This window comes from Astatotilapia calliptera, chromosome 20 (genome assembly GCF_900246225.1).
Source record: "Astatotilapia calliptera chromosome 20, fAstCal1.2, whole genome shotgun sequence".
NCBI classification, from domain to species: domain Eukaryota; kingdom Metazoa; phylum Chordata; class Actinopteri; order Cichliformes; family Cichlidae; genus Astatotilapia; species Astatotilapia calliptera.
Window position 1 is genome coordinate 13,511,958 of NC_039321.1, and position 456,082 is coordinate 13,968,039.

A 456,082-nucleotide genomic window follows, 5' to 3' on the forward strand; every position below is an offset into this window, starting at 1 on the left:
TTTCATTGCTAATACAGGTGGGGCGCTTGTGTTAACAACATGGAATTCGAACGTGCGGGTTTTGTCTTTGCATTTTAGCTGACATTTCCCTACCACGCTGAGTGTCCCCCGTAATCTTTGAGCTTGTGTGAGACAGGCTTCAGTGTCACATGTGGGAAGAGTGTCTGGAACATGTTGGCTGGAATTGTGTTCGCTTGTGCCCCAGTGTCAACTTTAAACCTCACTGCCTGTGGGGGGAAACCAAGTTGCATGTCTGCATATGCTTGCTCATCATTTCTTCCTTCATTTTCTATGGTGATGCTATCAATGTAGAAACAGTCTTGCTCCTCATCTGTGTCCTCATTTGTCACTTATATGTTCGCTCTCACAGTGTGTACTGATTTGGGGTGGGTATTTGTCTGCAAAGGGAGTTTTGACCTGCATGTTCTTGCGAAATGGTTCATTTTCTTGCATTTTGCACATTGTTTTCCTTTTGCTGGGAAGATGTCTTTATTACTGTGTTGTCCGGCACAATAACTGCACGTTTTTAGTGTGTCATTAGCGTGTTCTTTTGATTTTCTTGTCTGTGCGGTTTCCTGCCAATGGCGTGCACAGTTTCCTGGCCCCTGGAGTGGCCCATAGATTTTAGCTGTTGCTTTGCTAGCTTGTGTGATAATGCTATATCTATAGCTTTCTCTAGCGTGAGCTCTGCGCCTTGGCTGAGTAGCTTTTCTCAGACGTGTGGCGAGTTAGTGGCAAATACGATGCAATCCCTGACCATTTCATCTGTATTTGGGTACCCACAGTCTTTAGCAAGCAGTTTCAGTTCTGTAATAAACTATTCAAATGCCTCATTTTCACCCTGCATCTTTTCATGGAACTTATATCTGGTGTAGATTAGGTTAGCTTTCGGTGTGATGTAATCACAGGCGACCGTGGCTCAGGGGGGTTGGGAAGCATATCTGTAACCAGAAGGTCGCCAGTTTGATCCCCGGGCTCTCTGTCCTGGTCGTTGTGTCCTTGGGCAAGACACTTTACCCTACCACCAACTGGTGTTGGCCAGAGGGGCCGATGGCGTGATATATTATTATTAATCAGTGTACTTATCGTAGTACGTTTGAAGCTTTTGGGAGTTGTCTGCGGTAAGGGTCCATGTGTTGTAGACATCCCCTTTCTCTTTTTTTTTTGGGTTCTTCAGTCGTCAGAATGGTTGTCTGAAGACCAACAAGGATACCCAATGGATTTACTTTGCCAAATGGATCATCACGGCCTTGCCGTATTTGTCCATTTGATCAACCTTTGTTGTTATTATTTATTTTATTTTATTTTCAGTTGTTACAGACGGGACAGACATGACTGAGGGTGTCACGGGTTACTTAGAGGATCCACTCCCAGGACTCCTGGGTAGCGTTCAAACAGAGATTGTTTATTACAGATTTTCACCAAGTGTATGTACAGACAGTGTGAGGTTAGTGCTATTTACAAGATGTGAGGGGCAGGGGTCCAGGGCTCCAGAGAAAACGGGGAAATCACACACGCGGTCAGAACAGCCTCTCTCTACTCTGCTAGCGACCTGTCACTCCTTCCACACTCCACACGGGGAAACACGGGGACGGGTCCGGGGAATCTAGGAACAAGACTGACAAGAGCCTTCACAACAATCCAGCGTTGAACAGCTGATCTCCTCCTTCTAATATACCAGCTGGTCTGATGAGGCCCAGGTGTGCACGATCCGGGAAGGCGTGGACTGAGGGCGTGAACCCGCCATGAGTTCCGCCCCGGCAAAACAGGGGAGAGGGAGAGAGAGAGGAAAAAGAGGAGAGAAGGGGGGCTAGGAGTGGAGAGATGCTGATCAGCGCCTTGCCGATCCCGCAGGTCGTGACAGAGGGATAGGGAAGGGAGAAAAAAAGATGAAAGAAAAGAAAAACAGAAGGGAAGAGGGACAGTGAGAAAGGGCACTTAAAAAGAGAAAGAAGAGAAAAAAAATCTTCTGGATCACCTGTTGAGAGAAAAAGAAGAGAAAACAAGCACACAAAAAAAGAGAGCAACATACTAAACACAACACCATCACGTTAATCTAGCTAAGTTTGTTTGCACATTTGCACGTGCACTTTGTTGTCTGCTGTCTGATAACAAAAAAAAAGTCTTCCTTAGATAGTTAGATAGTTTTTTCTTTGTTAATTTATGTTGTAATTTATGTTAGGTCAGTCTGTCTTGTCTCTGCTAGCCAGCTAACTAGGCCTCTTAGTTAGCTAGTTTAGTGTTTTCTGTTAATTTATGTTGTAAATTTATGTTGCATGTACCACCTTGGTTCCTGGAGGAACGTTGTTTCGCCTCACTGTGTACTGTTAAACTGTATATGGTTGAAGTGACAATAAAGCCAACTTGACTTGACTTGACTTGACTAAGTGTAAACAGCAGTAAATACTAAATATTGAATGTTGTTGTGTAGCAAGCAGGACCGACAGCGCACAATGTGCTTGGAAATAGCAGCCACTAAAGGTGTAGTTTATGTCTATGAACAGTGAACACCCGTGTGCACACCTGTGTGGATCACTGCGCTTGTATTCAAAAGGTTTCCCCATATAATGGTCTGCTAGAGGATGTAGAGAGCCATAGCCCTGTCTCCCAGGGCATGAAGCAGGCATGGAGGAGATCCAGGCTGCAGACATCCAGAGGCCCCATAGTGCGAGAACCCAAGGAGGACCACCGGAGGGGCATCAGTGTCACCCTCCTGGGAAGAGCTGAGTAGAGCCCCAGATGAGGGGTCACCCAGTAGCCACGGAGCAGAAGCCAGAGGGGGCTGCAGTGGCGTGCCCGCCGGCTCTGCCGGCAGCCAACTGTGCCAGAGTGAACCGAGCCGCAGGCTTAGAGGCCGGAGGCCCGAGGGCCCCCTTTGCCCTGGAGGAGGCCTGACCGGGCAACAGGCACCAGGCCCCGCCAAGTAGTCACCGGGAGTGAGCTGGTACATAGCTGAGCGCCCAGCCCCGGACACCAAGAACCACCAACGCACCGACCCCTGAGGGCATCAGTTACCGGCAGGGAGTGTGGTGAGGGGAGATAGGCCTTTGGAGGGCCTGGGAGTTCCCAGAGAGGTGGAGTGTAAGACCCGACCTGACATATAAACACAGACAAACAGGCACACACAGACACAAACATGCATTACCACCCTCATGCACACATATACAAATACTCAGCACTCACCCAACGTAGTGATACACATACATGGACACTGTACACACAATCACACTCCTCAAACAAACTCTATACCCCAGGTCCAGGTACCCTCGCCCCTGGAGGGGGAAACGGCACCTAGACCCAGGAGATGTTACCCTTTTCCCCGGGGTGGAGGCAAGCAGACGGCCCCAGGCTCCGCAGCAGCAGATCCCAATCGGACGACCAACACCTCCTCCCTGCCCCCCTGCCCCGATGGCCACCAGAGAACAGGGGTGTGTGAAGACCCCAAACCTCCCTCCTCTCGCTCATGTGTAGTGTTGCTGCGTGCTGTTCTAAGGTGCATTTAAAACGTGGGAGAGCATGGTGTTGCTGCCAGAGAGCAGCAGGTGTTAGCACGGCCCCTCCCGAGAACCCTCAATGTCTACATGAATTTAAAATTGAGAGGTGGGCACCAGTGCCCGAGGTGGGGTTGAATACACAGACCGTCCACTGGACGCCGTTAATGTGCCCACCCTCAAGGCCCTATATGTATGTGTTATGAGAGTGTGAGTAATGTGGATGTCTAAGTTGTGGAATAAAATTGAGGCACAGGTGGCCAGAAGGGGACAGAGGGAGGGATGCCTCCCCTGTTCCCTGGTGACACACCCGCACCCCAAGGCCCTACTTGTGTGGGTGTGTTGGAGCGGGAAGTGGGAGGCAGCCGGGGATGGGGAGGAAAAGAAGGGATGAGCAAGATGACCCTCCCTGGGGCCAGCTCCCCCGCTGACCCCAGTAGGAACCCCCATCCTTCGGCACCCACCAAGGCAAGGGAGCCCAGGCCCATCCAGATCGGGGGCCTACGGCAGCAGGACCCCCCAGCCCCACAGGACCCGGGGCAGCCCACCCGACCCCACCGCAGAGGAAACTGTACCCACCCTAACATTCAATCATCTCCCAGACTGCACAAGACAGTAGACACCCAGGTTAAGTTTATTCTCCACCTCTCCTATGACTCTCCCCCACCTGCAGAGTGGACTCCTGCAAGGATGGAACAAACTCCCTGTCAGTTGAAGAGCCCCCTAGTTGGGCCGATGCGCCAGAGGCCCCCTGCACCAGGGCTGAGCCTCCGTGCACCCACCCGCCACAACCTCGGCGACACACCAACAAGGACCTAAGCCCCCAAGGCCCAGCCAGAGCCCTAGCACAGAGGCAAAGCACCCCCGAACCCCAAGCCCCCACGCATGGGCATCCACTCAGGGGCAGCCAGGCTACCAGGCCAGTAACCTACGTCCGCCAGCACAGACCCTCCCCCAGCCCTGCTGCACGCAGCCACAAGGAGAACACCCTCTAAGAGCAACTAACCAGGTTATGACCACAACCCCTGGGTTAAGCCCTCCAGGGATAACGTCCCTAGGGATTCTCCAGACGCCCTAAGCCTGTCCCTACCTCCACATCAACCACAATGGCGAAGGCGGGATCAAACCACGACCCCCCACCCCTGCTAGGTGATGGAGCCAATCAAAGGAGCCCAGAGGGATTGATCTAATGTGGTGGCAGAGGTTGTCTCAAGACTAATGTGATCTATTAGATGGTTTCTATATTGGCTAAAATTAAGATTATTTTTATTTTTCCAGGTCATAAGGACCGTTTTCTTGGCTATGCATAGGGCAGTAAAAACCATGTGGACTGTATTTCGTTTCTGTAGTGACATCATCCAATTTGCCCAACAATCACACTAAAGGGGAGCATGGAATTTTACATTTCAGACACTTTGATAAGTCTTCACATATCCCGCACCAAAACCTCTGCACTGGTGGACAGAACCAAAGAGCGTGGATGTAATTGTCTGGTGTATTGCTTTGACAGTGTGAGCAGTTGTTGGAAGATGTAAAGCCCATCTGGAACATCTGATGACCTATATAGTGCACTCTATGTAGTATTTTGTATTGTATTAATTGCCACCCGTCGTTTCTCACCGACCCATAGAAGAAGGTAGCTGCATTTGTCTGCCTCCTCCTTCCCTGAAAGAGGACCAGTGGACATTAACTCGGCGTGCTGCTTGAAGCGCCGCCATGCCTCGGGCAGGTTGCTAGAGTCCCAATCCATGCACGGTGTGGGAACGCCATAAGCCTCCATGTCTGCGCTGTCCGACGGTGAGGGATTGCTTAGAAAACCGCTACTCTGACACCATGTATTATCTTTGTCTTTATACCAAGCTTCTTATTAAATGCACGCACACACCAATCTCTGCTCCGATCCCACTTCATTTTCTTTTTCCATTTTTCCCGGTGCTTCTTGCTCGCCGGTAAAATACATACTCTGCAGTAACACAGTGCCATCTAGTGGCTGATGCAAACATAGGTCACATGTTACAGTATGGACAGTATCACAAAGCATCTTACAGCTGTAATCAGCATCAGGAAAATAAGGGTCTGATACAAAGGTTTCTGAGGTAATTTGTTTGGTTGTGAAATTGGTATGCTGTTCTCATACGTTATGTTTGACATAAGACTAGGTAAAGGTTTAAAACTTTACTGGAAGGAATGCCTTAATTATTAATGCCAGCTTTTCCTGTGTTTGTGATGTCGTGGGAATGTCTGTCGTGTAAAAAATTATGAGAAAAGTCACATCCAGTGCCACCAGAACTGAAAAACACGAGGAACATTTCAGGTCACATCTGACTTGTTGTTTAATCAGGTGCTGTCTGTGTTCCATTGATGAGCCCTTGTTAGAGGATTGTGTTTTTTCATCTCTCTCTCTCTCTTTGTTCCAACATAGGTTAAAGCGGTAGAGCATGTCTTGCTCAACATCAATGTAGTACTCTTTTTAACCACTTTGGGGTATGATTGGTGTTCTGAAATTCTCTTGCAATGACTAGCATGAAACCAAGTGACTTGATCTTTAACGTTAGCTGCTGTCTGGGATGTTAGTAGTAACTGAAATAGTCCCTTACACTGTCTTGATGCATGCTCAATCATCCAGGTAAGAAGATCCCCAAAAGTTGATTCTGATCATCTGGATGTAAGGTTTTCAGTGGAAGAAACATTTCGTCACTCATCCAAGTGACTTCTGCAGTCTCAGCTGACTGCAGGTTTCCCCAACCTTATAAATAGTACATTTGCATAATGACTGACACTAGCACCACTGATTGGCAATGGGCCATGAGGTCAGTTTCGTGGTAATTAATTTGCCAGTTGTCATGACCATTGATCAATGACCATTGATCAGTGACCATTGATCAGTGACCACTGATCAGTGACCACTGATCAGTGACCACCAATCAATGGCCATGAGTACCATTCACAGAGAGTTGGGGAATGGCTGCAATCACACCGATGTTGGACTCTGTAGTTTGTTTAGCTGTATGTCCTCCTTAAATTGCTGGCTACCTGAGTGGTCTTCAAAAAATGATGTGGGCTTTATAGGTACTTGGAAAACTTCCTGGAGGAAACTGGTGTTGTTAGGAGAGACGGCATCCATCCCACTTTGGATGGAGCAGCTCTCATTTATAGAAATCTGGCCAAATTTATTAAACCAAAACATGAGTATCCAGAGTTGGGACCAGGAAGCAGAGTTGTAGTCTTACATGTCTCTCTGCAGCTTCTCTTCTCCTGTTATCCCACCAAAACCTCATCCCCTTAGAGACTGTGTCAGCTCCCAAACAGATAAAAATCAAATTCAAAACCAGCAAAAAATGACTTAAACATAAAAAAAAATCATAAAAAAAGAACAATACAGTATCCACATCTGCACCAAAGAGTAAAACAGTGAAATGTGGATTATTAAACATTAGGTCTCTCTCTACCAAGTCTCTGTTGGTACATGACTTAATAATTGATCAATAAATCGATTTACTTTGCCTTATAGAAACCTGGTTACAGCAGGATGATTATATTAGCTTAAATGTATTAATACCCCCGAGGCATTCTAACTATCAGAATCCTCAAGGCACAGGCAGAGGGGTTGGCTTGGCAGCAATTTTTCACACCAACCTATTAATCAACCAAATACCCAGACAGACTTTTAATTCATTTGAAAGCCTGATGCTTAGCCTTGTCCACCCCAGCTGCAAAACTCAGAAACCAGTTATTTGTAATATTCTATCATCCACCTGGGCCTTACACAGAGTTTCTGTCAGATTTCTCAGACTTTTTATCTGATTTAGTGCTTAACTAAGATAAAATAATTATTGTGGGTGATTTTAACATCCATGAAGATGCTAAAAATGACAGCCTCAACATGGCATTTAATCTGTTACTAGACTCAATTGGCTTCTGTCAAAATGTAAAAGAACCCACCCACCACTTTAATCACACTCTAGATCTTGTTTTAACATATGGCATAGAAACTGAACATTTAACAGTGTTTCCTAGAGTATTTAAAAGTAGAATGGGGGGCAGAGCCTTCAGTTTTCAGGCCCCTCCCCTGTGGAACCATCTTCCAGTTTGGATTCAGGAGACAGACATTATCTTTACTTTTAAGATTACACTTAAAATTTTCCTTTTTGCTCAAGCATATAGTTAGGGCTGGATCAGGTGACCCTGAATCCTCCCTTAGTTATGCTGCAATAGGTGTGCAATAGGCTGCTGGGGGATTCCCATGATGCATTCAGTAATTATTCTTTAGTCACCTTTCTCACTCACTTTGTGTTAATAGACCTCTCTGCATTGAATCTTTTTTGTCATTAATATATGGCTCACTTCCACAGCATTTCTTTTATCCTGTCTTACTTCTCTCACCCCAACCGGTCACAACAGATGGCTGCCTCTCCCTGAGCCTGGTTCTGCTGGAGGTTTCTTCCTGTTAAAAGGGAGTTTTTCCTTCCCACTGTTGCCAAAGTGCTTGCTCATAGGGGATCATATTATTGTTGTTTTTTTCTCTGTATGTATTATTGTAGGGTCTGCCTTACAATATAAAGCACCCTGAGGAGACTGTTGTTGTGATTTGGTGCTATATAATTACAGTTGAATTGAACTGAATGTTTTGGGTCACTAGCATGCTGCAAGAACCCATCTTCAGTGTTCTCACTGAGGAAAGGAAGTGCTCATCCAGGTGCTCATCAGGTTTACACCTTTGCCATAATTGTGATGCGGAGCTTACTACTACTACAATTATGGCATTGTGTCATGGTCCTGGGTCTATTACCCAGCTATTTTGAAGTTCAGTTTAAATAATTACTCATTGTACCTAGTTCTCAGTTGCTTTAGTTTAGTTCTTCCTTCAGTTCTCTTATCCCACAGACATGAATAATATGTAGTACTGGTTTCTTGCATTTGTACAATTTCTCTAAAATTGAAACATCCTTTTTCACAGAGATGCTGAAAAATTGGTTTACTTATGTTTCACACTTTTTAACTGAAAGATTTAAAATGGGTTTTTTTTGTCCTGGGTTTTTAGATGTTTCCCTTCAAATTTCTATCAGTTAAAAGAAGATTTTCTATGGTCATTGTCTAATATGACATTTAGGGTATGGACATGACCATCCACCCCATTCTTCCTTTTTACAGACAGATTTAATAGCTTGCTTCTGGCATTTACAGTTCTGTGAAAAAGTGTTTGCCCCCTTCCAGTTATGTTTTTTGTATGTTTGTCATGCTTAAATGTTTCAGATCATCAAACAAATTTAAAAGTTAGTCAAAGATAACACAAATGAAAATAAATGTAGGCTTTTATTATTAGGGGGAAAAAACGTTATTGCCAATGCTTGGTTACAGTTTTTTTGCTGTAATAATTAACACCTTCATTTAGGAACTGCATTTTGTGTGTGTGTGTGTGTGTGTGTGTGTGTGTGTGTGCGTGCGGGGGTGGGGGGTGTGGAGGGGGGGGGGGGTGAATCTATGCTAATATTTGCAGTTTTTTAATGATTTGAAACATTAGATTGTGACAAACATGGAAAAATAAGGACTGAGGAGGGGGCATATACTTTTTCACACCACAACTTACTCTTCTGTTTCAGGAAGCTCCTGACAGATTAAAGTGCATAATGTCAAAAAAGCTGACATGACTGCCCGTGCGAATTTCTGTTTGTTCCTATGTGTTATCAGGCTTTATCTCAGAGGCAGAAAACTCTCAGTGTGACTGCTTAACAGGGATTTAAGGTATAAACCTACCTGACAGGAAAAAAACAGCTCCCTTTGCAGGGCCTTCTAAGCCCCTGTGAAACACACACACACAAATACATGCATTTGCTCCCCCGCATGCTGTCTAGGTGACTGGCATTTTGGCAGACAGACCTGCCCACCCAAAGGTGCTCTTCTTTCTCTCTCATTCATCATCACAGTAGTGACAGTTTCCTTTCTATGCCCACAAGCTACTTAACTGACATGCCTTACTTATCTTCTCCCCATAACTAAAACACACATATACAACCCACACACAACATGTCACATAACATCTATCATAAAAGAGAACCTATCACCAGCTGAACCAGGGAGGGGCAACATTTACCAGTCTGAGAGAAAATATGCTAAGCATTAATGTCAGCTTTCTAAGAACTACATTTATTCTAGTGACTGCTTGCCTCTCTGTGTTTGGGTATATAAACCAAATTGTTGACTTCTTTGTGTCTGTCTGTCAAATGTAGTGTCTTCTTATTAATCTGTATGATTGGATATATAATAATCTGTTCTGTGACAATAGATGTTAAAGAATTAGTGTGGTGACATTTTATATCCTGTTTTTCTGTCATAGTGACTGTGTCCTCATGACAAGTAATAAGGACACCACCTTATTTTGAGAGCTTCACTCAGAAACTATTAATAACTTCTCACATAACAACACTGTTGCACTGATGTTCTTTTATTACAATGAACATTAATTATTGACTTTCTAACTCACTGCTGGCACTCTTTTGGTGTTGTGTGTGTTGGTAGTGGTTGGTGGCCCACGATCATGGTCTGCTGCTGCTAACTGATCATTTTGCTCAATAGATAATAGATAACTCTTTATTGTCATTGCACAGTCATACATAGTACAATAGTACAATGAAATTGGAAAACTGTCCTACGTCGGCACTACATGTAACACAACACGATACAACACATCACAACGCAACACAAACAACACAACACAGTATAATAACTTAGTAATAAAAAATTAGAATAATGTGCAATAATTTGTATTGCACACTGTTATTATTGCACATTAATTATTATTGCACCTTGTTACAGATATAAATATTATTATTATTACTGTTTTTACCGTTGTTAACCCCCCCAAAAAAGTCCAGGTAGGTAGCCAGTCAGATCAGCTATTTGCATTGATCAGGGCTATTGCCTGTTGTAAAAGCTGTCCTTGAGTCTATTTGTTCAGGACCTCAGCAGCCTGAACCTCCTGCCAGATGGCAGCAGCTTAAACACCCCGTGTCCTGGGTGTGTACCGTCCCGTAGGATGCTGCGTGCCCTCTTGAGACAGCGAGTGCTGTACAGGTCCTTCAGGGAGGGAAGAGGATGTCTAATGATTTTTTTGGGCCATATTGATGACCCCTGGAGTGCCTTTCTCTGTGCTGTGGTGCAGCTGGAGAACCACACACCGATGTAATATGTCAGCACACTTTCAATGGAGCAGCGGTAGAAGACGGTTAGCAGCTCCTTCTTCAGGTCTGTTTTTCTGAGGATTCTCAGAAAGTGGAGAAGCTGTTGGGTCTTCTTTAAAACCGCATAGGTGTTACAGCTCCATTGGAGGTCTGTGTCTATGTGCACACCCAGAAACTTGAAACTGGAGACCCTTTCCACACACTCCCCGTTGATGCTGACAGGCTGCAGCTCAGACTTCCTCCTTCTGAAATCAACTACCAGTTCTTTTGCCTTGTTGGTATTGAGGTCCAGGTTGTTATCTACACACCAATCTGACAGCATCTGAACTTCAGCTCTGTACGCCGTCTCATCTCCCCCAGAGATGAGCCCCACCACGGTGGTATCATCTGCAAACTTGATGACTGCGTTGTCTGGGTGGAAACTAACACAGTCATGTGTGTACAGAGTGTACATTATAATCTTCATAGAAACCTATTGCATATTACAAAATATACATGAAAGCATATATTAAAGCATACATTAAAGCATATATTCTCCTTAAATAGCTAAAAATTATAGGTATAGTGTTTTTTATTTTAATCAGGTTTGCTAGCTTAACTACTTGCAGTATTAGTAAGGGCTTCCAGCTGTTTGACCAATACTCTCCTTCTCTGTTTGCCAAATATTTAGTTATCACATCACATCAGAATCTGTGAGCTGTTGTGCCGTCGGAGCTGAAAACCAACAGCTCACAGATTCTGATCCTTCAGGTCCACGCTCTGTGTTTTTGTCTTTGTGCGGAATCTGTTTACCTGCTCTCATTTGCTTGTTTGTTGCTCATTTGCTCATTTGTTTTAGCTGTTTGGCGGTTGTTGAAATAGTTTTGTGATTCTGGTGTTTCTGGCAAAATGCATTTACAGTGGGGCAAAAAAGTATTTAGTCAGCCACCGATTGTGCAAGTTCCCCCACCTAAAATGATGACAGAGGTCAGTAATTTGCACCAGAGGTACACTTCAACTGTGAGAGACAGAATGTGAAAGAAAAATCCATGAATCCACATGGTAGGATTTGTAAAGAATTTATTCGTAAATTAGGGTGGAAAATAAGTATTTGGTCACCTCAAACATGGAAAATCTCTGGCTCTCACAGACCTGTAACGTCTTCTGTAAGAAGCTTTTCTGTCCCCCACTCGTTACCTGTATGAATGGCACCTGTTTGAACTCATCATCTGTATAAAAGACACCTGTCCACAGCCTCAAACAGTCAGACTCCAAATGCCGCCATGGCCAAGACCAAAGAGCTTTCGAAGGACACCAGGAAAAGTATTGTAGACCTGCACCAGACTGGGAAGAGTGAATCTACAATAGGCAAGCAGCTTGGTGTGAAAAAATCAACTGTGGGAGCAATCATCAGAAAATGGAAGACATACAAGACCACTGATAATCTCCCTCGATCTGGGGCTCCACGCAAGATCTCATCCCATGGGGTCAAAATGATCATGAGAACGGTGAGCAAAGATCCCAGAACCACACGGGGGGACCTGGTGAATGACCTGCAGAGAGCTGGGACCAAAGTAACAAAGGTCACCATCAGTAACACACTACAACGGCAGGGAATCAAATCCAGACGTGTTCCGCTGCTGAAGCCAGTGCATGTCCAGGCCCATCTGAAGTTTGCCAGAGAGCACATGGATGATACAGCAGAGGATTGGGAGAATGTCATGTGGTCAGATGAAACCAAAGTAGAACTTTTTGGTATAAACTCAACTCGTCGTGTTTGGAGGAAGAAGAATACTGAGTTGCATCCCAAGAACACCATACCTACTGTGAAGCAAGCTAGAAGACTGGCAATCTTGCTGGGTATCCAGTTACGGAAGCAACACATTAACAAGACAATTCTGAGTAACACCAAAGTTACTTTCCCTAGTAACTAGTTACTTTGAAAGTAACGAGTAACTTGAAGTAACTGAGTTACTTTTGATAGAAGTAACTAGTAATGTAACTAAGTTACTAATTTAAAGTAAAGTAATTTAAAGTAACTTATTATATTTATTATTATTTGCAGCTAGCAGGTTGTTAATGCTATCCATCAAATCTAAAAACACTATGTTAATACATGGAGAGCCTATACGAGATTTTGTAGCGATTTCGTATAGAAAACTATTTTGCGCGTATATTTAAAACATGTCCGCGGCTCCGAACCGTAGTAAATGGTAAATGGCCTGCATTTGTATAGCGCTTTTCTAGTCCATAGGACCCCAAAGCGCTTTACACTACATTCAGTCATTCACACATAGGCGATAGCAAGCTACATTGTAGCCACAGCTGCCCTGGGGCGCACTGACAGAGGCAAGGCTGCCGGACACAGGCGCCACCGGGCCCTCTGACCACCACCAGTGGGCAAACATGGGGTTAGTATCTTGCCCAAGGATATTTGGCATGCAGCCAGGATGCAGCCTGGGTTCGAACCACCGACCTTCTGATTAGTGGCTGACCTGCTCTGCCACCTGAGCTACAGCCACCCCGTAAAGGGACCTCTGGCTAATATGTCGGGTTCCGTGTCAGGCTCGTAGCCGAAAACTAGCTTTACTTTGTTGTCTGGGTCAACTTTGCTAGCGAGAGACAGAGAGAGAGACAGAGAAAGGCTGCTCCAACAGAACTTATTGTTTGAGAGGAAAACACGAACACTGTGTACAGTCGAGTCAATAGCTTACTTACAACTGGGCTCGTCAGGCACTCTTTTTGGCTGCAGTGGTTATTATTCTATTTACATGCTTCCATCTTCTGTTTCTGCTCGATGACAACTCGTACGTTTCGACTCTTTTTCTCCCTCCCTGGCACTCACAGACACATAACAGGTATGGCAGTCCATTCTCCCTGCAGCACAGACTACACTGCCCATGGGCCGCGAGATTGAGACACAGACATTAGAGCCTCTTAATGCGTGTTTTGTTTGGGTTTCCACTGGCGTGGAATTACCAAAAATAGAGAGCATAGCCTTATGAAACAGGAAAATACCGCCGTTCAATCCATTAATTTCAACAAAGTTACTGTATTCTGAATACCACCTTTTTAAACGGTAACTGTAACTCATATTTTGTATTTTAAATACGTAACGTATCATGTATTCCGTTACTCCCCAACACTGCTCATAGGGGGGTCATACTAGTCGTTTCGCCATCACTCTGGATGCTGGGAATCAAAGATTCCATAGCTCAATTATCCTATTCATGTAACCTTTTCTGCTGGGGTTAGTTGGGTAGTAGCTTCCCAACAGTGCCCAATTTTTATCTCTTCTCCACCGATGCCACCTTGTTCCAGTAGCCCACTTGTCATCAGGGTGTCCTGGTTCCTCAACACCTTACACGGACTTTGTTAATCCCAAAAAACTCTACTAACTTTCATGTAACCCTTGAATGGGTTGTAGGTAGATAGTTGTACAAAGTAATGACATCCCCAAACAGCAATCTGAGCTGCTGAAGTTGGACTTCCTCCAACTCTTCAGCCTCGTTGGTCAGTTGCAGGTGAGTGCTTTTATCTCCGGGCCCACCCCCACCTGTGGCAGAGGGATAGGCCGTTTCAGCTGGCTGCTCAGCCTTAACACCTGGCTTTCCTCCGCCTGTGCCTCCCACGGTGTGGGTTTTATTAACAATTTTGATGCCTTCTGGGAGAGGAGGCATCTTTTTGGGGCAGACGGGCTCCACCTCAACGCCTGGGGACGCCGTTTGCTGTCCGCCAATTTGGCATTTGGCGTACAGCACTCCCGCACATCGCCCTGTCACTACCCCAAATTGACATTACCTGCTGATCTGACTGCCACTGACTGATGTTCCCCTGGTCCCAGCTCCTATATTTGTTCCACTTTTAACAGTAATACACAAAACTCTGGACTCGGACCTCTCTTTCCCACAGTCAACACAATACCCGTCATAATCACAAACAGAGAGCAACAGAATTATCATAAATCCAGTAACTCCAAAAACATTAATAACCTCCGGCCTCTTCAAAAATATCAACATCCATTCAACTCTATTGTCAAAAATCCACCAGTCTCAATCAGTACGGCACTTTTAAATGTCCGCTCTCTGTTGAACAAGTCTTTTATTATTAATGATTTAATCTTAGATAATAAACTTGACTGTTTATTTTTAACTGAAACATGGCTGGGTTCGGATGCACCAGTTGTTCTCACTGAGGCCTCCCCACCAAATTTTAATTTCTCTTTTTCTATTATTTAGTATTTAGTATTTAGTATTTATTTATTTATTGTCATTGTCAAGAACAATGAAATTGCGTTTGGGGCTTCCATACAACCCAAAAAAAAAGAAGAAAATAATAAATACCCCTTAAAACCCAAGTGTACATATTTAACCCAGTGTGACTCCAATGCAATAAGACAATCCTTAGCAATAATGTTCGTAGAAATTCAGACAAAGACCTGAGAAACATGACAAAATACAACAATGCAACCCATTCAATATTATTGTACTGTGAGATATGATATCAGATATGATAGTTATCTATTTAAGAAAGGGGGGGGGGGGGAGCAGGAGGGGGAAGAGAATAAAGATATGATGCACCAATGCAGACCAGTTCATTGCTATTAAGAAGTTGGATATGGTTATTGTCCGTGAGAGGGGGGCAGAGAGTTCAGGAGCCTCACAGCCTGTGGATACAGGCTGTTGGCCAGTCTGGATGTTCTGGCCTGTATAGACCTGTACCTTCTCCCTGAGGGCAGCAGATGGAAAAGGTGGCGCGCAGGGTGATGTTGGTGCCGCAGGATACTGTGCACCCTCCTCAGACAGCGAGTGGGGAAGATATTACTGATCTCTGGCAGACTTGTTCCAATAATTCTGCCAGCTTCTTTCACCACCCGCTGGAGTGCTTGCTGATCGGCCTTGGTGCAGCTGGGGAACCACACTAGAAATCCATACGTCAGAACGCTGCTGATGGCACAGTTGTAGAAGTTCAACATCAGAGATCTGGGAATGTGTGCGCTCCGCAGTCTCCTCAGGTAGTAGAGGCGCTGTTGGGCCTTCCGTACAACTGAGGTGATATGGTTGCCCCAGGACAGGTCCTCGGTCACAGTTACCCCCAAGAATTTAAAACTGCTCACCCTCTCCACCGCCTCACTGCCAATGAAGAGAGGCAGATGGTTGTTATGACCCCTCTTCCGGAAATCTACAATGATCTCCTTGGTAAGAGAGGTGGTGGGACTGCATCTTTAACCAACAACACACTCACCTCCAAACAAATTTTATTTGATCATTTTACCACTTTTGAATTCCACGCTATTGTTTTCAGCAGCCCTCCAGTTTTATCTGTCACAGTTTACAGACCACCTAAAGACAGTGCTGCTTTTATCAAGGAATTCTCAGAATTTTTAACAAACATACATTCAAAATATAATATGATAATTTTAACCAGTGATTTTAACCTGCACATAGATAATCCTTCTGACCCTGCATCAAAAGAATTCTTAAACATTCTTCACTGTTTGGATTTTACCCAGCACGTCACACAACCGACTCACAACAGAGGACACACTCTGGACCTGGTCATCTCCCATGGGCTGTCCACCAGCGTGTCCTCTGTTGTTGACTTGGCTGTCTCTGACCACTACTGTGTGTTTTTTAACATCACCGGTTTTATTCAGCGGGAGACCTCGGTGCGAACTGTGAGGAGGCGCTATCTAACCTCTGAAGTGGCTGCAAATTTTACCAGGGTTTTAGACGAATGCCCCCTTGTGATTTTACCTGCACCCTGCGATTTGATTTTTAATCATTTTAACAGCAAACTGAAGAAAAGCCTTGACTCCGTTGCTCCACTCACCACCAAAAAGATTAACGTAAAACATGCATCACCCTGGAGAAACGAAGAAGTCAAAAAACTCAAAAGAAATTGCAGGGCAGCAGAAAGGAGATGGAGGAAAAATAAAAATACTATCAACCATCAAATATTTTGCGAGCAACTTAAAGTGTACAATAATACATTAAGGAATTCAAGAAATTCATACTTCGCCAAAATAATCAGTAATAACAAAAATAATCCCAAGGTCCTCTTTTCCACCATAGATCATTTATTTAACCCTGATTTTAACAGCTCCCAAAGAACCCCCACAGACTCACTCTGTGAGCAGTTTGCAGACCACTTCAGGGGAAAGATCAGCGCCATCAGATCTGATATTTTATCTAATCGCGATATGTTTGTAAACACATCTGCGGGCTCGATTGTACCTGAGGAGACACTGGACAGCTTTGTCCTGGTTAATGCTGAGAACCTTAAGAAAGTTTTCTCCACAGTGAGACCCACCACATGTCTTGTAGATCCAATCCCTTCTTCACTCTTTAAAACACTTTATGGATTTTTTGAGGCTGAGCTTTTATACATGATGAATTGCTCTCTTCAGTTGGGTGTCTTCCCTGCTGCCTTTAAAACGGCGGTGGTGAGGCCCCTTCTGAAGAAGAGCAATTTGGATTGTAATGATTTTAATAACTACAGACCTGTATCCAACTTACCATTTTTAAGTAAAATCTTAGAAAAACTTGTTTTTACTCAGATTAATGATTTTCTAAATGATAGACAGATCCTGGAGATATTCCAGTCTGGATTTAGGGTGAACCACAGCACAGAGACGGCTCTCCTAAAGGTTTTAAATGATCTTAGATGTAACTGGGACGCCCAAAAGCTCTCAGTCCTGGTGATACTGGATCTAAGCGCAGCCTTTGATACAGTAGACCACGCTATTCTTTTAAACAGACTGAAACACATGGTAGGCCTCTCTGGTGCTGTACACAACTGGTTCACTTCCTATCTCTCTGACAGAACTTTTATGGTGAGTATGGATACATGCTCCTCTAAGATCCATAAAATGACATGTAGTGTGCCTCAAGGGTCGGTTTTAGGCCCTGTACTTTTTAATTTGTATATGCTCCCTCTCGGCGGTGTCATCAGGAGGCATGGAGTGAACTTCCACAGTTACGCTGATGACACGCAGCTGTACATCTCCATGTCTCCTGATGACACCAGACCAATGGATGCCCTTTTTAACTGTATTTTAGATATAAGATCTTGGATGGCAGAATACTTTTTACAGCTTAACCAGGACAAAACTGAAGTTTTAATCGTCGGTCCTGAGGCTCAGAGAGAGAAACTCTTGTCTAAATTAGAGGCATTTTCACTATGTCCTTCGCTACAAGTGAAAAACCTGGGTGTTATTTTTGACTCTGAGCTTGGTTTTGTCCCACATATTAAACATGTGACCAAAATTGGATTTTATCATCTAAAAAATATAGCCAGAGTCCGCCCTATTCTCTCTCAGGCCAAAACAGAGATGCTGATGCATGCTTTTATTACCAGTCGTATTGATTACTGTAATGCCCTGCTCTCTGGTCTTCCTAAGAAGAATATTTCAACTTTACAACTTTTACAAAACTCGGCGGCTCGTGTGCTGACGAAGACCAGAGGGTTTTAGAATCGCTGCATTGGCTCCCCGTGTGTTTCAGGATCGATTTTAAAGTTCTTTTATTGGTTTTTAAATGTCTTAATGGTCTTGGGCCTTCTTATCTCTCAGATCTGCTTTTACCATATGAACCCTCGCGGACCCTGAGGTCCTCTGGTACTGGCCTTTTGATTGTCCCTAAAGTCAGGACACATACTCACGGAGAGGCAGCGTTTCAGTGGTATGGTCCTCGTCTGTGGAACAGCCTGCCGGAGGAGCTCAGGGCCGCAGAGAACGTACATGTTTTTAAGAACAGGCTCAAGACCCACCTTTTTAATTTAGCTTTTACTTAGCGTTTATTTATTTTATGCTTATTTATTCTATCCTGTTATTTTATTATTAATTCAGGCTTTACCTAATATTTATTGATTTTATTCTTATCCATTTTTTAATCTTCTTACTCTATTTATATTTATATTTATATTGTAACCCGTTCTTATTTATTTTATCATTTTACCCTGTATATAGCCTATTGTGGCATATCTCCAGTGTTTCCTCGGAGGGCGCTCTCTGCACCGGGGCTGTGATCGACCGTGGCTGCTGGGTCTCTGGGGGTCCTCTCAGCCTGGCTGGGGGGCTCCTTTGCCTCCCTCCTGCTGTGTGCCCGGCCTGGAGGCTGCGGTCTGTGACCGGCTCTCGGTGCTGACGGCTCCGTGTTATAGTGTTTCCTCACTTGGCTCACTTGGCTCATGTGAACCCAGCCCAATTTTTACTCTTTAACCTTCGCTGACCCTTAAAAATGCATCCCTTTAGAGCCCTGGGGACCAAAAATGGTCCCGCCCCAAAAGTGTAATAAAAAGATTATATATTCATATTTTTTCCAATTTAAATTGGTCAGTCTTTTAAAACTACTTCTCCCTGAAATATTCATATAAAGTTTTAATTATATTTTCGTTGTTTTAACCCTTTAAATCCCAGTTTTATTACATGAGCGCCCTGTTTTTTTAGCCCCAAAAAACAAAAAACTAAATATTTTCCAAAAAAAACATTTGAAGTAATATTTGTTTGTTATTATAATTAGGCCTTTAGGTGGACCAAAGATTGGCACCAACAGTCATTTCGATCGCCTTTTATTTTTTTTGCAGGAGCGCATTTCATAAAATGCACACCCTATCGGTCCTAATCGACCACGCCCAAAAAAGTGCTATAAAAAATTTATATATTAATATTTTATTCCACTTTAAATTAGCCAGTCTTTTAGACCTACTTCTCCTTGAAATATTCATGTCAAGTTTTAATTACATTTCGCGGATTTTAACCCTTTATATCCCGGTTTCGTCACATGAGCGCACTGCTTTTTTTGCCCCAAAAAACATAAAACTTGAATATTTTCCAAAAAAAACATTTAAGGTAATATTCAATTGTTATTATAATTAGGCCTTTAGATGGACTAAAGATTGGCACCAACATTCATTTCGATCGCCTTTTATTTTTTTTTTCAGGACCAGAAAATGGTCTCCAGGCGGCAAATGCTCCTCCTCTAGGCCGAAATAAGTGCATGTTGCCGGGGTAAGTCGCGACGATCACCGGGGCACGATCACCGGGGACTGCTTTTTCCAGCCCACACATCCGATACCACGTGACAACAAATACGTCATTTCCTGTTGACTAAAAAAAAAAAAAAAAGCACCCTCTAACGGTCCTAGGGACCAAAAAATGGTCCCGCCCGATCATCGGGCGAAGCCGCTGCTGCACGCCGGAAATGAGGCTTCGTTTCCCACAGGTCTGTCCAAGCAGCCCGCTGTTTTCCAGCAGGGATCAAATGTGGAGCAAGGGCGCCACCCGGTGGACAAATAAAAAATTACAACTCTAAGGTTCATAGACCAAAACGAGACGGAAACATAAGTAATCACCAAGACATTAACGGTAATAATTCTGCAGTGAAAAATAGCGTTTATAATGGAAGTCAATGGGCCAAAAATGGTCCCTAGGGCTCTAAGAGGATGTGTATTGTTAGCTTAGCCACTGAAGCTAATTTAAGGAAGTCAGACTTGAATTTGGAAATGAAATTATGCCAAACTTTTTTTTAGAGAATTTGGCTATATTCCATTCAACACAGTGCAAATGGCTTGTAACTGAAAAACTAAAGGGACCAAAAATGGTCCCAGGGCCAAAGAAGGGTTAAGTGTGCGTGTGTGTGTGTGTGTGTGTGGGGGGGGGAGATATGTGTGTATTCACATCATTTATGTTAATGAGAGTGCGGGGAGTGAGTTGGAGGGTGGGGTGGGCTGCTTTTAACTATGTAAAGCACTTTGTGCTACATTTTTTGTTTGAAAAGTGCTTTATAAATAAAGATTGATTGATTGATTGATTGATTTTCAAACAGAATGTAGGGATCGGTGGGTTAGCCTGTTCCCATTTCTGAGGTTAACATGTAATATGTTCCGAAATGTTTCAGTACTGTAACTAAATTACATTTTTCAATAATGTGGTAATGTAGCACATTCCTATCCTAAATTCAGGTATTACATCACAGTTAAAATGATGTCATTGTTTGCATTGCAAACGTTCCTTGGTAATCTGTAATCTCGATAAAAAGAGAAAAAAAATATATAAACAAATTTTTTTTTCCTCCTGCACTTGTGCTACAATCAGCCTATTTAGATTGCATCTATGTCATGGCTATTAAAATCATCTTATATCAAGGGCCACATACTTGATATATGTGGCCCTTGATATACAGTAAGTCCACGGAATGGTGAAATTCCAGTTTCTGTCAGTTTAAAAAGTATAACTATGCATTCAATCTATTAGATAGGAGCGATCGTGGCTCAAGAGTTGGGAGTTCGCCTTGTAATTCGAAGGCTGCCGGTTCGAGCCCTGGCTTGGACAGTCTCAGTCGTTGTGTCCTTGGGCAAGACACTTCACCCGTTGCCTACTGGTGGTGGTCAGAGGGCCCGGTGGCACCAGTGTCCGGCTGCCTCGCCTCTGTCAGTGTGCCCCAGGGTGGCTGTGGCTACAATGTAGCTTGCCATCACCAGTGTGTGAATGTATGGGTGGATGACTGGATATGTATTAATTCTTAGGGTTTGGTGTTCAGTGTTCTATTATTGGTGATTTATGACAGACTGGCGACCTGTCCAGGGTGTACCCCGCCTTTCGCCCTATGACAGCTGGGATAGGCTCCCGCGACCCTGAAAAGGATAAGCGGAAGCGAATGGATGGATGGATGTTCTATTATTGGTAAAGCGCTATACAAATACAGACCATTTACCATATCTTAATATAAGATTAAAAAAACCCAGCAAATTCAACATTATGTCTCAGTTTTTCTACATGGTGAAGAAATGCTGCCATAATCAATGAAAGAAATCTGTCAGCATGACTCTTTGAGCTCAGATTGTAAGAAGTAATGTGTAAAGTCCCAAAATGTTGTTATTAAATTACTTTGGTGTATTGTGAATGGCCATGAGCGAGGGCCTTATTGGTAAAAAAAAAAAAAAAAAAGTTTTAAAAGTTATAAAAATACAGTTAAAAGTCCAACCTTTATAGCTTAAAGGCGGTACGTATTTAAAATACAAAATATGAGTAACTGTCTTCCGTTACAGTTACCGTTTAAATAGGTGGTAATCAGAATACAGTTACTTTATTGAAATAAGTGGAATACACACCTGTTGTTTCCTGACTAATGTTAGGCTATCCCAGCTCTATCCCTTCTCCAATTTTGGTGATTAAATGCAGTTGGGTGCAGGTTTAGGTCAGTTGGAAGAGCATGCAATCCTATGGCACATGGCTGAGAGTGGCCTGCCTGGGCTCGAGTCTGACCCATGGCCTTTTTTTTCCATCTGGGATTAATACAGTTTCTCTGATTCTGATTGTCAGAAACTCAAACAAAACACACAATAGGAGGCTCTAATGTAAGCATCCTGTTAATGTTGGTGGCATCAGTTAGACAATGGACCCAGAGCCAGCAGTGCACGGGCAGGTATGCATTTCTTACTTGGAAATTCCGGAGATAAATGGGATGGTCAAAACTTCAGTATCTACGATGTACTATTGGTGTGTGAATTTTATTACTATTTATGAAGGCTACTCGTCACCAGACTTCCTGAGAATGCTATAGTTGGAACTGCAGTGTACTTGATGACATCACAGCTCCAGAGTTTTTATTGCCATTCCCTCTTAATTTAACTGTTTTAACTAAAAAATTACACATGATGTAGTAGATTTCTTTAAGAAAAAAAAAAAGATAATTCAAAAATTCGCTTTTACATATCATGTGTTTCATAATGTCTAATAAGCTTTGTACAGTTGAGCACAATCACTACGTGACAGAAACACTTAAGTTTAAGTCTTAAAAGGTAAAGCCTAATCTCTCTTAATAAAAATATTATACATGTTTGCCTGAATAAAAACAGACAAGTGAGAAGTTAGAACGCTTTTATTTTCATTTTAGTAAACACTCAAAACTTACAATAGAGAGCTGGGGTTTGGAAGAGAGTTTAACAAATATTTAAAATATAATCCGATCCTTTTTGGAGCAGCCTTCAGGATCTCCATGTGTTAACATAGTGTTTTTAGATTTGATGGATAGCATTAACAACCTGCTAGCTGCAAATAATCATGTGCAGTTTCACATGATTGTTAACAGACAAAAAGAAAACATATTACTGATACAGAAATAGTTTTCTATACAAGCACTGCAAAAAGTGCAGCCTTACCTAATGTCCACATTACTGTTAGGCATTTTATATAAAGATTTAAATATCTAGTTGGTATTGGTATGGTTAGTAGCCTTCAGTAATAGTAATAAATCACATAATTCATGTCGTTGTAAAGAGCAAGACAATATATTAAGTAATCCAAAGTATTTAGAATACGTTACGCTCAAGGATTCAAGGATTCTTTAGTGTTATTCGCATCACATGTTTACATGAGGTGGAATGAAATTAGGTGCACACGGTCCTGGAGTGAAAGAAACAGAATAACCGAGAAACAATAAAAAGAAAACTGTCATGGTCCTGGGTCGGTGACCCAGCCTTTTGAGTTTATTGTTATTATTTTCTAGTTTCTTCTGATTTTGTATTAATTCTTAGGGTTTGGTTTTGGTGTTCAGTGTTCTATTATTCCTACCTGTGTTCTCCCCCCCCTGTGCTCTGTTCATGTCCCTGAGTTTGTGTTTGTAAAACAGTTTGTGAGTTTCCTGTTCTATTTTGAAGGTCTGTGTCTCGTTGTGTCTCATTAGGTTCAGCTGTGTTCCCCTCTGGTGTATCATTCCCTCATTACCTTGTGTGTATTTATAGTGTGTGCCTGCCTGTGTTCCTTGTTGCTCCGTCTGTGTAATTTGGTATTCCCTGCGTCTCTCCGCTCTCCTTTCTTCGTGCTTTCCCTGCGTGTCTCCCCGTGTCCTTATGTTTTCAGGTTTGTTTATTAGATTTCCCAGTCTAGGTCTAGGTTTTAGTTGCTCCCTGTTCCTTATTTCTTGGTTTGTACGTTGCTTTCACTACAAATACATGCCTACCTCAGCCAGTACCTGCATTTTGGATCCTTGTCTCACTACACCACACGACTGCTGCCCCAGCCGTGACATTACGGAGTGACCACAAACATGGATCCAGCGGACTTTCCTGGGGAGAGTGATCTGGCGCAAGTCCTACGCCTGGTGGAATGGATAACCCACACCTCAAATACAAGAGCGAAGATTGTGGGAATGAATGCGATTGAGGCAATCCTCGAGGGAAATCCCCATCTCCACCAGGCCAGAGGATTCACAGATCTAATTGCCGATCTACATAAAGCCCAGGCGGCAGTGCAAGCTCGGGAATTAGCAGACTTCGTCTGGCAGCAGCGGACAACGGCTGACATCTAAGCAGCTGGCTGTGGTGAGTCAAAGGGACATTTTTTACACCACTTCTGTCTTTGGGACTGTTTTTTCGGGGGCTCTGTGTTTTGGGACAGGGGAGAATAATGACTCTGATTTCCCCTCTTCACCAGCTTAACTTCCGCTAAAACCATCATTACAGTCAGCCACTCAGGCTTCCATTCAGTCAGTAGCCCAGCCTACACCTTTACCCTTAGCCCGGTCACCTGTTTAGCCATTAGCCTCACCAGTAGCACAGTTATCTCTTCAGCTACCTGCCTCTTCATCTACTCATTCTTCTATTTTGTCACCTGTACAACCTTCGCTTTCACCTGCCTCTGTACAGGAAGCTATGGCAATACAACGCATTAAGGACTGTTTTTCTACCTCCCATACAGAGCAGAGAGACAAACATATTAACACTAAACTGGTTTCTCAAAAGCTGGCTTGTTCTGAGACTTTTACTCACTCCAGGCCTCAGCTGACTCTGGACCCCTGGAGGCTAAGGAGCCAGCTGAGGACTGTGCCCGGCTGTTGCTGCCTGAGCAGGGTCAGTGCTCTGCGCAGCAGTCTGCCTCATGTTTGCTGGAGGCCCCCGTGCCTGCTGGTTTTGCTTTGTGTGTGCCAGAGGCCCCCATGCCTGCTGGTTTTGCTTTGTGTGTGCCAGAGGCCCCCGTGCCTGCTGGTTTTGTTTCGTGTGTGCCAGAAGCTCACACTGGCTCACACTGGTTCTGTGACTGTTCTCGCTGGGGGGGTCCAAGGAACCGCTCCAGCCTCCTGCTTTTGCTGGGGGTCCAAGAAACCGCTTCAGCCTTTGGTCTTTCCTGGAGTGTCCGAAGAGCCGCTTTGGCCTTCGCTGGAGGGTCCGAGGGGCTGCTTCAGCCTTCATTCTTTGCTGGGGGGGCACGAAGATCCGCTCCCGCCTCCTAGTTTCGCTGGGGGGGTCCGAGGAGCCCGTCTGGCCATCACCGTCGCCTGCGGCTTCCGCTGGGGGGGTCTGAGGAGCCCGTCCGACTATCACCATCGCCTGAACAGTGTGGCCACCGCTGCCTTCCGCGCTGCCGGTCTCCGGATTTGTGTCGCCGCCGCTGCCTTCCGCACGGCCGGCTTTTGGATTTGTGTTGCCTCCACAACCTTCTGTGGGGCCGACCCCCTGAACTGTTTCACTCTGCCATGGACTCAGCCATGGATCGGGAAGGCTGAGTCTTTTAGCCATGTTTCTGTGAGACAGATTGAGTAACTTAACTCATTGAGTAACTTAATGGAATACATTACAAAATACATGTTGGGCCATGTATTCTGTAATCTGTAGTGGAATAATACATTTTGGAATACCTTCCCAACACTGGCTAGAACCCAGAATGATGTAAAGGTGAGTGTATGTTGACCCCAGCTCAGCAGCCAGAGCCTCTTCAACACACAAAGGCAGTGATGAGCAAGCGCATTTGTATGTGTTCATGTTTTTAAAAGTCACTGTGGCATTCTCTCCTAAGTCTCTTTCAATTTTTCTTGTTTTGTCAGTTTTCATGTTCATGCATAAAAACTAAAAGATCATATGTGTCCTCATTAGTATCGGGATTTGTGTTTATGTATGGAAATAGTAATTATGTGACCATGGTCATTTATGGCTGTTTCCCAACAGTTGATCAGGTGTTCCGTTGAAGATTATCTGGTTCCACCTGATTCGTACTCTAAGCCATCGGCGGGAGAAACGGGCAGAACAATTACATTCTTTTCCACTAGCACTAGTATAACTATCTGCTCTAATTAAATAGGTTGCCAACTGCAGGTAAAACAGAAGAAGAAATTGCATAATAGTCATGCTGTGAGATTTGAAAAAAGTAGTCAATCTGACCTGGGTCCTGGAAAAAATTCTGACCCAGATGAAGGCCCTAGCATGAGTAGTGGCCAGAAGAAAGCAAGAAAGGTATACTGGGGACAAACAGAGCCTGGTGCGAGGAAAAAATTTTGATTGGTGGTGTGCCATGTGATTTTTCTTTTGTGAAATATGTGCGATGGCTCCAAAAGGTTAGGAAACACTAATTTATGGAGTCACATGAAAGTAATGTACAGAGTAGTATATCATGAATCGCCTTGAGGCGACTTTTGTTGTGATTTGGTGCTATATAAATAAAATTGAATTGAATATCAAATTACTTGTGAGTAATTAAGTACTTTATTTTTTATACATCAATCAAATCAAAACAGTTACCTCATACATATACGCACTGGTACATCACAAGACCAAATTTCCTCTGCTGATCAAAAATTCTCATCATCATTGTTGAGAGATTTTTGAGTTTTGTGATTATGCTTAGTTGTAGCTTCATTTAAAGGAAGAAGAGCTGTTGAATTGAAACTACCACACAGGAAAAGGGAGTGAAAACTGATGTGCAGAGGAATGCTGTAACATACATACTACCTCCTTTGTTAACAGGCAGGCTAACGGTCTCTCTCTCATTATATGGGAATGTCTGAATTTCTATACATACATACTACCTCCTTTGTTAACAGGCAAGCTAACGGTCTCTTTCTCCTTTTGTGGAAATGTTTTTGCCACTCCTACTTCCCTGAAAGCTTGGGTTAAGTATAAATAAAGAAAGCTCTGAAAGCCCTGGGCGGTCTTTCCTCTGTCTCACATTTGTCCTGCACTCGTCTGGTGCAGGATGGATTGGACGGTGAGGGACGATCGTCCATGTGTGCACATGTATAAGATATCTTGAGTCTGAGTTCCTTTGCCTTCTACAATTTCTCTTCACAATCATGGTGATTTAAAAAATGAAGAAATGATAGGGGACAAGATTGCCTTCTAATTTGTGCTTAAGAGTTTAACCAAGCAGTTTTGGTACCTACATATAAACAAACAGCAAAGTGGAAAAAGAAAAGCTAAAATCAAAAATTCTGTTCGTCCTACACTCCAGTTCTCTTTATACTGAAAGATAAATACTCTACAACATTAGAGAGACATATGATCAGATAATCCCAAGATAGACCAGAAAGAACACCCTTTTAACAGTTTTTCAGGCTTTCTCATCAAACAATACACTCACTTGAAGTGCAGCCCTGGACAATGAAAAATGACAAAGCAGTACCCTGTGCAGTGAAATGCCACTGTTGTTCTTAGTCTCCTTCCTCAACGAGCTCAACAACTTTTATGCTCGTTTTGAGCGAGGGAACCCCACAACCAAAGCAGACGTGACGCCAGACCACCAACCTCTGACTCTCTCCCCCACCGATGTAGGAGCGGTGCTGAGCAGGATCAATGTCCACAAGGCTGCAGGTCCCGATGGCATCCCCGGGCGTGTTCTCAGAGCGTGTTCTGAGGAGCTTGCAGGAGTGCTGACAGACATATTCAACCTGTCCTTGGCCCACGCTGTGGTACCGGCCTGCTTCAAATCCACCTCCATCGTCCCGATACCCAAAAACTCCAACCCATCTTGCCTCAATGACTACCGCCCAGTAGCACTCACCCCCATCATCACTAAGTGCTTAGAGCAGCTGGTCCTAGCACACTTCAAATCCTGTCTCCCCCCCACCCTGGACCCCCACCAATTCGCATACCGCCAGAACAGGAGCACAGAGGATGCAGTCTCCATCGCACTGCACTCTGTCCTCTCACACCTGGACAACAACAACACCTACTCCAGAATGCTGTTTATAGACTTCAGTTCAGCATTCAATACAATCCACCCCTCACAACTCATCAGGAAACTGACAGACCTGGGCATCAGTTCCCTCATCTGCAAATGGTTACTGGACTTCCTGACCAACCGCCCCCAACATGTCCAGCTGGATAACCGCTGCTCATCTACCATCACAATGAACACCGGTGTACCACAAGGCTGTGTGATGAGCCCTTTCCTCTACTCCCTCTTCACCCACAACTGCAGACCTGCTGATGGTTCCAACACCATCAAGTTTGCAGATGACACCACGGTGATTGGCCTCATCAGTGACAACGATGAGGCCGCCTACAGGGAGGAGGTGGATCGTCTGGCTGAGTGGTGCGACACAAACAACCTGCTGCTTAACACCGAGAAGACCAAGGAGCTCATCGTGGACTACAGGAGGAATGCTGACCCACATCCACCCATCCACATTAAGGGGACGGCTGTGGAGCGTGTGAGCAGCTTCAAGTTCCTGGGAGTCCACATCTCCGAGGATCTCACCTGGACGACCAACTGCTCCAAGCTGGTCAAGAAGGCTCACCAGCACCTCTTCTTCTTGAGGACTCTGAGGAAGAACCACCTGTCCTCAGACATCCTGGTGAACTTCTATCGCTGCACCATCGAGAGCATCCTGACCAACTGTATAACAGTCTGGTACGGGAACTGCTCTGCCTCGGACCGGAAGGCGTTACAGAGGGTCGTGAAAACTGCCCAGCGCATCGCCAGAGCACCACTTCCTGCCATAAAAGACATCTACAGGAAGCGGTGTCTGAAAAGGGCTGGGAAAATCATCAGAGACCCCAGTCACCCATCACATGGACTCTTCACCCTCCTGCCCTCTGGGAGGCGCTACAGGAGCCTCCGGACTAAGACCACCAGGTACCGGAACAGCTTCTTCCCCACAGCTGTCAGACTCCTGAACTCTGCCTCCTGACATCTGACCCACGTTAACTCATGGACTGAAAACACACACACACACACACACACACACACACACACACACACACACACACACACACACACACACACACACACACACACACAATGGACAACTGTACCCTCAAACACACAATAATAACATGGAGTGAACCACCACTCACAACCACTAGCACTTTATATAGCCTCTGTAGAAATTATCCACACCCTCACTTACCTTAACTGCACTACTGTATAGCCCTGTGTAAACAATCATTCTGTACATACGATAATTTTTAACCCTACAACTGTTTACAACTTGCATAGTTCCCATTTCTGTATAGCTGTATATCTCAGATTCCTGTAAAGTTATTTATTTCATATTCTGTATAGTTTTTCATATTTATATCCTGTCCATATCCTGTACATAGCTTGTACTCACTACAGCCTGTACATACTTATAGTTATAGAATATTCACAACATTCTTCATACCGTGTACATTATAACATAATAGACCCATTTCTGTAATATACTTACATATCTATATTATTGCTAATATATATTGTAATATATCTATATCACTAAGCACTTCTGGATGGATGCAAACTGCATTTCGTTGCCCTGTACCTGTGCATGTGCAATGACAATAAAGTTGAATTCTATTCTATTCTATTCTATTCTAGTCATAACACATTGTCAGGAGGTGCTATCAAGAATGAGTACAAGGGGAAATGAACTGATCATTTAGGTTTGCAGGATAAATAGTAAACCATGAAATAACATGATTTACTCATAATGTAAAAGTAGTGTCATGGTTCTGGGTCATCCGACCCAGCATTTTGAGTTTCTTGGCTTCTGGTGATTGTTATATATTATGATGATGGTTTAAGGTTCATTAGTTAGTCTTTAGTTTATTCTGTGTTCCTGGGTGATTGACTATGTTTAGTTTCTTGTCTGTTAGGTTCCCCTTGTGTTTTGGTCTCTCGTGTCTGTCGTGTCATCTGTGTTTACGTGCCTTTCCCTGCATGTTTCCCAGGTCCCAGTAATGCCTTTGTGTTTTGTCTCCCTTTTCCCTTTACATTTTCCCTCCTTGTGTTTCATTCTGTCTCCCCTGTCTGTCATGTGCATTCATGTATGTTCTCCCCAGCCCGTCCTGTCTCTCTCTCTCTCCCTCAGTGTCTCGTCTTTCTTAATTACTTCCATGTTTCTCTCATTGTGTCACCTCCCTTTTTCTCCTCAGTCTGCCTTGTTCCCCTGTGTGTTCCTTCCTCTTATCCCTGTATCATGCCATGTATTTTGGTCTGCATCTTAGTCTTTTGTCTTGTGTTCAGCGTGTTCAGTTTTGCTTCCCCTGTTGTTATGTGTTCCCCTCTGTGTGTGTATTTAGCGTGTCAGATTCCCTCTGTTCATTGTCAGGTTGTCTGGTTGGGTTGTCTCACATTGTAATCCTTTTGTAAACCGTTTTGTTCTTATTCCTTTGTATTTGTATTAATTAGTTTTTGCCTTAGTGACTTTCAGTCCATTTACCATTTTATCAATTGCAAGCGGCAAGGATTCTAACAAATCTTCATTAACTCTCCATCCTGTCTTCTATTCTCCACAGCTGCTGTGGATTACCTGGCTAAGAACGTCAATCTCTCCAATCAGCGCAGAATGAAGCTGGCTGACCACTCAGCTGTACTGGGACTGCTGCAAGTTGAGACAGGCCAAGCATACTAGTACTTTCCCAACATATTTAAACAGCAGTACACCGGGTCACCAGCACAACCCACACTGCCTGCTACAACTCGCATATTCCAGAGAGCATTTGTGAGTGTGTGCCACAAACTGAGTACAAATGTGACTGCTATTTAGGTTTTTTTTAAACATTATTTTATATTGGTGGGTGAAAGACTGAATGATGCAGTTTTGCAAGCTTTAAGTATTCTTCATGGAAACAACCAAACTAACAATGAGGAAGTGTTAGGAACATACTTTTTGCACCAAATTTCAGGTGTGTCAAACTTTTTAGATAACTAGAAATTTGTTATAAGCAATTAAATGTGAATTAAAAGATAATCTGAATGTAATCTTTGAAATAAAATAACTTTTGTATAACCAGAATCACAGTGAGGAAATAATATCCAGTTATTCTAATGTTACTTCTGGTTCTTTGCAAAATGTTCCAAGTGAAACAGAATCACTCTGCTCTTACTGCAGTAGTTCAACAAATAAAAAAAAAAAGGTTGAATTACAGTAAAAATGTGAATGCAGAGCACATTTTTAGGATGAATTTTAAAAAATGTAAAAATAAAATGAATTTATGGCAATGTTTCAATGAATTGTTAAAACATACTGATCTATTGCCTGTTTACATTTAGGAAAGAACCCTTTGAGTTACACACAACAGCTGAGTACCCTAAAAGTCCCTTGTAGTCTCTGTAAATCTTTGATTGATATGATTCTGGTTGTGTTGTCAGAAAACGTATAGACCATGAAAGCTACCTCGAGACTATGCATGCTGTATATCTGACCCAAACAGAATTTAAGCCACTGGATTCAACAAATATGTTGATTTTTCTCCTGTCTTAAAGAAAACACTCATCAAGAAAGATTGATCCTTGTTGACCCTTTTTATTTATTTTTAATTTCTTCCATGTGAAGCCTGGACGACTTCACCAATATTGGTGAAGTCGTCCGATGCCTACTCTAAGGAGTCCTTCTTGCTGAACAACAGAACATGGAAAAAAAAAAAGATGAATAAGACAATAAAACAAAATGTCATAATTTGTGCATGTGTTAAGTTTGTGAAGAAGAATAACATTTCTGTAGCAGATCTATATCAGATAATTCCTCACGGGATGACTTATTCTGAGCTCTGTTCATAGCTGAATTCCAAGGACACCAAGGTCAAAACTGAGAGTCTAACATGTACTCTGATTAACTGCCATCATTCACATCTGCATCAATCACTAGTTTCTATATTTATTTATTTCTCTTCATTGTGGTTCCTTTAGTATCTACTCTGTTCATATTTATCATATAAACAAAAAATGATCTTTGTAGAACCATATCTGCAACTATATTTCTACTAATTAACATCTTTTAACAAATGCTTGTCTTCAATACATTTTTTGTAAAGTAGAACAGTGGACTGTAAATGATATCAAACAGACTGCTGATTTTAAGTACTACAAAATGTTGCTGATCCAAGCAATTTAGCACTCAGAATTTAAAATTTTGTATTATAACACTAAGGATTTTGCCAATAAATATATATTTCTGTAATGTCACCACCCATTCCCATGCCTAAAAAAAGAAAAGAAAATGCTACATAACCCCAAGTAAGTTAGATCTGATAAACCTAAAGATCCAAGTAGTTTAAATATTTTGATTAAGATGGTGCATACTTTCTTTATCACAAATTCGTGACTTCACGTACCTTTTAACAGTAGTTTCTAACGCATAACTTATTTTTAATTAAGTTGGTGGTTAAATGGGATTATACTAATACAGTGGGGCAAAAAAGTATTTAGTCAGCCACCGATTGTGCAAGTTCCCCCACTTAAAATGATGACAGAGGTCAGTAACTTGCACCAGAGGTACACTTCAACTGTGAGAGACAGAATGTGGAAAAAAAAAATCCATGAATTCACATGGTAGGATTTGTAAAGAATTTATTCGTAAATTAGGGTGGAAAATAAGTATTTGGTCACCTCAAACAAGGAAAATCTCTGGCTCTCACAGACCTGTAACGTCTTCTGTAAGAAGCTTTTCTGTCCCCCACTCGTTACCTGTATGAATGGCACCTGTTTGAACTCATCATCTGTATAAAAGACACCTGTCCACAGCCTCAAACAGTCAGACTCCAAACTCCGCCATGGCCAAGACCAAAGAGCTTTCGAAGGACACCAGGAAAAGTATTGTAGACCTGCACCAGACTGGGAAGAGTGAATCTACAATAGGCAAGCAGCTTGGTGTGAAAAAATCAACTGTGGGAGCAATCATCAGAAAATGGAAGACATACAAGACCACTGATAATCTCCCTCAATCTGGGGCTCCACGCAAGATCTCATCCCGTGGGGTCAAAATGATCATGAGAACGGTGAGCAAAGATCCCAGAACCACACGGGGGGACCTGGTGAATGACCTGTAGAGAGCTGGGACCAAAGTAATAAAAGTCACCATCAGTAACACACTACAACGGCAGGGAATCAAATCCCGCAGTGCCAGACGTGTTCCGCTGCTGAAGCCAGTGCATGTCCAGGCCCGTCTGAAGTTTGCCAGTGAGCACATGGATGATACAGCAGAGGATTGGGAGAATGTCATGTGGTCAGATGAAACCAAAGTAGAACTTTTTGGTATAAACTCAACTCGTCGTGTTTGGAGGAAGAAGAATACTGAGTTGCATCCCAAGAACACCATACCTACTGTGAAGCATGGGGGTGGAAACATCATGCTATGGGGCTGTTTTTCTGCCAAGGGGACAGGACGACTGATCCGTGTTAAGGACAGAATGAATGGGGCCATGTATCGTGAGATTTTGAGCCAAAACCTCCTTCCATCAGTGAGAACTTTGAAGATGAAACGAGGCTGGGTCTTCCAACATGACAATGATCCAAAACACACCGCCCGGGCAACAAAATAGTGGCTCCGTTAGAAGCATTTGAAAGTCCTGGAGTGGCCTAGCCAGTCTCCAGACCTCAACCCCATAGAAAATCTGTGGCGGGAGTTGAAAGTCCGTGTTGCTCGGCGACAGCCCCAAAACATCACTGCTCTCGAGAAGATCTGCATGGAGGAATGGGCCAAAATACCAGCTACTGTGTGTGCAAACCTGGTAAAGACCTATAGTAAACGTTTGACCTCTGTTATTGCCAACAAAGGTTATGTTACAAAGTATTGAGTTGTATTTTTGTTATTGACCAAATACTTATTTTCCACCCTAATTTACGAATAAATTCTTTACAAATCCTACCATGTGGATTCATGGATTTTTTCTTCACATTCTGTCTCTCACAGTTGACCTCTGTCATCATTTTAGGTGGGGGAACTTGCACAATCGGTGGCTGACTAAATACTTTTTTGCCCCACTGTATGACTTAAAAATAATAACTTTTTTGGTTACTTGAACTCAACACTCAACAGACACAGTTTAAAGTTTGCTTTCAAGGACAAAATTTTCCAGGAACAGATCCATGAAAATGAAAAACATCATCAAATTTAAATGGGACTGCACTGATCCTTAAGGTTAACTATTCTGAATTATTATCTGAATCTTTTCTGGGGGTTTTTGTTTGTTTGTTTGTTTGCTTTTTGTTGTTGTTGTTATTGTTTTTTTTTATAATTATTTTGTGGTGCTGTTGATGCCATTCCAGAGAGGTTTGGGCTTTCTGAAAAGGAACTGAGAAGTTTAAGTTTGATGATTTCATTTACATTCCAAGTGATTTGTTATGTCTCTGTACTCTATAGACGCTACATACTTTTATAATATTATTAAGCTGCATTGCCACAACAACCGTGAAAACCCCTTTTGGGTGATAACCTTCTAACTTGTGTCTATATAATATATATATATATATTTTTTTTTTCATTTTGTTTTTTTCACTGAAAGGAAACAAAGGACAACATTAAGGATCAATTGTAAAGATTTTGTTCAGCCTCACCATTGCCAAAAACCTTTTGGCCACTTTTCTACTTGTTTTATTTAGCTCTCAGTTTGGCATGTATGTCATCATGATATTATTTATTCCACATGTATAAAGTATTAGACTAGTGAGAAATTTGGCATTCACTGTCATTTACTCCTTTCAGCCTCTTGGTGTATGTAACAATTACGTAACTGTATGTTCATTAAAACACTTCGACCAAGACCACAGGGGTTGTGCTGACTGAAGTTGTTATTTGTTGGCAGTACAATTAAAGAGAATTTAAAATCTGAACAGCATTTATTAATTTTCCTTGAATTTGTACCTTATTTGGAGTAAGCACATACATTATAATCAATATACACTAACACTAATAAGAAAACAAACCAGGCAAAACTGGCCAGTAACTGAAACTCAAAGACACTCTTTTGCACTGACTATTCAAAAGTATGGTCAGTGTTGGGAAGGTTACTTTTAAAATGTATTCCACTACAGATTACAGAATACATGCTCCAGAATATATTTTGTAACGTATTCCGTTACATTACTCAATGAGAATAACGTTGTGCCGTTATGGGTGCTTGTCTGATGCAGGGGCGTTAACACCTTTCTTATATCACAACTCTGAAGATCGATGAACGTTGTTAACAGGTTTACTGACATTCAAAAGGGTGAAACTAAAAACAAGACAAACAATACAGTCATGATATACATATGTGCAGCATAATATGCACTTATATACCACATTGCTACTACATAGCATATGTCATATGTCTTATTATATAAACTTGTACTATCGATGCTATCCCAGATGACCTCCAAAATCGCGGCTAACTAGCTTAACAAAGGGACTAGCTTTACAGCCAAATATTACATTAGCAGGCAACTTATTGCACAAAAGCAAAGTAAGAACTTATACTTTAAGTACATACACAGCAAATTCAAAAGTGTTAAATGTTTTGGTGTTAATAGTCTTCTTGCAAAAGTAGAGTTAATTTTACTCTAAGTAGAGTCACATTCTTTTAATGTAACTCTGAGGTGTAAAATGATAGTAGTTAAAATCGAGTGTTAAAAATGAGTGTTTCTCTGTCAAATCTGGAGGTGTTAAAATGGAAACATTAACTCTTGACCTCTTAACTCTGAACTCCTACAGGGGCTATGACACCAATAGAGTAAATTCACAGACTCCGCCCCCAGCACGGCTCCAATCGAAGCTGAAGTGAAGCCGTTTCAGAACATTTTGCTCTACATATTTGAGTTGTTTGCCATGCTTGGTAAGTCTTTTTTTTTTACTGTGCTGCAATTGTTTACTGGATTATTTGTGCCATTAATTAGTGTCAACTAATTTTTATTCAATCTCCGCACAGGATATGCTTGTGAAGATGGAATATGGGGGAGAGCAGAAGTGCGCTGAAGTTCCACAAAGGGATGAATGAAGGACATGCATATTGTATTGAAGAAATAAGTGATGAGAATGCTGTTATTTGCATTTACCATGTCAGACCTTTTGATAAACACAATTCTAATGAAAGTGAGAACATGTATACTGTTACATCTTTCAGAAAATGTTTTGAAATTGTGGTGCACAGTTCAGAATAAATGTTTTTCAAAAACCATTGCATCTTTTTAGTAAATGTTTATTTCCAAAATAAATTTCTAGAAGTTCAGAACAGTAAAATTCCCGCTTTTTAGAATGAATTAGAAGATAACTCTTACGTAGTTAAACTAAAATAATCTTTGAGAGTTAATATATAAACTCTTAAGACCAAGTGTTAAATTATCAACTCCAGACAGATTTGGTGTTTAACACTAAATCGGAGTTAACGTACCAACTCTCCAAAAAGAGTTAAATTAACACTTTCTGGTGTGGACCCATATAGACACTTTAATAGTGTTGAAATCAAATCTGACAGTGTTAATTTGGACATGCTGGATGCTGGATGCTGGACAATCCATTATTATTTTCTTCCTGCTCAATGAAGTTTTTTCAAAATAAAGCAGTTTCTAAAATGTATTGCTTGGAGCAACCACAGAGGGTGCTGTAAACACATAATGAATAACAAACTGAGTCAAAATGATATTTTAGTGATACAACATTTTACAACTTTTATTTATAACAGAACAAAGGTATTCTGAATACTTTGGATTACTGTTGTCATGCTTTTTACAACTACATTAATGTACTATTGCTGTGTGATTTATTACTATTTCTGAAGGCTACTCGCCATATCTATACCAACTATATTTTTAAATTTTAATATAAAATGAGTAACAGTGGGTTGACATTAGATAAGACTGCACTTTTTCCAGCGATTTGTTATAGAAAACTATTCCGCGTATATATAAAACAGGTACGCGGCTCCAAACCGTAGTAAAGAGACCTCTGGCTAGTACATTGGGTTCCGTGTCGGGCTCGTGGCCGAAAATTAGCTTTACTTTATTGCCTGGTTCAACTTTGCTAGTGAGAGACAGAGTGAGGTGTTGAAAGGCTGCTCCAACTGAACTTATTGTTTCGGAGGAAAACACAAACACAGTATACAGTCAAGTCTTAATAGCTTACTTACAACTGGGCTTGTCAGGCACTCTTATAGGCTGCAATGGTTATTATTATATTTACATGCTTCCATCTCCTGTTTCTGGTCAGTGACAACTTGTACTTGTAGACTCTCCTGGCGCTCACAGACACATAATGGGTATGGCAGTCCATTCTCCCTGCAGCACAGACTACACTGCCCATGAGGCTACATTCTTTAGGGCTATGCCTGTAACACTCTGCCTATTGCCTTCATTTTAAAAAATTTTTTGAAAAATAATTTTTAAAAATATTTCTTCACTTCAAGCGATGTGGCATCATGGCAAGTAGAGGTGACATGGGCCGCGAGATTGAGACACAGACATTAGAGCCTCTTAATGCGTGTTTTGTTTAGGTTTCTACCCGCGTGGAATTACCAAAAATAGAGAGGGCATAGCTTAACATATGAAACAGGAAAAAGCTGCTGTGTAATCCTTTTATTTTAACAAAGTAACTGTATTCTGAATACCACCTTTTAAAACGATAACTGTAATGGAATACAGTTACTCATATTTTGTATTTTAAATACGTAATGCTTGTACATGTATTCCGTTACTTCCCAACACTGAGCATGGTAATGTATACCGCTTGTCACAAAAGTAAGAAGAGACCTACTTCATAACTCAAGGATTTAACCTGTTATTATGACTTAACATGCTGCAGGTTCTAATCATGTCATCACCTATCTATGCCAGATCATTTAGCCAAAGTTCTATGGTCATTTCTTTGGTTTTGAGGGGGGGGGGGGGGGGGGTTGTAGTTTATTTAACCTTTTAGAACATTTTATACAAAAGGATGAACAGACAAACAGAAAACACAATGAAACAAGGAGGAGATCAGTTTGAGAACAGAAAAAGAAACAAAATACCTCAGCGCATACAAAAAGCACATGGCTATCAATACACCACAGAAACACGAGACAAGCAACAGGGGCGGGTAAAGGGTAATAGAGAGCTGGTGTAGACATCGCATCCGGTCCTGCAGCATGTCTGCGCTGGTCCAGTCGACCGCCATCTTCCCCGGGAGGGGACAAGCATTGAAGGCGTTTGGAAAGGGAGGGGGGATGAGTGTGTATCAGTTTTTGTGTATGCGTGTGTGTCCAGAGTTCAGCTGAGACAGTGTCCTTCGCCCTGCCAGGCTAAGTAAACAGTCTTCCAGCCAACCCAGGTGGCCTTGCATAGGGGAGGAACAGTCTAAGCACAGTCTGTTATCAGGGTGTTTTTGTTCAGCTCCAGCCTTGAGATCATAGCTGGCGCCGAAGTGGTAGCCGCATGAAGCGATGGTGGTTTTTACTTTAGTGCGAACAACTCATGTGAATTTCAAAGCTGTTCTAACAGTCCGACACTGGTCTCTCAATCTCCTGTTGGAGAGATGTGAGCATCTCCATGATGTTATCAAACTTACGCTCCGTGATGTTGTCCTTCTTGTGCTCAAAGAGCAGATTCTGAGAACTCACGACCGCAGTGAGCTTCTCCAAGATGTAATCAATTTTCGCTCAGAGGTCTTATTCTGAGTGCTTCTCCAAGGTGTAATCAAATTTTCGCTCAGAGATCTTATTCTGAGTGTTCACAGCAGCCGTAAGCTTCTCCAAGATCTTATCTGTGCTGCGCTCAATGAGCCCATTTTGAGAACTCACCACTCGTCCCATCGATTCAATCCCTGCAGGCAGCCTTGTGGGGTTTTAAACAGCCGATTCCGCTTTCTTTAATCTTCGATAAGCCAGGGCCAAGCCAGGGCCAAGCCAGGGCCAAGCCAGCTCCGATCAGCAAGAACCCTGTTATCATGGCTCCGAATAGCTAGATATCTTCAACACTCAGGCTCACCCGAGCCCAGACTTCTCGTTGAGAAAAGGGTGTCAATTGCATTCAGGGACCAGTTGATCAAATCCATAATTCCTCTTTAGGTTTTAGAGAACAGACTGTGAGAGAGTGTTCCAGGGAAAAGTAATACAAAATACACAAGACTGGAAAAGGACACAAGAGGCTAAGCAGGGAAGATAAGGGAGGAGAGGAGAAAAGTGCAACCGACTTCGCCAAGAACCAGAGAGAAAAAGAAAATGTATACAAACAAGAGAAAGGCACACAGAGAACAAGTTGCTTGGAGCAAAGAAAATACATAAAAACATCTCAGAAGTGCTTTTTATGTATTTATTTGTGCAGGTCGTCAGTATTCCCATGTTTAGGCTGCTGCAGACGTTGGTTATGCAGCAGCCCCAACATCTTGTCAACAGGAAAGGTTTATACCTTTTATATTAGATTATTGATATTGTAATAAGAGGGTTACCTGTTCATTTGTTTTTATTGATAATCATGGCTCGGTGTTGCTTTTGCACATATAGCCTTTAGAACAACGACGAAACCCATATCACCCAATTGAAGCACTTCGCTCTCGCACTGCAGGCTCCTAGAGTATTTAAAAGTAGAATGAGAGGGCCCTCTTCTCTGGAACCAGCTTCGAGTTTGGATTCGGGGAGACAGACACTATCTCTACTTTTAAGATTAGGCTTAAAACATTCATTTTTGCTAAAGCATATAGTTAGGGCTGGACCAGGTGACCCTGAGTCCTCCCTTAGTTATGCTGCAATAGACGTAGGCTGCCCGGGGATTCCCATGATTGCATTGAGTTTTTCCTTTCCAGTAACCTTTCTCACTCACTATGTGTTAATACACCTCTCTGCATTGAATCGTACCTGTTATTAATCTCTGTATCTCTTCCACAGCATGTCTTTATCCTGTTTTCCTTCTCTCACCCCAACTGGTCGCAGCAGATGGCCACCCCCCCTGAGCCTGGTTCTGCCGGAGGTTTCTTCCTATTAAAAGGGAGTTTTTCCATCCCAGCCTGGGATGGTCAATTTAGTAAAGTAAATCCGTTGGGCATCTTTCTTTGCCTTTAGACAATAATTCTGATGGCAAAAAAGCCAAACGGGGCAGGCAAAAGAAAAAATAAATAAATAAATAAAAGGGAGTTTTTCCTTCTCAGTGTCACCAAAGTGCTTGCTCATGGGGGGTCAAATGATTGTTGGGTTTTTCTCTGTATCTATTATTATAGGATATACTGTACAATATAAAGCGACTGTTGTTGTGATTTGGCGCTATATAAATAAAATTGAACTGAATTGAAACACAGGGTTGAACATTATATCACCATGTTTGGTCCCCCGGTGTTTGCACAGGCGTGCCTCCTCAACCCTACGAAATTGTCGTGGTCTGGGTGGTTTTCCACAGCATCGGCTCCTCCCCACTGGGTGGAGTCTTTGTTGTTCCTCACCTGATGGCAATCGTACCAGCAGTATTTATGACCGGCGCACTCAACTGGTCTTCGCCAGATTATCTGCCAACTTTAGTCAGTTCTCGGCCTCATGTCCGTTCCTTGGTGACTCATCGTGTGTATTAACCGTATCTCTGTTTTTCTCGTCAGCCTCTGAAACCCACCTACCAAGTTCTCCTGGATACCAGTTTGCTGCCGCCGGTAATCCCTCTCCGTTTTGGAACTGCCATTCTCTCCTGCCTGCCTCCCTGCATTGCATACAGCACCCACCTGGACCTCTCCTGCCTCCCCCCTCCACGCAACCCCACCTGCAAGCTTGTAAGACAGCTCAGTGTACTATCCTTAGATTCACTCGCAACCCTCTGTGGGATTCCCCTGACTGCTCTCTCCTCTGTTTCAGTGCCCTGGCCCGCCACAGTTTCCCCTGCCCAGTACCTGCACCCAGTTATCCCTGCCATCTAGTTATCATCACAGTATTTTCTCTCGCCTCAGACATCTAGTTTATGTTCATTGATTCTAGTCTGCACTTTCTGTTAGCCTCTGAGCATTGTAAAATAAAATCTCTTTTCGTTACACCTCACCCCTGGCCTCCGGTTTTGAATCTGCACTTGAGTCCATCCCATTTCCACAGGCCACTGCGCCATGACAGAAATTCCCCATCGCTTGGGAAAAGTTTGCAACCATGGAGCGCCTCGGCATCGTACAGCGCTCGAATAGTGCCTGGGCCTCTCCGCTACACATGGTGCCCAAATCAGACGGTTGATGGTGGCCGTGCAGAGATTTTCGCAGTTTGAATAATGTCACAGGTGATATGTAGGGCTTTCAATGATTTTGTCCTATCATTGCCTATACCCAGGGGATACCATACCCTGCATTTACGGACTTCCTAAGATCCACAAAGAAGGTGTCCCACTCAGACCCATTGTTAGAGGCATAAACTCAGCCACTTACAACATTTCGAAACACCTTGCTACCATTCTAGCACCTCTTGTGGGGAACACCCCACATCACATCAAGAACACCACTGACTTCACCGACAAGGTCCAGAAGCTTACTCTGGATCCAGATGAAACTATGGTGTCCTTTGATGTCTCTTCACTTGCATGCCTACCACGGAGGCAGTGGAGACTGTCAGAAAATGACTACAAGAAGACAGCTCCTTGGAAGATAGAACCAACTTCACTCCCAATCAGATTTGCACACTGTTAGACCTCTGCCTTACCACCACATATTTCATATACAATGGGGGTTTCTACAGACAAAAACATGGATGTGCCATGGGCTCCCCGGTGTCACCTATTGTAGCCAACATTCACATGGAGGAAATGGAAAGAAAGACCCTTGGCTCTTTTAAAGGGAGAGTACCTAGCCACTGGTACAGATATGTAGACAACACCTGGGTCAAAATCAAAACATAAGAAGTGGAATCCTTCACTGCTCACATTAACGCTGTGGATAAAAACATCAAGTTCACCAGGGAAGACACAAAGGATAACTGTTTGCCATTCCTGGACTGTGCCGTGTGCATTGAAGAGAATGGAAACCTCAACCTCTTTGACTCCCACCACCTTCTGGAACACAAACTTGGAGTAATAAGGACCTTACAACACTGGGCAGAAACTGTTCCCTCTAAGTCTGAAGGGAAAAAGAAGGAACACACACATGTAAAGAAAGCTCTTAAAACATGCGGTTTTCCTAATTGGTGTTTCATCAAGTCAGCAAGTCAGCAAAGATGCACAGAAAAGAAGACCAAACACCAGCTAAGGGGGATAAGAAAGACAAATGCAACAACATCCTCTATGTAGCTGGTATATCGGAAAAACCCAGGAGAGTCTTCTCCAAGCACAACATCCCAGTATACTTCAGACCCAGCAACACACTCAGACAAAAACTGGTTCATCCAAAAGACAAAACGCCTAAACACAAACTTAACAATATAGTGTATGCTGTACAGTGTAGTGAGGAATTCCCAGACCTCTACATTGGAGAGACCAAACAGCCACTTCATAAACGTATGGCACAACATAGAAGAGCCACCTCCACGGGACAAGACTCAGCTGTTCATCTGCATCTAAAGGACAAAGGTCACTCTTTTGAGGATGCAAGTGTTCACATTTTGAACAGAGAAGACAGATGGTTCGAAAGAGGATTGAATGAAGCCATCTATGTCCACTGTGAATGGCCATCTTTGAACAGAGGTGGTGGTTTACGACACCAGCTGTCTGCCATCCGCAATCTAGTTTTGAAATCCCTTCTCAGGCGCCTTAACGCCCACTCGCATCCTGGGCCATCTAACCTCAGGAAATCACATGATAGGTTGGGGCTAGGTTACACAATGAACTCACCTGAAACCTTGGCTGATTGTGACCTACACCCATTTTCACACTTTAGCTCGTGTGTTTAGGTAGAGGATCAATAGGGGGTCCTTTGTCCCTCTTGAAGGGACACTCCCTTAGGGCTTAAATCTGGGACTCTCCACAATTTGACCCTAGAACTGAAACATCTTCAAATAACTTAAAGAAGTCCAGATGCTTTTCTTTCCAAGCTCCTCCCTAGAACTAACACGAGGAATTTTGCTACTGCTGTGTCAAAAGTGAAAAGGGAGGTTGACCCTGCATTGAGGTGAGAACGAGGTTCAGATGTAGCAAAAGTCTACTTGTTTTGTGGAGCTGGGCATATGCTAAATCTGTGTCCTTCATTTGAAGGAACATTGCACAGTGAAAGATTTTCCTTTTTGAAAGAGAATGGGGTGTATTTTATAGCTGTATGAAGCAAGGACTGTAGGAAATGTGTCGTGTAATCAGAAACACCCATGTCCGCCCCAAGAAGGGAGAAAGTTTTTCAGTTCAAACTAAAGGAGAAGGAGAACCATCACATGAACATGAAGGGTCTCTGTATTCTGTTCAAAGCAGTGGTGTTACTGGGGTCAGTGAGCAAAACAGTGCTCTCTCCATAATCCCAGTGAGTGAAGTCCAAGAAAGGCCCCCAGTAACTGATAACATATACTTTTCTGGATCCTGGGAGTTCAGCATCATTTTGAAGGAAAACTGGCATTCTCTTATGTACAATGGGTCAATAGAAAATGGTCAGTAGCCATATCATCTCAGAATTGCAAGTAGTTGAATTGGATTTAGAGAACTACTATGAATTGTCAGATTTATTTACACAGAAAAGCATGCCTGTTCATCGATGCAACATTCCCCAACAGGAAAATGTCAACAGTTGACCACACTTACAACATATTAATGTCTTGGAGATAAATTTCGGGGTTGACCTACTGATTATGACCAATGTTGTTAGAAGTCAGGATGGAGGTCCCTATGCAGTATAAACTATACTAGGGTTGAATGGCGAATTGCCCTCTTAAAGGAGATTGTAAGACTGAAATTGCTGATGTTATGCTGCTAAATCTATGCAGACCAAGCTCCTGCAGCATTGTATACGGATCAAATAGCCCATAGAAATAGGTAAGCGCCACCCACACGGACCTCTGAGGGACATGGTCGAATGTATTCTCCAAGTCCACAAAGCACATCTAGACTGGTTGGACAAACTCTCATGCAGCCTCAAGCAAGGATAAAGAGCTGGTCCAGTGTTCCATGACCAGGATGAAAAGCCCATTGTTCCTCCTGTATCTGAAGTTTGACTAACAGATGGACTCTCCTTGCCAGCATAGACTTTCCCAGTGAGGCTGAGGAGTCTGATCCCACTATAGTTGGAACAAACCCTGTGGAAACCACCATCCCAGTCTGCCAATCCAGAGGTATCACCCCTAATCTCCATGCAACATTGTAGAGGTGTGTCAACCAAGACTGCCCTCCAACATCCAGAGCCTTCAGGCTCCTGCCACCAACACCCAGAGCCTTCAGGCCCCTGCTACCAAGGAGTTGTCTAACTGCCTCGGTGACCTTGCCCCAGAAATAGACATCTCCGAACTCCTCCCACACCCAAGTTTTTGCTTCAGCCACTGTGTGAGTCATGGTGGCTTCCTTTACCTCTGGTGTCCATCATTTGGGGGGGGGGGGGGGGGGTTACCACTACGACAGGCACCAACAACGTTATGGCTAGGGATGGGAATTGAACACCGATCCTTGTTGAGAACCGGTTCCCACTGTTTCAATACCTTGGAATTGTTTGCCATTTTTGCAAACAATTCCCCTATCGATTCCAGTCGCCTCGAATGATGTCACCATGTTGTTTTACCCAGTAGGAAACATGGTGCCTAAGCGGCACAAACGCTCAAACGCTTACTCTACAAATATACAGAAGCATTTGCTCACAAAACACTAGATAACGTTAAATGAATGTTGTGTTTTTGATTCGCTCCGAACTAGTGAAGCTCAACCCAGCAGCAGCGGTAACGTTTGCATGTCTTCTCCTGTTAATAGGGCCGGTAACTAATCAACTAACATTGCATATTATGTTAGCGTGATTTGCCTTATTGCAAAACCTGCTATTACTGTGCATTGCATTTAGATAACCGTGACAAGAGAGAGAAAGACAGAGTCTGGCTGGCTCAGATGCTGGCAGTTCTCGCTGCAGTCTACCGGTAGCTTCTCCTGTCACAGAGGCAGGGAAAAGTAAAATGATGCAGGCCAGGATAGATGAATGTCACCGAGTAGTGACTAAGTTTGTGGTAAAAGGCACAGTAGATGCCCCCGAGTTTCGGTAAGTGAATGTGTTTAGTTGTAGGCTAAGTCAGGGAATGTCAAAGTTGCATGTTCTCCTCTTACCAAATGTTTCATCCGTTTCCATTTGTATATTTTTTAGAGAAATGATAAAGACTCTGACCCCTAAGTACAAAGCCCCAAACAGAGACAGTTTAACCAACCACTTGATCCCTGCTTGGTATGCAGTTGAAAAGGCAAATCTGATTTCTGACCTGAAACATGTGTTGAAGGTAGCCATCACTGCAGATGGATGGACAAGTTTTAGTCAAGATCATTACCTCACAGCTGCATTATGTCAGGAATGGCCAGGCTCAAGAAAAAGTCCTCAAAACCAAACCAGTGTACCAGGCATAGACAGGAGCAGCTGTAGCAGAAGAGATTGATGAGATCTTGGAGGAGTATGGTATCAAAGACAAGGTTGTGGCAGCCACTGTTGATAATTAGGGATGGGTATCGTTTAGGTTTTGTCCGATACCGGTGCCAAACCGGTACTTTTGAAACGGTGGTGGTACTTAAAGGGTGCTCGAACCTGTGCTTAAAGAATGTAACACACAAACTTTGTCCAAAAATGTCTTATGCTTATATTTTTAGCAGTCTCTTTTTTCTGCAAAATGATAACCAAGTTAGCCTTTTCTGTTGATATAACATACCTGCTTTGGTTGGAACTGGTGCTTAAACAATGGAAAACACAAACTTTGTCCTAAAACCTCTCATGTTTAGCTGTGTTCTTTTGTAAAATGATAACAATGTTAGCCTTTTCTCAAGCTAAGGGCATATATGGTATCACTCTTGGCTGGAAGCAGTGCTTAAACAATGGAAAAAACACAAACATTGTCCACAAACCTCTCATGTTTAGTTGTTTTCCATTTTTTCTTTGGTCATTTTAGCCTTTTTGGCCAGGGCAAAGGGAGTATCTGCTATCAAGAAGACAGCCACATGTAACTACGACAGTGTTTGCTAGTTCACCTTATGTGTATTAATTTAATAACGTGGTTAGCCTACTCACCGTAATTTACACACGAAGCTACTCACCCAGAGAAGAACGGCTGCTGCTGCCATCATCATCCGTCATCATTTCTGCTACACTGGCAGGGCAAGGGCCAGGACTCTCCTCTTCGGGTTCTTGGGGGATGTTGCTAACTCCAAGTCCGATAACAGGCACCACACCCGCAGTAGATGTGCTCGGTGTGAGGTCTTGCAGCAAGTTATCAAATACGGTGCATTTCTCAGCTTTTAAAAAATCGGTATGCGTTGCCAGGTGTTTTATCAGATTCGAGGTGTTACTTCTTTTGCACAATATTACCTTAAAGCACTTGCTGCAGGCTGCTGAGTTTGCATATTTTGCTGTGAAGTATAGCCAGACTTTTGACCGCTTCGCCTTGGGCATTTTTAATCTGTAGCTCTGCTCTAAAAGAACGTACACCTGGGTCGGCCTACTGTCCTTGGAAAGGTAAAATGATTGGCTAGAATCCAATGTGTATGACATGTCAGGAAAAAAAAACACTGAAATAAAGCACCGAAATGTGCACTGCTTTTCGGTATGGTTACTACCATTTATGTCAGAACCAGTGCCATAATGGCACCGGATATCAGTACCCATCCCTATTGATAATGCGGCCAACATGGATGTAGCTGTCAAAAAGCTACAAATTCTCAAGTTTCCATGCTTTGCACACACCCTGAACCTTTGAGCTCAGAAGCTCTACAACTGTCTTGCCATTTCCAACTGGGCGGCAAGAAGTCACTCTGTGATTGTATGGATGAACAACATGGCAAAAGTGGTCCTGAAGGAGAAGCAAGAGTTGCTCAGTAAGCATAGTAAATAGTTTGTTCAGATTGTGTATATGTAAATCATTAGATCATGATCAAAGTAAATGTATAAACTAAGATAAGGAATATTACATTAGCATTTAAGTTGTGAATGCAATACTCCCCAGAGCTGCCCAAGCATATGCTGCTCCTAGATGTAAAGACCAGATGGACCTCTCTGTATTTGATGATGGAGAGATTCTAGCAGCAGTTTCCTGCCATCCAGGCTCCAGCCATCGATCCACAGATAAGAAAGTCAATGGAAAAGGAAAGCTGAGTAGTACTGAAAAATAATGGGTATATGGCTTAACTTGTACTCAGGTTCGGCAATGACGACTTAAGAAAAGTAGAGGAGTTTGTGGTACTCATGCAGAAGCACTACACCTCCACACTAGCAGTTTCCAGCGACAAAAGTCAGACCTGTGGTGAGATTTTGCCCATCCTGCAAAAGCTACAGCAACACTACACCGTACAAGAAGATGACTTTGCCTTCACAAGGAGCATAAAGGAGAACATTTGGAAAGATCTTTCCAAACGATACTAGGATTCATTTATCATAAATAAAATGACAGTTATAAATACTTAAGGATAGTCATGATGTCACATTTTCCTCCCTTTTAAAATTTAAGGACACTGATATCCAGAGATTCATGGAGGAGGCCACTGTCTTGGACCTCCGATTTACAGTGGGGCAAAAAAGTATTTAGTCAGCCACCGATTGTGCAAGTTCCCCCACTTAAAATGATGACAGAGGTCAGTAATTTGCACCAGAGGTACACGTCAACTGTGAGAGACAGAATGTGAAAAAAAAATCCATGAATCCACATGGTAGGATTTGTAAAGAATTTATTCGTAAATTAGGGTGGAAAATAAGTATTTGATCACCTCAAACAAGGAAAGTCTCTGGCTCTCACAGACCTGTAACGTCTTCTGTAAGAAGCTTTTCTGTCCCCCACTCGTTACCTGTATGAATGGCACCTGTTTGAACTCATCATCTGCATAAAAGACACCCGTCCACAGCCTCAAACAGTCAGACTCCAAACTCCGCCATGGCCAAGACCAAAGAGCTTTCGAAGGACACCAGGAAAAGTATTGTAGACCTGCACCAGACTGGGAAGAGTGAATCTACAATAGGCAAGCAGCTTGGTGTGAAAAAATCAACTGTAGGAGCAATCATCAGAAAATGGAAGACATACAAGACCACTGATAATCTCCCTCGATCTGGGGCTCCACGCAAGATCTCATCCCGTGGGGTCAAAATGATCATGAGAACGGTGAGCAAAGATCCCAGAACCACACGGGGGGACCTGGTGAATGACCTGCAGAGAGCTGGGACCAAAGTAACAAAGGTCACCATCAGTAACACACTGCAACGGCAGGGAATCAAATCCCGCAGTGCCAGACGTGTTCCGCTGCTGAAGCCAGTGCATGTCCAGGCCCGTCTGAAGTTTGCCAGAGAGCACATGGATGATACAGCAGAGGATTGGGAGAATGTCATGTGGTCAGATGAAACTTTTTGGTATAAACTCAACTCATCGTGTTTGGAGGAAGAAGAATACTGAGTTGCATCCCAAGAACACCATACCTACTGTGAAGCATGGGGGTGGAAACATCATGCTATGGGGCTGTTTTTCTGCCAAGGGGACAGGACGACTGATCCGTGTTAAGGACAGAATGAATGGGGCCATGTATCGTGAGATTTTGAGCCAAAACCTCCTTCCATCAGTGAGAACTTTGAAGATGAAACGAGGCTGGGTCTTCCAACATGACAATGATCCAAAACACACCGCCCGGGCAACAAAGGAGTGGCTCCGTAAGAAGCATTTGAAAGTCCTGGAGTGGCCTAGCCAGTCTCCAGACCTCAACCCCATAGAAAATCTGTGGCGGGAGTTGAAAGTCCGTGTTGCTCGGCGACAGCCCCAAAACATCACTGCTCTCGAGAAGATCTGCATGGAGGAATGGGCCAAAATACCAGCTACTGTGTGTGCAAACCTGGTAAAGACCTATAGTAAACGTTTGACCTCTGTTATTGCCAACAAAGGTTATGTTACAAAGTATTGAGTTGTGTTAGGGAAAATATTCTAAAACACTTCTTCGGTAAAGACTCAGAGAAGAGAAACACACAGAACTTCTTGCTAGCAAGGGCAGTCTCAATGACTCGCGCTGAGCACTGCCCCTGGTCTTTATTTTATACTCCATTGAACGTGTGTGTGTGTGTGTGTGTGTCCTGCTGATCAAAGGGTCATAAAAGGTACATCCTTGGTCAGGAGAAGGGTGAAGAAGTCCAGCAGTTAAAGCACTTAGACTAAAACAAACGTAACTACGTTAATCCTGCCATAAAACAATAAAACCAGGTACAAGCTCTCTCGTTCTCCCAGGACGTGGGGTTGCATTCCTGAGGTGCACGCCAAGCCTGCAGCCTGCTAGAGATCACACACAATTGATTATATGCCTCTAAGTATACATGGTTGAATATTTCCTAATACAAATAACTACATGCAGTATTCTACCATATGCAAACTTATATCACTAAAAGATTATACTGACTACTAAATACAATTTTCCATAGACAAGTTGTATTTTTGTTATTGACCAAATACTTATTTTCCACCCTGATTTACGAATAAATTCCTTACGAATCCTACCATGTGGATTCATGGATTTTTTTTCACATTCTGTCTCTCACAGTTGAAGTGTACCTCTGGTGCAAATTACTGACCTCTGTCATCATTTTAAGTGGGGGAACTTGCACAATCGGTGGCTGACTAAATACTTTTTTGCCCCACTGTAAATTCAAAGTGGATAAGGATGAAGTCTGGGACAGGAGATGAGGTATTTCAATATGACAGTTCATTTTTCATTGTAGCACATTTCCATTGCGAGAGTGATACCTTTCATCTATGGATCCGTGGTACTTTGATTTGTTTGTTTATTTGTCACTTTCTACTCAAGCACCTAGAGCAAGGAGTCACACAGGGAGAGTTGCTCGAAGATGAAGATGAGGATGAAGCAGACTATGTAAGTTTAGTTCATTGTGATAATAATTTAAATGTCATGGATTTTTCATTTTTTGCTTCATTTTTTATTATGTCCATTTAATTTCAGGCGCTACCAGTAAAGCAAAAAAACAAAACAAAAAAAAACGGCCTTGGAAGAACTCTTTGAAGAGGAGGACAACGAGCTGCAGTCATTCCAACAATGGCAGCCCGTTCTTTCCCTGGCCCAGAGAGTGGATCAGGAAATCCAGCAGTATAGAAGCCTAACCCCCATCCCCTGCAAGGATAACGCTGTTAGGAGGTGGTGGGTAGGTGTATTGTTGTTGTTTGGGTTTTGTTTTCCTTTTGGTTGTAGGTAGGCGAGGCGGGGCTTGATGGCATTCCAGCACACCTGCGACGCATCGGACGTCATCAGTGAGCAATTTTAGGGAGCAGAGTCACGGACGTCTGGTGTCGGAGTATTGTCGCTGTCACAAGTGGTAACGAGTCAGCACAGGCTGCATCTGTTGATTTTACGCTGTGGAGCTGTATGTTTTAAAGGATCCACATTTCACCTGCTTCTCTTTGTCTTAGCCTGTTCCATCGCCTGCCCGCCTACCTAGGATTTTGTGTTGGCTATTGTGGATCCGCGACGGAGTGCTACGTACCATCAGGCGGCAATCACCGCAGCGGCTGTGGTTTGGGTGGTCAAGTAAGCTCTCCAACTCTCTCCGTCCACTTGTGTTTAACGTTCGGCTATCAATGGTACGCCATAAGCTCTGTTTTGTTCCCTGTTGTCAGGTAGCTCCGGTGCGTCTGCTGCCTACCTGCATACTTCGGCTCCGTCTCATCTCCTCGGTGTTTATCTCCTGGCACATTTTTATCCATCACTGTATATAGCCCCTTCCCTTGTAAATATTCCCCCACTCGTGTATATATAAAGCTTGCATCACAAACTATTTTGCGTCCGTGTGTGTTTCTGCCACGTAATCCATCTATGTAATCCAGCAGACCTAACAGAATACTCCGACCATTTTGATGGATTCGGCAGAACACACAGGTCCAGATTTACTCCAGAAACACGAGGAGTCTTTGTCAAGCTTGTCTCGGCAGTTGGCGGCGTCCGAGCAATGGGCGGGCCGGGTTAATGAGACCCTGTCGGCCATTCAAGAGACTTTGGCTCAGTTAGTTCCTCCTACTGTTCCCGCTGTTCCTGACCCCCCGCCCGTACCGTCTGCCTCACGGGGTGTGGGCTCTGTTCGTGACCCCGCTCCCCCGGCTCTGGTGCCTTTTACGGGAGAGTTGGGCCGTTGCGGGGGTTTTTTGATTCAGGTTTCTCTGCTTTTTCAGCGGTATCCCCAAGCGTTTTCCGATGATGCTTTTAAGATTTCTCATGTTATCGGTGCCCTTCGTGATCGTGCTTTGGACTGGGCCGAGTTTTATCTCGCTCTGCATCCCGTGGAGACTGTCACGTATGAGCAGTTTGTTCGGGATTTTAAGGCTGTTTTTCATCACCCCCTGCGCTCGGATGAGGCCGCGCGGCAACTGCACGGCCTCCGCCAAGGGGGCCGGTCGGTGGCGGAGTTTTCTATTGATTCTATTGGTTAAGGCCGCGGAGACGGGGTGGGGTGATGACGCGTTGCGCGGGGCTTTCGTCATCGGATTGACCGATCGCATGAAGGATGAGCTCGCCACTCGTGACGAACCGGAGAGTTTCGAGGCTCTAGTTAATCTGGCTATTCGTATCGATAATCGCCTTCGCGAGCGTGAGAGGGAGAGTGTCCCGTCCCCCTCCTCCCGGTCCGGCCCACGCATGGTCTCCTCCGGCGCCCGCCGCTGAGGAGCCTATGCAGTTGGGTCGTACACGGCTGACGCTGGAGGAGCGTCGGAGGCGGTTTGAGGGACGGTTGTGTTTGTATTGTGGCCAGCCGGGCCATTTTGTGTCCACCTGCCCGTTGCGGGCACTTTTGGATTCTGGCGCTGAGCAGAATTTTATTGACGGCGGTCTCACGCGGCGTCTCGGTATTGAGACGAAACCCCTGCAGGTTCCCGTCTCCGTTGTGGCTCTCACCGGTCAGTTACTGCCCTCCGTCGCTCATGAGACTGAACCGGTTTCGTTGATTCTTTCTGGTAATCATCGTGAGGTTCTTCGTTTCTTTGTTTTTTCCTCCCCGGAGTCTGCCATCGTTTTAGGTTACCCGTGGTTCAAGCGTCATAATCCTCATATCAATTGGTCCTCCCGTCGCATTGAGAGTTGGAGTAGCCACTGCTTGTCTCACTGTTTACAGTCTGCTCTTCCGCCTTCGCCTGTCTGCTCGTCTAAGCTGGCGCCCGAGGAGGTGGATCTTTCGTCTGTACCTGAACAATATCATGATCTGGGGGCGGTTTTCAGTAAACGCTGTGCGCTCTCGCTTCCCCCCCATCATCCTTATGATTGTGGCATTGAACTGTTACCTGGAGCTCCTTTGCCCACCAGCCGGCTGTATAACCTCTCTGGTCCGGAGAAGGCAGCCATGGAGAGGTATATTACGGAGTCACTGGAGGCGGGCCTGATTCGTCCATCGTCTTCGCCATTGGCGGCAGGTTTTTTCTTTGTGGATAAGAAAGATGGATCTCTCCGACCCTGCATTGATTTTCGGGGTCTTAATGACATTACTGTGAAGAACAAATATCCTCTTCCCCTGATCTCTTCTGCTTTTGAACCTTTACAGGACGCGGTCATTTTTACGAAGCTGGACCTTCGCAATGCGTACCATCTGGTGCGCATGCGCCAGGGAGATGAATGGAAGACGGCCTTTAACACTCACCGTGGACATTACGAATATCTGGTGATGCCTTTTGGCCTGACAAATGCGCCGGCAGTGTTTCAAGCGTTGATTAATGATGTGCTTCGGGACTTTTTGAGTCGGTGTGTGTTCGTTTATTTGGATGACATCCTTGTTTTTTCGCGGTCTTTTGAGGACCATGTTCAGCAGGTGCGCAGCGTTTTGCAGCACCTTCTGGAAAACAAACTTTTTGTGAAAGCGGAGAAGTGTCAGTTTCATGCTCATTCTGTGTCGTTCCTGGGCTATGTCCTTGCTAAGGGGCGGGTGGGGCCTGATCCTGGCAAAATCAGAGCGATTGCTGATTGGCCGACTCCTTCCTCGCGCAAACACCTGCAGAGGTTTTTGGGGTTTGCTAATTTTTATCGCCGATTTATTAAGAACTTCAGTCAGATCACCCTTCCGCTCACCCAGCTTACGTCCCCGGCTCGAGTTTTCAGTTGGTCTCCTGAGGCCGAGCAGGCGTTTGCTCGGTTGAAGGAGTTGTTTTGTTCCGCGCCCATTCTCGCCCACCCGGATGGTGCCAGACAGTTTGTGGTGGAGGTGGATGCTTCTGATGTGGGTGCGGGGGCGGTGTTGTCGCCGTCTCCATCCGTGCGCATTTTTTTCGCGGCGGTTTTCTCCAGCTGAGCGGAACTATGACGTGGGTAATCGGGAGCTGCTGGCGGTTAAGCTGGCTTTGGAGGAGTGGCGTCACTGGTTGGAGGGGGCGGAACAGCCGTTTGTGGTTTGGACGGACCATAAGAATCTCTCTTACATTCGGAGTGCGAAGCGGCTTAACTCCAGGCAGGCCCGGTGGCAGCTGTTTTTTAGCCGGTTCCATTTTACAGTCTCGTTTCGCCCGGGTTCTCGCAATGTTAAGCCGGACGCCTTGTCCCGTCAGTTTCCCCCCCGCGTCTGAGTCTATGGGGGTGGTTCCGATCATCCCCTCGTCTTGCGTGGTGGGGGCCGTGACATGGGAGATCGAGAGCCTGGTGCGCCAGGCGCAGCGGCAGGATCCGGACCCGGGTTCGGGCTCGCCGGGTAGACTGTTTGTTCCGGCGGCCGTGCGCGCGCGTGTTTTGCACTGGGTGCACGCGTCTCGTTTTGCTTGTCATACTGGCGTGCGTCGTACGGTTTCCCTGCTGCGGCGCTTCTTTTGGTGGCCCGCTTTGGCGAGTGATGCCCGCGAGTATGTGCTGGCCTGTGACACTTGTGCGCGCAATAAGAGCCGTCACCTGGCCCCTCCCAGGTTGCTGCATCCCCTGCCTGTCCCTGGTCGACCTTGGTCGCATATTGCAGTTGACTTTGTTACCGGGTTGCCGCGTTCCGCTGGTCACTCGGTGATCCTCACCATTGTGGACAGGTTCTCCAAGGCGGCGCATTTTGTCCCTTTGTCTAGACTTCCTTCTGCCCTGGAAACTGCTCGCGTGCTCGTGGATCACGTTTTTCGGTTACATGGAATTCCTTTGGACATTGTGTCGGACAGGGGGCCTCAGTTTGTTTCTCGGATGTGGAAGGCTTTTTGTACTGCTTTGGGGGTGGGGGTGAGCCTTTCCTCGGGCTATCACCCACAGTCTAATGGACAGACTGAAAGGGCCAATCAGCAGCTGGAGTCCGCCTTGCGCTGTGTGGCCTCCTCTGACCCCGCTTCCTGGAGTGGTCATCTTGCTTGGATTGAGTATGCTTATAACTCTCTCACCTCGGCAGCTACTGGGTTTTCTCCGTTTGAGGTCTGTTTGGGATATCAGCCGCCGTTGTTTCCTTCTCAGGAGGCGGAGATTGCGGTTCCGGCCGTGCGGGATCATCTACGTCGCAGTCGGAGGATTTGGCGCCGGATTAAGGCGGCGCTGCTCCGGACAGTGTCTCAGACTCGCCGGGCTGCTGATCGGAGGAGAACGCCTGCGCCTCAATTCACCGTGGGCCAACAGGTTTGGCTGTCCTCTGCAAATGTTCCTTTGAAGTGCGTGGCCAGGAAGCTTGCCCCTCGCTTCCTGGGTCCTTTCACCATCCAACGCATCATCAATCCTGTTTCTGTGAGGCTGCAACTACCGGCCTCCATGAGGATTCATCCTACGTTCCATGTTTCTCAACTGCAGCCAGTCTCTCGCAGCCCGCTGTGCCCACCCGTGGAACCTCCTCCGCCCGCCCGGGTGGTGGACGGGTGTCCTGTCTATTCGGTCCGGCGGCTGCTGGATGTGCGCCGTCGTGGCCGAGGTTTCCAGTTCCTGGTGGACTGGGAGGGGTATGGCCCGGAGGAGCGCTCCTGGGTCTCTAGGGCCTTCATTGTGGACCTGGCGCTTATTGTGGATTTTTACAGGAGGCATCTTGACAAGCCTGGAGGACCGCCGGGTGGCGTTCCTTGAGGGGGGGATACTGTTAGGAGGTGGTGGGTAGGTGTATTGTTGTTGTTTGGGTTTTGTTTTCCTTTTGGTTGTAGGTAGGCGAGGCGGGGCTTGATGGCATTCCAGCACACCTGCGACGCATCGGACGTCATCAGTGAGCGCTTTTAGGGAGCAGAGTCACGGACGTCTGGTGTCGGAGTATTGTCGCTGTCACAAGTGGTAATGAGTCAGCACAGGCTGCATCTGTTGATTTTACGCTGTGGAGCTGTATGTTTTAAAGGATCCACGTTTCACCTGCTTCTCTTTGTCTTAGCCTGTTCCATCGCCTGCCCGCCTACCTAGGATTTTGTGTTGGCTATTGTGGATCCGCGACGGAGTGCTACGTACCATCAGGCGGCGATCACCTCAGCGGCTGTGGTTTGGGTGGTCAAGTAAGCTCTCCAACTCTCTCCGTCCACTTGTGTTTAACGTTCGGCTATCAACGGTACGCCATAAGCTGTGTTTTGTTCCCTGTTGTCAGGTAGCTCCGGTGCATCTGCTGCCTACCTGCATACTTCAGCTCCGTCTCATCTCCTTGGTGTTTATCTCCTGGCACATTTTTATCCATCACTGTATATAGCCCCTTCCCTTGTAAATATTCCCCCACTCGTGTATATATAAAGCTTGCATCACAAACTATTTTGCGTCCGTGTGTGTTTCTGCCACGTAATCCATCTGTGTAATCCAGCAGACCTAACAAACGCCACCCTATGGTGGTGGAGCAAGAGAGAGACTCTGCCCCTGCTGTCAGCACTGGCTGAAAGGTTTCTGTGTGTGCAGGCATCCTCCACCCCGTCTGAGAGGGTGTTCTCCACAGCTGGAGAGTCCAGAAAGATCACATAGCCTTCCTGACAAAGCAGATATGCTTATATTTCTGCAAAAGAATCTTTAATTCTCCATAGTTGATGAATTGCACAGTGCGCAGTTCCATTGGACTTGAGCTGATTGTATTTTTTGCTGGCTGGTATAGTTTTATTTTTGAGTGTTTAGCTCATATATACTTTTAAAAAGGAGAGTGTAAATGTTACTGGACATTCTTGTATAACAGCCACAGAATAATTTATGTTATACTTTGTTATTGCTACAGAAGAATAATTATTTTACTATTATTTTACATTTACAACTTTTTTTCTGGGGACCTCGTGGCACCCCATCGAGGAGCCATAGGCTGTGGACCTCTTAAGATCTCACTGTTGGGTTTGTAAGGTCATGTTACTCATAAATTTCTATCTTGTTCAAAGATAAGATATAAAACAAAATTCCAAGCTAATCGACCTGTGTGTTCTCCTTTTTTAAAAATAAGAATCGATAAAGAATCAAATTGTTAAACAGAATGGAAAATGGAATCGGAATCATGAAAATCTTATCAATTCCCATCCCTACTTGTGGCCATAGCTCAATGCAGCAGCTTCAGCAATGGAAGTGCTGAACATGGTCTATTTGGACTCAGTGTCCAAAGTCTCCCTCAGAATGCTGTTGAAGCTCTGCCGGAGGTGTGAGTTAAAGATCTTGTGGACCAGGGCCTCTGCCAGGTGTTCTTAGTGCATCCTTAATATAATTAATAACTTACCACCAGGTGGTGATCAGTTGGGGGCAAGGAATGCTGTTTGTATAGTCACTCATTAAGACCATGTTGAACACTAATTAAACGCTAACTGTTAATTCTCTCCTCCCTGTCAGCATTGTAGTTGTAAGAGCAGTACCAAAGCTTTGGTTTCCTTCTCCTGCAGTACAGTGTCATTTCACTGAGACCCAACATTTTAGGACATATTTCTTGCATATTTCATTATGGCAGAATGCACAAGCACATACATTGTTGTTGCTATCATGGTGCTTTCTGTCTGGTTTGCCCTTTTGTATAACTACTCAATTTGCATTTAAATTTAGATTTTATTGAATAAAAAAAACAAAAAAACAAAAACATCATCATGCCATGCTTTCACTTTCAGAAACATTATTCATCAATAACTATAGAATGCCAGCATCACTTTTTGTTTTATTGCTTTATCTTGCTTGTTCTCTCATGACCTGGGTGGCCAAGACAGGGAAGAGGACACAGGAAAGAGGATGCAGACACCACACTGAGCCTCGTAGGCACAGTGAACACAAGATTTTATTTTGGCATGCGAGGGTGACACACAGGGATTAATTGTAAAACACTAAACATGAACTAAAGGTGAGAGGAAAGAAACCTAACCTCTGGAGTTGGTCAAACTGAAATACTTGCGCAATACTACAAACCTAAGAAACTGAGAATTAACTCATTCTATGGCAGGCAAGAAACTCAGAGTTATTAGATACAACACTAGTGAATTACTATGGGACACTATGAACAAAAACAGAAATATGAAGCACTAACTATACTAGAAGAATCTCAGCAATTCACTAAACAGTCACAAAACATGAAACAAGAGTCACACTACAAGTGCGGTAAGAGAGCCCACAGGAAAAAGTCTGTTTAGCTGGCTGGAGAGGCAGCCAGGGAACCCGACACTGGGTATTTTCCAGAACAGGCACCCTAAGTTGCAGGGCAGGTGGAGGATTACGGAGCTACGCTCACAAAGTCATTTTACAGGTGGAGGCGAGGCTTGGGGGAAGTAAGGTCTGTGTGATGCTAAACCAGTCCAGATTAACTAACTGTGGAAAACTGGACAGGGAGGCAGACAGGTGAGTAAATGCCGAAAACAGCGAGCAGACCAGCAGCTGCGTGTAGGGAAGGTAAATGACAGCGGGATCCATCCGTGAGGCTGATATGAATAGAAAGACAAGATTAGCTCAAAAACTACTATGACGATAAGTATTTAACTGTGGCTTTCAGTAACAAGGGTTAGCTGACGTTCCGGCAAGGAATGTTTGTGAGTCTTAAAAGTCTGTCTGCTGATTACTCACAGGTGGAGCAAAGACAGGAGGTGTGGCAACTCTGCCCAGTGGTGGACTCACTGGCACGGTGGAAAACCCAGCACTCACCTGGACTAGGACATGTTCAATGTGTACAACCTCTGTTATATTTATAGAAACCCTAATCGTGCATGGATATATGTGTAAAAAAAAGTGAATGAATTTCCATTAGCTGCTCATCACTGTGTTTGATGTGGAGTTCCGGGAAGAGAAGAACATGCTCCACTCTGAGCTTCTGCAAGGCGCCAAGAACTTTTTGAATTTTCTTCACCTCTGAAGACTAGTCAAGGGAGATGAGGACCCTGTTACCTTTGTAGGTGAGTTGCTGGGTTTTTGACAGATGCAGTATTAATTCCCTATTTAGCGTGAACTAGTAAGGACCCGAGACGAGTGGTGAAGTTCATTTTATTATGTCTTTCACAAGTGTTATTGTTGATTTCCCCTGGTAGCTTTGCCAGATCCTACGCCGCACTCCTCGTGACCGGTGGACTTCCTTATTGCAACTGACTCTGGTTTTCTCATCATCCTCGTTCTTCTCAATCTGAATGTGACCTTTAATACAATTTCTCACTCTATCCTCTTTGTATCCTGTAGACTTGTATCCATTGGCATTAGTCATAACCAGTGTTAGGACTAACGCATTATTAAGTAACGCGTTACAGTAACTACGTTATTATTGTGGTAACGAGCATGGTAACTAGTTATTATGCCAAAACCAGGAACGCGTTACTCGTTACTGGGATTTAAATAGGCTCATTATTCGTTACTTCGTGTGGTGGCTATCGCGGAGTTTCCACAGATTCAATAACATTAGCAAGTGGTGGAGGCCAGCAGGTGGATGAAGGAAAAGGGAGGCAGGAGGAGCAGAGACCCGAAGCGGCTGCCAGTCTGAGTATCAGGTGAACTGAACTTCAGGTAAGAAGTTATGACCTGCAGTCTGAGTCAGATATAAACAAAGTTTAGGTGGAGTTTATTATCGTTGTGCTGACTTTTTCGTACCGCGTACTAGCTAGCATGACGGAGTTTCTATACAGCTGGGTGGGTGCTATGTTACTGATGTTGAACTTTATTTTGTTCATATGGTTAATTATTAGATTTGCCAACTGTCCCGTAAAAAACAGAATCGTCTTGCATTCAGAGAAAATATTACGCGTTTCGTATTGAGGCGAAAAGGAACATTTTGTCCCGTACTTCAGCTACAATGAAAAAGAGACAAAGCTGGAGTTATTCTGTGTTTATGCTGCACAGCTGCCTCTTCTTCTCTCATCCTCTCCCCTCCCTCTCCTGTTTCTACTTCAATCATGAAACTGATCAGTGATCAGCTGATTGGCTTTTCTCTCTTGTTTATTAATCGCCCACTTTGTGCCAGAAAGAGGAAACCAGCGGATGTCGCGCTAACGTTTAAGCTTGATCAGCTGATGTTAGAATTTATTTAATATTACTTTCTAGTATCAGCTGATGTTTGTTGAACAGGTGATGGAGAAACAGGTTTACCTTTTAGGTGACATGAATGAGTTGAAGGGAAGTTATGAACTGTTTCTGAGAGACAAATAACACCAGGATCCTTTTCTAAGTAGCCAACAGCTTGTAACTGTGCAGGGGCGGGTCTAGCAAAGTTTTGTCAGGGGCCCAGGTGGGGCATTAACAGGGAGAGGGGGGCACAAAGAAATACTTTTCTTTCTTATTCTCATTTAAAATGTCTAGCTTTTAAAAAAATAATTATCTGAGTCTTACAACAAACAATTGATTGATTGATACATATATACCATCAGAACAGTGTACATCACTGTCACAACAGTGTTTGTTTTCATTCAAAGTCTGTATGATTTTTCCTATAATGGTGGGCTCTAGTCAAATTCCCCGGGACGATTTTTTTTTTGTCCCAGTCCAGCCCTGTATGCAGTTCATCTGCAGTCTGGTGTTACCTACTGAAGGAAATTGCCGTCCCGGGTTCCCTCCGTGGCGTGAGCGATAAGCAGAGTTTTTCCCTTTCCTTATAAGATTCCTAATTATTCAAAGTAACACTCAGGTATGCCGTTCAGCGGGTTAGTTACAGCGCCGGGAGCAGTTAGGAGAACAAAGTGACACATAGACTGTTTCAGTTTGCTCTCCCACAATCAACTCAAGGTTTATTAAGTACACAACAGCTTATATAGAGGAAAAAGGTTCGTGTGTCAGCATGTTCTCAGTTCAAACCGGTACAGACCAAATAAGGAAACGTCTTCCTGCCTTGTGAGCAAAGAAGTATCCTTTGTGTAGTTTATCTCTTCAGTTACAATTTATGGTCATCCCAGCAAAATACACTCCTAGACATAGAATACAGAGTTCTTTCATTAGTGAATTCTGAAACAAACCACCTGGCTTTTTAACAAGCTCTTTTCTAAAAGATAAGGAAGGGAGGATGGGAGTAAGGAAGTGGTCTCGTCTCTGTGGTATTTTCGACCTTGGGGTACCAGCCTGTGATTCTTACACATCAATTCTTGGGTCACAGAGAAAGAGAAAAACAACTAGTAAATGGGCCTTATTGAGTAACTCTTTTCTGTATAATATCACTACAAAACAATATCCTGTAAATGCTACCATGGTATCAAAATATCACAACACCTACATCTTCCTATTCAGAAAGCAGAATTTCCGAGTTCTGAGTAGGGGAGACCGGGGATAGTTGTAACATTTTTGACATTTCTGTCTGTAAATTGGAGCTCATTTAAGGTAGTGGATTCAAAATGTAATGCAAAAGTATTTACATGTCTCTGCTATTAAATAGTGCAGCTATTTTCTCTGCAGCACAATTACCCATTGCATGGTATGGCCTCAAACACAAAGAGTGAAATGTTACAATTAACCCCATAGTCTGGGTTAGTTGTAACATATCCTGGGGTGAAATGTAACACAATGAAATAAGGGTATACTGATAAAATATTAACATGTAATCTTTGTTTATTCAACACATGAATGCACTTACATCCATTTATGTAGCTATGTGTGTGTGTGACAGAATGCAGAAATCTAGCTTTTGAACACATTCCAACCCCCCAAAAAAGACAAATTATGGAATTTTCTGCAACTGAATATTTCATTAATTTTGGTTGGTCTTCCTAGAGTTTGGCCTCATTGGCTCAGTGGGCATTATAACCTACAACTCTTGCACCAATTTTGAACATAACAATGAAGCTGAAAAAATTTCGTTGTGCACCAGCATCGCAATTCCATTACTTTTTATCATGGCTTACCTTGGTGTGGTTTGCAAAGTGCTTCAGAAAGATGAGGAAATCTGTTTCTTGCATCCATCCTGATTTATTTCCACTACCAGTACTTCCTACTGGTCCATCTCTGACACAGTGGTCTGCATAATGTATGTGTGGGAACACAAACAGTGGAGGAATTGTGTTGCCAATGGCCTTAACCGCATATACAAATGCGACCAGTGAACCTCTCTCTGCTGATGTCGTTGCCCCAACTTGTTTAATATAAGTTAAAGTAATAGTGTGGTAAGTTGTAACATCTGCATTATTGTTACAACTAACCCAGACTGTTGCTGTTACAACTGACCCAGACTCCTACAGCCATGAACTAGCTAACATTACAGCCAACGGCTAAAACATTAGCACTAAAGACCTACACAGAATAGACATACAAATAACATAATTTAAGTTTGATGAGTTTAACTGCAAAGCAAATAATGCTATTAAACATTGAAATAAAGTTGAAAAACTTACTTTTTGGCATACAAATTACTTTTTTTCATGTTAAATTATCTGTGTTTGACAAAATGTGCTGATTTTTCACATGTGATAGCAGAACTGAGTTGGGCGTGCACAGGATGAGTCACATCATGTGAAACTTAGCCCTGATTGGAGAAATTGGAAGCGTTACAACTGACCCGCGTTACAACTATCCCCGGTCTCCCCTACAATCGAAAGCACCACGACTGCAGTTTTTGTGTTGGATGTAAAAAGCAGTCTAGAATCATGTGGCGGTCAACGACAGTCCAGGCGTGGGATTTCTCTCGTGGAAATATGCACATTATTTTTTTCCTTTCTACACAGCAAATCCAGCATGTCCAAATTAACACTGTCGGATTTGATTTCAACACTATTAAAGTGTCTATATGGGTCCACACCAGAGAGTGTTAATTTAACTCTTTTTGGAGAGTTGGTATGTTAACTCTGATTTAGTGTTAAACACCAAATCTGTCTGGAGTTGATAATTTAACACTTGGTGTTAAGAGTTTATATATTAACTCTCAAAGAGTATTTTAGTTTAACTACGTAAGAGTTATCTTCTAATTCATTCTAAAAAGCGGGAATTTTACTGTTCTGAACTTCTAGAAATTTCTTTTGGAAATAAACATTTGCTAAAAAGATGCAATGGTTTTTGAAAAACATTTATTCTTAACTGTGCACCACAATTTCAAAACATTTTCTGAAAGATGTAACAGTATACATGTTCTCACTTTCATTAGAATTGTGTTTATCAAAAGGTCTGACATAGGTGAACTGGTAAATGCAAATAACAGCATTCTCGTCACTTATTTCTTCAATACAATATGCATGTCCTTCATTCATCCCTTTGTGGAACTTCAACGCACTTCTGCTCTCCCCCATATTCCATCTTCACAAGCATATCCTGTGCGGAGATTGAATAAAAATTAGTTGACACTAACCAATGGCACAAATAATCCAGTAAACAATTGCAGCACAGTGAAAAAAAAAAAAAAAAAAAAAAGGAATCCTCTTTGAGCCATTTCTTGTGTAAAGTATTTTCCCAAAAGACAAAGACACAGGCAACAGGTAATACTGAACTAAATGTAAAACCTCAACCTTTTTCATTTTTACCTAAACCGTGTGCACAAAACTCTGGAGGGATCTATGCTAACGTAGAATCCAGTCAGGACGCCTGCTACTGCTGTTTGCTCGTTTTTTGTTTTTTTTATGGGAAATCGTTTTCAGGCTTCAAGTAGCACCATTATACCAACATTTCACATTCTAGACATTGTTTTAGGTGTATTTGACCAAAAGTTTGACTGAAAATTCACATGCAAGCTTTTTTCAAGGCTGTGGTATTTGCCCGCAAACAATACCTTTCAGCTAGCTAAAACAGAATATTATGCTATAAGTGACCAACATGGCTAATGCCTTTCACACAGCTTTGTCTCAACTCCAAAGAGCCACAGAAGTAAAAGCTAATAGAAATAATTGAAACAATCTTTGAAAAAATGACTTACCAAGCATGGCAAACAACTCAAATATGTAGAGCAAAATGTTCTGAAACGGCTTCACTTCAGCTTCGATTGGAGCCGTGCTGGGGGCGGAGTCTGTGAATTTACTCTGTTGGTGTCATAGCCCCTCTAGGAGTTCAGAGTTAAGAGGTCAAGAGTTAATGTTTCCATTTTAACACCTCCAGATTTGACAGAGAAACACTCATTTTTAACACTCGATTTTAACTACTATCATTTTACACCTCAGAGTTACATTAAAAGAATGTGACTCTACTTAGAGTAAAATTAACTCTACTTTTGCAAGAAGACTATTAACACCAAAACATTTAACACTTTTGAATTTGCTGTGTATTGGTAGGTGGCACAGTGCACTTGTGGCAATAAGCAAGCTAGAAGACTGGCAAAGTTATGGAAGCAAGAGAATTCTGAGTAAAACCAAAGTTACTTTCCCTAGTAAGTAGTTACTCTGAAAGTAACGAGTAACTTGAAGTAACTGAGTTACTTTTGATAGAAGTAACTAGTAATGTAACTAAGTTACTAATTTAAAGTAACTTACCCAACACTGGTCATAACCCCCTTGCCTAGTTCACCTCATGTCTCTCAAATCACACTTAGTTTGTTCAACTTAAATCTCACTCTTTAAATAATTTTTTTTTCTGTGCTCCAGGGTTCAGTACTTTTATTCATTATTTGCATGCTTTCTCTCGCGCTCCCTTAGGTCTTCCCACACCACTCACTTTATTGTCCCCCCTGCCCATCTCACCACTATGGGGAACAGAGCTTTCAGCCACTCTGCTCCCCGACTCTGGAATTCACTTCCTCCTGATATTAGGAATACAGCATCTCTTCCCTTATTTAATTAATTATTATAGCCTTAAGATTTTCTTTAGTGAGACAGCACCCTCACCCTGAGAGCCACCCCACCCTTACATGCAAATGCAGTGCTTAAATATGATTAATTTTACACATTGATGTTGATGGTATAATCTATAGCTGTATTATTAGTGTTGTTGTTTATTTAAATTAGGCCAATTGGAGATCTGGCAGGCCAAGTAAGCATTCCTTTTAAGCCAGTTATACTTTCTGGTCTACAAGTCTGCTAGAGCCCACTCAGGTCCGAGTGACATAAATAGAATCCCCAGCTGGTGAGTGTGAGGGTCTGTGCAGACATGTGCCTGCCTGCCTTTCTTATTGTCGTCTGTGGATAATTCACATTAAAATGCACTAACTACACATGTGCCGCAGGCGGTGGTTTTTAAAGAAATATAACAGGAATGACTATTTTGCTGTTGGGTCTCAAGCTGTCCATGTCTGCAGCAGAGTGTAATCAATGCTTTATACTTCTTTGAAGTTCAGTTGAAGTCTTCTGCCCATGGCACATGTAGCTGGTGGAAGGTAATGTAAAGTCTCTGCAGAAAAGTCACATGGTCAAAAAACCATTGCGGATGTCCACAATGACCTGTACAGTCTGTGTTGATGAAATTTAGATGACTTTCATCGCAGACCCCAGTAGACTCATGAACATGTGAACTAAATTTGAGGCTTTAGTGAATCGGCCCAAAACACAATAGTAGAGTATATATACTAAGATAAAAATGGGGAAAGGATACAGGAAAAACTTCCTCTCATGCTGTTCTATTTTACAAAAATGGAATCAATTTACTAAAATCATGTAATCATGAACTTATTAGACATTTAATCTCTAATAGAAAAAATGTTTTGTAATTGCATGATAAAAGTCAAAACTTACACAAATCCAATGTGTTTATGTGAAAAACAAATGTGTTATAGCAAGACAGAGAAATTCTCATCTTTGTCATAGAAAAAAAAATGACTGTATAGCGGCTATGAAATTGAATATCTTATATTTAAATATTTAAGTGAGCAATGCATTTTCTAATGAGAAACACCATTATCCTAATGCTAGTCCACTAAGTAATTCTCCTATCAGCTGACATAACTGATAGTCACCTTTACATGTAGGTGACCATCAATGATAGTAAATTAAAGCATTTGTTTTCTACTAACTACCAAAAAAAAAGTAGCTATCGCTCTTCAGATGAAATTTGAAGACTACATGAATACTGCAATATGAATCACTAACTCAAGGACATGGCTGTAGAAGTTCAACCCCCCACCCAAGCCGGACCAAGTATATTGTGCACAAGGCATACCGCTGTGTCAAACACACAACACTGTCACAATGAAAGTCCTTACAAAGCGTAATACATCCTTAAATCGCATAATTATTCTAGGAAACATTATGTACCTGGGCTCCAGCTCTCTGATCATGACAGTAAGGGGATTTCTACAATCAGCTTACTGAAGACAGATCATTGTGATTGGCTAATAATATATACATGTAAGTAGTGTGATTAAGCAGTGTGAAACCGAATAATAAGCGTGAAATAAATTGCAGGATTCCTCTCCCCCTCCTTTGCACCTGGTGTTTGTTGGCCACTATTGTTTCCTCTGTCCAGTGTTTCATTTAGCTCAAAGATTTCATTTTCACTAACAGCAAAAGAAAGTGACATAATATCTTATTGTAACCAGGTTTTCCACACTTGTGCTGCTATCACCTTCCTCATATTCCATTTAGTGTAATTTCATGTTTTCTCTTAAGTCTGGTGTCTTTTATATGTTATCTCAGGGGTCTCCTAAATATATGATTACAGTGCTTTATAGCATCTTCTGTTGTTTCAGGCCTTGCTCTTGTTCCCTACCCCTTCATTCACAACACCCATGCCTAATCTTTTCACTCTGTTAGCACTTTCAAATTAAGCTTGGAGGAAATCAGGTGTCTTAATAATCTTGCTGCTCTAGACCCTCAATCAGCTTCATTTTGGAAAAAGACTTTAACACAACTAAGTCAACATATCTCAGCTGACAGCTACTCTATAAACATAGGTTTTCAAATGTGACAGAACACACACTCCAACTTGCTGCATAAAGTAAAAAAAAAGGTGCAGATAAATATAACATACTCCTTTATGTAATATATTAAATGCTGCTGCTACAACATAATTAGACAGCAGTGATCTTTTGTTAAGCATGCACTGGCATTTTTAATAACCCCATTTAGTCTTATGCATTCTTATTTTAAAACGTGGAATGTGTCACAGTCTGCGGGGGCAGACAGTTTGGAGTGTGTGTGGATGAGCCATGTGCAGACACAGGCGAAGAGAGAATTAATTCCAACAAAAGGCGAGCCTTTATTTTGGCTGATATACGTGGAACATAAATCAAAGCAAAAAACAAACTAGACTGTGAAACTATGACTTAACAAAGAAAACTAAGCATCAGCTAAGATGACCATGAACTGACTATGATTTCTATGACGAGGGGAAGTTACACAGACGACGTGACAAGGAATGAATGGAAACACACAGACTAAATACACAGTGGTGATGAGGGGAAGGGAAACAAATAGCTGATACAAATTAACATGATGACACCACAGGAGAAAGTGAAATAAAATAATAAACACAGAACTTTACCTTGGTCTGCAAATGAGCTATTCAATTAAGGGCCTCTGCGCAACAAAAATCATCCAAAAGGTACAGAACCAGCTCCTCAATGAACAGGTGAGACAAACAAATTTTACCATTGATGTGCTAAAATCAACAGAGGAGTGATCGGAGACAGACAATGCTTCTAGATGGGAATACTCTTCAAAAGATGTTTTAATTAACTGAGAAGGCTCATCTAGCACAGACTGAAAAGTCTTAGGCCAGGCAAAAAAGAAATGACAAAGGAATCAGATATGACTTACTTGTTGTCCATCGGAAACCACAGTAAAATACGGAGACTGTCCTCAGCATCCATAAAAGAGAAGGATGCCACACTATGGACAAGTGGGTGAACAACCTGTCTGACAGACAACTCACACAAGCAGAGTAAAATATAATTGTAAAATGGTTGAACTTCTCTGTGACACCAAGACAAAACCCGCTAGTGGTAAAAACATTGAAACCACATCTCGTCTCTAGATGCAGAAAAAATATTTGATAGCGTTGATAGAGTAGCAACTTTACACAAATTTGATTTTGGAAACTTGTTCACAAGTTGGTTATTATATAATTATTATATAATTTCCCAACAGTCTCATAACAAATGACCAAACATGTTTCAGCGTCTCTCTCCAGAGGAGCACCAGGCAGGGATGCCCACTCTCCTCCTCACTGTATGCAGTTTTTATAAAACCACTAGCAACAGCAATTAGACAGGCTATGGTGAATAAGGCATAAAATGCAATAATGTAGATTATAAAATCAGTTTTTATGCAAATGATGTGTTACTTTTTCTCCAACACTCACAAACCACTCTCTCTGAGGTAATTACATTAATAAACTTGTTCTCAAGAGTTTCAGATTATTCAATAAACTGGCTAAAATCTACAGTTCTTGGGATTAATTGCTACTTTCGTAATTCCTTTGATTGTTGCTGATTGTTTTTCTTCGATTGTCCAGATTGCCACTGCAATCTGGAAATATTAAATACAGTGGAACCTCAACTTACGAAATTAAATCGTTCCCAAGGGTCTTTCGTAAGTCGAACATTTTCGTAAGTCGAAACACCCACTGCGCGTTTTGAGTGAGGCGATGCTGATTTATTTGAAATGTAGTTTTTTTTTTTTTTTTACCTTCGGGGCCTTATAAGCCTATACTGATGGCATTACTGGTGGTAATGCCATCCAGAGTAAGAATCTAGTTAGATACCATATTTCTAAGATTTTCAGGGCCGAGTACAATAACCTCAGTTTGATCTGAATTAAGGAGCAGAAAGTTAGAGGCGATCCAGGTCTTTATGTCTTTAAGACATTCCTGTAGTTTAACTATTTGGTGTGTATTATCTGGCTTCATAGAGCTGGGTGACATCAGCACATTTGAGCTACTCACTCCCTCCTTTCCTGTGCTGAATCGTAGCACAAACGAATCACTCAGGACTCACTAACCCCCTCCCTCCTGGCTCACAGCTTCTTCCTCCTTCTTCTTCTTGGTTGGCAACAAATGTTCAATGAGTCACTCACTTTGGTGAGTGACTCATTAAAACTCGATTCAATAAGAAGAATTGAATTTACCATCACTAGTCCAAAGCCATTTTAAGAAGTGCAAAATCAACTTCCTTACCACCTGTGAAAGGTAATGCTGGTACAAGTTGGCAATTAGCAGTTCCATCAAGTTGTTGCCTGGCAAGGATCCACTGTCAGTAGGTAGAATCCCTGACTGTAAAGGTGGCTCCATGGGCCCACAGCCAGTTTGTCCAACTTTATACCACAGGTGGAAATGTATATTAGGAGGTGGCAAAGACTGACTGGGTGATGTGTATGGTCCTGGCTGAGATGATCCCTGAGGCTTCAGCTTTTCAGGAGGCTGTGATTATCTGCTGGGAATGTTAGAGCTGTCCACCTCTGTTGCAGGTGGACAAGGCTGAGTTGAGTAGGTGGTAGGAGAGGGATTTACACCTAGCTGCAGACCATATTGATGATCAGCTGAGGGAGAATCCATAACAGGACTAACATGCTGTGTCGGACAGCGATTGGAACATGCTGTAGGTATATCTATTATATATATCAGATATATATATATATATATATATATATATATATATATCAGATATATATATATATCAGATATATATATATATATATATATATATATATATATATATATATATATCAGATATATATATATATCAGATATATATATATATCAGATATATATATATATCAGATATATATATATATATATATATATATATATATATATATATATAATCAGATATCTATTCATATTAATGTACAGAATTCACCTGCTTGCTGCTACTACTGCACATTCACCCAGTGTATATACTATATATATATATATATATAATGTTCTTCCTCTACACCCCCCCCCCCCCCCCCCCCCCCACACACACACACACACACAATTTTTGCACATGTCGAGGAGCATGTCAGGCTACATTTCACTGTGTGTTATGCTTGTATAACTATGCATGTGACAAATAATAAAGAACCTTGAACCTTGAACCTGGATCCTGGACTTTCTGACCGGAAGGCCTCAGTCAGTACGGATCGGGAACTGCACCTCCAGCACCACCACACTGAGCACTGGGGCCCCACAAGGCTGTGTGCTCAGTCCTCTGCTGTTCACACTGCTGACTCATGACTGTGTAGCAACACACAGTTCAAATCACATCATTAAATTCGCTGATGACACGACCGTGGTGGGTCTCATTAGCAAGAACGACGAGTCAGCGTACAGAGAGGAAGTGCAGAGACTAACGGACTGGTGTAAGGACAACAACCTGTCTCTGAATGTTGACAAGACAAAAGAGATGGTTGTTGACTTTAGGAGGACACGAGGCGACCACTCACCGCTGAGCATCAACGGCTCCTCTGTGGAGATCGTTGACAGCACCAAATTCCTGGGCGTACACCTGGAGAAGGACCTCGGCTGGTCCCTCAACACCAGCTCCCTGCACAAGAAAGCCCAACAGCGTCTCTTCTTTCTGAGAAGACTGAGAAAGGCCCGGCTTCCACCACCGATCCTGACCACCTTCTATAGAGGAACTATTGAGAGCATCCTGAGCGGCTGCATCACTGTCTGGTTTGGGAGCTGTGCCATATCAGACCGCAAGACCCTACAGCGGATAGTGGGAACAGCAGAGAAGATCATCGGGGTCTCTCTACCCTCTATTGAGGACATCTACACCACACGCTGCATTCGCAAAGCCACCAGCATTGTGGCTGATCGGACACACCCCTCTCACACACTCTTTACACTCCTGCCATCTGGAAAAAGGTACCGAAGCATTCGGGCACGCACATCCAGACTGTGCAACAGCTTTTTTCCACAAGCCATCTGTCTCCTCAGCAAAAAGGGACTGACTGATAAACACGCACACACACACATACACTAACATTATCACTCAGCTTAACTCAAATACCTCAAAACATTGAGACTGGACTGACTAACCAACACAAGCGCAAACACACTGACCTACACCACCAAACCATCGCACACACCAACCTGTAAATGCTCTTTTGCACAATATTATTACTAGATATATTATATATTATTATTTTTTTTGCACTAACTTGTCTTGTAGCACCTTGGTTCCTGGAGGAACGTTGTTTCGCCTCACTGTGTATTTTTAAACTGTATATGGTTGAAGTGACAATAAAGTTGAACTTGACTTGACTTGATTTGAACCCTTGAAAGGTATTAAAGGTAGTGCGCTGCAGCGGTTTGTATCATATATATCTAATACAATCCAATTTATTCATGTAAATGGATAGTCCTCTTTATACACTGAGGTTAATTATGGAGTTCCACAGGGTTCAGTGCTAGGATCAATTCTGTTTACATTATACATGCTTCCCTTAGGCAGTATCACCAGAAGACATAGTATACATTAACATGCTAACATGCTAACATGCTAGCATGTTAGCATGTTAGCAGAGCGATGCTACTGTGAACTGAGGAGCTGTTGTCTTGATGTGAGCTTTCTACTCAGAGTTTTTTCTTCCAGTTCAGAGTAGAAATTTTTCTGTTAAGATACTGGATGTTGTTTCTCCACAATTTTAATTATAAGCTAGCTATATTTCTACTAATGAAATTAGTTTGCTAACAGCAACAGGGATGAGTCAGTGAATCAGTCGGGCTTGTAAATCATGATTCACGAGTCAGTAAAGTGATTCTCGAGTACTGAACGATTCGTTCATGATTCGCACATCACTACTTTGGACCCCCTGCTTGGTAGTCATAATAATCTCATAGAGCAGTTCAAATATCAAATCCTTCTGGAGCAGTTAAAAATATGAAGTGCTTACGAAGTAGCTCAATCAATCAATCAATTAATCTCCTGCCATATACTGCAGCACTCCAGGCTCTCCAAGATAAATATAGTCAACCTCGCCAGCTCGTACAAAGTGAGCTAGGTTCTATTCTGAACTCTTTACAAATGTCCCCAAGTGGGGGACCCAGAAGCCTTTGACACTGTTGCTCTGTATGTGAAGGGTTTAGTAGGCATGCTTCACTGGAAGGTGAAAGTGGCTATGAACTACAATATGTGGTTCTCATGTTGATAAGCTACTGAGCATGCTCCCAACAAGCTATAGAGATGGATTTATTGAGCCATGCGATACTGAGAACTGGAACTGACAAAGTTTATACCCCGCCAGATTTCTCTGCCTGGCTCCAAGTGATATCACAGGCCAAATGCACATCCAGTAGAGGAGCTGACATGTTTCAAGACCAGACCAAACAAGTTCATACAGTGGGGCAAAAAAGTATTTAGTCAGCCACCGATTGTGAAGTTCCCCCACTTAAAATGATGACAGAGGTCAGTAATTTGCACCAGAGGTACACTTCAACTGTGAGAGACAGAATGAAAAAAATCCATGAATTCACATGGTAGGATTTGTAAAGAATTTATTCGTAAATTAGGGTGGAAAATAAGTATTTGGTCACCTCAAACAAGGAAAATCTCTGGCTCTCACAGACCTGTAACGTCTTCTGTAAGAAGCTTTTCTGTCCCCCACTCGTTACCTGTATGAATGGCACCTGTTTGAACTCATCATCTGTATAAAAGACACCTGTCCACAGCCTCAAACAGTCAGACTCCAAACTCTGCCATGGCCAAGACCAAAGAGCTTTCGAAGGACACCAGGAAAAGTATTGTAGACCTGCACCAGACTGGAAGTAGTGAATCTACAATAGGCAAGCAGCTTGGTGTGAAAAAATCAACTGTGGGAGCAATCATCAGAAAATGGAAGACATACAAGACCACTGATAATCTCCCTCAATCTGGGGCTCCACGCAAGATCTCATCCCGTGGGGTCAAAATGATCATGAGAACGGTGAGCAAAGATCCCAGAACCACATGGGGGGACCTGGTGAATGACCTGCAGAGAGCTGGGACCAAAGTAACAAAGGTCACCATCAGTAACACACTACAACGGTAGGGAATCAAATCCCGCAGTGCCAGACGTGTTCCGCTGCTGAAGCCAGTGCATGTCCAGGCCCGTCTGAAGTTTGCCAGAGAGCACATGGATGATACAGCAGAGGATTGGGAGAATGTCATGTGGTCAGATGAAACCAAAGTAGAACTTTTTGGTATAAACTCAACTCGTCGTGTTTGGAGGAAGAAGAATACTGAGTTGCATCCCAAGAACACCATACCTACTGTGAAGCATGGGGGTGGAAACATCATGCTATGGGGCTGTTTTTCTGCCAAGGGGACAGGACGACTGATCCGTGTTAAGGACAGAATGAATGGGGCCATGTATCGTGAGATTTTGAGCCAAAACCTCCTTCCATCAGTGAGAACTTTGAAGATGAAACGAGGCTGGGTCTTCCAACATGACAATGATCCAAAACACACCGCCCGGGCAACAAAGGAGTGGCTCCGTAAGAAGCATTTGAAAGTCCTGGAGTGGCCTAGCCAGTCTCCAGACCTCAACCCCATAGAAAATCTGTGGCAGGAGTTGAAAGTCCGTGTTGCTCGGCGACAGCCCCAAAACATCACTGCTCTCGAGAAGATCTGCATGGAGGAATGGGCCAAAATACCAGCTACTGTGTGTGCAAACCTGGTAAAGACCTATTAAACGTTTGACCTCTGTTATTGCCAACAAAGGTTATGTTACAAAGTATTGAGTTGTATTTTTGTTATTGACCAAATACTTATTTTCCACCCTGATTTACGAATAAATTCTTTACAAATCCTACCATGTGGATTCATGGATTTTTTTTTCACATTCTGTCTCTCACAGTTGAAGTGTACCTCTGGTGCAAATTACTGACCTCTGTCATCATTTTAAGTGGGGGAACTTGCACAATCGGTGGCTGACTAAGTACTTTTTTGCCCCACTGTATAGGCAAGAAAAGCCAAAGACAACCTCCAACCTAGTGATATCACCCTATGGAGTGGCTCAACAACAGTTTTGACTTGGATCCAATCTGATTCATGCATCTACAAGGTCTTCGTTGGTACTCAAGTTGCCGTAATAGAAGATCATACTGAGGTGTCAAATTGGAGGCACCTTAGTCCATTGGTTTGGTTGACCCAGTTCAAAGAGGGTTTTGCCCTGATGCGGGGCAAAACCCTCTTTGAACTGGGTCAACCAAACCAATGGACTAAAGGCCCACCTTTCCTTTTAATGAACCCTGATACTTGGCCAACTCTCTATGAGAGTGAGGCCAAGAGAAAAATTAGGAGGTAAGTGGAAAAACACTTTATGGAACCACGAATACATGCAGTCCACATACAACAGTGCCAATTTCCAGTTTTGTCAAATGGTTGTTAAGGCTACCCATGAGATCCTTCATGGGACGGCCACTGATCACAACAACTATGCCATGACTACTGCTGATGCATTAGCTGCTGAACTGCATCACCTGAAACAGGCTCAAATTGATCGTTTCCCAGAGAAATTACAGGCCCTAGCTGCTTGTAAGGCAATTCATAAGCAGACTCTTGGGCTGATAAGAGTCGGGGGAAGGCTCCGAAGAGCAGAAGGTCTGGACTTGGATGCCATGCACCCCATAGTTCTTGAGCCACACCATCCGGTCACCAAACTGCTGATCAGAGAATATGACGATCGGCTCCTGCACCCTGGACTTAAATGAGTGTTTGGGGAGCGGCACCAGCACAGCTGTGGAGAGTGTCAGAGGTTCTAAATAAACAAATAAATAATAAACGAATGCTAATAAAAATCTAATAAACTATGATAATCAAGTGGACCAGTAAAATAAAAGGTCCACTGGGGAAAATCAATCTGGACCTCAGATAATAATTCTGATTGTTAAACCGCTGGACAGGACAGGTTAAAAGAAAAAAAAAAAGACCCAAACAAAACAGTTTCACCCAGTTACATTAACATTGTACATAAACATTGTATCACACACATTAAAGTTTTAATGCCTGTGGTGCTCTTTGTTTGGTCTCCTGCGGAAATGAAGAGAACTAATTTTGAACTGCTTAGCAAATTATAAAATTGAGAAAATGTACTTTGACTTTACAGAGTCTCCTCTAAAAAAACAAACCAAAAAAAACCAAAAACAAACAAACAAAAAAATCCTGACAAAATGGAGGAATAAATTGATTGGCTTCAAGAGAAGAAGGCAACTGGAAAACAGGGCCGGACTCGATGGCGGATTGAGCATCAACGGATCTTCTGTACCAACCAATTGATCACTTGCAAGAGAAAATGGGTCCAGACTAAAAATTAGGCACGATCTGCAGCTATGAAAATATAGTTCTACAATTTGGTTAAAAACTCTATCGTGAACAAAGGTTTGGTGGGTATCAGAAAATTCTTATAAGCTGATGTTTTATGAATTCTAAATCTTTTGACTGTAAAGGTTGAGTTTTTCTAGTTATAAAAGGAGAAATGAATAAATATATTGTGGCATGCAGAGGAGTCTTTACAAAGAAGCTCACAGAGAGAGATGGAGCTTGTTATTCAACCCCAAGCTGGTAGGGGAAGCTCTTTACACATTGTGCACATTGTAGCACAAGCAAGTGTAATACACTTGCTTGTGCTACAATGTGCCTCAAGGTTCAACAACAGCACAACAGAAGTCACTCATGGTACAGCACTCTCTCTACAAAACAACAACTGTCAGTGACTCTGCACCACAGCGTAAACACAACATTCAAGATAACAGTTAAAAGTAACGTAACCATAAACAAAACAAGAACATCTAAACAGCAGCATATGTCCCAAGGCATGATGGGAGAGAACTAGCTGTTCCCCCAACACGCCAGAAAATTTTATATTTTCATTAATTTCACCTCTGTATTTGTAAGAAAGTCCAATCTAAAGTGTTTTTGAGATATATGGGGGGGGGGGGGGGGGTCTTTAGTTTTTTTTTATTTTCATCTCTGCTTTGGAATGTCCAAGCAACAATTTTTTAAGATATAGCGTTTTTAAAAAATGATTTGTGCCATGATTAAAGGCATAAAGTTGATTGTTGAGTATTTTAGGAAAAGTTTTTGGAAATTTAAGGTTAAAGTATGTTTTTTTATTTGAGAAGCGTTTGCTTCTCCACAGCCCTTTGTTGTCTGTGTTTTAGTTTGAAAACGGTTTGTTTTGTTTTTTAAAAAAGGTGTACAGCCTCATGTGAAACCTGCAGTGAAGTGACAGAGCACTGAGGAAAAGTGAAGAAGAGGAAAGAGGAAGAAGGTCTGTTCAGCAGAGTGCGACAACATGTGTGCAAAAGAGGGTTTTACAGATAAAAAGTTTTAAAATGGTGAATGGCCTGTATTTATATAGCGCTTTACTAGTCCCTAAGGACCCCAAAGCGCTTTACATATCCAGTCATCCACCCATTGGTGATGGCAAGCTACATTGTAGCCACAGCCACCCTGGGGCGCACTGACAGAGGCGAGGCTGCCGGACACTGGCGCCACCGGGCCCTCTGACCACCACCAGTAGACAACGGGTGAAGTGTCTTGCCCAAGGACACAACGACCGAGACTGTCCAAGCCGGGGCTCGAACCGGCAACCTTCCAATTACAAGGCAAACTCCCAACTCTTGAGCCACGATCGCCCCACGATCGATTTTAAAGATAAAAAGAGCAAATTAGTGCCAACCTATATGGAATGCCAGGAGTGCCATTGTAGAGAGCCGCGGCCCATTCCTGAGCCTGGCCAGACAAGAGAGAGGTTAACATTGCAACTTTTGCACGGGCGGTGGCGTATTTAGTGGGTTGACATTCAAACAGCATGTCTAAGGTGGCGAGCAACCCATCAGGCCGGCCATCTACTCCGTTCCACTTATCTGGTAGTCCGATCCGGGGCTCCGCGCTCACCGGTGCTGGCTGACGTTGCAGCAAGGTGACGGAAGAGGAAAGTTGGAGGACAGTTTCAGTGAGAGACTCCATCTTTGTGCTCATCCGATTTACCACACCGCGAAGATATAATACTTCGGCTTTCAGCCGTTCGAATTCCGCTGGGTCTATATGGGGCTCAGACATCCTGTCACGATCGGGTGGAAAAACACTCACAGTTGCTGAATCAGGCGGCGACTGACGTCGGCGAGGTTTCGGAGCTCCTGACATGAAGAGAACGATGTCTGAGCGGCGAACAGGTGGGTGACGTCTCTCTTTTAAACCCGGCCCCGTGATCAGCTGATCACTGGCTGACACGATAACATCACAGAAAAAATCCAGAAGTTTTTTAATTCTGTTTTTAAATGGTCAACATTACAGTGTGCTTAAAGAGTAAAATAGCTGCTCGGACTCCAAAAGTCCAGAAGAATCGTTAAAGAAAATTAGAGAACAGGAGTCAACCAGACGGCTTAATTAAGGTTGTAATGCAATGGGTAATGGCTGAATGTAAACCAATCAAGCAAATTTGATTTGATAACTTTCCCTTAAGGTGCTTATTCGATTTAGATGGATTCTATTAAAAGTAAATCTGTAGAAGTTATAGTTGATGGCAGTGACCCTCTTTTGTGTTGTGCACTGGTATTTTAGCAGGTGATGGACATCATTCCAGGCAAATGAGGACCACTACTGTTTCCCGCTCTCTGAGATCTTCATCTGCCATTCATCTTGCTGTTCCTTCTGCTCGTCTCACCACAATAGGGAAAAGAGCTTTCAGTCGCTCTGCTTCGTGTTTTGTGTGTGTGTTTGTGTGTTGTGTATACTAAGCTGCGACCTATCTGCTTATGCTTATGCGCCTATGTGTAATTTGATGATTGCAATGGGAATGGTCAAAAACAAGTATTGTTTATGGTACATAGACGCAGGCGCTTTATTGATGACTCTGTCATTTTTAAGTTTTCTTCTCTTTTTAATTTTAAACCTTCTTCTGATGATGTTGACATCCTTATTAATTCTTTTAATGAACACTGTCTTGCCATTCTTAATCAGGTTGCTCCTTTCAAAACTAGTCATTGCACTGTTAGTTCCTGCACACCATGGTTAAATAATCAAACCCGTGGTCTTCGACAGTGCAGAGCATCTCTGGAAGTCCAATGGGCTGGTTGTCCATCGGGAACACTTCAAAGAACTTCTTTACTTATATAAAGAGTCAGTTAAAGAGGCCAGATCCTCTTACTTCAATAATCTCATAAATCGTCATAAAAATAACCCAAGAATTCTATTTGATACTATCAACAGTATTGTTTCTCCTTCAACTCAGCACGCTGTGTTACTTCCTGACGAAGATTGTAGCACTTTCCTCAATTACTTTGTAAATAAGGTGATGGACTTGAGATCCAAAATCTCCTCAAGTGCCTCCCCTTATGAAGATGCCCCTTGTTGTCCCAGGTCATTTACTTCTTTTTCTCCAATCACACTCAATAACTTAATTGCAGTAATAGGTAAAATGAAATCCTCATCATGCTCCTTAGATATATTACCTCCCTCTGTCCTGTCTGGGACTCTCACCAGCATTGGTCCCACACTACTATCCATCATCAACAATTCACTGAGGGAGGCAAGGCTGTGTTCCGTCCTATTTTAAACATGCTGAGGTAACCCCTCTGTTAAAAAAACAGAATCTCAATCCTACCTCCCCTAGTAGTTATTGTCCTTTTTCATGATTGCCATTTATAAGTAAATTACTAGAAAAAACTGTAGAAAATCAGTTCAGGTCCTTACTATGCTGATTGCAGATTTTCAGTCTGGCTTTCAAAAGCAGCACTCTACGGATACTGCTCTCTTAAGGGTCTATAATGATCTACTAATGGCATCTGATGCAGTAAATTGTTCCGTGATCATTTTGCTAGATCTTAGCGCAGCCATCGATACCGTTGACCACAAAATCCTACTCAACAGGCTGAAGGTTCTGGCTGGTATATCTGGCACCGCCTTAGACTGGTTTTCTTCCTACTCATCAGACAGGACCTTTTCTGTTAGGACTGATAGGTTCTCCTCTAACACTGCTGCCCTAACCTGTGGGGTTCCACAGGGTTCAGTATTGGGTCCATTATTATTTTCTTTTTATATCCTTCCTTTAGCTGGCATTATTCAGTCTTTTAGTGACCTGTCTTATCATTTCTATGCCGATGACATTCAGCTGTATATGTCCTAAGCCTCATCAGCCGGATAGGCTGTCCACCCTACTCCAGGCTTTAACTCAAATCTCTGATTGGCTTTCTAACAATTACCTTGTTTTAAACATGAACAAGACAGAGACCATGATCATAGCTCCTCCTGATCTATATTCTAAAATCAGTCAGGTTCTTGCCCCTTTCCGTTCTTCTGCTAAGCCAAATATTCGAAATCTTGGAGTAATATTTGACTCTTCTTTGGGCCTTGACTCACACGTAAAATCTCGTTCCTGTTTCTTTCATTTAAGGAATATTTCTAAACTGCAACATATGGTCTCCTCAGCTGAACTGGAAAAAATTGTCCATGCATTTGTGTCATCGCGTTTAGATTATTGTAATTCCCTGTCTACCAGCTTGGATAAATCATCTCTTTCTCACCTCCAAGCTATACAAAACGCAGAAGCCAAACTACTAACTCGCTCTAGCAAGCGAGCTCACATCACTCCTATTTTATGTTCTTTACATTGGCTCCCAATAGATTTTAGAATTCGTTTTAAAATTATTGTTTTAACATACAGAGCACTAAATGGCCAAGCCCCAGATTATTTATCCAAGCTTCTCACAAAATACACTACTGCTTGCCGTCTCCGTTCACAAACTCAGAGTTTGTTGGTTGCTCCCAGAACACGTCTGAAGATGAAAGGGGACACAGCATTTCAGTCTGTGGCACCAAGTCTGTGGAACAGTCTACCTCTACAACTACGTTTGGTTGACTCTGTGGAATCCTTTAAAAAACAGTTAAAAACTTTACTGTTTAAACAAGCTTTCTGTTGACCAATGCTTTTTACATTTTTATGTTTTTAATTTACATTTAAACTCTATATTGTGTATATCGTGCATTTTGCTATTTATGGTACTGTTTATTTTAATCTCTGTGTGCAGCGCTTTGTGACTACCTGTCTATGAAAAGCGCTTAATAAATAAACTTTACTTACTTACTTACATGTACATCAAAGTCCTAGGCTTAACCCTAGGACCCTAAGACTCTTTCAATTTAGTCTCGTCTCCAAGTCGTGAATTTGAGTCCCTACTCAGCAACCACATAGCCCTTCCATGAAACCTTTTCAGGATGGTTTTCTTGTCATTATTTAGTGATTGTAAAATCACTAAATAATGAGGCATGAGGCATGACTTGATAGTTGTTTGCATGCACAGATGATTGCTATGTTGTAAACTCTTTATCATTGTGTAGTGTTTGTCAGTGTCCTGGGTCTGAGCGACCCAGGGACCCTGAGCAGTTATGGACTAGTATGCTTTATTATATGTATTTTGGTATTGCTGTCCCTCGTTCTCCCTGCTTGTAGATATATGTGTGTATGTAGGGTGTGGGTGTGGCCCTGGCAGGCAATTGGCCACACCTGAAGACCGTGACACACCTGCAGCTGATCAGGCCTCGTCATAGGAGCTACTTGAGAGTGTGGTGGAGCTCTCTCCGATGCTGGATCATTGCGTGGCTTCACGTTAGTCTCTCAACCAGCTAGTTTAAGTCTGCTGCATTATAGTGTGTCTGATAGCTGCCTTTCTCTTATGTTCCCAGGAGTAGCAAGGAGATGAGAGGACAGCGAGCATGGGGTGCTCATCATGGAGAAGCGGAGACAGGAACGCAAGCACTGGGAAGAGGACACGACACGGGGATTTACTGTTATTGTTCCACTCACTGTAAATAAACGCACTGCTTATACACAAAGTACTGCGCCTGGGTCCTCCTTCCCTACATCCCCACGGTTTGCCCTGCCAAACCGTGACAGTGTTTCTGTCTTATCATTAATTGGTTATTACTTTTAAACATATTTCAGGCTCTTAAGGTAGTATTTGCTTCACAAAATCTGGACATTTTTAGTACTAATATAATGTTTGTCCATTCTTTTTTTCAAACATCCCTCAGAGATTCGAGAGACCAATAAAATGTAACATGAGATGCAGTGACCTCCTTTACCAGCGCAGTGATGCACCAATCACATTTCTTCCATTTCAAATATGATACCATTACCTTAGCTTCAGGTTATCTGTAGATATGAGCACAGATCAAAAACCTGCCTTGATCTAATAAACTAGCCCAACAGAGTGGGAACCTTTCCAAGGTGTACCCTGCCTCTAACCCTATGGTACCTGGGATAGGCTCCAACCCCTCCACCTCACCGCCCTGATAAGGATAAAGTGCAGAGGGATGAATGGAAATTGATAAGCTGTGTTCATCAGAGATGGAGAATAAATATTTTATGAGTAAGGTAAATAAGTCTTGAACATTGCTGTCTTAACTTCTATTTAAATATGCTCTGCATTGTTCTCTTAACTGAAAATTCTCTTCCAGCATGTTTTCCTTCTAAAACTGTAACGTCGGACCCAAGAAACATAAGCTGGAGCGAATATTACGACAGCAGAACTTTTATTTAATATTGTGGTTTTGTACTGGGACACAGACACTCCCGCTCTCTCTCACTGCTGTCACGTCCGCTCTCCCCCTCCGACTGTCACTGCCAACATATAAAGAGAGACAATCACTGACAGATCCCCAGCACACCTGTTCACCCCGCCCCTGCGTCGCCCCGGGAGCTCACTGCATCACCCCTCCTCTGCAACTAGCCAGAGACCACACCCACGCCACAAACTTATTTTTAATTTTCGTGTTAAACTGTTGTTCTGACATAGTTTTATTGTTAGAGCATACATAATCAGATTTCCAAAACACCTACACTAAAACATTCAGTTTGTGAGGGGATCTACAAGAATTAAATCTGACATGACCTTGTCCTTTTGATTTGTCTTGAGAATATATTAGCTCTACACTGATAAAAGCTATTTTGGAGAGAGGTATATATCATCTATGCAAATCATATGAAATTTACTCTATTATTGCACTCAGCCAAGGAATTATGAAGTAATGGGTTTATTATACCCTTTTCTGAAGAGTAACAACATTACATTAAAAAATGCAGTAAAATATACCCCCAAACCGTGAGTCTTATGTCCCTAATTGCACATGCGCCAGACCGCGCTTTTTGACTGAGCGGGACTGCAAGAAAATTCTGGGTCTTTTTTTCGGCTTCCATCGAACCCGATCGAACCACAGAAGTGAAGGTAAGCTATTTACATAGGGTGTGTAAGGAAGAGGACTCCCTTACTGCATTTATTTATATTGTATTGTCTGTATAGCACTTTAGAGCACACCTTTCACTTTATTAAAAGCACCTTATCAAGCAATTTATGTAGCATTGCACTTTAAGCATGGATTTGCACACAAGAAGTTTAAATATTTATTGACTATTTATTGGGAATTTTAAAATCAGTTGGTGGCCTTGTTTCAGATCCTGCACAGCTGCTCCTCATCAAGGAATGTGGTGGTTGTCTGTCAGGAGAGAAGAATGGTGATTGAGATTGTGATTAAGGTTTACCAATAAGGAAAACTAATGCAAATGTGTGTGTGGAATCTAGGGAAAAGTGTTGCAAATAAGTGTTTGTAAGTTAATGATTACTCACCTTTCTTGCCTGTGTCCTCTTCAAGGTGTTTGGGCAAATGTTTCCCCGGGGGTCCAGACACCATTTAAAGGTTCCGGGAGAGACCATTGGTAAAGGGAGTGTGGTGAATCTTTTTGTGCTTGGGTTTCTGGGTTTTTATAATATTGGGTTTGGTGTAACATTAAAGTGTGAAGTATTTATTAATATGTAAATGTGAAAATGTATTTATGTATTTATTTATTCTTATTGATATATTGTATACTGTGGTGGAAGGTTGGGATTTAAGAATTTACCTGAGAGTGGAATAATGGTTAAGTCTGTGACAGCTGAACATATTTAAGGCTGCCAGTTGTCATTAGGGATTTTTTGTGCTGTGAAGAAGCTCGACAAGTTAATTGTTTTAAGGAGAGCCATATAGCAAATAAATACTTTGTTCCACTACACTTGCCTTGGTCTGTCTCACTGTGTTTCCAGCCGCTAAGGGCTGCCCTGTTACAAGTGGTGTCAGGAATGTGTCACTCATGCCACAGTGAGAAGATGATGACAAGAGGTGGAAGAAAGCCAGGCCAAGAGGAGCAGCCTGATGAAGGAGTTGGAGCTTCATCTGAGCTAGAGGCCATGGCAGCAACAAGCCCTGAGAACAAATTGGAGGAGTTAACAGGGTTGGTGAAATCTCTTATGTGGTCTCAAGCAGCCAGAGACCAAAAGTGGGAGAAGGATTTGTCACGTCAGGAGCAAAGGTGGAAAGGCATGCAGCATCAATTTCAGCAAATCCAGCTACAAGTTAACGCTGTAACTGATAAGCCTGACCCACCAGAGGCGCCAGCGCCCCCTACAACATCTGAAGAACAAGAACTTGGATTCAATGGTGAAGACATTCCAGTGGCCAGTGGGTCCAGGTCTTTAATTGAACCAAAACTTTTTCCTCTGTCACCAGAAGATGACATTGAACATTTTCTGACTACGTTTGAAAGAATGGCAAACATGTGTCGATGGCCCAGAGATGAGTGGGCTATTCGTCTGGTTCCCCTGTTGACAGGTAGAGCCCGCACAGCCTACATTCTTATGGATTTAACAGACTCTGAGAATTATGATAAGGTGAAAGAGGCAATTCTGGCAAAATATGAGATCACTGCTGACACCTACAGACGCCGCTTCAGATCTCTGAAAGTTGAGCCAGGTGAGACGCCACGTGAACTTTATGTAAGATTGAAAGACCTGTTTTCAAGATGGATTAAACCTGAAAAATCAACTGTAGAAGAAATATCTGAGCAGATAATTCTGGAGCAGTTTTTGAGAATGGTTAATCCAGAGCTGGAGATTTGGATACGTGAGCATGACCCGAAGACTGCAAAGGAAGCAGCTAGCCTCGCAGAGGTTTTCACTTCAGCCAGAAAAGGAAGCAAGAGCACCTACTTCAGCCGGGAGACCCACTACGCCCAACCAAGTAAGTCCACTGGGGGTGAACAGGGTTCTGGTCAAGTTCAGGCTAGAAATCTTTCTAGTTCTAGGCAGCTCCCTTCCCATAGACCTCACAATGTGAAGAAATCCTTTAAATCTTCAGTTCAGGATATTAAATGTTATCACTGTCATAACTTTGGCCATACACAACAATTTTGCCCTGCACTTAAGTCAAAACCATCTCTTTTATGTGCAGTTCCAAGACCAGCCACAGAGCCAGTAGGAAAGAAAGCTTGTACTGTCCCTGTTTTAATTAATGGGCGTAAAGAGGAAGCTTTGCTTGACTCTGGGTGCTTTCAGACTCTTGTACACTCTAGCATAATTTCAGGAGAAAAGCTAAGTGGGGTTGGGGCTACAATAAGTTGTGTGCATGGAGACGAACACAGGTACCCCACTGCTGAGGTTTACCTGACAGTAGGAGGTCAAACCTACTTGTTAGTGGTAGCTGTTGTTCCCAGTTTGCCATATTCAGTGATACTTGGTAATGACATCCCCACCCTTTTTGATCTAATACACCAGTCAGATTATGACCCTCAAGTGAGTGCTGAGAAAGACATTCAAGGCTTAGGTGATGAATCTGGAAGCTCACTTCCTCTAGATATGACAGTTGAACCATTTAAACCCTGTCATGTAGTCACAAGAGCACAAAGTGCAAAGGAAAGGATGCAAGAACTGCCCTTTTTTGAGGAGTCTCTCGAAACGGAGCCAGGGAAGATTAGGAAGTCTAGGGCTCAGAAAAGAAGAGAAAAGTTCAAAGGCTCAGAGGAAAAAGGTACAGCATTGTTCCCTAAGCCAAATAACCAACTTGAGTTTGATGTTCCCTCAGATTTAGGTGCACTCCAAAGAAGCGACCCTACTCTAAAACCCTGGTTTGAGAAGGTAACAGAGGTAGAGGGGGCTAGTCAAGGTCAGGTAAGCTGTCTTGCAGACACTGTTTACTTGATTAAAGGAGGCATCTTGTACCAGAGAAAGGGGAAGTGCGAAGCTGTGGCACTCCCACAACAGTTCAGAGACAAAGTTATGGATTTGGGTCATTCAATTCCATGGGCAGGTCATATGGCTTTTCACAAAACACTGAATAGGATCAGCAGCCGTTTTGTTTGGCCAGGGATGTATGTCCAGGTTTCTGAGTTTTGCCGTTCCTGTGAAAAATGTCAGTTGACCTCAGGCAAAGGAGTAGCGCGAGCCCAGTTGCAACCACTGCCAATTATTGAAACACCATTTGAGAGGCTAGGCATGGATATTGTGGGCCCTTTAGAGAGGAGCTCCACAGGTCATCGCTACATATTAGTCATATGTGACTATGCAACACGGTTTCCTGAGGCCTTCCCACTCAGATCAATTAAAGCTCGTCACATTGCTAATTGTCTTCTGCAGCTTTTCTCTAGGGTAGGCATACCAAGAGAAATTCTGACGGATTGTGGAACGAACTTTCTATCCAAGTTGTTGCAGCAGGTTTATAAGTTGTTAGGGATAAAGGGACTTAAGACCACCCCTTATCACCCCCAAACGGACGGGCTAGTGGAGAGATACAACCAGACTCTCAAAAGTATGCTGCGCAAGTTTGTCTCTGACACAGGTGCTGACTGGGATCAATGGCTGCCCTACCTTCTGTTCGCCTACCGGGAGGTCCCGCAGGTTTCCACTGGCTTCTCGCCTTTTGAACTTTTATACGGTCGCCAAGTGAGAGGCCCTCTGGATCTGCTTAAGGACTGCTGGGAGGAATCCAAAGCAGAGGGCGAAAACATCGCAGCCTACGTCATCACCATGAGAGAGAGGTTGGAGAAAATGGCATCATTGATGCAAGACAACATGAAAGCTGCACAAAAACATCAAAAGACTTGGTATGATCAGAAGGCCAGGGATAGGGTCTTCCTTCCAGGTCAGAAAGTACTGTTATTGCTTCCCACTAGCGATAACAAGTTGCTGACAAAATGGCATGGACCATACGAGATCATCAGACAAGTGAGTAAAGTCACTTATGAGCTGAATATGCCAGAAAGAGTTAAAAAATATCAGACATTTCACGTGAACTTGTTGAAGGCATTCCACAGCCGACAAGAGCCGGTCTATCAGTTACTGGTGCGTTCAGTTAAGGATGAGGAGGTGACTGAGAAGTTCTTTTCAACTAACATTCAAGTTTGTGCTTCAGTTGACCTTTCTCATTTGTCTCCTACTGAGCAGGCTGATATAAAACCACTCGTGGACCCACAGCTCTTTCGAGAGACACCAGGTTTCACATCACTGGTTCAGCATAAGATACGGGTGAAGGAGGATGCACCCGTTCGACAAAAGAGCTACAGAATTCCAGAACGGTTGGTGCCAGTGCTGCAGAAAGAAATAAAACTGATGTTGGACCTGGGAATCATTGAGGTGTCAAGTAGTGAGTGGTGCAGCCCGATTGTTTTGGTACCAAAGAAAGATGACACCCTGAGATTCTGTATTGATTTCAGATATTTGAATGCAGTATCCAAGTTTGATCCCTACCCAATGCCCAGGGTGGATGACCTGCTGGAGAGAGTTGGATCAGCAAGGTACATTACAACACTTGATCTGTGTAAAGGATACTGGCAAGTGGCTTTGGCGCCAGAAGCGAGAGAGCTGACAGCCTTCAAAACTCCTTTTGGTATGTACCAATTTAAAGTCATGCCATTTGGGCTTCAAGGTGCACCAGCGACATTCCAACGATTAATGGACCATGTACTGAGAGATGTGTCAGCATTCTCTGCAGCATATCTGGATGACGTGGTGGTGTACAGCCAGTCCTGGGAAGAGCATGTCATTCACCTACAGAAGGTGCTACACTCCATCAGAATGGCTGGACTGACTATCAATCCCAAGAAGTGCTCCATAGCCAAGAGAGAAGTGGAGTACTTGGGCTTTGTAGTTGGCTCTGGGAAGATAAAGCCGCAGGTTGGAAAGATTGAAGCAATTCAGTCCTTCCCAGTTCCGACAACAAAAAGGAAGGTGAGAGGTTTTCTGGGTCTAGTAGGCTGGTACCGGAAATTCATACCTTCTTTTGCAGAGCGATCCACTGTACTTAATAACCTCACAAAAGGCTCAGCCCCTAACAAAGTGCGTTGGACGGAAGACTGTGAGCAAGCATTCAGAGACCTCAAGGAAGCAGTTTGCACACATCCAGTTCTACACAGTCCAGACTTCAACAAGCCATTCATCTTGCAAACTGATGCTTCGGGAGTTGGCCTTGGTGCTGTCCTTCAGCAAGAGGTGGATGGTGAAAGAAGGCCTGTGGTGTTTCTGAGTCGGAAACTACTCGACAGGGAGACGAGGTACTCGACGGTGGAGAAAGAGTGCTTGGCCATGAAATGGGCTATTGAGGCCTTGAGGTATTATCTTCTGGGACGTCACTTCACTCTGGAGACTGATCATTGTGCCCTCCAGTGGTTGAACCGCATGAGGGATGCGAATGCCCGCATTGCAGGATGGTACCTGTCTCTGCAGCCTTATGACTTTATGGTCCAGTATAGGCCGGGGAAGTCAAATGTGGTTGCTGATTGTTTATCTAGGATGACAGAGGACTGAAGCACTTCGTGCTTAAGAGAGGGAGGAGGAAATGTAAGGAAGAGGACTCCCTTACTGCATTTATTTATATTGTATTGTCTGTATAGCACTTTAGAGCACACCTTTCACTTTATTAAAAGCACCTTATCAAGCACTTTATGTAGCATTGCACTTTAAGCATGGATTTGCACACAAGAAGTTTAAATATTTATTGACTATTTATTGGGAATTTTAAAATCAGTTGGTGGCCTTGTTTCAGATCCTGCACAGCTGCTCCTCATCAAGGAATGTGGTGGTTGTCTGTCAGGAGAGAAGAATGGTGATTGAGATTGTGATTAAGGTTTACCAATAAGGAAAACTAATGCAAATGTGTGTGTGTGGAATCTAGGGAAAAGTGTTGCAAATAAGTGTTTGTAAGTTAATGATTACTCACCTTTCTTGCCTGTGTCCTCTTCAAGGTGTTTGGGCAAATGTTTCCCCGGGGGTCCAGACACCATTTAAAGGTTCCGGGAGAGACCATTGGTAAAGAGAGTGTGGTGAATCTTTTTGTGCTTGGGTTTCTGGGTTTTTATAATATTGGGTTTGGTGTAACATTAAAGTGTGAAGTATTTATTAATATGTAAATGTGAAAATGTATTTATGTATTTATTTATTCTTATTGATATATTGTATACTGTGGTGGAAGGTTGGGATTTAAGAATTTACCTGAGAGTGGAATAATGGTTAAGTCTGTGACAGCTGAACATATTTAAGGCTGCCAGTTGTCATTAGGGATTTTTTGTGCTGTGAAGAAGCTCGACAAGTTAATTGTTTTAAGGAGAGCCATATAGCAAATAAATACTTTGTTCCACTACACTTGCCTTGGTCTGTCTCACTGCGTTTCCAGCCGCTAAGGGCTGCCCTGTTACAGGGTGAATAATATATAATGGCGCATGCAAATGCTAATTTTTGAAGTGATGAGCTATTACACTTTACTTGTATTGCTTAGGTCTGTGTAATGCACCATTACTTGAAATGAAACTTTGAATCTGTTGCTCTCTGTTAACCGTCTAGACAACTGCCAGTAAGTTGCAATGAAATGTGTTCGTGGTGCGCTTTTTATCAGTCAGCATGCATGACCAGTCCCGGACTGGTAATCGGAACACTGAGGTCATGTCCAAATTCATGGGCTGAATCCTCCTGAGGACCCGGCCTTCGCGGGCTATGTGGGCCGGGTCCTCAGAAGGTCGGGTAGGCTGGATGTAAACCTACGTTTAACCTGAGTAGTGAAAGACAGCGGTGATCTGAAAATGATGTGCCGGGAGTTGTGCCGTTCTCGGTGGCTCTAGTGACCCTCGAGCTCTCGGCTAGCTATCGAGCTGTTGGGTAACAGACGTCTCCAAAAACGTTGAAGCACTTTTGCAAATATGCGATATTTTGATAAACCGAGCAGATATTTGAAGTTTACACACCCACATTCTCGCATGAAAATATGTTAAAAGTTTATTATATGACCCAGAAAGAATAATAAGAGTAATTTCAAAACTTAGTAGCGGCCGCCATTGCCGGAAACTGGAGTTTGGCTGAGCCGCGCTATGAATTCTGGGATATGGTGGGCCACGAGTGACACACCCAACCCATCCTTCAAATTCGGGGAAAAGGAGGACGCATTGGTCAGCCTTCGGCACGTTGCTGTGACGTAATCAGTCTACAAATGCGTCCCCGGGAGGATGCAGCCCATGAATTTGGACACCCCCAATAATTACAATCACGGTCTTTGCAAACTACTTTCCTGCCTTGATGGAAAAGAAAATGGACATCAGACGATTTTTTATTTTTTATTTTTTTTGAGAAATGAGAGCGGCAATCCTTAAGTTGTGGTGGCTCTGCTTCTGGGTCAACACATAAAGCAGGTAAACAAACTTAAATCCGGTATGTCTTTGAGATTCTATGAACACTGGTAAATGGACTGATTCTTATGTAGCGCTTTTCTACTCTCCCGGAGTACTCAAAGCACTCTGTACAACATGCCTCATTGCCATCAAACACGACTGTTGGGCAGATTATTCCCAACAGTCGTGTTTTAAAACTCTTAAAAAACAGCTGTTGCATCCGTCTGCGTCTCCCCATTAATCTTCACTGTAGCTCATCATCCCGGAGAGCTCACTGAAAGCTTTCTCCCAGCTGTAACGGGCGGCTTTGTTTTAGCAGCACCAGAACTTTCTGAAAAAGCTCTGAAGCATGTTTTCTTGTATTTAAAAATGTGCGCGGCAGTAGTCGCTTGTTCTGTCATGCAGATACAGCTTTGCTCCCGTATCTGCTTCATAATCCGCTCAGCTGTTCGCACTGCGGGGAAACACTGGGACAAAGCAGCATCACGAACTCCAGCTATAGGGAGATTTTTCAGCAGCAAAACAAATAAAGCCAACGCAAAACGATCAGTAAAAAACAAAGACTGCTCTGAGAGTTTGAATTATTAACTGTATTTATTGATGTGTTGTTAAAGAGTATCTTACTCATCAGTAAGTAGGGGCAGGTCCCGCCTTCCTCACCACTGATTGGATAGAAAGTGTCTCCTACTTACTGATGATTAAGATACTCGCTCACGGGGACAAGTATGTCTGAGAGAGGGAGGGCGTCTCATGAGACCATCAGTGCTGCCAATGGTCTCTGACAGAAAGTAGCTGAAGTTCCCTAGGGTGTCACACCAAAATAAAAGCAGGGGGGGTAAAGCTCTCAGCCTGAAATGTTGTCCCAGTCCAGGCCTGTGCATGACTGTCTGACTGCTTGTTTTAAGTTTAAAAATTAGTCAATGCTAGCTTTTTCTAAAACATTGAATCTGGTCCCGTCATTAAAGAAATAATTCTGAGCACTTTGAGAAAACATGGCTGTACATTGGAAGACTCAGTGATTTCAGAACTGGTCAAACCTGTCTGTGCTGCTTTAAGAGTGGAAGGGTCTTTATGCAGTCAGTTCAGGAGAGAGCAATTTAGAAAGGAGCATCTCTCATTGACAGAACCTGTTGAGTACATACTTGATAGTACAGATAATAAAACATTTCAGTATATACCAATCCTCCCATTATTATCTCAACTTGTGGACAACAGAGACATTCAAAACACAATATTACAAAACAAAAGGCCATCTGATGTCTCTTTGGAATACAAATCATTTAATGATGGATCTTTACTAAGAGAAAACAGCTTTTTATGTGAAGACGAACTTAAACTCCCACTCATCCTTTATATAGATGACTTTGAGATATGCAACCCTCTGGGAACATCCCGCAAGAAGCATAAAGTCACAGCTGTGTATTGGGTATTGCCACATTGAGATCTACACTGACTTCCATTTACTTAACCATTTTATGCAAGGCAAATGATGTCAACCAGTTTGGCTATGCAAAAGTTTTGGACCCACTGCTCAAAGATTAGAAGTCCTTTGAAAATAATGGTATTTTTGTTTCAAGTCTGGGCAAAGTGGTCAAGGGCACTGTACTTGCTGTAGTCGCTGACAATCTTGGCGCTCACTCAATAGGCGGGTTTGTTGAAAGCTTTTCAGCTTCACATTTCTGTCGCTTTTGCATTGGCGAAAGGTCACAAACCCAGGAGCATGAAGTAGGAGAAGGACTGTTTCCTCTACGGACTAAGTCCAACTATGCCATCCATGTCAAAGCAGCACTGTCTGATCCTGCAGAAGCTCACCACTGTGGAGTTAAAAGACAGTGTCCAATCTCAGACAGACTCAGTCACTTTCATGCTACATCAGGTTATCCCCCAGATGCTTTGCATGATTTGCTTGAAGGGATTGTACCTGTTGAAATTTCACTCTGTCTTGATGTGTTAATCAGGAAGAAATACATATCTCTTGAGCAGCTCAACCATTCCATCCGTTGCTTTCCTTACAAATGGAGTGACAAAACAAACTGTCCGCAACCCATTGCCCCAAATTTCACAGCGCGAAAAAGTGTAGGAGGTAATGCATACGAAAACTGGTTTGTTGAGAATGATACCACTCATGATTGGTGACAAAGTACCAGAAGATGAGCCTGCTTGGGAGGTTTTGATGACCCTGAAAGATGTTGTTGAGCTTGTCATGGCTCCTCTCCACACAGATCACACAATAGGATACATGCAAAGTAAGATCTCAGAACACCGTTACAGATATTTAGAAGTGAGCCCAGAGGAGAAACTGAGACCAAAACATCACTTTCTCGAGCACTATCCTTTGCTTACAACTGTTTACGGGCCACTTGTACATTTCTGGACTATGCGATTTGAAGCCAAACATCGATTCTTTAAAAGGATTGTGAGGCAGATTGGGTGTTTTAGAAACATCCTCATGACAATGGCAAGAAAACACCAATCGATGATTGCGTATCATACCCACGATTACAACCACCAAAGGCCAGCACTGTCAGTGTTCCAGAAGACTCAAGTGGCAGTCAATGTTCTAAAAGACAGCATTAAGGAGTCCTTTGCAAGGAAGTTCCCCAGGGAAGACTTTGTGAACATAACAAATAAAGCAACCATTTTAGGCACAGACTATAATATTGGCATGATGCTGCCGTTTGGCTCAACAGGAGGTCTACCTGACTTTGCAGAAATCCATCAAATAATCATTGTGCACGGAACTCCTGTCTTTGTTCTGAAGTTGCTTAGAGGCTGGTACTGTGAACACCTGAGGAGTTTCAAAGTAGAGCCCACAGGAGAGACAGAAATCCTTAAACATTCTGAACTGAAAGAAACATACCCCATGGCTGCATACAATACAGCAGATGGCCGTATGGTGTCCCTTAAACACTTCACTTGCACATTATTTTATTATTATTTTTTTTGTGTCTGTTTGGATCTTTAGCCATCAAAATTGTTCTCTTAAGGCCAAGAAAGATGCCAAGCGGATTTATTTTACCAAGTGGATCATCATGGCCTTGCCATATTGGTCCATTTGATTGACCTTTATTATAATTATGAATTTATTTTATTTTCAGTTGCTACAAACGGGACAGACATGACTGGGGGGTAGGACAGGGAGAAAGAATGAAAGAAAGAGAGGGAGAGAAAGAAAACCAAAGGGGAGAAGAGACGGTGAGAAGGGGGGGGGGGGGGGAGAAAGAAAAAAAAAAAAAAAAAAAAAAAAAACAAAACAAAACACCTGGGTCACCTGTATGGAGAAAAAAAACAGAAGAGAAAGCAAACAACAAAGAGCAACATAATAAAAAAAAAACGGCACCATCACAATAAACTAGCTAGCAGTAGATATCAGTAGATACTAAATAATAAACGATATTGTGCAGCACGCAAGATAGACAGCGCACAATGTGCTTTGAGGCAGCAGCCAAGAAAGCTGTAGTCCACATCTGTGAATACCCGTGTGTACACCTGTGTGCATACCTGTGTGGATCAGCATAAGATAAGATAAGATAAGATAAGATAACCTTTATTATTCCCACACGTGAGAAATTTGTTTTGTCACAGCAGGAAGTGGACAGTGCAAAAGTTATGAGGCAAAAATTAGAATACAATAAGAATAAATACAGTACACAACTGTACAGAATAGAATAAAATAAAATACTATATACAGTAGAATAAAATAAAATAAATATACAATAAGATAAAAAATAGAATACAAATACAAATACTATATACAACTGAGTAAAAATACAACGATGACAGAAAGGATTATTGCATGCTTGCATTCCAAAGGTTTCTCCATGTAACGATCTGCTAGGGAGTGTGGGGAGCCACAGCCCCGTCCTTCAGGGTATGAAGCAGGTGTGGAGGAGATCAAAACTCCAGACATCCAGAGGCCCCCAGAACACAAGAGACCAAGGAAGACCAACAGAGGGGCAGCCGCGCCACTGTCCCAGTAAGAGCTGAGGAGAGTCCCAGATGAGGGCTCACTCAGCAGCCGCGGAGCAGAAGCCAGGGGGAGTTGCAGTGACGCGCCCGTGAGCTCCGCCGGCAGCCAGCTGTGCCTGATTGACCGAGCCCCAGGCCGAGAGGCTGGGGGCACCCCACCTCCGAAGTGGCCCGAGCGAGCCCCAGGCTCCAGGCCCCGATAAGCGGCCGCCAAGGAGTGAGCCGGTGTGTACCCGGACGCCCACCCCCAGACACAAAGAACCACCAACGCACCGACACCTGAGGGAGTCCGCCACTGGCAGGGGAAGTGGTGGTGGGTGGAGATAGGCCTCCAAACCTTGGAGGGCTTGAGATGTCCCCAGAGAGGTGGCGTCTGATACCCAACCTGACATATAGACACAGACATACAGGCACACACAGACACAAACATCCATTCCCACCCTCATGCTCTCATATGCACTTACTCCACACTCAACCAACGTGGAGACAGACATAAAGAGACGCTGTACACAGGATCACACTCCCCAAGCGTACTCTACGAACCGGGTCTAGGTACCCTTGCCCCTAGAGGGGGGGAACTGCACCCAGACCCAGGTGGTGTTACCCTTTTCCCTGCGGTGGGGAGAGGCAGACCGCCCCGACTCCGCAGCAGCAGGGAGGCCCCACACTCCAGACCGCAGTCGGACGGCCAACTCCTCCTAGCCCCCCCCCGCTCCAGCAGGCCGCAGAGAACGGGAGTGAGAGAAGACTCCAAACCTCCCTCCACCCGCTCATTGTAGTGTTGATGCATGTGTGTTCTAAGGTGCAATTAAAACCCAGGAGGGCATGGAGCTACCTGCCAGAGAGCAGCAGGTAAGCGCATAGTCCCTCCTGCTAGCCCTCAATGTCTACGTGTATTCAAAATTGAGAGGTGGGCAACGACGCCAGGGGTGAGGTGTACACCCTGATGGTAATTTGGACTCTGTGTATCGTGCCCACCCCCAAGATCCTATATGTATGTGTAATGAGAGTGTGAGTCACTTGCACATTAGAGTAAGTGTAATGGGTTGATTATTTCTGTTATATCAAATGTTTGTGCACTTATTGAAATTATTGAAAAAATATATTATTTTACCAACAACTATATGGCTAGGCGTCCTGTCTTATTTGTTTATTGTAATGTTTATTTAACAGGAACAATACATATAACATTGAAAAAGAAAATGGAAACATGTGATGCATACTTAACCCTCTATTCCAGGGGTGTCAAACTCAAATACACAGTGGGCCAAAATTCAAATCTGGAACAAAGTCGCGGCAGGGCCGTGCAGAGAGGTTTAAAGGGGCGGGCGCTCAAAGTTCAAAAGGGGCACATTGAACCAGGTTGAATAACAACAACACACATTCATCAAGAATCTAATATGGGAAGGGCAGGGCTGTGTTGATCTGAGACTGTAGACATTAAAAAGTCCATAGGAGAGATGGTAGCTGATTAAACAAGTGTCATGAGTAATAACAAAATGCAAAGATTGGTGACAGCGCTTGGAACCATAAGGCAACAAAAAACTGTGAGAAATAATTTAGGCTCTGCCTGTGAATCACTCTTTGCTTCTCTTCTTCCTTCCATCCCATCATTTCCAGTGTTGGGAAGGTTACTTTTAAAATGTATTCCATTACAGAATACAGAATACATGCCCCAAAATGTATTCTGTAACGTATTCCGTTACGTTACTCAATGACAGTAACGTATTCTGAATACTTTGGATTACTTAACATATTATCATGCTTTTTACAACAACGTGAATGTACTATTGCTGTGTGATTTATTACTATTACTGAAGGTCCGCGACTCCGAACCGTAGTAAAGGGACCTCTGACTAATACGGCGGGGTCCCTGTCGGCCCGTAGCCGAAAAATAGCTTTACTTTGTTGTGTGGGTCAACTTTGCTAGCAGAGACAGAGAGAGGCGTTGAAAGGCTGCTCCAACGGAGCTTATTGTTTTTGGAGGAAAACACGAACACGGTGTACAGTCGAGTCTTAATAGCTTACTTACAACTGGGCTCGTCAGGCTCTCTTCTTGGCTGAAGTGGTTATTATTATATTTACATGCTTCCAGCTCCCGTTTTTCCTCGATGACAACTCGTACCTTTCCACTCCCCTTTTTCTCCCTCCTCGCGCTCACAGACACATAACGTGTATGGCAGTGCATTCTCCCTGCAACACGGACTACACTGCCCATGATGCTACATTCTTTAGAGCTATGCTTGTAGCGTTCTGCCTGTTAGCTTAGCACAACAACAACAACAACGAAAAGGCGCTCTCTCACCCAGGAAACACACAGTCGGAGAGAGAGAGCGTCGCCCTGTAACCATGGCAACCGTAACGCTGCCGCCTGGAACAAAAGAACGTAGCTGTCAAACAAAACCCAAACAGTCCTGACCCGCGACAATATGAAACAGGAAAGTACCGCAGTGTAATCCATTTATTTCAACAAAGTAACTGTATTCTAAATACCACCTTTTTAAACGGTAACTGTAACGGAATACAGTTACTCATATTTTGTATTTTAAATACGTAACGGCGGTACATGTATTCCGTTACTCCCCAACACTGATCATTTCATATATCACTCTCCACTTGCTGTCCATCTGAGAACAAGGCACAACTTGCTATTGCAATAAACTATAATCTAATTATCCACACCTAACAACTCTTGCACTTAATCTATAATAAAATGATGACAGAAAAATGTTATAGCACTGCCTTTAGTAGCCTCACACAGCTCCTACTGTTTCCTCCTCATGTCCTTACCAGGCACGTCTGGACAATGTTATATCATGAGTAATAATTTAAAAAAATCTATATACATAAAACACACACATGCACGCACACACAGTGACATTTTAGACCTTCTTCAGAATACTGTATATACTATGGGCATCACGGTGCTGATCCAGAATCCTTACATATTTTTTACTAGAGCTACAATAATAAAGCAATGAGGAGGGGGAAGTAATAAATATGAAATAATGTCATTATGATGATTCCATTTGGGGCCAGAGTTTGACACCTATGCTCTATTCTATTGCCCTTATCTCCCTCTTCTTTAAATGACAATCAAAAATTATTTATTCAAAATTCTACTGAACTAAATCTCTGCTTTTATTTCTCTGGCAGAAGATAATGAAGAAAATATATGCATGTAAGCTTATCAACTATTAATAACCTGTCTCAATTTCTTTTCTTTCTCTGTCTCTACAGCTGAGGAAACACAAACCAAACAACAATGGCAGTCCAGTTAAGAGTCATTTTAGAAGAACACAGCATTCAAAAGTTGACACTTCCAATAGGAATTCCTAATACAGTGGAAGATCTTGTTTCCATAATTACTGAAACTTTCCAGTTGCTTGGGGAATTTGGACTGCTATACCAAGACAAAGACTTTGACAATCAGTTTTTCAGTGTCATCTCAACTGCTGACTTGTATGACAAGGCCACTGTTAAAGTGATCCTTAAAGAGCCAGTAATCACCCTTGACTTACAACCAGTATGTGAATCAGGATTATGGTCTACATTGACCTCTTCGACTTCAGTGAGCACTCATCCTGCAAGTACTACTGAAATGGACATCTGCCCTGCCAATCATGATGCACCCTCACAGGTGTCCGACTGCGCATCATCAAGTTCCAGTGACACCATCATTCTCCCTGATTCATGTCACCCTGCTGAATGGCCAGGGCCATTTCAAGTACCGGAGTTTTCCCGAGACATACAACTAATCCTCGCTGAGGCAAACAACTCATATCACAACACTGGAAGACCTTTCATGGATGCCAGTGTTAAATCAGCAATAATGCAAAGATAATTGCAGAAAAAATGAATAAAATGTTCTCTAGCCGAAGAGTTGAAGTGGTCAGCCTCTGCCCCTCTGTGGGTGAGTTAAAGGAAAGGTTGCCAGCATTATTCACTGAGGCTCAGGTGAGTATGTGCGATAACTATTCCTATCCACCAAAAATCAAATGTCAAACAAATGTCAACAAATTGAAATGTCTTTTTTTTTTTGTCCACTTACTTCTTAGCTCATCGAAGAGTTCAGACGCATCACCACAGTTTCTTTGGTGGAGACATTCATGCTGAAACTTGATGAATACACATCAGGTCTTTTGCAGCTTATGCGTGCCAAAGGAGGAGCCGCTGGTTCCAAGATGAGACCTCTGCTGGACACTTTGAATGACATATGTTATTTGACTTTTTTCACAAATATGTAATTATGGAGGGCTGCAGTGGGTAGCAAGAAGGTCCTGGGTTCAAATCCCGGCCCAGGGTCTTTATGCATGGAGTTTGCATGTTCTCCCTGTGCATGTGTGGGTTCCCCCCGGGTACTCCAGCTTCCTCCCACAGTCAGAAAGCATGGCTGTTAGGTTAATTGGTCTCTCCAAATTGTCCTTAGGTTTGAGTGTGTGCGTGCATGGTTGTTTATTCTATGTTTCCTTGTCATTGACTGTCCAGGGTGTACCCAGCCTCTCACCTGTTGAAAGCTGGAGATAGGCATCAGCCATGTTTTTGTTTTTAAGTAATTCAGTCTTGTCACTAAATTGTATCTCCCTACAGGCACAGAGCATTTAGAAGGTAGCTAATGCTGCCTCATTAGCTACCTCGGGGAAAGACAAGATCTTTTTCATGACTGCCAGGTATGTCATATTCATAACAGTTTACTTATTAACTCAAGGGATCCTAATGTTCTTCTCTCCTGTCCTCTCCTATCCCCTGTTCTCCCCTTCTCCATTCATCTTCTGTCCACTCCCCTCTTTAGATCAACTGAAATGTATTGAAAAAGCATCTTAAATAAAATAAAACATGTGCATGGTTTTTGTTTCTTTCTTTTTAACACGTAGGAATGTGAGGATTACACAGACAATATGATGAAGGTGATCGTGATCCACAACATCATGGCTGAGGAGGATCCATCAGATGTGTCCATTGTGATTGAGGGAAACCAAGTGATGGAGGGATGTGGAAGCCCAACAAAGGCATGTGTACTGCTGATGGGACTGATATATGCCCTCAACCTCGAATATCCGAAGGAGCTTAAGAACACATTTGACACTTTTCAAAAACTGTTTTTGGAACTTGACGGGGCCAAACTACTGAAAAGGGTCCACGGCCTCAAAAATAAGCTTATGCAATGCACACACATTTCCCCTCTTGTTCCCAGAGGACATAGCTTGATGGAGCTGTAATTTTTCTTCTGACAGCAAGCACAGAAACTATTGAATGTTGGTGTTAGTGTTCTGTTCTATCTATCCATATGTTTGATAACGTACATGCACAGAAACAACCTTGTAGAGTTTCTGTATGTGCTTTTGGCTTTTAAAATGGACTAAGTGGCCTTTGAAAGTGTTGTCTGCATTAGCCGTTGTGTAGCACTTTATTCTGTATTTTTATGGAATACTGGCGACCTGTCCAGGGTGTACCCTGCCTCTCGCCCTATGACAGCTGGGATAGGCTCCAGCGCCCCCCGCGACCCTGAAAAAGGATAAGCGGAAGCAAATGGATGGATGGATGGATTTTATGGAATAAAAACATTGAGATGAGGAACCATTTGAATATCTTTTTTTGGGGGGTACATTTTACCTTATATGAATAGGTAATGTTTATCAACTGATAATAATTACATTTTATTACTAATTATCAGGTATTACCAACTAGCAAACAAGAGATAATTTTACCTAATTTCAATGAGTAAGTAGCTGTTGAATGTATACATAAATATGGGGTAAATTTTACCCAATTTAATTAAGTATTTCATAGCTTTTTATTGAAGTTATTTTATACACAATATATTAAACTAAATCTACCCCAAAAAAGTCAATGCAAATTGTTACCTCAGATTTATTGGGTAAATTCTATAGATGACTTCTTACAGTGTACCCAACCTGCCTTTAGGAAGGAAGGTAATTACACTGGGATTTAATGTACACCACAGTTTAGGATTACAAAAGCCTTGTATCAGAAATAGTGTGACCCCACCCCCCATTGTAGTTCCATCGTAGGTACCCGCCATGCTCAGTTGGGATGAGGATATAGCAGACTTGAAAAGTAAATGTAATTTTTAAATATCAAAAGACTTATGATAATTGCTTCCATTGAAGCAATGGACTGTGGGAGATTTCAAGAAACAGGATTACCAGGTTTCACAACTTATCTATACTCATGGCCCTGTTGACACACTGCAAAACTATATATTTCTGTTGCCAATATAGTTCATTAAACTAATGTTTACTGATAATCTAGAAAGCTAAACAAATTCCAACATTGTGTGGGCTCACAATGTTGTCTATGGCATCCTTTGACAATTATTTGGTCTTAATTGATTTCTATATTCTATTTGGCTCAAAATACAAATAACATGCACTTTTTTGGGTGATGGTGGTTGGGTTGGGCGGTCATTTTATGTCTCTAATCTTTATGGTAGTTTCATGTCTATTAGACTAATAGACAATTCATTCATCAGTGTGTGAGCAAATGTACAAAGTCAATAGGGGATCAAATAATTATTTCCCCCACACAGAGGAAAATAAATTTAAAAATGTGTAGCTGTTTTAATATGTCCAAGATTCAAGAGCTTTATTGTCAATACAGTAGTATACACAATATACAGTGTACCGAAATGCTATTTCACCCTAAGCCCCCCATGGTGCATTTATAAATATATAAAGGATATATCTCCAAGAGATATAAAACTAGGAATTACAAATAAATAACATGCTAAGTTTCGGTAAAAATTAAGAGATAAAAAGGTACTAATTACTAACTATACAATTCTATACAATACTATAATGGTAACTATACAATTCTATGCAATACTATAATGGTAACTATCAGTGATGGGAAGGTTACTTTTAAAATGTATTCCATTACAGAATACAGAATACATGCCCCAAAATGTATTCTGTAACGTATTCCGTTACGTTACTCAATGAGAGTAACGTATTTTGAATACTTTGGATTACTTAATATATTATCATGCTTTTTACAACAACGTGAATGTACTATTGCCGTGTGATTTATTACTATTACTGAAGGTCCGCGACTCCGAACTGTAGTAAAGGGACCTCTGGCTAATACGGCGGGGTCCCTGTCGGCTCGTAGCCGAAAAATAGCTTTACTTTGTTGTGTGGGTCAACTTTTCTTGCGAGAGACAGAGAGAGGCGTTGAAAGACTGCTCCAACGGAGCTTATTGTTTTCGGAGGAAAACACGAACACAGTGTACAGTCGAGTCTTAATAGCTTACTTACAACTGGGCTTGTCAGGCACTCTTCTTGGCTGCAGTGGTTATTATTATATTTACAAATCAAATCAAATCAAATCACTTTTATTGTCACATCACATGTGCAGGTACATTGGTACAGCACATGTGAGTGAAATTCTTGTGTGCGAGCTTCACAAGCAACAGAGTTGTGCAAAATACAATAATGTAAACAAGCGAAATACAAGAATGGCTACATCTGAAACTAATAAATATATGTACAATATATAATAGTATATGCATTTCTGGATGTGTATACTAAATATTTTTCTACGTGTGTGTGTGTGTGTGTGTGTGTGTGTGTGTGTGTGTGTACACATATTTTACAAATTAAATAGAGTAAACAATGAATAGAATATATAAAATATATAAAATAAAATATACAGAGTGAGACATGTGCAAAACAGTGGCATTACTGTACAGTATGGAGTGCATAATGTTAAAGTTCCAGTAGTGAAGCTGAGGTGTCTATGAAGTGTTCAGCAGTCTGATGGCCTGATGGAAAAAGCTGTCTCTCAGTCTGCTGGTTCGGGACCGGATGCTGCAGAACCTCCTTCCTGATGGAAGTAGTCTGAACAGTTTATGGCTGGGGTGACTGGAGTCCTTGATGATCCTCCCCGCTTTCCTCAGGCACCGCTTCCTGTAGATGTCTTGGAGGGAGGGAAGCTCACCTCCAATTATCTGTTCAGAGCACCGCACTACTCGCTGGAGAGCTTTGCAGTTGTAGGCAGTGCTGTTGCCATACCAGGTGGTGATGCATCCAGTGAGGATGCTCTCAATGGCACAGTGATAGAAGGTCCTGAGGATGCGGGGGCTCATGCCGAATCTTTTCAGTCTCCTGAGAAAGAAGAGGCGCTGCTGCGCTTTCTTCACTGTTTTGTTTGTGTGTACTGACCACGTAAGATCCTCAGCCAGATGTACGCCAAGGAACCGGAAGCTGCTCACTCTTTCCACAGCAGCGCCGTTGATGGTGATGGGGGTGTGTACTTCTCTGCACCTCCGGAAGTCCACTATCAACTCCTTTGTCTTTGCGACGTTGAGGGTGAGATGGTTGTCTTGACACCAGTGGGTCAGGGCGCTGACCTCCTCCCTGTAAGCTGTCTCATCACTGTTGGTGATAAGACCCACCACTGTAGTGTCGTCCGCAAACTTCACAATGATGTTGGAGTTGTTAGTGGCTGTGCAGTCGTAGGTGTAGAGTGAGTACAGGAGAGGGCTCAGTACACACCCCTGTGGAGCACCAGTGTTCAGTGTGACGGGGGATGAGGTGATGCTGCCCAGTCTGACCACTTGGCGTCTGTCAGACAGGAAGCTAAGGATCCAGCTGCAGAGGGAGCTGCTCAGTCCTAGATCCTGCAGTTTCCTGTCCAGCTTCGAGGGAACGATGGTATTGAATGTTGAGCTGTAATCTACAAACAGCATTCTCACATACGTGTCTCTCTTCTCCAGGTGTGACAGGGCAGTGTGTAGTGTCAGGGCTATGGCATCATCAGTGGACCTGTTGTGGCGGTATGCGAACTGTAGAGGGTCCAGTGAGTCGGGTAGTGCAGAGCAGATGAAGTCCCTGACCAGCTTCTCGAAGCATTTGCTTACGATGGGGGTCAGGGCTAAAGGTCGCCAGTCGTTCAATGAGGAGATGGTGGAGGATTTGGGTACAGGGACGATGGTGGCCATTTTGAAGCAGGCTGGGGCTACAGACAGAGAGAGGGAAAGGTTGAAGATGTGCGTGAACACTCCAGCCAGCCGCGCATGACTTGAGGACGCGGCCGGGAATCCCGTCCGGACCAGTAGCTTTGCGTGCGTTCACCTTCCTGAAGCACCTCCGCACATCCTCCTCAGACACAGTGTGCGCACTGACGTCATCCGCGGTACGCACACTGTCCGGTCTCATGGTGTTCGCTGTGTCGAATCTAGCGTAGAATACGTTTAGATCCTCACACAGAGAGGCCGTGGTCTGCGGTGTGCTGGTTTTCCCTCTAAAGTCTGTGATCGTGTTTAGTCCCTGCCACATACTCCGAGGGTTGTCAAACTGTTGCTCCACCCTGTCCCTGTACTCACGTTTGGCTGCTTTGATCGTCTTCCGGAGTTGGTAATGTGCGTGTTTGTAGTCCGATGTGTTCGCGGAGGCAAAGGCGGGGCTCCGTGCCGCGCGAACATCTCCGTTAATCCAGGGTTTTTGATTTGGGAAGGATTTAACTGTTCTGGATGGGATGACATCTTCCACGCATTTCCTGATAAATCCGCAGACTGAGTCTGTGTATTCATCAATGTCCCTAGCAGCCACGTGAAACATTTCCCAGTCCATGTGATCAAAACAGTCCTGCAGCGCAGACTTCAATTGGTCCGTCCAACAGTGCACCGCCCTCCGGGTTGGAGCTTCCTGTTTCAGCTTCTGCCTGTAGGCGGGCAGGAGCAGGATGGAGCGGTGATCTGATTGGCCGAATGGGGCGCGGGGGAGGGCTTTGTATGGATCCCGGAAAGAGGTGTAGCAGTGGTCGAGTAGCCGATTTCCACGAGTGTTAAAGTGGATGTGTTGGTGGAGTTTGGGTGAGACTTTCTTCAGGTTTCCCTTATTAAAGTCTCCGGCTGTGATAAACGCCGCCTCTGGGTGTGCGGTTTCCTCGCTGCTGATCGCGCTGTACAGTTCCCTGAGTGCTCGGTCAGTGTCGGCTTGTGGGGGAATGTAAACAGCCGTAATAATCACTGCTGTAAATTCCCTCGGTAGCCAGAATAGCCGGCACTTAATCATCAGGTACTCCAGGTCCGGTGAGCAGAAGGATTTGACCGGGTGCACATTCGCATAATCACACCAGCTGTTGTTGATCATGAAACACACACCACCGCCTCTGCTTTTCCCAGTAAGATCCTGTGACCTGTCCGCGCGATGCACGGAGAACCCCGGTAGTTGTATTGCGGAGTCCGGTACCTTGTCCGATAGCCAGGTTTCTGTGAGGCAGATCACGCAGCAGTCCCGCATCTCTCGCTGGAATGAGATCCGTGCCCGAAGCTCGCACAGCTTGTTCTCCAGAGACTGCACATTAGCCAGTAATAAACTGGGTAACGGTGGTCTGTTAGTGCGCCGTCTCAGTCGAACCAGAACGCCAGATCTTCTCCCTCTGCCTCGGCGTTTGCGGCCTCCAGGGCCAGAGAACAAAGGCGTCTCAGGTGAGATGAATGGGGGGTCTGCAAACGGAGCGTCCGTGTTGCAAAACTTGAACTCCGGAAAGTTATAAGAAAGATCGTCTTTTATGTCCAGTAAGGTTTGTCGGTCGTACACAAGGAGACATGTGCTACTCGCGAAAAAATGAAGGAAAAGTAAAATTAAACACAGAAAAAAGCTGTTGCTTGGGGGAGCTCGCGACAAGGCTGCCATGCTCGGCGTCATCTTGAATCATAACATTACATGCTTCCAGCTCACGTTTTTCCTCGATGACAACTCGTACCTTTCCACTCCCCTTTTTCTCCCTCCTCGCTCACAGACCCATAACTTGTATGGCAGTCCATTCTCCCTGCAACACGGACTACACTGCCCATGATGCTACATTCTTTAGAGCTTTGCTTGTACCGTTCTGCCTGTTAGCTTAGCACAACAACAACAACAACAACAACGAAAAGGCGCTCTCTCTCCCAGGAAACACACAGTCGCAGAGAGAGAGAGCGTCGCCCTGTAACCATGGCAACCGTAACGCTGCCGCCTGGAACAAAAGAACGTAGCTGTCAAACAAAACCCAAACAGTCCTGACCCGCGACAAAATGAAACAGGGAAGTAATCCATTTATTTCAACAAAGTAACTGTATTCTGAATACCACCCTTTTAAACGGTAACTGTAACGGAATACAGTTACTCATATTTTGTATTTTAAATATGTAACGGCGGTACATGTATTCCGTTACTCCCCAACACTGGTAACTATACAATATTAACTGTACGATAAATAAAGATAAACAAAGACAGGACAGAGACAATACAAAGTGGAATGTGCAGTAGGTATTGAATACCAGTTTCAAGTTATAGTCAGGATATTATTGACGAGACATAACAAAGACGTGCAAAATGCAAAATGTGCAAATATAATATAATTTAGGTGTGTGTTCAGAACTATGTGACGGAGTGTGCAAATAAGAATATTGCTCCAACGTCCAGTTTGTAGTGGATTTGTGGTAGTTTTTGTTGATTATTGTAAGGTGTTTGTAGAGGTGTAAATAGGCTGAGAATGGTCTGCATTTGTATAGCGCTTTACTTAGTCCCTAATGACAGTCAATCATTCACACACTGGTGATGGCAAGCTACATTGTAGCCACAACTGCACTGGGGCGCACTGACAGAGGTGAGGCTGCCGGACACTGGTGCCACCGGGCCCTCTGACCACCACCAGTAGGCAAACATCGGGTTAGTAGTAAAACATAATGATATTATTTCAATGAAGTAAGTAATTTGCCTTAGTTAAAAGTAGGCAAAAGGTTGAAAATGGATAGGATGATAGGATGTGGCTGGACATTGGGTGATTATACTTAGAACAAGGACTGGATAGGATAGACAGAAGGAGAGGAAGGGGTAGGCAAAAGAGCATAAAAGAGGGTGCCTGAACATTTGAGGTTGCTTTTCCCTCTAGTTGTTGCGATGAGCAGAAGACATCATCTGAAGATTCTGTCCTGAGGGTCCACAATTAGAAAATGCAGCAAGTAATGCCAGAGGAACCACTACTACACGGCAAACACGGTGAACCGACAAAGTGGTTTTATGATTTTTTTTTACTTGTGCAAGAGGATTTGTATTTGGAACATAGAGATGAGATATCACTGGCCAAGGCATGCCAATTTCTCTCTCTAATCTCTTCCCTTTCCAAAGATTAGAAAAAGAATCTGTGAAAATACCAAATGTACAGTGACAGGGTTAGACTGGCCATGAAGCAGCAACATTAGGGTGATCATATTTTGATTTCCAAAAAAGAGGACACTTGGCCCAGTCATGAAGAACTTTAATAATATAGTTTGCTTAATCATAATGTTTCAGGAGACTCTTTTAGACTCGAGTTCAGAATATTCTGAAGCTAGGTATGTAGAAGGATGCAGAGGTAACCATGAAGAAATCCTTGCTAATTCACTTTATTCTAAAGCAGTGAAGGACCTTATGGGTGAATGGATGGTCAAAATAATAACAACCACTCAGGATTCTACACCCCATTTTCTAACTTCACCTGCTGTCTGCAGCTCACCATCTTCACCAGTATAGCAATTCTGCTCACCAGCTGATTCTCCTTCGCTTGAGGGTGGATTGGCCACCCACTCGCCAGCTCCATCACCAGCCTGTCACCCACCACTGCAGCCTGCTTCTCATGCAAACAAATTTGGTTCTCGGCAGCAGAATCAGGGTCAACAGCCAATAACCTTCTATCATCTTAAATGTTCCTGAACATTTAAGGTCCTTGGACTTGGCTTTGGGGCTCATAGACTGTCTGTTGCTCAGCCTTCCAGTTTCAGACCAACTCTAGGGTGACCAACTGTCCTCTTTTTTTGCACTTGATGACTTGTAAAAACCTGCATGACCTTTTTTTTCCCAGCATTCATTAACCTCACAAGGAAGGCATCATCATGTTAAAGTTTCTTTAACTCACAGTCAGAATACAACCATGACCATTTTCAGAAAATTTGTTTTTTTTCCCTAAGCCTCTAAACACTGATCTATGAATCATTCAAGCATTATAAAATGACCTAATTCAAAGGATGAACCACTGCTGCTGTTAACAGACAACAGCAAAGTACCAGTTTTAAACTACATCTTTAGATACTAGCAACCTGTCACAAAAACACATAATTCTTTCACATTTCTTTAGTCCACAAAAACTGCCAGCGATGACATTGTTTGACACCTACAAAATGGTATTTTTGCACAGTGTATTGGAATCTGAGCATTTCATTCTTCTCTATTCCCTGTGGCACCATCTAGTGGTGAATGTGACCAGCAAAACTGGTGAAAAAGTGAGCTTGGGGTTTCATAAAACACTTTAAATGCATTGTTTATCTCTAATGGGTCTACTATGATATTTTCATTTGAAGTTTCAAGTTTTGTAATTGCCTTTTCAGATTCCCGCTGTTTTATACGCCAAGCCAGGAGTTTGCTGGGTTTTTCACCTTGGACAAAGAATTGTTGCTTTAATCTCAATAGATTTATAGCAGCTTTTTCGCTTGTAATTTCGTTATATTGCGTTCTCAATAACAATAATTATTTTACATTGTTCTCATTATTTTTGCCTGATTGAAAGCTGGTCTTTTATAACATTTTTATTTTTTCTTCCAGATATTTTATCTTTTGGTTTCTTTCTCTTGTTTTCTTACTAGAATAGCTTATGATTTGCCCTATTAAGTATGCCTTGAAGGCTTCCCATCTCACATTTGCCAAAGTTTGATTTGAATTGTGCTCAAAGTATTCATTAATTTGCTTAAAAACTCAAGAAACTGTTTGTCCTGCATCCACTTCAGTTGAAACCTCCATTCAATTCAAGTTTTGATTAGTTTTGGCTCTATGAAAGTCAAAGTAACGGCTGCATGGTCAGATATTATTATTTCCTTATACTGGCAATCTTTTATATAATGAGCCAGCTCAGTTGATACCAAAAAGTAATCTATTCTGGAATACACTTTGTGTGTACCTGACCAGCAAGAATATTGTAATTTGGTTGGATTTTGATCTCGCCATATATCAGTTATATTTAACTCCTTCATAAATTGTTTGATCACCTTTTGTGTTCTATTATGAGTGTTATCCATGCCTGATGATTTATCCTTCTGTGAATTCAAAGCACAATTTAAGTCCCCAGCAATTATACATTTACCTTGTAAATCTGAAATTTTAAGAAATAAATTGCTATAAAAGTTTGGGTTAATAATAATGGATTGCATTTACATAGCGCTTTTCAAGACCCTCAAAGCGCTTTACAATTCCACTATTCATTCACTCTCACATTCACACACTGGTGGAAGCAAGCTACAGTTGCAGTCACAGCTGCCCTGGGGCAGACTGACAGAAGCGAGGCTGCCATATTGCGCCATCGGCCCCTCTGGCTAACACCAGTAGGCAGTAGGTGAAGTGTCTTGCCCAAGGACACAACAACCGAGACCGTCCAAGCCGGGGCTCGAACCGGCAACCTTCTGATTACAAGGCAAACTGCGAACTCTTGAGCCACGATCGCCCCATAATGGTGTTTGGGCCATAAATATTAATTAAATTTAGTCTGGTAGATAGTAAGTTACCTTGTAGTATTAATAAACGCCCATTAGAATCCTTAAGCACATGCTCAACATGAAAGGGTATAGATTTGTGAATCATTATCATAATGCCCCTGGAATTGGAGGAGTAAGGCGCTGAAAAGATTTGACCTGGCCATCTATGTTTCATTCTATTTGTCTCACTGCCTAGCATATGAGTTTCTTGTAGAAACACAATTTTGGCTTTTAATTTCTTAGTCCTACTAATGACTTGTTTTATTTTTGCTAACTTACGCAGACCTCTACAGTTCCAAGAAACAAAGTCAATCAAGACTTCTGCTATATATATTCACTTATGTTAAAGCTGTACTAGTAAATAAATACATATATTAAAAAAAACAAAAAAAAACAAAAACAAAAAGCATTGTACCATGTTGAGAATTTACCGATTTGAGAGAACAACCCTTCCCACACCCCAGCCTGTGTAAGAACATACAGGCATCCCTTGACCCCAAAAATACTTCCGCCCTCTTCTTGGAACAGGTCCACCCTAAACCGAGGAACTATTCACCCGCGTTTCAGCAACAGTTGTTAGAGTAACTACAATTGAATAAAAGAATTGAATTAAAGAAAAGAATAATAATAACAATAATAACTAGAAAGCGAAAATTTCTGAAGAAATTTTAAGTGTGCCTATGCCGCCGCTAATCAGTGTAGTTTGCCATTCAAACGGCTACAGAGAGCAAAACTCAGCAGAGCAGCCATTCTCCACCATGAACTATGGTAAAACCAAACACCGCTCGCGCCTCACAGATGACAGCTTACAGTTTTGTGTAAAGATGAGGTGACTTCGTACAGCCCCGATTTGCAGATGCTGTGCGCAGAGGTTCATAAGCAGACCCGACAATGTTTGCATGAACACGCTTTGAAGCATTACGTTATGGACCACTTTTCACAAATAGTTGCTGTACCCACACAGCCGGCTGTAGCTTTTAATCTCACAGCTCGACACATACAAAAAAACAGCCGAGAGAGCACAGACTTTACGCCTGAGAGGCGTGATTGCAGATGCCGCTGAGGTGGGTCCACCTCCCCTGCAGCGGCACTGCAGACCACGCCCTGCCACACACATCAAACGCGTAAAATAAATATTTATGCACTTTTGCATTCACTTTTTGTTTTTTGTTATTTTTACACAGTGTTCTGAATGATTAACAATGGTCTACAGCCAATCTTGTGTATTATTATACAAACTTTGGTTGTAAGATTCAGATAACTATTTAATAAAAGCTAAATATTTTATATGAGAGTAAGAAAGAAAAGTATATCTTTGTGTCCCCCTCTCCCTGTTAATGCCCTACCTGGCCCCCTGGCAAAAGCTGTGCTAGATCCGCCCCTGCACAGTTGCCAGCTGTCAGCTACACAAAAAAAGGAGCTTGGTGTTAGTTGTCTCTCAGAAACAGTTCATAACTTCCCTTCAACTCATTCATGTCACCTAAAAGGTAAACCTGTTTCTCCATCACCAATTCAGCTCTGATGATTCAGTAAGGACATCTCCTGGTTTCGACCAGCCCTTTTTTACAGCTGTGGCTCCAGCAAACATCAGCTGATACTAGAAATTAAAATCAAATGAATTCTAACAACAGCTGATCAAGCTTAAACTGCTGCTGTTGTTTAGCGCAATAAACACACGAGAGAAAAGCCGATCATTGATCAGTTTCACGATTGAAGTTGCAACAGGCGAGAGAATGACAGGGGAGGCTTAGTAACGACAGAATAAATCCAGCTTTGTGTCTTCTTCCATTCTACCTGAAGTACGGGACCAACTGTGTTCCTTTTCAGCTCAATTCAATTCAATCTTTATTGGCAGACTTCATGTCCATAAAAACAAGACAAGAAACACACACACAACTCCCACACACACACACACACACACACACACACACACACACACACACACACACACACACACACAACACAAGGTATAAACCATTAAATATATGTATATAAATAAGTATATAAAACATTAGTAAAAATATAAAACCATAATATACATAAAACACAATTACTTAAAATAAATCAATAAGTACACAAACACTTTAACCAGTGCTTTCTGAGACTGGATGAGTAACGGGAACCACTCACTGTCAGATCTGTAAGTGCTAAAATTATACTGTTACTCGAACCATCCAGTCGTTCTCTAAAATTGAACATTAACTTTCTTAAAAGTGCTTTAAAAGTCCAGACACCCACAGCTACAAACATCTGGCTGGCACTACCACTTCTAGGTATCCTGCAAAGGATTCTCATTGCATCATTATATGCAACATGCAGCTTCTGCATGCTACATTGTTTGTAAGATGATCACACGGGGGCAGTATATAGCGGTGTGCAATACGCTTTAAACAAAGCCACTTTAACTGGAAGTGAACAAAAGCTGAATTTGCGTGCAATAGTATTTGCCTGCACATAGAGCTTACATCGTTGTCTGTATATGTCATCATCATCATTCATTTGCTCAGTAATAAAGTGACCGAGGTATTTCACCTTTTTATGAACTTCAAGAGTTTTTTGTGCCAGTTTAAACAAAGTGAAATTTAGCTGTTTATCCTGCTTGGTTCTACATATCAAAACAGCACTTTTAGCAGCATTGTACTCAATGTCATATTGCACACCATATTCAACGCTAAGAAACGCGTAATATTTTCTCTGAATGCGGGACGATTCCGTTTGCACGGGGCGGTTGGCAACCCAATAATTAACCTTATGAATACAATAAAGTTTTCACCATCAGTAACACAGCACCCACCCAGCTGTATGACTTATTGTAACTGATGTAAAAAGTCAGCACAACGGAAATATACATAACGTCTTACCTGACATTCAGTTCACCGGACACTCGTACCGGCGGCGTGAGGGTGAGGGGGGTGAAACCAGACAGAGAACCGCTCTCGGTGTAAGCCAGGGCCAGTCGCTTGGCGGCCGCCTCGCGTCTCTCTTTTTCCCCATCTCCTTTCTGTCATTTTTTCCACATCGAACAGCATCTGGACAATCCACCACCTTTCACTGTTTTTACCGTTACTAAAATGAATAAATGAATCACCAGCCCACATAAATGAAAAATAAATCCAGCAGCCAACCCAAGAGTCATCAAGAAAGACTAGGGGGTGGAACGAGAGCGTGAGCCGGCCTGGGTGTCAGCCGGCCTGGGTGTCAGCCGGCCCGGCCTGGGTGTCACACAAGCCGCGCTAGCAGTAACATCGTGAGAGAACTAATATGGGACTTCTTGATAAAACGAGCAGATATTTGAAGTTTACACACCTACATCCTCGCCTGAAAATGGCTTAAAAGTTTATTTTGCGACCTAGAAACACTAATAAAACACATATAAAACGAAATGGTGGCCGCCATTGCTTCACTCGGTAGAGGCGTGCTATGCATTGTGGGATATTGAGTTTTAAGGCAAAGCATTGTGGGATGTGGAGTTTTAAGGCAAATTTGCACTAAAATGTAATTATTTACAAAACTATAAAAGTTATGAACACCAAAAGTCATAGCATAGTAGTCCAGACCCAGCCGCACAAAATGATATAACATATGTAACCCTTGTGTCAAAACTGTGCGGTACATGAGCGTGGGAAAATTTTCACTAAAATATTCATATTTAAAAAACTATAGAAGTAATAAACACCAAAAGTCATAGCACACCATTCCTGATCCAGCCGCACAAAATGATATAACATATGTGAACCTTGTCTCAAAACTGTGGGGCGAGTTACGCGCGGAAATTTCAGGCTGAAAAAGGAAAATAATAATAATAATAATAAGAATAATAAATCCGAGCAATAGTAATAAGTGTGCCTTTTGGCATAGGCACACTTAATAATAATAATAACTAGAAAGCGAAAATTTCAGAAGAAATTTTAAGTGTGCCTATGCCGCTGCCAATGAGTGTAGTTTGCCATTTATACGGCTACAAAAAAAAAATCCAAATAAGGGTAGACAGGCCGTACTACTGCTGGCATACCACTAGAGTGAGCCAACACACCACAAATTAAGTGAGTGAGCCAACACACCACAAATTAAGTTTCACTTTCGTTTCAAGTTAAGTTTCACTTTCCTTCCCATTCATTTCAATGGGCAAAAACTTGCATTAAAATATTCATTTTAAAAAACTATAGAAGTAATAAACACCAAAAGTCATAGCACACCATTCCTGATGCAGCCGCACAAAATGATATAACATATCTGAAGCTTGTGTCAAAACTGTGGGATGAGTTACGCTGCAAAATTTCAGGCGGAAAAAGGAAAATAACTAGAACTAGAAAAATTTGCAATTCCTACGAAAATGCTGTGTGGATGCCTTAATGCTGAAGATGTCGGCTGAAAAAAGCTGAAAAAGTTGAATGAAGAAAAAAACAAACAAAAAAAAGTTGCCCTGAGCAGGATTCGAACCTGGCCCTCCTGAGCTAATGGCAGCTATTTAGCTTATTTAGCTCGCTGAGCCAAACTCATTCTCACAAAGAAGGAGTGGAGAGACTGACAATTGTGCTGAAATGAGCAGAAGAGGCAGAGAATTGTGCTGATAAGAGGTGAAAAGGCTAAAAACGTTGCAGAAAAGAGGTGAATCAGCAGAATTTCTGCTGAAAAGAGTTGCTGATTAGAGTTCAATCAGCAGAATTTCTGCTGAAAAGAGGTGAAGGAGCAGAATTCTGCTGAAAAGAGCAGAAGCTGCTGAGAATTATGCTGATAAGAGTTGAAATGGTTGAAAATTTGTCAGAAAAGAGGTAAATCAGCAGAATTTCATCTCAAACTCATCTCATTGAGCCAAACTGGTTCTCATATAACTGAAAAAAGGTGAAAAAGCTGAAATTTCTTATTAAAAACAGCAGAAGAGGTTGAGAAAACACTGAACTTTCTAGTGAAAAAAGGCAGAACAACCTGGTTCTGCTCAATTTCAGTCCACCAATCAGAGGTAGTGCTTCTGTCTGCTTCATCAGGCTGTGTACTTGTATGTATTTCTGCCATGGAGCGTTAACAAGAATCTGAGGTCCATATTAGAAAAGCTGCCAAAATCATAAAACGTTGCCGAATTGTAATAAATTATCAATATGAATTACTGGTCTGTGATAGTGTATCAATTTGTAGTGAAAAAAACATGTGGGCCAAGGTGGAATTGAACCCATGAACTTTGGTCGGAAGATCTGTTTCATTTCATTGCCACTGGCAAAGAGAGCAAGCGGCTGGAAAAAAGGGTGATGAGCAGTCAGAATTAGATCGCGGTGAGAGGCGAAAAACGCCGTTTTTTGGAGTTACAAAACGTCGTGTAACTCAAAAACTAGGTGGGATAGAAGCATAATTCTTGCACTGGGTGAATCAGCGGACTTTGGTGAACTTTGACTGCGATTTACATAGTTCTTTGTAACTCCGTCATGGAGATATGACGAGAGAAGAAACGGCTTCATTTTCGGAGTTTGAAAACTGAGAGGAGGACAGATTTCCACCCCTCAAACAAACGTAATTTATGGCTCAACGGTAAGATGACTGCAAAAACTGCTTAGACCGTGAGTGTCAGCAGTGTCTGAAGATGAATTGGCACAAGCCTCGTGTCTTAACTTTGCTTCGTTAATTAGAGATGACGATTTGAAAATGCCTCTCATTTTAGAGTTCCAGCTGTGATTTTGAACAAAGTCCCCATTCACTTTCTATTGAGAGTTTTCAGACATTGTGTTATCTGAAAGCCAGCAAAAATACCTACGTTTTGATGTATAATTTGAGGAAGTTGAGTGGAAATTGAGCGAGTAGCAAGAAGTTGTTTGGACATGAAGAGAAAATTCGCAAAGTTTCACTGTCCACTCTGAGTTAATTGCATAGTAACCATAGCAACACATGTATTTTCTGAAAAATCACAAAGCTGCAACTGAGAACTTAAAGAGGCATTAAATGAAAACGGTAACAGATATGAAAAAGCTGAATCACACAGGAATAGCCCAATCATTTGAGAACGTTTTAAAGTTTGAATGGAGTTTCAAATCAAATCAAATCAAATCACTTTTATTGTCACATCACATGTGCAGGTACATTGGTACAGCACATGTGAGTGAAATTCTTGTGTGCGAGCTTCACAAGCAACAGAGTTGTGCAAAATACAATAATGTAAACAAGCGAAATACAAGAATGGCTACATCTGAAACTAATAAATATATGTACAATATATAATAGTATATGCATTTCTGGATGTGTATACTAAATATTTTTCTACGTGTGTGTGTGTGTGTGTGTGTGTGTGTGTGTACACATATTTTACAAATTAAATAGAGTAAACAATAAATAAAATATATAAAATAAAATATACACAGTGAGACATGTGCAAAACAGTGGCATTACTGTACAGTATGGAGTGCATAATGTTAAAGTTCCAGTAGTGAAGCTGAGGTGTCTATGAAGTGTTCAGCAGTCTGATGGCCTGATGGAAAAAGCTGTCTCTCAGTCTGCTGGTTCGGGACCGGATGCTTCAGAACCTCCTTCCTGATGGAAGTAGTCTGAACAGTTTATGGCTGGGGTGACTGGAGTCCTTGATGATCCTCCCCGCTTTCCTCAGGCACCGCTTCCTGTAGATGTCTTGGAGGGAGGGAAGCTCACCTCCAATTATCCGTTCAGAGCACCGCACTACTCGCTGGAGAGCTTTGCAGTTGTAGGCGGTGCTGTTGCCATACCAGGTGGTGATGCATCCAGTGAGGATGCTCTCAATGGCACAGTGATAGAAGGTCCTGAGGATGCGGGGGCTCATGCCGAATCTTTTCAGTCTCCTGAGAAAGAAGAGGCGCTGCTGCGCCTTCTTCACTGTTTTGTTTGTGTGTACTGACCACGTAAGATCCTCAGCCAGATGTACGCCAAGGAACCGGAAGCTGCTCACTCTTTCCACAGCAGCGCCGTTGATGGTGATGGGGGTGTGTACTTCTCTGCACCTCCGGAAGTCCACTATCAACTCCTTTGTCTTTGCGACGTTGAGGGTGAGATGGTTGTCTTGACACCAGTGGGTCAGGGCGCTGACCTCCTCCCTGTAAGCTGTCTCATCACTGTTGGTGATAAGACCCACCACTGTAGTGTCGTCCGCAAACTTCACAATGATGTTGGAGTTGTTAGTAGCCGTGCAGTCGTAGGTGTAGAGTGAGTACAGGAGAGGGCTCAGTACACACCCCTGTGGAGCACCAGTGTTCAGTGTGACGGGGGATGAGGTGATGCTGCCCAGTCTGACCACTTAGCGTCTGTCAGACAGGAAGCTAAGGATCCAGCTGCAGAGGGAGCTGCTCAGTCCTAGATCCTGCAGTTTCCTGTCCAGCTTTGAGGGAACGATGGTATTGAATGCTGAGCTGTAATCTACAAACAGCATTCTCACATACGTGTCTCTCTTCTCCAGGTGTGACAGGGCAGTATGTAGTGTCAGGGCTATGGCATCATCAGTGGACCTGTTGTGGCGGTATGCGAACTGTAGAGGGTCCAGTGAGTCGGGTAGCGCAGAGCAGATGAAGTCCCTGACCAGCTTCTCGAAGCATTTGCTTACGATGGGGGTCAGGGCTAAAGGTCGCCAGTCGTTCAATGAGGAGATGGTGGAGGATTTGGGTACAGGGACGATGGTGGCCATTTTGAGGCAGGCTGGGACTACAGACAGAGAGAGGGAAAGGTTGAAGATGTGCGTGAACACTCCAGCCAGCTGAGCCGCGCATGACTTGAGGACGCGGCCGGGAATCCCGTCCGGACCAGTAGCTTTGCGTGCGTTCACCTTCCTGAAGAACCTCCGCACATCCTCCTCAGACACAGTGTGCGCACTGACGTCATCCGCGGTGCGCACACTGTCCGGTCTCATGGTGTTCGCTGTGTCGAATCTAGCGTAGAATACGTTTAGATCCTCACACAGAGAGGCCGTGGTCTGCGGTGTGCTGGTTTTCCCTCTAAAGTCTGTGATCGTGTTTAGTCCCTGCCACATACTCCGAGGGTTGTCAAACTGTTGCTCCACCCTGTCCCTGTACTCACGTTTGGCTGCTTTGATCGTCTTCAGGAGTTGGTAATGTGCGTGTTTGTAGTCCGATGTGTTCGCGGAGGCAAAGGCGGTGCTCCGTGCCGCGCGAACATCTCCGTTAATCCAGGGTTTTTGATTTGGGAAGGATTTAACTGTTCTGGATGGGACGACATCTTCCACGCATTTCCTGATAAATCCGCAGACTGAGTCTGTGTAAAACAGTCCCGCAGCGCAGACTCCGATTGGTCCGTCCAACAGTGCACCGCCCTCCGGGTTGGAGCTTCCTGTTTCAGCTTCTGCCTGTAGGCGGGCAGGAGCAGGATGGAGCGGTGATCTGATTGGCCGAATGGGGCGCGGGGGAGGGCTTTGTACGCATCCCGGAAAGAGGTGTAGCAGTGGTCGAGTAGCCGATCTCCACGAGTGTTAAAATGGATGTGTTGGTGGAGTTTGGGTGAGACTTTCTTCAGGTTTCCCTTATTAAAGTCTCCGGCTGTGATAAACGCTGCCTCTGGGTGTGCGGTTTCCTCGCTGCTGATCGCGCTGTACAGTTCCCTGAGTGCTCGGTCAGTGTCGGCTTGTGGGGGAATGTAAACAGCCGTAATAATCACTACTGTAAATTCCCTCGGTAGCCAGAATGGCCGGCACTTAATCATCAGGTACTCCAGGTCCGGTGAGCAGAAGGATTTGACCGGGTGCACGTTCGCATAATCACACCAGCTGTTGTTGATCATGAAACACACACCACCGCCTCTGCTTTTCCCAGTAAGATCCTGTGACCTGTCCGCGCGATGCACGGAGAACCCCGGTAGTTGTATTGCGGAGTCCGGTACCTTGTCCGATAGCCAGGTTTCTGTGAGGCAGATCACACAGCAGTCCCGCATCTCTCGCTGGAATGAGATCCGTACCCGAATCTCGCACAGCTTGTTCTCCAGAGACTGCACATTAGCCAGTAATAAACTGGGTAACGGTGGTCTGTTAGTGCGCCGTCTCAGTCGAACCAGAACGCCAGATCTTCTCCCTCTGCGTCGGCGTTTGCAGCCTCCAGGGCCAGAGAACAAAGGCGTCTCAGGTGAGATGAATGGGGGGTCTGCAAACGGAGCGTCCGTGTTGCAAAACTTGAACTCCGGAAAGTTATAAGAAAGACCGTCTTTTATGTCCAGTAAGGTTTGTCGGTTGTACACAAGGAGACATGTGCTACTCGCGAAAAAATGAAGGAAAAGTAAAATTAAACACAGAAAAAAGCTGTTGCTTGGGGGAGCTCGCGACGAGGCTGCCATACTCGGCGCCATCTTGTTTCTAGGTGAAAGTATGAGGAAGTAGTTAAGTTTCAAAGACAAGCAAGTTTTAGCAGAATTGTGGAAGTTTCCCATTCATTTCAATGGGACAAATTAAAGGAAAAAAGTGTAATATTTTAAAAAGTATAATAGTAATAAGTACCAAAAGATATAGCAGTCAAAAGCAGAAATAGCAGAACAGTTTAGAGTTTGAACGGTGAAAATCGGCTGAAAACTGAGGGAGTAGTTAAGCGGCAAAGAAATGGAGCAACTAGAATAATAAAGGATAAAGAATAAAGAGAAACAGGATCTCAATAGAGATTGAAAATGTGACGTCACTCAGGGGTAAAACCGCAAAGAATTCTGGGAACTCGTGGCAAGAGGTACTAGCGCACGCAGGCTTTCAATTGAAATCAGTTATACAGCGATAAAAAGAAACACAAAAAATGGCAAGAAGCTGTTGTATTATTAACTGCAATAGCTGATCGCATGACAGCCACGGGAAGCCGACGGGTAAAGAGATCGGTTGTTATCGGATTACGTCGCTGAAGAGAAATTGTTCGAGCCATGTTTCCGAAGTAACAAAGAGGCGACGGGTGGCCTGGATTGCAGCCATTCAAAGACAAAATATAACGTCCCAGAACACTCCAGCTCACAGGTTAGTCTGCTCCAAGCATTTCCACAAAGATCAGTCTGCTGTTGTAGTTAATGCGTCATTTTTCTTAACATAATTGGTGATATAGGTTACAAGCAAGTCTGGCGCTGAACAGAAATTGTCGCGCTATGCTCCTTTGTTTATTGTGCATGAATAGTGAATTGTCCTGACACAATATTGTGTTTCGCTTCTGTTATTACCATTGTACACTGACAAAAACATATACTTTCATTCACAGGATAAAACAGTTGTTTTGTATCACTAATTGCCCAGTGCGATTACAGCATACAATATTATTGTCACTGCTACATTTCTGTGATGCGTACCAGAAATTATTTCTACTACTAATTAATTACCATTGAGCTCAAAGGTCCTATCAATAAACGGTTAACGAATGTGTATTTATGAAGACGATTTGTGAGACTGGTAAACTTATGATACGTACGATGGTCTTTACTTTCTACACGGTGCATTTCAAGGTCCTGTACCCATCCGTCGGTAAACTGTACCTGGGCTTGTTGCAGTGACCTGAAGTTACTAAACTTCACAAGTGTATGCACTCACTCCAAGAACCGTATGATTATAAATATGAGCGTGGTGAAGTTGGGCAGCACGCTAACGTATTTTGTCCCTCTGTGTGCTCGTAAGGATCTAACACTTTCACTGGTTTGATTTTAAATTAATACTATGTTTTAGCACAAATACTATCATTTGGCAGAAATACTATCATTTGGCAGAAATACTATGATACAGCACAAATACTCTGGTTTAGCAAAAATATTATAACATAGCAGAAATACAATTATATAGCAGAAGTGCTGTATTTAGAAAGAAAAATATAATATAGTAGAAATAGTATGATTTAGCAGAAATACTGTAATCAGCACATATACTGTAACATGACAGAAATTCCTCCACTTAGTAGTAATACTTTAACATAACACAAATGTTATGATTTGGCACAAAAATCATGATTTGTCAGAAATACTTTAGCAGAAATACTATGATTGAGCAGAAGTACTAAGATGTAGTAAAAGTACTTTGATTTAACAGAAATACAATTATGGAGGAGTAATACTTTAAAATGGGAGAAATATTGATACACACAGACATACACAGAGCCTAAAGGGAGTATTTGTGCCATGGAGTGTTAACAAGAATGTGAGGTCCATATTAGAAAAGCTGGTAAAATCATAAAAGTTTGCAGAATTGTAATAAATAATGAATATGAATTACTGATCTGTGATAGTGTATTAATTTGTAGTGAAAAAAACATGTTGACCAAGGTGGAATCGAACCCACGACCTTTGGTTTGCAGACCCGTGTCATTACCGCAGTTGGTAATGACACGGGTCACTGGGAAAGAGAGCAGGCACCTTGAAAAACAGGGTGATGAGCAGTCAGAATTAGATCGCGGTGAGAGGCGAAAAATGCCGTTTTTTGGAGTTACAAAACGTTGTGTAACTTAAAAACTAGGTGGACTAGAAGCATAATTCTTGTACTGGGTGAATCAGCGGACTTTGGTGTACTTTGACCGTATTTTCATTGCTCTTTGTACAACCGTCGCTGAGATATGATGAGAGAAGAAACAGCAGACCTCAGATATGATTGGCTGGCTGGGAAGCCGTGCAGGCCCTGATATGTGCATTTGAATGTCTGAGTCCTCACAGCGGATTGGCTGCCTGGCAGAAATATATATAAATAGTATGATTAAGCATAAATACTACATTTAGCAGAAATACTATATTACGCACAAATCCTATAAAAAGCAGAAACAGTATATTAAGCACAAATCCTACAAAAAGCAGAAATACTATATTAAGCACAAATCCTATAAAAAAGCAAAAATACTGTAATATGATTTGGTAGAAAAACTATAATTAATCAGAAATACTATATTTGGCAGAAATACTATATTACGCACAAATCCTATAAAAAGCAGAAACAGTATATTAAGCACAAATCCTACAAAAAGCAGAAATACTATGTTAAGCACAAATCCTATAAAAAAGCAAAAATACTGTAATATGATTTGGTAGAAAAACTATAATTAATCAGAAATACTATATTTGGCAGAAATACTATATTTAGCACAAATCTTATAAAATAGCAGAAATAGTATGATTTAGCACAATAGTAATAAGTTAAACAGAAAAATTGGAAAACCAAAATGGACAAATGCTGAACATGCTGAGGGTCCCTCAAATATACTTGTTAAATGAAAAAAATCAGCAAAAAATATATATAACAGCCACACAATCACAAATATGTACACATAAGGAAACACACATGCACAGAGAGACACACACACAAGATCCAATTCAGTCAACCAGTCTAAATATATTGAATTTGAATCTTACAATGAGATCATCCCATTAAAAGGCTCTCTTTCTCTCTCGCTCTCTCTCTCTCTGTCTCACACACACACACACACACACACACACACACACACACACACACACACACACACACACACACACACACACACACACATACGGAGAGAGAAGTAAGTTTCTAGCTCAGTCAAGTAGCCTGAGAGCTGCTGAATTTGAATCCACCAATCAGAGAGGCTGTGTACTTTTTCCCGCCAAAACAGGTGCACGCAGCACAGAGAGACACAGGATTTTTGCAGTCTATTTCTCATAGTGACGACTCCCCTCAAACAAATGACCATAATTTCCTAACCGTAGGGGCTAGGCCGGTCATTCTTACACCGTTTTGTTCAGAAGAGATGGGGGAATCTTAAAGTGTTAACAATTTATCATTAAAATATGAATTATTAAAGATATTTGACTTCTAATGCACCATAACTGAGTAGAGCGAAGCAAAAACTGCCTTGACTTGCCCTAAAACAACGCTTTGTAACTCTAAATCTATTTGGAGTATCGATATCATTCTTTCACCGTAAGAGACAGCAGGCTTTGGTGAACAGTCATGGAAATTTTCAGGTCTCTGTGGAAATCCAACAAAAAGTTATGATGAGAGAAAAAAGTGGTTCATTTCCAGAGTTTGAAATCTGAAGAAATCTGAACGAAGGACGAATTTCCTACCTTCAAACAAGTCCAACTCATTTCAGAACGGTACTAGGTGAGAAAGAAATTCTTTGAATTGTGAGCGTCAGGAGTGTCTGAAGATATACTGGGACAAGCCTCATGTCTTAACTTTGCTTCATTAAGGAGATATGACGATTCGAATATGCCTCTCATTACAGAAATCAAGCGGTGATTTTGAACAAACTCTCCATCGACTTTCTATGGAGAGTTTTGCGACTTTGTGTTGGTCTGAGGAGATTTGCCAAAATTCTATAAATTCCACAACAATGATAGTGACATTTCCTGAAAGCCAGCAAAAATACCTACCTTTTATTGTATAATTTGTGGAAGTTGAGTGAAAATTGAGCAAGTAGCAAACAGTTGTTCGGACATGAAGAGAAGACTGCAAAACCTTCAGTGGCACACTGGAAGCCAAGAGCATAGCAACCATAACAACGCATGTATTTTGTGAAAAATCACAATTTTGCAACTCAAAACTTTAAGAGGCATAAAAGTAAAACGGTAAAAGATTTGAAAAAGCTGATTTATACCTGAATAGCCCAATAATTTGAGAACATTTTAAAGTTTGAATGGTTGTTCTAGGTGAAAATATGAGGAAGTAGTTAAGTTTCAAAAACAAGCAAATTTTAGCAGAATTGCAGAAGTTTCCCATTCATTTCAAATTAAAGGAAAAAAGCTTAATATTTTAAAAAGTATAATAGTGAAAAATACCAAAAGACATAGCCGTCATTAGCAGAAATAGCAGAATAGTTTAAAATTTGAACGGTGAAAATAGCACAAAAATTGTGGAAGTAGATCCACGGCGAAAAGTGTACGGAAACATCAAGAAGGAACTCAATAGTGTGGATGCTTAAAGCGAAAATTTTAGAAGAAATTTTAAGTGTGCCTATGCCGCCGCTAATCAAAACCTTTCACTGTTTTTACCGTTACTAAAATGAATAAATGAATCACCAGCCCATATAAATGAAAAATAAGTCCAGCAGCCAACCAAGAGTCATCACGAAAGACTAGGGGGTGAAACGAGAGCGTGAGCCAGCCTGGGTGTCAGCCAAGCCGCGCTAGCCAGCTAGCTGCCATGCGGCGCTAGCAGTAACATCGTGAGAGAACTGTTGCTAATATGGGACTTCTTGATAAAACGAGCAGATATTTGAAGTTTACACACCTACATTCTCGCCTGAAAATAGGGGAGGCTGTCAAAAAGTTCAACATTAGTAACTTAGCGCGCACAGCTGTATAGAAACTCTGTCGTGCTAGCTAGCACGCAGTACGAGTTATTGTAACTGTCAGCACAACGAAAATAAACTACACCTAAACTTGGTTTATATCTGACCCAAATAGAGTGCAGTTCATAACTTCTTACCTGAAATTCAGTTCACCTCACGCTCCGACCGGCAGCCGCCTGCTTCTCCTGCTTTCGGTTTCCCTTATCCACGATTGAGCTCCGCGTTAGCCACCACCGGTCGATCGGCGGCCGCCTCGCATGTTTCTTTCCCCGCATACGAGGGGGAAGAGACATACACCGGTGGCTAGCTGCCCTCTGTTGTAGCTCTGCGTCAGCCACCACCTCACGCTCCTGCCTTCGGTTTCCTTTATCCACGATTGAGCTCCGCGTTAGCCACCACTGGTCGATCGGCGGCCGCCTCACATGTTTCTTTCCCCACATACGAGGGGAAAGAGACATACACCGGTGGCTAGCTGCCCTCTGTTGTAGCTCCCCGTCAGCCACCACCTCACGCTCCTGCCTTTGGTTTCCCTTATCCACGATTGAACTCCGCGTTAGCCACCACCAAACAACTCAGGTATTTTTCCCACATCGACCAGCATCTGGACAACCACCTTTCACTGTTTATACCGTTACTAAAATGAATAAATGAATTATCGGCCCATATGAACGAAAAATAAGTCCAGTGTGAAACAATCGCTTGGCGAGCGATCGGGTGGTGAAGCGAGTGTCAGCCGCTTAACTTTAAGACAAGGCCGGCTGCTTTTGAGCGAAGCGGCGCTAGCCACGCTAGCTAGCCGGCTAGCAGCAACATCGTGAGAAAACTGTTGCTAATATGGGATGTTTTGACAAAACGAGCAGATATTTGACGTTTACACACCTACATTCTCACCTGAAAATATCTTAAAAGTTTATTTTGTGACCTAGAAACACGAATAAGAGGAATATATTAAACGAAGTGGCAGCCGCCATTGTTTGACTCAGTAGAGGTGTGCTATGAATTGTGGGATATGGAGTTTTCCACCAAGCATACACCCTTGCGGTTACCGTAACTATTCAATGGTTCGCGCAACCTTAAAAGTTCCAATGGCTCCTGAAAGCAGCGACGCTGTGCGCACCGTTGATATTGTCGTCATTACGGTAATCCAAATACGGGTAAACAGGTTGTACTACTCCCGACATACCACTAGAGAGAGCCAGCACACCACAAATGAAGTTTGAAATCTGTTTCTAGGGGGCCAAAAGTTGAATCTTTCTCATGGGCCTAGAAATGGGCCAAAATTTGCACTAAAATCTAAATATTTAAAAAACTATAAAAGTTATAAACACCAAAAGTCATAGCATACTAGTCCAGACCCAGCCGCACAAAATGATATGTAACCCTTGTGTCAAAACTGTGCGGCACATAAGCGCGGGAAAATTTTCACTAAAATATTAATAATTAGTTACGTGGCGAAATTTCAGGCGGAAGATGGAGAATAATAATAATAAGAAGAAGAATAAATCCGAGAAACAGTAATAAGTGTGCCTTTTGGCATAGGCACACTTAACTAGAAAGCGAAAATTTCAGAAGTTGTTTTTCCCATAACCGCTAATCAGTGTAGTTTGCCATTCAAACGGCTACAGAGAGCAAAACTCAGCAGAGCAGCCATTCTCCACCATGAACTATGGTAAAACCAAACACCGCTCGTGCCTCACAGATGACAGCTTACAGTTTTGTGTAAAGGTGAGGTGACTTCGTACAGCCCCGATTTGCAGACGCTGTGCGCAGAGGTTCATAAGCAGACCCGACAATGTTTGCATGAACACGCTCTGAAGCATTACGTTATGGACCACTTTTCACACATAGTTGCTGTACCCACACAGCCGGCTGTAGCTTTTCATCTCACAGCCCGACACATACAAAAAAAAAAAAAAACAGCCGAGAGAGCACAGACTTTACGCCTGAGAGGCGTGATTGCAGATGCCGCTGAGGTGAGTCCACCTCCCCTGCAGCGGCACTGCAGACCACGCCCTGCCACACACATCAAACACGTAAAATAAATATTTGTGCACTTTTGCATTCACTTTTTGTTTTTTGTTATTTTTACACAGTGTTCTGAATGTTTAACAATGGTCTACAGCCAATCTTGTGTATTATTATACAAACTTTGGTTGTAAGATTCAGATAACTATTTAATAAAAGCTAAATATTCTATATGAGAATAAGAAAGAAAAGTATATCTTTGTGTCCCCCTCTCCCTGTTAATGCCCTGCCTGGCCCCCTGGCAAAAGCTGTGCTAGATCCGCCCCTGCACAGTTACCAGCTGTCAGCTACACAAAAAAAGGAGTTTGGTGTTAGTTGTCTCTCAGAAACAGTTCATAACTTCCCTTCAACTCATCCATGTCACCTAAAAGGTAAACCTGTTTCTCCATCACCAGTTCAGCTCTGATGATTCAGTAAGGACATCTCCTGGTTTCGACCAGCCCTTTCTTACAGCTGTGGCTCCAGCAAACATCAGCTGATACTAGAAATTAAAATCAAATGAATTCTAACAACAGCTGATCAAGCTTAAACTGCTGCTGTTGTTTAGCGCAATAAACAAACGAGAGAAAAGCCGATCATTGATCAGTTTCATGATTGAAGTTTCAACAAGGCAAGGCAAGGCAAGTTTATTTGTATAGCACAGGGGTGCCCAATCCCGGTCCTCGAGAGCTACCGTCCTGCAGCTTTTAGATGCATCCTTGTTCCCACACACCTGAATCAAATGAATGGCTTGTTATCAGGCCTTTGCCAAACATGATGGCATGCTGAAGAGATCAAACCATTTGATTCAGCTGTGTTGGAGTAGGGATGCATCTAAAAGCTGCAGGATAGTAGCTCTCGAGGACCGGGATTGGGCACCCCTGGTATAGCACAATTCAACAACAAGGTGATTCAAAGTGCTTTACAGAGACATTACAAACAAAAACAAATAAAAAGCATGATTTAAAATTGATCAAAACAAGCAAACAAACAAACTAATTAACAAACAAACAAAAGAGTATATAAAATCAAAACAGATAAAATCAGAACAATAGATAAAATCAGTAGTTAAATGTAAGTTTCGAAATTTAAGCTTAAAAGTGCTTTATTCAAATGCAGCTGAGAATAGGTGAGTCTTCAACCTGGATTTAAATAAACTGTTTCAGCTGAGTTTTTCAGCTGATCTGAGGCTTTCTGGGAGTTTGTTCCAGATATAAGGAGCATAAAAGCTGAATGCAGCTTCTCCGTGTCTGGTTCTGACTCTGGGAACTGATAAAAGACCAGATCCAGATGACCTGAGGGATCTGGAAGGTTCATACTGGGTCAGGAGGTCACTGATGTATTTTGGTCCTAAACCATTCAGAGCTTTATAGACCAGCATCAGAACTTTAAAGTCTATCCTCTGACGGACAGGCAGCCAGTGTAAAGACCTCAGAGCTGGACTGATGTGGTCCACTTTTTTGGTCTTAGTGAGGACTCGAGTAGCCGAGTTCTGATTGAGCTGTAGTTGTCTGACTGATTTTTTAGGTAGACCTGTAAAGATGCTGTTACAGTAATCAAGCCTACTAAAGATGAATGCATGGACTAGTTTTTCCAGGTCCTGTTGAGACATCAGATCTTTTATCCTTGAAATATTCTTGAGGTGATAGTAAGCTGACTTTGTTATTGTCTTAATGTTTTTTCTAAGTTTAGGTCTGCATCCATCACTACACCCAAATTTCTCGCCTGGTTTGTGGTTTTTAGGTGTATAGATTGAAGTTCTCTGGTGACCTGTGATCGTTTTTCTTTGGCGCCAAAGACTATTACCTCAGTTTTGTTTTTGTTTAGCTGGAGAAAATTGTGGCACAGCCAGTCATTAATTTCCTCAATGCATTTACCAAGAGCCTGTACAGGGCCTTGGTCTCCTGGTGACACTGTGATATATATTTGTGTGTCATCTGCATAGCTGTGGTAGTTTATTTTGTTGTTCTTTATAATCTGTGCCAGTGGGAGCATGTAAATGTTAAACAGAAGGGGTCCCAAGATGGAACCTTGGGGAACTCCACATGTGATACTTGTCTGCTCAGATGTGAAGTTACCTATTGATACAAAGTATTTCCTGTTTTCTAAGTATGTTTTGAACCAGTTTAGTACAGTTCCTGAAAGACCTGCCCAGTTCTCCAGTCATTTGAGTAATATGTTGTGGTCAACTGTATCAAATGCTGCACTGAGATCCAGTAAAACTAAGACTGACATTTTTCCACTGTCTGTATTCAGACATATGTCATTAAACACTTTGGTCAGAGCGGTTTCAGTGCTGTGGTTCTGTCTAAAACCTGACTGGAAGGCATCGTAGCAGTTATTCTGTTTTAAGAAGTAACTGAGCTGTTGAGAAACTGCTTTTTCAATGATCTTACTTAAAAATGGGAGATTTGAGATCGGCCTGTAGTTGTTCATTTGTGTCTTGTCAAGATTGTCCTTTTTCAGTATAGGTTTTATTACAGCAGTTTTTAGTGGTCCTGAAAACACGCCTAATATTAAAGAAAAGTTGACGATCTGTAACAGGTCTGACTCTAAAGTCTTTGAGACCTTTTTGAAAAAACTTGTTGGCAGGACATCTAAACAGCAGGAGGAGGAGTTCAGTTGACCTAAGATGTCCTCCAGGTCTTTGCTGTTAATAGGGTGAAACTGTTTCATGGTGTTTAAACAGTTTTTCGGTGGACACAGTACATATTCTGTCATGAACCGGCTGTGTGGAGGCAGATGAGGACCCAAACGCAAAACTCACGGAGGCAGGAACTGAACTCAAAATCACTGCTTTAATTGCAGGTTTCACAAAGGAACAGAACTAAACTGGGAATACTAACAGAAAACCGTGGGAACACAGAAAGACACACAGGTTCGGGGAGAAGACATTGACGACGCGACACTGACCTGATGGAGACATGCACATAAATACACAGAGGGTTAACGAGGGAAGTGGGAGCACACGGGGAACACAACTGACACAGATAATCATAACGAGACAGGGCAGGAGTGAACACAACATGACGCATACTGACGAGAGACTGTCAAAGTAAAACAGGAAGTACACAGAGGTTCAGACAGGAGGAGAGAGAGCACGGGGAGAACACAGACATGACAGGCTGGGGGAAACATGGAATAAAACACAAGGAGAGACGAGGGCTCATAAATACACAGAGGGGCACACAGGAGGTAACCAAATAAGGAACATCTTAATTAAATAACCTAGGAACCAAGGCATAAATAGGGAACAAAATACAAAAACACACAAAAACTAAGAATACTGGGCCAACATGGCCCAGGACCATGACATATTCTGGATCTGCTGTTGATGTACCAATTGCTTGTCTAATTTTTTGGATTTTTTCTGTGAAGAATTTGGCAAAGTTATTGCAGGCCATGGTCGAATGAAGTTCAGCTGTCACTGACACAGGAGGGTTTGTTAGCCTGTCAACTGTAGAAAATAAGACCCGAGCATTATGGCTGTTTTTAGTGATGATGTCAGAGAAGTAGGACCTCCTTGCACTCCTCAGTTGTAAATTATAATTGTGAAGTTTCTCTTTATAGATGTCATAAGGAACCTGGAGGTTTGTTTTTCTCCATCTGCGCTCAGCTTTCCTACACTCTCTTTTTTCATTTTTCACTAGTGTGGAGTTTCTCCATGGAGACTTTTTCCTTCCAGAGATAACCTTCACCTTAATGGGAGCAATAGTGTCCATTACATTTAACATGTTAGCATTGAAGCTATTGACGAGCTCATTGACTGACCCTCTGGACAGGTCAGGTGTTAATGGGAAGACCTGGTTAAAAATTGTACTACTGTGTTCAGTTATGCACCGTTTTGTGATCACTGTTGTTGATATATTTATGTGGGCTGAGATTTTACTTTCAAAGAAAACACAGTAATGATCAGACACGCCCACATCAGACACAGTAACCTTTGAAATGCTCAGGCCCTTGGAGATCAGTAGGTCAAGAGTGTGTCCTCTATTATGTGTGGCCTCTGTTACATGCTGAGTCAGCCCAAAGTTGCCCAGAGTGTTACTCAGGTCTTTAGTCCCTTTGTCCTGAGGGTTGTCTACATGGATGTTAAAATCCCCAACAATAATTACACAGTCGAAATCAACACAGATCACAGACAGCAGTTCACTGAGGTCATTAAAAAAGTCTGTGCAGTATTTGGGAGGCCTGTAAACATTAAGAAACACAACTTTGGATGGGGCCTTCAGCTGTAAAGCCACATATTCAAAAGACTGAAAACGTCCAGGAGATAGCTGCTTACATTGAAATGATTCATTAAATAAGACAGCAACCCCTCCTCCTCTCCTGCTCACCCTGGCCTCACTGATAAAACTGTAGTTAGGAGGAGTCGTCTCGATGAGAACAGCTCCACTGTTACTTTGGTCCAACCAAGTTTCAGTTAAAAACATAAAATCAAGGCTGTGCTCAGTGATTAAATCATTAATTAAAAATGTTTTCCCAGCTAAAGATCTAACGTTTAATAAAGCCAACTTAAGTGTTTTAGAGGTATTACTTGTCCCCTCGTGTTTGGGAGCAGTCTGTGGCACACAAGGTATGTTTACTATGTTTAAAGATCTTTTAGAGTGCAGCTCTCTGTGTTTTGACCAGGCCACGTGTCTCCTGTCACCTAAAAGTACAGAAATTTTAAAACCTTCTAGTAAACAGGGTCCCAGCTTCTCCTGGGAAAAGTCACCACTGTCATAATCCTCGCAGCCCGGACCCTCCACACATCACACATCAGACTGCGGAGACAGGGCATGAAGGTGGTAAGGAGGAACTAAGGGGGGCGAGGCTGGGCAATGTGACTTCGATTGCTCTGTTGAGGGTGGGGCTCGATGGCGAACCTTTGGCTGCTCTGGTGGGGGGTTTATGGGGGACAAAAAGGGATTGGGACAAAAAGGGACAGGCGAGAGAATGACAGGGGAGGCTGTCAAAGTTCAACATCAGTAACTTAGCGCACACAGCTGTATAGAAACTCCGTTGTGCTAGCTAGCACGCAGTACGAGTTATTGTAACTGTCAGCACAACGAAAATAAACTACACCTAAACTCGGTTTATATCTGACCTAAATAGAGTGCAGTTCATAACTTCTTACCTGAAATTTTTGCTTTCTAGTTGAAAGCAAAAATTTCAGAAGAAATTTTAAGTGTGCCTATGCCGCTGCCAATGAGTGTAGTTTGCCATTCAAACGGCTACAAAAAAAAATCCAAATAAGGGTAGACAGGCCGTACTACTGCTGGCATACCACTAGAGTGAGCCAACACACCACAAGAAGAAGAAGAAGAAGAAAGTGTGTACATTATTGTACTTTATTGAGCCCCGTGGGGAAATTGCTCTCTGCATTTAACCCATTCACTCAGTGAAGCAGTGGGCAGCCATTACAAAGCCATTACTCACAAATTAAGTGAGTGAGCCAACACACCACAAATTAAGTGAGTGAGCCAACACACCACAAATTAAGTTTCACTTTCCTTCCCATTCATTTCAATGGGCAAAAACTTGCATTTAAATATTCATATTTAAAAAACCATAGAAGTAATAAACACCAAAAGTCATAGCACACCATTCCTGATCCAGCCGCACAAAATGATATAACATATATGAAGCTTGTGTCAAAACTGTGGGATGGTGGTGGTCAGAGGGCCCGGTGGCGCCTGTGTCCGGCAGCCTCGCCTCTGTCAGTGCGCCCCAGGGCAGCTGTGGCTACAATGTAGCTTGCTATCGCCAGTGTGTGAATGTGTGTGTGAATGGGTGGATGACTGAATGTAGTGTAAAGCGCTTTGGGGTCCTATGGACTAGAAAAGCGCTACACAAATACCAAATACATTTACCATTTACCATGAGTTGTCAAAGGAGCTTGCAAAGAAAAGCGTCTGGACTTCTTTAAGTTGCTTGAAGACGTTTCACCTCTCATCCGAGAAGCTTCTTCAGTTCTAAGGTCAAATGCTGGAGAGTCCCAGATATAAACCTAGTGGGAGTGACCCCCCACAGAGGGACTGTTACGACCCCCTCTGCTAGGCGTCAGGGAGGGAGTAACATACACGAGCCCCCCCAACACAAAACTGAGTAAAGCAAAAGGTTTTAATTACAAACTTTAAACAGAAAACCGACAGGGCTGTGCAACAGACCACTGGGCAGACAATTATTACATAAAGAAAGAACAGTCACGAGTAAAAGTTAAAGGGTAACTAAGGCAGGCTGGCCGCACACAAAATAAAAGCTAGGGTTTTAACTAAGGCAAGCCAGCTTCACAAAATCCTACTCACAGCCCGCTAGCAGCTCAAAACTCTAATCAGGCTAAGTTTAAAGCATGCACCAAGGTTCGACAAAGTTCAGCAATATGAATAAGTTCAAAAAAGATCGACGAGGGAGGCACGAAGGGCAAACTGCATGTTCAGTCCTAAGCAGCAGCCACTGAGTGAAGGACCTCCAGCCTTTTGTAGCCACAGGTGGGTACGATCAGCCACTGATTGCCTCTTGGAGCATCATGGGATCCCGGGGCAGCCAATCGTCCGTGTGGTCTGGCACACTTCATTCTGCATAAGAGAGGGTTGGCACGGGTCTCCCAGTAACCAATCACACACAAGTCCTGGAACACATTGATTTACCTAGAGGAAGGCGGGGCCACCTGAGGCCGGAGGCCGTAACACCCCTCCCCTTAAAACACCAACTATGTCGGGCAGAAGCGGACGTTGCAGAGTGTGAACAACAACAAAGAACAAACACAGTAAAACATGTTTACAAGCGGGACAGACCATCAGCTAAAACATTTTCAGACCCCCTTTTATGGCGAATACTTAAGTTGTATTCCTGCAACAACAGAGCCCAGCGCATAAGGCGCTGGTTATGATTAAACATACGAGCAAGGAACACAAGTGGGTTGTGGTCGGTGTACACAACAAGAGGCAACATGCTGGACCCCAGGTACACGTGAAAGTGCTGAAGAGCCAACAACAAAGCCAGGGTCTCCTTTTCAATGGTGGAGTAGTTTAACTGATTTTTATTGAACTTGCGGGAAAAGTAACAAACGGGGTGGTTCAAACCCTGCAAGTCTTCTTGCAACAGCACTGCCCCAGCCCCGACAGCACTGGCATCAACCTCAAGTTTGAATGGTCGCGTCAAATCAGGTGCAGCTAACACAGGAGTATGGCAGAGGAGGGCTTTTGCACTCTCAAAAGCATCCTGACACTCACTTGACCAGCCAAACTCAACCTTTGGGCTGAGTAGGTCAGTCAATGGCTTGACTACAGAGGAGAAATTCTTACAAAAGTTTCTGTAGTAGCCCACCATCCCTAGAAACCTACGCAACTCATGCCTGGTGGTAGGTGTGGGAAACTCTTTAATCACTGCCACTTTGGCATCTATGGGCCGGACCTGTCCACGTCCCACCTCCCTGCCTAAGTACGTCACTGTAGCTTTGGCAAACTCACTCTTAGCTAAGTTGAGAGTTAGAGTAGTGTAAAATTATGATATTATTTTATGCCATGTTATACCCCTAATTAAAGATTGTGAATTATTATGTAGTTTTAGTTTGCATTATTCTCCTGAATTAGAAGAAGCTGATAACTATTGCATTAGTTAAACTGATTTGCATTACATTAAATTGCTGACTTGTTGTGAATGAATGATATTATTTTATGATGCATTATATTGCTGAGTTATAAGAAATACTGTTCGCAGAAGGTTATTGTCTAATTTGTCTGAGTAGAAGAGAACAGAGTGTGCTGGAGTTTTCTGCCCCATTTCAGCAGGAGCAGATAAACAGGGAGCCAAGGTCGTAGCTTAGGCGCTGTGTGAGAGAGAGCATGTGAATGTTTAGGCTTTTTATGATAAGGTGGAGGCACCAGAGGTTATAAAAGTTTGAGCAATGCTCCACCATTTTGAGATTTTGAGGCTGTCTGCATCAGTGTCCATCTCCCACGTGTGTGATCATTAAATCATCGTTTGACTCAACCCGGCCGGACCAGTGTTGTTATTGTGGTTTTTTCTCTTGTCTCCATCCCCAATATTTTGAACCTTAACAGCTTGGGGGCTCGTCCTGTGGTATTGGGGTGGAATTTAAAAGTTTGGACGGTCCGAGGTTGTCGAACGGACAGGCACGAGCCAGTGGTCTGATTTGAGTGGACAAAAGCCGGCTTATCTAAAGGTAAGGCACTACCTGTTGAATTATTTCCAAAATGTGCCAAATTGGATATGACTAAATTAAAGTCTACTCACTGAAATTACTGGTAGAGTGTCTGTTTTGATTTTGATGAGAATCACCGTGTGTTATGCAGCTAAAGTTGCTTAAGAATGTTTAATGAACTTGAAGAAATATGAAACTATTCTGGAGGTAACAGATATAATGTTGGGTTTGAGTCCCTGGATATTGAGCTGAAGGCTCAGGTAGTTTGGTAGGGAAATTAGGACAGAAACTGTTCTGGAGGAAACAGAGACTGGTTAATAGTTTTACAAATTAGGTCAGAAACTGTTCTGGAGGTAACAGATACTGTTTAATTGATATGTTAAAATTTGTCAAAATTGTTTAGGTGAAAATTGTTATAGGACGGCACTGGAAGATGCTAAGAAGCACATAGCCCGGAGGTTACGCTCCCTCCTGGCCGTGGACGCGCGGTCTTGACCTGTCGGCAAACAGGGGTAGTTCAGTTTGGCTTTAACTGTGGGGTACAGGGCATCCCGAAATAAGCTAGGAGTTAGAATCTCCTCACCGTTTAAATGGTGTGATGTGCTTTTTTGGACACAGTTAAATTGAGTTAGGGATTTTAGAAATCAGGCCATAGGCTGTTCTGGAGGAAACAGATACTGGTTAATTGATTACAAAAAAGTGAAGCTTTCTTCGGTTGGACCCGTTAACTTAAATTTGTCGAAATTTGTTAGGTGCTGAATCTGTCAGGCCTGTCAGTGATTGTAAATATAAGACGTCTTTGTAATATAAAATAGAAGAGTTTTGTCTGAGCTTTGTGTGACCCTGTGTGTGACGACAGCGCACTGCAGCGCTGCGAGCTATTTTTAGACGGTGTGTGAACATGCAAATGAGCTGTGACGCGCACAGAGGACTTTGCTTCCTGTTTAGCGTGTTTTTGAGTTTTATAATTTTGATTTGCAAACAATGATACATGCCTGTAAGTAAAACGCTGATTTTGCTGATTATGATGCTACAAATAAGGTGTTGAATGACTAGGGTGTGAATGATGTTGGAGTTTAAAGCGGAAACTCAGAGAGGAGTGTGTTGGGAGACTGGCATGTAGTCTGCAGTGCAAAGGTGGGCGTCTTGCCTGCTAGTCTATTTAACAGTGATGAAAATGATATTAAATAAATCTCTCAGTGTGTTGATACAGGTGGCTATGGGGCTGGACCAACTGCCCCCACAAGCACGGCGGCCGAAGCAAAATTATAGTAATGGACACAAAATCAGCAAGAATCAGCAGCTGTGGAAAAGACAGCAGCTAGCAGAGAATTAAAGGAAAAATTAAGAGAAGTTTTACACATAAAATTGCGGCCAACAGACTTGTGGAGGTTGGGAAGGCGCCTGGAGCATCACAACAAGAAGGTGAAACAAAAACACACACAAGCAGAGAAATGTGAGAGAGAGGCACGTGCTAGAGAAATGCCTCGTTTGAGAAAAAACGTTAAATTAGCCCATGTACAAACGCACATACACGCAATGAAGAAACAGCTTACACCCATGAACACGTGAAGATTTTCCAGCAAGTTTAAAGCAGTGAAACTTAACATACACCCGCCGTTACACAATAAAGTTTATCCACTACTAACAAATAAACCCTCTGGGTTGCAGGACAACAACTTAACTTCAAAAAAAAAAAAAAAAAAAAATCACAACCAGTGATAACACGACAAATTTAGTGGTTAATAAAAGTCAAACTGTGACATGTTTTCTTCTGATTGATTAATACAAGTGATTACTGAATGAAAGAAAATTCCATTTTTGTGCTTTAAACATGATCTTAAGAATTTTAACATGTACCTGTGTTGTCCTGTCAGCTTGGTGAGTTATGAGAGGATTATATGGTGAGAAAAAACAAAAAAAAAAGGGGGAGAGAAGGCTGACACAGGGCCTGGTCCCGTTGTTTTTCCCCTCTCTGAGTAACACAGCCAATACAACATGATTTTCCTGTTCGTTTGTTTTTGTTTTTGTTTTGTTTTGTTTTTTCTCTTTATGCTTGATTACAGGCTGCTTTGTCGGCCCGGAAAAGCCGAGGCTGACCCTGGACTCCTGCTCTCCCCTCTACCATCTTTGCTCTCTCCTCTACCATCTTTGATGTGACCCTGACTAAATGCTAAAGCAGCTGAACCCGCAACAACAACTTGAAAATGTCAACAGTGCTGCAGGAAAATGATCTCATGCAGCAGAGACGGAGAGCGGTAATCCAAGGGCCGTTTCACTACACGGGGAGATTTCTGTCAGCGTCTTTTCTTTCTGAGAAGATTGAGAAAGGCCCGGCTCCCACCACCGATTCTGACCACCTTATATAAAGGAACTATTGAGAGCATCCTGAGCAGCTATATCACTGTCTGGTTCGGGAACAGCACCATGCCGGACAGACAAGCACTACAGAGGGTTGTGCAATCAGCTGAGCGCACCATCCGCTCCGAGCACCCTGACCTGCACTCAATCTACAGCTGGCGGTGCTGGACCAAGACCAGGAAGATCGTGAAAGACCTCAGCCATCCCAACAACAGACTGTTCTCTCTGTTGCTGTGTACGTGACAAAGAAACATCTGGATTTGGAAAACGAGGCACTCGCAAAGCCACCAGCATTGTGCCTGATTGGACACACCCCTCTCACACACTCTTTACATTCTTGCCATATGGAAAAAGACAGCTTCAGCTGACAGAGCTGTGACGAGACGCCCATCAAGCCCAGATGAAAAGTGAGGCCGAGCAAAACCATGCTGACCTTAACCACTCTGCATTAAAACTGTGCAGGACAGTGACGGACCAACAATGACCATCGGGCAGCAAAAAGGGCGTGCCAGGGACAGGAGGAGTAACTGAGGTCACCTCAGAATGGACAAAACACCAGGAGAAAATAAGCTGAAGGCACAGGTGTCGGGGCTCGGCCAGGAGCTGACCTCTGAGAAGAGCCGAACAGCAGAGCCGCAAAAGGCCGTGGAGCAAAGCAAGGAAAACATCAATGGACTTAAATCTGATTTCTACGGAAAAGACTGAGGTTTCTGCCCTCAATAAGACCTCGAGGCATCAGAGCAGAAACTGAGCATGGCCCAGGAGGAGCTAGCTGAAAATCGAACCCATCAGGCTTGGAGTCCAAGACACCGGACTTGAAATCAGGCCGGAGCATCCTGGAGCTAGATGAGCAGTGTGATTTGTCCGGTCTGCTATGGAGCGAACGTTAGGGGGATGGCTTCCTGTCGCCTCTGCCGTCCTCCGATCGCTCAGCGTCCTGGGCTGCCCAGCTCTGGACTGAACGCTCGGGCCGAGACACCCAAACAACCATGGACTCCATTCCCGTGGAATGGGACCACGACTACGACCTCAGCCGTGGGCTTGAGAGTGCAAGAAGGGATCCCAGAGAGCCTTGAGGCCTGTGTAAAACTAACAGAACAAAGATTGAGGTCTTCCACTGGGGAGGTGGAAGCTGCAGACTCTCCTATACACCTTCTGGATGTCAGCCGTTCCACCTGCAAACAAACGGACAGCAGTCGCACTTCTGCAAGCAACAAACGGACATCCAGACAATTGAGCTGCGTATCAAAACCCTGAAGGAAGACCGAAGCAAAAGGGTCAAGTTAAGGAGGAGCGAAATAAGGAGAAGATGCTGGACACTGGAGAAAAGGACTGCCTCAATTGGGGCCAGAACCAGTATGGACAGAACTCTGAGCAGCAGCACCGATGGATGCAAACAGACTGAAAAGGAGGAGGGCAGGACCCAGGGCACGCTTCAGGCCGTGGTTTACCCAGAACACTACAACAGGAAAGTGATGAACACAAACACCCACACAAACACACACATCTACATGCACCGACTCAGAGTGAAAAGAAACATACATATGAACATATGCACTCGTTGATTGAGGGAGAAATGACACACACACACACACAAATTAAAATGTTGATTCAATGAACTGAGAAGTGATCCACACACACACACGCTGATGCAATGAAGAATGCTTTACTAACAAATGCTGCACACAAACATCCAAATACGGAGTTGGTTACAACAGCAAGAACTGATTGATTATTTATTGCTTAAATGTATTTCATGCCACGCAGAGGGCATTTGTGTAGATTTAGAGGACATGGTCTGAAGCACTTTGATAATGAAAACAATGTCTGTGGGTGATGTCTGTTTATGGCTCAATGCCTCCACTGAATTGTTTACTGTGCTTCACACAGTCTAACAAGGAGCAGTGGTACAGAGCGAAAATGATGAATGAATGGTGTGAGTTTTATTTCGAAGAGATTATGAAAAGGTTGTGTTGATTCAACTTAGTTGTTTACGTTTTTGCCAAGGTAAAGAGTTGGTGTGTAACTAGTGTCCACTATTGAGTCAAGTAAATCCAACATGTTTTGTTGGTGCAAAAAGGAGTTTTGGTTGATCTTTGGGTTTTGTTTGACACTAGGTTGATTCTATCAGTGAGGTTTGGATTGTTCTCTTTCTCTAAAAGAGAGAAAGATGGTTTGAACTTTGGACATGTTTGCAATGGGCCCCAGTATCTGTTATTATATGAGTGTTTTATTGTTTACGTTTGTTTTTGCTTTTGTTACAGTGCACTGAGATAAGAACATCTGAGAGGTGTGATCCACCGGTGGTGATATTTTGGTATTTTGTGAGTTCCTGATTTAACAAATCAGCTCTTTAATCCAGGCCTGAGAGATTGAACTTTAAAGCGCTATAAAATATTCTTATTGAAAACAGTCGCAAAGTATTTTTTCTCCATGATTATAATGAGCTTGGGAGAAAATTGACTTATATGGGACACTGATCCTGAAGCCTAAAAGGATTGCAGCGAGTCAATCCAGTCCAAAGAAGGAAAAACAAACAAGGAGCTGTTTCCTTTAAAATGATGACGTCATCTTGCTGGTGATGGAGCCTCGAATAGGCTGCGCGTGAGACTCCATTATCAGCAACTTTTGGTATGAATGTGTGTGGATGTATGCATATGACTGACGACTAAAAGTCATGGACTGACGACTAAAAGTTTAACTGACTTGATACTGAGACAAAAACGGCGCTGACTTTAGGATTATTGAATGTCCACAGACAATTCACCCAGCCTGTAAAAGAAGGGTGGATGTTTTGTTTTGCTTTGTTTTGTCTGCAAGAACAGAAGAATGACAGAGACTAAAGAGCTGTAGCTTCACAGCAGTGTGATCTGCAGACTGAACCCTTTGGTTGCTAATTTTGAGCTACTGATGTTTGCATTAAGGAAATTGTGTTTTAGTAGCTGTGTTTTAATTAAGGTATTACATTATATTGTTGGGAATATTAAATGCTAAAGTGAAGAAAAGGTTTGATCCCACTCATGACTGAGCATGTTATTATTAACCATAGTGGGTCACTATAGAGAGTCAATTAATTTTAGAAAAAAAAACAAACAAACAAAAAACCCTCCACTGAGGTCTATGAATAAGAGGGGAATGATAGACAGCCACACTCAAAATGGAGATATGTAATGATAAACACTGGTCCCCGTCTTTTGGGCGCTCTCTTGAAGTAGTCAACAATTTAAAAGTAAGATAAAATAACAGGGGCATGTGCTGAGGGGTGGTGCTGCACAAGAACAAGAGTAAAATAAAGAAAATATTGTTTTTAGAAGTGCAAATTAAAATGTACCATTACACTCAGAGGATCAATATGAAGCTTGATATTTGTTAATTTTGAATGAAGTACATGACTGGTGACTGTTCTGTCCTGAGCTTTTGTTTTTACAGCACCCGCTTGATCACACCAACAGTTTCTCGCCACCGAAGAGGGGTACTTGCAAAAATAAAGAACGGGGAGGAATATCATCAAAACTGGAAACAGGTAATCCCCAAAGGGGGTGATAATGCCATAACTTTCACTATGGTCAAATTCTCAAAATTTGACCCTCAAAAATTCTTCAAACATTTAGACACAAAGTGGAGATTTAGATACATATAATGTCGTAAACCACATAAGCATGAAGTATTTGATTCAATAACATGGTGAAATAACAAGCAGCAAAAGGTTGATCATGTTAATGGTGTTTATTCAAGGGTGCAGAGGAGATTATTATTATTAAAGACAACAAATGAAATAACGAAAAGTAGAAGTGGAAAAATTTGCATTAACGGTAATAAAATCAAAAAAAAAAGAAATACTAACTAAAACTGTACTGAATGTTCACAAAACTAACTAAAATTAACTAGATTTATAGCAAAATGTGTTTGGTTGCATTGATGTGTGCGTGCCCTGCTATAGTGAAATTAAGGTAGTACGTTAGTCGAGTCGTCTGTGTTGCTGCTCCGTTCACGCGCAGAATCAGGTCAGGAAAAGTCGGGAGACAGCGCCAGAATAGAATTGAGGATGATTTTAATATGACTGTTTTGTAGACATAACAAGAGTCTTGTGGTGGAGAGGGACGTAATGTCCTCCTGAGACCCAGAGAATAAGAAAAAACAGGGAGAAAATATTTTCGTTTTTTCTTTTTCTTTTTTTTCTTTTTTCTTTTAAATGAATCAAGTGTTATTAAAATAACAATCTCATAAGATGAAGATCAGGGACCAACCCAGAAGTCACTGACACTTCACTAGCTGTAAACTATTGGTTTAGGAATAAGTGATGGCACTGAACTGTCTATTTCACAAAAGTCAATTTATTTAGGATATCTGAGGAAGTACTGATTTTATTTGGAGACACAAAGGAACATTTGGCACTTCCCTCATCTCACATCTGTTTCATTGTTGCACCCAATCATTCTACAACTGAAATGCCTTGGACTGTTAACCATTTCAGGCAAGTGGAGTGAACCATATTTTGCTAGACTCTCATCAGATTGGGGCTTCCTTTTATTGATCTTTGGAGAGAAGTCTTCATTACTGGTATTATTCAGGTCTTGTTCACATGTTTGTCCCAGGTTTCTCAGCCAAGAGGAGCTTAAACTCCAGATACTGTGAGTTCTTTTCACACATTGAGATCACTGATAACTTTTAGCAACGACGTGATCTCGTAGAAACAATTAGGTGTTATGGATTTAACTATAATTGCGACACTTATTTTTTTTACTTTACTGGAAAAGATTTCTGCATTTTACCCATATTTTATTTTTAACTCAAAATCAAAATTCCAGATTCTACTACATGTTGGTTTTGCACCAGATAGGACGACAGATTTCAGGTGGCCCTGTGTCTTTCTCTATTACATCTGCCACTGCATCTCGATAATCTTCTCTGTGGCTTTTAGTGGGTCCTGACCCTCTCATATTTTGAAAAATCTATGTTTGAATCTCCCTTAATAATTGTGTTAAGAATTCTCTCCGCCTTTGTCAAAAGTTGGGTATTAGGAAAAAGTGAAATAAATATAAATATAAAGTCCCAATGTGTAGAGCACACATTAATAAATTAGTCATGTTCCCTGTGAAAGTAAATGAGCCTAATTCTTAAAGACCCCTGAAATTATTCACCAGATGTTTATTTTTTGAATAAAATAAAAATCTGAGTTTAACAAAACATTTTAAATGTAAATATCAAGCTTACCTTTCTCTCTTCCATAAAATGTGCTTGTGGGCACGCCAGCCATTTTGAAAAGGTGGGAAAAACAATTGGCAAGGCCACACCCCCACACATGTGACGTAATTTTAAAGGTACTGTTGTCCTCTCTAAGAAACATCAGGACTTAGAGGAGTGGCAAGTAGAGTATGAGAGCTACAAGCAAAAAACTAAATGTGTACTACAGTGCGCAAAAATGAATTACTGGGTCATCAGGGGGTCTTGAGGGACATTTATAAAACAAAAAATCCCACAAACCTTAAAAGTGCACTTGAAAAGCTCACACAAGAAGGTTAACCTAGCTTACCTAGAAGACCTCATCAGGGGGAGCACGCTCCCCCTCGTTGAAGAGCTCACCCACTTAACTCGCATCCCAAGAAAATAGCTAACCCCAGATAAGGCAGCGTGATGTATCCCGAGATAACAGGACTGGGACATCTAAATAAAGGTGTGAAACAATCGCCTTCAAAAGGTTATCAATTGACTTCAACCAAAATTAGGAACACTCGGTGCGGCAAGAGTTAATAGTTATTAGTCTCAACACCCAAGGATAATTAGAAGAGCATGACTGATATGATGGAACTGAGATTTTGTTACACTTAACTTTTGCAAAACACAAATAGAACTAAATTGAAACTAAGGATTTTCAGAAAATAAAAACTAGACTAAACTAGCAAAGAATTGGTAAAAACTAATTACAACTGGCAAAAAATTGAAAATCTGGAGTCGAAACTAAATAAAAGATAAAACCTAATGAAAATGGCGAAACGTTTAAAACTCTGGTGCAGAGATTGGCAAATCTGACCAGGAACGTTATAAAATGGATTGTCAGAACAGTCAGCGTTAAAGCCACTTTTGACAGTCCATACTAGGATGGCATTGGACATCTTGGGGGTGGAAAGGGGGTTGGTGTGACCAAGGTGTGTTTTGGCTTGTCGTATGTATATTTGAGATCATATGGCTCTGGATGGACCAGTTACCAGGGCATGGAAGGAGGACAGACTCATTAAAGGAGGAGAAGGCATTTCCTGGGATTGGAGATCCTCTGGGTGAGTGGTTGATTAAAAGCATGCATAAAATAGAAGTTATCTGTTGTTATTGATTGGTAATAGATTGATAATTGGCCACATTTACAGCTGTATTGACTTGTTGTGGACGTAGTCGACTTCAGGTTTAAACACTCTCATTAACAGGTTGAAAATAGTGATATTAAAGGAAGAGTATGCAGCGCCACCCTGTCAGACGCCAGTGATGGTGGAGCTCACTGATGAATCAGGTGAGCTGGATTCATGGCTGATTCAAAACTAAGATCCCCCTGCTGTGGTCAGTAAGGGGAGAAAAGGGGGAAATAAAATCAAGAATTAAAGAGGCATTTATAAACGTTTAGGTGTCAAGTGAAACGGGACAAAAGGGGGTGTTATACTGTTATTTTCAATGTCAGCATTATTATTGTATGAGAATCATGCCACAAGCATTGCATCGATGATCATTTATTGAAGCTTTTGACCTTATACTAACATCTGTGTTCCTGTGATTGTTATAACTTCTGATGAATCTTCCATTTACAGGTGTTAGGATAATGATATAATTTTTCATTGCAGGTGTAACCATGATCATTTTTATACATATTGCAACTTGTTGCTCATTGTAGAGTTGTGCTCAAGTTAATAAGGGTTAAAAGCTACAGTCAGCGCGAATGTCTGACTGATCTATTGAGGGGAAAGGCTTCGAGCATAGAAGGCCGCACGCGCTTACAAAACACTGATATCATGTTATTCTTTGTGATCTTTTCTTAAATTATGTCTTTAAGGTTAGTTTAAATAGTGGCAGTTAATTAAACGAGATTTATTAAAATATTAAATACCTGAGTCAGAACGTTACACGCGGATCACCTTAAGAGTCTGGGAAACTTTGTAGCTGCCTAACTTTTTTTTTTGAATGTTCTAGCTCCGTTGATTTGACACATTGGAATGTGTCAAAAAAGGGGGGGAAGGTTGAGCTTTAACATCAAACAAGGATTATTTGAACATTTTATAACTTCATTTGTGTCTTTAATAATTTAGGAATGGTAAAGCTTAAGCTAATAGCGGTCCGAGAAGACGGACCTTTTAGAGAATCAGTGAAAAAGCATAAACTATCACTTTCATGTTTAATCATTACTCATTGAAATGAACTGAATAGCGTTTAGAAGATTTGTTAATTTTTTGTCTTTTGTTAAAAAGAGGGGTTTCAATAATTTTCAGACACACCTTGCAAATGTGCTTATAACGAGTTGGCACTCGGCCTTTTGAAGGTCAGAAGCTTCGTTCGGCGTGACTGTCCGGACTGATAAAGTGTAAGAAATGCCTTGAGTGCGGAGGGCTAAATGAAAACATGCTTACACACACATAAGATATGATTAGAATAAGTCCCTGGGACATTCTGAATGTTTTAGACCAATTCTGAATCACTAGAAGGTCAGTAGATAATAACATTAGATTATTAGGGTTAGGAAGAGAGGTGTTTTGGTTTTCTGTCTCTTACAGAGAAAGGAACAGACACCAGACGAGGTCACAGAGATGCGAGGATCCTCCGTAGCAGAGTCAGACACAGTGACTGCCGAGACATCAACTGGGTCCAAGGGTCATGACGTTTGGGCTCCAGCTAGTCACCACAAAAGGATGGATCCCATAAACACAGCAATAACCATGAAGGGGTTGGCGGAAATCCGGGAACACCAGACCAACGAAGTTCGAGAGGCTTTTGGGCAAAAAGGGGACACCTTCCTGTTCCTTTTTCTGGAGAATACACAGATCATTGTTTGAAATTGGAGCAGAATAATCCCCTGATCTGTGTTACGACTGAAGGGTTGTCTAACCCCTAAGGTTGAAGAATTAAGAGCAGAGGATCACCCAACTGGACGACACTGGTAGCTGCAGCAATAAAATAAAGGTTAAGAGCTCTTCGGACAGAGGTTCTAGTCTACGTCTGAATGGTATAAGGGAACACCAAATAAAGCTGTGGGAGAACAGGGGAGTGTCATCTGGACCTGCTATCCTTGTAGTAATAGTTTGTCTTGCACCTGACTTGCGCAAACACAGAGGTCATCTTACATATGGTTTGCCCCTCAGGGGGACAAAGGACCTCAGGAGTGAGAAGAGATGAACCCGGCCACACTGGGCTACAGGGTGTTTGTGAGGTCATTATTCTAATGACCTCATCAGGGGGAATTGTAAAATTATGATATTATTTTATGCCATGTTATACCCCTAATTAAAGATTGTGAATTATTATGTAGTTTTAGTTTGCATTATTCTCCTGAATTAGAAGAAGCTGATAACTATTGCATTAGTTAAACTGATTTGCATTACATTAAATTGCTGACTTGTTGTGAATGAATGATATTATTTTATGATGCATTATATTGCTGAGTTATAAGAAATACTGTTCGCAGAAGGTTATTGTCTAATTTGTCTGAGTAGAAGAGAACAGAGTGTGCTGGAGTTTTCTGCCCCATTTCAGCAGGAGCAGATAAACAGGGAGCCAAGGTCGTAGCTTAGGCGCTGTGTGAGAGAGAGCATGTGAATGTTTAGGCTTTTTATGATAAGGTGGAGGCACCAGAGGTTATAAAAGTTTGAGCAATGCTCCACCATTTTGAGATTTTGAGGCTGTCTGCATCAGTGTCCATCTCCCACGTGTGTGATCATTAAATCATCGTTTGACTCAACCCGGCCGGACCAGTGTTGTTATTGTGGTTTTTTCTCTTGTCTCCATCCCCAATATTTTGAACCTTAACAGTAGCTTGAGCCAAACGGTGAAATACCTGCTGTAACATTTCCAAATGATCTTGCCATGTTTCAGTGTAAACTACTAGATCATCTAGGTAGGCACTGCAGTTGGACAGGCCACGGAGGACTTTATTTACTAGCCTCTGGAAGGTGGCAGGAGCGTTACACATGCCGAACGCCATGACTGTGTATTGTAGAAAATCATCAGGTGTAACAAAGGCAGAGATGTTAGAGGCACGTTCAGTTAAAGGGACCTGCCAGTAACCTTTAAGAAGATCTAACTTTGAGACATACTGAGCAGTCCCAATACTGTCCACACAATCCTCAACTCTTGGGAGAGGATGTGAGTCAGCCACAGTCACAGAGTTCACCTTCCGGAAGTCTGTAATAAAACGGGGCGAGCCATCTGGCTTAGATTCCACTATACAAGGCGAGCTCCAGGGGCTTTGACTGGGCTTCACTAAGCCATGTTGCAGCAGATAGTCAGCCTCCTGTTTCATGAGCAAGCACTTATGGGGACTGGCTCGATAAGGATGCTGCTTAATAGGTTTAGCTCCCTGGACATCGATGTCATGCTCTAGCACCGTAGTGGAAGTTGGCACATCCCCGAATAAACAGGTGTGTTCCCTAATCAAGGCAATTATGTCTTCTTGCTGCTCTGAAAACAGATGCTCAAGCAAACTCGGCAATGCCTTTAGCATTTCAGAGTTAGGCAGACGGGGTCTAGAACAGGTGGGATAACGTAGTTTTAACCCATCAACCTCGTCCACCCCTCCTTCCTCTAGGTGGCTTGAGGCTACAATAGGAGCACAGAACCCAGCAGGCTCTGGCGTTGACCGAGGATGGTACAGTTTCAACATGTTTATGTGACAGACGCGTGTTTTGCGTCTGCGGTCGGGAGTGCAAATTACATAATCTGTCTCCCCTCTCTTTTCACAAACTTTAAAGGGGCCACTATACCTAGCAGACAAGGTTGAGCCTGGAACAGGCAAGAGCACAAGAACCTGGTCCCCCACCTGAAAGGTTCTTTTAACAGAAGCCTTATCATAATGGCGTTTCATCTTTCCCTGTGAAACGGCAAGGTGCTGTTTAGCCAGAGCGTTGGCTTGATTCAAACGCTCACAGAAGTGCTTTACATAACTGCTGACATTTACTTCGAAAACTCCATGTGGGCTCAAAAATGCCTCTTTCAGAGCTTTGAGGGGTCCCCGTGGCCTATGGCCAAATACCAGTTCAGAAGGACTAAAACCAAGTGACTCCTGAACGGCATCACGGGCAGCAAATAACACAAATGGAACACCCTCATCCCAGCTCTTTTCACTCTCCAGGCAGTATTTGCGTAGCATCGTCTTTAAGGTCTGGTGCCACCGCTCTAATGCACCTTGCGATTCAGGATGATAAGCAGAGGACACGACATGCTTGACACCTAGAGTGCTAGCCACTTGTTTGAACAACTTAGACTGAAAGTTTGAGCCCTGGTCGGTCTGTATGACCTTTGGCAAGCCAAACACTGAAAAGAATGTTGTCAACGCCTTAACGACTGCTTTTGCTGTAACCTTATGTAACGGGACAGCCTCGGGGAAACGGGTAGCTGCACACATGATTGTGAGAAGGTATTGCTTTCCTGATTTTGTTCTAGGTAGTGGACCCACACAGTCTACTATGACATGGTCAAATGGCTGATCCACTACAGGAATGGGACACAATGGAGCCAGGGGTATGACCTGATTAGGTTTACCTGCAACCTGACATACATGGCAACTGTTGCAAAATTTAGAAACATCACGCTTCATACCAGGCCAAAAGAAATGTTTTAATAGTAGCTGGTATGTTTTCGTGATGCCCAAGTGTCCCGACCACTGGCTTTCATGAGAAAGGGCCAGGATCTTTTGCCAGTACACAGAGGGAACTACAATCTGCTTGACCTTACTCCAATCTGCACCTTCTGCACCTGGTGGAGACCACTGACGCATTAGAACATCATGTTCTACAAAATAGGCTTGTTGCTCTTTCTCGACTTGCTCAGCACTTACCGTACGTTTGAAACAGCTCTGTAGTGTTTCATCAGCTAATTGAGCTGCTGATAGCTGGTCTCTAGTCAAGGGCAGCAAAGAGACCTTAGGAAATGGATCAGGCTCCTCAGGTTTCACAGAGTCTGGGGGTGACAGAACATTGTTTCTGTTAGTGGGCACATCATTCTCCCCGGAAAATGTGGACATCAACACAGAATCAGAAAGGGCAATATCAGTATCTTTACGAGCTTGTGCTCGAGTAATTGCACAGGCTGGATACAGCCCAGGGGGCATAGAAACATCAGAGGCTTTCTGATTCAGGGGGTTGTCTAAATGCACTTTAGACAATGCACTTCTTAAAATCCTCTAACAAAACTAATTCGCGCAGAGCGTCATAGTCACTCGCTTTTGAAGCAACACACCACTTATCAAAGAGAACCCCCTTTTCTCTTGCAAACTCCACATAAGTTTGAGTTGGCAATTTCTTTTGCTGGCGAAACCTTTGCCTATAGGCCTCGGGAACTAGCTCATATGCCTGCAAGACAGCTGTTTTAACGCACGCGTAATCTAAACTGTCCTTTAAAGAAAGTGCAGCCACCACCTCTTGGGCTTTGCCGGACAGTTTGCACTGTAGCAAAAGAGGCCAAATCTCACTAGGCCACTGCAGCGCGCCAGCGATACGTTCAAATGCTGCAAAGTATGTATCAACCTCAGTTTCTCTAAAAGTGGGCACTAAAGAAATGCACTTATTAATTTTAAAAGCAGAAGCGGACGATGAGGTGGGACCGGAATTGTCAGCAGAGACAGATGAGGCTTGAGACTGAGACTCCAGCTCAAGCTTTCGGAGCCTAACGGCTTTGTCTGCCTCTATTTCCAGCCTTCTTATTTCGAGCTGAACCCGCCTGTTCTGAGACTTCTCCTCAGCCTCCAATTGGAGACATGCCAGCCGCACCTTCAGCCGAGCTCCGTCTCTGCCTTCTGAACTCCCAGAAGAGAGTGGGTCATAGCGAGGAAGCGTGCGCGCCGTTTTTCCCCGCTCATCCCCCTCACCATCCCCACTAGAACCATTTTGGCCCTCTTCAACTACGGCAGCTTGGCTTGGCACACCAGAGACCACAGGTGAAACAGGCACTTGAAGCACACCAGCTCCCACCAACTTGTCCACCACTAAGGCTTTTATATCACACTTACGGAGGGTTTTTGAAACCTGCAGCTGAAAGTGATCCACAATTTGCAGCAAATCATTTTTGCGACAGCTATTAATAACCTCAAGAGATGGGGCAGCTATAAAGTGCTGTAAACAAAACGCAGCCGACATAGTGCTTAATCTCTAGTGATAAAACAAACACCCCCCCCCCTTTTCTTCTTTTTTTTTATTTTTTTATTTTTTATTTTTTTAACCCCCACTCCCAGGAACAAAGACCCCCTATGAGGGATCCCGGACGAGCCCCCACTTATGTTACGACCCCCTCTGCTAGGCGTCAGGGAGGGAGTAACATACACGAGCCCCCCAACACAAAACTGAGTAAAGCAAAAGGTTTTAATTACAAACTTTAAACAGAAAACCGACAGGGCTGTGCAACAGACCACTGGGCAGACAATTATTACATAAAGAAAGAACAGTCACGAGTAAAAGTTAAAGGGTAACTAAGGCAGGCTGGCCGCACACAAAATAAAAGCTAGGGTTTTAACTAAGGCAAGCCAGCTTCACAAAATCCTACTCACAGCCCGCTAGCAGCTCAAAACTCTAATCAGGCTAAGTTTAAAGCATGCACCAAGGTTCGACAAAGTTCAGCAATATGAATAAGTTCAAAAAAGATCGACGAGGGAGGCACGAAGGGCAAACTGCATGTTCAGTCCTAAGCAGCAGCCACTGAGTGAAGGACCTCCAGCCTTTTGCAGCCACAGGTGGGTACGATCAGCCACTGATTGCCTCTTGGAGCATCATGGGATCCCGGGGCAGCCAATCGTCCGTGTGGTCTGGCACACTTGGCACGGGTCTGGGGCCGGAGGCCGGAGGCCGGAGGCCGGAGGCCGTAACAGGGACAAAAGGACCCCCTGATGATCCTCTAATCGTCTGAGCCAAGGTGGGAAACTGGGCGTGGGTCCCAATCAGCCAGAGTTTCGGGTGTGTTCATTGTGAAACCTGGCCCCAACTTACCCTGGATCCAGATGAAACCATGGTGTCCTTTGATGTAGTCTCTCTCTTCACTTGCATACCCACCACGGAGGCCATGGAGACTGTCAGAAAACGACTACAAGAAGACAGCTCCTTGGAGGACAGGACCAACTTCACACCCGATCAGATTTGCACCCTGTTAGACCTCTGCCTCACCACTACATATTTCAAATACAACGAAGGCTTTTACAGACAAAAACATGGCTGTGCCATGGGCTCCCCCGTGTCACCTATTGTAGCCAACCTTTACATGGAGGAAGTGGAAAGGAAGGCCCTTGGCTCTTTCAAAGGAAGAGTACCTAGCCACTGGTACAGATATGTGGACGACACCTGGGTCAAAATCAAGACACAAGAAGTGGAATCCTTCACTGCGCACATTAACGCTGTGGATAAAAACATCAAGTTCACCAGGGAAGACACAAAGGACAACTGTCTGCCTTTCCTGGACTGCGCTGTGCACATTGAAGAGAACGGTAAACTCAACATCGAAGTTTACCGGAAGCCCACACACACGGACCAGTACCTCCTGTTCGACTCCCATCACCCTCTGGAACACAAACTTGGAGTAATTAGGACCCTACACCACCGGGCAGAACATGTTCCCTCTAAGCCTGAAGGGAACAAGAAGGAACACACACATGTAAAGGAAGCACTCAAAATGTGCGGCTATCCTAAATGGGCGTTCTTAAAGTCAGCAAAGAGGCACAGAAAAGAAGACCAGACACCAGCGAGGGAGGATAAGAAGGACAGACGCAACAACATTGTCATCCCCTATGTAGCCGGTGTATCAGAGAAACTCAGGAGAGTTTTCTCCAAGCATGACATCCCAGTGTATTTCAGACCCAGCAACACACTCAGACAGAAACTGGTTCACCCGAAAGACAAAACGCCAAAACACAAACTTAACAATGTGGTGTATGCTGTACAGTGCAGCGAGGAATGCTCAGACCTCTACATTGGAGAGACCAAACAGCCACTTCACAAGCTCATGGCACAACACAGAAGAGCCACCTCCACAGGACAAGACTCAGCAGTCCATCTGCATCTTAGGATAAAGGACACTCTTTCGAGGATGCCAATGTTCACATTTTGGACAGAGAGGACAGATGGTTTGAAAGAGGAGTGAAAGAAGCCATCTATGTCCACTGTGAGCGACCATCTTTGAACAGAGGCGGTGGTTTACGACACCAACTCTCTGCCATCTATAATCCAGTTTTGAGATCCCTTCCCAGACGCCTTAACGCCCACTCACATCCTGGGCCATCTGACCTCAGGAATTCGCATGATAAGGTGGGGCCAGGTTTCACAATGAACACACCCGAAACTCTGGCTGATTGGGACCCACGCCCAGTTTCCCACCTTGGCTCAGACGATTAGAGGATCATCAGGGGGTCCTTTTGTCCCTCTGTGGGGGGTCACTCCCACTAGGTTTATATCTGGGACTCTCCACCATTTGACCTTACAACTGAAGAAGCTTCTCGGATGAGAGGTGAAACGTCTTCAAGCAACTTAAAGAAGTCCAGACGCTTTTCTTTGCAAGCTCCTTTGACTACGATGACCTGGATGACTGAGAACCTTCACAGACATGTGGGATGAGTTACACTCCAAAATTTCAGGCGGAAAAAGGAAAATAACTAGAAAAAATTGCATTTCCTGCGAAAATGCTGTGTGGATGCCTTAACGCTGAAGATGTCTGCTGAAAAGAGTTGAAAAAGTTGAAAGTTGAAAAAAAAAATGTTGCCCTGAGCAGGATGCGAACCTGGACCTTTTGGTTTCAAGGTAGCTACACATCTCACTGAGCCAAAGTCATGCTCACAAAGAAGAGGTGGAGATGCTGACAATTGCGCTGAAATGAGCAGAAGCGGCTTAGAATTGTGCTGATAAGAGGTGAAAAGGCTGAAAACTTTGCAGAAAAGAGGTGAATCAGCAGAATTTCTGCTGAAAGAGTTTTTTTCTGAAAACGGCAGAAAAAACTGAAAATTTTGCTGAAAAGAGTTGAATGAGCAGAATTTCTGCTGAAAAAAGTTGAATGAGCAGAATTTCTGCTGAAAAGAGTTAAATTGGCAGAATTTCTGCTGAAAAGGGGTGAAAAAGCTGAAATTTGTGTTGAAAAGAGTTAAAAAGGTTTAACTGTTAACTGAAAAAATTGTTGCCATAAGCGGGATTTGAACCCGGGCCTCCCAGTCCGAGAACGGATGCTCATCTCACTGAGCTAAAACACAGGTCAACCCGGCAAGGAAAATCAGTGAGGCCACTGATAATATGGCAGAAATGGGCAAAAAAAATTGCAAAAAAAATTCAATATCTCAAAAAGTATAGAAGTTATGAGCACCAAAAGTCATAGCACGCATTAGCAGAAAGAGCAGAATTTTTTAAGATTTGAACCGTGAAAATAGCACAAAAACTGTGGGAGTAGTTAAGCGCCAAAAAGTGTACGGAAGCAACTAGAATAAAATAGTGGATTAAAGAATAAAGAGAAACAGGAACTCAATAGTGTGCCTGAGGCATCCACACAATAACTAGAAAGCAAAAATTTCAGAAGAAATTTTAAGTGTGCCTATGCCGCTGCCAATGAGTGTAGTTTGCCATTCATACGGCTACAAAAAAAAAATCCAAATAAGGGTAGACAGGCCGTACTACTGCTGGCATACCACTAGAGTGAGCCAACACACCACAAATTAAGTGAGTGAGCCAACACACCACAAATTAAGTTTCACTTTCCTTCAGATTCATTTCAATGGGCAAAAACTAGCATTAAAATATCCATCCATCCATCCATCCATCCATTCGCTTCCGCTTATCCTTTTCAGTGTCGCGGGGGGCGCTGGAGCCTATCCCAGCTGTCATAGGGCGAAAGGCGGGGTACACCCTGGACAGGTCGCCAGTCTGTCGCAGGGCATTAAAATATTCATATTTAAAAAACCAAAGAAGTAATAAACACCAAAAGTCATAGCACACAATTCCTGATCCAGCCGCACAAAATGATATAACATATGTGAAGCTTGTGTCAAAACTGTGGGATGAGTTACCCTCCAAAATTTCAGGCGGAAAAAGGAAGATAATAATAAAAATAGTAATAAGTGTGCCTTTTGGCATAGGCACACTTAATAAAAATAATAAATCCGAGAAATAGTAATAAGTGTGCCTTTTGGCATAGGCACACTTAATAATAACAAGAAGAAGACGAATAATAAATCCGAGAAATAGTAATAAGTGTGCCTTTTGGCATAGGCACACTTAATAAGAATAATAAATCCGAGAAATAGTAATAAATGTGCCTTTTGGCATAGGCACACTTAATAATAAATCCGAGAAATAGTAATAAGTGTGCCTTTTGGCATCGGCACACTTAATAATAATAATAATAATAATAATAATAATAATAATAATAATAATAATAATAGAAATAAATCCACCTTGTCAAATACTTACTCTGACACATTTGACACAATAAGTGAAATTACTAGTGAACCTTATTAAGAGAACAAAACAAACAATGTCTAACCCAGCATTGTATAACAACCCTTTGGCAATAAAACAAATTGTTCTGTCCAGTATGGTTCATGAATACAGTTAGAACAGAATTAGTAATCTACCATCATATACCTTATCAAACATCTTGTACTTGTTTGAGGCTCTTAATGTAGGCGTCCACGTCCGCTGATGTATCGAATACATGTGTACATTCCTCGTTGGTCAAAAGCAGCCTCGCTGGATAGATGATCCGATGTTTCGACAGTCCGAACTCTAGCAGCTTCTTCCACACACCATCGTACTGACGCTGCTGTCTATACGCCTCTGCAGGCAGGTCCGGCAGGAAGCTTATCTTGTTGTCCTTGTACGTCAGTTCTTTTGTCATCCTAGTGGCTTTCATGATGCGTTCACGGTCTCTGTAACTTAAGCACTTAATTCGAAAAGTTCTCGATCGGTTTGCAATAGAGCTTTGACTTGTGATTATCCGGTGCGCTCTCTCAAGGACAGGAGGGAGGATTTTCAAAATGTTCGCTAAAAACTACTCCATGAAAGTATGTGCATCTGTATCTTCTTCTTTTTCAGGGATGCCGAGGATTCAGATGTTATTACGCCAACTTCTTCCTTCCAAGTCCTCCACCTTTTTAGTCAGAAGGACTGTCTTTCAAGGCATTCCAAATAATTTTTTAGTAAGGTGATTTCATCCTCCGCATTGGAGATTCTTTTTTCAGCCTCACCCAAGGACACAACAACAGAGACTGTCCAAGCCGGGACTCGAACCGGCAACCTTCCGATTACAAGGCGAACTCCCAACTCTTAAGCCACAATAGCTCTGTCCTAGTACTGACACACCTCCCATTAATCACACAGCTGCTGGTGATGACCTCATAGGGCCGCTTCTAAACAAGTTAACATGACTTTCTACTCCCTCCTGAATATAAAATAAGCAGCAGTCAGTTCTTACTGGGTTGTTGTTAGAGAAACAGTTAGTTCAGCCTGTCTCCCAATCTTGTTGTTGTGTCTGCCTGTCTTTGTGCCCAGATTTACTTGGGGATTTCACAACATGGGGTGGTGAGATGACTTTTGTGTTTATTTGAGAGATGATTGGATTCTCTTTGGATTTTGAGGAAGCCTTCAAGGAAATTGGATTGTTAATACTGTTAGATATGGTGGTCCTGACAGGCCAAACAGACTGCAACTTAAGAACACAACGGAAATAGGAAAAGCGACAATGGAAATAGGAAAAAGGAAAACAGAAATAGGAAGAACGAAAACAGAAATAGGAAAAAACACAAGGGAAGTGTTTCCTGGGGAGAGAATAACCCGACGGCCAGATGCAGGAACCCGAAATATGGTAGGCATGTTTTATCATGATTCATATAATACTGATGATGGATTTTTAGGCTAACAGTTAGGCTAACACACTTACCTCTCATCTTTTCTTTTGTCGAGCCCTGCGTCTCCTTGTCAACAATAAAATGACATTTAAAAGAAAAATCGTCTCTGTTATTGAATCCAAGCACAACACATAAAAGTGCTCAGACATGCCATCACACATTCTGTTAACTTTGTCTAATATTAAAATTTGTTTTAACAAACAACTACAACTGAACAACTACACCGCACTGTTGTTCCTTATATTCTTACAGTGTCTTATTTCTTGGTCTTTATGTTATCCTTTATTGCCCCTCATTGGGGAAATTCAAATGTTCCAGCAGCAAAGTTCCAGGCAGATGGAGCATCTAGATTCACACTAAAGTAAAGAATATATTTCTATTCTATTCTATTCTATTCTCAGAAGTAGAAGTATAATTGTATTCCTAAATAGCAGCTAAATCTTTAGGTTTTTCAGTTTCTAATTTTAATACTTGTGTTACCCTTCTTTAAATATTCTCATTCGCATGCTTTTATAAATATAATATGATCTGAGCTGACAGAAAATTAAATTACAAAACCCATAGCTATGCAACCAATTGTTTTTTAAAAACGTGCACAAAGGTGAATAGCAACTTGCACCTATTGTTAGTTTGAAAATAATAATAATACGGTAAGTGACGAGTAAGGTAAGCGACCCATGTTGTAGGTGACGTCAGACGCCGGAGAATTGGCGGAAAAAAAGCAAATGGTAGCATAGAGTTTAAGAAAGGTTTTTCAAGCTTCAGTATTACCAAATATACTAATCAATTGTCATATAACTAACAACATCTGTTTTATCATCTCTAACACACTGGAGGACAACGGGGAGAGTTTAGACGCTCTCCAAGATTACATCGACCGCTGTTTTCAAGATTTAGTAATGAAGAAGGCTCAGAGTGCATCCTCCCCGGCCAAAATTGAGACACCATCATCGAAGAGATGTCGCCCGGCAGACTCCCCCGGTACAACATCGCCTGCCGGCAAAGACATCGCAGACATCCTGGAGTCAATCGACAAGCGATTGTCCAGTTTCGATGCGAGGCTGTCCCTGGTGGAGATTTTACACCGGGAATTTAAATCTCTGAGAGAATCCCTGGAATTCAGCCAGCAGCAGGTGGAAACGCTTGCCGCTGAAAATACCACGCTACAGGAGTCGGTCAAATCTCTCACCGATAACGTGACCCAGCTAAACATTGAAAATAAAAAAATAAAAGAGTCCGTTATCGATCTACAAGCCCGTAGCATGAGAGATAATCTTGTGTTTTCTGGTATTCCAGAATCTGCCGGAGAGGACGCGGAGGCAACGGTGAAAAGCTTCATCAAAATCCACCTGAAGCTGCCGGAGGACACCGTAAAGAACATAGACTTTGATAGAGGACATCGCTTGGGGGGCGTGAGGTCGCGGACCGGGAGACCACGGCCTATTGTGGCCAAATTCGGTCAATTCAAACAGAAGGAATAGGTGAAGAGTCACGGCAGAGAGCTGAAAGGAACGGACTTCAGCGTGAACGACCAGTTCCCCAAAGAGATCCTGGAATGACGCAAGGTCCTGTTCCCAGTTTGACGTAGCTTCATCCAGAAAGGCTCCCGTGCTGTCATCGCCGTCTATGTGGACGGACAGCTCTACCGCGACCCCGGCACCACACCGTGGTTATATTGACTGCACTCCAGATAAGAACCCGCTACACTCTTTTCTTATTCATTCACACTTTCTCCTTGAACATGGGTTTAACCTAGTAATATCAATATGATGTCATAGCAGATATAGGGGCAGGGATAGCTCAGTAGGTAAAGTGGTCGCCCCATGATTGGAAGGTCAGCGGTTCGAATCCACTTAACGGCTACCCTGAGGTACCCCTGAGCAAGGTACCGTCCCTACACACTGCTCCCCGGGCGCCTGCTTAGTGGGCTGCCCACTGAGTGAATGGGTCAAATGCAGAGAAAAAACAAGTAATTTCCCCATGGGGATCAATAAAGTAACCATTATTATTATTATATAACACCGTCACCCTCCGTCATTACTTTAATTGGAATGTTTCCGTTTCGTTTCTTTTTTTGTTGTTGTTGCTCACAGTTCATGTGGTTTCTTTCTTTCTCTTGTCTTTCACTACTGCGATCACCTACTTCCCCGCTCACCTACAAACAACACCCTCTATTTCTCCATATTTTCACACCATGATCACGCAAACACATCCGCTCAACGGCAGCACATTCACAACAGCCTCACAGCACGCACAGACTTGCAGGACACATAACACAAGCCACGCTTGTTCATATTAGTGAATATTCACACACATAGTCAGACTTATGGAGCCTCTCACCACACTTTTTTTTCTCTCTCTCTCTTTCTATTTACAAACAAGGGATGTTTCCACATTCTCTCTACCTGTCTAAACAAAACACCCAGCGTACATCATTAGACATACACACACAATTATGGGCATGCTGAGGTTTGTTACATGGAATGTAAATGGAGCTGGCACCAGAGGAAAGAGGTTAAAGATATTTAACCAGCTTAAAAAACTACAGGCAGATGTTGTTTTATTACAAGAAACTCACAGACCTGTCACAGGTTTAAACGAACTTAAAACACCTGAGTTTCCTAACGTGTTTGCAGCCTGTTATAATTCTAGACAACGGGGAGTAGCAATTTTAATACATAAAAATGTTAAGCTTACAGTACTCGATACAGTTATAGATCCAGAGGGTAGATTTCTAATTATTAAACTATCAATATTGAACAAAAAACTATGTATTGTAAGTATATATGGTCCAAATGTTGATGAACCCTCATTCTTCCACGGATTTTTTAGTGCACTCTCTGAACACCGCGATTGCACACTCATTCTTGGCGGTGACCTCAACCTTGGACTAAATGAAGAAATGGATAGGCTCAACACAACAGGAACTCAGCGCAACTGGCAATCCACAAATATAATCAAACAGTATATGAGCGACTTTGGCCTTCGCGATGCATGGCGCTCCCTTCACCCCAACAGTAAGGAATATACTTTTTTCTCGCATGTTCATCACTCTTACTCTCGTCTGGATTATTTTCTGGTCAGCAGCTCACTGCTGAGTGACATTTCAGACACTGAGATAATAATAATAATAATAATAATAATAATAATAATAATAATAATACATTTTATTTAAATAGCGCCTTTCAAAGCACCCAAGGACACTGTACAACAGATAAAAACTGGAAATATACACAATGATAAAAATAGAAGATAAAAGTTAAAACATACAGAAATTTAAGAATAGGCAATTTTAAACAGATGAGTTTTGAGGGTGGACTTAAAAAGAGAGAATGAACTAATATTTCTGAGGTCCGGGGATAGGGAATTCCAAAGTCGAGGGGCAGAGCAGCTAAAGGCCCTCCCTCCCATTGTGATCAGACGAGCAGAGGGAACAGAGAGAGAAAGAGAAGATGAAGATCTGAGGCAGCGGGATGGGAGCTTCATCTGTAATAAGTCAGAGAGGTACGGTGGAGAGAGAGAATGAATAGCCTTGAATGTATACAGAATTATTTTAAAATGGATGCGAAATTTGACCGGGAGCCAGTGAAGTTGCTTCAGGATTGGGGAGATGTGGTGGGTAGAAGAAGTCCTAGTAATAATACGGGCAGCAGAGTTCTGGACACGTTGGAGCTTGTTGATAGATTTTTGTGTAAGGCCAAATAATAATGAGTTGCAGTAGTCAATTCTAGAGATAACAAGATTATGGATGAGAATGGCAGTGGCGTGAGGTGTGAGGAAGGGGCGGAGGCGATTAATGTTACGGAGTTGGAAATATGCTGCACGTGTAATATTATTGATATGTGAGTTAAAAGATAATGTGCTATCGAGAATGACACCCAAGCTTTTCACAGAGGGAGAGATAGGGACCAGCGAGTTATTGATGGTGAGAGAGAAATTGTTAATTCTGGATGGCAGTCGTTTAGTGCCAACCAGAAGAAGTTCCGATTTATTGCTGTTGAGTTTAAGAAAGTTGGAGGAGAACCAAGAATTAAGTTCAGCTAGACAGAGGATGAGGGAGGGTGGAGGAAGAGTAGAGTCAGGTTTGGTAGAGAGATAGAGCTGGGTGTCATCGGCGTAGCAGTGGAACTGAATATTATATTTACGAAAAATATGTCCGAGTGGAAGAAGGTAGATGATGAAAAGAAGGGGCCCGAGGACAGATCCCTGGGGCACCCCAGTGGATAAAGGAGAAAGCTGAGAAGTGAAGGATTTTAATTGAATGAACTGAGTGCGGTCAGATAGGTATGATTTAAACCAGGCTAGTGGAGTGTGAGAGAGACCAATAGAAGCTAATCTGCTAAGGAGAATGGGATGAGAGATGGTGTCAAAAGCTGCACTCAGATCAAGAAGGATAAGGATGGAGAGGAGACCAGAATCAGCTGCTATAAGAAGGTCGTTTGTTATTTTTATAAGAGCAGTTTCAGTGCTATGTAGAGGACGAAAGCCAGACTGGAACTGTTCGTAAAGGTTATTATCAGTTAGGTGAAGATGGACTTGTGAAGCAACTATTTTTTCAAGGATTTTTTAAAGAAATGGTAGATTGGAGATAGGACCAAAATTATTAAAGTTGTTGGGATCTAGACCAGTTTTTTTCAGAATTGGGGTAATAGCAGCAACTTTGAAGGAAGCAGAAACAGTTCCAGTGGTGAGTGAAGAGTGAATAATAGCAGATATGAGGGGAAGGAGAGGGAGTAAGCAGGCTTTGACGAGGACAGTGGGGATAGGATCGAGCTGGCAGGTAGAAGGCTTTGATTTATGGATGAGATCAGCAATATCAGCTAAGGATGGAAGTTGAAAAACAGAGAGGAAGTGAGAAGGGGGAGAAGTTAGGACAGAGAAGCTACATTGAGCATTAGGGTCCAGGTCTAAGTGTATTTTATGAATTTTATCAATAAAGAATAGCATTAGAGCATCACAGAAGTTAGATGAATAGAGATGAGCAGGGAGAGAATCAGGTGGCCTGTTAAAAGAGTTGAATAGTGAGAAAAGGGTCTTGGTAGAGTTCTCACTTGAGCAGACAATAGCAGAGTAATAAGCAGATTTGGTTTGACTAATACATTCCTGGTAAAACAGAACGTGGTTATTAAACATATCCTTATGAATAGTAAGGCCAGTTTTCTTATAGAGACGTTCAAGCTGTCGGCCTTTAGCTTTCAGTAGCCGGAGTTCAGGGGTGTACCAGGGTGCAGAGCGAGAAAAAAGTACAGTTCTGGTTTTTTGTGGAGCCAGGGAATTTAGAATACTACTAAGGCTATGATTATAAAAAAGTACCAGGTCCTCTTGAATAGCTAAGTTGTTAGAAGACAAGCAGCTAGAAAAAGCAGAGGAAAGGATATCAAGATTTATATTCTTGATATTCCGGAAAGAGATAATACGGGGATTGTTAATTACAGAGAGGGTCATGTGAACATTAAAGGAGAGAAGTAGATGGTCCGAAATTAGCAGTTCGTCAGCTGTACAGATGGAGGGGGTAAGTCCAGAACAGCAGACTAGGTCCAAAGTGTGGCCCTTAATGTGGGTATAGATTCATCCTATAGCTGTCAGCGATCATGCTCCTGTATCTTTAACACTAATGCACAAGAATAATACTACGCCAAGTAAAAACTGGAGATTTAATACATCATTGCTTAAAGATGAAGACTTTATTAAATATTTTAAAAAGGAATGGACTTCATATTTAGACTTTAATGAAACTCCCGGAATATCTGCTTCTGTTCTATGGGAAGCAGGGAAAGCTGTGATGAGAGGTAAAATAATTTCTTTCTCATCACACAAAAAGAAAGAAGAAAACAAAAATATTCAGGAATTAGAAAAAACCATCAAATCACTAGAAGAAGCTTACGCGTGCGACCAAGATCAGGAAACATTGAACAAAATACGCAAGACAAAACTAGAATTAAATGAAACTATTAATTAAAAAACACAATTCCTTATACAAAGACTTCGCTTGCAGAATTTTGAACACAGTAACAAATCAGGTCGATTTCTAGCTAACCAGTTAAAAATAAATAAAGAAAAAACAACTATATGTGCTGCTAAAGATTTATCGGGGAACACAATATATGACCCTGGAAGAATAAACAACATTTTTAGGGATTTCTATGAAAGTTTATACTCACCACAAATAAACCCATCTAAAAATGAAATTGATCTGTTTCTTGACAACGTAACTCTTCCAAAATTACTAGACAGTCAAGCAATGGAACTGGATTCGCCACTGACGCCAAGTGAACTCCAGGAAGCCCTGATAAGTATGCCCAATAATAAGGCTCCAGGTCCAGACGGCTTCCCTGCAGAATTCTACAAAGAATTCTGGACAATTCTGGCACCAGTATTCCACGGAATGTTGCTGGAAATCGAGGAAAATGGCAGACTACCACCAAATATGAATTCTGCCAACATTAGTCTCCTGCTAAAACCAGGCAAAGACCCTTTATTTCCCTCAAGCTATCGTCCAATTTCTCTTTTAAATGTAGACCTTAAAATAATCTGCAAAGCTCTATCAAAGAGATTAGAGAAAATAACCCCCCTCTTAATTCATCCTGACCAAACTGGTTTCATAAAAGGTCGGCACTCCTCAACAAACACTCGTAGATTACTTAATTTAACAGACTACTCATACACTAAAAACATCGAAACCATAATATTATCTCTAGATGCAGAAAAAGCATTTGACAGAGTTAACTGGAAATTTTTATTCGCAACTTTACACAAATTTGGTTTTGGAAACTCTTTCATAAACTGGATAAGAATATTATGCAATTCCCCAACAGCTCGTATCAGAACAAATGACCAGACATCCTCCAGCTTCTGTCTCCTGAGGGGCACCAGACAGGGATGCCCACTCTCCCCTTCACTTTTTGCAATTTTTATCGAACCTCTAGCAGCAGCATTTAGACAGGCTACAACAATTAAGGGCATAAAATGTAAGAACATAGAACATAAAATCAGTCTCTATGCGGATGATGTGTTGCTTTTTCTGCAAAACACACAAACCAACCTCTCTGAGGTAATTACTCTAATAAACTGGTTTTCAAGAGTTTCAGATTATTCAATTAACTGGCCAAAATCTACAGTGCTCCCCATTAACTGCTCCTTCCATAATTCTTCCTCTGCCCCACTGCAATCCGGAAATATTAAATATTTAGGTATTAATGTTCCTCCTAAGCTCTCAGACTTAACTAAATTAAACCACATCCCACTTCTAAAGAAAGTAGAAGGCGATCTGACTAGATGGAAATCTTTACCCATATCACTCATGGGAAGGGTCGCCACTATAAAAATGATGATCTTGCCAAAAATAAATTACTTATTTTTGATGATCCCTAACAAACCATCACAAGATTGGTTCAGATCTCTGGATTCATATATTTCCCAAATTCCTTTGGAAAGATAAACCCCCGCGTATCAGCTTAAAAACGCTACAAAGAACCAAGGATAGAGGAGGATTAGATCTGCCTAATTTTCACCAATACTTCTTAGCCAACAGGCTTCAGTTCATCTCAGAATGGTCAAAACATACCTTCTTAGATGAGCCTTGGCTAGATGTTGAACAGGCACTATGCAAGGATCTAGAGATTTCAGACCTTCCATTTATTAGCTCAAACATCAAAAGATATGAATGCTTTAAAAGTATCAACATCAGCTTCTCTCTGACAGCATGGTGGGAGTTTCTAAAATTGACGGAGTCTTCATTAATCCCATGCAAACGTACACCTATCTGGAACAACCCTGACATATTACAAAACAATAATATGATTAATTTCCCAGAATGGAGTTGTAAAGGAATTAAATACTTAGAACATATATTAGAGGGAACAGAATTTATTCCATTTGACAGACTAGTTGCACAATATGGGATCAACAAGAAAAGATTTTTTAGAATATCAACAAATTAAATCCATAGTAAAAAGGAAATTTAACCTCAGTCAAGTTGAATTACAAACACCACCAAGTGCGGCACATTTCCTTACTCTTAAATCCCCCAAATTATTATCTAAAATATACAGAACACTTTCTAAATTAGATGAATCAATATCCCTTCCTATTGCAAAGTGGGAAGCAGATTTATCAGTCAGCTTAGACCAAAACTTCTGGTCTCAGGTATGCTTAAAAACCTTTAAATTGATTAAAAATCCCAGTCTGCAATTAATACAATACAAAATACTACATAGAGTGCACTATACAGGTCATCGGATGTTCAAGATGGGCTTTACATCTTCCAACAACTGCTCACACTGTCAAGGCAATACACCAGACAATTACATTCACGCTCTTTGGTTCTGTCCACCAGTGCAGAAGTTTTGGCGCGAGATATGTGAGGACTTATCAAAGTGTCTGAAATGTAACATTCCAACTTCCCCCTTAGTGTGTTTGTTGGGCAGCTTAGATAATGTCACTTCAGAAAAGAATATAGCCCATATGGTTTTCACTGCCCTATGCATAGCCAAGAAAACTGTCCCCATGAACTGGAAAAATAAAAACAATCTTAATTCTAACCAATATAGAAATTATCTATTAGATTGCATTAATCTTGATACAGCCTCTGCCACCACATCAGATCAATTGCTCTGGGCTCCTTTGATCAGCTCCATCACCTAGTGGGGGTGGGGGGGTCATAGTTTGGTCCCGCCTTCACTGTTGTGATTGGTGTGGGGGTAGGGACAGGCTTAGGGTGTCGAGGGGTTCCCCAGAGGCATCTTCCTTGGGGGGCTCATCCCGGGGTAGCGGTCATGTCCGGTTGGGGGCTCTTTTGGCTCTCGGGTGACTGTTTCCTCGTGGCTGCGTGTAGCGGGGCTAGGGGAGGGTCTGTGCTGATGGACGTGGGTTACTGACCTGGTAGCCTGTCTGCCCCTGGGTGGGTCCGGGATGGGCGTGAGGTTCTGGGGGTGCTCCGTCTCTGGGCTGGGGCCCTGGCCGGGCCTCGGGGCCTTGGGTCCTGGTTTGTGTGTTGCCGGGGTTGTGGGCGGGTGGGTGCATGGGGGCCCATCCCTGGCGCTGGGTGCCGCCGGTGCATCGAGCCGCCTGGGGGACTCTTCAACTGGTGGGGGAGATTGTCACACCTTGCAGGAGCTTTCCTCTCCTCAGGAACTCTCTGCTGGAGGAGGAGATACAGGAGAGGTGGAGGAAGATCTCAGCCTGGGCGTCTATTGTCTCATGTAGTCTGGAAGCTGAGTGGATGGTGGGGTGGGTGCAGTTTTTTCTGTGGTGGGGTTGGGTGGACTGTCCCGGGCTCTGTGGGGCTGGGGGGCGCTGCTGCGCTGGGCCCCGGTCTGGATGGGCCTGGGCCCCCTTTCCCTGGCGGGTCGCGGAGTATGGGAGTGCCTACTGGGGTCAGCGGGGGAGCTGGCCCCAGGGAGGGGTCACCTGCCCCTCCCTTCCTTCCCTCCCCATCTCCAGCTGCCTCCCTCTCCCCGCTCCACCACAACCACCCACACATGCAGGGCCTTGGAGTAGGGGTATGTCACCAGGGTGCAGAGGAGGTTTGTGTCTGTGTGTGCCTGTATGTCTGTGTCTATATGTCAGGTTGGGTATCAGACGCCACCTCTCTGGGGACATCTCAGGCCCTCCAAGGTTTGGAGGCCTATCTCCACCCACCACCACTTCCCCTGCCAGTGGCGGACTCCCTCAGGTGTCGGTGCATTGGTGGTTCTTTGTGTCTGGGGGTGGGCGTCCGGGTACACACCGGCTCACTCCTTGGCGGCCGCTTATCGGGGCCTGGAGCCTGGGGCTCGCTCGGGCCACTTCGGAGGTGGGGTGCCCCCGGCCTCTCGGCCTGGGGCTTGGTCACTCAGGCACAGCTGGCTGCCGGCGGAGCTCACGGACACGTCACTGCAACTCCCCCTGGCTTCTGCTCCGCGGCTGCTGAGTGAGCCCTCATCTGGGACTCTCCTCAGCTCTTACTGGGACAGTGGCGCGGCTGCCCCTCTGTTGGTCTTCCTTGGTCTCTTGTGTTCTGGGGGCCTCTGGATGTCTGGAGTTTTGATCTCCTCCATACCTGCTTCATACCCTGGATGACGGGGCTGTGGCTCCCCACACTCCCTAGCAGATCGTTACATGGAGAAACCTTTGGAATGCAAGCATGCTGATCCACACAGGTATGCACACAGGTGTACACACGGGTATTCACAGACGCGGACTACAGCTTTCTTGGCTGCTGCCTCAAAGCACATTGTGCGCTGTCTATCTTGCGTGCTGCACAATATCGTTTATTATTTAGTATCTACTGATATCTACTGCTAGCTAGTTTATTGTGATGGTGCCGTTTTTTTTTATTATGTTGCTCTTTGTTGTTTGCTTTCTCTTCTGTTTTTTTTCTCCATACAGGTGACCCAGGTGTTTGTTTGTTTTTTTCTTTCTTCCCCCCCTTCTCACCGTCTCTTCTCCCCTTTGGTTTTCTTTCTCTCCCTCTCTTTCTTTCATTCTTTCTCCCTGTCCTATCCCCCAGTCATGTCTGTCCCGTTTGTAGCAACTGAAAATAAAATAAATTCATAATTATAATAAAGGTCAATCAAATGGACCAATATGGCAAGGCCATGATGATCCACTTGGTAAAATAAATCCGCTTGGCATCTTTCTTGGCCTTAAGACAACAATTCTGATGGCTAAAGATCCAAACGGGACACAAAAAAAATAAAAAATAAAAAATAATAATAATAATTAAAAAAACCAGACACATTACTGTAGAGACAAGCAAAATTTCAGGGCCTTAGTATGCTTTCCTGTTAGGCAATCACAAGCTTTTAGTGTAGATGCTTGTTTTAGTGCTATTAAATAATTTACTTGTGAGATTATTTTTTGCCCACTGCAGTGCAGACAGGCTTGGTTATAGGGCTCTGTGTGCCACGTGACCAAGTAGGAGGGAGTAGATAAGCCATATTAACTTGTTCAGTAACTACTTTTAAAGCAGTCCAGAAACTGCTAGCATTAGGCTGACTACAACATACTGCTATATCTGCTAATCACAATCTCTACCATGAGCAGCGTAGTCCAGAATCCCTATATCAGCCGAACACCAACATCTCGGGTAAGTATTGTTTTGGATACACTGATAATGAGAGGGAGAGAAAAAAACTTACGCTCCACAATGTTGCATTATGTAGCCTCTACAATAAAATACAATAGCCTCTACGTGTTCCATCATCATTACCATGAGGAGAGAGGCTTTTAAATTATTGAGTGACTGAGGATTTTCTGATGTAGGTCAGAGGTTTTTAAAAAATTGAGAGGGCAAAGATGATACTGTTTCTTTTATTTGTATGGTATGTATATTGTAAAGGTTGGATTGAGTTGTACTCAAGTATTGTACAGCTAAATTTTACTTTGTGTGGGTTCATGAAGTTAACAGTTGCAAGCTTGATACCCTCTCTTTGAGTAAAATTTGATTTCTAGAGCTTGGAAATATATCATGATAAAACACTCCTCATTTATGAGTTACATCTTTTTTGAATAGTGTCTTCTTTTGGCGTGGTCACTCTGGAGTCTCAGCAGCACAAGGAATATGCCGAACAGTTTGTTGTCAGCTTGTCTTTGTGTTTCTTGGTTTCACATTTACAAAACAACATGATTATCTTAGCTGCAATCCCAATTTTGGGAGTGGGGTGCTGTGTAAATATAAATAAAAATCTCAGAAACATAATTTTAATTAAAAAGGATAACTAGTTGAGGGGGGCAACTGGGAGCCCAGTGGTGGTTATGAAGTGCTGTGAGGGCCAGCAAGGAGGCCAGTCACAAAACCCTCCAGTGCTTTAGCTTGAAGTCAGCTTGAGTGGAGTGAAAGGATACCTGAAGAGACTTTGAAGAAGGAGTGAAACTGGACAGAAAATTGAAAGCAAGACGAATTGAAAGTAGAAACTGCACAGCAATATAAATGAAATATAATTGGGGAAAACTGTAGACAGTGTTTTTGATGGAACTAAAAGAAATGGGCTGAATGAAACAGGGTTTGGATACAGAAAAGCAAAAGCAAAAAGAGTGCTAACACCTAAATGGAAGAAAACAAGCTTACAGTAGGTTAAATTTTGTTCAGCGATGGATCACAAATGTCTATTTGTGCAGTGCCATTCCAGTGAAACCACAAATATATCTGCCTACAAAACATAGTAAATTTCCCCAGTCATTTATAATATGAGAATTTTTCTGGGAAAATGGCAGTTATTAGTGCCTTGAAACGCCTTTTGTTGTGATTTGGTGCTATATAAATAAAATAGAAATATAAATTTATTGACCTCAACAGTTAATACACACATTCTGAACTCCATATTTCAACACTTGAAACACTGCATGAAACTGACTGAGAAAAACTGGCTGACATAGGTTTTTCTTTCTTTCTTTTTTTTTTCAAATCCAACACACCTTTATCCCCACTCACCCATGAATTATTCAGTTTTAGCACTTGAATATTGAAAGCAGCATAGATTGAGTAGATACCAAGAAAAAAAAGCTGTGATTGTATTACAAACTTATATGCATGTGGGTGTGCTACAGTTTACTAAATGTATGATGATGTACTTAATACAGGGTTTTTGGACTCTTGTTTAATTTTTAAAAAAGTTGTCCTCTTACTTCTAGATGCCCAAACCTGGGACCAGTGGAGGGGTGGCACCTGGAGGTCGAGACAGTAATGGAATTTATCGAAGCGGTAGCATCAGCAGTGGAACTGGAGTGTCTGGCAAGATACTTTCCCTGTCATCAATGAGTGAGAGTGTGCACAGTGGCCTAAGCTGTTTGTTGTCAGAGCAAGCAATGGAGCAGGAAGAAAAGCAACAGCGCAGTCGCCACGTAGCAGATTATCAGCGCCTGAGAGAAGTTCGTGCAGCTGCTCAGCTCAAAAATCTCGAGGACTTCCTTAGGATGAACCACATTTCACTTAGGGACAGTGTGTCTTACACCACTGGCATGATTTACAGGTAAGATACACTTACAGATAATTTAGAAGAGATACTGTTAGTTTCTTATACTACCACTATAAAGGTAGACAATAAACTTATTATTGATCACCGGATTATTGTAAAGGTTGTTTAACATTATTCAATTATTGTAAACTGTTTTGGTGAGCAGGTATACTTTACATACAAGTACACATATGTTGTAATATTATTTGGCCTATTCTTGCTGTTGGTAAATTGATATACCTAATCAAGTTGAGAAAAATAAGAAAATAGGGACGCCAGATGTTATCTATATAAACAGAAGATAAATACCAATTCATTTCAATTCAGTTTTATTTATATAGTGCTAAATCACAACAACAGTTGCCTCAAGGCGCTTACATATGGAACTCCTTGTATGTTTATATAGCAACATGTATTCACATGTATGTATATTAAAGTTGTTAACCATCCATTGTCTAAAAAATAAGTGCACACTCAACACTCTTTGACCCGATGCTGTCCACTTCCCATTAGGGGATAAACCTTTTCTAATAAAAACTTTGTATACGAGAACATATAGTACCTGCATCATAGTAGAGGATTTCACAAGTTCCTTTCTAATATCATTACTATATATTTTTCATTATATGTTCCAAAATTTTCACTCACTAAAGTGTGTTTTGTGTATATGTTTTATATGCCAAACAAAGACTCACAACTTGGCTAGCCGCTTGAATAGGTATACCTGAGAAAGAGAAGGCAGGAGAATAAACCAGCTGTTCTCCACAGAACCATCCAAGGTGTACTTGGATGGCTCTCTTCCACAGCATGTCTTTTATCCTGTCTTCCTTCTCTCACCCCAACCGGTCACGGCAGATGGCTGCCTCTCCCTGAGCCTGGTTCTGTCGGAGGTTTCTTCTTGTTAAAAGGGAGTATTTCCTTCCCACTCTCGCCAATGTGCTTGCTGATAGGGGGTCATTTAATTGTTGTTTTTTTCTCTGCATGCATTATTGTAGGGCCTACCTCACCATAAAAGCGCCTTGAGGCAACTGTTGTTATGATTTGGTGCTGTACAATTAAAATTGAATTGAAATGAATTAAATAAGCTGACAACATGAGAACAGCACCACCAAGGCTGGATACTGAGCAATACTGGAACAGCATATGGGAGAAGGACCCAATCCATATTGGCAATGCTCAGTGGCTAGAGGACCTAAGAGCAGACAACAGCAACCTCCCCGAACAGGGTCCAGTAACCATCACAGTGGCAGATATCCAAGAGAGGGTCTCATAGCATGAGTTGGTCAGCACCAGGCCCCAACATGATTCATGCCTACTGGCTGAAGAAGCTGACTGCAATCCATGAGCATCTGGCAGGACAAATGAACCCACTGTTAGTCAATGAGAGACAGCGAGAATGGCTAACCAAAGGCTGGACAGTCCTGATCCTCAAGGATCCCCAGAGAGACTAGTCCCATCTAACTACCGGCCAATAACCTGCCTCAGTACCACATGGAAGCTCCTGTCAGGCATCATAGCAGCTAAGATTAACAGGCACATGGCCAAATACATGAGCGGAGCACAGAAAGGAATTTGTAGGAATACCAGTGAAGCAAACACCAGCTACACCTGAGACTACAAGAAGCCCTATGACTTGATGCCCCACACCTGAATCCTGGAATGCCTCAATCTGTACAAGATCAATAGAACCTTAAGAGCCTTAATCAGGAACTCGATGGGGATGTGGTATAGAACACTGGAGGCTAAGTTCAACCCAATATCACAAGATAGCATCAAGCGAGGGATCTACTAAGGAGATGCTCTGTTTCCACTGTTGTTCTACATAGGCCTGAACCCCCTCAGTGAGATCCTTTACAAAACAGGCTACAAATACCAAGTACGGAATGGACCTAAGGAGCTTGCAAAGAAAAGCGTCTGGACTTGTTTAAGTTGCTTGAAGACGTTTCACCTCTCATCCGAGAAGCTTCTTCAGTTCTAAGGTCAAATGGTGGAGAGTCCCAGATTTAAGCTCTGTGGGAGTAACCCACCAAGAGGGACAATGGACCCCCTAATGATCCTCTACCTAATCACATGAGCCAAGGTGTGAAAATGGGTGTAGGTCACAATCAGCCAAGGTTTCAGGTAAGCTCATTGTCAAACCTAGCCCCACCCTATCATGTGATTTCCTGAGGTCAGATGGCCCAGGATGTGAGTGGGCGTTAAGGCATCCTGGGCTAGGTTTCACAATGAGCTCACCTGGGACTCTCCACCATTTGACCCTAGAACTGAAGAAGCTTCCCAGATGAGAGGTGAAATGTCTTCAAGCAACTTAAAGAAGTCCAGACGCTTTTCTTTCCAAGCTCCTTAGACTACTATGACCTGGATGACTGAGAACCTTCACAGACATACGGAATGGACCAATTGTCAGCAAACTCCTGTACATGGATGACATCAAGCTGTATGCCAAGAGTAAATGAGACATTGATTCACTGATCCACACCACAAAGATCTACAGCAATGACATTGGAATGTCATTCGGACTGGAGAAGTGTAGTCAGATGGTAACGAGAGAGGGAAGGTAGTCAGAACTGAGGGGATCGAACTACTAGAAGCAACATTGCATACACTGAGGACAGTTACAAGTATCTGGGAATCACACAGGCAAATGGGAACCATTAGGAGGCCGCTAGGAAAGCTGCAGCCACCGAGTACCGGCACATACTTAGACAAGTCCTGAGGAGTAAGCTGAATGAAACGAAAGAGATCCGGGCTATCAACACCTACGCCCTGCCTGTGACCAGGTACCCTGTTGGGATAATAAGCTGGTGAGGAGATGGAAGCCACTGACATCAAGACAAGGAAGCTCCTGACCATGCATGGAGGGTTTCACCCCAAGTCCACCACCCTGAGACTGTACGCTAAGTGGAAGAAAGGAGACCAGGACTAGTCAGTGTCAGTACCACGGTCCAGACTGAGACAACAAACATCTATGAATCCACTAGGAAGATGGCAGCTGACCTCAGCAGCACAGAGGCGCTAATCATGGCAACACAAGATCCATTGAGAATGGGGTCTACAGCACCAGACAAGAGCCCAAGTGCAGGCTGTGTAAAGATGCCTCTGAGACAATCCAGCACATAATAGCATTGTGCCAGGTGCTAGCAAGTGTTACTGGCCCCACTATGGTGGGCGTCAGCCAGAATACAATCCTGTAAAACAAGAGAGAAAGTGAACACAGGAGACATGCTGTCATTTGCCTGGTCAGTCTTGCCAGAATTTATTCATACAACACAAGCATATGTTCTCCACTCTTTTTGTAACTCAATTTCACCAGAACTGCTCATTCCCTCAAATAGCTCGTTTTCCACCAGTGCATTTCAATATTAAGCCACACTACTGGCATAAAACAACAAAAGCTTGAAATGAATGAAACAAATGACAAATGCACCTCTTTCCCCTTAAAACTGATAAATAAAATAATTCACATCATCAACGTTGTGTCTTATCATAGAAAGGAAACTTTACCTTCAACATTACTGCACTTCTTGTCCTTGCCAGCATTTTTGTTAGCTGTAGCTCTTTTGCTTTATATGTATTTTTCAGGCTAGTTAGATTCTAACATTGAAACAGCAAGTTTCCACATGACTTCAGGCTGGCCCGGAACACTTTACAGACACGTTATACAAAACATTTGTCATGGACACAAAACTACAAGTTTATCAGGAACTGTAAACCCAGCCGGATTGGTGCGTCTTATTATTATATGGAGACGAGCGCAGTTGCAACAGCTTGCTAGCATTACCCAGGCATACAGCTTAGCTATTACATTCCACAGAGCTAAAGTAGTTTGCATAGCGAAAGTGACATATATCACATATCACACAGCCGTCTTATGTCATGAAAGAATAAGTATCACAGTGTCCAGCTGTGTATTTCTTTATGGTTTTGACCACATTACTGACCTGTAAAACAGGAGAGAAAGTGAACACAGGAGACACGCTGCTGTTGGCCTGGTCAGTCTAGCCAGAATGATAAGCTTATGGCAGCTATGCACCCGACTCAGTTCCCAATAGTGGTGTGTGGATCGATACTGAAATATCGATTCTTCCGATACCAGTAATTTATGTTCTAGAATCGATTCTCATATTAAAATATCAATATTTTAGTACTTTGGGGTAAATTTGTAGTTTATAATTAACAGGAGCCCAATGGAAAGAAACTATATCATTTGGATCGTCTAAATTGGAAGGAACTACTTCCTCTTACGCCTTTCATAGTCATACATATACAGCTGTATAAATGTGTTGCAGGCAGCCCCTGGCGTGCACACTCACAACAATGACTGAGCGTGAACGGAGTCCTGTGTGGACGTATTTTACCTCCACAAACAGTCAAAACGCAGTTTGCGATACATGTGGCAAGACAGTGAGGTGTTGTGGCAACACCACTAACCTTGTTAAACACCTCACAGTAAATCATATCACAGAATATGATGAGCGTATGTTGAGGCCAACTGAAGAGGAGGAGAGGGATAGGAGAGGGTGCTGCAATATTAAGCAATAAGAACAAGTAGTCTGATGTCCTGTAATCATTATGAAGCTATATTATTATTACAATTACATAATACAATTATATATGAAATACAATGAAACATTAAGTTTTTTGTACAAAGTATCTGTATCGGATCAGTATCGTCGATACCACCCTGAATTTTTCTTGGTATCGTATCGGAAAAGAAATCAGTGGTATCGCACATCGCTAGTTCCCAAAGCACACTGCTGCCCCCTACTGTCCAAAGTGTTATAGACTCTCCTGGCAACAGAGTACTTGCATGACATTGTGGACTTAAATTCCACCAATAAACCAGCAACATAAAACATGCATAATAATCTCCATATATCACACCACTTAACTCAAAATTGTGACCACATATTTGTGTGGATCACACAAGCAGGGCATACATTGAATGCCATGTATGGATTCCACGTATGACCACATCCTGGGAACATCTGTGCCGAGTATAGCCTGGAAGTCCCTAGATCAAAATGGGAGACACCGCCTAGGGTAGTCAAGAATGCATGAAATGGACAAACTGGTGATTGCTAACCAAACGGACATAGTAGTGGTGGACAAGCAGAGGAAAACATCCATAGTTAAAATAGAGTAGTGATACAGAATGACAGAAACTTCAGGAAGAAGGAACATGGGAAGCTGGAGAAGTACCAAGGACTCAGAAAAGAGCTTAAGAAGATGTGGGGGGTAAAGGAAACAGTTGTGCCAGTGGTAGTTATCGCACTCGTGCAGTGACCCCCAAGATAGACTAGTAACTCCAGTAGATCTCAGGGACAACATCTGAGATCTTTTTTCAAAAGTAGAACTGATCACGTCTAGTCCTCTCTCCATATTTACAATAATAATAGTCATCTTATTTCATGACAACCTTACCTTTATATAACCTTAGCTTTTATAACTACTGTACGTATGATTAGTTAAGCTAATGTTAGGTACTCAACTGCTGTTAGCTATTCTAGCATTAGTGGTGTAAGTTGATAGTATGTGGCATAAGTTAATGACTACCAGAGAAACTGTCCTAAATATAACTTAAGGAATAAAAACGTTTTTTTCTTACCTTGCATTCATACAACAGTATGTAGAATGTGGGTTTGATTCCAAATTTAGAGTTATAATCGATTGGTTTATACAAGCAGATGGTGCCCCACTTCTTTTTTGTCTTTATCCAGGGATAAAATAGAAAGTCCAGACTCCCAGAAGGCAGCAGTCTGCCATCTAGGTCTGGCTATCATCGATTTTATTATGGTGGAAGCAAAACAACAAACGTAAGAGGGAATTAATGAGGATGTTTATCAAATGTGAAGCGCAGTTTTGATCTTCATTTGTTGCTGGTTCAGTGAATTTTGATTGGAGACTGACAAAATAGTGATGTGTCGGTCGCAAACAAAATGGCTCTTAGAGCCGGGTCTTTGACGTGAACGACGTGAGTCGGCTCCTTATCGTGAGCTGTGGGGTTTTTTTCTTATTCCTTCTCTCATCCTCTCTCGCACTTTTTTCCGCTTCACTCCACACGCGAGTCTTGTGTTTTGTGCTGGGAAGAGGGGGAGGGGCGGTAGTTACACTGGCAGTAGCACAGGAACAGAGCGGGAGGGAAAGAGAGAGAAAGAGAGCCAGGGACACCAACGTCACATTAGAAAGGTATAGTAATCATCCACAACTATTTTCAGTTGCAGATGATAAAGGATTCAGAAAGTTTATTCATGCAGGCTCATATGACAGAGAATATGCATGTTCTTTTTGTTTTCATATTTTAATTTATATTTAATTGTGTTGTGGTTTGCAGCATTTTGTGTTTTGTGTTTCACTTTAAATTTGTTTAAAAGGAAAAAGCTGAAAATGTAAATAGTTAAAAGTTGAAATGTGAATAGTTGGTTTTTGTATTATATGATTTATTTATTACATTTTATGTGGAGTGAATAAATAAAAGTATATTTACGGTGGCCCCTAGAGACAAAGCACTTACAAACACGTACGCACTTCGAAGCACGTACAAACTCAAAAACACGTAAAAACTCAGAAGCACATAAAAACTCAAAACACGTGCAAAACACAAAAGAAGTGCTCCAGGATGCTAGGCGCAGTGTTGAGCTTTTGTTACCTAGTGGCTACACAAGCCAGCAAGTACCAACGACCGGATTTGGTGTGTGGTAGTAACAGGTAAATGAACATTTTTTAAAAATTATTTGAATATATATGAGTGCTTGTGTATAAATACACAAACAATACACATATGCTTTCAATTGTGTAATTTAAGTCAGCGGTCCCCAACCTTTTTTGCGCCACGGACCGGTTTATGCCCGACAATATTTTCACGGACCGACCTTTAAGGTGTCGCGGATAAATACAACAAAATAAAACTAGTACCGGTACCGAAAAAAAGCCGACCCTCGTCAGTGTAACCCCAGCTCTGAAGTGTTTTCACAGCGATTTACCTTACTATCCCTTCGTGTCTCTGTGTACAGATTCCCTGGACCTACCCCTGTGTTACCCGAGTGAGTGGAGTGTGAAGAGGAATGGACGGAGTGTGTGTGTGTGTGTGTGTGTGTGTGTGTGTGTGTGTGTGTGTGTGTGTGTGTGTGTGTGACTATCGGCGTCTTTCCCGTTCGTGTGTGGACCCCCGGAGCCCGGCTTTCCCCTCACTTTTGTAAATAATCACCTGGTGTATCATAATAAAGACTCTTGTGCTTTCAAGACCTAGAGCCTGCGCGTGAGTCCGTTCAGTCCCGTTGTGACAATAACGCTGAAAACCGATAAAAACCCTGAAAACCATACATTTCACACCTGAGCCTCAACTCTCGCGGCCTGGTACCAAACGACTCACGGACCAGAACCGGTCCGAGGCCCGGGGGTTGGGGACTGCTGATTTAAGTGATCTAGGTAGCTCTGTTTTGGAAGTTCAGTTAATGCTAGAAATGTGTTTTGGAGTTTGTTAGTGTTTTGGAATTTGTACGTGCTTTGTCTCTAGGGGCCACTGCATATATATAAACATATATAAATAAAACCACTTTTTTTTTACATTAGTAATTACTTTTGTGCATAATTTTATATTATTGTTAATAATAAATTAATTAAAGCAACAAGACAACCTGAAGAGCCGGTTCTGAGCCGAAAGACCCGGCTCTTTTTAGTGAGCCGAGCCGAAAGAGCCGGTTCTCTAATAAGAGCCGGAAATCCCATCACTATGACCAAACATGCAGCATCAGAATCTGTGAGATGTCAGCTTTCAGACCTGATGGCAGGTCTGCGTACGTGCCATCAGGTGAATGATCCACGCTTTGTGTTTACATCTTTGTGCGAAATCCATTTACCTGCTCTCATTTGCTGTTTTAGCTGTTTGGTTGTTGCTGAAATAGTTTTGTGAGCTTTAACCTGAGATTGTTGGGTTTCTGGCAAAATATATTTATATTTAAAAATCGATTCAGGATTTAATTAATCAATATTGCGTTATTTAAGCTAAAATCGATTTGAATTGGAAAACTGATTTTCTAAACCCACCCCTACTGCCAATTACTGGCAGCCGGCTCTTTGCAGGCTGTTTCCAACTATGCTGATTAAAGAGAAACTACCACAGGTTTTTTATAGGTAATAATGCACACTTTTTAGGTTGCTTCAATAAATATTAGAGATGGCACGATACCACTTTTTTATGTCCGATACCGATATCATAAATTTGGATATCTGCCGATACCAATATGAATCCGATATAGTGTGTTTGAATCAACAAAACTGTTTTTTAAAATATCTTGCTGCATTTTGTATAAGTTCATACTCAAGTTTAAAACAACAACTACACTAAAGCTATTCTGTTATACCTGTATGCAAAAAAAAATATTTCATAGTTCAGCAATACTGATCAATCTAATAAACTTAAACCTACACCATCTTCCCTATTCTGGTATTTTAAAGAGTACTTAGCGTAAATATTAAGCAACCTAACTAATAGGGTTCCAACTCCCAGCAACAACAAAAATAAATAAATAAAAAATAGGGAACCACCCTCTACCTCATGATGCTTAATCGACGTAATCAACCTTAATTTGATGCAGTGTGGAAAAAAATGCACAGAAATAAATTATTTTTCAATATATTAAAATATTAAATAGATTCAACATCTTTCTTCAACAAAATTGCAGACTGCACAGATGGTACCTTCCCAAAGGAAAAAGTACTATAGCTTACTAGGGTATATATATTAGACTTAATAGTTACTATATACAGTAATTGACTTCTATTCATTTTGCATCAAATTAAAACTTTGGGTGTCAGATAATTATTTATTAAAAGCTAGACATTTTAAATGAGAATAAGAAAGAAAAGTATGTCTTTGTGCCTCCTTTTCCCTGTTAATGCCCTATCGGCCCCCCTGGCTAAACTGTGTATCCGCAGATACACAGTTTAGATCCGCCCCTGCACAGTTACCAGCGTCAGCTACGTAGAAAAAGATCCTGGTGTAGAAAGTAATATTAAACAAATTCTAACAACAGCTTAAACGTGCTGCTGTTGTTTATCCGCTGGTTTCCTCTTTCTGGTGCAAAGTGGGCCAAAAACAAACAAGACAGACGGACTCGCAACAGAAAAGCCGATCAGCTGATCATTAAGCAATTTCATGATTGAAGTAGCAGCAAGAAGAGGCAGTCGCTCCATATATCGTTTGTTAAGCTTAACGCAGGAATACTTTACAAACATTCAGAGATGGACTTACACACTTGCTTTACTTCTCTTGGGATAACTTTGTCGGAGATGAAATGCCGGGTTGCTAGCGAAGCTCCACATGCTATCCAGACCACCGACAGGTCCCGCATGCCACAGCCGCTCTATCACGTGATGCATACTGCTCCGACGTGCTAACGTTCTGAGGCGAGTTACGGCGTGTTGCAAGTTTTGTGAGGAGCTTTCGTGATATTTAATGGATCGGATTACATTTTTTATTTTTCTCCGATATCCGATCCAGTAATTTAGGTCAGTATCGGACCAATACCGATACGTAATATCGGATCGGTCCATCTCTAATAAATATTAATATGTTATTAAATAGAAACCGTCAGTTTTGCATTTTGCAGCTCTGTTTTCCACTTATTACACAGAAACTACCAGGTAATTGAGTGGTAATAATTTAGAAACTACCAGATTATGACATTCTTGTGCATTGTGTGTGTGTGTGTGTGTGTGTGTGTGTGTGTGTGTGTGTGTACTATTGCCACTTTATTATTGAGCTGTAATAGGAAATGTTACCAAACTTTTTTTATATACATAAAATATACATTTTTTTTCTCATGCACTTGGTCAGTGATCACCACTCTCATGCTTTCAATAGAATAAGTTGCTCATTTAACATGAGTGAAACTGTGACAGAGCATATTGGCACAGCTCAGACAGTATCCAACTGGACAGCTTCATACCCTGTTCTAAGGTAACAGATGCTGCCTTTTCTGTATTCTCAGTATTTTTGCTTCTTTGGGAACTTTTAAAATAACACTTTAAAATAATGGAAATTCAACAGACATTTCCTGTAATTAAAAGAGTTCAAGAGATAGGAAGCTCAAGTTAGAAGCTTGAGATAGAAGTTCAAGCTCCTCTTGAGCTTCTATCACACACACACACACACACACACACACACACACACACACACACACACACACACACACACACACACACACACACACACACACACACACGCCCTCTTACAGCATCCATAAGTGACTGAGACTCTCTTCTAGACACCCACAGGCACAATGTACATTTCATATTTTTAATTTAAATAGTTCAGATTGTCTATTTTATTTAATTCATTTAATGTACATAATTCACCCACTTGCTGCACTCAATGCCACTTACTGCACATAGTGCCCCCCATGTATATATTCACTTAATGTATATAATGTTCTTCTCTCCCCTTTTGCACAGTCGAGGAGTGTGTCAGGATACATTTCACTGCATGTTGTACTTGTATAACTATGCATGTGACAAATAAAGAATCTTGAATCTATCTTGAATCTTGAGTTTCAAAGTGTTCATGTATGTATTTTGTTACAGTTTTTATGGTAAATAAATCTATTCCTACTGCTTATTATTTCTTCTTTGTTAACAGAAATCTTGGTAAATCAGGGCTCAGAGTATCCTGCCTTGGATTAGGTAAGTATGGTATATATGGAACATATACAAATTTAAGGTGTATTCTGTATTCAGTTTTCTTTAAAATGACAAAATACCCGGTATTCCCTTGATACTGTGTGATAAGTCATAAAAATGTGAATCATTTTAAAAGAAATGTTTTACCATGTTAATTATGACGGTTCAGTATGTCCATTTTCAATTTATAAACTATGGCTGTAGTGATGCTAGCACATTTTAGCAGCTCTGGTAACCTTATTGATGTGATAAATATGAACAGATATTCTTTCTCTGACTTTTTGGATCAACAACAAGTACTGTAGAAGTTTTGTCTCGTCTCTATCTTGTATCTACTTACTTTTAAGAAGTGTTGAGACATCCAGCAGTTGATGTCATTAGTGCAGCTTATTAATTTGTGGATGGATTTTTTATCATCAGAGGAAAGTGATAAGTAATACTGTGTAATGTAATGGACCGAGGACTGACACAACTGATTGAATTTTTCATTTGTGCAGAACTAAAATTGCGAATTGAAAAATAAAAACTGTTGAGCTGTTGAAATTATTTTTAAAACAGTGAAATACAGATGGGGATGGGGTTGAGTAAAGAGGTATAAGACTTGATGAATGACTGCTTCTTTAGGATTTACAGGTTAGAATGTGAGCATTGAGCCTGTGGCAGTAATTAGATCATTATGTGAGGGAGTGCTAGATAGATTACTATGAGAGGCTAAGATATTACACAAGACACCAATTCATCACACCTATTTGTTGAAAGAAATTCAGTTGGTATGTTTTTGGAGGCATTAAACAGTTTATCAGTGGATGAAGACAAAAAAATGGAATAGACTGGATTTTATTGATCAATTGGGAGATGTAGGATTGTCTGGCTGATTTGATTCCATTGTTGGAGAAGTAAAGTGCATTATTTCTTTTTTTTATTAATTTATGATGATGATGATGATGATTATTGCATCATTCTGTAGGATCTCCAGCAGTGTCTGTTTACCACGTTTACCTTTACATTGTTTCTCTAGGGTGCTTTTGATGAACCACATTCATTAATAGTTTTGACAGGGGCAATGTGGTCAATCATTTGATAAATGGTACTACAGAATGTGTCCATCATTTCATCACATAATTACAGTAGTGTACACTTTGAAAACTCACTGATGAATAAATTCAGCTTTGCTGTCATTGATATGATGCTTATTGACAAATCAATTTGTATTTGTTTTTGACAGATGAATAAAATATTTATGAAAAGAGAAAAATAGCTCACCAATTTCTTCCAGGAAGCCGTGTCTCAGTCTGGGAGGATGATATATAGTAAGCAGTAATACAGCAGGAGAAACTGACGTTATAGAATAAATCGACGAAATAGAATTATTAAATCTACATAACTAAATATTTAAAACTCAGATAATTTTCAAGTAGCAAAGTTTTACAATAAAAAAATTTGTTGTTATAAATCACATTGCCCCTCTTGTTTTTATGGATGCAATGTTCAAAAGTGTAATTGGTGGGTGATGCTTCAATCAGCTCTATATTTCCAGTGTCATGAAGCCAGGTTTCAGTAAGAAGCAGTCTGGTCCTGGGCCGGGACCACCTGATCATCTTGCATAACATGTGCAGGCTTAAGTCTGTCAACAGAGACACCCTCCTGCCAACCGCCAAAGTCCAAAAAGAAATGTTTTTCGCCCAGTTTAAGAACGCTGTGTGGCCCGTCATATGGTGGACACAGTCCTATGGGCATCATGCCTGACGAAAACGAAACGAGCAAAGTCCAACGACCTCAGAACAAAAGTGTCAGGCAGGCAGTGGTGCACAGGACCAGGAACAGGAAATGAGTGTCTTGGGGGGCGAAAAGGCAACATAGAGGTATCGAAACACGGGGGGGGGGGCTCTCATGTAGTGATGTTCGATTCGTGAACGAATCGTTCAATACTTGAGAATCACTTTACTGACTCGTGAATCATGATTCACAAGCCCAACTGACTCACTGACTCATCCCTGTTGCTGTTAGCAAACTAATTCCATTAGTAGAAATATATCTAGCTTATAATTAAAATTGTGGGGGAAAAACAACAGCCAGTTTCGTAACAAAAGCATTTCTGCTCTGAACTGGAAGAAAAAACCCTGAGTAGAAGCTCACATCAAGAAAATAGCTCCTCGGTTCAGAGTAGCATCGCGCTGCTAACATGCTAACAACACATTTGAGCTACTCACCCCCTCGCTTCCTGTGCTGAATCGTAAGCATAAGCGAATCACTCAGGACGCGCTCACCCCCTCCCTCCTGTGTTGAATCAAAGAGCGAGCGAACGAATCACTCACTCACTCACTCACTCACTCACTAACCCCCTCCCTCCTGTGCTGAATCAATGAGCGAACCAATCACTCAGGACCAGTGTTGGGACTAACGCGTTATTAAGTAACGCGTTACAGTAACTACGTTATTATTGTGGTAACGAGCACGGTAACTAGTTATTATGCCAAAATCAGGAACGCGTTACTCGTTACTGGGATTTAGATAGGGTCGTTACTCGTTACTTCGTGTGGTGGCATCGCGGAGTTTCCACAGATTCAGTAACATTAGCAAGTGGTGGAGGCAGCAGGTGGATGAAGGAAAAGGGACGCAGAAGGAAAAGAGACCCGAGGCGGCCGCCGGTCCAAGTGTGAACTGAACTTCAGGTAAGAAGTTATGACCTGCAGTCTCTCTGGGTCAGATATAAACCAAGCTTAGGTGGAGTTTATTTTCGTTATTCTGACTTTTTCCGTACTGCGTGCTAGCTAGCATGACGGAGTTTCTACACAGCTGGGTGGTGCTATGAAGTTAATGATGTTGAACCTTAATTTGTTCATAAGTTATTAGAGTTGCCAGCCGTCCCGTCTGGTATTCAGAGAAAATATTACTTATTTCTTATTGAGGTGAAAAGGAACAGTTTGTCCCGTAATTCAGCTACAATGAAAAAGGCACAAAGCTGGAGTTATTCTGTGTCTTTACGCTGCACAGCTGCCTCTTCTTCTCTCATTCTCCCCCCTCCCTCTCCCGTTTCTACTTCAATCATGAAACTGATCAATGATCAGCTGATCGGCTCTCTTGTTTGTTTATCGCCCACTTTGCGCCGAAAGAGGAAACCAGCGGATGTCGCGCTAAACAACAGCAGCACGTTTAAGCTTGATCAGCTGCTGTTAGAATTTATTTAATATTAATTTCTAGTATCAGCTGATGTTTGCTGGAGCCACAGCTGTAAAAAAAAAGCTGCTGGTCATGATATGGTTTGGTTATCTGGTGAGAGGGAAACATGAAGATGAAACCAGGAGATGTCCTTACTGGATCATCAGAGCTGAGCAGGTGATGGAGAAACAGGTTTACCTTTTAGATGACATGAATGAGTTGAAGGGAAGTTATGAACTGTTTCTGAGAGACAAATAACCCCAGGATCCTTTTTTAGGTAGCTGACAGCTGGTAACTGTGCAGGTGCGGATCTAGCAAAGTGTGGCCAAGGGGGCATGTAGGGCATTAACAGGGAATGGGGGGCACAAAGAAATACTTTACTTTCTTATTCTCATTTAAAATGTCTAGCTTTTAAAAAATAATTATCTGAATCTTACAACAAACGATTGATAGATTGATGCATATATACCATCAAAACAGTGAACATCACTGTCACAACAGTGTTTGTTTTCATTCAAAGGCTTTATGATTTTTCCTATAATGGTGGGCCAGTTTCTAGTCAAAATGCCCGGGCCAATTTTCTTTCCCATTCCAGCCCTGTATGCAGCTCATCTGCAGTCTGGTGTTACCTACATCTTCCTATTCAGAAGGCAGAATTTCTGAGTTCTGAGTACAATCGAAAGCACTACGACTGCAGTTTTTGTGTTGGATGTAAAAGGCGCACATGACTCTGTGACGTAGGCTAGAATCATGGCAGCAGTCAATGACGGTCCAGGCGTGGGATTTCTCTCGTGGAAATATGCACGTTATCATATCCTTTCTATTGGTAGGTGGCACAGTGCACTTGTGGCAAGTAAGCAAGCTAGAAGACTGGCAAAGTTATGGAAGAAACACATTAACAAGAGAATTCTGAGTAAAACCAAAGTTACTTTCCCTAGTAACTAGTTACTTTGAAAGTAACGAGTAACTTGAAGTAACTGAGTTACTTTTGAGAGAAGTAACTAGTAATGTAACTAAGTTACTATTTTAAAGTAACTTACCCAACACTGCTCAGGACTCACTAACCCCCTTCCTCATGTGCTGAATCAAAGAGCGAGCGAACGAATCACTCACTCACCCCCTCCCTCCTGTGCTGAATCATAGAGCGAGCGAACGAATCACTCACTCACCCCCTCCCTCCTGGCTCACAGCTTCTTATTCTTCTTGGTTGGCAAACAATGTTAAGGCGCATTACCGCCCCCTGGCTCACAGCGCAGTGGACATTTAGATGAGAAAATATATATTTGACACACTTAAGGAAAATACTAATAAAATACAAATAAACAAAATAAATGTTTATTAAGCAATTTTGATAGGAAGTTGCTTAATGTCAAAGGAGCTTGCAAAGAAAAGCGTCCAGACGCTTTCCTTTGCAAGCTCCTTTGACTACGATGACCTGGATGACTGAGAACCTTCACAGACGTAGAAGTTGCTTAATTTTAGAAATGTTTTTGCTCTTTTTTCTCTATAAAATAGTTTTGGTTTTTTTTTTTAATCATTCATCTTAGCAGTGGGATTTACATGAAAAGCGAAACAAATTAAGTTTGAGTGAAAATGTAAAATTTTGGCACTCTCTGGTCAACTGACTCAGTGAATCAAATGACTCAAAAATCTGATTCACTTTGGTGAGTGACTCATTAATACTCGATTCAGTAAAAAGAATCAAATTTACCATCACTACTCTCAGGTAAGAATTTCCCGGGGACCCGGAGGGGCTGGCCGAGGGAGACCCCGAGGTCTTCTTTAACCGCACTACTCAATCCCAGTAAAACCCACGGAAGACGGTCGACCCAGTCGCCACCTGTTAAGGAAGCCCAGAGCACGGCCTTCCCGTTAGCTTGCGGGTGGTATGCTGTGGTGCGGTGGACCTTGACCCCCAGGCCATCAGCCATGGCAGACCAAAGCTCAGAAACAAACTGGGGGGCCCTGTCTGAGGTAATGTCAGCAGGGGGACCGAAACGCGAAACCCACGTTGACAAAAATGCTCTGGCCACTGTCACCGCTGTCGTGGACACAGGGGTACCGCCTCCGGCCACCTGGTCGTGCGGTCCACCACAGTCAAAAGGTCCGTGAAACCCTGTGACTGCAGCAAGGGACCAACCAGGTCCACATGAACGTGATCGAAACGCCTACCGGGGACACGGAATAGTTCGAGGGGTGCCTGCGTGTGCCGGTTGATTTTCGAGTGTTGGGATGGGATACAAGCTGCCGGCCATTATTTCACCATTTTGCGAAGGCCCGGCCAAACGAACCTGGCGCTGACCAGCTTGACCGAGGCCCGGACGCTGGGATGAGAGAGGGCGTGCACCGAGTCAAAAACACGACAACGCCATGAAAGGGGAACCACCGAGCGGGGGCGGCTGGTGGAGACATCGCAAAGCAGGTGTGGACCGCCGTCCCACACAGAGGTGTCCTCCAGCAAGAGGCCCGTTTTCGTTGACTGAAGGGCAAGGATGTCCGGGTCAGCACGTTGTTCAGCGGACATGGCAGCGTAGTCGATGCCGACATACACCAGAGAAACCAACACGCGTGGGAGACAGTCAGCGACTGGATTGGACTTACCAGTCACATGCTGAATGTTTGTGGTAAACTCTGAAATGGCCACCAACTGGCATTGCTGACATGCGCTCCATGGGTCAGAGACCTTGGACATGGCAAAAGTCAAAGGTTTGTGGTCAACGTACGCAGTAAAGTTGCGACCCTCGAGGAAAAAACAAAAATGTTGTGTTGCGAGGTGCAGGGCCAGCAACTCCCTGTCAAAAACACTGTACTTGCGTTCGGCATCCCGGAGCGTACGACTGAAAAAGGCCAGCGGTTGCCAGAGACCTGAAACCAGCTGCTCCAACAAGGCAACCCAAATGGGCAACATCAATATATCATCCAGGTAAACAAAAACGAACGGCAGCCCGCGCAAAACGGAGTCCATCAGCCGCTGAAAGGTCTGGGTGGCACCTTTCAGGCCAAATGGCATGCGCAAAACCTGGTGATACCCCCGCACCAAGTCAATTTAAGAAAAAAATCGAGGTTCCGGCGAGATTGGCCGAAAAATCCTGAATGTGGGGGATGGGGTAACGGTCATTCTCCGTGGCATTATTTCAACGCCGGAAATCTCCGCATGGCCGCCACCGAGCGACCGATTTGGGCACTATGTGAAGCGGAGAGGCCCATGCACTGTTCGAACGCTGTACAATGCCAAGGCGCTCCATGGCTGCAAACTCTTCCTGAGCGACGGACAGTTTCGCGGGGTTGAGCCGGCGCCTCAACCCTGTGCTTCGTTACCGTTAGGGTAAGACAGCGATGGAAACTCTAAAAGCAAACGCTGAAAAGCAACCCCGGAGGTCACTACATTAGCCCGAATGAGGGGCTCGGCGGCCCGAGTAAAACAGGGTAGCGAAGAAAACGAGAGAGCACAAACATACTGTGGATGCAGGGGCGGAGGACAGAAGAGGGAGACAGTGAGACGGTGGTGGCCTAAAGAGAGAAGGAGGTATAAGCTGTGTCTCCCATCTATTATATTGGGGAACGTTCTGTCACTAGCAAACAAGATAGATGAGCTAACAGTGCTAGCATGGAGTCAAAGGGAATATAAGGAGTGTAGCTTGATGTGCTTCACTTAATCAAGGACGCACCAGGATACTCCTGATGAAAACTTATCCTTGAAAGACTTCCACACTGATCAGACCAGGGGGTTTGTGATTCTTGTTAACAACAGAGAGTGTAACCTTGCTCATATAACAATCAAGGAGCGGATTTATTTTGTCTGCCTTTCTTTGCTGTCAAATAAATTAGTTTAAGGACTTTAAAAAGTCTGTGTTTTGTGTCTGCCTTTGGGCCCATCCTCACTTCGCTCATGACAGTACAACCTGGCCAGTCATGGACCCAGCAGATCCAATATTTGCAGCCATTAAGTCACACGGGGTGCTTTGTCGGGCTCACACAAGCAAGTGTTGCAGTATTTAGACAAACAATGCCAAGGAATCAGCGACACACAAGACAAGATGTGTTTGGTAGTTTGTGACATTCATCCTAGTGTAACTGCTTAGGCACCAAATCTTGAGTGCTAGCGCGGCCTGAGTCTTACTATATATTTTGACCTATTGCGGCGTGCCTTAATTTGTTCACGCCGTTTTTGAAGACAGTTCCACATAGTGACTATTAAATATCCATCAGGGCAGTTGCTGTCAGCCACACATCAACTGTTCCCTGACTTTAAGACAGAGGCAGCTGAGACATGCTGGCCTGAATATGTGCTACTGGGGTTTTAAATAAAAGACCAATTTGTCTCTCATGATGAGCCTCCTTGGTTTGAAAAATTTGTTTCCCTCATGCTCTGTATTGACATTAATGATAGGTTTGTAGCTTAAACCTATTCAATATAATTTAATTACACAGCAAAGCAAGACACGAATAGGCAAAGTTCTTTATGTTTCTTGTGCACGGGAGAGAACTGGACAAACGCCGTTCCTTCGCTCGACCCCATTTGCTCTCGTCTGCTCCCCCGTAACACTGCTCTTTTATTGAGGTTACATGAATATACATAGGTTCATTAACATATGACGTCTACATACACACAAAGAGTACCTTGCCTGTGCGTTGTGTAAGTGTGTGTGTGTGTGTGTGGTCAGTGTGTGTGGTCAGTGTATGACCCCATAAAGACTTCCCTAAATCTGCTGGTCTGGAAGTCCAGCAGTTCATCTAAACAAAAGGCACTTAGCCTAAAACAGATATAGATAGGTTTATCCTACCATAAAACAATAAGACAAGGTACGACCTCTTCCCATGCTCCCAGGATGTAGGTGTGAATGCCAGAACACTCTGGAATGCACACCAAGCCTTTGCAGACTATTAAGGATCACACATCCTATCACTACACAATCGATTATACACCTCTAAGCATATATGGAAACAAGATGGCGCCGAGTATGGCAGCCTCGTCGCGAGCTCCCCCAAGCAACAGCTGTTTTCTGTGTTTAATTTTACTTTTCCTTTATTTTTTCACGACTATTACATGTCTCCTTGTGTACGACCAACAAACCTTACTGGACATAAAAGACGGACTTTCTTATAACTAACAAGTTTTGCAACACGGACGCTCCGTTTGCAGACCCCCCATTCATCTCACCTGAGACGCCTTTGTTCTCTGGCCCTGGAGGCCGCAAACGCCGACGCAGAGGGAGAAGATCTGGCGTTCTGGTTCGACTGAGACGGCGCACTAACAGACCACCAGACCAGTTTATTACTGGCTAATGTGCAGTCTCTGGAGAACAAGCTATGCGAGCTTCGGGCACGGATCTCATTCCAGCGAGAGATGCGGGACTGCTGCGTGATCTGCCTCACAGAAACCTGGCTATCGGACAAGGTACCGGACTCCGCAATACAACTACCGGGGTTCTCCGTGCATTGCGCGGACAGGTCACAGGATCTTACTGGGAAAAGCAGAGGCGGTGGTGTATGTTTCATGATCAACAACAGCTGGTGTGATTATGCGAACGTGCACCCGGTCAAATCCTTCTGCTCACCGGACCTGGAGTACCTGATGATTAAGTGCAGGCCATTCTGGCTACCGAGGGAATTTACAGCAGTGATTATTACGGCTGTTTACATTCCCCCACAAGCCGACACTGACCGAGCACTCAGGGAACTGTACAGCGCGATCAGCAGTGAGGAAACCGCACACCCAGAGGCAGCATTTATCGCAGCCGGCGACTTTAATAAGGGAAACCTGAAGAAAGTCTCACCCAAACTCCACCAACACATCCATTTTAACACTCGTGGAAATCGGCTACTCGACCACTGCTACACCTCTTTCGGACCCTCTTTGCCTGAGTGGCCGCCGTTGCCTTCCGCACGGCCGGCCCCGGACCCTCTTTGCCTGAGTGGCCGCCGTTGCCTTCCGCGCGGCCAGCCCCTGGACCGCCATCGCCTGAGCGGCCGCCGTTGCCTTCCGCACGGCCAGCCCCGGACCAGCGCTGTCGCCGTTGCCTTCCGCACGGTCGGCCTCCCGAACTGTGTCCACGTCGCCGCCGTTGCCTTCCGCACGGTCGGCCCCCTGAACTGTTTGGACTCCTGTGCTGTCGGCCCCCTGGCCGGCCCCCTGAACTCTTCTGTTTTGGATTCCATTTTTCTTGGGCTGTGGTGTGTTTTGTTTCATTGGTTTTTTTGGGTTGGGACTCGTGTTTTGTTTTTCTTTTTGTCTTTTGGCCTTCTGGTGCTCCTGTTTTGTTTTGCCTCGATACGTGTGTTTGCTATACCATATATCAGTAAGAGCAGATATAACCTCTCTCCTAAGTTGTGTGTGCATGCCAGAGTGCTCTGGGAGGCACACAGAGTCTCCACAGACGGAGTCCACACCGAGACAGCACCGGTGGGCGGCCACGTGGTCCGCGGCCGAGACGAGACAGTTCAGGCGGGCGGCCACGTGGCCCGCGGCCGAGACGAGACAGTTCAAGCGGGCGGCCGAGTGGAAGGTGGTGGCGACCACTGAGCCGGTCCGGTGGGCGGCCGCAAGGAAGGCGGCGGCGGCCGCAGGACCAGGCGAAGCAGAAGCTGAGGCCGAGGCCTGACCAGGCGAAGCAGAAGCAGAGGCCGAGGCTGGACCAGGCGAAGCTGAGGCAGAGGCCGAACCAGGCGAAGCAGACGCTGAGTCTGAGGCCGGACCAGGCGAAGCAGACGCTGAGGCCGAGGCCGGACCAGGCGAAGCAGACGCTGAGGCCGAGGCCGGACCAGTCGAAGCAGAGGCCGAGGCCGGACCAGGCGAGGCAGCGACTGAGTCCGATGCCGGACCAGGCGGCGCGGAAGCCTCTGGCTGGAGACAGGCAGAGCCAGTAGGCGCGGAAGCCTCTGGCTGGAGACAGGCAGGGCCAGCAGGCGCGGTAGCCTCTGGCTGAGGAGCGGCCGGGCCAGCGGGCGCGGAAACCCCTGGCTGAGGAGCGGCCGGGCCAGCGGGTGCGGAAACCCCTGGCTGAGGAGCGGGAGAGCTCACAGCTGGCTCTGGGTGCTGTGGCTGCAGGTCTGGGAACTGAACAGGATGGTAGACGGGCGACTGGGAGACAGGAGGCGACTGGACTACAGACTGGACCGGAGCAGACTGGACTGACTGGACTACAGACTGGACCGGAGCAGACTGGACTGACTGGACTACAGACTGGACCGGGGAAGACTGGACTGACTGGACTACAGACTGGACAGGGGCAGACTGGACTGACTGGACTACAGACTGGACAGGGGCAGACTGGACTGACTGGACTACGGACTGACTGGAGGGGACTGGAGGACAGGAGACGGAAGTACAGGGGGCTGGAGTGAAGGCTGAACAGCAGGTGAGGGAACTGACTGGAGTGGAGGCTGAACAGCAGGTGAGGGTACTGACTGGAGTGGAAGCTGAACAGCAGGTGAGGGAACTGACTGGAGTGGAAGCTGAACAGCAGGTGAGGGAACTGACTGGAGTGGAAGCTGAACAGCAGGTGAGGGAACTGACTGGAGTGGAGATGCTAAGGGATGAACAGAGGTAGGCGAGGCTGACGACGGAGCTGAGGTTGGTGTGGCTAATGGCTGAGCTACAGACTGAGCTAGTGACGGAGATAAAATTACAGCTTGGGCTAGTAAGGCTGGTGCCTGGGCAGGGGACAGTTCAGCTAATCTAACTAGGGATAGTGCGAGGGTGTGAAAGGCTGGGTCGGGAGGTGGATGAAGTGGTGAGGTAGCAGGTGAACCGGTTAGCTCTTCCAAGCCTCTAGGGAGGTCTGGCTGGGTTCTGGCTGCCCTCAGCCTGGGCGCTGGGACAGGCACCCCCACCCGAGAAACAGAAGCAGGTGTGGAGGTAGACTGGGTCACAGCTGCCCTCGTCCTGGGAGCTGGCACAGGTTTGGGTGTAGGCTGACTGATAGGGGTGGAAATAATGACTGGGTGGGTGAATCTGCCAAGTTTTTCAGGGATTATACTGGTCCTTCTGCCACCACTATTTACAGTCTTTGGGGGAGCAGAGCAGAACAAATCTTCCCAGTCCACAGAATCCTCCAGGAGGGAAACATCCCATGAATGAGAGATGGGTTTATGATTGGTTTTAAGTAGAGAGTCAAATGAGGGTGGAAAACAGTCACTGGAACTCACCACCGGGAATTGCTGGAAATAGTCCATTTTATGGCGGCGTGTGCGCCGCTTTCTCCGGGAGGAGGAAGCGGGCCGGGTACACGTCCGAGCCTCTGGCACGGGAACCTCTGTTGAGCCGAGGTGGGAGGCGGAGCCGCTGTGCCGTGGCGAGGTTGAAGGTCCGGTGAATGAGGCAGGTGACGTGTGAGCGAGGAGCGGACTCGCGAGAGAGGAAGCCGCCGAAGCGCAGCGAGAAACGCCCACTCTTCACGGCAGATGCTCCGGTGCAGGTGAGGCAGCAGGTAGGAGAACGCGGTGTCTCCGAGGTCCGCCCAGAGCCAGGCGAGTACCCTCGAAGATGTGCTCTCGCTCCGTGAAGAGCCGCTGTTTCTCCTTGAGCTTTTCCGCACACAAGGAGAGCGCTACCTCCTGCCCCTCGTAGAGGTCCGAGTCCGCTGGGTTCCAATCGTGTCTTCGTGGCACGGGTCGTGTCATTCTGTCAGGCGTTGTGTGGAGGCGAGGAAGAAGGAACCCAAACGCAGGACTGGCAGGTAGGTAAAGGTTTATTATAGGGAGTGGGTGAACAGAGGGTGAACGGACACTGACTGGCTGGACAACTGAACGGCTGACTGAACTGAGGGAACACACGGGAAGGACAACGTAACATCAATGACACGACAGTAAACGGGTAGAAACAGAGTGCTTAAATACACAGACTGATGAGGATGATAATGAGAGGCCGGTGGGTACACAGCTGAACATAATCTGGCTAATGACACAGGAAAAGCAGGAAGTGAGCACATGGAAGTGGCAAAATAAACTGAACATTAACAAAACTGAAAACACTGGGTCACCGACCCAGGAACCCTGACAGGACCCTTTTAAATTTTAGTTGAACACCCCTGTCTGCTAGTTTGGTGTGGCATGTTTAATGTTTACTGACACCAAACAAAATTCTACAACAAATATTTGTATCTTAAGGAAGACCCATTGTATATATGAACAAACTGGGAGCCATTGGATCAAAATATAAAATATCAAAATTTTATTGTCTTAGGAGGACAAGTCATCTTCTTTTATACACTCTGTTTTTATGTAAAAATGTTTCAAAGTTGTAGTAATATTTACAGCCTAAACATGTTCCCCCAATCAGAATTTTGTCCAATGTTTAGAGCAAATAAAAGGTATTACATAATGTCTGCTAAAACATGTGTTTGCACACACACACACAGAAATTTTGATATTTTATTTTTATGTTACTGGAACTTTGGAGGCCAGGTCTGCTACAACATGTGCCACACACACACACACACACACACACACACACAGAAAGTGTAAAGTTTTTATTCTTTTGCAGGAACTTGGGTTACCTTTGGAGGTCAGGTCACAGATGAGGTAAGAGACAACAAATACCTTTTACTTCCGCATGTAAATTCAATCTCATTGTGAAATGAATGGACCCCATGTAGCCTCAGGTGACAGTTTTGTTGTGCTCTATTTGCACAATACATCCTTTTTTTTCTTTATGTTGGGAGATCAGCTTTTCAGCTGCTTCTCCACTCAACTCTGTACTCAGCCACTCTCTCGAGCCTCTGCGTCACTGAAAATAGGGAGAGTCTACGGCGTTATTTTTGTGCCACTATTCTGAGCGCACATAAAAAAAATTTGCAGGTGTTGCATTTTGAGGAGAAATTTATTTTGAGCGAAGAAAAGCTAAATTTGAGTGAAAAAATTCATTGCTGTGTGCAAAAAATGTATTTCAGTGTTTGCTGTTATCCATACACACACACACACACAATAGCAGCTCCTCTCGCTCAGTTTTTGCATTTGCGCTTGCTCGCATTGTGTTGCTTGCAGTCTCAACATTTCTGCCCATGCGCGTTCAACTTTGATTATTCTATTCTATTCTATTCTATATATTTGTATGGCTCCTCCACTTTAATCAGGTCCAACATCCCCCGTGGAGAAAATTCTGTGAAGGCCTGGGGCACCTCTTGCACTCCAAAACAACAGAGGGTCTAACCAGCAATCCCAATTGCATTCATCCTCATGAATGAAATTTCGAATTTTAAAGTCTTATCCAGCCGCTTCACCACCCTATCAGTCTGAGAGTGGTAGATGCTGGTCCGAATAGATTTAATGCCCAGTAATTCATACAGCTCTTCCAGTGTGCGAGACATGAACGACATGCCCTGGTCAGTCATTATCACAAGATTACCTGAAACAGCGCTTGCGCTACATTCATTGCAGAAATGGTGAGCAGCAGCACTGCTTCCAGGTATCCCCTTGCATAATCCATCAGAACTAATACAAAGCAATAGCCGTGTGCACTCCGGTAAAATAGCCTGATGAAAACCATTCCAATGCACCACCCCTCCACTGCAGCAGAGCCACAGACCAGACCCCTGCCACACTCATGTTTAAGATGGTGTTCCTATGATTCAGATGAATATGCAATTTCTGAGACAATCATGAAATGACAGCAAATAAGAATGATCTGGTACTAACTGTGACTTTGCAAAAATTATAGTTGTTGTCAACAAGCATGTGCTCCCTTAAGCATATTACTAAAAATCTAGATTTAAAATTATCCATCGCTTAAAGGAGAGGTTTAAGAAGTATGCATTTCCAGTTTGTCATTTTAATATTTTGTTTTGTGTCATAAAGAAGTATAATTGAGGAAGAACAGAATAAACAATGTCAGAGCCCCACAAAATGACTTCCAGTTGACCACTGTTATAATTTTCTCTGATAAAAACAATCAGAAACAGACTTCATGAGGGTGACCTGAGGGCCTGATGAAATGGCCCCTTGGCTCACTGGCCAGATTGTGGGACCCAATTGGCATTTCCCATAGAATACCAGAACTGGCAGGCCCTCCACTGGCACCCTGTGCTTTTCACAGATCAGTGAAAGCAAGTACCAGTACCAAGATCTAGCTGGACAAGCACAAGCACAAGAGCACTGTCAGAAGCCATAAGAAGGTTAAGGTCAAGGTCAAATTTATTTATAGAAGTAGACGACATAGGTCAATATAAACAACTTAAACAACAACTAAAACTGTTAAAACCAAAATGTTTTGGTCAAAGCGTGTTAAAAGCCAGACCATGAGACTTCTGGTCTGTCGGGCCGAGTGATGGCTGTGTAGAGTAAACACTCCCAACTTTATTACTCTTTTCCCCAACTTATCTAACTTGAAACCTAAAAAACTTGGACTGTAAGTGCTGGATACCTTTTTCCAAAACAAAAATGCCCAGAAAACTCAAGAAAAAGAACATAAGTGAACGTAGAGAAGTGGGATAAGACGCCTCATCCCAAGCTAGTAGTAATATGGAAGAAGAGCAGCAACCTGATGCAAATGCTAATGTGAAAGACCTCCCCCCCTACTAGGGATATGATATTAAAAGAACTGCGTGCTTTCAGAAAAGACACAAATGAGTAGTTTAATGCCATAAGGGAGGATGTGAATGACATCGGCAAAAGACTTGATGAAGCAGATGGATGCATAGTGGAGAACTTGAATCTAGGTTTTGGAGGAGTTGCTAATGGAATTAGCGATATGAGACAAAGCTGATGGATCTAGAGTAATGTTCATTTCGCAAGAATCTCAGAATATACGTCGTGAAGGAAGGGGAAGGACACATTTCCATCGGAGACTTTTTTGGAAAAGACATTGGGTCTCTCTTCTCCCCCCGCGCTGGGGATTGAAAGAGCTCCCAGTACTGTTGCTGAGACAGTACTGGGACGGAACCCTGCCACGCTCATTTGTTGTGAAATTCGCAAGTTATCGTACCAAGGAGGATATTCTCAAGAAGGCTTGGCAGGCTAGGGTGCTTTATTTTCCAAGCCCCAGGATACATTTAGACAATGACTATGCTCCGGAGATACAATGAAGAAGAAGAGAATATGTGGCAACGAAGAAGGTGCTTTGGGACAATAACATCCGCTTTCAGTCCCCTTTCCCGGCCAGGCTGAGAGTGTACTACAGTGATGGAGCAGTGATGTACAACACGGCGCATGAAGAGACTACAAATATAATGAAGAGAGGATTATCGGTAGACGTGAAAGACAGGGCTACACTCTTGGACCAAATAAGACAGCAGACTTGGCAAACAAGTGCGAAGAAGAAACAGTGAAATATGATCCAAAAGCAGGGCTTCAAGGAGCGTCTTCAGGCATTTAGGCACCAGTGTGACTGTGGGTAATTAGGCTACTTGAGATGGAGCATCATATTGGAGGTAAATTTAGGACTATAGAGATTTAAGAGTAACTGAGATCACAGACTATATTGATAAAGATGTTTTAGTTATATATTTTGATAATTTCATAACATGAGCATATAAAAGTAGATTAAAGTTGGGTCACTCATATGCGTAGTGAGCTGGACTCTACAGACCATTGTGCTTTTGGCCTTTGGGCTAAAGAGGGCACTCTTCCACAAGTGGATAGAAGAGCTTTTCCCTCACCAATTACAACTAATATAATGTTTTTGTTCTTGGGAGTCAATGTGATTGTATGTTTTTGCCTTATAGTGTTCTTTTTCACACGTGTTGTTTGTTTGGGTTTTTTTCTCCCCAGGAGTGTACTTTTCGATTTCTTGTTATTTACAGAGCTTAAAATCACATAATGTTGTAAAATACAGTCTCGTAAGCAAAGTAGTGTCATACAATGTAAATGTCTTGGGGAAACACATTAAAAGAAGCAAAATCATGTCAAAATTAAAAAGAGAAGGAAAAGAAGTTGGCATTTCACAGGAACCCTACCTATCACAGCTAGAGCATGAAAAACTTAGGAAATGGAAATTTAATTAGTATTCACCTTCTTGTCCTCGGGGCTCCAAAAGGGGTGTGGCAATTCTAATATCAAGCAGGAGGGGAGGTTTGTGCTAGTAAAGGGATACCTGGAGGGTACACTGATTACTTTTATTAATATATATGCTCCCCCAGGATCAGAGTTAAAATTCTTTAACCTCCTAAGACCTGAACTCTTTCACGGCATGCATTTTTAATTTCTCTTTGATATTTGGGCTGATTGGGACCCGATGAATGTAAAAACAAAGAATTACCAGATTTTTTTACCTGATTTTTGTTCCTAAGAAATATGAGAACCACATACAGGGAGTGCAGAATTATCAGGCAAGTTGTATTTTTGAGGAATAATTTTATTATTGAACAACAACCATGTTCTCAATGAACCCAAAAAAACTCATTAATATCAAAGCTGAATGTTTTTGGCAGCCTGGGATCGAACCACCGACCTTCTGATTAGTGGCTGACCTGCTCTGCCACCTGAGCTACAGCCACCCATAAATCAGGTGAACAAGGTGGCCATGTCATTAGTTTTTCTTCTTTTATACCCTTTCTTGCCAGCCATGCTGTGGAATACTTGGACGCGTGTGATGGAGCATTGTCCTGCATGAAAATCATGTTTTTCTTGAAGGATGCAGACTTCTTCCTGTACCACTGCTTGAAGAAGGTGTCTTCCAGAAACTGGCAGTAGGACTGGGAGTTGAGCTTGACTCCATCCTCAACCCGAAAAGGCCCCACAAGCTCATCTTTGATGATACCAGCCCAAACCAGTACTCCACCTCCACCTTGCTGGCGTCTGAGTCGGACTGGAGCTCTCTGCCCTTTACCAATCCAGCCACGGGCCCATCCATCTGGCCCATCAAGACTCACTCTCATTTCATCAGTCCATAAAACCTTAGAAAAATCAGTCTTGAGATATTTCTTGGCCCAGTCTTGACGTTTCAGCTTGTGTGTCTTGTTCAGCGGTGGTCGTCTTTCAGCCTTTCTTACCTTGGCCATGTCTCTGAGTATTGCACACCTTGTGCTTTTGGGCACTCCAGTGATGTTGCAGCTCTGAAATATGGCCAAACTGGTGGCAAGTGCCATCTTGGTAACTGCACGCTTGACTTTTCTCAGTTCATGGGCAGTTATTTTGGTTTTTCCACACGCTTCTTGCGACCCTGTTGACTATTTTGAATGAAACGCTTGATTGTTCAATGATCACGCTTCAGAAGCTTTGCAATTTTGAGACTGCTGCATCCCTCTGCAAGATATCTCACTATTTTTGACTTTTCTGAGCCTGTCAAGTTCTTCTTTTGACCCATTTTGCCAAAGGAAAGGACGTTGCCTAATAATTATGCACACCTGATATAGGGTGTTGATGTCATTAGACCACACCCCTTCTCATTACAGAGATGCACATCACCTAATATGCTTAATTGGTAGTAGGCTTTCGAGCCTATACAGCTTGGAGTAAGACAACATGTATGAAGAGGATGATGTGGACAAAATACTGATTTGCCTAATAATTCTGCAATCCCTGTATGAGGATATTCGTTGAAAATTTTGATAGAACAGTAGCAGTATAATGTCCTTGTAAGTGGGTATCAGGCCCTTGTAGAGCAAAATTAAATATTTTGGTCTAAATAACCCAAAATGTGATGTCCACATATGTGGACGCCAGGTCTTAGGAATTGAATTGATTGAACTGATTGTTGTTGTCACAATCAGTGGGCGCAGACCGTGTGGAGGGTGTTTGGAGGACCCAGTTGCGGCAAAACCTTTATTGAACTCAAAGTGAGCCTTTATTGGGGCCAGTAAACAGTAAAGCAAAAATAACCAAACATAAACTATGGCAATGACCTTAACAAAGAGCCTAAACTGGGAAACAGCTAAAGACTAAGACAACCTAAGACTAACTTGAACTGTACCTATGAGCTATGAACACGACATGAAAAAGCAAAGAACAGAATTCTGGACTGGCACATGAAAGACTATGAAAACATGACAGGAGCAGATTACTATGAACATGACCAGAACAGAGACTGAAAAACTATGAATCAGTACATATAGCTAGAGTGACAGGAATGGTAACAGACGACGCGACACAAACTGAATGAAACACAGGGACTAAATACCCACAGGGATGATCAGGAGAAGTGGAAAGGAAGAAGAACAGGTGACACATGAACCTAATGACAGGACAGGGGAAGTGAAACTAGATACAATGAACAAAGAACACCAGACTCTTTTAAAATAAACAGGAAACATGGAGACATAGACATGACACGAACTTGACAACAAGGACAGGTAGACACATGGACCAAGGAGACTTAGTATAGGGGAGATGACAAAAACAACTAAGAAACAAAGGTCTAAACTGCAACCTAGAAATTAACTAGATGAGCTAAACTGGAACACAAATGAATACAAAACATACATAAAAACTCAAACACAAGACATTTTAATTTTGGGAGGGGATTTCAATGTTCGACTCAATCTATCCTTAGAATCTTCAAACCTACATGACCCAGGACTAAACAAAATAACCAAAAATGTTAAATTAATTTTAAAGGATTTAGGGCTTATAGATGTTTGGAGAGATTTAAATCCCATAAAACAGGATTATACTTTTCTCTCTAACCTGCATTCATTCTATTCTAGATTGGACTATTTTTTTATGTTCAAAAAAGACCTTAACAGTGTGGATAACTGTAGTATAGGAGTGATGGATTTATCGGACCGTTTATAGCATCCTTCCATGCAATTGCGTTTGTCCCTAACCACCGGAAACCCTCACGTTAACTTTTATCGAGTGGAAAAAAGTTAGCGTTCATCCTTCAGCTGCACTGTGCTAATGTTATGCTAACATAGCTGTTTTGCTAGCGATCACATAGGACATCATTATATACCAGTTAGTCCAACTTCAGTAACCCTACAAAAGTCACTGCTGTTTAGTTTTCTGTCTTAATTTATTTTGGAAGTGATAGCGTTTTAATTTTTTCAGAAATCTCTCAGTCAGAACATGGCATATGATGTTTAGGTGGAAACTAGCGAGCTAACTTCCTGCTAACTTCTAACTCAGTTGAATTTAATATATTCTGTTTTCATGGATGCCTGGATGTTAAACTTAATTGTTACACCTGGTAAAGCAGCAACACTGATCATTTTATTAAAGATGAAAGAATTTAGACGGTTTTTAACTCAGTGATGCCGCAGTGTTCCTTTGACTTTGGGACCTGAAGCAGACATAGTTTTAGACCCAGCTTACTCCGCAAGGCTCCTGACTACGGCAGCCGTAGTGCTCCGGCAATCCATTAAGCGGTGCGCCTTCATAGCTTACCAAAGTCGTACTAAAACATTTTCTAAAACATTTTTTGACAGATTTCTGTCGAGGTCAGTAAGCACAACCAGAATTCATACACTGTTGATTTTTCAGGAAATTAAAGGATTTTAAGTGTGCCTTATAGTGTGTAAAATACGTTATACAGAAGAAAAGAATATATCGCGATATATATTGTTACCGCGCATGCTTCAAATTATACCGTGATATGGATTATAGGCCATATCACCCAGCCCTACTATGAGACAAGAGGGCAATCAGCAAAACTATTAGCCTATAAGTAAAAAAAAAAAAAAAAACAATTAGAAAAGATAATTTACAAAATGAAAGAACCTCAAATGAACAGTATACTGTATAAATTGGAAGACATCCAGCTAGCTTTTCTAACATTCTACAAAGAACTATATGCACAATCTAGAGTAGATGATAAATGTATGATATCCTTCTTGGACTCACTCAACTTACCAAAGGTGACTGAAAATCAAAATGCAAACTTAATCAACAAAATATTCGAAATTGAAATTAAGAAGGCTATCTCAAACTCAAAAACAAATAAATCACCAGGACCGGATGGATTTCCAACATTACATATAATTGACTATGTAGTTAAACATAAAAATCAGAGGGTTCTTATTAGTTTAGATGCCAAAAAGGCTTTTGATCAGTTTAATTGGGAATTTTTATATACAGTTCTGGGGAAGTTCGGGTTTCTTCAGTCATGGTCATTCACGCATTATATAACTGCCCAAGGGCAAGAATTAAAGTTAATGGGGCACTTCAAAATCTTTTGATCTACAGCAGGGGTAGGCAACGTTTTTGATGATGAGTGCCATCTAAAATTTCCTCTGAAGTCAATGTGCCATATAATTGCATTAGCAATAAATTTAATAATGCTCTATATTAACAGTTACACACTATATAGAACAACTTTATAGAATTATATTTTTTCGCAGATGTTGGCAGCTATCAGCAAATAGTTATCAGCTATTTTGAAACAAAAAAAAGACACTTTTTATCCAGTGTCCAGCGTTCAGACTACCTGATGACACTCATGTGAGAGAAAATCTGCTCACACAGACATGTAGAGCCAAATACTGTCAATAAAGGCCTCTGAAATGTTCTGAAGACAGTTAAACTTGTCAGGTAGTGATGTCCAGCAGGAGAAAATGCAAGCTCCATGAACATGCACAGCTGTGGATTCCAGCTGCATCTGTAGTACTGCAAAATTTGACCCCCACAGAGTCGAGCTTTTCAGTTCAATCAGCTGCATTTCGATGTCCTCTGTGTCCAGGCGGTTAATGCGAGACAAACCCAGTTGTTCATTAAACCTTTCTGGTTTGATTAGAAATTAAAACATTGGCTTCATGTCACAAGTTAAATTTTCCGGATAGGCAATGAGAGGGTGAAGACGCGTATGCCAGCAGCTCCTGCACCTGATTTGATGAAATTGCGATAATCATCAAAGGAATACATTTTTCTCCTACAAAGTAATACAGGGGTTGTGAAGAGTTCATTCTTCTCCAAATGCCACCAAAAAAACCAAATCCAAAGCAAGCAGCAACCGAAACGGCCGACTTTGGCGTGGCCTCGGCTGAAAATGACAGCATTAAAACCGGCACACCAGCCATCTCCGCATTTGAGGAGTATACACAAGGTAACAACAAGTGCTGTCAACGATTGCTTCTTTGGACACCAAGATAACTCAAATGAAAGCAGACATTTGTGATACCCTACGCGGGGAAATTGCGGGCTGAGGGCTGAAAATGATGAGACCATCTCAGCTTTGAGAACCGTAATGGAAAACCATAATGTCCAGCTGAAAGATTTATCAGAATCGGCGACAAATACTTCGAACTCCGTGGTGAAATTAGAAGAAAAAGTCAAACAACTTTCTAACAAAGTGGAACAATTGTCTGAAAAATGCATTGACCTGGAAGGGCATTCAAAGAGGAACAATGTAAGGATAGCCGGGGTACCTGAAGGCAGAGAGAATGGTCAGCGTGTCAGTGATTTTGTGGCAAAGCTGTTATGAGATCTATTGGACCTGGATGAAATTCCGTTGCTGGACCGAGCACACAGAGCCCTGCGAGCAACTCCAGAAGATGACGCCCCGCCACGACACTTGATTGCAAGGATACATTACTACCACACCATGGAAGAAATACTACAAAAAGTTTCTATCAGAAAGAATCTGGGTAGGGCGGTGGGGGGGGCGAGGGTTGGGGCCCATATCTTGACTGCATAAGTATGGAAAGTAATAGAATTAAGCCGCCTTAATTTATTCAAATGCAAGACAATGGAAATGTAAAGAATGTGGATTTAACCTTTTGTACATGGAATGTGAAAGGTGTAAATGAGCCTATTAAGAGAGGCAAAGTGTTATCACACTTGAAACCTCTTAAAGCGGATATTATTTTTTTACAAGAAACTCATCTGAAAAATGCAGCTCACAATAAGCTTATTGTGTAGATGGATGAAACAGGTGTATTATTCAACATTTTCTGCTAAAACTAGAGGGGTAGCTATATTAATTAAGAAAGATACCCCGTTCAAGCATACTTCCACCATAGCTGACAAGAATGGTAGATATGTATTAGTGACCGGGGAGCTGCACGCTACTCCGATTACCCTACTGAACATTAATGGGCCTAACCATGATGATCCAGAGTTCTACAGAAAGGTGTTCAGCTTAATTTCGGATATACCTAATGGTAATTTAATAATTGGAGGTGATTTCAACTTAGTGTTAGACCCATACTTAGATAAATCCCTCTCCAAAAGAACTACATCGTGTAAAGGTAGCAACTTTATCAAAACATACATGAACAATATGAATATCTGTGATGTGTGGAGAACTTTAAATCCATCAGGCAGAGAGTATTCCTTCCACTCTCCTGCACATAACAGTTATTCAAGGATTGACTATTTTTTGGTGGATGGAAAAATGCTCTCCCTAGTTCGTAATGTAACCTACCACAATATTATTATTTCTGATTAATTGCCCTGCCACCTGCTCCTTTGCACTTAGTGATCTCACTAAAGCATGCAGGACTTGGAGATTCGACCCACAACTACTGAGTGATTTAAAATTTCAACAGTATATAAGTTCTCAGACCTCTTTATTCTTTGATATAAACGATAATGCCGAGACCTCACCAGGCATATTATGGGAAACGTCTAAAGCTTATATTAGGGGGTCTGTGACAAAGTGGGTGAGAAGACCATTTGTCTATATTCTATATTCTTGTTTTGATTTAACCATATTTCACATGTAATCTGCAATAGGCAAACCTCTACTATCCCGGGTTTGTTTATGTTCTGCACTTTTACAGATTATATAATATAACATCTTGGTTTAAATCAATTCATACAAGTTTGTTAAGTTAACATGTTATTTATTTCAACTGTTAATTTGTATTGTTTAGAACTTACCTTACCTACCTGTCTTGCAGAAGCAAAAGGAGGAAATGTAGTTTTACTTCCTGCTTTATACCTTCTGGGTTCATCTGAGGTCACAGGAAGAGACCAAGTGCAGAAGGGGAAGAATTCTTGTAATTTAATAAAGTTGATTTTAGAGGGTTTATAAAGAAATAGATTTACTGTTGTGATATGTATTGATTACACCACAGAGTTTATGTTGCCAGTCAAGAGGAGTAGTAGAGGATTGAATATAATCATGTTCATCTTACCTACCTACTGAATGGAATACTCCAGAGGAGAAATTGTTTGATTAAGTGGACTATTTAAGCAGAAGAACTCAGGTGTTTCGAGAGAAAGGTTCAGGTCAGTGTAGCTGTGTGCAGTTTGACCTTAATTTCCGTTGATGTAAGTTCAGTTATGTTTATTTGAATTGAGTTAATTATAGAGTTGAGTTTCTTATTTGTTTCTTTGTAAAAATTGTTTGGGCCACAAAATGGTGAATAAATCACTTGCTACACTGGACAGTAGTGATGGGCAGATGAAGCTTCATGAAGCACTGAAGCTTTTCATCCAATTGGTTCACCCCAGCACAAAGCTTCTTGAAGCTTCATTTGCTCTAGTAGGACACCTACTGGATGTAAAAATATTAGTTGGCATGAATTTGAAGAGTGTGGCCTTTTGCACACAGCCTGTGAATGTCAACAACAAAAGGAGTGTGTAAAACATGTATATTGTAGTGATGGCAGTATACTGTGTATATTTATACTGGCAGTATGGAAAATGATCATTTGGAAATGCTTAAAATGGAAATGATCATTTACTGTGAGGTGAGGTATGGTTGGGTGTGGACAGTGGTTGTGCTCTTTAACGTTGAGGTATGGACAGCTACACACTGAGGCCTCAGTCCTGCCCATATTTTATTCAGTAAAAACTAAATATTCGCTGCTTTTATAACCTTTAGTGGGGAGAACATAGCTAGGATTTAATGATTTAACAAATCTTTTGAATCCTCTCCTCCACAATGCTAAATGGCTGGGAGTCCTCAATCACCATGCTAACCAGGTCTTCATCTATTTGAGATTGTTCTCCTGAGGAAAGACAATAAAGACAAAGCACAAATATAAATATCACACACGTAACTTATTACAGCTGTATAATATTGTTATATCATTTAGTAACATTACTGCATGCTATATTACCATGGCATTTGATGGCTCACCTGGTCTTGCTCCAAAATCGCTGTTCCCCTTATTCTCATGCAAAGCTCTGTAGTGCCTAAGCATGGATGAGGTGTTGTTGTTATATCCCAGCTCCCTGGCACATAGCAAACACTTCACCTTGTACAAAAGTAAAGCCGCGTAACATAAATTGTATTGCACCATCAGTGTTATGAAAATACATCTTCTGTAGAAATTTACATACCTTGTTGGGAGGAATAAAATCAAAATGTTCCCACACAGGGGAGGACGACATCCTCTTCTTAGCTGGCTCCATTCTCTCCTGACTTTCTCTCCTCACTCTCATAAACCTCCAAACTGTCTCCAAACTCTCACTAACCGCAACTCTCCATCAAACACACTCACATTTTGATTGAAGTCTGAGGGGTTTGTATCGCTGTCATAGCTCGCGGCAAAGTTTGAACCGCTTCATGAACCAGTCACGTGGTACAGCCGGGCAGCGAGGCTTCGGACGTCATCATTTTCAGCTCCTCCCATAAATGAAGCAAGCCTCGATACGCGCATCACGGAAACGCCCCCTCAATTACTCGACACACGCTTCGAAGCCTCGATACAGAACGTCACATCACTACTGGACAGCATCAGTCTCCTGCACTTCTTTGACCGCTTAAGTCGAGTCCTACCACAGGGTCCATAATATCATATCAAGCTTCACGGAATAAAAATAATAAACTAGAACAGTTAAAATTAGAAAAAATAATCCATGATTTGGATAACAATGCAAAGGCTCCCTCTTTAGATAAGTACAACACTATTTGTGCATTAAAATATAAACTAAACCAGATATTAACTAGCAATATTAATAGAGCGTTCATTTTTGTAAGACAGAAGTATTTTGAATTTGGGGATAAACCACACAAGTTGTTAGCTAGACAACTAAAGAAGTTAGAAAATGACAGAACGATTCACAAAATTAGATCACGTAATGGAAACCTGGTCACATCGCATAGAGATATTAATGATAACTTTAGACAGATTTATGAATCTCTTTTTACCTCTCATCCCACTGCAGGGCCTAAAGATATGCAGGATTTTTTAGATAAGTGTGATCTTCCTGTGTTAGATCAGGTGAATCGCAATATTTTGAATGCCAAGATTAGAACTGAAGAAATCACTAAATCTATTGGTTTATTAAAAAATGACAAGAGTCCAGGTCCAGATGGGTTAGGGAATGAATTCTACAAACACTTCAAGATTAAACTTGTTCCATATCTATCTAAACTGTACAACCATGCATACAAAGAGGGCACCCTAGCACCAACTTTGAATGAAGCAATTATTATAGTACTCCCAAAAAAGGTAAAGTCTTGGAGGAAGTGGGATCATACAGACCTATTTCTTTATTAAACTCAGATCAAAAAATCCTGGCTAAAATACTAGCGAGTAGACTTAATACGGTAATAGATAAACTGGTACATCCAGACCAAACAGGCTTCTGTCAGCGGTGTGTGTGGAGGCGTGGAAGAGATTACCCAAACGCTGGACTCACGGTGCAGAAATGAAGAGGATTTATTGGAGGGTGAAAGAATAAAGCAGGAACGATGGAGTAGCTGGCTGGCTGACTGACTAACTGAACATACTGGCGGAGAGACACATTACCATCAGACGTACATCAATGACACGACAGAGAACTGGTGAAACCGAGGAACTTAAATACACAGGTTGAACGATGACAATGATTGGAAGCAGGTGAGTACAGGGCTGAACATAATCTGACTAATGACACGGGAGACAAGCTGACACGGGGAAAAAACAGGAAGTGAGAACATTAAAGTGGCGAACTAAACTGAACATGAACAAACTGAAATGACTGGGTCAACGACCCAGGAACCCTGACAGTACCCCCCTACAAAGGCCGGCACCCGACGGCCAAAAGAAAAAAAACCAGAACAGGGCGGGCGGAGGGGGCCCAGGACGGAGGGACGGAGTCCACACAGAGACAGTTCAGGCGGGCGGCCACGCGGCCCGAGGCCAAAACGAGACAGTTCAGGTGGGCGGCCACGTGGAAGGCAGCAGCGACCACTGAGCCGGTCCAGTGGGCGGCTGCGGCGGTCGAGATGAGACAGTTCCGGTGGGCGGCCACGTGGTCTGAGGCCGAGACGAGAAAGTTCAGGGGGCCGACCGTGCGGAAGGCAACGGCGGCCACTCAGGCGGTCCGGTGGTCGACCACGCCGGCGACGAGGAGAAGGCGGCCGAGGAGCAGCTGCAGAAGGCGGCACGGGAGCCGGCGGAGGCTGAGGAGCAGCTGTAGGACCAGGTGAAGCAGAAGCCGAAGCCGAGTCTGAGGCCGGACCAGGCGAAGCAGAAGCCGAAGCCGAGTCTGAGGCCGGACCAGGCGAAGCAGAGGCCGAGGCTGGACCAGGCGAAGCAGAGGCCGAGGCAGAGGCCGAGGCCGGACCAGGCAAAGCAGAGGCCGAGGCCGGACCAAGCGAAGCAGAGGCCGAGGCTGGACCAGGCGAGGCAGAAGCAGAGGCCGGGCCAGGCGAGCAGAAGCAGAGGCCGGACCAGGCGAGGCAGAAGCAAAGGCCGGACCAGGCGAGGCAGAAGCAGAGGCCGGACCAGGCGAGGCACAGGCCAAAGCTGGACCAGGCGAAGCAGAAGCAGAGCTAGGTGACAGCGAGGCAGCCGCAGCGGGCTCCTCGGGCCCTCCAGCTGATGAGGCATGAGGCTGGTGCAGTTCTCCTGAACCCCCAGCTGACGAGGAAGGTTGCTGGACGGGCTCCTCGGGCCCTCCAGCTGACGAGGCATGAGGCCGGACGGGCTCCTCGGGCCCTCCAGCTGACGAGGCATGAGGCCGGACGGGCTCCTCGGGCCCTCCAGCTGACGAGGCAGGTTGCCGGACGGGCTCCTCGGGCCCTCCAGCGAAAACGGTCTCAGAACCAGTGGGCACTGGAGCCCCTGGCACACACAGGACAGAACCAGCAGGCTCTGGGCGCTGTGGCTGCAGGTACGGGAACCGAACAGGATGGTGGACGGGCGACTGGACTACTGACTGGACAGGAGCAGACTGAGCTACAGGTGACTGGACAGGAGCAGACTGAGCTACAGATGAGTGAACTGACGGGGCAGGAGCAGACTGAGCTACAGGTGAGTGAACTGACGGGGCTGGAAGCTGAACAGCAGGTGAGTGAACTGACGGGGCTGGAAGCTGAACAGCAGGTGAGTGAACTGATTGGACTGAAAGCTGAACAGCAGGTGAGGGAACTGACTGAATTGAAAGCTGAACAGCAGGTGAGGGAACTGACTGAATTGAAAGCTGAACAGCAGGTGAGGGAACTGACTGAATTGAAAGCTGAACAGCAGGTGAGGGAACTGACTGGAGTGGAGATGCTAAAGGAGGAACAGAGGTAGGCGAGGCTGACGACGGAGCTGAGGTTGGTGTGGCTGATGGCTGAGCTAATGACGGAGATAAAATTACGGCTTGGGCTAGTAAGGCTGGTGCCTGGGCAGGGGACAGTTCAGCTAATCTAACGAGGGATAGTGCGAGGGCGTGAAAGGCTGGGTCAGGAGGTGGATGAAGTGGGTTCAGCTGGTCGCTGATCAGCTGTCTCCCCCTCTTTCTCTCTTCTCCTCTCTCTCGCCACGGCTGAACTCATTATGGGTTCACGCCCTTGGCCCACGCCCTCGGAGGAAGAAACACCTGCGCCTCATCAGTGTGGTATTTAAGACGGGAAGCAACGGCTGGTCTTCGCTGGATCGTTGTGAGAATCGCGTCAGTGAAAGTCGAGCGCCCCAGCAAGTATTTTCCCATGCAGTGTGTGTTTAGCATTTAACAAGCGTCTCTTTGTGTACAGATTCCCTGGACTGTTTACCTGGTGTGCGAGTGGATTCGTGTCTGGATTGTGTGGAGAGAAACGAGCGTGTTCCCCTGGATTTTCCCCGGACCCCTGCCCCCCTCACCTTTTGTACATAGGACTGCCCCGCACCCTTGTAAATAGCACTGCCCCGTATCTGTGTATATACACTCATTGGACATTGTTCTGTAATAAATTCTCTTGTGTACATCATCCCCGGAGTCCTACGCGTGAGTCCACCTTGTACGTCGTGACAGTCAGGCATCATATCGGCTAAGATGAACAGGCACATGGGTCAATACATGAGTGGGGCACGGAAAGGGATTGGCAAGAATACCAGAGGCGCAAAACACCAGCTACTGGTAGACAGACTGCAAGACCAGACTGACCAACCTGTGCACTGCCTGGATTGATTACAAAAAGGCCTATGACTCAATGCCCCACAGCTGGATACTGGAATGCCTAGAATTGTACAAGATCAACAGGACCCTAAGAGCCTTCATCAGGAACTCAATGGGGATGTGGCGTACAACACTAGAGGCCAACTCCAAGCCCATAGCACAAGTCACCATCAAGTGCGGGATCTACCAAGGAGATGCTCTGTCCCCACTGCTGTTCTGCATAGGCCTGAACCCCCTCAGTGAGATCATTAACAAGACTGGCTACGGATACCGACTACGGAATGGAGCAGTTGTCAGCCACCTCCTGTACATGGATGACCTTATGCTGTATGCCAAGAGTGAACGAGACATTGATTCACTGATCCACACTACCAGGCTATACAGCAATGACATTGGAATGTCGTTCGGACTGGAGAAGTGTAGTCGAATGGTAACAAAGAGAGGGAAGGAAGTCAGAACTGAGGGGATTGAACTACCAGAAGGCAACACTGGAGACATAGAGGACAGTTACAAGTACCTGGGGATCCCGCAGGCGAATGGGAACCATGAAGAGGCCGCTAGAAAGGCTGCAACCACCAAGTACCTGCAGAGGGTCAGGCAAGTCCTGAGGAGTCAGCTGAATGGTAAGAACAAGATCCGGGCCATCAACACCTACGCCCTGCCCGTGATCAGGTACCCTGCTGGGGTAATAGGCTGGCCAAAGGAGGAGATAGAAGCCACTGACATAAAGGCAAGAAAGCTCTTTACCATGCATGGAGGGTTTCACCCCAAGTCCAGCACCCTGAGGCTGTACGCTAAGCGGAAGGAAGGGGGGCCGGGGACTGGTGAGTGTCAGCACCACAGTCCAGGATGAGACAACAAACATCCAAGAATACATTGGGAAGATGGCCCCAACTGACCGAGTGCTCAGTGAATACCTCAGGCAGCAGAAACCCAAGAAAGAGGAGGGAGACGAGGAACCATCATGGAAGGACAGGCCCCTGCACGGTATGTACCACCGGCAGATAGAGGAGGTGGCTGATATCCAGAAATCCTACTAGTGGCTGGACAATCATTACCTTCTGGAATGTTTTAAGCCAGGCACCCACACCTCCACTCCGCTGCATCTCAGCCACTATCGCTCTGGCAGCAACGGCGCTAGAGCCAGAGCAGGGGAGAACAAACCATTTTGGGAGGGGGGTAGGGGTTATCTATACTTTTGTTGTTAAAATGTTCCATCTCAATTAAGTACTGTATGCTTTTTATATTTTTAGTAGTGTGTCCCACAAACAGCAAATATTGTCAAAAAAAGTAAGAAATCTTGGGTGGTTCTTTGATTCCCGACTATGTTTGCTACCCTACAATCCGTCCTGCTTCCTTGGAGAGGAGGTTCGTACACCACAGAATTCTTCAGGGCAATGAAGGATTAGGCTAAGTGCAGTGAGATTGTATCATATATATATCCTTGATCATAATTGATCAGTGGTCCATTGTGGTATCAATCAGACCACTGGTCTTTGATAATTATGATTGACATGGCAGCACTGAATGCACATGTGCTGTATCAAGCATGCACCGGGACAAAGGAAAGACGGGTGGACTTCCTGGTGGAGCTGGATTCATCATTGCTGGGAAGAAGGCAAGAAAAGAACAGTTGCTTCGGACACAACCCTCCACACCTAGCCCTGGAAAAAGAGCCATGTGTCAGGTCAAACACAAATGCAAGAACAATCATGCCACTGTGCGATGTATTCACTGCTACAGATACACATGTGGTAAATGCAGACTACAGATACCATGGCAGTGCCAGGATTGTGAGCGATTGCTGAAGATGTTGAAATGTACTCACTCACTTTTTATTATTATTTGTAAATATGTGTACAAATGGTTGGGGTTTTTTTGTACTGTTTTTATCAATAAATCTCAGCAACAAAGGAAATACACCCATGTCTGTTGATTTCTCCCTAAGATGGCAAACTGAAACACAAGTTTCCTTGTGGCTCAGGAAACTAACCACTCCAAGTTGGTGACTTTTGGGGATTTATTTTCCTGGATGATTGAGAATGCATCAAGACGAACACAAAAGGAAGTTCACCGCTTTTAGCAGCTCCCCCCCCCCCCCCCCCCAGACAAACAAAGAGGCAGTTGGCAGTTAGAAATTAGCAATCCTTCACACACCCCCACTCCCCTCCAGAATTCTCAGGTAACAACCTAATTTACATATGAATGACTAGCCAATTTAGCTTCCACTTGGCTGAACCAGCCATTTGGCTTGTTGGGTCTAAAGTCAGACCCCGCTGATCCCAGAACTTATTCCCGTGAAAGAAAAACAAGGCAAACGGCGATCGATCGTTTTACTCGCAAGGGAGGCCTTGTCGGTATCTCAGCTCATCACAATTGACGACGGCCCCCTCTCGCTCCCTTTTATTGACAACGTTCACACAATAAACAATAGTTTACAACACATACCTTCCCCACGTAACCCCCCTTGGTTACAAAAGACAAGGCACTGGGTGTGTGTGTGTGTGTGTGTGTGTGTGTGTGTGTGTGTGTGTGTGTGTGTGACCCTGCTGATCAAAGGGTCATATAACATATGACGCACAGCAGGAACATCCTTGGTCATAAAGAGGGTAGTCTCCCCCACACCCTAGATGGTTCACCCTAGATAACACAGTGAAGCCATACAAAGGGGAGGAAGTTTGCCAACATCAAACAAGGGTGTTCCTGTGATAAAAAAACACTACCACCCCCCCTCCCAGAATCTTAAGGATCTGGGGAGGGGAGGACTAAAAGAATACTTTAAAACTATGTACAAATGATAAACATAAAAATGACAAACATTTAACATTTCAACTTAATATGGCTGGTGGCGGGTTTTAAAGGTAGAAGCCTGGGACTTCCAGTAAGGGGGGAAAAGGGGGCACAGAGTTGCTAGATTGCAAATCTCTCATCTGCTAAGCGCCGCAGCAAACATCGGCACCGAGTTGCCAGGTTCTCGGCTACTCATCCCTCCTCTGCTAAACTCCACAGCAAACGTTGGCACCAGGTCGTCAGGTTCTCAGCCACCTATCCCTCCTTCACAAAATTCTGCCGAAAACCTTGGCACCGAGTTGCCAGGTTTCCAGCCTCTCACGCCTCCTCGGCTAAACTCTGCAGCAAACCTGAGTTGCCAGGTTCCTTTATCCCTCATTCGCAAAAGCAGCAGCAGCTTTTCTACCATCAGGTTGGCAGTTCTCTGCATAGACAAAATAAATTGTAAGGTTCACATAATTGAGGAAGGAGAGTACAAACAACCAGGTCCAGAAGATCTTGGTCAAACAATTGATTTTAATGAATACACGCGTGGGAAGATGACTCTGTACGCAGACAGGAATTAATCTTCGACTTAATCAAAGCATACACAGATTTTTATAGCATCAGGGTTTGAATTAATGACGCCCCTTCATACGTCACAGACAGAATATATACATACGTCAAATCAAAACCACAATGACTTTTAACACAGTTTAAAAGAACATTGTCTTCTATCTTCATGGCCGGTACTTCCTGTCACTGCCGGATGCTCTCTTGTCGTCTTGACACCTCAGCAGCAGTTCTGCGACAAACTGCTCTTTTTGCAACCCCAAGCAAAACATGATTAAACTTCCACCTATAAATGATTCTCTCTAACTGAGTGTGTGTGTGTGTGTGTCGTCCTCAAATGCTCTCTCATCTCACCCGTTGCACTTCTGACCTTTTACCAGACCAGAGGCTCATCCTTATGTGTAATAACCTAACTGAAACTACATGTACTATGTTGAATAAATGTTTTAATCAAGAACCTCTACTAAGAGCTTAATAAAAGAATATAAAAGTATAACAGACAATTTGAATAACCTAATAATTCAAATAGCCTCGTCTAACCTGCTCCTCAGAATAACTTAAACTCTGCTTTCACTTCTGCAAACTCTCTGCAACTTCCTGTCAACTCCTGCAACTTAGTCTTTCTGAAAGACACACACTGTTTAAACCTCCGAATGCAATATCAATACTGTAAATTATATTATTAATACAATGGTAATGATGATGATTATTTAACAATAGCAGTAAAATAATTTCCCTGCTCCACAAAATAAATAAGCAAAAAAGCACCAGGTTGCCAGGTTTTCCTTCATCCCTCATTTGCATGCAGCATCTAGCTTCCCTACTACTGAACTGCCAGTTTCTCTGCATCTATAATTGCAAGCAGCAGCAAACCCTTCTAGCACCATGGTGTCAGGTTCTTGCCATATCTGCCATGTGCAAATCATAGCGACAAGCTTCTTACCCCTGAGTTGCCAGTTCCTGTCCATTCATCATGGCTAAAGCAGCAGAGAATTCTTCTACGTGGTTCTTTCTATATCCATCATTCTTAATCGCAGCAGCAAACTTCTTCCACCACGTTGCCAGTTTCTCTGCATCCATTATTGCAAAGCAGTAGTAAAGCCCTCTGGCACCGGGATGCCAGCTTCTCTTCCTCTGTCCCTCCTTTACGAATGCAACATCAAGCTTGGCACCGAGATGCCTGGTTCTTCTTTATCCCTCATTCGCAAATACAGCAGCACACTTTCTAATATAGAGTTGCCAGTTTCTCTGCATTTATCACAGCAACGCAGCAGTGAATCCTTCTACCGCTGGGATGCCAGCTTCTCTGCATCTACCCCTCACATGCTAAGCAGCAGACGTTCCTTTCGGCCCCAAAATGGCAGGTTCCATGTCTCTATTCCCCATTTGCAATGCAGAAAAAGCTCTTTGCCCCGAGATGCCAGGTTCCATTCCCTAAGCAGCTTACCCTTCTGGTACTGGATTGGCAGCTTCTGCCATCAATCACTTGAGCAAAAAAAAAATCCTCTCTCCAGAATGCCAATTTCTCTGTTTCGTCCAGTCTTCCACAAGATGTAGCAGCAAACTGCTCCAGCACCGAGATGCCAGTTTCGCTGCCATCTTGCCTGACTTCGCAAAGCACTGGCGAACCTTCGTGGCACCGGGATGCCAGGTTCTGTCCTCTATCGCTCCTTTTAAGGCATCCAAACTTCGCCATGTGCATAATTCTTCATTGCGTCCCTTCACTTCTCATGTGCTTTCACTAGCATCATCAGGCATCCACCCTCGACACAATCATTCAAGACGGCTCTCTAAGTCGAAACGCGTCTAAACGGCTTATCATCTCCCACAAAGTCCAGTGGGCTCACACTATGCTCTTGAACAATTTTTGGGGGTTATTATTATAGAGATTATTTTCCTCTAATCAGTCTTTCAATTCATCAACTCTTCCCAAGCTGCTGTTGTCACTTCTGTTCATTCAGAAATCCGCTGGTCGTGGCAGATGGCTGCCCCTCCCTGAGCCTGGTTCTGCTGTAGGCTTCTTCCTGTTAAAAGGGAGGTTTTCCTTCCCACTGTCTCCAAAGTGCTTACTCATAGGGGGTCATATGATTGTTTCCTCAAGACATCATTGTAGGGTCTCGAGGCGTCTGTCACTGTGGCTTGGTGCTGTATAAATATGTCGAATCAAAAATCAAATTATTCCGCTGACATCTTCGATCTTCGTATTGCACTGTTATTACTGCTTTTAGGGGATGCCTTCTTAGGGGATCTGCCATGCCCGGGAACCGTCGCCAGTCCCCTTCGAGGCCTTCCCCAAACCGCAGCTCAATTCATGTCCAGGCATTCACCTTTACCTACTAAAACGCTGTCAAACCTAAAATGAGGACGTGGGCCCAGCTAGTGAATTGGAGATTACATATTGGAATTTCAGGAGCGGGACTACGCCTCCAAACACGCTCCTTCCTGTTGTTATCTATGTAGGTTCCCCCAGTTCTGCAAGCTGCTCATTCTTGTTTATGTGCCCCACCCTCCTTCCCTCCTTGTTCTCAATTCTTTAAGTTCTTCACTCCTATTTATTACATGGGGATCTGCAAGGCCTGGTAGCTGTTGCCAGTCCCCTTCGAGGCCTTCCCCCTATCGAAGCTCAATTCATTTCCAAGCATTCTCCTTTACCTACTAAAACGCTGTCAAACCTAAAATGAGGACATGGGCCAAGATAGTGAATTTACATATACAGGCCAGTGGACACTCTGATGAGGACATACACATCCTGGACAGGGAGGAACGCTGGTTTGAACGCGGAGTCAAGGAGGCCATTTACATGAAAAGGGAACGACCATCTCTGAATCGAGGAGGACTAAGGGTAAATCCTTCCCCATTTTACAATGCTGTGATTGCAACCATTCCCCAACTCTCTGTGAGTGGTACTCATAGCCATTGATCAGTGGGCCTTGATCAGTGGTTGTTGATCAATGGTCATGAGAATTTGCATAATTTTGATGAAGGTGACCTCCCAGCCCATTGTTCCTTCAGTGGGCTGGTTTCAGTCATTATGCAAATGTACTCTTTGTAAGACTGGGGAAACCTACAGTCAGCTGAGACTGAAGAAATCACTTGGATGAGTGACAAAATGTTTCTCCCACTGTGAACGCTACGTCCAGATGAACAGAATCAACTTTTGTTAGTTATGAATAATTTTCTTTTTTCTTCTGGTTAAAATTTCATTTAAAAAAATCATGAAGTCATTACTAGAAAAGTTTAAAAGAATGCTTGGCTAACCAGGCTCTGACTCTTTGACAGCTTGGCTACAGTGCTGTAAATAAACCAAGCGTTTTTCTTATTTTCTTCAATCAATGATGAATTGTTAGATGTTGTAGAGGTCCGTTGTTAATAAACCCTCAGACAGGATGGAATACTGGTGGTCATGAAAGGGAACAGATGATGGAAAAAAGGCATCAACAGACTTCAGCAGTTTTTCAGGGCTCTGAATATAATTCTTTTAAGTAGAAAAAGGTTCAACAATCTCACCAGTGGTACATCTTAACGTTAGCCACAGCTTATGTCAACCTTGTCAAATCCCCTTATCAAGCTTAAATCTTCCTTAAATAGACACAGACCATGCCACCAACAAAATTAAGAGATCCGCCTCAACACTCCACCTACAAATAAGCATATACAGTGAAATACTGCTGTCATTTTAATACACTACACATAAATCTGACTACAAAACTAATGGCAATTAAATAATATACAAACAAACTAAATAAAATCAAAGTAAACATTCAGTCCTCTCCCACCCTCAGCTCTCAAACCCTCAATGGTTTACCCCACTGAAGGTGGACAATTAGGGAATTCCCTTCAGATGAACATAATTAGCCTATGGACATGCAAACACTCCATGAATCTGGCCTTCAGGAAGTTGAGCTCAAAAGCGAGACTGGTTAGTGGACTTTAAAATAAAAGCTAACAAAACCAAAACAATATTTCTATCAGAGATTGTGAGACAATAATGACAAATAAAATTGTTTTTTTTTAGTTTTCCAATTAAGGTGGACAAGGCTAAGAGTCAGGCTTTGAAATGAGCTAAAACTCTGTCTGGTTCTATGGTTGATTATTAATTTCGAGTACAAGATTATCACTACTCCTCATCCTCGTCCAAGAATTCTGACAGTTAATATGACTGTGGTGCTTATTCTTTTATTCTATCACTCTTCGTTACCCCCAGCTGGTTGAGTCAAATGCCTGCCCTTACCAGAGACTTGCTCCTTTCTGTTAAAAGGGAGTTTTTCCTTCTCATTGTCATCAAGTGCTTGCTTAAAAATCCAAAGTAGAAAAAACTTATATATTTTACTGTAACAACGACAAACGTTTAATGAATCATTTTCATAATTTGAAACAAAAATAGACAGCTGGGATATTCAGCATGATTGTTTTCTCATTGAAATCTGAAATGTTTTCTAATTATTCCTGTACTTGTTCTGAGCAGAGTATATGTACAAAAAGTGCATGACTGCAAGTCAGAAAGGCTGAGGAAAGTATGAAAAATATCTTAAATATCTTACTTTGGCTACAGTCAGGTGTATGCTTGGACAAAACTAGCAGCACTTAATATAAAACGCTCATATTACCACCTAGTCAGCTTCAGCAAGTTGCTGGGTCAAAACCTTTGCATTTAGCCATAGTTACGACTTGTGTCCGTAGTGGCATCGGGTGTTTTCTTATTTAAAGTTAAAGTAACTGTCAGAAAAACTGACTTGTAATTTAGGTCAAGATTTGCAGTGCAAATGTGAAATATCAACTGGCTGGAATCAAATTGTGGCTATGTATATGTGTTTTCTCACTCTGGTTAAATTTCTACGGTTTGAGATCTTCTCAAACACAGACCTGTGTTTTGTGTTCTCAGGCCATCTGATGTTGAGGATGAGTCGCAAGCACTTGTTGATGAAAATGCTGGTAGGGGTCTTGGTCACCCGCCACGTCTCGGACCCAAACAGAAGGACTGCTTTCACATTGCTGTTGAAGATGCAGATCTTGCTGTGCTGAGATAAGGCTTTGGAGTTCCGGATGGGTCGCAGGGTGTTGAATGCAAGCCTTGCTTTGTTGTTCCAGCTCCTAACGTCTTCATCTGCGTCGCTGTTGACTATGCTTCCTAGGTAGACAAAGCGGTTGGTTTCCACCAAGCCTTCTCCCTGTAGTTGCAGTGGATATTCTTGTCGGTTGTTCAACCGCATCACCATCGTTTTTCTGACATTGATCCTGAAGATCTTTTCTGCCTCTTCAGCGAGCCGGGTAAGCTTGTACTGTGCATGTTGCTGCTTATGGGACAGAAGATTGATGTTGTCTGCAAAATCCAGGTCCTCCAGCTGTTTGGTGAGGGTCCACTGGATACCGGTGTTGCTGCCCTCTGTGGGTTCTTCTCATGATCCAGTCCATGACAATCAGGTGTGGTTCTCTATTGTCTCTTTGTCCCCCAACGCCTCGAAACTGTTCCTGACTTCCCAGTTGAACTCTTTTGCTTTCTTGACGTCTTTCAAAAACTGTATGTTGAACTTATGGTGTGGTCTTCCAGAAGAGTCACAGATGGATCTCAGCTTGGTCTTCAGTGTTGCCACTAGCAGCTGATGGTGTGAGGCTGCATCTGCGCCACGCCTTACTCTGACGTCCAGCATACTTTGTCTCCACTTGCCGTCGATGGTGTAGTGGTCGATCTGGTTGTCAGTATTCCCATCTGGTGAAGTCCAAGTGGTCTTATGGATCTTCCTGTGTGGGTAGATGGTGCCACCTATGACTAGGTCATTGAAGCAACAGAAGTCTGTTAACAGCTCTCCGTTCTCGTTGCAGGTGCCTATGCCTTGTCTGCCCATGATGAGTTCTCTGTCTATGTTGTCGCCTCCCACCTTCGCATTCAATTCGCCCATGACAATCTTTATGTCTCTTCGTGGAGTCCGGTCAAAAAGGGATTGCAAGGAACTGTAAAAATCTTCTTTTTCTTCTGCTTGTGCTGCGTTAGTGGGTGAATAGCATTGAATGATGATGATCCTTCCTGCCCTTGGAGTTGAACCTGGCTATCATAAGTCTTGGTGAGATGGGTTCCCATGCCATCAGCACCCTCGTAGCCTCTGGTGCCAACAGTAGCACAACTCCTTGGGTGTGATTGTGGTCCGCGTTCTCGTGCCCGGAGTAGATTATGGTTTCCCCTGAAGACAGTCTGGTCTGGCCGCTTCCATTCCATCGGGTCTCACATAGTCCGAGAACCTTGATGCTGTATCTTCTCATCTCACTGGCCACCTGTGCTGACTTGCCACTTTCATACAGGGTTCTGATGTTCCAGGTCCCTATCCTGGTCTTGGCCGTAAGAAGACTTGTCGGCGAGCTGGCTTCCCGAAGGCTTTCACCGGCATGCGTCATGAGCCCCACTGAAGAGGAGTCTTCCCGTCCAGGCAGTTGTTGGGATGTATTTGTTGTTGTTGCAGTTTCTGTAGCATGGGGTCTCACATAGTCCGAGAACCTTGATGCTGTATCTTCTCATCTCACTGGCCACCTGTGCTGACTTGCCACTTTCATACAGGGTTCTGATGTTCCAGGTCCCTATCCTGGTCTTGGCCGTAAGAAGACTTGTCGGCGAGCTGGCTTCCCGAAGGCTTTCACCGGCATGCGTCATGAGCCCCACTGAAGAGGAGTCTTCCCGTCCAGGCAGTTGTTGGGATGTATTTGTTGTTGTTGCAGTTTCTGTAGCATGGCTTATTTTTAAAATGTGGGGTTACTAGCCCCACGCCCAACCCTCCTCCTTTCTCATCCTGGACTTGGGACCAGGCAATGGCGGAGTTAAAAAACCACAACACAATTAAATATAAATTAAAATATGAAAACAAAAAGAAGATGCACATTCTCTGCCATATGCATGAATAAACTTTCTAAATCCTTTATCATCTGCAACTGAAAATAGTTGTGGATGATTACGACATTGTTGTCCCTGGCTCTCTTTCTCTCTCTCCCTCCTGCTCTGTTCCTGTGCTACTGCGAGTGTAACTACCGCCACTCCTCTCTCTTCCCAGCACAATGCACAAGGCTCGCATGCGGAGTGAAACGGAAAAAAGTGCGGGAGAGAGGGTGAGAGAAGGAAAAAAAAGAAAAAACACGGCTGGCGATTAGGAGCCGGCTCGCGTCGTTCACGTCAAAGACCCGGCTCTAAGAGCCGTTTCGTTCGCGACCAACACATCACTACAAGATACAGCCAGAGGTTGGCCATAAGATAGACTTCTTCTCTTCTGCTGCCCAAAAAACGGCTCTCGATCAAAACATAAACAGATCATCCATATTGAAAGGTAAAAGGAGCCGTCCTCAAAAAAGAAAAATCCCACCTGCTACTGTGGAGGAGTTGTCATTGCTATTGGATACTTTTCTGGAACACAGTAAAGCTGTGGGTTGTGGGAATGACCCATAATGTTTTATCTAGGGGTCTAGATTTATGGCTGAAGTGCACTGCCATGTAAATAATTTGCCTTTACTGAATATGTACTGACTGAGTACCACTGTTCAAAAGTTGAATAAAAAAACAAACTAATTTTTGCCTTTTTTATTTTTATTAAAACCACTTTATAGAACATCACATCAGTTACAATGTAGAATCCATGTCATTTATAGTTTACAAATGACAAAATGTTTACACAAAATCATGACAGCATATACATGATATCACCCACTACTAACACTAATTAATTTACTGTATCTTTTGAAAAATTACCACTATTTATACAGCACAAGACTTAAGAATATTTAACAAGAGCAAGTTTAATTTTTCCCTTGTTTTACTACCACACTGTTCACCAAAACCCAGCAAACCTTCACCATCTTATCCAGAAGGGTCACCTCTTCACCCTCACATGAAATAAGTAATCTGATTGGCATGGTGGTATGTTTGAAGCAGGGATTTCGGAGTGCCCCTTGTGTAGTGCTGGAACCCAGTCACGATGTGTTTTATCCATTTCATAGGCTGGTTTTCTTGCAATAATGCCAAATAATTAGCAACTCTATAAATAGAACATAGTTCTGCAAAATTACTCATTAGGATGTTTGTTCTAATTTGCTATGACCTCAGAGTGCATCGAAAATAAAACAAATGGGCTATCCGGTCTTTAAGTGGTGGCGTGAGGAATCCTGCTTCTGGGCCTAAAGTAGTCTGCATTTAATATGGCTTTTGTGTTGTTAACATGTTTAATGTTTTGTATTTTATTCTATTTAATCTAAAAAAGCTCCTAAAAACAGTCAGTGATCACTGTTGGCCTCCCTTGGCTTTTATTACCGCTAATCATTATTTATATATGTGTGTGTGTGTGTGTGTGTGTGTGTGTGTGTGTGTGTGTGTGTGTGTGTATATATATATATATATATAACAGTTCTGTAACTGTAACTTCGGTCGTTGCTGTGCTTTTTTTGGAAGTCGGATTAATAAAGTTCTATCTTATCTTATCTTATCTTATCTTATCATTTTAAAGCTCAGTTTTGAAAACCTTACGATGTAGCTACAGCCCAGCCCATGCAGCAGTATATGATTGACTAACCTATTCATCCTTGTGGATGAATTATCTCAGTTGTTCTCCTGGCTGAAGTTTGGTCGGTTTACAGCAGCGGTCCCCAACCCCTGGGCCTCGGACCAGTACCGGTCCGTGAATCATTTGGTACCGGGCCGCGAGAGTTGAGGCTCAGGTGTGAAATGTATAGTTTTCAGGGTTTTTATTGGTTTTCAGCATTATTTTGTTATCGTTTTTATCGTTTACTCTGTTTTCCTTGGTCTTTTCACATGTGTTATGAATAAATTTTCTTTTTTTCGGTACCGGTACTAGTTTTATTTTGTTGTATTTATCCGCGACACCTTAAAGGCCGGTCCGTGAAAATATTGTTGAGCATAAACCGGTCCGTGGCGCAAAAAAGGTTGGGGACCGCTGGTTTACAGCATTCTGCCATAAGATTACATTTGTTCCTGACCACCGAGAATCCTCACTTTAACTTTCATCAAGTGGAAAAAAGTTAGCATGTTTATATTATGCTCACACAGCTGTGTTGCTAGCGGTCACGTAGCACATCATTATATACCAGCTAGCCAAACTTCAGTAACCCTACAAACGTCACTGCTGTTTAGTTTTCTGTCTTCATTTATGTTGGAAGTGAGAGCAGAGGTGTACGTTTGAATTTGTTTCCAAAACTTCCTGCTAATTTCTAACTCCGTTAAATGTCATGAATTCTGTTTAGTTTTCATGGATGCCTGGATGATAAACTCAATTGTTACACCTGGTAGAGCAGAACGCTGATCATTTTATTACAAATGAAAGACTTTAGATCGTTTTTCAACTCTCAGTGATGCCACAGTGATCGTTAGATTTTTGGACCTGCAGCGGAATTTGAGCCCAAACACGGCTAGTGACGTCAGACTTAAAGACCGGATAAAGAGTGATATGAACATATGTAGAGCTTACCGGAATGAAAATTTCTGGAGCACACCAACAGATATTTGGAGATGGAAGAGAACTGGATATCAGCTCGTCTCACAGCTGCTATCCAGACTAGACGCCTTCTTTTGGTAACATCCGATACATGAGCGGCCTCATATTGCTTCCAGGTGGGGAAAGAATGAAAAGATAAACCTTTTTCAAGCTTATTCCCTTGCCGGTGTTGTGCGGTCTAACATTACAACCGACCGCACAGCAAGTACGAACCATAGCTGGTGTTATCCATGTCCTTTGGCTCCTCTTTCACTAGCGCTTTGTTTGGCCCAGAAACATGGCACCTCAACCAAAAATCCTGCCCATGCCCTCTTTCGTGACATACACAGGGGAATAATGTTTACAAGTGTCACAAGCAAAAGTAAGTGTACTGGAGAAAGTAAGAAAGTAGCGCCACTGGAGATTCAGTTCAGTGATTAAATTTGGAGATAATATTTGGAAGAACTGAACATGATTTATTGACATAGAAAAATTAATACTCAGGAAAGTGATGGTGAAGCAAAGAATAAATTAGCATCAAAAACCCAGGAAAGCAGGCAGATGAATGCATAGGTGTCCTTATTGAACCTATGCATAAACCTAATTTATACAGTGCCAAATCAGAACAGCAGTCACTGCAAGACCCTAAAATATTGTGAAGTTTGCGGACGACACTACAGTGGTGGGTCTTATCACCAACGGTGATGAGACGGCCTACAGGGAGGAGGTCAGCGCCCTGACCCACTGGTGTCAAGACAACCATCTCACACTCAACGTCGCAAAGACAAAGGAGTTGATAGTGGACTTCCGGAGGTGCAGAGAAGTACACACCCCCATCACCATCAACAGCGCTGCTGTGGAGAGAGTGAGCAGCTTCCGGTTCCTTGGGGTACATCTGGCTGAGGATCTTACGTGGTCAGTAAATGGCCTGTATTTATATAGCGCTTTACTAGTCCCTAAGGACCCCAAAGCGCTTTACATATCCAGTCATCCACCCATTCACAAACACATTCACACACTGGTGATGGCAAGCTACATTGTAGCCACAGCCACCCTGGGGCGCACTGACAGTACACATAAACAAAACAGTGAAGAAGGCGCAACAGCGCCTCTTCTTTCTCAGGAGACTGAAAAGATTTGGCATGAATCCCCGCATCCTCAGGACCTTCTATCACTGTGCCATTGAGAGCATCCTCACTGGATGCATCACCACCTGGTATGGCAACAGCACCGCCTACAACTGCAAAGCTCTCCAGCGAGTAGTGCGGTGCTCTGAACGGATAATTGGAGGTGAGCTTCCCTCCCTCCAAGACATCTACAGAATCAGAATCAGAATCAGAATGGGTTTATTGCCAGATGTTGAGGTTTACAACATTAGGAAATTGCTGCAGTGCTTCAGTGCAGACAATAAGAATTAAAGTGCTATGTAGAAAGAAAGATATGTGCATGAGATATACATGAGATATATACATGAGAATAAGAATTATGAGTGCTACGTAGAAAGATATATACATGAGTGCAGGTGGTGATCAGTGCCAAACATATATACATGAGAATAAGAATTATGAGTGCTACGTAGAAAGATATATACATGAGTGCAGGTGGTGATCAGTGCCAGACATGAAATGATGCAGTGACACAGCGTAGGGTCATGTGTTAGTGGCGGGGACAGTCATGTGGTTATTGTTCATGTGTCCAACAGCAGAGGGGAAGAAACTGTTCTTGTGGCGAGAGGTTCTGGTGTGAATGGACCGGAGCCTCCTGCCTGAGGGGAGCAGGTCAAACAGACTGTGTCGAGGGTGAGAAGGGTCAGCTGAGATCCGGGCTGCACGCCGCAGTGTCCTGGAGGTGTACAGGTCCTGCAGAGATGGGAGTCTGCAGCCAATCACCTTCTCAGCAGAGCGCACAACACGCTGCAGTCTCTGTTTGTCCCTGATAGTGGCTCCAGCGTACCACACGGTGATGGAGGAGGTGAGGATGGACTCGATGATTGCAGTGTAGAATTGCATCATCGTCCGTGTTGGCAGGTTGAATTTCTTCAGCTGCCTCAGGAAGTACATCCTCTGCTGGGCTTTCTTGATGACGGAGGTGATGGTGGGCTCCCACTTCAGGTCCTGGGTGATGGTGGTACCCAGGAAGCGGAATGAGTCCACAGAGGTGATGGGGGTGTCAGTCAGGATGATGGGGGGGAGTGGGGCTGTGTGCTTCCTGAAGTCCACAATAATCTCCACTGTCTTCTGGGCATTCAGCACCAGGTTGTTGTGGCTGCACCAAGACACCAGACGTTCAACCTCCCTCCTGTAGGCAGACTCATCCCCGTCAGAGATGAGCCCAATGACGGTGGTGTCATCTGCGAACTTGATTAGCTTGACAGACTGGTGGGTGGAGGTGCAGCAGTTGGTGTACAGGGAGAAGAGCAGAGGAGAAAGAACACAGCCCTGAGGGGAGCCGGTGCTGATGGTCCGGGAGTCCGAGACATTCTTCCCCAGCCTCACGTGCTGCTTCCTGTCCGTCAGGAAGTCAGTGATCCATCGGCAGATGGGATCAGGCACATTCATCTGGGAAAGCTTGCCTCGGAGATGGTCTGGAAGGATGGTGTTGAAGGCAGAGCTGAAGTCCACAAACAGGATCCTGGCGTAGGTTCCTGGGGAGTCCAGATGCTGCAGGATGAAGTGTAGGGCCATGTTGATGGCGTCGTCTACAGACCTGTTGGCTCTATATGCAAACTGCAGGGGGTCCAGGAGGGGGGCCGTGAGGGTCTTGAGATGGGAGAGAACTAGGCGCTCAAATGACTTCATGACCACAGATGTCAGAGCCACGGGTCTGTAGTCATTTAGTCCAGTGATCCTAGGTTTCTTGGGGACAGGGATTATGGTAGAGGACTTGAAGCAGGCAGGCACATGACATGCCTGCAGTGAGGAGTTGAAGATGCCAGAAAACACTGGGGCCAGCTCGTTTGCACAGTGTCCGAGGGTGGCAGGAGACACACCGTCTGGGCCGGGAGCTTTCCGAGCATTCAGACTCCTAAACTGCTTCCTCACATCTGCTTCATGAATATGAAGAGTTGTGGTCGGAGGAGGTGGTGTGAAATCCTCTTTTGTGTGGGGTGAGGGGGCGGGTGTTGCAGGTGAACAGTTTGAAGGTGGTGATGGCTCTATGGAGGGGGGAGAGGTGGGGGAATGAGTGTCCAAAGTGCCTCTATTGTTGGGGTCGTTGGAGGTGTGAAGGCTGCCTGATGGCTCGTCAAAACGACAGTAGAAGTCGTTAAGGGTGTTGGCTAAGAGCAAGTCATCAGTGGAGTGGGGGGTTTTAGGCTTGTAGTTTGTAATATTCCTAAAACCTTTCCACACAGAGGCCGAGTCATTCTCTGAGATCTGCTGATGTTTGGCAATGTCCACTTCCTTAGTGAACCTGTACTTGGCCTCTCTGTAGCAGTCCCTGTCTCCGCTTCTGAACGCCTTACTCTTTTCCAGCCACAGCTTTTTGAGTTTAGGGGTAAACCAGGGTTTGTCATTGTTATAACTCACCCTGGTGCGTGATGGCACAATGCTGTCCTCACAGAAGTGGATATAGGAGGTGACAGTGTCCGTAAACTCGTCCAAGCTGTTAGAAGCAGCCTTCATTGTGTCCCAGTCTGTGGTCTCCAAACACGTGCGAAGCTCCTCCACAGCCTCGTTGCTCCACAGTTTTTTGGTCCTCACGACAGGTTTGGAGAGCTTCAGCCTCTGTCTGTACGCGGGGATTAGGTGGATCATGACGTGATCAGAAAGTCCGAGTGAAGCGCGCGGCACCGCGCGATAGGCCCCGCTGATCGTACAGGAAGCGCTGCCTGAGGAAAGTGGGGAGGATCATCAAGGACTCCAGTCACCCCAGCCATAAACTGTTCAGACTACTTCCCTCAGGAAGGAGGTTCTGCAGCATCCGGTCCCGAACCAGCAGACTGAGAGACAGCTTCTTCCACCAGGCCATCAGACTGCTGAACACGTCATAGACACCTCACCTTCACTACTAGAACTTCAACATTATGCACTCCATACTGTACAGTAATGCCACTGTTTTGCACATGTCTCAACTCTGTATATTTTTTAGGGGTGCAACGATATTCGTATCGATATTGAACCGTTCGATACAGTGCTTTCGGTTCGGTATGCATATGTATCGAACAATACAAAATTTGTAATTTATTTTATCAACTTTCCTTCTGACGATGCTGTCTGTGTTGAGCGCTCAGTGAATCTGCGTTCGACTACTCCGCCTAGGCTCGACAGTGCAGCCTAGGCGGAGTAGTCGAACACAGATTCACTGAGCGCTCAACACAGACAGCATAGTCAGAAGGAAGAGCGCAGGGCACCTCCCCCACCCTCATTCAGATCTGGCGTTTGGAATTATTTTGGTTTTCATGTGACGTATGACCCTGAAGGTAAGCGAGTCATGGACTAAAGTAAAACAGTATGTTGGATGTGCCATGCAATGCTCAATTACATGGGTGGGAACTAGTGTGTTAGCGCAGTTAGCTCGTTAACGTGTTGGCCGTCTAGCCCCATGCACGGGGCGATCGGCGGTAGCTCGTTAACGGAGATTTGCCGTGTTGTGGCGTTAAGGTCATTTCAACGAGATTAACCTGAAAGCACTAGTGGGAACACAACGAATATGACTGCACATTTACGCCGACATCATCCTAGTGCAAAGACAAGTGGAAGCAGACAAAAAAAAGCAAGCATGCTACTAACTTTAGCCGAGTCATTTAGACAGCCGTTAGCACATGATTCTCCTTATGCTGCTGAGAATATAGCCCAGAAGAAGTGGATAGTATAACTTTTATTTTGGAAAGAGACATTTCTCTGTAATAAACTCTCTTTTCCAAAGATGAGTGATTCCTCAATCAGATACAGGGCTCGCAATATCGCTAGCCCGACGTCCCGGGGCTAGCGATTTTTCCAGTCGGGGTACCAAAATCTATCTCTGCCCTGCCCGTCGGGCTATTGTAGGAAGGAAAAATATATGTCAATGCTTTTGCATTCTTTCGGAAATGTAGCTGGGTTATTATGTCATTGGCATCGGTGAGCCACTGTCAATATGTGACATATTGAAATCGCGTTTGAATTTGCGCTTGTTTTTTGCTTTCACTTTGCAATACCGCGAACTGTGTATAGAGAGCGACAGCACTGATCTGTGAGTGATGATAATTTGTGCACCAATTCCTCTGACATCGTCTTATTAATCTTTAGCTTACTATGCAAACATGACAAGTGAAATCTCCCGCAGCTTAAACATGTGAGAGGTTGATCGCGCAGAGAATCGCTGAGCTTATGTGAGTGCGTGTGTAAAAGCAGCAGGATATATATTTTAGTTCTGCTGAGCCAAATCAGGGTGAAGAAGTGACAGCCAAAGAAAAGCTTACCACAAAACGGAGAAGTTATGACAAATCAGACTATAAGGCAAAAAGAAAGTGCAGCTTTATGGTTTCATGGACAAAATAATTTCTGTGGCTGCAATATGACGAGCTAAATAACCAGGGCTGCACATAAGTGGTCCGCAGGTGCGCATTCGCTGTCAAAATAAAAAACACGCACAAGGGTTAGCGTTAAATTTAAAAACTGTACTTTTGAGTTAAAATATATATTTATAATTTTAATAAATGACAAATTAAAAAGGCATGAACATTTTTTTTGTATCGAAAAAATATCGAACCGTGACACCAAAGTATCGAACCGAACCGAACCGTGAATTTTGTGTATCGTTGCACCCCTAATATTTTTATATATTTTATTTTATTGTTTACTCTATTTAATTTGTAAAATATGTGTATACACACACACACACACGTAGAAAAAAATTTAGTATACACATCCAGAAATGCATATACTATTATATATTGTACATATATTTATTAGTTTCAGATTTAGCCATTCTTGTATTTTGCTTGTTTACGTTATTGTATTTTGCACAACTCTGTTGCTTGTGAAGCTCGCACACAAGAATTTTACTCACATGTACTGTACCAATGTACCTGCACATGTGATGTGACAATAAAAGTGATTTGATTTGATTTGATTTGAAATAATACAGAGAAAAATCCTAACAATCTGAGGAGACAAGAGAAAAGATACACTGTGGAAGAGAGACACAGATTAATAATAGCTAATGATTAAATTCAAATTAACAGTTGGTAAATAACGAAGAAATGCTCAGTCCATCCTGGTAACCCCGCAGCAGCCTAGGCCTACTGCAGCATAACTAAGGGAGGATTCAGGGTCACCCAATTCAGTGTCTGTCTCCCGAATCCAAAGTAGGAGTTGGCTGAGGAATAATTCTTTGGAGGATAAACTTGTGGTTAGCAGGAGCCTAGTAAACATAGCACAGAGAGAAGCTTTTTCTGAAGCATCCGAAAAACTGTTTTAGGAGGTACTTGAGGTTCTTTTGTTTTTCATAGAGAGGGTGTACTAGGAACCAAGAGAGATACTAATACCTCACAATAAGGCTGATAAATAGTACAGAAATTACAATAGACACACCAAAGCTGAACTGATTTTTAAATGAGTTAACTTTACAATCTGTTTTCAGATTGTTCTTCAATCTTCTGAAAAAGGCACTAATAGGTTTGCTACAGTTGCAAACTTGCAAAATATGGTGGTAGTAATCTAATACATTTTCGTTTATTATTATTTTTTCTTTCAAATAATGTAAGTCATCATTTTTAAGCAAGGGATTATGTAGTGTAAGCTAATATTTATCAAACGTTGACTAAGGTAAAAATGTTCCTAAATATAATTGTGCAGCAGCTGCTTATCTTTATAGTTATTATGTTTTTCTTCTGAAGGTGGCAGAAGAACTCATGACAATAGCATACGAGAATGGAATCAACTTGTTTGACACAGCTGAAGTCTATAACTCTGGAAAGTAAGTATTACTATATTTCAATTTGTTTGAATAAAAAGTGACTGGACAAATGTTTTGTTTATGCAAAGTTACATACATGCATCCAAGTAGTTGTATTGCATTGGATGCTGCCTAGTTATTTTAGAGATATGAGACAGAACAACTAACTTTGCAAGACAGTAACTGTAGGTTTGAACTACTGATCCATCAGTTCATTCATTTCCTTAAGGGTTAGGATTAATTCAAGGTCACAGGGGGACTGGAGCCTAGCTGGATGTCATTAGGGCAAAAGAATAACTTTTTGGTGTATAACATTTATTAATTTAATTGAGTTTTTTTTAATAGCCACATTTTAAAAAATCTCTCTCTCTCTCTTTCATTAATTCTTTTCCAAGAGCTGAAGCTGTCTTGGGAAGTATCCTAAAAAAGAAAGGATGGAGGTAGAGTTCTTCTGGGCCTTGTTTGTGATTGCTTGCAATTTGTGATATTAAAAGTAGATTTACATTATTACTTTGAAATGTGTACCCATCTTTTGGGATTTTTTTTTGTTTTCAGATGATTGGATAGCACTCTATTACAGCTCAGTAATAATATGGTAGTAGTGGAATACCAAGGGGGCAATAATAAGGTAATAATTTGGAAATTTCCAAGTTACTACTACTACTCAGTTACCAGAAAAAGGAGTTGGTAATAGGGAGCTGGTAATAATCTCATTATTCAATAGTAAGTTAATTTTGGCTGATGTTTTAGCATAATATCATAGTTTTACCATTTGATAATTCTTTATATAATCCTAACTTGGGTTTCCAGCATTCAACTTTTCTTAAAAATAATAATAGATTAAATATAGTGTTCAATGTTCTGGCTTATTAAAAGGAAACATGTATGGAAATTTCTGTGTAATAAGCATGAATCAGGGCAGCAAAATACAAAGTTGCCTGTTTCCATTTATTATCTTGTCAGTCACTGATTAAACGGGTGAACAGGAAAAAAAAAAAAAAAGTAAAATCCAAAAGCTAGTGGTAAAAATATCAATGCACCCATCCATCTTCATCCGCTTTATCCGAGGCTGGGTCGCGGGGGCAGCAGCCTAAGCAGAGAGGCCCAGACCTCCCTCTCCCCAGCCACCTCCTCCAGCTTATCTGGGGGAACACCCAGGCGCTCCCAGGCCAGCCGAGAGATATAATCTTTCCAGTGTGTCCTGGGACCTCCTCCAGCTTATCCAGGGGAACACCAAGGCGTTCCCAGGCCGAGAGATATAATCTCTCCAGCGTGTCCTGGGTCTGCCCCGGGGCCTCCTCCCAATGCACGTTATGCGATTATTGATTACAATATACATTTTATTTTACAATGTTCATTTATTATAAATAGTATTTCAAAAACCTTCAAGAATAATACATATGAATACATATGTAGATATATCTCAGAAGTAAACTGAATAAAAATTCTTGCAAGGGAGCAAAAGCACCAAATACAAGGTTTCATGCAAGTGCTCAAAGGGGGAAGGTACCAGTGAGCTTTTTATTACATTTTATCACTTCCACCCTCCTTTGCCTTAAAACTGTCACACAGTACCATTTTTCCTTCTATGGGCTTCTCACAAGAACAGTTATGAGTGTGTGTACTTTAACGAGCATATATTACCTTTTTTTTGCAACCTGGGCATTCTTCCAGGCACTAAGTGTACTGAGTGTGTCCTTGAAGGCACTCAGTACACTTGTGCCAAATAAAGGTTATTTCCTATTTCAATACTTTCTTTTTCTTTTTCACAGAGTTAAAAAACAGACAATCAATCAAAAGACACTACAGGCAACACTGCGCGTTATGATTCGGACTTGTTAACAGTTCCCTGTTCATATTTTCTTTCTAATACAGTTCAGTGTTATGTGAGTAACAGCTCACACAAATTTTGTCAAATCGCATGCCAAAACATTTGGGGGTTATATTTGACAGCAATTTCACCTTTGAAAAAAAAATTAGCTCAGTCGTACAGCGGTCCTTCTTCAAACTGAGGCTTTTATCTAAGGTGAGATCATTTTCATCTTTTAAAAACTTAGAACGGGCGATTCATGCTTTTATTATATCCCAGCTGGACTACTGTAACTCCTTATACTGTAGTCAGACCTGCCTGGCAAGGCTGCAGTTGGTCCAGAATGCTGCAGCTCGTCTTCTGACACGTACTAAAGGATGTGAACACATTTCCCCAGTGCTCGCCTCTCTTCATTGGCTCCCTGTCCGCTTCAGAATTAACTTTAAAAATTTATTGTTGACCTACAAAGCCCTGAATGGACATCCTCCTGTGTATTTGTCTGAGGTCTTGCAGACTTATACCCCCTTTAGATCTCTTAGATCAAGTGATCTTTTGCTTTTAGCTGTATCAAGGTTGAGGCTGGTTCATAGAGGTGATCGAGCATTTGCAGTCGTAGCGCCTAAGCTGTGGAATAATTTACCCCTATACATCAGACAGGCTCCCACTGTCAATCTTTTTAAATCTTATCTTAAAACGCATTTTTATTTATTGGCTTTTAATACAGCATGAGAGTTATTTGTTATTTTATTAGGTATGTTGTATTGCTGTACAGTTTTTTTATTATGTATGTTGTATTCTTGTACAGCACTTTGGTCAACGCTCCTGTTGTAATTAAATGTGCTATATAAATAATTAAACCATTAACCATTAAACCATTAGTACATTGCATAATATATTTTTCCCATAAATATATAAATATAAAATATAATAAAATGGCCAAAGAAAATCAAATACTAAATACATGAAAATACTAAAACTGAAAACATGTGTGGTGTGGGGTGAAATTATTGTAAAGAATGTAAGGCTTTTATATCCTTTAACAAATCACTATGGGCTCCATTTCTGTCTTTACAGAAATGTTTACCCAGTCAGGAATTCCATTCAATAAAGTGTAACATCTCTCTCAGTAATTTCAAATTGATGTTAACTCTAAAATGGTATACCTCTCACTTAAAGATCCTCCAGGCTATCTGCTTCTGTTCTGAGTGAACAACCTCAAGAAAATGACTCGGATGTGTACATACCCATGTCTCATAATCAGCCACTGGTCTGTAAATGTTTTTTCCTTTACTGTTGAGATGTGCAGCAGAGATACTCTGCCACTGTGGAGTAGAGTCTTTCTGGTTTCTGAGCAGACCACCTGCGATCCATCAGCCACAGTTCAAAAGGAACAGCGTTGCCATTCAGATGTGATCAGATTATCAGCTTAGTGTGATAAACAGGTCGGCTATTTGTGCTCTTCCCTCATGTGCTAACTTCTTATTCTTTTGGCAAGTAGAGAGGTGAGTATTTCCATGGTCACCTGCCTACGCGCTTTCTGGTGGCTCCCATGAATCCTTTTTATACTCACCTGCCTGCTCGACGCCTTCTTGCTCCCTCGGACCTCTGTCAAACTCTTCTGTCTGCCCACTCTTCTTTGGCTTCTACAACCTACCTTGAACCAGTCACACTTTTGGCCTTTCCCCAAGGCATCTCAATAATTTCCTACTTCAAGTAAGCCAAGACTCTGAGCTCTTTAGCATACTAGTTGGAGCTCAACACATTCTCATCACTTAACACTTTTATTGAGTTTATTGATACTAAGGTTTCTTCTCTTTCCTCCACAGATGAGACAGTCATGGCCTCCCCCATGGCAGCTCCATATGCGGACAGCAACATTGGTTACACCAGCTATCCATCTGGTGGCATTAGAAGCAATTTGTCATAAGAAGCAGAGCTGACCAATGGAAAACACACCCCTTGGTCACTTCAAGTACCTAGTACCTAGTTATGCCACTCACTCGCACAATATATTCCACAAACTTGTTAATGATGCTTTAAGGGATTTCCTGAATGTGTTCATGTCTTTAGATCAGGGGTGTCCAAACTTTTTTCACTGAGGGCCACATACATAAAAATATAGGAGGGCCTGGGCTGGGCCACTTACTAGAAATTAGATAATAATTAATAATTAAAAAGTTAGAAAAATCAATTAAAAGTAGTCAAATATGTTATATTGTTGGATATAATTAAAGAAAAAACTGCCTTCATCACAGCTTTCCATAAATGGATCTTTATTGATTTATTCAGAAAAAGCTTTGGTAGTTCATTCTCACAACAGCAGCCTCAGATTTCTTCTTAGACAGAATTTACAATACAGAGAAAAAACAATAACGGGTAAATTTCAAGCCTGTTATTTGAATTATTAGGCTTAGGCAACACACCTATTAACGTTCGTATCAGCATTAGCAGACTGAACTGGACTTAATAACAGGAGTGCATATAATTTTAGTAAATTACTCTGGTTAATATCAGCTGGGCTGGGTATGAAAATCAGGCGATCCACCTGCGGTGCTGATCCGATGCCACTCGTGCCAAAAATCCGGACAAATGTCACTTGATCAAGGAGCAAATCTGCATCGGATGAGATCAGCTGACTTTGCGTGTGCAATGTGTGCTCTGTGTGTTAACAAGAAAAACGCATATAAGAAAGTGGTGTGCAAAAGCAGGGTAGAGGTCTGCATTCCCGCGGCTGTCCCGCGGGAGCCGCGGGACCCGACCAGATTTCTTGCGGCGCGGGAATAAATTTCCAAATAAAATGCGGTAGCGGTCGGTAACTCTGGTGTAATTTGAACGGGAGCGGGCGGTCTGAAAATATAGCGTGCCCGACATTTTTTCGGAACAGCATATCTGTGATTTCCTCATTCTAATTGAGCACTGGTACAGCCAGTGCTCACGCCTGTTACACGCACTGAGCGCATGGATCAGTGCTTTTTGCAGTAGGCCACAATGCTGTATTCGTTTTTATTTATTTTATTTTTGCAACACGTTTTCCATGTTAAAAGATAAATGTTGCATGTTGACAGATAAATGCATCTTGTTTAAGAAAAATAAATACAATCATTGCACAACCTGCAGTTTTATCTGTTATCTCTATTTTTTGGTGGTACCCCATTTAAATGTGAGATTTTGGAAACCAGATCTAAATTTAGCGGGAACGGTCGGGTCGGGTAGAAAATTATTCTAAGCGGGCAGCGGGTGAACAAAGACTGAATATACAGCGGGAGCGGTCGGGTGCGGTACAAAACCTTGCGGGAGCGGGCGGGAGCGGGACTAAAAAAACATTCCCGCGCAGACCTCTAAAGCAGGGTAGTGACTAGTGATGTGTCGGTCGCGAACAAAATGGCTCTTAGACACGGCTCTTTAAAGTGAACGACGGAGCCGTGTTGTTTTTTTTCTTTCTCTTAACCTCTCTCTTGCACTTTTTTTCCGCTTCACTCCGCACGCGAGCCTTGTGCTTTGCGCTGGGAAGAGGGGGGAGGGGCGGTAGTTGCACTCGCAGTAGCACAGAAACAGAGCCGGAGGGAAAGAGAGAGAAAGAGAGCCAGAGACAACAACAAGAGACAACATTGTCACATTAGAATAGTGATGGTAAATTTGATTATTTTTACTGAATTGAGTTTCAATGAGTCACTCACCAAAGTGAATCGTGTTTTTTGAATCATTTGAATCACTGAGTCAGTTGCCCAGAGAGTGCAAAAAATACATTTTCATTTAAACTTAATTTTTTTCTCTTTTCATGTATATCCTACTGCTAAGATGAGTGATTGAAAAAGAAAAACAACAATTTTTATAGAGCAAATGTATCAAATATATATTTTTATATATATTTAAATGTCCACTGAGCCAGGGGGCAGTAATGCGCCTTAACATTGGTTGCCAACCAAGAAGAAGAAGAAGCTGTGAGCCAGGAGGGAGGGCATGAGTGAGTCCTGAGTGAGTCCTGAGTGATTCGTTGCTACTGTCACTACCCGATCCGTACCGGAAACCCGATCAGTACCCCACATGCGCAAATCTTACGTCACTTCCTCTCTTTGCCAACATTGCGACATTCAATATATTTGAATGATACGGTTAGCGCCCAGTTAGCTCCTAGCATTTCTCAACAGCTCTGCCTCCTTTTCGACTGCCCGGGACATTTAAACAATGGATAATCCGTACACAAAGAAATTCATGCTTTTCTCCTCAACAGAGAGCGTCCCCCGATTGAGCAACAGCGCCGTAAAATAAGAAGAATGGCGCCTAATTACAGAGTTAATAATGCAGACTTTGTAATATCTCACGTGTAGATTCATCAACCAGATTAAGTGTTTACTGACAATTGACAGTGATAGCGCACATCATCATCACTATTCCAACAATCCTCTCCTCACAGACAAGCATAAACACACTCGACTATCGCTAAATCAGATTTAACACACGTTTGTAATGACGATAATTCAGTTTATAATAGGGTTTATTCGCTCAGTCAGCAGGTGGCGGTATCCTCGTACACTGGGGAGTAAACTGCCATTAAACGAACAGAAGAAGAAGAAAACATCTGCACATGCGCGGTACAGATCGGGTAGACCCGATTTGTACGGTCAGACTTTACACATGCGCAGTAAGGATCGGAGAGTCCTGATCCGTAACTTTCTTTTTATTTTTCGTTTTTGTCTACATTGTACTGAAATGCTTCATTATTGCAAACATTTTAAGATATACTTGTTATTCATCTTAACAGATACTCTGACCCATAACTATCGTAAAACGCTACGACCGGAAGTAGAAACCTTTCGCGCATGCGGGGTACCGATCGGGTTTCCGGTACGGATCGGGTAGTGACAGCTACGATTCAGCACAGAAAGGGAGGGGGTGAGTAACTCAAATGTGCTGTTAGCATGTTAGCTGAATGATGCTACTGTGAACCGAGGAGCTTTTAGCTGTGTCCCAAAACGTAGGCTGCATCCTTCGGAGGACCCAGCCTTCGCGATCTACGATCTACGGGCTGGGTCCTTCGAAGACCGAGAAGGCCGGAAGTGCGAGGCTTTGAGATTGGATGGTCTAGCCTTCAGATTTGCATCACTGCTGTGTCGGTGGAGTTTCATAAACTCAGCCGTCTGCTCCTTGCCATCTAAAATACAACAGGACACTGCCGTAAATTCTCGACCATCTCACACTTCTGTTTAAACAGTTTTCTGTTTGATGTTTATTCAGCTGTGTGAAAATCCCGGAGGAACCCACCCGATGGATTAATACAGTTTTATTTAATCTAATAATCTAATAACTTTGATCTCAGCCAAACCGATTTGCTCCGGAATGAATAAAACCCCGAAAAAAGCCAAACAATTACATTTTTAAGTTATCCGAGTGACTTATGTATCATGCTTAACCTGAGTAGTAGCAGCGGGGTCTGAAAACAATGAAGCCGGGTGTCCGCTGCTCTCGCCGGCTCGAGTGACCATTGAACCCCTGGCTAGCTATTGAGCGGGTGGGTAACATATGTCTCCGAAAATGTTGGCGCAGTTTTGCAAATATGCCATGTCTTGATAAACCAAGCAGAGACTTGAAGTTTACACAGCTATTTTCTCGCCTGAAAATATATTGAAAGTTTATTTTGTGACCCAGAAAGATTGGTAAGAGTAATTTTAAAACTTAGAAGCGGCCACCATTGTTGGAAACTGAAATTGGCTGGGCCGCGCTATGAATTCTGGGATATGGTGGGTCACAAAGGACACACCTGACCCATCCTTCAAATTCGGGGAAATGAAGGACGCATTTGTCAGCCGCATTTGAAGGAGTCGACGAATTGGGACAGCCTTCGTTGCCTAATCGGCAGAGGTGTGGACTCGAGTCACATGACTTGGACTCGAGTCAGACTCGAGTCATTAATTTTATGACTTTAGACTTGACTTGAAAAAATGTTCTAAGACTTGTGACTTGACTTGGACTTTTACACCAATGACTTGGGACTTGAATTGGACTTGAACCGGTTTACTTGAAAAGACTTTATATTTTACCCCAAATATAAAATTTAACATGCATATTATATAGAGATTGAAAATGTGACGTCATTCACGGGTAGAACCGCAAAGGATTCTGGGAACTCGTGGCAAGCGGTACTAGCGCACGCAGGCTTTCAATTAAAATCAGTTATACAGCGATAAAAAGAAACACAAAAATGTCAAGAAGCTGTTGTATTATTAACTGCAATAGCCGGTCGCATGACAGCCACGGGAAGCCGACGGGTAAAGACATCGGTTGTTATCGGATTACGTCGTTGAAGAGAAATTGTTCAAGCCATGTTTCCGAAGTAACAAAGAGGCGACTGGATTGCAGCCATTCAAAGACCAAATATAACGTCCCAGAACACTCCAGCTCACAGGTTAGTCTGCTCCAAGCATTTCCACAAAGGTCAGTCTGCTGTTGTAGTTAATACGTCATTTTTCTTAACATAATTGGTGATATAGGTTACAAGCAAGTCTGGCGCTGAACAGAAATTGTCGCGCTATGCTCCTTTATTTATTGTGTTTATTGTGCATAAACAGTGAATTGTCCTGACACAATATTGCGTTTCGCTTCTGTTATTATGGTACATTGACAAAAACATATACTTTTGTTCACAGGATAAAACGGTTGTTTTGTATCACTAATTGTCCAGTACGATTACAGCATACAATATTATTGTCACTGCTACATTTCTGTGATGCTACCAGAAATTATTTCCACTACTAATTAATTACCATTGAGCTCAAAGGTCCTATTAATAAACGGTTAACGAATGTGTATTTATGACGACGATTTGTGAGACTGGTAAACTTATGATACGTACGATGGTCTTTACTTTCTACACGGTGCATTTCAAGGTCCTGCACCCATCCGTCGGTAAACTGTACCTGGGCTTGTTGCAGTGACCGGAAGTTACTAAACTTCATGAGTGTATGCACTCACTCCAAGAAGCGTATAATTATAAATATGCATATAAATATGCTACGATGAGATAGCTGACTTCATCTAACTAGCAAATGTTTTCCAGGCTACGTTGGTGATGCAGTTTTTTTTTTTTATGATATTTTTAAAAAAATATCATTTATTTATGTATGATATTTTTGTCATGCGATTTTAAAGCCAGTCCTACAACCGCATCCAAGAATAACATGCAGCTTATCTCAGAACTGTCGGTGAAAATTATTCTTGGAGCTAGGTTTAATTGAGCTGCATTTTAAAGAGGTGCAATTTCACAATTTGTGTATATTTTCTAAGTTCACTATTTTGTCATGTGTTGAGAAAAACACAGATTTAAAAATTACATGGTCTAATATTTACATTTAGCATATAACTGCAACATGCTTTTTTTCGGGGGTTTTTTAAAGACTCGAAAGGACTTGAAATTCAAAATTTCAGACTTGTGACTTTACTTGGACTTTTACACCAGTGACTTGAGACTCGACTCTGACTTGCCTGACATTACTTGAGACTTGACTTGAGACTTGAGGATAAAGACTTGAGACTTACTTGAGACTTGCAAAACAATGACTTGGTCCCACCTCTGCTAATGGGCCTTCAAATGTGGCCTCCAAAGGATGCAGCCGACGTTTTGGGACACAGCTATTGTCTTGATGTGAACTTTCTACTCAGGGTTTTTTCTTTCAGTTCAGAGCAGAAATGTTTTTGTTAAGAAACTGGCTGTTGTTCTTTTTCCCACAATTTTAATTTTAAGCTAGATATATTTCTACTAATGAAATTAGTTTGCTAACCGCAACAGGGGTGAGTCAGTGAGTCAGTTGGGCTTGTGAATCATGATTCACGAGTCAGTAAAGTGATTCTCGAGCATTGAACGATTTGTTCATGATTCTCACATTACTACATTAGAAAGGTATAGTAATTATCCACAACTATTTTCAGTTGTGGATGATAAAGGATTCAGAAAGTTTATTCATGCAGGCCTATATGACAGAGAATGTGCATCTTCTTTTTGTTTTTCACATTTTAATTTATATTTAATTGTGTTGTGGTTTGCAATGTTTTGTGTTGTTTCACTTTAAATTTGTTTAAAATTTAAATAGTTTAAAGTTGAAATGTAAATAGTTGTTTTTTGTATTATATGATTTATTTATTACATCTTATGTCAAGTGAATAAATAAGTTTATTTACGGTGGCCCCTAGAGACAAAACACGTACAAACTCCGAAGCACGTACAAACTCCAAAACACATACAAACTCAGAAGCACGTAAAAACTCCAAAACACGTAAAATCTCAGAAGCGCCTACAAACTCCAAAACACGTGCAAACTCCAAAGCGCGTAAAAACTCAGAAGCGCGTACAAACTCCAAAACACAAGAGAAGTGCTCCAGGATGCTAGGGGCAGTGTTGAGCTTTTGTTACCTAGTGGCTACACAAGCCAAGAAGTACCAACGACCAGATTTGGTATGTGGTAGTAACAGGTAAATTAACTTTTTTTATTTTATTTGAATATATATGAGTGCCTGTGTATAAATACACAAACAATACAATATGCTTTCAATCGTGTAATTTATATGATCTAGGTAGCTCTGTTTTGGAAGGTTAGTTAACACTAGTAATGTGTTTTGGAGTTTGTACGTGCTTTGTCTCTAGGGCCACCGTATATATTTATATGGAAACAGATAAATAAAACCATGTTTTTTTTACATTAGTAATTTCTTTTGTGCATTATTTTATATTGTTGTTGATAATAAATTAATTAAAGCAACAAAACAACCTGAAGAGCCGGTTGGAAGCTGAAAGAGCCGGCTGTTTTTAGTGAGCCGAGCCGAAAGAGCCGGTTCTCTAAAAAGAGCTGGAATTCCCATCTCTAGTAGTGACAGAATGGATGCACATTATTGATAATTGATGCATGTGTACCAGCACATTAACACACGGGTACTGTAGAAGATATATTTTCACTCATCTAAAGTGAGCACAAGCTTTATCAGACAGTTGCAGTTTAGTGTTGGCTGACAAGTTTTCAATGCATTAGTGATGGTAAATTTGATTCTTTTTACTGAATCGAGTGTTAATGAGTCACTCACCAAAGTGAATCGGGTTTTTTGAGTCATTTGATTCACTGAGTCAGTTGACCAGAGAGTGCAAAAATTTTACATTTTCACTCAAACTTAATTTGTTTCCCCTTTCATGTAAATCCCACTGCTAAGATGAATGATTCAAAAAAACAAAACAAAACAATTTTATAGAGAAAAAAGAGCAAAAACATTTCTAAAATTAAGCAACTTCCTATCAAAATTGCTTAATAAACATTTATTTTATTTATTTGCATTTTATTAGTATTTTCGTTAAGTGTGTCAAATATATTTTCTCATCTAAATGTCCACTACGCTGTGAGCCAGGGGGCGGTAATGCGCCTTAACATTGGTGGCAAACCAAGAAGAAGAAGAAGCTGTGAGCCAGGAGGGAGGGGGTTAGTGAGTCCTGAGTGATTCGTTAGCTCGCTCTTTGATTCAGCACAGGAGGGAGGGGGTGAGTGAGTGAGTGATTCGTTCGCTCGCTCTTTGATTCAGCACAGGAGGGAGGGGGTTAGTGATTCCTGAGTGATTCTGTCGCTCGCTCTTTGATTCAGCACAGGCGGGAGGGGGTTAAGTGAGTGACTGAGTGATTCGTTCGCTCTATGATTCAGCACAGTAGGGATGGGGTGAGCGAGTCCTGAGTGATTCACTTATGATTCAGCACAGGAAGCGAGGGGGTGAGTAGCTCAAATGTGTTTTTAGCATGTTAGCAGCGCGATGCTACTCTGAACCGAGGAGCTATTTTCTTGATTTGATTTGAGCTTCTACTCAGGGTTTTTTCTTCCAGTTCAGAGCAGAAATGCTTTTGTTACGAAACTGGCTGTTGTTTTCCCCCCACAATTTTAATTATAAGCTAGATATATTTCTACTAATGGAATTAGTTTGCTAACAGCAACAGGGATGAGTCAGTGAGTCAGTTGGGCTTGTGAATCATGATTCACGAGTCAGTAAAGTGATTCTCGAGTACTGAACGATTTGTTCACGAATCGAACATCACTACAATGCATCGCACAACTGTATTACTGGACATGCTGACGTTGTTGAGGTCCTGCACTTTTTCCGGGCACATTATGTCGGCGACTTTAAAGAAGCAGCGTTTTATGAGGTCTCCATCTGAAAAAGGCTTGCCATGTCTTGCGATGAGTTGGGTGACCTCATAGCTGGCTGTAGCCTTTTCCTGGACTTTCTGAGCACGAAAAAAAAATACTGTTGCTGACCCTGCAGGAGAGCTACCATTTGCTTTAATTTCTGCTCTCACTCAGCACCAGTGTAGTATGCATAGGCCTGATGTTTGGTTTCATAATGACGTCGTACATTATACTCTTTCATAACTACCACAGTTTCAGTGCAGATCAAACAGACACACGTCCCCTTGAATTCTTTAAAGAAATATTCACTCTCCCACCATGTCTTTAATTTTCTGCACTCACTTTCTACCTTTCGCTTCTTTGGTTCTGCCATGTTCAGTAACTTGGGGTAAATTTCTCGTGTGATTGTCCTTTTTGGTGGAGTAACTGCCTTCATCAACAGTAGCTCCCCCTGGTGTTAAAACTAAGAAGTGCAATACACTCAAGCAAAAGTTGAAGTGCAGGCCATACTCTATTCTATTTAGAAAATTTCTTACAGGCCAATTAAAAATAGACCGCGGGCCGCAGTTTGACCACAAGAGTTGCTTGTGGTTAAACTAGCAGTGGAAGAGTGGTGTCATTGGTTGGAAGGAGCCAAAATCTTATTAGTAGTAGGACAGATCTTAAAACCCCCTCTTATCTTAAGATTGCCAAACACTTAAAATCCTGTGAGGTTCAATGTTCATTGTTTTTCAGTTGTATCAAAGTCTCTTTTTCATAATACCCATGGCGTTGTTTTTGTGCCACTATTCTGCCAAAAATTTGTTTTGTACTGTTCAGTCTATACTGCTGCTCATTCCTGCCACTGTGCTATATCCCATTTGCCCCCCCCCCTCGCATTCCTATTTAAGATTTTCTTTATTTAATCACTAGTGTGTACATATATTTATATATACATATATATATCTAGTCTGTTAACTGTTAATCTTTTTTCTTTTACTATATTTTATTAATATTTTGCTCTTTACTATTTTTTCTACTGTACCATTCTGCTGAGTGACTGTCTTCTGCTCGTCAAATACATTTCATTACGATTTTGACCCTGTACTAAATTGCATATGACAAATAAAACTGAAAACATATATACTAACAAGACAGTGTACATCACTGTCACAATAGCATTTCTTTTCATTGAAAGGCTTTATGTTTTTCCTATAAAACCGGGTGGGCCGGTCTGTAGTCAAAATTAGAGATGGACCGATCCGATATTACGTATCGGTATCGGTCCGATACTGACCTAAATTACTGGATCGGATATCGGAGAAAAATAAAAAATGTAATCCGATCCATTAAATATCACGAAAGCACCTCACAAAACTTGCAACACGCCGTAACTCACCTCAGAACGTTAGCACGTCGGAGCAGTGTGCATCACGTGATAGAGCGGCTGTGGCATGCAGGACCTGTCGATGGTCTGGATAGCATGTGGAGCTTCGCTAGCAACCCGGCATTTCATCTCCGACAAAGTTATCCCCGAGAGAAGTAAAGCAAGTGTGTAAGTCCATCTCTGAATGTAAAGCATTCCTGCGTTAAGCTTAACAAGCGACTGCCTCTTCTTGCTGCTACTTCAATCATGAAACTGCTTATAATGATCAGGTGATCGGCTTTTCTGTCGCGAGTCCGTCTGTCTTGTTTGTTTTTGGCCCACTTTGCACCAGAAAGAGGAAACCAGCGGCTGAACAACAGCAGCATGTTTAAGCTTGATAAGCTGTTGTTAGAATGTATTTAATATTACTTTCTACTCGAGGATCTTTTTCTACGTAGCTGACGGCTGGTAACTGAGCAGGGGCGGATCTAGCAAAGTTTAGCCAGGGGGGCCGATAGGGCATTAACAGGGAAAAGGGGGCACAAAGACATACTTTTCTTTCTTATTCTCATTTAAAATGTCTAATAAATAAAAGCTTTTAATAAATAATTATCTGACACCCAAAGTTTTAATTTGATGTAAAATGAATAGAAGTCCATTACTGTATATAGTGACTATTAAGTCTAATATATATACCCTAGCAAGCTATAGCACTTTTTCCTTTGGGAAGGTACCATCTGTGCAGTCTGCAATTTTGTTGAAGAAAGATGTTGAATCTATTTAATATTTCTTGAAAAATAATTGATTTCTGTGCATTTTTTTTTCACACTGCATCAAATTAAGGTTGATTACGTCGATTAAGCATCATAAGGTGGAGCGTGAGGGGTGGTTCCCTATTTTTTATTTATTTATTTTTGTTGCTGGGAGTTGGAACCCTATTAGTTAGGTTGCTTAATATTTACGCTAAGTACTCTTTAAAATACCAGAATAGGGAGGATGGTGCAGGTTTAAGTTTATTAGATTGATCAGTATTGCTGAACTATGAAACTTTTTTTTTTGCATACAGGTATAACAGAATAGCTTTAGTGTAGTTGTTGTTTTAAACTTGAGTATGAACTTATACAAAATGCAGCAAGATATTTAAAAAAAAAAGATTTGTTGATTAAAAAACACTATATCGGATTCATATTGGTATCGGCAGATATCCAAATTTATGATATCGGTATCGGACATAAAAAAGTGGTATCGTGCCATCTCTAGTCAAAATACCCGGGCCGATTTTTTGTCCCAGTCCAGTCCTGTCAGCCGGTGATCGGCTGTGATCAGCTGATCACGAGGCCGGGGTTAAAAGAGAGACGCCACCCACCTGTTCGCCGCTCAGACATCAGTCTCTTCGTGTCAGGAGCTCCGAAACTCTGCCGACGTCAGTCTCCGCCTGATTCAGCAACCGTGAGTGACAATCCCTTTCAATCCTTTTTCTCTTCCCGGCTCCGCTCGCTCTCTGTCTGTAACGACAGTTCCGAAGCCACGCTTCGTGCACTGATCATTACTAGAATAACTGCGTGTCTGCTCCAAACCCACCGCTAGCCTTCGCCGCGCTTGGGTCTAGCCAGCACGCCACACGGGCACGCCGAATTACTGTGTGTGATCCGCCCGCCCGTGACAAGTCCTGGCTGACCAGGTGGCCAAGGCGTGGACTCCCAGCATAATGAATTAATTAAATACACCATTAAATAATTAATTAAATATGTCAATATTTAATTAACTAAATGTGCCATAAATATTAAATAATTATTTCCAAATTTTAATTAATATTTGATGGTGTATTTAATTAATTTATTATGTCAGTCCTGGGGTTCCATAGTCTTTTGCTACTGGGGTTAAACATGATATATAAATCACTTAGATAACTTCTAAATGTTAATTTCAGTTAATTTCAGGTTTATTTCAGTGTTTGATATTCCTGAGTAAATGGGTTTGGCTGAGATTAAATTTTAACTTCATAACTGGACCGTTTTATTTAATACTGAAGTCTTACTTGGAGAGCTGTCAGTCTATTTTTAATTTCACCCGTCATATTATGAAAATGTTTCCTCCTGAATGTAAATATTATTTTATGTTAGATTTAACTCAGAGTCAGCTGTTTAAATGAGAACAGAACAGGGGATATGACGTGAAAATATCTTAAAATTTATTTTGTGATCCACTGCCTCGTTTGAGTTTTGGACGAAATGCAGTCTGGGATATTTGCCTGGCTGTGGCTACAGTAGCTAACAAGCTGATTGGAGACCAAAACAGCCAATCAGATTTTTTTGCATCCAAGTCTGTGATTGGTTGGCTTTTTGGCAACAATATAACGGTGTACAGAAAGAGTTGAACGCGCAGGGGCAGAAATGTTGAGAGCGCGAGTGACACACTGCAAGCAGGTCCGCAGAGATCTGCGCAAGAGCAAATGCAAAAGATCTGAGTGAGAGGGGCTGCTATTGTGTGTGTATATGGATAATAGCAAATTGGGATGCAACGATACCAATTTTTTCAAACCGATACGATACCGATACTTGGATCTGAGTACTTGCCGATACAGAGTACAAAAACCAATACTTCTACCACACACACACACACACACACACAAATGCAATGAATTGGAAGACAGGTTTTATTTTATTCTCTGCTGATAATCAATAATATCTTAATAAAAAATGACCACAAAAAATTTTCAAGTGAAAAATAAGCACTTCTGTTAAATTATTGCAGAGTCTCCACATTGTAATTTAACAAAATATCACTGAACTATTGGCACTGTCTCGAGCTTTCGGAATAATAAATAAACACTTCTGTTTGGAATAAAATAAATACAAATTAGGTTTGAGAATAAAATAAACTTTTCAATTGTTGCAGAGTGTCCATATTGTAAACAAACAAACAAAATAACGAAAGTATTTGGCATTAACGAACGAACTCCCCATCTGCCCGTGGATCATCAGTCCACTTTGCCGTTATACCAAGGACTGACATCGTGCGCACACTACTTGTCTTTACCTCTTTAGAAAGTTTTGGCACCATTATCTCCCTGATGTGTGGGTGGCTGGGAATTTCATATCGCGGCTCAAGTATGCTGAGAAGAATCCTATGTTTTCCACGACTGGCATTGGCTGGTCATCCAGAGCGATAAAATGAGTCAGAGCCTCTGTTATTTTAACTGCCCGTGGATTTTCTCTGGACATTTTTCATCGCTTTTCCAAAACCTGAGTTAAAGTTGGCTGTTCTGTCCACACTGCTGACATTTTGTTTAGCCTAGCTACAGCATCCTCCAGTTTCTCTTTTTTTATCTGGAGCAGCCAGTCTGACTCGTCTAACCCTGTGCCTGTTTAGCACGGGATGTCCCCCTAGTGGCCAATCTAAAAAACTACAACAAAAATGACAAGCCACCCTCTGATTACCGTATTTTCACGACCATAAGACGCACTGTACTAAAAGGCGCAGTCTCAGTTATGTGTGCCATTACTGTATTTAACACACACATAAGGCGCACTGGATCATAGGGCGCATACAAGTACCGTATGCGTATTTAAAAATAAAGCGGGAGCAAACCTGAGTTCGGTACCTTACTCACATTTTTATTACCAGTAATCGTCATCATCAACAACATACAAGCATACAAGTGTGCATATTTAAAAATAAAGCAGGAGCAAAACAAAGTTTGGTACTCACATTTTTATCATCAATCAAACCCATCGAAGTCCTCATCCTCTGTGTCTGAATTGAACAGCTGCGCTAAATCTCCATCAAACATGCCAGGTTCACTTTCTTCACTGTCAGAGTCACTTTCCGTGCCGTGCGGCTCCTCGGAAATGATGCCGGCTTTTGCGAAAGCTCGAACAACAGTGCCAGCAGACATGTTAGCCCAAGCATCTACAATCCATTGGCAAATTGTGGCGTAACTCGCCCTGCGCTGCCTTCCACTCTTGGTGAAACTGTGGTCTCCATCGGTCATCCATCGCTCCCAGGCCGCTCGCAGCCTTACTTTGAACGGGCGGTTCACACCGATGTCCAGCGGTTGGAGTTCCTTTGTCAGGCCTCCCGGAATGACAGCAAGCTCACAGTTCATTTGTTTCACTAGTTTTTTCACATCGGCTGTGAGATGGGCACGCATAGAGTCACAGATTAAGAGCGATGGTGATGCGTGGAAAAAACCACCTGGTCTCCTTACATACACCTCCCTCAGCCACTCTTTCATCATTTCCTCATCCATCCAGCCCTTTTCATTTGCCTTAATGATGATTCCTGCTGGAAACTTCTCTTTAGGCAAAGTCTTTCGCTTAAAAATCACCATAGGCGGCAGTTTCTGTCCATTAGCATGGCAGCCAAGCACAACAGTAAAAGAAGACTTTTCATACCCCGTTGTGCGTATCGCTACCGTGCTGGTCCCCTTCTTCTCCACAGTGTGACTCACCGGGATGTCAAAAGTGAGCGGGACCTCGTCCATGTTTGTGATGTGGCTGGGCTGGATGTTTTTGTCGCCGATGTGTTTGCTGCAGTAGGAGCGGAAGATGGCCAGCTTTTCATTATAATCCGCTGGAAGTTGCTGCGCTACCGTAGTCCTGGTCCGGATGGAAAAATGGCACCGTTTCATAAAATGAAAGCACCAAGACGGACCTCCTTGGAAATGTTCAATGTTCATCTCTTCAGCTAGTGAAACTGCATTTAGCCGAATGGTGACCGTCGAAACGCTTCTCCCACTCGTTCTTTGCTCAATGATCCACCGCTCGAGTCTTTCCTCCAACTCGGGCCACCTCGCCTTATGTCCGCGGAAACTCAGCTGCGTTTTCTTGACCTACCGGAGCTTGTTTTCTAGCTTCCTCCATTCCTCCAATCATCGATTCGTTAATCTTAAATTCTCTTGCCGCTGCTCGATTTCCATGTTCCTCCGCGTAGCTGATGGCCTTCAGTTTAAACTGTGCTTCGTAAGCGTGTCTCTTTGCCATTTTCAGGGTTGTTAAAACAACGATGTCCTGCATAATGCACATACCTGTTCTTTTATACAGGTATGTGTGATAAAGTCAACGCATACACTTCACCCTTTAGCGTTCTCATGGTGTTTTCTACTACGTCCTCATTACAACACACAGGGCGCACTGCGCTATAGGGCGCGCCGTACTTTTTGAAGAAAATCTAAGACTTTTAAGTGCGCCTTATGGTTGTGAAAATACGGTAATGAAATAAGTTAGTATCGGTTCATGATATCGGTTAACTTTTACGAGTATGAGTACACACACATTTTACAGTATCGGCCCCGATATCAGTATCGGTATCGGTGCATCCCTAATAGCAAACAGTGAAATACATTTTTGCACACAGCAATGAATTTTGTTCACCCAAATTTAGCTTTTCTTCACTCAAAATAAAATTCTCCTCAAGATGCAACACTTGTACTTGCAAAATTCTTTTGACGTGCGCTCAGAATAGTGGCACGAAAATATCGCTATAAATACTCACCTTAAAGCAGATCACTCTTAAGCTGTAGAGGAAATGGTGTCTCGCTAATTTTGAAGCTCATCATTTAACCTGAAAAAATTGTTTTCAGAAAAATAAATTTGATAAAAAATTATTCCTAACCATCTCATAGGTGTAAAATTATGTATAGCTACTTTTAATATCACTGATATTTATTTTGACTCTTTTTTCCAATTGATCTTTCTGTAATTGCTTCCTCAAACCATGAACATGTCTTTTAGACCCTTCCTACAAGACTGCTCAAAGAAGAACTACCATTATTAATGTGTCGATCTAAATATGACCAATCTATCTCTATTATTGGTCTCTTGTACCACAAGTGTTCGCAATACCACCACTACTTAGAAAGAACTTGACTATACTACTTTGTTACAGGGATTAGAGCACTTGGTAGGTAATAAAGGTACTGAGCTCCAGTGGTTTGAAACATATCTGTCTAGCAGACTCCATTTTGTTCATGTAATTTGGGAGTCCTCTTCATACACTAAGATTAATATAGGAATTCCACAGGGTACCATGCTAGAACCAACTATTTTTATATACATGCTTCCTTTAGGCAGTATAATTAGAAGGCAAATCATACATTTTGACTGTTATGCAGATGGTATTAAACCATGAAGCCAGATAACACACACCAGTTTGGTAAAGAAAAGTCTTAAAGACACAGAGAGCCCTTTTCTGTGGAACCAGCTTACAGTTTGGATTCGGGAAACACATTCTACTTTCAAGATCAGGCTTAAAACTTTTCTTTTTGTATGGTTAGGGCTGGATCAGGTGTCCCTGAAATTGTCTTAAAATACAATAGGCCCAGGCTGCTGGAGGTTTCCCATGATGCGCTGAGTTTCTTCTTCCATCACCTTTTTCACTGTGTGTTTATACACCACGATGCATTTAATTATTACCTATTCATCATCTCTGGCTCTCTTCTATAGTGTGTCTTTGTCCCTACCCCAACCAGTTGCCGCAGATGACACATACTGAAAAAAAAGTAAAATTTTGAAACAAGGACAATGTTAAAGAAAGCATGATTTGGACAACCTTTGATCAAATTTCATAGATATTGATGTATTTTTGTATGCACCATTATAATTGGTTTATAAAGTAAGATAATTAATCCTTATTTTTCCTTTTCTGCGTAAATTAATATAATTGAAACACATTGGAATATTCACTTAATTTCATTATTAATTAGTAATAATGTCATAAAATATTCTTAAAAACAGAAATGCACAGAAAATTTCATATAGAGAAAACTTGTTAAACCTTTATGGTCCTAATTAATTAATTAATTAATCAGTTAATTAAAAAAAAAACTTCAGGTTACCTACATATTAGTTGTAGTGACAACAGACTGACTAAAAGTCTGTACACAAAGTTAATGTTAAGAATTTCAGTTTTGTTTTGATTGGTTGGAGGATTTGTATAAAACTTATAAAAGTCACAATTAGTTAATTCCTAAGTATTCCTTATTCCTTCTTATTCTTCTGTTCCCACAATTCATTTTAAACGGGTGTAGCCTGGAAGTGTGAAATTCACTGAGGGGTGAATAACTGTAATCTGACTAGTCCACACCTGCAACCACCTCACCCAAACTGCTGGTGCTTAATTTTTAGGTGAATACTTTAAATAACATTAGCCACATTATATAAGTGTTATTTTACAGTCTAGCTAACCATAGCTACCAATACCAAATATATTTATGATGCTACATCTGTAGCATTGTGCTGTGTGATCAAACTGCTTATTTCAGAGTGGCCTTTTGTTGTGGTTAGTCTAAGGCCCACCTGTGCAATATTCATTCTGTCTAATCAGCACCTTGACATGCCACACCTGTGAGGTCGGATGGACTAACACAGATCTAGACAGATTTGTGAACAATATTTGAGAGTAATGGGTCTTTTGTGTATGAAGAAAATGTTTCAGGTCTTTGAGTTCAGGTCTTGAAAAACAAAAGTGTTTAGTTTTTATATTTTTGTTCAGTGTACATACCCAGAATAAAGAAAGGTCATTCATTTCTTTTTGGGGCAAAAAAGTGGTCTGGTGATTAGCAGCATGGCAATGATTTCCAGGGTGTACCAATGACAGCTGGGACGATAAACCTCTCTTGTCCCACATAACCTTGAATTGCAGGGGAAAGAATATGTATGGCATATTTTTGCTTACTGGGCATTTAAAGTATGAATTCAATTAAGATTTTTTTTTAGATATAAAATATGCTGTGATAGAAGATCCCCTACACTCCAATGACAACACTTATGTATTTATATGTATAATTCCGTTCAGCTTTTCAAAGACAGTTTTAAGTAGACCTCTTTCTCATATATATAATAATATCAGCCATGATAAAATAAATCTGGTATTTTCTGGCTAGCTTTTGATTTCTTTATACATGTTTAAGATTTTTGCATTCAAACGGGTAGTTTAGGATTTTGTTAAACACCTGTTTCAATTTCAATTAAAAAAAATTCCTTTAAGCAAAGCGGAACTTAAGGTAGGATTAACAGCATTTTCACATGTAATATTATCTCGATATGCTAAAACATCAGCCATTATTCTTATCTTATTTTTTATGACGTTATTACCATTTGAAGCCTGTCTAAAACAAACAAAAAAAAAAAATTTAAAAATTCAAATACACAGAAACACACAGAAAAACACAAGTTATTATATTGTTAGCATGGTATCAGGCTACTATTACTAATTGGTTTTGCTTCATGGGCATATCTTTAATCCACATCATTACCCTTGGTTTTGGCCCCCTTTTTTATCCAATTACATATATTTTAGTGTAATATTGCTCAGCTGTAACTATTATGCCACCATTGTAGTACTTGGAAATTAACTGGATACTACTCTGATATAATTAAGTTGTAATAACTTGCAAACATCCACATTATTACCTTCTTATTTCCACCTTGTTACCACTCCATTTTTACACAGCTGTATTAGAAAGTGCTACTGATCACGGTCCAGTGCACTCTGTTGCATTTGTTTTAGTTGCACTGGTATTTAGTGTTATCACTGGTACATATTCTTCCAAACACCTGGACAATAAACTCTCGTATACACAGGTCATCTGTGGGAACAAAGTAGAATGGGATTTGAAGGAGCAGGAAGGATAACCTAAACATAACCTAAACATATACTGTAGGTAACTGTATGAAAATGACTAGTGTTGAAGTGGTTTATTGAAAAATTAAAATATAGAACCTTACAGACAGGAAGACCGCTTATGAGACAGAACAAAAAAGGTGTCACGGTTCTGGGTCCGTTGGACCCAGTATTTTGAGTTTATTGTGTTTTGATTTAAGTTTGCATCAGGGATTGTGTTCTTGTTCTCTTGTCGTGTTATGGTAATGTTTATGTCTATTATTAGAGTTCCATGTTTCTGTTTATGTGGGTTTAGTTTCATATGTCATTTCAAGTCTGTCTCTGTCTAGTCTGTCTTAGTAAAGTGTGTTTTGTTTCCTGTTTTATTGTGAAGGTCTGCGTCTCATGTGAGTGTGTTCAGTTTTACCTTTGTCTCGTCTTGTTGATTATTCCCAGCTGTGTCCACCACCTGTGTGTAATTCCCCTGTGGTTCTCTGTGTATTTAAGTCATGTCTTCCGTCATTGTTGTTGCTGGTCCGTCTGTGTTTCCACCCTGCCTCATCTGTGTGTTTCCCTGCAGTCAACCATCATCTGTTTCCGCCCGCTCTCATTCAGGTTTGTGCTTTGTAGTTTTAGTTGTTTCCCAGTATAGTTTAGTTCTCCGTGTTGCCGTTTGCCTCTCCTTTTGTGTTCAATAAATCACCTTTTACACCTTCACGACTGCCTGCGTGTGGATCCTCCTTTTCCTCCTCCACACGGCTCCTCTCACTCGCGGTGACAGTACGGACCAGCCAGATATGGATCCAGCGGCAGTCACCCCACCCAGGGAGCTTCAGGAGGCCGTTATCCGCTCCGCCTCTAAGTTGGTTTACCGGCTGCTTGAGCATGAGGGAGGGGCGCCTCTTCACTCCGTGGAAGCCGATCTACAACACCTCCTTACCTGTTATCCCTGGCTACTGGACTCTTTGCATCCGCTCGTGCAGGATTACGTTCTCCACGAACTTCACCTCCATCCTCCAGCCGCTACCGCTTCCCAACCCAGCCGGGCGGTGAAGGTTTTTCCCGGCCCGCCGGAGGTTTTTCCCGGCCCGCCGGAGGTTTTTCCCGGCCCGCCGGAGGTTTTTCCCGGCCCGCCGGAGGTTTTTCCCGGCCCGCCGGAGGTTTTGCCCGGCCCGCCGGAGGTTTTGCCCAGGAGGAAGCGACGATCACGCCGCCGGCGCGTCACCCCACAGCCGGAGATTAGGACTCCTGAGTTGCCAGCTGTGGTGAGTGGAAAAGACACACTGTCTTTTTCGCCAGATCTTGTGACTGTTTATACCGGGGCTGGGTTTGTTGAGTTAGCTTCCCAGCCAGAAGCTCAGTTAGCTGCCCAGCCGTCACCTCCATCGCATTCAGCCTCACTACCCATAGCCCAGTTACAGTCTCAGCCAGACTTAGTAGACACTATGTTACAATCCATAGCCCAGTCAATAGCTCAGTTGGTATTAGACTCATCAGCCTTATTATCAGCTCAGCCACCTATTCAGCCATCATCTTCACCAACTCCTCCTGCACAACAAGTTAAGTCCATTCAACCCGAAAAGAACTGTTTTTCATCTGTTCATTACAAGCAGGGAACACACTCCACCACAACATCTGCTGGTTCTCTTACGCTGGCCATGTCAGAGACAGTTGCTCCCTCTAGGGCCTCCCCAGAGGCTGGGTGTCAGTCACCAGCCAACTCTGAACCCCTAGAGGTCAAGACGCCAGTGCCAGCAGCCTCACCGGAGAACTCACCTGACCAGTCTCAGCTCTCAGCACCCCCTGAGAGTTCAAGTGAGTTCACCCGGTCCGCCTCAGTCCTCTGCTGAGCGTATTGGGGAACACTTTCAGCCCTCTGAGGACTGCATCCCACTGTTGCTGCCTGAGTTTAGCCACTGTGCTGCTCAGTCCCAGCCAGTGTCCACACTGGCAGAGGTCTCCGTACCTGCTGCTTCAGTGTCTGTTTCCACTGGAGGGCCCGAGGAGCCCATCCAGCCTCATGCCACGTCTGCTGGAGGGCCCGAGGAGCCCGTCCAGCCTCATGCCACGTCAGCTGGAGGGCCCGAGGAGCCCGTCCAGCCTCATGCCACGTCAGCTGGGGGTTCAGGAGAACCGCACCAGCCTCATGCCACGTCAGCTGGAGGGTCCGAGGGGCCCGTCCAGCCTCCCGTCTCCGCTGGAGGGTCCGAGGGGCCCATTCAGCTGCCTGCTGCTCCATCAGCATCTTCATCAGCCTCGTCTGGTCCGGCCTCCGTGCCTTCATCAGCCTCGTCTGGTCCGGCCTCCGTGCCTTCATCAGCCACGCCTGGTCCGGCCTCCGTGCCTTCATCAGCCACGCCTGGTCCGGCCTCCGTGCCTTCATCAGCCACGCCTGGTCCGGCCTCCGTGCCTTCATCCACGCGTGGTCCTGCCTCCGTGCCTTCATCCACGCCTGGTCCTGCCTCGTCTGGTCCTGCCTCGTCTGGTCCTGTGGTTGCCACGCCGCCGTCAGAGCCAGCTCGACCTGTTCCGCCTAGCCTCTGCCGGCCGTTTTCCAGGCCTATAAGGTGGCATCATGGCCTTCGGGGACGGCCTCCGGAAAAGGTTTGTCACCGCCGCTGGAATCGTGGCCGCCCTCCGGACTTTTGTTGCCACCCCCGCCTTCTGCGTGGACGACCTCCTACGCACCGCCACTGCCTTCCGCATTGCCGGCCTCCAGAACTGCATTCGCGCCGCCGTTGCCGTCCGCACGGTTGGCCCCCGGACCTGCTTCCTCGCCGCCGTTGCTGCACGCACGGTCGGCCTCCAGAACTGTTTGCCCGTCGCCGCCGTTGCCGTGTGCACGGTCGGCCTCCAGAACTGTTTGCCCGTCGCCGCCGTTGCCGTGTGCACGGTCGACCCCCGTGCTTTGCTGTGGACTCGTGAATAGTCTTGTTTTGTGTTGACCTGTTTTTGGGTTGTTCTGGTCTCTTGTGCTCCTTGTTTTTTGTTTCGGACCCTCCTTCCTGGACCCCCTCCGCCCGCCCTGGCTTGGTGCTTTGTGCTTTTTTTGTTCGGGGCTGTCGGGAGCCAGCCCTTGGAGGGGGGGTACTGTCACGGTTCTGGGTCCGTTGGACCCAGTATTTTGAGTTTATTGTGTTTTGATTTAAGTTTGCATCAGGGATTGTGTTCTTGTTCTCTTGTCGTGTTATGGTAATGTTTATGTCTATTATTAGAGTTCCATGTTTCTGTTTATGTGGGTTTAGTTTCATATGTCATTTCAAGTCTGTCTCTGTCTAGTCTGTCTTAGTAAAGTGTGTTTTGTTTCCTGTTTTATTGTGAAGGTCTGCGTCTCATGTGAGTGTGTTCAGTTTTACCTTTGTCTCGTCTTGTTGATTATTCCCAGCTGTGTCCACCACCTGTGTGTAATTCCCCTGTGGTTCTCTGTGTATTTAAGTCATGTCTTCCGTCATTGTTGTTGCTGGTCCGTCTGTGTTTCCACCCTGCCTCATCTGTGTGTTTCCCTGCAGTCAACCATCATCTGTTTCCGCCCGCTCTCATTCAGGTTTGTGCTTTGTAGTTTTAGTTGTTTCCCAGTATAGTTTAGTTCTCCGTGTTGCCGTTTGCCTCTCCTTTTGTGTTCAATAAATCACCTTTTACACCTTCACGACTGCCTGCGTGTGGATCCTCCTTTTCCTCCTCCACACGGCTCCTCTCACTCGCCGTGACAAAAGGTCTATGAGAGCCACTAAAGGCATAAAAAAATGAGAAAGTATAAAGTATTTTTTGCAAAATTTTCAAGTAGTTCATTATCATTAATAGGGATGGGTATCGTTTAGGTTTTATCCGATACCGGTGCCAAACCGGTACTTTTGAAACGGTGCCGGTGCTTAAACGGTGCTCAAACCGGTGCTTAAAGAATGGAGAACACAAAATTGGTCCAAAAACCTCTCTTGTTCAGCTGTTTTTTTTTTTTTTTTTTTTTTTTTTTTTTTTTTTGTAAAAAGATAACAATGTTAGCCTTTTCTGCAGCTATGGGGCATATATGGTATTGCTCTTGGCTGGAAGCAGTGCTTAAACAATGGAAAAAACACAAACTTTGTCCAAAAACCTCTCATGTTTAACTGTTTTCCACTTTTTCTTTGGTCATTTTAGCCTTTTTGGGGGAGTATCTGCCCTCAAACAAGAAGACAGCCGCATGTAGCTATGATGATGTTTGCTAGTTCACCTTACATGCATTAATGTAATAACGTGGTTAGCCTACTAAACGTAAATTACACACGAACAACATTAAGCTCCTCACGCAGAGAAGAACGGCTGCTGCTGCCATCAAATATGGTGCATTTCTCGGCTTTTAAAAAAAAATGCTATGCGTCGCCAGGTGTTTCATCAGATTCGAGGTGTTAGCTCCTTTGCACAGTATCACCTTAAAGGACTTGTTGCAGGCTGCTGTGTTTGCATCTTTTGCTGTGAAATACAGCCAGACTTTTGACTGCTTCGCCTTGGGCATTTTTAATCTGTTGCTCTGCTCTAAAAGAACACACGTACCTGGACCCGCCTACTATCCTCGGAAACGTAAAATGATTGGCTAGAATCTAAAGTGTATCACAGCTCAGGAAAAAAAAAAAGCACCGAAATGTGCGCTGCTTTTCGGTCTGGTTACTACCGTTTATGTCAGAACTGTTGCCATCATGGCACCGGATACCGGTACCCATCCCTAATCATTAATGAAAAAGACCACAATTGTGGTGCTGCCACACCAGCAGGTCCTTAGCAGGTCTTAAAATTAGGTAAATGTAACCTGAATGATAAATTAGTAAACATGACATATCATGCTATGTTATTATTATTATTATTATTATTATTTGTATTATTATTATTATTATTATTATTATTATATATGTAATAAATACATTGAATTGAAAACTACAGGCAAATGAAAAATGGGGTGTATTTAGTTTTGCACAGATTGTTTCTTCTTTTTGGCATTCACCCTTTCTAATTATGTAATTGGAAAGATGTGTTAGGTCCATTTGATCACATTTTTACATTTTTATGGTCTTAAAAAGCTTGAAAATAGAAGGCAACTGGACTTCTTTAAGTTTGTGGAGATGTTTCACCTTTCATGTTAGAAGCTTCTTCAGTTCTAAAAATAAAAGATGGAGAATCACAAGTATTTAACACCCGGTTTTGCTTGTCCCCTTTGGAGGCGGTCCAAGTAAGTAAAATTTCATTTATATAGTATCTTTTAAGACATACAAAGTGAATAACTTAGTTGGACTCAAGTCCAGGACTCGGGGAAGAAGCAGCAAGATGCAGAAAAAGCTTTGTGATACTTTACTGACTTCAACACAAACTGAGGAAAACAATAATTTCTTAAATATGTGCAAAAGGAAATTAAGAGTCACTTGGAACACAGAGTTTAACTGGGTGAGAGACCAGCAAGCATATGGGCAGGCTGGATCTAGGGAAGGAGAGGTTAGATCAGGCAGAGCAGGGAACTCAAGAAGAAAATGTTATCCCGAGTGAGATTGTGAGATGCCTTACTTGGATTCTGAGCGAGAGGGAACCAGGGACGTATTGAGAGGAGAAGCCTTGGTTGAGTCTCTAGAGATTGGAGGAGAAACAGAATTATCCACTTGGCATGGAATCATTCAATGAAAGTAAGACTAACAACTAGCCCATTTACCACTCTAAGAGAGCTGATAATCTGGTGAAGTGTGGATGGACGCACTGGTCCTCAAGTATGGCAGTTCATTGGAGATGAGTAGCAGGTGAACAGAAGAGGAGAGAAGGATGCCCCAGCTCCGCCCAGGTAAGGCAGGGATAGTCGCTGCCTCTTACCCACTGGAAACTTCAAAAGGTGAGAGACCATTGGCTGAGCAGGTCAGTGTGTTGTACGCTACTACTCTATCTACTCCGAGTAGCTGATCACTCTAAGAAGCCACATTCTGTGATGCCACAGCAAAGAGCTGCCTCCAGCTCTTGATTCAGGCGTTCAGTCTCTCCATTGTTCTGAGGATGACATCCTGAACTTAAGTGCACTTTATCTCCTACAGCAGAACAGAAAGCCTTTCACACCTGAGACAGAAACTGGGGACTCCTGTCTGAAACTATTTCTACAAGGAGACTGTGCAGTTTGAAAACATGGTCTATGAGCAGTTTAGCAGTGAGCATGGCACTCAAGTGCAACAAAAATGGGTCGACTTTGACGGATGTAATAGACCAGATGGAGGCTTAATGCGGCTCTTCCTTCTGGAGAAAAAGTAAAGGCTGACACATACTCCTTGGCCGCAGCCCTAGCATGGGCCTCAACCCGAATGACGACTACTTGAAGTGGCACCTGGGACCTGTAGTTAATTATCAAACCTCAAAATGAGGGAAACGAGATCCTCAAAGGAGCACATCTCATCCTGGGATTTTAGCTGGTCCTTCATGGAGTCATTGAGGAAATTCAAGAACGCTCCATGGAGTATGTCAGCGGGCCAACTGGAACTAGCCCCAAGTGTGCGGAACTTAAAGACATGCTCGTCGACACATTTGTTTCCCTGCCGAAGGGCCAGTAGGCGCCTTTGCACTGTGCCCCCACTGAGAGGGTGAGCAAAGGATGCCTTAAGCTTCTAAACAAACTCTTAGAATGAACATATAGAAATGGCTCACGACAGTAAATAAGCCTCTGCCCACATTAGACCCTTATCTTGTAAGTAGCCGACCTCAAAGGAATTACAAAGGCATCATCAGAAAAAGAGCGATGCGACGCACAAAGGCCAGCTAGCACTGGAGCAGGAAACTGACCTCCCCCAAGAAAGGCTTGTGAGAGAATGGGTTTCCATGGCTAAGCAGCTGCATCAAAAGTTCAAAGTGTTGAATGCAATGGTGTAAAGTACGTCACTGCTGGACTCTAGAGAAACCAAGACGTGGAGTGATGAATTACACTTCCCTGTCTGGCAATCCGATGGAATAGTCTGGGTTTCACAGTTGCCATAAGAAAAGCACTTATCTGATTGCACTGTGCCAAGGGTAAAGTTTGGTATAGAGAGGATTATGGTGTGGGGTTTTTTTTTTCAGGAATTGGTGTTGAACTCTTAAATGCTTTGGCATACCGAGACTTTTTGGATAATTTCATGCCCTCAACTTTGTGGAAACAATTTGGGGATGGCCATTCCTTTTCTGACATGACTGTGCACCGTAGCAAAAAGCGCGGTCTATAAAGCTTGGTGTAGAAGAACTTGACTAACCTGCACAGAGTCCTGATCTCAACCTGTTAGAACCAGATTGTGATGAATTAGAGCAAAGACTGAGAGTCAGGCCTTCTTGTCCAATGACAGTTTCAGATATCATAAATGTGCTTTCAGGAAGAATGGTCAAAACTTTCCGTAAATACAGTGTCAAGGCAGACACATATTTACTTCAGGCAAAATAGTGTATATTTGAGAGTGTGCAAATGAAGACCGAAGCCAAAAAGCTAAAGAAAGTCATTGAGTTTCCTATTTCAAACTTTCAAACTCATAATAAAGCATGAGGTGGATGCTTCAGAACTTTATGGTGGGGATATTCTTTCACCTTCTTTTCTCATTGCTTATCCTCACCTGAAAGGTGTCATGACTTTTCTGAGGTGAGGTGAGGTGAGGTGAGGTGAGGTGAGGTGAGGTGAGAAGGAGCAGCTCTTGTGGTGGCCAGCAGGCTGTCCCTATCCTATCACTCAGTGTCATCCAATTTATGTGTTGTTGCTGAGTAGACATGCTGCAAATCAATTTCCTATTGGGGACAATAAAGTCACCAATTAACCATAAGTTACCATGAGCTGCTGGTTAAAGAGAGTTAGAAGCACTGGTTAATGGGGGGTGAGCACCCTTTTAAGGTCTGGACCAACCACAAAAACCTGTCCGCCTACAATATGCTAAAAGTTTAAATTCAAGATGAGTGAAGTGGTCTCTATTTTTGGGTTAGTTTTGGGTTGAAAAGTGTAATAAAATGCCCTTAATGGAATGACAGAGGAGGGTGTGAGATGCGGGACGCTTGAAAGAAGAGGTCAATCAAACATCTCCAGTTTCTTCCTCTTGTTAGTTGGAAATTATTATTTTATGTCACGTCAATTAAATACTGAATTATCTGTGGAGTGAGAAATTGTGACTCAAGATCGACCGAGCTGCGTGAGCTGGCCCCAAATCTCGGGAGTCTGATCCATGATTCCACCTTGAGAACCGTTTGCCTAGTGTACCAAGAGCTGTCCAATTAAAGCCACACGTCTTCCCATACCTGGCTGCACCCACCTCGAAAAGTGTCAGGGTTCCTGGGTCGTTGACCCAGTGTTTTTGGTTTTGTCAGGTTCAGTTTATTTCTCACTCATTTATGTTGCCTGTGTGTTGTGTTCTAGTTATTTCCATGTATCATTAGTGAGATTATGTTCAGCTTTGTACTCACCGGTCTCTCATCATTACCATCAGCCTGTGTATTTAAGTCCTCAGTTACCTTCTGTTTGTTCTTGTGTCATTGTTGATGATGTTAATTCCGTGTGTTCAGTTCAGTCAGTCAGCTAGTCATTTCAGTCAGCCATCTTATGTTCTGCTCATCCCACTCACTATAATAAACTCCATCAACTCTCACCATGAGTCCTACATTTGGGTCCCTTCTTCTTTTCCTCTCATCGACACACAAAGCTATTAATTCCTAAATAAATTATGTATGATTGAAGGAAAGCTATTAAAACAGACAAAAGCACAAAGTAAGAACAAGGAAATAAGTAAGAAAAAAGTTGAACTAAAGAGAATGGTAAATGGCCTGTATTTGTATAGCGCTTTACTTAGTTCCTAAGGACCCCAAAGCGCTTTACACTACATTCAGTCATTCACACATTCACACACACATTCACACACTGGTGATGGCAAGCTATATTGTACCCACAGCTGCCCTGGGGCGCACTGACAGAGGCGAGGCTGCCGGACACTGGCCCCACCGGGCCCTCTGACCACCACCAGTGGGCAAACATGGGGTTAATATCTTGCCCAAGGATATTTGGCATGTAGACAGGAGGAGCCTGGGATCGAACCACCGACCTTCCGGTGACCCGCTCTACCACCTGAGCTAAAGCCACCCCAGTTTTGTTGAGAAAATCCCCAAATTTTGTTGAGAAAATCAACACACACCGAAGTACCAGGTCCTGGACACAGAGAACCACCAATCTGGAAGCAAACTAAGGCTTATCATCTGAGAACCCAGTCCTGCAATCCACACCTGGTCACACATTTGGACATAACGTTTTCAGTGGGAGAAACGTTTCGTAACTCATCTAAATGACTTTTTCATTCTCAGCTATCTCCAAGTTTCCCCAACCTTAGAAACACTTCCTTTGCACAATGACTGAAACTAGCACCACTGACAAATGCATATGCAAATTGTCATGACTACTGACCAATGACCACTGATCACTGGAGCACAAACTGGATATCATCAGGATGCTACAACACAGGGCAAACACCATCCCCACATTAACAGCGGCCAGGGAAGCAGAAAAACATCAAGAAGGCCCTGATTAAATGTGATTATCCCAGCTGGACATTTTTCAAAGCTGGGCACCTAAAGAAAGCTCCAGGTGATCCAGGAGAGAAGAAGGACGACTGCTATCTAAGCGAAAACCCTTAATGATCCTCATTTGATCTCAGTGAGTCACATGATAGGGTGGGTAAGTTTCACGATGGGTTCACCTGAAACCTTGCCTGATAGTGACCGACACCCGTTTTTAAACCAAGACTAATCATACTAGATCAGAGATTCTTCCACACTCTCCTCTGTCCCAGATAATTTTTCCTTTTCTCTTTCACAGATTTTTTTGTTCAGTTTCTGCAGTCAGTTTTGCCACGCTAGCCTCTCAGGAAACTATTTTTCATTTGTAAATACATTTTCTAAAGTTTCTCCCGTTGTGCTGAGTTTGAATTTAGCAGTGTTGTTTGAGTTGTTTTTTTAAAAACAGCTACTGAGTCCACAGTTCTTAATGCTTGGGGGAGAGAGTTCCACAGTCTAGGGGCCACAGTGGCAAAAGCTCTATCCCCCTTAGTCCTCCTCTTAGTATTTTTATAGCAAGTAAGCCCTGATCAGATGACCTCAAAGACCTGCTAGGGACATAGGGCTGTAGCAGATCAAAGATGTAGGCAGGTTCCAGTCCATGCACAGCTCTGTAGGTCAAGACCAGGATCTTAAAATCAACTCTAAATTTAACAGGAAGCCAGTGTAACTGAGATAATAACAGTGTCACATGTGAGTACTTGGAGGATTTTGTCAAAAGCCTAGCTACAGCATTTTGCACAACCTGCAGACGATCCAGAGAACCTTTGCTTAGACACATAAACAGCGAATTACAATAATCCAAGCGTGACTCCTCCCAGCAGAAGGGAACCTTGAGTGAAGTGAGACGGGTTAGTGGCAGAGCAAGCTTACTATAGTCACGAATGAAACGTCAGTAAAAATGTGCAAAACCCAAGAAACTTTGGAGCTGCTTACGGTTTAATGGGGCAGGCTAGTTAATGACAGCTTGAGCCTTAGCTGGGTCGGCCCTGAGATTACCTTTTTCGATGATGTAGCCCAAAAAGGAAACAATAGTTACAAGAAACTCACACATCTCTCCTTTCACGAATAGACGATTATCGAGGTGGCATTGCAAAACCAGTCTGACGTGACATTCATATTCGGGGACTGAACGTGAAAAGATGAGGATGTCATCAAGATAGACGAAGACAAAGTGATTTATGAAATCCCAGAGCACGTGGTTGACTAAGGCCTGAAACACAGCTGGGACATTGGTGAGGCCGAATGGCATGACAAGATACTCAAAATGGCCTAAATGTGTGTTGAAGGCTGTCTTCCACTCATCCCCCTCCCTTCTTCTAACCAAGTGGTAAGCATCCGCAGATCCAGCTTAGTAAAGATTGTGGCTCCCTGGAGAAGTTCATATACTGAGGTCAATAGCGGCAGCGGGTACTTTTTCTTTGATTGTTATGTGAGACCCCGATAGTCAATGCACAGTCATAGGCTTTTGTCTTTCTTAGTAACAAAAAAGAAACCCGCAGCAACAGGGGATGATGACAGGCGAATTAGACCTGCGGCGAGAGACTTGTTAATGTTTTCTTCCATGCTTTCTCGTTCTGGCTGTAAAAGACTGTATAATTGGCTGGTTGGGAGTGGTGCACCCAGGAGAAGTTTCAGAGTGATTACCAGAGAGGGTTAAGGATATTGGCTCCGTAATGTGGGTGATTGGTTTCTCTCAAAATGTAAAAGAACCCACCCACCACTTTAATCACATTCTAGATCTTGTTTTAACATATGGCATAGAAACTGAACATTTAACAGTGTTTCCTGAAAACCCTCTCCTGTCTGATCATTTCCTGATAACATTTTCATTTACAATAATTGATTGCACAGCGGTGGAGAGTAGACTTTATCACAGTAGATGTCTTTCTGAAAGCGCTGTAACTAAGTTTAAGAATATAATCCACCCACTGCTATCATCTTCAATGCCCTGTACCAACATAGAGCAGAGCAGCTATCTGAATGCTACCCCAACAGAGGTCGATTATCTTGTTAATAATTTCACCTCCTCACTACGTACGACTCTGGATACTGTGGCTCCTGTGAAAACTAAGGTCTCTAATCAGAAGTACCTGACTCCGTGGTATAATTCTCAAACACGTACCCTAAAGCAGATGACTCGTAATCTGGAGAGGAAATGGCGTGTCACAAATTTAGAGGATCATCATTTAGCCTGGAGAAATAGTTTGCTGCTTTATAAGAAAGCCCTCCGCAAAGCCAGAACATCTTACTATTCATCACTGATTGAAGAAAATAAGAACAACCCCAGGTTTCTCTTCAGCACTGTAGCCAGGCTGACAAAAAGTCAGAGCTCTTTTGAGCCAACAATCCCTTTAACGTTAACTAGTAATGACTTCATGAACTTCTTCACAAATAAAATTTTAATCATTAGAGAAAAAATTACCAGTAATCATCCCACAGATGTAATATTATCTACAGCTACTCTTAGTACCATTGATGTTAAGTTAGACTCTTTTTCTCTAATTGATCTTTCTGAGTTAACTTCAATAATTACTTCCTCCAAGCCATCAACGTGTCTTTTAGACCCCATTCCAAAAAACTGCTCAAAGAAGTCCTGCCATTAATTAATTCTTCGATCTTAAATATGATCAACCTATCTCTAATGATCGGCTATGTACCACGGGCCTTCAAGCTGGCTGTAGTTAAACCTTTACTCAAAAAGCCATCTCTAGACCCAGCAGTCTTAGCTAATTATAGGCCAATCTCCAACCTTCCTTTCATATCAAAAATCCTTGAAAGAGTAGTTGTCAAACAGCTAACAGATCATCTGCAGAGGAATGGTTTATTTGAAGAGTTTCAGTCAGGTTTCAGAGCTCATCACAGCACAGAAACAGCTTTAGTGAAGGTTACAAATGATCTTCTTATGGCCTCTGACAGTGGACTCATCTCTGTGCTTGTCCTGCTAGACCTTAGTGCAGCATTCGATACTGTCGACCATAATATCCTATTAGAGCGATTAGAACATGCTGTAGGTATTACAGGTACTGCACTGCAGTGGTTTGTATCATATCTATCTAATAGACTCCAGTTTGTTCATGTAAATGGAGAGTCCTCTTCACACACTGAGGTTAATTATGGAGTTCCACAGGGTTCAGTGCTAGGACCAATTCTGTTTACATTATACATGCTTCCCTTAGGCAGTATCATTAGAAGACATAGCATACATTTTCACTGCTATGCAGATGACACCCAGCTCTATCTGTCCATGAAGCCAGATAACACACACCAATTAGTTAAACTGCAGGAATGTCTTAAAGACATAAAGACCTGGATGGCCGCTAACTTTCTGCTTCTTAATTCAGATAAAACTGAGGTTATTGTACTCGGCCCTGAAAAGCCTAGAAATATGGTATCTAACCAGATTCTTACTCTGGATGGCATTACCTTGGCCTCCAGTAAGACTGTGAGGAACCTTGGAGTCATTTTTGACCAGGACATGTCCTTCAATGCACATATTAAACAAATATGTAAGACTGCGTTCTTCCATTTGCGCAACATCTCTAAAATTAGAAATATCCTGTCTCAGAGTGACGCTGAAAAACTAGTTCATGCATTTATTACTTCCAGGCTGGACTACTGTAATTCATTATTATCAGGATGTCCAAAAAACTCACTGAAAAGCCTTCAGCTAATCCAAAATGCTGCAGCAAGAGTACTGACAGGGACTAGAAAGAGAGAGCATATTTCTCCTGTTTTGGCTTCCCTTCATTGGCTTCCTGTTAAATCCAGAATTCAATTCAAAATCCTGCTCCTCACATACAAGGTCTTAAATAATCAGGCCCCATCTTATCTCAATGACCTTGTAGTACCATATCACCCTATTAGAGCACTTCGCTCTTGCTCTGCAGGCCTACTTGTTGTTCCTAGAGTATTTAAAAGTAGAATGGGAGGGAGAGCCTTCAGTTTTCAGGCCCCTCTTCTGTGGAACCAGCTTCCAGTTTGGATTCGGGAGACAGACACTATCTCTACTTTTAAGATTAGGCTTAAAACTTTCCTTTTTGCTAAAGCATATAGTTAGGGCTGGACCAGGTGACCCTGAATCCTCCCTTAGTTATGCTGCAATAGACATAGGCTGCCGGGGGATTCCCATGATGCATTGAGTTTTTCCTTTCCAGTCACCTTTCTCACTCACTATGTATTAACAGACCTCTCTGCATTGAATCATATCTGTTATTAACCTCTGTCTCTCTTCCACAGCATGTCTTTTATCCTGTCTTCCTTCTCTCACCCCAACCGGTCGCAGCAGATGGCCGCCCCTCCCTGAGCCTGGTTCTGCCGGAGGTTTCTTCCTGTTAAAAGGGAGTTTTTCCTTCCCACTGTTGCCAAAGTGCTTGCTCATAGGGGGTCATATGATTGTTGGGGTTTTTTCTCTGTATCTATGAAGCGCCTTGAGGCGACTTATGTTGTGATTTGGCGCTATATAAATAAAATTGAATTGAATTGAATTGAATTGAATTGAATTGAATTGAATTGAATTGAATTTCCGGGAGACGCTGACCACTGAGGGCGGTGAATTGGAGTGAGTAAGCAACCGAGGCGTCAATGAAATTTTGCTCTGCCACAGAATCAATTAGTGCATGGAGCTGGTAGGAAACCGAGTGAACAGTTAGCTTAGCCGCAAGCATTAAACGTGGAGGGGACCATAAATAGGAAACCTCGCCAACCCGTACTCTCCTCTCTACTGGCGGGTGCAATCTTTTGGCTGTGCTGGACAAGAGATGGCAATATGGACTCTGCGGCCGCAGTAGAAGCACTCATCGGCCCTCCACCAACGTTGTCGCTCCTCAGGAGATGATCTGGAACGCCCATTTTGCATGGGTTGCTCACCCTCGTCCTCAGAATTCCTGTCCCGTTTTCCCACGCCACTACCTGCGTGTCATTTTCCCGCATCCTAGAGGCCTCTGGGAGTTGTAGTCTCTTGCTCCGCGACACGTGTTCATCCACCTTTACACACAAATTCATAATAGCAGAAAGAGTCACAGGCAATTCTCACAGTAGAAGCTCCCTTTTTAGCATAGGTTATTCAGTAGAGTACTTATCAACGCTGGCTGACCCCACCTGGTCTCCTCAGGCAAGGTCCAAAATTCAACCGAGTAGTCGGCCATGCTCCTTCCCAACACTGGAATTTAGAGTCCCATTTGTGTCAAAACATGACACAGAGCTCTTGTCTAAATCTCGATCATGGTCAGCTTTGCTCACTAATGCAATTGGTATATCGGTACGTTAGCATGGTGCTTTGTTACCAATAGGAGGCTTGTCTGCTATGATGATCAATAAATGAATGTTATTTATTTACTAATACCAGCTGTCTTTCTACACAAAGCAAAAATAATAACTGATCTTATAAAGCATTGAAAGCAGAACCAGCTGCATCTTGCCTCATAAGCTTTGTCTCCGATAACTTTACTGAGAAAGGCCCGAGGTTCATCTGCAATGTGCATATGTAAGCCACCAGAAAACAGTCTGAGATGAAAAGACAGATATCCCTTTGTTTTAATCTATGTCTATTTTTAGATTTGATGAGGTAAGCACTACTTGCCTTCCTTGTCAGAGCAGAACCCTGCAGGTAATGACCAAAATTCATTGAGGTCAGGTGACCTCAACAGGCCACCTTAGCTTACATGATGACTCACATGAACAATAGTTGGTCAGCAACCCTCAGGACCACCACCAAAGGGGACAATAGTTGTCAGTGAACAGGAGGGAGGACAAACACATAGGGATTTGCGTTCCTTTTATATGTATATATAATAAAAATAATCCCCCTCTTACCCCTTCAGATGGTCTATCCTCAAAGCTCGGGTCCTCTACCAGAGGCCCGACGGCTTGAGGGTCCTGCACAGTATCTTAGCTGGATCCTAGGACTGCGCTCTTCTGGACAGAGATCTCCGATGTTGTTTGCCACACCTAGTGCTCCAATTACCATTGGGACCACTGTTACCTTCACCCTCAACATTTTCTCAAGCTCTTCTTTGAGCCCTTGGTATTTCTCTAGGTTCTCATGTTCCTTCTTCCTGATGCTGATGTTATTGGGAACTGCTACATCTATCACTACGGCCATCTTCTTCTGTTTGTCTACCGCCACTATGTCCGGTTGGTTAGCCATCACCATTTTGTCTCTCTGTGTCTACAAGCCCCACAGGATCTTAGCTCGGTCATTCTCCACCCCTCTTGGAGGTGTCTCCCATTTTGATCTCATGACTTCCAGGCCATATTTAGCACAGATGTTTCTGTATACTATGCCGGCCACTTGGTTGTGGAGTTCCATGTATGCCCTGCCAGCTAGCATCTTACACCCTGCTGTTATGTGCTGAATTGTCTGGGGCTTCTTTACACAGCCTGCACCTGGGGTTTTGCCTGGTGTGGTAGAGCCTCAGGGTGCTGGACTTGGGGTGAACCCTCCATGCATTGTCAGGAGCTTCCTTGTCTTGATGTCAGTGGCTTCTATCTCCTCCTTTGGCCAGCTTATTATTCCAGCAGGGTACCTGATCACAAGCAGGGCGTAGATGTTGATAGCCTCAGTCAGCTGAGACTGCAAGACCAGGTTGACCAATCTGTGCACTGCCTGTATTGATTACAAGAAGGCCTATGACTCAATGCCTCACACCTGGATACTGGAATGCCTAGACCTATACAAGACCAACAGGGCCCTAAGAGCCTTCATCAGGAAGTCAATGGGGATGTGGTGGAGAACATTAAGCCCATAGCACAAGTCACCATCAAGTGCGGGATCTTCCAAGGAGATGCTCTGTCCCCACTGCTATTCTGCATAGGCCTGAACACCCTCAGTGAGATAATTGACAAGACTGTCTACGGATACCAACTACAGAATAAGACAAAATAAGATAAGATAAGATGTCTGAAGGTTCTCAGTCATCCAGGTCATCGTAGTCAAAGGAGCTTGCAAAGAAAAGCGTCTGGACTTCTTTAAGTTGCTTGAAGACGTTTTACCTCTCATCTGAGAAGCTTCTTCAGTTCAAAGGTCAAATGGTGGGGAGTCCCAGATTTAAACCTAGTGGGAGTATCCCCCCGCAGAGGGACAAAAGGACCCCCTGATGATGCTCTAATCGCCTGAGCCAAGGTGTGAAATTAGGTGTGGGTCCCAATCAGCCAGGGTTTTGGGTGTGCTCATTGTAAAACCTGGCCCCACCTTATCATGCAAATTCCTGAGGTCAGATGGCCCAGGATGTGAGTGGGTGTTAAGGCGTCTGGGGAGGGAACTCAAAACTGGATTATAGATGGCAGACAGTTGGTGTCGTAAACCACCGCCTCTGTTCAAAGATGGTCGCTCACAGTGGCATCCTCGAAAGAGTGACCTTTGTCCTTAAGATGCAGATGGACTGCTTCACAGACTTAACAATATCGTGTATGCTGTACAGTGCAGCGAGGAATGCCCAGACCTCTACATTGGAGAGACCAAACAGCCACTTCACAAGCACATGGCACAACATGGCTCAGGCGATTAGAGGATCATCAGGGGGTCCTTTTGTCCCTCTGCGGGGGGATACTCCCACTAGGTTTAAATCTGGGACTCTCCATCATTTGACCTTTGAACTGAAGAAGCTTCTCTGATGAGAGGTGAAACGTCTTCAAGCAGCTTAAAGAAGTCCAGACACTTTTCTTTGCAAGCTCCTTTGACTAAGATAAGATAACCTTTATTAGTCCCACACATGGGAAATTTGTTTTGTCACAGCAGAAAATGGACAGTGCAAAAGTTATATAGCAAAAATTAGAATACAATACAAATAATATACTGTACACAACTGTACAGAATAGAATAAAATACTATATACAGTAGAATAAAATATGCAATAGGATAAAAATAGAATACAAATGCTATATATAACTGAGTAAAAATACAACTTTGTCAGAAAAGAGTATTGCACTTAGTCTTATTGCACATGTGTGGATGTGTGTGTTTAATCAGCTGCAAAAGTCTTTGTTGTGGAGTCTGACAGCAGTGGGGAGGAAAGACCTGCAAAATCTCTCCGTCCCATATCGTGGGTGCCGCAGCCTGCCACTGAAGGAGCTGCTCAGTGCTGTCAGAGTCTCCTGCATGGGGTGGGATATGTTTTCCAACAGGAATGAAAACTTAGCCACCATTCTCCTGTCACTCACCACCTCCACTGGGTCCAGAGGGCATCCTAGAACAGAGCTGGCCCTGTGCATCAGCCTGTTCAGTCTCTTCCTGTCCCCGGCAGAGATGTTGCCGCTCCAGCAGACCATACCATAAAAGATGGCTGAGGCCACCACAGAGTCATAGAAGGTCTTCAGGAGTGGGCCCTTCACTCCAAAAGACCTGTGTCTCCGCAGCAGGTACAGCCTGCTCTGCCCTTTCCTGTAGAGGGCGTCTGAATTATGAGTCCAGTCCAGTTTGTTGATCAGATGAACACCAAGGTACCTGGAGCTGTCTACAGCCTCAATGTCCATACCTTGGATGTTCAGTGGTTGCAGTGGAGGATGCTTGTGCCTGCGGAAGTTTACCACCAGCTCCTTGGTTTTACTAGTGTTGATCTGGAGGTAGTTCAGCTGGCACCAGTCCACAAAATCCTGGTTCAGTCCTCTGTACTCCTTGTCGTCCCCATCAGTGATGAGGCCGACTATTGCAGAGTCATCAGAGAACTTCTGCAGGAAGCACTGGATGGAGTTGTGGGAGAAGTCTGCATTGTAGATGGTGAAGAGGAATGGGGCCAGAACCGTTCCCTGTGGGGCCCCCGTACTGCAGACAACCCCGTCTGACACACAGCCCTGAGTTATTACATACTGTGGTCGGTTGGTGAGGTAGTCCAAAATCCAGGTAGTATGGTGATGGTCCACTCCTGAGTTCTCCAGCTTGTCCTTCAGGACTGTGGGAAGAATGGTGTTGAATGGAGCAGTTGTCATCCAATTACATAAAATTTAGTATAACTAACTGTGACCACTGTTGCTATCACGATATTACTTGGATATTAACCGGTTATTATTTTGGTAATTGAGTGGCAATAATTTTATTACATACTTGTTTCTACCTTGTCACCCTTACCTAGAACTTTATTACTAAGCTGTATAAGAAAGTGCAACCAATAACGCTACTGAATTAGGGTAGACTGTGGGACTCCTGTGTCAGCTGTTGGTTACTGATAGGGCCAGCAGAATGCAGCTTTGACAATCATCTTTGCAAAAACACATATTCCATATTCCAGTCTACATGGTGACATGGTGATGTCATGAAAACTGTCAGACAGTGAGGTAAAAGCAATTTTCCATGCACAAAGAGTGCACAGTTGGGATAAGATGTTGTTGACTTTAACTGAGGACAAAACTGCATGGTACCGACTACAGAATGGAGCAGTTGTCAGCCACCTCCTGTACATGGATGACATCAAGCTGTATGCTAAGAGTAAACGAGACATCGATTCACTGAACCATACCACCAGGATATACAGCAATGATATCGGAATGTCATTCAAACTGGAGAAATGTAGTCGGATGATAACAAAGAGAGGGAAGGTAGTAAGAACTGAGGGGATCAAACTACCAGAAAGCAACATTGCAGACATTGGGGACAGCTACAAGTACCTGGGGGAAGAGGCGCTAGAAAAGCTGCAACCACCAAGTACCTGCAGAGGGCAAGGCAAGTCATGAGAAGTCAGCTGAATGGTAAGAACAAGATCTGGGCAATCGACAACTATGCCCTGCCCGTCAGGTACCCTGTTGGAATAATAAGCTGGCCAAAGGAGGAGATAGAAGCCACTGACATCAAGACAAGGAAGCCCCTGACCATGCATGGCAGGTTTCACCCCAAGTCCAGCACCCTGAGGCTGTACGCTAAGCGGAAGGAAGGAGGCCAGGGACTAGTGAGTGTCAGCACCATAGTCCAGGATGAGACAACAAACATCCACGAATACATCACGAAGAGCTTGTGCTCAGTGAATACCTCAGGCAGCAGAAACCCAAGAAAGGGGAGGAAGGCAAGGAACCATCATGGAAGGACAGACAACTGCACGGTCTGCACCACCGGCAGATAGTGGAGGTGGCTGATATCCAGAAATCCTACCAGTGGCCGGACAAAGCTAGACCGAAAGACAGCACGGAAGCACTAATCATGGCAGCACAGGAACAAGCACTAAGCACAAGATCCATTGAGGCTGGGGTCTATCACACCAGGCAAGACCCCAGGTGCAGGCTGTGTAAAGATGCTCCAGAGACAATCCAGCACATAACAGCAGGGTGTAAGATGCTAGCAGGCAAGGCATACATGGAACGCCATAACCAAGTGGCTGGCATAGAATACAGGAACATCTGTGCCAAGTATAACTTGGAAGTCATGAGATCAAAATGGGAGACGCCCCCACAGGGTGGAGAATGACCGAGCTAAGATCCTGTGGGACGTCCAGGACATGGACAAAATGGTGATGGCTAACCAACCGGACATAGTGGTGGTAGACAAACATAAGAAGACGGCTGTAGTGATAGATGTAGTGGTTCCCAATGACAGCAACATCAGAGAGAAGGAACACAAGAAGCTCGAGAAATAGTAAGGACTCAGAGAAGAGCTCGAGAAAATGTGGAGGGTGAAGGTAACAGTGGTTCCGTTGGTAATCGGAGCAATAGGTGCAGTGACTCCCAAACTAGACGAGTGGCTCCAGCAGATCCCAGGGACAACATTGGAGATCTCTATAGAGTGCAGTCCTAGGAACAGCTAAGGTACTGCGCAGGACCCTCAAGCTCCCAGAGGACCCAAGCTTGAAGGATAGACCGCCCGCAGAAGCGGGGATATATATACACCCTCCACATTATTTTTTTTCAGTAATTATATTTGAGATGACTGGAATCCAGCAGTCTGATTTTTGTGTTTATTTGTCTTTTCTCAAGGCGCTCCAGTTTAGTTATCACCACCAAAATCTTCTGGGGTGGAAAGTAAGTATTCATTGTCTTTTCTAAAAGTATGCATGTTTTCTCTCTCAGGTTGCCCACTCATCTCACTTTCTATGATGATGATGATTAATTATAAGAGAATGGTGCTGACAGATAGATACAACTATCTAGACCTTGAAGGCAATTATCAGAATCAAAATCAAAATCCTTAATAATCCCTAAGGAAATGGTGTGGTTACAATTGCTCCAAGACAACAAGAACAGCAACAGACTGAAATAACTTAATTGATACAACATGTAACAAAGTTCCAAGTATGAGAAATAGCTCTAATATGTGCAAGTAGCTTGATTATAAATTTCCAGAATATTACAGCAACTACATATATATGATTGACATTTTAAGATAAGATAAGATAAGATAAGATAGGGTAAGATAAGATAAGATAAGATAAGATAAGATAAGATAATAAACAAGATAATCTTCTTGTTGAGAACCGGTTCCCACTGTTTCAATTCCTTGGAATTGTTTGCCAGTTTTGCAAACGATTCCCTTATCGATTCCAGTCGCCCCGAATGACGTCACCACATTGCGGAGTGTCATTTACCTGGCAGGAAACACGGCGCCTAAGCGGCTCAAACGCTCAAAAGTTTGGTTATACTTTACGACAGGGGTGTCAAACTCAAATACACAGTGGGCCAAAATTCAAAACTGGAACAAAGTCGCGGGCTAACATTAATATTTATTGAAATATATTTATTCCTCCAGATATAAGAATGAATCATATCTTATGGACTCAAACACGTTTTGCTGAAAAACTGAATATGGAACAAGCAAAGCTTAATACTAAACCTAAACAATATATATATTAGCTGTATAATACCAGTAGGCCAGCTCTGATAGTAATTTGGTATGGCTTCGCGGGCCAAATGTAAGTAGGCTGCGGGCCAAATTTGGCCCGCGGGCCAGAGTTTGACACCTATGCTTTACGAGAACGGATGACAACAGGGCAACTTGCAGTAGTTGAAAAGTAGAGATTTCATTTAAGGGAGGAAACACTACGAATATGCAAAAGCATTTGCTCACAAAACACGCAATAACCTTAAATGAATGTCGTGTTTTTAATTCCGCTCTGGACTCGTGAATCTCAACCCAGCAGCAGCGGAAACGTTTGCACGTCCTCTCCCGTTAATGCGGCAGGTAAATAATCAACTAACAGTGCATATTATGTTAGCGCGATCTGCCTTATTACAAAACCTGCCATTACTGTGCGCTGCATTTAGGTGACCATGATGAGAGAGACAGACAGAGTCTGGCTGGCTCAGATGCTGGCAGTTCTCGCTGCAGTCTACCGGTAGCGTCTCCTTTCAGGCCAGGATAGACGAATGTCACCGAGCAGTGACTAAGTTTGTGGTCAAAGGCTTGCACCCATTTGCCACAGCAGATGCCCTGGACCTTGGATGTTCAGTGGTTGCAGTGGAGGATGTTTGTGCCTGTGGAAGTCTACCTCCAGCTCCTTGGTTTTACTAGTGTTGATCTGGAGGTAGTTCAGCTGGCACCAGTCCACAAAGCCTTGTGTCAGTTCTCTGTACTCCTTGTCGTCCCCATCAGTGATGAGGCTGACTATTGCAGAGTAATCAGAGAACTTCTGCAGGAAGCACTGGGTGGAGTTGTGGGAGAAGTCTGCAGTGTAGATGGTGAAGAGGAACGAGCCAGAACTGTTCCCTGTGGGGCCCCCGTGCTGCAGACGACCCTGTCCGACACACAGCCCTGAGTTCTCACATACTGTGGTCGGTCGGTGAGGGAGTCCAGAATCCATGTAGTGAGGTGATTGTCCACTCCTGAGTAGGGATGGGTATCGTTTAGGTTTTATCCGATACCAGTACCAAACTTTTGAAATGGTGCTGGTGCTTAAACGGTGCTCGAACCGGTGCTTAAAGAATGGAAGACACAAACTTGTCCTAAAACCTCTCATATTTAGCTATTTTTTTGTAAACAGATAACAATGTTAGCCTTTTCTGCAGCTATAGGGGATTTATGGTATCACTCTTGGCTGGAAGCAGTGCTTAATCAATGGAAAAAAACACAAACTTTGTCCAAAAACCTCTCATGTTTAGCTGTTTTCCACTGTTTTCTTTGGTCATTTTAGCCTTTTTGGCCAGGGCGAAGGGAGTATCTGCCATCAAACAAGAAGATAGCCGCATGTAACTATGACGTGTTTGCTAGTTCACCTTACATGCATTAATGTAATAACGTGGTTAGCCTACTCAGCGTAAATTACACACGAACAACATTAAGTTACTCACGCAGAGAAGAACGGCTGCTGCTGCCATCATCATCCGTCATCATTTCTGCTACACTGGCAGGGCTAGGGGCCAGGACTCTCCTCTTCGGGTTTTCGGGGGATGTTGCTAACTCCGGGTCAGATACCAGGCACCACACCCGCAGTAGACGTGCTCGGTGTGAGGTCTCGCAGCAAGCTATCAAATACAGTGCATTTCTCGGCTTTTAAAAAACGCTATGCGTCGCCAGGTGTTTCATCAGATTTGAGGTGTTCCCTCCTTTGCACAGTATCACCTTAAAGCACTTGTTGCAGGCTGCTGAGTTTGCATCTTTTACTGTGAAGTACAGCCAGACTTTGACCACTTCGCCTTGGGCATTTTTAATCTGTAGCTCTGCTCTAAAAGAAAGTACGTACCTGGGCCCGCCTACTACGCTTGCAAAGGTAAAATGATTGGCTAGAATCCAAAGTGTATGACATCACAGGAAAAAAAAAGCACCGAAATGTGCGTTGCTTTTCGGTCTGGTTACTACCGTTTATGTCAGAACCGGTGCCATCGTGGCACCGGATACCAGTACCCATCCCTACTCCTGAGTTCTCCAGCTTGTCCTTCAGGACCGTGGGAAGAATGGTGTTGAAGGCACTGGAGAAATCAAAGAACATGATTCTCACAGTGCTCCCAGCAATGTCCAGGTGAGAGAGGGAACGATGTAGGAGGTGGATGATGGCATCATCCGCTCCAATGCCAGGTTGGTAGGCAAACTGAAGTGGGTCCAGTGATGAGCTCACCAGGTGCCGAAGCTGAGCCAGGACCAGCTGCTCCAGGGTCTTCATCATTCGTTTTACTCTAAACTGTAAAACTTTATTTGTTATTTTCACAGTAAATGCAACTATTACACTGTGTACGGTGCATCAGATAAAATTGTAGCAGGAATGACTTCCTGTGTTGTTCAGTTGTGCATTTGCCTAATCTCAGTCTCTCACTGAACATGCTCCAATGACTGGCTAATAGTTATTGACTGGGTGGAAGGTATTGTCCAACATTGTCTTTATCTTGGACAACGTCTGCCTCTCCGACACCACACAGTAATGGAGGCTGGAGTCCAGTTCTATCTCCACAAGATTTGTAGCTAAACGGATCAGTTTATGGAGTCTGTTGATATCTGCAAACTTTAACCAGCTACCCCAGCATGCAACAGCATGGGAAAAAGGCAAATACTTTTCCAAGGCTATCTAATCTATCTGTAGTGTTGTTAAAAAGTACTATTTTAAATTTTGAATTTAATTTATTATGTTTTTTTTTCAGAGCAGAAATGGAGAGAGGATTATCTAGAAAACATATACTTGAAGGTAAGATTATTAGCTACAACTGTGAATTTGAAATCTTTTCCCCCAGTATGCAAACATTGATCGTTTGCATACTGGGGACCAGTGTTGGTCAAGTTACTTGAAAAAAGTAATCAGTAACTAATTACTGATTACTTCCCCAAAAAAGTAATCCCGTTACTTTACTCATTACTTATTTTCAAAAGTAATTAGTTACTTAGTTACTTTTTAAAAACACGATTTACAACCTGAATAGGTGATAAAGCAATAGATCTTTCAGCCCAATTCTACTTTTTCTACATAATCCATCATATAAAATGTAATCAAATGGAAAAGTCTCTTTTTTTAACTTGTTTTATCAGTTTTAATCTTTTAACTTTATACATCAAGCAAAAATTTAATTATATGCAACATTCTCTGACTTGAATAAATTAGTTTGACATTTAAACCTATTTTCTACACATTCCAGCACATAAAATAAAATATTATTTTGTGTTTACACTCACTCTTTCAAATAGATGCAAGTAAAACACAGCAGAAAATGAATAAAGTCAAAGACTCAGCGGTCCTGTTGCTCTATTTTCACCTGTAAAGCAGGACTGCGGTAGGCGGAGGTTTACCCAGGTGCAGGTGTGCCACGGTCAGTTGAAGAATCCGCGAGTTTCTCTGTGAATTTGTGCTTGCTTGGACGTTTAGGGGGGTTTTTTTTGCTGTAAAAAGAAGTTTTCTTCCCACGCACGATGGACGCTAATGTTTTTGTCACTTTTTATGGAATCAAACTCAAAGTAAGGTCAGTACTTCCATGCTTTAAACGCTGCACGCTCATACTCTCTCCCACAATCGATATGTGATCCATTGTTGATCTGCACACAGGTGTTGTCACTGACGGCGCACTCGCTTACGTCACTGTCGTGAGACATTCTCGCAAAAAATCACGGTTTTAGTAACGCAGTAACGCAGCGTTCCTACGGGAACGTAACGGTAATCTAATTACCATTTTTGCAATAGTAATCCCTTACTTTACTTGTTACTTGAAAAAAGTAATCAGATTACAGTAACGCGTTACAAGTAACGCGTTACTGCCCATCTCTGCTGGGGACATAGTTTTGTTTTCTTCTTTATCACCAATTACGTTTTTAGTGTGTTTTTCAAAGAAAAGCAATTCATAATTACGTGAGAATTAGATGCTTGAAAATGAGGGAAAGCAATTTTCTAAGCATGGAAAATAAAAATATTGGTTTGTTGAATGTCTCCAGCACCAGACCTGGGTTTAATTGCATTTTAGAAAATAGCAGAAACTATTTTTAAACATATGTTTTAAATTTTTAAATAAATGATTTAGTTAGCATTTTAGCTGTGATTGTGTTAGATTATCCAGTTGTACATAACAGTGGGAATAGGTTTGTCTACAATTTTTGTACATAGACCCATAAATGCTTGTGAAATTGTTTTATTTAATCCACTGAAATCGAGCAGACAGTCTACACTTGATTTGTATCTTTACTGATTAATTTAAAATCTCTTGTCAAAACATGCCTTGACCTAAATATTAGAACAGTTTCTTAGCAGGATAGACTTAAAATGACGTCTGATGATTTGAAAAGATACGTAATGTCTGAAAGCTAGTATCAACTAGTCAGATGTTTCTGTCTGATGTCAGACTAGCAAAAATATATCTATACAATTAATACACCCATTGCATAAGCTTGTTCCACATTGTTGGCAATAACTTGTTCCTTGTAGGAATATATATATATATACAGTGGGGCAAAAAAGTATTTAGTCAGCCACCGATTGTTTAAGTTTCCCCAGCTAAAATGAGGACAGAGGTCAGTAATTTGCACCAGAGGTACACTTCAACTGTGAGAGACAGAATGTGAAAAAAAAAATCCATGAATCCACATGGTAGGATTTGTAAAGAATTTATTCGTAAATTAGGGTGGAAAATAAGTATTTGGTCAATAACAAAAATACAACTCAATACTTTGTAACATAACCTTTGTTGGCAATAACAGAGGTCAAACGTTTACTATAGGTCTTTACCAGGTTTGCACACACAGTAGCTGGTATTTTGGCCCATTCCTCCATGCAGATCTTCTCGAGAGCAGTGATGTTTTGGGGCTGTCGCCGAGCAACACGGACTTTCAACTCCCGCCACAGATTTTCTATGGGGTTGAGGTCTGGAGACTGGCTAGGCCACTCCAGGACTTTCAAATGCTTCTTACGGAGCCACTCCTTTGTTGCCCAGGCGGTGTGTTTTGGATCATTGTCATGTTGGAAGACCCAGCCTCGTTTCATCTTGTCACGGTTTGCCGGGGCAAGCCGTGTGGAATATTTAACGGACCCAAGATGCAGACTGCTTAAGTGGAGGATGAGCTTTATTTACAATCGGATAAGAACAACAAAAGGGGTGGCGAGAAACAGAACGGTAAAAACTCTAAACTGGGAAAACTAAACTAAACACAAAACCAGAACACTAACGAGGGTACCTTGCAGGGAGAATGACCAGGAAGCTGGAGGAATAAACACAGAATGGCGGCGAGGAAAATAACGCAGACGAACCAGCAACTACCATGACAGAAGACACAACTTAAATACACCCAGAGAACACAGGGAGATTACACGCAGGTGGGGAACACAGCTGGGAGTGATTATCGTGACGAGACTAGGGAGGCAAACTGAAAACACTCACATAAGACGCAGACCTTCACAATAAAACAGGAAACACATACACGCAATGACATAACACACCAACTTAACACAGACTGGGGGACACAGAACATAGGAACATGAACAGAAGAATACAAACACCCAAGGTAACCGAAACCACAGAATACTAATAGACTAAACATAAACACGGAGTCGCAGACTCCGGACCATGACAGGACCCCCCCCTCAAAGGCTGGCTCCAGACAGCCCAACAAAAAAACAGCCAGAAAAAACAGAAAACAACCCGACCAGGGCGGGCGTCGGGGGTCCAGGACGGAGGGCTCGGGGCAAAACAAAACAGGAGCACCAGAAGGTCAAAAGACAAAAACAAAAACACGAGTCCAAAACCAAAGAGGTCAGGGGGCCGGCCAGCACAGGAGTCCAAACAGTTCAGGGGGCCGACCGTGCGGACGGCAACGGCGGCATCGCGGACACAGTTCGGGAGGCCGGCCGCACGGAAGGCAACGGCGACGACGACAGCACCGGTCCGGGGGCCGACCGTGCGGAAGGCAACGGCGACGACAACAGCACCGGTCCGGGGGCCGACCGTGCGGAAGGCAACGGCGGCCACTCAGGCGAAGAGGGTCCGGGGGCCGGCCGTGCGGAAGGCAACGGCGGCGACGAAGGAGACGACGGAGCAGTTCAGGGGGCCGGCCGTGCGGAAGGCAGCGGTGGCGCCCCAGTGTCAAGCGTACTGGCCGAGGCCCGGTGGGCACAGGACCAGACGGACCAGACGAGGCCAGACCAGACGGAGCACAGGCTGGAGCTGGACCAGGCGAAGCACAGGCCGGAGCTGGACCAGGCGAGGCTGCAGAGGCTGAGGTCGGACCAGGCGAGGCTGCAGAGGCTGGACCAGGTGAAGCACAGGCTGAAGCAGGACCAGACGAGGCTGAAGGCTCTGAGGCTGGACCAGATGAGGCTGAAGGCCCTGAGGCTGGACCAGACGAGGCTGAAGGCTCTGAGGCTGGACCAGACGAGGCTGAAGACACGGAGGCTGGACCAGACGAGGCGGAAGACACGGGGGCTGGACCAGACGAGGATGATGAAGCGCAGAGTGAGCGAACGCCAAGTGACAGCGCCACCAAGCATGATGAAGCTGCAGCAGGCGAGGATGATGATGAAGATACAGCAGGCGAGGATGATGATGAAGATACAGCAGGCGAGGATGATGATGCAGCTGCAGCAGGCGGCTGAACGGGCTCCTCGGGCCCCCCAGCCGACGAGGCAGGAAGCTGAACGGGCCCCTCGGACCCTCCAGCGGAGGCAGGAGGCTGAACGGGCCCCTCGAATCCTCCAGCGGAGACAGGAGGCTGAACGGGCCCCTCGGACCCTCCAGCGGAGACAGGAGACGAAGGCCGGAGCAGTCCCTCGGACCCTCCAGCGGAGACTAGAGACGAAGGCCGGAGTGGTCCTACGGACCCTCCAGCAGAAGTCATCACTAAGCCAGCAGTCATGGAGTCCTCTGGCAAACACGAAGGCAACTGGCAATGCACTGAGCACGGGCTCTGCACAGGCAATGCTGACATGGCGCAGTTCTCAGGTAGCTGCTTAGACTTCAGGGGTCCAGAATCAGCTGGGGACTGAGACCTAGCCTCTGGGGAAGCCCTGGAGCGGCAAACTGTGCCAATGGCGGCTGAACCATGAAAAGCACCTTGAGGTGAAATTAAACTTTCTCCCTGCATGGAGTGAATGAGCGAAACCGGTGATACTGGAGCCAGAGCTACGGGTAGCGGGAGCACTGGAGCTACTGGGGCCGGCGCGACAGGCGGCACTGGAGCTACTGGGGCCGGCGCGACAGGCGGCACTGGAGCTACTGGGGCCGGCGCGACAGGCGGCACTGGAGCTACTGGGGCCTGAGCTACAGGTTGCTCTGGAGGCGCGGGGGCCTGAGCTACAGGTTGCTCTGGAGGCGCGGGGGCCTGAGCTACAGGTGACTCTGGAGGCGCGGGGGCCTGAGCTACAGGTGACTCTGGAGGCGCGGGGGCCTGAACTGAAAGTGGCACTGGAGACTGAGCTGAAACAGGCACTGGAGACTGAGCTGAAAAAGGCACTGGAGACTGAGCTGAAACAGGCACTGGAGACTGAGCTGAAAGCGACCCTGGAGACTGAGCTGAAAGCGACCCTGGAGACTGAGCTGAAAGCGACCCTGGAGACTGAGCTGAAAGTGACCCTGGAGACTGAGCTGAAACAGGCTGCTAACTGAGCTGAGAGTGGCTCAGGCGACAAGCTGTTCATATCAATATCTGCCGCACAGAACACAGCCCCTGAATGAACCGTCACACAGTCCGGAAACGGAAAAGAATCCTCACTCACCACAGCCGGCGATTTAGAAGTCCGAACGTCCGGCTGTGGGGTGGCGCGACGGCGCGATCGACGTTTCTTCCCCGCAGATGGCTCCGACGGGCCGGGCAAAATCACGTCCGGCGAGTCGGGCTGCGAGGTAGTAGTGGCGGAGAGAAGGTGTGGTGTGAGGTGGAGAAAGGCCTGTATGGTCGGGGAAAGCGATTCCAATAGCCATGGCAGGCCGGAAAAGAGCCGTTGCAGCCGATCTTCCGCTGCGCGGCGAAGCTCTTCCGGGGGGTGTTCCAGCCATAGGCTGATAAGATTCTCCACAGTGAAAATGATATCGTCCTTTAGCTCCTCAGAAGGGTTGAAAGCTGCTGGGTCCATAGTGGCTGGTTCATACTGTCACGGTTTGCCGGGGCAAGCCGTGTGGAATATTTAACGGACCCAAGATGCAGACTGCTTAAGTGGAGGATGAGCTTTATTTACAACCGGATAAGAACAACAAAAGGGGTGGCGAGAAACAGAACGGTAAAAACTCTAAACTGGGAAAACTAAACTAAACACAAAACCAGAACACTAACGAGGGTACCTTGCGGGGAGAATGACCAGGAAGCTGGAGGAATAAACACAGAATGGCGGCGAGGAAAATAACGCAGACGAACCAGCAACTACCATGACAGAAGACACAACTTAAATACACCCAGAGAACACAGGGAGATTACACGCAGGTGGGGAACACAGCTGGGAGTGATTATCGTGACGAGACTAGGGAGGCAAACTGAAAACACTCACATAAGACGCAGACCTTCACAATAAAACAGGAAACACATACACGCAATGACATAACACACCAACTTAACACAGACTGGGGGACACAGAACATAGGAACATGAACAGAAGAATACAAACACCCAAGGTAACCAAAACCACAGAATACTAATAGACTAAACATAAACACGGAGTCGCAGACTCCGGACCATGACACATCTTCAAAGTTCTCACTGATGGAAGGAGGTTTTGGCTCAAAATCTCACGATACATGGCCCCATTCGTTCTGTCCTTAACACGGATCAGTCGTCCTGTCCCCTTGGCAGAAAAACAGCCCCATAGCATGATGTTTCCACCCCCATGCTTCACAGTAGGTATGGTGTTCTTGGGATGCAACTCAGTATTCTTCTTCCTCCAAACACGACGAGTTTATACCAAAAAGTTCTACTTTGGTTTCATCTGACCACATGACATTCTCCCAATCCTCTGCTGTATCATCCATGTGCTCTCTGGCAAACTTCAGATGGGCCTGGACATGCACTGGCTTCAGCAGCGGAACACGTCTGGCACTGCGGGATTTGATTCCCTGCCGTTGTAGTGTGTTACTGATGGTGACCTTTGTTACTTTGGTCCCAGCTCTCTGCAGGTCATTCACCAGGTCCCCCCGTGTGGTTCTGGGATCTTTGCTCACCGTTCTCATGATCATTTTGACCCCACGGGATGAGATCTTGCGTGGAGCCCCAGATCGAGGGAGATTATCAGTGGTCTTGTATGTCTTCCATTTTCTGATGATTGCTCCCACAGTTGATTTTTTTCACACCAAGCTGCTTGCCTATTGTAGATTCACTCTTCCCAGTCTGGTGCAGGTCTACAATACTTTTCCTGGTGTCCTTCGAAAGCTCTTTGGTCTTGGCCATGGCAGAGTTTGGAGTCTGACTGTTTGAGGCTGTGGACAGGTGTCTTTTATACAGATGATGAGTTCAAACAGGTGCCATTCATACAGGTAACGAGTGGGGGACAGAAAAGCTTACAGAAGACGTTACAGGTCTGTGAGAGCCAGAGATTTTCCTTGTTTGAGGTGACCAAATACTTATTTTCCACCCTAATTTACGAATAAATTCTTTACAAATCCTACCATGTGGATTCATGGATGTTTTTTTTCACATTCTGGTTCTCACAGTTGAAGTGTACCTCTGGTGCAAATTACTGACCTCTGTCATCATTTTAAGTGGGGGAACTTGCACAATCGGTGGCTGACTAAATACTTTTTTGCCCCACTGTAGCTGATGACAGTGACGGGGGGAGAAAACTGTTATGCGGGGGAAGAAACCGTTCCGGATCCGAGTGAAGGATCTAGAGCTGGTGCATGACTTCTGGCTCGCCGACATTCAAGACCAGTGCATCATTGGCCTGGATCTGCTGAGCCGCTGGGGGGCCTGCGTCAACACCGCAAAGCTGGCTATCACTCTTGGCGGAGAGACTTTTGCTCTCCAACGCGGCCAAAAGCAGGGAGCGGGGACCAGACGAGACAGGCGTTGGGCAGCTGCCGCTCAGCAGATTTCGAATGCCGGTGGTCATCTCCACTCGCCTCAGCCTCTCAGCCTGACAAACCTCCTTCGACTGAGACCATCGAGGCTGTTGATGACCTTTGGCAGCGCAGCAGCGTAGGCCTCAACGTCGACCAGCGCCAGCGGTTGAGGTGCCTCCTGGACGAGAATGTGGACATCTTTGCCGCCAGTGACAAAGACTGCAGGCAGACGAGTCTGGTCCAGCACACCTTCGACACCGGCTCTGCTCAGCCCATCCGTCTGCGCCCACACCGGCTGCCCCTCTCGAAACGGCAGGTAGCGGAAGAGAAGATCCGTGAGATGGCTGCGGCTGGGGTGATCGAGCCATCCAATAGCCCATGGGCGGCACCCGTGGTTCTGGTGGGGAAGAAGGATGGCAGTCCGAGGTTCTGCGTGGACTTTTGCCGTCTCAATGCAGTCACCAAGAAGGACTCGTACCCGCTGCCGTGGATCGACGAGGCCCTAGATTACGTTACCGGCTCCAGTTGGTTCAGCTCCCTCGACCTACGCAGCGGTTACTGACAGGTGGAGCTAGCCCCCGACGCAAGGCCTAAGACTGCATTCACCATTGGATAGGGGCTGTGGCAGTTCAGGGTCATGCCATTTGGGCTCTGCAATGTGCCAGCGACGTTTGAGAGGCTGATGGAGAGGGTGCTCGTGGATATCCCTCGTAGCCGCTGCGTTGTGAGCCTGGATGACCTGTTGGTGCACGGTGGCGACTTCGACAGTGCACTGTCTCACCTGAGCGAGGTCTTGAGTGCCATCCGACGAGCTGGGCTGTGGCTCAACCCTGCGAAATGCCGCCTGTTGGTGAGAGAGACCACGTTCTTGGGCCATGTGATCAGCGCTCGAGGTGTCGCCACTGACCCCGCAAAAGTGGCTGCGGTCCAGGACTGGCCGACTCCCTCGAACGTCCAAGAACTGCGGAGCTTCCTGGGCCTAGCCTCCTACTACCGTCGGTTCATCAAAGGGTTCGCGACAATGGCCAGCCCCCTCCACCGCCTGGCTGACAAGGGACAGGTGTTTGGCTGGGGGGATGCCTGTGCTGCGGCTTTTGCACAGCTGAAGGAGGCCCTCACCAGAGCCCCAGTTCTGGCCTACCCCGACGCAACCTTTCATTGTGGACACTGATGTGGGGTCGGGGCGGTCGGGGTGGTCCTCTCCCAGCAAGACGAGGCTGGAGAACGGGTGGTGGCGTACTTCAGTTGTGACTTGGGGCGAGCCGAGAGGAACTACTGCATGACCCGGCGGGAGCTGCTGGCCGTAGTGCTAGCGGTGCGGCACTTCCAGCCATATCTGCACGGCTGTTGGTTCCTCCTGCGCACTGACCATGCATCTCTGACTTGGCTCCTGAACTTCAAACACCCAGAAGGGCAGGTGGCCCGCTGGCTGGAGGTCCTTCAGGGCTATGACTTCGAGATCCAGCATCGGCCAGGTCGACAGCATGGCAAGGCTGATGCCCTCTCCAGACGGCCCTGCATAGCCGTCGAGTGCCGCTACTGCCTGCGACAGGAAGAGCGGGACCAGGAGGTGCTGGGGGTGGCTACTGCTCAGGCCACAGCCGGCGGAGGGGGGTGGCTCCTGTACCGGAGATGGCGGGCCCCCGGTCAGGGCAGAGATCTCCTGCAGCTGTTGGTGCCTCGGTCGCTGCGGTCACAGGTGCTTGAGCTAGTCCACGGCTCGGTGGGGGCAGGACACTATGGGAACGCCAAAACTCTCCGCCGCCTCAGGGGACGGTTCCACTGGCCTGGCTGTCGACGGGATGTGGAACTTCATGTGCACTGCTGTGACACCTGCACGGCACAGAAGGGCCGCTCCACTGCCCCCCTTCAGCAGTACCTGGTGGAGGCCCCAATGGAAAGAGTGGGAGTGGACGTCCTAGGGCCTTTCCCCGTCACAGAGTCAGGGAACCGGTATGTGTTGGTGGCTATGGACTATTTCACGAAGTGGCCAGAGGCCTACGCGGTGCCGGACCAGAGCGCAACGACGACGGCCGAGAAGCTGGTGGAGGAGATGTTCACCCGTTTTGGGGTCCCGGCTGAGCTCCACAGTGACCAGGGGCGTAACTTTGAATTGAAGGTCTTCGGGGAGATCTGCCGGCGACTGGGGGTGGAGAAAACAAGAACCATATCGCTCCACCCACAAAGCGATGGCTTGGTTGAGCGCTTCAGCCGCACGCTGGCCACCCAGCTCGCCATTCTCACCAGCCGCCACCAGCAAGATTGGGACCGACATCTGCCCCTGGTCCTTTGGTCGTATCGGACTGCGGTGCAGGAGTCCAGCCAGTGCACACCTGCCACTCTGATGTTTGGATGGGAGCTCCGGACGCCTGTGGATCTGGTGTTCGGGTCCCCTCCCGAGCCGGAGATTGATGGTGGGTCAGAGATGGACTACTACAGGAGGCTCAGGGAGCGGCTGCAGGTGGTTCATGACTACACCCGCCAGGCGCAGGCCAGCGCCGGAGTATGACAGAAAAGAGCCTACGGCACCAAGTGCCGAGGGGGGGTTTTCATGCATGGCGACAAGGTTTGGGTGTACTGCCCGGTTCGCAAGAGAGGATTGTCCCCCAAACTCTGCAGTCACTGGCAAGGGCCGGCAGAGGTTGTGGAGCGGCTAACAGACGTGGTGTACCGTATCCGCATGCTGGGCATGGCGCATGGTGGTGTTGCACCGGGACAGGCTCTCACCGTACTGACCGCTCGCTCCGACAGACGCCGGAGCAGGGGATGATGGTGGTACCGCATGTTCTGACCCAAGTGACTTTTCCCCCGCCGGTCGTGACCGTCCGGTGCACCAAAAGAAGGTACCTGGACATTTGCAGGACTTTGTGTGGGGTAATGGGGTCGTCGGGGATGACTGACCCCTTAGGTGGGGGCTATGTAGCGGGTCAGGGCTGTTCGGGGTTCTGTTTGTACAGTTATGTTTTGTTTATGTTGCCATAGTGACAGGTGACGCCCTCTCGCTGCGACGGTGTGTCCTTCCAGGGTCAGAGGGCGGCCTGTGTTGTTGTTGTTGTTGCCACGCTGAGCAGTTAGCTAGCGGCAGTGTTCTTCTGAAATTGTGAATAAACGGTTGTGCTCCCTGGCTAGCTCATGGGAAGCAAGACCAAACGATACCTCCGTCTCCTCCTTGTCTGAGCTCGCCATATATATATATATATATATATATATATATATATATATATATATATATATATATATATATATGTACAGAAACATCTGTGCCGAGTATAACCTGGAAGTCCCGCGGTCAAAATGGGAGACGCCCCCACAGGGTGGTGGTGAATTACTGAGCTAAGATCCTGTGTGACTTCCAGTTACAGACGGACAAAATGGTGGTGGCTAACCAACCGGACATAGTGGTGGTAGACAAACATGAGAAGACGGCCGTAGTGATCAATGTACTGGTTCCGAATGACAGCAACATCAGGAAGAAGGAACACAAGAAGCTCGAGAAATACCAAGGGCTCAGAGAAGAGCTCGAGAAGATGTGGAGGATGAAGGTGGTCCCAGTGGTAATCAGAGCACTAGGTGCAGTGACTCCCAAGCTAGGCGAGTGGCTCCAGCAGATCCCGGGAAAAACAGCAGAGATCTCTGTCCAGAAGAGCGCAGTCCTGGGAACAGCTAAGATACTGCGCAGGACCCTCAAGCTCCCAGGCCTCTGGTAGAGGACCCGAGCTTGAAGGACTGACCACCCACAGGAGCGAGTGGGGATTTTTATTTTTTATATATATTAGTGGTGTCAAAATTAACACGTTAACGCAAATTAATCCGCCATCACGGTCAATGTGATTAAAATTTTAAATGCAATTAACACATCTGGAGTGCAGAATGACTCAAAATCCCTGAAAAGTCTCTGTCAACGCATTTCGGGGGGTTTATCCAAGTAGGGTTACCTTCGCACATGCACAAATGGGCAGTTGATCTTGTAGTGACAGGCAGCTGAACCAACAGACTCAATATGAAAGATGATAAATGCACATCGGCCCTCTTGAAAGGGAATTTGAGTATCAAAAAAATAACAAGATGGCACAGTCGACTGACGTAAAGTATTATGCACATTGTGCAAGAAGGAATTTTCTTTTCACCAAAGCACTTCCAGCGTACAATATCATATTGACACGAAGCATACGTTAGCCGGGGATGCTGCTAGGACTTTGGCTAATGCGTCAACCAGCTAGCGACAAACCTCTCCCGGGGACTCAGTAAGTGTACCTCAGAAATATTGACTGATACAATTGCCAAGTGGATTGCAACAAACTGCAGACCTATTAATATCATTGAGAACACGTGAAAAAAGTAATAGTACACCTTGTGTCAAAATTTGATTGATGACCCTAGCCTTGACCTTTTGACATTGCTGGAAGTACTCCAAAAATGACTAATCGAATCCAGATGTGACTAATTTGATCCATATGCGTGACGAATTGCATCCAGTGGGGGAGGTACTCCGCAAGTGACTAATTTGACGTGATGAACTGCATCCGGTGGGAAAAAAAAATTCTGTTTTGTCCAGAGAGGGAGGGGGTCGGTGGAGGGATGGTTGAGGAAAAGTTCAGGGACAATTCTGATCAGAGAGGGAGGGGGGTCATTCCAGGGGCATGAAAAGTCAGGGGGGTAACACAGCAGATTTCTGATGAGTCAGTGGAGATCAGAGCGCATGCTGCATAGAGAGACAGAATGGTCGCAGCAGTTAGTTTTTCACAGACAAGAGTTGAACTCATAGTTTGAATTCTGTTTAGTACATTGTTTAAATGATTCAGTCTCTATTATTAGCATCAATATTATGGCAAAGATCTTGATAACCATTTTCACCTACAAATGTAACCACTTTCTTGGTAAAGACTGAGGGCTATTTCTTTTTACAATAGCAGCTTTAGATGTATTTTACTTTCTTATATTAACCTTATTACAGATGCAATAAAATAAATACCTTTCAGATTATCAGACTAATAATGGATTAAATTTATATAGCGCCTCAAATTCATTCACTCTCACATCCACACACTGGTGGAGGCAAGCTACACCAGTGCTTGTAATGAAAAAAGAAGGACTTTCTATTGCTTGTAACCTACAGAGTACCATGCAAAGAATTTCATAGAGACCTCCCACTCATCTCCTTGTATGTGTAAAAATAACCCTTAGTTAAAAAAAGCACCGCGCCCATATTCAGAACTCGATCCTATTTAGCATCCCAAATAATTTTATTGAAGCTATTTTACCCCTCTGTGGTAAAGAGTTTTCTTTTTTTAAGAGTCACTTTTACGACAGGTTTATTATTTTTTAAGAGATTGAGAGAAGGAGAGAGAGAGAGAATCGATCAAATTTTTCTACAACACGTTATACCACTCCGGGTCTGGAAGGGTGATATAGCATGGACCAGTCGGATTACTACGTCAGATGGAAGCATGACCAGAAGCGTGGCAGGGACTTTCCCAGTAACCGGAAGCTTACCGGGACTTTCCCTTTGACCTTCATCCTGCTCCATTATCAACCATTAAATGTTTCCTAAATATTGCTGTAATGTAACAACAAAGTTAGTTTGTTAAGATCAGACATTCCTTACACATTCCCGCAGACTTGAGTTGTCACCAAATTAGCTTCTGTGGGACAAATAAGCTTCAGGGACTGACTTGTTTTTTAGAACTGAACTTTAGAGACCTTTGACACTTGGATGTTAGCTTTATTTTTACCCAAAGAGAAATTTGACCCTCCGAAACTAATATCAGATAAAAACAAAACAAACAAACAAAAAAAACCCCACAATGCTGTTTAGTTGTGGCAAACAGTAACCACTTACCTCAACTTTGACATTTTTTTTTCTCAGCCATTTATTCTGAAAAGAAATAAACATGTTACAAGGACAGATATGGACAGTTTCGAGACAATGCACATTGCAGAGTACATGAATGAGAAGTAGGAATTACTCCTCTCTATACTTACACTCCTTCCTAACAAATGCCAAGTCATCATCTCCATATTGTGTGTATGTGTGTGTGTGTATTTTTCCCACTTTTCGAGTTTCATTGGAGTGTACTCAAGTGCACAAGATGGAAAACAGTGTATTAGTTTTTTAAGCCATTCACCGAGTCCCCGGTCTAGCTACGTCAAGATGCCATTCATTTAAGAGACTAATTTTTTTAATTTAAATTGTGCTAAATCACTTTGTTCAACACAGCCCGGAGTAACATTAAAAATAAAACATATTAGAACTCATTTTTGTTGGACACAAGAACAACTCGAGCATCTTTTTTGGGAGCCGAACTAGGGCTTACAAGTTTGCCGTTCAAGGGTCCAGACACTCCCACAGCGCAGACTTTGCTATCCGCACAGAGCATTTCTGGTGTGGCTTATGCTGGGCTTACACTGTGCGATTTTTGAGCCGATTTTTGAGTCGTGCGACCGTTTTGGCGATCGGCCCGATTTTGGCCTTCATCGTGCGTCGTGCATCGTGTAGTATACGTGGGGTAACGAGACGCGATTAACACCTCACGACCAGCTCCCGATCATCAATCGCTTGGTCGGGAGGATTTCAAACCTGTTTGAAATCCTCGCGACCGTCGTGAGGGTGTCACCGCAGTTTGTCACACTGCGCACGCGCAAACACAAATGTCAGCGAAAAAGACGGCGCAGCACGGCAGTGCAGCGTGTGATCTGGACACAAGCGATGGAGGTACAACTTGTAGAACTTTGGAAAGCTCATCCGAGCCTTTTCGATGTGGCCTCACAAAATTATCACGACCACAACAACCGTGAAAATAGTTGGATCTACATTGCTGCTCAATCACAGCTGCCTGATCAATGTTTTTCATTAGCAATTTAGCAAAGTTGATGGTGGTGGTGTGCGTGTCTGTGTGAGTGAAAGACAGAGAGAGAGAGCGAGCGACAGAATTTCTGTTATAACCTTCATTTTATGGACGCACAGTGTGAGCACTCAGGTCGCATCAGAGCATCGGGTCGTATAGTGTGAGACCCTGCATCGTGACCTATGAACTTCTAACCCCTGCGAGTCAATCGTACAGTTTGAGCAGGAGCTGAATCGCGCGACTGAAAAAGTCGCACAGTGTAAGCCCAGCATTAGGCCAAAGAGACATTACAGCGTGTTTCTCTGCTCCCGGTAAGCATGTCTGTTATAGCCTGCGCTTTAAAATGCCTCTTTGATTATTCAAACAGTGTTTTAAAATGTGACTCATTTGTTATCCAAAATATTTTATCTATGTTACTGATTTAAAATATACATATACATATCTCTCTCTCTCTCTCTCTCTCTCTCTCTCTATATATATATATATATATATATATATATATTAGGGGTGCAACGATATTCGTATTGATATTGAACCGTTCAATACAGTGCTGGTGCGCATATCTATCGAACAATACAAATTTTTAAATTTATTTTATTAACTTTTCTTCTGACGATGCTGTCTGTGTTGAGAGCTCAGTGGATCTGCGTTCGACTACTCCACCTAGGTTGCACTGTCGAGCGCAGATCCACTGAGCACAGCGGAAGCTAGCAAGACAGAAGCTGAGCTCGTTGCAACATGGCAAATTTACCCTCCCCCACCCTCATTCAGATCTGGCCTTTGGAACTATTTTGGTCTTCATGTGAAGTATGACCCTGAAGGTAAGCACGTCATGTCGGATGTGCCACCCAATGCTCAATTACATGGGTGGGAACCAGTGGCGGTCCTAGCCTGTTTGGCGCCCTGGGCGAACACTCCCTCTAGCGCCCCCCCCCCCCCCCCCCCACACACACACACACACACACACACACACACAAAAAGCATATTAAGGATTGTACATTAACATAAAACTCTTGTATACACACACACACACACACTAACACACACACGAAGAGAGAGAGATTATGCATAGTATGCAAACGGCTATCAAACAGCCATCATACTTCGTCATACAATGAGAACAGGAAGAATCAACAATTGACAATGACTAATTGATAGCAACTGTAATCCACATAATTTCCTTAGGGATTAATAAAGTATTCTGATTCTGATTGTTTCAGGATGACCTGCCATCATCCAATGACACATCTGCTTCACTTTGTCTAGGGTGCATTTCTGAGATTTTACACAACCCAATGAATACATAATGGGCTTGGATTTACAACATTATAAATGAAATGTGCTCTATTTGGAAGCAGCAGGGCCCCTCCCCTTTCGATGGCTTGTGTGTGAGACTTTAAATCATCAAACTGTAAATTTTAAATTGTTATCGATCCCTTTACCCCGAGTCCTAAAGTGTATATTTATTTTCTTACTCTTCTTATTGTTTGTTTACTTGCACTGCTGTAACTGGAGCCTCGTCGTCTCGTCTCTCTATATACTGGACTGTATGTAGCGGAGATGACAATAAAGTTTACTTTGACTTTAGCAGCGAGCAGGCGCACTGAGGGCTCTCGCGCTCACTTTTCGTGTACAGAATTTTGAAAAAACATCGGTGCAAATTATAAGTCTGTATTATAATGTCTGGTGTTTTCGTGTTTGTTGGTTTGTTTTTATTTTGTTTTACTTTGTGAGTTGGTTATTAGATGCTGCTCCAGCCGGTCAGAAAATCCCCCGCCGCCCCGCCCTCTCTTCTCTGCGCCGCAAGCAGCAGGCGCACCTCGCAAACGGAGGGCGCCCTCCAGCAAATGGGCGATAGAAAACCGATCGGTGCATATGCCATTCCCAATATGCGCTGTCATGACGTCGGGGCAGTTGGCCGTCCAGCCCCATGCACGGGGCGATCCACGGTAGCTCGTTAACGGAGATTTGCCGTGTTGTGGCGTTAACGTCATTTCAGATTAACGCTGACAGCACTAGTGGGAACAAAATGAATATGACTGCACATTTACACCGACATCATCCTAGTGCAAAGACAAGTGGAAGCAGACAAAAACAACAAGCACGCATGCTACAAACTTTATCCGAGTCATTTAGACAGCCGTTAGCACATGATTCTTCTTATGGGGACCTGATATGTTTAATATGCTGCTGAGAGGATAGCCCAGAAGAAGCGTATAGTATAGCTTTTATTTTGGAAAGAGATATTTCTCTGTAATAAACTCTCTTTTCCAAACATGAGTGATTTCTCGATCAGATATATTTATTATTTTATCCCTTTGTTGTTTCAGCAACATTAAATTTTAAAACTGTACGTTTGAGTTAAAATATATATTTATAATTTTAATAAATGACAAATTAAAAAAGCATGAACATTTTCTTGTATTGAAAAAATATCGAACCGTGACACCAAAGTATCGAACCGAATCGTGAATTTTGTGTATCGTTGCACCCCTAATATATATATATATATATATATATATAACAACACACCCAGAACACCCCTGCGGGCGGTTTTATCCTTCAAGCTCGGGTCCTCTACCAGAGGCCTGGGAGCTTGAGGGTCCTGCGCAGTATCTTAGCTGTTCCCAGGACTGTGCTCTTCTGGACAGAGATCTCCGATGTTGTTCCCGGGATCTGCTGGAGCCACTCGCCTAGCTTGGGAGTCACCGCACCTAGTGCTCCGATTACCTTTGCAGGTGGCATCCAGATACATATATATATATATATATATATATATATATATATATATATATATATATATATATATATATATATATATAGCACTATATGTCACGTTTTTAGCTCAAACAGACTCTTGAGCATATTCATATAGCAAAATCCACAATTGGCATAACCAGTCTGCACCCTAACGCACATCTTTGAACTGTATGTTAATCAGTACATGAAGTGTACCTCTGAAAAGCGTCTTTATCCATCATTTGTCAATCTACTGATTTGTTTTTTAATGTGACACCTGCAGTTTTCACAAACTGCGGATGATGAAATCCTCTTTATTTTAGAAAATGTCTTTAAACTATCGCTGTTCCTACTTACTGAGTTCCCTAGCTACTGCTTTACTATGTTAATAAACTATTTGAACAAGACAGGTATCGTAGATTTAAAGACACATCTTAATTGAAGCAAACACAAAAAATCTGGAATGAAATTTATGTGACTGTTCATTTAAAATCCAACAGAGAGTGAAAATCCAAGAGCTGCTGCAATCCTCTGCATTAATGATCTCTCTGTTTCTCTCTTGCTGTGTGTGTGTGTGTGTGTGTGTGTGTGTGTGTGTGTGTGTGTGTGTGTGTGTGCGCGCGCTCATAGAGGGGAGGTCACGACAGGAGCTTCCTGAGTTGACTCGTATGAACCATAAAGTCAGTTTGGACTGAGGACTTCCCGAGCAGTTGTAAACATAGAAGTACATCAAGTCTTGACAAAATTTTTTTTTATCTACTTCATGCACATTGCATGCACAACAATCCAAATCTCTGCATCACAATGAGTGCATTAAAATCATATTGCTTTATGGGGGCAATATCACAAATCTTTATTAATTACCGTAGTTTAATACTAGGGAACAAAAAAAGGAGGAAAGAAGTGTCACTTCAGCAATGCTACTGGGAGACAGAGGTCTTAACATGTCCTTATAACAAAAGACTTAAAACACAAAAAAACTCTAATATCAGTTACAGCTGGTAAGATTTATTTTAAAAACCAGACTTTCACAGTCTGCATCTTTTACAGGGTTTTTTCTGCTTTCATTCACTCCTAGTGTGATTAAAAAACAACAACCCACAGACACCCACAGACACAGAACCCACTAACTAAATAACTATTAGCTGCTTCCCCCCCCCCCCAAACAGTCAGCCAGTTGAATGAGAGAAATGCAATCCACTCAGGTCATCGTGAACGTTGAAGGAGATGTGCTCCATAGTCAAACTTAAACTTATATTTCTTTCACTTATATCCTATGTTCTATTTAAATCCGGCTTCCTTTTATGGTTTCATGGAAAATTAGTTAAACCATTGCTCAACTTATATCTGGATGACGGCAGATAATTCTGATGAAACTGACCTAACTAATTGTAAGCACTTTGCAGCTGAGTCGTGGGCTAGTGGACCATGAGGTGTCCAGCATGAGTACGCGTGCGGCCGGACATTCCATTTGGGACATCTGACAGACTTAGTAGTGTAACTCAGGGTGTGAGCAGCAACTCCTGTATAGTAGACATAAAAAAAGTAATGTGTAGTGGTTAGTGTTTCTTTTTTTTAAAACCGAGATTCCAGGGCTTGTATTCCTCATGCTTATATGGTTTTCTTTTATCCAAAAACAGGTTACTTTAGCAATCGTGTAACTGTGTTCTTGACCTTTTTTACTGGTCTGAGGAGTTGGTTCCTAATGCTGTCTGGTCCAGATATTTAGGATGGGACAAATGCCGAGTCTCTATATGGAATCAACAGGATATTTTCCATGTTATTTCTTAAATTCGTATAAAAGGGATTGGATGATGTCCGATAAAAGTAATGAACAATAAACGTAAATCTCTTTTTTAACCTTGCAGACTTCATTTACCCACTGCAGTGAAAGCGATAAAAAAAGATAATGGCTTTAAAGAGATTAAGAGATCCGGGCCATCAACACGTACGCCCTGCCCGTGATCAGGTACCCTGCTGGAGTAATAGGCTGGCAAAAGGAGGAGATAGAAGCCACTGACATAAAGACAAGAAAGCTTCTTAACATGCATGGAGGGTTTCACCCCAAGTCCAGCACCCAGAGGCTGTACGCTAAGCGGAAGGAAGGGGCTGGACTACCAGTGGCTGGACAAAGCTGGACTGAAAAACAGCACAGAGGCACTAATCATGGCAGCACAAGAACAAGCTCTGAGTACAAGATCCATAGAGGCTGGGGTCTATCACACCAGGCAAGACCCCAGGTGCAGGCTGTGTAAAGATGCCCCAGAGACAATCCAGCACATACAGTGGGGCAAAAAAGTATTTAGTCAGCCACCGATTGTGCAAGTTCCCCCACTTAAAATGATGACAGAGGTCAGTAATTTGCACCAGAGGTACACTTCAACTGTGAGAGACAGAATGTGAAAAAAAAATCCATGAATTCACATGGTAGGATTTGTAAAGAATTTATTCGTAAATTAGGGTGGAAAATAAGCATTTGGTCACCTCAAACAAGGAAAATCTCTGGCTCTCACAGACCTGTAACGTCCTCTGTAAGAAGCTTTTCTGTCCCCCACTCGTTACCTGTATGAATGGCACCTGTTTGAACTCATCATCTGTATAAAAGACACCTGTCCACAGCCTCAAACAGTCGGACTCCAAACTCTGCCATGGCCAAGACCAAAGAGCTTTCGAAGGACACCAGGAAAAGTATTGTAGACCTGCACCAGACTGGGAAGAGTGAATCTACAATAGGCAAGCAGCTTGGTGTGAAAAAATCAACTGTGGGAGCAATCATCGGAAAATGGAAGACATACAAGACCACTGATAATCTCCCTCGATCTGGGGCTCCACGCAAGATCTCATCCCGTGGGGTCAAAATGATCATGAGAACGGTGAGCAAAGATCCCAGAACCACACGGGGGGACCTGGTGAATGACCTGCAGAGAGCTGGGACCAAAGTAACAAAGGTCACCATCAGTAACACACTACAACGGCAGGGAATCAAATCCCGCAGTGCCAGACGTGTTCCGCTGCTGAAGCCAGTGCATGTCCAGGCCCATCTGAAGTTTGCCAGAGAGCACATGGATGATACAGCAGAGGATTGGGAGAATGTCATGTGGTCAGATGAAACCAAAGTAGAACTTTTTGGTATAAACTCAACTCGTCGTGTTTGGAGGAAGAAGAATACTGAGTTGCATCCCAAGAACACCATACCTACTGTGAAGCATGGGGGTGGAAACATCATGCTATGGGGCTGTTTTTCTGCCAAGGGGACAGGACGACTGATCCGTGTTAAGGACAGAATGAATGGGGCCATGTATCGTGAGATTTTGAGCCAAAACCTCCTTCCATCAGTGAGAACTTTGAAGATGAAACGAGGCTGGGTCTTCCAACATGACAATGATCCAAAACACACCGCCCGGGCAACAAAGGAGTGGCTCCGTAAGAAGCATTTGAAAGTCCTGGAGTGGCCTAGCCAGTCTCCAGACCTCAACCCCATAGAAAATCTGTGGCGGGAGTTGAAAGTCCGTGTTGCTCGGCGACAGCCCCAAAACATCACTGCTCTCGAGAAGATCTGCATGGAGGAATGGGCCAAAATACCAGCTACTGTGTGTGCAAACCTGGTAAAGACCTATAGTAAACGTTTGACCTCTGTCATTGCCAACAAAGGTTATGTTACAAAGTATTGAGTTGTATTTTTGTTATTGACCAAATACTTATTTTCCACCCTGATTTACGAATAAATTCTTTACAAATCCTACCATGTGGATTCATGGATTTTTTTTTCACATTCTGTCTCTCACAGTTGAAGTGTACCTCTGGTGCAAATTACTGACCTCTGTCATCATTTTAAGTGGGGGAACTTGCACAATCGGTGGCTGACTAAATACTGTAACAGCAGGGTGCAAGATGCTAGCAGGAAAGGCATACATAGAACACCATAACCAAGTGGCTGGCATAGTGTACAGGAACATCTGTGCCGAGTATAACCTGGAAGTCCCGAGGTCAAAATGGGAGATGCCCCCAAGGGTGGTGGAGAATGACCGAGCTAAGATCTTGTGGGGCTTCCAGATACAGACAGACAAAATGGTGGTGGCTAACCAACCGGACATAGTGGTGGTAGACAAAAAGAAGAAGACGGCCGTAGTGATCGATGTAGCGGTTCCAAATGACAGCAATATCAGGAAGAAGGAACACGAGAAGCTGGAGAAATACCAAGGGCTCAGAGAAGAGCTCGAGAGGATGTGGAGGGTGAAGGTAACGGTGGTCCCCGTGGTAATCGGAGCACTAGGTGCGGTGACTCCCAAGCTAGGCGAGTGGCTCCAACAGATCCCGGGAACAACAGCAGAGATCTCTGTCCAGAAGAGCGCAGTCCTGGGAACAGCTAAGATACTGCGCAGGACCCTGAAGCTCCTAGGCCTCTGGTAGAGGACCCGAGCTTGAAGGATAAACCGCCCGCATAATGCGTGCTGGGTGTATATATACACCCAGCATGGGGCTGGACGGCCAACTGCCCCGACGTCATGACAGCGCATATTGGGAATGGCATATGCACCGATCGGTTTTCTATTGCCCATTTGCTGGAGGGCGCCCTCCGTTTGCGAGGTGCGCCACACACACACACACACACACACACACACACACACACACACACACACACACACACACACACACACACACACACACACACACACACACACACACAGCAAGAGAGAAACAGAGAGATCATTAATGCAGAGGATTGCAGCAGCTCTTGGATTTTCACTCTCTGTTGGATTTTAAATGAACAGTCACATAAATTTCATTCCAGATTTTTTGTGTTTGCTTCAATTAAGATGTGTCTTTAAATCTACGATACCTGTCTTGTTCAAATAGTTTATTAACATAGTAAAGAAGTAGCTAGGGAACTCAGTAAGTAGGAACAGCGATAGTTTAAAGACATTTTCTAAAATAAAGAGGATTTCATCATCCGCAGTTTGTGAAAACTGCAGGTGTCACATTAAAAAACAAATCAGTAGATTGACAAATGATGGATAAAGACGCTTTTCAGAGGTACACTTCATGTACTGATTAACATACAGTTCAAAGATGTGCGTTAGGGTGCAGACTGGTTATGCCAATTGTGGATTTTGCTATATGAATATGCTCAAGAGTCTGTTTGAGCTAAAAACGTGACATATAGTGCTATATATATATATATATATATATATATATATATGTATCTGGATGCCACCTGCAAAGGTAATCGGAGCACTAGGTGCGGTGACTCCCAAGCTAGGCGAGTGGCTCCAGCAGATCCCGGGAACAACATCGGAGATCTCTGTCCAGAAGAGCACAGTCCTGGGAACAGCTAAGATACTGCGCAGGACCCTCAAGCTCCCAGGCCTCTGGTAGAGGACCCGAGCTTGAAGGATAAAACCGCCCGCAGGGGCGTTCTGGGTGTGTTGTTATATATATATATATATTAGGGGTGCAACGATACACAAAATTCACGATTCGGTTCGATACTTTGGTGTCACGGTTCGATATTTTTTCAATACAAGAAAATGTTCATGCTTTTTTAATTTGTCATTTATTAAAATTATAAATATATATTTTAACTCAAACGTACAGTTTTAAAATTTAATGTTGCTGAAACAACAAAGGGATAAAATAATAAATATATCTGATCGAGAAATCACTCATGTTTGGAAAAGAGAGTTTATTACAGAGAAATATCTCTTTCCAAAATAAAAGCTATACTATACGCTTCTTCTGGGCTATCCTCTCAGCAGCATATTAAACATATCAGGTCCCCATAAGAAGAATCATGTGCTAACGGCTGTCTAAATGACTCGGATAAAGTTTGTAGCATGCGTGCTTGTTGTTTTTGTCTGCTTCCACTTGTCTTTGCACTAGGATGATGTCGGTGTAAATGTGCAGTCATATTCATTTTGTTCCCACTAGTGCTGTCAGCGTTAATCTGAAATGACGTTAACGCCACAACACGGCAAATCTCCGTTAACGAGCTACCGTGGATCGCCCCGTGCATGGGGCTGGACGGCCAACTGCCCCGACGTCATGACAGCGCATATTGGGAATGGCATATGCACCGATCGGTTTTCTATCGCCCATTTGCTGGAGGGCGCCCTCCGTTTGCGAGGTGCGCCTGCTGCTTGCGGCGCAGAGAAGAGAGGGCGGGGCGGCGGGGGATTTTCTGACCGGCTGGAGCAGCATCTAATAACCAACTCACAAAGTAAAACAAAATAAAAACAAACCAACAAACACGAAAACACCAGACATTATAATACAGACTTATAATTTGCACCGATGTTTTTTCAAAATTCTGTACACGAAAAGTGAGCGCGAGAGCCCTCAGTGCGCCTGCTCGCTGCTAAAGTCAAAGTAAACTTTATTGTCATCTCCGCTACATACAGTCCAGTATATAGAGAGACGAGACGACGAGGCTCCAGTTACAGCAGTGCAAGTAAACAAACAATAAGAAGAGTAAGAAAATAAATATACACTTTAGGACTCGGGGTAAAGGGATCGATAACAATTTAAAATTTACAGTTTGATGATTTAAAGTCTCACACACAAGCCATCGAAAGGGGAGGGGCCCTGCTGCTTCCAAATAGAGCACATTTCATTTATAATGTTGTAAATCCAAGCCCATTATGTATTCATTGGGTTGTGTAAAATCTCAGAAATGCACCCTAGACAAAGTGAAGCAGATGTGTCATTGGATGATGGCAGGTCATCCTGAAACAATCAGAATCAGAATACTTTATTAATCCCTAAGGAAATTATGTGGATTACAGTTGCTATCAATTAGTCATTGTCAATTGTTGATTCTTCCTGTTCTCATTGTATGACGAAGTATGATGGCTGTTTGATAGCCGTTTGCATACTATGCATAATCTCTCTCTCTTCGTGTGTGTGTTAGTGTGTGTGTGTGTGTATACAAGAGTTTTATGTTAATGTACAATCCTTAATATGCTTTTTGTGTGTGTGTGTGTGTGTGTGTGTGTGTGTGGGGGGGGGGGGGGGGGCGCTAGAGGGAGTGTTCGCCCAGGGCGCCAAACAGGCTAGGACCGCCACTGGTTCCCACCCATGTAATTGAGCATTGGGTGGCACATCCGACATGACGTGCTTACCTTCAGGGTCATACTTCACATGAAGACCAAAATAGTTCCAAAGGCCAGATCTGAATGAGGGTGGGGGAGGGTAAATTTGCCATGTTGCAACGAGCTCAGCTTCTGTCTTGCTAGCTTCCGCTGTGCTCAGTGGATCTGCGCTCGACAGTGCAACCTAGGTGGAGTAGTCGAACGCAGATCCACTGAGCTCTCAACACAGACAGCATCGTCAGAAGAAAAGTTAATAAAATAAATTTAAAAATTTGTATTGTTCGATAGATATGCGCACCAGCACTGTATTGAACGGTTCAATATCAATACGAATATCGTTGCACCCCTAATATATATATATATATATATATATATATATATATATATATATATATATATATGGAGAGAGAGAGAGAGAGAGAGAGAGAGATATGTATATGTATATTTTAAATCAGTAACATAGATAAAATATTTTGGATAACAAATGAGTCACATTTTAAAACACTGTTTGAATAATCAAAGAGGCATTTTAAAGCGCAGGCTATAACAGACATGCTTACCGGGAGCAGAGAAACACGCTGTAATGTCTCTTTGGCCTAATGCTGGGCTTACACTGTGCGATCTTTTCAGTCGCGCGATTCAGCTCCTGCTCAAACTGTACGATTGACTCGCAGGGGTTAGAAGTTCATAGGTCACGATGCAGGGTCTCACTACGACCCGATGCTCTGATGCGACCTGAGTGCTCACACTGTGCGTCCATAAAATGAAGGTTATAACAGAAATTCTGTCGCTCGCTCTCTCTCTCTGTCTTTCACTCACACAGACACGCACACCACCACCATCAACTTTGCTAAATTGCTAATGAAAAACATTGATCAGGCAGCTGTGATTGAGCAGCAATGTAGATCCAACTATTTTCACGGTTGTTGTGGTCGTGATAATTTTGTGAGGCCACATCGAAAAGGCTCGGATGAGCTTTCCAAAGTTCTACAAGTTGTACCTCCATCGCTTGTGTCCAGATCACACGCTGCACTGCCGTGCTGCGCCGTCTTTTTCGCTGACATTTGTGTTTGCGCGTGCGCAGTGTGACAAACTGCGGTGACACCCTCACGACGGTCGCGAGGATTTCAAGCAGGTTTGAAATCCTCCCGACCAAGCGATTGATGATCGGGAGCTGGTCGTGAGGTGTTAATCGCGTCTCGTTACCCCACGTATACTACACGATGCACGACGCACGATGAAGGCCAAAATCGGGCCGATCGCCAAAACGGTCGCACGACTCAAAAATCGGCTCAAAAATCGCACAGTGTAAGCCCAGCATAAGCCACACCAGAAATGCTCTGTGCGGATAGCAAAGTCTGCGCTGTGGGAGTGTCTGGACCCTTGAACGGCAAACTTGTAAGCCCTAGTTCGGCTCCCAAAAAAGATGCTCGAGTTGTTCTTGTGTCCAACAAAAATGAGTTCTAATATGTTTTATTTTTAATGTTACTCCGGGCTGTGTTGAACAAAGTGATTTAGCACAATTTAAATTAAAAAAATTAGTCTCTTAAATGAATGGCATCTTGACGTAGCTAGACCGGGGACTCGGTGAATGGCTTAAAAAACTAATACACTGTTTTCCATCTTGTGCACTTGAGTACACTCCAATGAAACTCGAAAAGTGGGAAAAATACACACACACACATACACACAATATGGAGATGATGACTTGGCATTTGTTAGGAAGGAGTGTAAGTATAGAGAGGAGTAATTCCTACTTCTCATTCATGTACTCTGCAATGTGCATTGTCTCGAAACTGTCCATATCTGTCCTTGTAACATGTGTATTTCTTTTCAGAATAAATGGCTGAGAAAAAAAAAAATGTCAAAGTTGAGGTAAGTGGTTACTGTTTGCCATAACTAAACAGCATTGTGGGATTTTTTTTGTTTGTTTGTTTTATTTTTATCTGATATTAGTTTCGGAGGGTCAAATTTCTCTTTGGGACCAAGTGTCAAACGTCTGTAAAGGTCAGCTCTAATAAACAAGTCAGTCCCTGAAGCTTATTTGTCCCACAGAAGCTAATTTGGTGACAACTCAAGTCTGCGGGAATGTGTAAGGAATGTCTGATCTTAACAAACTAACTTTGTTGTTACATTACAGCAATATTTAGGAAACATTTAATGGTTGATAATGGAGCAGGATGAAGGTCAAAGGGAAAGTCCCGGTAAGCTTCCGGTTACTGGGAAAGTCCCTGCCACGCTTCTGGTCATGCTTCCATCTGACGTAGTCATCCGACTGGTCCATGCTATATCACCCTTCCAGACCCGGAGTGGTATAACGTGTTGTAGAAAAATTTGATCGATTCTCTCTCTCTCTCCTTCTCTCAATCTCTTAAAAAATAATAAACCTGTCGTAAAAGTGACTCTTAAAAAAAGAAAACTCTTTACCACAGAGGGGTAAAATAGCTTCAATAAAATTATTTGGGATGCTAAATAGGATCGAGTTCTGAATATGGGCGCGGTGCTTTTTTTAACTAAGGGTTATTTTTACACATACAAGGAGATGAGTGGGAGGTCTCTATGAAATTCTTTGCACGGTACTCTGTAGGTTACAAGCAATAGAAAGTCCTTCTTTTTTCATTACAAGCACTGGTGTAGCTTGCCTCCACCAGTGTGTGGATGTGAGAGTGAATGAATTTGAGGCGCTATATAAATTTAATCCATTATTAGTCAGATAATCTGAAAGGTATTTATTTTATTGCATCTGTAATAAGGTTAATATAAGAAAGTAAAATACATCTAAAGCTGCTATTGTAAAAAGAAATAGCCCTCAGTCTTTACCAAGAAAGTGGTTATATTTGTAGGTGAAAATGGTTATCAAGATCTTTGCCATAATATTGATGCTAATAATAGAGACTGAATCATTTAAACAATGTACTAAACAGAATTCAAACTATGAGTTCAACTCTTGTCTGTGAAAAACTAACTGCTGCGACCATTCTGTCTCTCTATGCAGCATGCGCTCTGATCTCCACTGACTCATCAGAAATCTGCTGTGGGTAACCCTGACTTCTCATGCCCCTGGAATGACCCCCCTCCCTCTCTGATCAGAATTGTCCCTGAACTTTTCCTCAACCATCCCTCCACCGACCCCCTCCCTCTCTGGAAAAAACATAAATGTTTTTTTCTTGTTGGATTGAATTCGTCACATCAAATTAGTCACTTGCGCAGTACTTCCCCGACCGGATGCAGTTCATCACGCATACGGATCAAATTAGTCACACATCTGGATTCGATTAGTCACTTCCGGAGTACTTCCGATAAGGTCAAAAGGTCAAGGCTAGGGTCATCAATCAAATTTTGACACAAGGTGTACTGTTACTTTTTTCACGTGCTGTATATGGCTTTGGTTCCTCATTTGAAGGAATTGAAGTGCATCCCCAAGAATGACAAATAGATTGTGGATAAATGTTTACAGAGTTTTTTGTTAGCATGAATGTTCAAGATGTTCAATAAACATGCTAAGTGCGTATATTTTCCCTTTTTTCTCGAGTCTGTTTGTTCATGCAAAATGAAATGTGATTAATATAGAATAAAACTGAATGATATTTAATTGTGAATAATCAAAATTAATCCACAGTAACCCTGTGATGAATAAAATTAAACATTTTAATTGTTTGATAGCACTAATATACATGGTGGGCCATTTATATGGATACACCGTAATAACATGGGAATGGTTGGTGATATTAAAGTCCTGTTTGTGGCACATTAGTATATGTGAGGGGGCAGACTCTTCAAGATGGGTGGTGACCATGTTGGCCATTTAGAAGTCGGCCATCTTGGACACAACTTTTGTTTTTTCAATAGGAAGAGGGCCATGTGACACATCAAACTTATTGGTAATGTCTCAAGAAAAACAATAGTGTGCTTGGTTTCAACATAACTTTATTCTTTCATGAGTTATTTACAAGTTTCTGACTACTTATAAAATGTGTTCAATGTGCTGCCCATTGTGTTGGATTGTCAATGCAACCCTCTTCTCCCACTCTTCACACACCGATAGCAACACCGCAGGAGAAATGCCAGCACAGGCATCCAGTATCCGTAGTTTCAGGTGCTGTTATGACAAATGCAGATGGACCCAGGGAGCAGAACGCACGGAGGCAGAGTTGCGGTGAAGAAAGTTTATTTACAGTGAAGGGGAGGCTTTACAAGGACAGAGAATGTACAACAGCATATGAATGGGGACGCGGAGCCAGGACGTGCAGGAGACGAAAACACACACAGGAAGTGCACTCGATCTAAAAGGAGAGGGACGTGAGAATTAGGAGGGTCTTGCCCGATAACCAAGAAAAGCTTAAAGGAGATTTTACAGAGAGTTGGAGAGCTTACTTGGTACTGGTTGTTGCCAAAACCTGATGGAAACAAACCAGACAAGGTGAAATCCTGGGGAGGAAACAAAACTCCTTACAGTCACCAGAAATAAACCAAAGGCTCCAGCAGGCAGGGGCAGAATTACAGACTCTCCAAAAAACGTCAATACTCCGACACTAGTTGTCAGCTGGTGATCAGCTGATCACGGGGTCGGGTTTAAAAGAGAGACACCACCCACCTGTTCGCCACTCAGACATCATTCTCTTCATGTCAGGAGCTCCGAAACTCTGCCGACGTCAGTCTCCGCCTGATTCAGCAACCGTGAGTGTTTTTCCCTTCGATCCTCTTTTTCATCCCGGCTCCGCTCGCTGTCTGTCTGTAACGACAGTTCCGAAGCCACGTTTCGTGCACTGATCGTTACTAGAATAACTGCGTGTCTGTTCCAACCCACCGCTAACCTAGCCGCGTTTGGGTCTAGCCAGCACGCCACACGGGCACGCCGACCTACTGTGTGCAACTCGCCCCGTTGTGACAGGATGTCTGAGCCGACTATAGACCCAGCGGAATTCGAACGGCTGAAAGCCGAAGTGCTATATCTTCGCGGTGTGGTAGATCGGATGTGCACAAAAATGGAGTCCCTCACCGAAACTGTCCTCCAACTTTCCACTTCCGTCACCTCGCTGCAACGTCAGCCAGCGCCGGTGAGCGCGGAGCCCCGGATCGGACTGCCAGACAAGTGGAACGGAGTTGATGGCCGGCCTGATGGTTTGCTTGCCACTTTAGACATGCTGTTCGAGTGTCAGCCCACTAAATACACCACTGCCCGTGCAAAGGTACTGCTAACCTCTCTCTTGTCTGGCCAGGCTCAGGAATGGGCCGCGGCTCTCTACTACAACAAATCGGCAGCTTGCAATGACTATTCCCTGTTTGTGGAGGAATTAACTTCCACTTCGCTCCCCCGAGCAGCGAAGTGGAAGTGGAGTCACAGCTGCTTCATCTACGCCAAGGCAGTCGACCCGTCTGCCACTTTGCCTCTCAATTCCGTACCCTGGCCGCTAAGCTACAATGGGGAGATGCTTCTCTGCGCTCTATTTTTCTGGAGGGACTGGCTGATTACATCCGAGATGAGATGACCGGCCGTGAGCCCCCAAAAACCTTGGATGAGGCCGTGGACTTCGCCCTGAAGATCGACCAATGAGTCGCCACACCCCTCGGGCCTTCAAACCCTTCCAGCCTCAGAGGACCACGTCTTTGCGGCCACCTCCCCCCTCTGATGGAGCCACTGCTAGCCCAAGCAGTACATCCAGCGAGGAGCCCATGCAGCTGGGTGGACTCCCCAAAGAGGAGAAAGAGAGACGCTGGCGTGAGGGTCTCTGCGCCTACTGTGGATCAGCTCGACACCGTCGTCCCCAGTGCCCGCTACATCCGGGAAACGACGACGCCAGGTAGACTGCGGGGGAGTCCCACCTGGCCCTTCCCACTCCTCTGACCCCTCTCGTTTCCTGTTACCAGTAATATTTCACCTGACACACCAACAGTTCTCATCTGAAGCCCTCCTGGACACCGGAGCCGCTGAGAACTTCATCGATCAAAAACTAGCCATTCGACTTCGCATTCCGTTGACTTCCGTCGATCGATTTCTCCCGGTGACCTCAATAGATGGGCGACCACTCCAACCCTACCCGATCCAGTTCCAGACCCAGCCAATCCGCATGTCTATCGGGGATCATCAGGAGGAGATCCGGTTTCTAGTAGTCTCGGCCACTTCCTCTCCTCTCATCCTCGGATACCCCTGGTTCCGTCAACATGACCCCCACGTCTCCTGGTCTTCCTGCCAGATCCTGGACTGGGGTCCCCGGTGTCCACGCCGCTGCCTTCTCTTCCGGACTGAAAAGGACTCTAAGTCAGAAGAGGCGTCACCCCCGGAGCCCATTGATCTGGATAAGATCCCTCCGGCTTACCATGACCTATCTGAGGTCTTCAGTAAGAGGCGAGCCTCTACTCTCCCTCCACATCGTTCCTACGACATGGCCATCGAGCTCCTCCCGGGAGCGGTCCCTCCTCGTGGTCGTCTGTTCTCGCTGTCACCCGCAGAGGATAAAGCCATGGAGGAGTACGTTGCTGAGGCTCTCCAACAGGGCTTCATTCGCCCTTCTACCTCCCCTGCAGCTGCGGGATTCTTCTCTGTCAAAAAGAAAGATGGCGGGCTCCGCCCCTGTATAGACTACCGGGGCTTGAATAAAATCACTGTCAAGAACCGCCATCCTCTCCCTCTGCTATCCACCGCACTCGATTCCCTCTCCCAGGCCTGCATCTTCACCAAACTAGACCTAGACCAAACTAGACCTACGCAGCGCCTACAATTTGGTGCGGATTAGGGAAGGGGACGAATGGAAGACAGCCTTCATCACCCCTAACGGGCACTGGGAGTATCTGGTGATGCCCTTCGGCCTCTGCAACAGCCCTGCTGTCTTCCAACATCTGATCAACGATGTCTTGCGGGATATGCTAGGCCGGTGGGTGTTTGCTTATCTAGATGACATCTTGATCTACTCCCGCACCGAAGTGGACCATATTCGCCATGTGCGGGCCGTGCTGAGCAGGCTGCTCGAGTACCAGCTGTTCTGCAAACTGGAGAAGTGTGCTTTCCATCAGCGGTCCACCACCTTCCTGGGCTTCACCATCTCCTCCAATGGCCTGACCATGGACCCGCAAAAGGTCCAAGCCATGACCCAGTGGCCTCAGCCCTCCAGCCTTAAGCAGCTACAGAGCTTCCTGGGCTTTGCCAATTTCTATCGGTGCTTTATCCGCAATTTCAGCACCATTGTCGCCCCACTGACATCCCTCACCAAACCAGCTAACCTGCCCAAGCCCTTCTGCCTCTCCCCAGGTGCAAAACAGGCATTCCGAGACCTTATCCGCTGGTTCACTACGGCTCCCGTCCTGCTCCACCCTGATCCTGCCAGAGATTTTGTGGTGGAGGTGGATGCCTCCAATGTTGGCGCGGGCTGGGAGGCTCTATGTACCATCCCGGTGCCATCAGGAGGCCTTGCTCTGGGCTCACTCCTCCCCGCTCTCTGGTCACCCGGGGTCCGACAGGACCCTCCAGCTCCTCCGTCGTGCCTTCTGGTGGCCCTTCATGACTCGGGACGTCCGTGACTTCGTTTCCGCCTGCGACACCTGTGCTCGGGCCAAGTCCTCCACTCAGCCGCCCGCTGGCGACCTTCACCTTCTCCCTGTGCCGAGACGTCCCTGGTCCCATGTCGGCCTTGACTTTGTTACCGGCCTCCCATCCGTGGACGGTCTTGACACCATCCTCACCTTTGTGGAACGGTTTTCTAAGGCGGTGCACTTGGTCGCTCTGGCCGGCCTCCCTTCCGCCAAACGGACGGCCGAGCTCCTCCTGGACCATGTCGTCCGGCTTCACTTATTCCCCAAGGACATAGTCTCCGATCGGGGGCCCCAGTTCACCGCCAGGTTCTGGAAAGCCTTTTGCCGCCTGATTGGAGCATCTCCCAGCCTCTCGTCCGGTTATCACCCTCAGACCAATGGGCAGGTTGAACGGACCAATCAACAGTTGGGGCGCTTCTTAAGGTGCTTCGTCTCCGCCCAACCGTCGCTTTGGCCTCGTTACCTGGTGTGGGCTGAGCTGTCTCATAACCTTCACGTCTCTTCAGCCACCAGTCTCTCGCCCTTTGAGGTCTATCATGGTTTTCATCCTCTTATCTTCAGCCATCAGGAGGCGGGGGTTGACGTACCTGCTGCTGAACGGATGATCCGCCACTGCCGTCAGGCCTGGATCAAGGCGCGGGCTGCCATTTCCCGGGCCAACGCTCTGTACACCCGGCAGCATCGTCGCCACCACCGCCCGGGTCATCCCTTCCGGCCGGGGGATCGCTTCTGGCTCTCCACAAGGCACCTGCGGCTGCGCACCGAGTCCAAGAAGCTCACTCCCAGGTTCGTCGGCCCGTACGAAGTCGCTGCCTGGCTCAACCCCGTGACTTACCGTCTCCGGCTTCCGCCCGCCATGAAGGTCCATCCGGTTTTCCACGTCTCGCAGCTTAAACAGCATGTCACTTCCTCGCTGGTGCCCCCCTCCCGGGCCCCGCCCCCGCCCAGGTTCGTCGATGGGGGTCCTGTCTACGCTGTCCGGCGGATCTTGGACTCCCGTCCCCGGGGTCAATGGGGTCCAGTATTTGGTGGACTGGGCTGGCTATGGTCCTGATGAGCGCTCCTGGGTGCTGTCCCGCTTCATCTTGGATCCTTCCCTGATCTCGGATTTCCGTCGCCGCTGTCCTGGCCCGTCGGGTGCCGGTCCTCGGAGGGGGGGGGGTTCCTGTCAGCCGGTGATCAGCTGATCACGGGGTCGGGTTTAAAAGAGAGACACCACCCACCTGTTCGCCGCTCAGACATCATTCTCTTCATGTCAGGAGCTCCGAAACTCTGCTGACGTCAGTCTCCGCCTGATTCAGCAACCGTGAGTGTTTTTCCCTTCAATCCTCTTTTTCATCCCGGCTCCGCTCGCTGTCTGTCTGTAACGACAGTTCCGAAGCCACGCTTCGTGCACTGATCGTTACTAGAATAACTGCGTGTCTGTTCCAACCCACTGCTAGCCTAACCGCGTTTGGGTCTAGCCAGCACGCCACACGGGCATGCCGACCTACTGTGTGCAACTCGCCCCGTTGTGACACTAGTCTTCTGTCAGGTAGCTCCTAAAGAACATTTCTGAAGAATGCATCTGATGAGTAACAGGTGTGCCAGGTTCAGTGACTCACTGCCCCGCCTACCTATACAAAGAGGGAGGCACCAAAAAACACACACAGACAAAAACACCACACAACCAGCTCCTAACAGGTGCTGCACATCTCATATCTTCACACCATAGACAATTGCCTTCAGATGACCCCAAAGATAAATGTCTAAGGGGGTCAGATCGGGAGACCTTGGAGGCCATTCAATTGGCCCACGACGACCAATCCACTTTCCAGGAAACTGTTCATCTAGGAATGCTCGGACCTGGCACCCATAATGTTGTGGTGCACCATCTTACTGGAAAAACTCAGGGAACGTGCCAGCAGGGCCGGCCCGTGGCATAGGCCGTATAGGCAAATGCTAAGGGCGCCGTCCATCAGGGGGCGCCACGCCAGTGCCACAAATGTTGAAAAAAAAAAATTGGTACTATTATTTCTAATTACAAAAAATAATCCCACGTTGATTAAAATGCAAAGTAAAGCTTATTTAATAGAAATATTATTTGTTACAACATTACGCCCCCCCCTCCCCGCATGGTGCGCCCCCTCCCTTCCCGTATCATGGTTCCTTTTGGACGTCACCACATCAAAAAATCAACACAAGATGTCAAAACGGCCAAACTGTCAGGTGCCCAGGGAAGAAAAAAGAGAAAAGAAGAGGAGGAGAAACGAGAAAAAGACAGAGGTAGGTAGTGTTAGCCTACATGAAATTATTTGTCTGAATGTGATAGTAACCTAAATTTTTAGCATTAAGCTAATGTTACATGATTCGCTAATTGCTAATCAATAAATAGCTAGTTAACTGTTTTAACGTCAGTTAATATTGTGGAGGGGGCTAAATTGTTATGGAAAATAATAATGTAACGTTAGGTAATTACAGCACTCCCACCTTTCCCACCATTCCTCATTTGTATTAATCTTTTAAGCAGGTGTTTTTTGTTTACATTTTTATTGCCTTCTGGTTAGCTAACGTTTACCCTGCAGGTAATAGTCACTTTTCCACCCCTGTATATATTATAGTTGTAAGCCTAGTTGTTAAAGTGCACATCATTAATGTTAATTAAGCAATATCACATGAGAGGGAATGCTGTTTTTTAATATGAGCACTGCTGTGATTCGGTCAAAGATAATCATAACATAACATTCTCATATGATATTATACTGTTACTTTGCATTCTGCTATTCAGCATTTCACTGTAATGATGACAATAAATTGAATCTAATCTAATTTGCATATCAGTTAACATCATACATATATCTCTTTGGTTTTTCATTTTATTCCTGGAATCCTATTTTATTCCTATGTTTTTATTATTAGACTTTAATACTCAGTGGTGTCACATACTCCTCTCTTCAGATGCACTGTTGAAGTTTCTAAATCCCACCCCTGGGCCATCTACCACATCTACCGCTGCTGCCTCCACTTCAGCAGCACAACCCACCAGTGATGCAGCAGCATCAAGCGGTGTTATTGTATTTCATATATTCATTTTTTATTTTTTGTATTCATTTATTTATTCATTTTTTTTTTTTATCTTGTTAATTATTCTGAATGTGAATTTGCTTTCTTTAAGTAAAAAAAAAAAGGTCAAAGACAAAGCTATTCGGTTTCTTGTGAGTACATACACTACACTGCCGATGTAGGGGGGCACCACCTAAAATCTTGCCTAGGGCGCCAGATTGGTTAGGGCCGGGCCTGCGTGCCAGCTTCAGTGCATAAAGAGGGAAACACATCATCATGTAGCAATTTCAATGGCCTTGACGTTTCCATTGATGAAGAATGGACCCACTATCATTGTACCCCATATACCACACCAAACCATCACTTTTGTTGTTCCAACAGTCTTGGAGGGATCCATCCAATGTGGGTTAGTGTCAGACCAATAGCGGTGGTTTTGTTTGTTAACTTCACCATTCACATAAACGTTTGCCTCATCACTCAACAAAATATTCTGTGTGAACTGAGGGTCCTGTTCCAATTTTTGTTTTGCCCATTCTGCAAATTCTGTGCGCCGATCTGGGTCATCCTCGTTGAGATGCTGCAGTAGCTGGAGTTTGTAAGTGTGCCATTTGTGAGTAGCTAATATCCGCCGAAGGGATGTTCGACTATTGCCACTCTCCAGTGACATGCGGCGAGTGCTACACTGTGGGCTCTCGCTAGGACAGCCACTGATGTTTCTTCATTAGTGACAGTTTTCTTGCGTCCATATTTTGGCAAATCCAACACTGAACCAGTTTCACGGAACTTAGCAAGCAGTTTGCTAACTGTAGCATGGAAGATGGGTGGTCTCGTAGGGTGTCTTGCATCAGTGTTGGGTGTAATGCGTTACTAAGTAACGCGTTACTGTAATTAAATTACTTTTTCACTGAAAAAGTAGAGTAACTAATTACTGTTCATTTTTAGGTATTTTAATTACAGTTTACTTACAATGTACTTGTGTTACATTGTAACATAATTAAACTTGCTGAATATCATTATTTAATTTCAATGATTTATCTTCTAAACGTAGAAGTAAACTCTGCCGCTTTAACATCGTTGTAGTGCAGGTGCACGTCATTTCGCGCCAGTTTGCTGCATAGTTGTGTTCTAAAGCGGAAGATGTCGGACTCGGCTGAAGCGTGTGGCTGTTTTATGAAACTGACATATTCCTGTCTCTTCACTTTTCTGAAATGAGAGCATAGACGAACACTTCTGAGTGATCCTTGTTCATCATCCATGGATAACACCGCGGCAACTCCAGCTAAGCAGGCAAAACTTGATTTTACTTCAGCAGCACAGAAAGCGTCTGAAGGTGAGCTTGAAAAAGTTTGCAGGCTACATTGTGGAAGACATGCTACTGCTGCATACTGTAGAGTCTCCATCTTTAAAAAAATGTATAACTTACCCAACACTGCTTGCATTGAAATCTGCTGCAATGACCCAGTTACTGCGTTCACCAGATATCAACACAATTTCCATCCGCTCCTCACATTTTATCCTCTTCGACATGTCAATGGCTGTGAACAAAGAGAAACTTGTAAATATCTCATGGAAGAATAAAGTTATGTTGAAACCAAGCACACCATTGTTTTTCTGGTGACATTACCAATAAGTTTGATGTGTCACATGGCCCTCTTCCTATTGAAAAAAACAAAAGTTATGTCCAAGATGGCCGACTTCTAAATGGCCACCATGGTCACCACCCATCTTAAGAAGTCTTCCCCCTCACATATACTAATGTGCCACAAACAGGACTTTAATATCACCAACCATTCCCATGTTATTATGGTGTTTCCATATAAATGGCCTACCCTGTATATTATATATGAGTGTATACTTACCTATTAGTACAGTATATAGGTTTTGTATTTCACAGGAGAGAACCTGTGTTAAAAGCCTGAAGAAAACTATTCAAATTCTCTTTGAATTTAAGCATACATTCATTGTGTTTATTCTGCATTTACTTCATTATATTGCATGAATGTCTGTTACAAGCTTAAACATACAGTTAAAAAATGTCATTGCAACCAGGCTATTGATCGTGGCTCAAGAGTTGGCAGTTCGTCTTGTAATCGGAAGGTTGCCGGTTCGAGCCCTGGCTCCGACAGTCTCGGTCGTTGTGTCCTTGGGCAAGACACTTCACCCTTTGCCTACTGGTGGTGGTCAGAGGGCCCGACAGCCTCGCCTCTGTCAGTGCACCCCAAGGCAGCTGTGGCTACAATGTAGCTTGCCATCACCAGTGTGTGAATGGGTGGATGACTGGATGTAGTGTAAAGCGCTTTGGGGTTCATAGGGACTAAGTAAAGCAATATACTAATACAGGCCATTTACCATTTATATACACAAACTTCTCTTTATAAAACAGGTCTGAAAGCATCACTTGACAGGCTTCAGCTGGAGTATGTAGACATCGTTTTTGCGAATCGACCAGATCCCAATACACCTATTGAAGGTATGTGGATACTAATCCTCCTACCCACTACAGGGCTAGTGTTATAGCCCTTATTTAAATAAACGTCATCATTGTTTGTCTGCTTGCCCATATAGCATTTTATACCATTCTTTTGATATTCACTTACAAAGGTCAGATATAGAGCGCATGCTTTGCATGTATGAGGTCCTGGGTTCAATCCCCAGCATCTCCAGTTTTATAGGGTCAAGGATAGCTCGGTAGGTAGAGTGGTGGCCCCATGATCAGAAGGTCAAGGGTTCAAATCCACTGACTGGCTACCTTGAGCAAGGTACCGTCCCTACACACTGCTCCCCGGGCGCCCAGTGGCTGCCAGTGCTTCACCCACGGGGATCAATGAAGTATACATTAAAAGAGACAAGGCAAAAATAGAAATTGGATAAATAATGTGTTGATAAAATAAATACATTCAAAATAATTTTCTAAGTAAATGAATAAATAAACTGTTATAAAATGTAAATAAAGTGCAAATGAATTATAGCCTTATAATCTGTGAGTGAATCTAAAAGATGCTTCAGCAGTACACCTTTTTTTCATTGGCAGAACCAGAAGTTACTCTTTATATTTGAGACAAATGAACAACAATAAACATTCACAACAGTCCATTTTTTGACAAGCTGTAACTGCTCTTTAATATTCACCTCCTAAAGAAACATTTGAGCCTGCCTCTGAGACACGATAAGTAGTGATGTGCGATACCACTGATTTCCTTTCCGATACCAAGTAATATTCAGGGTGGTATCGACAATACTGATCCGATACCGATACTTTGTACAAAAACTAATTTTATTTATTGTATCTCAAATTATAGCATCATAATGATTACAGGACATCAGATTACTTGTTCTTATCACTTAATAATGCAGAGTTCATCATATAGAAATAAAAAAACGGAAGTTGTGCGCATTTTGAACACCTTGCCTGCCTGCAGCACTAAAGAACTCCGTGAGAGACGTCTGTCTCGCCCTAGCAGCACCTGTCCCTGTCCTCCTCTTCAGTTCGCCTCAACATACGCTCGTCATATTCTGTGATATGATTTACTGTGAGGTGTTTGACAAGGTTAGTGATGTTGCCACAACCATACATGCCAACCCTGCTGATTTTTCCAGGAGAATCCCGAATTTCAGTGTCCCCCCCCGAAAATCTCCCGGAGCCACCATTCTCCCAAATTTCTCCTGATTTTCCACCTGGACAACAAAGTTGAAAAACCATGTTGCAGAATTCATAGCGCGGCCCAGCCAATTCCAGTTTCCACCAATGGCGGCAGCTACTTAGTTTTAATATTACTCTTATTTCTCTTTCTGGGTCGCAAAAAAACTTTTAACATATTTTCAAGTGAGAATGTAGCTGTGTAAACTTCAAATATCTGAGGCGATCGACACATCGTTTTCAAACCCCCGTGGTCTTTCATTACTCGGGTTAAACATGATATATAAGTCACTAAACACTAAATTGTAAGTGTTGTTGCCATTGCACATTGCACTTTTTTCGATGGAATATCTAGGTTGTTTTATCAGGCTTATATTATATTATAGTATTTTTTTAATGAGTGTACGTGATGTGTTGGTTGTATGTTTGTTGTTTGTTTTGACATACTGCGAATCAATTTCCCATCAGGGACAATAAAGTTACCATTGACCATTGACCATTGACTTTGATAACTTCAAAATGTTATTGTTTGGCCTTTTCAGTGTTTTATTTGTTCGTGAGTAAATCGGTTTGGCTGCGTTATTAGATTAGATTCAATTAAATTAAACTTTATTAAATTAAATTTAATACATTTAGGAGGGTTCCTCCGAGGTTTTCACACAGCTGAATAAATGTCAAACAGAAAACTAATTAAACGTAAAAGTGTGAGATGGTCGAGAGTTTACGTCAGCGCCCTGTTATATTTTAGATAGCAAGGAGCAGACGGCAGAGTTTCACTCCACCGAGGGAGCTTGTGACGTACTACCCGGCTTTCTTTAGACCGCGAAGGCCGGGTCATCAGGTGGAAGCAGCCTCTGAATTTGGACACCCGCGCTGTTTCCGGGTCGGCCAATAATAACGGTGACATTTAACATATTTTACCCGATAAATAAACACTGTAAAATGTATTTTGAACGTCTCTCTAATTCTGAGGTCTCAAGGTTGGCAAGTAGGGCCACAACACCTCACTTTTTTGCCACATGTATTGCAAACTACGTCTCAGCTGTTTGTGGAGGTAAAATACGTCCGCACATGACTCCAATTACGCTCAGCCATTGTTGTGAGTGTGCACGCTAAGGGGCTGCGAGACTTTTATACAGCCGTATTTCGCACATGACTATGAAAGGCGGAAGAAGGAGTAGTTCCTTTGAATGTAGACAATCTGAATGTTATAGTTTCTTTCCACTGTGTTCCTGTTAATGATAAACTACAAATTTACCCTAAATTACTAAAATATCGATATTTTAATGTGAGAATCAATTCTAGAACATAAATGATTGGTATCAGAGGAATCAATATTTCAGGATCGATCCGCACATCACTAACGATCAGATCTAGTCTGGGTGAAGCTCAGAGTACCTTCTAGTGTTACTCTGAGTCTGCTCCGGGCTTTGATCTTGGTTGTGGCCACAATGAAAAATTTTGATTCACACAGATATGTAGTTGTGAATGGAAAAACAAGTTTTATGAGCTCTCAGTGTCAGACATAGGTACTTCTTTAAGACAGCAATCCAGAAGGAGCCCAGGTTTAGTTCGCCCCAATGGAACTTTAAAGTGCTGTCAGTGGGAACTTCCTGAAGCTGGAATTCCATAATTTTCAGTGGGATCCACAGAAAATTCATCCGTCACCTCATGCAACTCTGGTGACATCTTCTTTTTTGCTGCAAGGCTTTTACGAGGGGTGGGTTTTGATTATCGATTTATCGATTAAAATCAATTCTAGCTTGGATAACATGATATCGATTCATTAAAATCCTGAATCGTTTTTTTAATATAAATTTATTTTGCCCGAAACGCCAGAATCTCAGGTTAAACCTCACAAAATTTTAACAACCACCAAACAGCTAAAACAGTAAATGAGAGCAGACACGGATTCTGCACAAAGACGTTAACACAAAACGCGGACCTGCCGACAGATCAGAATCAGTGAGATGTCGCCTTTCTGTCCCGACGGCACGGACAGGGTCGGGGCTGAAAGCCAACAGCTCACTGATTCTGATGTTTCGGCGGGTCCGCGCTATGTGTTTACATCCTTTTGGCACTAGATTCTGAAGCTGCAGGTTTTATCTCTCTCCAAACAATATTGACTGAACCAGCAGCAAAAGAAGATCCAAACTACGCTTCACATAAATATCATCATCAATTCCCTTTTACTTTTGCTGTGTTGCTTTCACCACGATAAAAACCACACTTCTTGCAGAGCTCTCTCTCTCTCTCTCTCTCTCTCTCTGTACTTCAAGAACAGTTTCCCGTCTAAAATCTCTTTTTTCTGTATTATTCGCTTTCTTATTACGCACAAGTTGTTTACAGCGCTGTCGGCCGCTGTTTTTTTCCTTTCACTTACTTCCAAAAGAAAGCCTCATTTCTGCTGTTCAATAGGCTACTGAACAAATTCAAACTTTTTAAAATTATGCAAAATTGCAAAACGCTTAGCTGTGTCTCTAATAAAACCTCTGTGACTTTGATCTGCAGCACTTCAGCAGCATCAGGTAATGTTCATATGTTGACTAATGGTTTTTATTTCGTTTTTGATCTACTGCAGAATATTTTTAAGGTTATCTGCTATAAAATCCCAGGCCAGGAAAATTTCCTTCATGTTTTTCTGTGTTTTATCCTCAGTTACTTTGACACAAAGGCATCTGCTGTGATGCTTACACCTTTGATAAAGTCTTGCAAGTGTTAGCTTTCTTTTTATAGATATAAAAATATGGAAATGTACTGATGCGTGATTAGAATTATAATACTTCTGACTGTCTGAGGCAAAATTTCCCTGATTCAAATAGAATTGAATCGAATCGTGGATCAAATCAATTTGGGACCATATGAATCGGAATTGAATCCATTCTAGAAATCAGTGACGATACCCAGCCCTACTTTCACGGTGGAGAAAACAGTGGGTCCATTTAGCTTCTGGTGCAATATCAAGAATCTATTCAATTCAATTCAATTTTATTTATATAGTGCCAAATCACAACAAAGGTCGCCTCAAGACGCTTCATATTGTACAGTAGATACAGAGACAAACCCAACAATCATATGACCCCCTATGAGCAAGCACTTTGGTGACAGTGGGAAGGAAACACTCCCTTTTAACAGGAAGAAACCTCCGGCAGAACCAGGCTCAGGGAGGGGCGGCCATCTGCTGCGACCGGTTGGGGTGAGAGAAGGAAAACAGGATAAAAACATGCAGACATAGATAAATAACAGATATGATTCAATGCAGAGAGGTCTATTAATACATAGTGAGTGAGAAAGGTGACTGGAAAGGAAAAAGTCAATGCATCATGGGAATCCCCGGCAGCCTACGTCTATCACAGAATAACTAAGGGAGGATTCAGGGCCACCTGGTCCAGCCCTAACTATATGCTTTAGCAAAAAGGAAAGTTTTAAGCCTAATCTTAAAAGTAGAGATAGTGTCTGTCTCCCGAATCCAATCTGCCTTGTGATGCCATGATGCCTGCCAGTCATTGAAGCTGCACCATTACTGACAGCCCACCACAGTTCTGCCAGTCCAGGTCATTGTTAGAGAAGTAGTTGTCAATGCAGCGGAAACATTCCTGAGCCGTAGCTCGTGTTGGTAGCTCTCAAAAAAACAGCTCTCCCAGCGATAAGGAAGAAACTCCCAACAGCAATGCACCATTCGGAAAAATTGAGAAAAAAATTGAAAAATTGACTACTTTTTATTCTTTCCAGAAGCTAATGCTGTATGTCTAACGGTGTGTTCACACCGAACGCGATGGATGCGAACAAAACGCCCCAAACGCCCCTAATTTGACGCGTGCACATTCGCACCTCTATGCGTGTCCAAGAAACATCCAATCGCGCCTCAAAATTGCATATTTTGACGCGTGTGAACCGGAAATGTGGGAGGGATGTGAGAGGAAGTTGTGCCAGACCGGTATGTTTGCTAGATGGCAGCTGTCGAGCTAGCGTTTGAAGAGAGAGTCTCCCTTCTCTATTTACTTTCCCTCGCCCAGTTTGAGGACCTGCTGTCCCGCGTTGGTCCAAGCATCGCCCGCCTAGACACCAACTACAGGCGCTCAATCCCACCTGCAGAGCGCCTGTCCGTCTGCCTGAGGTCAGTAAAAGTGTTTAATACGGTAGTCCTTTATTGATACCTGTGCTAATATGCTAAACTATCGTTTATAGACTGCTAACATGGATGTGCTATGCTATCAATGAATGCCGTCGGTGTTTACTGATAGCGAACTGTGGTACGGAGACGACTCAGAAGGTCTCATCAAGTGCTGATTTAATTCGATTTATGCTGTTATCAGTGTTTGCAATGATAGCATGGCTGTGGTGTCCTATCAATGTATGCACTCGGTGTTTGCTGATATCAAACTGTAGCATTAGGACCACTGAGTTAACCTTTGTAGTAATACTCACTCCTTTTTATTTAGACCTGGTTTAATTCTGGGATAGTTGAATATTTGTATATAATCCCTGCAGCTGTCAGACTCTATAACAGGGGTCACCAGCCTTTATTAAAACAGAGTTAGATAAAACTGAACAGTTTGGTTCATCTTTAGTTACATGGTTCTATCTTGATAAGCTATGTCTTATCACAGATTAATTTTTCAAAAATATTAATGATTTAAGCAAGGAAAGGGCTACATGTCAACATACAACTCTTTATTTCTATTAATGTCTTACTTCATTCCTACCTGATTGACATGTTTAGGAATTATGAGTGATTGGCACACTGTAGTTGTAAAAGTTGCTACCAATCAAATTATGATATGTTAAAGTTAAAACAAAACACAACTGTTTTAGATATTATCTAATAAACATTTTGTAATTATCCTTATAATTACAAAATGTTTTATGTAAGTTTTAAGTTTTGTGATTTAAATCTGACATCACAAAAGTATTTTGGAATTTGAATAATGTATTTTGTAACTGCAGTACACATAATACTAATTTCGAACAATTTTGTCCAGGTTCCTTGTCACCGGGGACTCCTTCAGGACCAAGCATTCAGTTACAGAGTCGGTGTGTCCACGGTGACCCAGATCACTCCCCAGGTAGCGACGGCCATCTGGGACTGTCTAGTGGACGACTTCATGGCTGTGCCATCACCTGGAGACTGGCGGTCCATCACAGAGGGATTCCAGGAGCGCTGGAACTTCCCTGTGTGCTGTGCAGCTCTGGATGGGAAGCACGTCCAGACAAAGGCACCCCATATATCATATAGGAGACACACATTGATATACACTAAATATTTATTTCATTTCTTTTTTGTCGTGCGCAAATTTATGCACCTGCTTGATTTTGTTTAAACAATTATTGCACACTTTTTGTAAATCCAGTAAACTTCTTTTCACTTCTCAAATATCACTGTGTGTCTCCTGTATGATATATTTAACTGACATTTTTTATTGTAACAACCAACGATTTATACAGGAAAATAATGTCTATTAACAAGGTTGCCCAAACTTTTGCATCCCACTGTATTAGTATATTTTGTCATTAGTATAATATGAAATAAATTCTACATGTGTCAAGTCGTGTGCCAACATTTGCTGTGTAGTAGAACTGAGACATTAGTCATTATAAAAATTTATTTGAAATAATATTAGAATTCTCAAACAGAAAAACATTAAACATAAATATATAAAATATAAGTATTTACAGAGAGACAGGAATAAAAAGGACCCAGCTGCTCTCGAAAGCAGGAACAAGGCTGAGGAGGAAATGCTCCATTGGAGACTGGTGTGGCCTCTTCAGGGACTCCAGGATGGCCAGCTCCACCGCCGATGGACCGTCCTGGGACCCGTCCCCCTCTGTGGGCCTGTAAAACAGCACAAAACACAAAGAAATGAGAAGGCTGCTACTAGATTTTAATTTCAACATTGAAAAACAAAAACAGGATATAATCAGATTGGTTGTAGATATTTAGTAAAGGTGATCACAAGGGAATCCCACCGACTAAAAAGGTATCAGTGCTTGCTGTACATACCTGTGGTGCAGCAGCAGGAGCTCAGGGAGCCAGGAGAAGCAACTGCTCTGCTGCAGAATCAGTTGGCTCTATCAATACAGTATTAAATGTTAACAGGTTGAATACAATAATCATAGAGAAAGTGTATACAGTGGTCCCTCATTTATTGCAGCAGGGGTTCTCAGAATAACTAGCCCCTGGTCACGCACTTTATACACTGTTTTCCCCACACACATGAACATTGGTCACAGTTCTCACAATTGATTCTCAAAGTGCGAACCTCTGTAGATTGCTAAACGTAAAAGTATTTTTATGCCGCGGTTTGTCTTCATCTGCCTGCCACTTTCGTGCGCCTTTTTCCCTCGCTGTGCAGGTGTCTATTTCCGAATGAGGCTCATAGTTATGGGTATTTTTGTGCTGTTTTTTCTATTGGACGTGATAGTTATCAAAACCAAACATGATAAATTTGGCAAGCGCAGGAGACACGACACGGAGGAGATTTGTCAATCAGGCTGCAGAATGCAATGCTGTACGGTGCAAAAAAAGAAAAGAAAAAGAAAATCAGCGAAAAAGCGAAGCAGTGACGGATGAACAGCGGGACCACTGTGTGCTGTTTATTAATAAACAAAATATATTCCCAGAGGTGGGACCAAGTCATTGTTTTGCAAGTCTCAAGTAAGTCTCAAGTCTTTATCCTCAAGTCTCAAGTCAAGTCTCAAGTAATGTCAGGCAAGTCAGAGTCGAGTCTCAAGTCACTGGTGTAAAAGTCCGAGTAAAGTCACAAGTCTGAAATTTTGAATTTCAAGTCCTTGCGAATCTTTAAAAAAAAAAAAAAAACGAAAAAAAGCATGTTGCAGTTATATGCTAAATGTAAATATTAGACCATGTAATTTTTAAATCTGTGTTTTTCTCAACACATGACAAAATAGTGAACTTAGAAAATATACACAAATTGTGAAATTGCACCTCTTTAAAATGCAGCTCAATTAAACCTAGCTCCAAGAATAATTTTCACCGACAGTTCTGAGATAAGCTGCATGTTATTCTTGGATGCGGTTGTAGGACCGGCTTTAAAAGCGCATGACAAAAATATCATACACATTAAAAAAAAAAAAACTGCATCACCAACGTAGCCTGGACAACATTTGTGTCAGGGCTCTGTGTGCGGGCAGGCAGAGATGAGGATCCAAATGCAGGACTCGGAAAATGGAATGTAACTCAAAAAACCTCAGCTTTATTGCTGGCAGGAAAACAAACATGAAGTGAGGACGGAACACTGAGACCAAGAAAACACAGGCATAAACTGATGGTACGACGCGACACTGAGCATGGGAAAACACAGGGCTTATATACACAGGGTAGTGACGGGGAAATCGGCAACAGGAGGGAGACACAGCTGGGAGAGATCAGGGCTAACGAGACAGGGGGAACAAAGCTGCACATACTAACATCAGACAGGAACAAGAACCTTCAAAGTAAAACAGTAAAGTGTGTTTTGTTTCCTAAGACACAGACTAGACAGAGACAGACTTGACACTGACCAAAGGCTACTAAATGATAATCATAATCACAACAGCATCAGATCATAAATCATAATATAGAAAAACACCAAGATAACTGAAACACCAAGTACCAGAGAAACATAGGAAAATCCATGATGCAAAAGTACCAAAACATAATGAACTCAAAATACTGGGTCCAACGGACCCAGAACCGTGACAGTACCCCCCCTCTAAGGGCTGACTCCCAACAGCCCCAAACAAAAAAAAAGCACAACAAAGCACCAGGCCAGGGCGGGCGGAGGGGGTCCAGGATGGAGGGACAGAGCCCAAGCAAAAAAACAAGGAGCACCAGAGTCCAAAAAACGCAGGAAAGCATATCAAAAACAAAACGAAACCAGAGCTCACCAAGAGTCTACAAAAAGTCCAGGGGGCCGACCGTGCACACGGCAACGGTGGCGACGTGCGAACAGTTCTGGAGGCAGACCGTGCACACGGCGACGGCGGGCAAACTCTTCTGGAGGCCGACCGTGCGGACGGCAACGGCGGCGAGGAAGCAGTTCTGGGGGCCGACCGTGCGGACGGCAACAGCGGCGAGGAAGCAGTTCTGGGGGCCGACCGTGCGGACGGCAACGGCGGCGGGAATGCAAGCCTGGAGGCCGGCCACGCGGAAGGCAGTGGCGGAAACAGAAGTCCGGATGATGCCCAACAAGCGGCCTGGCAGATGACCGACAATGTGGAGGCGGTAGGAGGGGACCCGAAGGCTGCGTGGCCCCTGCAGCCCCAGGCGAAGCGGAGGTTGGATCAGATGAGGCAGAGGCTGGGCCAAACGAAGCTGGTGATGCGGGAGCTGGACCAGACGAGGATGAGGACGCGGGAGCTGGACCAGACGACGCTGAAGCGGATGCGGAGGCTGGACCAGACGACGCTGAAGCGGATGCGGAGGCTGGACCCGGCGAAGCAAATAAAGCCGAAGCCGGACCCGGCGAAGCAAATGAAGCTGAAGCCGGAGCCGGACCAGGCGAAGATGAAGCCGGAGCCGGACCAGGCGAAGATGAAGCCGGAGCCGGCGTGGGTGATGCTGAAGCCGGAGCCGGAGCCGGCGTGGGTGATGCTGAAGCCGGAGCCGGAGCCGGCGTGGGTGATGCTGAAGCCGGAGCCGGACCAGGCGTGGGTGATGCTGAAGCCGAAGCCAAGCCAGGCGACGGCATGGGTGGAGACACGGAGGCTGCAGCTGGCGTGGATGAAGACACGGAGGCTGCTGCAGCTGGCGTGGATGAAGACACGGAGGCTGCAGCTGGCGTGGATGAAGACACGGAGGCTGCAGCTGGCGGCGGCGTGGAAACTGGAGACGGAGGCGCTGCAGCAGGCGCCGGCATGGATGAAACTGCTGCTGCAAGCGTGGATGAGGCTGCTGGTGGAGCAGCTGGTGGCTGGACGGGCTCCTCGGGCCCCCCAGCTGACGAGGAAGGAGGCTGGACGGGCTCCTCGGGCCCCCCAGCTGACGAGGAAGGAGGCTGGACGGGCTCCTCGGGCCCTCCAGCGAGAACAGTCTCAGGACCAGTGGGCACAGGGGCCCCTGGAACACACAGGACAAAACCAGCAGGCGCACGGGCCTCTGGCAGGGACAGAACAGGACCAGCAGGCGCACGGGCCTCTGGCAAACACATAGCAGACTTCAGCCGCCCAGAGCATTGACTCTGCTCAGGCAGTGACAGCCGGGTGCAGTCCTCAGCTGGGTTCCTAGCCTCCAGGGGTCCAGAGTAGGCTGAGGGCTGAAACTCAGTCTCTGGGGAGGCCCTGGAGCGCGTCACAGTCTCTGAACTGGCCAGCTTTTTAGGAATGATTACATTATCATGAGGTTTGTTGCTCTGCTTAGAACAAACTGATGAAACACAGTTCCTTTTAGATTGATTTGACTGAGCTTGTTGTACCGGGGTAGCAAGTGACACAGGGTGCAGGGCTAGCGGCTGCTGAACAGGAGGCTGAACTGAGGGTGACTGAAACAATGGTTGGGATGACGACGGTGGTGGAATTGGAGACTGAGCTTGAGGCCGGGCGGCTAACTGAGCTTGAGGCCGGGCGGCTAACTGAGCTTGAGGCCGGGCGGCTAACTGAGCTTGAGGCCGGGCGGCTAACTGAGCTTGAGGCCGGGCGGCTAACTGAGCTTGAGGCCGGGCGGCTAACTGAGCTTGAGGCGAAAGTGGTGGTGGTGGAGTTGGTGACTGGGCTACAGGCGGCTTCCGAGCAGGTGACACTGGAGACTGAGCTACAGGTGGCTGCCGAGCAGGGGACACTGGAGACTGAGCTACAGACGGCTGCCGAGCAGGGGACACTGGAGACTGAGCTACAGATGGCTGCTGAGCAGGGGACTGAGCTGAAAGCGGATGGGCAGCTGACTGAATAAACATAGCTCCAGAATAAACAGATCCAGATGGAACAGTCTTAACTCCTGGATCTGAAAAAACATCAGGCGCACAGTCTTCTGAACCAATGGGAAAATAGTCATTCTTAAAACGAAAACTTTTATTTTCCCGAACCGGAGAAACATGAGCTGTAGTGTTCATGTAGCTGGCGTTCGCAGCTTTGGGGGAAACAGTCTGTCTATCCCTTGACAAAAAAGGCGAATGAAGGGAGACTCTGTCACTCACCCTAGGCGGTTGTTTGAGCTGAATCCCAGGCTCCTGCTGGAGCTGTGAGTGCTGGCTGCGTGTTCGCTGCCTCCCTGTTGAAGAGGGAGCGGCGCTGGCGGAATGTGACGAGGGAGGACTCTGCTGTGGCTGCTCCTGCTGTGATGTGGAAATGCTGGGTGAGTCAGGTGGCACGATAATAATCCCTAACATCTTGTAAAAGGCTTGTGCAGGCGTGAGCTGATTGCTTGCAGGCTCGTAGTAATCCTCCCGGGACCGGCTGGAGCGTTTTCTGCGAGACCTGGGCGTCCGCGGGGAGGAAGCAGACGAGTGGGCCGAAGGGTAGGCTGCCAGCGAGGAACGGCAGCACGGAGGCCCTCCAAGCGCTAGCCGAGTCCCGTCAAAACGGGAGCTGCGCTTCCACGGTGAGTCCGCTGGATCCATTACTGGTCGCGTCGTTCTGTCAAGGCTCTGTGTGCGGGCAGGCAGAGATGAGGATCCAAATGCAGGACTCGGAAAATGGAATGTAACTCAAAAAACCTCAGCTTTATTGCTGGCAGGAAAACAAACATAAAGTGAGGACTGAACACTGAGACCAAGAACACACAGGCATAAACTGATGGTACCACACGACACTGAGCATGGGAAAACACAGGGCTTATATACACAGGGTAGTAACGGGGAAATCGGCAACAGGAGGGAGACACAGCTGGGAGAGATCAGGGCTAACGAGACAGGGGGAACAAAGCTGCACATACTAACATCAGACAGGAACAAGAACCTTCAAAGTAAAACAGGAAACAAAACACACTTTACTAAGACACAGACTAGACAGAGACAGACTTGACACTGACCAAAGGCTACTAAATGATAATCATAATCACAACAGCATCAGATCATAAATCATAATATAGAAAAACACCAAGATAACTGAAACACCAAGTACCAGAGAAACATAAAGGAAAATCCATGATGCAAAAGTACCAAAACATAATGAACTCAAAATACTGGGTCCAACGGACCCAGAACCATGACAATATGCTAGTTAGATGAAGTCAGCTATCTCATCGTAGCATATTTATATGCATATTTATAATTATACGCTTCTTGGAGTGTGTGCATACACTCATGAAGTTTAGTAACTTCCGGTCACTGCAACAAGCCCAGGTACAGTTTACCGACGGATGGGTGCAGGACCTTGAAACGCACCGTGTAGAACGAAAGACCATCGTACCTATCATAAGTTTACCAGTCTCACAAATTGTCTTCATAAATACACATTCGTTAACAGTTTATTAATATAACCTTTGAGCTCAATGGTAATTAATTAGTAGTGGAAATGATTTCTGGTAGCATCACAGAAATGTAGCAGTGACAATAATATTGTATGCTGTAATCGTACTGGGCAATTGGTGATACAAAAAAACTGTTTTATCCTGTGAATAAAAGTATGTGTTTTTGTCAATGTACCATAATAACAGAAGCGAAACGCAATATTGTGTCAGGACAATTCACTATTTATGCACAATAAACAAAGGAGCATAGCGCTACAATTTCTGTTCAGCGTCAGACGTGCTTGTAACCTGTATCACCAATTATGTTATGAAAATGACGTATTAACTACAACAGAAGACTTGCCTTTGTGGAAATGCTTGGAGCAGACTAACCTGTGAGCTGGAGTGTTCTGGGACGTTATATTTGATCTTTGAATGGCTGCAATCCAGGCCATCCGTTACCTGTTTGTTACTTTGGAAACATGGCTCGAAAAATTTCTCTTCAACGACGTGATCCGATAACAACCGATCTCTTTACCTGTCGGCTTCCCGTGGCTGTCATGCGACCGGCTATTGCAGTTAATAATACAACAGCTTCTTGACATTTTTGTGTTTCTTTTTATCGCTGTGTGACTGATTTCAATTGAAAGCCTGCGTGCGCTAGTACCTCTTGCCACGAGTTCCCAGAATCCTTTGCGGTTTTACCCCTGAATGACGTCACATTTTCAATCTCTATATAATATGCATGTTAAATTTTATATTTGGGGTGAAATATCAAGTCTTTTCAAGTAAACCGGTTCAAGTCCAATTCAAGTCCCAGGTCATTGGTGTAAAAGTCCAAGTCAAGTCACAAGTCTTAGAACATTTTTTCAAGTCAAGTCTAAAGTCATAAAATTAATGACTCGAGTCTGACTCGAGTCCAAGTCATGTGACTCGAGTCCACACCTCTGTATATTCCTATATGACAACATGCATAAAAGCAGAACGGTATTTGTACGTCAGTGGGAAAATAGCGGTAGCTTGCCAGCTTTTGTGCGGCTTCCCCGGGTCAGCGAAAACTTTCAAAAGAGAAATGAATGAACTTACCAGGTTGCCCGATCTCTTTACATATCTTCCTCCAAGCTCGTCCTTTATATTCCTGTCTCGGTACAGAAAGCAGCTGGTGTCGTACGGCTCCGGGTTGTTTGCTACAGCGTTGATTAGCCTTCCCTCCATTGAAGAATGGGCACGGGCTTTGGCTGGATCTGCCCCTTTGACCTAGTAAGTAACAGCCACGTCACCAGGCTCCTGATTGGTTGTCGCGGCGCGATTTGACGCTGGAGTTCAGATTTTCCCAACTCCAGCGGTAGACGCGTAATGCGCGTATGCACAAAATGCAACACAAAAACTCACGCGCTTGGTTTTTTTCGCGAGTCAAACGCTCCAAACGCGCTAGACTGACGCGCTTTTCGGGCGTTTTCGCGACGCAAATCTGCTTCCGAATTTTCACGGGAGCCGCAATCGCGGGTCATCGCGCTTTTCCATTTACTTTACGTGTAAACCTGACGCTCTATTCGCCTCCATCGCGTTCGGTAAGGTCATGTCCATGATATGGTGGCTCACAGTGTCGTCTGAGAGTGGGATGGTCAATAGGTTCTTTGTAGCAGCCTCTCCGATCATCTTACGACACATTTGTACAGCAGCAGGCAAAATCAGCTCCTCTGCTATAATGAAAGACTTTTTACTCTGTGCCACAAGTCTGGATTTGAGGTAGCTAGCTTTTAAAGCAGTGAGTGAGTGACACAACAGACCGTTTCTGTATCTGCAGTCCTTACAATATAAAGTGCCTTGAGGTGATTGTTGTTATGATTTGGCGCTAAATAAATGAAACTGAATTTAGTTGCATTTTCTTTTCTCTTGAAATATTCCACTGGCTTTCTTGAGAGCGTGGGATGTTTGGTTTTGAGATGCCATTTTAATTTTGAAGACTTCAGTGCTTTGTTGGATAGCATTAGTCTACACTCCACACATTGGGCTCATGGGTACGCCGCGTTTCCTCTCTTCACAAACCCATACTTCAGGAAGTCAGGGTTGTACTTGGGAAAAAGTTTTGACTTTTGGGAGGGGAAGTTGTCCCTTTTATCTTCATTTTTGCATTTTAAGAACTCCATATATTTTTCTAACTGCAACCAGCAGGCAGAGTGTCTTCTTCTGTTTGCTTATTGAGTCCAGAGATCTTCTGCAAAGGAAACAAAACACCTTTTCCTGCACCTCCCTAACTTATCCTATTTGGGACTCTTTAATCAAAAGCATGATCCTAATTATGTTCTTAACTTATTGACTTGTATTTATATATATTCTTCAGCGTTACTCATCACTTTAAAACTCTTAAACGTCCGGTTGCTCGCTCTATTTTCCCTTATCTGATCATCACATCCTGTACACAAACTGTCGCTACTGCAAGTTCCTCTATTCTAATCTAAAGTCACCTTTTTAACAAGAAAATCATTATAAACGCCTATTCTACTAAAAGATCCAAAAGAAAACAACCACTTTAATCAATTAAGTTTAAGCATATAAGCAATTACTCCTGCATGCATTTCATCATAGCTAAATGCTGCCTAGAAACCACTCCTGTGTATTAACACTAACTTCATTTTAAAACCTCACATTTCCTATGTTATAACCTGTTTTTGGTATAGCCTTTTTATTTCATTTTGCTCATTTTAATGTAACAATACCTTCTAATTCTAGTTTATCAGACGTAACCAAAATATGTGCTTTCCTTCCTCTTTGGTCCGTCTTTAAGTTCAGCTAAATGAATTTGAGGCCTTTTGCCTGGAATCAATACTGTCATGTGTGTTTCTGGACTCTGTGTCTGTAAGCGTGTGCAATCCTTCAATAACTCATATCATCCTCACAGTAGATTGGCTAATCATAGCGCTAGCCAAAGGCTCGTGACCCTCAAGAGACGAATTGAGCCACAACTCCTTTAAAGGCACAAAATGCAATATGTATAAAAAATCATTTCTACTTATAAGCTCTCCCCTTTATCCTAAAAATAAATCTATGTAATATCTGTATGTAAGCCTACATTATAACCACTACTTCTAGAAATCAAAAAAGAAATCAAACCTGTTCTACTCCTACAACCCTCACTAATTTTCCCCAAAGCATATCTTTTTGTCAACGTGTCCCACAATTTCCCTTTAAGATTTGTATACAGCTTTAAAAACACTGGCATTGTATCTACTAAACAGGATTCAGTTCACTTTAATCCTTTAACCTTAACATAAAAATAACAGTTTCAGTTTTACCATATCCAAATGATCAAAAACCCCAAAAAGTCCTAAAATGATCCTAAATTATTAAACAATTAAATTATTAAATTCCCCCTTTATTTCGACACAAAACTAAAAATACTCAGTTTTCCCCACTCATGATTCAATCTATGTCATAAAAATAAACTTAAAACAGAAGAGTTTATCAGTCATGTGTTTCTTCAATTAATGGTAACATGAGTTACATCAAAAAACATTTCCCCTTTAGCATTTGGCATTCTCCCAACAATATACTATAATCCCATAATCTAACCCCAGTCAATAAAACAGAAATTTTCTCTGGTAAGAGCAAATTGTTTGTCCACATTTATTCATCCCCACCTTCATCCAGTCACACACATTCACTCACATGCAGTCACACCATATTTTTTGCTAATAGTGGAGCCTCCCGCGCAAGTGATCAGATTCTCCACCCTCAGCAAAATGAGCTCATTTATGTGTTCTATTTTCCATAGGAAAATATTTCTTATGCTTTTGGACTGGATTGACTCGCTACAATCCTTTTAGACAGGGACTTACGACCTCATCAGGTCCCCACAGGTAGCTTTCTCCTCAGCCAGTTGTAATCTGGAAAGCCCACCTTATATTTGCTCTTCCCGAGAATTTGTCAGCGCTGTTATTCACTGTTGCAGGCCTGCTTAGAACAAAAATGAGAAAAAGAGAGCTGATTATTAGCTCATGAAAACACAAACAAAATCACCTGACAGGTTTTCTCTAAGTGCACTGTTACAAAAATAATAGGCCCCTCTTAGACATGTCCATGTTTACTAAAACTCCCTCTATTAAAAACAAAAACAACAACAACCCGAACCTCACTCACAGAATCAACCCATCACCACAACAACCTCAAAAACCTTAAACACACAAATATTGCCACCACATAATTTCACCTCCTCAATACACCGAAAGTCTTGTTAAAACCACACAATTTGCACACAACAATCACCCCCTTTATGCACTTTAGCATACTTAGATTCAACATAAGACATAACCCCCTTACGACAACATATAATCACTAAACTATAAATTTCCTATCCAAATCTGCACTCCTCTTCTGTCTGCTATGCTTCCTCTCCTGAAAGCCTCAGTCACACACACAGGAAACTCCTTCGTCACCACTCACTCCAGCTAATTTGCATACTGAGTCATATCTCAAGAAGTTGCCGTAACAAAAGAAACATATGTTTAAACATTACCAACTTATTAAATTATTTTATTTCTTTCTACAGTGATCACTAGTGTTGATCACTCAGTACCAGGGCACTCCTAAGTCACTTTTTTAAAACTACTTTAATCACTTTTTCTTTTTCCATAACTCACTCCCTTTGTCATATAGCTTCTTTGAGTTATTCCTCAACTTCAAACTCAAATGTATTTTATTAAACATTCACACCATTCTATCATTCATACAAATAGCAAGCTGTTCTTCATTGCGTATGTTTGTGTTCTCAGCCAGGTTTAATCAATGTCTATGCATTAATCTCCACGAGCTTGTCCTTGTAAGGTTAATTGATTTTCTGCTTGTGTATGTGAATTTGCATATGTTGCTTTTGCAGTGTTTCAGACTCCTGTACAATTCTCCGCTTAAGCAGTCAGTTTACTTTCCCAAATTTGCTAACCCAAATTTTAAGTTCCCACCTTATTAACAGCATTCCTGGTCCTCAGCCAGAAGTTAGGGCCCACTTGTCAGGTTTATGGAGACATGGCGCTGTGAACAATTCAACCAGAAACTTGCCTTGACATATCCAGTCATGTTGACCTATAACTTTCTTCCGACCGCTGCATGTGGAGAATTGGTCCAGGTCTGTTTCGCCCCTGAAGAAACACAACTAAGACATTTTCATTATTATCATAAGTACTTAAACTACCCGTTTCCCTCTCTCTGGTCAGAAATCCCAACTTATGTTATATGTATAAGTGTAAGCAGGTCTTCATTGCTTTTCCTATGTATGTTAATGTTCAGTGAGTGTAAGCTGCTTTCTTCATTGCCTCTGTATGTTATAATCAGGTTTAATTCATGCATCTTTTCACTGATTTCTTAATTCAAAACTATCTCACTTCTGATTCTTTCCAAAAATAATTTCACATGTAACACTTTGTGTATGTGTGTTTTCTATTCATTGATGTAATTGTCAGTTATTTTCTCTCTTCATTTTACCTTCTTTTTGTTTACCTCTTTAGTTTTCTGGTGGACATCTCTAAACACCATCATGAGTTCAGGCTTCAATTTCAGTCCAATTATACCCTGTATTCTCACAGTCGAACTCGTCCGGCTTCACCTCTCACTGGTCCCCGTCCTCTTCTCTCAGTGTCCTTTTGTTGTCTTGAATTCTCCAGCAAACACAGTCCGTTTCCTTTCTGGTTCTCTTCAGTATTTTCCTTCTGGATAAAGTCCCAGCCTGGCAAAATATCACAGTCCACCGTGCATGTTTCATCACGCGGTTTCTTCTTCTCTGTTGATCCTTTCAGTCGTCGCTTTCAAGATTACTCCAAGCATGGCAAATCTGACAATCAATGTCCAGTGCTTTCCACAGCTCATTATCCCACTGTCCAACTGCCCAGCCTGTAATTTACAGTGCATGTTTCCATCTCGTGGTTCCTTCCATGCTGCTGGTCCCGTCAGTTTGGTTTCAGTGTTAACAGTTGCACTGTCTTTTGGCTGCTTGTAAATTCTTATCAAGTCCACGATGTTCTGTTGGTCTTCATCAGGAAATTAACTGTCCTTTGAGCTTCTTCTCAGGATGGTGATGGGAAGGTCAAGCTATAAAATTTTAAGCCAAAATCTGGCCTGTTTTCTCCCAATTATGCTACTCTACTGGTTTTGGTTTTGGAATGAAGACACAGTTCCAAAAGCAAATACACTTGGTCGATGCTGAGAGTGGTCCTGTTGCTGAGGTTGGTGTCATCCTGTAATCCTCCAACGCTTCTGTGACTGGGATGCAAGTGAAGAGAGATGTAACGTCGTATGAGACCATGGTTTCATCTGCCTCCATAATGACATCTCTCACCTTCTCAACAAAATCCAGGGTGTTCTGGATGTGGTGTTCAGAGCTGCCCACCAGCGGGTTGAGGATCGAAGCCAGAAACTTTTCATTTACGTGAAAAGGGAAAGACCATCTCTGAATCGAGGAGGGGGCCTAAGGGTACATCTTTCGCCATCTTACAATGCTGTGATTGCAGCCATTCCCCAACTCTCTGTGGATGGTATGGCCATTGATCAGTGGTCTTTGATCAGTGGGTTTTGGTCAGTGGTTGTTGATCAATGGTCATGAGAATTTTCATAATTATGATTAAGGAACTGATCTCCCAGTCCATTGTTCCTTCAGTGGCCTCGTTTCAGTCATTATGCAAATTTACTGTTTATAAGATTTGGGGAAACCTGCAGTCAGCTGAGACTGAAGAAGTCACTTGGATGAGTGACGAAACGTTTCTCCCACGAAACGCTACGTCCAGATGAACAGAATCAACTTTTGGAGATATTATTAGTATTATTATTATTATTATTATTATTATTATTATCATCATCATTTCTGACTATGGATTGATTGTTCTTGTGATAGGATACAGCTTTGTGATTTTATTGAATGTTGCTTTATACCTTGGGGCGTAGGTGGGTAGGAGAAATTTGAAAAATTGTTTTGCTCCACCTGGGTTTATCCAGTAGAATGATCTATTTTATACTTGGGCAGCTGTGGTTCCAGAGGTAGAGTGAATTGGATGGTTGTTGGCTCAGTACTCTACTTGTCTACATGTCAAAGTGTCCTTTCGCAAGATACTGAATCCTGAAAAATGCCTCCAGTATAATTTTCTATTTGATATGAATAAGTGCTGGATAAGTGAACAATCTAGCCTGGTATGTCAGTAGGTTGATGTAGCAGCTTACTAAATCCTAGGCCTTAATAAATATAGACAAGGACAAGCATAAATACTATTTCATCTTACCTGAGCTTTGTTGGCTCTGTTTTCTTCAAAAAGCAATCTTAAAGTTTGTTGTTGAAACTTTACATATTTTTGTTTTGGTAGAGACAGTAAGAGCAATGACCTATGTGATCAACCAAGGCATGTCCATGTACTGGGGTACATCACGATGGACCTCAATGGAGATCATGGTAAGTTTTAAACTTAGCTGTGAATCTATCCATAGTCTGAATTATGTGAATACTGTAGATTTATTGTTGTTTTCATGTGGCTAGTGTTGGTCTGAATTAGGACTAAATAGAACAAGTTCTTAGTGTTCATTTCATAAATACATGAAATAAATCATGAAATCAGTGCAGGTGGCAAAAGTATAGACACTGTTTACTGACATAGAACACCAGATACTTGTTAAAAATACTCAGGTAAAAGTAAAAGTACTTATTGAACCTATTGACTCAAATAAAAGTGAACGTACAGGCTCAGAAAAGCATTCAAAGAATGAAAGTAAAAAGCAGGACCTGTATTAATATAATGAAATAAATTAGTGCATGGTGATACAAAAACTGCTTTTGACCTCCAAACCTAAGTAGAGCTCTGAGGTTTATTGGTCTACCCTCTACATTGGTGGGGAGGAGGTAGAAAGGGTAGAAAGCTTTAAGTTCCTCAGAGTCCACATCTCGGCTGACCTTACCTGGTCCACAAACATTTCCACCAGGTAGGGAAAGCACAACAAAGGCTGTTACCCCAGAGACTGCTAGTAAACTTCTACCCCTCCACCATCGAGAGCCTGACTTACTGCTGCACTCTCTGGTTGAACTGCTGCACGGCGGAGGCACAAGAGGAAACTGCAGCGGGTGGTGAGGGCAGCAGGGCGGGCAACTCACTAAACCCCCCTCAAAGACATTTATACTGGCAGACTTCAACAAAAAGCCAGCATCATCATCAAGGACCCCTCGCACCCTGGACACTCACTTTTCCCCCCCTTCCCTCTGGTAAACGCTACAGGTCCATCAAGACGAAGACAAACAGACTTAATAGAAGTTTTTACCCACAAGCTTTCAAACATGCCCTACCTCAACCCTGATTGGAGGATAACTGCACTGCCAACACCCATGGACCCTATTTATAAACTGTATTTCTATGTATACTTTAAGGAGGTAGGAATGTTGGTTGCATTAAACTGTATTTATTATAACACTATTTAATATAGTTGCAACAATGTGCAATATCAACCCCCCCCCCCCCCCCCACACACACACACACTCAATATGCAATATCACTGATGTGTGTGTATATATATGCAAGCGTGTATGTGGAAATATAAAGTACGCATGCATATATGTATGTATATATTTATATATGTATGTATGCATGGATGTACAGTGGGGCAAAAAAGTATTTAGTCAGCCACCGATTGTGCAAGTTCCCCCACCTAAAATGATGACAGAGGTCAGTAATTTGCACCAGAGGTACACTTCAACTGTGAGAGACAGAATGTGAAAAAAAAATCCATGAATCCACATGGTAGGATTTGTAGAGAATTTATTCGTAAATCAGGGTGGAAAATAAGTATTTGGTCAACAACAAAAATACAACTCAATACTTTGTAACATAACCTTTGTTGGCAATAACAGAGGTCAAACGTTTACTATAGGTCTTTACCAGGTTTGCACACACAGTAGCTGGTATTTTGGCCCATTCCTCCATGCAGATCTTCTCGAGAGCAGTGATGTTTTGGGGCTGTCGCCGAGCAACACGGACTTTCAACTCCCGCCACAGATTTTCTATGGGGTTGAGGTCTGGAGACTGGCTAGGCCACTCCAGGACTTTCAAATGCTTCTTACGGAGCCACTCCTTTGTTGCCCGGGCGGTGTGTTTTGGATCATTGTCATGTTGGAAGACCCAGCCTCGTTTCATCTTCAAAGTTCTCACTGATGGAAGGAGGTTTTGGCTCAAAATCTCACGATACATGGCCCCATTCATTCTGTCCTTAACACGGATCAGTCGTCCTGTCCCCTTGGCAGAAAAACAGCCCCATAGCATGATGTTTCCACCCCCATGCTTCACAGTAGGTATGGTGTTCTTGGGATGCAACTCAGTATTCTTCTTCCTCCAAACACGACGAGTTGAGTTTATACCAAAAAGTTCTACTTTGGTTTCATCTGACCACATGACATTCTCCCAATCCTCTGCTGTATCATCCATGTGCTCTCTGGCTAACTTCAGACGGGCCTGGACATGCACTGGTTTCAGCAGCGGAACACGTCTGGCACTGCGGGATTTGATTTCCTGCCGTTGTAGTGTGTTACTGATGGTGACCTTTGTTACTTTGGTCCCAGCTCTCTGCAGGTCATTCACCAGGTCCCCCCGTGTGGTTCTGGGATCTTTGCTCACCGTTCTCATGATCATTTTGACCCCATGGGATGAGATCTTGCGTGGAGCCCCAGATCGAGGGAGATTATCAGTGGTCTTGTATGTCTTCCATTTTCTGATGATTGCTCCCACAGTTGATTTTTTCACACCAAGCTGCTTGCCTATTGTAGATTCACTCTTCCCAGTCTGGTGCAGGTCTACAATACTTTTCCTGGTGTCCTTCGAAAGCTCTTTGGTCTTGGCCATGGCAGAGTTTGGAGTCTGACTGTTTGAGGCTGTGGACAGGTGTCTTTTATACAGATGATGAGTTCAAACAGGTGCCATTCATACAGGTAACGAGTGGGGGACAGAAAAGCGTCTTACAGAAGACGTTACAGGTCTGTGAGAGCCAGAGATTTTCCATGTTTGAGGTGACCAAATACTTATTTTCCACCCTAATTTACGAATAAATTCTTTACAAATCCTACCATGTGGATTCATGGATTTTTCTTTCACATTCTGTCTCTCACAGTTGAAGTGTACCTCTGGTGCAAATTACTGACCTCTGTCATCATTTTAGGTGGGGGAACTTGCACAATCGGTGGCTGACTAAATACTTTTTTGCCCCACTGTATCTGTATATATACAGGTGTATGTATAACTTGTACATATCTTTCTTGTGTAAATGTAAATTTGTTTGTGTTATTGTGTAAATACTTATGCTATTGTGTACTTAACACACACACACAGATGCCAAACTGCTTTCCATTGTTTTTGTAACAATGACAATAAAGAGCTATTCTATTCTATTCCGAACGCGCGGCAGTGATGGCGACAGAGCACGTCCGGAGGCCGGCCACACGGAAGGCAGATGTGGCGACAGAGCACGTCCGGAGGCCGGCCACACGGAAGGCTCCTTCAGGGGGCCGGCCTCGATGGCGATCACGTCCAGCTAGAGGCCAGGAAAGCGGCCGGTGAAGGCGAGGTGGTACAGGCCGAGCTGGATCAGACGGTGGTGTAGCAACCGTAGCGGCCCCTGGGACCCTCCAGCTGAGACAGACTGCTGAACGGGCCCCTGGACCCTCCAGCAAAGACAGACACAGGACCAGCAGGCACAGAGACCTCTAGCGAGGACGGATGAGAACTAGCAGGCGCAGAGACCCCTATCAAAGACAGATCAGAACCAGCAGGTGCGGGGACCTCTGGCTGACACAAAGGTAACTTGAGCTGCGCAGGGGCCTGGCTCAGCCCAGGCAGCGCTGACATGGTGCAGTTCTTAGGGGACTGCTTAACCTCCAGGAGGCCAGAATCAGCTGGGGACTGAGACCTAGCCTCTGGGGAGACCCTGGAGTGAATAACTGCACCTAAAGCAGCTAAGTTACGAGAAACACCCTGGTTGGGAATGAGATTATCTCCCTGAATAGAGATGATGGATTGTTAAGTGGCTGACAGAACCAAAGACTGAGCTACAGGTAGCGGGGACACTGGAGACTGAGCTACAGGTAGCGGGGACACTGGAGACTGAGCTACAGGTAGTGGGGACACTGGAGACTGAGCTACAGGTAGCGGGACACTGGAGACTGAGATAGTGGCAGCTGGGCAGGTGACTCGGGCAATGCTGACTTTTTAGTCTCTAGGGGTCCACAGGCAACTGAGGGAGGAAACTCAGCCTCTGGGGAGGCCCTGGAGAACATTTCAATTACTGCAACATTACCACTTAATGTCTTTGAATGAGTGTCAGTAGTCCAAGAAATGAAACATTCGGGTGCACACTGAACAGTCTCTTGAGGTGGCAGCTTGGAAAACAAAACAGTCTTAGTATCATCAGAGCTGGGGTTAATTGTCTCTGGGTTGAAAGCCACAGCTTTAGCACACTCTGGGATAGCTGATACGGGGTTAACAGACTCAGAGAGAGTTAATCCAGGCTCAGAAGAAGCAGAAGAAACACAGCCCTTTGTTTTCTCAGAAGTCTTAAAAATACCAACCTGGGAGAGGTCACATACTATGAAGGTAGATAAGCTACGCATATTAGCTCTCATCAACACACCCCGAACAACCCCAGAAGAAAAAGTCCCAAAGGTCAAACCAGTAATATTGTCCTCTTTAATCACCACAGTCGGCCGCTCTGATATCCCGAGGTCCGACTGTGGTCAGGGGCGTTGACGGCGTAAGCACCGTTTCCCTTTCAAAGGCTGGGCCGATGGGCCGGGCAGCGAAGCATTAGTTGCTGGGTGGGTGGTAGCAGCCGGGGGTGAAGGTGAAGCTTGATCAGAAGAAATTCGGTGCGAGCAGGTGAAGTGAGCCAGGGGAGACCAGAAACCAATCGCTGTAGCCGGTTAGCCACAGCTTAGCGAAATTCTTTCCCCTCATGCTCCAATAACAAATTAATTAATTTGTCCACAGAGCTAAACACCATATAACGCAGACAAACCAGCAACTAACAGAGGCAGACGCAAGGCTTAAATACACAGAAGGATACCAAGGGAATGAAACATAGAAGGAGGGCACAGTTGGGAGTAATTAGACATGACGGGACAGGGGAAACAAAAACTAAACACACTAACATCAGCCACGGACCTTCAAAGTAAAACAGGAACTCACACATGCAAAGACACAGACTTAGAAACACTGACTTTACACAGAGGAATACACATGCAGAAATGACTAAACACTAAACTGAAGAAGAACAGAACCAAAAACCAAAGAGCAAGAAAACCAGAACCAAAATACATCACAATAATAGAAAGCACAAAACGCTGGGTCAACAGACCCAGGATCATGATTATTCTGTTCTATTCTGTTCTATTCTATTCTATTCTTTGTGAATTTACACAGCTGAATTCAGCAAGATGTAAGCAGATGTTTCGTATCTATTTTCATTCTTTACACTGACAGTATAGTGTTAACACTATCTTTATACCGGACAGTATACAATTGGTATAAAGGTGGAATTCAGTCTAATCTAAGCATCATCAGTTATAATTCAAAGTATTAATTCATCTCTGTGTGGCTGGGTGTGGTTTGTGGCTCAGCTGCAGAGGATGGATGGAACAGTGGGTTCTGGGTGTGTTGGAAGGCTAACTCACACACTTGATATCGATCATACAATCATGTCCCCCCCTTTTGAGGATGTTGCTGGGACCGGAGAGGAGATCTGTGCATGGTGTGAACCCAGATGAGGACATCTGGAAAGCTTTTGCAGGGAATGCAAATAAAACAAACTGTGTGGGTCCCAACCCAAGCCGCCAGTAATATGGACCTGTGACAGATCCAGCCAGCTGAGGTCCTGGCCCATATGGTGGGTGAGCTGGCGGCCATGCAACAGGAGCAGGCAGTGGTGTTTTACCGCCAGTTGTAACAGTGGCAGGATCAGTCTGAACCCTGGATAAAGGTGTTAGAGAGTCTGATTGCTTGGGCTGGTTCCCTGCTGACACTGCCACCAGGAGGTCTTTCAGGTCATGGCAGAGCCATGCCATTGGAGGAGGAGTGGGCACTGAGGTTGCTCCCACTGAGGTCCAACGAAGCCCAGGCAGCGCCTCTCAGCTTGCCCTTGCCCTAGGTCTCACGGCAAAAGATTATCATTAGCGTTTCCGGGAGGGCTGGATGGAGCCAGAGGACTGGCTTTTCACCTGGCATAGGCAAACAACCGGCAGCAGTCGCAATTGGCCACGAACCTCCTTCGCTCTGCCGTTGCTCCACAGGTCCCAGGTAGTGGGACTGGTGTTCTGTGTCGCTGGCCCTCCAACACCTTCCCTCTTAATGATACACTGTATGTCTCTCTAAGGTGCTGAGGGGGTATACACCAGGCTATGGTGGATGCAGATCCTGGTCCAGCAAACCCTTGTTTGGCCCAGGGCATTGTTGGAAGAAAAATTAAGTTGTGCATGGGGATGTACACATATATCCCATAGTTCTGCTGCAAATAAAATACAAGGGCAAAATGCATAGTGTAAAGGCTATAGTTAGTACATGCCTGACTAACTATAACTATATGTTATATCTGGGGACAGTTTCGCCTAGGTTTAATAATTGCATGTTTACGACCTTTAGCAGCATGTAGTGTGTGCGCTGCACTGACTGTTGAGGTGACTTTGGAACTTTATTTTTTACAATAATTATAGATGTTTTAAGGCTGTAAAACCCCTCACTACACACTTTATACACTTTTCTCAGACAGGCATCAATAGTGAGGAACCACTGTAAGCTAAATTCGAATTTGAATTGCTCAGATTGAATCTCAATTGCTCAACTCAAATAAAATTGAAAAAATAAAATTGAACTCCATCCATCCATCCATTCGCTTCCGCTTATCCTTTTCAGGGTCGCGGGGGGCGCTGGAGCCTATCCCAGCTGTCATAGGGCGAAAGGCGGGGTACACCCTGGACAGGTCGCCAGTCTGTCGCAGGGCTAACACACAGGGACAGACAACCATTCACATTCACTCGCACATTCACACCTAGTGACAATTTGGATTAATCAATTAACCTATCCCCACAAGCTGCATGTCTTTGGATGGTGGGAGGAAGCCGGAGTACCCGGAGAGAACCCACGCAAACACGGGGAGAACATGCAAACTCCACACAGAAAGACCCCGGCCTGATGGTGTAATTGAACTCAGGACCTTCTTGCTGTGCGGCAACAGTGCTAACCACCGTGCCACCGTGCTGCCTTATAATATATAAAATTGAACTCAAATTCTAAAATTGAATTTGAATTAGCCTAATTTGAAATCCAATGTACTGGTTTGAAAATGATGAAGAAAATAAATAAATGAATGAAGAAATTTATTTAAAATTGTATTCCAGTACATTCCGGTACATGTATTCCGTTACTCCCCAACACTGCATGCATCTATAGTAACATTAAATGACCAGTGGGTTGCACAGTATGGAGTGACACAGCAGTATCCAGTGTAGTGGTTTATGTGCAAACATACCATTAACACTGACACAAATACAAGAAAACAGCCTTTGAGTAGCTGTCCACTATAGTGACTACTATGCATGAAAGGGTTAAAACACTCAAACTTCAATGAAAGAGGTGATCAACACTTTTATATGCTCAAGTGCATAGTGTGGAGGACCTCATAAGGCCTTAGGGCAATCAGATGTAAAATACAACATTTATGTGTGTTTTAAATTGTAAGTCCATCACATTTGACTCCTTCTGGGGGGGGGGGGGGCCCTTGGACCTTGGGCCTCTGGGCCTGGGGCTCGGTCCACTTTGGCATGGCTAGCTGCTGGCAGAGCCCACAGGCATGTCACTGCAGCTCCCTGTGGCTTCTGCATGGTGACTGCTGGCTGACCCCACACCTAAGGCTCCTTTCAGCTCTTTCCCTGAGGGTGGCACCGTTGCCCTTCTGATGGTCCTTCTTGGGCTTTTATGCTCTGGGAACCTCTGGATGTCTGGGCCTGGATCTCCTCCATGCCTGTTTCATGCGCCGGGGACATGGCTATGGCTTCCCACAGCAGATCATTACATGGAGAAACCTTTTGAATACAAGTGTTCACACAGGTGTCCTGTGGTCCTTACAGACACAAACTATATCTTCCTTGGCTGCTACCTCAAAGCACATTGTGTGCTTGTGTGGTCTTGCATGCTGCACAATACATTCAATATTTAGTATTTACTGTTGCTTACAATTATCTACGTACTTGCAATGTTGTTGTGTTTATTGTATTGCTCTTTTTTTGCTTTTTTTTTCTCTTTTTTCGTTTTTGCTTTTCTCTCAACAGGTGATCAGGGGATTTTTACCTTTTTTTTTTTAAATGTTTTCTCTCACTGTCTCTTTCTTTCTTTCTTTCTTTCTTTCTTTCTTTCTTTCTTTCTTTCTTTCTTTCTTTCTTTCTTTCTTTCTTTCTTGTCCCCCAGTCATATGTGTCCCATCTGCAAAAATTTAAAAATTAATTAATTAATTAATTTAAAAAATCGAGAAACAAGGTTGTGCCTACATTACATGCTTCCACTTAAATGGATTGGATTACTCAGTACTTACTGAAACAGGGTCAGTTTCTTGGTGAAAATCATGGACCAATAAAAATGTTTGGTGCTTTTTCCTCTATTATTTGTAGGAGGCATACTCCGTGGCACGACAGTTCAACATGATCCCTCCAATTTGTGAACAGGCAGAGTACCACATGTTCCAAAGAGAAAAGGTTGAAGTGCACCTTCCTGAACTCTTCCACAAGATAGGTAAGCAAGCCACCACTGATGTGTACAGCATCATGTCCCGAAAATTATGACTGTTCATTCTTAACTCTAGAACACTTAATGGAGTTTGTAATCCTATCAATATTACTTGCACATGGAGAAAAATTACCTGACCTTGGTGTTCTAAATTTAATTAGTATGTTAATGCATTTTCTAAGATATTCAATCAGCAACGCTAATATCTGATCCTTGTTTATCCAAATGTTCTCTATTACATCAAAACTATCTCCACTTGTGTTGAGCACGTGTGGAGGAATGTACCTATGTGAAGTGTCGGGAAGGTTACTTTTAAAATATATTCTATTACAGATTACAGAATACATGCCTCTAAATGTATTGTGTAGTGTATTCCGTAACTTTACTCAATGAGAATAATGTATTCTGAATACTTTGGATTACTTAATATATTATCAAGCTTTTTACAACTACATGGATCTACTATTGCTATGTGATTTATTACTATTACTGAGGGTTACTCACAATACCAATACCAACTAGATCTTTAAATCTTAATATCAAATGAGTAACAGTAGGGTGGACATTAGGTAAGGCTGCGATTTTTTGCAGTGATCTTGTATAGAAAATTATTCAGCACATACACTCAACAAAAATATAAACGCAACACCTTTGTTACTGCTCCCATTCCCCATGGGATGGACGTAGAGACCTAAAATTCATTCCAGATACACAATATAACCATCCCTCCCAAACAGTGGTCACAAATCAGTCCAAATGTGTGGTAGTGGGCACATCTGCTATATTGAGATAATCCATCCCACCTCACAGGTGTGCCACATCAGGATGCTGATCTGACATCATGAGTAGTGCACAGGTGTACCTCAGACTGCCCACAACAAAAGGCCACCCTGGAATGTGCAGTTTTTTGTGCTATTGGGGGTCTGGGGACCCAGAACCGGTCAGTATCGGTAACGGTATGACCACCATTTGCCTCATGCAGTGCAACACATCGTCGCATGGAGTCTATCAGATTGTCAATTGTAGCCTGTGGAATGTTGGTCCACTCCACTTCAATGGCTGTGCGAGGTTGTTGGATATTCGTGGGAACTGGTACACGCTGTCGTATACGCCGGTCAAGCACATCCCGAACATGCTCAATGAGTGACATGTCCGGTGAGTATGCTGGCCATGCAAGAACTGGGACATTCTCAGCTGCCATCTGCCCTGAACAATGTGAACCATGATTCATCCGTGAAGCGCACACCTCTCCAACGTGCCAGACGCCATCGAATGTGAGCATTTGCCCACACAAGTCTGTTACGGCGACGAGCTGGAGTCAGGTCAAGACCCCGATGAGGACGATGGGCATGCAGTTGAGCGTCCCTGAGACGGTTTCTGACAGTTTGTGCAGAAATTGTTTGGTTGTGCAAACCAATTGTTCCAGCAGCTGTCTGGGTGGCTGGTCTCAGACGATCTTGGAGGTGAACCTGCTGGATGTGGAGGTCCTGGGCTGGTGTGGTTACACGAGGTCTGCGGTTGTGAGGCCGGTTGGATGTGCTGCCATATTCTCTGAAACGCCTGTGGAGACGGCTTATGGTTGAGAAATGAACATTCAATGCACGGGCGACAGATCTGGTTGACATTCCTGTTGTCAGCATGCCAATTGCATGCTCCCTCATTGCTTGTGGCATCTGTGGCATTTTGCTGTGAGACAAAACTGCACATTCCAGGGTGGCCTTTTGTTGTGGGCAGTCTGAGGTACACCTGTGCACTACTCATGATGTCAGATCAGCATCCTGATGTGGCACATCTGTGAGGTGGGATGGATTATCTCAATATAGCAGATGTGCCCACTACCACACATTTGGACTGATTTGTGACCACTGTTTGGGAGGGATGGTTATATTGTGTATCTGGAATGAATTTTAGGTCTCTACGTCCATCCCATGGGGAATGGGAGCAGTAACAAAGGTGTTGCGTTTATATTTTTGTTGAGTGTATATAAAACAGGTCTGTTGCTCCGAACCGTAGTAAAGGGACCTCTGGCTAATATGTTTGATTCCGTGTCGACCTTGTAGCCGAAAGATTACAAAAGCTCATTACAAAACAAAGACAGCTTCTTCGTTAGCACTTGTCTGGGACAACTTTGCTAGCGAGAGACAGAGAGAGGCATTGAAAGGTTGCTTATTGTTTCGGAGGAAAACACGAACACAGTGTACAGTCAAGTCTTTTTGGCTGCAGTGGTTGTTATTATATTTACATGCTTCCATCTCCCGTCTCTGCTCAGTGATAACTCGTACTTTTCAACTCTCCTATTTTTGAACATAACGGGTATAGGGCAATGCTTGGAACACTCTGCTCATATCACTTTCATATTAAATAACTTTTTGAATAATAATTTTAAACAATATTTCTTCATGTGGGCCACAAGTAGGGGTGACATGGACCGCGAAATTGACACACAGGCATTAGAGCCTCTTAATGCGTGTTTTGTTTGGGATTCCACCAGTGTGGAATTACCAAAAACAGAGAGAGCAAAGCCTAACATATGAAACAGGAAAAGACCGCCATGTAATCCATTTATTTCAACAAAGTTGATAGGTTTGTAGCTTGAACCTATTCGCTGGAACGTTGAGGACAATATAATTACACAGCAAAGCAAGACACGAGTAGGCAAAGTTCTTCATGTTACTCATGCATGAGGGAGACCACTCCTTTTATTGTGGTTACATGAATATGCATAGGGTCATTAACATATGACGTCTACATACACACAAAGAGTACTTTGCCTGTGTGTGTGTGTGTGTGTGTGTGTGTGTGTGTGTGTGTGTGTGTGTGTGTGTGTGTGTGTGTGTGTGTGTGTGTGTGTGTGGTGAGGTCAAGATGTGACCCTGTGAAGAGTCTAGCGGGTCCATCTGAACAAAAGGCTCTTATACTTAAACAGATATACGTGTGTTTGCTAAACCATATATCAGAAAGAGAAGATACGATCTCTCCTAGGAGGTGTGTGATCTATGCCAGAACACTCTAGAGAGGAGTGAACGCACTCCCCTCTTCATGCTACACAGAGTTGTTACAGACCTCCTAGGATGAGACATTCTTTCAATCTACAAATGATTATACACCTCTAAGCATATATGGTTAAATATTTCTAAGCATAAATGACAATCAACAAGACAAAACCTAACATTCCCCCCTTTTTGACCTTTATGCTTGAAAAGCTCCCAGTTATGATCACCTCATGTCTGACAGTGTCAATGCAAACATTTTTATATTCAGCATATGTCAAATCACCCTAAATTACCGAAAAAGTACACAGTTTAATAAATGTATTAGCAGTTATCCCATTCCTCATTGATCTCATCCAATGGCAAACTACATCCTACGAGCAAACAAAGAAATTGTTAATTTAATAGTTAAAATAAAAAAGTAACATTTTCAAAAACATCTCAGCTTGGTGGTGCTTCCTCCGGGTGTGCAAATCACATGTCTCTCTGCAGAGTGGTTTGAGTTCTGCAGGGCGTCATGAATGTCTCTTCCAGTTGTTTCCATCAGTGTCCATAGGACCAGAGTCCAAATGTATGTAGAATAGACATTCAAACATACCAGTTGGTTTTGTTGTTTGTCAACATGGGTCTCAGCTATTTCCAATGCTGCAGACCTCATAGGAAACTGCTGTTATCACCACCATAGCTTCTGGTTCCTGTGCTTTTCACAGAATCATGATGTCATCCTTAGACTCCCTCTGCGTCGTCGATGGAGCTTGGCACGCTCCCCTCATCCCTCGAGTTTTCATGTCCCAACGCTGCTGAAGATTTAAGGCAGAGCACGTCGTACACCTTAATTGTCTTCCTCAGCGTCAATATTGAATCTTTCATTTTATTTAAATCTTGCTGTGGGAAGTCTCCTCTTGATCTCCTGGAAGCTCAGTAGCACAGCTCTCTGTGTGATGTCTGCTGTGCTGAAGATGATCTCTGATCCTCCTGAAGTCTCTCTCCTGGCCTCAGCTCCCATCTTGTGGACGATCCTCTCAGGCACTCCTTCTCGTCACGCATAGTCCTGATTTTGGGCCTGCTGGACCTGTCTCAAAACACTCAGCTTCTCTGCCTTCCTCCTGGTTCAGCTGATTCAGCCGTCACGCCTCGCACTTGGTTGCCCTAGAGTTGATCAGAGGCTGGAGGTTGAAGTGCGAGCTTACCCTACAGGGGCTCAATCAGCACTCCCCCCTCACCACTGAAACAACCAAGTGTGAGATTTCTCTATTGTGCTGTCTTGAGGGTGCTGGGGTTTCCTGGGACCTCGACCTCTTTGCAATGGCTCTGATAAATCCAGGAGGGTCTCTCCGCTATTTTACAGGCAGTTGAAATGGTCAGAAGCACTTGAATTGGCCTCTGGAACTCCCCCTTGGTACAGCCCTCATTCCAACGCAGTTTCATGGTCCTTGCTGTGGCTCCAAGGTCAGATTTCATGATGGGCCCCAACCAGCTTGACCTTTGACCTCAGCCACTGCCTGGGCTGTCAGCTATGCACTTCTCACTGGGCCTCTGAAGATTTCTCAGGAGATTACTGCTGCACCTGTATTTCCTTGCTAGGAAGACAAACTATTTGGAGAGCATGTCAACAATCATCAAACCACATTCTTTAGTTCAGTGAACTTCACTTATAGGCCATCAAAGCCTCATCTGAACATGGATGCACCACTTGCATAGGTTTAATACCCGTAAATAAACGGCTAATCACACAAATCACTGCAACAATAATAAAAAACATTGTTTAATGTTAATTCTGGACCCCACCTCTTGATTCATGGACACTCCCACGAGTCAACTCATCAAACCTGGATCCCTATCTTAAAGAAAAAAGGTTAGCTAGATCATATCCCAGGCAACATCAGGGCATCTCCTCCCCAGGAGCAGCACCACCCTGGACCTATAATCCTGCAATGAAAATCTTAGTGTGTTTTGCATATTAAGTCTGCTTAACACCTGGCTCTCCCAGGAGCCTGCATACACACCATCATGGCCTGGAAAGCAAGATTTGGAAGTAAAATCAAACTTCACACTTATAAAAAATTGTATCATAAGAACAATAAGCATTCAGCACGGGCAAGACAAGTGTCATGTGCAGGTTTTCTCAAATCATTAAATCACTATTATTACCATAATTCGCCTCAAACATGGATCATCCCATGTGCTCAGTTAACATTAATGTAATCAGTGACTTCTCTTAAGCAAAGTCACTCAACTCAACAATCACTATGAGCTCAATAGCCCATCTTCAACTATACCATAAACACTGCATCCCTTATTCGGTTTTCTCATGTCACTTGTCCACTTCAGCTGAATCCTCCACATGCACTTTTAGAAAAACAAACATTAGCAACACACATGGATTATCCTGGTGGGCAGGCGTCGGCCATCCACATTCCAGAGGTGCCATAAAAACACCATAAAGTTAGCCATCCCTAGCCGTGGAAAGAATGTCATTCACATATAAACCCAGAAATCCTGTAGTAGGAAAAACATCAACTAATCCTCTTATAAATCACATGATCAAACACATGATTAACCATCTGCTGTAAAAAGAAATGTAAATGTTAGCGCTGCGCAGGTGTATACACTTTCTCACAGTAATCTCTGTGAGCAACACAAGGTAGTGAATGACACACACACATAGTAAATTCACAGACAGAGAAAATGGCATTTAAAAGGTTAAATCGTCATGCAACCTCAAATGTTGCTGTCATCTTTCTGCTCCTGTAACAAAAAACACATAAATTCATCCACCCTTTTGTCCTGTCTAGGTGGAGGTTAACCTTGAGTCGTGGTCAAGTCCTGTCAGCTTTTACCAGTCAGTCAGTTTGTTTTTTATTTCCATTCATTCATTCATTCTTTCTTTGCTGATAGTGCAGCTTGTCGTCGCATTTAGTTTCCACTTCCAGCAAAATGACGTCATTTCAAAAGAAAAAGAAGAACTTTTAGATCGGATTACATCGCTGAATCCTTTTTGGACAGGAACTTGTCCCAATAAGTGGCTTTCTCCAGAGCCCATTTTAATGTGGAAAAACCCACCCGCAACGTCCCTCTTGACAGGTCATAAAGCACTTTCAATTCCCGACGTGCAGATCTTCTTAAAGAAAAGAAATAGACAAACAAAATCAGTGCCTGTTCAAAAATGAAAAATGAAAAATAACAGAGATTATCAAACCAAACTTTCAGTGCACTGTGAAAGTATCAAAATAAAAAGGCCTTGTTAAGTCATGACACAAACTCCTCATCAACTTCACAACAGGAGAAGAATCATCAGCTAAATTCACTCCAAACCAACCATCAGCTGCACAACACACAACATAACCCTAATGTCATATTAGCTATGAGTTTAATCACCAGGTATGTGCTCTTCACTCATTTAGGCCACAGATCTATTCACTTTTCCTTTTCCCTTCATCATAAAACATGTGACATGGTGTCATGCACTTCACAAAAAAAAAGTTTGTTCTGACGTATTCAGAGTTGTGTATCTAAATACAGGATTCACTCGCACATCAAAACAGGAAACTCAGTGTTTTAGAGTCTCCACTCAACACACAACAAACTCCAACACATCCCATTCATTCGTGCTAGAATTCAGTCACCTTTCATTAATCTAAAACCGATCAACTAATTTGCATATCAGCTATTAACCCACTAAGTTGACAGGACAACAGAAATGCATGTTCAAAATAGTATCACAAAAGACAATTTCCCTCATACAGTAAATTACTTGTGCTGCATCAATCAAGCAGGAAGCTTCTCCCAATTTACTATATTAACAACTAAATTTATTGTCAGATCACTGGTTGCTCAAACCAGAATCTTTTTTCCCACACGTTTAAATTGTTGTCCTGCAACCTAGAGAGTCAATTTTTTGCATTGGATAAATTCAGTATTTAATAACAAGTGTCTGCTAAATTGACACTATTTTAACACTGATGAAAGATAACAAGCTAATTTTCATTGCATGTGTGTTTGTGTTATTAGGCAGGTCTAATGCATGTCTGTGGAGCTGCATCTCCAGCAGGGCATGTTCTTAAAGCTGCCTTTCCTACACATTTCTCTACTATTATTTGATCATTTCTTAACTAATGTGCTATGAGTCCACTGGTTTTTGCATCACACGAGGTGACTTGGACAAGATGATAAACAGACTCACACGCTTAAGATGTTGTCTAATCTTCATGAGTTATTTTGTGTTTGGAATTGTTAGTAGGGTTAATGCATGTTCTGCTTGTTTGTGTGATTTTGTATGTTTCTATTTTCGCAGTGTTTCAGACTCCTTCACAATTTTCCAACTTAACCAGTCAGTTTTGTTTTTCCCAGGTTTGCTAACCCAAATTTTGATTTCCCACATTTAATAACAAAATTTGTGTTCTCACCACTCTCACTCTATTGTCCTCTCCCACTTCAATAGTCCAATAGCCGGCAGTTCTCCTTCAGCTTTGTCCTGTGTTCCACTGTCTCTTCTTGCCATTTTACTCCACAGGTGGCAAATGTCAAACTCCAACTGTTCAGTTCTCCTCAAACGTTTTCTTCACATGCACAGTGAAGTTTCAGCTTGTTGTAAACACAGTGCCATTCATCCGATCAGTCAGGATGATGGGTTTGCTCTTCTTCTCTGATGCTGTTTGTCCACATTGCTGCTGCTTTGCTGGGACTCTGCTCAGGACTTGCTGTTGTCTCTTTATCATGTTATTGCTTTGGAGCTGCATTCCTTGTCTTCAGGGAGGAGTGAGAGCTTGCTTGCTTGAGAGGTTGAGAGACACATGGCGCTGTAAATAAGTCAGCCAGAAACTTGGCCTGCATGTTTCCAATGATGTTAAACTATAACTTTCTTCCGACTGCTGCATGTGGAAAATTGATTCAGGTCTGCTTTTCACCTGAAAGTGACAAACTAAGACATTTTTATTATTATCATCACTGCTTAATCAACACACATCTCTCTCTCTCTGTGTGTGTGTTTTTGTGAACAATCCTTTCTTAAAAGCAGAAAATGAAATTGTAGTTGTTTTTTAGCTGATCAACACAAAACCTTCTCCCTATGATTATTTTTCATCTACAATATAAATTCTTTCTCTTTTTCACTCTCTTTTTTTTCTTTACTATAGCTGGTGACCTGCAGAATCACCGCTCTTCTCAATCAGAGGCAATTACTTTTACACAGCGCACAGAAACACTGTGATGTCAGACACATTCACACTCACTTTTTCATCTGCATAAATAAATCACATGGCTGATGATACCATGATGATCCATAAATATGATCACCAGTTTATTTAATCATTTTTAACCCAACAAAACAAATAAACAAAAACATGATGCTGATGCTACACACACACACGAGTCAAGGTGCAGGAAAACTGCTCATGGAAACGCTGCACACTCCAGTTATCACAGTTATCAGAGCTCTGTTTCCCTCTCTTTGAGTAGTTCTCAGACAGCTCTTGATCTGATAATGTGTAGCTTGCTCATCAGCTCAGAAGAAAAAAACCGCAATGCAACATCACACAGTAGTTGCATTCCCTGCCCACAGTGGCAAAGTCTTACACTTTCATATTCAATACAGCTTCTCCATCATGTACTTTTAGATGTTTCATACAGGGTTCAGCATATTAGTTGTTTTCACAGGTGTGCTCTATATCTCAACAATGGCTCATAATAAGACAACAGTCTTTCACACAGGTCAAGTGCCTCTATGCACTTCATTAGTTTAAATATTTGCCTATATCACTTCACCTCATATGTCATTGTACTGAATTTGAGCAACCACAAGCTTAATGTAGATTACTTTTAACAACTATCCACCTCAATTAAATCTATGGTCTGGCACACAGGCTGTTGTCGATCAGGGCAAGCTAAAGAATAAACATTTTGTGTCAGCAAGGGGGTGGGGAAAAGCCATTCACCACAGCACATCTCAAGTGCTGCTGATGTGGCAGGCCTTCTCCACACGCTCTCCAAGGCTGGTGTGTTTTCTGAAAACTTCTAACATTTGAATCTCTTCCATTTATAAGCCTGCGATTAACCGCACGGCTCAGGTCCACGTGAAACCCGCGTGAACGCGCTCGCGTGAACCCGCGCAGCTGTTGAGCCGCCGCTCTCTCACATTTTTATTTAAATACTTTGTGCTGCCAGGAGCAAAGTCCTGCACAAACGTCTGTCTCCCTCCGACTCACCCTTGGTTGCTTAGAAACCCATGATAACAAACAACAGTCGGTGTCACAGACCACGTGTTCTGCTCCGCACACACTCACACAACAACAACAACAACAACGATGACAACAACGACAACAACACAAAATAGGCCTATTGTCCAGCACATTCTGGACCCCGCGGAACTTCTCAACTCCCCACAAAGCGGCGGAGAACCACCTCTCGCTCCACCTCTCGCTCCACAAAGCAGCGAGGAACCTCTCACTCCCCACAAAGTAGCGAGGAACCTCTCAACGCCCCCCAAAGTGGCGGAGAACTCACCTCTCGCTGCACAAAGTAGCGAGGAACCTCTCAACGCCTCACACAGTGGCGGAGAACTCACCTCTCGCTGCACAAAGTAGCGAGGAACCTCTCAACGCCTCACACAGTGGCGGAGAACTCACCTCTCGCTGCACAAAGTAGCGAGGAACTCACTTATTGCTCCACAAAGTAGCGAACTTCTCAACGCCTCACACAGTGGCGGAGACTGCACAACCACACGGTTATAGAGTCGGGCTCTTTAAACTTACTTGGTGTTGCTTAGCGTGTAATATCAGCCTCGGATCCCGCCGATCGTCATTCATCGAGGAGAAAAGACAGACAGTTAATCCACAGGAACTTCCTGGCTGACGTTAGTCTTTCAGCGTGTCCCTCCTCCCCTCGGTGAATGCCGATTCCAGGGCTCCAGCTCTCGAAGGACCAATTAATGATAGGTTTGTAGCTTGAACCTATTCGCTGGAACGTTGAGGACAATATAATTACACAGCAAAGCAAGACACGAGTAGGCAAAGTTCTTCATGTTAGTCATGCATGAGGGAGACCTGCCTGGAGCCAAGTGTCGTTCCACCACTTGACCTCCGTCAGACTCTCAGCCAGGTCCCCCATAGCACTCCTTTTATTGTGGTTACATGAATATGCATAGGGTCATTAACATATGACGTCTACATACACACAAAGAGTACTTTGCCTGTGTGTGTGTGTGTGTGTGTGTGTGTGTGTGTGTGTGTGTGTGTGTGTGTGTGTGTGTGTGTGTGTGTATGTGGTGAGGTCAAGATGTGACCCTGTGAAGAGTCTAGCGGGTCCATCTGAACAAAAGGCTCTTATACTTAAACAGATATACGTGTGTTTGCTAAACCATATATCAGAAAGAGAAGATACGATCTCTCCTAGGAGGTGTGTGATCTATGCCAGAACACTCTAGAGAGGAGTGAACGCACTCCCCTCTTCATGCTACACAGAGTTGTTACAGACCTCCTAGGATGAGACATTCTTTCAATCTACAAATGATTATACACCTCTAAGCATATATGGTTAAATATTTCTAAGCATAAATGACAATCAACAATACAAAACCTAACAAAGTAACTGTAGAGGCTAAGCCTACGCTTGAAGCCACTGAGGTGGTCGCTAACAGGGGTGACGCGATGTCATTGGTATGCATGAATTAAGTAAACAGTCCAATAAATCCAGCAGTATGTATCTTGTCCTTTTTGGTCTTTATTCCATATCAACTGAACATAACACCGCAACGGTCACAAACTGTTTGCCTTCTTACAATTAATGACACTCCTTTTTTTTTTTTTTTTTTTTTTGCCTGTCCCGTTTGGCTCTTTTGCCATCAGAATTGTTGTCTAAAGGCAAAGAAAGATGCCCAACGGATTTACTTTACCAAATTGACCATCCCAGCCTTGCCATAATGGTCCATTTGATTCACCTTTTATTGTTTATTTTATTTTCACTTGCTGAATACGGGACAGACTTGACTGGGGGAAAGAAGGGGAGAAAGAAAGAGGGAAAGAGAAACAGCTGAGAAGAAGGACGGGGGAGAAGGGCAAAAAACAAAAACCAACAGAATGGGCAGGGGAAAAAAAGAAACAGAAAATGCATATGTCGATCACCTGGATCACCTGTTGAAAAAGAAAAAAGAAAACAAGCAGAAGAGAACAAGAGTAATAGAATAAACAACATCACAACGATATATGGGAATATGACAGTAAATACTAAATATTAAACATTATTGTGCAGCACATAAGATCAACAGAACACAGTGTGCTTTGAGGTAGAAGCCAAAAAGGGTGTAGTTTGTGGGTGCGATCACCCGTGTGTACACCTGTGAGCATGGACGCGCTTGTTTTTTTAAAAGGCTCCTTCATGTAATGATCTGCTAGAGGGTGTGGGGGGGCCACAGCCCCGTCCTCAAGGGCATGAAGCAGGTATGGAGGAGATCAAAACTCCAGACATCCAGAGGCCCCCAGAACACAAGAGACCAAGGTAGACTAACAGAGGGGCAGCCGCGCCACTGTCCCAGAAAGAGCTGAGGAGAGTCCCAGATGAGGGCTCACTCAGCAGCCGCGGAGCAGAAGCCAAGGGGAGTTGCAGTGACGCGCCCGTGAGCTCTGCCGGCAGCCAGCTGTGCCTGAGTGACCGAGCCCCAGGCCGAGAGGCTGGGGCCACCCCACCTCCGAAGTGGCCCGAGCGAGCCCCAGGCTCCAGGCCCCGATAAGCGGCTGCCAAGGAGTGAGCCGGTGTGTACCTGGACGCCCATCCCCAGACACAAAGAACCACCAACGCACCGATGTCTGACGGAGTCCGCCACTGGCAGGGGAAGTGGTGGTGGGGGGAGATAGGCCTCCAAACCTTGGCGGGCCTGAGATGTCCCCAGAGAGGTGGCGTCTGATACCCAATCTGACATATACAGGGAGTGCAGAATTATTAGGCAAGTTGTATTTTTGAGGAATAATTTTATTATTGAACAACAACCATGTTCTCAGTGAACCCAAAAAGCTCATTAATATCAAAGCTGAATGTTTTTGGAAGTAGTTTTTAGTTTGTTTTTAGTGTTAGCTATTTTAAGGGGATATCTGTGTGTGCAGGTGACTATTACTGTGCATAATTATTAGGCAACTTAACAAAAATATACCCATTTGAATTATTTATTTTTTACCAGTGAAACCAATATAACATCTCCACATTCACAAATATACATTTCTGACATTCAAAAACAAAACAAAAACAAATCAGCGACCAATATAGCCACCTTTCTTTGCAAGGACACTCAAAAGCCTGCCATCCATGGATTCTGTCAGTGCTTTGATCTGTTCACCATCAACATTGCGTGCAGCAGCAACCACAGCCTCCCAGACACTGTTCAGAGAGGTGTACTGTTTTCCCTCCTTGTAAATCTCACATTTGATGATGGACCACAGGTTCTCAATGGGGTTCATATCAGGTGAACAAGGTGGCCATGTCATTAGTTTTTCTTCTTTCTTGCCAGGCACGCTGTGGAGTACTTGGACGCGAGTGATGGAGCATTGTCCTGCATGAAAATCATGTTTTTCTTGAAGGATGCAGACTTCTTCCTGTACCACTGCTTGAAGAAGGTGTCTTCCAGAAACTGGCAGTAGGACTGGGAGTTGAGCTTGACTCCATCCTCAACCCGAAAAGGCCCCACAAGCTCATCTTTGATGATACCAGCCCAAACCAGTACTCCACCTCCACCTTGCTGGCGTCTGAGTCGGACTGGAGCTCTCTGCCCTTTACCAATCCAGCCACAGGCCCATCCATCTGGCCCATCAAGACTCACTCTCATTTCATCAGTCCATAAAACCTTAGAAAAATCAGTCTTGAGATATTTCTTGGCTCAGTCTTGACGTTTCAGCTTGTGTGTCTTGTTCAGTGGTGGTCTGCTGCATCCCTCTGCAAGATATCTCACTATTTTTGACTTTTCTGAGCCTGTCAAGTCCTTCTTTTGAGCCGCAGAGAATGGGGGTGAGAGAAGACTTCAAACATCCCTCCACCCGCTCATTGTAGTGTTGATGCATGTGTGTTCTAAGGTGCATTTAAAACCCAGGAGGGCATGGAGCTACCTGCCAGAGAGCAGCAGGTATGCGCATAGTCCCTCCTGCTAGCCCTCAATGTCTACGTGTATTTAAAATTGAGAGGTGGGCAACGATGCCAGGGGTGAGGTGTACACCCTGATGGTAATTTGGATTCCGTGTATCGTGCCCACCCCCAAGATCCTATATGTATGTGTAATGAGAGTGTGAGTAATGTGAATGTCTAAGTTATGGGATAAAATTGAGGCAGAGGCAGCCAGAAGGGGACAGAGGGGGGAGTAGCCTCCTCTGCACCCTGGTGACATACCCCTACTCCAAGGCCCTGCATGTGTGGGTGGTTGTGGTGGAGCGGGAAGAGGGAAGAGGGAGGCAGCTGGAGATGGGGAGGGAAGGAAGGGAGGGGCAAGTGACCCCTCCCTGGGGCCAGCTCCCCCGATGACCCCAGTAGGCACTCCCCACACTCCGCGACCCGCCAGGGAAAGGGGGCCCAGGCCAATCCAGACCGGGGCCCAGTGCAGCAGCGCCTCCCGGCCCCACAGAGCCCGGGACAGTCCACCCAACCCCACCACAGAGAAAACTGCACCCACCCCACCATCCACTCATCTTCCAGACTACATAAGACAATAGACACCCAGGCTGAGATCTTCCTCCACCTCTCCTGTATCTCCCCCTCCTGCAGAGAGAGTTCCTGAAGAGAGGAAAGCTCCTGCATGATGTGACAATCTCCCCCACCAGTTGAAGAGCCCCCCAGGTGGCTCGACGCACCGGCGGCACCCTGCGCCAGGGCTGGGCCCCCATGCACCCACCCGCCCACAACCCCGGCAACACACCAACCAGGACCCAAGCCCCCGAGGCCTGGCCAGGGCCCCAGCCCAGAGACGGAGCACCCCCAGAACCTCACGCCCATCCCGGACCCACCCAGGGGCAGCCAGGCTACCAGGTCAGTAACCCACGTCCGTCAGCACAGACCCTCCCCTAGCCCCGCTGCACGCAGCCACGGGGAAACAGTCACCTGAGAGCCAACAGAGCCCCTAACCGGACATGACCGCTACCCCGGGTTTAGCCCCCCAAGGAAGATGCCTCCAGGGAACCCCCTGACCCCCTAATCCTGTCCCTACCCCCACACCAATCACAACAGTGAAGGCGGGACCAAACTATGACCCCCCACCCCCACTAGGTGATGAAACTGATCAAAGGAGCCCAGAGCAATTGATCTGATGTGGTGGCAGAGGCTGTATCAAGACTAATGTAATCTAATAGATAATTTCTATATTGGTTAGAATTAAGATTATTTTTATTTTTCCAGTTCATGAGGACTGTTTTCCTGGCTATGCATAGGGCAGTGAAAACCATATGGGCTATATTCTTTTCTGAAGTGACATTATCTAACTTGCCCAACAAACACACTAAGGGGGAAGTTGGAATGTTACATTTCAGACACTTTGATAAGTCTTCACATATCTCGCGCCAAAACTTCTGAAATAGTGGACAGAACCAAAGAGCGTGGATATAATTGTCCGGTGAATTGGTTTGGCAGTCTGAGCAGTTGTTGGTAGACGTAAAGCCCATCTTGAACATCCAATGACCTGGGGTCCGTTCTTCGTACCTCGCTAAGTAAGTTAGCTGGATTTGATTGTTGACAATTTCGCGTGATCTTGGATCGTTCGGTTCCCCGAAGCTCATCCGGGACTTGCTGTCATAGCAACAGATCCGTAAGCGTAAACCTGCTCGGGAGCAGGCTTACTTTATGTAAACAAGATTAGATCGCGGCCACTCAGGTATGTCCGCTTCATGTATACGAAATCAACAGCGATATTTTACCACTGTTTTTCCATAAATAAATATTATCAATGTAACTAAAGTTAATGCAGTACTTGATCCTTTTATTGATTCCATACAGATACATACAGGTCATTTCCTAAAAAAAGGGAAATGTACTATTAATCATTCTATTTCATGTATTTGATTATTTCAGATGTACTTCATATTTTAGAGTTGTAATTGTAAATTAATTCGTGTAATCAAGATGAGAGACCACGGCTATAAAAGCGAAGGTGGATTTGGGAAGTCTGTCGCAGCCATGTCCTGTCCGTATACGCGAGCCACCCATTGCGGAAGGTGCAAGATTGATAAGGAGAGTTTTCAGAATTCAGAGTATATTGCGGGATAGACAGGATCCTTTAACTCAGCGCGACAGTGTGCTCATAGAGAGATATCGATTTTCCCGTGAGGGTATTATTTACTTAACCAACTTGTTGACGAGGGGGTGCAGGACCACCACCTGTCTTTTTTTGCTCTGCCCTTTTCTTGGTTGCTGTTATAAACAAACAAACAGATTATTTCAGGGTCTCTTTTCAAGAGACTAAAAGCAATATAAGTGATAAATATTACCATTCTGTAGAATATTCTTATATTTCACTTTTACTTGTTCCCATGTTCTAGTGGGTCCTGTCTTGGCTCTAATGTGAAAGAGGATATAATGTAATATAATATAATATAATATAATATAGTGTAATATAATAAATTTACCCTACCGCCTACTGGTGATGGCCAGAGGGGCCGATGGCGCGATATGGCAGCCTGGCTTCTGTCAGTCTGCCCCACGGCAGCTGTGGCTACAACCGTAGCTTGCCTCCACCAGTGTGTGAATGTGAGAGTGAATGAATAGTGGCATTGTAAAGCGCTTTGGGTGCCTTGAAAAGCGCTATATAAATCCAATCCATTATTATTATTATTATTAAATTACTTACAAGTTTAATTTGTCAGCAACTTTCTGCCAGCCATCTCTCCTTGCTTTTGCAGCCTTTGCAGTGTTCCCTTGCGTTTTAATTAAACTCTGAAACTCCTGAAATCCCTCAATCACGAGTTCTTGCTCTGCTGCCGAAAAATACCGAGCGCGCTCCTTCTACATTTTCGCCAACCAATCAAAGGGTTGCCGATCAATGTTTCTACTATCGATGCGTAGCCCCTGTTAAGCCACCCAGTGATCTCACATTACTTCATCCAGCTATACTAATCGTCAACAACAGGTGTGTTCGGAGAACCGGAATAGCGAGCTCAAAGTTAGCGCGATGATTTGATCTTGGATGTGTCATTTGATCTTGGATGTAGTAAGCGAGGTACGAAGAACGGACCCCTGTATAGTGCACTCTATGTAATATTTTGTATTGAATTAATTGAAGACTGGGATTTCTAATTAGATGAAAGGTTTTTAAGCAAATCTGAGACCAGAAGTTTAGGTCTAAGTTAACTGATAAATCCGCTTCCCATTTTGCAATAGGAAGTGATATTGATTCATCTGTTTTAGAAAGCATTCTGTATATTTTGGATAGTAATTTGGGGGTTTTAAGAGTAAGAAATTGAACCACACTTGGTGGTGTTTGTAGTTCAACTTGACCCGGTTTAAATTTCTTTTTTACTATGGATTTAATTTGTTGGTATTCTAAAAATCTTTTCTTGTTGATCCCATATTGTGTAACTAGTCCGTCAAATGAAATAAATTCTGTTCCTTCTAGTATATGTTCTAAATATTTGATTCCTTTACCACTCCAATCTGAAAAGTTTATCATATTATTGTTTTGTAATATGTCAGGGTTGTTCCAGATAGGTGTATGTTTGCATGGGATTAATGAAGACGCCGTCAATTTTAGCAACTCCCACCATGCTGTCAGAGAAGAGCTGATGTTGATGCTTTTAAAGCATTCATGTCGTTGGATGTTTGAGCTGGAGGATGTCTGGTCATTTGTTCTGACACAAGCTGTTGGGGAATTATATAATATTTTTAACCAGTTTATGAAAGAGGATCCACAACCAAATTTGTGTAAAGTTGCAAATAGAAATTTCCAGTTAACTCTGTCAAATGCTTTTTCTGCGTCTAAAGAGAATATTGTAGTTTCTAGGTTTTTACTGTATGAGTAGTCTATCAAATTAAGTAATCTACGAGTATTTGTTGATGAGTGCCTAACTTTTATGAAACCAGTTTGGTCAGGATGAGTTAAGAGGGGGGTTAAAGGAGCTTGCAAAGAAAACGTCTGGACTTCTTTAAGTTACTTGAAGACGTTTCACCTCTCATCCGAGAAGCTTCTTCAGTTCTAAGGTCAAATGGTGGAGAGTCCCAGATATAAACCTAGTGGGAGTATCCCCCCACAGAGGGACAAAAGGATCCCCTGATGATCCTCTAATCGCATGAGCCAAGGTGTGAAACTGGGTGTGGGTCCCAATCAGCCAGAGTTTCGGGTGAGTTCATTGTGAAACCTGGCCCCACCTTATCATGCGAATTCCTGAGGTCAGATTGTGTCAGGATGTGAGTGGGCGTTAAGGCGTCTGGGAAGGGATCTCAAAACTGGATTATAGATGGCAGAGAGTTGGTGTCGTAAACCCCCGCCTCTGTTCAAAGATGGTCGCTCACAGTGGACATAGATGGCTTCTTTCACTCCTCTTTCAAACCATCTGTCCTCTCTGTCCAAAATGTGAACATTGGCATCCTCGAAAGAGTGTCCTTTATCCTTAAGATGCAGAAACTAGCGGATTATAGGAACCATCTCCGTTTCAACCTAAGATGTAGACAAAGCAGAGTTGTTCCTAAGAGCCTGCGCCTTGGATCCACTGTCAGGGGATACAGAGCAGACTTGATTCTACAGAGAGCACAAAATCACCTTTTAAGTGAAAGGATAAGACAGGTCCATTTCACCATAGATGCCCTCCAGATCAAGATCAGCCAGACCCTGCAGGAACTGGAAATCCTTCTACCCTCTCCAATCTTAGAAGAGGTTTACAAGTTTGTGGCCAAGGCTCAGCGGGCCCAACACTCTAAAGGAAAAGAAAGACAACGCAGGAAATTTCACACCTTGCTTTCAAAAACACACACTCCTCCTCCTGAACCTACACAACCCAGAGAAGAAAACACACCCGAAGTCAGTCAGGAGAAATGGGTTAAGAACTTTTCAGACAGGATTCTCACTGAACCTGAAAAGAGTATTAGCCAAAGGACTCAATTTTGCCATTTCTCCACAACAGTTGCCCATAGTGGACCTCATCACAGCCACAGAATCTGCCATACGGATTAATAAATTATCACAGACATTATCACAGACAGAAGCAGAGCAAATCAGGATGAAAGTCTCAATTAAAGAGTTTTATTAAAGTCTCAATTCATACTAACTAAAAGAGACGGACAAGCCGCTATCACCATTTAAGAAAACAAACAAAACTCAGGCGTTGGTCAATAAAGTAAAACGTAAGCCAAAAAGAAAGAGAGCACCTCACTAGCTGAAAACCACCAAAAACACAGCTCACTAGCTGAAAACCACCAAAAACACAGCTCACTAGCTGCAAACACAACACCCACTCAGCTCACAAGCTGTAACCACACTACTGGCACTCTGGCCCAGAGCTCACCTTTCCCTGGGCTTAAATACTTTTAATTACTGATGTGAGTCAGCTGTGTAACAGGGAAAGGTGGCACCTCAGGCAAAAGAGATGGTGGGACACGCCCACACAGGCACCTTCAGGAGGAGGCCCTGCTAGGGCCGTAACAACTGAGCGTGTTTCCATCTTCTCTTCAGATACATATCCTGAGGGTCAAATAGTCCGGGTGGTAAAGATGGTTTTCCTTTCATCAGGAGGATGTGATTTGGTGTAAGTGGCTCTAGGTCTTTTGGATGGGTCTCTCATTTAAAATTGCTTCAATTTCACATAGAACCATATTTAATCCATTGTCGTTCAACTGTTGTTGCTGAAGAACGGATCTCAGAATCTTTCTGATCATACGAATTATCCGTTCCCAAATTCCACCATGATGTGATGCTCCAGGCGGATTAAAACTCCATCCTATTCCAATGTGTCGCAAAGCATCTGCTATTTGGGTATGTTTCAGCAATTCAAGAGCCTCCCTTAACTCTCTGTCTGCTCCGACAAAGTTGGTTCCATTGTCCGATTGGATGTGAGCGACTTGACCTCTTCGACTCACAAAACGGCGCAAAGCATTAATGCAGGCATCTGTGCTTAGAGAGCTAGCCACTTCCAAGTGCACTGCTCGGCTGGCTAAACAGGTGAAAATGACTCCATAGCGTTTAGCTGTACCTCATCCTCTTTTCACTTCAATAGGTCCGAAGTAATCAACTCCGACATTGGTGAATGGTGGGTTATCTGGAAAAATTCTTTCCTTGGGTAAATCTGCCATCTTTTGCTCCAAGGCTTTTCCATGATATTTTCTGCAAAAATTACATTCTGCGATAACCTTCCTTACAGCTGAGTTGGCCTTTGTGATCCAGTATTTTCTCCTTAGTGTGGATAAGGTGTGGTTACGACCGCTATGACCAAGCTGTTGATGAATGTGCTTTAGGATGAGACTTGCTACATGTTGATCCTTTGCAAGAACAAAGGGATGCTTCATTTCTTCTGGTAAGGAGCCCTTTGTCAGTCGTCCCCCAACTCTTAAGAGGCCTTCATCGTCAAGATAAGGATCTAATCTATAAATTGAGCTGTGCCTGCTCACAGAACCTTTCCCACTTGACAACGTAGCAATCTCCTCTCCAAATCTTTGTTGCTGGCAAAATCTAATAATGGCAAGCTTCAGCTTCCAGAAGATCCTTTGAAGATAGTCTGTACAGTTGCATTTTCTTTACTTTCTCCTTTGTAGTACCCTTAAAAATTGGGTTATCTGAGTAAGGTTGCGGTCTTCTTTTCCTGTCTCTCATTGAACGAAGGATTGCCTTCAGTCTAAGGAAAAAAGCAACAGCAACCTTGAGCCTTCTCCAGTCTGAGAAGTACACCATCAATTGACATGTAGCATCAAGCAAGTCTTTTACTTGTGTAACATTTACCGTGGCCTCACCTTTGACTTCAGGGTCCTCTGGTTCTAAGGAGCATTCCATTAGATTGGTTGGCCAATCACTTTCTGGCTTCTGCAGAAAGCTTGGTCCTTCGATCCAGCGGCTGCTATGAACAACGTTCCCAGCCTTGAGCCCTCTTGTAGCATCATCTGCTGGATTTTCCTTTGAGCTTACATATCTCCATTGTGATTGTTTAGTTCCAGTTGTAATGAATGAGACTCTGTTTGCCACAAAGGTAAGGAATCGTTTATCCTCATTCATTATATATTTGAGTACAGATGTACTATCTGTCCAAAATACAGATTGCTCGAGTTTCATTCTCAACTGAGCCCTTAACATGAGATCCACTCAGACGGCAACTACAGCAGCTGTTAGTTCCAGACGTGGAATAGTGACAGGTTTTAGAGGTGTTACTCTTGCCTTGCCCATCAAGAATGCTACGTGGATGGATTTCCTATTGTCTTGCATGCGCAGATAAGACACAGTTCCATATCCAGATTCACCAGCATCTGAAAAATGGTGTAGCTGTGCATGTGAGAGAGGTCCAAACTCTCTTGGTTGTATACACCTTTTAACCTTGAAATGGGAAAGCATTTGCAAATCACTGAGCCAACTTTTCCACTTTTGCAACATGGTTTGGGGTATTGGTTCATCCCATCTCAGTTTCCTTTTGCAAAGCTCCTGCTGCATTCCTTTGGCAGGCAGCAGGACTGGTGCAAGAAATCCCATGGATCGCAAATAGAACTTAATATTGATAACATTCCACGCCTAGTACAGGATTTTTGAGGAACATCCATTTTGAAGTTGAATGTATCAGTTTCCACACACCACTGCAAGCCCAGAGCTCTTTCTACCGGAACTTTGTCTCTGTCAAGATTTAATTCTTTCAAGTCTTTAGCCCTTTGATCCTCTAAGATACTTTGCAACAGGGTGTGATTGTTATTGACCCACTTGCCCCACAGTCAAATACAATTCTTATAGATCGTTTTCTGGGATGGTAAACTGCATGATGAGGAATGTACCACTTCTTTCCATTTTCGCAAGACAGCTGCTGTGAAGGTATTTGCTCTGCATATCCATTACTTATCATCTCGTCCATAAAATTTTTATATTCTTTATGCAACTGTTCATTGTTGAGAAGTTTTCGTTGTAGACTTTGCAATTTTTGTTTAACTATGGAGAAATTGTTTTGGCATCTTTATGTTATCCTTTTTAAAAGGTAACTTTAAACAGTAGTGTCCATTTTCCATTGTTGCAGATTTTTCCATGATCTTCATGAACTTAAGGTCCTCCCTTGACAAACCCTTTTCCTCTGTAACCCTTTCATTAAAGTCATAGTTATATTGACTTTTCAACATTTCCTCCAGCTTACAAACAGATATCCTATGTACAACTGTTGGTGGGTGCTCGCTGTCCAAGTTGCTTTTACCATCTTCCATGGGCCCATTTATGACCCAACCCAATGCTGTTCTTATAGCATATGGGCCATTTCCCTGGCTATGAATGACCTCCCATGGTTCCAATAACTTGGGAGCGTTGCATCCAATCAACAAGTCCACATTAGCCATTATGTGGGGAATTTGAACCTTTGACAGATGTGGCCATCTGATCAGATCTTCTTCCTTTACAAAGTAATCCTTGGTGACAGACATCCTTTCCTGTGTTGGGATTTCTGGAAGTTCATAGAAGGCATTGCTGCCTAAACCAGAAACTTCAAGACCAGTAAGTGAGTGGGCAGAGACGACCTTTTCTTGACCCATCGTTTGTAACAGGAAGTGAGTTCTTTTGCCCACAAGATTTAGCTTTTGCATGAGGTGCTCTGAACAGAAGCTAGCTGAACTGCCAGGATCTAAAAAAGCATATGTCTGTATGACATGACTACCTTTAACAGACTTTATTTGAACTGGCAGAATGGAAAGCAAACCGCTTTCTCTTCCGGCCCCTGTATGACCACAAGTTTTCATAGGAGTTACATTCTTTGAAGAGGAGGGCTCTCCATAGCATTCAGGGCTTACACCATTGTTATCAATATGGAGGACAGTGGGATGACCTTTACCACACATTCTACATATCAAACGCTTAGCACAGTCCTTGCTTATGTGCCCAGCACCTAAGCAACCAAAACACAGCCCTTTCTCCTTTAGAAAAAGCATTTTGTCTCTGTGCTTCTTCCGCTGAAACTGTTGACACTTCTCCAGTGTGTGTCGTTGAGTACAGCAGACACAAGATGGCTTTACTGTAAAGTCATGGCTTGTTGTAGTAATCAGCCTTTCTGTGCTGTAGGTTTTATTCATGTTCATGGGTGTGACTGTAGCAGCAAAGCTGTTCCCTTTAATTTGTTTGCTTGGTTGCAACTTCAGTCTGTTGTCAACCTTTGAGACAGGGATTGTTGACGTTACATTCTGAATGTCCCCAAATAAAGGATCCGAAAGAATTTTCACCTGCTTTTCAATAAATGCAACCAAATCTTGAAACCGAGCTCTATGTTTAGAGGTTTCCAATATATATATTGTGGGCGAGCGTGGCTCAAGAGTTGGGAGTTCTCCTTGTAATCGGAAGGTTGCCGGTTCGAGCCCCAGCTTGGACAGTCTCGGCCGTTGTGTCCTTGGGCAAGACACTTCACCCGTTGCCTACTGGTGGTGGTCAGAGGGCCCGGTGGCGCCAGTGTCCGGCAGCCTCGCCTCTGTCAGTGTGCCCCCAGGGTGGCTGTGGCTACAATGTACTGTAGCTTGCCATCACCAGTGTGTGAATGGGTGGATGACTGGATATGTAAAGCGCTTTGGGGTCCTTAGGGTCAAGTAAAGCGCGTTAAAAATACAGGCCATTTACCATATCATATGCAACGGCTCCCCATTTCTCTCTCATTTTATATGGCAACTTGCACAAAATGATTTTCATGTTCACTGGCATAGGGTTAGGGTCATAGGTTTTCATGACATTACAACTCCCACGTAAGAAAAGAGAATATGCTTGCAATGATTTCACATCTTCATTTTTAATTGCAGGCCAAGATAATGCCTTGTCAATGTAAGCAGTTGCAATTTTATATTCATTTCCGAAGTGTTCTTTGAGCAGTTGCTTTGCTTGTATATAGCCTTGTCCTGCAGCCATATGTTGACAACTGCGTACCAGCTCTCTCGGCTGTCCTGTTGTAAACTGCTCCAAATAATACAAGCAGTCCTTCTTATTGGCCTTTTCTTCCACTCCTTGTTCAAACGCATTAATGAAAGAGATGTACTGAAGAGGATCACATCGAATACAGGTATTTTCCTGGATGGTAATGACGATGAACGCTGATGGTGAACAAGGGTTGCAGTTATTTCATTTTGTCTTTGTAAAATGGTACAAATGTCCTCCGACCGTCTTTCTCCCGCTGTAGGAATTGACCTGGGCGATGGAGGATCCACATTCTGAAATTGCGTTTTGATGACCGTTTGAGCTTGTGGCTCACTTTCAATTTCCGTTCCTGACGGGATCATTGCAGATATGTTGCTTTCAGTCTGTACTATTTGCATTGCAGGTTTATCTTCATTGACTGGTGTAGTAGGCTTGACTGCGGCTGAAGCAGCTGTTTTCCTGATTTCCCTTTCATAATATGAATTCATAGCATTGAATTCATATTATGAATTCAATACAAGTTCAAAGTATGTTAGATATACTTTGAACTTCAGCAGCTTGGAAAACAGCTAACTTTGCAGAAGAGGCAGAAAGCAACGCTTCAAGCTCAAGCTGTTCACGTTTCCTCCTTAGCTTAAGCTCTTGCTCCTCCAAAGCATGCTTCTCTTTTAGGACTGCCATACGAGCGAGTAATGCTGCCTTTTCTGCTTTTGCTTTGATTTTGGCAGAAGAAGTTGTGCTCACTTTACCACTAGATGACATATCACCCTTTAAATGTAAATGTTCGCAACCTGATAACCATTCTTTCACTTCATAAGTGAACTCATCATAATGCATTGTTTTTGCTTTAAACCATGTTTCATGCTTTTCTTTTTCATCATCTGGTAACAAACACATCAATGAACCATGAACTGTTTTTGCTTCATTACACAAACCAACAAAATCATTGAATGATGCTTGAACCATAGAAGTTTCATTTTTTTCCATTGAGACCCTTATACTCTCTTTTAAATTATTAGCTTTATTTAATTTAGCTTTTCTATCACGTTGCAGTCTGTCTAGTCTCTCTGCAAGTGCCTTAGCAGTCAATTTCACCACTCGTTTTTCCTTTTCTGGATGTGTCCCAGCCTTGCTGGCGTTCCTACTTTGCACAGCTGATTCTGCAGCAGGCTCCGGGAGCCTGTCAGCAGCTTTATTTGTGTCCATAGTTCAAATGTTCCAAAACTCAAATATTTATCAAGTATTGAGGGTTGCGAAAGTTTGTTTATAAATCAGATTCATTATGTTTGACCACCAATGCATTGGAATTACGTCTTCTTAAATAAGTGTGCACACTTTTATAAATGGCCATTTATTAGTAGCGCTACTCATACCTTGCGTTGGGTGCCGTACTGATTCCGATGAAGAATTCTGAGTCCTCTCCAACATCCACGGAACAGTCGCCAAGCATTCCACGTCGTCAGCTGACAGACCAATAGTCCAGCTGTCCGCTCCTCGTGAACCCTCCACGGTAACTTTTTCCAAACACCATTCAGCTCTCCGTGGCGATCGATCACTCAGACTTTAATTGTCCTGTTTGCGCCGAGTCCCCAAAAAGTTGGCACAAACTTTTCCCCAAAGAAAAGCAAGTTTGTGACTCTAATGTAGAGGCTAAGCCTACACTTGAAGCCACTGAGGTGGTCGTTAACGGGGGTGACACGATGTCACTGATATGCATGAATTAAGTAAACAGTCCAATAAATCCAGTAGTATGTATCTTGTCCTTTTTGGTCTTTATTCCGTATCAAATTAACATAACAGCGCAACGGTCACAAACTGTTTGCCTTCTTACAATTAATGACATACATGACGCCGATTACGTGCATCTATCTTAAATACCTTTACATGATCAAAACAGAAAAAGGTGACATCTAGCGACCACGTAAGGTATTAACACAAGAATGGCTCCTACAGTAACTGTATTCTGAATACTACCTTTTAAACGGTAACTGTAATGGAATACAGTTACTCATATTTTGTATTTTAAATACATAACACGGTATATGTATTCCATTTCTCCCCAACTCCCCAACACTGCCTACTGTTGTGAAATCAGTTACACCCAGGTTCTTTTATTCCTTGGGCATCCAGAGACGGCACCGGAACTCATTAATCATTTTCACAAAAACCTTTATTCATCTTCATTCATCTTCATTTAAGCATGCATCTTCTAGAAGGGAAGATGTGCAAGGCCTATGTCCCTCTGCAAATCTTCTACTCCTCTGTCTGTGAAACACAGTTTTGTAGAAGTGACCCCATCATAAAACCCCCATGGTGTGCTGCAAACTCTGTGTCTGTGTGTATGCACGAGCACGTGAGTGCCTGTGTGTGTGGGTGTGTGAGTGTAACAGTTTAAGCACTGTGTGTGTGTCTCTGCGTACGTGACTTCCTGGGGGTCATAAAAGTAATCTCACCCAAGCTACACCAAATTCCTCTATACAACATAGAAAACAGAGTTAACATATTACAAACACTGAGACCTCCACTCTGCATCCACTGGGCCATTGGCCTCTTGTCTTACATTTACAGATAAGGTGGAGAGTCTCCTGCAAACCTACTTCTAAGTTATAACAATTATGAGTTTTATTAAAGGTACAAGCATCAGCATCAACAACCCCCAACTGTAGCTTCCTGTCTCCTTTTATGGCAGTGCCAGTGTCCATAAATTCCTTTCTACGTACGTGTGTGTGTGTGTGTGTGTGTGTGTGTGTGTGTGTGTGTGTACACATATTTTACAAATTAAATAGAGTAAACAATATATAAAATATATAAAAATATACAGAGTTGAGACATGTGCAAAACAGTGGCATTACTGTACAGTATGGAGTGCATAATGTTGAAGTTCCAGTAGTGAAGGTGAGGTGTCTATGACGTGTTCAGCAGTCTGATGGCCTGGTGGAAGAAGCTGTCTCTCAGTCTGCTGGTTCGGGACCGGATGCTGCAGAACCTCCTTCCTGATGGAAGTAGTCTGAACAGTTTATGGCTGGGGTGACTGGAGTCCTTAATGATCCTCCCCGCTTTCCTCAGGCACCGCTTCCTGTAGATGTCTTGGAGGGAGGGAAGCTCACCTCCAATTATCCGTTCAGAGCACCGCACTACTCGCTGGAGAGCTTTGCAGTTGTAGGCGGTGCTGTTGCCATACCAGGTGGTGATGCATCCAGTGAGGATGCTCTCAATGGCACAGTGATAGAAGGTCCTGAGGATGCGGGGGCTCATGCCGAATCTTTTCAGTCTCCTGAGAAAGAAGAGGCGCTGCTGCGCCTTCTTCACTGTTTTGTTTGTGTGTACTGACCACGTAAGATCCTCAGCCAGATGTACACCAAGGAACCGGAAGCTGCTCACTCTCTCCACAGCAGCGCCGTTGATGGTGATGGGGGTGTGTACTTCTCTGCACCTCCAGAAGTCCACTATCAACTCCTTTCTCTTTGCGACGTTGAGGGTGAGATGGTTGTCTTGACACCAGTGGGTCAGGGCGCTGACCTCCTCCCTGTAAGCCGTCTCATCACTGTTGGTGATAAGACCCACCACTGTAGTGTCGTCCGCAAACTTCACAATGATGTTGGAGTTGTTAGTGGCTGTGCAGTCGTAGGTGTAGAGTGAGTACAGGAGAGGGCTCAGTACACACCCCTGTGGAGCACCAGTGTTCAGTGTGATGGGGGATGAGGTGATGCTGCCCAGTCTGACCATTTGGCGTCTGTCAGACAGGAAGCTAAGGATCCAGCTGCAGAGGGAGCTGCTCAGTCCTAGATCCTGTAGTTTCCTGTCCAGCTTCGAGGGAACGATGGTATTGAATGCTGAGCTGTAATCTACAAACAGCATTCTCACATACGTGTCTCTCTTCTCCAGGTGTGACAGGGCAGTATGTAGTGTCAGGGCTATGGCATCATCAGTGGACCTGTTGTGGCGGTATGCGAACTGTAGAGGGTCCAGTGAGTCGGGTAGTGCAGAGCAGATGAAGTCCCTGACCAGCTTCTCGAAGCATTTGCTCACGATGGGGGTCAGGGCTACAGGTCGCCAGTCGTTCAATGAGGAGATGGTGGAGGATTTGGGTACAGGGACGATGGTGGCCATTTTGAAGCAGGCTGGGACTACAGACAGAGAGAGGGAAAGGTTGAAGATGTGTGTGAACACTCCAGCCAGCTGAGCCGCGCATGACTTGAGGACGCGGCCGGGAATCCCGTCCGGACCTGTAGCTTTGCGTGCGTTCACCTTCCTGAAGCACTTCCGCACATCCTCCTCAGACACAGTGTGCGCTCTGACGTCATCCGCGGTGCGCACACTGTCCGGTCTCATGGTGTTCGCTGTGTCGAATCTAGCGTAGAATACGTTTAGATCCTCACACAGAGAGGCCGTGGTCTGCGGTGTGCTGGGTTTCCCTCTAAAGTCTGCGATCGTGTTTAGTCCCTGCCACATACTCCGAGGGTTGTCAAACTGTTGCTCCACCCTGTCCCTGTACTCATGTTTGGCTGCTTTGATCGTCTTCCGGAGTTGGTAATGTGCGTGTTTGTAGTCCGATGTGTTCGCGGAGGCAAAGGTGGTGCTCCGTGCCGCGCGAACATCTCCGTTAATCCAGGGTTTTTGATTTGGGAAAGATTTAACTGTTCTGGATGGGACGACATCTTCCACGCATTTCCTGATAAATCCGCAGACTGAGTCTGTGTACTCATCAATGTCCCTAGCAGCCACGTGAAACATTTCCCAGTCCGCGTGATCAAAACAGTCCCGCAGCGCAGACTCCGATTGGTCCGTCCAACAGTGCACCGCCCTCCGGGTTGGAGCTTCCTGTTTCAGCTTCTGCCTGTAGGCGGGCAGGAGCAGGATGGAGCGGTGATCTGATTGGCCGAATGGGGCGCGGGGGAGGGCTTTGTATGCATCCCGGAAAGAGGTGCAGCAGTGGTCAAGTAGCCGGTCTCCACGAGTGTTGAAGTGGATGTGTTGGTGGAGTTTCGGTGAGACTTTCTTCAGGTTTCCCTTATTAAAGTCCCCGGTCGTGATAAACGCTGCCTCTGGGTGTGCGGTTTCCTCGCTGCTGATCGCGCTGTACAGTTCCCTGAGTGCTCGGTCAGTGTCGGCTTGTGGGGGAATGTAAACAGCCATAATAATCACTGCTGTAAATTCCCTCGGTAGCCAGAATGGCCGGCACTTAATCATCAGGTACTCCAGGTCCGGTGAGCAGAAGGATTTGACCGGGTGCACGTTCGTATAATCACACCAGCTGTTGTTGATCATGAAACATACACCACCGCCTCTGCTTTTCCCAGTAAGATCCTGTGACCTGTCCGCGCGATGCGCGGAGAACCCCGGTAGTTGTATTGTACCTTGTCCGATAGCCAGGTTTCTGTGAGGCAGATCACGCACCAGTCCCGCATCTCTTGCTGGAATGAGATCCGTGCCCGAAGCTCGCACAGCTTGTTCTCCAGAGACTGCACATTAGCCAGTAATAAACTAGATAACGGTGGTCTGTTAGTGCGCCGTCTCAGTCGAACCAGAACGCCAGATCTTCTCCCTCTGCGTCGGCGTTTGCGGCCTCCAGGGCCAGAGAACAAAAGCGTCTCAGGTGAGATGAATGAGGGTCTGCAAACGGAGCGTCCGTGTTGCAAAACTTGAACTCCGGAAAGTTATAAGAAAGACCGTCTTTTATGTCCAGTAAGGTTTGTCAGTCGTACACAAGGAGACGTGCTACTCGCGAAAAAATAAAGGAAAAGTAAAATTAAACACAGAAAAACAGCTGTTGCTTGGGGGAGCTCGCGGCGAGGCTGTCATACTCGGCGCCATCTTGTTTATGAACCTCTGATCTAAACAAATTTAACACATCATATTATAATAATTATTTTCTTGTACTCACACTACCTGTGGTTAGGGATGGGTATCGTTTAGGTTTTATCCGATACTGGTGCCAAACTGGTACTTTTGAAATGGTGCTGGTGCTTAAACGGTGCTCGAACCGGAGCTTAGAGAAATGCGAACACAAACTTTGTCCAAAAACCTCTTATGTTTTTATTTTTAGCAGTCTCTTTTTTTCTGCAAAATGATAACCAAGTTAGCCTTTTCTGTTGATACAACATACCTCCTTTGGTTGGAACCGGTGGCTAGGGCTAGGACTCTCCTATTTGGGTTCTTGGGGGATGTTGCTAACTCCAGGTTCGATAACAGGCACCACTCCCGCAATATATGTGCTTGGTGTGAGGTCTTGCAGCAAGCTATCAAATATGGTGCTCTTCTGGGGTTTTAAAAATACGCTATGCGTGTTTCATCAGATTCGAGGTGTTACCTCCTTTGCACAGTATCACCTTAGGCTGCTGAGTTTGCATCTTTTGCTGTGAAGTACAGCCAGACTTTTGACCACTTTGCCTTGAGCATTTTTAATCTGTAGCTCTGCTCTAAAAGAACGCACATACCTGGGCCTGCCTACTATCCCTGGAAAGGTAAAATGATTGGCTAGAATCGAAAATGTATGACATCTCAGGAAAAAAAAGCACCGAAATAAAGCACCAAAATGCACTGGGTGCCATAATGGCACCGGATATCGGTACCCATCCCGACCTGTGGTACTATGTGACTGTGTGCGTGGGTTGTGTAAAATGTAATTATTGACAAGAGTCAACAAGCACTGATAGTGTAATCTACAGCTGTGGCCAAACGTTTAGAGAATGAGAAGTCTTGGGGTTTTTTTTGTTTGTTAAAGTTTCTTTTTACAAACTTTGCTGTTTCAATAATAGTTGTATACCATATTATATCACTTCAAACAGAGGTGATCCAGTAATGCTGCACTAATGAATTAAACTATTCACTTTAGCTAACGTTATGTTGTGCAAGACATTAATAAACCTAAAATACAATGTTTTGGACATTCATTTGTATATTTCCCTACTGTAGGGGGCTCTGAGAGGGTACAATATGACAACTGTGGAATTCTATAAGAAACAGTCAATCATATTTGTTTGTCAAAGCTGAACCAAGGGCAAACTACGCCAAATTATAAGCATAAAAGTTACTGTACAACTATCATTTTTTAACATGACGCTTGTTCTTATACATGTGATACATTTATTACCAACCAGAGAGTTTATCTGCTGACTTTTGAAGTCTTAATCCAGCTCCAGCTCAAGATAATGTAGATTCCCATCAGTAACAGCTTCGTTCCACTGATAAAATGTAGTTCTATTAATCTGCGCTCAATTACCCTGGAAGCGGAACTGGATGCAAGTAACAAAAAAAAAGAATTTTGGAACTGAAATTCCAACTGAAACTGAATGGTGATAAATGAAACTGAAATTATTCAAGAGCTACATTTTTAAAGGACAAAATACAGTTTCAAAGCAAATTAATTAACTTCAAATTCAGTTTCTGATGGCACAAAGGTCTGCCCATAGTACTGGCCATGTTCCTGGCACTTCGGCACTTCCTGTCTCGATTGCGTGGTTGTCTAGACAGACAGCACAGTTGCCGCAGCCTATATCAACCAGCAGGAGGAGCTGGGCTCTCCTCCCCTCTGCAAACTGGCCGCCCAGCTGTGGCAGTGGGCTCACTGCCAATTCCTCTCCCTCTGGGCAGTTCATGTGCCAAGTTCCCTGAACATGGCAGCAGACATTATGTCCAGGGGCAGTCCATGCCCAGGGGAGTAAAGGGCAGAGGTTGACTTCTTTGCCTCCAGGAAATTGACACACTTGCCCTCTGTACTTCTCCCTGAAGTCCGACGACACCCCTCTAGGGTGAGGTGCCCTTGTGCATCCCTGGCCCCAGGCACTCCTTTACACCTTCCCCCCTTTCTTCCTCCTCCACTCGGTCCTCCGCCCTGGTTTTAAGTAATCCCACCCCTCCTGGATGGCATGCCCTGGGACCTCCTGCCCCAGGCCGGAGGGTCGCTCTTCCATCCTTTCCCCGCAAGGCTGCGGCTGATGGCCTGGCCCCTGAGGAGGAGAGGCTGCGCTCCTTACGACTTCCTGCCCCTGTTGTGAACACCATGCAGGAAACTTGTGCACCATCCACGAGGGCTTCCTACTGCTATCACTGGGGAGTGTTTGCTTCCTGGTGCGTGGTCCACAGGCTGGACCCCATGGTGTAACAGTTGATGCCATGGTGGTCCATGGACTGGACACCCAAATTGCCACAGTCAATACCATCCTGCAGTCCCAGCTAGAGGCAGGCAGAGCTGCTGTTATCCTTCATGGGTTAGTGGCTGTGATTAAGGCTGTTCACCTTGGTCGCTCAGTGCTCAGCAACTGAGCACTGAGCGACCAAGGTGAACAGCCAACTGCAAAATCAAAGCAGCGTCAGCGTTGCGCTAACGCTGCTTTGATTTCGCGTTTGCTAGGGGTGTCCAGGACCTAACAGCTCGGTTTCCCCTTGGGACCTGGAACTGGTCCTTAGTGCCCTCCAGTGCCCTCCATTTGAGCCCCTGGAAGATGCTAAGTTGAAGTGGCTATCGCTTAAGACCACCTTCTGGCCATAACTTCCACCAGAAGAATAAGTGAGCTCCATGCACTGTCGGCCACAGTGACTGCTTGATGGGAAGGGGGTGGTCCTCGGACCCAACCCTGCATTCTTGCCTTCTTGCCACAAGTCCTCTCGGACTTTTACTTTTCTCAGACGGTTGAGCAGCACTCAGCTCCCACTGAAGGGTTGGAATGAGAGGCAGCTCTGCGTCTGCAGGCTCTGTGACCTATCCGAGCTCTGGTTCTGTATGTTGCACGTACCCCGTCACTTTGGACAATGGACTAGTGGTCTAAGTCCCAGTTAATCCTGCAGGCTTATGCTTCAGTAGGAGCTCCTCTTCCCTCAGGTGTTCAGGCCCACTTGACCTGCAGGGTGGACTTCTTGGGCCATATGGAGGGGCGCTGCCCTCTTGGCCATTTGTACATTGATGACTTTGTCCTCGGCCACCACCTTTACGCAAATTTTCCACTTGAACGTGGCAGCCTGCTCATCTCTTGAGAGCAGATGCTGGGTGCCCATTGGTGGTAGCCATCGTTCCCCGGTCAGCCTAGCATCTTGTGGGCTGACCTAGAGTGGCCGCTCAGTTGCAGTCCTTACGTCTTTTGGGACCAGTTCAGGCCAGTCTTGCGTCTGGCGAAGCCCTGACCGGGGTGGCATATGTATATGTACATTTGTAAATAGTTTGTAAATACATTCTGGGATTTGGTTGCACTGTCTTCTCGTGGGGTGTCTTACAGAGTTACCCCGTACATATGGAATATATAGCAAACTGGAGAGTCTCGATATGATAGAGAATGTAAGGTTACATTGTAACCTTTGTTCTCTGGGTCATACCCCATACATATGGAATATGTAATGGAGTGGAGAGATATTATCTCACTCAGAGAACCAAGGTTACAATGTAACCATATGTTAAGTGGCCTTCTGAACACCGATTCATAATCTGGAAATTAAAGAAATAATTTTTTAAAATATTCTGTATGTATTCCTTTTGGACATGCAGGCATTGGAGCTATGACATGGTGTCCACTGGCTTGTGGGATCATCTCAGGGAAATATAACAATGGAATCCCTCCTTATTCACGTGCTTCACTTAAGGTAATATCCCAATATTTAATATCCATCTGGTATTAAACAAAGGAACTGTAATGGTCCTGGGTTGTTTGACCCAGTTTTTTGTGTTTCATTGTATTTTGATATTCATTGTTTATGTTTTGGCTCATTGAGTCTTTTTTGAGTCTGTGTTCCGTCATGCTACCTGTTCCAAGGTTGCCTAGTTTCAGCTCTTTATTCATTTAGACTCCTTATGTCATCTTCCCTTGTGTTGAAGTTCCCCTTGTTGTTGTGTGTGTCTTACCTCTTATGTTATGCCTGCGTGGTTTATGTTGTCAAGTTCGGGTCACGTCTGTGTTCCGTCATGCTACCTGTTTTATGTTGAAAGTTGTTGGGTCTGTGTTTCCACAAGCCCCGCTAATTCTAGAAGAAAACAAGACAGTCGATCGATTATTTGCGCAAGGGAGGCCTCGTCTGTGTCCACCACGAAAATGACCCTCAGATCTGACCTCCTCCTGCTACCTTTTATTGAGAGACAGTTCACACAAAACACGTCAGAACAAAGCCACGCCCCCTTAGTTCTAAGACAAAGCATTGTATGTATATGTGTGAACTTCTGTAAGAATGTGTGTGTGTGTGTGTGTGTGTGTGTGTGTGTGTGTGTGTGTGTGTGTGTGTGTGTGTGTCAGACCTCCTGCTGACCAAAGGGTCGTAAACGCAGGAAGCTTACATCAAAAGAAGCAGATCTTCCAGATAGGATGTATCTGCAATAAAACATTACAGCCCCCCACCAGAACCTCAAGAATCTGGGGGGAAGGACAGTGGAATTTCTTTCATCAGAGCTGGCAAGCATAGAAATGACAACATTTAACAATTCACTCTAATAAAAGTCCTTGTGTTTCTTTGCTCATTGTATTTAGTCTTACTCTCCCCTGTGTTGTCATTGTTTCATTGTAGTCAGAGCTGTGCCCTCCTGTGTCTCCACTTTCCCTGATTACCTCATGCGTGCGTTTAGTCCTATATATATATATATATATATATATATATACTAGGGGTGCAACGATATTCGTATCGATATTGAACCATTCGATACAGTGCTTTCGGTTCGGTACGCATATGTATCGAACAATACAACATTTGTAATTTATTTTATCAACTTTCCTTCTGACGATGCTGTCTGTGTTGAGCGCTCAGTGAATCTGCGTTCGACTACTCCGCCTAGGCTGCACTGTCGAGCGCAGATCCACTGAGCGCTCAACACAGACAGCATAGTCAGAAGGAAGAGCGCAGGGCAAGCTAGCGAGACAGAAGTTAAGCTCCCCTTGCAACATGGACCTCCCCCACCCTCATTCAGATCTGGCGTTTGGAATTATTTTGGTTTTCATGTGACATATGACCCTGAAAGTAAGCGAGTCATGGACTAAAGTAAAACAGTATGTTGGATGTGCCATGCAATGCTCAATTACATGGGTGGGAACTAGTGTGTTAGCGCAGTTAGCTCGTTAACGTGTTGGACGTCTAGCCCCATGCACGGGGCGATCGGCGGTAGCTCGTTAACGGAGATTTTGCATTCTTTCAGAAATGTAGCTGGGTAATTATGTCATTGGCATCGGTGAGCCAATGTCAATATGTGACATATTGAAATCGCGTTTGAATTTGCGCTTGTTTTTTTGCTTTCACTTTGCAATCGTGCGAACTGTGTATAGAGAGCGACAGCACTGATCTGTGAGTGATGATAATTTGTGCACCAATTCCTCTGACATCGTCTTATTAATCGTTAGCTTACTATGCAAACATGACAAGTGAAATCTCCCGCAGCAAGCTTAAACATGTGAGAGGTTGATCGCGCAGAGAATCGCTGAGCTTATGTGAGTGCGTGTGTAAAAGCAGCAGGATATATATTTTAGTTCTGCTGAGCCAAATAAGACAGGTCAGGGTGAAGAAGTGACAGCCAAAGAAAAGCTTACCACAAAACGGAGAAGTTATGACAAATCAGACTATAAGGCAAAAAGAAAGTGCAGCTTTATGGTTTCATGGACAAAATAATTTCTGTGGCTGCAATATGATGAGCTAAATAACCAGGGCTGCACATAAGTGGTCCGCAGGTGTGCATTTGCTGTCAAAATAAAAAACACGCACAAGGGTTAGGGTTAAATTTAAAAACTGTACTTTTGAGTTAAAATATATATTTATAATTTTAATAAATGACAAATTAAAAAGGCATGAACATTTTTTTGTATCGAAAAAATATCGAACTGTGACACCAAAGTATCGAACCGAACCGAACCGAACCGTGAATTTTGTGTATCGTTGCACCCCTAATATATATATATATATATATATATATATATATATATATATATATATATATATATATATATATATAAACAGTGGGATGCAAAGTTACATATATATTAGGGGTGCAACGATACTCATATCGATATTGAACCGTTCGATACAGTGCTTTCGGTTCATTACGATCTGCGTTCGACTACTCTGCCTAGGCTGTACTGTCGAATGCAGATCCACTGAGCGCAGCGCAAACTAGCAAGACAGAAGCTAAGCTCGTTGCAACATGGCAACTACCTCAGTGCTACCCAAAATTGAACCTCCCCCACCCTCATTCAGATCTGGCGTTTGGAACTATCTTGGTTTTCATGTGAAGCGAGACCCTGATGGTAAGTGTGCCATGGACAAAAGTAAAACAGTATGTTGGATGTGCCACGCAATGCTCAATTTTTGGGAACTAGTGCAATAGCGCAGTTAGCTTGTTAACGTGTTGACGCCATCCAGCCCCAAGCACGGGGCAATCCGCGGTAACTTGTTAACGGAGATTTGCTGCGTTATGGCGTTAATGTCATTTTAACGAGATTAACGCTGACAACACTGGTGGGAACACAACAAATATGACTGCACATTTATGCCGACATCATCCTAGTGCAAAGACAAGTGGAAGCAGACAAAAACAACAAGCACGCATGCTACACACTTTACCCGAGTCATTTAGACAGCCGTTAGCACATGATTCTCCTTACCTGATACGTTTAATATGCTGCTGAGAGTATACCTCAGAAGAAGCGTATAGTATAGCTTTTATTTTGGAAAGAGCCATTTCTCTGTAATAAATTCTCTTTTCCAAAGATAAGTGATTTCTCGATTAGATAGATTTATTTTTATTTTGTTGTTTCAGCAACATTAAATTTAAAAACTGTACTTTTGAGTTAAAATATATATTTCTAATTTTAATAAATGATAAATTAAAAAGGCATGAACATTTGTTTTTGTATCGAAAAAATATCGAACCGTGACACCAAAGTATCGAACCGAATCGAACCGTGAATTTTGTGTATTGTTGCACCCCTAATATATATATATACACTCAACAAAAATATAAACGCAACACCTTTGTTACTGCTCCCATTCCCCATGGGATGGACGTAGAGACCTAAAATTCATTCCAGATACACAATATAACCATCCCTCCCAAACAGTGGTCACAAATCAGTCCAAATGTGTGGTAGTGGGCACATCTGCTATATTGAGATAATCCATCCCACCTCACAGGTGTGCCACATCAGGATGCTGATCTGACATCATGAGTAGTGCACAGGTGTACCTCAGACTGCCCACAACAAAAGGCCACCCTGGAATGTGCAGTTTTGTCTCACAGCAAAATGCCACAGATGCCACAAGCAATGAGGGAGCGTGCAATTGGCATGCTGACAGCATGAATGTCAACCAGATCTGTCGCCCGTGCATTGAATGTTCATTTCTCAACCATAAGCCGTCTCCACAGGCGTTTCAGAGAATATGGCAGCACATCCAACCGGCCTCACAACCGCAGACCTCGTGTAACCACACCAGCCCAGGACCTCCACATCCAGCAGGTTCACCTCCAAGATCGTCTGAGACCAGCCACCCAGACAGCTGCTGGAACAATTGGTTTGCACAACCAAACAATTTCTGCACAAACTGTCAGAAACCGTCTCAGGGACGCTCAACTGCATGCCCGTCGTCCTCATCGGGGTCTTGACCTGACTCCAGCTCGTCGCCGTAACAGACTTGTGTGGGCAAATGCTCACATTCGATGGCGTCTGGCACGTTGGAGAGGTGTGCGCTTCACGGATGAATCATGGTTCACATTGTTCAGGGCAGATGGCAGCTGAGAATGTCCCAGTTCTTGCATGGCCAGAATACTCACCGGACATGTCACCCATTGAGCATGTTCGGGATGTGCTTGACCGGCGTATACGACAGCGTGTACCAGTTCCCACGAATATCCAACAACCTTGCACAGCCATTGAAGTGGAGTGGACCAACATTCCACAGGCCACAATTGACAATCTGATAGACTCCATGCGACGATGTGTTGCACTGCATGAGGCAAATGGTGGTCACACCAGATACTGACCGGTTCTGGGTCCCCAGACCCCCAATAGCGCAAAAAACTGCACATTCCAGGGTGGCCTTTTGTTGTGGGCAGTCTGAGGTACACCTGTGCACTACTCATGATGTCAGATCAGCATCCTGATGTGGCACACCTGTGAGGTGGGATGGATTATCTCAATATAGCAGATGTGCCCACTACCACACATTTGGACTGATTTGTGACCACTGTTTGGGAGGGATGGTTATATTGTGTATCTGGAATGAATTTTAGGTCTCTACGTCCATCCCATGGGGAATGGGAGCAGTAACAAAGGTGATGCGTTAATATTTTTGTTGAGTGTATATATAAGATAAAAGTAAATCATAAAATTCAATTGTCTAGGAGTGTTAAGCTGGGAGGTGTATCCTGGACACAAGCAAGGTTGTAAGGTTGTAATTTTTCTGTTTTTTAAATTTCTATTACAAAAGGGCCATTATAGGTTTTCCAATTTAGTTTGTAATTGAGTATTTTTCTAAGACAGCTAAACTTTCTGACCCAGAGCGCAATTAGGGGTCAGGGTCCAGTGACGATCTTCCCATCTCTTGTTTTCGTCCGGCCTCTTGAGGAGAGACACCTTGGCCATTCACCATATCTGACACTGGCGATGAAGGTGGTATTGAACTGAGGAGACCGACAGTTCATTTTCCTGAATGGGGAACAGGCATGGTTAATACCCCAATAAGACTTCAAATGGGGACAAACTGGCAGCAGAGGAGGTCAAGGAGTTGTGGGTGTACTCAGCTCAAGCCAAATGCAAGCTTCAGGTTGACTGAGATTGGACCATGCAACGAAGAGCAGCCTCCTGCTCCTGGTTAGACCTCTCTGCCATTTTTATGTCTGTGAAATCCAGAAGAGATTCTAACTTTGGCTGTCACAGTCCTGGGTGATCCAGTGGTTTGAGTTTATTGTGTTTTTTTTGTCATTTTTGTACTTTGTTAAGTCTAGTTTGTTGTTTCTAAGGATCATTCCATATTACCTGGGTTGTTTTGATTAGGTTTAGTTGTTAGATTTCCCCTTGTGTCTTTACCCCCTGTGTCTCCCTCCGTGTGTCTGTGTTAATATTGTGGTATGAGTTCTTGTGCCATTTTTCCCGTCGTGTTTTATTCTGTTATGTTTATCTATGTTCCCCAGTTCCTTCTCTCTCTCCAGTCTGTGCCTCTATGTACTTCTTGTTTTACTTTGATAGTCTCCCATCAGCTTGCCCTTCCCTGTCTCATCTGTGTATTTTGTGCCTGCCGTGCCTTCCAGCTGATTCTTCTTTGCCCTGTATCCCTCTGTGTATTTATGTCAGCGTATCCCTCAGTCACGTGTCGTAATCTCCTCATACATGGCTGTGTGTTTCCCTATGTGTCTCTCCATGTGTTTAATTTATATTTTCCCAGTGTAGTTTTTCTAAAGTTTTCACTGTCAGCAATAAAGCTGCTTTTTAAGTTTACATTTTCGCCTCCGTGAAGTCTGCATTTAGGTCCTATTCTGCCTGCACACAGCTGTTTTGTGACATCCCAAACTCGAGAGGTGAACTGAGGTCCACACTCCGAGACAATGTCTGGTAATAGAGCCAAAAAACATGGTTCCTGAGGAACTGAGCCATTTCTGAAGCTTAAGGGAGTTGTGGAAGGTAACAGAGTGCATAGCCTTGGAGAACTGTCTATAGATGTTAGTATAGAGTTATTACCCACTGATAGAGCCAGTAATGAAATCAATGGTGATGTAGGACCACGGCTGTCCTGGGACCATCAATGGACACATGTGGCCAGCAGGCAGAGAGTGAGCTGATTTACTCTGGTCACAGATTTAAAAAGCCACAACTCTACAGCTGCCAATGAATCAGAGTGATTCATCTCATCCCAAGAGGACTTCTTGGGTGAAATCTCTAAGAGAATGGCAGTGCTTAGTTTTTTATTTTTAGCTTATTCTTCTCTTTGTAATTTCGGTAAACTAGTTAACAATCAGATTTTCTTACAGTCTGTTTAACTATCTGTAACAGGGTTATCAATGGCTAAAAGACAAGATCCTAAACGAGGAGGGGCACCGCCAGCAGGTGAAGCTAAAGGAGTTGCAGGCAGTTGCTGAAAGAATAGACTGCACTCTTCCCCAACTGGCTATTGGTAAATAAATAACATTACTATATGTATAATAATACACTGGCTTCCCTACATTAAATATTGTTGTATGTTATATTCTCTGCAAATGACTGTAGAAGTAAAAGAAAAAATATAATAAACATAATACAAAACACATTTGTCCTGTGAAAATACAATGCAGTTTTCTAGAAAACATTGTATTTAACTTGATTTGATATCATTGACATTAACATTTTCTCTCTGTGCTGTAAACCCCCACAGCCTGGTGCCTTAGAAATGAAAGGGTAAATTCTGTCCTGTTGGGAGCTTCCAGAACTGACCAACTGATGGAGAATATCAGAGCAATACAGGTATAAATATCTATCAGTTAGTACACAGAACTATAATTGTTCTCAACATAAAATAATACCAAACATGTTCCATTCAGTGTTTGGAGTGCTTTACATAATTTCTGAGTATCCTCTGTGGCAGTGCCCCTGGTGTATTCACTGCTGTTGATAAACAAATTATCGGCAAACCATCCATCATTGTGTGTGAGAGAGTTTGTGTGTAATGAAAGTGGTTAAAGTTCATAGATCAGAGACCTGTATCATTTGCGTCTGTTATGAGGACTAAGACTAGAAAGGTTCTATAATGAAAACACTATTGTCACCATTTATCATTTGATTACTGTTGTATGGTAAATGATAAATAGCCTGTATTTGTATAGCGCTTTACTTAGTCCTTAAGGACCCCAAAGCGCTTTACACTACATTCAGTCATTCACCCATTCACACACACATTCACACACTGGTGATGGCAAGCTACACTGTAGCCACAGCTGCCCTAGGGAGCACTGACAGAGACGAGACTGCTGGGCACTGGAGTAAGTGAATCACCCCTATTTCGACAAATAAACTTAGGGTTATGCCGGTGTCACGTCGGCCATGACGTGGGGCAGCAGAGGGTTACGAAATCTGAAGAAAGTTAAACAAGTCATGAACAGAATAAAATTTTTGCAGTCTAACATTGTGTTTCTTCAGGAAACACATCTGATGCATAATGAGGACTTGAAAATTAAGAGGAGGTGGAGAGGCAAGATCTGGTCTGCATCGTTTAACTCTCAAGCGAGAGGGGTGCATAAATCCATACCACTCCAGGTCCGGCCGGGTTGAGTCAAACGATGATTTTAATGATCACACACGTGGGAGATGGACACCGTACGCAGACAGCATCAGATCTCAAAATGGTGGAGCATTGATCAAACTCTTATAGCCTCTAGTGGCCCCCACCTAATCATAAAAGCCTAAGCATTCACATTCTTTCTCTCACACAGTGCCTAAGCTACGACCTTGGCTCCCTGTTTATCTGCTCCTGCTGAGATGGGGCAGAAAACTCCAGTATGTTCTGTTCTCTTCTAATCAGACAAATAAGGCGATGACTTTCTGCGAACAGTATTTCTTATAACTCAGCAGTATAATGCATCATAAAACAATATCATTCATTCACAATCAATCAGCAGTCTAATGTAATGCAAATCAGTTTAACAAATGCAATAGTTATCACCTTCTTCTAATTCAGGAGAATAATGCAAACTAAAATTACATAATAATTCACAATCTTTAATTAAGGGTCTAACATGGCATAAAATAATATTATAATCCCACACTATACAGCGCTTTATGAAGGAATTGAACTTAATAGCTATCTGGAGGGAAGAAAATCCGGACTTTCTAAAGTTCTCATGTTATTCTGGTGCACACAAGTCCTATTCAAGAATTTACTTATTTTTGATATCTGCAGAGTTGGGACTAAAATCAAGGAATGCTCCAATGAGGCTATTCTAATCTCAGATCATGCTCCCAATTCATTGGTATATCAGGACTTGTGAAAGATGCTAGGATTTGGCGTTGCAAACAAAAATGGTTGGCGGACCCTGGTTTTGTCTTGCTTTTGGATGAACAAATTAGCCTCTATTTTGAAATGAATAAAACAGAAACTTTTGCAAGCATAAGATGGGAGGCTTTTAAGGCTTTTATTAGGGGCCAAATAATTAGATCCAATCCAATCCAAAAGGCAAAAAAGTTAGAGACAAACATAAAGGAATTAGACAATGAATACTATCACACAAGGTCCCCTGAAATACAGCAAAATGTATTGCTGCTTTGGGCCTAATGGAATGAACTCTCTGCCTCAAAAGCTGTGGCCAGTCTGCTGCAACTTAAACAGTTCTTCTACAATCAGGGTGAAAAACCTGGGAAGGTTCTTGCATGACGTCTCAAGCAGCTCCAGAGTGAAAGGGCTATTATCTCACTGCAAAAATGAGCTAGGAGAAATTATTGTGGATCCGGCAGGAGCCTTCAGGAAATATTATGAAGATCTTTACAGTTCAGAAATATCTAATGACCACTCAGAACTAAAAAAGTTTTTAGATAAGATAAATATACCCAATATACCAGAAGACCTTAGGGCTATTTTGGAGAAAGATATCACTGTCGAGGAATTATCTGCTGCAATCGATAGTATTGAATTGGGGAAAAACCCCGGACACGATGGCCTCCCAATTGAAATTTATAAAAAGTTTAAATATAAACTGTTGACTTCCAATTTTAGAAATGTTAACAGAATCCTTTCAAAAGGGCACCTTACCACAGTCCTTGAAAGGAGCACTAGTTAGTCTGCTCCCAAAGGCTGGTAAACCACACAATAAATGTGAAAACTGGAGACCCATCAGTCTGCTTAATGCAGATTTAAAAATACTTTGTAAAATCTTAGCCAAGAGAATCGAAGAAATACTACCTAAAATAATTGGGAGGGATCAGAACGGATTCATTAGGGGCAGACAAGGATTCCACAATGTCCGAAGGATTCTGAACATTCTTTATGACCAAAAGGGGGGCTCTTGACACTGCTTTACTGTCACTTGACACTGAAAAGGCATTCGACAGAGTGGAATGGCCTTTATTTGTTTGAGACTCTGGCGCGCTTTGGTCTGGGAGAGGATTTTTGTTATTGGGTAAGATTACTTTATAAGGAATCATATGCACAGATCCTGACTAACAATAATATCTCAAAAACCATAAAAATAAATCGAGGGTGTAGACAAGGGGACCCTTTGTCCCCACCGTTGTTCATTATTGATTGATTGATTGATTGATTGATCATATATTATGGCAATTGAGCCTTTGGCTATTGCAGCGAGATGATAGTATGATATTATTTCTGGTATAACAATAGGACAGACAGAATATCGCTTAGCCTTGTATGCTGATGATTTAATTATTTTTCTTAAAAATTTTAACAAATCTATCCCGGTGTCACGGTTCTGGGTCAGTTTCGACCCAGTATTTTGAGTTTTGATTGATTAGTTTATTTTTGAATGTTTGTTGTGGTTTTGGGCGTTATGAGTATTATTATTAGAATTCTATGTTTCTGTTTATTCATGTTTAAGGATTTGTTCTCGGTTGTATCTCACGTTTAGTTTAGTTCAGGTTCCATGTGTCATTCTGTCTGTCTGTCTCAGTGTCAGGTCTGCGTCTTGGTGCAGTGTTCTCTTTTCCTGTTTTATTGGGAAGGTCTGCGTCTCATGTGAGTGTGTTCAGTTTTACCTGTGTCTCGTCTTGTTGATTATTCCCAGCTGTGTCCACCACCTGTGTGTAATTCCCCTGTGTTTCTCTGTGTGTATTTAAGTCGTGTCCTCTGTCATTGTAGTTGCTGGTCCGTCTGTGTATTCCACCCTGCTTCATCTGTGTGGAAACACCGCCAGGTGTTTCTGCTCGCTTTCATTCATGTTCAGGTTCAGGTTCGTGTTCTGTAGTCAGTTTGTTCCCAGTCTAGTTTAGTCCTTGTTCGGTTCGCCTTTTGTCCATTTTTATTTTGTGTTTAATAAACCACCATCACACCTTTACAAGTGCCTGCGTTTGGATCCTCCTTTATTTTCCACACGGCTCATCTCACTCGCCGTGACAGTACGGACCAGCCAGATATGGATCCAGCGGCATTCACTCCACCCACGGAGCTTCGGGACCTCATAACGAACTCTGCTTCAAAATTAATCAACCTGTGGCTAGAGCATGAGGGAGAAGCATTTCTCTACCTTCTGGAAGCCAGGCTACAACAGCTTATTTCCGATTATCCCTGGCTATTGGTCTCACTGCACCCTCTGGTACAAAACTTCATTCTCCACAAACTCCACCTTCACCCCCCCCCCCCCCCCGCCGCTACCGCTCGCCCGCTCGTTTCAGTGGAGCACGTGCCGTCCGAACTGCGTACCCGGCCCGTCGGAGCCGACTCCAAGGAGGAAGCGACGTTCGCGGCACCGGCGCGGCACCCCACAGCCGGACTTCAGGATGTCAAAACAGCCGGCTGTGGTGGGTGAAACAGACACTCTTTCTGTTCCTTCTGACCCAGATACTAGGTCTATTTCTTCTGGAGCTATTTTTTGTGTCTCCTCTAAAAATAATAAGGATTTCTCTGTCTCACCCATGACCATTGCTCCTAAGACTGCCTTTGTTGAGCCGACTTTTCGTGTTAATGACTATGTTCACGCTGTTGTTCCCATGCCCGGAGTAGCTGAGCCTAGCACTACGAACATAGGGAATTTAAGTGTCAGGGAAGCTTTCTTGTCTCCGTCAGTCCCTTCAGGGAAAGCAATAAACCTTTCTGAAACTGTTTTTTCTGGCCGTATTGTCCCATCCTCACTTTCACCCCAGTCAGCAGCCCAGCTGCCCTCAGTTCAGTCAGCAGCCCAGCTGCCCTCAGTTCAGTCAGACACTCCACAATTTATTACACCTCCACTACAACAGTCTCCGCTACTGGTAGGTCAGTCTGTAGCCACTTCGCTGCCTATAGCTCTGTTGCCACCAGTTCAGCTGTCTGCCCACTCATTTGCCCAGCCACCATCCTCACCTTCTCATTCAAAGCAGGAAACACACTTCAACACAATATCTGCTGGTTCTCTTAAGCTGGCCATCTCAGAGACAGTTGCTCCCTCTAGGGCCTCCCCAGAGGCTGGGTGTCAGTCACCAGCCAACTCTGGACCCCTAGAGGTCAAGACGCCAGCACCAGCAGCTCACCAGGAGAACTCACCAGAACGGTCTCGGCTCTCAGCACCCCTGAGAGTTCAAGTGAATTCACCCGTCCGCCTCTGTCCTCTGCTGAGTGTATTGGGGAACACTTACAGCCCTCCGAGGACTGCATCCCACTGTTGCTGCCTGAGTCAAGCCACTGTGCTGCTCAGCCCCAGCCAGTGTCCACACTGCCAGAGGTCTCCGTACCTGCTGCTTCAGTGTCTGTCTCCACTGGAGGGCCCGAGGAGCCCGTCCAGTCTCAAGCCACATTAGCTGGGGGTTCAAGTGAACCCAGCCAGCGTCCTGCCTCATCGGCTGGAGGGCCTGAGGAGCCCGTCCAGCCTCAGGTCTCGTCGGCTGGGGGTTCGGGAGAACCCAGCCGGCCTCAAGTCTTGTTAGCTGGAGGTTCCGAGGAGCCCGTCCGGCCTCATGCCACGTCTGCTGGAGGGCCCGAGTCGCCCGTCCAGCTTCAAGCCACGTCTGCTGGAGGGCCCGAGCCGCCCGTCCAGCTTCAAGGCACGTCTGCTGGAGGGCCCGAGCCGCCCGTCCAGCCTCAAATGTCGTCTGCTGAAGGTCCCGAGTCGCCCGTCCAGCTTCAAGCCAAGTCAGCTGGTGGGTCCGAGGAGCCCATCCAGCATCACGCCTCGTCTGCTGGGGGTCCTGGAGGACCCAGCAAGCACATCCTCACATCTGCTGACGTTCCGGGGAAGTTTGTTCAGCCACCACCTGCTGAATCATCCCCTGTGACTTCTACACCGTTGCCTGCGTCCACATCACCTCCTGCAGTATCACCACTGTCTGGTTCCGCAGCCGTCCCGCTGCCGTCAGGTTCCGCAGCCGTCCCGCTGCCGCCTGGTCCAGCCTCTGTGCCTTCATCCACGCCTGGTCCAGCCTCCGTGCCTTCGTCTGGTCCTGCCTCGTCTGGTCATGCCTCCGTGCCTTCATCTGGTCCTGCCTCGTCTGGTCCTGCGGTTGCCACACCGCCGTCAGAGCCAGCTCGACCTGTTCCGCTTCGCCTCTGCCGGCCGTTTTCCAGGCCTCTAAGTTGGCATCATAGCCTTCGGGGACAGCCTCCGGAAAGAGTTCATCGCCGCCGCTGGCATTGCGGCCGACCTCCGGACCTGCTTAGTGGCCGCCACTGCCTTCCGAGTGGTCGGCGTCCTGATTGGTTTTGCCTGCGCCGCCGCCGTTGCTGTGTGCCCGGCCGGCCCCCAGAACTGTCTTGGTCCTTGTGTTGTTGACCCCCGGGTCAACCCCCTGAACTTTTCTTGGACTCTTGTTGAGCTCTAGTTTGGTTTTGTTTTTGATCTGTTTTCCTGTGTTCGTGGACTGTTTTCTTGTGTTTTTGGACTGGTTTTGGACTCTTGTGCCCCTTGGTTTTGGTTGGCTCTGCTAGAATTGATTAAGGAGTTTAAGGAATTTCTGGTTACAAGATCAATATGTCTAAAACATCCATTATGTTAATAAACCAATTAGATAGAGAAAACCCAACCTCTGTTGTTACTCAATTTAGGTTGTTAATAGCTTTACCTATTTGGGCATCCAAATTCTTCCTTTGCTTAAGGATATCATAGAAATTAACTATAATTCAGTTATGCAAGATGTCTCAAAATCTCTGGATAGATGGACTGCTCTACCAATGTCATTAATGGGGAAATTAAATATTCTCAAAATGAATATACTCCCTGAACTGCTGTACTTATTTCAAAACTTGCCTCTGCCACCACCAAGCAATTTATTTTCTCAACTGAGGACACTCTTCATCAAGTTTTTATGGAAGAACAGACGCCCCAGGTTGTGCCTATCTCTATTGTATCTGCCTTACGACATCAAGTTAAGACTCACCTCAATGAAGTTAATTCACTCTCAGTATTCAGCCCGATATGGGGGAATGATCATTTCCCCCCAGGACAGGGTGAAGGGGGATTTAAAATATGGGCCGAAAGGGGGTTACAAAAAATAGTAAATCTTTACAACCCAGATAATAAACACTTACTGTCCTTTGATGAAATGGTTTTCAAGCATGACATAGCCTGCAGCCAGTTCTTTAGCTATTTACAGCTGAGAGACTTTATTAGAACACAGCAAAACCAGTCCTTGTCCATTCCTGGCCTATCAACCCTTGAAAAAATGATGGTGAAAGATTGCCAGGGAAGGGGCTTGATTTCTAAAATCTATAATAAACTGGTGGCCGCCTCTACAAAAACGTCCGTAAAGAAGCTTGAATCCTGGAGAGAAGACTTACTCCCTTGAAGAGTGGGAGAGGGCTTGCGCCAGGGCACAATCACAAACAGTGAACACTTATTTAAATCTCTTGCAGTACAACTGGTTAATGACTCCAGTCAAACTTAATGCTTTCTACAGTACCATCCCGGATGTTTGTATAAAATGTGACGAGGAAAAGGGAACACTTCTCCATTGTTTGTGGCAGTGTGCTGAAATTAGGAAATTCTGGGAAGAAGTGAAACAATGCACTGAAGAAATTTTAGAAATAAAACTGCATTTAGAACCAAACGTTTTTTGCTGGGCATCAATCCATCTAACTGTAATACAACAAGGAAACATCGCTTATTTTTAGACATAGGGCTGCTGATGGCTAAGAGAGTGATTGCCATTACTTGGAAAGAGGTGGATAGACTGAGAAGAAGTAAATGGATTTCAGAGTTAACATCTACCCTGCCCTTAGAAAAGATCACCTACGCAATCAGGGGTAAGCAGCAATGCTTTGATAGCATCTGGGGCCCCTTCAAAAACTTCCTTGCTAATAAAAACTTGCCCCACTTGGTGGAAATTTTTGGGGACGATTCATAGGTGGCCCTCTGCAGTCCACTTGGGAATATGTTTATTGCTTGACATTGAACAACTACTTTCTAATTTACATTTGACATATACCTGTGAGGGTGCATAATTTGTGGGAGATGCACACAGTTGTTCCCCCGTTTTCCCTTTTTTTGTCCTTGTTTGTTTGTTTTGCTTTTGTGTGTTGTTTTTGTTGTTTTGTCGTTGCTGTTTTTTTCTCATCCTTTCCTATATGGTGTATATGTATAAAGGCAGTATGTCTATCTTGTAGTTTATGTAAGTTCAGCTACTTATTTTGTTACGCTTCATAGATGTGTACATTGCTATGTTCAAAATAAATAAAGACATTGTTGGAAAAAAAATGGTTGTGAAGATAGTGTCAGTGCCTTTGTCTATAGATTTCACATTTTTCTGTGCCTTCATGGGTTTTTGTCATCTATACTTGTTTCTTCCCAGCCCTAACAACACACATCACATAGCTCTGTGATGTGTGGTGAGCGCAACCTCTCAGGATTGCATTACAGCTAGATGGACCCTAAGTCAGGCTCAGGGAGGAAAAGCCATCTGCCATGAGCAGTTGGGGGTGATGTGTGGAAGAGAGAAAAAGATTAACAATAACTAATGATTATGGTTGTGTATGAACACATAGTGAATGAAAAAAGTAAGTGAAGAATATTCAGTGCACAATGGGAAGCCTAAGCATAAGGGAGAGTTCATGTGATCCAGCCCTAACTATATGCTTTATCAAAAAGGAAAGCTTTAAGCCTAATCTTAAAAATATCTTTTTTACCGCAATGTTAATTAGGAGGTTCAATGCAAAGAAACAACCATCAATTAGTTGTGGTCTATCTCAAATCAAATCAAATCAAATCAAATCACTTTTATTGTCACATCACATGTGCAGATACATTGGTACAGCACATGTGAGTGAAATTCTTGTGTGCGAGCTTCACAAGCAACAGAGTTGTGCAAAATACAATAATGTAAACAAGCAAAATACAAGAATGGCTACATCTGAAACTAATAAATATATGTACAATATATAATAGTATATGCATTTCTGGATGTGTATACTAAATATTTTTCTACGTGTGTGTGTGTGTGTGTGTGTGTGTGTGTGTGTGTGTGTGTGTGTGTGTGTGTGTGTGTGTGTGTGTACACATATTTTACAAATTAAATAGAGTAAACAATAAATAAAATATATAAAATAAAATATACAGAGTGAGACATGTGCAAAACAGTGGCGTTACTGTACAGTATCTCGGTTTATCTCTGAGGATGTTTTACCAGTCAGTGGTTGCTTGAGTACTTTTCTATGCTGTGGTGTGCTGGGGGAGCAGCACAGCAAAGAAGGACTCATCCAGGCTGGAGAAACTGATCAGGAAGGCTAGCTCTGTGGTCGGCATGAAGCTGGACACTCTGGTGACAGTGGCAGAGAAAAGGACACTAAAATAACTGCTGGACATTATGGACAATGCTGGGCATCCTCTGCACATGGCCATTAACAACCAGAAGAGTCTGTTCAGTGACAGGTTGCTTCTCCCCAAGACAAGAACTAACAGACTTAAAAACTCCTTTGTCCCACACGCCATCAAACTGTTTAACTCCTCTCTGGAGGAGGGAGGGGAAACAGGAGGACAAAGGAGGGGGGAACAACTAAGCTGTAGTGCCTCTTCACTTCACTGTGCAATACCTTTTGTGCAATACTTTTGTTAATAGTCAATGGTGCAATAGACCTCAATACTTGAAATGTGCAATTCACTTGTATTTTTATTTTTATTCCTATTTATTCTATTTATCGTATATTTTATTTATACTTGTCTCTGTATTTATGTGTGTGTGTGTGTGTGTGTGTGTGTGTGTGTGTGTGTGTGTGTGTGTGTGTGTGTGTGTGTGTGTGTGTGTGTGTGTGTATATAATATTCTGTAACTCTGTAACTTCTGTCGGTGCTGTGCTTTTGGAAACTGAATTTCCCAGAGGAACCCACCCGAGGGATTAATAAAGTTTTATCTTATCTTATCTTATCTTATCTCTTATCTTATCTCTTATCTTATTTGATAACTTAAGTGATAACTTAAAGGAAGGCACACATTGCTAAAATCTGAAAGAGAAAACAAGGTTGGACTGTAAGTCACTAACTTCAGAATAAAGGTTTAAACTCAGAAGAACAAATCAAACTCACCTCAGCTGCCACCCAATGTGGCAGTGAAAATAGTGAGCTGACGCTGAGTGCAGTCCTTATATAATGTGTGCCATGTAAGTTCAATTAAGGAACAAACTCCTGAGCCAATCAGTGATGAGAAAGTAAAATAGGAAACAAGGTAAGTCTGGTGAGGTGAGGGAGATTGAGGAAAAGGGTAAATAGAATAAGAATCTTTACAACAACATTGTTTCTAAGGTTTTTAGGACCAAGTACAATAACCTCAGTTTTATTAGAAATTAGAAGCAGGAAATCAAAGGTAATCCAGATCTCCAGGTTTTTATATTTAGGGTCCGTGCCCTGATAGCGTCGCGGTTTCGGCAACGTCCGGTAAGCTTTTACTGGCCCTTGAAAATCCAAGGGAGAAGGTGTAAGTCTCATGCCATACCTTACCCATATCCACAGCAGGCATGTTAGAACCAGGCAGAACAGGAAGTCAACAAGTCAGATGCATAACTTTGGGAAAAGGATTGCCTCTAAGGGCTGGTCAGTCGGGCTGGGGTGCGAAGCGTGGCTTGAGGAGCAGTCGCTCCATCGTACTCCTCTCTCAGCTGCCGGAAGCACGGTGAATGGCCCACCTGACGGAGCTCCATCTGTGTGCGCCTCGCACATCACACAGTGTGGGTTTTTGCAGGGCAGTGTCTGCCACCTTGACTCTCCTGGAAAGGTGCATCACTCACTCACGCTTTTTGTCTGGAGTACCAGGGGCGTGCCAGGGCCAAAACAGCAGTTGTTGTACCTATATTCACAAGGAGTCTGTAGACAGGGCGCATGGCAAAGTTTTTCGATCGTGTGGTGGAGGGCAAGTGCAAGAGGGCAGGCTACTGAGGGACTAGAGCAGGGCATGATGTGCACGAGGGAGAGAACTGTGACGAGCACCGCTCCTTCCGCTCGAACCCTAGTCGCTCTCCTCTGCTCCCTCGTAGCACTGCTCTTTATTTTGGTTACATGAATTTGCATAAGTTTATTAACATGACATCTTACATAGGCATACATGTGAACAAAGAGTACCTTGTCTGTCTGTCGTGTGTGTGTGTGTGTGTGTGTGTGTGTGTGTGTGTGTGTGTGTGTGTGTGTGTGTGTGTGTGTGTGTAGGGTCAAGATGTGACCCTGTGAACGACTGCCCAAAGCTGGTACCAGGAGTCCAGCGGTCCACCTAAACAAAAGGCACTTATACTTAAGCAGGTACAGAGTAGGTGTCCTCCTATACCATAAATCAGTAAGAGAAGATACGACGCTCTCATGACCTTAAGATGTGTGTGTATGCCAAAGTGCTCTGAGAGGCACACAGAGTCTTTGCAGACTGCTAAGGATTAGACAACCTATCAATATGCAATCGATTATAAAACTCTAAGCATATATGAGTATATATTTCTAAGCATAAATGGTAATCCACAATATAAACCTAACAAGAACTTTGACTCCCCCATTGTTATCGATCGAGCTCACTAAAACAGAAACTCCGTAGCGCCGGCATCCAATACAGCCTGTATTCCATCCATCCATCTTCATCCGCTTTATCCGAGGCCGGGTCGCGGGGGCAGCAGCCTAAGCAAAGAGGCCCAGACCTCCCTCTCCCCAGCCACCTCCTCCAGCTTATCCGGGGGAATGCCAAGGCGTGCCCAGGCCAGCCGAGAGATATAATCTCTCCAGTGTGTCCTGGGTCTGCCCCGGGGCCTCCTCCCGGTGGGACATGCCTGGAACACCTCACCCAGGAGGCGCCTAGGGGGCATCCTTGTCAGCTGGCTCCTTCCGATGTGGAGCAGCAGCTGCTCTACTCTGAGCCCCTCCCGGATGGCCGAACTTCTCACCCTATCTCTAAGGGAGAGGCCAGCCACCCTTCGGAGGAAGCTCATTTCTGCCGCTTGTATCCGCGATCTCATTCTTTCGGTCACTACCCACAGCTCGTGGCCATAGGTGAGGGTAGGGACGTAGATCGACCGGTAAATTGAGAGCTTCGCTTTTACACTCAGCTCCCTCTTCACCACGACGGACCGGTGCAGCGTCTGCATTACTGCAGCTGCAGCCCCAATCCGTCTGTCGATCTCCGGCTCCCTTCTCCCATCACTCGCGAACAAGACCCCGAGATACTTGAACTCCTCCACTTGGGGCAGGAACTCATCCCCGACCCGGAGTGGGCACTCCACCCTTTTCCGGCTGAGAACCATGGCCTCAGATTTGGAGGTGCTGATCCTCATTCCCGCTGCTTCACACTCGGCTGCGAACCGTTCGAGTGCGAGCTGGAGGCCCTCACCGAATGAAGCCAACAGAACCACATCATCCGCAAAAATCAGAGATGAGATTCTGAGGCCACAAAAGCGAAAGCCCTCCGCCACTTGGCTGCGCCTAGAAATCCTGTCCATAAAAATTATGAACAGAACCGGAGACAAAGGGCAGCCCTGGCGGAGCCCATCACCCACCGGGAACAAGTCTGACTTATTGCCGGCGATGCGAACTAAGCTCTTGCAACGGTTGTATAGGGATCGAATGGCCCGTAGCAATGGGCCAGACACCCCATACTCCCGCAACACCTCCCACAGGACACTCCGAGGGACACGGTCGAATGCCTTCTCCAAGTCCACAAAACACATGTAGACTGGTTGGGCAAACTCCCATGCACCCTCAAGTATCCTCGAGAGGATAAAGAGCTGGTCCAGTGTTCCGCGACCAGGACGAAAACCGCATTGTTCCTCCTGTATCCGAGGTTCGACTAGCGGAAGAACTCTCCTTTCCAGCACCCTGGCATAGACTTTCCCAGGGAGGCTGAGGAGTGTGATCCCCCTGTAGTTGGAACACACCCTCCAGTCCCCCTTCTTAAAGATGGGGACCACCACCCCGGTCTGCCAGTCCATAGGTACTGCCCCTGATCTCCACGCAACATTGCAGAGGCGTGTGAACCAGGACAGCCCTACAACGTCCAGAGCCTTCAGGAACTCGGGGCGGACCTCATCAACACCAGGGGCTCTGCCACCAAGGAGTTGTTTAACTGCCTCAGTGACCTCGCCCCCGGAAATTGGTGGGTCATTCCCCTCATCCCCAGACTCTGCTTCCTCCTCGGAAGACGTGTCAGTGGGATTAAGGAGGTCCTCAAAGTATTCCTTCCACCGCCTGACAATTTTCTCAGTCGACGTCAGCAGCGCTCCGCCAGCACTATACACAGTGCAGGTAGAGCACCGCTTTCCCCTCCTGAGACGCCTGACGGTTTGCCAGAATCTCTTCGAGGCAGTCCGAAAGTCTTTTTCCATGGCCTCTCCGAACTCCTCCCACACCCGAGTTTTTGCTTCAGCCACTGCCCGAGCCGCATTCCGCTTGGCCTGTCGATACCTGTCGGCTGCCTCCGGAGTCGCACAGGCTAACGAAGCCCAATAGGACTCCTTCTTCAGCCTGGTGGCTCCCTTCACCTCTGGTGTCCACCATTTGGTTCGGGGATTACCACCACGGCAGGCACCAACCACCTTGCGGCCGCAGCTCAATGCAGCAGCTTCGGCAATGGAGACGCTGAACATGGTCCATTCGGACTCAATGTCCCCAGTCTCCCTCGGAATGCTGTTGAAGCTCTGCCGGAGGTGTGCGTTGAAGATCTCGTGGACTGGGGCCTCTGCTAGATGTTCCCAGCACACCCTCACTACGCGTTTAGGTGCACCAGGTCTGTCCAGCGTCCTCCCCGGCCACCTGATCCAACTCACCACCAGGTGGTGATCAGTTGACAGCCTGTATTGTCCAGCCAAACTGGTGATCACAGCAAACGGTTCCAGGTACACGTTCACCGACGCACAAGCGACGCACAAGAGCCCATTTTTTATGAAAGGGGAGGAGGGCGGGGAGAGGAGAGAAAAGAAAAGAGAAAAAATCCCATGGGTTGCAAATCTTTATCCACAAGTTAAGTAATGGTTATTGATAAGTATAAAAACCCAGTAAATTTTGTCTCATGGAATTGTAAAGGGCTCAATGGTGCTGGTAAGCAGGGTAACATTCTAGTACAACTTAAAAACTGGGAACAGATATAGGGTACTTGCAGGAAACTCATTTGAGAAATCACCAGAAGTTGCGGGGCAGATGGATCAAGCAGGTGTTTCACTCTAACTTCACAGCTAAGAATAGAGGTGCAGCCATTATTATCAGAAAAGAGATCCCTTTTACAGCGCCAAAAGTGTTATCGGACCCTCGAGGACGTTATATCATAGTTACAGGGAAACTTTATAATAAGCAGGTTATACTAGCAAATATTTACGCCGCTAATGTTGATGATGCAGGCTTTATATAATCTTTTATATCCTCTTTACCTGATATGGTGGAGATTTTAAATTCATTTTGAATTTAAAACCAAAATGAGGCGTGGCCTGGCCGAGCAAAGTCTACGACAGCAGATCACTTGTAAACATTGGTGACAAGGTTGCACATTTAATCTTGGATATTTTAAACCCGAGCCGTCCTGGCCGCCAGACATACTACGCGGCATGAATAACGACAAAGGACGGGCCGCTCACCTGAGGCATAGAACAAAGAAGCAGACGGCAGCAGCTTAAACACCTGGTGCCATTTTGATGACCCTCTGGAGTGCCTTTCTGTGTGCTGTGATGCAGCTGGAGAACCACACACCAATGCAATATGTCAGCACACTTTCAATGGAGCAGCGGTAGATGGTCAGCAGCTCCTTCTTCAGGTCTATTTTTCTGAGGATTCTCAGAAAGTGGATAAGCTGTTGGGCCTTCTTTAAAACCGCAGAGATGTTAGAGCTCCATTGGAGGTCTGTGTCTAGGTGCACACCCAGAAACTTGAAACTGGAGACCCTTTCCACACACTCCCCGTTGATGCTGACAGGCTGCAGCTCAGACTTCCTTCTTCTGAAGTCAACTACCAGTTCTTTTGTTTTGGGGATATTGAGGTCCAGGTTGTTATCTACACACCAATCTGACAGCTTCTGAACTTCAGCTCTGTACACCGTCTCATCTCCCCTAGAGATGAGCCCCACCACGGTGGTATCATCTGCAAACTTGATGACTGCATTGTCTGGGTGGGTACTAACACAGTCATGTGTGTACAGAGTGTACAGTAGGGGACTCAGTACACAGCCTTGTGGAGAGCCGGTGTTAAGGCTGAGGGCCGGCTGAGGAAAGATGAGGCCCCACTCTAACTCTTTGTACACAGTCTGAGAGGAAGTCTCTGATCCAGCGGCAGGTGGTAGAAGGAAGTCCGATTTCCAGCAGTTTAACTATTAGTCAACAAAGAGCAGCCTGGCGTAACGGCGAGAGATGGTGGTGTGGAGCAATGGCATCTTCAGTTGATCTGTTAGCTCTGTATGCGAACTGGAGCGGGTCGAGTGTGGGTGGCAGGCAGGACATGATCTGACGTCGGACCAGTTTCTCGAAGCAATTCATTATAACAGGTGTTAGAGCAACTGGTCGGTAGTCGTTGAGGCTGCTAATGTTGGCAGTGGGACAATTGTGGCTTACTTTAGGCACGGCGGGATGCAGGACTGGGACAGTGAAGTGTTGAAGATTTTAGTGAAGACCCCATCCAGCTGGTCTGCACACTCTTTTAGGACCCTTGCGGTTACCCCATCTGGTCCGGCGGCCTTCCTGGGGTTCACTGCCCTCAGTGTGCGCCTCACCTCATATTCCTGCACCATGAGGCTTGGGCTGCTGCTGCTGCTGTCCGATGTTTTTGCTGCTGCCGCCTCTGGTCCCTTCACCTCAACGCGTGCGAAGATGTGGTTCAGCTCCTCCTTATGCACCGCGTTACCCTCAGTCAGCGTGGTATTGCAAGGTTTGTAGTTGGTTAAGTGCTGAACTCCCTGCCATAACTGTTGTGAGTTGTTGCTGTAGTGGTCTTCGATTCTTTTCTTGTATGCTGCCTTGGCTTCTCTGATGCCTCTTTTCAACTCAGATCTGGCTGCAGTGTAATGCATACCATCACCGGATCTAAAAGCGGTGTCACGTTGCCTCAGCAGGACCTGGACCTCTTTAGTCATCCAGGGTTTCTGGTTGGAATACACCCAGAGACGTTTGTCTACAGTGACAGAAGTTAATATATGAGAGCACTGATGTTGTGTGCTCTTCAAGGTCCTGATGTTCGAACACGCTCCAGTCGGTGTTTTCAAAACAGTCCTGCAGCTGATGTGATGCACCTTCTGGCCAGGTTTTCACAGTTTTTGTGACTGGTGGGCTCTTCTCCTAATGGGACTGTATGCAGGGATCAGCAGCACGGACATGTGGTCTGACAAATCTAGATGTGGTAGAGGGGTTGCTCTGTAGCCTTTTTGGATGTTGCTGTAGGCTTTATCCAGTGTGTGTTTCCCCCTCGTTGCACATTTAATATGCTGTTCAAATCTGGGGAATACTGACCTTAAATCAACATGGTTGAAGTCCCCAGCTATAATGTGCACTGCGTTTGGATGGGAATTCTGCTGATTGCTTATTGTCTTGTGCAGCTCCTCCATGGCCGAGTTAGCATTAGCATCGGGTTAGTGTCATGACGGTGGACCATGCGGCCTGCTAGCTCAATCCGGTTGTTCAGTCTGACGTCACTAGCCGTGTGTGGACCTAAACTCCGCTGCAGGTCCATATGTCAAACGATCACTATGGAATTACTGAGAGTTGAAAAACTGTCTAAAGTCTTTCATCTTTAATAAAATGATCAGCGTTCTGCTCTACCAGGTGTAACAATTGAGTTTAACATCCAGGCATCCATGAAAACGGAATTTATGACATTTAACGGAGTTAGAAGTTAGCAGGGAGTTAGCTCGCTAGCTTCTATCTAAATACAATATAGCATGTCCTGACTGCGGGGTTTTGGAAACAAATTAAAACGTACAGCTCTGTTATCACTTCCAACATAAATGAAGACAGAAAACTAAACAGCAGTGACATTTGTAGGGTTACTGAAGTTTGGGTAGCTGGGTATATAATGATGTGCTACGTGACCGCTAGCGACACAGATATGTTAGCATAATATAAACAAGCTAACTTTTTTCCACTCGATAAAAGTTAACGTGAGGGTTCTTGGTGGTCAGGAACAAATGTAATCGCATGGCAGGATGCTGTAAAAGGCCCAAACTTCAGCCAGGAGAACAACTGAGAAAATCCATCCACAATATGAGGTTAGTCATTCATATACTGCTGCATGGGCTGGGCTGTAGTTACATCCTAAGGTTTTAAAAACTGAGCTAAATGATTAGCGGTAATAAAAGCCGAGGGAGGTCAACAGTGATCACTGACTGTTTTAGGAGCTTTTTGAGATTAAATAGAAGAAAGTACATAACATTAAACATGTTAACAACACAAAAGCCATATTAAACGCAGACTACTTTAGGCCCGGAAGTAGGATTCGTCACGTCATCACTTAACAATCGGATAGCCGAGTCCGGAATTGATGGCTGCAGCCAAGTCTCTGTGATTAATATTATATATATAATGCTGCTGTCCCTTACACACTCGTTGAATGCAATTTGTAATCTCAGTTCGGCGATTTTGTTGGTAATGGACCTGACGTTGGAGAGGAAAATCCTCGGAAGCGGTAGCTTAAATGGCTGTTTCTTTAGCCGTGCTAGTGGGCCCGCCCTGCAACCGCGCTTTGGCCTCCTTTCTTTACGTTTCCTCTTTGTCTTGCTGCTGGGAAGAACCAACCATGGAGACCCTGGAGCTCTTATTATGTCCTCCGGAATGCTGTGAAAGTGGTGGTAGTCCGACGTAATGCTCCTTGCACAGCGTAATCCCAAACTCAGAAGGTCCTGACGACTGTAGATGGACTCTACTCAATGTATAATAATAAAAAATACACCCATCCACACAGATACATGTAGAAGAAGTAAAAAACAAAACACCGAACATGAGGAGCAGTGAGCCGCTACGTCTGTGTGCACCGCCATCTTCTCCTCCTCCATCCCAGACACCAAAGATCTGCTCCAGTTTGCCTACTGACCCAACAGATCCACAGAGGACACCATCGCTCACGTCCGGCACACCACCCTCAGCCACGTGGACACGAAACACGGTAACTATGTGAGAATGCTGTTTGTTGATTACATTTCAGCATTTAACACAATAGTGCCCAGCAGACTGTTCACAAAGCTGATGGATCTAGGACTCAACACCCGTCTGTGTGCATGGGTGTTGGACTTTCTCACTGGCAGATCTCAGGAGGTGAGGGTGGGTAGATGCGCCTCTAACAGCATCACCATCAACACAGGAGCACCACAGGGATGTCCTCTCGCCACTGCTCTACTCCCTCTACACTTCAGACTGCTGACAACACAGTGGTGTTGGGTGCCATCTCCAACAATGATGAGACGGCCTACATGGATGAAGTAAATAGTAAATGGCCTGTATTTGTATCGCGCTTTACATAGGACTCCAAAGTGCTTTACACGTTCAGTCATCCACCCATCCACACACACATTCACACACTAGTGATGGCATGCCAGATTTTTCTAGTGAAGAATCTGGCATCATGGTGCCATGATAACCATCTCCAGCTAAACGCTGGCAAGACCAAGGAGCTGGTGGTGGACTTCAGAAGGAGTCAGCACAGAGACTAGAAGCCCATTATCATCAATGGCGCTCCAGTGGAGAGGGTGCAGTCCTTCAAGTATCCGTCGGTGTCCACATCTCCTCAGACCTGACATGGTCTTCCCACATTCAGGTGCAGACCAAAAAGGCTAGGCAGCGCCTGTACCACCTACGACAACTGAGGAAGTTCAGGGTATCTCCAGAGATCCTCAGGACTTTCTATACAGGTGCTGTGGAGAGCATCCTCACACAGAACATCACGTCCTGGTTTGGGAGCAGCTGTGTTAAGGACTGTGGTGGGGTGTGGTCTGCGGGGCCGTGCGGACGCACCTGCACGGCATCCGCAATCACGCCCGCCGTGTTAAAACACGGGGACTCAGGGGTTGGTGGTGGTGTGGTGTGACGTGAATCAAATAAAGTTGGCTCTGAACGTCGCTCCGTGGTCCCGCCGTGCCTTATTCATGCCACATTGGTGCCGAAACCCAGGAGGCGGCATGGCGGGTACCTACCAGAGCCAGGAAAGGAAAGAGCTGGCCGAGAGGGTGGCCGAAATAGCGGCCACCCAGCGGAAGCAGGCGGCGGAGGTGCGTCGCCAACAGGAAGAACTGCGGAAGGAGAGCGAACGCCACCTGGGGAAGATGGCAGAGCTGGCAGCGCTGCTCTGGGCCTGGGCGCCACCCCCACAAGTGTGTCCCGAGGACAGTGAAGCGGTGGAGGAGCCGTGTGGGTCACCTCGGCAGCCGGAGGTGGTGGACGAGCCACGCGGGGGTCCGAGCCTGCCGGAGGAGGAGGAGCAGCCGGGTGAAGGGCTGCTCCTGCCGGGAGCGGTGGAGGAGCCGCTCCAATCGGAGGCCGAGGACGAGGCGGGCGAGGGTCTACACCTGCCGGAGGCAGAGGAGTCGCTCCACCCAGAGGTGGGCGAGGGGCTGTGCCTGCTGGGGGCGGAGGCGCAGTGCGCGGAGCCGCTCCAAACGGGAGTGGCGGAGGTGGTGGCGGAGCAGCTGTGCGGGGAGACGGAGGTCCCTGCTCCAGGGCAGCCTGTGCAGCCGGAGTTGGAGGCAGAGGAGCGGGACAGCCCCGCTAGGCCGGGGATCGGCGGGCTGGCTAGTCCAGCCTCGCTGCCACCAGTCGATTCTGCGCGCCTGACGTCTGCCCAGCCGCCTGTGTGCAGGAGCTCACGGCCATGCCTGTGGGGCCGTGTCCGCTTGCTACGCGGCCGACCTCCGGACCAGCTTCGCCGTTGCCGCTGGATGCGCGGGCGGCCACCAGAACGGACGCTTCCCCGTCGCTTGGTCAGGGGCTGGGGCGCCGATGTGTAGGGGCCGAGTCTCGCCCCAGTTCGCGGGGGGGGAGTAGGTTCGGCCAGATTGCTCCCCGGCCTCAATCGGGCGATGGGGGTATGTGGTGGGGCGTGGTCTGCGGGGCCGTGCGGACGCACCTGCACGGCATCCGCAATCACGCCCGCCGTGTTAAAACACGGGGACTCAGGGGTTGGTGGTGGTGTGGTGTGACGTGAATCAAATAAAGTTTGCTCTGAACGTCGCTCCGTGGTCCCGCCGTGCCTTATTCATGCCACAAGGACCAAAAAAGCTCTTCAGAGGGTGATCCGTACAGCAGAACGTTGCTACAGGATTGCTCTCCCCCCGCTTCAGGACACCTTACACCAGGAGATGCCAGACTAGAGCAGCGCAGATACTGAAGGACCCGTCCCATCCTGGCAACAAACTGTTTGAACTTCTGCAATCCGGTAGAAGGTTCCGCATTATCCAGGCAAGGACAGAGAGACTCAAGAGGAACTTCTATCCCCAAGCCATCTGGGCCCTAAACCCCCCCCCCCCCCCCCCATCTCCTACACACAAACACACACACGCCCTCTCACATCATCCATAAGTGACTGAGACAGGACTCTATTCTAGACACTCTAAACCCACCAGCACAATGTGCATTTCAAACTCCTTTAATTTTAAATATGTTCATATTGTCTATTTTGTAAAATGTTCAGATCGTCTATTCTTATTTAATTCGCTTAATGTACAGAATTCCCCTGCTTGCTGCATACAATGCTACTTCACCTAATGTATATAATATATAATGCTGTTCCTCCCCCCTCCCCTTTTTTTTTTTGCACAAGTCGGGGAGCGTGTCAGGTTAGATTTCACTGTGTGTTATATTTGTATAACTATGCACGACTAAAAGAACTTGAACTTGAGCAAAGATTGGCATCTAGGTCAAAATCAAAATCTGCGAAAGTCATTCAGGAGTTTATGAAGTCATATAAAGTGATTTAGAGCTTTTTCCCCTTTTTCCCCTTTTTTCCCCTCGACTTTTTCTTAATAGATAATAGATTTCTTGCACAGACCCAAAGTTGGGACTATAAGGCAAAAGTTTTATCTGACCATAGTCCAGTATTGCTACAATTAGCAATAGGAGATAGAGCTAATATACCAAAATAGCGATTTATAAATGTTTTGTTGTCAGATAATATTTTGGTAAATGAAATAAAGGATCAAATCAAACTATTTATTTCAATAAATGATATACCTGATGTTATATTTCCACTGTAGTGTGAATACACTATTAGAGCTTATGCCGAGTCAGACTGCACACACAATCGTTTGTTTACAAGTTGACTTCTTCTTTATTGGGATCACACAGGATGGTATGGCGCGGAGCGGATGTGTTTGACTCCATTAGCTTTCAGGAACACCCTGAATTCCTCAGAACAGAACTGCGGTCCGTTATCACTCACCAGGACGTGGGGAATGCCATGGCGACTAAAGAGACCCCGTAGCACTTGTATGGTTTTACCAGCTGTGGTGCTATCCATAATATGCACTTCAGGCCACTTGGAATGTGCATCTACCACCACCAGGTACATGTGACTTTCAAATGGACCCGCAAAATCCACATGGATCCGTTCCCACGGACAGGAAGGCCACAGCCAAGGGTGTAAAGGTGCTAACCCAGGCTCTTTTTGCATACGCTTACAAGAGTGGCAGGCTTTAGCTTGAAGCTCAATTTGAGAATCAATGCCAGGCCACCAAACATAGCTGCGAGCTAAGCTCTTCATCCTCACCATCCCTGGATGTGCAGTGTGGAGCTCTTTCAGGACATGAGAGCGCAGCTTAGGTGGCACAACCACCCTCACGCCCCACATAAGGCATCCCTGCTGTATTGTGAGTTTATGTCTGCGCATCAGATAGGGTGACAGCTCTTGATCTGTGTCCTTTGTTGCTGGAAAACGTCCAGTTATTACCATTTCCAGCACACGAGACAAAGTGACATCAGACAAAGTGTCACATCTGATCTCGGCGACACTGACTGGTAATGTGTCCAGCTGAGATGCGTAGAATACCTCAACTGCTCCCTGTTTCTCTTTCTGTGCAAGGGGCAGAGGTAAACGTGACAGACCGTCAGCATTGGCGTGATGTGCCCCCTAAGGTGTGTGTGCTGACAGAAGGAGCGCCCAACGCTGCATTCGCGCAGCTGCCATTGATGGTGTACCTTTTACTGGACTCAGAATTGAGGTCAGTGGGCGATGATCAGTGAGCAAGGTGAACTTGTTACCATGGAGATACTGGTGAAACACTCCAAAAACAATTGCCAACGCCTCCCTCTCGATCTGAGCATAGTTTCGTTCAGCTTTGCTGAGGGTTCGTGAAGCATAAGCAATTGGCCGTTCTTGGCCATCAGGCATGACATGTGAGAGCACGGCTCCAACGCCATATGGTGAAGCGTCACATGCCAAACGGAGAGGCAGTTCAGGATTGTAGTGGGTGAGTATTTTTGGTGAGGCCAGACGTTCTTTAGCTTTCTGGAAAGCTGACTCGCAGGCTGATGTCCACTGCCATTTCTTCTCTTTACTGAGTAGCTCATTCAGCGGCTTCAGGACTGTAGCTAAATCAGGTATGAAACGTCCATAATAGTTGAGCATTCCCAGAAAAGAACGTAACTGGCTGACATCAGCTGGTGCTGGAGCTTCCATAACGGCACGCACCTTTTCTGGTGATTTGTGTAACCCTGCCGCATCAATTATGTGGCCCAGGTATTCCACCGATTCTTGGAAAAACAGGCACTTCTCCTGTTTGAGGAGGCCATAGTCCTCCAGCCTGCCCAAAACTGCCTTAAGGGTTCTCAGGTGTGTCTGTTTATCTGGACCACTGACGAGGATGTCATCCAGATAACAATGGGTGTATGGTAGGCCGAGAAGCACTTGATCCATAGCCTTCTGAAACAATGCAGGTGAAGACGCCACTCCAAAAGGCAAGCGATTGAAACGGAACAGCCCTTTTTGTGTCGAAATAGTCAGCAGCTTCTTAGACTCCTCTTCTACCGCCATCTGTAGGTAGGCATTTGCTAAGTCTAGCTTACTGAAATGCTGACCTCCTGCTAGAGAAGCAAACAAGTCCTCAATGCGTGGAAGTGGGTACTTATCCACACAGAGCTGCGAATTAAGAGTGACCTTGAAATCACCACAGAGTCTCACTGAGCCATCCTTCTTGTTGACAGGGACCACGGGCGTAGCCCAATCACTATGCTCCACTGGTGTGATCACCCCAAGCTCAGTCAGGCGTTTCAGTTCTGCCTCCACCCGAGGGCGGAGAGCATAAGGCACGTTATGTGGTGGATAGAATTTGGGGACACTATCATGCCTAAGAGTCAATCTGGCTTTAATTCCTTTCATTGTGCCCAGCTCCTTAGAGAAAACGGCTGAGTGTTTCTTTAGCACAGCCTCCAGATTGTCATTTCCGCTTTGTTCTCTGGCATGGACCATCTTTAAGTCTTTCCAGTTCAGCTTAATCACTCTCAGCCACTCCCTACCAAACAGTGGTGGAGCATCCACCTTTACCACGTACAAGGGTAGAGTTGCGCGCTGCTTATTCAGTTCAACTTGCACCTTGATGACCCCTTCTGGTGCCAGCGGCTCCCCAGTGTACGTTTTCAGCATGATGTCAGTGGGTTGCAGCGGCAACTGACTCAGCATACTTTTATATTGTTCCCATGGAATCAAAGACACAGCAGCCCCTGTATCCAGCTCCATCTCCATTTTCTTCCCGTTAACTACAGGCATTAGGGAGATACGTGAATATTTCTCTTTTCGTGACAAAGAATACAGCTCCAATTCACTATCAGTGTCGGGTCTGGTTCCTTCACTTTCACTCTCCTCTGCAGCAACATGATGAATTCTCCTCTTTTTGTCCTTTGCTCTGTTTTTAACTGCATTGCCTTTCAGCTCAGGCTTCCCCTCTTTCTCTTTCCTGTTCCAATCTTGGCTGCTTCTGGCTCTACCTTTACACATGCGTTTCGTGTGGCCCTTCCTTCCACACTGGTGACAGTCACGGTCTTTGTACCAGCAGTCATCATCAGTATGATTAATTTTCCCGCAGCGGCGGCATTTATCACCTTTATGTGACAGCACCGCATTCACTTTAAGGGAACCACTCAACTGCTGCACTTCACGTGTTGCTGTCTCTGCCGACACAGCATAATCAACTGCTTTGCGAAACGTCAGATCATTTTCAGTCAAAAGACGCTTCTGCACAGTTTCACACTTTAATCCACACACAAATCTGTCTCGTAGAGCATCTTCCAGATACGCACCAAACTCGCAATGTTCTGACAGTCTTTTCAGCACCGCCACATACTGTGCGACCGTTTCTTCTTCCCCCTGATTCCTCTTGTGAAACTGGAACCTTTCAGCTATTACCAGCGGTTTGGGAGCAAAATGAGCTTGCAAAACACCCACAATATTGTCATACTGCATTGTCCCAGGCTTGCTTGGCGCCACTAGATTACGCAGCAGACCGTACGTCTTGGGACCCATCACACTCAGCAGCACCGGGACCCGTTTCTCAGGCTGAATGTCATTAGCAAGGATGTAATGCTCAAAACGTTCAATATACATCGCCCATTGCTCACCAGCATCATCAAAGGGGTCCATCTGCCCAATCATTCCAGCCATGATGTATCCGCTGTCCACAGCCAACACTGTCGTTTCTGACTCGTCTGCGAAAAAGCAGCTAGTAGCTAGCTCTGATGCTAATTCACCACGCGATCGTCCGTTTTCCGTCCAAACTCGGCCACGCAGTCAGTTCATGCTCAGTAGACGGCCAAGTCTTCCAGACGTCACAACTCGTCGCCAATTTATGTTATATTTCCACTGTAGTGTGAATACACTATTAGAGCTTATGCCGAGTCAGACTACACACACAATAGTTTGTTTACAAGTTGACTTCTTCTTTATTGGGATCACACAGAAGTAACACACACACATAACTGGGCGTGGTGCCCCCTACTGGCGATGGCTTGCATAGCACACAATAATTCTTGGTTCATACATAACACCTGAAATTACGAGATCCACATCATGGGACACATTAAAAGCCTACTTGAGAGGCCAAAACATCTCACTGAGTTGTCATAGACACTAGCAATGAAAAGAAAGAGAGTCAAACATAACAATGGAACTTTTAGAAATAGATCAAGAATATGCCATCTCCAAACTTTATAAAAAAGGTCTCACTGCAGACAGAACTTAAATTGCTTTACACAAACGACACAACAAGATTACACTTTACCCTACCGCCTACTGGTGTTGGCCAGAGGGGCCGATGGCGCGATATGGCAGCCTCGCTTCTGTGTGTCTGCCCCACGGCAGCTGTGGCTACAAGTGTACAAGTGTTGCCTCCACCAGTGTGTGAATGCGAGAGTGAATAGTGGAATTGTAAAGCGCTTTGGGTGCCTTGAAAAGCGCTATATAAATGCAATCCATTATTACTTACACAATTTTGTCATAAGCACTATGAACACGGAGAAAAAAACAGGTAGTTTACTAGCAAGGAAAATTAAAGAAGTTACAGTATCCAGATTGATCACAGAAATAAGAACTAGTACAGGGCAAATAACAACTGATCCAAAGATAATTAATGATATATTCCGAGAATATTACGCAGCACTTTACTCCTCAGACTCACAAAAAGATCCAGACATAATTGAAAGTTTTTTCGATTCTATCCAAGTTCCATCTATCAATATAGAACAGGGGTAGGCAACCTTTCTGATGAGGAGTGCCATTTAAAGTTTCCTCAGAAGTCAGTGTGCCATACGATTGCATTAGCAATAAATTTAATAACGCTCTATATTAACGGTTACACACTATATAGAACCACTTTATAGAATTATATTTGTTCGCAGATGTTGGCAGCTATCAGCAAATAATTATCAGCTATTTTGAAACAAAAAAAAGACACTTTTTATCCAAAACAAGAACTCTATAACAGCAAATGAACTGTACAACAGAAAATACAAATGCTATTTATGGTGTCCTCACAACAATGATAAGAAAAATAAACTGGGCCAATATGGCATGTTTGTTAATACACTCTGATCTCTGGTCTCCCACTCAGAGACATAGGTCTCCAAGTGTCCAGCATTCAGATGGCTACCTGAGGACATTCATGTGAGAGAAAATCTGCTCACACAGATATGTAGAGCCAAATACTGTCAATAAGGCCTCTGCAATGTACTTGTCAGGTAGTGATGTCCAGCAGTTGAAAATGCACGCTCCATGAACACGCACAGCTATGGATTCCAGCTGCTTCGATGTTATATGTATGATTTCTATACATTTTACGTCAGATAAAAACTTTGGTTGTAAGATTCAGATAATTATTTAATAAAAGCGAGACATTTTAAATGAGAATAAGAAAGTATTTCTTTGTGTCCCCTACCTGGCCCCCTGGCAAAACTTTGCTAGACCCGCCCCTGCATAGTTACCAGCTGTCAGCTACATAAAAAAAAAAGGATCCTGGTGTTATTTGTCTCTCAAAAACAGTTCTTAACTTCCATTCAACTCATTCACTTAAAAGATAAACCTGTTTCTCCATCACCTGTTCAGCTCTGATGATTCAGTAAGGACATCTACTCGTTCCATCTTCATGTTTCCCTCTCACCAGATATACAAACCGATATCATGACCAGCAGCTTTTATAGCTGTAGCTCCAGCAAACATCAGCTAATACTAGAAAGTAATATTAAATACATTCTAACAACAGCTAATCAAGATTAAATGTGCTGCTGCTGTTTAGCGCGACATCCGCCGGTTTCCTCTTTCTGGCGCAAAGTGGGAGATAAACAAGCAAGAGAGAAAAGCTGATCAGCTGATCATTGATCCGTTTCATGATTGAAGAAGAAACAGGAGAGGGAGGGGGAGAGAATGAGAGAAGAAGAGGCAGCTGTGCAGCGTAACGACAGAATAACTCCAGTTTTGTGTCTTTTTCCATTCTAGCTGAAGTATGGGACAAACTGTCCCTTTTCACCTCAACACGAAACGCGTAATATTTTCTCTCAATGTGTAATATTTTCTCTCAATGCAGGACGATTCCATCTTTTTACGGGATGGTTGGCAACTCTACTAACTAACCTTATGAATTAAATCAAGTTCAACATCAGTAACATCAATGCACCCACCCAGCTGTATAGAAACTCCGTCATGTTAGCTAGTACGCAGTACGAGTTATTGTAACTGACTGTAAAAAGTCAGCACAACGAAAATAAACTACACCTAAACTTGGTTTATATCTGACCCAGATAGACTGCAGGTCATAACTTCTTACCTGAAGTTCAGTTCACCTGACACTCGGACCGGCGGCTGCCTTGGGGCTCTCCTCCTGCCTCTCTCATCCACCTGTTGGCCTCCACCCCTTGCTAATTTTACTGAATCTGAGGAAGCACCACCATAGCCACCATAGTGGCTGTAGCTCAGGAGGTAGAGCAGGTCATCTACTGATCGGAAGGTTGGTGGTTTGATCCTTGGCTCCTCCAGTCTGCATGTCAAGTATTCTTGGGCAAGATACTAACCCCAAGTTGCTCTCCGATGCGTTCCTCGGAGAATGTAGTTAGAAAGCACTAAGTATAGATGAAGTGCTTGTGAGAATGGGTGTGATTGGGTGAATGTGGCATGTTGTATAGAGCGCTTTGAGTACTCCGAGAGAGTAGAAAAGCGCTATATAAGAATCAGTCCATTTACCAAACAACTGAGTTATTTTTACACACTGACCAGCATCTGGCCAATCCACCGCCTTTTATTGTTTATACCGTTACAAAGAAAGAAAGAAAAAGTCACTGGGCCACCCAACAAAGGCCCAGTATGTCGGATGGCCAGTCCAGCTATGGTCGTGCCATCAGTTAACCCTCCGCGTGCCAACTGTGGCACGCGTGCCTAGGGTTGCCGACCCCTGGTATAGACCAATAAGTCTATTGAATGTAGATAACAAAATATTGGCAAAAAGTTTGGCTATGTGATTGGAGATAGTTCTCCCAACAGTTGTGTCGCAGGACCAAACGGGATTTGTTAAAAATAGACAGTTATTTTTTAATATTAGAAGGCTGTTTAATGTTATATACACACATAATACTTACGATCAATCTGAAATACTACTCTCACTAGATGCGGAGAAGGCCTTTGACAGGGTCGAGTGGGATTTCCTCTGTCAAAGTTTGGCATAGGCCCTAATTATATCTCACTTGTTAAGCTGCTTTATAGAAAGCCCCGGTTAACACAAATAATATAATTTCTAGTCCTTTCCTCCCTCCATCGCTCTATGAGACAAGGGTGCCTTCTGTCCCCATTGCTTATTTGCACTTGTTATAAAACCTCTTGCCATTCAATTATGCTTCCTATATAAAGGAATAAGGAGATTTGGTGTAGAACATAAGGTGTCTCTCTCTATGCAGACAATTTGTTGCTATATATCACGGAACCTACTAAATCATTGCCAAAAATTATGACAATTTTAGCAGAATTTGGAAAAATCTCTGGATAAAAAATCAACCTAAAAAAAAGCATATTGTTTCCTAATTGTTCTTCAGAAAAGTTAGATAGCACTACATTGACTTTGTTTCCTTTTACTACCTCAAATACTTATATCTTGGAGTAACGATAACCCGTGAATTCTCTGGCCTCTTCAAACATAATTTCATTCATTTGTACCATCAAACTGAGGAGAACTTTGAGAGACTGTCTAAATTGCCCATCTCGCTTGCTGGCCGAATAAATGTCATTAGGATCGACACTTTACCCAAAGTTTTATTTCTGTTTCAATGCATCCCAATATTGATCACAAAAACATTTTTTTAAGAAATTAGACCAATTAATTTCTCAGTTTACCTGGAACAGGAAGATGCACAGAATAAAAAAGACATTTCTCCAAAGACCCAATATTGTAGGAGGTATGGGGTTGCCCTGCTTTCAGCTCTATCATTGGGCCTGTAACATACATTGTTTTTTGGGTGGGAGAACATGGACCTGATTGGGAACGGATGGAAAGTATGACTTTTTTCCCTAATACTCTTAAATCGTTGGTTCATTCAAATTCAGATCTGGGTAAGCATAAATGTAAAAATCCGGTAGTGCCCAACTCACTAAAAATTTGGTCTCAGATTAGGAGGCATTTTCATTGGTGCCAATGTTCAATCTTTACTCCATTAATTCATAATCAAGGACACACATTGTTCTCAAGATCCACATTCCAGCTATGGACTTCCAAAGGGATAGACACAATTAAAGGATCTGTTTATTGATAATAATTTTCCTTCGTTTCAACACCTTCAGCAAAAATTCTCCATAGAAAACAGAGATTTTTTTCAAGTACTTACAAATATGTCACTTTATTAAAGAAACGTTTCCATCCTTTCCCAATGAACCACAAAGGCTCGCTTCAGATGACCTGTTCCTGGTGAACCCGCTAAAGACAGGAGCTATTTCCAAGATCTACAATCAATTTTCATAAATCGAAAACACAACTACATTGGAACATTTGAGGAATGCTTGGAGCGAGGAACTGGGTATTGATATCACTGAAGATCAATGGACTAAAGCACAAGAGCTGGTTCACTGCTGCAGACACTGTCATGAACCAAAGTTCCACGCACAAGCTGGACCCAGGCGCAGAACACACACACAGTGGTACGAGAGAACAAAAAATAAACTTTATTATAACTGAGGGTGTCCGAGGCTTGCATTGTTATGAATCACGGTTCGGTTCGGTTTGATACTTTGGTGTCATGGTTCGATATTTTTTCGATACAAAAAAATGTTCATGCCTTTTTAATTTGTCATTTATTAAAAATATAAATATATATATTTAACTCAAAAGTACAGTTTCTGATTGAGAAATCACTCATCTTTGGAAAAGAGAGTTTATTACAGAGAAATGGCTCTTTCCAAAATAAAAGCTCTACTATACCCTTCTTCTGGGCTATATTCTCAGCAGCATATTAAACATATCAGGTCCCCATGAGGAGAATCATGTGCTAACGGCTGTCTAAATGACTCAGGTAAAGTTTGTAGCATGCCTGCTTGTTGTTTTTGTCTGCTTCCACTTGTCTTTGCACTAGGATGATGTCGGCGTAAATGTGCAGTCCTATTCATTGTGTTCCCACTAGTGTTGTCAGCGTTAATCCTGTTAAAATGACATTAACGCCATAACGCTGCAAATCTCCGTTAATGAGTTACCGTCCCATGTGTGGGGCTGGACGGCGTCAACACATTAACGAGCTAACTGCGCTAACGCACTAGTTCCCACCAATGTAATTGAGCATTGCGTGGCACATCCGACATACTGTTTTACTTTTGTCCATGACGCGCTTACCATCAGGGTCATACTTCACATGAAAACTAAAATAGTTCCAAACACCAGATCTAAATGAGGGTGGGGGAGGTTGAATTTCGGCTAGCGTTGAGGCAGTTGCCATGTTGCAATGAGCTTAACTTCTGTCTCGCTAGCTTGCGCTGCGCTCAGTTGATCTGCGCTCGACAGTGCAGCCTAGGCGGAGTAGTCGAACGCAGATCCACTGAGCTGTCAACACAGACAGCATCGTCAGAAGAAAAGTTGATAAAATAAATTAAAAATTTTGTATTGTTCGATACATATGCGTACCGAACCGAAAGCACTGTATCGAACGGTTCAATACCGATACGAGTATTGTTGCACCCCTACTATGTCACGGTCCTGGGTCGTTGACCCAGCGTTTTCTGTTTAGTATGATGATTGTCTTCTGTTCTAGTTTATTCTGTTTTTGGTATTCTGTGTCCTCCCTGTGCCCTGTTTGTGTCCCTGAGTTCGTGTTGTGGATTTCATGTTTTACTTTGAAGGTCTGTGTCTGTTGTCACTGTGTTCGGCTTTTATCCTCCGGTTGTCTTGTGTATTAGGATCAGCTGTGCTTCCCACCTGTGTGTCATTACCTGGTCTCCTTGTGTGTGTGTATATATAGTGGGTGTCGGTCTGCGTTCCTTGTCGGCTCGTCTGCGTTTCATGGTGTTCTGTTCCTTAGTCTGCGTCTCTCTGCCCCTAACCCCGTTTCGTATGATCTCAGTCATTGCCTGTATTTTGGGTCCTTTTCCTCCAACACCACGCAGCTCGCCCCGGCAGCTGTGACAATAGACTAATAAGTAATCTGGGAGAGATGGCCTCCTCCTATATCTCCCATATCTGCTCTAAACTTGTACATATATTGTACTGTTCTGTTCTGTTCTGTGATTGTTTATGTAATGATACTTATGTTTTATGTATGTTTGATGTTAATAAGAAAACCAATAAAAAAGATTTTGGAAAAAAAACAACAACAAATGAACGTTACTAGGGGGTGGCTGTAGCTCAGGTGGCAGAGCGGATCAGCCACTAACCAGAAAGTCGGTGGTTCGATCCCAGGCTGCTCCAGTCTGCATGCCAAATATCCTTGGGCAAGATATTAATCCCATGTTGCTCTCCGATGCATCCATCGGAGTGTAAATGTGTACTAGATACTTAGCACTTAAGTCTGTGAAGGTTCTCGGTCATCGTAGTCAAAGGAGCTTGCAAAGAAAAGCGTCTGGACTTCTTTAAGTTACTTGAAGACGTTTCACCTCTCATCCGAGAAGCTTCTTCAGTTCTAAGGTCAAATGGTGGGGAGTCCCAGATTTAAACCTAGTGGGAGTATCCCCCCACAGAGGGACAAAAGGACCCCCTGATGATCCTCTAATTGCCTGAGCCAAGGTGTGAAACTGGGTGTGGGTCCCAATCAGCTAGAGTTTCGGGTGAGCTCATTGTGAAACCATGTGAATTCCTGAGGTCAGATTGTGTCAGGATGTGAGTGGGCGTTAAGGCGTCTGGGGAGGGAACTCAAAATTAGGACCCTACAACACCGGGCAGAACATTTTCCCTCTAAGCCTGAAGGAAAAAAGAAGGAACACACACATGTAAAGGAAACACTCAAAACGTGCGGCTATCCTAAATGGGCGTTCTTAAAGTCAGCAAAGAGGCACAGAAAAGAAGATCAGACACAAGCGAGTAGGGATGGGTACCGGTATCATGGCACCGGTTCTGACATAAACGGTAGTAACCAGACCGAAAAGCAGCGCACATTTCGGTGCTTTATTTCGGTGCTTTTTTTTCCTCAGATGTCACATACTTTGAATTCTAGCCAATCATTTTACGTTTCCGAGGATAGTAGGTGGGTCCAGGTACGTACGTTCTTTTAGAGCAGAGCTACAGATTAAAAATGCCCAAGGCGAAGCGGTCAAAACTCTGGCTGTACTTCACAGCAAAATATGCAAACGCCTGCAACAAGTGTTTTAAAGTGATACTGTGCAAAGGAGGTAACACCTAGAATCTGATGAAAAAGCCAAAAAATGCGCCGTATTTGATAGCTTGCTGCAAGACCACACCGAGCACATCTACTGCGGGTGTGGTGCCTGTTATCGGACCCGGAGTTAGCAACATCCCCCAAAAATCCGAAGAGTAGAGTCCTGGCCCCTAGCCCTGCCAGTGTAGCTGAAATGATGATGGATGATGATGGCAGCAGCAGCCGTTCTTCTCTGCGTGAGTAGCTTAATGTTGTTCGTGTGTAATTTACGTTGAGTAGGCTAACCACGGTATTAAATTAATGCATGTAAGGTGACCTAGCAAACACCGTCGTAGTTACATGCAGCTGTCTTCTTGTTTGATGGCAGATACTCCCTTCACCCTGGCCAAAAAGGCTAAAATGACCAAAGAAAAAGTGGAAAACAGTTAAACATGAGAGGTTTTTGGACAAAGTTTGTGTTTTTTCCATTGTTTAAGCACTGCTTCCAGCCAAGAGTGATACCATATATGCCCTATAGCTGCAGAAAAGGCTAACATTGTTATCTTTTTACAAAAAAAACAGCTGAACGTGAGAGGTTTTTCGACCAATTTTGTGTTCTCCATTCTTTAAGCACCGGTTTGAGCACCGTTTAAGCACCGGCACCGTTTCAAAAGTACCGGTTTGGCACCGGTATTGGATAAAACCTAAACGATACCCATCCCTACCAGCGAGGGAGGATAAGAAAGACAGACGCAACAACATTGTCATCCCCTATGTAGCCGGTGTATCAGAAAAACTCAGGAGAGTTTTCTCCAAGCATGACATCCTGGTGCATTTCAGACCCAGCAACACGCTCAGACAAAAACTGGTTCACCCGAAAGACAAAACGCCAAAACACAGACTTAACAATGATGTACAGTGCAGCGAGGAATGTCCAGACCTCTACATTGGAGAGACCAAACAGCCACTTCACAAGCGGATGGCACAACACAGAAGAACCACCTCCACAGGACAAGACTCAGCAGTCCATCTGCATCTTAACACTCTTTCGAGGATGCCAATGTTCACATTTTTGACAGAGAGGACAGATGGTTTGAAAGAGGAGTGAAAGAAGCCATCTGTGTCCACTGTGAGCGACCATCTTTGAACAGAGGCGGTGGTTTACGACTCCAACTGTCTGCCATCTATAATCCAGTTTTGAGTTCCCTCCCCAGACGCCTTAACGCCCACTCACATCCTGGGCCAGGTTTCACAATGAGCTCATCCGAAACTCTGGCTGATTGGGACCCACACCCAGTTTCACACCTTGGCTCAGGCGATTAGAGGACCATCAGGGGGTCCTTTTGTCCCTCTGTGGGGGGATACTCCCACTAGGTTTAAATCTGGGACTCCCCACCATTTGACCTTAGAACTGAAGAAGCTTCTCTGATGAGAGGTGAAACGTCTTCAAGTAACTTAAAGAAGTCCAGACGCTTTTCTTTGCAAGCTCCCTTGACCTTAGCACTTAAGCTTAGAAGTGTTTGTGTGAATGGGTGTGATTGGGTGAATGAATTAGCTGTATAAAGCGCTTTGAATGCTCGGACAGAGTAGAAAAAGAGTAGAAAAGTAGAAAAGCGCTATGTCAGAACCAGTCCATTTACCATTTATTACAGCAAGTGAAAAACCTCAATACACACTAGTTCAGTGGCTAAGTGAAGGCAGTGATTATGACGTGGGGATATCTACACAAGTACACTTGGACTGATTAAAACAGTATATACAAAGGGTGGGGCTGATACACACACTGACAGCTGGAACTACTATGACTGGCACCTGGCGAAGAAGTAGGCAATGAAGGGCTTATAAAGTGAACTAGGAGTAGACTGTAACTATGAACAGACGCTGTAAACAGGAAGCCAAATCGCTGCCTTGGTTATGGCCTTTTTTTTCTCCCCTCTCTGGATGAGCAGTTTAAGGGTAAGGACTAGCAAAGGTGGCCCCCATCATTTATGGGGGCCACCTTTTTAAGCATACACCCGTAGCCGGGTTTCGATGGCACTGGGATGGCAAGGGGAGAGCGACAGGCTGCCACGGCAGCCTCCTCTTCCAGCCTACCTCCCTACCGGCCTTCCCTCCCACTCAGATTGACTGGCAAACGTGGCCTGTCATCGGAGGGCCGTCCCCAGTGCACTGGTGCCGGTGCCTTCGGCAGTCCATTCCAACGGTCCGCAGGCTTGCCTCTAGTGCCGATCAGGAGGTCCAGCACAACGGTTGGAGGGGGTGGTGATCCCCTCTGGGGCACCCCGGCCGCTTTGTTTACTCTAGAGCACAGGTGTCGAACTCCGGGCCTCGAAGGCCAGTGTCCTGCAGGTTTTAGATGTGTCCTTGATCCAACACAGCTGATTTAAATGGCTAAATTACTTCCAGTTCTCCAGAGGCCTGGTAATGTACTAATCATTTGATTCAGGTGTGTTAACCCAGGGTGAGATCTAAAACCTGCAGGACACCGGCCCTCGAGGCCTGGAGTTTGACACATCCTGCTCTAGATAACCTGGAGCAAATTGCTGGCCCTCCACTCATTTGAATTAGAGTGTTCAAATGAGACATTAATTTTAATGTCTGCCCTAGCAAGTGGTACTTTATGTGCCTTTAATGGTGACCACGGGTAACGGGGAATCAGGGTTCAATTCTGAAGAGGGAGCCTGAAAAACAGCTACCACATCCAAGGAAGGCAGCAGAGTGCAAATTACCCACTCCCGACTTGGGGATGTAGTGACGAAAAATAACAATACAGGACTTTTTCAAGGCCTGTAATTGGAATGAGTACACTTTAAATCCTTTAACAAGGATCCACTGGAGGGCAATCTGGTGCCAGTAGCCGCGGTAATTGCAGCTCTAATGGCGTATCTTAAAGTTTCTGCAGTTAAAAAGCTCGTAGTTGGATCTTGGGAATGAGCTGACGGTCTGCCACATCTGTCCCAGCCCCTGCCACCTCGGTGCTCTTGGTTGAGTGTCCCGTGGGGTCCGAATCGTTTACTCTGGAAAATTTAGAGTGTTCAAAGCAGGCCCGTTCAGCTGAATACCTCCGCTAGGAATAATGGAATAGGACACTATTCTATTTCTATTCTGTGGGTTTTCTCTCTGATCTGGGGTCATGATTAATGTAGCGCTGAATTAGCTCCATGGCTAACTTTAGCATTAGCGTGCAGTGGCACTTAAACTGCTATTATTGTTATCACTGTGAGCTCTCTTGGCAACTAGAAGGCTCTACACTGTACCATCATATATTCTCTGTTCAGACAGCAGTGGACAACTTTAACTGTGGTGTTGGTATTGTTCACATACACCAGCAGACCTCCTCTGTGCTTCTTACTCTTTGTTCCTGTCCTCTCTGAGCGTAGCGTGGCCGTCTAATTCAATCGCAGTGTCTGGGGTAAAAGAGTCCAGCCAAGTCTCTGTGATGATCATAACACAGTAATCCCAACGGTGTGAGGTGATCCGCAGTTGTTGTATAGTGACCGTGAATTGGTGAGGAAGAGAGTCAGAATAGTCAGTCTGTGTGAGTTAGCTCTTAGCTTAGTCCTCAGCCCCTGCTCTCTTCCCCCTCTTCTGTTTCCTGTGCCTCTGTCGCCTACGCCAGCGGTCCCCAACCTTTTTTGCCCGACAATAATTTCACGCCTTTAAGGTGTCGCGGATAAATACAACAAAATAAAAGTAGTACCTGTACCGAAAAAAAGAAAATTTATTCATAACACACGTGAAAAGACCCAGGAAAACTGAGTAAACGATAAAAACGATAACAAAATAACGCTGAAAACCGATAAAACCCCTGAAAACTATACATTTCACACCTGAGCCTCAACTCTCGCGGCCCGGTACCAAATGACTCACGGACCGGTACCGGTCCGAGGCCCGGGGGTTGGGGATCGCTGGCCTACGCCACTTCAGCGGTGGTATAATGAAGATGGAGTCCGTGTTCCTCTGGATGTTAGGGGGCATTGAGTCCTGGTCTTTGTCAGCAAGGGTGAACAGTTTTCTGTGGTTTAGAACCACAAGCAGTTCAGCTTTACTGTACTGGATATGTGCTCCTGTATGTCAGAGGAAAAGTGAAATAAAAATTATATATTATAATGTTATATTAATATATACAAGTATGATTCTTCTTTTTTTTTTTTTTTTTTTTGCCTGTCCCGTTTGGTTCTTTTGCCATTAGAATTGTTGTCTAAAGGCAAAGAAAGATGCCCAACGGATTTACTTTACCAAATGGACCATCCCAGCCTTGCCGTATTGGTCTACTTGATTCACCTTTGCTTTTATTGTTTATTTTATTTTCATTTGCTGAACACGGGACAGACTTGACTGGGGAAAAGAAAAGGGAGAAAGAAAGAGGGAAAGAAAAAGAGCGGGGAAGAGGGACAAGTGATAAAGAGCAAAAACCAAAAACCAACCAAACAAACAAACAAAAAATACATATATCAATCACCTGGATCACCTGTTGAGAAGGAAAAAAGAGAAAACAAGCAAAGAAAAAGAGAGCAATACAATAAACAACATCATCGCGATGATCTATGTGAATATAACAGTAAATACTAAATATTAAATATTATTGTGCAGCACGTAAGATCGACAGCGCACAGTGTTCTTTGAGGTAGCAGCCAAAAAGGGTGTAGTTTGTTTGCAAGTATGATTCAAAAAGAATAATTAACAACACTTCTTGTAAGGCATTAAAATCAGTCAGTTCAATTCAATTCAGTTTTATCTATATAGCGCCAAATCACAACAACAGTTGCCTCAAGGCATTTTATATTGTACAGTAGATCGTATAATAGTAGATACAGAGAAAAACCCAACAATCATATGACCCCCTATGAGCAAGCACTTTGGTTCTGCTGGAGGTTTCTTCCTGTTAAAAGGGAGTTTTTCCTTCCCACTGTCGCCAGAGGGTAGCAAACATTAACAACACAACAGAGGGCAAAGGCAAGCAAGGGGCTTAAATACACAGTTGAGTAATCAGAAAATGGGAAACAGGAGGGAAACACACCTGGGAGAAATTAGGGCTAACAAGACAGAGGGAAGTAACACCGAATACACTGACATAAGTCATGGACCTTCAAAGTAAAACAGGAAACAAGAAACAATTTACAAAGACGCAGACTTGACACTGAGAGACAGACTGAAAGAATAATAATAATCAAAACAGCGCAACTAAAGAATCTGAACATAAATTATGACACCGAAAAATACCAAAATACAAGAAACTTAAAATGCTGAGTCAAAATGACCCAAAACCTTGACAAGACCCCAATTTAGACAATCGCAGGCTCCCTCCCCACTGGAGAGGTGACATTCAATGTCACAAAGTCAGTCTCGATAGCCCTTACCACCACCCGACACATAATAATGTCATGACTGGATATTATTAAAATGGGCTATGCAAACATGGCCAATAACTTTTCATTTTGATGATTCAGGATAATTTGGGCACAAAACAAATTTCATTGTTTAAAAACTTCCAGACTTCACTTTATACAGTGTAGACAATGTGGACTCTCTAAACTAAATTTGTGGGATATGATCTTTCAAGTGATGCAGACCCAAACTGTTGTTGTTTGTATTTACTTAAACAGCATGCCTGTAGAATTAGCTGGAGTCATCAGCAACAGCATAGAACAATCGTAACACAAAGAAGACAGGAACAGATCAGTAAAGAAACAACTTTCCTGATTAATATAAATGACAATTACTAATATATTGGAAAACCAAAATACATATCACTCAGTTGATGTTTTTCTGTCCAACAGTTCCTTTTCTAGACTTGTAAGGATGCAATGTGGGGAGTGCTGGTCCCAAGCCTCAAAGACAGTAAGAAGCAAGCAGAGGGAGAAAAAACTCTAAAATTATTTAGAAGCTGATTTGATTCTTAATGGCTGTGCAACTGTTACAACTTATAACACAAAAGGTCAATGTAGACCTCATGCAACCAAATTAGACTAGCTTATATAGTACTTATTAATGTTTTTAAAAAGTCATTTAAAAACACCATCTACTACTGTGTCTAAATGTGTAGTGTTTGTTTTTCTTAAACAACCTAATTTAAATATAATCATTACATGCTTGTTAAAAGCTAACTTCAAATATATAAAGTTTCTAAGTACAATGACCAGATAAAACATATGGCAGTGTTTTTATGTAACCGCAAAATGTTTCTGACGACTCAACTGTGGAATTAAATTAATTCTTTAGAAGGACAAGCTAAATTATTTTCAACTATAAAGCCAACATAGACTTTAACCATTTAACAGGCCACTAATCTGGTTTATGGCTCTGGACTTTCACAACAAAACTTGTGTCTAAACACATTTTTTAACAAAACAAATACTATTGTTAATAATATTAATATTACTATCATTTACAATGTAATTAAAGAGAAATCTTCATTAAATATAAAAGCAGTTTACCTATGTTGCTGAAGAAAGGCTAGATTTGACATTAATAGATGCCACAGATGCACTGAAACTATCATAAAGCATTAAAAAAAAGCTACGATTAAAAGCATTAAAAAAGCTACCATTAAGCATTAAAGTTTTTTTTAAAAAAATACAGGGGTTAAGAATATACAGGTCATAAACGTTTATATGGATTAAAGAAGAGAAGCAAAAGAAGCAAAATTTGCAGCTTAGCTTTTCTTTCTTAAGACAACTCAAATAAACTGAGATAATTCGTGTTTTTTTTAAAATAAAAAACTCTTAACTTACTTAACAAATTAATAAAAACTGAGTTCAGTCTACTTAATATTTTTAATTAAACACAACATTGGATTTTACAGTGTACAAAGAAGGAATAGATCAACTAGGTATTAACTCCCTCATTTCCAAACACTCCAGACAGATGGCTGCCCCTTCCTGAGCCTAGTTCTGCCAGATGTTTATGTTTTGTCCCCTTAAAAGCAAGTGTTTCTTTCCTACTATTCCTAATTTCTTAGTTGCCGAGTGGTAGTGATTTGAGTGTTGGAGTTCTTGCTATTATTGTACTGTATTTATATCACAATACAAAATTTTACCACCTAATTTTGCCAAAGCTCTTTATTTAAAAAGCTAATAAAAAATAATAAAAGATTTTAAGTCATGGTAATGCTTTGTGTTTGTTTTACAGGTTCTTCCAAAGATGACCCTTTCCATCGTGTCTGAGATGGATTGCATCTTGGGAAACAAGCCATATAATAAATAGGAACTGAGGTCCTAGAAGTCCCTGAGATAAACTGAAAAGTTATACTCACATGTTGAAAGAGCTGGCAATAATATTAAAAAATAAATAAATCTGGAAACTGTTTTCAAAAAGATATAAGCAAGTAAAATGTTGTGCCAACTTAATCACTATTTGCACTTGTTTCCACTTAATAAAATGAACTTGAGCAGTATGGAATGCCTACTAAAATAGATACACTGTTTTGAACTAAGACACTAATACATGAAAAAAATCACCTGCAATGTAAGTTCGGGTTGATTCGTACTAAGGAACTGTTTTAAATGTCATCATCTAACTGAGCATGTAAAAAAAATTGCTTAATTTGCAAAATGGATTACATTTGTATCAAAAACATAAACTCCTTGCCTGAAAAGAAACTGAACACAATACATGTAATGACTGTTTATTGGCATGATTCCTTTGACTAGTTCCCACTCACATTTGAATTTCAATTTATTGATATTACTTGATATTACTTGATACTCATCTTAATGATATTAAGATGAGTGAGGTTTAATATGGGCCTGATGGATTTCTGACGCAATTCATAAATTGAGTTCACGCTAATTAAATATTACAGTTTTCTACTTATAGTAATTCATGTTTAATGTAGTTGTTAAGATTTTCTGTTTAATAAAACCTTTAACTTTACCAGCTTTTAAAGTCTCTTTTGTAATTACATTCAATTTGATTAATTATGAAACTTGAACTGAACCGAAATTTTACATGTGAGTTATCTTTTTTAGCCATCTTAATAGCTTGGGTGGCTGAGAGTTAGGATTAGAAAAGTAACACAATGATTCCCCCGCATGATCCACTGACAGCATACATGCCAACCCTCCCGATATTTCCGGGAGAATCCCAAATTTCAGTGTCCCTCCCAAAAATATCCCGGAGACACCATTCTCCCGAATTTCTCCTGATTTTCCACCTGAACAACAAAATTGAAAGACCATATGCCAGAATTCATAGCGCGGACCAGCCAATTCCAGTTTCCAACAATGGTGGCATCTAAGTTTTAATATTACACTTATTACTCTTTCTGAGTCGCAAAATAAACTTGTTTTCAGGCGAGAATGTAGCTATGTAAACTTCAAATATCTGAGCAGGGGAGAAGAGCAAAGTCCCGGCACATCGTTTTCAACCCCATACAGTCTTTCGCTACTCAGGTTTAACGTAATATATAAGTCACTCAGATAACTTAAAAATGTTATTGTTTGACTTTTTTCAATGTTTTATTTGTTCATGAGTACATTGGTTTCGCTGCAATTACAGTTATTAGATTAGACTTATTTATTAATCCCTCAGAAAATTAACTGATGAAAACAGCACAAAGTACCACATGTGCTGTCAGTGAAAGCTGCAGCTGTTTTATTGATAAAGTTAAAGACAAAAAGTCAAAAGGATTAATCACCCATGTAACTGTGTCACTATATGCCAGCATTAACAAGACCTGAGTATGGTGTTTCAGAGAGCTGCTGATGTCAGACCTGCAAAGCTTCCGTTTTAAACACTTGATGTACTCAGCTGCATGAAGAGCACATTTGATTTTCTCTGACACAATTAAATAAAACCTGATGAAAGTCAAAGGTCGTCACTTGTATGTCGAACTACAAACTTGTGATCTGGAATTCTTTCACAGTTTGATGATTCAGAGGTATTCATACCAGAGTAACCAGAGAGGATAATATATTTTTTAATATATAACTTTCTACAGGACTGAATATAATATCTTTATGTAACAGCCTCTGGGGAGTATCTGAGTATTTATAACATTACACAAACCAAAGGTCTCATCACAGTGTTCATGAAATGCTGGCTTTATCCATCTTCTGAGCTGGGCCTACGATGGAGCTCTAAAGATTTCTGTGTGAGGGAGCTGCTGGTGAAGATCAAGAGTCCTGCTTGATCAATGCGGTAAGCTTCAGTCTTCCTGGTGTTTCTTAAATGAAGCCTTCTAAATTATACCAGGTCCTGTGGTGCTGGCTGAGGCCATCTACATTACACCATGGCCTGTGCTGCTGCTTGAGGCATTCTTCACAACATCAGGGGCTGGGTTTCTGTTGGTAGAGGTCATCTACAGCACAACAGGGCCTGTGCTGCTGGCTGAGGCCATCTACAAAACATCAGGGCCTGTGCTGCTAGCTAAGACCATCAACATTGCAACAGGGCCTGTGGTGCTTTCTTGGGCCATTTAAATCACAACAGGGCCTGAGCTTCTGTTGGTAGAAGCCATCTGCATCACACCAGGGCATGTGCTGTTGGCTGAGGCCATCTATACAACATCAGGGCCTGTGCTGCTGGTTGAGGCCATCTTAATTGCACCAGGAGCTGTGTTGATGACTGATGCCATAAACACCATAGCAGGGCCTGTGCTGATAGCCAAGGCCATCTAGAGCACACCAGGGTGTGTGATGCTGGCTGAGGCCATCTACATTACACCAGGGCCTGTGCTGCTATCTTAGGCCATCTAGAGCACACCAGGGCATGTGCTGCTCGCTGAGGCCATCTGCATTACACCAGGGCCTGTGCTGCTAGCTAAGACCATCAACATCACACCAGGGCCTTTGTTGCTAGGTAAGGCCATCTACATTACACTAGGGCCTGTGCTGCAGGCTGATGCCATCTACATTACACCAGGGCCTATGCTCATGGCTGAGGCCACATACATTACAGCAGCTAAGGCCATCAACATCATAGCAGGGCCTGTGCTGATAGCCAAGGCCATCTACATTACACCAGGGTGTGTGATGCTGGCTGAGGCCATCTACACAACATCAGGGCCTGTGATGCTTGCTTAGGTCATCTAGATTACATGAGGGCCTGTGCTGCTAGCGAAGACCATCAACATCACACCAGGGCCTGTGCTGCTCGCTGAGGCCATCTACACATCATCAGGGCCTGTGCTGCTTGCTTAGGCCATCTACATTGCATGAGGGCCTTTGATGCTAGCTAAGGCCATCAACATTGCAACAGGGACTGTGCTGCTTTCCTAGGCCCTTTACATCACACCAGGGCCTGATCTTCTGTTGGTAGAGGCAATCTGCAGCACACAATGGCATGTACTGCTGGCTGAGGCCATCGACACAACATCAGGTCCTGTGCTGAGGCCACCTACATCACATCAGGGCCTGGGCTGCTGTTGGTAGAGTGCAGCCTGTTTTGCTGCTTGATCTGCAAAATTATTTCCTTTTGTGACAATATAATTGTCTTTTTGATGTCCTGCACATGTGCAAAGTGCCAATTGTTTTGGCAAGGTGATCACTTCCAGCAAGATTTTTTTTTCTTCTCTATAGATGCAACATTACATTCTCACTTGAGGCATTTTTAGATAATTTCTAGTTTTTCAAAGAATTCACACATCTCACACATCTTACATATTTCAAACTTTGAAATTAGGGTTTTATATATATATATATATTTTTTTAAACTTTGAATTGCTCACAATTCTAAAACTGGGCATTTGTAAATCTGTCACGGAGGAGCAGGGAGGACTCGGCGCAGACTGAAATCTCAGAAAAACAGGTTTATTTACACACTCCAGGTGCACTATATACAGGTGAAGGAGAAGGGGGCCAGGGTTCCCAGGGGTGCAGAGCGGGGTCGGGAAAAGCGTCCAGAGTCTCCAAACCAAACACGAGAAATCTGCATACAGAGAACAAGGGTTAGCACGGAACTTTCACGGACAGAGCTCAAAACTGGCTGAGGCTAAAGTAGCACTGACGAGCGTTATTCAATAGTCCAGCGGCGAGGTGCTCTCAGTCACTGCCTTAAGTAGCAGGAGCAAACAAGGTGAGGAGCCACAGGTGATTGCCTACAGGTGGTGGAGGCCGGGAGCTCACAATGAGCTCCGCCCAGGCAGCGAGCAGAGAGAGAGGAGAGAGAGAAAAGACAAAACATAACATGTAGCCACACAGGGCCAGCCGAGCAGGCACGGGGACCATGACAAAATCATATGCCTAATCACTATGTGTCACTGTGATCCATAAGTATGGTCACAAATTTGTTTCCAAATCAACAAAATAAAATAATCAAACAAAACAGAAAACATACATGAGTCAGGACCCAAAAAGAAAAATGCTGCTACTGAAACAGAGCAGACGTGTGAGGGAAAACTGAGCTCACAGACAGCTGCATGTGTTGGCTTTTATGCAGCTTCTGCTCTAAAAACAAATAAATAAAAAGTAAAAGAAAATGTGTAACATGCTCATCAACTTAGCGGTGTCCACATATTTAATTCAGCTTCACAATCCTGTAACTTTAGCTGTTGTCAACAGGGTTTGGCTTATTAGTTGTTACTATAGATGTGCTCTATATCTCAGTAATATTTTATCCAGGGTAAATGACAGGTTTTCAAGCATGTCAAGTGCCTCTATGCACCTAATTAGTTTAGATATTTCCTTTATTTTCTTCATCTCCTATGTCATTATACTGAGTTTGAGCAAGCCTTAAGCTTGATGCAGACTACTTCATAACAATTGTCCATCTCACATCATAACTGACTAGGTTACTTCTTATTATTATCATCTTTTTCTTTCTATATAATAACATTAGTATATTACAATATTTTATTAGTGTATATCACTATACTACTACTGAGCCAATTTAATAGTTAGGATCATCTTACTCAGCAGACAGATAACTTAGAATTCATCCAATCTGTACAAATTTGCTTCTTCTCTGAACAGGTTTGTGTCTACTTTTTAGACTGGTCTTCTGTTTGCCTCATCTCAGATCCAACGTTCGGTCACTTTCATTCTCTCTGTTGCATGTCGAACCAAGCAATTTATTATTATATATTTTATATTTTATTTTGTGTCCATCAAGGGTTTCGGGTGATCTGCAGCTTCACCTTTAGAATCAGAATCAGAAACTTTATTGTCATTGTCACGAGAACAACGAAATGAAGAATGGTCCCCGATCATTGCATCATCCCTGTTTTTTACTCTTCTCTCTGCCACATCTTTCAAGTAATCTCTCAATGGCTCGTACAAGAATCACAGTAATGACTCGACAACTACCAAAAGGTCGAAACACCACAGAGATGAGACCACTTCCTTACTCCCATCCTCCCTTTTTCTTTATCTCCTGGAAAAGGCTCGTTAAAGGCTAGGTGGTTCGTTTCAGAATTCACTAATGAAAGAACTCTGTATTTTATGTCTAGGAGTGTATTTTGCTGGGATGATCATAAATTATAGCTGAACTGATAAACTACACAAGGGATACTTTGCTCAGAAGGCAGGAAGACGTTTCCTTATTTAGTCTGTACCAGTTTGAACTGGGAAAGCTGACACACGAACCTTTTTTTTCTCTATATAAACTGCTGTGTATCAAATAAACCTTTGAGTTGATTTGGGAAGGCAACCTGAAGCAGTCTGTGTTTCCTTGTTCTCCCAAGCTGCTCCCGGCGCTGTAACTAACCCAGCTGAACGGCATACCTGAGTGTTACTTTAAATAATTAGGAATCTTAGAAGGAAAGGACAGAACTCTGCTTATCGCTCACGCCACGGAGGAAACCCGGGACGGCAATTTCCTTCAATTTGGTGTCAGAAGTGGGATAACTGACAGAAGGTAAATATGCGTCTTTCATATTTATATAAAGACCTATTATACCTCTCTCAGTGATCGATCCATAAAGAAACGGGATATGCTGACGAAGTTTCACTTAGTGATCCAGAGAGATACACTGACGACTTCCTCAGTCCCCGAATAAAGTAAATTAACCCTTGTGTGGTGTTGGTGGACACAGGAAGTTGCCTGTTGTCTTGAAACGTACGAAAAAGTGACATAGGAAGTTGCCTGTTGTCTTAAATACTTCTCGTTAAGTGAGAAGTTGCTCACCAAAGAGTGACACAGGAAGTTGCCTGTTATCTTGAAACGTACGTTAAAAAGTGAGAAGTTGCTCACTCACAGAAAGCTAGTAAATAATTAAATTTAATTTTGTTAAAAAAAAAAAACAAAAAAAAAAACGAAAGAAAACTGAAAACGGGTCTCACAGACCCGATTACCATACAAGGGTTAAAAGCAGTAAATTAAAAGCAGAAAGACACAGGAAGTTGCCTGTTGTTTTACGAGAAGTTGCTCGTTAAGCGAGAAGTTGCTCGCTAAGTGAGAGTTGCTCACACAAACAAAAAATTGCTAGCAATAAATTTAAAGTGACCTCAGCTGTGCCGCAGCGAAAATACTAACCTAAATCCTCCTAGCGTGTAAACCCCTCTGGAAATCACTGAACATGAGTCAGAATTATTCAAAGACCACAGACAGGTCCGATAAAAAATCTAAAGTACCTGTAAAACCAAAAATTAATAAAATACAAAATAAAGTCTCAAATAACGGCTCAGTACAACTCCCATTTCCGGTTACGTGTAACCTACGTCCGCGACTCGGTGAAGACGTCCATGATCACGTATCCAGAACATGCGGGAGTGCTTATGTGACTGACTTTGTTTACAACTTAAGAAGTTCAATGCATTCTAATTTCTTTCCGGAGCCTTATCCCGAACGATTATCGCCAGAAAACAGGTCAGTAGAAATGTTGAATATCATTTGTGATAAGAAAAGTAGTCTGCTTAAAAAGTCCTGTAGAAAATATATGATAGAATGCCGCGACGTGATGCATCAAATGTTACCACTATGGAAAAAGGGACCGGAACCAGGTGTAGATACTTTTACATCAAATAAAACTAGTGCAGGCTCTGGCATAGAAAATAAATCTACTGCGGGAAAAGCTAGTCTTGCATGTTCAGCCTACAGCCCCGCCGCCTTACGAAGATGAGACCGAATTAATAGTTGCTGCCGCAGCTGCACGCAAACAATGTCAGCATTCTGATCCAACCAGCTCAAAAGAAAGCGACGAAAAAAAAAAAAAAAATCTGAATCACATGCAACGGATCTTAGCCATCTCTTTAAACAAGATCAGGAAAAACAATATATACGCCGCAAGGAAGAATTAGCAGAACATAAAAAAAGAGAAAAACTTTTGAAAGAAGAATGTGAGGAACTTATGAAAAACAATTTAGACGACTATGAAGAAACTGCAGGCAGTGTCCACAATAGACACCCACATGAAACGCCACGATATCGTAGCTAGAGGTTTAGAGGTAGCTAAAGAAATACCTGTTACCCGAACTTTAATAAAGACTTATCTAAAAGGAAAAAAAGGAAAAACAAAGCCGGAATGACAAAGGTCCTCACGCCAACACTCGCGGTAGTAAACAAACAGACCCAAAGCATGATAAAGCATCCACAACTGCAGAGTTTTTGTGGGTAAATAATGACAAAATCACCAATTTCTTTAAGAATCTAAAGAAATTCCTGCTAACAATGTCCAGAGACAAAATTGACTTAAATGCAGTAACTATGTGTAAACAGAAGCCTGATGAATCTATCCTAGTATTCATAAAACGCTTTATGCACTGTTGGACAAGCTAGAGGTGCAAATTCAGCTCAGTTTTCCAGAAATGTTGTAAGAGATTGAACAACTGACCTTCCGATTAGTGGAAGATGCCCAGCCGCCCATAACAATCTTCTGTTTCTGCAAGTCCGAAAGTACAAAGATTCATTTACTGGGAAACAAGCCTGATCCTGATCCTAAACTCCACATCACACTGATCAGATGGCGATGCCTTTCACCCTGGTTTATCTCTGACATCAGCACCAACTATTCTGTTGTTCTTATAATTTTTTCCTACATTGCAACATAACTTTGTATGTCCAATACCCAGATAAGAAATTAATCCAACTATAAATTGTTATCTACAAATTATATTAAGCTGTTACGTTCCTGCGGTTGTTAATTTTGATTTACATGTAGTTAGTGTACTGCTGTCAATAAGTTCATAACCACGTCTGTTTGAAGTTATTTTATTGGAGTATCTACCAGCAAGAATTTGGAAAATCAAAGATCATTTTAACAAGCTGTGATTTCAAAAGAGTTAAACATTGCACTAACACAATTCCTAAAAGCTGTTAATATATTAATTTAATTATATTTAGTTTATTTTTAATTGCATAAAAGATTCCAAACGAGTCGTCTTCCATTCCAAGTACTGGTACCATCAACTATGTTGGTAAATTAGATCATGTGATTGGCTGAAGGATCTGATTCGTCATGAACTTTGGGGGGAGGAGCAATAACGTCAGACTGTCGTGAGAGTACAGCAGACTGGCAAAGATTTGTTTCAAGGTAAGTGCAATCCTAACCACTAATTCTTTCCTTTTGTTATGATCCTAATCCTTAGTCCTTCCAATGATACAATGCAAATAGCTAAACTTCCATAATTTTCATCCCTGTCCCTGGACATTCCAGCTATGTAATATACATCACTTATGCTTCCAACATTGTGCTGATGTCCTCTGCAGTGTGTCTTTGGAAACAAGCCACGCTATGTGCACCAAACATCTGAACTGCATTTAATGTTTTTGTTTATATTTTATGTATTTTTTAAAAATAATTTCTCTTTCAACACAGTATTGCAAGTACTTAGTCAAGTGGGCTCCTCACAAGAAGAGGAAAATGGATAGAAGAGTGTGATGGCATCAGCCACACATGGGTAAATCAGTCCATTTGTTCACTTTATTAGTTTGTTTTGCAGTTTTCTTCATTAATATAATTCATTAATCATTTGGTTAAACCTAACATTGGTATTATGAGGCGCGCACATAGTAACATTGTGTGGTTTTTCTTAAATGTTTTGTTATATTAATTATGTTTCTCTTTCTTTGAGTTACCTGGGTTTGGGCGGTGGCTGTTTCCTGTCTGGGCAAAAGGCGTGGCTGAGGACTCTGGGAATTAGAGAAAAACATGTGAAGATGTAGCTTTTATGACTAGGTGGGGGTCGTCAGAAGCTATAAAAGACTGCGACCTAACCCTAACCTCTTTATGGGATGATCCCATTGTGTGTGTGTGTGTGTGTGTGTGTGTGTGTGTGTGTGTGTGTGTGACAGAGAGAGAGAGAGAGAGAAAGCCTTTTAATGGGATGATCTCATTGTAAGATTAAAATTCAATATATTTAGACTGGTTGACTGAATTGGATCTTGTGTGTATGTCTCTATGTGCATGTGTGTTTCCTTATGTGTACATATTTGTGATTGTGTGGCTGTTATATTTTATTTTTTTTGCCAATTTTTTTCATTTAACAAGTATATTTGAGGTACCCTCAGCATGTTCAGCATTTTTTCAGCTGTCCATTTTGCTTTTCCATTTTGTCTGTTTAAGTTATTACTATTGTGCTAAATCATACTATTTCTGCTATTTCATAAGATTTGTGCTTAATTTACTATTTCTGCTTTTTATAGGATTTCTGCTTAATATAGTATTTCTGCTTTTTATAGGATTTGTGCTTAATATACCATTTCTGCTTTTTATAGGATTTGTGCTTAATATAGTATTTCTGCTTTTTATAGGATTTGTGCTTAATATAGTATTTCTGCTTTTTATAGATTTTGTGCTTAATATAGTTTTTCTGCTAAATGTAGTATGCTTAATCATACTATTTCTATATATTTCTGCCAGGTCCCCAGGCAGCCAATCCTCTGTGAGGATTGAGACATTCAAATATACAGATCACGGCCTGCACGGCCTCCCAGCCAGCCAATCATATCTGAGGTCTTCCGTTTCCTCTCTCGTCATATCTCAGTGACGGATGTACATAGAGCAATGTAAATAGCAGTCAAAGTACACCAAAGTCCGCTGATTCACCCAGTGCAATAATTATGCTTCTAGTCCACCTATTTTTTGAGTTACACAACGTTTTGTAACTCCAAAAAAAAGCGTTTTTCGCCTCTCACCGCGATCTAATTCTGACTCCTCATCAGCCTGTTTTTCAAAGCGGCTCCTCTTTTTTCCAGTGGTGCAGTTGGTAATGACACGGGTCTGCAAGCCAAAGATCGTGGGTTCGATTCCACCTTGGTCAACATGTTTTTTCCCTACAAATTAATACACTGTCACAGACCAGTAATTCATATTCATCATTTATTACAATTCTGCAAACTTTTATGATTTTACCAGCTTTTCTAATATGGACCTCACATTCTTGTTAACACTCCAATGCACAAATACTCTTCCCTTTAGGCTCTGTGTATGTGTGTGTGTGTGTATCAATATTTCTCCCATTTTAAACTATTACTCCTCCATAATTGTATTTCTGTTAAATCAAAGTACTTTTACTACATCTTAGTACTTCTGCTCAATCATAGTATTTCTGCTAAATCATAGTATTTTTGACAAATCGTGATTTTTGTGCCAAATCATAACATTTGTGTTATGTTAAAGTATTACTACTAATTGGAGGAATTTCTGTCATGTTACAGTATATGTGCTAAATATAGTATTTCAGCCAAATCATACTATTTCTACTATATTATATTTTTCTTTCTAAATACAGCATTTCTGCTATGTTGTACTATTTTTCTAAATCATAGTGTTTCTGTAATGTTTAAGTATTTTTGGCTAAATATATTCTTTCTGCTATCTTATACTATTTCTCCTAAATTCTTGTATTTTTGAGAAGTTATCAAGTTTCTGGTAAGTTACAATATTTCTGCTAAGTTCTGCTATGCTATTGTATTTCTGCCAAGTATTATGTTTCTTCTAAGATATTGCAGTTTTGCTAAGTTATTACATTTTCGCAAAGTTCTATTTGCTTCTACAAAGTTTTTGCAATTTCTGCAACTTTTCAGCTTTTTCAGCTACTTTTTGCATGCAGCTTCAGCTTTAAGCATCCACACTGCATTTTCGCAGGAAATGCAAATTTTTCTAGTTATAAATTTAATTTTCTGCTAAAGGGGAGCATTTAACAGGTATTTTCATTAGAAAACTGTGTTTCCCAGGATCCTTTGTGGTAGACGAAAGTTACTCTGGGTTTTAGCTAGCAAAGAAAGTTTCGAGAAGCCATTATATGTTGCTCTGATGTCGAGAAGTTTATTTGTTGTACATTCCCCTTTTTGAAGCCTTATATAAAGACTATCGTTTCTACAACTGATGTCTGATCCATTTTTTTGGCTAAGTGGATTCGCCACATCATTTTTTCGTGCCGAAACCCAGGAGAAATGAGCGAACAGGACTTACGTGGAGCCGCCGCCGCCGAAGCTGCGGGAGTGGCGGATGACGAGCATCAGAGAGAAATGGAAAGAACAACACGGAAACGTGGGACGTTAAGAGGTGCTACCACACGACTTGTACATCAAATTGACTCCGAAATGGCTAAACCAGATCCGGACACTGACCATCTGAGCACATTACTGGAAATGCTGTCGGCAAAGGAGCTCAGCTTGTATGCCTTAGATAGTGAAATAGAACGTAAAACAGCTCTGGATGACCTGGAAATGGAGATCGAAAGCGGAATTAGGGTGGAAAATAAGTATTTGGTCACCTCAAACATGGAAAATCTCTGGCTCTCACAGACCTGTAACGTCTTCTGTAAGATGCTTTTCTGTCCCCCACTCGTTACCTGTATGAATGGCACCTGTTTGAACTCATCATCTGTATAAAAGACACCTGTCCACAGCCTCAAACAATCAGACTCCAAACTCCGCCATGGCCAAGACCAAAGAGCTTTCGAAGGACACCAGGAAAAGTATTGTAGACCTGCACCAGACTGGGAAGAGTGAATCTACAATAGGCAAGCAGCTTGGTGTGAAAAAATCAACTGTGGGAGCAATCATCAGAAAATGGAAGACACACTCAAAAAAATGAACTCAGCCTATCTCTGCTTTTACTAAAGTAGATTTTGTTGTTTGTTCTTAATAAACTCGATTTTGCAAAAATTCTTAAAGTGTTTGTGCAAATTTAATGAAATGTTGTTACTTTTTGTTGTTACACAAAGTCATTGAACTGTGTCAACGTAACATTGTTGAGTAAATTCACAGGTTTGTCCCTCTGCACATACTGCTGCGTGCAGAGCCCGCCTAAGTAAGGGCCAATGCGCATGCGCACCACCCTCTTTCTCAAGCTTGCTTTTTCTTTGCCATGTGGACTGGTTCAGCCGCATTTTTGTCCAAAAATCAGGTAAGAAGTCATTTTTCTTGTAAAGCCCGTCTACATATATATATGTTCACACGTCAGTTAATGTCGCAAGTGCTACTAAGAAAAGAGTACAGGCAGGGTTTTGCCCGGTAAAGGTTTGCTAACGTGGACTTGCTGCACGTGAGTTTCCAAATGATTTTGGAGGGGACTCCATTGCAATAGCAAAGCTCTGTTTTCAGCCCAAATGTAGTGTAGCGCTAGCGTCGGTATGCGTCGGTACAGGCAGCGCATTCGGTCCGGCACGCACTTTCGCGCCGAGTTTATACTCGGACGCCTGACTGCGTTGCACTTTAGCCAACAACAGTGGAGAAGCGCTCCTTGCTAGCAGACAGGTTAGGGTGTATTTTCTGTCTAATATTTCAGCTTACGTTTTGATGTAGCTTGCAGAAAGCATTTAGTAAGCTGGTGTAAGATGAACTGCATTAATGTTGTACAATGTCCATGGGATTTCTCACTCGACTTTTAATGTCAGATTACACACACATTTACACAATATGCAGTGGTGATGATGTAGATCAATAAATTCATTGTTGTAGCATACAATATTAAAAATAAAACTGATTAATATGAAACATTAACAATGTGCAAATTATTTAGTTTTTTCAGGGACAGTGTAATGAAAATGTCTTTTGTGCTTCTCCCCCAGATACGTTGATGTGGCAGTGCAAATTGTGCAAAAAAGTGGTGTCATCACGAGCTCTGTTATTAAAACACTACAGGTTAGTTCATAGTAGACAGCAGTATCCATGTGCCTATTCTGATTGTGTCTGTGTTTTCAAAACATGGAATGCTCTACATAGCCACTTAAGCAGATCACATACCCAAAGAACTGTAGACATGTCTGTGAGTTTGGCAACATTTAACTGCCATTTGTGTTCCTGCTGCAACATAGCTTCAGAGCAGGAGTATTTTTCTCACATTAACAACCATCTAAAATGTAACGAGACTGTGCATTGCATGTTTGAGGGTTGTTCTTTCAAAACAAATATCTATGGTACATTCAAGTCTCATCGAAATAGGAAACACAATCCTTATACCTTAAAGTTGGTCATCAATTCTCTCAAAAGAAGAGGGAACAGTAATGTGCATCCCAATCAAGTCAAGAAACCCAGGAGAGCGGAGGTGAATTTCTGCCCTGATTATCCAGCTGGAGAAACCCGAAAGAGTCAGGAAGAAGAAAGGTTGGTGCTGCTTTCAGAGTTCAAGAAGAAGAACAATGATGAAACCATCAAAGCAAAAATGGCCCAAACCTTTCCTCACCGGAGGCAAGAAATTCTTCAGGGCATGCCCTTCGTAGCTGACTTTAAAAGCCGATGGCCGCCGAAGCTGCTGGGAGTGGCGGGATACGTTATTCATTCAGAGAGAAAGTGTTGAAAGAACAACACGGAACGTTGGACGTTAGAGGTTGCTTACACACGACTTGTACATTCAAATTGACTTCCGAAATGGCTAAACCAGAATCCGGACACTGACCATCTGAGCAACATTACTGGAAATTGCTGTCGGCAAAGGGAGCCTCAGCTGTATGCCTTAGATAGTGAAATAGATACGTTAAAACAGCTCTGGATGACCTGGAAATGGAGATCGAAAGCGCAGAGGAATATAAGGAGCGCATCATCCCGTCCAAGAGCCGTGCACGGCGCATAATTAAGCGAAATGAGGATTGCCGCGAACGAGCTGCGCATCAAAGGGTGAGTGACGATAGCTCTGCTCATTCATTGGCACAGAGAGCATCGGTAAAGCTTCCTAAGCTGATTATTCACAAATATGATGGAGATGCCAGTTTGTGGCAGGAGTTTTGGAGTCAATATGAAGCTGTTATTCACCACAATGATGCACTATGCAAAAGTTTACCTTTTTGAAAACCTATCTCACTGGCCAAGCAGCAAAAGCAGTTGCAAGACTAATGTTGACAGATGGAAATTATGACAACGCAATTGAGTTATGGCAAAACCGATATGGAAGAAAGGATGTGCGCACATGTGAAAACTGCTGAACCACACCCCTGTTAAAAAATCCTCTGATGTGCATGCTTTGAGGCAGCTGTATGATGAATGTGAAATTCAGATCAGAAGTTTAGAGTCATTGGGTGTAGTGTCAGAAAGCTACGGAAGTTTGTTATGCCCAATAGTGCTAAAGATGATTCCAGATGTTATAGCTCTTGAATACAGCCGTCAGAGAAATGGAGATGAAGAGTGGAAAGTGTCAGAAATGGTCACATTCCTACAGAATGAGGTTCAGAGCAGGGAAAGAACGCTGGAAATGACAAAGTCGTACAACCCACAGAAAACTGAAAATAAACTGTACAAGCCACCGTTCAGTGATGTGAGGTTTAAAAGGCCTAGCATACAATCTACTGCTGCGCTGTACACAGCCAGCCAGAAACAAAACACCTGTATATTCTGTGAGTGTGCCGATCACAAATCGGAAAACTGCCCAAATAATGACACGCTTCAAAGAAAGGACAAGTTAAAGACAATGGGGAGATGTTTTGTGTGTTTGGGACAGAAACACATTGCAAGATTCTGTAAGACCAAGAATGTGTCCTGTGAGAAATGTGGACGGAGACATCACGTTGCTGTGTGCTGTGGTGAAAGGGTGGATGTACAGGCCCCATCCCAACCAGAAGAAGCAGTGGTCTCCTCCGTGCTCCCTCATTCAGTAAGAGTGAAACCAGGTGAACAGAACACTGTGTTGCTACAGACTGCAAAGGTGTGGATTGAAGGCCCATCAGGCAGAAGGGTAGCTCGTTGCTTATTAGGTGGAGGCAGCCAAAGAAGCGTCATACATGAAACATTGGTGAAGAGCCTAAATTTACCAGTAATAAGGCAAGAGACATTGACACTACACACATTTGGGTCCTCCTTTCCCACAAGATCACAGCACAGCATAGTGAAGGTTATGCTTCAAAATATCTGGGATCCTAAACAGAGTATTGTAATAGAAGCTGTGGAGACCCCACAAGTGTGCTCGGCAATAATGAAGGTTCCTGGTGAACAGATCCAGCATGAGCTTAAGAAAAGAGGACTACAACTGGCTGACTTCCCAGGATCCAATGAGGAACCAGAGCTTGCTGTCCTCATAGGAGCTGACTACTATTGGCAGACCGTGACAGGAAGGGTGGAGAGACTTACAAAAACATTCGTGGCACTGGAGAGCACCTTCGGATGGTCTGTTCAGGGGCCAGTCTCTGCATCAAGTGTTACAGAGGCAACCTGCATGTTCATTCCGTGTAATGAAGAGAAACTCCTCTCCAAGCAACTGTATATTACATAGCTGGAATGTCCAGGGACAGGGATGAAAATTATGGAAGTTTAGCTATTTGTATTGTATCATTGGAAGGACAAGAGATTAGGATCATAACAAAAGGAAAGAATTAGTGGTTAGGATTGCACTTACCTTGAAACAAATCTTTGCCAGTCTGCTGTACTCTCACCACAGTCTGACGTTATTGCTCCTCCCCCTAAAGTTCAGGACGAGTCAGATCCTTCATCCAATCACATGATCTAATTTACCAACCTAGTTGAGGATACCAATACTTGGAATGGAAGATGAGTTGTTTGGAATCTTTACGGAAATTAAATTAAATTAAATTAAATTAATATATTAACAGCTTTTAGGAATTTGGTTAGTGCAACAATTAACTCTTTTGAAATCACGCCTAGTTAAAATGATCTTTGAATCTCAAAATTCTTGCTTGTAGATACTCCAATAAAATAGCTTCAAACAGACGTGTTGATGAACTCATTGGCAGCAGTACACAATTACATCTAAGAAAGAAAATAAGAATTTTAGGAATGTAACACAGTTTAATATAATTTGTAGATTACAACCTATAGTCTGACTAATTTCTTATCTGACTTTTGGACATATAAAATTATTTTGCAATGTAGGAAAGCATGACAGGAAAAGAATGAATGCTGTGATGTCAGATATAAATCAAAGGGATAGACATCTCTATCTGATCAGTGTGATGTGGAGATTAGGACAAGCTATGTGGAATGAACCACATTAACAGTGATCGAAAAAAAAAGAAATGTGAAATCAATAAATTGATCCCACACGTTTCCCGTTATCATTATCCAGTGGATCTAAGTGTCTTTTTGACTTGCTCACTTGCTTTTGAGTGAATGTTGTCTCTGTGGATACTTGGGTTTCCTCCAACAGTACAGAAAAGTTTCGTGTTAGACTTATTGGTGATTCCGAACCAGCCATGGATAGAAAATGGTTTAAATGAAAAAAATAATAAAGTGCTGTCCAAATGTATGGTTAAAATCTGATGTGGTCATGGCTTGCAGTACCACTGCAGGTGAGATGGACGCACCTCTATGATCTGCATCTACGAGCTAGCCTCACCACCTTAAAAGCTGTACCGGGTCCTGTATCAAGGGATGTTGCAAAGATGTGGAATAAACCATGCTGAAAAGCTTGAAAATGTCACTAGGCCTGCAGTGGTTTGTTACAGTGGTGCCAAAACCCAGGATAGTGGGCACTGCAGACCCACAAGCGGGCTAGCAAGGGGCCGAGCACTGCCACTCCCCCAAAGTTTGCTGTTATACTCAAAACAATCTTTAGCCAATCAGAGAACTGAATTCTGCTGTGTTTTATTGGGTACTGGACCTTGGAAAGTAGAAATACCCATTAGAAATTTTATGTGTAACTAATACAACTTAACTTAATTAACAGGATTTGCGCAGCTACCATTAGAAATATTTTTATTTGAAATTATACCTCGTAAAAGAAATCAATAAACTTTGACTCTGTAGTATTGATTAAAGTGCTGTATGAATGTTCACATAAACAATGGCTTTTTATCCGAGTTGCTATTATTAGTTGTTGTAGTATTTTATATTAATGATCAGAATCAGATACATTGTTAATCCCAAAAAATTGCAAATTGCTCTGCTTATTCACACAACCTATTGTCAGAATTTAAAATTAATAATCAGGAAAGTTAACCAATTGACCCCTGTGAGCATTAAGATTAGTACTAATATACAAACTGCTTCCAATTTTACAGTAGGTCTAATGGCCGTCACTGGTCATCAGGTCTCTAAATTCCCATTGTTCTTCTTCAGGATGTTATCCATATTGCAGAGCCATGAGCTTCTCCAAGATCTTATCCATATTGCATTTAAAAAAACACAGTCTGAGTACTCACAGCCCTGCCCATCGTCTATCTTGTCGGCCAGCCTTGTGGGATTTTGAACAGCTGTAGCCGCTTCTTGTTCTTCTATAGATAGAAGAACAAGAATAATAATATATTATTCATCACTGTCGTTACTTAGCATGTGTAATAAATACATTATTTATAAAAGTCATGATGTCATTACTGTGAGGTAGTGAGGAAGGAGGACTCAAAATGTTATAATGTAAGGTATAAATTGTATTTAAGTATATATTTTGTACACTGGAAAGGTATACATTGTACAAAATAGAAACTAGGAAATGCAGAGTAACACAAACAGGCAGGCAGCAAAACAGTTTGTCACCACAAGGAAACAGTGGCACACCAAAGCTACTTATTCCAAAGTAAGAAGGAAGTAAAGATAGCTGAGAGAACCTACCACAGATGTAGACAACAAAATTGTCTACATCTGTGGTAGGTTGAAAGTGAGTGATTTATATCTGACATCACGGCATTCATTCATTACTAGAGCTTGGCTATGAGGCGGCTCACAAGATTCTGGAGGTCCTGAGTCCTGCGCTCAGTAGTCTTCAGCACTTCTGTGTGATTTGCTTTTTCATTGCTCTCATAATCTGTCACAACCTTGTTGGTGATGAGGGACAGGCCCAAGACACGTAAGCGACGGTCAGGAGCCACGTCCTCCTGGACACGTGTGCCACAGTGACGAGCCACCACCACCTCCGGGACTGTGCTCATACCTAGACAGAGGGTAGAGGTTGACATTTAATTGAGTACATAAAAACATTCCTTTACATCTCAGTTAGTACTGAACCTTGAAAGAGACACGTTAAAAAGAAAAGGTGGTTTGACTTCAGCACTGTGGTATAGGTCAGTCTCCAAACACACAGGATCCTTCATTTCACAAAATGCAACTTTACAGCAATTTCTATTAGATAATCCCCGCTTAATTAATCTCCATGGCTTGGCTTTCTCTTATAAATGTGTAGTTACCAACCCAAATACGGCTAACACCTCACAGAACACGACGAACATGCCATAACAAATAGGCTTAAACTTAAGTGTAAAAGTAGTACTAAGATAGTTTTAAAAAATTGTGATAGTGGCCCTCCTGTGAGCAGCAAAACAAGCCAATATGACTATTATTAAAGTCATAAATAAACATAGGTATATCCAATGTTTTAGCAAACAGTTGCTTATTAAGAATTCATTTGGAGTCATTTTCTTATCGTTGTATGATGTATTTAAGATCCTAATTAACTTGTCTGCCATTTGTTGCTGCGTCTGTAGCATAAAGTGGCTTTTTAGCTGCCTGTTTTACTGTGAGGCAAAATAGTAAAGTTATGGGACAGACAAACCAATAAAGCATTGGTGAACTACAGTTAACTGCAGAGTCAAGTGATAGTCATCCTTCAGTTTTAAATATAGTCATTTGAAGTCCTGTTGAATTTTTTTTAAAAGGATTATGGCAGTGAAAGTTCATGAACTTAGATATTCATTTTTATTAGCTATCTTATAATAACTATTCTGTCATAAATGGCATATTTTCCTATAATTTAGAAACTACTCTGGCTGTGAACTGACATATGTAAAAGTAAACTATAGTAAAACTCAAAAAGATAATGAACCCAGGTAACAACTTTCAAAATGTATCATCTTTTTCTGCCAATTTTACTACACAGAAAATATTTACCATTAAACATGCTACATTTACTGTAACTGATCTGATGTAGTTAAAACTGGTTTATATCAAGTTCTTGCTTTGTAGGACATGAAAGTCTAAATCACATTATGATACATAATAACACAAACAAAACATCAATTGCTATACAGTGAAAAAAGAGTAAGAGGGTGTATGCTGTGATGTATATGATGTGAACCGGTGGTTACAAGGATGAAACAATGATCTCTGATGATAGCTGATTTTTCAAGTTGGTACTGAAAAAGGTGCACGTAAAACTGATTTAGTGATGAGGTGTCTTGTGTTATGCCCCTTAAGTGGAGCAGTAAGTGTTGGAAAGGAGTTATTGGTTTGAATTTGAAAGTAAAATTTAATGGCATTATTATCTGTGTAAATTAAAGAAAGTCAGGGTACTTGATCCATGTGCACAGGTGGAAATGAATCATATGAGCTCTATGATGTGTTCTTGGTTCAGTAATATCTCTTGTAGTGAGGGAACAAACTGAGAGGAAGTAGCACAGTAAACTGGGAGGCAGTGTTATGGCTCCCAGTTTGATCTCCACCAAATTATTTAGAATTAGAATTTATTCATGGATGGATCTAAAGAGCACAAGTGAATAAAACTGTAATGAAGGCAAACAATAAGCAAGTCCAATCACGTAACATAAACCTCATAACAACAAATCACAAATAACACTACTCAGATAGTTTTTCTGATTTGTCCCACTCATAGCCTGAATCCAAACCATTTACTGTTGACTTGTAGACTCTGCATGTATAAATTGTTATTTTAACCACGGAGCTGAATTATTTAAATAAGAAAACAGAGCTTGTATTTAAACCAACTTCACCTTCAAAAACACAAAAGTATTGTGCAGTATAATTGTGTGTAACTGTATACTACCACATAATGTGCAAAAAAAAGTGTGGGAGAAAAAAACAGGGGAATTAGAAGAAGCGTTTTCAAGAGTGAAGAATTGCAAAGTCATTCATACTGTATGACTTTGTAAAAAGTGGAGGTTATGTAATAATAACAGGAGAGCCAGGTGCCAAGTTGGTCTGTCAATGATCTGAACAAATAAGTAACAAATACAGACTCATACATAATACATAATAGATCACTAGGAGGACCAAATGAAAAATACTATCCTTTATACAAAACAACATTTTGCATGCATAGATTTTGAAGTCATTTTTAGGTCTTTAATTTAGTTAAGCCATCATATCTTGTGTACTTTTAAGTCTGGGGTTCAATATCGGACAAGTGAACCAGACAGGAAAACTCTGTCAAACATAAGCTTGTTTTTGCACTGTCCAATGAATCAGGTGAAAACTGATGCTTTTTTCCCATATGGAAAAGAAATAGTGAAAACTTGTAAAAGACTTGCATAAGATGTGGCCTACTTCATATAGTGAATCATATAAGGCTTATATGATTTACTTATGAAAGTGGACACTTTCTCATTACTTTTATATATTATTTTAGTAAGTATCCAAAACATACAAGTCTCATTTATATAATTTTTCAAGGGATCTTATATCTGTTTTCACTCCTGACAGATACAAACTTTATAAGATTTATATATATCTTTTCCATATGGGTTAGCTTCCACTAGTTCCAACTGTTGGGGTAATATTACTGCAGAAATTTAACTGCTGTCAGTACATCTTCAAAGTAATTCGTCTCTCCGTATATTTTTTTAATGTATGTATGGTGGCTCTTGTAGATGTACTGTTATGAAGTTTTAACCCTTTATGGTACCTTTTTAAAGGGCACTATCTGAACTGAGGATGAAGGAGCTGTACTAACCCACAGCATCAGCCCCCAGCATCTGAAAGAGTTTGCACTCAGCAATGGTTTCATATGTTGGGCCAGCCAACATGCAGTATACCCCTTCCTGCAGGAAGCTGTCATAGCCCAGTTCCTTTGCTGTTTTTCTGGTCAGGGCTCTCAGGTCACGGTCATATGCATCTGACATGCATGCGAACCGCACTCCGAACCTGCAGGGATAATTAATGCATGAATGAGACACAGGAGTAATGTATAAGATACAGATTTTCCTTTCACTGCCCTGCCTGAGTGTTTCTGTACCTCTCATCATTGTGCCCACACAGAGGGTTCTGTCCTGCAAATCCGGGCATGTTGATGTGATCTTTAATGAGCATGATGTCTCCCACACTGTAGGTGTCATTGAGTCCTCCTGCTGCATTTGTCACAATCAGAGTGCTCACACCCAGCAGATAGAAGACTCGCACTGGGTAAGTCACCTGGAAAGATAAAAATTGTATGCTTCAGAGAGAGCAGCTGTCACTCTTTTATGGTCTCAGTGTTTGTCAGAAAATTACAGAAGGGAGTTACAGGTAACCTGGGAATAATAGCAAAGCAAACAATTCATCATATGAAGCAAACATTATAAAAGTGCCAGCTTCTTTATGCACTGATGTCAGTAAGATTTTTATTACTGTAGGTTTTTGCGCATGTGTGGTACAGTCGTGGTTAGGGATGGGTATCGAAAACCGGTTCTTGTTGAGAACCGGTTCCCACTGTTTCAATTCCTTGGAATCGTTTGCCATTTTTGCAAACGATTCCCTTATCGATTCCAGTCGCCCCGAATGACGTCACCACGTTGCAGAGCGTCATTTACCTGGCAGGAAACACGGCGCCTAAGCGGCTCAAACGCTCAAAAGTTTGATTATACTTTATGAGAACCGATGACAACAGGGCAACTTGCAAAGTAGATATTTCATTTAAGGGAGGAAACACTACGATTATGCACAAGCATTTGCTCACAAAACACGCGATGACACGCGTTTTTAATTCCGCTCCGGACTCGCGAATCTCAACCCAGCAGCAGCAGTAACGTTTGCACGTCCTCTCCCGTTAATGCGGCAGGTAAATAATCAACTAACAGTGCATATTATGTTAGCGCAATCTGCCTTATTACAAGACCTGCCATTACTGTACATGTAGGTGACCATGATGAGAGAGACAGACAGAGTCTGGCTGGCGCTCGCTGGCAGTTCTCGCTGCAGTCTACCGGTAGCGTCTCCTTTCAGGCCAGGATAGACGAATGTCACCGAGCAGTGTCTAAGTTTGTGGTCAAAGGCTTGAACCCATTTGCCACAGCAGATGCCCCCGATTTTCAGTAAGTGAATGTGTTTAATTGTAGGCAGGGACATTACTGGATATTCTTGTGTAATTGCCACAGAACAATTTATGTTATACTTTGTTATTGCTACAGAAGAATATTTATTTTATTATTTTACATTTACAATTTTTTTTCCTGGGGACCCTGTGACACCCCATTGAAGAGCCGTAGGCTGGATCTCTTAAGATCTCACTGTTGGGTTTGTAAGGCCATGTTACTCCTAAATTTCTATCTTGTTCAAAGAGAAGATATAAAACAAAGTTCTAAGCTAATCGACCTTAGTGTTCTCCTTTTTAAAAAAAAAAAAAAAAGAATCGATAAGAGAATCGATAAAGAATCGAATCGTTAAACAGAATCGAAAATGGAATCGGAATCGTTAAAATCTTATCAATACCCATCCCTAGTCGTGGTTCTGTGCTAACCTTTATATGGCAACTGATGGCCCATAAATGACTGTTGCTACTTTTCACTGCAGTCACATTTAGAAATTGTTTTTTTCTATTTCACATTCCCCTAGAGATTGAATTGCCTATGAAAGTGCTCTGCTAGTTAGTGCAGAAATGTTATCGAGTAGCTTGCTACCTTGATAAGGTCAGTGCTGTCACTTTGGAATATTGGTATGCTTGATATAGGATTTGCATATTATAAGCCCACAACAAACTTTGTTCCATGGACAAAATTTAAGCAGAGCCGTGTGTAATAACAGGACTGCAGAACCTCTAAAAGCAAACGAATGATATAAGGTTTGGTGGAATACTTCTTCTAAAAAAACATATTCATTGTATAAGACAAAGTAATCAATTACAGGCACTTATTATTGCTGGTGTAATGTTTACTATACTAAATGTTTCAGATGAGTGTATTGCCATGGTAACAATAGCTGATCTGCCTAACCACAAGACAGTTGTGATAAGCGTGTCTTTAATTTGGCAGATATTCTGTCATAAAGCAAGCACTGGAACAATTAAAATGTGTGGACAACCAACAGAGTGTCACTGCCATTCACTGAGCCATGCAGTTACTGTACATGGTTAATAAAAACATCCCATCTAATGTTATCTTGGCTTTATTTTTTTCAGGTTGCCAAGTAGGGCTTAAGGACCATAACACAGGACAAAGTCCAGTACATTCTGCCAGAAAAGCAAATTTGTAGTAGAAAATTTTACTTAAGATGGCATAGGTGGGGGGTGGCATATGCAGACGACTCATCTAGAGACATTTAAAATGTTGTTTGTCTATACTTCTAACTGGATATAAGAGGACTATAAAGCATCTGACCTTCTGTTACTATAAAAAAATGTGTCTTTTTGATTCAGGGGGGTCATATGGAGAATTTTATGTGGATATGGCATGTGAAAGCGGGTAATAAAAGTCAAACCAGCATACAGTCTCCACAGGCCAAAGGGCAATCCAATGTGACACACTGGTTGTCATCTCAGCACTTCAGCTGATCATTCTACAAACTTGGTAAATTGTTACCTCAAGTTGTACCTATCCTTGATCCTTGATGTCATAAACCCAAATTTCCCTTCTGGGACAATTAAAGGATTATTCTATTATTATTCTATTCTATTCTATTCTATTCTATGTAAGCGTTTAAAAATCACTAGGCTATTTGGGAGAAAGTCTTAACCCTCTCAAGGCAGGCGTTGCCGATTTGCAACAGTTAAAAACTAACAACCTGATTAACCCACATACATATTTTATGAGGTTTTTTTTTACTCAGAAGTACCACTGCAGGCTGTGCATTAGCAACAAAAAGTTTAATTTGAGCCTGAGAGGGTTAATTGTCTTAGAGAACAGCGTTCTCTCATAGAATATAAGCTTTATGGAAGAAAGTCTGATTTTGACTCATCAATTTAAAGAGCAACAATCTATTTTGAAGGCAGTTTGAACTGCATGTTTTTCTCAGTGTGACTGACTATGTCAGAATTTAAACTGCTGGCTGAATTCTACAGTACAGTGCATCGTTTGCATCAGCAAGGTCTCAAGACACAGAAGCGAGTTGGGTTGTGTAATGGAAATGTTGTATTTGTTCCAGAGTTGCTTGTTTTTTCACAGCACAATAATGCTGATTCATGAGTTATGAAACTATTCTATGAAACATGATTGATACAGTCTTGAAGCCCCTGAATGTTCTGCTGAGGGAACGACTACACCATATGAATGTGAAATGAGTACACCACTTCGACTGTGTGCCGGGCCAGAGTCTCAGTCCCATATGCATATAATAACCTTTTTAATGAAAACTCTGAATGATGACTGCTTTTTATTTGTCTTGTTCTTTCGTTACTGGATTTCTTCTGTAATTTGGGATAGAAATTGTGACAGAAAGCTGCTCATGAGGCAAAGCAATAACAAATAAATGTCTATCTTTGCACATTTTCACATGGAAGCCATTCAAAATGCAGTTAGATCAAATATAATCCCAGCAGAGCAGAGTATGGAAGTGGACAAATAATGGGTTATGTTAGGTTTTGTATTGTTGATTGTCATTTATGCTTAGAAATATTTAACCATATATTCTTAGAGGTGTATAATCAATTGTGTAGTGATAGGACTGTGATCTTTAGCAGGACACAAAGGCTTGGTGTGTATTCCACACCTACATCCTGGGAGCATGGGAAGAGGTCGTACCTTGTCTTATTGTTTTATGGTAGGATTAACGTAGCTACGTCTGTTCTAGTCTAAGTGCTTTTTGTTTAGATGAACTGCTGGACTTCCTCACCGTGTTATCTAGGGTGAACCATCTAGGGTGAGGGGGGGGTCTACCCTCTTCCTGACCAAGGATGTTATATGACCCTTTGATCAGCAGTACCACACATACACACACACACACACACACACACAAACACACACACACACAGTATTCTTTGTTCACATGTATACCTATGTAAGATGCTATATGTTAATGACCCTATGCATATTCATGTAACCACAATAAAAGGAGTGCTGTGGGGAGCCTGGCTGAGAGTCTGATGGAGGTCAAGTGGTAGGACGACACTTGGCTCTAGGCAGGTCTCCCTCATGCATGAGTAAACCAGAGAACTTTGGTGCCTACTTCATGTTTTGCTTGCTGTGTAATTATATTGTCTTTAACGTTCCAGCGAATAGGTTCAAGCTACAAACCTATCAGGTTACATCCCAAAGAGTAAACACCAGGTATCTGCTACTCACAGTAGCTCAAAGAAAACACCAAGCTTTCTTAACATAAGCAGAATACGCTACTAAAGCTCCCCACACGAGACTGGTCCACACACTGACTAACCAGCTCTTCACTAGGTGGCTGATTGCTGAATAAAGCCAGCTGTCCACTGGCTCCTCGGGCGAGCTGGGTGGAAGCTAAACTACTGGATGAGAAAAACACACCCACACAACACACAGACTTGCTAGGGCTGTAACAAATATAAAACTCATATCAGAGACATGACTGTTTTTAGCCATACTAGCCTCACTGCTATTTAGATGATTAAGAACAGTCATGTCTCTGTATTTACTGCAGACTGAAATAGTTGAACTTTTGCTTTGTGTGGAACCAACATTTTCTTAGAACTGCAGCTATTTATAATTGTAATCCCACAACACCAGTTTAAATATTGGTAATTTATTACTTATTTTTATTGTGAAATGGTAAATGGCCTGTATTTATATAGCGCTTTACTAGTCCCTAAGGACCCCAAAGCGCTTTACATATCCAGTCATCCACCCATTCACACACACATTCACACAATGGTGATGGCAAGCTACATTGTAGCCACAGCCACCCTGGGGCGCACTGACAGAGGCGAGGCTGCCGGACACTGGCGCCACCGGGCCCTCTGAAACCACCAGTAGGCAACGGGTGAAGTGTCTTGCCCAAGGACACAACGACCGAGACTGTCCAAGCCGGGGCTCGAACCGGCAACCTTCCGATTACAAGGCGAACTCCCAACTCTTGAGCCACGATCGCCCCCAGAGTGAAATAAAGAGTGAAATAACTATACATTCTATATAAGATGGCTGTAGCCAATGTGACATCAGAAAAGAAAAAGGTGGTCTAATCTGGGTAATAAAAGGTACCACAAGCAGTAGATTATCTCTACATACTGCTGCTTACCGTTTGTATGTTGTAACCCTCGTAGAAATGGAATCTCCCCTGCATACAGACACACTCGCAGCCATTCAGCTTGCCAAACACCAGCTGCCCTGCATGACCCTGCACTGCACAGCACACGCGTAGCATTAGCCATTGCTGGCATGAATATGCACACTGTCCAGACAGTAATAATGAGTTTTAGGAAACCGCTTACCAGTGCTGGTGGGAAAACATGGAATATCCTCATATTTGAACACTATCTTCTCCTCCAGCAGATCAGCTAGACCGCCCAGGCCTGAACCACAGATGATGGCCACTTTGGGACGCTGCTTTGTACGGTTAAGCAGCCAGTCCGCTGTCTCCTTATAGTCTTCATAACTGTATATGAAAGTGTTAAGGAACATAAACAATATCAAGTCAACATGTGCAGTTTTAACTGAGAATACAAAAGTAAGACATTGTTGAAAACAGAAGAACCAGCAGAACAGCTTCAACTGAAAGTTCTTTTAACTTCTATAGGCAATCATTAAAAGTCAGAACTCTAAAAAATAGAAAGATTAATGAGTTTTGTTCAGTTAAGGCTTTCCTGTGTGGATCAACTAGCCTGACCTGTCTATCCAGCTAAAGTGTGTCCCTTTGTGATGACAAAGTTTCCACAACTCATGTAAAGCTAATGCTCATTGTCTCACTGGTTGCACTGGTAGAGTTACCCACTATTCAGCAACAGCGATGTTAAAAATAAGTGAAAAGATCATCTGGAGGAGAAATGTGGGAGTAAAAACCCACAGAAATGAACACTGTAAAAATATGATTCAATGATGCAGGGTGCAACACACTGAAGGGCTTTTACTTTGCTATTTTGAGTGCACCAGGCAAATTATAATTCAGGGGTGCTGATTTGATTGGGAATGCCCCAAGGTACTACATTATATAAAGCCTGAACCAGTCTGTAATTCTGGTTATAAATGTGGTAGTAAAGCTATAACCTTGTTAATGTTCCCTCAATGCCTCAAGTCAAGCCTTGTTGTTAAAATACAGGGACACTTCAGGCTGTGGCCTTTACCAGATCAAGCTGAAGCAGGGGAAAGCCCAAAGACTCTAGAAATCCTATCTAAGATATATGCTATATTTGATTAGAATTAGATGTTCTGGCTTATCTTTTCCATATTCCACCTTTTTCTTTGCTAAAAATCTAGCATGGAATTATTTTAGCAACAGTAGAAGTTTTGGCAACTGTGATGGAGAGTTCAGTCAAAGTCATAAAATTTCCATGAAGTAAGAAAGTGGGCCAGCTGCCAAATATATCAAGGGTCTATGCATCAAAAATTTTATCCAGAAGAAAGAAACTGAAAGTAACTGAATCATTATCCAGTCTGTCAGTTGCAATCGTGGCTCTATAACTAATTCTTCAGGTGGTAATTTTCAGCTTTGTACAAGAACACCAGTCAGGAAGATTAACACATGACTGTACAAAGGTCTGCTGGATTAGAAGGTGGAGAATAAATGACAGCATGTCAGGTTATTTAACCATTGCATGTTTTTTTTTATCAGTGATTTATAAACCCAAGCAATGGAAACATGGAGACATCAGCAGGGGTGTATAATATGTAGCATAGCAATAAAACCATCTCTTATTCAGCAAGAACATGATGACAGCTCTCATTTCTGTAATTCTGCTGTAACTTTTTATTTAAGGGGAAGTAAACTTTCCCCATAAACAAGATGAATTTACTTTTGAGTGGCCAACTAGACTTACCAAATAACAATTATAAGAACTTGATGTTTAGCCATCTTTGTATGATGGTGTTAATCTGTTAGATTATCCTGTTTTTTAAATTACATAATAACCTTACAGTGTCTACTATGAGTTAGCATTTTAAAGTCATGTCAAAATGACAGCTTGTAAAAAAAACTGTGAAAAACTCAGTACAATCCATGTTTCATTAACTAAACCAAATTTAGTTGCAATAAGTTAAAGTAGCTGTTTTCTGTGTCATCCTCTACACTAGCTTCTAATTTTACAGAGCAGAATCTTAAAAGCAGAACCTCTATAAAGCCTTCTGCTTTTGTAGAGCTAATAACACCTGGATGTTACTTACTTTTTTTTAGTCCTGTGGCAGTAGTTTTTCACAGCTACACCTAGACTTACACCTACACCTAGCAACATATAGAGTAATATATGAGTAAGCCAGTACATTTTATTTCGATTTTTCTCCTACCTGCCTTTCAATTGAGCTCAATGTTTATCTAGGTTACGTTTGTCTTTGAGCTCACTTTGTGATTATGTTCAATTATATAACAGCAAGCAGGAAGTGAGTTTGTAAGGGCTCTCCTTCCCTTGAACTGGTGGGCTGGTATCGTGTGGAGCTGTCCGTGGTGCTGCGGGAAATTTGTATTCAGGCTCTGAAGCCTGACTGCCACATATTTCTGGCATTCCGAACACAAAGTCCCGAAAACACAAAAGGCAGCTTGACTAGTCGCGGTAGTTGCTAAGCCCCAGGCTTTGAATTAGACACACAAGACAGGCCTGTAAAGTAGGCGAACGTGCAACCAGTCTGACTAGATCATTACGATAGATAGCAATGACATTTGCATTTTTATATATTAACAATGCAGGTTATTCTTCCCTCACGCTGTAGGTAAAGGCTTCCACCTGTCATATTACGACAAGCTCACTTCATAAGAGGAAAACCCTCATTGGCTGGTCTAATCTTCAGAAATAAGCGTCCTGTCACTTTTGCCTTCATTATACGTTTCTCAAAACGCACAAGATGCTTTATGTAAATCTTAGGATTTATTCTTTAGACCCCCTTCAACACCGTCCACATTCCAATTAGCGTAGTGGCCTTGACAATCATTAGGCTCTTTTCACTAACATCCAGCCTTGTCATTCCTACCTGCACTGACTGCTGGAGGGGTTTGCCGCTTCCATATCCGACGATGGCGACGATAAGGTCCCGTTTAGTGTTTATTTTCACAGGTGCTTCCCGTGGATGGCGCCAGTTAAAGCCGCCGATAGAGACTCTTCTGCTTGGGTGGACGGAGTGCGGAGGGGGTGTTGCGCGTTGACGTCAAGACATTTCGAAGGGGATGGGCGGGGCTTACACAGAGTGCCGGTGTTGTGCCAAAAAGTGATTGTCTGCCAGAAACTGATTGCCGTCCGCGGGAGCGCGCGCAGCTGCTTAAAGCTGCAGCGCCCGGATTACTTGTGTTGCCAGCTACTTCCGAGCAACTGATATAACGTGGGGGGAAAAAACCAAACACATTTATGCCTTCGTTATTAGGCAAAGGTATGCATTTATGGAGCTTTAACGTTTCCTGTAACCGAATTATGGCGCTTATCAGAAGGTTGCTTTCAGTGTGTAGCGCAGTCACGAATGACTACACGGAATAATTAATGCCTACAGGTTTAGTATGTCTACTCTCGTTGTTCATATTTTTTATAAGACTGTCGAATAGTAGTTAAAACAATAAAGACCTATTGTGCCAGTATCACCATGACTCTTTCTTGTTTGTTCAGAATAACGACTGAGAACATGGCATTTTAGCGCTACCAAAAAGCGATTGTGGCCTATAACTTGTCACTGAAACAATATTTCGGCTTCAAACTTGTTGGATATATTCCAGAAGGGTTACATGTGATATATTATATCCCAAAAACTCTCCAAGAACTGCTGAATAACTTGTACAGGAACAATAAAACTGACAATATGCCATTTTCAAGCTGCCAAAAAGTGATTGTGGCCTATAAATTGTCACTGAAACAATATTTCTGCTTCAAACTTGTTGGGTATCATCCAAAAGGATGATATGTGGCACATCATATCCCAAACAGTCTCTAAGAAATGCTGGATAACTTTTAAAGGATCATTAATACCTATAATGTGCCATTTTCAACCTGCCAAAAAGTGCATAAAATGTCAAATTTCATTCACTCTCCAAGAACTGCTGAATAACTTGTACAGGAACAATAAAACTGACAATATGCCATTTTCAAGCTGCCAAAAAGTGATTGTGGCCTATATCTTGTCACTGAAACAATGTTTCTGCTTCAAACTTGGTGGATGTCATTCAGAAGGGTCCTATGTGACATATTATATCTCAAACAGTCCCTTAGAACTGCTGAATAACCATTAAGGGAACGATAAAACTGATAATATGCAATTTCCAACCTGCCAAAAAGTGATTGCCGCCTATATCTTGTCACTGAAACAATATTTCTGCTTCAAAATTGTTGGATATCCTCCAGAAGGGTTACATGTGATATATTATATCCCAAACACTCTCCAAGAACTGCTGAATAACTTTTAAAAGAACATTAATACCGATAATATGTCATTTTCAACCTGCCAAAAAGTGATTGTGGACTATATCTTGTCACTGAAATACTATTTCTGCTTCAGACTTGGTGGATGTCATTCAGAAGTTGTAATGAATGGTGGACTGAGTATTTTGCAAGATTGTTATTTACATACTTATTTGTATAACACTTTTAACAAAATACTCATGTTACCTTGTTTTGTCTAATTCACACTGGCTGCAAGATTTACCCACGGTGGTACCACAGGAGCTGTGCCAAGAAGCCCTGCAAGACCAAAACAAACCCCATTTGTTTGTGAAGCATGTACCCAGTACGAAAAAGTCAGCATAACGAAAATAAACTCCACCTAAACTTAGTTTATATCTGACCCAGACAGACTGCAGGTCATACCTTCTTACCTGAAGTTCAGTTCACCTGACACTCGGACTCCTCGGGTCTCTGCTCCTCCTGCCTCACCTTTCCCTCATCCACCTGCTGGCCTCCACCACTTGCTAATGAATCTGTGGATGCGCCACGATAGCCACCACAAGAAGTAATGAATAACGAGCCTATCTAAATCCCAGTAACGATTAACGTGTTCCTGATTTTGGCATAATAACTAGTTACCGTGCTCATTATCACAATAATAACGTAGTTACTGTAACGCATTACTTAATAACGCGTTAGTCCCTACACTGCTGAATTCCGCCTGGGTAAAGTTTCAATTTGTAATTGGCCCAGTTTAGCTGCACAACAGTTCCAGAAAAACTGTTATTATCCGGAACTGGGTAACAAAGCCTTGGAATAAACAATCTCAAGGCCCTTATCAATTAGCAGCTACTCAGATCGACTCACCCCCTTATCACCACAACTTGGCTTGGATTGACTGGTTTCCCATTACAACCTAGTACTACCTTGTGTGCATGCTTGTCAACATAGCAATGCATCTGCACGTCCCACGACGTCAATAATGTGCGATACGAAGACTAAAGGTGGACATTTAGGCAAGAATATACCTACTGCTTGGTCTGTGGCTTTTCGTCAGACTCAAGGATCACCGCATTTCTTTTTTTTGGGAGCTATTTCCCTCGTTGCTGGGTTTCAAAGATGACGGTTTTGACTTTCGTGAATGAGAAGCTCTCATGATTCATTGAGTGACACTACTGACCAGCAAATCAGTGTCATGCAGTGTGACGACATCACATTTTAATACCTGCTCGGATCGTTTGGATCTGAAAAAGTACCAGGTACCAGTAGGGATGGGTATTGATAAGATTTTCACGATTCCGATTCCATTTTCGATTCTGTTTAACGATTCGATTCTTTATCGATTCTCTTATCGATTCTTTTTAAAAAAGGAGAACACTAAGGTCGATTAGCTTAGAACTTTGTTTTATATCTTCTCTTTGAACAAGATAGAAATTTAGGAGTAACATGGCCTTACAAACCCAGCAGTGAGATTTTAAGAGATCCAGCCTATGGCTCTTCAATGTGGTGTCACAGGGACCCCGGGGGAAAAAAATTGTAAATGTAAAATAATAAAATAAATATTCTTCTGTAGCAATAACAAAGTATAACATAAATTATTCTGTAGCAATTACACAAGAATATCCAGTAATGTCCCTGCCTACAATTAAACACATTCACTTACCGAAAATCGGGGGCATCTGCTGTGGCAAATGGGTGCAAGCCTTTGACCACAAACTTAGTCATTGCTCGGTAACATTAGTCCATCCTGGCTTGAAAGGAGACGCTACCGGTAGACTGCAGCAAGAACTGCCAGCGAGCGCCAGCCAGACTCTGTCTCTCTCATCATGGTCACCTAAACGCACAGCAATGGCAGATAAGGCAGATTGCGCTAACATAATATGCACTGTTAGTTGATTATTTACCTGCCGCATTAACGGGAGAGGACGTGCAAACGTTACCGCTGCTGCTGGGTTGAAATTCACGAGTCTGGAGCGGAATTAAAAACACGACATTCATTTAAGGTTGTCGCGTGTTTTGTGAGCAAATGCTTTTGCATATTCGTAGTGTTTCCTCCCTTAAATGAAGTATCTACTTTGCAAGTATTGCAAGTTGCCCTGTTGTCATCCATTCTTGTAAAGTATAACCAAACTTTTTAGCGTTGAGCCGCCATGTTTCCTGCCAGGTAAATGACGCTCCGCAACGTGGTGACGTCATTCGTGGCGACTGGAATCGATAAGGGAATCGTTTGCAAAAATGGCAAACAATTCCAAGGAATTGAAACAGTGGGAACCGGTTCTCAACAAGAACCGGTTTTCGATACCCATCCCTAATAATAATTATAATAATAATAATTATTAGTATTAGTATTAGTATTATTATAACTGTATCTCAGTTCCAAGAAAGCAATCTCTAATATTACAAACATTATCTTAATTCCAAGCACCCAATCCCAAATACCAAGAACTGTATGTGAGTTCCAAGAAAGCAATCTGTAATAACAAAGACCAGGGCATCCCTGGGCACACGTGCCATCGCTGGCACGTGAAGGGTTTACTGATGGCACGACCATAGCTGGACTGGCCACCGGGCATACCGGGCACTTGCCCGATGGGCCGGTGGTGATTTTTCATTTTTATGGGCCGATGTGGAGGCTTTGTTTGTTTGTTTTTTGTAACCGTATAAACAATGAAAGGTGGTGGATTGGCCAGATGCTGGCTGATGTGTAAAAATAACTCAGTTGTTTGGTCATGGCTATGGCAGAGCTTCCACAGCGTCCAGCGGTTGGATGAGGGTATGGGGAGGAAGAGAGACCTGAGGCAGCCACCGGTGCGAGTGTCAGGTGAACTGAACTTCAGGTAAGAAGTTATGACCTGCAGTCCATCTGGGTCAGATATAAGTCAAGTTTAGGTGGAGTTTATTTTCGTTGTACTGACTTTTTACAGTCAGTTACAATAACTTGTACTGCGTACTAGCTAGCATGACGGAGTTTCGGTGAATCGTCTCGTATTCAGAGAAAATATTACTTGTTTCGTATTGAGCTGAAAAAGAACACCGTTTTTCCCGTACTTCAGCTAGAATGAAAAAAAGACACAAAGCTGGAGTTATTCTGCATCTTTACACTGTCAGCTGCATCTTCTTCTCTCATTCTCTTCTCCTCCCTCTCCTGTTGCCACTTCAATCATGAAACTGATCAGCTGATCGGCTTTTCTCTCTTGCTTGTTTATCGCTCACTATGCGCCAGAAAGAGGAAACCAGCGGATTTCACGCTAAACAAGAGCAGCACGTTTAAGCTTGATCAGCTGTTGTTGTTGCTGGAGCCCCAGCTGTAAAAGCTGCTGGTCATGATATCGTGTGGTTATCTGGTGTTGAGGGAAACATGAAACCAGGAGATGTCCTTACTGAATCAACAGAGCTGAACAGGTGATGGAGAAACAGCTTTACCTTTTAGGTGACATGAATGAGTTGAAGGGAAGTTATGAACTGGTTCTGAGACAAATAACACCAGGATCCTTTTCTATGAGGACAAGAATGGCTCTTGGTGAAGGCAGTCACACTTTTCACCTCTCCCTTCCCTTATCTTTCCTGCTTAGCGTCTTGTGTCCTTTTCTAGTCTTGTCTATTACTTTTTCCCTGAAACACTCTCTCACAATCTGTTCTCTAAAACATAAAAGACGAATTATGGATTTGATTAACTGGCCCCTGAATGTAATTGACACCCTCTTCTCAACGAGAAGCCTGGGCTTGGGTGAGTCTGACTGTAAGACATTGAAGACACCTTTTCGGAACCATGATAACACACATATACACATGCAGATATACACTCATCCCCCCTCTCCTTCCAAATGCCTTCGACGCTTATTCCCTCCCGATGCAAATGGTAGATCAAAGGGGACCAGCGCATATGCTGCAGGCCTAGATGCGCTGTCTAAACTGGCTGTCTCTCACCTTTTACCCATCCATGCCGATTGTCATGTGTTTCTGTGGTGTATTAAGAGTTTTTTCATGTGCTATGCGCAGAGTTGTTTTTTCTGTTGTCAAACTGATCTCCCTGTTGGAGCTCAGTCTTGGGGGAGTTTGTTTTTCTCCTTGTTTTTCCTGATGTTGTGTATTTTCCATTGTTCAATTCCAGGTCGCTGCTCATGCGGCTGACCGGCCAACTACCTAGCCTGACCTGTCTCCCCAATGTGATGTTTGTGTATTGTATGTACGGTTGGCAAAGTCAGTCTCTAAATTGCCCCTCGGGGATAAAGAGTCTTCTGAATCTGAATCTAAATTTCTTTGTGCCCTCCTTTCCCTGTTAATGCCCTACCTGACCCCCTGGCAAAGGTTTGCTAGACCCGCCCCTGCACAGTTACCAGCTGTCAGCTAGCTTTTAATAAATTATTATCTTAATCTTACAACCAAAGTTTTTATCTGACGTAAAATGTATACAAATCATACATATACCAACAAGACAGTGTACATCACTGTCACAAAAGCATTTGTTTTCATTCAAAGACTTTATGGCTTTTCCTCTTCCTAATACCTGGTGGGCCGGTCTCTAGTCAAAATGCCCGGACTGATTATTTGTCCCAGTCCAGCATGTATAGACCAATGTTATCTTTTCTGATCAAACTAGAAAACTTTAATGAGCTGCTGGATTTGTCTTGGATTAACTGGCTGGACACAGAGGACATCGAAATTCAGCTGATTGAACTGAAAAGCTTGACTATGTGGGGTCAAAGGTTGCAGATTTCCGAACGCAGCTGGAATCCATAGCTGTGCTTGCATTTTCACCAGCTGGACATCACTACCTGACAAGTTTAATTGTCTTCAGAACATTGCAGAGACTGCGTTCGGAGATCTGCAACCTTTGACCCCACATAGTCAATCTTTTCAGTTCAATCAGCTGCATTTCGATGTCCTCTGTGTCCAGCCAGTTAATCCAAGGCCTTATTGACAGTATTTTGCTCTACATATCTGTGTGAGCAGATTTTCTCTCACACAAATAGTGTCCTCAGGCAGCCGTCTGAATGCTGGACAATCGGAGACCTGTGTCTCTGAGTGGGAGACCAGAGATCACATTGACATGTGTATCTCTGTATTGTTGGGTGATCGTGGCTCAAGAGTTGGGAGTTTGCCTTGTAATCAGAAGGTTGCCGAGGGACTAGTAAAGCGCTATACAAATACAGGCCATTTACCATTTTTACCATTTAACAAACATGCCATATTGGCCCAGCTTATTTTTCTTATCATTGTTCTGAGGAGACCATAAATAGCGTTTACATTTTCGGTTGTACAGTTCATTTGCTGTTATTTTTATTTATTTATTTAGGACAGTGCATGTTAATGAACATAAATGTAAAAAAAAAAATTACATGAATGTAAACATGCCAGATTATAGCCAAAGGCTAATTTCCATCTGTTGTCCTTAAACATAAAAAATAGACATAATAATTCATAAAAATTCATCATTCATTCATAATAAAAACTCCATCACCAAACTTACACATACACACCATTCTGTTCCCAAATAAAACATTAAAACTATACAACTCATACATGATCACACACTTGATTTGTCCATAACTAGTTTTTAACCTTTCCCTTAAACAAATTGAGTGTAGAGCATTCTCTAATGGGTTGAGGAAGACTGTTCCACAGATGGCCACCCTTAACAGAGAGGACGTTCTGCCCAAATGCTGTCCGTCTGTGGGGTATAAACAAGTCTCCTCGGATTGTAGCTCGAGTGGTCCTGTCTGAGCTTTCTTTATGCCCAATGAACTGTTTCACTAAGTTATTGAAGTTCAGTAATTTATGTTTTTTAACACATGACAGTGGTGGTGGGAAGTCGGTTTTTTGTCAAGTAGTTACTTCTTTTATAAATGTTTTCAATAGTTTTAAGTGTTGTTGGACAAGCAAGTGAACAGGACGTCAAACAATAGTCCATATGAGAGATGATCATTGAGTAAAAATAAGTTTTTGCAACATTCATATTTAAATTATTACGTATATGATTAAAATTTCGATAATTAAATTTAAGTACCTGGGACACTTTATTTATGTGACTCTTGAAGGATAATGTTGGGTCTAGAATGACCCCAAGACATTGAAATTCTGGAGCTAATTCAAGCTCTACTCAATCCAGGAATATGTTTGACTGCTTCAAGTTTAAGGGGCGTTTTGAAAAATACATACAGACAGTTTTGGAGGTGTTCAACATTAGGCATGAGTCCTCCAGCCAGCTATGCATTAATGCTAAAGCAGCTGTAAGATCTTTTGCCACCTGCTGGACAATATTTGCTTGCATATATATAACTGCATCAGCTGCATACATTTGAGCAAATATATTTGGACAGATTTCAGGTAAGTTATTGATAAAAAGAAAGAACAATAAGGGCCCAAGAACAGATCCTTGAGGAACCCCTGTACCACAGTCTAAATATGGAGATTTAACCCCATCCAACACCACACACTGTTTCCTGTGTGAGAGATATGAGGCAAACCACTGAAGAGCCTGACTGGAGATATTAAACTGAGTCAATCTGGACAACAATATCTGATGGTTTACAGAGTCGAAAGCCTTCTTCAGATCTAAAAATACAGCTCCAACACAGGGACTCTTGTCCAGCAAGTTCTTCAAGTTCTCCACTAACATACACAGGGCAGTATCTGTGGAGTGATGTGCCCGAAAGCCAAACGTCGGTGCAGACCCTTCATTGTGGACAATGATGCTGCTGGGGTTTTTTTCATTGAGAGGATTCTCACTTCCTGTTTGAAAGCTGCAAATTGCTGAAGAGCTGCAAAAGTCATGCGAGTTACTCTTCAGTGGCCAGCAAAGCATGCGGTGACCCCTTCCTTCACCTCAAATGATTACCGCCAAGTCGCCTCGGGCCGAATGGGCACGTGCTCTGAATTGCACTAATTCTTTTCAGCGCAGCGATGAAAATCTGCCTGCCTATTAACCCCCGCCCTGTATTTGAAGGACGCAGCGCTCGGCACCCGGGCCAGAAGGACGTCTTTTGGAAGGCCATCTTCGCCGTATTCAAAGAGCAAAGACCCAACATCGTCGGTGCAGACCCTTCATTGTGGACAATGATGCTGCTGGGGTTTTTTTCATTGAGAGGATTCTCACTTCCTGTTTGAAAGCTGCAAATTGCTGAAGAGCTGCAAAAGTCATGCGAGTTACTCTTCAGTGGCCAGCAAAGCATGCGGTGACCCCTTCCTTCACCTCAAATGATTACCGCCAAGTCGCCTCGGGCCGAATGGGCGCGTGCTCTGAATTGCACTAATTCTTTTCAGCGCAGCGATGAAAATCTGCCTGCCTATTAACCCCCGCCCTGTATTTGAAGGACGCAGAGCTCGTCACCCGGGCCAGAAGGACGTCTTTTGGAAGGCCATCTTCGCACTATTCAAAGAGCAAAGACCCAACATCGCCGGTGCAGACCCTTCATTGTGGACAATGATGCTGCTGGGGTTTTTTTCATTGAGAGGATTCTCACTTCCTGTTTGAAAGCTGCAAATTGCTGAAGAGCTGCAAAAGTCATGCGAGTTACTCTTCAGTGGCCAGCAAAGCATGCGGTGACCCCTTCCTTCACCTCAAATGATTACCGCCAAGTCGCCTCGGGCCGAATGGGCGCGTGCTCTGAATTGCACTAATTCTTTTCAGCGCAGCGATGAAAATCTGCCTGCCTATTAACCCCCGCCCTGTATTTGAAGGACGCAGCGCTTGGCACCCGGGCCAGAAGGACGTCTTTTGGAAGGCCATCTTCGCCGTATTCAAAGAGCAAAGACCCAACATCGTCGGTGCAGACCCTTCATTGTGGACAATGATGCTGCTGGGGTTTTTTTCATTGAGAGGATTCTCACTTCCTGTTTGAAAGCTGCAAATTGCTGAAGAGCTGCAAAAGTCATGCGAGTTACTCTTCAGTGGCCAGCAAAGCATGCGGTGACCCCTTCCTTCACCTCAAATGATTACCGCCAAGTCGCCTCGGGCCGAATGGGCGCGTGCTCTGAATTGCACTAATTCTTTTCAGCGCAGCGATGAAAATCTGCCTGCCTATTAACCCCCGCCCTGTATTTGAAGGACGCAGCGCTCGTCACCCGGGCCAGAAGGACGTCTTTTGGAAGGCCATCTTCGCAGTATTCAAAGAGCAAAGACCCAACATCGCCGGTGCAGACCCTTCATTGTGGACAATGATGCTGCTGGGGTTTTTTTCATTGAGAGGATTCTCACTTCCTGTTTGAAAGCTGCAAATTGCTGAAGAGCTGCAAAAGTCATGCGAGTTACTCTTCAGTGGCCAGCAAAGCATGCGGTGACCCCTTCCTTCACCTCAAATGATTACCGCCAAGTCGCCTCGGGCCGAATGGGCGCGTGCTCTGAATTGCACTAATTCTTTTCAGCGCAGCGATGAAAATCTGCCTGCCTATTAACCCCCGCCCTGTATTTGAAGGACGCAGCGCTCGGCACCCGGGCCAGAAGGACGTCTTTTGGAAGGCCATCTTCGCCGTATTCAAAGAGCAAAGACCCAACATCGCCGGTGCAGACCCTTCATTGTGGACAATGATGCTGCTGGGGTTTTTTTCATTGAGAGGATTCTCACTTCCTGTTTGAAAGCTGCAAATTGCTGAAGAGCTGCAAAAGTCATGCGAGTTACTCTTCAGTGGCCAGCAAAGCATGCGGTGACCCCTTCCTTCACCTCAAATGATTACCGCCAAGTCGCCTCGGGCCGAATGGGCGCGTGCTCTGAATTGCACTAATTCTTTTCAGCGCAGCGATGAAAATCTGCCTGCCTATTAACCCCCGCCCTGTATTTGAAGGACGCAGCGCTCGGCACCCGGGCCAGAAGGACGTCTTTTGGAAGGCCATCTTCGCCGTATTCAAAGAGCAAAGACCCAACATCGCCGGTGCAGACCCTTCATTGTGGACAATGATGCTGCTGGGGTTTTTTTCATTGAGAGGATTCTCACTTCCTGTTTGAAAGCTGCAAATTGCTGAAGAGCTGCAAAAGTCATGCGAGTTACTCTTCAGTGGCCAGCAAAGCATGCGGTGACCCCTTCCTTCACCTCAAATGATTACCGCCAAGTCGCCTCGGGCCGAATGGGCGCGTGCTCTGAATTGCACTAATTCTTTTCAGCGCAGCGATGAAAATCTGCCTGCCTATTAACCCCCGCCCTGTATTTGAAGGACGCAGCGCTCGGCACCCGGGCCAGAAGGACGTCTTTTGGAAGGCCATCTTCGCCGTATTCAAAGAGCAAAGACCCAACATCGCCGGTGCAGACCCTTCATTGTGGACAATGATGCTGCTGGGGTTTTTTTCATTGAGAGGATTCTCACTTCCTGTTTGAAAGCTGCAAATTGCTGAAGAGCTGCAAAAGTCATGCGAGTTACTCTTCAGTGGCCAGCAAAGCATGCGGTGACCCCTTCCTTCACCTCAAATGATTACCGCCAAGTCGCCTCGGGCCGAATGGGCGCGTGCTCTGAATTGCACTAATTCTTTTCAGCGCAGCGATGAAAATCTGCCTGCCTATTAACCCCCGCCCTGTATTTGAAGGACGCAGAGCTCGTCACCCGGGCCAGAAGGACGTCTTTTGGAAGGCCATCTTCGCAGTATGCAAAGAGCAAAGACCCAACATCGCCGGTGCAGACCCTTCATTGTGGACAATGATGCTGCTGGGGTTTTTTTCATTGAGAGGATTCTCACTTCCTGTTTGAAAGCTGCAAATTGCTGAAGAGCTGCAAAAGTCATGCGAGTTACTCTTCAGTGGCCAGCAAAGCATGCGGTGACCCCTTCCTTCACCTCAAATGATTACCGCCAAGTCGCCTCGGGCCGAATGGGCGCGTGCTCTGAATTGCACTAATTCTTTTCAGCGCAGCGATGAAAATCTGCCTGCCTATTAACCCCCGCCCTGTATTTGAAGGACGCAGCGCTCGGCACCCGGGCCAGAAGGACGTCTTTTGGAAGGCCATCTTCGCACTATTCAAAGAGCAAAGACCCAACATCGCCGGTGCAGACCCTTCATTGTGGACAATGATGCTGCTGGGGTTTTTTTCATTGAGAGGATTCTCACTTCCTGTTTGAAAGCTGCAAATTGCTGAAGAGCTGCAAAAGTCATGCGAGTTACTCTTCAGTGGCCAGCAAAGCATGCGGTGACCCCTTCCTTCACCTCAAATGATTACCGCCAAGTCGCCTCGGGCCGAATGGGCGCGTGCTCTGAATTGCACTAATTCTTTTCAGCGCAGCGATGAAAATCTGCCTGCCTATTAACCCCCGCCCTGTATTTGAAGGACGCAGCGCTCGGCACCCGGGCCAGAAGGACGTCTTTTGGAAGGCCATCTTCGCCGTATTCAAAGAGCAAAGACCCAACATCGTCGGTGCAGACCCTTCATTGTGGACAATGATGCTGCTGGGGTTTTTTTCATTGAGAGGATTCTCACTTCCTGTTTGAAAGCTGCAAATTGCTGAAGAGCTGCAAAAGTCATGCGAGTTACTCTTCAGTGGCCAGCAAAGCATGCGGTGACCCCTTCCTTCACCTCAAATGATTACCGCCAAGTCGCCTCGGGCCGAATGGGCGCGTGCTCTGAATTGCACTAATTCTTTTCAGCGCAGCGATGAAAATCTGCCTGCCTATTAACCCCCGCCCTGTATTTGAAGGACGCAGCGCTCGTCACCCGGGCCAGAAGGACGTCTTTTGGAAGGCCATCTTCGCAGTATTCAAAGAGCAAAGACCCAACATCGCCGGTGCAGACCCTTCATTGTGGACAATGATGCTGCTGGGGTTTTTTTCATTGAGAGGATTCTCACTTCCTGTTTGAAAGCTGCAAATTGCTGAAGAGCTGCAAAAGTCATGCGAGTTACTCTTCAGTGGCCAGCAAAGCATGCGGTGACCCCTTCCTTCACCTCAAATGATTACCGCCAAGTCGCCTCGGGCCGAATGGGCGCGTGCTCTGAATTGCACTAATTCTTTTCAGCGCAGCGATGAAAATCTGCCTGCCTATTAACCCCCGCCCTGTATTTGAAGGACGCAGCGCTCGGCACCCGGGCCAGAAGGACGTCTTTTGGAAGGCCATCTTCGCCGTATTCAAAGAGCAAAGACCCAACATCGCCGGTGCAGACCCTTCATTGTGGACAATGATGCTGCTGGGGTTTTTTTCATTGAGAGGATTCTCACTTCCTGTTTGAAAGCTGCAAATTGCTGAAGAGCTGCAAAAGTCATGCGAGTTACTCTTCAGTGGCCAGCAAAGCATGCGGTGACCCCTTCCTTCACCTCAAATGATTACCGCCAAGTCGCCTCGGGCCGAATGGGCGCGTGCTCTGAATTGCACTAATTCTTTTCAGCGCAGCGATGAAAATCTGCCTGCCTATTAACCCCCGCCCTGTATTTGAAGGACGCAGCGCTTGGCACCCGGGCCAGAAGGACGTCTTTTGGAAGGCCATCTTCGCCGTATTCAAAGAGCAAAGACCCAACATCGCCGGTGCAGACCCTTCATTGTGGACAATGATGCTGCTGGGGTTTTTTTCATTGAGAGGATTCTCACTTCCTGTTTGAAAGCTGCAAATTGCTGAAGAGCTGCAAAAGTCATGCGAGTTACTCTTCAGTGGCCAGCAAAGCATGCGGTGACCCCTTCCTTCACCTCAAATGATTACCGCCAAGTCGCCTCGGGCCGAATGGGCGCGTGCTCTGAATTGCACTAATTCTTTTCAGCGCAGCGATGAAAATCTGCCTGCCTATTAACCCCCGCCCTGTATTTGAAGGACGCAGAGCTCGTCACCCGGGCCAGAAGGACGTCTTTTGGAAGGCCATCTTCGCCGTATTCAAAGAGCAAAGACCCAACATCGCCGGTGCAGACCCTTCATTGTGGACAATGATGCTGCTGGGGTTTTTTTCATTGAGAGGATTCTCACTTCCTGTTTGAAAGCTGCAAATTGCTGAAGAGCTGCAAAAGTCATGCGAGTTACTCTTCAGTGGCCAGCAAAGCATGCGGTGACCCCTTCCTTCACCTCAAATGATTACCGCCAAGTCGCCTCGGGCCGAATGGGCGCGTGCTCTGAATTGCACTAATTCTTTTCAGCGCAGCGATGAAAATCTGCCTGCCTATTAACCCCCGCCCTGTATTTGAAGGACGCAGCGCTCGTCACCCGGGCCAGAAGGACGTCTTTTGGAAGGCCATCTTCGCAGTATTCAAAGAGCAAAGACCCAACATCGCCGGTGCAGACCCTTCATTGTGGACAATGATGCTGCTGGGGTTTTTTTCATTGAGAGGATTCTCACTTCCTGTTTGAAAGCTGCAAATTGCTGAAGAGCTGCAAAAGTCATGCGAGTTACTCTTCAGTGGCCAGCAAAGCATGCGGTGACCCCTTCCTTCACCTCAAATGATTACCGCCAAGTCGCCTCGGGCCGAATGGGCGCGTGCTCTGAATTGCACTAATTCTTTTCAGCGCAGCGATGAAAATCTGCCTGCCTATTAACCCCCGCCCTGTATTTGAAGGACGCAGCGCTCGGCACCCGGGCCAGAAGGACGTCTTTTGGAAGGCCATCTTCGCCGTATTCAAAGAGCAAAGACCCAACATCGCCGGTGCAGACCCTTCATTGTGGACAATGATGCTGCTGGGGTTTTTTTCATTGAGAGGATTCTCACTTCCTGTTTGAAAGCTGCAAATTGCTGAAGAGCTGCAAAAGTCATGCGAGTTACTCTTCAGTGGCCAGCAAAGCATGCGGTGACCCCTTCCTTCACCTCAAATGATTACCGCCAAGTCGCCTCGGGCCGAATGGGCGCGTGCTCTGAATTGCACTAATTCTTTTCAGCGCAGCGATGAAAATCTGCCTGCCTATTAACCCCCGCCCTGTATTTGAAGGACGCAGCGCTCGGCACCCGGGCCAGAAGGACGTCTTTTGGAAGGCCATCTTCGCCGTATTCAAAGAGCAAAGACCCAACATCGCCGGTGCAGACCCTTCATTGTGGACAATGATGCTGCTGGGGTTTTTTTCATTGAGAGGATTCTCACTTCCTGTTTGAAAGCTGCAAATTGCTGAAGAGCTGCAAAAGTCATGCGAGTTACTCTTCAGTGGCCAGCAAAGCATGCGGTGACCCTTCCTTCACCTCAAATG

The 456,082-nt window shown here is 43.5% G+C and overlaps 2 protein-coding genes and 2 long non-coding RNA genes across 12 annotated transcripts; 2 read left to right on the forward strand and 2 right to left on the reverse strand.

Moving 5' to 3' along the window:
• The first annotated feature begins 23,390 nt into the window (after window positions 1–23,390).
• On the forward strand, window positions 23,391–31,316 carry LOC113012973 (uncharacterized). Its single transcript, XR_003270782.1, has 2 exons — window positions 23,391–23,971; window positions 30,137–31,316. It is a non-coding gene; the product is annotated as an uncharacterized LOC113012973 (long non-coding RNA).
• Window positions 31,317–162,350: 131,034 nt separating this feature from the next.
• LOC113013133 (voltage-gated potassium channel subunit beta-2-like) lies at window positions 162,351–413,179 on the forward strand. Of its 2 annotated transcripts, XM_026153785.1 has the most exons (16): window positions 162,351–162,457; window positions 164,002–164,339; window positions 174,964–175,007; window positions 187,648–187,685; window positions 222,894–222,973; window positions 223,348–223,392; window positions 265,296–265,340; window positions 268,884–268,927; window positions 304,649–304,765; window positions 305,819–305,905; window positions 325,799–325,884; window positions 334,117–334,237; window positions 366,705–366,799; window positions 373,171–373,291; window positions 373,529–373,617; window positions 412,555–413,179. In XM_026153785.1, the coding sequence occupies exons 1-16, from the start codon at window positions 162,407–162,409 to the stop codon at window positions 412,627–412,629; spliced, it is 1,476 nt and encodes a 491-aa protein (XP_026009570.1). In that variant the 5' UTR covers window positions 162,351–162,406; the 3' UTR covers window positions 412,630–413,179. The 2 variants fall into 2 exon arrangements, with proteins under 2 accessions (XP_026009570.1, XP_026009571.1); XM_026153786.1 differs by lacking the exon at window positions 304,649–304,765.
• A 2,979-nt stretch (window positions 413,180–416,158) lies between these two features.
• On the reverse strand, window positions 416,159–416,540 carry LOC113013902 (uncharacterized). Its single transcript, XR_003270887.1, has 2 exons — window positions 416,372–416,540; window positions 416,159–416,292 (listed from the first exon to the last, which is right to left on the reverse strand). It is a non-coding gene; the product is annotated as an uncharacterized LOC113013902 (long non-coding RNA).
• A 2,124-nt stretch (window positions 416,541–418,664) lies between these two features.
• LOC113013482 (purine nucleoside phosphorylase-like) lies at window positions 418,665–441,786 on the reverse strand. 8 transcript variants are annotated; one of them, XR_003270835.1, is made up of 9 exons: window positions 441,621–441,785; window positions 438,938–439,101; window positions 438,745–438,848; window positions 433,592–433,767; window positions 433,310–433,500; window positions 430,353–430,558; window positions 429,834–429,905; window positions 421,378–421,431; window positions 420,124–420,181 (listed from the first exon to the last, which is right to left on the reverse strand). XR_003270835.1 is itself a non-coding variant. In XM_026154410.1 (8 exons), exons 1-7 carry the CDS (start codon window positions 441,653–441,655, stop codon window positions 429,849–429,851), a joined length of 933 nt encoding a protein of 310 aa, XP_026010195.1. In that variant the 5' UTR covers window positions 441,656–441,785; the 3' UTR covers window positions 420,141–420,181; window positions 429,834–429,848. The 8 variants fall into 8 exon arrangements, 7 of the variants coding, with proteins under 7 accessions (XP_026010192.1, XP_026010195.1, XP_026010196.1 ...); XM_026154410.1 differs by lacking the exon at window positions 421,378–421,431 and having other exon boundaries at window positions 420,141–420,181; XM_026154411.1 differs by lacking the exons at window positions 420,124–420,181; window positions 429,834–429,905 and adding an exon at window positions 428,072–428,135 and having other exon boundaries at window positions 421,359–421,431.
• Between the last annotated feature and the right edge of the window lie 14,296 nt (window positions 441,787–456,082).

What these genes read in the sequence shown, in the direction of transcription:
- LOC113013482 (XM_026154407.1), bottom strand. Translation starts at nt 441,655, where the DNA reads ATGGAAGCGGCAAACCCCTCCAGCAGTCAGTGCAG. An exon ending in ATGTTTTCCCACCAGCACTG is followed by an intron (nt 438,849 to 438,937) that starts GTAAGCGGTTTC and finishes TGTGCTGTGCAG; the next exon opens with TGCAGGGTCATGCAGGGCAG. An exon ending in TGTGGGCACAATGATGAGAG is followed by an intron (nt 433,501 to 433,591) that starts GTACAGAAACAC and finishes TTATCCCTGCAG; the next exon opens with GTTCGGAGTGCGGTTCGCAT.
- LOC113013133 (XM_026153785.1), top strand. Translation starts at nt 162,407, where the DNA reads ATGAGCAGCGTAGTCCAGAATCCCTATATCAGCCGAACACCAACATCT. An exon ending in ACCACTGGCATGATTTACAG is followed by an intron (nt 164,340 to 174,963) that starts GTAAGATACACT and finishes CTTTGTTAACAG; the next exon opens with AAATCTTGGTAAATCAGGGC. An exon ending in TGAACTCTTCCACAAGATAG is followed by an intron (nt 334,238 to 366,704) that starts GTAAGCAAGCCA and finishes TTGGACATGCAG; the next exon opens with GCATTGGAGCTATGACATGG.